The 528,914-nt window shown below is 35.5% G+C and overlaps 58 protein-coding genes and 10 long non-coding RNA genes across 137 annotated transcripts; 34 read left to right on the forward strand and 34 right to left on the reverse strand.

Annotated features, from left to right (window-relative positions):
* Window positions 1-14,204: 14,204 nt before the first annotated feature.
* On the forward strand, window positions 14,205-15,542 carry LOC145963102 (uncharacterized). The gene is made up of 3 exons (XR_014436076.1): window positions 14,205-14,744; window positions 15,170-15,239; window positions 15,473-15,542. It is a non-coding gene; the product is annotated as an uncharacterized LOC145963102 (long non-coding RNA).
* Window positions 15,543-31,116: 15,574 nt separating this feature from the next.
* Window positions 31,117-34,036, reverse strand: Crn (pre-mRNA splicing factor crn). 2 transcript variants are annotated; one of them, XM_083084573.1, is made up of 3 exons: window positions 33,925-34,036; window positions 33,559-33,708; window positions 31,117-33,359 (listed from the first exon to the last, which is right to left on the reverse strand). In XM_083084573.1, the coding sequence occupies exon 3, from the start codon at window positions 33,259-33,261 to the stop codon at window positions 31,246-31,248; it is 2,016 nt and encodes a 671-aa protein (XP_082940699.1). In that variant the 5' UTR covers window positions 33,262-33,359; window positions 33,559-33,708; window positions 33,925-34,036; the 3' UTR covers window positions 31,117-31,245. The 2 variants fall into 2 exon arrangements, with proteins under 2 accessions (XP_082940699.1, XP_082940700.1); XM_083084574.1 differs by lacking the exon at window positions 33,559-33,708 and having other exon boundaries at window positions 33,925-34,030.
* Window positions 34,037-34,426: 390 nt separating this feature from the next.
* Tfiib (transcription factor IIB) lies at window positions 34,427-37,402 on the forward strand. Its single transcript, XM_083084721.1, has 5 exons — window positions 34,427-34,582; window positions 34,986-35,096; window positions 35,178-35,364; window positions 35,445-35,915; window positions 36,001-37,402. Exons 1-5 carry the CDS (start codon window positions 34,566-34,568, stop codon window positions 36,160-36,162), a joined length of 948 nt encoding a protein of 315 aa, XP_082940847.1. The 5' UTR covers window positions 34,427-34,565; the 3' UTR covers window positions 36,163-37,402.
* A 646-nt stretch (window positions 37,403-38,048) lies between these two features.
* On the forward strand, window positions 38,049-39,372 carry Sec8 (exocyst complex component secretory 8). The gene is made up of 5 exons (XM_083084195.1): window positions 38,049-38,257; window positions 38,467-38,550; window positions 38,661-38,822; window positions 38,905-39,074; window positions 39,157-39,372. The coding sequence occupies exons 2-5, from the start codon at window positions 38,494-38,496 to the stop codon at window positions 39,248-39,250; spliced, it is 483 nt and encodes a 160-aa protein (XP_082940321.1). The 5' UTR covers window positions 38,049-38,257; window positions 38,467-38,493; the 3' UTR covers window positions 39,251-39,372.
* Window positions 39,373-40,082: 710 nt separating this feature from the next.
* On the forward strand, window positions 40,083-52,415 carry Not1 (CCR4-NOT transcription complex subunit 1). Of its 2 annotated transcripts, none has more exons than XM_083085016.1 (19): window positions 40,083-40,737; window positions 41,650-41,862; window positions 41,951-42,385; window positions 42,458-42,754; window positions 42,995-43,938; window positions 44,015-44,168; window positions 44,349-45,347; window positions 45,428-45,760; window positions 45,960-46,073; window positions 46,164-46,412; window positions 46,503-46,805; window positions 46,995-47,237; window positions 47,546-47,962; window positions 48,079-48,342; window positions 48,439-48,656; window positions 48,751-48,957; window positions 49,392-49,512; window positions 49,842-51,370; window positions 51,477-52,415. In XM_083085016.1, the coding sequence occupies exons 1-19, from the start codon at window positions 40,636-40,638 to the stop codon at window positions 51,550-51,552; spliced, it is 7,218 nt and encodes a 2,405-aa protein (XP_082941142.1). In that variant the 5' UTR covers window positions 40,083-40,635; the 3' UTR covers window positions 51,553-52,415. The 2 variants fall into 2 exon arrangements, with proteins under 2 accessions (XP_082941142.1, XP_082941141.1); XM_083085015.1 differs by having other exon boundaries at window positions 40,085-40,737; window positions 49,392-49,518.
* On the reverse strand, window positions 41,564-42,746 carry LOC145963276 (uncharacterized). Its single transcript, XR_014436110.1, has 3 exons — window positions 42,237-42,746; window positions 41,910-42,101; window positions 41,564-41,772 (listed from the first exon to the last, which is right to left on the reverse strand). It is a non-coding gene; the product is annotated as an uncharacterized LOC145963276 (long non-coding RNA).
* On the reverse strand, window positions 52,372-56,858 carry LOC145963271 (pyruvate dehydrogenase phosphatase regulatory subunit, mitochondrial). The gene is made up of 14 exons (XM_083085018.1): window positions 56,409-56,858; window positions 56,062-56,274; window positions 55,831-55,994; window positions 55,566-55,729; window positions 55,295-55,478; window positions 54,917-55,122; window positions 54,520-54,835; window positions 54,281-54,438; window positions 54,020-54,168; window positions 53,565-53,772; window positions 53,379-53,468; window positions 53,049-53,228; window positions 52,748-52,948; window positions 52,372-52,666 (listed from the first exon to the last, which is right to left on the reverse strand). Exons 1-14 carry the CDS (start codon window positions 56,654-56,656, stop codon window positions 52,457-52,459), a joined length of 2,691 nt encoding a protein of 896 aa, XP_082941144.1. The 5' UTR covers window positions 56,657-56,858; the 3' UTR covers window positions 52,372-52,456.
* A 246-nt stretch (window positions 56,859-57,104) lies between these two features.
* On the reverse strand, window positions 57,105-60,870 carry Park (E3 ubiquitin-protein ligase parkin). 3 transcript variants are annotated; one of them, XM_083085020.1, is made up of 9 exons: window positions 60,697-60,870; window positions 59,380-59,596; window positions 59,098-59,302; window positions 58,645-59,008; window positions 58,374-58,569; window positions 58,150-58,302; window positions 57,730-57,855; window positions 57,571-57,655; window positions 57,105-57,350 (listed from the first exon to the last, which is right to left on the reverse strand). In XM_083085020.1, the coding sequence occupies exons 2-9, from the start codon at window positions 59,593-59,595 to the stop codon at window positions 57,241-57,243; spliced, it is 1,455 nt and encodes a 484-aa protein (XP_082941146.1). In that variant the 5' UTR covers window position 59,596; window positions 60,697-60,870; the 3' UTR covers window positions 57,105-57,240. The 3 variants fall into 3 exon arrangements, with proteins under 3 accessions (XP_082941146.1, XP_082941145.1, XP_082941147.1); XM_083085019.1 differs by lacking the exon at window positions 60,697-60,870 and having other exon boundaries at window positions 59,380-60,164; XM_083085021.1 differs by lacking the exons at window positions 57,105-57,350; window positions 57,571-57,655; window positions 60,697-60,870 and having other exon boundaries at window positions 57,726-57,855; window positions 58,083-58,302; window positions 59,380-60,197.
* Window positions 60,472-62,884, forward strand: Parvin (beta-parvin). The gene is made up of 6 exons (XM_083085022.1): window positions 60,472-60,574; window positions 60,703-60,860; window positions 61,163-61,426; window positions 61,525-61,919; window positions 62,030-62,273; window positions 62,360-62,884. Exons 2-6 carry the CDS (start codon window positions 60,746-60,748, stop codon window positions 62,434-62,436), a joined length of 1,095 nt encoding a protein of 364 aa, XP_082941148.1. The 5' UTR covers window positions 60,472-60,574; window positions 60,703-60,745; the 3' UTR covers window positions 62,437-62,884.
* A 521-nt stretch (window positions 62,885-63,405) lies between these two features.
* LOC145963275 (uncharacterized) lies at window positions 63,406-69,487 on the reverse strand. The gene is made up of 5 exons (XR_014436109.1): window positions 68,302-69,487; window positions 67,490-68,132; window positions 66,179-66,269; window positions 64,047-64,704; window positions 63,406-63,513 (listed from the first exon to the last, which is right to left on the reverse strand). It is a non-coding gene; the product is annotated as an uncharacterized LOC145963275 (long non-coding RNA).
* Window positions 64,425-73,958, forward strand: LOC145963274 (uncharacterized). Its single transcript, XM_083085023.1, has 14 exons — window positions 64,425-64,723; window positions 65,680-65,975; window positions 66,211-66,380; window positions 67,308-67,410; window positions 67,535-67,824; window positions 67,914-68,161; window positions 68,382-68,733; window positions 68,927-69,112; window positions 69,215-69,478; window positions 71,656-71,829; window positions 71,914-72,132; window positions 72,287-72,535; window positions 73,064-73,309; window positions 73,496-73,958. Exons 1-14 carry the CDS (start codon window positions 64,440-64,442, stop codon window positions 73,643-73,645), a joined length of 3,231 nt encoding a protein of 1,076 aa, XP_082941149.1. The 5' UTR covers window positions 64,425-64,439; the 3' UTR covers window positions 73,646-73,958.
* Window positions 73,959-74,224: 266 nt separating this feature from the next.
* LOC145963277 (uncharacterized) lies at window positions 74,225-79,692 on the forward strand. 4 transcript variants are annotated; one of them, XM_083085024.1, is made up of 6 exons: window positions 74,225-74,694; window positions 74,820-75,438; window positions 75,809-75,990; window positions 76,114-77,471; window positions 78,076-78,456; window positions 78,542-79,692. In XM_083085024.1, the coding sequence occupies exons 3-6, from the start codon at window positions 75,954-75,956 to the stop codon at window positions 79,076-79,078; spliced, it is 2,313 nt and encodes a 770-aa protein (XP_082941150.1). In that variant the 5' UTR covers window positions 74,225-74,694; window positions 74,820-75,438; window positions 75,809-75,953; the 3' UTR covers window positions 79,079-79,692. The 4 variants fall into 4 exon arrangements, with proteins under 4 accessions (XP_082941150.1, XP_082941151.1, XP_082941152.1 ...); XM_083085025.1 differs by having other exon boundaries at window positions 74,225-75,039; XM_083085026.1 differs by having other exon boundaries at window positions 74,225-75,025.
* A 693-nt stretch (window positions 79,693-80,385) lies between these two features.
* On the forward strand, window positions 80,386-82,911 carry LOC145962834 (uncharacterized). Of its 2 annotated transcripts, none has more exons than XM_083084206.1 (4): window positions 80,386-80,496; window positions 80,597-80,801; window positions 80,894-81,412; window positions 81,555-82,911. In XM_083084206.1, exons 3-4 carry the CDS (start codon window positions 81,004-81,006, stop codon window positions 82,019-82,021), a joined length of 876 nt encoding a protein of 291 aa, XP_082940332.1. In that variant the 5' UTR covers window positions 80,386-80,496; window positions 80,597-80,801; window positions 80,894-81,003; the 3' UTR covers window positions 82,022-82,911. The 2 variants fall into 2 exon arrangements, with proteins under 2 accessions (XP_082940332.1, XP_082940333.1); XM_083084207.1 differs by having other exon boundaries at window positions 80,915-81,412.
* A 5,314-nt stretch (window positions 82,912-88,225) lies between these two features.
* On the reverse strand, window positions 88,226-101,694 carry LOC145962474 (uncharacterized). The gene is given in 6 exon segments (XM_083083530.1): window positions 88,226-90,544; window positions 90,639-91,482; window positions 91,739-92,066; window positions 95,345-96,649; window positions 96,763-97,244; window positions 100,512-101,694. Coding segments are annotated over 5 exon segments (3,051 nt in total). The 5' UTR covers window positions 97,230-97,244; window positions 100,512-101,694; the 3' UTR covers window positions 88,226-90,437.
* Window positions 101,695-101,948: 254 nt separating this feature from the next.
* LOC145962836 (uncharacterized) lies at window positions 101,949-103,471 on the reverse strand. Of its 2 annotated transcripts, XM_083084212.1 has the most exons (3): window positions 103,260-103,471; window positions 103,023-103,188; window positions 101,949-102,880 (listed from the first exon to the last, which is right to left on the reverse strand). In XM_083084212.1, the coding sequence occupies exons 2-3, from the start codon at window positions 103,037-103,039 to the stop codon at window positions 102,526-102,528; spliced, it is 372 nt and encodes a 123-aa protein (XP_082940338.1). In that variant the 5' UTR covers window positions 103,040-103,188; window positions 103,260-103,471; the 3' UTR covers window positions 101,949-102,525. The 2 variants fall into 2 exon arrangements, with proteins under 2 accessions (XP_082940338.1, XP_082940336.1); XM_083084210.1 differs by having other exon boundaries at window positions 103,023-103,471.
* Window positions 103,472-104,086: 615 nt separating this feature from the next.
* Window positions 104,087-111,528, forward strand: LOC145962838 (uncharacterized). Of its 4 annotated transcripts, none has more exons than XR_014435998.1 (6): window positions 104,087-104,196; window positions 104,325-104,413; window positions 104,898-105,096; window positions 106,330-106,672; window positions 106,939-107,117; window positions 107,233-107,646. It is a non-coding gene; the product is annotated as an uncharacterized LOC145962838 (long non-coding RNA). The 4 variants fall into 4 exon arrangements; XR_014435999.1 differs by having other exon boundaries at window positions 104,145-104,196; window positions 104,369-104,413; XR_014436000.1 differs by lacking the exon at window positions 107,233-107,646 and adding an exon at window positions 110,695-111,528 and having other exon boundaries at window positions 104,180-104,196; window positions 104,276-104,413.
* On the reverse strand, window positions 105,227-113,266 carry LOC145962837 (uncharacterized). Of its 9 annotated transcripts, none has more exons than XR_014435990.1 (11): window positions 112,639-113,266; window positions 111,361-111,682; window positions 110,952-111,208; window positions 110,224-110,871; window positions 108,559-109,894; window positions 108,079-108,361; window positions 107,800-107,961; window positions 107,313-107,569; window positions 106,814-107,142; window positions 105,698-106,640; window positions 105,227-105,626 (listed from the first exon to the last, which is right to left on the reverse strand). It is a non-coding gene; the product is annotated as an uncharacterized LOC145962837 (long non-coding RNA). The 9 variants fall into 9 exon arrangements; XR_014435989.1 differs by having other exon boundaries at window positions 112,573-113,266; XR_014435992.1 differs by lacking the exon at window positions 112,639-113,266 and having other exon boundaries at window positions 108,559-108,827; window positions 108,897-109,894; window positions 111,361-112,043.
* Window positions 113,267-114,041: 775 nt separating this feature from the next.
* Window positions 114,042-117,399, forward strand: LOC145962833 (actin-5C). The gene is made up of 2 exons (XM_083084205.1): window positions 114,042-114,200; window positions 115,141-117,399. Exon 2 carries the CDS (start codon window positions 115,160-115,162, stop codon window positions 116,288-116,290), a length of 1,131 nt encoding a protein of 376 aa, XP_082940331.1. The 5' UTR covers window positions 114,042-114,200; window positions 115,141-115,159; the 3' UTR covers window positions 116,291-117,399.
* A 393-nt stretch (window positions 117,400-117,792) lies between these two features.
* On the forward strand, window positions 117,793-131,305 carry LOC145962832 (hydroxyacylglutathione hydrolase, mitochondrial). Of its 6 annotated transcripts, XM_083084204.1 has the most exons (9): window positions 117,844-118,324; window positions 118,424-118,545; window positions 118,630-118,714; window positions 118,915-119,289; window positions 119,379-119,556; window positions 129,990-130,105; window positions 130,287-130,629; window positions 130,702-130,805; window positions 130,875-131,305. In XM_083084204.1, the coding sequence occupies exons 1-9, from the start codon at window positions 118,286-118,288 to the stop codon at window positions 131,145-131,147; spliced, it is 1,635 nt and encodes a 544-aa protein (XP_082940330.1). In that variant the 5' UTR covers window positions 117,844-118,285; the 3' UTR covers window positions 131,148-131,305. The 6 variants fall into 6 exon arrangements, with proteins under 6 accessions (XP_082940324.1, XP_082940330.1, XP_082940327.1 ...); XM_083084198.1 differs by lacking the exons at window positions 129,990-130,105; window positions 130,287-130,629; window positions 130,702-130,805; window positions 130,875-131,305 and adding an exon at window positions 119,651-121,240 and having other exon boundaries at window positions 117,793-118,324; XM_083084201.1 differs by lacking the exons at window positions 117,844-118,324; window positions 118,424-118,545; window positions 118,630-118,714; window positions 118,915-119,289; window positions 119,379-119,556 and adding an exon at window positions 126,157-126,314.
* On the reverse strand, window positions 121,233-125,643 carry Tbc1d16 (TBC1 domain family member 16). Its single transcript, XM_083084196.1, has 5 exons — window positions 124,859-125,643; window positions 124,440-124,779; window positions 123,939-124,364; window positions 123,543-123,836; window positions 121,233-123,050 (listed from the first exon to the last, which is right to left on the reverse strand). Exons 1-5 carry the CDS (start codon window positions 125,631-125,633, stop codon window positions 122,669-122,671), a joined length of 2,217 nt encoding a protein of 738 aa, XP_082940322.1. The 5' UTR covers window positions 125,634-125,643; the 3' UTR covers window positions 121,233-122,668.
* LOC145962831 (ATP-dependent DNA helicase Q1) lies at window positions 126,967-129,257 on the reverse strand. The gene is made up of 2 exons (XM_083084197.1): window positions 129,052-129,257; window positions 126,967-128,713 (listed from the first exon to the last, which is right to left on the reverse strand). The coding sequence occupies exons 1-2, from the start codon at window positions 129,107-129,109 to the stop codon at window positions 126,972-126,974; spliced, it is 1,800 nt and encodes a 599-aa protein (XP_082940323.1). The 5' UTR covers window positions 129,110-129,257; the 3' UTR covers window positions 126,967-126,971.
* Window positions 131,306-131,602: 297 nt separating the features above from the next.
* LOC145962835 (high mobility group protein B3) lies at window positions 131,603-132,676 on the reverse strand. 2 transcript variants are annotated; one of them, XM_083084208.1, is made up of 4 exons: window positions 132,489-132,676; window positions 132,307-132,377; window positions 131,881-132,226; window positions 131,603-131,786 (listed from the first exon to the last, which is right to left on the reverse strand). In XM_083084208.1, exons 1-4 carry the CDS (start codon window positions 132,585-132,587, stop codon window positions 131,676-131,678), a joined length of 627 nt encoding a protein of 208 aa, XP_082940334.1. In that variant the 5' UTR covers window positions 132,588-132,676; the 3' UTR covers window positions 131,603-131,675. The 2 variants fall into 2 exon arrangements, with proteins under 2 accessions (XP_082940334.1, XP_082940335.1); XM_083084209.1 differs by having other exon boundaries at window positions 131,881-132,253; window positions 132,345-132,377; window positions 132,489-132,644.
* A 2,156-nt stretch (window positions 132,677-134,832) lies between these two features.
* Window positions 134,833-150,188, forward strand: LOC145963120 (monocarboxylate transporter 9). Of its 2 annotated transcripts, none has more exons than XM_083084790.1 (4): window positions 134,833-135,163; window positions 143,691-146,506; window positions 146,597-146,882; window positions 146,976-150,188. In XM_083084790.1, the coding sequence occupies exons 2-4, from the start codon at window positions 144,218-144,220 to the stop codon at window positions 147,155-147,157; spliced, it is 2,757 nt and encodes a 918-aa protein (XP_082940916.1). In that variant the 5' UTR covers window positions 134,833-135,163; window positions 143,691-144,217; the 3' UTR covers window positions 147,158-150,188. The 2 variants fall into 2 exon arrangements, with proteins under 2 accessions (XP_082940916.1, XP_082940917.1); XM_083084791.1 differs by lacking the exon at window positions 134,833-135,163 and adding an exon at window positions 139,549-140,149.
* Window positions 150,189-150,219: 31 nt separating this feature from the next.
* LOC145963128 (uncharacterized) lies at window positions 150,220-151,283 on the reverse strand. The gene is made up of 2 exons (XR_014436089.1): window positions 150,487-151,283; window positions 150,220-150,412 (listed from the first exon to the last, which is right to left on the reverse strand). It is a non-coding gene; the product is annotated as an uncharacterized LOC145963128 (long non-coding RNA).
* Window positions 151,154-160,960, forward strand: LOC145963121 (monocarboxylate transporter 14). 2 transcript variants are annotated; one of them, XM_083084793.1, is made up of 8 exons: window positions 151,154-151,275; window positions 151,434-151,705; window positions 156,168-157,620; window positions 157,691-157,854; window positions 158,025-158,178; window positions 158,249-158,512; window positions 158,589-158,810; window positions 158,894-160,960. In XM_083084793.1, the coding sequence occupies exons 3-8, from the start codon at window positions 156,367-156,369 to the stop codon at window positions 159,350-159,352; spliced, it is 2,517 nt and encodes an 838-aa protein (XP_082940919.1). In that variant the 5' UTR covers window positions 151,154-151,275; window positions 151,434-151,705; window positions 156,168-156,366; the 3' UTR covers window positions 159,353-160,960. The 2 variants fall into 2 exon arrangements, with proteins under 2 accessions (XP_082940919.1, XP_082940918.1); XM_083084792.1 differs by lacking the exon at window positions 151,154-151,275 and having other exon boundaries at window positions 151,338-151,705.
* Window positions 160,185-163,585, reverse strand: LOC145963123 (uncharacterized). 2 transcript variants are annotated; one of them, XM_083084795.1, is made up of 7 exons: window positions 163,251-163,585; window positions 162,863-162,975; window positions 162,589-162,804; window positions 162,097-162,515; window positions 161,289-161,991; window positions 160,982-161,216; window positions 160,185-160,905 (listed from the first exon to the last, which is right to left on the reverse strand). In XM_083084795.1, exons 1-7 carry the CDS (start codon window positions 163,342-163,344, stop codon window positions 160,700-160,702), a joined length of 1,986 nt encoding a protein of 661 aa, XP_082940921.1. In that variant the 5' UTR covers window positions 163,345-163,585; the 3' UTR covers window positions 160,185-160,699. The 2 variants fall into 2 exon arrangements, with proteins under 2 accessions (XP_082940921.1, XP_082940920.1); XM_083084794.1 differs by having other exon boundaries at window positions 160,982-161,991.
* Window positions 163,586-164,877: 1,292 nt separating this feature from the next.
* Window positions 164,878-184,815, forward strand: Step (cytohesin steppke). 4 transcript variants are annotated; one of them, XM_083084798.1, is made up of 7 exons: window positions 164,878-165,041; window positions 166,323-166,396; window positions 179,909-180,514; window positions 180,619-180,730; window positions 181,051-181,278; window positions 181,446-181,515; window positions 181,640-184,815. In XM_083084798.1, exons 1-7 carry the CDS (start codon window positions 164,963-164,965, stop codon window positions 181,725-181,727), a joined length of 1,257 nt encoding a protein of 418 aa, XP_082940924.1. In that variant the 5' UTR covers window positions 164,878-164,962; the 3' UTR covers window positions 181,728-184,815. The 4 variants fall into 4 exon arrangements, with proteins under 4 accessions (XP_082940924.1, XP_082940926.1, XP_082940925.1 ...); XM_083084800.1 differs by lacking the exon at window positions 164,878-165,041 and adding an exon at window positions 165,309-165,331; XM_083084799.1 differs by lacking the exon at window positions 164,878-165,041 and adding an exon at window positions 165,371-165,503.
* A 187-nt stretch (window positions 184,816-185,002) lies between these two features.
* Window positions 185,003-187,633, reverse strand: LOC145963127 (uncharacterized). 10 transcript variants are annotated; one of them, XR_014436086.1, is made up of 5 exons: window positions 186,738-186,906; window positions 186,180-186,591; window positions 185,897-186,075; window positions 185,583-185,761; window positions 185,003-185,465 (listed from the first exon to the last, which is right to left on the reverse strand). It is a non-coding gene; the product is annotated as an uncharacterized LOC145963127 (long non-coding RNA). The 10 variants fall into 10 exon arrangements; XR_014436085.1 differs by having other exon boundaries at window positions 185,897-186,349; window positions 186,520-186,645; window positions 186,738-186,905; XR_014436082.1 differs by having other exon boundaries at window positions 185,897-186,349; window positions 186,520-186,591; window positions 186,738-186,904.
* Dd (CTD nuclear envelope phosphatase 1-like protein dullard) lies at window positions 186,977-194,181 on the forward strand. 2 transcript variants are annotated; one of them, XM_083084803.1, is made up of 5 exons: window positions 186,977-187,601; window positions 188,419-188,485; window positions 188,577-188,778; window positions 188,942-189,159; window positions 189,498-194,181. In XM_083084803.1, the coding sequence occupies exons 1-5, from the start codon at window positions 187,503-187,505 to the stop codon at window positions 189,641-189,643; spliced, it is 732 nt and encodes a 243-aa protein (XP_082940929.1). In that variant the 5' UTR covers window positions 186,977-187,502; the 3' UTR covers window positions 189,644-194,181. The 2 variants fall into 2 exon arrangements, with proteins under 2 accessions (XP_082940929.1, XP_082940930.1); XM_083084804.1 differs by having other exon boundaries at window positions 186,977-187,592.
* Window positions 192,590-195,170, reverse strand: Pex14 (peroxisomal biogenesis factor 14). Its single transcript, XM_083084801.1, has 4 exons — window positions 194,850-195,170; window positions 194,352-194,675; window positions 193,938-194,173; window positions 192,590-192,990 (listed from the first exon to the last, which is right to left on the reverse strand). Exons 1-4 carry the CDS (start codon window positions 194,898-194,900, stop codon window positions 192,822-192,824), a joined length of 780 nt encoding a protein of 259 aa, XP_082940927.1. The 5' UTR covers window positions 194,901-195,170; the 3' UTR covers window positions 192,590-192,821.
* Window positions 195,171-195,992: 822 nt separating this feature from the next.
* On the forward strand, window positions 195,993-198,630 carry Dcp1 (decapping mRNA 1). Its single transcript, XM_083083796.1, has 5 exons — window positions 195,993-196,133; window positions 196,202-196,414; window positions 196,587-197,052; window positions 197,133-197,600; window positions 197,682-198,630. The coding sequence occupies exons 2-5, from the start codon at window positions 196,206-196,208 to the stop codon at window positions 197,919-197,921; spliced, it is 1,383 nt and encodes a 460-aa protein (XP_082939922.1). The 5' UTR covers window positions 195,993-196,133; window positions 196,202-196,205; the 3' UTR covers window positions 197,922-198,630.
* Window positions 198,510-216,483, reverse strand: LOC145962596 (BMP and activin membrane-bound inhibitor homolog). The gene is made up of 3 exons (XM_083083797.1): window positions 215,928-216,483; window positions 200,107-200,373; window positions 198,510-199,868 (listed from the first exon to the last, which is right to left on the reverse strand). The coding sequence occupies exons 1-3, from the start codon at window positions 216,082-216,084 to the stop codon at window positions 199,615-199,617; spliced, it is 678 nt and encodes a 225-aa protein (XP_082939923.1). The 5' UTR covers window positions 216,085-216,483; the 3' UTR covers window positions 198,510-199,614.
* Window positions 209,451-217,207, forward strand: LOC145962597 (uncharacterized). Its single transcript, XR_014435888.1, has 3 exons — window positions 209,451-210,081; window positions 210,848-212,430; window positions 215,940-217,207. It is a non-coding gene; the product is annotated as an uncharacterized LOC145962597 (long non-coding RNA).
* A 1,346-nt stretch (window positions 217,208-218,553) lies between these two features.
* LOC145962757 (uncharacterized) lies at window positions 218,554-226,237 on the reverse strand. Its single transcript, XM_083084072.1, is given in 5 exon segments — window positions 218,554-219,514; window positions 219,516-219,525; window positions 223,530-223,919; window positions 224,779-224,920; window positions 226,096-226,237. Coding segments are annotated over 5 exon segments (687 nt in total). The 5' UTR covers window positions 226,196-226,237; the 3' UTR covers window positions 218,554-219,469.
* On the reverse strand, window positions 226,095-232,051 carry LOC145962759 (uncharacterized). The gene is made up of 3 exons (XM_083084073.1): window positions 231,320-232,051; window positions 230,781-231,000; window positions 226,095-229,878 (listed from the first exon to the last, which is right to left on the reverse strand). Exons 1-3 carry the CDS (start codon window positions 231,503-231,505, stop codon window positions 229,862-229,864), a joined length of 423 nt encoding a protein of 140 aa, XP_082940199.1. The 5' UTR covers window positions 231,506-232,051; the 3' UTR covers window positions 226,095-229,861.
* A 147-nt stretch (window positions 232,052-232,198) lies between these two features.
* Window positions 232,199-234,213, reverse strand: Spx (Spliceosomal protein on the X). Its single transcript, XM_083084071.1, has 4 exons — window positions 234,121-234,213; window positions 233,784-233,867; window positions 233,343-233,617; window positions 232,199-233,220 (listed from the first exon to the last, which is right to left on the reverse strand). Exons 1-4 carry the CDS (start codon window positions 234,152-234,154, stop codon window positions 232,384-232,386), a joined length of 1,230 nt encoding a protein of 409 aa, XP_082940197.1. The 5' UTR covers window positions 234,155-234,213; the 3' UTR covers window positions 232,199-232,383.
* A 317-nt stretch (window positions 234,214-234,530) lies between these two features.
* On the forward strand, window positions 234,531-239,627 carry Hbs1 (translation elongation factor EF-1alpha (GTPase) HBS1). Of its 2 annotated transcripts, XM_083083566.1 has the most exons (10): window positions 234,531-234,675; window positions 234,747-234,948; window positions 235,248-235,313; window positions 235,398-235,691; window positions 235,768-235,806; window positions 237,506-238,055; window positions 238,136-238,365; window positions 238,470-238,665; window positions 238,734-238,939; window positions 239,029-239,627. In XM_083083566.1, the coding sequence occupies exons 2-10, from the start codon at window positions 234,906-234,908 to the stop codon at window positions 239,481-239,483; spliced, it is 2,079 nt and encodes a 692-aa protein (XP_082939692.1). In that variant the 5' UTR covers window positions 234,531-234,675; window positions 234,747-234,905; the 3' UTR covers window positions 239,484-239,627. The 2 variants fall into 2 exon arrangements, with proteins under 2 accessions (XP_082939692.1, XP_082939691.1); XM_083083565.1 differs by having other exon boundaries at window positions 234,533-234,948.
* LOC145962492 (selenoprotein K) lies at window positions 239,614-241,102 on the reverse strand. The gene is made up of 4 exons (XM_083083568.1): window positions 240,919-241,102; window positions 240,673-240,757; window positions 240,475-240,549; window positions 239,614-240,392 (listed from the first exon to the last, which is right to left on the reverse strand). Exons 1-4 carry the CDS (start codon window positions 240,935-240,937, stop codon window positions 240,299-240,301), a joined length of 273 nt encoding a protein of 90 aa, XP_082939694.1. The 5' UTR covers window positions 240,938-241,102; the 3' UTR covers window positions 239,614-240,298.
* A 143-nt stretch (window positions 241,103-241,245) lies between these two features.
* Window positions 241,246-244,132, forward strand: LOC145962491 (transmembrane protein 209). Its single transcript, XM_083083567.1, has 8 exons — window positions 241,246-241,719; window positions 241,813-241,938; window positions 242,015-242,316; window positions 242,403-242,714; window positions 242,816-242,949; window positions 243,041-243,367; window positions 243,473-243,694; window positions 243,775-244,132. The coding sequence occupies exons 1-8, from the start codon at window positions 241,673-241,675 to the stop codon at window positions 243,901-243,903; spliced, it is 1,599 nt and encodes a 532-aa protein (XP_082939693.1). The 5' UTR covers window positions 241,246-241,672; the 3' UTR covers window positions 243,904-244,132.
* A 663-nt stretch (window positions 244,133-244,795) lies between these two features.
* Window positions 244,796-251,491, reverse strand: LOC145962493 (uncharacterized). Its single transcript, XM_083083569.1, has 3 exons — window positions 251,098-251,491; window positions 249,943-250,279; window positions 244,796-249,807 (listed from the first exon to the last, which is right to left on the reverse strand). The coding sequence occupies exons 1-3, from the start codon at window positions 251,269-251,271 to the stop codon at window positions 246,242-246,244; spliced, it is 4,077 nt and encodes a 1,358-aa protein (XP_082939695.1). The 5' UTR covers window positions 251,272-251,491; the 3' UTR covers window positions 244,796-246,241.
* A 674-nt stretch (window positions 251,492-252,165) lies between these two features.
* On the reverse strand, window positions 252,166-257,079 carry Spt (Spitting Image). Of its 2 annotated transcripts, XM_083083895.1 has the most exons (13): window positions 255,912-257,079; window positions 255,502-255,720; window positions 255,230-255,418; window positions 254,981-255,154; window positions 254,750-254,874; window positions 254,164-254,666; window positions 253,872-254,074; window positions 253,603-253,804; window positions 253,326-253,517; window positions 253,140-253,232; window positions 252,771-253,058; window positions 252,510-252,703; window positions 252,166-252,420 (listed from the first exon to the last, which is right to left on the reverse strand). In XM_083083895.1, the coding sequence occupies exons 1-13, from the start codon at window positions 255,963-255,965 to the stop codon at window positions 252,418-252,420; spliced, it is 2,439 nt and encodes an 812-aa protein (XP_082940021.1). In that variant the 5' UTR covers window positions 255,966-257,079; the 3' UTR covers window positions 252,166-252,417. The 2 variants fall into 2 exon arrangements, with proteins under 2 accessions (XP_082940021.1, XP_082940020.1); XM_083083894.1 differs by having other exon boundaries at window positions 252,168-252,703.
* On the forward strand, window positions 256,118-257,646 carry LOC145962670 (MAD2L1-binding protein). The gene is made up of 2 exons (XM_083083899.1): window positions 256,118-256,699; window positions 256,774-257,646. The coding sequence occupies exons 1-2, from the start codon at window positions 256,281-256,283 to the stop codon at window positions 257,135-257,137; spliced, it is 783 nt and encodes a 260-aa protein (XP_082940025.1). The 5' UTR covers window positions 256,118-256,280; the 3' UTR covers window positions 257,138-257,646.
* A 192-nt stretch (window positions 257,647-257,838) lies between these two features.
* Window positions 257,839-258,973, forward strand: LOC145962669 (putative alpha-ketoglutarate-dependent hypophosphite dioxygenase). The gene is made up of 2 exons (XM_083083898.1): window positions 257,839-258,156; window positions 258,260-258,973. Exons 1-2 carry the CDS (start codon window positions 257,938-257,940, stop codon window positions 258,860-258,862), a joined length of 822 nt encoding a protein of 273 aa, XP_082940024.1. The 5' UTR covers window positions 257,839-257,937; the 3' UTR covers window positions 258,863-258,973.
* Window positions 258,974-259,986: 1,013 nt separating this feature from the next.
* H (transcriptional corepressor hairless) lies at window positions 259,987-264,314 on the forward strand. Its single transcript, XM_083083896.1, has 3 exons — window positions 259,987-261,791; window positions 262,054-262,869; window positions 262,961-264,314. Exons 1-3 carry the CDS (start codon window positions 261,449-261,451, stop codon window positions 262,993-262,995), a joined length of 1,194 nt encoding a protein of 397 aa, XP_082940022.1. The 5' UTR covers window positions 259,987-261,448; the 3' UTR covers window positions 262,996-264,314.
* A 1,273-nt stretch (window positions 264,315-265,587) lies between these two features.
* On the forward strand, window positions 265,588-278,560 carry Mta1-like (metastasis associated 1-like). 4 transcript variants are annotated; one of them, XM_083083740.1, is made up of 12 exons: window positions 265,588-266,759; window positions 268,694-268,761; window positions 268,989-269,082; window positions 272,101-272,283; window positions 274,196-274,441; window positions 274,552-274,820; window positions 274,934-275,122; window positions 275,204-275,626; window positions 275,711-276,308; window positions 276,545-276,691; window positions 277,467-277,728; window positions 277,847-277,951. In XM_083083740.1, the coding sequence occupies exons 1-12, from the start codon at window positions 266,645-266,647 to the stop codon at window positions 277,863-277,865; spliced, it is 2,613 nt and encodes an 870-aa protein (XP_082939866.1). In that variant the 5' UTR covers window positions 265,588-266,644; the 3' UTR covers window positions 277,866-277,951. The 4 variants fall into 4 exon arrangements, with proteins under 4 accessions (XP_082939866.1, XP_082939865.1, XP_082939867.1 ...); XM_083083739.1 differs by lacking the exon at window positions 277,847-277,951 and adding an exon at window positions 278,367-278,560 and having other exon boundaries at window positions 265,589-266,759; XM_083083741.1 differs by lacking the exons at window positions 272,101-272,283; window positions 277,847-277,951 and adding an exon at window positions 278,367-278,560 and having other exon boundaries at window positions 265,590-266,759.
* Window positions 278,561-278,938: 378 nt separating this feature from the next.
* Window positions 278,939-283,696, reverse strand: Apc4 (anaphase-promoting complex subunit 4). Of its 2 annotated transcripts, XM_083083744.1 has the most exons (8): window positions 283,608-283,676; window positions 283,134-283,270; window positions 282,577-282,950; window positions 282,300-282,500; window positions 281,871-282,152; window positions 281,548-281,771; window positions 280,894-281,459; window positions 278,939-280,801 (listed from the first exon to the last, which is right to left on the reverse strand). In XM_083083744.1, the coding sequence occupies exons 2-8, from the start codon at window positions 283,237-283,239 to the stop codon at window positions 280,401-280,403; spliced, it is 2,154 nt and encodes a 717-aa protein (XP_082939870.1). In that variant the 5' UTR covers window positions 283,240-283,270; window positions 283,608-283,676; the 3' UTR covers window positions 278,939-280,400. The 2 variants fall into 2 exon arrangements, with proteins under 2 accessions (XP_082939870.1, XP_082939869.1); XM_083083743.1 differs by having other exon boundaries at window positions 283,134-283,696.
* A 1,355-nt stretch (window positions 283,697-285,051) lies between these two features.
* Window positions 285,052-291,894, reverse strand: LOC145963557 (uncharacterized). Its single transcript, XR_014436203.1, has 3 exons — window positions 291,679-291,894; window positions 289,363-289,457; window positions 285,052-287,920 (listed from the first exon to the last, which is right to left on the reverse strand). It is a non-coding gene; the product is annotated as an uncharacterized LOC145963557 (long non-coding RNA).
* LOC145963556 (dynein regulatory complex subunit 7) lies at window positions 289,764-370,278 on the forward strand. 5 transcript variants are annotated; one of them, XR_014436202.1, is made up of 4 exons: window positions 289,764-290,302; window positions 295,354-295,479; window positions 316,688-316,958; window positions 317,029-317,087. XR_014436202.1 is itself a non-coding variant. In XM_083085630.1 (3 exons), the coding sequence occupies exons 1-3, from the start codon at window positions 289,928-289,930 to the stop codon at window positions 369,401-369,403; spliced, it is 543 nt and encodes a 180-aa protein (XP_082941756.1). In that variant the 5' UTR covers window positions 289,764-289,927; the 3' UTR covers window positions 369,404-370,278. The 5 variants fall into 5 exon arrangements, 4 of the variants coding, with proteins under 4 accessions (XP_082941756.1, XP_082941753.1, XP_082941754.1 ...); XM_083085630.1 differs by lacking the exons at window positions 316,688-316,958; window positions 317,029-317,087 and adding an exon at window positions 369,362-370,278; XM_083085627.1 differs by lacking the exon at window positions 316,688-316,958 and having other exon boundaries at window positions 317,029-317,995.
* On the reverse strand, window positions 295,105-298,698 carry Dan (protein distal antenna). Its single transcript, XM_083085625.1, has one exon. The coding sequence runs from the start codon at window positions 297,824-297,826 to the stop codon at window positions 296,486-296,488; it is 1,341 nt and encodes a 446-aa protein (XP_082941751.1). The 5' UTR covers window positions 297,827-298,698; the 3' UTR covers window positions 295,105-296,485.
* Window positions 310,101-404,462, reverse strand: Bili (FERM domain-containing protein 8 Bili). Of its 6 annotated transcripts, XR_014436198.1 has the most exons (9): window positions 404,212-404,462; window positions 403,989-404,112; window positions 403,455-403,904; window positions 402,878-403,335; window positions 402,642-402,800; window positions 402,401-402,566; window positions 398,172-398,336; window positions 381,066-381,101; window positions 380,419-380,659 (listed from the first exon to the last, which is right to left on the reverse strand). XR_014436198.1 is itself a non-coding variant. In XM_083085624.1 (7 exons), the coding sequence occupies exons 2-7, from the start codon at window positions 404,077-404,079 to the stop codon at window positions 402,293-402,295; spliced, it is 1,365 nt and encodes a 454-aa protein (XP_082941750.1). In that variant the 5' UTR covers window positions 404,080-404,112; window positions 404,212-404,462; the 3' UTR covers window positions 402,192-402,292. The 6 variants fall into 6 exon arrangements, 1 of the variants encoding a protein (XP_082941750.1); XR_014436200.1 differs by lacking the exons at window positions 380,419-380,659; window positions 381,066-381,101 and adding an exon at window positions 310,101-310,504; XR_014436199.1 differs by lacking the exons at window positions 380,419-380,659; window positions 381,066-381,101 and adding an exon at window positions 366,533-366,628.
* Window positions 399,085-403,424, forward strand: LOC145963551 (dynein regulatory complex subunit 7). The gene is made up of 12 exons (XM_083085623.1): window positions 399,085-399,378; window positions 399,612-400,029; window positions 400,220-400,477; window positions 400,565-400,721; window positions 400,907-400,970; window positions 401,048-401,548; window positions 401,612-401,848; window positions 401,923-402,143; window positions 402,220-402,357; window positions 402,451-402,573; window positions 402,663-403,017; window positions 403,115-403,424. The coding sequence occupies exons 1-8, from the start codon at window positions 399,178-399,180 to the stop codon at window positions 402,103-402,105; spliced, it is 2,019 nt and encodes a 672-aa protein (XP_082941749.1). The 5' UTR covers window positions 399,085-399,177; the 3' UTR covers window positions 402,106-402,143; window positions 402,220-402,357; window positions 402,451-402,573; window positions 402,663-403,017; window positions 403,115-403,424.
* Window positions 404,463-404,611: 149 nt separating the features above from the next.
* LOC145963555 (eukaryotic initiation factor 4A-III) lies at window positions 404,612-407,294 on the reverse strand. The gene is made up of 5 exons (XM_083085626.1): window positions 407,085-407,294; window positions 406,388-406,723; window positions 406,076-406,298; window positions 405,748-406,002; window positions 404,612-405,653 (listed from the first exon to the last, which is right to left on the reverse strand). The coding sequence occupies exons 1-5, from the start codon at window positions 407,224-407,226 to the stop codon at window positions 405,401-405,403; spliced, it is 1,209 nt and encodes a 402-aa protein (XP_082941752.1). The 5' UTR covers window positions 407,227-407,294; the 3' UTR covers window positions 404,612-405,400.
* Window positions 407,295-411,282: 3,988 nt separating this feature from the next.
* Window positions 411,283-417,037, forward strand: LOC145962920 (uncharacterized). 2 transcript variants are annotated; one of them, XR_014436031.1, is made up of 4 exons: window positions 411,283-411,764; window positions 414,790-414,904; window positions 415,945-416,031; window positions 416,513-417,037. It is a non-coding gene; the product is annotated as an uncharacterized LOC145962920 (long non-coding RNA). The 2 variants fall into 2 exon arrangements; XR_014436032.1 differs by having other exon boundaries at window positions 415,945-415,985.
* A 7,163-nt stretch (window positions 417,038-424,200) lies between these two features.
* Bub3 (mitotic checkpoint protein Bub3) lies at window positions 424,201-427,128 on the forward strand. The gene is made up of 5 exons (XM_083083655.1): window positions 424,201-424,383; window positions 424,820-425,015; window positions 425,074-425,143; window positions 425,421-425,731; window positions 425,859-427,128. The coding sequence occupies exons 2-5, from the start codon at window positions 424,821-424,823 to the stop codon at window positions 426,261-426,263; spliced, it is 981 nt and encodes a 326-aa protein (XP_082939781.1). The 5' UTR covers window positions 424,201-424,383; window position 424,820; the 3' UTR covers window positions 426,264-427,128.
* On the reverse strand, window positions 426,941-434,064 carry Dpcoac (dephosphocoenzyme A carrier). The gene is made up of 6 exons (XM_083083654.1): window positions 433,944-434,064; window positions 431,120-431,348; window positions 429,876-430,201; window positions 429,482-429,747; window positions 428,994-429,168; window positions 426,941-428,526 (listed from the first exon to the last, which is right to left on the reverse strand). The coding sequence occupies exons 2-6, from the start codon at window positions 431,273-431,275 to the stop codon at window positions 428,385-428,387; spliced, it is 1,065 nt and encodes a 354-aa protein (XP_082939780.1). The 5' UTR covers window positions 431,276-431,348; window positions 433,944-434,064; the 3' UTR covers window positions 426,941-428,384.
* Window positions 434,065-434,538: 474 nt separating this feature from the next.
* Sf3b2 (splicing factor 3B subunit 2) lies at window positions 434,539-437,370 on the forward strand. Its single transcript, XM_083083658.1, has 3 exons — window positions 434,539-434,659; window positions 434,839-436,887; window positions 437,019-437,370. Exons 2-3 carry the CDS (start codon window positions 434,848-434,850, stop codon window positions 437,085-437,087), a joined length of 2,109 nt encoding a protein of 702 aa, XP_082939784.1. The 5' UTR covers window positions 434,539-434,659; window positions 434,839-434,847; the 3' UTR covers window positions 437,088-437,370.
* LOC145962531 (GPI ethanolamine phosphate transferase 1) lies at window positions 437,331-441,520 on the reverse strand. Of its 2 annotated transcripts, none has more exons than XM_083083657.1 (8): window positions 441,152-441,520; window positions 440,664-440,884; window positions 440,367-440,592; window positions 440,064-440,286; window positions 439,476-439,914; window positions 438,989-439,325; window positions 438,438-438,816; window positions 437,331-438,149 (listed from the first exon to the last, which is right to left on the reverse strand). In XM_083083657.1, the coding sequence occupies exons 1-8, from the start codon at window positions 441,442-441,444 to the stop codon at window positions 437,721-437,723; spliced, it is 2,547 nt and encodes an 848-aa protein (XP_082939783.1). In that variant the 5' UTR covers window positions 441,445-441,520; the 3' UTR covers window positions 437,331-437,720. The 2 variants fall into 2 exon arrangements, with proteins under 2 accessions (XP_082939783.1, XP_082939782.1); XM_083083656.1 differs by having other exon boundaries at window positions 440,004-440,286.
* Window positions 441,521-466,413: 24,893 nt separating this feature from the next.
* Window positions 466,414-467,696, reverse strand: LOC145963512 (optic atrophy 3 protein homolog). The gene is made up of 3 exons (XM_083085546.1): window positions 467,406-467,696; window positions 467,084-467,273; window positions 466,414-467,020 (listed from the first exon to the last, which is right to left on the reverse strand). The coding sequence occupies exons 2-3, from the start codon at window positions 467,223-467,225 to the stop codon at window positions 466,506-466,508; spliced, it is 657 nt and encodes a 218-aa protein (XP_082941672.1). The 5' UTR covers window positions 467,226-467,273; window positions 467,406-467,696; the 3' UTR covers window positions 466,414-466,505.
* Window positions 467,697-467,809: 113 nt separating this feature from the next.
* On the forward strand, window positions 467,810-473,712 carry Yata (N-terminal kinase-like protein yata). Of its 5 annotated transcripts, none has more exons than XM_083085541.1 (13): window positions 467,810-467,825; window positions 468,767-468,967; window positions 469,161-469,307; window positions 469,396-469,524; window positions 469,625-469,836; window positions 469,950-470,070; window positions 470,152-470,634; window positions 470,954-471,175; window positions 471,503-471,755; window positions 472,010-472,180; window positions 472,317-472,597; window positions 473,050-473,158; window positions 473,248-473,712. In XM_083085541.1, the coding sequence occupies exons 2-13, from the start codon at window positions 468,854-468,856 to the stop codon at window positions 473,379-473,381; spliced, it is 2,376 nt and encodes a 791-aa protein (XP_082941667.1). In that variant the 5' UTR covers window positions 467,810-467,825; window positions 468,767-468,853; the 3' UTR covers window positions 473,382-473,712. The 5 variants fall into 5 exon arrangements, with proteins under 5 accessions (XP_082941667.1, XP_082941664.1, XP_082941668.1 ...); XM_083085538.1 differs by lacking the exon at window positions 467,810-467,825 and adding an exon at window positions 467,832-467,983; XM_083085542.1 differs by lacking the exon at window positions 467,810-467,825 and adding an exon at window positions 467,832-467,983 and having other exon boundaries at window positions 469,980-470,070.
* Gnpnat (glucosamine 6-phosphate N-acetyltransferase) lies at window positions 473,512-480,792 on the reverse strand. 3 transcript variants are annotated; one of them, XM_083085548.1, is made up of 7 exons: window positions 480,221-480,789; window positions 475,557-475,593; window positions 475,059-475,225; window positions 474,676-474,796; window positions 474,532-474,594; window positions 474,314-474,441; window positions 473,512-474,235 (listed from the first exon to the last, which is right to left on the reverse strand). In XM_083085548.1, the coding sequence occupies exons 3-7, from the start codon at window positions 475,071-475,073 to the stop codon at window positions 473,993-473,995; spliced, it is 570 nt and encodes a 189-aa protein (XP_082941674.1). In that variant the 5' UTR covers window positions 475,074-475,225; window positions 475,557-475,593; window positions 480,221-480,789; the 3' UTR covers window positions 473,512-473,992. The 3 variants fall into 3 exon arrangements, with proteins under 3 accessions (XP_082941674.1, XP_082941675.1, XP_082941673.1); XM_083085549.1 differs by lacking the exon at window positions 475,059-475,225 and having other exon boundaries at window positions 480,221-480,792; XM_083085547.1 differs by lacking the exons at window positions 475,557-475,593; window positions 480,221-480,789 and having other exon boundaries at window positions 475,059-475,302.
* Mcph1 (Microcephalin) lies at window positions 475,372-480,027 on the forward strand. The gene is made up of 5 exons (XM_083085537.1): window positions 475,372-475,783; window positions 475,874-478,059; window positions 478,294-478,938; window positions 479,045-479,282; window positions 479,353-480,027. Exons 2-5 carry the CDS (start codon window positions 475,883-475,885, stop codon window positions 479,626-479,628), a joined length of 3,336 nt encoding a protein of 1,111 aa, XP_082941663.1. The 5' UTR covers window positions 475,372-475,783; window positions 475,874-475,882; the 3' UTR covers window positions 479,629-480,027.
* Window positions 480,523-494,852, forward strand: Tmem63 (transmembrane protein 63). 2 transcript variants are annotated; one of them, XM_083085544.1, is made up of 13 exons: window positions 480,523-480,725; window positions 481,288-481,429; window positions 481,575-481,792; window positions 481,884-482,160; window positions 482,326-482,429; window positions 482,572-482,764; window positions 482,911-483,025; window positions 483,095-483,291; window positions 483,523-483,846; window positions 484,044-484,319; window positions 484,407-484,643; window positions 484,990-485,173; window positions 494,590-494,852. In XM_083085544.1, the coding sequence occupies exons 1-13, from the start codon at window positions 480,697-480,699 to the stop codon at window positions 494,595-494,597; spliced, it is 2,304 nt and encodes a 767-aa protein (XP_082941670.1). In that variant the 5' UTR covers window positions 480,523-480,696; the 3' UTR covers window positions 494,598-494,852. The 2 variants fall into 2 exon arrangements, with proteins under 2 accessions (XP_082941670.1, XP_082941669.1); XM_083085543.1 differs by lacking the exon at window positions 494,590-494,852 and having other exon boundaries at window positions 480,524-480,725; window positions 484,990-485,476.
* On the reverse strand, window positions 485,853-495,736 carry Nsd (Nuclear receptor binding SET domain protein). 3 transcript variants are annotated; one of them, XM_083085535.1, is made up of 13 exons: window positions 495,172-495,736; window positions 494,573-494,852; window positions 493,908-494,311; window positions 493,310-493,826; window positions 492,763-492,929; window positions 491,442-491,760; window positions 491,111-491,336; window positions 490,823-491,015; window positions 490,198-490,627; window positions 489,832-490,126; window positions 489,519-489,736; window positions 488,862-489,085; window positions 485,853-487,343 (listed from the first exon to the last, which is right to left on the reverse strand). In XM_083085535.1, the coding sequence occupies exons 1-13, from the start codon at window positions 495,367-495,369 to the stop codon at window positions 487,134-487,136; spliced, it is 3,681 nt and encodes a 1,226-aa protein (XP_082941661.1). In that variant the 5' UTR covers window positions 495,370-495,736; the 3' UTR covers window positions 485,853-487,133. The 3 variants fall into 3 exon arrangements, with proteins under 3 accessions (XP_082941661.1, XP_082941660.1, XP_082941662.1); XM_083085534.1 differs by having other exon boundaries at window positions 485,854-487,343; window positions 493,097-493,826; XM_083085536.1 differs by lacking the exon at window positions 495,172-495,736 and having other exon boundaries at window positions 485,854-487,343; window positions 493,097-493,826; window positions 493,908-494,307; window positions 494,573-494,711.
* A 1,235-nt stretch (window positions 495,737-496,971) lies between these two features.
* On the reverse strand, window positions 496,972-501,551 carry LOC145963044 (uncharacterized). Its single transcript, XM_083084642.1, has 10 exons — window positions 501,249-501,551; window positions 500,918-501,115; window positions 500,682-500,824; window positions 500,012-500,159; window positions 499,664-499,896; window positions 499,493-499,553; window positions 499,180-499,382; window positions 497,899-499,058; window positions 497,689-497,823; window positions 496,972-497,586 (listed from the first exon to the last, which is right to left on the reverse strand). Exons 2-10 carry the CDS (start codon window positions 501,018-501,020, stop codon window positions 497,568-497,570), a joined length of 2,205 nt encoding a protein of 734 aa, XP_082940768.1. The 5' UTR covers window positions 501,021-501,115; window positions 501,249-501,551; the 3' UTR covers window positions 496,972-497,567.
* A 445-nt stretch (window positions 501,552-501,996) lies between these two features.
* On the forward strand, window positions 501,997-502,944 carry Mrps18a (mitochondrial ribosomal protein S18A). The gene is made up of 4 exons (XM_083085581.1): window positions 501,997-502,156; window positions 502,283-502,416; window positions 502,497-502,620; window positions 502,698-502,944. The coding sequence occupies exons 1-4, from the start codon at window positions 502,054-502,056 to the stop codon at window positions 502,817-502,819; spliced, it is 483 nt and encodes a 160-aa protein (XP_082941707.1). The 5' UTR covers window positions 501,997-502,053; the 3' UTR covers window positions 502,820-502,944.
* Window positions 502,945-503,068: 124 nt separating this feature from the next.
* Coprox (oxygen-dependent coproporphyrinogen-III oxidase) lies at window positions 503,069-506,363 on the forward strand. 2 transcript variants are annotated; one of them, XM_083085579.1, is made up of 3 exons: window positions 503,069-503,462; window positions 503,628-503,788; window positions 503,888-506,363. In XM_083085579.1, exons 2-3 carry the CDS (start codon window positions 503,654-503,656, stop codon window positions 504,845-504,847), a joined length of 1,095 nt encoding a protein of 364 aa, XP_082941705.1. In that variant the 5' UTR covers window positions 503,069-503,462; window positions 503,628-503,653; the 3' UTR covers window positions 504,848-506,363. The 2 variants fall into 2 exon arrangements, with proteins under 2 accessions (XP_082941705.1, XP_082941704.1); XM_083085578.1 differs by having other exon boundaries at window positions 503,628-506,363.
* Remo (Remoulade) lies at window positions 505,140-512,481 on the reverse strand. The gene is made up of 13 exons (XM_083085576.1): window positions 512,331-512,481; window positions 511,816-512,031; window positions 511,598-511,741; window positions 511,454-511,525; window positions 511,287-511,358; window positions 511,060-511,131; window positions 510,900-510,983; window positions 510,497-510,826; window positions 510,287-510,423; window positions 509,378-510,223; window positions 509,042-509,288; window positions 508,677-508,970; window positions 505,140-508,547 (listed from the first exon to the last, which is right to left on the reverse strand). The coding sequence occupies exons 2-13, from the start codon at window positions 512,004-512,006 to the stop codon at window positions 506,219-506,221; spliced, it is 4,818 nt and encodes a 1,605-aa protein (XP_082941702.1). The 5' UTR covers window positions 512,007-512,031; window positions 512,331-512,481; the 3' UTR covers window positions 505,140-506,218.
* A 444-nt stretch (window positions 512,482-512,925) lies between these two features.
* On the forward strand, window positions 512,926-516,152 carry Smu1 (Smu1 spliceosomal factor). Its single transcript, XM_083085577.1, has 9 exons — window positions 512,926-513,030; window positions 513,473-513,668; window positions 513,778-513,844; window positions 513,913-514,056; window positions 514,296-514,410; window positions 514,527-515,169; window positions 515,255-515,356; window positions 515,443-515,779; window positions 515,860-516,152. The coding sequence occupies exons 2-9, from the start codon at window positions 513,643-513,645 to the stop codon at window positions 515,956-515,958; spliced, it is 1,533 nt and encodes a 510-aa protein (XP_082941703.1). The 5' UTR covers window positions 512,926-513,030; window positions 513,473-513,642; the 3' UTR covers window positions 515,959-516,152.
* Window positions 516,153-528,914: the final 12,762 nt, after the last annotated feature.

Consider the following 528,914-nt stretch of genomic DNA (forward strand, 5'->3'; position numbering starts at 1 on the left):
AAGAAACTATTTGCAGATATTGGACATCCATCGCCATTTTAGAATATTAGTTTTTAGATATATACCATTTTATATATATGTATAATAAAATACATGCACAAATTAACGTATCCAAAATATTTTTATAATTTTTATTAATATTATATATTATATGTACGCGAAATTATACATGAATGTTACATAAAATGTGCGAGTACTTAAAAATTTTGAGACGAATCGAATGGGTACCCTTATATCAGCAAGATATTGATTAAAAGAAAAAAATTATTAATTTAAACATTATAAGAATAAGAATTTAGAAAATTAATCTAGAATTAATTATATATTTAAAATTATTTTATTTATTTTATTTTGCACACTATTCGAATTGAAATTTTTTAAATCTTGCTGTTATTGGGTTCGATTCGTCTCGCGCGCGCAAACGGTACCCCAAAATTATTGTGTTCGCACATTTAACACAAACTTCAATGGTGCATGGATTTTATTATTTATAAATATAATCGTTCGTAATCACATTTCTATAAAAAAATCGTTATATCCATTTAATTTTCAATAAAGAAATATATTTCTTAATAATGAAAGAACATGTTTTCTGACGTGCATATCAATTTCGTGAATAGAAGATAATGACGAGGGAATTGTCGTTGATTTATTACTGAAATCATTGCTATTGGGAATAGTCCGGAAGATCCGGGATTCGTTCCCTCCTACAGTAAAGTTCCCGACGTTCAATGGATCACTTAACTTTTCTTCGCAGATTGATCTTGCGAAATCTGATGAGAAACAAGATGTTAATCGTTCTCCATTTTTAAGATCGCTCCTCTTTTATTGGAAATATATTACCGGTATGTCATCCGCGTATCAAATGACGTCGAATTATATTATAAGAATTATGCGCAATCGTATATTTTGAATATTATAGATTTATTTATTCGTGTCTATTGAGGGCGCTTCGATTATCATATTATAAAAATTAATACATGTCGCAATCGGATATTCCGAATATTATCGATTTATTTTATTCGTCGCGTTTTCTCGTAAATTCAAATCGCGATTTATCTTATAAAGATTCGCAAATGACTCGGATAGTGAGAACTATATTGGCAAACATTATAGACATCAAATTGTCTGTCGAAATATCTTCGCATTTATGATAATAATTATATCGCGCGCGATAATAATGTCTATCGAGAAGCGCTTCGGTTATTATATTATAAAAATTAATATAGATATCGCGCAATCGGATATTCCGAATATTACCGATTTATTTATTTGTCGCGTTTTCTCGGGAATTTTAAATCGTGATTTATCTTATAATTTAATCGTTGACTTATACATTGAACCTTTGTTTATCCTTCCACGTCTTTGAATATTGTTTTTAATAGTCCGCGCAAAAGGCGCTAGTAGTGCGAATATTTTTTGCTACTATTTAAAAGACGATCGATAATTTTCTTAATGAATATTTTAATCGCGATTATTTACAAATTGTGTGATAATTTGAGTGATAATAATATATCGCGCACGCGTCTTGATGATTTCGATTATCATATTATAAAAATTTTCCATTTTATCTTATTTAACTAATCATACGCGAGATAGGATATGTATCTTATTTGACGGCGTTCATATAAAATTGCGTGTTAATCGCAAATAAATCGGATAGTGAATTTTATATTCGCAAATATTACAGACCTCGAATGTCTGTCGATATATATCTTCGCACTTATATGTGACAGCATAATTATATTGCGCGCGTATCTATTGAGGACTTCGCGATTATTATATTATAAAAATTATACGTATCGAATATTCCGTGTATTATCAATTTATTTATTCGTCGCGTTTTCTCACGAATTTTAAATCACGATTTATCTAACTTAATCGCTGACTTACATCGAAACTTTGTCTATCTTTCCACGTGTTTGAATATTGTCTTTTATAGTCTGCGCTATTAGTGCAAATATTTTTTTTCTACTATTTAAATAGACGATAATTTTATTAATGATTAATCGCGACTATTTAAATCATTATATAAATCTTATTAAACTCTACTAATACATCGACAATTAGAGATATAGTTAGATAGTTAAATTATTAGAGAGGGACTTTGATAAAATCATTCGTTCCGTTATTCTCTATTAAGCGTGACGAACAACGCGATTTTTTAATTATATGTTAATTATATTCAAAATTGTAAAGTCTTAAGATTCATTTTATTTCATTTAACTAATCATGCGCGAGATGCAACATGTATTTTCAATATGTATTTTTTCAATCGCGACATTTATATAAAATAGCGTATTAATCGCAAATAAATCGCAAATAAATTCGCGAATATTACAGACCTTAAATGTCTGTCGAAATATCTTCGCACTTGTGTGTGATAGTAATTATATCGCGCGTGTCTATAGCGGCACCGATTATATTATAAAAATTATACATATCGCAATCGAATATTCCGAATATTGTCGATTTATTTATTTGTCGCGTCTTCTCGCGAATTGTAAATCGTGATTTATCTTCTAAAAATTCGCAAATAAATCAGACAATAAATTCTATATTAGCAAATATTATAGATCTCGAAATATCTTCGTATTTGTTTGATAATAATTTCGTCGCGCGCTGTCTATCGACGGTTTCAATTTTCATATTATACAAAAATTATGCGTATCGTAATCGAATATTCCTAATATTATCGATTTATTTATTCGTTATTTTTTCTCGCAAATTTTAAATCGTCATTTATCTTGTATTTAAATCACTGATTTATAATCGACGCTTGCTCTATCTTTTCGCGTTTTGAATATTGATAACCTACATAAAATGCGCCAGTAATGCAAATACTTTTCTCTACAATCAAAAAAACGATCAATAATTTTATTAATGACTCTTTTGATCACGATTATTTACGTTTAAACGTTATTTATATAAAACTAATTTCTATTCTTAAATTTTATTATTGTATGTCAATTATTAATAATAAATATCGCGTAATTCATCATTGCTAATCAGTCTTGTTTGGACTATGTAGAAATTTTTAATAAATTTTATATTATTCATATATTTTGGATACTTTCGTGTAATTCTTTGTAATAAATTAAAATTATTTTTAAAAAATTAAATTGAATTTAGTTTTTAAAAAGTTTTAAAAATGAAATTTAAATTATCAAAATTATTTTCAAGAAGATTCAACAAATTGTATAATTATAAATGTTCAAGATATATTTTAAAAATTAAAAATATATCATATATATGTGTAAATTAATATATAGCTATAATATTAAGTCCAAATATTGATGCTATTAATATCAAATTATTTATGTTATTAAACATTTGAATAAATCGAGTACATATATTTGATATTGATAACATCATAAATTGTATTTTGTAAATTGTAACTAGTTATAATTGTATATTAATTATAATCCAATATTGATATTTTTAATTATTGACATAGTTTTGTATAAAATACAATTATAACTATAATGATATTACATAAAATTGTATTTACGATTTTAAATTACGTGAATACATTCTTATGTAAATTACACGAAAAATAATTGAAAGTATACGTATAACGATTATATAATATTAATGTAAAAATTCGATACTAAATTAATGATCGAATATAAGCTTTACAAAATTTGACGAACGCCTTCGTTATAGAATCGCGATTCAATTATTATAAATTTAATGATATGCTTTTCGTTAGATTTATCTATTTATGAATTTCATGTCACGCGGAACTGAATACTCGTATTCGTAAAATAAATTAATAAATTATGATTGCGAAATTCCGTGCTCTTTCCGCGTTCTTTTCGCGTAATTATACAAGATTATCGTTTTAACAAAAGAATTTTATCCCTGTCCCTCTCGTCAGATAATATTCCTAAATATTGCTATTTAAATATAAAGAAATATCGAATAAGAGAGTGAAGATTCGATGTGATAAGTCAACGATTAAATATTAGCTTCACAAAATTTATCGCGATAACCTTCGCTATTAAAGAATCGCGAATTAATTATTATGAATTTAATAATTTGTTTCTTCAGTTATATTTATATTTACGAATTTCGTATCGGAAAATATTCATAAATAAATTAATAAATTACGGTTGCGAAAACACGGTGTTTTTCCCGCGTTCTTTTCGCATTCTTAGACGAGATTGTCGTTGTTCCTTTCATTAAATAAACGTTAATGAAAGTTGCGTGGCTCGTACCGCCGAGGAGTCGAAACGATTTTCATCATGGAGAATTTTTTCTCATCGGTTCTTGTGAGATCCATTCGCGACGTCTAGTTCGGTGCCCTGTTGAAAATTGGGAATTTTTATTGTAAGATCCCACAATGGCTCTTATGTGGCACGTGCATTTAATGCGTTGAACGCATTGCGTCGTCGGTGCCGTCAACGTGTCGCGGACGGCGGCGTCTCGTTACCGCGTTTTCGCGTTTAGCTTTCTCGCGTCATCGCGTTTTCGCGAAACTTTTGGACTTTTTCATATAAAATCCCAATTTCATTTATTGTCACGAGAGTCTACTTCCGATGCCAATTAACTGGGATGTTTCACCGAGTTTGCACACGTTGCTATGCAACGTACACTCGCGCCTTGTGCATCGCGGCACTTGGTGATGCCGGCCGCGCAGAACGTATGTCCAGTACAAAATGTACATGGGCGCGCGGGTTCGAGCTTCGCGCTCGATCGGCTTAGTGATGGTCACGCTCTACTTCGTCAAGTGATTCGGCCCGAATTGTCTAGGACTCGATCGATTGTTCGGAATGGTCGTTAATGGGTCCCTTCTCTTTGCTCGTCTACAGCCACACGCCCAGCGTGTGTTAACCCTGTCGAGGAGTCGAGTGGATTCCCCTAGGCACGATTTTCGCTCGGTAAAAGGGGTTGCCTCCCCATTTTCTAAATTGCTGAATGTTAGCATTTAAAAAATGTGGGTATCCTCTTCTTTTACCGTCTACTAGCCTTGTGTACTGCGCTAGTGATATAGCATCCGTGCGGGTCACCTGAAATCGTGCTTAGCGGGTCCAGGTTCGATACGAGATAGGATAATTATGCGCGAAAAAGAGCTGGTGAACTTCATTTTCCTCTATTTCCGTCAATCGTTTCGTCTTCTTTCCGGTTTGGGCCTAGTCCTTGCTCGTTGTATCGTTGCATTCCCGACCGGTTGGCTCGAAGCTGATTTTAGTAAGTGAAATGGGATTTTCGCTCGTACCGAAACCGAGAATGCTGTCCAAAGTATATACATATTAAGTATATACATCGCGCGATCAAATATAAAAATTATATGTATCGTGAACAAATATTCCGCATATTATCGACTTATTTATTCGTCGCGTTTTCTCGTGATTTCAAATCATGATTTATCTTATAAAGATTCGCAAATGACTCGGACAGTGAGTACTATATTCGTAAACATTACAGACATCAAATTGTCTGTCGAAATATCTTCGCATTTATGTGATAATAATTATATCGCGCGCGATAATAATGTCTATTGAGGGCGCTTTGATTATTATATTATAAAAGATATACATATCGCAATCGGATATTCCGAATACTATCGATTTATTTAGTCGTCGCGTTTTCTCGAGAATTTTAAATCGCGATTTATCTTATAACTTAATATTATCTTAATTTAATCGTTGACTTGTACGTCGAAGCTTTGTCTATCTTTCCACGTGTTTGAATATTGTCTTTTATAGTCTGCGCTAATAGTGCAAATATTTTTCTTTACTATTTAAAAAGACGATAATTTTATTAATGATTAATCGCGATTGTTTAAATCATTATTTAAATCTTATTAAACTCTACTAATACATCGACAGTTAGAGATATAGTTAGATAGTTAAATTATTAGAGAGGGACTTTGATAAAATCATTCGTTCCGTTATTCCCTATTAAACGTGGCGAACAACGCGATTTTTTAATTATATGTTAATTACATTTAAAATATGTAAAGTCTTAAGATTCATTTTATTTCATTTAACTAATTATGCGCGAGATGCAATATTTATTTTCAACATGTATTTTTTCAATCGCGACATTTATATAAAATAGACATTTATATTAATCGCAAATATTACAGACCTTAAATGTCTGTTGAAATGTCTTCGCACTTGTGTGTGATAGTAATTATATCGCGCGTGTTTATTAGGGCTCCGATTATATTATAAAAATTATACATACCGCAATCAAATATTCCGAATATTGTCGATTTATTTATTTGTCGCGTCTTCTCGGAAATTGTAAATCGCGATATATCTTCTAAATATTCGCAAATATATCAGACAATAAATTCTATATCCGCAAATATTATAGATCTCAAATGTCTCGAAATATTTTCGCATTTGTTTGATAATAATTATGTCGCGCGCTGTCTGTTGGCGGTTTCGATTATCAATTACATAAATTATTCATTATTATTTCAAAAATTATGCATATCGTAATCGAATATTTCTAATATTATCGATTTATTTATTCGTTATCGTATTTATCCGTTTTCTCACGAATTTTAAATCGTTATTGATCTTGTATTTTAATGTATTTTGACTTACATCGAAGCTTGATCTATCTTTTCGCGTTTTGAATAAAATTCTATTATGTCGATTAATAATAATAAATATCGCGTAATTCATCATCGCTAATCAGTCTTGTTTGTAGAACTTTTTAATAAATTTTATAGTATACGTATATTTTAAATACTTTCGTGTAATTCTTTGTAATAAATTAAAATTGTTTTTAAAAAATTAAATGTAATTTATTTTTAAAAATATTTTAAAAATGAAATTTAAATTATCAGTTATTTTCAAAAAGATAAAACAAATTGCATAATTGTAAATGTTCAAAATATATTTTAACATGTTATATTTTATTTAAAAAATTAAAAATTAAATATATAATTTACACATATATGTGATATATAATATTAAGTCCAAATGTTAATGCTGTCAATATCAAATTATTTATGTTATTAAACATTTGATAATAAAACGAATCCATTTATTTGATATTGATAACATCATAAATTCTATTTTGTAAGTTGTAATTTGTAAGTAGTAAATTGTGTTTTATAAATTGTAAATAGTTATAATTGTATATTAATTATAATTTAATATTGATATTTTTAATTATTGATATTTTTGATATTGATATTTAATATTGATATTTTTATTTTATTGAGATAATTGTGTATAAAATACAATTATAACTATAATTATATCATATAAAATTGTATTTAAGATTGTCAATTATATCAATGCATTCTTATGTAAATTACAGGAAAAATGGTCGAAAGCATACGTATAATGGTTATATAATAGTAATTTGTTAAATTAACATATTTGTTTCTATAGTACATATTTTTGAAATATTCATAAAAGAGTAACTATTTATATATTCATATCGAAGAATCATTAATAAATTCGGGAAATTTTTATATGAAATGTAAAAATTCGATGCTAAATTAATGATTAAATGTAAGCTTTATAAAATATGACGAACGTCTTCGTTATAGAATCGCGAGTCAATTATTATAAATTTAATGATATACTTTTCGTTAGATTTATCTATTTATGAATTCCATATTGCGCGGAACTGAATACTCGTCTTCGTAAAATAAATGAATAAATTATGATTACGAAAATACCGTGCATTTCCGCGTTCTTTTCGCGTTGTTTTCGCGTTCTTATACAAAATTATTGTTTTAACAAAAGAATTTTCCCTCTCGTTAGATAATATTCCTAAATATTGCTAATTATATATAAAGAAATATCGAATAAGTGAAGATTCGATGTTATAAGTCAACGATTAAATATTAGCTTCACAGAATTTAACGATCACCTTCGATATTATAAAATCGCGAGTTAATTATTATGAATTTAATAATTTGTTTCTTCGGTTATATTTGTGTATTTACGAATTTCGTATCGGAAAATATTTATAAATAAATTAATAAATTACGGTTGCGAAAACACCGTGCTTTTCCCTCGTTCTCTTCGCGTTCTTAGACGAGATTATCGTTTTAATAAAAGAGTAATCGTTGTTCTTTTCGTTAGGTAAACGTTAATGAAAGTTGCGTGACTCGTACCACCGAGGAGTCGAAACGATTTTCATCATGGAGAATTATTTCTTATCGGTTTTTGTAAGATCCATTCGCGACGTCTAGTTCGGTGCCCCGTTGAAAATTGGGAATTTTTATTGTAAGATTGGAACTAATCCCAGGTTTTCCTGGCAATTTCCGACAGCAATGATTTCGGTAGTCATTCAACGACGAACGCCATACGCTTCTTTAAAGTCGAATTAATTTAAATAATATATATTTAGATGTGAGAGAAAATGCATCTATTTTTTTCTTCTCGCTAAAAATGTTCTGTCATTATTAGGATTGGTATTATTATTGTCTAATGCCAGAAAGATTTAATAGTAGATTAAATATGGATATAGCGTTGTGTATAAATTTTTATTTTTCAAGTAATTTCATATTGTAATAGTTTTTATTAACTGTTTGATAAAAATGATTACGAACGAATATATTTTATTATTAATTATTAATTATTTCTAGGTACTGGGGATATTAATATTAGTTTTTAGTTTCTTTTAAGAAACTATTTGCAGGTATTGGACATCCATCGCCATTTTAGAATATTAGTTTTTAGATATATACCATTTTATATATATGTATAATAAAATACATGCACAAATTAACGTATCCAAAATATTTTTATAATTTTTATTAATATTATATATTATATATACGCGAAATTATACATGAATGTTACATAAAATGTGCGAATACTTAAAAATTTTGAGACGAATCGAATGGGTACCCTTATATCAGCAAGATATTGATTAAAAGAAAAAAATTATTAATTTAAACATTATAAGAATAAGAAAATTTTAGAAAATTAATCTAGAATTAATTATATATTTAAAATTATTTGATTTATTTTATTTTGCACACTATTCGAATTGAAATTTTTTAAATCTTGCTGTTATCGGGTTCGATTCGTCTCGCGCGCGCAAACGGTACCCCAAAATTATTGTGTTCGCACATTTAACACAAACTCCAATGGTGCATGGATTTTATTATTTATAAATATAATCGTTCGTAATCACATTTCTATAAAAATTGCTATATCCATTTAATTTTTAATAAAGAAATATATTTCTTAATAATGGAAGAACATGTTTTCTGACGTGAATATCAATTTCGTGAATCGAAGATAATGACGAGGGAATTGTCGTTGATTTATTACTGAAATCATTGCTATTGGGAATAGTCCGGAAGATCCGAGATTCGTTCCCTCCTACAGTGAAGTTCCCGACGTTCAATGGATCACTTAACTTTTTTTCGCAGATTGATCTTGCGAAATCTGATGAGAAACAAGATGCTAATCGTTTTCCATTTTTAAGATCGCTCCTCTTTTTATCGCATATTACCGGTATATCACCCGCGTATTTGATAACTTCGATTATTATATTATAAAAATTATATGCAATTAAATATTTGAAATATTATCGATTTATTTATTCGTCGCGTTTTCTCGTGAATTCAAGTCGCGATTTATCTTATAAAGGATTCGCAAATGAATCGGACAGTGAGTACTATATTCGTAAACATTATAGACATCAAATTGTCTGTCGAAATATTTTCGCATTTATATGATATTAATTATATCGCGCGCGATAATAATGTCTATTGAGGGCGCTTCGATTATTATATTATAAAAGATATACATATCGCAATCGGATATTCCAGATATTATCGATTTAATTATTCGTCGGGAATTTTAAATCGCGATTTATTTTATAATTTAATATTTTATAATTTAATCGTTGACTTACATCGAATCTTTGTCTATCTTTCCACGTCTTTGAATATTGTCTTTAATAGTCCGCGCAAAATGCACCAATAATGCAAATACTTTCTCCTACAATCGAAGAAACGATCAATAATTTTATTAATGACTTTTTTGATCATGATTATTTACGTTTATACGTTATTTATATAAATCTAATTAAATTCTATTAAATTCTATTATTGTATGTCGATTATTAATAATAAATATCGCGTAATTAATCATCACTAATCAGTCTTGTCTGGTCTATATAAAAATTTTTAGTAAATTTTATATTATACGTATACTTTGGACACTTTCGTGTAATTCTGTATAATAAATTTTATTTTGTATTAAATTTCAAATATTTTATATTAAATTTGTATTATATTTTGTAATATACATTGTATATTATATATTCTGTATTAAATTTTGTAATATATTTTGTAATATATTTTGTAATATATATATTTGTAATGTAATTATTTTTATACTACATAATTTAATATTTTGTAATGTGTTTTTTATGTAAATTGCAAATTATTATTATAATTTACGTTGTATACATTATAATTATGTAATATATATTTTATATATGTATTATATTCTCTGTTTGGAAACTCTGTATTAAAAGAAAATAAAAATAAAATAAAAATTTTCCTCCTCAATGTATCTCCCCAACTTAACGAAGACATTTGCTGGGTGAGGAGGTTTCAGTACTCTTATGAACCTGAGAGCTATGCCGGCGGTAACATACGCTGATATTCATATTCTTATATTTAAATTCATTTTAATAATGATCTTAGATCGCGTCTTAAGATTCCGTACAGTTATTAAAATAGTTGTGTAACAATTTCCAACGTATGGGCACACACATACAGGTAAGTACGTATAGGTAAGTAATTTATAAAAATTATTTATCACGTTTATATATTATTTTCAAAATAATGATTTAATTGTTTTATAAATAATCAATTAAATAATCTATAAATATTAAAATTCTTCATTAATATTTCGCGTGTATAATATATAATGCATAGAATATTTCGGCAACGAATTACCAATAATATGTTCAGCTTTGTTGATATAAACAGTAACGCGTTATTGTTTACATATTACGGTCTCGTTGTCATGTGTGTGTGTGTGTGTGTGTGTGTGTGTGTATGTGTGTGTGTGTGTATAGATGTAAAAATGTTTTAAGGCTTCAAAATTACAGTTATATTAAATTTTAAGATTACCTTTGATTAAATAAATCCCAGTATGGGTCCTAGGTGATTGTGCGAATAGTTCCCAGAGACCGGATATTAGTGTTCAAAGATGAGTCGTCTGAGAGGTTTTTTAGTTGCCCAACACTACCCCATCAGATCCGATCGATGCGCTATAAAGTGTATTTCTCCCTGCGCGAAAAAACAAAATTGAATTAATTAATACATTATTCAAAAACAATCGAATAAATTCAAATAATTAGCTCCGTGATGAATTGTTTAATAAATAATCAAATTTAATCAATAAATTAAAATCTAATAATTTAATATTCCGCTCGTGTATATTTTATAGTATATAAAATATTTCGACGAATTATCAATAACATAATGGTCGACTTTTACAACGTAAACAATAGCGTGCTATTGTTTGTATGTTATGGTTTTGTTATCATTTGCTCGGTGACATTCGAGCAGTAAAGTAATGATGCGAAATGCTTTGTATGTTAATTAATTGTTTAATAAATAATCGTTTAATTAATCTATAAATTGAAAAACTTCTACAATTTAATATTTTCATGTATATATTATAGTACGTAAAATATTTCGGCAACGAATTATCAATAACACGGTGTTCGACTTTTGACAATATAAACAATAGCACGCTATTATTAATATGTTACGGCTTTGTTATCATTCGCACGGTGATACTCGAGCAATAAAGTGGTACGAAACGCTTCGCATATTATCGAATTTCTTTCTAAATACGATTACGATTAATATCGAAACAATTTGATATAATTATTAATAATTAAAAATTAATTAACTTATGAAAAACGACATAAAATTGTATCGCAGCGATAAATCCTTATCGAATTGTAATCATTAATTACTGCGAATAACAATTGAAACAAAGGATACATAAAAGGGGATAAAAGAATTAATTTTGTTATAATCTTTCGATTATTAATGCTTATTATAATAATTTCTCTAACGATACTTATTAAAATTAAATATATTTCGATCAATTTTAAATTTTCTTAATCGGCAATCACTCATAGAATATTTCAACGACGAATTATAACAATAACATAGTATAAGTCGGCCTTGACGATATAAACAGTATCGCGATAATGTTTATGATACGATCATTCGCACAGTATCCTTGAACAATAAAGTAGTGACGTTTCATATATTATCAAATTCTTCCTTTCCATAGTCAACCTTGGCGATATAAACAGTACCGCGGTAATGTTTCTGACTTACGATCATTCGCTCAGTGGCTCTCGAGCAGTGAGGTAGTGATGTGAGACGTTCCATATATTATCAAATTCTTTCTCTAACGACAATTGCAAGTGCAACGAGAAACTTTTCGTGAGTGAGTGTAAGTGCAACGAGGAGTTCAATCGAGTGTAACGAGGATTGAAGTGCCACGAGGAAAAAGCGAAGAAAGCAAAAGAAAAAAGGAGATCTTGGAAATGGATGGATCAATAAGATATGATGTAAGTCATTAATATTTTAATTATTTATTACATTAATTATTTATTATATTGTTGCGTCCCCGCGTCCCATCCCCTTGGATGTATTCGTCACCCGTTGAATTCTTTCGGCGGGAAGTACGTCGACGGAACAAGATTGTTTCCGCGCGCGTTGTCAAGATGTTATAAACAACGACTGTCAGAGAGTCTGAGCCCAGCTGTCAAACTGTGCGGACGCGCGTCTATCTCTGATCCGTTTTACGATTATTCTGAATTTTTCTGAAGCGTGTGTCGATCGATTGTGTCACACGCGACGATATATATCGTTTCGCGGACGCAACAATGTATAAATTATTTATCAATAGTATATATTGTTGTATAACAACGACGGTCAGCTGAGTCGAAGGATAGCTGTCAAGCTATTCTTCCGGACGCGTTTTACATTACGGGTCGTTAACGCGAGATTTCCCCTGTTATTATTTGTTGTTTGTGTATTCTGTGTTTCTAATTAAAATTCTTAATTTCCGTTAAGAGTGTCTTGTTATTTTACGCGGTACGCGAGTGCCCGATTGTGTTGAACGCGCTTCGATATCTCGAAGTCGCCGCCGCGGATGTAACAATATATTGAAAATTTATATATTTCTCGTTTGGTTTTATTTCTTTAATTGTGATTCAATAGTGATTTTAAATTGTAATATAGAAAAAATAGAAAAAAATAGAAATTTTTTTATTTATCATATTTTTAAAAGTTTATATCTAAGAAATATAAATTATTTTGTAATATGCAATTTATAACATTAAAATATATCTATTTAAAAGTAAAAATGTAAAAATTAATTGCGCGCAATAATTAGTTTTAAAATCAATTATTTTGAACATTGCTTTATATAATAGATTTTCTCTTATCTTTTATATTTTTATTTATCGTTTATATTTGCGAATTAAAATTTATATAGTATGTTACAAAATAAATTATATATTATATTATATATAAAATTATATATAATATAACCCTCCCATGGGGTACACCTTGTCGCGGTGGGAGGGCTTAGTACTTGGATGGTGCCTTGAGGTTTATCTTAAATTTTTCTATTTATGATAAATCTTAAGGAGCCTGAAGAGGAAGCCAAGTACCCTTTCGCGTCGTCGGTGCCGTCAACGTGCCGCGGACGGCAAGCGCTTCGTTACCGCGTTTTCGCGTTGTAGTATTCTCGCGTCGTCGCGTTTTCGCGAAACTTTTGGACTTTTTCATATAAAATCCCAATTTCATTTATTGTCACGAGTCTCTACTTCAGATGCCAATTAACTGGGATGTTTCACCGAGTTTGCACACGTTGCTATGCAACGTACACTCGCGCCTTGTGCATCGCGGCACTTGGTGATGCCGGCCGCGCAGAACGTATGTCCAGTACAAAATGTACATGGGCGCGCGGGTTCGAGCTTCGCGCTCGATCGGCTTAGTGATGGTCACGCTCTACTTCGTCAAGTGATTCGGCCCGAATTGTCTAGGACTCGATCGATTGTTCGGAATGGTCGTTAATGTGTCCCTTCTCTTTGCTCGTCTACAGCCACACGCCCAGCGTGTGTTAACCCTGTCGAGGAGTCGAGTGGATTCCCCTAGGCACGATTTTCGCTCGGTAAAAGGGGTTGCCTCCCCATTTTCTAAATTGCTGAATGTTAGCATTTAAAAAATGTGGGTATCCTCTTCTTTTACCGTCTACTAGCCTTGTGTACTGCGCTAGTGATATAGCATCCGTGCGGGTCACCTGAAATCGTGCTTAGCGGGTCCAGGTTCGATATGAGATAGGATAATTATGCGCGAAAAAGAGCTGGTGAACTTCATTTTCCTCTATTTCCGTCAATCGTTTCGTCTTCTTTCCGGTTTGGGCCTAGTCCTTGCTCGTTGTATCGTTGCATTCCCGACCGGTTGGCTCGAAGCTGATTCTCAAAAGTGAAATGGGATTTTCGCTCGTACCGAAACCGGGTGCCGTTAAAAGTATATACATATTAAGTATATACACGCGCGATCAAATATACAATTTTTAATCGCATCGAAATAGTGCGGACATCGTTAAGTATCGCGCGTAAAATAGCGGAAATAGCGATATAAAAATATCGCTCGTGAGTGCGGGAGTGTCGTTGAAAGTATCGCGCGTTAACAACATCAGAGAAGGAGGAGGTCTGGGAGAGACATCAGGCACCGGTAAAGCAACTCTATGGTAAATAAATTATATTACTTATATATAATTATTTATTAATTTCTACGCGAGATTTAAATTAAGTAATTAATCGCGTAATTTAACTTTTTATTTACATGACTTAAACAAGAGAAAAAAGCGAGAAATTTTTACATGAAAACTGTAATCTAAAAGTTTTTACTTTTGAATAGCTTTTAATAGTATTATTAAATCATTAAACTTATTAAAAAGAATTATAATTTATTAATAGAATTATAATTATAAACTTCTTAATAGAAATATTAAATTATTAGTTAATAGTAGAATCTTTTTCAAAATTTATAAAATTGTTTATCTGCTTATTGTTATATGCGTTGGATATAAAATTAAATACATATAATAATAATTTTTTGAAATGTTAATTTTTTGACCGTAACTACAATTGGAATCTTCTTTGTATGTTACAGATCAATGAACTATTGTAAGAGGAGGAGGAGGCCTGGGAGAGGCATCTTGCATCGGCGAAGCAACTTGATGGTGAATATTTATTATTTGTATATCGATTGTTATAAATCGCACAATAAAATATTTGTATATCGATTGTTATAAATCGCACAATAATAGTAGAATCTTTTTCAAAATTTATAAAATTGTTTATCTGCTTATTGTTATATGCGTTGGATATAAAATTAAATACATATAATAATAATTTTTTGAAATGTTAATTTTTTGACCGTAACTACAATTGGAATCTTCTTTGTATGTTACAGATCAATGAACTATTGTGAGAGGAGGAGGAGGCCTGGGAGAGGCATCTTGCATCGGCGAAGCAACTTGATGGTGAATATTTATTATTTGTATATCGATTGTTATAAATCGCACAATAAAATATTTGTATATCGATTGTTATAAATCGCACAATAATAGTAGAATCTTTTTCAAAATTTATAAAATTGTTTATCTGCTTATTGTTATATGCGTTGGATATAAAATTAAATACATATAATAATAATTTTTTGAAATGTTAATTTTTTGACCGTAACTACAATTGGAATCTTCTTTGTATGTTACAGATCAATGAACTATTGTGAGAGGAGGAGGAGGCCTGGGAGAGGCATCTTGCATCGGCGAAGCAACTTGATGGTGAATATTTATTATTTGTATATCGATTGTTATAAATCGCACAATAATTCGTTCTTATAATTTAAAGGAATTAAAGAAAAAATTAAAGAGAAAGATTTTTATAAAAATCATATTAAAAATTTCTATTTAAAAAATAATTTCAAACTTTATAAATTCTTTCCATACGTGTTTATATCTGCTTATTATTTTACACACCGGATATGAAATTCCGCACAATAATAATTTTTTGAAATATTGATTGTATTTTGAGCTGTGTTATAAATGAATTTTATATTTGCATGTTACAGACGTAGTTTCAATAACGACAACATAGTTTCGATAAAGACAACTCCGTAACTTCAATAACAACCCTGTAACTTCGATAACGACAACTCCGTTATTGCACATCAATGGCCCGGTGAGTGACAAAAACTTTTATTTAATTTTAATGTAACGGATCCATAGAGATTGCAGATGTAGATTGTAGATAAATCTGTTGCCTTAAAATGGATGAGCTAGGATAGTTTAAATTAAATAATTTTTAATAGATTCGTTCGAAATGTAATGCATCACGAAAATATATTGCAGTATTTTAACTATAAAGAAAGAAGATCGAGAAAAGATTATTTTTGTATAAATTTTACCTAATTTATTGAAAAGAACACTAAAAATTTTATCAATTACATCTGATGCTAATTTATTTTTATAACGCGCATTTATCTTATTCACTTATCTTATTTCTAATATCTTATAGCTCATCCATTATAGAATTTATTGTAGATATTGTTTTTAAGCTTAATATAAAGCCAAATAAATCATTAATGAAATAACTTGTAATATGATAAATGTAATATGATTAATGTTATACACATATTAATTTTATATTTTATTATAAATTGTGTATTACTATAAAAATTTATTATTTATATATATTATTATAATATCAATCAATCTTTATTGGTAATCTGGACAGAGGTTTTTATATTATCAGAATTTTATATATTATACTAGGCTGCTAACAACTAAAGTCAGGATAACCATTTACAATTGGGCAGGATACATATACAGATTAGATTAATATATACATATTATTTCATTTCGCCGGCATTTATTAAAATAAATATAAACTGCAACGAGATAAAAATAAATATAAGCAGTTATAAAATATTAAAATATAGTATTAAAATAAATATACAAGCAATAATTATATAAATTACAATTGCATCTTTCGAGAGTGACAGTGTTATGTTAAATTCTGTGATACCCGGGATAAATTCTGCCCAATTATAAACGGTTGCTCTTGTTTTATATTTTACCATATGAAATATGGCCGTGTTAGCACTCTAATACAATATATAGAAATTTGTAATTTGGCTTTATTTCAGTTTAAAAAATGAAATTGAATTTATTTTTAAAAATGCTTTAAAAATAAAATCTAAATTATTTAAATTATTTTTTTCAGGAATATTAAGAAAATTGTACATAATTATTAGTGTTTAAAAAATATCATGAATACATTCTTATGCAAATTACACGAAAAATTATCCAAAGTATACGTATAATAATTATATAATAATAATTTATTAAATTAACATATTTAATTCTATATATTTATTGAAATAATCATAAAAGAGTAACTGTTTGTATTTCCATATCAAAGAGTCATTAATAAATTCGGAAAATTTTTATATATAAATTTTAGATATATATGTATAATTTTATATATTTTAAATTTCATAAATATTTGATTAGAAACTTTACAAATATTGCTAATTTTCGTGTCGGTATTAAATATAAAAAATGTAAAAATGTAAAAATACGATGTTAAATTAATGATTAAATACAAGCTTCACAAAATTTGACGAACGTCTTCGTTATAGAATCGCGGCTCAATTATAAATTTAATGATACACTTTTCGTTAGATTTATCTATTTATGAATTCCATATCGCGCGGAACTGAATATTCATTAAATAAATTATGATAGCGAAAATACTGTGCTCTTTCCGCGTTCTTTTCGCGTTTTTAGACGAGATTGCCGTTTTAATAAAGGATCTTATTGCCGTCCCTCTCAAATAATATTCTTAAATATTGCTAATTAAAAATAAAAAAATATCGAATAAGAGTATAAAGAGTCGATGTTAAGTTAGCGATTAAGTATTAGCATCACAAAATTTAACGATCGCCTTCAATATTATAGAATCGCGCGTTAATTATTATGAATTTAATAATTTATTTTTTCAGTTATTATATTGGTACACTTACGAATTTCGTGCCGGAAAATATTCATTAATAAATTAATAAATTACGGTTGCGAAAACACCGTGTTTTTCCTTCGTTCTTCTCGCGTTCTTAGACGAAATTGCCATTTTAATAAAGGATCTTATCGCTGTCCCTTTCGTGAATTAATATTCCTGAATATTGCGCTAATTAAATAAAAGAAATATGGAATAAGAGTGTGAAGATTCGATGTTAAGTCAACGATTAAATATTAGCTTCATAAAATTAAACGATCACCTTCGATATTATAGAATCGCGAGTTAATTATTATGAATTTAATAATTTGTTTCTTCGGTTATATTTGTGTATTTACGAATTTCGTATCGGAAAATATTTATAAATAAATTAATAAATTACGGTTGCGAAAACACCGTGTTTTTCCCTCGTTCTTTTCGCGTTCTTAGACGAGATTGTCGTTGTAATATAAGAGTCTTATCGTTGTTTTTTTCGTTAGGTAAACGTTAATGAAAGTTGCGTGACTCGTACCGCCGAGGAGTCGAAACGATTTTCATCATGGAGAATTATTTCTTATCGGTTTTTGTAAGATCCATTCGCGACGTCTAGTTCGGTGCCTCGTTGAAAATTGGGAATTTTTATTGTAAGATTGGAACTAATCCCAGGTTTTCCTGGCAATTTCCGACAGCAATGATTTCGGTAGTCATTCAACGACGAACGCCATACGCTTCTTTAAAGTCGAATTAATTTAAATAATATATATTTAGATGTGAGAGAAAATGCATCTATTTTTTTCTTCTCGTTAAAAATGTTCTGTCATTATTAGGATTGGTATTATTATTGTCTAATGCCAGAAAGATTTAATAGTAGATTAAATATGGATATAGCGTTGTGTATAAATTTTTATTTTTTAAGTAATTTCATATTGTAATAGTTTTTATTAATTGTTTGATAAAAATGATTACGAACGAATATATTTTATTATTAATTATTAATTATTTCTAGGTACTGGGGATATTAATATTAGTTTTTAGTTTCTTTTAAGAAACTATTTGCAGATATTGGACATCCATCGCCATTTTAGAATATTAGTTTTTAGATATATACCATTTTATATATATGTATAATAAAATACATGCACAAATTAACGTATCCAAAATATTTTTATAATTTTTATTAATATTATATATTATATGTACGCGAAATTATACATGAATGTTACATAAAATGTGCGAGTACTTAAAAATTTTGAGACGAATCGAATGGGTACCCTTATATCAGCAAGATATTGATTAAAAGAAAAAAATTATTAATTTAAACATTATAAGAATAAGAATTTAGAAAATTAATCTAGAATTAATTATATATTTAAAATTATTTTATTTATTTTATTTTGCACACTATTCGAATTGAAATTTTTTAAATCTTGCTGTTATTGGGTTCGATTCGTCTCGCGCGCGCAAACGGTACCCCAAAATTATTGTGTTCGCACATTTAACACAAACTTCAATGGTGCATGGATTTTATTATTTATAAATATAATCGTTCGTAATCACATTTCTATAAAAAAATCGTTATATCCATTTAATTTTCAATAAAGAAATATATTTCTTAATAATGAAAGAACATGTTTTCTGACGTGCATATCAATTTCGTGAATAGAAGATAATGACGAGGGAATTGTCGTTGATTTATTACTGAAATCATTGCTATTGGGAATAGTCCGGAAGATCCGGGATTCGTTCCCTCCTACAGTAAAGTTCCCGACGTTCAATGGATCACTTAACTTTTCTTCGCAGATTGATCTTGCGAAATCTGATGAGAAACAAGATGTTAATCGTTCTCCATTTTTAAGATCGCTCCTCTTTTATTGGAAATATATTACCGGTATGTCATCCGCGTATCAAATGACGTCGAATTATATTATAAGAATTATGCGCAATCGTATATTTTGAATATTATAGATTTATTTATTCGTGTCTATTGAGGGCGCTTCGATTATCATATTATAAAAATTAATACATGTCGCAATCGGATATTCCGAATATTATCGATTTATTTTATTCGTCGCGTTTTCTCGTAAATTCAAATCGCGATTTATCTTATAAAGATTCGCAAATGACTCGGATAGTGAGAACTATATTGGCAAACATTATAGACATCAAATTGTCTGTCGAAATATCTTCGCATTTATGATAATAATTATATCGCGCGCGATAATAATGTCTATCGAGAAGCGCTTCGGTTATTATATTATAAAAATTAATATAGATATCGCGCAATCGGATATTCCGAATATTACCGATTTATTTATTTGTCGCGTTTTCTCGGGAATTTTAAATCGTGATTTATCTTATAATTTAATCGTTGACTTATACATTGAACCTTTGTTTATCCTTCCACGTCTTTGAATATTGTTTTTAATAGTCCGCGCAAAAGGCGCTAGTAGTGCGAATATTTTTTGCTACTATTTAAAAGACGATCGATAATTTTCTTAATGAATATTTTAATCGCGATTATTTACAAATTGTGTGATAATTTGAGTGATAATAATATATCGCGCACGCGTCTTGATGATTTCGATTATCATATTATAAAAATTTTCCATTTTATCTTATTTAACTAATCATACGCGAGATAGGATATGTATCTTATTTGACGGCGTTCATATAAAATTGCGTGTTAATCGCAAATAAATCGGATAGTGAATTTTATATTCGCAAATATTACAGACCTCGAATGTCTGTCGATATATATCTTCGCACTTATATGTGACAGCATAATTATATTGCGCGCGTATCTATTGAGGACTTCGCGATTATTATATTATAAAAATTATACGTATCGAATATTCCGTGTATTATCAATTTATTTATTCGTCGCGTTTTCTCACGAATTTTAAATCACGATTTATCTAACTTAATCGCTGACTTACATCGAAACTTTGTCTATCTTTCCACGTGTTTGAATATTGTCTTTTATAGTCTGCGCTATTAGTGCAAATATTTTTTTTCTACTATTTAAATAGACGATAATTTTATTAATGATTAATCGCGACTATTTAAATCATTATATAAATCTTATTAAACTCTACTAATACATCGACAATTAGAGATATAGTTAGATAGTTAAATTATTAGAGAGGGACTTTGATAAAATCATTCGTTCCGTTATTCTCTATTAAGCGTGACGAACAACGCGATTTTTTAATTATATGTTAATTATATTCAAAATTGTAAAGTCTTAAGATTCATTTTATTTCATTTAACTAATCATGCGCGAGATGCAACATGTATTTTCAATATGTATTTTTTCAATCGCGACATTTATATAAAATAGCGTATTAATCGCAAATAAATCGCAAATAAATTCGCGAATATTACAGACCTTAAATGTCTGTCGAAATATCTTCGCACTTGTGTGTGATAGTAATTATATCGCGCGTGTCTATAGCGGCACCGATTATATTATAAAAATTATACATATCGCAATCGAATATTCCGAATATTGTCGATTTATTTATTTGTCGCGTCTTCTCGCGAATTGTAAATCGTGATTTATCTTCTAAAAATTCTCAAATAAATCAGACAATAAATTCTATATTAGCAAATATTATAGATCTCGAAATATCTTCGTATTTGTTTGATAATAATTTCGTCGCGCGCTGTCTATCGACGGTTTCAATTTTCATATTATACAAAAATTATGCGTATCGTAATCGAATATTCCTAATATTATCGATTTATTTATTCGTTATTTTTTCTCGCAAATTTTAAATCGTCATTTATCTTGTATTTAAATCACTGATTTATAATCGACGCTTGCTCTATCTTTTCGCGTTTTGAATATTGATAACCTACATAAAATGCGCCAGTAATGCAAATACTTTTCTCTACAATCAAAAAAACGATCAATAATTTTATTAATGACTCTTTTGATCACGATTATTTACGTTTAAACGTTATTTATATAAAACTAATTTCTATTCTTAAATTTTATTATTGTATGTCAATTATTAATAATAAATATCGCGTAATTCATCATTGCTAATCAGTCTTGTTTGGACTATGTAGAAATTTTTAATAAATTTTATATTATTCATATATTTTGGATACTTTCGTGTAATTCTTTGTAATAAATTAAAATTATTTTTAAAAAATTAAATTGAATTTAGTTTTTAAAAAGTTTTAAAAATGAAATTTAAATTATCAAAATTATTTTCAAGAAGATTCAACAAATTGTATAATTATAAATGTTCAAGATATATTTTAAAAATTAAAAATATATCATATATATGTGTAAATTAATATATAGCTATAATATTAAGTCCAAATATTGATGCTATTAATATCAAATTATTTATGTTATTAAACATTTGAATAAATCGAGTACATATATTTGATATTGATAACATCATAAATTGTATTTTGTAAATTGTAACTAGTTATAATTGTATATTAATTATAATCCAATATTGATATTTTTAATTATTGACATAGTTTTGTATAAAATACAATTATAACTATAATGATATTACATAAAATTGTATTTACGATTTTAAATTACGTGAATACATTCTTATGTAAATTACACGAAAAATAATTGAAAGTATACGTATAACGATTATATAATATTAATGTAAAAATTCGATACTAAATTAATGATCGAATATAAGCTTTACAAAATTTGACGAACGCCTTCGTTATAGAATCGCGATTCAATTATTATAAATTTAATGATATGCTTTTCGTTAGATTTATCTATTTATGAATTTCATGTCACGCGGAACTGAATACTCGTATTCGTAAAATAAATTAATAAATTATGATTGCGAAATTCCGTGCTCTTTCCGCGTTCTTTTCGCGTAATTATACAAGATTATCGTTTTAACAAAAGAATTTTATCCCTGTCCCTCTCGTCAGATAATATTCCTAAATATTGCTATTTAAATATAAAGAAATATCGAATAAGAGAGTGAAGATTCGATGTGATAAGTCAACGATTAAATATTAGCTTCACAAAATTTATCGCGATAACCTTCGCTATTAAAGAATCGCGAATTAATTATTATGAATTTAATAATTTGTTTCTTCAGTTATATTTATATTTACGAATTTCGTATCGGAAAATATTCATAAATAAATTAATAAATTACGGTTGCGAAAACACGGTGTTTTTCCCGCGTTCTTTTCGCATTCTTAGACGAGATTGTCGTTGTTCCTTTCATTAAATAAACGTTAATGAAAGTTGCGTGGCTCGTACCGCCGAGGAGTCGAAACGATTTTCATCATGGAGAATTTTTTCTCATCGGTTCTTGTGAGATCCATTCGCGACGTCTAGTTCGGTGCCCTGTTGAAAATTGGGAATTTTTATTGTAAGATCCCACAATGGCTCTTATGTGGCACGTGCATTTAATGCGTTGAACGCATTGCGTCGTCGGTGCCGTCAACGTGTCGCGGACGGCGGCGTCTCGTTACCGCGTTTTCGCGTTTAGCTTTCTCGCGTCATCGCGTTTTCGCGAAACTTTTGGACTTTTTCATATAAAATCCCAATTTCATTTATTGTCACGAGAGTCTACTTCCGATGCCAATTAACTGGGATGTTTCACCGAGTTTGCACACGTTGCTATGCAACGTACACTCGCGCCTTGTGCATCGCGGCACTTGGTGATGCCGGCCGCGCAGAACGTATGTCCAGTACAAAATGTACATGGGCGCGCGGGTTCGAGCTTCGCGCTCGATCGGCTTAGTGATGGTCACGCTCTACTTCGTCAAGTGATTCGGCCCGAATTGTCTAGGACTCGATCGATTGTTCGGAATGGTCGTTAATGGGTCCCTTCTCTTTGCTCGTCTACAGCCACACGCCCAGCGTGTGTTAACCCTGTCGAGGAGTCGAGTGGATTCCCCTAGGCACGATTTTCGCTCGGTAAAAGGGGTTGCCTCCCCATTTTCTAAATTGCTGAATGTTAGCATTTAAAAAATGTGGGTATCCTCTTCTTTTACCGTCTACTAGCCTTGTGTACTGCGCTAGTGATATAGCATCCGTGCGGGTCACCTGAAATCGTGCTTAGCGGGTCCAGGTTCGATACGAGATAGGATAATTATGCGCGAAAAAGAGCTGGTGAACTTCATTTTCCTCTATTTCCGTCAATCGTTTCGTCTTCTTTCCGGTTTGGGCCTAGTCCTTGCTCGTTGTATCGTTGCATTCCCGACCGGTTGGCTCGAAGCTGATTTTAGTAAGTGAAATGGGATTTTCGCTCGTACCGAAACCGAGAATGCTGTCCAAAGTATATACATATTAAGTATATACATCGCGCGATCAAATATAAAAATTATATGTATCGTGAACAAATATTCCGCATATTATCGACTTATTTATTCGTCGCGTTTTCTCGTGATTTCAAATCATGATTTATCTTATAAAGATTCGCAAATGACTCGGACAGTGAGTACTATATTCGTAAACATTACAGACATCAAATTGTCTGTCGAAATATCTTCGCATTTATGTGATAATAATTATATCGCGCGCGATAATAATGTCTATTGAGGGCGCTTTGATTATTATATTATAAAAGATATACATATCGCAATCGGATATTCCGAATACTATCGATTTATTTAGTCGTCGCGTTTTCTCGAGAATTTTAAATCGCGATTTATCTTATAACTTAATATTATCTTAATTTAATCGTTGACTTGTACGTCGAAGCTTTGTCTATCTTTCCACGTGTTTGAATATTGTCTTTTATAGTCTGCGCTAATAGTGCAAATATTTTTCTTTACTATTTAAAAAGACGATAATTTTATTAATGATTAATCGCGATTGTTTAAATCATTATTTAAATCTTATTAAACTCTACTAATACATCGACAGTTAGAGATATAGTTAGATAGTTAAATTATTAGAGAGGGACTTTGATAAAATCATTCGTTCCGTTATTCCCTATTAAACGTGGCGAACAACGCGATTTTTTAATTATATGTTAATTACATTTAAAATATGTAAAGTCTTAAGATTCATTTTATTTCATTTAACTAATTATGCGCGAGATGCAATATTTATTTTCAACATGTATTTTTTCAATCGCGACATTTATATAAAATAGACATTTATATTAATCGCAAATATTACAGACCTTAAATGTCTGTTGAAATGTCTTCGCACTTGTGTGTGATAGTAATTATATCGCGCGTGTTTATTAGGGCTCCGATTATATTATAAAAATTATACATACCGCAATCAAATATTCCGAATATTGTCGATTTATTTATTTGTCGCGTCTTCTCGGAAATTGTAAATCGCGATATATTTTCTAAAAATTCGCAAATATATTAGACAATAAATTCTATATCCGCAAATATTATAGATCTCAAATATCTCGAAATATCTTCGCATTTGTTTGATAATAATTATGTCGCGCGCTGTCTGTTGACGGTTTCGATTATCATATTACAAAAATTATGCCTATTGTAATCGAATATTCCTTATATTATCGATTTATTTATTCGTTATCGTATTTATCCGTTTTCTCGCGAATTTTAAATCGTTATTGATCTTGTATTTTAATGTATTTTGACATACATCGAAGCTTGATCTATCTTTTCGCGTTTTGAATAAAATTCTATTATGTCGAATAATAATAATAAATATCGCGTAATTCATCATCGCTAATCAGTCTTGTTTGTAGAACTTTTTAATAAATTTTATAGTATACGTATATTTTAAATACTTTCGTGTAATTCTTTGTAATAAATTAAAATTTTTAAAAAATTAAATGGAATTTATTTTTAAAAATGTTTTAAAAATGAAATTTAAATTATCAAAGTTATTTTCAAGAAGATTAAACAAATTGCATAATTGTAAACGTTCAAGATATATTTTAACATGTTATATTTTATTTTAAAAATTAAAAATTAAATATATAATTTACATATATATATGATATGTAATATTAAGTCCAAATGTTAATGTTGTCAATATCAAATTATTTATGTTATTAAACATTTGAATAAAACGAATCCATTTATTTGATATTGATAACATCATAAATTATATTTTGTAAATTGTAATTTGTAAATAATAAATTGTGTTTTGTAAATAGTTATAATTCTATATTAATTATAATTTAATATTGATATTTTTAATTATTGACATAGTTGTGTACAAAATACAATTATAACTATAATTATATTATATGAAATTGTATTTAAGATTGTCAATTATATCAATGCATTCTTATGTAAATTACAGGAAAAATGGTCGAAAGTATACGTATAATGATTATAAAATAGTAATTTGTTAAATTAACATATTTGTTTCTATAGTACATATTTTTGAAATATTCATAAAAGAGTAACTATTTATATATTCATATCAAAGAATCATTAATAAATTCGGAAAATTTTTATATGAAATGTAAAAATTTGATGCTAAATTAATGATTAAATATAAGCTTTATAAAATATAACGAACGTCTTCGTTATAGGATCGCGAATCAATTATTATAAATTTAATGATATACTTTTCGTTAGATTTATCTATTTATGAATTCCATATCGCGCGGAACTGAATACTCGTATTCGTAAAATAAATGAATAAATTATGATTACGAAAATACCGTGCTTTTCCGCGTTCTTTTCGCGTTCTTATACAAAATTATTGTTTTAACAAAAGAATTTTATCTTTCTCGTTAGATAATATTTCTAAATATTGCTAATTAAATGTAAAGAAATATCGAATAAGTGAAGATTCGATGTTATAAGTCAACGATTAAATATTAGCTTCACAGAATTTAACGATCACCTTCGATATTATAAAATCGCGAGTTAATTATTATGAATTTAATAATTTGTTTTTTCAATTATATTTGTATTTACGAATTTCGTATCGGAAAATATTTATAAATAAATTAATAAATTACGGTTGCGAAAATACCGTGTTTTACTCGTTCTTTTCGCGCTCTTAGACGAGATTGTCGTTATAATAAAAGAGTCTTATCGATGTTTTTTCCGTTAGGTAAACGTTAATGAAAGTTGCGTGGCTCGTATCGCCGAGGAGTCGAAACGATTTTCATCATGGAGAATTATTTCTTATCGGTTTTTGTAAGATCTATTAGCGACGTCTAGTTCGGTGCCCCGTTAAAAATTGGGAATTTTTATTGTAAGAATGGAACTAATCCCAGGTTTTCCTGGCAATTTCCGACAGCAATGGTTTCGGTAGTCATTCAACGACGAACGCCATACGCTTCTTTAGAGTCGAATTAATTTAAATAATATATATTTAGATGTGAGAAAAATGTATCTATTTTTTTCTCGTTAAAAATGTTCTGTCATTATTAGGATTGGTATTATTATTGTTTAATGCCAGAAAGATTTAATAGTAGATTAAATATGGATATAGCGTTGTCTATAAATATCTATTTTTTAACTAATTTCATATTGTAATTAGTTTTTATTAACTGTTTGATAAAAATGATTACGAACGAATATATTTTATTAATTATTAATTAATTATTTCTAGGTACTGGGGACATTAATATTAGTTTTTAGTTTCTTTTAAGAAACTATTTGCAGGTATTGGACATCCATCGCCATTTTAGAATATTAGTTTTTAGATATATACCATTTTATATATATATATATATATATATATATATATGTATAATAAAATACATGCATAAATTAACGTATCCAAAATATTTTTATAATTTTTATTAATATTATATATCATATATACGCGAAATTATACATGAATGTTACATAAAATGTGCGAATACTTAAAAATTTTGAGACGAATCGAATGGGTACCCCTATATCAGCAAGATATTGATTAAAGGAAAAAACATTATTAATTTAATTAACATTATAAGGAGAAGAATCTAGAGAATTAATCTAGAATTAATTATATATTTAAAATTATTTGATTTATTTTATTTTACAAACTATTCGAATTGAAATTTTTTAAATCTTGCTGTTATCGGGTTCGATTCGTCTCGCGCGCGCAAACGGTACCCCAAAACTATTTGTATTCGCACATTCACTACAAACTTTAATGATGCATGGATTTTATTATTTATAAATATAATCGTTCGTAATCACATTTCTATAAAAAAATTGCTATATCCATTTAATTTTCAATAAAGAAATATATTTCTTAATAATGAAGGAACATGTTTTCTGACGTGAATATCAATTTCGTGAATCGAAGATAATGACGAGGGAATTGTCGTTGATTTATTACTGAAATCATTGCTATTGGGAATAGTCCGAAAGATCCGAGATTCGTTCCCTCCTACAGTGAAGTTCCCGACGTTCAATGGATCACTTAACTTTTCTTCGCAGATTGATCTTGCGAAATCTGATGTAGAAACAAGATGTTAATCGTTCTCCATTTTTAAGATCGCTCCTCTTTTTATCGGATTACCGGTATGTCACTCACGTATCTGCAATTGAATATTTTGAATATTATCGATTTATTTATCGTCGCGTTTTATCGCGAATTTAAAATCGCGATATATATCTTATAAAAATTCGCAGTAATTCGGTTGCTGAATTGCATATTCACAAACATTACAGATCTCAAATGATTGTTGAAATATTTTCGATTTTCTATATTTATATGTGATAATAATTATATCGCTCACGTGTCTATTGAAAGCTTCGATTATTATATTATAAAAATTATACGTATCGCAATCAAATATTCCGCATATTATCGACTTATTTATTCGTCGCGTTTTCTCGTGAATTTTAAATCGCGATTTATCTTATAATTTAATCGTTGACTTATACATTGAAGCTTTGTTTATCTTTCCACGTCTTTGAATATTATTTTTAATAGTTCGTGCAAAATGCTGGTAGTGCAAATATTTTCTTCTGTAATTTAAAAGACGATCGATAACTATATTAATGAAAATCATTCGTTCCGTTATTTTCTATTAAACGTGGCCACAACGCGATTTTTAATTATATTTTAAAGCTTATAGAGCTCATTTCTTCTTATTCAGCTAATCATGCGTGAAATAGGATATGTATTTTATTCTCAATCGTGAAATTCGTATAAAGTCGCGTATATATTAATCGCAAATACATCGGACAGTGAATTTTATGTTCATAAACAATACGGATCACAAATGTTTGCTAAAATATCTTCGTCTGTCAACATTTGTGTGATAATAATTATATCGCACGCGTGTTTATTGATTCGGTTATTATATTATAAAAATTATGCGTATCTCGCAATTGAATATTCGATTATTGTCGATTTATTTATTCGTCGCGTTTTCTCGCGAATTTTAAATCGCAATTTATTTTGTAATTTAATCTTTGATTTACATCAAAGCTTGTTCTATCTTTACACGTTTTAAATATTTCTTTTCATGGTCTGCACGAAATGCGTCAATAATGCAGATACTTTGTTCTACAATCGAAGAAATAATCAATAATTTTATTAAAGACTCTTTTGATCCTGATTATTTACGTTTATAGGTTATTTATATAAAACTAATTAAATTCTATTATTCTATGTCGATTATTAATAATAAATATCGCGTAATTAATCATCACTAATCAGTCTTGTCTGGTCTATGTAAAAATTTTTAGTAAATTTTATATTATACGTATATTTTGGACACTTTCGTGTAATAAAATTTTATTTTGTATTAAGTTTAAAATTATAGTTTATATTAAATTTGTATTATATTTTGTAATACATATTTCTAATGCATTGTATTTTATATATTCTGCATTAAATTTTGTAATATATATATTTGTAATGTAATTATTTTTATATTACATAATTTAATAATTTGTAATGTGTTTTTTATGTAATTGCAAATTAATTATAATTTACGTTGTATATATTATAATTATGTAATATATATTTTTTATATGTATTATATTCTCTGTTTAAAAACTCTTTAAAAAAAATAAAAAAAAATAAAAAAATTTTTCCTCCTCAATTTTTCCTCCTTAATTTTTCCTCCCCTGTATCTCCGCCTTAACGAAGGCATTTGCCAGGTGAGGAGGTTTCAGTACTCTCATGAACCTGAGAGCTATGCCGGCGGTAACATACACCGATATTCATATAGTCTATTCTTATATTTAAAATCATTTGGACAACGTATGGGCACACATACATACACATATAGGTAAGTAATTTTTAAAAATTAGTAATTTAATTTTTTAATTAGTAATTTATAAAAATTATTTTTATAAAAATTATTATTTATCATATTTATATATAATTTTTATATATTATTTTCAAAATAATGATTGTTATACTCTGGTGCTACCGGCACTTCGTGCACATAGCACGGAACAAAACCAGAAATTGTGCACATTATATATTACCCTCTGAGAACATTCATGGACATTGGCTTTGTAGTTCATGTCCACGTTTTCAATGTCCATAGAGGGAGTATCGCTTTCAGGGATCACCTAAAAACAGGCCATGACATCTCTCAGTCTTCTCTCTGCTGCTAATATAAATAATATAAATAAAAATATAAATAATTTAATTAATAATAATTTATTATATGTATAATAATATTAGTATGTTCTCTTCTTCCACGCTATTATATATATATTAACATTATATATTTCACCGAAATATGTTAATTTGTGGAAATATATCTTCCGAGCCAATATCGTATACATATATTGTTCTCACAAAATTATAAAACGATTCGTTTTTAATTACATTTATTTCTGATGTCGCAATTTTAAATAATTAAACACCATTTTGAAATATGAGGAGTTATTGTTTATATATTAAAATAAATTCGATACTTCAAATTAAAATATATGAGCATAAATTATTAATAAAAATTTAAATTTGATAAAGGTAAATTTTATTAATTAAACAATAGTTATACGACTCTTTATTATTTTAATTTTTTGATCTTACGGTTTGTATTTTATATGCATATACTGTATATATATAAGAGAGGGAAAAGATAAATCAAATTTCCTGTTTCTATTCCTTTCCTCTTTTTACGTGTTTTTTAAATTTAAATTCGGCAAATTATATACTTTTATAATTATAAATATACTATATTATATAAAAATAATGGGGTATTCTTTAATCAAATATAATCACATATACATCATACATACATAACACACACACACATACACACACATACAAATATATATACAAAATTATATATACACATATATATTATCTCAAGATTGTGATTCGGTTTCCATTTTCCAAGCCTTTGCAGCAGCCAGGAATTTCAAGTTCGGCCTCTGCGACTCGTCTTCTGGAAATACAAAGTCCAAAACTTCCTCCCAGCCGTCGTCGCTGCCATCTTCGCCGACAACGCGCCTCTTCTTCTTCACCCTGCGTGGCATCTTCTCCATAATTTTGGCGAGACTCTCCGAGGTGCCCTTCTCGCTCTCGAAGTCCTTCCATGCTTCTAGCAGCAACACTCGACTCTCGGTATCGCCGCTGGATCTCAGGGCGTCATTTCCGCGCTCGAAGATACGTCTCGCCAGGACGACGTTGTCAGGACTATCTTCCATCTGCGGATTCAACAGCTCAAACTTTGCGTACGCTATCCAGACCTTGACGTGCAACGTGCGCTCCAGCAGACGCTCGAACAGCTGACGGGCGTTCTCCGTCTCGCTTTGGGCGATCTCGAAGTCGATGTACGACTTCCACAGCAATTCCGGCATGTCCAGCCTTGGTCGTGCGACAGCGCACTCGTATATCGCTCGAGCGCGATCGATCTCGCCCAACCGCGTCTCTAGCTCGGCAAATCGCATCCAGGTAGTACAGTTCTCCGGGCCAAATTCGAGGAATTTCTCGTAGAGTTTCCGGCAACGATCAAACTCCACCAGCTGTATCTCGAGATCAATGTAGCTTCGGAAAAGCTTGTCCGATGGACATATTCCCAACGCTAATCCCAGAGTCTTTCTCGCCTTGCTCAGATTCTTTTGTCGTATCTCAAAGTACGCGTAAAGCAGCCAGATTTTCGAGAAGCTAAATCGCTTGTGCGGTATAAGGTCGAGGCACACCTTGTACACCTGACGGCACCGTTCGATATCCTTAGCCTCAAGTTCCTCGAAAAGAGCGTACTTGATCCACAAGTAGATGTATCTTCGCCAAAATTGTTTCTCCTTGGTTGGTGGCACGTTAGCTATCGCTCGCTCGTATGTTTCACGGATCACATCAACGTTTCCTTCCGACTCTACCAATCTCAAGTAATCGAACCACGCGTCGTAATTGGAAGGATTCTCTTTAATCTCTTGTTCGTATTGATATTTCCGCTTGCTGACTATCACATCCTCGATGCCTGAGCGATCGCCATATTTCTTCTCGTGGATCGTGTACGCTTTGTAGATCTCCTGAGTGTTGCTCTTCGGTATGTGATCAAGCGCGTATTTGTAAATTACACGGGCGCGATCGTGTTCCCGTTGACCTTCTTCGAATCTGGCGAACGCTAGGAAGAGCTTCTCATCGAGACCCTCGTCTCCGTAAAAGCTTACGGCTCGCTCATATACCGCGCGCGCACCCTTGATGAATCCGTACGATTCTTCGAAGCGCGCGTACTTTATCCAGTGTTTCACATCAGGGTGGACCATCACAAAACGCTCGTAGATCTGTCGAGCGCGATCGATCTCCTTGTAACGCAGTTCGAATTTGATATACGTTTGCCAGGCCTGTTCGTCCGGTTCCCACTCCATCCATCGCTCAAAGACTTGACGCGCACCAGCGATATTCTCTAAAGTCTCCTCCATGTAAGTGTACTTGTACCAGAATTGATTGGCTCGCGGAAGCAAAGTTAGCGCTCTGTCCCATAAGTTTCTAGCGTGATTGACTTGTCGATTGCGCATTTCCATCTCCGTGTACTTGAGCCATAGCGCAATATTCCGATGATCTACTTCCAATGCTCGCTCGTAGATCGATCTCGCTCGCTGAATCTGCTTTTGAGATTCCTCCCATTGCGCATACTTGATCCAATTGGTAATGATCATGCGATTCTTGCGAATGATATCCTCGAACGCCTTCCGCTTGCGATGTTGGTAATCCGCGAGCTCGTGTGGATCCGATATTTTCTGCTTCGGTGGTGGTGGCAGGATCTCCAAATCGCGCTCCTTCGCTTCGCGCAACAACTGCTCTGCGGTGATTTGTATCTCTGCAGGCGCCTTGTTTTTCACCTTTGCCACTTTGGGCATTTTCTGTGACTTTTCCATCTTTTATAAATTATGTTACGTTAGGGCTAGAATCTGTGATGCTGGCTTGAATCCCTCAACCTTTGTGGCACTCAGTGCATTACGCTATATTATTTTTGCTATAACACAGAAATAAATAATGATTAGTAAATTAATTTGTAAATTATTTTTAAAATTTTTGTAAACAATAGATTAATGTATTTTATCATAGTTTATGGCTTAAATAGATAGATTAATATGACTTAAATAAATAGATAGATTAAGAATTTCTCATCTTCTATAGGAGATCATATCATGTTTTCTTATATTCTTACTCACTTTTTTATCTTTATTTTTGAATCTCTTATCTCAAATATTGAAACGTATATGTCTTCTTATTTGCACAAACTTGTGCTTTTTCCGATACTTTCATAAGCTCAGTGTATTAAACTATTTTTCATAAGCTCAGTGTATTACACTATATTTTCGCTGTAACAGAAATAGTTAATAATTTCGGCATTAAATACTATACGTAAATAATTTCAAACTTTTCAAAGTTCTTGTAAACAATGAATTAGCTACGCGTATTTTATAGATTATGGTACGTTAGATTAAGGTTAGGATCCTTCGCTTTGTCTAGGACATATCCTGTTTTTTTTCTTATATTAAAAAACATCCTGTTTTTTTTCTTATATTTCTACTCACTTTTTTATCTTTACTTTTGTGGATCTTGCTCTCTTATCACACAATGAAAATATGTTACTCTTTTATTATTCAAATTTACTCGTGCCTTCCTCGATACTTGCCAAGCGTGAAACCAAAATTAGATAATTTCTAGATAGATCTATCAACATATAATTGAGACACGCGTTGCGATTGGCTGTTACAAGCTGTCTCCTGATTGGTCGATTGATCCGACATTTCTGACGTAGCTGTGATTGCCATTATTGGCTCAAGGAGACGCTGAGGATGCTTTGAAGCGTTTGATTGACCAATCAGGTGAAAGAAATCTTTACTCCTTTTACCATATTTGGTCAATCAAACACTTCAAAGCATTCTCAGCGTTTCCTTGACCGCAGCCATTCTCGCGCATGCGCCATGGATGGAGCCAGTGGGCCTGTTCTTTTTAGCTGCACTGCTGCACTAGTGCAATTAGTTAGAGTGAAAGAAAGTATGTTTGTCTCTTCTAACTTATTGCACTAGTGTAGCAGTGCAGCTAAAAAGAACAGACCCAGTATTTTAACTGGTTCGACGATCTCGCACAATCTCACATGCTTTATATACTACGACTGAAGTAATACTGAACAGATTGGATAGTATTTGCAAATGCAAAGATCTGCGAAAATATGGCAAGTTCGTCACGGTAAGTTATGCAAAATTGTAATATTATTTCGGGACATTTTTATCGATGATACAATTACTGTCAAACGAGTTGCATTTTTAGATATTATCGATATTGAACTAAAGTAAAGGTTAAGATCGTGTATAATTGTACGAGACTTTATTTACCAAGTGTGTTTTTAATTAGTTAAACATAAATTAATCGCTAGATAAGACTTTAGACTGTAAATTTCCTTATAAAACTAAAAGGCCATATTAATATATTAACGTTAATAACTGAAGGTGACATATCGTTGAAGAAGTTATTTATTTGTTTACATTTGCACAATCAGACATTGTTTATCTAATTTCTGATTATGTAATTGTATTTAAACAGAATATTTATGTGAATTAAAAGTCTTCAATTTTCAAATTGTTTTTTACAGAAATGATACAAACAAGATTTGTTGTTATGCACATCCAGATGCCCCACTTATAGAAGATTACAGAGCAGGAGATCAGATTTGTTCAGAATGTGGATTGGTTGTGGGAGATAGGTAAAAGTGCTGCAAATAAGAGCATAAAATTAATTACAGCAAACATCACACTCTTCTTACATTTATTTTCTTGCTTCATAGAGTGATAGATGTAGGTTCAGAATGGAGAACGTTTAGCAATGAAAAATCAGGAATAGATCCATCGCGTGTTGGTGGGCCTGAGAATCCACTGTTGAATGGCGCTGATTTATCCACAGTGATTGGACCTGGAACAGGTGCTGCCTCTTTTGATGGCTTTGGTACTGCCAAATATCAAAATCGGCGTACAGTGAGTATTTATATTTTTTTCTCTTTGATACTTTATATAATGTGTGAATATTAAATTTAGCAAAAATGTATATTTTTTAGTTGAGCAGTTCTGATAGAGCTCTCCTCAATGCATTTCGCGAGATCAACGGTATGGCGGATCGTATCAATTTGCCAAAAACCATTGTGGACAGAGCTAATACATTGTTCAAACAAGTACACGATGGCAAAAACTTGAAGGGCCGTGCGAATGACGCGATCGCTTCCGCGTGTCTGTACATCGCTTGTCGACAGGAGGGAGTGCCGCGTACATTCAAGGAGATTTGTGCCGTCAGCAAGATAAGCAAGAAAGAAATCGGTCGATGTTTCAAGTTGATTCTCAAAGCCCTTGAAACCAGTGTCGATCTCATCACTACGGGCGACTTTATGTCCAGATTTTGCTCAAATCTCGGTCTTCCCAATATGGTGCAAAGAGCTGCTACGCATATTGCCAGAAAAGCTGTGGAGATTGACATTGTACCAGGCAGATCACCTATTTCAGTTGCAGCCGCAGCGATTTATATGGCGTCACAGGTATGCAACCGCGTTTTATAAAAACGCGGAAATAGTACTGTATTTTATAATCTGCATTATCATGCAATATTTTGTCTTACGGTAGGCTTCAGAGGACAAAAGGTCACAAAAGGAAATTGGGGATATTGCTGGTGTCGCAGACGTTACAATCCGACAATCATACAAATTAATGTATCCACATGCGATTAAGCTGTTCCCAGAAGACTTCAGATTCGCCACACCGATCGATCAATTGCCGCAGATGTAAAGTTGGAAAAGTCTCGTTTTTTTCCCTTTATTCGATAATTATATTATATTTTAAAGGAATAATTTTCTATCACAAGTAAGCAAATATAGGTGATTCAGTCATTTTATTCATAAGGCACATTCCTAAACAATCTACATAGTTCAACATTTTTTTTAAGTTATGGATAATGGCAAGCTAATTTTTTTCTTTTTCTATTCTACTATGTTTCTCAGAAATATATATTGGTGCCTGGATAGTATATATTTAATTATTACATTCTATTATATTCTATGTGTTTTGCTATATAAAAAACATTATCTAACCTTATACACGTTTCTTATATATTCTTATATATTACATATGATACTTTCTATTATTTTTTCTTTTACTTGCAAATTTATAATTTATAGAATATTTGTAAAAAGAAAATATAGTATTATTTATCAGGTAACTTTTTTCTTGCAACACTGTAAGTAAAGAAATTCTTATAAAATGGCCTTGCAAGATTTGAAAAATACACATAATGTAGTTAATATTATTATAATTAATTATGTAATTAATGTTATGTGTAAAGTAGTAATAATATAAGAGTAATAATAAGAAACTAATAATAGGAATAAAGCAGGTAGGCCTATGTCAAATCTTTATAACATAGATCGATAATATTTTATGATCCCACTATTTTAATGATGTTAAACAAACAATTTAGTTTAATATTTGGCATCAGCCCTGTATTTTGTTTGACCTAATTATTTTCAGATAGATTTTTTAGACTAAAAATAATAACTTGGAAGGGGTCTTAGACTTTATATACTTAATTACACAATTATATAAAAAAAATTATATTGTATACAACTTTCTATAAATGTATATAATTAATATCATTAATATAATTATGTAATTAACATATAATATGAGTGATATAATGCCTGCATATATTTGCAAGTCTGGAAAATGTATAAGAAAGTGAGAGACAAAAAGTGACAGATAAAAATGAAATTATGCTTAACTTTATTTTCGTTTAGTTTTTCATTTAACATAACATTCGGAATTTCCATACATGCAAGCATTGTTTTGTCATAACTGAAAACTCAAGTATATTGTATAATAAGAGTGTATAAAATTTATTCTGTGATATATTTAAAAAGTGAAAGAAGTAAAATTATATTACAGATAATTTCCTAATTTGTCAAGATATATTTGAGTTTATCAAAGATTTCAAAGCTGTTAAATGAAGCTGTAAAGTATTTTTAAATATATACAAATTAATATAAATATATATATATATATATATATATATATATATATATATATATATATAAAGTGACTATACATGTATCACATTACATATTAATTCCTCCCTTTGTTCTTAAATCAATGTAATAAATTTATATTTACCTATCATCTTATATGTATTTTATCTATTTTGTATTGCTAATAATAAGCAAATTTAATAAAGTATAATTCTGAAAACTCTACTATTATCATAAACTATAATTCTAAAAACTCTACTATTTTTATCCAATATATATTTGTTTTATAATTGTTGAATAATGTTATATAAAGCCGTAAAGTATTTTTAAATATATAAAAATTACATATATAAATTGATTGTGTGCATTACACATATTAATCTCTCCCTTATTCTTAAATCTGTATGATAAATTTATATATCATTTTCCATATATTCTACTTATTTTGTATTAATAAGTGATTTTAAAATAAAATATAATTTTGATGACTCTATTTTCATTTTTCTAATATAAATTTGTTTTAACTGAGAAAGCTTTTTATACAAGTATGTTGCAACTTTTTAAGTACTTATCTTGTATCTTTCATAACAGAAGCTTTCTCTCTGATTTACACTAGTGACGCAAAGTGCACTCTTTACGTACACTTTGTTGAACTTGAAATACGAAAAGAGTAGAGAACACAGCTGACGAGAACGGAATTTTATCGCTACTCTTTATTCACTTCGTCTTTATTCCTTCAAGGCCTAAATATACATTTATTTCACTTTAAAGTGCGAAAAAGTGTGCACTTTTTAAAAATGACATCTTTTCAGACACAATAACTTAACCTAATGTAACGATTAAGCCGCAATTAAATCTAATGTGTACGTTTTATTCTTAGTATATATTAGAAATTTTGCAATTTAAATTGATTATGTGATTTGGCATCCTTTTATTTTTATTTATATAATTTTTTATAATAAAAATTGTCGATAATGTAAATTATGAATTTTTGTAAACATTATACACTCTTGATCCAAGTCTTTGATATATTTGCAAAGGTATTTTAATAATAATTTTTTTTATTTTTTAGAAGACTGCTCATATACACAAATACAAGATGAATACGATACCTCCTGTTAAACCACCGCGTGGAATTAAACCGACAAAAGAAACGGCAAGTAAATTTTGAATTGAATCATTTTCTCTTCCTATATTTATAATTAGAACAAAATGTATATATTAAATATTTATTTGTATTTTTTATATAAATCTCATATTTTATAGAGCGGTCTATTGATCTCTGTGATTCGTGCTTTATCAGCAAGTGAGACAAACGAGCAACGAGAGATTGAGAAGGCTAAATTGGAAAAAGAGTACAAACGCAGTGATCAAAAATTGGAGGAATTAGTTTCATCGCATGATCAAGATCTCATGGAAGTTATGCAAGTAAATACAGATCTGAATGTGTAGTGAAAAATACAAATACTTGTTCTAATTGTATATTATATCACATTACATTTTATTTCAGATATTCAGTGCATTATCTGAAAAGGTTACATCATTGCGAGAAAAAATTCATGCTGTGAAGGAGAATTTAAATGCCTGCAAGCAATTGCTGAGATGTAAACGAGAGGAATTATTGAATTTGTGGCTAGAAGGAATAGAACACAAACAGGTTCTGCATCTTCTGAAGGATGTGTAAGTTATGTATGCATATATTTTAGATTTTTCTTTCTTTGAAAAAGAAAAAATAATTTCTCTTCAACTTGGTCAATTTTAGGTCGTCAAATTCATGCGGACGTATAATATCTTTAACAGAGTCTGAGCCATTACAATTATCTAATATATTACATGATCCCTTAGCAGATCAATAAAATATGTGTGTATGTATGTTATTATATTTAATGATTTAAAAATTATAAATTTGTAATTTTAGTTGTATATAGTATATAACAATATATAAAAAATAAAATTTTTTTAATAGATTTAAGTAAAATAGTACAAGAATTTATATACATGTCATGTAAGGAAAAATAAAAGATACACTTGTTCTTTTTTTTTCATTAAAATAAATTTATAAACGATCAAATTTTCATGTACTATTTTCCTCACTTAAAATGTAGTGAGATTTATGATAGAAAAGAAAGTAAATATTTTTTATTTTATTAAACATCCGTTCTACAAGTCTGTTATACATTTATGTACATTTTTATGTGCAATGAGAAAAATTACAAAGACCTCAAGTAATGAAAAGAGAAAAAAAATAAAGGTAGTGTTTCCTTCTCTCTCACTCGCGCCTGCGCGGTTCAATTCACAGACACTTCACATTCAGTTAATTTCATGTATAGCGGCCTTTAATCTACAATTATGGTAGCTTTCCAAGAAAGAAAATACAGTATAATGTCACGCAATTGGCTATTGAATGGAGAATTTTTCAAATCCCGAAAATTTTTCTATTTAATAGCCAATCATATGACATTATTCTTGCTATAAACATATGTATATATATAATTTTTTCGTTAAACAGAAACAAGATACTGTGCTAGACGCAAAATTGGAGAGAAGCAGACTTATATTTAAAAAATAAAATAAAGAAAATAGCGTCTCAAATTTGTTATCCGTAGAAATACGAATAAATATGCAGTAACGTTGGATGCCATGTTGCTTTTCAGCACTCGATGAATTCCGTTCCGACATCTATATATATGAGCGAGAGAGATCGCGTCATCGCATCGTACCTCGTACCCTGTACATAGTCGCCTCACGCGCGACACAAGTGCGCATCTTCCACGGGAGTTTTGTATACCATTATCTCGCCTTACGTTTTTCCGGTATCATCATTATCATGGACGAATTCGACCGCGAAGGGATGGGACACTGGCGGTTACGATACCCTGCTCAGTGCGAACGATCGTGAATCTTTTCGTACACTTTTACGTTCTTACGTGCGACGACAGTGGCAGCGACGAGAAAGTGGGGGAGAGAGACGGACAGACAGCCAGAGCGGAGAGGAACGGCTTCGGGAAACGTTACGGTGTTACGTGTTTTTCTGTGAGCCTCGTCCGTGTTGTGCTCACGCCATGACGTTGCTGTGAAATCGTATCTCAATAATATCAATCCCGATGTTGGTCATAGGATCGTGCCAATGTAACTTTCATGCTTTTAACGAGGAGGAGAGAATCCGGGGCGGCGGCAATTCGTGGATACCGAAGAAAGCTTCAAACGCGTTTGAAGCTTTCGAGGTCGCATTCATGGAACTATGAACCTGGACTCGTTGTCTTTTACTTTGTCACAAATCAGTTATTTGGTTGCGAATTTGAGTAAGAAAAATTACGAGGACAGCTGTCAAGAGATATCGGTCGTAAGTACTACGCATTTATCTTCGCGTTATCATCGAGTTTCAGGGGAGAAAGATCTATCTCTCTTTCTCCACCTAGATAATCCTTTTCCACGAATCCATTTCCTCTCTCCCCCCCCTTCCCCGACCTCCTCTCTCCCCTTCCCTTCTTTCCCTCGCGCTGTTCCTCTCCGCGAGGCTTCCGTTCCCCGCGCCCCCTTCCGCTCTTTATCGGTACACCTTTTGTGAGATGCGTGTGTTCATTTCGCGGCTTCCCCCGCAATTTTATCGATGCGCGATACGTAGATCGCGAGGAACGCTACGTTAGCTCGCGCGCGCCTTCACGCACCGTCCCGCAGGTATTTTGAGACCGATCCTCTTTCCTGCCTCCCTCCGGTTGCTACCTGTATATTTTTTATTTATCTTCTTCGCTACACGTCATTTTCGAAACACCGACTTCGGTTTTTTCCTCATCGCTTATCGACGCGCTATGTTTACTTCCGTATTCTGTCTTAACCTCGTGTAAACAAGCTCCTTTTGTTCTCTAATCACGATACGTACATCCGGTTCTTTATCGAGCTTCTCTCGAGTCATAGTTTTTAATACGAAACTATAGATTATTTGTAACACACTGGTCACGTTAATTAGTCAATTTTTATTAATTTTGACGAAAATGAAATGTATAAAGCCCATTCTGCAATGAATCATTAATCGTTAATCGTAAGCAAATTCAGCAATCACAATCGATTATTTCGAAAATAATTTTCAATTCAATCAATTTGCTTACGACTAATTAATTTAGACTAATTTACTTAGACTAATGACTCATTGTAGAATAGCCCTAAGACAATGTTGCTGATTGTTATTGTTATTGAAATTGTGAAAGGTCAAAGATCTTTAAACAATTGTGCTCTAATTCTCTAAATCCCTTTGTAGTTGGTGCAGTGGCACGGTCTAGAAGCAGACCGACATTTCTTGCGCTGTCTGATCTCGTGCGTTGACTTTTCCAAGGGCGAACAGTCAGATTCGAGCGCGAAAGATTATTTCCAAGCAAAGTTGCTGAAACAGGAGTGCAACAGCTTACTGAGCAAACCTTGTTTTATATCTAACCTGTGCTTTGCTATAGATAATCCTTTACATCATCAAAAGGTATTTATGTACAATTATATATTACTGTTATTGCACATGAATCTTACAAAATAAGGTATACATAATCCTTTTATATGTTTCCTTTCAGTCGCTGAATCCCTCCCCAAAGTTTTTTGTCAATTTAAAAAAAACACTCGGCTTAACTTTGGTGCAGGAAGTTGCCTTTGCGATTGCTTTACAGCATTCAGAAAATACAGAACTCCGTTTGTTAGCTTTAGAGCATACTCAGAAGCAGTTGCCTGAATTAATAAAGAATTATATAAACTCCGAAACAAGCAATAAACATCACGAGGGTGGTCTGCACGATTCTTTGCCACAAGTCCTTCAGTTGATACTTGGACAGGTTTTTCATACCAGCAATCCTTATAACATACCTGTCGAGGCGAAGGAAAAATTTCTTCAAAACCTTCGGCGCGACTTTCCCCGTGAACTGGTACCAGTGGTGCTAGCACCATTTTTGTACCCAGGAGACGGGGAAACACCACAGTTCAAAATCGAATTCAACATGGCTGTCAATCAGATGGTAAATTGATATCCATTTATCATTAATAATTTACATTAACGTCGCAAGATATTTACACTTTTCTTATTTCAGGATAACAATACTCTGGTAGAGTTGATTATGGAATTAGGATATAGCTTTACCAGTAATGTGGATGAATGTCGATCATCATTGGCAGGTTTAGGCGCGAGAGAAATATCGCCGACATGCGTTGCTCGCGTGTTGGCGCATATGGCACGTAGCTGTAGCAATCTTGAGGATGCTGGAGGCTTGCAATCGTTTTGGGGCAATTCGGCTGCCTCTCAGGATTCGAGTAAGGAAAAACCATCAGACAATAGTATCCCCACGACATGGAACGTCGAAGTGTTTATTCAAACTTTAAAAGAAATGGTAAGTGTATGCTTCATATATGTTGTTATATAGGTTTAGAATGGTTATGAGATCATTTCTTGGAAACTGATTGTAATTTTAACCGAAGCATAAACTTGTTTACTTTCCGGGATTTATTATCTGATAGTTTGCCAAGAAGTGAATACACATTATAGATATATTTTCATCTAAAGCTTTTATTTTCTATATTTATATTTTAAATCATATAATGCAGCTACAAATCTCGTGTTTATATTTCAGCAATCTACGTTATCATGGAATGATGTTATAGTAAAATTGGACCATGCAGAGTTTATTATCAAGGATAGGCAAGGATTAAGTTTATTGATTACGGGTCTCAAATTAGGCCTCCAACATCAGGGATATCCGCCTGATAGATTTCCTGTCGAGTTATTCTATCGACACTGGGATAATGTAGAGGGTCAATTTTCTTTGATTCAACAGATTCTTAAGTGTCCAGATATATTTTGTTTCGCCGATTATCCGTATCATTCGGTAACTGTCGATGTATTGAAAGCAGCTCCTGAGAGCGATAGCAAAGAAGGACAAACATGGCGATCACTGAATATAGTCGAATTGCTTCTACATATGGCCGAGAGAGGCTTGTATAATTCTGTACAGGAAATATTTAAGTGGCCGGTACAACACAGCCCGGACGTGCTTGTTTTGGCGTTATTACAAATAAATCCACCGCTCACGTTACTGAGACAGGAACTGTTTACCACACTATTGCCGATTTTCCTCGGCAATCATCCAAATTCTGCTGTGATACTGCACCACGCATGGCATGCCAATAATGCTAAGATAAAGACGATAATAATGCATGCCATGGCGGATTGGTATACACGCGGTGATCATGATCAAACGAGATTGTCTCGAATTCTGGATGTTGCACAAGATTTAAAAGCTCTTTCTGCCTTACTTAATTCACAATCTTTTCCATTCGTCATTGATCTCGCTTGTTTGGCGTCCCGACGAGAATATTTGAAACTAGAGAAATGGTTGACAGATAAAATTAGAGATCACGGGGAAGTTTTTGTTGCTGCATGCGTTAAGTTCCTGCAACGACGATGTCCTCAAGTCATGGGGCCTGGTATAAAGGAAGACCCTACAATTCCCAAAGCAAGTCAATTACCACAGGAAACGCTCACTACAATATTGGCTTGTTTGCAAGTTTGCGCTGGGTATGTTTCTTTAGAACTTGTATTTATTGTTTTAAATATACATGAAAATTAATCTTTCTATTTTCACATATTATAGGAGTGTTTCTCAAGAACTCTCGGAATTGATAATGACAATGGTGCAGCATTGCAGTTTAATGTTGAGTAAAAGTACTATGAACAGACCACCACCGCCTGGAGTTTTAAGACATCGAGGATTAGAACCATTTAATCCAGCAACTTTGGGAAGTCAGGTATTTTGGGGTGTTTTCTTCTTCTAGCTATTGTTTTGTTCATGTTCTTCAAAATTTTCTCCAATTTTTTTTCATTATTTGTTTTACTTAAAATATGTATTACTATATACATTAATGTATGAACTCATATGTATGACTATATACATTAATGTTATTTTTAATTAATGTTACTTTTTATAGTTATTTTCCTCAAAACAAGTGGATCCTCTGGGGAATCTTAGTTCGAGTCTCGCTACTATGGGTCTTGGCACAGGTCTCGGACCCCCAAGTAGTTCCGCATTTAATTTGCCCGGCGCTCTGGGACCTCTAGTTTCGGCACCCGGCTCTCCCTCGCGACTCATGGGACCTTCTCCGAGTCCATTTCCTATGTTGCCCTTATCCTCGCAACTACATTCGGGTCCGGTTGGTACTCAAGGACCGTCCGTGCTTCCCGGTGGTACGATAGGTGGATTGAGTCGTCTCGGACCGCCAACCGGCATCGAGAAAGCAAGGATTCCGGAAACTTCAACTCTATTCCCAGACATGAGTACAAATGTATCCAAAGAAGTCGAGGATGAGGCAAACAGCTATTTTCAACGAATATACAATCATCCGCCGCACCCAACTTTATCGATCGACGAAGTGCTCGATATGTTAAAAAAATTTCAAGATTCTGGTATTAGACGGGAGAGAGAAGTGTTTAATTGTATGTTGCGGAATCTATTCGAGGAGTACAGATTTTTCCCTCAGTATCCGGAGAAAGAACTACAAATAACAGCGCAATTGTTCGGTGGAATTATCGAGAGAGGCCTCGTCAACAGTTATATGACTCTCGGCTTGGCGTTGAGATTTGTCCTCGACGCGCTCAAGAAACCGGAGGGTAGCAAAATGTACTATTTCGGCATAACGGCTCTAGATCGATTCAAGAGCCGTTTGAAAGATTATCAAACCTACTGTGAACATGTTAGAACGATTCCGCATTTCAACGAATTCCCGCCGCATCTGATAGAGTATATAGAGTACGGACTGCAAGGGCAGGAGCCACCGTCGAGACCTCAAGGTGCAGTTCTTCCGAAAACTTTGGCGGCTATGTTGGCTCCGGTTACTACTCCGTACAAGACCATGACTACGACTACCATCACAACAAGCACTACACAGGCGAAACCGTCCACAACTCCGACTACATCTCTTTCGGCCAGAGTAAATTAAATAAACAAAATTTCTCTATATCTTCTTGATATGAATATTCTATTTAATGATTGCATTTATTTCTTTTGCAGCCCTCTATGCCTTCAGTCGCTAATGCAACTAATATCGATACATTGCTTGTGGCGACGGACAAAGAGGAAAAAATTACGACGCCACCAGAAGCTTTGCAGGACAAGACAGCTTTCATTTTCAATAATCTCAGTCAATTGAATCTGCAACAGAAATGCGACGAAATTCGCGAGATTGTCACGGAGGAATTTTGGCCATGGATGGCGCAATATCTAGTAATGAAACGCGCCAGTATAGAATTGAATTTTCACGTCCTATACTCGAATTTTTTGGATTGTATAAAATTACCTGAAGTCAATAAAATGGTCACCAGAGAGACATTTCGAAATATCAAGGTAAATAGAGTGATATATTCTAGTATGTATTTTTGTTCTAGTATTTTTATAATAACGATAGTTGATAAGAAATAAATGGATCTAAATTGTATTCAAACTAAGAAAATAAAAAATCAACATGTCTTTCTTAGTTTATTAATAGTTGAGGATTTCATAAATTTTTCTTGTATGTTTTTATATAAATTTTATTTTTTCTTAGGTTCTCTTACGAAGTGATAAGGGAATAGCTAATTTCTCGGATCGATCGCTATTAAAGAATCTAGGACACTGGCTCGGAATGTTAACGCTCGGCAGGAATAAGCCTATTTTACAAGTATATGATTATCAATGCAAACATTATATGTATTATATTATCCTCACACATTATGTATTCTATAAATTATATCGAATTTTAATTCAACAGATAGATATAGACCTAAAAAGTTTACTCGTTGAAGCATATCATAAAGGCCAGCAAGAATTACTTTATGTAGTGCCCTTCGTCGCAAAAGTACTTGAAAGTTGTGCGAAAAGTCGTGTCTTTCGACCACCAAATCCCTGGACTATGGCGATTATGAATGTTTTAGCTGAACTACATCAGGAGCCTGATCTGAAATTGAATTTAAAGTTCGAAATAGAAGTACTTTGCAAGAATCTGAGCATTGATGTTGGGGTAAGAGTGCAATGTGTTTGGTTTTACAGCAGTATATAATTCTATTTGATTCGATACATAGAATTAAAATCGAATTTTGGTTTTGTGTAGGAATTGAAACCGGTCATTTATCTGAAAGATCCCGAAAAATTACGTAATTTAGAATACCAGTTGTCGCATCCGAATAAAAAATCGGAACCTACTACCAATCAACAGCAACCTCAGGGGCCTATAGAGGAATTGGTCGGATCTACAGCGACCAGCGGTACCGTTATCAATCCTCAAACCGCACCACCTGCGAATACAACACCCTCGTTGCCAACCGGCGGCGCACCTGAACCACGATTTAGTTATATGGATATATCTGTGACAGGCATCGCTAATATATCGCAGCACATTACTATCAACAATCAAGTATGGAAAAGCTTCTTCTGTTTATATTTTATTATCACAATTCTTTTCTTAGAATTGATTTCTCTTTTTCATTCTTTTCTCTTCTTTCGAAAAAATATTTCTTCTCAAATTACAATTTAAAAATTGCATAAATTACAAATTGTTTCCTTATGAGAATGTATACTATTTTATTGTATATATTAATTTCAGTTGCCCCTATTCCAAACACATCCTCATCTGAAGCAGTTTGTTCGCCCAGCGGTTGAAAGAGCTATTCAAGAATGGATTCATCCAGTCGTCGATAGATCTATTAAAATAGCTCTTACAACTAGTGAGCAGATAGTGAGGAAGGATTTTGCATTGGATCCCGAAGAAGTGCGGATACGAACAGCTGGACGTAACATGGTGCGCAATTTAACCGCTGGCATGGCTATGATCACGTGTCGTGATCAGGTAAGTCTATACAGAATATTAAAGAAACTGTAACTATATATAAGAGAAACATAGTTATCTTGAAATATGAGAGAATGATTGAAGAACAAATAATTTCAAATTTAAGTTTACAGATCGATATAACAAATTTTAATAAGATTAAAATTAATAATATTAAAATTAACCTTAATAATAAGAAATTTGTTTAAAACAGTTTTTCATATATATCTAATATAGTATAACACATAAGACATAATTAATTATAATGTTTAAATCAAATAAACTATGTAACATCTTTTCTTATCTTTCTTTTATCCTTTTGCGTATAGATTTTGGCATCCATCAGCACGAATTTAAAACAAGCCTTACTCACGGCATTGATCGGTACGACTCCACAGCAGAAGGAACTTGCTGAACAAGCGGCGAATGTAGTTGCCGCTGATAACATGGAACTCGCGTGCGCATTTGTACAAAAGACTGCTATTGAAAAAGCACTGCCTGAGATGGACAAACGGCTATTGAGCGAGACGGAACTGCGAAAAATTGCACGGCAAGAAGGTCGACGATACTGCGATCCTCTCGCTAAGTATCAGGCTGAGCGGATGCCAGAACAGATCCGATTGAAAGTTGGTGGCGTGACGCCACAGCAGATGGCCGTTTATGAGGAATTTGCCAGAAATATACCAGGATTTTTACCGCTTTCCGAACGGGATACTCAAGCGCTCTTCATGCCGAAACCTATCAATGTAAGAACTATGCGTTTTACGTACTTTTTATATACCTTGTCAAACTAAAAAAAAACATTCTCTCGTTCTTGAACTTTTTCTCATTTTTTTCTTCCTTTTAATTTCATATTTTAAAGGAAACTCCCGTCACTGCATTCACACCTAATTCAGCCGTGACAGTCGCTACGGCGCAACAAGTAGCGGCTTACGCTGCGGCAGTTAGCAATGACGAAGTGGGTGCTATGCTGGAAAAACTAGCTGCAGAAGCGGAAGTTCTTTTGGGTGCTATGGGACCTGCGGCGCCTCCACCGCAACACGCTGCTCTTCATAGCCTTCTGGAATCGATCATTTTGACTAGAAGGTCAAGAGATGCCGGTGCCGCTATGACATTATTAAAAAAAGTTAGTTATTTAAAACATATGTATAAATTTGTGATATTCAATCGATATTCAATGATATATAAGATGAAATTTATCGATGACTTATGGCTGTTCCAGGCTGTTGAAGGTTTGCTAGATGGGCCTATCATTTCTGGTGTCATTGAATCGGAGAATCTTATACAACGCTATAGAGAACTGCACTTGCGTATCTTAAAGTGTCTTCAGGATCCTCGTGCATATGGTATGCAATGGACTAATAAGCACGTGACGCGTTGTCTAACTGAATGCAGAGAAGAATTTCGATATAATTTTGAAGCCGTGGATTATCTTATAAGGTATAGTCTGGAATTCTAATTACTAATTCATATGATATTTGGAAGATTTTAATTAATTCAGAAAACTTTAATTAATTATGGATTCTATTTACAGGTCTCACTTGATCAGTCTTCCACAATACGACGTTGCTCTAGCGCAAGCTATGGAAGCAGGAAATGCTATGGCAACAGCATTCGCCATGCAATTGGTTCAACTCTATTTGATTGACGAGAGACAAGCAACTCATGTTACGGAGACCGACTTATTCCACACGATTGAAATATTGGCTCGAATGGCACATCACAGAACACCACCAGAAGGGTATTTCTATAAACATTAATTTCGAAAAAACATAACACATGATAGCCATGATAAGATATATCTCCATTGAAATCAGATTTATTTGAGTTTTTTAACATAGATATCTATTTCTTTTTGATATATAATCATATTTTTTCTTCTGCCCTTTTATTCTTTTATATTTGCTTGAATTATTTTGTTTATTATCAAAGATATAGAATATTTTAAATGAACAAAGTTCTTATTCGTATACGTGCATCTTGAATACCTTTATTTTTCGGATATTTATTTTAATATTACTTTTAAAAAATTCGGATTTCTATTCTTGATATTAGATATATTTAAAAAATTTCTTCAATTATTAAATTATAATAATAAATTATTAGAAACAAAATCATAGTATTGTATTTTCATTTTATATTCAAGCATTATACATAAGATTTATATCATTTCAGAATCTTACTCTTTAGATTAACGAGTTTAGTAGATTCATTGCGTGCCAATCACGATTCTGGTGTATTGGTGGACAGAGCTCCAGCAGGACCTACGGCACACATTCATTCTGGAATCCTGCAGGTGAGAGTAAGTAGAATGTCCAGATTATTTAATCTAAATAGATTATTCCAACAGTGGTATTCTATACTTTGCGTTAATAAGATTATCGGAGGTATCTTATTTATTTAAAAACGTATCGCGTAACGATGTAACAAGCAAAGCAAACATTTGCATGAATATTTGCAGCTTCTAATTATTCGAAATATATAGAATCTGTCTTTGTAATTATCTAAAATAATGTCTTTTCATGATTCATAAAACACCGATAATCATTATTAACAAAATTTACAGAATATATCTCTTTTTGTCTTTTGCATGATTAATGTATATCGCTCGCGATTATTTTACAGGCTCGCGATTTCGATGATCCACCTGGATTAATGGAAAAGACAGAGTATCTATTGCGTGAATGGGTGCAGATGCATCACAGTCCACAGCACGCACGCGATCCCACCAAAGCGTTCAGCATATTCGTGCATCAGATGAACATTCATGGAATTCTTAAAACTGACGATCTCATTACAAGATTCTTCAAGCTGAGCACGCAGATGTGTGTTGATCTCTGCTATCGCGCTCTCTCGGAAACCGCGACAGCTCCCTCAATCATGCGTGCTAAGTGCTTCCATTCGTTGGACGCATTTGTACGTCTAGTAGCGCTCTTAGTGAAACACTCGGGCGACGCCACCAACACTCACACCAAGATCAATCTCTTGAACAAAGTGCTCGGTATCGTTGCCGGAGTGTTGCTGCAAGATCACGAAATACGCGGTACGGATTTCCAGCAGTTACCGTATCACAGAATCTTCATCATGCTCTTTCTGGAACTATGCGCGCCAGAACCAGTACTGGAAGCAGTCAATTTTCAAGTATTGACGGCTTTTTGCCACACCCTGCATATTCTGCGTCCGGCAAAGGCATCCGGCTTCTGTTACGCCTGGCTGGAACTAGTTTCGCACCGAGTTTTCATAGGGCGTATGCTTGCTATTACGCCTCAGCAAAAATGCTGGGGTATGTATGCGCAACTTCTCATCGATTTATTCAAATACCTCGCGCCCTATCTTCGTAACGCGGAGCTCGCGAAGCCGGTGACAAGCCTCTACAAGGGGACACTGCGAGTGTTGCTGGTACTATTGCACGACTTTCCTGAATTCCTCTGCGACTATCACTATGGATTTTGCGACGTGATACCGCCAAACTGCATACAAATGAGGAATCTAATATTGAGTGCTTTCCCAAGAAACATGCGGCTGCCCGATCCGTTCACGCCGAATTTGAAGGTCGACATGCTTCAGGAGATAGCGCACGCCCCGCGCGTTCTTACCAATTTCGCATCCACGATACAGCCGTTGACCTTCAAGAAAGAGCTCGATTCTTATCTAAAAGCTCGCGCGCCGGTTACCTTCTTGTCCGAGTTACGCAGTAATTTGCAAGTGTCACAAGAGGCCGGCGTACGTTACAACATTCAATTGATGAATGCCCTGGTGCTCTACGTGGGTACGCAAGCAATAGCGTTCATTCGCAGCAAAGGCCACGCTCCCAATATGTCTACGATCGCGCACTCCGCACACATGGACATCTTTCAAAATTTGGCGGTCGATCTCGACACCGAGGGTCGTTATTTGTTCCTGAATGCCATTGCAAATCAGCTACGGTACCCCAACAGTCACACGCATTACTTCAGCTGTACGCTTCTCTACCTATTTGCCGAAGCGAACACGGAAGCGATACAGGAGCAAATCACCAGGGTTCTCCTCGAAAGACTGATTGTTAACAGACCACATCCATGGGGTCTTCTCATCACCTTTATCGAATTGATTAAGAATCCAACTTACAAATTTTGGTCGCATGAATTTGTACATTGTGCGCCGGAAATTGAAAAGTGAGTTTTAGTTTCTTTTAAAGATTTTGAATACTGAAATAGTAATTGTTACACTCGCGAATAATGATTTCTTTTCTTTAAAATTCAACGTTTATTATTGTTTCAGATTGTTCGAATCTGTAGCTAGATCGTGTATGGTGCAGAAACAGGTGCCTACCACGGAGACGGAGATCCCGGAGTGATAGAACGTTTCACTTTACATGATCGTTATGTGTACAGTAAGATGAGAATCAATGCTGATCGAATATTGCGTGTAAAAAGTTGTTGATGAATGCGGTTAAATGTATACTATTGAATTTAATTTCTCGTGATGGATAGGTATCGTACATGAGTGTGTATTGATTTACATAGTGTGTAAGTGAGACAATTATTGCGTTAATATTTTAATAAAAAGAAACTTTGACTATACAGAAAGAAGAGAAAAAAGAGAAAGAGAAGAAGCCTCTTGCATACTTCACTTAATGTGTCTTTCGAGCAATGTATTTCACATGTGTATTATATATATATATACGACGTGTTGTGTACACGCAACGTAAAAATGTCAGTATATACATGATAAAATATGTCGTGATGAAACAAGAATTCACACGAATAAGAAATAGTGTTCAACAAATGCAAATGCAATTGCAACAGACATTTCTCGCGTGCGCACATATACGATTAATTATGATTGTGTCTTCGAATGAATACGAATACACGTGATGCATATACAGAGTAATAATATGTTGCGCGTGATGCGAAATGGGTATTTATAGGAGGAATATACATTTTAGAAGAAATAATATTGTTTAAGTGTACACATTTCAAAACCTGTGACATAGTATAAGGTATTAGTATGTACATGAATGTGATTTTTTTAAGAACAAAAATAGTTACATATAACAAGGGATGAAAGAGAGCTGGATAACGGACCCAATGTAATTTATTTACGCGATCCTTTATCCCGAAGAGTCTCTATTGTGATGTCTAGATCTCTCGATGTAGTGATTTTTTATGAGCGATTACTCGCATTATTAAACGATTTTATTAAATCCTTTGCTATATACATCGTTTGTACATATATTTGAGACATGTTTATCGTTTGGATCACAAAGAATGCTGATCGCGCGTAGCATGATAAGCGTCTCTCTCTTTATCGGGAAACTTGGTCGGTAGATTCGGACTGTGCAAGTGACACTTTGCGGGATACATGATGCCCGCGACGTCCACCTCGTAATCGCCCGATAACACGTATTCGTTTGTCACTTCTTGCGGCTGACCTTTCGAGTCGAAATTTTGCACAAATCCAAGACATACCTATTAACATTCGAGAAAAATATTCGTAAGATTTTTGATTTTGAAAGAAGAAAGATAAGACGAAGAAAAAATCTGATTTACTTGTTTTTTAAAGGTGAATCCGTAACCCGTGGTTGTTGTTAACCCGGAATATTTTCCGTTTCGATAAATAGGCTCGCCCCCCCAGCTCCAAGTATCGACTTCGGGATCGTGATCGTTTAATAATAATTGCACATATTTCCGCTGGACTCCTTGTTCGCGCTGTCTCAAAAGAGCGTCTCTGCCGATGAAATCTACTTCCTTCTGCAAAATAGAAAGATTTGATCAGAATAAGAGTTTACATATACATGTTCTTTTTAAAGATAATTAAAGATTTAAAGATCTTTATTAGAATAATATTTACATCAAATTTCACTCTCCACGATCTTCCGCATTCCAAAGGAGTAGTAAAGGTATCCAAGTCTTGCCCCCAAAATGCATAAAACTTTTCGACGCGTAAAGCCCTCGTCGCGTAATAACCAGCGTGCTTCAACCCGTACTTCGCTCCGGCCTCTATTAGCCTCGTATAAACGTGCAGGGCAAACTGAAATTATAAGATCTAATATTTCGCGTAAACTTACTTTGTAAATCGGAAAGAAAAAAAACTATTTTTCTTTCAATAGGAAAAATTATAATTTGTAAGAGAACAAAGATTGTATTAGTTAATAGTTTAAAGAAGTGTCTCTTGTATTACTTCGTTTGGAATATAGAGAACATAGCCAAGTTCTCCGGTATGCGTTAGATTCATCGTACGGATGCCATTGGCAAGTCCAACGTCCAATTCCTAATTAAAATAGATAATAAAACAGATATAAGTAATAGATAATAAAACAGATGTAAGTTAAATTATCTTAAAGTTTCTTATTTTTAAGTTTATTACCTTAAACGTGAAGAACGGAAAGTTTTTTGGATTTAAATCCACATCCGTCAATTCGGTTAACAGTTGCCTGGTAGCCGGTCCCATTATGCAAATTGCAGTGTATGCGGATGTAACGTCAGACACGGCAACAGAACCGTCTGCCGGCAAATGCCGTTGGATCCAGTTTTTGCAACGTGTTTGTTGAATAGTTGGGGCGATCATCATATAACTAAAAAAGAATTCAGAGAGTTTTCAAATATATACACACTCATTGTCCTTATGCGCATATAACAACGACGATACAACGAAAGGCGATCATTAATTTTTTAATTATCAATTTTTCTTAAAAATAAAGCTTTATAATTTTATTTTACACATCTTCGATTTATTTTATCATGTAGAATTATCGCATTCTTAATTGTATCATCAATAACAATTAGCTTGTATATAATACAAGCTTATTCATTGCAACTTACTGATTCGGTGCGATTCGTGCTAAACTACAATCATTTTCATAACCGCCCTGATGATTTTGCATACCGGTATGAATAATACTTCCCACAGGCACATCAACGTCGTTCGAGCACAAGTATTGCAATAAATCCACGACTTCCATGTCGTTCGACTATGAAATATAAAGTTATAAGATATTATATAAGACTACATCTCGCAAGATATTATATGAGACTACATCTCGTGTTTATTAATTAAAGCAAGTGTCTTTAAATAATAATTACCCACAAATCGATCTTCGTAAAGGAGGAATAATCACTCAGACTGATCGCTTCTCTACAAGCGGCGTATTCTCGCGCAACCGCGTCGAACCAAGGAGGCTTGCCAAAGGTATTTGTGTAAGCTATTTTGTATCTTTGAAAACCATCAGGAAACTCCAGGTCTATTTAATATACAATAGAAACGAAATATTAATTTTTATAGAATAACAATCATGTATATGAATCTTATGATTAAATATTACCGCAGTCATCGTCCAATTGGAACCAGGACGGTCTCTCATACCCCATGACTTGACCGAAAACGGCACCCGCGTCTCTGAGCTTCGGATAGATCGGAGACATTCTCAGGTTTCTCCCGCTCTTGAACTCGTGATGCGGATATTGCAATGCGTAATGCATTCCGGGCACCTCTCGCACTCGATCGCGTAGAAATTTGCGATTGTTGTGTAGTCCAAGGAAACGCGAGACATCCAATTCGTACATGTCTAACGAGGTCGATCCTTTGATTATCAGTTCTGCCGTAGCACGGCCGACCCCGCCAGCAGCAGATATTCCGATCTTTAAAAGGTAAAAGACCCATTCAAGTGTGAAGAATCTCGGGAAGCCAATGTGAACGATTCAATTAGCTAATTAACTAACCGTTTTCATTCCGGCAGCGATGTAATAATTACGTATTTCCGGAGCCTCTCCTACGATCCATCTGCAGTCCGGGGAAAATGCTTCGGGTCCGTTGCAAAGTTTCTCCAAAACAGCATTTCCCAAACTGGGAATTCGATGTAACATCTGTTCTAGCAAAATGTGAAAGTGGTCCCAATCTTCTGGTAGATATCGCTTGTCTGTGCTTTCTAAAAAAAATAAATAATAAAATTTCTCAATCAGACACACATGATTACATAAAGAATATATTTATTGCTGAAAAGTCTAAATAAAATAAGTTTGTAAGTTAATTTTGTGACATTAATTTAGACAATAATAATTAATTGTTTCAATAGCAGAGAAAGTAAATTTACATCTAACCAGGAATCACGCCATCCTCGAACGCTGGTTTTGCAACTGGCTCGAAACCACCGGCTAATAGCCGCCCGTTATTCTCCCGAAAATAGATATATCCATCCAAGTCACGTATAACTGGTGTCATAGGATCTAAATTAGCAATAGGTTTAGTGTGTAAATAATAATGTTCTACTGGATGAAGTGGTACCTGTATGCAAAATGCAAATGTAATACATTATTTTCTACCAACAAAAAAATTTCTCTTTAATCTCTTTCATATAAATTATACAAATACCTTTACATATGGCTCGCTTAGTTTACCCACATTCCGTGCCCAAAAACCAGCACAATTTACAAAATATTGGCATACAATGACACCGTGTGTTGTCTCCACTGCTTTTACTTGGTTACTCTGATTAATAACTTTTGTGACTGCACAATTCTCAAATACTGTAACACCTAAATACAATGAGAAATATTTAATTTAATTTAAAAGTCAAGTAATATCTTTATAAATATTTTAATTTTTGAATTTTTTATTTTTTTTAAACACAATATACCTCCTTGCTGTGCTTCTCGAATCAGTGTCAAACAAATCTGATATGGATCACCAACACCATCATTCGGAATCCATAATCCTCCAACTAGATCATCAACTTGTAACAATGGACATAGATTCTGAATTTCTTCTGGCGTAACTAAGTGACATTCGATATTGCGTGACCTTAATAAAATCAAAATATAAAATCACAGTTTATCATAGTAATTATCACATCTGCTAAAATACTTACACAGATTGTGCTTTCATGCTCCTGAATGAGATCATACGATCTCTCGTTCGTGCCAAAGAAAGACTGCCACATTGCTTCCAGCCTGTTGAGAGACCTTTATTCTCCAATTCCTTGTATAGAGCAATACTGTCTTGAGCAAGTTTCACTTGTGCTAGACTAGGCTTGAAGGCTCCTACTAATCCTGACGTATGCCACGTTGTTCCACCTCCTAGTCTAAAGACAAATGTGTGTAAAATAAAGAAATATATTCTTACATATGAAAAAAATTATAAAAATATATATTGATTTTTTCCCAAGAAATCTTTTTATTCAAAAGAAATATATTCAGGGAGAAAAATGATTCACACCTGCCACTTTCTACCAAAACAGTCTCTGGTCCCCATCCTAAAAGAGACAGGTAATACGCCACAGCACCACCCATAACTCCACCTCCACATACGACAACTCGCGCTTCTTTAGGAAGTACATGCTCGGGGTTTTCCGATGTTGCATTAGTGAGTTTTGTGATTACTTCTGCCGTTTTATGATTACGAGATAAAACTTTGCTCTTCTGCGATGCGCATCTATTGTATAATAATTTGGATTGTTTCCACATTTTTATTCATTAAGATGATAAAAAATTTGCGTCCCTAATATTTTATCAGTCTTCTCGAACTACAAAAGAATACGATACATGCGTTTGCATAATTTCTGCGTAGTGTACATTCTATTGAAGGTTTGAAGTTTTTAATCACAACAATCATAAAATAAAGGTTATAGCTGCTATCAGATGTAGCATTCGTGTGGCGCTGACATTCACCCCCCTTCCCCCCCCCTATCCTCGATGCATAGATGTATCGATGTCATTTCTGTGGAAAATTTTCGATGACTCGTTTAATATCTTCTCTAGCGTTCTCAATTAATTTCGAGAAAAATTATCTTCGTTTTAGAACGTAACTTTAATCAATTAATTTTATATAAAAATACAATTCTATAAAAATTAATTTTATATAAAAATACAATTTTATAAAAATACAGAAATGAAATAAAAAAATGCAATAGTATACATTATTAATTACTTTTATTGTAAAATATATAGTATATCCTATAAAATATTTTTGTTATATGATATAATGCTCATATGCATAACTTTTAAGTTATATATGTGATCAGACTGACATAAAATTTTCTTCCAATATATTATCCAAACCAATGATTGCCCATACAGTCTCTAGTCCATTCTGTCTGACACACCCAGCACCAATGATAACCACATCCCGCTCTTGTACATACCATATGCATGCAGCCTCCTAGAGATAAATGATTTATATTAGTAAATATATATAAAAAATAGTTGAAATATTGATAATCTTAAACAAACTTGAGAATCTCTACGTATTTTTTTAAAACAATGTTTAAAAAATGTACACATTCCATATTTGTGTAAATTTATAGAATAAGACTTGTATCCAAAAGTTCAATTGTGTATTTTGATGAAAAGTTATTTCTTAAAAATTAATTTGAATGTACCATCTCTTTCAGTAGGAGTTCTGCATTTTGGACAAGGTTTCGTAGATGTTTGTATTGTCTTTTTACTTGCTTCATCCCATGTAGCCTAAAAAAATAGAACATATATTAAACTGATTTCTAAAAAAAAGCTGTATTTATGATGTATAAATTTAAACTAACTTGATTAGCTTTGAGAGGATCCACTGAATAATGATTAGAAGAAAAGACACTTGTAGATGCGTCCGACATTTGCGACTCGCATTCTCCTACATGATAGCCTTGTAAACAGATTCTACAAAAAACATACTGAAAAAAATGATTAAATTAAAAAATTACAATGATCTGATTGTTAACGAATATGATTGATCAATGATAGTCATACAATTAATAATCAAATAAATAAATTGCAGTTTGGAAATAATTAAAAATTATTTTACAAATAAAAATATAAATATAAATAAAATCTGAATTTATATGAGAAATTATAATCAAGAGAAATGTGGTCTTCCAATATAACTTCTAATATAACTTACATAATTGTTAAGGGAGATGAGATATTTTTACACACGAATTTTCTCTCTGCATAAAAAGATTACTCACACCACATCCACCAATGCACTGGATTCTGCGACATTCTCTATCATCTTCTATAGAAGGTGGTATAATACCCATTCCACAGTCTGGTCTTGGACATAAAATACCACCAGCATGTAAAACATGTTCTTCTGTGCTAAATCTCTGATATCTTTCATACTATAACATATAAAATACATCATAATTAAGAAAGTCAAGTTAAAATACAATAATAGTTTATTGTACCAGACCTGTTCCACACCAAGAAGATGAAAATGATGCACTTCACGAATATAAGAATTAGGACATCCAGCAGGACATGATAAAGTATAATATTCCTCATCAAATTCAAATCGTCGCTCGTTTAAACGTACTGTACAATATTCACGAAAGCAATCAAGACAAGTTACATGACCAGCTTCACATGGAAATACTAACACAGTCTCTCTATATAACAGGAAATATAATCGCATTAATAAGTTTTACAACTTGTCTGTTATATGTCATCATATATATCAATACCTAACATCTGTGCATGCTAGACAAGGAATATTCCTTAAATTTGGCTTTACAAGATAAAGTGGTACAGCTTCGTCGTTCTCTCCTAAACTGGGATGTTTTGCACATTTAAAGTAAAAATGTGCATAAGAGACTTGAGATTCTGTCTCATCTTTATGCATGCTCGAGGTTACAGGACAAAAATCACTCTCGCAGTTTACAGTTATTCTTCTTGGTTGCAATACATCTGGCCAGCATTGAGGATCTCTATCAACGGTGACAGCTCCACTACCACATCTTGCACACTTGACTCTTAGTTTACCCGCTGTCACATTTTTACATGGTGCTGAACAATATACATAAAAATGCGCTCGATTTTCCTGCTGCTCTGTCAACAATAATAATATAGAGAAAACTAATTAATCTCTTGTTACTTAAATAAATAAATTTTGTTAAATTAATATATGTCAATATCACCTTTTAGGGATAAATTTTCAAGATTCGATTCATCCAAAGATAAATCCATAAGTGTCTCGTTCATAGGTTTGCTCCCACTACTATCATTCAAGTCAGATGTTTCAGATATAGATTCCTCTAAAAGGTCTGTATTCTTCGTTTTATTAAATATTTTATGTGGCGTCCGTACCGCGTGTAAAATACTTTGTTGACCTAAATCACATTCCTATAATGTAACATAATTAGTAATTAAATACATGGATGTACAAAAATATATATATGTGTATATATAAGTAAGCTCACCTCTATTATAATTGAATTATGCAGTTCTTTACCTGCAAATATGATTTTAATGTCTTCTGGCGCTATACCCATCTGAGGCGCAACAATTTCCTTCAAGTTTTTTATATCCCATTTCGGATCTAATTCGACAGAGAGTGTGCTCCCTGTATTCGTTTTAATATATATGCTTAAAGAGTTCGATATCTTTCGTCTGCTGAACGACAATAATTGCAACATTCTGAAAAATACGTCTTTCACTAAATTAAACCAGAAACTCATAATTCGTACAGCGCTATCAGCTGATCAAGTTCACTATTGTGGGAATGACACTGAAGCCATCCGCGAAGTTTGAATTCGTGATGTCAGAAATACTCGATTATATTTGACTTATTTTTTTTGTAAGAGAGTTTAACGTGCCATCAATCAATTTTATCTTTTACGGTTTTTGATATTATATTCGACTTAATTAATTTTCTAGGTTAGTTTATTTGTATTCTCAAAATTCATATTTCAGGAGTCAGCTGAAAGACACATCGATACATTTTGTATGTGTGTATTTTTTCTAATACAGATGTGTGTACACAGTCGATTTTCTGTATTTTAAACTTATCAAAATCGAGAATTTCTTCTATCTTAATATTTCTTTCTATCTGTTCTTCTAATATGATATTCTTTCATTATTATTATTTTCATTAGCATTATTATTGTTATTTTTTATTCTCACTATTCCCTATTATTATCATTATTCCTTCACTCGCTTTCTCACTCTGATTTCATGTGGTCACGTGGCAAACGTCAAAAATAAGAGAATTTTAGTTTAGAGGAAAGCAAATGTCAGAAATAAGAGAGAATTTTAGTTTAGAGGAAAACAGCTGATTTAAGATAGAAGAACAGCCAGAATATAAGAAATGAAAATGCATTATAATGAAAAAAGAAATTGCAAATAATTTTGCGAGTTTTTGCATAAAATTGTCGTTTCAAATGCAATTCTCTATTCATTTATAATGGTACATAAATAATGTTTACACATATATATACATATATGCCCATATTACTATAGTTTTATTTTAAGAAATGACGTTCTTTATATACTCTACAATTCCATTATAGAAGGTGATTCATGACAAGTATATCATATACTCTTCGCAAGTTCGTGATCGTAAAAGTGCATATTTTTATCTAATTTTAGACTAATAAATATTATTTGCTGAAACTGGTATATATTATATTTTATCTAAATTTTCTAAGCTTCAAAGAAAATATCGTATAAAAATTTTTCTTATCGTAATCACAATTCGCGTAAAGTATAATGTCGATTTATTATGAATTATCCTGTACCTATAGGAAGGAAGAATTACGTCCTACGAGCTACGAGAGGCCCTCAATAATGGCGTCTCCTCGGCCCAAGTCACCACGAACTCCGATCACGAAGAAAGAGGACAAGGAGGAGAGCTTTTGGGATAAAATCGGAACGCTTGGACGAAAGAAACGTATTAAGGAAGGTACTGTCTAACTTTCGTTATACTCGAGTACATACATATAACACGAAATTTATTCGTTACATTTTTTGCTGATCAACAAAACATACATCCTTATATGGAGTGAGATGTGTCATTTCACGAATTGAATTTGTTCATAAATAAATAAATAAAGTTTCCATTTCACACAATGTTTATTTTCTTTAAACTGATACTTCTATTCGAAATTTAATTCCAATATTGTATATTGTAATTGAATTTTGAATTTTATTTAATTTTAAATATTCAAGATTGAAAAAACTGTATAACAAGGATAATATTTTTAGTACAAGATGTCCAAGAAGAGGGAAAATATGCGATTGATTCACCTGGATATGCTGCTAATCCCGATATGCCACCAGAGGAATATGCTCTTGACGAGAACGAAGAACGTTCCATGATAGAACCAAAATCTTTGGAAGATCCCAAACTGCAGGAGTTGATATCTGTTTTAATCGAATGGATCAATGATGAATTGGCTGACCAGCGAATTATTGTAAAGGATATTGTTGAAGATCTTTATGATGGACAAGTACTGCAAAAGCTCCTAGGTATATGAATATATATGATTTGAAACACAGAAAGACCCCAGAAAAGTTTGTTTGTAACAAAATAAAAGCAATTCTTTATTTATTTTTAAAAAATTTAGAAAAATTGACTGGAGAGAAACTGGATGTACCCGAAGTAACTCAATCTGAGGAAGGACAGAAGCAAAAACTCACTGTTGTCTTATCCACTGCTAATCGAGTATTAGGCCGATATCCTCCTTACAAATGGAGCGTTGAATCTGTACATTCGAAAAATATCGTTGCAATTTTGCACTTACTAGTTGGCCTAGCTCGGTTGTTCCGCGCTCCTGTTAGATTGCCAGAAAGAGTTACCGCTCAAGTGGTTGTGGTACGTAAAAAGGATGGCCAGCTTATACATAGAACAGTGAGAGAAGAATTAACGACAACGTATGATGATTTGGGTATGCGTTGCGAGCGCGACGCATTCGATACACTTTTTGATCATGTACCTGATAAATTGGCTGTTGTGAAGAAAGTAAGCTTACTACTTAGCTTCTCATGTTGCAATTTTAGCCATTTATCTTTCCACTTTTGTAATTACATTATATTGATTTTGTTACATTGTTAATCTTCTATTTTTTTTAGTCTTTGGTAACATTTGTAAATAAACACTTGAGCAAGGTACATTTGGAAGTGACTGATCTGGATACTCAATTCCATGATGGTGTGTTCCTGATTCTGCTGCTTGGTCTCTTAGAAGGCTTTTTTGTTCCATTAGGTAGCTTTCATTTGACACCAAAGACTATTGAGCAGAAAGTTCACAATGTTTCATTTGCATTTGATATTATGCGAGACATTGGGCTCCCGAAACCCAAAGCTCGTCCTGAAGGTTTGTAATATCTATGCATAAATAGATTGAGAAAAATTCTTTTAATATCTTTGTGACTTTTAAATCTCAAATTGCTTCTCTTACAGATATCGTAAATTTGGATCTGAAATCTACCCTTCGTGTTTTATACAATCTCTTCACAAAATATAAGGGGATAAATTAATAGGTATGTGTACATTCGATTTGATTTGATACACAAATCATGCTTTTATTAAGATTGATAATATAATTATTTTAACAATGTGCGACGTGACTGCCATTAAAGAGTTATTTATATCGAGTTTAATATAGATTGTTAATCGTGCTTTTTACATTTTATTATATCATTTTCTTATTTTCTCTTTCTTCTAAAATATAAATGAATATATATGAATATTTTATATATTTATTTTAATCAAACAAGCAAAAAGATAGAACTGCCTAAGTAAAACGATTAAGTAAAACAAAACATACATAGTGTAAATTTTAAATAAATAATAACGTGCCTTTTATATATATACATGTATAATATATTTTATAAATAATATTTATTTATCATATAATTTTTAACTCTAGATTGATATTTGTAAAAACTTGTGAATATATTTTTATTAATAAATATTTTAACTATATATTACATATATCTCTCTTGTGTATACAAGTCTACTCTGCTTACAGAATATGTGAAAAAACAACTGCATATGATCATTCTCTAAAATATAATAAATTGTTTATTACATTTTAATTAATTAATTTTTTATCATGTGCAATATCGCAGAGAGAGAATATTGTGGAAGATTAAAATATATAAAAGTTGTGAATGAAATAGAGAGTAACTAGAAGTAAAAATATATTACTAAAATAGGTTCGCCGATAAATTGAGATTAATGTGTGAATATAACATGAATGTTGACTGCTTACGGAATTGTGTCAACATGATCGTACCTGCCGCCGTCATTCCAAGATGATCGATCGGGCACCTACGTGACAGCTGTCTATCTATTGTCTTTCATTTTGTTCGACGAAAATGATCGTGCACGAGACGCAATTCGATATGAATGATTGAATATCGCCTGATATTATAATAAATACATATATATAACACTGCATATCAATAATACACAGCGTAGAGATACTACTAGAGTCTCACGTACTTTTTTCTCTTCTTTTATTTTCCTTTCTCGTTATATCGATCGTAATAACTTGTTAAATCGACTACTCGTATCACGTTTCACTTGCAGTCTTTTTCTATGTTAATAATCTATATAAATTGAAATTAATAATACAATGAAATTAACTTGGTATCATGTATGTAGAACATGAAAAAAATTATTTGCATTTTTATATTATTTTGTATTATTTTATTATATTATTATATTATACATATATTATATGCATATTTTTTTATATTTTATATATCATTTTCTTTTTTTTACGATAATATATATAAATATTTAATTTTCCGCAGGATTTTAATTTGGTGCTAAAAATTATACGATATTAATTTATGTTTTTAATGAATTTTTTAAAATGTATAATTATAGAATAATAAAAGTAAAAAAAGGATATGTTATAGAATAATAAAAGTAAAAAAAAAGGATACGTACATACACCGTTCCTGGCAGAGGCATTTAAAATCTTCGAGCGCAATTAATATGTATTCTTTATTTTTTAACTATTACTTATTAAATTCGATTTTTTACCATCTCTCTGGACATAACTTAACTTGGTTTCGATAGTTGCGAAAGTTTGCAAAGCAGCAGACAAAAGTGCACTTGGTATATAACTACTTACTGAAAAAGTATCCGAGTCACTTCGCTGATGAGAGTCCAAGATGCAATTTCGCGGGATACGCTTCGGAGGCACGCGATGTCGAGCGACACGATTTCGTCTCCTCGGTGTCTTCAGTCTTCTCTTGACTCTCCGCCTCAACGATTGCCCGGCCACAGGAAAAACGACGGTCTCGTAAACGAATTTGCTGGCGCATGATTAAGTCGCCCAAGCTCGCGAGTCGCGTGTCTCAGATGCGCTTTAATCTCTCCCTCGATTTTACCTCTTGATTGACACCCTATTAATTATATTTTTCCTTCCCTAAAGTGTTTTTCCATTTTTGCTATATTATAATCTTTTCATATTTCATTTTTTAAAACCATTGTCTCTCGTCGACTGACGGTTCCTGAAAGCGCAATGACAATTGGCGATCCGTCAGATCGGTTGTCGGACTCGGGAGAATCTTCCGGTGACGTCGAAATCGACGTCGGTATCGATGCACGTAAAACTAGTATATTCACCCTCTATGCAAGAATATTTCGGCTGCTTCTCACATCGCAGACACCGAAGCTCAACGACGAGCTGCGCGAGAGGGAACTCGAAAAGTTGATTTTGCCAAGCAATGAAGAGTGGCGTCACCGAGTTTATCACAGTCTCGTCGAATTACAGAGAGAAAAGGACTCTGAAACCGAGGATAAAAAGTAAGAATTAAAGAATTAAAAATAAAAAAGGTAAGAATTAAAGAATTAAAAATATCGGCGATATTATTTTCTACGATACATGAAATCGTGTTAATATAAATCTAAATGGGGATGTTTAGATAGTACGAGCGATTTTGCTACGATTGATGAATGGATATGTTACTATAAATTTGTGATTAAATTGGGCAATCATGCATAATTTCCACACGATGACTTTTAAATTTAATAAATTTCTACAATTTTTATTCAATTTTATTCAATTTATCACATTTATTAATTATGGATAATCTCTAGTTCTTATTATAACTTTATGATGTAGGTATAATAAAATGTATTTTTTTTTCTGGAGAGCCTAATTATGTAAAATTATCGGTAAAGATGATTATTATAATGAAATTTATCATATTAACCATTTATATTGTTTATTATGTGTTAATTATGTATAATTACAGATAATAATCAATTAATCAAATTTATGTTAACAGATATATAATTATGTTTGTGGAGAAAATATAAGACAAGTATAAGAATGGGATGTGTGGATTTGTGTGTATGTGGATTACAATATAAAAGAATAATTAATAATTAATAAAATAATTAATCGGAAAGCGAATCGCAATTGCTTTGGGGAATAAATGAATATTTTTTTAAATCTACGAACTGGCAAGATTCTCATGTATGTTATACTTCGCTCGATTCCTCGAGGATGTCGATTGAAAGATGCTCGAATCGCAAACTCAATCTATATTTAATAATTAATTTTACATACAACGCGATTTTTTCACTTTATATTCATGTCTGAATCGCGAATGCATTTTTCAAAAATGAGCATCCTTCATATTAAACCCGAAGTGATCGAGGTTACATCCTGTAAAATGTCCAGAAGTATCATAATCCTATTCGCTGCAGGATAGATTTAATTTGCTAGAGGATCATATGTGAATTTCTTGTTCGAGGACGGAGGATTCTAAACGGCATATGAGCCGAAAGAATTCGCAGGATTGGGAGTGCCCCATAGAAAAAGGACATCTTCCCAAGGGAAGGAAAGACGAAAGTCAAGATATTGTTGCTTCCTTGAAGGCCATCTCGGGAACCGGTGGCTCGATGACGGAAGCTTGCGTGGAACCGGGTTGGCGTGTCAACGACATCGTACTGGCTGCCAAGGTTCTCCAAAATGCTCAACCCTCTCCGAGTTATGCCAACGAAGCTGAAATGAGACGCGTCTTCGGTCTAGTATACGACGTTCTGAGATGTGAGATTGTTTTCGAATATAAACGTAGGCGAGAAGAGAAACTCTCTTCTCGAATAAACATCTTTCTCTTCAAGATCGAAGAATGTTTTTCCCATCTAATTCATCATCTGTGGTATTTTTTTATGATGTTTGCGTACGAAGGGAAAGCAAATACGTCTATAAAAAATCAAAATGGCTTCATAATAATTGCATAATATGTTTACCTGATATTTCAAATACGTTGCAAACTTTACAGATAAGAACATTTTAAACCGTGCTCTCGAAGACAGTGGATTTTGGCAGGAAAATTCCGGTCTGAAACAACGAGAGAAGGTGGTCTGGTTATTATTGTACGATATGCAGGGGAGAAAATTTGCACGTCGGCGCGATGGAAACGCACTTGAGACTCGAAACAGGATATTCAAGGTTTATTCGATATACGCTTGTTTCTCGTCATTGAAGGCCCAGTCTACTCTAACAAGATAAAAATTGATGACTTTTGAAGATTATTAGAAATTAATTTGTTTAGTATTTTACATATATTTTTATTAATCTTTAAACAGTAGGACTAGGTAGTATTTTTAAACTTGGATATTTAGTTTTTTTTAATGCCAGCTCTCGCGCGTAGCGTGATTCGAAATTGCATAGTTCGACAGTGACATATTGCTCCTCGTGTAATTGTCTGAAATGAAAAGGTCTCAGTCTAATTTTATTCTGTAGGATATATAGGATACTGAATCTAATTTAAAGAAAATTGTATGGAAAATAACGAGGTAGTGTCATTTTAAAATTAGATTTAATTTTACTGAAATTTCTTGAAAGTCAGAAAAATATTAAGTATTGATTTTATAAATTCTGATTAAGTCCCTACAATATATCTATAAAATGTTCTCTTTTATTAAAAAAATAAATTATTCTGTTCATTAATTGTCAAGATATTTATTAATTTTGAAAGCAGTATTTCGAGAAAAACGTGTGCCATTCTATCCAGTCTTGCAATTCCATTAATTTTACAAAAATTTACCAATAAAATTTATATAATTTTCAGAAAATGTACAAAAGTCGATTTTTTTATTCTTTAAAATAGACTGCGCCCTAAATCCTTTGTGCTCTTGGTCATTTTGATATTTGTGACACAATGCATCTCATAACGTCAGTTAATACAATGAATGAATAATTTACACATTTAAAGGCTTATTTTAAAACACAAACAGATAATAATCTCGTATAAAATACATATAATATTCCTGATAAGTTAAGTTTTCTAACATATGCCAAGAAAAGAGCGCAAAGAATCTTTAATAAAGAAGAGATTGACGTATAGTTGTAATAATTCTATCTATGCTTTTTCAGACTTTCGGATTAAAAGACATCGAAGATGCTCTTTTGATGTCAAAAACCCATCTGGCAGCAAGCATTTCGCGTCTCCGTATCAGCGGTTCGGCTCTGAGTCTTGGTTACTTTCAATTTTCAATTTATATAAATTTATTCCTTTTGTATAAAGCAACGTAGAAGACATTGCGAGCACATTATACCAATTATATTGACGTTTCCTCGTATTATCAATCCTATTCTTTCAGACGAGCTCCTTCCGATGCACTTGCGTACCGCCGAAGGGATAAACTGGTCCGATGAAGGCGCGATTGCTTCCGGATGGATCAACACCATGAGAGTGGCCGATAGGGACGAGTTCGTCAAAGACATGTCGCAGCTAAAACTCGAACTCTGCGACGATATTAAAGCCGCGGAGCTCAACGAGACCGACTACATCTTCGATCCAGTTTGCCCGAAGATGATCAACTTGCACGACAAGGCGCGAGAGAGACTCGCCGTGTCCGACCTGGTTCGCAGCCATCGGTTCGTCTTTCTGGTAAATATAATCGCCGCTGGAAGTTTCCAACTTGGAATTACCGATATCGAATGTAAAAAATAAATTAGAGAGATAAGAGATATATTTAGGAAAGATCCTTGTGTGTCGGAGCGGCCATGCTGGCGCAGGCGATTCGCGTCGCGCGTCTTTGCGGACCCGTGATCCTCACGCATTCGATCGCTCCCCGTCATACGGGTTACTTGGCGGGGCTCCTGGCTGACATCGAAGACGCCGGGAGGCTGTTGGTCTTCGGCGCCGGAGATCGTCGCTGCGAGTACGAGGCTTACCTCGGGAGTCTGGGTGTTACTCTGCAACAGTGTCGAGTTTTCTCCGAAAAGTAACGGAAGAAAAATGTTCCTTTTTTTACGAATTTATATCATGATTACCCCAGGTATAGTTTCATAAACATTTTCTAAACTAATAATTAAAGATATAGGATATTAAAGGTATAGGAAATGTTTATAAAACCGACATTACCTGGGATTATGAACCACCATGTACTATCTTGAAGGGATTAGTAGAAAAGCGCTGAGTTTTTTCATCTTGTTCACCGTTAGATATGTCTCGCCACCAGCGTCCATCGAGTTAGAAAGAGCGACCGTCGTTCTAGCGACTCCTCCGTGCAGCTACACCGGCATCCGGGACATCGTAGACCTCGCTGTCGCACGTGGCGGTGACACTAGCCTGTTGGAATCGTTGACTAGCGATTTGGCCGGTGAGACGAAGCAACCCCGCGCTTTACTCGCTGAACAATTTTCCACCCTCAAGTACGCGTTGACCAGGCCGAACATACAGTTCCTGATATATCAAGTGCATACAATTCTGCCGTCCGAAACTACGGAAATGATTCAACAGGTTGTCGAATACGCCAATCGGATAGCTACAGAGAAGTACATTCGCGAACATCCTGTAAGTGAGAATAATATAATATAATATGTGTCTCTCAGAAATTATTTCTTATAAATATAAGATTATTTTCAATAACAAGTCAACTATCTTAATAACTATCTTCAATCGTTTGTATGATGATCGTTGAAGATGATCTCTTCAAGTATCACATATTTCGTTTCAAGTAGATGATGTTCCTCATCATTTCTTTTAGCCGAAAAGAAAGACTGTGTCGAAAGATGATAGCGGGAAAGGTTCGAAGATAGTCAGACAAGCTAGGCAGGAACAATTGAGGGAACAGTCGGAGGATCAATTGCAGGTGCAACCCGAACAAACGATCTCGATCAAGCAGGCAGAGGAGGAAGAGGATGAAGCGTCGTTAGTTACGACTGACATTGTTGTAAGATCATTTATAAAAAAATATGCGCGCATAACTATCGCTATCATCTCGAGAATGACAATTACACTCGTTAAAGATAATATTAATAAAAATCATCGTTAGATCCCCGACAGTGATTTGTTCGAAGTGGGAAGTATCAATGAAATTTACGGCGAGGATAGCGAGCAGATGTTGGATCCGGGCTGCTTTGTCGCCATAATCAAACGAAAGGAGATGATGCAGTTTGATTCGCTTTTCATGATCAAAGTCGCGGAGTCCAAGGGACTGTTTGGCAATCCCGACAAGGAACGAAAGCAGAAAGCCGAGGTAACGCCGGCAGCGCGTCAAATGTCACGAACGAATCGCCGAGGTCTCAAGCGTGCCAAGGTACATTCTATGTTCAAATGTCATCTCATTCATATATAAAACACGATAATACGAATATTTCATCGGTTTTCTGTAAAATTATTTTTTAGAAGAGGATTTTGCACGTATCTTATCAAAGCGTTGAATTTTCATAGGTCAATTTTCTATTTAAAAAATCTAGATCTTTTTTTTAAAAAGGTCGAGTTTGAAAAGAAGAAATATGCATGTATAAATATCGAATTGTAATTATTCAATTAACCTTTTGTGTCTCCATTTTTTAATTCTTGATTTCAAAAATTTAATTACAATAATATATCTAATTTTTAAATTTCTGATTTTATATTTATTATCAACGATTTCAAAAATCTCTAATATTATATTGCTTTCTATTACAAGTGAGAAGTTTTACTATTAAAAGAATGAAATATAAGAACTATTTTGATGAATTATCTCTACTATGGATTATTTCAAAAGTGTTGTTTTTATATGATTATTGAGATTGCTGAAAAATATCCAGAATATAGATAAACAAATTTTAAGAAATTTTGTTTGACAATTTCATAAAACATTTTTATTTTTCATTTTTGTTTTAAAAAAAATTATACAAATTAATCGAGATCTTTAAAATAAGCCGCGATAATGATACATCATAGTAGAATCGACTGATCAATTTTTTAAGTATCGAGACATAAAAGTCCCACTGGGAGTACTTTATGTAAGGGGTTAAAGTACTGATTTACAACGACCGTAACGAGTCCAATTTATCCCTGACAAGCAGCTCGAGATAGATCGCGTAGCAGCGCCCACACACTCCTCGCTGTCGCGGAGCGCGAGCAAGCATGGTCAACCGTGTCCTCGTCACAGCCGATACATCGTGCGAGGTGAAAAGCTGTTGTCGATGCAAGTGCACGAGACACGAAGACGGGACATGCGTCGATGGTGGCGGGACGCGATGACATTTCTCCTTCATTCGGAAGAATCTCATGAATTTCACGCAACGCACTTGGATCCATTCACGCAGAAGCCACTGTATCCCTTTCACGTGAAGAAAATTGCGTTATCGAAACGACATCAACGTTAAGACAATCTTTCGGTCGATCCTGCTCAGAGTTTTGTTTAATGATTTTAAAAAATTAGGCTCATTATATTATCCAATTAATGCAATTGATTATTTTGTTTTTTATGTATATTCGATTTAGAATGATTTTATCTGATGTAAGCCAACTTGTATATGAATCGAATGGCTATGTTTGTGTAGAATATCGTAGCTTCTTATTCGTTTTATTTTCATAAGGAAAGAGAGATTTATGAGAATAAAGCTCGTTTATTCTAGAATAAAAAAATAAGAAAGACTGTAGTTTTACTCTTTAATCACATGCAATAACCGGGCCACTTACTGTTGGTTCGATAAATAGCAGCACATCTCTGTGCATATCTTTTCCTTCTTCTTCTTCCTTTTTTCATTAAATACGCTAATATCGATAGTATTTCTTTACCTTTAATACGATTAATTTTCATTTACAGACATTCTTTCTCGAATTGAAACCTATTTCTAGAATTATTTCTTATGATAAAATTACTCTCTGTCCAACTTCCAGAGTCCGAATCGAAAGGATCATTTAAATTTAAATCGACACGATTGTCATTTCACGATTAATCGAATTGCGACAAATGCAATTCGTTAAAATTGTATTGAAAATTCGATCGGTTATTTTGAAAGAAGCTATTTTGCAGGCTTGAAATATGATGCATCAAGTTCTTTATAAGATAAATTTTTATTCGTGCTATAGATAGTAAATAATTAATGCAGCTTCCAGTAAAGAAAAGAAATAAACCAACGTATATAAAATAATATCAATATATCATGCGAGAATCATCGATCGATGTACGATGATCACGTTAACGATGTTGATTCGAAGAGACTGACATCGGAATATCTTTTAATAAAATCGAGAAAATTATTCCACTTATACTTCAACAATTTACACTTTAACAATATCGAGAAAAGAATATTCCAAGTATGTATTCAATATGGACGAGGCTAGGATTCTCATCTTATTTTTGCGGCGCCAAGATGCGATGCAACTTGCTGCATCGTTGCAACTCTACCAAAGAAGCCGTCGTAGAATCGGTATGCGATCTACAAAACGAAACTTTTATTTTATTTTTTTCCTTTCTAATTCGAGTTTTCGTTTTAGAAATATGATCTGTATCGACTCGATAAAGGGCCGGCCGAGAAATCGACCTTAAATTTAGACGATGCCACGTACGCTCTCAAAAAAATGAACTACATACGTCGGATGGAGAACAAAGCCGCCGAATTGTACAGACAGCGGCTCATCAATGGTTTCTTACACTTATACGCCGGTCAGGTAGACCTAAGAATAGCCAAGAACTCGCAATTGAGAACCGATAGGTAACCGGAAGGTGAATGTACGTTGCGCATTTTCTATTAGGAAGCTATAGCAGTGGGTCTCAGAATGGCCATGGACGAGAAGGACACTGTCATCACGGCGTACAGGTGTCACGCTATCGCCGTCGTGTTTGACATTTCGGCGCGCATGGTACACGCGGAGCTCATGGGTCGCAAAACGGGCACAGCCAAGGGCAAGGGCGGCTCAATGCACATGTACGCACCGAGATTTTACGGCGGCGACGGTATCGTCGGCGGACAGGTAGACGATCATTCGCGGTTCTCTTCTCTGGTGCCTCTGCTAGGAATTTAGTGTCTAAATTTTTTTTGAAAAATAGAAATTTATCCTTTTGACACTAGAAAAATTTTAATTATTAATTTTTTAAATTCTTAAACTAGCTCTGTTTTGCGATTAGGTACCAATCGGCACTGGATTGGCCCTGGCCCATAAGTACAACGGTACAGGCGGCGTGGCTTTCACGTTGTACGGTGACGGAGCGGCGTCGCAGGGCCAAGTCTTCGAGGCCTGGAACATGGCGAAGCTTTGGAATTTACCAGCGGTTTACATCTGCGAGAATAACCGATACGGCATGGGCACGTCCGTGCATCGGTCCTGCGCGAATACGCAGCTATATACACGCGGAGATCTTATACCGGGAATAAGGGTAAAACGCAGGTTGCTTTAGATGCATATTTTATATAAAGAAGAGACATCATCAATATTAAAAGCCCAGACTACTCTAGCACTATGAAAAATTGATGATTTTTATGAATCTTTTTTTGAAGAAATTTACTTTTCTGGCTCCAGAAAAATATTAATTAATAATTTTTTAAATTCTATTTAGATATTCAAAAAAGTATTCTCTTTCATTTAAAAAATATTGTAGTTATTTAATCCATTATAATTTTCTAGATATCTATCACATCAATTTTGAAAAGTCTTTTGAGAAAATGCCTTTCTAGCATTGCAGATTCACTTGAAGGCACCATCCTATCCAAAGTTTTATAACTTTATCAATTTTGGACATTTTTTAATAAACCGTAAAAAATATATTAGACATCCAGACATCATTCTTTCAAAAAAAATTGAATTTTTAATTCTCTAAAATAGACTTCAATTATTAATTTTATCTAATTTAATGTTCTCTATATTCATTATATCTAATATAGCTAAATATATATTTTATACAAAGGTCGACGGAATGAAGGTCGTGGATGTTCGGGAAGCTATACGTTTCGGCAGAGATTACGCACTCAGAAACGGACCAATCGTGATAGAGATGACTACCTATCGTTATTTTGGACATAGTATGAGCGATCCCGGCTTCTCGTATCGCACTAGAGAGGAGATTAAGACTGTACAAGCCGAGCAAGATCCGATCATGTTGCTGGACAAGGTCGTTGTAGAAAAAGGACTTATGACCGAGAAAGAAGTCAAGGTAACTTTCCTAATTTCGAAATATCTAATAGCTTGAAGTAATTAAAGTAAAATTGAGAAAGAGCATTACATATGTGAGACGAAAAATTATTAACACATAGAATTTTAATATTAATATAATTTCAATCTATTGCGACGCGTAACAAAGTGACAATTATCCTTTAACTATGCGTTACATGCGTGCTAGGATATACGAAGTACAATGTACAAGAAGGTCGATGAGGAAATGGAGCAAGCCAAGGCCGATGAATGGCCGGAATTGTCGGAAATTTCGACCGATATTTACGTCAAACCGTTGGAAAAGGTTCGCGGTAAAGTTCCTTGGGAAACATACTAGAGAATAATCGTGTATATAATTTCCCATCGGTGAAAATTATTTGTTAATCCATGCCTGTGCTCAAAGATGTAAATTATTTCAAGAGCGATTTAAATTATATCATGTTGAATAATATTTTTAGAGATGTACCGCTCCTTACGTATAATAAGGTTTTTTTTTTGAAAGACCAAAATGATATAAAACTATTTCGAAAGCTGCTGTAAAATACAAAAACAATTTCTCTTTGACATCCGAAAATATTTTATTAGTAATATATTAACGTAATATATATCTATTTTCGTATAAAATTAACATGTAAAATTAATATAATATAAAATAAAACTATCTAGACTTTTACAATAATGTTATTTTGTGTTTCTTTAATATCTCATTTGAATCACAATTGTAAAGTCTACATTACGTGAGATATCTCGATCATTCACTTTTAAAAGATATGCACGCATATATTTAACAGGGTCATTTATGCAACTAATTGCGTTGTTTTTCTCTCTATTTTCCTGCGACGCAAAAATTGATTTTCAACAGATACAACAAGATTTTCCACAGCCTTGGGCCATCTTATGAACCCAATAAGATGGAGCAAGAGGGAAAAGGAGGGGGTACAATTTCGTTGTTTACTTGGTCGGCAGAAACGATCAATTCCAACCGATGACCGTTCTAAACGAGAGGGCACGAAGGCGCGACGAAGGCCGGGGAAATGACAAGCAGGAGAAACGATGAATGAGTCAGATCATGAAAGAGGCGTAGGAGAAGCGAGGAGTCAACGCGGAGGGCGAGGACGAAGCTGCGCGAACGTCTCGGCGGGAGTCGCCTTATGTCTCTTGCACGTGTCACGTCGCGCTAATTGAATTCTAACGAGGCGACAGTCTAGTCGCTCGGAGATATCGGATCGGTCGATCATTTACACCGTTTATCTCTGTCCACCTTTCTCTTCGTCTTCCTTTCAATACGTGACAGGCGACGTGATACGCGACACGTTATTAAAAAAATCTCTTCGATCCGCGATCGTCGATTAAGTCTCGGACAATCAGCTCGAAATTCTCTGGCAGGTATCGTGCCCTTCTTCCTTTTTTTCGCAAGTTGCCTCAGAATGTAATTTTGCTTCTAATTTCGATGTATTTAATTAAAAGTTTGACATTTAAAGATTAAACGTTGACGTGTTCTTCTTTCCAAGTTATAAAGACAAACTGGGAGGGGCGGTGCCGGAAAGTCGCGGACAAGTAATTTAAGGCAGACAAATGCTAACAAAGTTAATAAAATTCCGCGGGCGAACCTCGGCGACGCGTCATCCGTCAAGACACTCGAGGAATTCCTCGCCCGAGAAGATAGCAATAACTCGATCGAAATGACTTTGATGACGCTGTGTCTTGATTATGCCGGGTATTTAGCACGGTGTAAAGTAGATCATACATATTCTTCGCGTTTCTAAACACGCAAATGTCTCGCAAATTATATCCTCTCTTCTCGCGATGCGAATCGTACTAGAATATAATTGTATTAAAAAATTAATCAACACACCGTTAAAAATAAAAATACAAATTCGATGGTAAATTTGCAAAAAAAAGAACAGACTAAAAAGTAAGCCAAATTATTTTTTTTATCGAAAATGTGTATATGCGAGATGTTATAATTTGTAAGAATGAACAATATTCAAATGCTTGATAAAGCTTTATCTGCAACGACCATATCTCATAGAACATCCTGTAAGGATGTGACTATCGTCACCCAACACTGAAGATATCAACCATCAATATTAAGCAAATAAATGCACATACAGAGTGTTCAGCGTAACGGTCAGCACGATTTTTGAGATACTTCTGGCGATTTAAAAAAAAAGGCATAAACTAAATTTTCTGTTATATGCAGGATATACAACAAATACAAAAAAAAATTGAAAAAAATTAAGTGCGTTGCATTTGTCTTCAAATCCCCTACAATATTATGAAAAAACAATTGTATAGTGTTATTAAAAAAATTCAAGATAATTGATTTCTTCACGAAAAACATTTTTTTTTTAATTTTTTTATTGCATGTCGCAGTCAGATGAAAATTCACTTTATGACTTTTTTTTAAATTGCCGGAAGTATCTTAAAAATTGTGCGGATCGCTAAATATCCTGCATATATTTATTATGATTATTTATTATTTATTATGATATTCTAGAAAAAGAAACTCGCGGAGAAATGATGGATAAATCGATCGAGTTCGCATTACCGTTCGTATTGTAGATTCTCTCGATGGGAAATTTCAAACTTGTCCAAGTTGTCGCAAATTTTGCTCAAAAGTAACATCGCGATACATCAGCAATATGGAAGTGGACACGAACTTCAGCGACGTATTGCGCGGTACGTATCTCGACAAGAGACTCTAATATAAATGTAGAAACTGTTTATACTTCTCTTCATTTCAAATCTATCATATATTTACTTGAATTCAACTCTTATTCTTATAAAATGTTGTCTCGATAGAAGTGATAACATTTTTGGAATGCCTTCGCGACGCGCAACTTCCTCTTACGCTGGAGAGTCTGCGAGAAAAGCTGTTGGCGCGCTCGAGGGAGACTCTAACTGCCACAACGATGACTCGAGAGAGAGATTCTCCGGAACCTTATTTAGATATGAACTCCGGTCCGAAAAGTCTGATGTTAAGGAAGAGCGAAGGCGACTCGGAGGAATACGTAGGAATGGAAGAATCTCCCAAGAAGCAGAACCATCAAGATTACTACGAGACCTTCGAAAACGAAGGTCAAAGTGTCGATCAGAACGATTGTCCCGAGCAGAACGAAGACGAAACAGATGAGGGTCAAAAGTTAATCAAGATCTACAAGAACCTATCTGCGACGCAGATCAAAAGCAAATGTCACAAGTGCGGTCCGCTTTACAAGAAGGAAGAGAGGAAGCTGTTTCTGTCGGAGAGCCGGGCTTGCTGGATTGCGCTCATCGGGTCGCATTTGCTCATCTACCGAAACGAACGACAAAACCGACCCTACGTGATTTACCCGATTCGCGGATACATGGCCCGACCGGCGCCAAATTTGATACCTCGCGACCGACAGAAGAGCGAGTCCGCCTTCGAGATGTATCGTCCAGGGAACGAGACGTTACGCTTCATCGCGAGGACGCCGAAGGACATGGACCAATGGATAACCAAGATCTGCGAGGTGGGTTGTGCGAAGAGCACGAAGAGCAAAACGGAAGTTCGAGAAAAACGAACCCTCGTCAACGAAGAAACCCCCATATCTCCCGACGAGGCCGCGACCCGGTATCAAGACGTAGGAGAGTCGATTGTCGTCGATAAGCCAACGATCAAGGGCGAATCGGCGAGTAATAAAGATGAAGAGGTCGAGCACAGGAACAAGGTCGAGAACCCGCCTCCGTTACCTGCCCGGATACCGCGGAGATTACCCTCTTTACCTCCTGACGGCGACGCGATACCTTTATACAAAGCGGCCGTCGAGGATGACGATGATGACGATGACATTTATCACAAGATCGAAGATTTGAAGAACGAGACGTGTTATCAGAATATGGTGTTATCGAAGAAAAAACGGGTCGATAAGAAGCACGAAACTGTCGGATACGATGATATTCGCGCGAAAGAAGTAAAAGAAAGTAATAACGAAGGACAAATGCGGGAAGAAAATGGACAGATGCAGGAAAAACAGATCAGTCGCTCTCGCGACACGATACCATCTGAAGAAATGTACGATGATATCGTCGCCCTTTCGCGAATCAATGCTATCAATGCGAACAGCGAACGGCAGAATCACGATTGTTCCATCGGCAATGGTGAAGAACAAAAGGAAGAGCTTTACGATGATATAGAAGTAAGTCACTATGCTCTTCTATTATACAGAGTGTTCCTAAAGTGACTATCTATTTCGGTGAAATTAGAGGTATTTTAAAAAATTGTATATTCATTATTAATGAAAAAGGAAGAATAAAGAAAAAAATAAAAAAAATTGTATAAAATAATTAAAAATTAAAAAGAAATGATAATTAAAAAGTTCAAAAAATTTTAAAAAACGTATAAAACAATTAAATTTTTATAAATATGAATTTGTACAACAATAATAGATGTACGATTCCAGTATAACAATTTTTTTAAATACTTCTAATTTCATTAAAATAAAAGTCACTTATCCTGTAAAATTAATTTTAATATACAATTAATGTCTTGATAATTAAAATTTCGATTGCGTCATTGTTGCAAATGCAAAGCAATTTTGCCTTTTGTCCTTTATTTCATTTACACTTGTCGTTATTACTAATTGTAACATTTATTTACTGTTCATTGTAGACATAAATTCTCTCTTTTCCATCGAGTAATTTATGCTTGCAAAAATAATAATTTTCGATGAAAAATCGCGCGAATATATCAGTTATATTCCAGAAATTAACTCGATAACTTTCTTTACTGTTTCGACGCAGAATTTGGTTCCATACGAGAAATTCGCCAAAGATCGTGCAAAAGATCAGACTGAAATATCGAGCAAGTCTCCGCAGAAGAAATCCTTCCTGAATAGAGTCCTAAGTAGAAGAGAATCAAACAAGGATAAGAGATATAAGGCTAAAGCTTCATCGAGTCCACCGCCGTCCTCGACCAAGGAAGAAATATCCACTTATGACGACGCGTCCGATTTGATCCCGAATCGCGAATCTTTAGCGAACGAAGAGGAAGAATTGCCGGAATACCACTGTCCTCCTCCACCTAAGCCAGTTTACATAAAATCGACAACTCCAAATGATCCCGAACAAGGCGAGGAATTTTACGATGATGTCAGTAGCTGTCGAGAACAATACAAAAATCAGGTATTATTTTTTCTCCTCATGATACGCGTTAATTGGTGGCAGTTTCTTAATCGATCAACACTTAATTAGAATCTTCTTTTCATAGCAAGCGAGCCTACGATCGATGCAGGAATCGGGTGTGAAGACAAAAGAAACTATAAGTAATGCAAATACGAGACTGGAGGCGAATGGCGATGACCCTCCCAAGGAAGAGGTCGAGCATTATCAGTCGCCGAGGAGCGATCTGTGCATTCGCGACATCGCGGAGATTAAGCAGAACGAAGATTTGTACGATGATATAGCGTTGTGGGTGGATTTCACTGCGCGACAAAGAGACATTAGCGGGAAAAGGGAAGCGAACGAGGACGCGACGAAATCGACAATCAATTCCGACAAGAAATCGTGGAATCGGTTTGCTGTGAACAAAAAGTCGCGAGCAAGCGATTCCATCGAGACGAATAGACGAAGTAGCTCGAACGAGTGCGAGGAGATCGAGGATCCCTCCGAAGGAAACGGCGTAACCAAGAGGAATACCTTTCAGAAATTGATCAGTCGAATGGAAAATTCTCTTGCCAAAGTTTCCTCCAGAGGAATTCCGTCTTCCCTCCCAACAGGCAAATCGAGTACAGTAAATAATTTGTAAAAGCTTTATCGGAATTTGTGCATATTTAAGTTTACAGAATCTACAGCTACAACGAATTTTAATAATATTTAATTATTTCTTTGTATCTTTGCATCTCCTACTCGCTTTCTCTATTTCGTTACGCATAATTGAAACAAATTTGATCAAGAAATTGAGGTCATAGCTGGTCTAAAATCGTGCGTGAGTCAGAAATAGACGCAAGAAAATTAGGATATTATTAACGAGAGACATGTACATTTTCTCCTATTTAAGACTGCAACAATTAAGGGAAAGTGACAAAATAAAATAAAAGAGAGAGAATACAATAGAGAGAAAAAGAAACGTATTAAAACTGATATAGATATAGATCTCTTGAGCCGATATATTCTGATTTTTTAACTATTAAATAGTATGTGTATATGTATGTATCTGCTGCATTTTACTAATATATAAACTTTTGATTATAATTAATTTACTCATAAGAAATCGTTTGTACATTTGTTTGTAAACTAAACCAATTTGTATCGAGAGTTTTTAAAGTTCGACAGATTTTTTCCTTTGGCGAATTATTATGTAATTTAATAGTGATAATATATGAAAACATATGAAAAAAATACACTTCGTTTTTTTCAGAATTTTGTTTTTATATGTATGTTTTTTTAAATATCTTTATTATTATTAAAAAATATCAAAATCTATCACAATCGGCTTCCTCTATCTATTCGTAATTCATAAATGTTTTATAAATTAAAAATTAATATATTATTATATTTATGCGAATGGATAGAGGAAGCCGATTGTAAGAGACTTTGGTATTTATTTTATTTTATTTTTTAATATAATTTTAATGGAATTTTCACGTTTATCATGATTATCAAATATAATCAAACATAATAAACATAATAAACGTAAAACCAATATAAACGTTATCAAACACAACATATAAATCAGTTACTTTTCAATTAAAATGCATATTACAAATTTTTGTTACACATTTAAAAATCACTCGAATCATACCGTACTTGGCTGTAACTTGCCACAAAAGTTTAATTAATTCATTAAAATCATCTTCGGAAAAAGATAAATTAAAGAAAACGCAAGGACTTTAAAGAGAGAGAAGAGATTTCCTTTTGTTATATCAGCAAAAAAATGAAGAAAAATAATGTTGCACTTAAAAAATGATAAGAAAAAACCAAATTTATTTTTTTTCGATGAAAAAAAACATTTTTTTCCATCAGAAAAAAAGAAAAAAGCGTTTTTTATTTTTAACATCTCTGCGGTAGCAGCGCAGTCTCGTTCGCGCGCTTCGGTCCCCCCCGCGCAGCTGCTGACACAGTGCAGCGCAGCTGATGCGTAAAGATGGCCGGCACAACCGATACAAACGGATAGGCTCGCAGCGTTCGGTCCACACATACATATCGCGAGATTAGCGTACGAAGGTGAGAGCGTTGAAAGGGATTTGAAGTTGAGATCGTTCTCTCGTTCTGTATCGATCGTAATCGATTTACTGGTATCACTCATTTCGCAAAATAATCGCAGATTTCGCAAGCTCATCAGCATAATCTTTATCCGGCATGAAGCGTAATCGCAGATAAGAAACATCATCCGATCGAGGTTTATACTCGGCTGACGATTGATTGGCGATGCCGATATATCTGCCTTGCCGGAGAAGCGACGCGATGAGCGTGATAAAAACAACGCAGCAGGATGCGATCATTTTTTCTACAATGATGTCCATCGTAAAGTAAGACGCATTTTTTTTCCAACGGTACTCACGTTTATCATAGCGAGATTGTCCCCTTTTAACTTCTCTTTCTTTTTACTCTTACTTTCAAGGCGACCCTGTGGATGTTGTAGATACTACAGACATCATAGATATCGAACGAGCGATTAAAGTTTTGTAACGGATATATCAGGGCCTCTGCAACAGCTGTTTGCACAATATCATGGCTTACGATTCACGTAACGTGAAATATTCACCAAACACTCATGCCCATCAGCATACTACTCGACCCAGCATGACTGGATATGCATACTCTGGTCATCAGCCGCAGCACTTTCAACAGACTGATGAAAATAGGAATGAGAACAACTTGTGCGGTACCAAAGAGCTTTGTCCGCAAATCTCACAGCAGTCATCCGGCACACAGACTGTGCAGAAAGTAGATGCTGCGACCATGACAGATCCTCTACAGATTGATTTTAGGCTTACTTCTGAATACTTAGCACGTTGTTCTACTACGCTAGGTTTACCATACGTAACTAAATATGAAGACAACAGTAATAATTCTACGCATAGTTGTCAAGCAGTAAGACCAAAAATTGAATTTGAGATTGAACCGCAACATATTAATGGTGAGTTATGTCATATTAAGGCAATTTTGTTCATATCTTTTATAATATGATGGAATATTTATCGAAAAATATCTTTATTTGTGTATCTCACACAATAAATTTCGATAATTTCGTGTAATATATATTTTTTTTTTCTTGCAAGGTATGCTGATTTATCATTGCCCCGAGTGCGCATATAGATTTGAAGATCGGGAAGCGCTCCACGAACATCTCGAAGATCATAAACAGAGACCACATATCTGTGATATTTGTGGGGCGAGCTTAAAACGAAAGGAGCACTTGGATCGTCACAAGCAAGGTCACAATAAAGATAGGCCTTATCAATGTAACATGTGTTGTAAAGCATTTAAACGTAACGAACACTTGGCGCGTCATATGATCACTCATTCAGGTAGCAAGAATCAAATTTGTACAGAGTGTGGCAAAGCTTTCTATCGAAAAGACCATTTGAAGAAGCATTTGCAAAGTCATAATAGCGGTCGGAGCAAGCATTTAAATATATCGCAAAACAATCAGAACGATCAACAACCGAGTGATGAAGGACTAAGTAGTTTTGCAATGATGATGAGGCAGGCGGGACCTCCCCCGTTTTCAATTTTACGGACTTAGTTTTATTATAGCTATAACGGCGTGTAACATATATTCTCATCTCCGTCTATAAACCGAGGTCTATTTCGATGATTTAATTCTTAATTAAGATTTAATACGAATTTAATGAGCTTTATCTAACATACTTAACTTTGCGGAATAATCGAAAATAATTGTTAATATAAGAATCCATGTTCCTAAGGGAGTGTATCTTATTACTATGTACTTTGTCAATAAGTAGGCAAGATTACGATAATGTTATCAATTTTATAATATCCTTTATAATACACTGTATGTGTAGGAGGTTGATTATATTAAGAATGTACCTGTTGAAATCTTTTGAATTTGCATAAGTTTGCGTTGAAATTCGGAATAATTGTTACTATCAACAATCTTTTTTACATAGAATTATATATTTGAACAAAAAAAAATTAGTTTTTTGCATAAGATTGTAAATCCGATGAATGTTTTTATAAATCACGCATATGTATGAAATGATCAGCCAGAACATAGATTATTTTATTAGACTGATCGTTTTAAATAGATTTAAGCTTTAATCTTGTTTCGAGATTTACTCTTCATTACTGTTTGTTATTCAGAATGATATTCTCTTTGTTGCGTTGAGAAATATATAAATTTAACTAGGCGTTAGAGGACAATAGAAACTGATTACGACATCGTGAAGCGCGTTAGATCTTATATAATATTGGTGACAGTTGCAGAACGAAAAAAATGATAATACCAATATACTTGGCAATACAATGCAATAACACGATTCCCAAATTTTCTAGCTTCTTTTTCTTTTGCGTTTAAAATAGAGAAACAAAATAGTCTTCATCAAGTTGGAAGACTAATTACAGTAATATTGTAAAGCGCTAATATTGTAGAAATAAAAATCTGCAATTTTTATATTTTTTTTGTGGATTATTAAACATTTCCGAATATCGAATATACGAGATATAAATCCTGAATAAATCTTTGTGCGGCGATTAATAACGTAATAAAACGCATTAGTAGCATTTGCAATTGTAACAAGATTATCAAAAAATGAGAATACGCGATAGCAAGATATAAAAACATCTACATGGATTCACTGATGCATATCTATAGAAATAATTGTTACTTGAAAGGATGGTTTGTACCCCCCCCCCCCCCCCGTTTTTATAGCATCGTTGAGAAAAAATTGACGTGTATCGAAATCTTGTTAATGTATATAACGACTTCTACATTTTTCGTTGCAGCAAATTTGCAGAAAATATATTCGAATGTTGCGTCCTGTCCCGAAAAGGCACAAAATATACATAATGTCGATTCTTCCATTTCCAACATAATAATATACGTGCATTATAGGCGCGTGCATGAGTCGGGCTTTACATATATAAATTTGTTGTACTTGTTATGAAAATTCATGGTATTTTATTGGCATTCTCTTATTATACTGTCAAGTTGCGCTCTTGTACACACACACAAACAATGCGTGGAATATAAGAGTACGGTCTAAAATAAAAGAAAAAGTGAAAAGAATAGAGTATTGTGTGTTATCAACCGCAGTGAGTCTTAATTATAAATTAATAAATGATTATTATATATATAAAAATATCTACCTCGTTTATATGTATGATACAGTCATTGGAAATGCAAAAACGCATAAGTTGATCGACAATCTCTCATTCTCTCGCAAGAATGGAGGAAAAGAAAACAGAGAAGTGACACGCGGGATAGGGATAGAGAGAGAGTAGATTCTTTTTCGGGTAATATACCCCGAACAAATGAAAGATCTTCCGATATATGTATGACTTTTCTTACAATTTATATAGATATTTAGATATATATAAATAATTGTAAGAAAGGATATACGTCTCACCGCATTTTTGTGGATGCATATCTATGTATATAGGTATATGTGTATACATAGAATGTGGTATAACATATAGGATATATTATACATGAAGCATATTTTTTTTATCCGAAGTATCTTAGAAACGCGCGCAAATTGTAAATTTCCACTCTTCTCACGGCCTAAGTTTATCAGCATCTAATACACATCTACGTCTCTCTAAATATTTTTCTCTTTTTTTGTTATTATTATTCACACTCGCTCTTTCACCTTTTGCTCATTCAATTTTCTCGTCTCGCGTTCTCAAAATCGACATCAGACATTTTAAGCGTTCTATATAAAAATAAAACGTTGACATCATCAGAGGGATCGCTTAATTATACACTTGTCTTTTTTTTTAACACACATTTATCTCGTCCTTTTGTCTCTTCTCTTTCTATATGTCCTCTCACTGTGCTCTTTTATCAGTTTTTGATTCACGCACGACGAATAACCCGGTTATTTTTTGTACCTTGGAAGACTGCGGTACAAATTCAGCTGAAAACTGGCGATAATCAAAGAATGTAAGCTTAGAGATTATATAAATATAAACGAAAAAATTGCTTGAATTAGGCAAAATGTGATGCAGCCGTCAGTGCTATGTAAATAATTTATCACCGGAAGCCCTCGAAATCGATCCGTATATTTAACTATAGAAAATTTCAGCGTCCATCTATAAACATACTTGTATATATAGAAAATAAAAATAGTCTTTAGTAATAAATAAATCTAAAAAAGACGAGACAATTTCTAATTGCATTTGAAATTTTTGTTTCAAAAATACAGACCAAATGGAGGCACTGACTCCAACGTCTGGACATTATTGCACTTGTAGAAGACTCGCCTAGTCCAATTATATAAAATTATCATCCATCCCGATTTAATCCTAATCGCGCGATATAAATATACAAATCTCACGTCATCCGGAAAAGATTTGTCCCCGCGCAAAGACTACATTGAACGAGAAAGAATTCGAGGTCAGCCGGTTATTATTTCACTCTCATATATTAGTTACACACGCATCCCGTGTCACGCATTGCATTCTAATCTATCCGAAGGGAAAACAAGAAGATCTGAGCGTTTGTACTATGTCGAGGAATTTGTATGTCTTTCCGTCGTCAATCGCCTGTTAACGTATATTTGTCGAGAATTCTGTTAATCAAACATATGTATGACACGTACATTCCTAGCACGCACGCGACAAGGTGTTGGATCAAAATTAAGGAAAAAGAAAACAATAAAAAGACTAAATCATAGTCTCCCCGTTGGAGATTCTTCGCACGATAGCGACGTACGTTTTGGTTCATGCAAAATCTTGCGTGGATGAAGCTTGTACTCTGTATTCCGCAACAAATGTCGCAGATAAGGGAAAAAAAAACGAAAGAATTTTTATGATAAAAATAAAAGAAAAAATAACATACATTTATCTAACTTTGCATGAACCAATTGACAACTTACATTCGCACTCGAGGTATACTTTTGCGTCTTGCGACAAGACATGGGTCAGATTCGCTTCTTCTTTTTTGCTCTACAGATTTAATACAGATAATGGAAAGTCCCGGGACACTGCGTATATAGAAAAATATGGTTTTCATTGCCATCACTGCTCCTGAGACCTCACATTCGTGTTACATCGAGGTGTCGGGTTCTCTTTAGATTTTTCCACTACCCTTTCGTCGAGTAGCCAATTTTGATGTCCGATTACAAATTTACAGTCGCCTTTACAGTATCTCTACCGTTCAACGGTATATTCGCTGCTCGGAACGAATGAGTAGATAAGAACAGAGGATATAGCCTTGCAAGTATAAGTACATTTGCAAAAAAAGTTTATCATATAGAACCATTCTCATTTCGAGCAACGATTACAAAAGATTATTAAAGATAAAACGGAGCTTATTTATATTCTCTACTTCAAGGAATTATGAAATTATCGTATATATAATTATAAAAACATAAAGAGAGAAAATCTACATATATATGATTCGTCGTCGAATGAAAGTCGTTGCCGACTCACAAAGTTGCTTATAGCTTTCTGGGGTTTCGCATAAAACTATATATATAAAGCGCGTCGTAAGAGAATCGGATCTTGTTTTCTCCGTGTTGCTTCTACTAATCTTATTGTTATCATTATTGTTATTAATATTATTATTATTATTAGCATTACTAATATTATTATTATTATTATTATTATTATTATTATTATTATTATTGTTGCTGTTATTAATATTATTATTATGATTATTGTTATTACTATGAATTATTATTAGTTATATTCTATATTATTATTATTAGTATATTTTCTATAAAATCCATATACTTTTAATTGATCGCTTCTAATTAATCAAGATGAAGGAGAATCAAGTTTAATCGATATCTCCAGTTTGATCGAAACCGAACGAGCGCGCCTGACACACTTCAGGAATAACGATATTCTTTAATTAGTCCCAATCATTTTCTCTGTTATGTCCAAAATAAATTCAATAAATTCAGTAAAATTATATACTTTCTAGAATACAACAAAAACATAAATGAAACAAGAATCATCCTCCTTAAAATATTATTCGAATATTTTATATGACAAAAATAAATCCACAATTTGTATATTTACATACACATATCTTTTGTCCCCTTAATCGAATCACTCTTCTGATTCCAGCTCAAGAAATTAAACGAAATATCCTCCTTATCCTGAGAGAGAAACGTGTACTTTATCAAATCACAATATTATGGCATATCACTGAATATATTCACTGAAATTATTTCGGATAAGATATTAAAATAATAAGAAAAGCGATATAAACAATGAAAAACGGCTGCTCGAACGACGTGAAGGCGGACAAGTGTACATACATGTAGTTTCGAAAACAGAGAGGCACAACGCGCCGCTCTTTAGATCTTAAACTTTACGATGGAAAACTATATAGGTGCGGAAAATCCAGCGCAATACAAAGGCACCGGAAAAGTATTTCTCTCTTCTTTAGAAACGCATCAACTATTATCTTTCCTTTTTCTACAGGAACATTACTACTCTATATAACTCGACGACGAAACGGTCGATTCTTTAACTCGTCAAGAATCAACTGTTCGCCTCGTCGAGGATGGTAATAGGTTCTTTTAGCTAGCCTTCAAAATAGATCTTCTTGAGCCACTCATTTGTTTGAACAGTCAAAGACATATGTCGAACTTTGGAAATATCTGCTGCTCTCTCTCTCTTTCAATATTCACACACTCTTTTCCCTCCTTTCTCTCATAAATCTCGTAAAGCTATTCTTCTTATCTTTTACCATTATTTGCATAGTCCACCTACCACTGTAAAAAACAGATTACTTTCCTCAAGACTTATATCGACGTTTGCGTATATATTCTTTCTCTCCCGTATAAAAGATGCATGAAAAATTTCGCACTTTCTCATAATTAGAACACCTTAAAAGTTTACAAAATTAATCCGATGTATCTCCTTAGTCCAACCTTTAACACCTTAAAAAGAGAAATAAAGTCTAGATTAAAATATCGTTAAGATTTATTAGCATAGATTATCTAGCATATATGCTGAATAATAAGTTCCAACATTAGATCTTTATTTCCTTTCAGTCACTTGCATCTCGAAAATTGTCGTGAATATTTTTGCACTTTAGAAAATTGTATATCTCTTAAGGTTGTACCTGTATAAGAAGAAAGTGCGCGACATTCTTGATACATCTTGTATACAATTCTTTGCCTTTTTTTCTTTTTCTGCTCCTATCTTATGTTATAATATATTTTGTATACAAACTTATACACTAACGTATAATTTAAGACATATTCTCTGTCTTGATAGTTACAAGTATACATGACAATATGAAATATTTTAATATAAATTGATCTCTTACATATGGCTTTTATAGTATACATGTATATATATCCATGTATGTAATAATTTTAGTATATCATTATACTTGAGGTCTGACAAAACCTGAATTTTCTGTGTTACTCGAAACGTTTTATGCTAGAGATATGATGTGAAAAGATAAATAAAAATCTAGAGATAGAAAAAAAATTATTTTATAGTTATCATAATGAATATCTACGAGGAGAAATAAGCGTAACTGGACATTTGCCATAGAAAGAGTATTGCATGCTTTTAATCAGGAATGTAAAGTACAACATAATAATAGCAAAAAAGACGTAACATACATCTAATGAGATAAAATTATAAAAAATACATAAAAAAATTATTTTTGTCATAATGTCCATCAATGTATGTAAGTGATAAAACAGTAATACTTATGTTTCAGCAGATAAAAAATAGATATAAATTTCTATCGAATAAAAAAGAATGGATATTGAGAATGGATATTGAGAATTTGAAATTCCTACAACAAGATCTCATCATATTTCTAACATTTTACGTTGTAGTATGCATATTTATATAATATGTAGACATTATTTATGATAATACTTACAGACATACGAGATAAATAATAATAATTATAATAATAACAATAATGATGATGCTGATAATAAAAAATGATGACACAACGATGAGATAGTACATGGTAATAATAAAAAAAATATATTTATTTCTATATATATATATATATTCACGACGGTATCTATATGACTATAAAACAAATACCTGTCAGTATGGCAAGAGAAAAATTGAGAAGAATGAGTTTAAAAAACGATGGCACGTACATTAAGACTAAAGAGATAAAAATCAAAGTATAAAACGCAGTCTGACCATTACAGCAGATATCCTCTCTCTGTCGAAAACAATCACAGTCTGTGAAGATTTGCGCGCGCCGCGATTATGGATAAATATAAACATTAAAAAAACTAGTTTATATAATCGAAAAAAAATCATAATATATATATATGCCGAACCTATAAAATAAATCTTATATATATATAATCAGTACTCAACGAATGTAACGAATATAAGAGGTCCAACGAAAATGTATAAAAACAATATAAAAAAAGTCATCTAAAAAAATTATAAAATCTAATTAAGCTTCCGCGACAAGTGTTCGGTATAAGTCGTAAAGGAAAGTAACGACGCGTTTGTCCCAAACCAATTGGGCAAAAACTCGCTCATAAAATTGTGCATATGTATACATACAATATAAAAGTAAAAATTTAGAACACTATTATATATATCGTAAAATATAAAATACTGTCAACTAATATATAAAGGAAACAAAAAGTTTTAATAAAAACGAAACGAATAATTTTTGTCAATCGCGAAATATTGCTATGCTAATTTGCCACTTTTTTCATAGAGAGGGCATAGCCAAAAATTTTTATTATAATTTAATATAAATTATACATCGATATACATGCATACTAAAAGATGCTTTAGATAACATTTCGCAATATATATATATGCACACTAAAAAATTCAGTATTTGTTTTTTCAATAAACGAAAGACTGTTTTCTAATCGGTGGGTCCATTTGTCGTCCACATTTATATGTATTAGGAATATAACTGCGTATGTAATTTCCATTCTTTTTACACTATTTGCACTTGTGTAATGTCATTTAACAAGAAATAATAAAAACATATTCACGACCATCGCGGAAATAATATGATTAAAACGCGATAATGCGAGAAAAGAAAAAACAAAGAAAGAAAAAGAGATTTAATTAAGAGATATTAAATTTCTCTCTCTCTCTCTCCCTTTTTTTCATCAATCAGCTTAATATCTACATTAACACTGACTTTTCATAAAAATATCTTCTTTTTCTCGTCGTACACAATGTATGGCAAGAATTTTTGACTTGTAGTCAAACTTGTCTACTCTAGAGTTTTTGTGGAAGATTAATATTTTTCTCCCACATGTGTACTTTTGTTTGTGCTATAAGGAGTGTACAGCTTCTATGTCTCTTTATTCCTTATATTAGTATTAAAAAAAAAAAACATTCTTTGTTCTAAAAAAGATACATTTTAGCAAATTGTTGCTATATTATATATACATTGGGTGTCCAATTATGATCAATAAAGTTTCTTCAAAACTAAATTAATAATTGTACACCGTGTATACTTGAGACATTACTGTATTGATTGATGTATAATTCTGTAGCGAGAACAACATTGAATCAATGAACAAATTATAAATCATGAATAATGACAGAGCAAGTATAAGTGAAAAAAAATTAAAATGGAAAGAAAAATAAAATCTCATCAAAGGAATAATCATACATCTTTGTTGCATCAACAAGATGAGACATGGAAGCTTTGAAGCACATAATAATATGAATATATATGTTTATATAAAACTCACTAAATCCAAATCATGTGTCAGTCAGAACTACTCACGTCGACGACGAGACAGTGACAATCGGTTAGCGTCTTGGTGTTACCTCTTTGTCGAGGTTCTCTCCTCGTCTCAGAAATCTTTAACGTGTCCCAAAAAGCTAAGCTCGTGCGACTGATAATGACCGGATGTAGCGAGTGGCGTGATGCTCGATTGATGCGCCACATTAACCGCCGTTAGATGATGATGATGCAGCGAATGATGTGAAGTATGCGTATGAAGAATATTGTTTGGATGGGGAACTTGAAAGTTCCCTGGTGGCGGGGCTCAGGACAGGAGAGAACCCGGATGCCCACCCGGAAGAACAGACGATGCCGAAACAGTTGTCGTTTGCATATTCGAAACGTTATTTTGCTGTTGATTCTGTTGTGTACCTGAAGCACAGAAAATTGACAATATAATATGACAAAAAAAATCATTATAAATTATATCATGTTCAGACTTTAACACGCATGACAGATTTCTTACTGGCGTTTTGACTTAGTTCAGCTTTCACTCTTCTCGCGATGTGACTTCTGGTATGTTTCCGTAAATGATCCTTCCGATAAAATCCTTTGCCGCATTCGGTACACACGTGTCGTTTCTCTCCAGAATGTATTACAAAATGTAACGTCAATTGTTCCTTTCTCTTAAAAGCCTTCAAGCAAACGGTGCAAACGTAAGGTCGCTCGGGATTGTGGCTTTGTTTATGACGCGTAAGATGATCTTTTCGTTTTAAGCCAGCGCCACATATGTCACAGACAAATCTTCTTTCTAAGGTGTGACCTAAAAGATGCTGCTCCAACAATTCTCGTTCCGGATACGCCATATGGCATTCCGGACAGCAGTACAACGTCGAGCCGTCTAATGCTGTTGTTAAACGAATTTCACCAGGCTTTGGACGCGGTTTCTTTTCCTTTGGCGTCTTCTTCTTTTTCTTCTTTTTATTATTCGGCGACATCATTATGTTGGGTGTCGTTGTAGTCGCCACAGCCACCGAAGTAGTTTGAGCCATCTCGGATTCCTTTTTAATACTTTCGGCAGAATATTTAAGAAAATGATGTAAACTCAGTGGTAAAGTACTAGCCGGCAAATGACTGAGATAATCAGCTACGGTGGATCCAGGAGTAGCAAGCGACTGCCACGTAGCGGGCATAGTGGCTGGTGTCTGAGTATGAGCATGTTGTTGATGATGTTGGTGCATCGTGTAATCCTGTTGCGTACCATTTGTGGCAGTCTCTCCATTGCGCTGTTCCTCAGCTTTTTTCTCCTTATTCTTATCTTTATCTTGAAGTAGATTACAAACATCTTGTTGATTTATAGTTTCCGTGGACTGCTGCAACAGAGGAAAATGTAAACAGTACGTTACAATTTAGAGCGTTGTCTTTTTGTAGTGATAAACTAGTTGGATATTTAATTAACATCTTGCTTATTTTTTTATATTTTTGACAATTTATAATAAATGCAAAAAACATGTGCATACATATGTATACATGTTTATTATATATAATATATATTAAGGGATGTCTTTCACTTTGAGCAGTAAAATATTAAATTTAAAGATATTAATCGATGGAAAGTAATATTACCTGATGATACGAGCGTTTCTCTTGCATTCCAGGCGAATTGGCCGGCCGTTGTTGAACCGATTGGGCTTGAGAGTACGGCACATTTGGATAATGGTGAACATTACTGTTGGGATAGCTGGTTTTATTGTTCATCATCACTTGCGACTGAGCGGATTGTACGCCGTTGTTCTCGGGACGGTACTTTCCCATAACCGGCACTCCGATCGGAGGCTGGTTGGGAAAATGATTGGCGTAACGCGCGCCCGCACCGCTGGAGCTTTCGGTCGCGAACTGATGAATACTCGGTATAGTAGTAGGGAAGTGACCTCCGAACGGCGGGAAATTCATTGCAGATCGTCAGTGGAAATCATATACCTGGACAGGAGATGAAAAATCATTTATGAGAAAAAAAATTTTTTTTCTTAAATATAAGATGTGCAAAAGGTTACTTTAGGAAACATGTACGTTCTGTGAAGAGAATAACGAATTCATCATCGAGCTTGACAGTTCGAGTCTCGAGCGAGCCAAGAGACGGGATCGCCAAACTAGACGTTTCGTCGATCATCGAGCAGCCTCTCTCTTTCTCTAACGTTCTCTGCGCGAAAAGGATACATCGCGATGTATCTTTCAACACCGAGGGAGGCATCTCCGACTCGCTTAGCGGCTCGATCACAAGTCAAGTCGCGCCGAACGGCATCGTCTACGACAGAGGTCCGGTAGAGGTATTTACTCACAACGATGTCCCTCTCCCCATGTTTCCTCGCCGTACCGGATCCTTTCCTCGGAGGGGGATCCCCGTGACAGACACACGAGAGAGAGTACGAGTGGTGCGGGGGCAGATTTTTCTCGCACGCGACAGACAGACGTACACAAGACACCGGATAGAGACAGAGTCGAGGAGAGAGAGAGAGAAGGAGCAAGAGAGGAGGAAAGAGCGAGAGACGGAAGCGCGATGGTAGACACGCCACCGCGCTGCGCGTCGACCACAAGCGTCTGTCACAACGGGATATCACGCAGCGGAATATGTATCCGGACGATACGCCGGCTTGCTTCGTGACGTATTAAATACGTCGCCGCGTAAGACACTCGCCAACGCTCGCTGGAACGGCGGATCGCCAGCGGCCAAGGACGCGCCACGGCTAGACGGCTCACCCCCTTCGCGCGAGAACGCGCCGTGAAAAAAGGAAGGATACGGATGACGAAAAAAAAAACCACCGACGGAGATAGTCGCGGAGGGGTGGCCGATCGTCAGGGGGATGGGGGTCGCGCGACGCGGCGAGACGCAAACGCCACCCTTTCTCTCTCTCTCTCCCTCTCTCTCTTCCCCACCCCATCCCACTCCGTTCCATCGGATACTTAGTCGATACGTGGCGTGGGGCCGCCGCACCACCGCACCAGGCTCTCGCCACGGGAGAGAAAATGGCCGTTGGCGTGCGGCTCGTCGGCCTCTGTCGCGGGACGTAGGGCGCGAGAGACGCCCGGAATCAGATGTAAAATGACGCTTACCGTCCGGGTGACCCGCGCTCGAGCGCTCGCCTGGATCGCCGTTCTTTTTTCCTCTCCGCGCGCAGCCGGCTGTCAAAAGGAAGGAGATCCCCCGTCGCGCGGTGTATCGTTGACACCTGTCCCTCAAGCCGGTGTCCCCATCCCACCCATCCGCCCTCTACTGTACCAGCCTCTTAACTATTTTTTCTCTCTCCCGGGTCTCCCGACGCGGCGCGCCGAACCGCGTCCTCCCCCCTCGCCCCACCCTCTCTCTCCCCCCGGCGAAAATGCCCGAATCGGGCAACGGAATTTTAACCCGAAACTCTTCCCGCCGTCACATTCCTCCCCCTCCTTCTACCCTCGCCGCCCGACTCACGTTTATCTACCCGGTATATGCGCAGTTTTGTCATCTTTCAACGTATCGCGAAACCGCCAACGAGATCTTGATCTCCCTCGTGCGATTTCCAAGAAAAACGTACACGAATTAGAGAGACGAGAATTAGTTTTTCTTTTTGTATTAAATGTTTTATTTTAGCTTGTAGCTCCTCCAATATTTATGTAAGTAACAATGAAAATTGCTTATGTACTATTTTATCCTAACTACGATAATGATATATCTATATTATGTGATAATAAAATAATAATATATTTCTTGTACAATTATACCCATTGCCTTTAATTGCAATCCTTACATTAAGAAGTTTTTTTTGTGGTATACATACACCTTCATCGAAAAGCTTTTTTTCTCGTAAATCATGATCGATCGATTTGGTTTACATCCAAAGATACCTAGCGCTTTTCTTTCTTTTTTTTTACACATCGTGTGATCTAGAAGAGTATCGTAAACACTTCGTATCTTGTCGTAATATTCGTTTTGCGCGATGTGTTTTTTTTTTTCGATATTAATATTCAATATTAAATTCAATATTCCAATATTAAATCAACCGAGTGAAAATACGAATCTTATTGGATCGTGATATAATTATCGCAAAATGTTTTTATAGCAACGTGCGTAAATGCGTATACTATAAAAATTTCCTCTATCGGAAAACATTTTTTTAATGCGATAAGCTAAATCTATCCCTTGCTTCAGAAAAGATTTTTAATCGCGCGAAACTACTTCCAATCTGATTCTTATCCCACGATTTTAACATTCGGACTCTTCAAGCGCAGATTCGCCACAAATGCCTTTGCATCTTCTTTGAAAGTAATATATATATATATATTTATGCAATGATCTAAATTATAGAAAAAAATGTATGCATGCTTCTGTCAATATAATGCTACAAAATATAAATTGAATTCGATTCAGTGAATCAAGTTTCCAGTCGTAATGATAGTCGATTCTGTTATACAAGAGAAATAAATAAGATTCACCTCACTGTAGTACTTATACGACACGATTTTCTCCCTCATTCGGGAATAAAAGATTGCGCTGTATTTACAAACTCTGTTCCATGTAATTAATTCTTTCGTTACGTATTTTTATATCATCCTCGTAAAAGCAAATTATGTATATATATATATATTTCAGCCCAAAACTCGATTGCCTTCTCACCTTCGGCGAATCCAGTTCGCGCTTTCAAAAATATATATTTTTTTTATATTTATATTTATTTATATATTTATATATTTATATAAACTTTTCATATTTATCTCTAACTTGCGTCATGGAACTGGATCAGCGACAAAAACATCTTGTCCGAAGAGCGAGCGGATACTGTCGCTTCTTTCCACGTACGCTATAACGTGTACGTAAAAGAGAAGAAATTCGTAAATATACACGAACTTTGTTCGTAGATTCAGCTCGGTGCGCTTTACAGAATAACTGTTACAGGATATTATTATAAACACGAATGCGAGCTTTTTTTGTGCCGCTATTAAAGGTATAAGCCGATGGCGCGCAAAATTCAAGTTCCAACCGGCTTGGTGTCGATAAACATGGGTGTTCACATTTTTTTTTTTAATAAATGGAGGCATTTCACAAAACGGAGACTGCGAAATAATCAACTAGGCAACGATGAAGATTAAAGAAACTTCCTTTCGATAACATCAACTCGCTTATCAAATTGCAAAATTTAATCAGCGAGTACGCTATGTCGTGCACGACCTCTAGCGTGCTGATGGTTGAAACGAAAGTACCGCCCAAGTTGATTCGGGGCGGTAGGCTGTTGCTAATGCTGCTGCTGCTGCGTCTGTTGCTGCTGCTGCTGCTGTTGTTGCTGCTGCTGCTGTTGATGATGCAGCATAGTCATAGCTCCAGTCTCGGCAGCTGTAGGTAAAACTACCGTAGATTGCTCGCTAACGGAAATCTGATGAATCTGCGCTTGAGATCCTTGCCCTACTTGTATCTGGATTTGCTGCAACTCGGGCACCGAAGATTGTTGTTGCATTTGTTCCACTTGCTGTTGCTGTTGGTCCGCCTGTTGTTGATTTTGCGCCGCGTCGCTCGTATTCAATGGATCTTCCTTGGCACGCTTAGCGAGGTGAGATCTCGCGTGCTTTCTAAGATGATCCTTCCGATAGAACGCTTTACCGCATTCGGTGCAGACTTCGGTCTTTTGTCCAGAATGTATAACAAAATGAAGATTTAAGTGTTCTTTTCGCTTAAAACCCTTCATGCAAACGGAACATATGAAGGGTCTGTCGGGATTATGACCCAATTTGTGCCGTTCCAAATGTTCTTTTCGTTTAAGACCAGCGCCGCAAATGTCGCATATGAACCTCCTCTCTATTTTGTGTCCAATCAAATGCTGTTCCAAACTTTCCTTCTCCGGATACGCCATATTACATTGAGGGCAGCAAAACAGGGTCGTACCATCGAGAGCGGTAACTATGCTCACTTGCCCTGGTTTTGGTTTCTTCGGTTTCGGAGGTTTCTTTTTGTATTTCTTTTTTCGCTTCGGTTTTGCTCCCGGTTCCTGTTCTTCGACAACGTCGGGAATGATCGCCGTTTCTCCTCCAGCGACTGTAATCTGAACCGCTTGCTCTCCTGAGGCTGTACTTCCGGAAGCATCAAGACCATCCGCTCCAAGCGGACTAGATTCGATAGTAGCTTCTCTCTTTATAGTCTCCGCCGAAAACTTGAGAAAGTGTTGCAAACTAAGAGGCAGAGTACTAGTGGGTAGTCTGGAGAGGTAATCAGCGACCGTAGATCCTGGAGTGGCGAGGCTTTGCCAACTAGCGGGCATAGAAGTAATAAACTCTTCTCCACTCTGATTACCTTGATTCTTGACGCTGCCTCGCTTGATAAGGGCCACAGGTGTTGTACCCTCTTTTACATCCTCCTTAGATTCTTCTATGCTTTCCCGCAGAATCAAATCTTGAGGAATCTGGGCAACTACAGTCAGACCTTCGGGCGCTCCCGGAAGCTGTACCGTCTGTTGAATGGTCTGTTGAGATGTAGTGGTCACAGCGGTAGATGTGCTTTGCGTCGTTTGATCGGATCTACAGTCGTAAAATTAAATAAAGAAATTAATTTTCTCTTCGACTTTGTTCCATATATAAAATGTAGTGTAAGATAAAATGCGAAATATAGAAAATATGCATCGTGTACTTACGTTTGCGTAGTCGCCACAGTGTTTTGCGGTTGTACTTGTATTTGTACTCCATCCGCACCTTGCTGACTGTAAGCAACAGTAAGGACGGTGGCCGTCCCTTGTGGAAACTGACTCAGCGATATTGGCGCCAAATGATATTTCGGTTGATCACCGCTATTTCCGCTTTGAGATACGCTGGGATTGACAACTTGTATCTGAACAGTCTGCTGTTGTTGCGTGCCATCTTTTCCCGGTACAGTGATAGGCAGAGTAATAATCTGCTGTTGCTGACTGTTTCCGCCCTGAGCCACGGCAAAGCCATTTGGATCCACTGGCCTTAGATAATGCACACCACCTTCACCACCCGACAAAACTCCAACCACTTGTCCTCCAGTAGTAAGATTCTGCGCAAATTTTGCCGTAGCGAATTGATGAACAGTACCAGTCGGCAGTGAGCCGGTGAATCCAGGGAAAGGTGTGAAATTCATTTTTCAGAATTACACCTGTAAAAACAGAAATCCATTTTTATTACCTCAATAATAACAAAATATTTAATTTTTTTCAAATTAAACTTTTTTACTCTTTAATAAAATGCAAGTGCTGTTATAAAACTGCATTTTTAAGATGACATAAATAAGAGAATGCTAAGTTTAAAATTGAATTAAGTATAAAAATAAAATATGCTCTCTTTCGCGCGATTACGAATAAACATAAATCTTCAAAATTAATTTATTTTATTTAAAATATTCAATATATATACGTCACTAAATATAAAAATAAAATTGTTGCCGCAAATGCAGTTATAAATATAAATGTTATTTTTAGCAAATACCAAGATAAATATATAACACATGTTGATTCATAAACGTTTTCTACATCTTAATATCATTAGATACATTTAGAAAACGTTTATAAAATCAACATGTGTTACTTAGGTACAAAATATATAAAAAAAATTATACTTTTAAACGCAATAATAATTAATTGTATTTAAGAATCAAGCCTCGGTGTCTCATCTTCTTACCCAAGATGTTCAATTGAAAAATTACAAATAGATGAGATGTGGATAAACATTTGCTTCCTGTGTTTTAGATTTATTAAATTGTACTATGTTATAAGAACGCATATTGAGATATGTCCATCTTTTTCACTCTCGTGATAAATTCTTTAAGAAATATACACAATATGAAAGACATCACAAAACCGTCATCTAGAGACAGGGATGAAATCGAATAAAATTGTTCGCGCGCGTGAAACGTAAAATCGCGGTCGAGTCATCGCGCGATCCACAATTAACGATATCGTAATTAAAATCGCGCGACACACGAGATCAAAGTCGACCTCCATCGTTGACGCATACGCGAAGGTGCTCGTGCTCCATCCCGGTAACCTAACCTGATCGAACCCGACTACCTCGCATCCTGCCTCCCACGTGCTTTTCCGCGAAAGCGACAAAATGAAAATCCCACGTTGGTTTAGCGACTCGCCGACGAGGCGAGTAACATGCTCTTGACTCGGAGCCTTGATATCGCTCCGAGGGTGGGGTGAGGGCTCCCCCACTTCACCCCCTCCCCCTACCTAAAAGGGATCCGGGAGCAGGGAGGATAGTCGTCAAAGTGGCCCAGGATCCCACCCCACTCCATCAGGCGGTGATGGTGCCCCTACGGGTGCCGTAAGGGGTAGGAGCGCGATGAGGGTAGGGGGGGAGGTCCATAGGTGGGAACCTACCGCGAAATAGAGCTCGAGACTCCGTTCCCTCTTTCTCTCGCGCGCTACCTCGACGTGGCCGATGTACCGCGAGAAACGGCACGAGAAAGAAGGCGAACCGGGCGAGGGTAGGGGGAAACGTCAAGAAAGAAGGGAGTCGAACCTCGGGCGGCACACCGGCATTCCCCGGGGAAGGGGAACGCGAAAACGCGTCGGGGGCGAAGGCACCCGTCGTCGTCGCGGGCAGGCGGCCGCACGGACACACCGCAGACGAATTGGGACAATGATGACAATGATAACGCAGGATGACGATGTATCCCCGCCCCGACCACGGGAAAGAAACAGAGAGGTTAGAGATACCCGGGTATGCGTGCGTCTATCATGTGCGCGCGCGGGGATGCCTCTTCCGCCGAAGGAGGGCCAAAAGGGTGCTTTCTCGGTTCTGCCGTCCCGAACCAGGGGAAGAGGAAGAGAGAGAGAGAGAAAGAGAGAGAGAGAGAAAGAGAGAGAGTAGGGCCTGGAGACGTAATCTCGACGCGCGCCAGCTACTCTTCGTCCACGACGACGACAACACTACGCGACGTGTTTTTCGTCGTACGCGAAATGGCGTACGCGACTGATCGGTCAGCTCCGCCTGTCGCTCGTGGCCTGCCGCCGCTGGACGCTCTCGCAAGACGCGCATGTCGTAATGGCGCAGCGATTCTCTCCTAAGGTTAACCGAGGCCAGGAGAGCTTTGCTCTCCTTCTCCCGCCCTCTATCTTTCTCTATCGCTCGTACGTCTACGTATGTATGCGCGTGTACGTCTATCCTCGCGAAAGGCACATCTGTGCCATTTTTCATGAAATCCATCGGGCGTCTCGTCGCGACTCAGACAGGCTATGACATCACTGGGCGTACGGGGCGCCGCACGCTCGGCGGATCGGCGACTGTTGTGCAACCGCTTTCGTGCGTTCCACGCCTTCGATAAAAAAAAAAAATTATGTCTTATTGCTTCCTCAGAGAAGCGCGAGGACGTACGAGAGTAACGCTAAAGCGACGATAATCGAGGAGGCAAATTATTTCGATGGGGCTGGAAATTCGATTTAATCTTGACGCTTCCCTCGGCGATTCGTGCAACGGCATCAATCGCACGAAACGCAGACGTACGCTCATCCGCCATGATGGAAAAATCATCCGCGTGAGAAAATGGCACGCGACTCCTTTTTTTCCTCTTCTTTTACATTTCCCTCTCTTCACCTCTCTCTCTCTCTCTCTCTCTCTTTCTCTCCCGCTCTCCCGCATGCACCGCGAAACCCCTTCTAACACGCCGTGAATATATTCCCTGTTTCTATCCCTACTTTTGTCCCCCTCGTCGCGCGTTTCCTACTCGTCTCGTCTCGTCTCGTCTCGTTCGGGCTGTACCCGGGGGGCCAAGGACGGAAGTAGGAAAAAGATCGACGACGGCACGCGGCAAAAGACGCGTCAGCTGACGAAGAGCAGGGCAGAGGCGAAACGAGGCGACGGAGGTACACGGGCAGGGCTGTTGTTTACACCCCCACCTCGATGGGTTAGAGGCAGCGAGATGCCACGGAGGGGCCTCCGAGACCTCGACGAACACCCACCACCACGCAATTTCCAACCCCACCAGCCTCTCAACCACTGTCCGCACCTCCAACCACCCCACCAAAGCCAGCTCGAGCCAAGCCGTGAGCCACGACGAGGGGCCCGCGACGATTTTAGTGTCTTGGGGTGGGTGCTCTCTGTGGCCACCGTTTCGCGGTTTCTCGTGCTCTTCGTGGTCTACGTCGTTGGGAGTGCAGCGCGACATGGCAACCACGGGGCGCGGTACCGTCGGCCCATCCGTCCGACTTTACGTAGTGCGATCGAGCCAGGATAACAGATATATATACATAGAGAGAAAGAGAGAGAGGAGAGAGGAAGAGGTGCACGCATATGGTCGTTGCATGCAAAAATATCGCGCTAGATAATATATACCTAGACGTATATCTATTCTAACGTGAAGGGACGAGAGAAGAAGATGAGACAGGTAGCTATTTCTCGTGGCCCTCCACGTTCTACTTACTCGTAAGTACAGGCGGTGGACGAGCTGGCAAAACGAGAGACGTCGAGTCAGCCACCAGAGCAGCTCTCTCCAGTGCGCGCTCGGCTCCAACGTACCGCCGTTACTGTCGCCGCCTTCGTGTAACTCCGTACGCTTAGTACGGGAATCGTCCGTCTGGCTGGCTCGCCTGCGTCGTCGATCGTGGCCCGATCCTCAGCGCGGCGCCAACGACTTTCTCATTTCTACGGGCACGACGCTGACCGATCGACGTGTCGTGTATCGTCTCGCGAGACTATCGGGCCCGCACACGTCATATACGTACACGTAGAGAAATCCGTATGTGGCGAGAACGGGACACCCGCGCGCGCGCGCGCGCACACGTACGCTCGTCTCTAACGGAAGCTCGAGAGAGTGACTCGACGACGTGAATTCGCGCTCGCACACTGCCGCTCTTTCTCTGTCTGTCTGTCCGTCCGTCCTTCCGTCTATCCCTATCTCTCTCTCTCTCTCTCGCTTCAGCGCGCGAAAGAGACTCGGAGACGCGCACACTTGGCGTTTCCGGGTTTACGACAGCCGATCGAATACGACTCGGTCTCCTCCTCGGTCGGTAGGAACCGTGAATCTCCGCGAGAGAACCGGCCAACGGGAACGAAATGGAGCTAACGGTACATGATTGCCCCTACGACACCACTACAACAACACGCTGGCCACGCGTTTCGACTCGGCTCGTTCGGCTGGTCCGAGAGAGTCACGCTGCCGCGAATTGACACTCGGCCTCTCGCCTCCGAGACGTTCAACATCACCACCGATGCATCCTCGATTCTTCCAACGAGCCTCTCTCTCTCTCTCTCTCTCTTTCGATCGAAACGACGCGCGTCGCACACACACGTACGCGCGCTATTAATATTCTCTATATATCGGCTGAAATATTAACTATGGCGGCGCGCGGTTACGTGCAGAGTGGGCGAGAGAAAGAGGGAAAGCGATATGGGATATTGCGATGGGAACGCGGCGCCTGCGCGGTATCCGCCCGAATTGAAGTGGTCGAAGCGAATGCGCCTTTATTCCCACGTACGTACCGCACTCGCGAAATTTTCGCGCCGAATTGCAAGTATCTCACCTCGCGCACGATATCGAGACACCTGTCACCTCGCTCTGTCTCCTCCCTCCCAATCGCTCCGACTCTGTTGTGCTCGCACGCCCGCGGAACGATTATGGCGACTCGCGCGCACCTAGCGGACGCTCGACCAAGTTAACCGATATCTCGACGGTGCTGCCACCTCCCACTCGCGCGCACTTTATAAAATGAGTGTTTCCGAAAATCCCACATATGGCCTAACATCAATCGTTTAATATGCATATTCGCATTAATATGCAAATAGTAAATAATTAATAAATTGATTCAATCATTGGCTAATCAGCTTAAATATGCTTGAAGAATATCAAATGACACTGGTGTAAACAAAGCTTCTGAATACTTATTTATGTACATTTATGTGTAAATACATACATGTATATTATTATCAATTGAATTTACTGATTTTTATTTGTACCTCCCCGTCGTCCTAATCTTCTTTTACACAATTTTACAAAATTCCACGCACAAAAATTTTGTATATTAAATTACACATGATCAAGAATGCATCTTGATATTATTGAAACATATAATAACACAATTTAAATAATAACATATGATCGAATTTCCGATTCTGTCGTAAATAATCCATAATTTCAATTACATGCAAGTTTCATATACGCTAATAAATATCTAGTATTTTTTTTATGCAGTTGTACACAATTGAATTATATATTTATTAATCCCGATTCTTATACGAAAATTTTGTTAATTTATTTGTCAATACGAATTAATGTATCTTGCTATTACCTACATAATTAATATAATGAGAAAGATGGAAAACTTCATTAAAATATGTCGCGTAGAAAAATATGGCAAAATAACAGGACTGGACGTCAAATGCCAAGAGGATATTTTATAGGTAGGATATATATATAATGCGAGTAACCCATGCATTTATCAATACAGGTCCAATCTTCGCTGCATACGCTCCATGTATAAGGAAAAGAGCAACTTGTTGCTCTCATAATAAAAAGGATTCTCCGTCGCATCTAGATCCGGTCTGTAATCGTTGGTAAAATTACTTTGGCTAGAACCACAGCTGCCCCTGGGCGATGAGTTTTGAGAGCAGCTCGGAGAAGACATAAAATTTCCACTTTCCCAATCGGTTTCCATGCTTTCCACTCTGCTCTCTACCACACCGGTAGGTCTATTCTCTGGTAGACCAGATAAACTATTGATATGAAGATTGTTGATTCGTTTGCTTAATGGCATAAATTCACTAGATTCCTCCTCTATGTTGCGATATCTCTTCCTAGAGGATTCAGAAAAAAATAATGATAAAATCATCCTATAAAGCTATCAATTGAAAGAGACTGTATACTTTATATACGATTCTTGCATATAATTGTAAAATTGATGTCATCTCAAACAAGCCTAAAGACAAAGAGACAAACCTGTTTGCTCGTATCATGACGTCGCTGATCTGATTTCCTCTACAGAGCTTTCAACGAAGATATTTTCCTAGTCGATACATATTATATCAGCAATTGTCATAATCCTTGCAATATTATATTCGATTACGCGTATCTCCCGATCAGGGCCACGAGGTATGAGTCGCAGCTGCTTCGATAAAAATGACTGTCGATCATTGCATTTCAATTGATACGTGATTGATAAATGAGAAAACTAACCTCTTCAAGATTCTTCAACCGTCAAACGTGAGATAACAATCGACATATGCAAATGTGGCTAATTTTTTTTTAGTACGCATATACACGATCATAGATATATATATATCAAATTCATAGATGCAACTTTTCTCGCGAGGGGAAATTGGGATTTACGGTGAAAAATGAAACCAAGCAGCCAATCGATTTACAACTGTTCGTAAGAAAGATTGATTGGTTAGCGTCTAGTATCTAGGATCGTAACTAGCTCTCTTTTGTAAACTTTACCTATAAATTTCACAAATCTATGGCGTAGATAATATTAAAGAGAAATTATAATAATAAAAATATATACACAATAATTTATATATAAATATTATATTATAGTTTATATATATATTATAAACAGTTTAGAACTGCGGTACCTTTGATGTAGTGTCACATGTCACTTGTCACTATTTTGACAGTAGCACCTGGTAGCACAGATGAGTATTAGAAATTTTTAATATAGGTCATATAAACTGTAGATTTTCAATATTAATAGATAATAAGAAATTTCATTCTCAATAAACTGTAAAATTGATTGTTATAACGCGATGATTGTATTCATTTTGATGCTTCCAATATTTACACTCAAGTCGAATGCAACTGATTGGTGCAGCCATATCTTTAGCCAAATGACTGACGCATGCGCACTAGTAACTTGGTTATCGGGAACAATGAAATGTCACTATTATGGCAGCGTTCGTTTTGAATGCTGCAAATGATGAATGCGTTTGATTGACCAATCAAGGTAAGGAAATCTTTGCCCCGATTGGTCGATCAAACGCTTTCAGAATCAAAACGAATGAACTGCAACTTATGCATTTCCGTTTAGTACCGCCATCTACATCTATATTTTAGAGCGGGAATTATATAACCACATTTATTTTCAACATTGCTGATAAAATCATCGTTTGAAGTACGTATATAAAAATATTTTACTATTTTTAAATATTTAGTATTTTTATAAATTATAAATATTTATTTTTCTCCCGAAGTAGAGTCATTTATTTTTCATTTTTTATATTAATATATAAATTTATTAAGCAATATATGTGTATGTGTGTGATCCACGATCGTTGACTTGTTAGCATGAGCTGAATTATTTAGAAAAAAACTAAAGACACATGTAAAAGGTAAGAGGCATCAGATAAAATTATACGGCTGATCGAAGGCCGAGTATATCAGATTCCCGTTATGTCGAATAATTCTTTACGTCACGTAATCCATAAAATATTTTCGTTCGCGTTGCAACGAGTACCGCTCATTTTGTTCATCTCTTTCGTACGCTTATGATTCATTATTAATGTTTGCGAATAATATAATAGGTCCTCCTAATCTTCCACACATTTATTATAAAATATTAGTCACTATTTCATATTTAATCAGGATGAATAATCTCGTAGGAACTTGGAGTAGAAAGTAAATTCGCGAATTTAGAAAAATTAAAATTTACCGATATTAAATGTAAATTGCTCTCTGCGAATTGGCGCATATTTCTCATGTTTATTATTCTCTCGGAATAAATCATTTTAAATCAGCACGATGTGATGATAGATACTATGATAAACACACATTTATCTCATTTAATTCGTCATTTCATATAGCTCATTTTTATAGCGTAACAATTTCGCCCAAAAAAGCAATTCACACGGAAACCCTGACACACATATTCGCATATGGAGAGATATTGAAACGTGCTCTTTATTTGGCTGGATGTAGTGTTGGATAGCGTGCAATTCTTTCGTGCATGCGACGAAGGGAAATTATTAAAGAAGTATCACAGTTACACGCATGTTTCAAGTTAAATTATACGCATGTAAGGATGATATATGTACATACATCTTTCTGTCCGACAACAATTAACAGAGCGATTGCATTAACGGAATTTTAAAAAATATATGTCAAAATGTAAATATATAATAAGCAGATTAAAAGCTATAGAAAAATAAATTTATAAATATATATTTATTAATAGATGTATATTTATATTACATGCAGTAAATAATTTTATATATATTTATTAATGTAATTTTTAATTTAAATTTTATTAAATTTATTAATATTAATTTCATATATATATTTTTTAAATATATTAATAAATATATTTATTTATTATATTTTAAATAAATAAGTAAATAATTTTAATATAATATAATAATGATAAATTTACATTCGAAAAAAAATAACACGCATTTCTCGACTTATAGAACACAAAATTTAGATATATATTTAATATTATTATGCATGTTACACTCGATATGTGAGTACGAACCCTCTCGTTAAGCAAGCTAATCGCTCCAATTGCATTGCGTTTCGCGCAAGTGTCTTGATGAGGCTAATTATTGTCTAGGAGGTATAAATAAGCTTATGTATAATACTGACAAAAGAATAGTAGAAAAATCCCATTTAGACTTTACCTCGAAGGATACCAACATCCGGAGGATATTGCCTTGGCGTGGCATCCTGCCACAGAAAGGGGAAACTCTGTGTTATATCCCGGAATTGAAATCAACCGGAGATGTCGCCTTTCTTGAGACTCTTCATTATCGTTAGACCGCGATAGAGATAGATGAGAGAGAATCCTATATATTTTTAAATATTTTTAGATATAAAGAATACATATATATATATATTAAAATGCAAGTATATAATAAGAAGATTAAAAGTTTTAGAAAAATAAATTTCTAAAAATGATACAGATGAGAAAAGTTTTGCTTTTTCTAATTTTAACAACAAGAAACAGAAAAGAAGAACGATCCGAATTCAAAGACAATGTTGATTATAAAAAAATACATATATTTATAATCGGAAATGAATTTTAAAAAAGCGTGGCTTTATAGCGTAGCAAAATTGGCTATTGATTTGAAAATTATTAATTATCCCTTCTTTTTTAAATATCAACAAATACGAATCAGCATCATTTGACATACAAGTTTTTTATGGTTTTGTCCCTCGTTTAATCTCATCTGTATAAATGTGAAATCCCACAATGACAATTTATCCGTATATCCTTATTAGAGTAAGAGTAAACTAATCTTTCTTATCGCAGGAATTGATTTGTGAGTCCGAAAGGCCTCTTGTTCGCGACTTGTTCCCAGAGCAGCTCGAACGGCAGAGAAGATAGAAATGCTCGCGTTCACGCGACGTGCTACACGTTCAACCTCGTGTGTGAGATGCGTGTGCGTGCGGTGGCCTTGATTTCTGAAGCCGTGAAAACACCTCGCCGTCGCCTCGGGTCAATTAAACCAAGCCACCAAGTCAGTGACTTTGTTAGCGCGGCCAATTTCTCCTCGACGATTTGCAATGCGGGAGAAACGAAATAAATCTCTCGTTTCGCCCATTGTTTAACGTTATGTTAATCTAGAAAGAAAGAGGATTAGAATTAACTATACGTAAGTAAGCATCATGGCTTTACTGTTAGAGAAAAATTGTGATCAACTCTAATATTATAAAAAAATGTCGCTTTATCTGTTAAATTATAAAATAAAAATTTTTGAAAGCAATAAAGTTTTCACATCAAAGTGTCAAGATACTTGGATTTTATTCAAAGATGATGACTGATCTAGTCCCTCTATTGTGGAGAGAAAAGAAAGATGGAAATGAAGTCCCTTCCGAAGTTGGATAGTTTATTGGGTTAGATCATTTATAAATGTTATAGGTCGAAGTTGAAGAGATGCATTGTACATCATTTTCGATGTGTAACGGCAACATCGAGCTGTTCCACGAGTCTCTGCATGGGGTTCGTCCCGGTGCACCTTCACCCTCCCTCGCTTTGGGCGTGGTGCCCGCTGCAGACGTCTCTCATCGATTTCTCCACGACCACCAAACACCATAAAGGTGAGACAAGACGACATTTCGTATCCTACATCTCGTAACCGCAGATTTATAATTACAATATAATTATCTATACACGGAGTAACGACTGTAGAATTTTTTTCCAATGAAAAAAAAGCCAGCAATTACGTTGCCGACATTGAAACACTTATTTATCCTGCCGCCTTACATCATCGTTTTGCATTCCTATTGGGATACCTGTATATATGTAACGGAGGAGACAGGTGTCACGATGGAAGCAGGTTTTCTTCTGGGTCGATCCCCCTGACGGCCTCCTTCGACGCTATCTAAACCGTACCAATCCACTTTTTCGCGTATCTCCGAGAGAGGCAACCACTCGCCGAGAAATCATCGAGCGGATATTATTATCATATATCGGATTTACATTCTAAATAATTTATATGCAACTTATGATTCAGCTTTTGCGATCGCTCTCCGCACGATTTTGTCTAAATCTTAAAAGCGAAAAGAAATTTGAATAAGCTTTCGTACATACAAACTTCAAACAACAAATCGTTAAATAAATGATATAAATAAATCAAATAAATGATATCATAAATAAATCAATAAATGATATCATAAATGATATCCAAATAATGACACGTTTTATCATTATATTTTTTGTTATCACGGCCAACGAATGTTATGTCGAAAATTGAAAAACTCGAGATTCAAATTTCCTCACTTTAATTTCAATGACATGTATGTACGCCGATTGCCGGATTCTCGTTTCCAATTCGCACATTATCACAAGTTCAGCGCACTTGTAATTACGCGAGATTTTAATTGTACATCATTAATTAACAGCATATGAAGAGAAAGCGATGCAAATTTCCAGACAATTCTCCTAGTTTGGGAAATATATTAATATTAAAAGCAGCTTATGCAGTAATAGTATAAATAATAGTATAAATCATAAGAATTACTTAAATTATTTAAAAATTTTGAGATTATAGATATTTACTTAGAAAATTATCTCAAAGACGCAGAGAAAGAGAGAGGAAGGGATTCTGCGAACTTTCGTTACGCTCCTGCTCGCTATCATGATTTTTTTTCTTTCTCGTTTACCGACATCGACTCCAACACCGGCGACGAGACTCCTTTCGCACGAGCTGCATGCACATTTGTAAAATATACTCGACATCTAGCCATTCATTTGACAATTTTTGTTCATCGGTTTTCGTTTAAAATACTATATTGCAGCAACGGGAATCAGCTGATTATTTATCGGGTTATCCGTTATGATTCTGAAACTCGACAAACAATGATAAATAATTGAAAACAAGTCACATAAATTCTCAATAGAAAACAGTCTCCGATTTTCTCACCATTTTTAATCAAAAGCAACGAAAAATGTTTCAGGAATGAATTTTTTTTACATACAACGAAAGATATATTTCCAAAATGATCTTTTAAATTTCTACAACTTATAAAAATCGAGTACCTTTATTCTTTTTCTAAATTAAATGAGAGCTCTGTGTTGAAAATAAGATTAATATCGTACTTATCAGTTAACGTCTATATGCTAAATGTTAATTGCGCTTCAGGGAAGTGAAAAAAATATCTGCCTTTCTAAGCGCCATCGATTCCTAGATATATCTGGCCTACTTTATCATCGTATGCATCGAGGACACTAGACTCTACAGCTTAATCTTTGAAAAATTTGCGCTTGATATTAGCGGCTTAGGCGTTTGCGAGATTCGTATTTGTAAACTGCGAAAAATTAATGATACTGACATGATAATGAAATAACGAGAAAAATAGCCATTTTTGGCTACGTACACACAGCTCATCGAACCGTGACCGCGTTTCGAATCCTTGAACGCAGCCTCTGAAAAGAGAGCCAAGAACGCCGATCGTGCGTACGAGCGCCGATTATTTATGCGTCGCTATCTAAGTTCGTCTTCAGATTATATTATAGATGCAAGGTTGAGTCTCAAGAATCCTCGTCATGAAATCTCCTTCGAGATTCCTTATCGACTTTGCGCGCTATCGATTGAACAATATGCGTTATTCGTTCCACAACGCGATATCAAACTCAAGATAACGATCTAGATCGGTGAAACCGAACCAAATATGGTCATATATCCAAAAGAGTCTTCCGGTAAGGAATGCGCCGTGGCGTTCTCTCTCTCTCTTTCTCTCTTTCGCGCTAGTTGGGATTAAATTATATACTTGTTTTAATGTATTCTTATGCGCATTGCCGATACAGCTCGTTAGGCTCGTTAAGAAAGAAAAGCATTAGTCAACGACCCGCTTTGCGAATCTTAAATAGTCCGTATTAGTGGCATATTTTTATATAAGAGCGGATTCTTGAGAGAAAGACGACTGCTTCGCCGTAACGTTCCACTCGCATGACGCGAAGCGACGTCAAGCCTGGGGCCCCAACAATGACTAATCCACGTGGATGTGTCATGTCACAAAGGCCGAGTGTCTGACTGATCGATCGCATCCAATGCTTTCCCCCTCCTCCCTCACGAGACATAAGCACTAAAATATTTTATCGCTTTCCATTAATTAATTATCGGTTTACGTCAGTTTCATTTCAAATATTTTCCTTGAAATGGGAATTATTGTATATACAGGGTGTTCCTAAACATGCCCGAAAAAATTTCGATGATTCCTTGAATAATTTTCAAAGTACAAAGTGTTAAAGTTTTAAAAATATTGAGTTGAGACATCCTCTCAATATCATTTGGCCCCCTTCGATTCAGAATTGAATTCCTTGGATTTTTTCTCTGATTTTCTTCATCTTAAATCCTTTATATTATCTTGAAAATCTTTAATATAATAAAATTAAGTAATCATTAATATTAATTAATTTTATTATTAATTATTAATATATATTATTAATAATAATTTATTTAATATAAAATTATTTAATTTTATTATATTATTTCTAATTTAATAATGAATTAAGAAAAAATTAAATTAATAGAAGTTGCATTATGCAATTCTTTAAATTTTCTAATAATATATTTGATATTTTCGAACATATTCGTCAATTAATGAGGAGGAGAGTAAATTCATATATCATGATTAAAAGTGATTATTCCAACAATTTCTATAATTTTGTTTTTTTGTCACAATATATTTTTTAAAATCTCACCTTTTGCTCAATAATCCTCCAAAATTTTTCGCACACGTTTAGGAACATCCTGTATTGGAGTAAATTTTGCCACGACGCCGCGTACAATAGAGCGATCAAAACGATGTGATGATTATTTAGTCGCCGAGATACATATCAGATTTTTTCATTTTATAAATGAAATAAGTCAGCATTAAATATAGCAGTATCGAGTATTATCGAGCACAGTCGAGATTCCTCGCTTGGCGAACGATGGCGTCAACCGAGTGTACGACGGTACTGTTACGGTGTCGGGTAGACGGCATCGTCCAAGAATCACATTAAGCTTATGTTGCATTATGCATGTACGCTCAACGACGTACGTTTCTAAAATTTGCTTTAGTAACGAAACTCCTCGTTAAATTGTTTATAACTTTCGTTACTTATATTTATCCCTTTATATGCGCGCGCTCTTTCCTTTATACACATATTTTTTTTTTAACTTTTGCGCAGAAACGGATACGTGCATCGTCGCATTTTGCTTACGCCACATGCAGATGATACCAGTGTTAGCTTCGAGTTCCTCGAAGGAGGGTAAAGAACTACCTGAGTGAAGGCTCGACCTTTTTTCGCACGCACCATCAGTTCCCTGGCTCACACAAGTGAAAATCCTTAACGTAAATCCAGATCCTGAAAAGAGAAACCTGTCATTTGATTTCAAATACTTTATTCCTCGAAATCATTCGGTTCGCGCGAATATCGCAGCTCACGTTTATTCATCAAAAAATGACGTGTCTTGCGTTCGTGAGTCGTTTCAATCGCGATGATAACTCACGAAGAAACGTGCGTTGCATTTCGTCGAGGGGAGAGGAAGGAAGGGAACGTTGATGACTCGAATGTACAGATGATAACGTAACTTTGGGGCCTTACACGAGGACCTTGATGCGGGGCCTTATTTGGTGGACAAGGTCGAGGCGTCTCTCTCTTTCTCTCTCTCTCTCTCTCTCTCTCTTAGGTCATTGGGTCTCTGGAACACACATAACAGGGTTAATTATTCGATTCGAAAGACAGAGATCGAGACGCTTGACGAGACTGTTGTTTTTATGACGCGCCACGTCATTGATTGACCAGCCAAATTCGATCGAATCGCTATGCATGTACCACGTGCGTGATAATTACATCAAGAGGAAACCGCTGCATTTAAATGACTCGAATATATAATCGGGCGTCCGTAATGATCTCGAAACAGGCGTTCATTATGAATGAATCGACAATGATGTTCCGCGATGTATCGGGATGGAATCTTTATGGCGTGGATCCGAATCGCCCGGCATCTCGCAGCAGATCCACATCCGTTCTTTCATCTGCACATCCGTGGCCGGTCACGTGCTCGGCTACGCAAGCACGCGAGGCGAGACAGCTTCGAGAAGGAGCCGAGGGTATCGATTTTGAAGGGGGGGGCCTCTCTCCGCGGCTCTCCGCGCTTGCACCGCTTAGGTATCTGTATTAACACACACACACACATAAACACGCGAGCCCGTAAGGGCCAGGCATGACGTGGCGAAAGAGTGCAACGCACCCTTGCATCCCTGTCCTTGAATCTATTTTTACCGACTCCGGTGCGTTTATGAGAAAAAGAAGATAAAAGACCGCGCGCTCTCTCGTAATGATTTTTAATGACGCTCTCTCTCTCTCTCTCTCTCTCTCTCTCTCTCTCTCTCTCTCTCTCTCTCTCTCTCTCTCTCTCTCTCTCTCTCTCTCTCTCTCTCTCTCTCTCTCTCTCTCTTTCTCTCTATCTCTTGCTCGCTCGCGCATCTATATATTTTTAATTCATCTCAAAGTGAATCTCAAAATGCGCGTTATGAAAACGCTTATCGACTTTTATCTATTTACCGCGAAGCTTGCAGTTTTATCGCAACCGCAAGAGAGCTTTAGTATCAATTTTTGTATCGACAGCGTCAATAATAATAACTGAAACGTCTGGCGTTTGCGTATTAAATTTTTTAATTATAATTTTTTTAAATTACATGTTATTTGAAATTAATTTTTTAATAAATCATCTCTTTTTAATAAACCTTCCATTTCTCTCTCGCACCGGCCTTTTATTATTCCTTTTAGATATTTTCGAGATAAGGAGTCTTTCTATTTACATGAATAATATTTATGTATTCTTTCCGGAACATTCGAAACCTACTCGACAATGCCGTGAAACTTTCAAAGATAGCGAGGCACGGCTATTGTCGACGAAAGATAGAGAGAGAGAAAGAGAAAGATAAGATATATAATTTCATTTTGATAATCTCTATCACATGAATATATATATATAAATCAATTTATCTCGATAAATTAGAACTAAAATACGTCGAATAGAGAAGGAATCTTGGAACCTACGTCATCGTCGATAACATAAGACGTCGCGAAATCACGCAGGCAGGTAGCCCGCGGACGAAAACTTACGCCTAGTGTATACTTCCAGGAGACATTACGCTCTCTCTATCGTACGATTTGAAGCGGCATTTGGAGAATCTAGCCGCTAGCCGGTCGGCGGACCAATCGCCGCGTCGCTTTCGTTTTATGCCCATATATGGCAAGAGCTGTGAATCCGCGCGGTGGGGGAAGCCGGGTGGACGAGTCCATCCGCGCTTAACCGAGGGGTGTGTCTCGCAGATCGGCATCTATGCGAATACGTCGATCCCCGCGAATAATAATATATGACGAGCGAGGTCGCGTCAGCTGACGCTCGAGAAAATTCCCCGTCGCTCGCGACCGCGAGCCTCTTTCCCGCGGTTTCCCTCGATCGGGGGGGAAAAATTGGAAAAACTGAGACTCGTAAAAATATGCCCGGTATGCCGACCATACCCCTCGCGGACGAGTCCACGTGACGTGACGTGTGACAGCGAGGCAGGCGGCGCGCGCGAGAGTTACCGGCTTACGGTTGTCGCACGGCCACGATCTCGCTCGCGTCTCGCCGTTGTTCGCGGTAGTCAGCCAGTTCACTTAGTGCCCGTTCTCCGTCGCCGCTCCGTCGACTCCGACTTCCCCCGAGATCGAGAATCTCGCTTCAACTGCGCGTTTAGAGAGAGAAAGGTAAGTGGGCATCGTCGACGCCGCGCGCGTGGCCGGCCGTCAGCTGTCATCGGCGTCGGCCAATTTTCGGGGCTTTCGCGCTTCCCCGGAATAAAAGAGCGATCGAAATTTTCTCTCCCCGGTGGAGATAGTCGCCATGGCAGGGCGTTGCTCCGAGTTTACGATAACGCGAGCGGGCGGTGTCGTTTTGTCTCTCTCTTTTCTCTTCTCTTCTTCGCCTCTCGAATTTCGAGTAACGAGATCATCGACAGGTTGCCGTCAAGTGGTCGCGGACGTGCGTATCACCAGACAGGTGGTTGCGGTTTATTAATAGACTACGCGTAGCCCGTTACTAACCTACGCGAACACGCGTTCCTTCCCGCTTCTCGTCGACGTAATCGTTAATGCAGGTAAACGCGAGAGATTAATCGCGAGGCTGATTCATCTAATTAAATAATTGAAAGAGGAGAGATAAATGGAATCGTTGGAAATTTCGTGACTCGTCCAAGTCAGAGATGTTCACCTGCGAATAAATATTTGGCGAATCTCAAAGCTCGTGATCGATTCGATCGCAAAGACCCTCGCAAAGAGTTCGATTCGGTCAATTTAACGAGTGCATTCGCACACACCGGGTGTCGTGGGACCCGACCCGACCGGCTCGTCGCCGGGTACCAGACGGGGGGGGGGGGGAGAGGGGGAGCGGAAGACCCCTCCGTGTCAGAGTACTTCCATATATGGTAAAGAAAGCCGGGATTGGTCGAGGGTGTCCCACCCTTATTGGCCGAGCGCCGCGCGTGGGGGGGATCGAGGAACAACGCATCTGTTCATATAATACACCGCGGCCCGATTGTCGGCTACACTCTGTGTTCGGTGCTAGAGATCGGCGGATTGTGCGGCCAGTGTCGCTGCAAACTTGGAACTTGTACATAACTTCTCTTTTTTACCCTCGAAATGTAAGTCGCAAATCGCCCAGTGATTCATCCGTAATCGTCCGTAATCGTCCAGGGATTTCTAGGATCGCGATTTTTAATTTTAGTAGTGAAGAAAAATCGGGGAGTAAAAAAAAGTGACGAGTATCGGATGTATAATAGTATCGTGGTGCGAACGACAAAGTGACGGGTGTGTTGGGTGGCATCTCGAGTGCTTCGATGTGGAAGGACGTGGATGTAACGGTTAGATCCACGGCAGCATCCACGAGAAATTCGCAAAAAAAAAGAGATGTGAATCGAGATACGTCATACGATATACGCGGCGACTCGTTTAAATCGATCCAACCGCCGCTAAATTCGCAAAATTTCGTCGCGAAATCTCCGAGAAATGTCACGCGCGAGAGAGAGAGGGAGAGAGAGAACGTCTGCCGTCGTCATCGGCTTGTGAAAGGGCGGGGCGGGGCAGGGTGCGGTTCCGATAATTAGCGATGATAAGGCTGCTTTCTCGTCGAGTCGCCTTTCAACGCGTCTTTTTATTTCTTCCTTGTATATTCCTGACAAATGCGTGTATTTTTCGCCTCATCCTGAATAAAGTCTCGCGACTTTTCGCGATTGAATGGCTGGACTCTCGCCACGCATACTCGTGTCCTTTCGACGCCATCTTGAGTGTGTTTGGAGACCGGTTGCCGGCTCTAATGGGATCTCCAATTTACTGATAGTCCGCTAATGTATTTCCACGCAAACAAGTTTTTTTTATCTTTCCGATAAATGCTATCTAGAATTATAATTGTCGCAATTAAATTGCTATTTCTATCTATATGTAAAAAATTCCTTGACACGTATGATAGAATTGAGGGATGGGATATGTCTAAAGGCTCATTTTTTATCATTATTTCGTTATTTTGTTAAGAGATGATTAATATACTTTGTTCTTGCAACGCTAATCTTGAATTTTCCTTTGCAGATAAATCAAGAGAGCAAACATGTGCGACGAGGAAGTTGCCGCGCTCGTAGTCGACAATGGATCCGGTATGTGCAAGGCCGGATTCGCCGGGGATGACGCCCCCCGCGCCGTTTTCCCGTCGATTGTCGGCAGGCCGCGCCATCAGGGTGTCATGGTCGGTATGGGACAGAAGGACTCGTACGTCGGTGATGAGGCCCAATCGAAGAGAGGTATCTTGACGTTGAAGTATCCGATCGAGCATGGTATCGTTACCAACTGGGACGACATGGAAAAGATCTGGCATCACACGTTCTACAATGAATTGCGAGTAGCCCCGGAGGAGCATCCGGTCCTTCTTACCGAGGCTCCCTTGAACCCCAAGGCCAATCGCGAGAAGATGACTCAGATCATGTTCGAAACCTTCAACACCCCAGCCATGTATGTCGCGATCCAAGCTGTATTGTCGCTATACGCTTCCGGTCGTACCACTGGTATCGTACTTGATTCTGGTGACGGCGTTTCCCACACTGTACCGATCTACGAGGGATACGCCCTGCCGCACGCTATCCTCCGCTTGGACTTGGCCGGTCGCGACTTGACCGATTATCTCATGAAGATTCTTACAGAGAGAGGATACTCCTTCACGACTACGGCCGAACGAGAAATTGTCCGCGACATCAAGGAGAAGCTCTGCTACGTCGCACTGGACTTTGAACAGGAGATGGCTACAGCGGCCTCCTCCTCCAGCTTGGAGAAGAGCTACGAACTTCCCGACGGTCAAGTCATCACCATCGGTAACGAGCGATTCCGCTGTCCCGAGGCTCTCTTCCAACCCTCGTTCTTGGGTATGGAAGCTTGCGGCATTCACGAGACTACGTACAATTCGATCATGAAGTGCGACGTCGACATCCGTAAGGATCTGTACGCCAACACCGTTCTGTCCGGTGGTACCACCATGTATCCTGGTATAGCCGATAGGATGCAGAAGGAGATCACTGCCTTAGCCCCGTCTACCATGAAGATCAAGATCATTGCCCCGCCTGAGAGGAAATATTCCGTATGGATCGGTGGATCTATTCTCGCATCGCTCTCTACCTTCCAACAGATGTGGATCTCGAAGCAGGAATACGACGAATCCGGACCCTCCATCGTCCACAGGAAGTGCTTCTAAGCGCGCGTTCTCCATCGCATATTACCATTCCCCGATCCCTGAGACTTCGAGAGATAAAGAAAAAAGAGAGAGGAGGAAGAGAGAGAGAGAGAGGGGCTTCTGTCTCGTTTCGCAGGCGGACGTAACATCAACTTCCGCGACGATTGCCCTTTGGTTTCTCCGGGGCGAAGGTAGCTTCTTTCAATTCGGATGTACGTGTTTAAGATTAAACGAGAGAGGAGAGAGAGGAGCTTTCGATATCTCCTCCCCGCAGCGATTATTCTTCGATCTCGGCGGATCCAAAATAAATCGGCGGTTCATCATTCTTGTTCGTTTAGACGCGTTCATTGTTTTTCATCGTTTCTCATGGATTCAATATAACAAATCTTAAACATGTGCCCCGATTCCTAAATACCTTTTTCTACCTTATCTTATAATCGAGTCCTTTGTATTATATATTTGAATAACTTGCGTCTACTACACGATAGCATTTAGCCAAACATTCCTCGCGAGACATCCTTCTCTCAACACGAGTAGAACGCTTCCTTTTCGTTAGACTCGTTCCGTTGTCATGCTTCGATTGCCAGTTTTCTTCGAGAATTCGAGCAGGAAGAAACGTTTCATGCGAAGAGAAACTCCGAGGTTTCTGTTTGCGGGAAAGATGACTCGATTACTCTTCCCGCGGAAGGAGACGATGGACGCGTGGCAATCAACGTCGGTCAATGCATTCCGATCAATGTGCGGTATTTTTAAGAGGCGCTTGCCTTGAAGCTAAACACATAAGTTGTACGTCATTCCGCGCGCAGAGAGATAAGCCTCCGACTTCTTATCGGTTTATTATTATTATTTTTTTTAATTATTATTTGCCTATCGTTGAGGGAAAAAGATGGCCTTTTTTGTCTTCTTTCTTTCTTTTTTTTACACGATGGGGTAAACCGCAGATCTGGAGAAATGTCCGTTCGCTCAAACAAATGGAAAAAAAAAAGAAAGACCACCACCACGGTTTCGACCCCGTAAGCGTAGCCAAAGTATTATAATTTATTCCCATTGTATTGCGCAAGACCATTCACGTACACATCCTAAAGACTACTTTAGACTTATGGGATTATAAAATAAAAGTCTGAAAAATATGATTTGTGAGATCTATCGAATTCCTCGAGATCATCCTCCGCATCCTTTCGACGCACTCGCGTATCCTTATTCATTTCTTTTTAATTAATATATATATTTGCGAATTTCTTTTTACGTGTAATTTAGTTTTTACAACATTCGATATAATTAATAATATACAATTGTTCAAAAAAAGATCTAGAATTATTATACAAACTTACTCGAAAGTTAAAAATTTGTAGAATTTAAGAATTAAAAATTTTTTCATAGAAAAATTGAAGCGAGCTTTTTTAGCGACAAAAAAAATATAAGAAATTAAAAACAGATCAAGTAAATTAAAAGAATATTTTTTATAACTGAAATAAAATTCAAGTAGTAAAATAAGAAAGTTTCATAGAGATCGTTGTCCTAGACCTAGATGGCAGCACGGCAGAAGCTTCATGTCCAGAAAATTGAAAGAACTCATCAAATCGATTAGAAATATCAATTATCGATGACATTTTAGTCAGAAGCAAGAGAGAGATGAAACAGGCTAGAACAATCATTATTAGTCACATGTCGTTCATCGCAACGTCTGCTCTGTATTTTTCCGTGCGAGACCAGTCGACAATTGGTCGTCTGATCTGCCTCGCAGAAAAATCGATGACAAATCCAAGTTGAAATGTTCAAGTCCCGAATTCGAGAAGAGATATGTAGGTAAAAGCTTATCACTATCTTCTCGTTCCAAGTTAATTTCGACACGTTGAACGTGGATATTCGACGAGAATCAATCTTGTTATCGTCGAGCGAAAACGATAGTCGGCGATTGACAGGCGCGTATGTGACAGCGAGACGTGACGCGTATGTGACGTCTCGTAGTGTCTGTCAGATACATCCTCCCCGAGTTTAGCGCTGACTCGACTCGAAATGCCCGAGCAGAATGTCAGCGATCAATATACAACGTGGGTAAGGAAACATCAGGGTTTTATTAGTGCATTGATGACATGAATCATAACCTCAAACCGTAAACAAAACATTGGGAGAAATTCATAACATATGTCATAGGTCGGGCTCACGTACATCTTCAATCTCATCGTTGGAACAGGCGCCCTGACTTTGCCCGGGGTATTTAGTCGAGCAGGATGGGCGTTAGGATTAAGCGTTATTTTAATATTAGCGTTCATCAGGTACGTAGGAAAGATCCTGTTACGAATCTTCAGGAGCTTATTTCAAGCTTATTTCATCTCATTGAGTTTTCTTTGTATGCACAGTTTCATCACAGTTACATTCGTCATAGAATCGATGGCGTCGGCTAATGCCATAGTCACCTGGAGGCATATTCAGCATCGAAAACGTGTAAGCAGCTCTGGATTTATCTTATTTGTCACAAATGGCAGTAGAGTATTCTACAGATATTTAAAGATAGAAAGTGAAAATAATGGTGATAAATGATGTACATTAGTGCACTGTATGATATCAATGTATGTCATAAATATAAAATTAATTTGTAAGAAATATAAAATTATATTTATAAATATTAAATTATATTTTTTCAGGTTTTACAAACAATAGGTGAATCCGGTCCTTCCAATTCTGATTCAGAAGATACTCCACTGGTAGCACCTCCTTCCACTAGTCCGGAGCATTCAGATATGTCTTATAGATATTACGTAATTCGTGATAAGATAGAGATGGGCCAGATGGCATCCATCTTTTTCAACAGATTTGGCATTATTCTGTTCTATTTATGTTTTGCTATATATCTATATGGAGATTTAAGCATTTACGGGGCAGCAGTTGCAAAGTCATTAGCAGATGTTGCCTGTACTTATCTGCCAAAAAACCTTACATGCAATGACACCATACCAGATACTGAACTTTGCTGGGAAGGTTTTATGATAAATCGATTGGATGCATATAGAATATTTCTGGTATGTCACTGATCTGAAAAATTTCAATTAACCAGTTTTGCTAAAATTATATAAAGTACAAGTTATTGTTGTATCATTTTTGTTTGCAGACAATATTTGTACTATCATTGGGACCGTTTGTGTTTTTTAATGTTCAGAAGACCAAGTATCTTCAGCTACTGACTTCGATAATGCGTTGGCTCGCATTCACTATAATGATCGTCTACGCTTTGAAAAGTCTTTTCGTATACGGTCCTCGGGGCGATCCACCTATCGCAAACTTAGCTGGTAAGTTAAGAAATTATGATAATCATTAATCTATAACTTTTCATTGATTAATACATAATTGCAAGTTATATAAAAAGACACGTCACTATTTTAGGAGTTCCCAGCCTCTTCGGCGCTTGCGTTTATTCCTTCATGTGTCATCATTCGTTACCAGCATTGGTTGCACCGATAGCGAATAAGTCTAAGTTAAATCGATTTCTAGCTCTCGATTACATGCTAATCGCCTTCTTTTATTTACTGTTAGCTATGACAGGTATTTTCGCCTTTGAGCACTTGGATGATCTTTATACTTTAGACTTTGGACCACATGGCTCGGGTGATTGTTCCAAAAGTAACAATATTTTTCTTCTTCTTATAGAATATTTTTTAGCGCTTTTCCCGGTATTTACTCTGAGTACCAGTTTTCCCATTATAGCAATTACTCTTCGGAATAATTTGCAGTCGCTCTTTTTAAACGAGGATAAAGCTTACAATTTATGTCTTCGGCAATTCGTCTTCCCACTTTTAGCAGTAATACCGCCGTATCTGATCGCAATGAGTACCACAAATCTATCGATATTAGTTGGTATTACAGGATCGTATGCTGGAGCAGGGATTCAATATTTAATACCTACTTTCCTGGTTTATTATGCCAGACAAAAGACTAATAAGATCATCGGCCTTGGCGTCGTTAACAAATTCGCAAGTCCTTTTTCGGGCAAGTGTTGGTTGATTTTTGTTATAGTATGGGCGATTGCATGTATGATTTTAGTGTCTGTCAATTTCATCGAAATACACTTACAATTTTCCTGGTTTAATCAATAATAAAATTAATGTTACATTTATATTATACAAAATCAAAAGAGAAAATAGAGCTTATGTTGTAAGCTCGATTACAAAAACGATACAGCTAGGTATCAATGAAAGTGTTGATCATATATTACAAATGATACATTTCACAATGTATCAATAGCAAAATGTAGATGTTGCGCAGAGTCATTCAACAGTTTTAATTGATATTATATAGGCACTTGATACAAATGGAATGGATAATAATTAAAGTGAAAGGACAAAAATAGATTAAGAATGCTAATATGTGGTCATTTGATAAAATTTGAGATTTCATAACTTGAAATGCTGTACGTCATTTATGGCAGTATACGTTCACGTGTATATATGGTGAACCGACAATACTTTAGCACGAGTCGGCATGTACAACTCAAATATCGAATAAGTTTAATATAAGGATATAACGTATGTATAAAAAAAACAATTCTCATTCTCTTTATATGTATACTCTTATATGCATACTCTTTACTTTTGTAGAATTGCTCCGAAACAGAAAAATATGTGACGTTATCATAAGGATTTAACAATTTGTTATTGTATCTGTATTTTTTGTGTGGTAATATTATTTCTCCATATTTTATGTATTTATTATGAAATAATGTTAGCGGTAGGTGATAATAGTAGCAATAGCTAAAGTATGATGTTGCGCTTTTTTTTTTGAGATCGTATTTTTGTATAAGATATATATATAAAACTGCCAAAAAATTATTCGCAGCATGTCCGTCACATCTGTGTACCTGTGCCAGTGTAGCGTACAATGAAGAATATAAGTTGCGAATATATATATATATATATATATATATTTTCCAAAAGCAATTGAAATGGATGATAATAATAAATATAGTTGATTAGACAAGCCTCTTGCCGATTTATTCAAACCGGTATATGTACACACATATTTTTGCCTTATATTTATTTTGAATCGAGATCTCTGCATGAGACAGATTTTAACACAGATAGATTTCTCTTCAAGATTCCAACGATAGAAGATAGCACGATAAAAGCGATAAAAGCTATTTTCGATAAAATTTTATGTCCCTGATTATATATGTATGTATGTATATATATATTTATATACATATATACATATATATGAATTAGCGTGGAATGTATTACGATCGCCTTTTTTGCACATAGGCACGGTATTTGTAAGATCTTGAATAACCAGCTGTGTTTTTTACATATATTCGTGATAACGAATCATAATAATAAGCACAGAAAAATAATAAGTTAAAATACTTATTACTTCACACTTATTCTGTGAGAAAAATTAGCTTATTTGAATAATCTTTCCTTGTTTTTAAATGAATTCCCATAAAGTAAGAATAAACATCCGTACAACACCATGTGATTAGCAAACAATTATGTGTAATTATATTAATTTATTAAATAATTAAAGCGAAAATTCGCGTTTTAAGTTTAAAATAAAAGCTCGATGCTATTTTACATATGCGAAAAGTACCGGTGTATGAGAATGTCATACATAAAAAATATGTGTATGTATGAATGTAAGTGAACACTTTGGAGTGAATAGACACTGTTAATTTATACACCCGCACAAAATGCGGGTATATATTTAATATTAATAATAAATAGCCACTTTTTCATACCTATATACGATTTGATTTTTCTCTTTGGTTTTCCGCGGACGAACTCGCTACTAGATTGGTACCTACGGACCAGGATCACACGACGAATATCTCCCTATCCCAGCTAGTGGCACTCGGACGCTTGTACTAGGTTTCCTTTCTCACTCATCAGTCTTTAACACTACGAATACTGTAAATCTATTATATCGCAAATCTCTGTATTCGCGTACAACTTTGATGAAGTTTCTTAAGCTTATCTCAATCGACGGTGCGTGAATTTCATTCGGAGATTGATATTTCGAGATATGTCTCTTGTATGCTTCGGCATTGAATTCGGACTGATATATAATATATTATTTCTCTTTGTCAAAATTCGAAGGGTGCTTAAGCAGTTTTGTACAAGAACAAAATCGCTCGTTACAATTGGTATCGCGCGTGTGACAATTGAGCTTATAATTTGCATGTACAAACCTAGAGAGTGTAATTAACTAGATTTGATACAGTATCTTGTAAATATTAGTGGTTCATAGAAAACTTATGCTACGAATCGAAAAGTCTGGTATGTATAAAGAAAGATCGGTGTATAGAGAGAATAATGACTTATAAAATTTAATAACTCGACGAAATGAGTTAATTTATACGTTAAATAATACTGATGCTTCGCTTTTTATCTCAACTTCCTAAAAATAAGTAATTTACTCGTAATTTAAATAGGGACAATTCGTGTCTTCGTGACCTACGCACTCTATCACCGGATCATGCGTGCTGTCCCACATCCCTGGACCGCATTGCCGGCAGAGACCGGCTAACGTGCAAGGCAAGCGAACAAGTTGACGGAAATGATAAAGTAGGCCACGTGCCTTTCTAAGTATAACGTTCCCGTCCATGTACATGGCAAGTGAACTGAAATGCAATAACATTTCGTCCGTTCGCAGATCCTGGGCAATCACGTCGTCCGCGTAAACGCACATTATAGCGAGGCAGAGAAATAAGTGGAAATGATCCGTTAAATAATTGACCCAGCAGGCCTCCCACATGACCAGGGCTATTTCAGTTGGAAACTCTCTTTTCAAGCATCTATAATGGAGAAGAGATAAAAGGAAGGGAAAAAAATACGATAAATATGTATACATCAAAATTGTGTAAAATTCATATACAGAGTGTATCTGAAATGATGCACTAAACTTTAGGAGCATATTCTAGAGGTCAAAATAAGACTTTTTTTTCCTATGAACATGGATCCGCAAATGAACCTCCCTCCGAGCTAGAGGCCCCTAAAGTTTGGGGAAAAAATTGAAAATTGGCTGTATTTCAGAAAAAAATGGCAGAAGGTTGGAATTTGGTATAGCCCAGTAAATTATGAAGTAAAGTAAACCACTAAACATTTTCCACTCACACATTTTCGAATTTTAGCTCGGAGGGAGGTTCATTTGCGGACCCATGTTCATAGGAAAAAAAAGTCTTATTTTGATCTCTAGAATACGCTCCTAAAGTTTAGTGCATCATTTCAGATACACCCTGTATATAAAAGCGCAGTGTTGTTATGTGGAATATAATAGCTGTACTTACAGAAGTATCCAACGATGACAGAACAAAAGTTCCAAAGCATCCTCGTGATTTTGAAGATGCGTGTAAAAATCCGGCACCATTATTCTCACTAGCTCTCGTAGGTAGCATAGATTTCTATCCATGTCCGTGTCGGTTGGAGTGCACACAGCCACCGATCTTTGCATCAGACCCGCGAAACACCAGAAGGCCTCGATTTCGGAGTTAAGTTCAGCTAATAACGGAGCTAAGAGATCGGACATTCCTTGGGTGTAACCCAAACGACAGTTGTATATCGCGTAGTTGAGTAAAATATTCCTACAAAAGCCCAGACAAAACACAAATTAGGAATGATTAATTAATAGGCAATGGTGATGATATATGAAGAGAAGTCAGTATCAACGCGTTGAAATAACTTACTTCATTACTTCGATGTTAGGATTACCCTCGCCGGCGTAATAAGGATTACCTCTGTCCGTGCGTACGACGTCTTTCTCCACTATGCACACTACGTTTCGCCAGAAACGCTCGGCGTGCTCCGGATTCATACTTAATCGACGTCTCTGTATCTCCTCGTATTCTTGTCGCCTAATGGCGTCGATCTGCTCTCTATCCTCGTACGTGCTTTGATAGGAATAGCAGTGAAGCAGGAAGGGCCAGACAATTTTTCGTAGCGCCGGCTCTAAGCCTCCGAAAAAGATCCCTTTGCGAAGAGCGAGATCGTCCTCTACCTGACCACGTTCGTTCAACAAGTCTTTCCAAGCTAGCGACGTGATCATTGGCACTTGGCCCTCCTCGGGATGCAATTCGTCTCGACTTACCTCAGGTCTGCACACCATAAAATGCCTGCGCAAAATGTTTATTGTGAATATTATGTAGATCGAGCAAATTCGAACAATTTATGTTCCAATCATGTCTGACCTGTATGGCAGAGTCTCCTCCGTGTCCGCGCTCAAGCGTGGATAAAGCAACTGATGCCACTGATGCAAAGTGGCGGCCAACCTATCCAAGCCGCCGTGATGAAAGTGCAGGATCTTGTATTGGCTCTCTCTGCTCGCCACTACCAACTGACCGCAGGTGCAAGCAGGATCGGCGAAGAACAGTCGTAAGGATCGCATCTCGCCAAGATCCACCGAGAATCTTCTGCATCGATGCGCTCTGCGCAATGTCACGGGCGACGCAGTCGCGCTGTCGGGAAAGGCAAGATTGTGTTGAAGAGCCAAAAGTTCCGGAGATCTCATCCACGTCGGCATCTCCTCAGCTGTACAAACAACGTTTCATTAATTAAGGACAATTATTTGACGAATAATTATATAGCTTGAAATATTTTTTTTACCTACCGTCAGCAGATATTGAGATTGACAAGCTGCAGGTCGAAGTTAATGACAAGCTGCGACTCTTGATGCTTATATCATCGCGGAACGAGAAGCGCGGCTCCTCGTCGACGCTCCTGACGTCGTTCTCATTAAAATTCCTCTCTTTCGAATTTTCGTCCTTCTCGTTTTTCCTCGAATCGGCGGAATCTGAAGTTTCGCGATTCTCGGTCCTTTCGCCGCTGTTCTTCTCAGACTCGTCGCCTATATTTCGACGTGAAAAGTCATAGCCGGAACCGGAACAGACGCGTTCGCAGTCGCCACAGCTGACGGGTTCCTTCGCCTCCAAGCACACGTCCAGCTTTCCGTTCCCGTTGTCATTCTCGACGTCGTTCTCATGCTCATTCTCGTTCTCGAGCACGTGTCTTTCGTCCGCGCCTCGTGCCTTCGAAATCTGGGAACGCGGGCCAGTCGGATCATCGTCCCGATGATGATGCACCGCGGCGTTCCTGGCGCTCAGGTTCTCCAGCGCGGTCGGATGCTTGCGCAACGTGCTGTTGGGTATCCAGCTGAGATGCAGGGTCGGCAGGTTCGAGTTCTTGTTCAGCTTGCACGTTACGGTCATGTATCCGGGATGATGCACCACGTCGGTGTTCTGCCTCATCAACGTCGGCGGATGCACACAAACGTTATTCTTGCAGAATAACGCCTCGCCGTCCTGGTAAATGACGCGTCGATTGTCCTGGCCGCAATCGCCGAGGATAAAGCTGCTCGCTTTCCGTAGGATATTTGGTAGAGGCATATTCGTTTCGTGATCACTCACGCTGTTTTCCTTCGATGAAACATGACATATCTTTGACAGAAGGCGACGATGATGCTCAGGTCACTCAAGTTTCTTAAGAGGAGTCTAAGCATTCGTTGGCACTGAAATCCGTTTACCATTCGCGAGACAGTTTCTTCGCTTCTCCAGACTCGACCCGGACTGTCCTCGTCCAGGAAACGCTGGAACCAGGATCCGCATCGGGATCGCGAGCTGAACGCGATCGGTGAAAAATGCGAAACGAAAGGCAAACATAATCGGGCGGGAAGGTATTCGGAGTTGTCGGGGTTGATAAGTCGAGTCCCACGTTGATTTGCCCTTCCACAGACACGAACGCTTGCAACGTTATCGTTATCAATTAGCCTCGTTACATATAAAGCGATAACGCGTATCCGTGCCGCCAAGTTCCGTCAGAGATAACGCGGGCCATGCGTAATCAAGCCCCACTATTGGGGAGACTCCTCCCCGTCCTTCACCGAAGAGGGTGATCAACGATGCCTTGGAGGACTCTTGAATCTTCCAGCATGTCAGTCGGCATCGCCGAAACGCGACGATCCTCGCGATGATCGAAGATCGCGAGAGACAATCCGGTGGGAGACAGTGATCAACGTTGCTTCTGAATCGCCCGACGTAATCGCTGCTCGAAGTGCCTTCTCTTACCGCGTAAGCATGCACGTCGACTTGGAAAAGGTCCAGCTGAAATATCAGCAGTGTCACGCGCATACGCGACGTACTTTGCTCTCGAGATCGCAGGCTGATCCCCCTGACACGGTACACGATGATCGGTTACGCAACGACGCGAACTTGCGACAACGCGACGCGGCATCAAACATATACACAGAGACACTCTTCTTCTTATCCTAGATCAATATTTCCATCTGATCGCGGAAGTCGCTCTACCTACCTACAGTCTCTCCTACTACCCGACCCGCTGACATTTCGCTACTCCGTAGGCCGTTTTTATCGATTATCCACCGCCTCTCGTACGCTTATCACGTTTCGCGTTTCTTTCATTTGCGATCGATCATCTTCAGCTTCTACGTAATTGTGCGTACTTTCGCTTTTATCTAAAGTTGCGGTATGTTTTCACGCGCAACGCGATGACGTATTTGCCCGGTCATTGATTTAAATTTTATCGCGACAAAAATGTGGACGTTAATAATTAATTAAATTATAATTCATAATTAATGAATTTCTAGCGCTAACACTTTCAAGAATATAAATTAGAAAAAGAGAGAAAAATATTTATAATATATTACAAACACACATCACAGTGTAATCAATTGTTTTTATTGTTTAATTAATTTATGCTTCTACTTATCAATGCAACTCGTAATTGAAGAGTATCTTGTGATCGTTGCTGAGAGCTAGTCCCGATTTAGGACCGCGTTTAAGGTACGATATCGTAGAATACGCCGAGAAATGAAAGTCCTCTTGCAAATAACCGTTCGCTAGCAAATGTCCTACGATAGCCTCCGCGGTTTCTCTCGCAAACTTTGGTACAGGCACGGTAGATACTCTCAACGATGAGGAACCTTTGCTGTACCAGGCGTCCACAAGCTTTAGAGCGGTCAATCGTGTTTCGTTTTGCACAGCCTTTGTCATAATTTGATACAGCTGTCTGCAATACTGCCCTATGTCGACCTCTTTTCCAACATTCGGCATCCTACAATGATCGCACATTTCGACGCAATCGCTCGCGTTCCAAGTTTCCTCGAAATGAGTCGCTATTAAACTTCGTCTACAGGATGTTTGATCCAGGCAATACGTCAACACCTTGTACAAGTTTTGTAGTCCGACTCTATCTTGAAATACCATTGTACTCAATTTAAATATATCTGCTAATCTGAAGAGTACCATACACACCGACTTTTTGCCATCTCTGCCTGCTCTACCGCTTTCCTGATAAAAGTTCTCCATCGATTTAGAAACGCAGTGATGTATCACGAATCGCACATCCGGTTTGTCGATGCCTAATCCAAAGGCGATAGTCGCAATCACCGCTTGATATTTGCCTGATATCCATTTGGAGTAAACTTCCGATCTGTACTCCGCCTCCAGCATCGCGTGATAGCATCCGACTTTAATACCTCTGGCCCTTAAATCCGTGGTCAATTGTTCGGCATCCTTAATCGTGGTCGTATAGATTATACCCGATTTGCCGGCGAATCGAGTCTTCAAGAGATTTTCTATCATTGCAAGGCATGTTTCCTTATCCGCCGGTTTACGACGAACCTCGTAATATAAATTAGGTCTATTGAACGAAGCTCGTAAGACCAGGCAACCGCTGATGTCCAACATTTTCTGTACGTCTACGATGATCTTAGCCGGAGCCGTGGCGGTGAGACCTAAAATCGGTATGCCCGGGAACATGGATTTCAGCACACCTAGAAACTTGTAATCCGGTCTGAAGTCGTGACCCCATTGACTACAACAGTGTACCTCGTCTATGGCGAAACGTTCCAGATGCCCCAACTCGTACGCTTTCTGCAGCTTGCTCATAAAACGATTGGACTTTGCCATGTACTCTGGCGTTACGTAGATGAGCTTTAGATCCGACTTTTTATCCGCAAGTGCATTCATGGTCATCTTGACACTTTCTTTGTCTGCCTTTGCGCACAACATGGTAGCCTTTACGTTAAATTTATGCAATCCATGTAATTGATCCTCCATCAAAGACACTAATGGCGAAACTACTATAGTTATACCTTTGCTGATTACAGCTGGCAACTGATAACACAAGCTTTTACCACCACCTGTAGGCATAATTAATATAACATCTTCTTTGGACATAATTGCATTCATAGTTGGCAATTGTAACTCTCGCAACTTGTCAATCTTGAAAACGTCTTTTAAAGCTCTCTTGAGTTTTGCGGACCAATCAAACTCTTCATTGTTCCAATTTTTTTTGGACAAGGAGAAACTTTTCTTCAAAAGAGCGTCGTCGCGTAACTTTTCCTTGCGCTGAGTTAATATTTTCTTACGATCCTGGAGTTTCTGCAGTTCACTCTCTATTTGTTGCAGCTCGTAATCAATAGCAGCTATTTCGTCGTTTTCAGTGACTGAAATTTTAAAGAAAAACAGTAAAAGTAGAGTGTACAATTCTGTGAAAATATAATGTAATCTTAATGATGAAGAATTAAACAAAGTAGCTCATAGGATGCTACAAAATAACAGTATCTAAATTTATTATAATAGATTCTTCTTCCATGAGGTGAGATGAGATTAAAAACAAAATACTTTGCATCTCTACAAAATAGAATAATTCTGCCAATAAATGAATTTTAAGATTAGTTAATGATTTTTCTTCATATACATGTTGAATTATAAGATGCAAAGGTAAAAAATAAAGAAATTTTGACGAATTTTATAATTTTTTTATCATACTCTTTCAACTAACCTTGATACTCGTCGTCATCTCCTATCATAACCACATCCTTCGTGTCATTAACAGACATTTTAATCAATTATTTAGATTTCCTTATTAGTTGTTAAAAGATTAATATATCTCGCTTATCATTAAATCACGTGAATGTCTCGTAATCTATCAGATGCATCGCATCCGATCATGCACGAGATAACCATACGCGCCGGTACTGATCAACAGCTGATCGACATCAGGTGACGCTAGGTACTGAATGATCCGTATGTATGAATGGGTCTGTTCTTTTTAGCTGCACTAGTGCAATAAGTTGGAAAGAGACAAATATACTTTCTTTCACTCTAACTAATTGCACTAGTGTAGCAGTGCAGCTAAAAAGAACAGGCCCAATGTGTGAGCGCATATGTTTATTTGTGAAAGAGTCTTCTATCTATTATCTATTGGCAATACTGGCAGTTCATACCGGATGGGTGATGATCGGTACCCAGTGGATGAATGATCAGTAGTGCTTCAATCGGTCTGATTGTTTTGTTTCTTACCAATTCGACGCCTCTCTTTGATTCATTATCAGGCAAGTAGAGAGAAGCGACGACACTTAACGCGCACAAAATAAATGAGGTGCCAAGCAGTTTGAAACTTTCACCATCATGTTTCGTCAAGCTGCACTTCGTGCATGTCCAACATGGCTCGAAAACAAACTCACGTCTATATATTTTAGGGGTATCTGTTTTATATTCGTCTCCTATATTCGCATTCTGTATAAAGCTCTAAAGCTAGCGTTATTACATCTTATTGCGGTACAATAAAATTATATCTTATTATTAGTAACTAGTTTTTCTAATTCTTATTAATCAGTATTTTTCTATATTTTTGCGATTCACAGATAGTATGTAGTTTATAATCAATTCAGTTGTATATATGTATATATAAGGCTACTTTCTTCAACATTTTTTCAGCAAAGAGCATTTCTTCCAACGGATTTCGTGGATCGCACAGTCTTAGTACCACAGTAGATCATTCCAATATGAAAGTTCAAATATTACCAGCGCTTCAAGATAATTATATGTATTTGGTATCTATCATGCTATTTACAATAACATTTGTATAAGTTTCTAAATCTTAATTCTTTTTATTAGTTATTGGTATTAGTATTAGTTTGCAAAATAACTTCTATACCTATTTAATATACCTTCAAGAATGTTATTATAAACTTGTATAAAATAATTAAAACTTTTAATATATTTTTTTGTAAGATTATTGACGAAGCGACACAAGAAGCTGCTGTTGTGGATCCTGTTGATCCAGAAACTGTAGCTGCAGCTGTTCAACAAAATAATGTCAAACTAACAAAAGTCTTAACTACCCATCATCATTGGGATCATGCTGGTGGAAATGCAAAATTATTAAAAAGCTTTAATGATCTTACCGTATATGGTGGAGATGACAGGATAGAAGCCATTAATCATAAAATTACTCACAATGATACATTCAATATTGGCAATTTATCAGTCAAATGTTTAGCGACACCTTGCCATACGCGTGGACACATCTGTTATTATGTTACAGGAGAAGAACATCCGCCATCTGTATTTACAGGTAAAGTAGGACATTAATAAGGATGAAATATATCCAAAAATCAAATATAATAAAGAGGAATTTAATTTACAGGAGATACACTCTTTGCTGGAGGATGTGGAAGATTTTTTGAAGGTACTGCTGATCAAATGTACACGGCACTTATTGAAATCCTGGGCTCCTTACCTGAAGAAACGGTATGTTATTTTATTCAAATTGTAATTCATCATTTTCAAGACAATCAAATCATTTTTATATTTCTATAGAAAGTTTACTGCGGCCATGAATACACAGCTAACAATCTCAAGTTTGGTTTACACGTGGAACCCGAGAATAAAGCAATTCAACAAAAATTGGATTGGTCGCACGAACAACGTGCCAATAATCTTCCAACTGTGCCTAGCACCATTAAAGATGAAAAATTAACAAATCCATTTATGAGAGTACACGAACCAACTGTTATGAAACACGCACAACAAAATGATCCTATTCAGACAATGTCTTATTTAAGACGCGAAAAGGATAACTTTAAGGCTTAAGAAACTTTGAATAATACTGAAATATCTTTCTATTCATTGAGTATATACATTTAATTAACATATTTAAAATGGGGTAAAGTCGAGGTATAAAGGATGTATAAAATATGAGGTATCTAGATAAATATTTGATATTAAAATAAATATTTGAGTTTCTATTACTGCTTATTTAGCTTCTATTTTCACAATCCAAGTTTTTTTATAATTATATTTTATAAAAAAATTTTTTGTTTTATATAACAGTCCATTATATATATATATATATTGATAGCATTTACAAAGCAGAAATAATAATAGATATACACTTGTTTAGTAATAGATTTACATTAATATTATATTGTATTAATATAAATTATTTATAAACAATTAAGATATAATTAATCATTACCATCTATATAAAATACTTAACAACTTATTTCATACTTGTGATCATAAGTTATTAATATTATGGAAAATAATTATTAATATAATTATTAATATATTTATATTAATAATATTCTTGCACAAGAAATATTGTTGTTTATACATTGATTATGATATATTTAATGACATTTGACATGGGGCATCTTCAGTCTTTTTGTTATATATTTGCATTTCAGCGACATATTTCTCCTTGGATCTTTCATACATGTCATAATAAACCTGAAAGAAGGCGATATATTCCATATTCAATATTTATAATAATTATAAAAACTATGTTCAATACTTATATGTAATATGTAATATTTGATTTTACTTTCTTATCCTCGGTGCTGAGAGATTTCCAAGTGGTTGCAAGTTGTCTAGTAAGCTCTTGTTTACTAGGTTCTGGTTCTCCAGCTAAGCGTTCCATCACACGAGGTCTCTGCTCTTGACAAAACTGGAAGAAAGGATTAGCGGGTCTCTTTGGTGCATTTGGATCAGCCTTTGTACCCTTTCTCTTTGTCCCTTTTCTAGGTTTCTCATCTTTAGCATTATGAGAGGCACCTTTTCCTCCTTTCTCTGATTTTGGAGTTGTTTCAAATACACTATTCTCTTCTAGTACACCCATTGGTGCCTCGCGCCAATGATCTCCATGTTGATTCAATCGATCGATTAAAAATCTATGATTAATATCACGAGTGATGAAACTGCAGAAATTTCAAGTTTTTAAGTATATATTTCTATAATTTATGAGACTAACTTTTTCTCCTTCCTTGTGCGTCGAAGAAGCTTCCTTACCATCTGGATTCTATAGACCAATCTCTCATTTTCCTACAGTTGAAAGAAATATGTAGCTTGAAAAAATAGCTGAGACAATAATCATCGTGTGGGATATATGCCACAAGAGTGATATTGTTTGAGACAGAGAAGGAGAGACTTAACCTGTTGCAAGATATCGCATCTTTCTAACAGCAACTGATACTTTTTCTTATAGACATCAAACTCCTCTGGTTCCACGTCGTACTCAGATTCATCGGACATTGCAAATTGTGGGTTTTTAACGGAATTTGACTAATTAAATATTGCCAAAACACACTCTCCTACACATGCAGAGAGAAGACTGAAAGATGCCATGGGCCATGGCCTGCTTTTAGGCTTAGAACTTTGAAAGCGATACTCCCTCTATGGACATTGAAAACGTGGACATGAACTACAAAGCCAATGTCCATGAATGTTCTCAGAGGGTAATATATAATGCACAATTTCTGGTTTTGTTCCATGCTATGTGCACGAAATGCCGGTAGCACCAGTGCTGTATAACAAGATATTTATGTATGTAAATTGATAGTAAATAAATTATTCAATCGCGATACTGTAATACTCAAAGATGAAATAAATATTTTTCTATATTCATTGTCATATTTATCTTTTTATTTACAAAACACAAAATGCCTGCTGTGGGATAAAAACATTTTTAATCGTATTTCTATAAATCGATTTATAGAAATGACACATGTATCTATAGCTGTTTACGTCAGTTACGTCAGCGCCTTTACATCGTGACGTCACGTGAGATGATCACACATTTTCAGCACACACATGTGCGATATGCCATCTAGATTTACCTCCATTTCTTGAAACCTTGTCGTACAAAAAATATAAAAAATTTTTTTAAGATTAATCAAGTTCCAATTAACTTGATTGTTGATTAACTTGGAGAATAATTAACGGTAAAATTTTAAAATTCCTCTATTATATTATATATGATAATTATATATATTTTTAGGAATTTTTTTTTTGCTTATCGTGCAAGTTAAATGATCAAGCAAATTGGAATTTGATCCCGAGGATTTACATATAAAATATAATAGCAATTTAGAAAGACTATAGCTGATTTTCATTGTCTTCAACATATATCTATTCTTGTCATTTTATTTGCCGCGATACGCATGCGTCATTCAGTATATGCTGAGGGTGCGTTTCACTTTTAATGCGTGCAAACATCATCTGTCTTTATTTATTTTTCGATCGACAACAAGAATGAAATGATATTAAAATAATAGTTTGCATTTCCGCATAGATAATGCAAATTATCTTTAACGTGACAGCTTGTTTATCCATGTGTATATGTATATCGGCAATGAATAATCTATAAAATATAAATCGAAGATTGTTTTACTAGTTCGTGTGCGAGTTTTTTTTATAATTTATTTTTTATTCAATTTTGGCTCGATTTAAACATAACGACATAATTTTTAGATGCCACGAAAAGTCGATAAAGAGTTTCAGCTTGATTTTATATTTACCAAAGAAAAAAAATAAATGTTATACATATTGCGATTATGAGCTAAACATCATTACTTTTTGTCATTTAAATATTCACCTAATTACATATACATAATTTAAAAGTATAATATAAAGGTAAATAAAGTTGAAATTTATTAATGTAATAATTATACGTAACTTCTATATTTCGGTGACAAATTACAAATAGTCATGACATTTGACGACACGCGGATGCTTATTTCGAAATCAAAATCTCACAATTTCGAAAGTTGTGAAAACTCATCGTCTAAGTTAATTTATAGTCGCGATATTAAATGAAGACGTTTCGATGTAGGAAAAATGATTTTTATGGCTTACTTTCACATGTTCGATGTAACATCATTAATATCGTGTGTAAAAACATATATTGAAGAGTATTTTTCTCAGCTGTCATTTTTATTAACGATCTCAAAGCTTACACCTTCTTGAATTTTATCGAGATAACAAGAATGTAAAAAGAATGTATAATTTCAGTCTATTTACATCGTTTCTGCGATATTAATATTTTACAATTATTTCACAAAATTTGATATTTGATTAAGTTTGCCAATAATGCCAAATTAAAGATTGCCAAGCCGCCCATGGAGTTCTCGTCCTTCACACATTTTCATAACATAACATGTTGTTTACTTGACGATCCCACGGCTCGCACTGAATGAACCCTGTCGTATTTTCATCTCGTTGGCAAAATTCCAGTGGATCCGACGTTCAATGTCGACACTTGGCGTTTGAAAAAAAAGAACAACAAAAGCAAAAAACAAAAATTAGAAACTCCACTTTAGCGTACTCGACGCTATCTGTCTCTCTGACAGATCTCATTGAGAGAGAAGCGGGAGAGATCTTAGCGCATCTGCTTATTCTCTCATAAAGAGGACGCGAGTCAGAACGATTTGCGAGGGAGACGAGAATAAAATCGAGCGACGAGAGGGCGGCGAGCGGGAAGATTGCGCGCGCAGTCACAATCGCAGTCAAAATTCACCCTTGGCTCGTGCCGTTGGCTGCGGGAGCAACATCGGAGTACCGAGAGTGAGATATATCAGTTTCCTGGTGCACGTCACCCGCGCTTTTCATTCGCACGCTCGTCGATCTCGTCCGCGGGGATTCACTTATTTCTCGTAGCTCGTCGCTTCCGGATCGCAGGAGAGAATCGCTCTCCTTCTCTCTCTTTCTCCTCATCGTATCCTCGAGTTCCTCGGCGACTGCCAGCAGCGGATATCATCTTTTGCGCGCATACCATGCAGGTCGCCGCAGTTTTTTAGCATTGGCCCAGAGGACGGAGAACGCGAGCATCGGTGAGTACACGTCAAACGTCAACAGCGTTATCAGGGTACGTACAGGATAACGTGGGATGTCGAGAGACGATGTATCGCACGCTACATGGAATTGTATGCGGGCTTTACGGAACCTTCCTGCGCCGCGGATCAATAACAGCCGTTGCGTATGATAACACAACCAGCTGATCGCCTGTGATATTGAATGTATTTACGTGCGTTCGCGCGTCGCGCGCACGAATCGCTACTTTTTGTATCTCTCAGGTATATAAGTGTTAATAAAATACGCACAATGTTTCTTCTATGCGGGATATATAGCGTATACGACTCGATGCCAAAGACACTAGAGCCTATTGTTTATTTGCTCCGAAATTCTATGACAATTGCATGAAAGAACAAATATTAGATTATGTATGTGGGTATTTAATTTGTGAACAATGTGATAGCCCTTGCTTACGTACTTGGTGTAGAAAATATACATGTATATCATAGATTTTTTCTCTTATAAAATACGCGTTCATAGAACCGTGAAAAATCCGCAGTGACGACAAAATCGTGCGATACAACTACATTTCATAATCTATTATCTATTATATCGAGAGTAACAATATCCAGATATAAAATTTAATTTGGAATGTCTTCTAAACAAGATATCAAGTTATTGAGCATACTTTATTTTCGAAATACACGATCGTTTTAATACGTGTTACACAGTGTGTTTGATGTCTTATCTTTGTATCAATTAATTTGATTGATTTACAGGAAGAACTGATATTCTGTCAAACTATAAAATTATATACAGTTGTTGGCATAAAATTGATATTTTTGACAGAATTGTGATTAACAGTATCCACTCATTGTTCTTTTATTGTTAACTGTAGATTTACAATAGATTAGAGATTTGTTAATTTGTCATTCACAAAATCAAACAATGTTACACTTATCGATCAGGATTATCTGATTTATTAATTAACTTAATCACTGTGTGACTCGATTGCAATCTTGCTTCTTGAAATATATGTGGAAGTTATATTTGTGCGTGAACAAGATTGTTTTCATATTGACAGTCTATATTTATCGTGATGACACTAATAAATATGTCAAATATGAACCCTTAGATAAATCAGGTTTATTATAATCGTGTGAAATTTTGATTTGATATACGACATGTATTTATATGCAATTAATGTAGAAGGATATTGAAAGATATTTTCTCGAGTGAGAGATTATTTTTTTCACGAGTGAGTTACAGTGTGAATATTCGTATATCGATTCTATCGATATCTCATTCTCGAAAGAGTATTTATGAAATCGTTATCGACAATGCAAACACTCAGTGCACACGCTTCAGTATCATCCCATAAGTTAAAGCAAGCAAATAATTTTAAGATTATACGTTCACAAGTGTCAGTGCACGCACATGTCTCACTTTTTGGCTTGTGTCTGTATTTTTAAAAGTAAACAAAAGATATTAAAAAACTGTGACATACCCTATTTTGATTTATTTTAGTTTTAATCCCTAGAGGGTTGAAAGGTTTAAAAATTTATTTCACAAATATTTACTAGAGATCATTCACGATAAGAGCAGATCGTATAGTTTTGATAATATTGTTTCAAATATTTTTTCTTTTTTTTTTTTAATAAATGGCCCTTTTTGAGTGTTGAGATCGGAAGAATTAATTATTCACACAAGATCGATCACACATCTAAATATAATAAAATATAAAAACAAGAATAAAATCAATCTAAAATTTAAAAACGTAAAATTAAACGTAATATTATCCAAAAAGGTACTTTATTATTATTGTTATTTAGATTATTTAGTTTGCCAAAAAAAAGAATGAATACAACTTTTGAATTTTAAGAATTTTATATATAAATTAATTTGACATATAAATAATAGCAGTGAATATATAAAATATGAGCTTTTGACGAGATTAAATTAATTGACTCAAGTTTGATAAAATACTCGCTGAGACGTTCGTTTAGGAAACTTGAGCGTCTTTGATACTTTTTTTTTTACATATCCATAGAGCACAGAACATTGCAGCTACATTGTAATGTTACAAATTACAATCGTAAAATATATATTTTTTTGAAGAATATTTTATTTTAGATTTATAAGTAACACATTTTTCGCGCGCTTTACTTATCATTTATTATCTCTGTCGTTCATAGAACTAATTATGATTTATCAATGTGAAATTAAAATGATGTATGATATGTGATAGAGAAAAGTAAATACTTTATTTTTCTTTAGCGATACGTTACAGTTTGAATAACACTGGATTAAAAGAATTCAAAAAGAAGAGATTCGTAGAAGCTGCGTTAATCTAACATGCGTTTTAAGCAGTATTCAGATAAGGATATAATGTATACGTGCGGAAGATGAGTAATATAATCGCATGCATATACATACATGTATGTATATATACATTCAGCAGTTCCTTTATTACAATCTAGGTACTGTGTTTAATTGATCGAGGCATCTTTCGCGTGATAAATGTCTTGTTTACCGCTCATTGTCTCTGTCGATTCGTGAAACTATTTGTTCATTTATCAATGTGATTAAAATGATGTGCAGTGTGTAACAGATAAGTAAAGATGTACTTACTATTCTCTAGTTCGTTTGTCATCTGTCGTGCAAGCGCTTTAATAACACTTGAATAAAATCATTTTAATGACGAGACATTTTGCGGTTTTGATCCATCGATGGAAAATTATGAAACGTATAAATCCTGACGTTGAGTAGAGATTAATTAGATAGCTTGGTCGGGGATTCCTTCGAAGGAAGGTATCCTCCTCTTATTATTTGCCAATCCTGTGGTAATTGTTCTGTTTGTCTTTTTTGCCTCATTAAGTGTTCTATTCAGAAATCTGCGTTTTCCGGGATTATATGAGCGTAAAAATCTTATAATCGTACGATTTACATAAATCCATATTATATTCAATTCACCTCTTAAGTGCATCGGGATTTTTCCATGTAATTAGTATTGTTCTCCGCTCCTTGTTCAATTTTATTACATTTCACGATATACATTTCGATATGAAATCCATGATAAAATCATGATAGAAATGAAAATATTTTTCTATCACCAAGTAAGATTCAGCATAATTGATGAGACATGAACTGTCTTTCTTTAATAGATTAATAATCCGAGATAATTAATTAAATAATTTGACGAAAAAACATAGAATGAGATATATCGAGTTTTATTAAGCTTATCTTTCGCACTATTCATTTTTATGATATAGATACTTCCTTCATATCGAGGATTGAATTTTGTGTTGCACATATTTCTATTATACGATTAGCTAATCTTTCTATTATACAATTTTATTATCGTATAAAAGGTGATATCTACTACATTGTAGAATTATTATAGAAAAAAATGATGATAGATAATTTACTTTGCAACCTAAATGATATCGTCATTCAGAAAGTAATCCGCAATCTGTCGCTCTTATATAAGATGATGACGAAAGTTTTTGCAATTACTTGCGGTTACGATTTTCAATTGTACAGACGAAATATAATTTCAACGTTACTTTACTAAATAATAAAAACTTGGTTACAATGATATAAGTGTATAAAATATAGAATAAACAGCATGAAACAGAGATGAAAAAAAAAACTCCCGTTTCTGTTATCTATACGACTTGGATGATAAGCTTCTATACATAAAGCTATATAGTTATTCGCCACGTAGCAAGACTGAAAAATGCTATAAAGAGTGCAAAAGAAGCATTTTTTATGTACATACTTTTTCATCACTCTATAAATAGTATTATGATGATTACGCAACAATTTCTATAATAGTGCCATTTTATATATCAATACAGCATCATGTGAAGCGCTCTCTTTTCATTTAATTCTAGAAATTGTAGCTTTGATCTTTATCCTTATAGCTTATCAAACATATAATTAATTTTTTATAATGTTTAAAATATACCTGATACATATGTTTGAAATATTTCTGATTCATGAAACTATTTAAATATTTTAAATATATAATTTATATTATAAAAATATAAATGAATTATTATCCCTTTTGCATATATTAATCTGTACATCAGCAGGATGGAAATAATTTACATAAATATATTTATGTTCTCTCTCTCTCTCTCTCTTTCCCAAATATGTATAATTCAGCGACTAAACATGTAGTGCGAGATTTTAAATCTTTTCGGAACAGGATTGTATGAGATGGAAGGAAATCGGCAAATCAACGATCAGAAGATGTTTAATTAAGCGAATGACGTTCTTCTTGATAATCGCTGTCTTGACATCGCGCGGCTCGAGTTCTCGACAACGCGTCGCGGTGGTGGCTTTAAGATCTGAACACATAGTGACGTCATGAAACGCGTTCGAAGCCAATGGTCATATGTATCAACGAGAGCGAGTACCGCAGCTATCAGTATTAGCTCGGTCATCTTCCAACGCCGATCGCGGGCGCGGCAAATCGCTCGTAACTGGATGAAAGGCCCTCTTTGATATTCGTGAGAGAGACACAATGTTTCGTGAAGACGATGGGTCAAATTTACTCGCGACGACCCATATCAGCCACGAGTGTCGCTGATCGCGACGACTTTTAGAGGAAGAATCGAAGAGTCGCGACGTGTCGAACGAAATCGGACATTCGCGTTCCTGTTTTTTTTTCCTCTTTTTTAAGTTTGCGGCCAACGAAGAGAGGGAGGGACATCAAGTCGTCGTTATCGGTGGCAACGCGTGACAACGCGTTACGTTTCCCTCGCGAACGATGAGATTTCGCGGGATTTGGAGACGCCGCTTCGCGAACGCGGGTGTTCGACCTCGTGCAAAGGCCAAGCGGTAGCGCGCGAACGAGCCGCGTGCTCTCTCTCTCTCTCTCTCTCTCTCTCTCTCTCTCTCTCATCTTCGATTTATTAGTGCGACTCGTGCACGTCTGGGAACCGATTCAACCGATTGCTGCCTCGACGTTGTGGAACGAATCTTCGATAACGACCGATTCACCACCGTCTATCATGGTTCGTTGACTCCATCTTGCATTGTATCGAGTGAGAGAAGCGCGAATCGAGGAGACCGAATCGCCGATTCTAAAATTAATTTTCGGTTATTTTATTTATATCTCTAGCGCGTATCGAGAGAGATATTTGTGTCGTGTGTGTTAAGTTCAAGATCGCATGTATGTCGATATTAATATTTTAAATCGAACGAAGGGAGTGTGCGAAAAGGAAATGCATGGAATTCCAATAATGTCAAGGGTTATCGAAGCTTTTAATTATTCGTTAATCATTTGTCGCGTAAAGTTTCCCTAAAATATTTCACGTTAAATATCTTGCGTTATTTTTATCTTCTCAGTTTATAAATTGTGAGATTTCATATGCGTCGCGTATCAACAACCACCATTGTTTCGCGAAACTGCTTATTCGTTATCAATACGAACCCGGAGATTCGTGACTAAAAATGTGATATATATAAACCGTTCAAACGTAGTCAAAGCGAAACGTAAAGTCAGTATAACGTACGATACATCGTCCTCAATAAATAATAAACGATAAAAGTGTCCGAGATAATATAATACGAAGATGCATTTATAAATGTACGAGCGTAGAAGAGATATTAATGCTCTGATTATACGTCATGTCGATTCCCCAACATTCGATATTTACGTACATACAAAGATAGATGCTAATTCAAAATAATTTTATTAACTAAAAAAAATTTTTTTTATTCTTATAGATATTATAATGTTGGTAACATACTATAATACAATACATAGTATACAATACTATAATATTGATAACCTTATCAAAATAATTATTATAATATTGATAACTTTATAGAATAATTATATTGCATAATAATAATTTTAAATATAATTTGTGACGCTTACAACATATAATATATAAAAGCATATATAACTTATGATGATTACATTTTTCTACTAGTATTGTTGCGTACATTACTTATTATATACCTTTTTTTACTTCTCGATTTTGTTGTCAAACAGTTGTTAGAGGGGTTTACGACTATACTTTTTTTTTTATATTTGAAGTCATATATTATAATAATATCAAAAAAGTAATTACTATAAATACAGTAATTTTTAGTGCTAACTATAAAGTTAAAATTATTACTACTACGCACAAAATTATTATTATCAACATTATAGTAGTATAAAAAAATAAAAAATTCAACTATAATTTTTTTTACTATGCAATTATAATTAGCCCCTTTTTCAGTGTACATTTACCGAAAAAAAGAAACTAGTTTCTAATTCGTACTAGTTTTCTAAGACATCATTATTAATGCGAGAACAATTGATGCCTCGCGTGGATAGGCGCTCATTATCATAATTTCAAATTTGTTTTTCTTATTAACTTATCAATAACGATTATCGAAGATATAGTTTTCCAGGAGGGTTTTCAAATGTTATTCTATTGACGTTGACCGATAAACCAAGTGGCGGAACATGATGCGCTTTTAACGCCTTTCAACGTCGTAACGCGATGATAAATCTCTAGAAATTGATTAATTTCCACAGTTGTTTGATGTGTATGCGCCTTTCGAGGAATTATTCGTATAATTTGTTTTCGGTTAAAGCTGTGATAAAAATAGAAAACGAATGAAATACGCAACTGCATATTATAATATATGACGAAACCGGTAGAATCGCAGCATATTAATGCGCCAACATTAATGCGGAAAAAAGGTATAGCATGAACGCCTAGCTGGGTTGAATTTAGACCGTGAACATGCCCGATTTGCCATCGTTTATTGGGCAGAAAGCCAGAATTGCGCAAAATTTTCTCGGCCAAAGGCGCCTTTTCGTCCCTGTAGCCGGACGATAAAAATGGGAGTAAATACTTATCTCTTCGCAAAAATCGTTTCAGATTTTTACATTTCTTCACAAATAATAAACACGTGCAGTTCGATTAATAAATATCACAATTGAGATCGTAATATACGGTATGTCACTTTGCATTCGATAAGTAATCGATTATATCGTGTTATACACGTGGCGCAAAACTGGACGCTAATTTTATCAACTGCTTGCGTTATAAAAATTATTTTCTTTAGGGATATATGTGTGTGTATAAAGAAAAGGGAGAACAGAGTTTATTTTCTATATTTATTCCATCAATAAGCAACTTCCATAGATGAAAATTACAATCATTTTTTATTTGATCTTATTTATTTATTAACGTTATCAAAATGTATCAGAGTTGCGTTTATCGCAAAATGCAGCTTAATCTTTAACAGTTTCATTCACTTTTTTACCGAGTGGATTTCCTCCGAGTTGGAAATCCTCTGGATTTCGCGTATTTACACGCGACACACGTTTGCGTGGTGAAGTTGCACATAAAAAGTTAAATAGCCGTCTTCCTCCGAGTTAAGTAATCCGGCAAGATCTAGGTCAACGTTAAATCTTCGTTTAGTTTTGACAAACCCTGAGAATAGAATAAATCGTAAAAGCTGACGAGTCTATAACTCGGCGAGGTAAACTTTATAACGTATAATCAATTGTAGCTGTAACATCACATGCAAATTTATCAAGATTGATTTAATGGAAATTAATATACTTGCTTAATAAAATATATTTCGTAATTGATAGTTTTATTCATTTCAAATCTAAAAATTAAAAAAAAAGAGAATTAGACTTCCCCGACATAAATTCTCGAAATGATGCGCGATTTTCTGATGAATAATCAAAACTTGGCGACGTCAAACGTTATTTAAAGTATTGCGATAAACCGGATAAACCGTGCTCATCAAATTCTATGATGCGTCGCATCGCGTCGCGTCAAATCGATACCTTTAACACGACTATATTCGTGCTCGAAATTTTACTTCACCTGATAATTTTGGACAACTTTGAGAACGAATTGCCAGACAGACGGTGCAGCAGAGACGGAAGGTACGGGTAGGAAAGGTAGTGGATCGCACGATACACGCGCGATCATCGTGGCCACCGTTAAATCCTTAAATTGATAGCAACTCATACACAATGAGCTTCATTTATAATCGCTGACTCTAACTCGAGAGCTACTTCGGTCGGTTACGAAATGCCAGAAGCGAATCATGCCGAGTCGAGTGTCTTTGCCAAACATCGAACTTGGGATGTCTAATAATGCCCGAGAATGTTGCTTTAGCGAGTAAATATAGCCAAGCCGAGGCATTCTTTTTTCGCGGCTACGTGCGTCACTTTGATCGTATTATTACCGCGCGTTTAAGTCACGATGCGATGTATCTTCGCGAGAGATTCGATTTAAGGGATATCGAAAAAAAGGGATATAAAAAGAGAGCGAGAAAAAGGGATAAAAACAGGACGCAATGAGAGCTAGGGATCATCTTTAGAAAGAAAGATGTGCTCTAAGATTTTTGCGTAACGCATTTCTTTGCTGATAAAAATTTACAGTCATCGCAAACGATATACAAACACTGTTTATTGTTTTTTTATTGATTATTGTTTTTTATTAATTATAATTTTTACTATTAGGAAAATTCAATTGCGCATATTTTTCCTGTGCTAATTTATCACTAATAACTGATCCTTTGTTGTAGAATACAACGCGAGAACAGTACGTTTCGCCGCATGGGTGCCTGGGTTGACGATCGTTTCGTGGTGGAGGAGGTGGTTCCTAGTAATCAAAGTACTACTTGGACTTGGAGAATCCGGAGTCGCGATTGCAATGGTGGTGGACCGTTGCATGGTCGATCGGGTGCCGACTATCAATCGCCAAACAATTTTACGTCGATCTGGTCGTCAGCATCCCTGTTGCCGTTGCGCCGTCAGTTCACCAGGCAGCTCTATGAGTGGCCTTGTTTACCGTTGTTTAAGTCAAGGACGAAACTAGACCTTTATTAAATCGATTATCGAGAACAAGAGCCGCCCGAGGAGCGTTTGTTTGCAAATACAGATATAGTCCAAGTTTTTTTTGTTATCACATTCGATTGTTTGCATGTGTGTGTTTGCGTGCACGTTTGCGTACTGGGATTGGTATCACGGAGAGAAAGATTGGATCACCTGAAAGTTTTACTTTTCGAAGGTGAATTCCGAAAGTACCAATCACATTCTTCGTCTCTTCAATATGGCCGAGTGGACCAAGTTCAACGATCAAAAAAAGTTAAATCGACCCGATGAACAAGTGAATAAGGACGATACAATCGTAAAGCAATCGTACACCGAAATAAATGATAATGAGATTATCAACGAAAATTTATGCCTGGCAAAAGATCGAAACGTTTGTGATCATGAATCGATCGGGGAGACGATCACAGATTCGAGTTTGATTCAGGAGTACGTCAACGACTTTCGGAATAATGCGGAATTGCTGGAAGGCTCATTAAACCAGGAAAAAGAAGAAGAAAGATTCGTAGAAGACAATCATCATGAACGAATGCGGGAATCAGGCTCGAAGATACGTCGGGAAGCTCGTCAGGAATTGAAAGAAATCTTGCAAAATTCGCAAAACTCGCCGAAAAGACCCAATAGTCTTTACAAGGAAGATGTGTTGAGTCCACAGAAGCTGAAGAGCGTTTACAACGAGAGAAGTACAATTTTTGGTTCGCCTACCAGGATTCTATCATCCAAGGGTCACTTGTCGGCTGAGAACAGCACTGAGAAGCTCGCAAATGGAAAATTTCCTAAAGAGGACAAGCAGCAGCATCACGTGCAATTTAACAAAGAATCCAAGAAGCAACAGCCACGTCACACGTCCGAAGAAAGACCGCACTCGACTCCGTCGATCTCTGCATCGAGCAGTTTCGAAGATAATTCGAGCTTAGCGCAGTTTTGCGAAGCAAGACCACCCGACGGAGGCTGGGGATGGGTTGTCGTTGCGGCCTCCTTCATGGTAAACCTGATCGCGGACGGCATTACCTTCTCCTTTGGCGTAATATACGTCGAGTTCCTGAATTATTTTGGCGGCGGAAAATCCAAGACAGCCTGGATCGGTAGTCTCTTCATGGCGATGCCACTATTGTCGGGACCAGTGGCAAGTTTCCTGACTGACAGATACGGTTGTAGAAGGGTAACTGTAGCAGGTAGCATATTGGCGACAGCCGGTTTCGTGGTTAGTTCCTATGCGAACTCTATGGAAGTACTCATTCTCACGTTTGGGATCGTAGCAGGTTTCGGTTTGTCCTTGTGCTTTGTCGCGGCGGTAGTAATCGTGGCGTACTACTTTGACAAAAAGAGATCTTTCGCTACCGGCTTATCGGTATGCGGCAGTGGAATTGGGACTTTCATTTTTGCGCCTGTCACGCAGTATCTCCTAGCGGAGTACGGCTGGAGAGGAACTACGTTGATACTTGCAGGATTATTTTCGAATCTCGCCGTATGTGGATGTCTTATGCGGGATCTTGAATGGACTACTATTAAAGCGAAAGCGAAGACCGAAGAGAGAAGAAAAAATCGGGAGAAAAAGAGATCCAAGATGCAGAATTCCAACGCAGATTCTTTCTCAGCTACCAGTTCCGCAAATACGACCACACAAACGCCTCACGGCGATTCTAAAAGAGGCTTCGCATCGGCCAACGCGATGATTATCGAGAATCTTCGGCTTCAGGACGGCGACGAGGAGAGCGGCGAAAAACTCTTCTCCAGCTTGGTAAGTCTGCCTACCTTCGTTAAAAATAGGGAGAAGGTACCTGTAGAAGTGCTGGAGCTACTTAGCGCGAACAAGGCTGTTTACAATGTCCTCCTGCAAAACTATCCGAGTCTTTTGATATCGTCGAAGAGTTTCAGCGATTCAGGAGCGTTGCACGATCAACTAAGTACACCCTCGGCCCGATTTATACCTACGCCGAGTCCATTAGCCGAGGTAAAAATCGAGACCGGTAAAGACACAGATATGCGCGAGGAAAACGACGAACAAATATTCCGCGGTGAGCAACAGCAACAATCGGTAGAACCGGCGTACTTATGGTGGCTGAAGAAAATCGATTCCGATACTCCGTTGAGGCGTTCCAGTACGCTGGAACAACCGAGGAGACTGCCCACCGCGTATTTGAATGATATCAGAATGCACAGGCATAGTCTGACTTACAGAGGCGCCATGCTGAACATCAATCGGTATCGTTTGAGAGCCTCGAGCTGCCCGGACATTTATAGAAACTCGATGACCACCATTGCCAAGACGAAGCTCGTCTGGTACGCTGGACTCTGGGAATTCTGGGACTTGATCGTCGACATGCTCGACTTTTCGTATTTCGCCGATCCGAGATTTCTGCTGTTCGCTGTCAGCAATTTTCTCTTGCACACGTGGTATGACGTGCCTTATGTCTATCTGACGGATAACGCGATCGAGGTTGGATTCAGCGAGACGGATGCATCTATTCTGATCTCGGTGATTGGAATCGCTAACATGAGTGGTGAGGTAAGTCGAAGGGAACAAAATAGCTAAATAAATCAAAATCCGATCCGATAACTGTTTGTCTAATAGTCAAAGTGGAACTTTTTATTTCAGATTTTTCTAGGCTGGGCCGGTGATAGAGCATGGGTGAACGCGTCTATCGTTTATGCGGTGTGTATGGCGCTCTGTGGCGGCGTTACCGCTCTAATACCCGTAGTTGTCAACGATTACTATACCTTATGTGCAATCTCTGGTGCCTTTGGATTATTCATCGCAGCGAATTACAGTCTCACCAGCATCATCCTTGTCGAGCTGATCACTTTGGACAGATTCACGAATGCTTACGGTCTTCTGTTACTGGTCCAAGGAATAGCCAATCTCATGGGTCCTCCGTTAGCTGGTAATCTTTCGCAGATTTTGTTTTTTTTTATATATATATATATATATATTAGAAACACATCGAGTGAATACTAAAAATGAATGATTTTTTCAGGATGGCTGTACGATATTACAGGCACGTACGATCTTTCCTTCTATCTGGCAGGATTGTTCATTGCATTAAGCGGCGTGTTGTTATTAGTGATGCCTTTGATCAGCTTGTACAGAAAATGCCGGGGAAATGAATCCGAGGAGGGAACTGTCGACAAGGATTTTAACGAGATAGATAACGTGTAAATATGCCGATATGTATCGAAAGAACAAGCCAGAGATGAGCAATCATTGTCTGCGATTGCTATTGCGCGATTGAAATCGCGATATCACAATGGAATTGTAACGCGACTTGCAAAAATTATACTCCTTAATTCCGTAGCAGTGTCTGAATCCGCGATATATTGCACGAGAGTCGCTCGAGCCGGCTGTGGTGTATTACAATAGTTATAAGTTTGTGTCGAAATGTCCTTTGCGTCATTGACGATTAATGCAGACAAGTAATGCGAGCGATTCGAAAAGTATTATATAAATGAATCACACATGTAGCAACTCGTGTATTATCAACGGATTCCGATTCTGCATGGCTATCAGCGGATGATACTTCGCTGCTAAACTTTCGCGAAGGTTACCAGGTCACTTCTAATCTCCTAGACATTGCGTAAAGGAAATTATTTCGAGAGTGAGTATAGTTTTAATATTTTCAATAGCGTAGAGAGTGATATTACGCGATATAGAGTAATACATTGTACAAATTAGGGGAACGCGCTGCTCGTGATAAATATAAAGGGCCTGCGAAGAGAGAAAAGATTCGTTGTAAACTATTATCGCGTTGTCGTCGATAATTTGCCGAAATAGATTTACATTCTTGGCACTGCAACAACTAAGTATAATTTCGAATCTCAGGATATACTAGTAACAATTGATACGTATACAAAGGTTCGAAATCGACACATCTGGTGTGCTCTCTCTCTCTCGTTTGCGTACAGAAAAGTGCGAATTTTAATGCAGCATGCTTGTAATTGCTACTCCTTCATTAAGTGCGTTGCATATTTTCAAGCTAGATTGTACAATTGACAAGTTATCCCCTCCCGCCCTCGGATAACGCGAAAGGGATTGTAAATTAATTACCGCACCAGATATTCTCGATCTTTGTAATCATCATCGTATAACGCATCCCTCGCATAGGTGCCTCACTTGTGCATTTAAATTATTAATTCACTTAAATTAAATGTTTAATTAATTTAAATTATAAGAGATTTGTGTCTAGTTTGATTCTCCAATCAGATAGAAATATTAATGTGTGCTTATAAGTTTTGCCAAGTAACCGCGAAATACCCGGATCATAAGTCGTGAGTCCAACGCAGAAGGAAAATATCTCGCTCAAGTTTATTTCTTTTATTTTTTTTTTAATTCCTCTGATTGAATGTAATCGGACCGCAATTTGATTAAATCAATTTTTTGCGGATATGCGATATTCTTATTTTTTGAAATAAGCGAGGAAACAAGATACAAACGATTAACCGGAAAATAACACCGAAAAATTTGATAACAAATTTTCTCATTTTCGTGCGATGCACGAATTTTGTTTGAAATAATATATGTCTATAAAATAGGCATGCGTATATAGCTTTTCTGTGATCATAAACTTGCCTCTTTATCAATTTTGCGAGCTACAAATAGACTACTACCTCCGTTACCATAGTGTATGCGTACGTACATGCGTGTGTGCGTGCATGTATTCGTTCTTTTTTGGTTTTTATAAAATGTATAATCTATACTTGCACTTATAGATTACACGCGATTTTTTTCTTTTTCTTCTCTTTTTTTACTAAAAAGAGGAAACGAGTAATAGTCGTCATTGTAGCGAGATTTTTGATTGTATGTATAATAACACGAACGAAAAGAATAGTTGTAAATTTAATGCGAACAACATAATGAATTTATTGGAGAAAGAGGAGTTTTTATTGCTCTCTGTGTATATATGGAAAGCGAAATGTACATTACTTGACGATACTGAAATCGTGCCATGCATGAAAATTAACGTCAAATGAAATAGGTTTTTTAAAACTAGTCCAAATCGCACTGCAATATTTTAGGTACTGTCGATTTCACAAAAATTTTATATTCCAAAGATTTCTCTTATACATATACATAGTATATCGTCGTAGGGATACACGTACGTATAACATTATAATATATACGAGGCCTTTACACACTAAAACAAAATATGAAAAAACATTTATTGCTTTCAGATATTAAGAATTAAATCGATTAGATGGCAGGTGACTGACGGTGTGAAACGAGAGTTTCGGATATTTTTTATTAGTGCAGAGAGCGCGTAATAATAAAAATCTGGTACCCGAAAGTATAAGTAATCGCAACACCCGAGATCGGAATTTTGAATTTCGATCGAGCGTATTTTTTCGATTCTAAAAATACGATCGCGATTGGTGTCTTATATAATTGTGTCCCGGTGCCAAGTCAAAATTATATGAATATAATATAATTTTTCTCGGCAGCATATATGCTCGCACATTATACATCACACGCGTACGCAGCCTTACATGGCATCTACGAAACGTATAAAGCAATATTTTAATATAAAAAAAGAAAAAAAATTGTGTATTTCATATATTTACGATATCATGTCGCCGGCTTCGCGAGAGACTGACGACTTTCAACGGTAGTATTAAGCGATAGTTATTAAGATGAAGGAGAATGGGACGCAAATAATTTGTGAAAGAGCGAGAATCTGTAATAGAAGTATCAATCGAATCCCAGAGAGCGATTCCTTCCAATAAAAAAAAAAAGGAAAAAAATGTAGCGAAGCACGAGAGAGTTTCAGCTGACGATGTAATCAGCATTCCACTTATATTAGATGAGATTGCAAAAGTTCTTCTAGAATTTTGGCATTCTACGAATTTTCGAAGGATCTTAAAAATATTATCGATTATCAATTATATTTCCGACAATTTTAATCGCGTTAATTAAATCGTTACGATATCGATCTAGCGTGTCTCTATTATATGGAATTACCTTATATATTGGCGCAAACCATTTACGGATTTACGGATTTCAATGTTCTTGTTGACTCTTAAATATTGAAAGAACGAGTCTACGATTAGTCTTATACATATGTATACATAAATTCTTAGCCAACGCCGACTCCTAGAACGACGCGAATGCGTCGATTCTGTTTCACGTAAATCCTCTCATGTATTGGAAAGTATCCGAAAATGATCCGAATAAATATCGTAGTGATTTCTCGACACTATTTACGGTTTATTTCGTAATGAAAAGTGACATTTCGTGTTTCACATAATTTAATATGCAAACTTTGTTATGTACACACGTACAATAGAAATTACTACGGAACACAGTAGAAATTTACAATAGAAATTGTACTAAACGGATAGAAAAACAAGCGTGTTTTTTTTTTCCTTTAGAGACATAATGTCGGATTTTTCTCCTATTTGGCTTTCGCTCGTTGTTCCGATTCTGTATAAGAGAGAGAGTTCTACTTAATTTGCATTAAAATATTATAAATTTCAAGTGCATTTGAATTTACTCACCGTAGACAACTGCATGCGTATCGAATTACCGACTGATGACGAATTGATATCGGGTGACATCGGATAACGTCGGCCGACGTCGGATGGCGTCACATCGCATCGCATTGTGTTGACGCAAGATAATTTTATCGATCGGTTATTTATTTTCAGATATATTTTTGTGCACGCTCTCTTTCACTCTCTCTCTTTCTCTCTCTCCGCGCGATAAAAAAAAATCTCTTCGTTGTCATTGAACGTCGACAAATTTTGCCAAAAGCGATATAAAGGTACGTGAATTATATACATATACAAATATATAAAAAGAAAAAAGAATTTTCACCAATTTTCACTTCAAGCTCACGAAAGATCGAGATTCCAAATTAAAAATGTGTCACGAATTACAATATTTTCCACTATTTATTTGCACGCACGGTAATTATTGAAATTTATGAAAGTGCGATAGGAATCTTTCGGCATCAAATTACGATTATTTAATTTTTAAAATGTTATCATGTACGAATTTTTTCGTCAAAGAAAAATGTTTGCCTGTTTAGTGTCAAAATGCAGCTGATATCTATTATCCGATATATATACATATGTCATGTGTATTATGTCATGTATAGCTGATTTATATCTCGTATATGCTATACATATATAACTGATATTGGTCCTGCGCGGTTTTATCAAGTTATCATAGTTTTCCTTAGTCAACAACGTGACATTTCGACGTCGCGAAAACCGATCGTCGAGAGGAACGAGCCGAGGCGTTATGACACAACGGGGCGACGATGCAACGCGACGCAATGCAAGGTGAGGCAAGGTGAAGCGTGGTGGGGGGAATGTCGAGAAGGGGGGGAGGCGAGACGGAATCGGGGCGACTAGACGTCGCAAGGGGCGAGGCGCGGTGAGACAGAGCCTGGCAAAAAGAGACGAGGCCGACTCCGACACGTGTGCTCCGTTCAAATCAGGTGCGGCATCGCGGACAACCTTTCCTATGACGTGGATCCTGAGACTCCTGAACCGCGACCGCGCTCTCTCATCAGTGTACTGGGTGTCCTCAAGCGAGACGGCCGCTTGGTAGCTCACGTCACACGCGCGATTGGGAAAACGTGCCGAGGGCACGCGAATGCGCGAAATCGTCGTTGCAATAAGACGACGCAAAACGCTCTTTCCAACGAGGATCGTGCCAGGCTATAGGAAATCTCCGGATTCTCTGACAATTTGCGCGAGCTGCTCGTCGGTAAGCTCGATAAATAAATATAAACACGTTACAACCTTGAAGCACATGTTTCCCGCATGTCAATTTTCTCTCTTATTTTACTCTTTTTTTCCGGAGCACATTGAATGGATCGATTCAGCAATTACCATCGACGATGCGACAAGATGACTAATTGTAAGAAAATTCTACCATGTATTAACACATATTAATGGTAGATGCCGTTGCCATTTCGTTATTATGTTATTTTTTGTTTAATTTTGTAAACTTTTTATTTTCGTGTTTCGGTTCTAGAAACGCCCAGTGCTGAAACGTTGATATTCGACATGCGCTAAAATTCTGCAGACTTGTAGACGCCTGCAGTTTATCTATCGCTCACTAAAATGTGCATTCCGTTACACATTATTATTCATCGTTTTCTGAACGAACATGATGATTTACCAGAAGCCCCGAATGATTCCGAATAAATTAGAATTACGGAATTTTCGAACTTCATTGAATAATCGAACTTGTTTATTCGCATTGACGTAACTTTAGATAACAAAACTCAACGATCGGTAATTGAGCTTGTTTTAGTTTCTTGAATATTTTATCAGGCGATCCATTCAACATTTATAATCGCAATATTTTGTCAATTATCTGAAAGAGTATATGACAGGAAAAATTATCTATTACTGTCATATAAATCTTTGGCAGATTCAACGATTACACAGCTTCAAATTTATATCGTTCTAATATCATCTTGATCTGATTAAACATTTTTTTCGAATGTAACTCCTCGCTTATATATACATATATATTTCTTTATAATTTCAATGAATTACGTACACATGTATTTAGAAAAATCTAATATGTATTTATTACGAGCAATACGATGTAAGTCGATATATTTTTTTTCTAAATGAATGAAGGATATGTGTTGTACATGTTGTACGTTTGTGAACTTTGACGTATATAATTAATTCATCATTTTTTTCTTGTTTATAATTATTTCTTGTAAAACGTTTGCTCGAGCGTTTACATTCTATGCAGTACGTTTCAAAGAAATATAAAGTCCCGAGTTTCTCACACATACAATATCCACGCGTGATCAATTCATATGAATATATTATATTTTTGCTATCCTCTCACTTTCTCTTTCTTCTATCTACACTTGAAAGGTCGCTAATAGTTATATCTCGATTGGAAAGCAATTAACGATGATATGTTATCTTAAATTAATGATAAAATTTTATTATTTCGAGTGATGATATACGTGCCGATCTGTTTGAGTACGACTCGATATTTGAATAACGTTCCATTATATCGATTTAAATTGTTTGATACGGTATTTAAGCGTTTATATCCGAGATAAGTAATGTAATAAAATTCTGTTAATTCTGATGATTTCATCAAATAAAAGGAATTAAATGAATTTTTCCATCAGAAAGAAAAACAAATACATTTCATATCAATTTCTCTTTTTTTTTTTTAGACATACATAAAACAAAATTATCACTTTTGCGATGTTGCGTCACGAAAACAATTTACAGAAATCATTTATTTATTTATTTATTTTTAATTAAATATGTGAACACATAATGACATTTAATTAAGTTACCTTCTAAAAGAGATAGAGCTGCGGCGCGAATAATTTTTAATCGCAGATTGATTTAAAAAATTTCTATATGCATATGAATTTGACGATATACGAAAAGTAAGCTTTATCAGAAATTTAACTTAATATCTCTATATTTTAGTAGAGAGACGGACATTCACGCGGAAATCGACCAGGTCGGTTTCCATGGTGATCGTATCCCTCCGCCCCGACTCTTATATGACTCTTAACTACCTACTTTCCAAGCTTTTCGTTGCTTGTATTTATTTAAACATACGTGAAAGACATACACGTGAAGCGAATAATTGGTAGGTACATGTAATCGGAGAAATATCTTGGATATATAATTTATACACTATTGCGATTGCATTCTCGCGTAAAATATGTGCGGTTTGAGCTAAACATTACCGGTTATACCCGGTAGTTTTTTTTCGACGATCTTTTTTTTAACGCGATAAGCATAATCATAAAATCCATAAGCGATAGTGAGACGTAATCCTTTCTTCAGACACATTTATACCGATTGTAAATCTTTATCATAATTTCAAAAACTTTGAACGAGGAAGCAAAAATATTCGCGCGATCTCTTATCAATATCAAATATTGACAATTGTGCATAAAAAGGTTTAAATTTTTTTACGAGGAAAGCTCCCCGTAAAAGCTTTTAATGACATTTTCGATGGATGATGTCAACGCGCGGGATACAGGAGAACCCAATCCTACCAATCTCACATCAATTAAAATATGTTTTTTAAGCTCGTCATGAAAATGACAGTTTTATATGCGGGTACAACAAGTATATATAAAATGTGATACTTCTTGATTCTAAAACTGCTTCTCCTGTTACCTTGACTTGACATTTATTCGTTGAAAATTTGTTGAAACAGAAATTGTTAAGAAGCTCGTATATTGCACAACATTAATTCTCTCACTTTAAGGCTCAATTAATCCGACGTTTCGAAAGATCAGATTTATAAATACATTATTATGAATTGCCAAAAGATTCAGCTTTACGTCGACGGTCGACAGTTATGCAATGCCAAAGTATTATTATTAGACTATCTTGTTCGTCGAAAGACTTCTAATAATAAGTGCGTCTACTTTTGAAAGTTTTGAAACGTTCTAGTATATTTTACATGAGACGCAATTTTTTTTTCTCTCCAGAATATATAATAGAATATAACGAATCAATGACAATGATAATACAATAAATATACAAAAAGTAATAATTCTAGGCTTACTTTTTTATCTCTTATTATCAGTATTGATAACTGATATCTGAAATAATTAAATGTTAAAAATTTAAGAGAATTTAAATTATGGATACACACACATGTTAAGTAATAGACATATATAATTTCAGAAATATATACTTAAATATTGCTTTTTATATATATCGAATGTTGATGATATAAAAGATAATGAAATAACAAAAAAAAATTAATATGTCCCAATAACTATTTTATACTGAAGAACAATTTAATGCAGTCGGATTATATAATGTATTTTTTACGCTGTTTCAAAGTTGATATTGTGTCGACGATATTTGAATAAACATGCACTCTCACAAATACAAAAAATTTAAATTACGATTCTTCTATTATTCTTAGCACTATTATTCTTTGAATAAGTTAGCGACACTTAAGAAACGTTGATATAATTGCTTACAATTAGGCACATAATGGATGCTGCAAACATATGTCTAATGAAAATAAATATACACAGATATATATAACATGAATAGTAAAGAACAGTAAAAGACTCTACTTTTCTTACATGTTTGTTAATGTAACTAATATATTATGTATTATGTATATGTACATATATAATATATAATTATAATAAATTAATATAAATGTAATTTACATTAGTTAAGTATGATCTTTTTCTCGATAAAAGAGAGATTACGAGGAATGTGACTCACATGGGCACGTAACGCTGTAATCAATAATTATGCATGAACAGACGCGCGCTTTCTCTTGATTAGACTTTTTTTATTCCAGATATTACGCACGAGCTCGTTTCTTTCCTTGTTACAATAATTTATTTTACAGCTTGTTAGTAAACACTTTTTTCGTCGATCGATTAGTTGCCTGCCTTGTACTTTATTTTCTCGATTAACTAACTAACTAATTTTTTAAATAATCCAATGTTTTTCTCATTTATTAATGATCGTTTATTATAATTGCTCACGCGCTCACGAGTGTCGCAAATATTTTTCTACACGCATGCACGTTTACGCAAACACGTTATTTACACGTTATTTACGCGTTATTTACACGTTATTTATCTCGATTGTAAGTAATTACTGATCCCCTATTTATTATAATTACTTGCTGTATATCTCTTAAAATTTTGTTAGATAAGAATATAATAAGTTGTGTACGAGGTCTTTTTTTCACATGCACTTATATACTTTGCATCTATCGATGTGAATATCCAGTGTCGAAATGTGTACGAATTTATCATCCGTTGCGAAAGATACGGAGATAAATAAAAATTCTATATTCTTCTTTGTTCCGTATTTATCGCAAGAATCTCGCGCACATAACATTTAGTATCGAGCAGTTGTTTCAGAACCTTGACATGGAGAGGACGATTGCCAACAAGCATTTGTAACTTAATTAATCGTTCCCTTATCGCGAGCGAGTTATAGTTTGATATATTATTATATATTAAGGAAATGCTATAGTTTAATACATGTGATAAATTGTCACGTGTTCTCCAATGATTAATATGTACGTGATGACACATGCAATTATACATCACCTTTTTCTCATGCATAGATTTTCTCAAGATACTCTTTTCGTATGTGTGTGTGTGTGTGTGTATTATAAATAAACGCAACATGTGTGATGTCATTAAAATAATTGAAAAATCTTTTTATAGGACGAGCGACTCGGGCAACTCGAAGGTGTGTGTATGCTGCATTCGGTGCAGTCGACGTTTTGTGAATCATCAAGGATCGTCCCAAGGATCCTTATGATAACCGGAGGACAAAGTGGTTATCATCCGATCGAGTTCCAAGGGCTGAAGGGTTGGAGGCGACGTTGGATTCACTCGGCCACTACCTACATTTAGAGCAACAATGGCCAGCAGGAACGAGAGTGACCTGCGAGATATTTCAGTAGAATGCAACGACGACTGCAATAGAAACAACAACAATCAAAACAATTACGATTGGTCCTCGAGCGCCGCTGAAAAGGAAGATGTGTACGCAAAGAGGAACCAGGAGAATCAGCCAGGTAGAGCCCCCTTGGTCGGTTGGCGAAACGGAAGTCCCACGAGTTCTATTTGCCATAATGCCGACTTAGTGGATAGCGCGAAAAATAGACGCCAGATTAGTTTAGATTCCACGGAGAAATCAAACGATACGATTGAATCAAGGGGACGAAACGGTACATCGAAATATGCCGAGCCAAATGCAGGTACAACGATGAATCGACGAGTCAAGGACTCTATCGAGTCCAAAATTATTTTAGAGCACAAGGATTCCTTAGAGTCTATCGAAAGAAAACGTAAGAAACCAAAAATACCTGACGGCGGTTGGGGCTGGATGGTAGTTCTTGCCTCTTTGGTTGTCTCCATGGTAGCCGATGGTATCTCCTTTAGCTTTGGTCTGCTTTACATCGAGTTCCTTCACGAATTCGGCGAATCCAAGTCCAAGACCGCTTGGATCGGCTCGCTCTTCATGGCGGTGCCGCTTCTATCCGGGCCGATCATGTCCGCCCTCGTGGATCGTTACGGATGCAGGAAAATGACCATTCTCGGTGGTCTGATATCGGGGGCGGGCTTTATAATGAGTATGTTTGGTAGGACCATCGAGGTAATGTACTTGACCTTTGGCGTGATCGCGGGTCTTGGCCTGGGTTTGTGTTACGTCACCGCGGTTGTGAGCGTCGCCTTTTGGTTCGACAAGAAACGAACCCTAGCTACAGGTCTTGGCGCATGCGGCACCGGAATCGGTACATTCGTTTACGCCCCGATGACGACGTTCTTTATTGCCGAGTATGGCTGGCGAGGCACTACTCTGCTCTTGGCCGGCACGTTCTTCAACATGATCGTCGCAGGATCCGTTATGAGAGATCCGGAATGGTTGACATGGGAACAAAAGCAGGATGCAGAATCGAAAAAATCAAACGTTCGGTTGGATGGTATGATAAAGTCAAGCGGAAGTCCGTCAGACGAGTTCCCAGGTGTCGAGGAGCTTCGACGACTGCTCAGAAGCGATCGGGCGCCCGAATGTTTCTTACAGAATTTAAGTACGAGCATAGCTGACGGCGGCAAAAGGCATACAACGAGCGTGGTTAATCTGCCGACTTTTGTAAAACGTAGCGAAAAGGTAAGCGACGATTTTCGACAATCGGTCAGTTCTTGTAAATGAATGAATCATGAAATGTATGAGATTTCAGGTGCCTTTGGAAGTATTGGAGTTATTACGGTCCAACTCTAAGCTGTATAATGTTATTCTGGAAAATTATCCCAGTCTCCTATTATTTAGAAGTTTATCCGATAAACAGTTACATGAGTCGACGGGGGAGATTAGTAATAAAAGAGGAGTTACTATGTCAATGAGGTTAATCATTTGCTATGTGTAGTTATAATATAAATTTTAGTGATAATTCTTCGTCAAATCCTTTTTTTTTCATTAAATGTTCATACACTTTAATCCCGCTACTTTAATCGAATACATGAAATCGAATACAATACGCCAGGGCATTAATACTTATATTACGTTCTACAAAGGCTGAAACGAGCAACGGAATCGAAAACGATCCCCGAACAAGGGAACAATGATTGCCCGGCATCCGGCACTCCCGCATCAACAAAAATTGTTTCCTCCAGAAAAATGTCCAAAAAGGAAATAGAAGAGACTAATCCCTTGCTGAAAGAAGTCACGGTAACAAAACGTTAATTTTGATTATGAATTCCGTCGATTTCCCGCGGCACATCAAACGAATACTTTCCAGGTGGCTCCGACGGAAAGAAAAAAATCTATGTCGATAAAACGTTTCTTTGACGTTGAGCAGCCCAATGTTGTTAGAACCGACTCGATACCTTGGCTTAAACGACAATTCAGTACCACCCATTACTTCAAGGATATCAGAGTGCATAGAAATTCCGTCATGTACCGCGGCGCTTCCCTAAATTTGCACAAATACAGGTTGAGAGCGAGCAGTTGTCCAAACATCTATAGAAACAGTATGATTACATTGGATAAAGAAACCGAACAGGTATTTTAACGTTCGCGATATATTAGAAGAGGTAGGTTTTCTTGTGTACAGATATAGAATTTCGTATCTTATGCAGAAGTGGTACACCGAACTGATGGACCTGTTAAAGAGTATGTTCGACTTTTCAATGTTTCTCGAATTTCATTTTCTGCTAATGTCACTGGCGACGATATTGCTATTTACGTGGTTCATCGTACCGTACTTTTACCTCGCGGAGCACTTGACTAGAAACAATTACGACGAATCTGATGCTGCTAGGCTCCTCAGCATTATCGGCGTAACCAATACTATCGGAATGGTAATCTTAAATCATTAGAGTAGTGCGCTTTTTATTCCCGAGTAAAATGAGTTTCTCTCATGCTTGGTGTTGCTCGCTTTTAGATCGTTTTAGGCTGGGCTGGCGATCAACCCTGGATGAATGTCAGTAAGACGTACAGCTGGTGTCTGGTAGCATGTGGAGTGTCCACATTATTGATGTCTATCTTCACCCATCATTATCCGTATCTAATGACAACTTCAGCAGCTTTTGGTCTGTTCTTCGCGAGTAATTACAGCTTCACTCCTGTTATATTGGTCGAATTGATTCCTCTGGAAAGATTTACCACCGCTTATGGTCTCACCTTGTTATGTCAAGGAATCGGGAATCTTGTCGGGCCTCCGTTAGCTGGATGGTTATTTGATGTGACAAATGCATGGGATCTTTCTTTCTTTATGGCCGGTGGTTGGATTATCGTCTCCGGATTTTTTGTAGGTATGATACCGTATACGAAGAATCGAAAGATTTTCGGCAGTGGACCGATCGAGAGGGAACGAACGAGTACTAATGACTCTTTAGCTTAAAGTGAGTTAATAAGCGCAGTTATTAAAAGATGAAAGGAAACGAGCGAATATTTATCTACTCGAAAAAAAATGTTGAATTAACGTACGAATCTCACTACGCTTATCAAATATACAGTGCGACAAGACGTTTATCATGTAGCAAATATTTTTGAATTTTTTATTTATGGCGAGAAGGTATTTTTACGTATACAATGTATTTCTTTTTCTTATTTTTTTTTGTACTTAAATTCGTGTCACGCGAATAATTTTATTTATATAATGAAACATTTTATGAAAAACAAATTACAAAATGTGTATTTTATGTTTACAAAGATTTTTGTATTTGAAATACGCTTTACGTATACAAATTGTACGACAGATTTAATTGAATAGATTACATAGATGCGATATAAATAAATATTCACTTGTTTGCAACGTACTTAATCTTGTTACAAGACAACGATATGAAAAAAGTCAAAAGATATATTTTATAAAATGTGTTTTTTGTAAAACTCGCATATAGACGAATTTATTTTCATTAAAAACTTGTAAACGCTTAAATATACATCTACATGCTTTAATAATATAAAGAAGCGTGTTAACAATGTTTCTCAGATAATCAAATTTAATAATGTTTCTATCATAGGTTTATATATATCGTGCATATGATATAACGTATATATATCACACACAAATATTTTCAAGTTTTTGTCAAACTCTTGTTACCTTAAAGCTCCAAAGATTAGATAAGTAATTACAAAAACAATATAGTAATATTCACTTTATATTTAGAAAGAATGTGCGAAGATTTACGAAAAAATGCATAGTTTTGTAAGAAGAATTCTGCCATAAATCATTGAATTACTTAATTTATTTTAATTGTTCAATTTACATCGTATAACATAATGATTGCGTTCAATATAATGATATGACATTAAATATCTGCTACGATAATGCAAGGAGACATAAACATGTTTCATTTTCCATCTAATTCCATCTAATTTTAAATTTCAATATTATTCAGGTACTTGTCCTATGAAAAACTAGAAATAATTTGCAAAATAGAGAGATCTTTCTTTTTGTGTACGAATAGATTATATTTATAAAATTATTATATTTGTAAAGCGGTCTACACTATAGCGGTAACACTGTCAGTATCTTGTTTGTTGAATATATGTATTTTCCGATAAATATGAACAGATCAAATATTTATTATTGATAGTGTTACAAGTTATATATTAGTGATATTATTATCAGGATCTGGATTAACTGGATACTATTTCTCTGAAATGAGTAAACTAAATGTAAGAAAAAACTAATTGAAGAAAAATTAAATTCCTTTCATTGTTAAATTCTTTTCACTGTATCTCAATATCCTGGAGATGTCATTGGATTATGTGCATTAGGGCTTGGGCTTCGACTGGATGCCCTCGAAACGCCTAGAATGTTGGCGAGATTTTGTATACTCTGAGGAAACATTCTCGCTATGATAAAATGCTGCGGGCCGATTAACGCGTCTCCCATTATACCAAGGCGTACTCCGTTTCCAAACCTGTGTAAGGTCATTGACATGTCTAAAAAAATGTATACAACTTGATGCAATGAAAAATACAAAGTGCTATAAATATACACGAGTGATGAAATATATACTGCAATTTCCTTGCGGTGGTCGCCAATAAATCGCTCCGTCTACTCCTTCCACAGGTAGATCACCATCGACATGCGTCAAACACAGAGAGTATCTTTTCGACAGTTGATTCAAGAGTAACTTCAAAACGATGGCAGGTACGCAGGACGAGATCAATCCGCAGGACGTTTCCGCTGCTGTGATCGCGTAAATCGCACTCTGCCTAGATCTAGCTTCTTGAATATTTCGTTGAATCACCTTTAGAAAGCGTGATATGAGAGCATTGGAGAGATTCGAGCGAGTTGTTTTATGCGTGTATCCGAGTCTCACCTGCAGTATCTCAATGAGATCGTCGTGAAACAATGGCGTCTTGGTGGGTAACGCAAGACAGAGAATACCTCGGGCCTCGTGATTCCGCAAGAACACGGCCCGTTGACTCACAAACTTGACGGTCGCGAGTACATTGTCTGGAATATTGACGGCCGAATGCCTGAAATATTCCTTTAGAGTATTTACGGTGGCCGCTAAGAGAATTTCCGTCTCTGTCGCACCAGTTACGTTGGTGATTTCCCGCACCAGATCGACATCGACCTCCTCTGACCAAGCCACCACCTTCCTACCGCATGGAGAGATGGTCTGCAGTTGATTTGACTGCGGATGCTTCAGAAACAGCTCCTCAATAATGATCTTGGGTGCCGTTACGACTATCCAGCTGATAGATACTACTTCTCGAATGGCTTGGAATATTAGAGAGAGGTAGCAGGACAACATATATGTCAAGGTATCCGGATAGCAATGTTTGTGCGATTTTAAAGCCTGCAATTCTTGAACGAGGAGAAGAGGCGTTCTTAAGCACAACGTGATTGTGATGTACCAGGACAAAGCGACGCAAGAGTAGAGGATGTTGATCGGATTGAAAGACTTCACGATGGACTCGAGTACCAAGTGAAGACTAAAGTTTCTCTTACTCGATTCGCGTTGGACGATCGATAGAAGTTCCAGGAATTTCAACCCTTCTGACTTTCGGCATTGTCTACAGAGAGTTATGAAAAAAAATTAGTCTTTAAAGTTAAGACATGCAGTTGTTAGTGTTTTTTCGAAACACATTTCAATAAGAAATCTGCCGCGGAAATCATACCTGGTCAACTCTTTCAGGGTACAGACTAGCACTATTATCGCGATTTTGACCCATCGGGACACTCCTATGCGCTTCTTCAGAATCTCCGGCCGCTCGACGGGATCGTTGTTGTAGAGGAAATCGTTCCAATAGTTACTGAAGCTCTCGATGAGCATCTGTCGAAGGCGCGGTAGAGCTGTGGGCTCGGCATACAAGTTGATAAAGGGCGAATCGCTCTCCTGACACGTCCAGTTATCCGTCGAATACTTCAACGGCAAGAAATCCGCTAAGGTCAGGTGCTCTTGTCGCAGAAGCAAATGATGCGCCCGCACGAGACATATCTGGCGCTCTTCCCCTCGCACGAAACAGTTCACTATGTGCACCTGCCACGGCGACAATCTCTTCGGGAGAAATTTCGATGTCACGTCGCTTATGTAATCCTACGACAGAACAGTCGAAATCGGATTCGAAGCCAGAACCTATCTCTGAGTAAGAAAATCAATAGACGCCGACCTGTATATTGTTATCGGTGATGGGACGACCGCGAAACAAGCACGGCGAATTCACGAGGTGACTGTCGATGGAGTAATCGAGCTCCTTCCAAACGTACACGCCCCATTGTGTGAAGAGAGTCGATTTGAGAGACTTTCTCGTAGACGCCAGATGCGCCAGGTGATTCCTCACGCCCTTCACGATCGAGCGTCCTTGCACGAGAAGCGTGCAGATACCCTGTATCAGTGAATCGCAGCAGCGACTCGAATTTTAATTCTTAATTTGTCATACTCACATGGGTACGTCCTTGATCCAAGATACTCCGAATACTGGTCTCCTCCACGACGACGTAATTCGGGTACTTCCACTTGACGCAGCGTATCCAAGATCTCCTTGTCCACGTCACCACTTAAAACCGAATGCATATACACGCATGCATATTAGTGCGATATATCTCACAAAATAATGATTCATAGACGCAGAAAAGTGATTCACATGATAGACGCGATTATAATTACGAGTGCGTGATTTTTAATTATAAATCGATAAAGGTCGAAAGCGCAACTTTATATAAAACATAGGAAAAATTTTCTTGAACAAACACGATTTGTTATCTAGAGTGTATGTAATTTTCGTGGGTTTTTAAGAGTTCGAAGGTAGTTACTTTCATCGGAGATAGTTACCTAAGTACGCGATAAGGAGGAGCGGTATCAGGAATATCGTCAGCGCGAAACTGAAGCCGAGATTCACCATCCAAGAGACACCGATGCCGATCATGACCTGGTTCTTTTCGTCGTAGCACCGATATTTGTCAATTATTTAACAATACGAAAGACAAGTCTCGGACGCGAGTTGCGTTCTTGCAGCTTTCGAGCTTTTACTGCCAGTGATGCAAGTCGGCGAAATATAAGCCGCGGCGGCAGCCGCATTTGCGTATGCAGACGATTATATGTTCCGAGTTTGACCCTACGACACTGACGAGATATTATTACTTCTCCACCATCGAATATCGACTAGTAGTCTTGTCAGAAGCGAATTGATAACAACCAGTCGCGGTGGAAAGGACGGGAGAGGAAGATAATGAGTGTCTTTTGGTCCGAAACCTCTTATGGATGATGATGACTATTGAATTGAATATAAAGAATTATAATATTCGCTTCGATATAAAATTCAATCGAATATCATGCTAATTATGATTCATTGAACGATGAAATTTTTTTTTTATTTTCTTAATATTCAAAAAAACATGGGTTCAGAATCTCTTTCATTTCTCTAAAGAAATCTAATCTCTTATTTTGTCTAGTTTGTTATCTGTTGCATATACTTTTTATATTTCTAGTTAAGTATTTTTTTAAATTGTATCCGGGATGTCAATCTACTATCAATTATCGCACCGAACAACTCAATTAGCATTCGATTTGCACTTAACGTTATGTTATTTTTCATCCAAATTTAATCAAATTATATCAACACATATCGAGCTATGTCGTAATAATTTATTTCAGGGGTATGATTATATGTAAAATATAGTAATTTATATACGTCTACGTGTAAACAATGTAAACTATGTTTATCATATCACTTATGTCCACAATGAATTTATGTGATCCATGAAATATGGCATATTTTATCGAAGATTTCGTTTATATTGTATATGATTTTAACATATAAAACGAATGATATATACGATTTTAACCTTTACATACAATGTTACGAAAAGTCAACAAAAAATTTAATAAACTAAATTTCATACAGATAAAAAGAGAAAATAAATATTATATATTATTATATTACATAAATTATTACTTTTTTATTTTACAATATAATTAATGTTTATTTTTTAATTCTGACATTTAATTTATAATAGTTTAAATAGTTTACATATTTGCATGAAAAATGTGTATAAATTATGCAAATTGTACGTAAACAATTTATGTAAACATAATATTCTAAATATTAAATACTTTAGAATTATATTTTCAACCATTATCGTTAGTTGAGAAGAAGGCTTTCGGAAAATAATTTAATCTAGATTAAATTTAATCTAAATAATTTAATCGAAAATATCAACATATTGACAACACACATTTAAATTAAGTTTGTGCTAACGGAAGACTTTAGCATTTTATCTTACAATCGAATCGTAAACAATCTTTATATAACATTCGTCTCTCGAAATTCAATATTTCTAAAATATTTAATTTTAAGGGTTGATAATGCAGAGCGTTATGTCGGTCGCTACTAGTTTTGCAGAGTCAGCTGCAGATGTCGCCGCCGACGTCGAGCTGCTCTCGGGAGCCGCCAGACGGCGCCAGTCTCGACAAAAATGGCGCTGCTCGAGTGAAGGTGGGTGACATTGTGCGCGCGTGAGTCCGGAAAGTGTTATTTCTCGGAGATGTGGCAAGATCTGGGCGGTCTAGGAGGCGTAGGAGTGAACCCCGGTGCTCATCAGGTCGACCAATTCGGCACGACGGGTGAGTATTTCTCTCGCCGGACAAAATTTTGAAACGCGACGCGAGATATGGCGTACGCCAAGTGGCGTAACGAGTCTATCTCCCTCTCTGTCTCTCTCTCTGCGCGACGGAGGCGCACGCGCTCTCGCTCTCCTCGTCTGTCATACGCGTACACACATACGCGTAGTAAACAAAACGGAACGCGGACGCTTCCTCTCGCTTCGCCCTCGCTCGAAAATCGTCCGACGCGGCGAAAATCGATGTCGACGCCGTTGCACGTCTCTATTCCTCTCCTATCTGACATCGATTCCGTAAGATATCGTATTAACGTCGAGCTTAGAAGTGCATATTCCCGAGAGAGAGAGAGAGAGAGAGAGAGAGAGAGAGAGAGAGATGATAGAAGTTTTTCACAGATTTTTTACTCCGAAAAAGGCGTATGTGTCAAGTTTAGTCAAGCTTAGTCGTCTCGCTCTTTCGAGTAAGGTTAGGTATATACTATTTCGTAGACGATTCTTATATCCGAGATTTAAAGTTAATGGAGATTGAAGTTAGTAGTATTCGTATACATCTAATTGAGGTTAAGATAAAAGGTGTAAAATGTCTAAGGTAATTGGAGAATCGTGTATTCGAATTAAATGTCGAGAGTTACGTCGTAGCGGAATTATTTATCTAGATAAATTCGGAGCTTCCTTTTTGACTCGAGATCCAATCAGGAATGAAGCATAGTCTTAACATGGAAATCGAAAACCGTTACAGTGAATCGCGCGCGTCTCGAGTTTTAATTATATCCCCGTTACGTTTTGATACATCTAAGCTTATGTTAGCATAATTATCTAAATTATCTAAAGCAACATTCATTCGGAGAGAAAAATGAATGTAAAGTGGTAATTTTACGCGAAAAAAAATTCATGACATTAAAAGTAAGAGTGATAAGTTTGACATTAAAATCGTCGTCTCCAATTTAATAAGAATTAAGTCTGATTAAGTGCAAATTTACCTGTGCATCGCGATACGATGTGTACGAGTTGTTGCAAACTGTAACGTTCGGTTAACGTTCGTCTCTATGGCCTATATTCAGCCTTAATTTGAAGGCCCTATTTTTAGATCTTTCGGTAAATTGCTACTAACGAGGACTCTCAACGGGGCCTCGCAATGGGGACATCCCGATGCGTAATCGTCGGTTTCTTTAATAATTATTCGAGAACGCAGAAATTTGGCAAAACGAATCGAGGAGAAAAAATGCGCGCGTATTTTTGTTGAAATCGATACATCCCTAATTTTGTGATTATTTTGTAATCGCAGAATTGACTCCCGAACAACAGAAGATCCTCATAGACATCAGACGAAAGAAAACAGAGTTACTGCTCGAGATACAAGTGAGTACCATGCTCTATTTCAGCTACAATTTTATTTTACGAAAACAATCAGAGAGAAAGCAACATAGCTTGATCTAAAAAATATAAATGGAAACCTATTAAAGCATTTAATTTTGAATATCTCTAAATAAATAATCATTAATAATCTTAAAGGAATCTATTATTATAAGTAATCTATAATTTTCTATCTCTGATTTTTAAAGTCACATAATTATTCAAAATATGTTTAACTTCTGAGATAGTTTTTATATTAATTAAATATTAATTTACTTTATCTAGACTGATATATTTTATCTATACTTTATCTAGACTGATTTTGAATGTACTCAATTAATTAAAGTGACATAAATATTTATAAGTACTCGTTAATTATGTCTTCGAAGGAGATATAATTTAATGACACTTCACTATTTAATTTATGCCAAGAAAAAAACGTGAAATATTAAAAAATTATCTTTTTAGAGATGAAACGAGATGAAAAAAGATGAAAAGAGATGAAAAAAAGATGCGAAGCGCAGTGCGAGGAAACAATAAAATAGTATTTCTTTGTACAATTTAACGGAAGCGTGCATTCAGCGTTCTTTCCTCTTATTTTTTTTTTAAAGATAGTATTATACCCGACAGCAGTCGTAAATACGATAAAAAAATAATGAGTTTCGAGCGGATTTCTAACAAAATGACTTCTTCGTGAACGGCGAATGATATCACTCCTCAAGAATTTATCCACGTAACAAAATAATACACATACAATTAATAGAATACGAAGCGTCTATCGTTCGCGTTTATCATTCGTAGATGCAGCCACATAAAACGAGTCTGTTTTACCGGTATATTGTGTGTTCCGGGTAGTCATACAATCATTCATATATATGTTATATATATTTCAATAAAATAGTCTACCAGACAATTTATTTCTTTACATTGCTAAACGCGCGCGATTCGTATAAATTCGAGACTCGAAGACAAAAAAAAACAAATCACAAACATTCGAATATTATGTTATTGTCGTTCTTTCCACATATAAAAAACATGTCTGTTTATTTATCTTTGATTTATCAAAAAAATATGTAAAAAAAAGGAGTTGATGATATTGGCAAGAAAATATTAAATTTTGAAACAGAATTTTAGTGTGTGTGTGTGTGTGTGTGTGTGTGTGTGTGTGTGTGTGTGTGTGTACTGGATATATATATATATATATCCAGTATATACACACACACACACACACACACACTAAAATTCTGTTTCAAAATTTAATATTTTCTTGCCAATATCATCAACTCCTTTTTTTTACATATTTTTTTGATAAATCAAAGATAAATAAACAGACATGTTTTTTATATGTGGAAAGAACGACAATAACATAATATTCGAATATTTGTGATTTGTTTTTTTTTGTCTTCGAGTCTCGAATTTATACGAATCGCGCGCGTTTAGCAATGTAAAGAAATAAATTGTCTGGTAGACTATTTTATTGAAATATCGTGTATTGAGAAAGATACAAAAATTATGTTATCCCGTTATAGTTTTATAGGGTGTATACTCCTTGGAAAAACTTGGGAAAACTGGAATTTTCATTTCTGTTTTACTCTGAAAAATCAGGAAATTCTCATGGAAATTTATTGGAAGCTCAGAGGTTTTTTAAAAATTGCTTCTTTGATGATTTTTTTATATTATAAGTAATCTGCAATCCTTTAGTGTTGCTACTGATATTTAACCCCAACACCAGCATATATTATTCAATACATAAATATTTATTTTAAAAATATATTTATTAAAAAATTGAAATTTTTTTCAATACATAAATATTTGTTTTAAAAATATATTAATAAAAAATATGAAATTTTTAGATTTAAAATATATTAAAATGTTTTGTGTTAGAGTATAAAGTTCACACATAATAAATAAACTTATTTTAAAATTGTATTTATATATAAATTTTACAAATACTTTAATTTTATCTGGAATTTTGAACGAAAATATTTGGAAAATCATGGAATCTCAGGGAATTTATTTACAAGATTTGAATATACACCCTGTTTTAATAAATAAAAAAATTTTTTTTATTTATTATCGTGGAAATTATTTTATAAAACTGTAGAAAAAATATATTATTTCTCTTGTTAAACAATTACTTCTGTTCCTGTGGCGTATCACAAGTAGCGTATTTAATACAGTAAATACAACGGCATATGTGGTTCCATAAGAGCGGGTATCTGTGTACATAGTACATATGGCCAGAAAAATTCCAGGATGTTCTTACGATAAGACGGTTTCCGCAATAGCAATGATAGTCTTGCTTACTCATCTATTTGTAAACTGATATCTATTCAACGAAACGTTACGCGTGGTCGGAGATACATCACGAGCTTTCGTAGACTTTAAAAAAGAAATATTACAAAATCATGTCGCCAAGTTTTGGGCAAAAATCCCATTTCCGTACCTTCGATACCGCTCCGTTTGTATTTACGCGCTTGTTGCTCCTTCTAGCTATGAAATTCAGGATATCTAAACAGAATCGCAAGTCACACATGCGCTGTTTACAATTTATCGCGATCGATATAGCATCCTATAATTTACGACGCGCGGATATAAATATCGTAGGAAGGCGAAAGTCCTCGGATAAGTTTCGTCGTCGTTACTGCAGCAATTGTTAACGAGTCAATGATACGAAACTCTTACACACTTCGAGGCAGTTGGAGATTCGGGTCATCCTGGTCGTGTTCGTCGAGTTGTCTTGGTCGAAGCAGACGCCGTAAACAGGTGACACACAATTAATGGCTTCTTGTATGAATGACACTTCTTATCATTGAAAACTTAATTCAGATTCGATCCTCACTTGTGTCAATAACACTTGACGATTATTTTTGCAAGCGAACAACACGTTCTTAATTTATCGTCGTTGATTCTGACGGATTAATTAGTTGGAGAGATTTACGGTGTAAAATTTCTTAGAGAATCTTCCTTTTTTCAATTGAAGTTGCATCAAGCGAAAGCTGCTACAAAGTACGATGCATAAAAAGTTGGGAATTAATGTAAATTAGCGGTGTGAGAAATATGTCAGTAGATCTTGAACGTTGCCTCCTTTTATTTCTCCAGCTTGATCGATCGCAGGAATTATATTCGCCAGTTTTCTTTGACAGATTCTATAAAAAAATTAATAATAATTTATTATAACATATAATGTACTATAATTGCCTTCCTCGTTTTGAAAATTTCCTTATATATATTATGTAGACACACATGCACTTTCACATATATAAGTAGAACTAATCGAACGCACGCAAACAATGTCGATAAGAACATAAATCTTATTTTTCTGGAAAATATTTGCAGGAACTGTTGATTATAATAAAGAATGTTTGTATGACACATTGATACGATACAAGATAAGGTAACTTTAAATTATTAATGGTGTGACGCGTATAAATTGTATATATAAGTAGTTTCCAGGAAAAAGTAAACTCAGCTGACCATGTATTAACTGACACATCTATTTCATAATGACATCAATGAGCCATTCGTTCCATTCTTTATCCACGTCGATCGAACGATCGTCGCGATTATACTCGACGCGTTATACACTTATATTAAATTGTCTCGTATAAAATAATGAGTCTATAAAAATCTCCCTCCTATCTTTAGATTTTCGTATTATTTACTTTATTTCGTATTATTTATGTTGCTAAAAAAAGAATCCTTGCTTATTCCTAGAAAAGAATCGTCGATTTAATTAATGCGTAAAAGAGCTTTTATTTAAATAATTTCTATTGTAATAATTAGCAGCTCGTTGAAATATGACTCACGTTCTCGTCATCCGCTTAATCGAATAATAAGTAATCGGTAAATTCGATAAAAGCCTTGAGACCCGAAATGGAATAGATATTAAGAGCAATCTGTTGGATCGATCACTTAAATGTAGAAGATAAGCAATATTGAAAGGCATGTGGCACAAATCGATTATCGATTACGCATTTCCGATGCGAGATTATGCTCTCGTTGGTCACGATCACGCGATTAACATGTGCATGCAAGCGAAATAGGCATGTGTGTGTGTGTGTAGCAGGTCGATCTTCTTGCGGTCGACCTTGTAACGTGTATAGCAGGTGCATCAAAATCATATTGGATGTTGTTCGGAAAGAGTCGAAGGCCATGTTCGTTATATCTTTATTCGATAGTGTATGCTTCGTTTTTTTCTTGTTTTGTAGATGACCTTTAACCAGTTTTCGAGCCGTTTAAAATAATCTCGTCTTCCCCGTATTTTTGATCTTTCTAAGCGAAAAACTGGTCCAGGCGGGCATTTTACAGAAATCCTCGGAGTATATCGTTCGCAAAGGAAGATGGTATCAGATTCTGAGTCATCATCGTCGAAATTTGACGTGAGATATCGTTATTGCATACGAGTTTTATCAGGGATTTTTCGCATAACTCTACGTCATATATAATATATTTATATATATGTACTTATATATATGTATATACAGCGAACGTTTCTTGGAAACGTACGTTTCACGATGATTGCAAATATTTGCGCGCGAGTGCGAGCGGCGGCCGCTGCGAGGCGCTGGCGTGCGGCGGCCGCCGCCGTGACAACCCGTCGGCCGCCGCCGCCGTCAGTTGCGGGGAATCGCGCGACGGCGGCGGACGTGCTTGCCGTTGCGCTCTCGAGGTTTCGGTAGGTCGGTCGGTTCGTGGTTTATCGCGCTCGAAACGTGTCGCCTTTATCTCCATGTGAAACGCGTTACGCACTTGTTGCCTTTCGCGTGACTCGATTATTCATCCGAATGGTGCGGAGAACCTCACTTTCCCACGATTACGCGCGAAAACTGGGAAAGAAGCGGCTATAATTATATAAAGCGTGTTTTAAAAGAGAGTCGCCGTCGTCGTCGTCGCGCAGGTCGGTCGTTGCACTTCCGACCGCGTGCTCGGCGACCCTTGTATCTTGTCTATTCTTTGTCGGGTCGTAACTCGAGCGATGTCGCGGCTCGCGTGCGACCGAGGTGACGAGCGACGCGGGGTCGTGCGAAGCGCGTGTCGTTCAGCGTCCAGAAAGACGGGACACGCAAAGTGAGGGAGCGAGGGGAGCGAGGGGCCGAGGGATAAAAGTGCGAAACGCGGGGAACATGATCTTCACCGGCAGATCGGTGGACGCTCTCGACGAGGTGCGCGGCACCGGGACAGATGGTGTCCGTCCAGCAGCGGACGGCGGACGCCGGGACGCGAGCACGATCGCTATCGCCGCTGGGTGGTTCTCCAGTTTGCGAAGACCCGGCAAGAAGGGCAAGAAGAGCCTGAATCAGAAGCAGACCAAGAGCGCCTGGGATCTCAGCCTCCTGTCCACCACGGTTAGTCTCGGCGCGCGAGAGATCAATTGCTCTAAATTTGTGAATTAAATGCGGAATCGCGTTTGCTGGCGCGTCGCTGCGGCTCGGAAGTTGTATAGGGACACCTACGAAGGTGTACACACACCACCGCGATCCTCCAAGGCTACCTCGTGCCAATTCGCCAGATTTATTTCTAGATATCGTTGCCTCGTGGAAACGTTTGCGAAGTGATGGATGATTAAGAGAGGCGAGGAAAAAGTTTACCGAAAGAGTTGTAAAGTTCTCGGTAAGAACCTATGATTTTGCAAATGAGAATAACGTCATTGTTGCAAAGTTAATCGCTCGATTAGCCTACCCAAGCGTGTTGCTTCCTATGAGCGAAAAAGCTCTTTTAACAGATATTTTACCTAAATTAAAATTCCATTATATTTTCAAGAGTTTGCACGTCAAGTAAAATCGCTTGAAGCGATGCTTTAACTCGAGCTGCGACATCGTCTTCGTGACTCGTTTCAGGGTCAAGAATCAAATGCAAAATAGATGTTGATCGTTTCTGCCACAGCGTGAGTGTGTGAGATTACATACACGTGTATGTAATCGTGTGCGCGCGCGCGTTCATATACAACAAGTAGCTCGAATCAAAACCGTTTGGTGATTCAATCTTCATCGGTGACAGCGACTGCGGTTAAATATCGAATATCTATTGTTAATGATCCCTCATAAAGGTAATAAAGTAGAATTACTCCGCGTGTCGCGTGACGTCACGAATTGAAGATCGTAGACCGAGAGAGTCAGTGAGACTTATTTATAGATAAAACCGGGACATCCACACTTTCGATGCATTCGCTATCGATATATATAAATATATTCACGCATAATTTACAGAAATTCGAAATCATTCAATATGTTTACTATACAAGGAATAAATAAAAAATATTGCAGAAATTATTATATATATATAATAAATAAATTAAAAAATAAATAAATTTAAATAATGTATCTAATAAAAATAAATTTAAATTATTTTCTTAGATATATTATTTAAATTTATTTTTCGTAGATAACGAGAAAGAAGGAAGTGGAGAAAATTAAGAAGAGCAAATTATTGTGCACATTAAAAAATTCAAATCTCTTTTTATGTTATGTATTTTATAATTTCCATGCATGTATATTTTAATACGAGGGATTTTGTTAGAGTAAGATATATATTCGACTCTCGTGTGTATAAGCGGCATGGAAATGGCAAAGTGCCTCTTGACGATAGCGTGATTTATCTCGAGAGTGCAACGCGAATAATTGCTCCGGCAATTAATTCGTTTATTAATCATATATAAGGAGTAATGGATCGAATCTAATGTAATCCCCCTCCTCCTACTTTCTTTCCCTACATTCGCGCCATTTGCTGGCGATAAAAGAGATTAACCGGGTCAGTGATAGACAGATCGACCCGTTCGAATTCAGTGACACGGATACGGTGACACGACGAGCGCGAATGGATCGATGGGTGCGTATTAGCGCGCGTATTTTATATATACGCGTAACGATATAGATTTAAATAGCTCGCTTTGACATGTCTTTCACCCGGGGTTGTATCCATTTACATGCTAAGGGAGATAAATATAATTCTCGCAAGATGAACGAGGCGACCGGTCGTTCGACCCATATATCCCCGAGAGCGTACTATTACGAGGGGGGGAAAAAAAGTTACTTTGGCGATGTAATCAGCCAAAGTGGGTTATGCAAATCGGAAACAAAACAAAAGTACATCGTAGATGCTTTTTGTGTGTGCGACCCTCGATCGGCTGACTCGTTCAATGATGCGATAACGATCGCTCGCGACACGAATCGGAAACGATGCATGTGTCAATGTGTCATGAGATGTGTCAGCGTATGTACAAAGAGAGGCGGAATTTATCTCGCTTATAACGTTCGACTAGACAGCGAATTAACGAGGAGCCGTTCGTGACGCCTAAGTAACCGGATACTCGCTATTTGCACACCTAATATACCAACATTAACGCGAGCGCGGTTGGCGAGAATCAATGTGCATTGTTGATCTAATGACTAATCGGCAATTTGCGTGTCCGCTTACTACTTCCTATTGATTCATTCAACCGCGTCACGTCGAGATATCGTTATCATTTGCGCGCTGAACAGTGTCTACTCGGGGATTTCCCTTGGAAGCCTGAAAAAAGTCAGGGAATTCTCGAGGAATTTTACTGAAGTTCAACAAATTTTCAAAAAAGAATCTCTCATAATTTTGCTTTTATACTGTGAGACAATCCGCCATGTTATGAATTATATTTATGGTTAAAATTATAAATATATATCTGTTTTTGTGTTTATATATACAATGACTGAACAATATAAATATTATGAATATGCAGTATATATTGTTTATTGTAATTTGAAAAAAATGAAAATGTTATGCAAATGAAAAATATTTATCTTACGAAAGTTATTCAGTTCTTTTCAGTACATACATTTGCAAATCTAGCTCTTGAAACTCAAGTGGTTCTATGTTTTCTCTTCGTAAATAGCTTTAGGAAATGCACACAGTAAAAATTCTTATTTTAGAAAATTGCATCGAAAAATCTTTAAAATATCCCTTTTATCTGAAATTTCGAATAAAAATAAAAGATCGGGAAATTTGCAGGGAATTTGCTTCGAGATTCGAGTAGACATCCTGTGGAAGCTAACCGGTTTCGCGACGCATCTTCTCCCGATCGCGTTTATTTCGAATGACCTAAATGGTCTCCTTGTATGTTGTAGATTCTTGTAAACTAAATAGAGAGAACTTTGCGCCACTTTGGAGGCCGCGAAACCCTAAAAGCTCGAGTCATTGTTCGTTGCACTTAAATAACGGGAAAACTTTCATCGAAGCACTTGTACGCGCTCGCATTTCTTCCATGGATTCGTAACTCCTGGACAACGGCCAAACGCACGGTTCTCTTTGGCTTGGAGAAACCGCGTAGAATTTGGCGCGCTTGGCCGATCTCCAGTTACAATTTCCCCGGTCACGTGACCGCGATCTTGTTGGATACACGTGAAAAAATTCTTTGATCTTACGTTTCACCCTCTTACGATTCATCTTACCTTTTAGCCCCACAATTATTTAAAAACATTATTTAAAAATTTCATAAAATATTACATTATTTTATCGGATTTCTCATAAATTTTTCAAGCAATTTTCGCAAGCAATATGTGCGTGTGAAATTGTGGAAAGTTTATATTTACATTAGACATGTGAAAATAATTGGAGAGATTATGTATATATATATATATAATAGGAGAGTTTTTTTATTGTGGGTAAGAAAAGAAAGTATATAGATAGATGCTTCGCGAAATAAAATATTTAAAACCCGAAGATGTATTCGTATTTTTTGTACAACGTCCATGACACGGTTACATTATCTTTGCATAGTCGGCAGTATAAAATCACCGTATACGTCATACCTTTCGTCGAAATAAATGCATGAATAGCCTATGCGACGTTAATGTAATATCAGTTTTCGATTCTGATAAAATGTTCAACGGTACTTTATTTTATTAACGATTATCAGTTTGATTTTATGCATTCATAACACACAATATGCTATTTATATTTCTAGACGACCGATTATTTCGTTGACTTAACAATCTAAATACATCTGCCAAAGATATCTATTCTTTGGAAACATATGGAGAACGTTGTATTCTGAAGGAGAATTCTTTTTTTGTACCTGAACAGTCAGGATTCTGATAAAATTTTCAACGATACTTTGTTAACGATTGTCAGTTCGATTTCATGCATTTATAACAATATGCTATTTATATTTCTAGACGACCGATTATTTCGATTGACTTAACAATCTAAATATATCTATCAAAGATATCTATTCTTTGGAAAGATATGAAGAAGTTTGTATTCTCCAGGAGAATTTTCTTTTTTTTTATACCTGAAAAGTCAGGAAATTCTCGTAGAATTTTATTAAGAATCAAAGAATTAAAAAAAAAATAATAAAAAAAAACAATTTGCTCGTCGATAATTTTGCTCTTACATTGCGAATCATTTAAATTGTAAATTATGTTTTTAAAATATAATATTATAATATTATAAATATATATTGAAAATATATTGGAATATTTTGAAATTATAATATTATAATATTGAATACGCAGCACATATTTTTATTATAATTTTTATTAATTTTATTAATTTTTGTGATTAAAAAATGAAACTATTATGCAAGTGAAAAATATTTATCTTATAAAAGCTATAGAGTTTTCTTCAGTATATTTTCAAATCTAGTATTTGACAATAATAAAATTTATTTTAGAAAAAATTGCATCCAAATCTGTAAAAAAATTCTCTTTATCTAGAATATTGAATAAAAAACTAATCATAATCAGAGTCTCTATTAGTCCGCGACACATATATGACAAAAAGTGTAAACATGATAACGATATTATGCATAACAATGCATATCCATAAAGCATAATTAACTCTCGTGACAGCCCACAACCTAATGAAGCGCTAAATCACTGCGCAGGCATGCAGTTTGCTCGCGTACGACTTTTATGACGCGGACTAGTTGCAAAACCAGCACGTATGTATACATACGTCTCGGATAAAGCATGTAGCATCTAATCGAACAGCAACTTTCGCTCTTGGTTTAAGCGTTTATGTCGCTTTCATCCTCCGTCGCGATATTGAGATCAAAGAGAGACACTATGAATGGCTACTGAAGATTACTATGATGGTGCTCCAAGTTTTGTGCGCTACTTAATTACGCTTTGTCCGCGACATCGGCTGTGGCTTTGAAAATCGGATCATGATCGAACGTTAAATTCGTTTGGGCATAAAAAGAGAACAATGGGATGTCTACTTTTCGGAAAAATATAGAAAACAGGGATTTCCTTTGTAGCTGGAAAAATCAGAGCTTTCTCATAGAATGTTATTAGAACTCAGAAAATTTTTAAAATTTTTTCTCTGATTATTTTGTTTTTATATTATAAGCAATCGACGATCCGCTGATAAGCCGAGTTGTTAATTAATTCTTCATTATAATTTTTAGTGATGAAATAACGAAAATAGTTTCTTGGAAAAATACAGAAACAGAAATTTCTTTCTTTTGTAATTGGAAAAATCAGAAAATTTTATTGGCTCGGAAAATTAAAAAAAAAATTTTTTCTTCGATCATTTTATTCTTATAAGCAACCAATCCTTTGATAAGTCAAGTTGTTAATTAATTCTTCATTATAATTTTTAGTGCTGAAATAATGAAAGTGATATGCAAGTGAAACATATTTATCTTACGAAAGCTAATTAGTTTTTTTTTTTTTCTATCTAATATCATATTTTCATCTCTTTTATTATATTTAAAAATCCAACACTTAAAATTAAACGCTCTGTGCTTTTTTAAATCGAAGCACATTAAAAAGAGCAAACTTATTTTAGAAAGTTGATCAAAAAATTCTTACAATATTCTTTTCACCTAGAATTTCGAACACAAATACCTGGAAGATGAAAAAATTTTCAGAGAATTTTTTTTACATCATTTGAATGGATTCTCTAGAGAAAATGCGTACGCCAAATACATAGTTTTGTCGTTAATTATCACGTTGCAGTCACGCGAGAGATATTCCAGTCGAGTACTTCGAGATGGAAAATACTCTCAAGGATGCAAAGGAGATACTCTGCACACGCGAGATATTTCGAGTAACGAACGTACTCGTGTTCGTCGCGCGAAGTAATCTTCAACTTCTCCGTATATGAATGCGGATGCCCTTCGCTTCGCTACTCGTTTCGCAGGAAGGAAGCTAGTCGAGTGCTGAACTTTCGATCGATTGTACAGGACGCGTTACGCGAACGACAGAAATAGAACGGAATAAGGCAATCATTCCGCGCGGGTCGGACGGCAAAAGGGAAACGTACAACCGAGTCAAAGGCGAGCACGCACTTTTTTTTTCGACGAAATGGGAGAAATTTGCACGAGCCATTTAACGAGACCTGTCGCTGATGGGTATCGCGACGAGCGAGATCACTGGCACGTTACTTTGCAAAAATTATATATGAAATAATAAATTCAATTAAAGTATAATTATAATAAATTAAAATATAAAAATATTACATGAAATATAAAAATTAATAAAACTCTTGCATCGCGAGTCTTTATTTTCTTCCTGTCGGGAATTCAATGGAAAACCTTCGGCAAGAACTTGCCACGATTCCTCACCTCGTATCTCGATTCAACGATGACAAAGCGGTAATTAGCAATGCTAACTACCTCGCAGTCGTATTTATACGTCCTTATTTCATCGGGTAGATCATTCGACAACGTCGCATATGTATATATAATTGTCTCTTAAATAAACGAAATGAAATTCTCGCAAGCGGCTGGATTACGAGGAATTTTTAAGAATGACGTAGACGCGGAAGCGAAAGAAAGTTTTCTTTCCCAGCATTCAGTGCGAGTTATAATTTGTCAGGTTCACAGGGCATACCGGTTTTTTTTCGCGCCGTCGAACACGGCCTTCTTCCTGTCGTGAGACCGGATGTACGCCGATAAATACAAAAGAAATGCTACTACCAACAGACAATACTCAGGGCCGACCAGCGACCAAGTTATTATCCTTGTTGTTATCGCGGCGACCCATTAACAAGTCTCATCGGTTAACAACGTATGGCTGTTTCCGGTGTATATGTGTATGCATATGAGTCGGCCCTTCCTCTTATCTGAAATATTTTTGTAGGAAAAGACACCGCTCGTTACAAATTCCCCCTTTCTTTTTTTTTTTGAAAGTCCTTGTCAATTCGAAAATAAGCTTGAAAATTTAGGTATCTCTATTTGAAACATAATTTTTCCCCTTTATCTTTGCCTCTAATATTTTCGTTTGGGTTATTGTCATTGTGTCTTTTCTATTGTATATTTATTTTTGAGATAAATATAGAAAACCTGGAATTCTTTTATATCTACAAAAATCGAGAGATTCTCATGGAATTCTATTGAGACTTGAGAAATTTTGAAAAAATTTCTTTTTAATATTTTTGTTTTTATATTGTAAATAATCATCGAGCCAAGTGAACTGTGTGTGTGTTTAAAATATAAATATAAACATTTATCTCTGTTTATATATTCAATATTTTGACAAAATATTGAATACATAGGATATATTCTTTGTTGAATACACAGGATATATTTTTAACAATAAAAAAATGAAAATGTTATACAAGTGAAAAATGTTGATCTTTCAAAAACTATTTAGTTTTGTTCAGTAAATTTACAAATTTAAAACTTGAACAAACTTGAAACTTAAGTGGCTCTTATTTTTCTTTATGCAATTAAAAAACACATAATAAACAAATTTATTTTAGAAAATTTTAGGAAATAATGAATCTAAAATAATTCTCTTTATCTGAAAGTTTAAAAAAATCTGGCGGATCGGGGAACTTTTAGGTAATTTTTTTTAGTAGACATCCTCTTAAGTAGTGACAGTAGGCTCACGCAGTAAGTTCGTGATGATAAATGTTTCGCGATAGCGAAGTGTTAGTTTCTAGGTCGCGCTATTAATGGCGATAGTAATAATGTTGCGAATGGGCGCATCGCGTTGTTATTTGCATGCAGTCATCGATTTTTTGCAATGTGCACGATGTGAATCACAATAAACCTTGGTATTTGCATCGAGAAAGTCTTTTGGAATCGAAAATCTTATTCCACGCGAAAAGTAGAAATACTCGCAAATATGAGGAGATAAACTGCGACATTTGGTATCGCGAAGACGAACGATGACATTGGCGATTCTCGACGTAATCATTATTGTACTGATCCAACATTACGTGACGCGCGTGATCCTTTTAGCGCGTCTGCTACCCACAGTGTCTATTCGAAACCGAAAGAGATACGATCCTGCTTACTGTGGTATTCGCGGAATGTACGTTGAACTGAAACGCATGGTGGGAAATAGGCGGACGGTGTCGACCGGTATTCGAGCGAAACAGGAAGCCGTTGTGTACCGTGTACACGATCTACGAGAATCGCATCGTTCGTCGTTCCGAGTCATTACATTCCCCGTTAATAACTTGTAAACTTTGGTGAATTTTTTATATCGATTATGTGAAAACACGAAGGAAACGTCCGATGCTATTATATATTTATATAGGGAGACCTGGTTGAGATGATTTTTCTAATTTGTTCTAAAAATCTTCTTTCAGCAATTGAAAGATGAATTGGGCGAGGTTGTCGCAGAAATGGAGGCGATGGAGGGCGGTGGACTTACGGCCGACGAGACAAAACCGTCCAACAAGGCCAAGCAGACGTCGATCGGCCGCAAAAAATTCAATATGGATCCCAAGAAGGGCATCGAGTACCTGATAGAGCACAACTTGTTGGCACCGACGCCGGAAGACGTCGCTCAGTTCCTTTACAAGGGCGAAGGTCTCAACAAAACTGCGATCGGCGACTATCTCGGCGAACGGCACGACTTTAATGAACGGGTGCTACGAGCCTTCGTCGAGTTACACGATTTTACCGATCTTATATTGGTGCAGGCCCTACGCCAGTTCCTCTGGTCGTTCCGATTGCCCGGCGAGGCGCAGAAGATCGATCGCATGATGGAGTGTTTCGCTCAAAGGTACTGCCAGCTCAACCCAAATATCTTCACCAATACGGACACCTGCTACGTGTTGAGCTTCGCCATCATTATGTTAAATACTTCGTTACATAATCCGAGCGTTAAGGATAAGCCCAGCGTGGAGCAGTTTATTTCAATGAACCGAGGGATTAATAACGGGGGAGACCTACCGCGAGAGCTGCTTGTGGTAAATATACTTGTAGAAGATTGAGATCCATCTTTTTTGTCTTTTAATCACAAAAATTTTTCTAGCGAACATTTGCTCAGTCAAATATTCGTATCTATTTTTAGAGCTTATACGAGAGTATAAAAACCGAGCCTTTTAAGATACCAGAAGACGATGGCAACGACTTGATGCACACCTTCTTCAACCCCGATAAAGAGGGTTGGCTGTGGAAGCAAGGTAACGCCTATGATTTTTATAAATTTATTGCATCTCACACGAGAGATTCTCGATTTCTTTTCACGTAATACTATTCCAAAAGAAACACACGTTTACATTCTTGTGAGCTAACAAAGTACGCAGTATTTTGTTCATGTATATTATAGTTCAAAATTATATCTCTAAATTCTTTGCTTTTTGTCACATTCATCGTTGAAAGGACGCTTATTCTTATATTGTATCACTTTGTTCTTCTGCTGCCCTGCCGGAGACAGCAGGTAAATAATATATGTGCGTAAATCATGGGTTCTTAATTTTACAAATTCCTCATTTTGTTACAGGTGGACGATACAAGAGTTGGAAGAGGCGATGGTTTATATTGAACGACAATTGTTTATACTATTTCGAATATACAACGGACAAGGAACCACGTGGCATCATTCCGCTAGAAAATATTCAGGTCCGAGAGATTCAGGACCGACACAAACCGCACTGTTTCGAATTATATGCCGCTGGTTCCGAGTTCATAAAGGCATGCAAGACTGACAGTGAAGGAAAGGTTGTCGAAGGTATGATTTCTCAAAGTTTAGTCTCTACATTATAATCCAAAGAGAATTAACATTACATACGAAGGAAGGAAGGAAAAGTTAGTTCAGAAAGCATTTTTCTTTCCTTCCTTCTTTATAAACTTATATTTCAACTGAATACTTATGTATTTATCATCTATTATTTGCAGGAAAACATACTGTATACAGAATGTCCGCAGCTACTGACGAGGAAAAGGATGAATGGATCAAATGCGTGCGGTAAGTTAAAAGAATTGCCATTCTTTACGTGCAAGCGAACTTGTACTATTATTCTTTTACAATAAAATATAGTAAAATTGTGATAAAAAATGTGTTTTAAATTAATTACATTGTTCGTTTTTAGGCAAAGTATATCGCACAACCCCTTCTACGATATGCTGGCGGCGCGAAAGAAGAAGGCACAGAAAACCAATGTACATTCGAAGAGTTAAGCGCTGCCACAAGCCGGGTTTCTCGGCGTATTAGAAGACTGTTTATTTGCGATCCAACGTTACGTTTGATATGTATCGTAGAATACAATCAAATCATATACAATGGCGAAAATTCATTGTGAGAGTACGCCGAAAGCGTTATAAAACACGTTGGTGGAAACTAGACACGGTGATATGACACAAAATATCACTGCAGGGAATTGCTGCGATTACGTAGAATATGATATTAATATGGCATCGTTCGTAGACTGAGCACGGAATATAGAATCGGTGCGATGTCCCTCGAGTGCAAAATAGATAACTAGATGAAAGTTACATCAATGAAGGTAATGTACCATAACGCACCATTATAACACGATGCTTGATCAGCATTATATATCGTTATCGAAAAGGATTTTGCACTACAGAGGCCTAGCCATAAATTTAAATAGACTGCTTCTATAATTTTTTTTATAAAAGAAAATAGAACGATATTGATTCACATATATTGGAAATCAAAGTCTTTAATAAACAATAACCGTACCGCCGGTTAATTGCTACCAAAATGATATATATGCGAGCAAACAAAATGATTATTGAAATTTATTTAACACTTCATACTTTGCTAAAAAAGTAATTAAATGTCAAAAATAATTGGATAAAATAGACATTTTTTAATATTCTTAGCATTATATTTAACAATATATCATGTGAAAACAAAATATGGCAGGCAGAACAGAATATTTCTTATTTTCCGGCAGCTCTAAGATGTCATTCAAGTCCTAACTGATCTTGGGAAGTAATATTTGAGGTATTTTGTTATGTACAAGGTGCAAGAGTAATCGTCCTGTATCGTGTAAATAAAACATAATATGAGATTCGTGATTTCCAATTATATTTAAAAAAGTTGTAAAATCAAGGGGAAGTTGTGAGTCCAAGAGAAAGCTCGCATTCATGTGTATTTATTTGAGCAAATATGTACAAAGGTAAAACTACGTGATATATTCTGTGCGTAAAATAAGATTGTCTCAAGCTATTCATGCTTGTACAGTTCACGAATAGCATGATTAGTCGACTATAAGTGCTATAACGTTTGTTTATAATTTGAAAAGGCATGTGTATGTATGTCGTGCGATATGCATATACACAATTCATCCTTACACACAATCTAAGGAGAGTAGTGATTAATACACGTAATAAATTTAAATAATACCTTTATAAGATCTGATGGGAAACCTGCATCTCGATCATTTTTTATGCGAAAAGGGTATAATAAATTACATATGTGTATGTATATATGCATATGTACATATATACATAATACATATATGCATATATTCATATAAATACATATATACATATGTACAATATATGTATATATAAGTAAATTTATATGTATATGTGGATATATATATATATATATATATAGGAGTATAATATAAAATTTTCTTATACATACATACATACACACATACGTACATACATACATATACATATATAGAAAGAGAGAGAGAGAGAGAGCTTTCTCTTTTTAATACTCTTTTTAATAATAATTTCATATAGAAAGATGGTTACATGTATTAATGTATATATATAATTTATATATATATATATATATATATATATATATATATATATATATATATATATATATAGGAGTATAATATAAAATTTTCTTATACATACATACATACACACATACGTACATACATACATATACATATATAGAAAGAGAGAGGGAGAGAGAGCTTTCTCTTTTTAATACTCTTTTTAATAATAATTTCATATAGAAAGATGGTTACATGTATTAATGAAATTTATAATTCTTTTATAATTTATGTTATTAGCGTTTTACGTATGCTCTTGCATGTAATACAAATTTTGGGGCAGAGAAGCAGGTGCCTTTGAGATCTTTAAGCTAGTCGTAATAGCTGATCTGTCATACATAAACAAAAGACTTGAGAAACACTTTCTGTTGCTGTATTGCAAAAAAAGTTAAACATCGAAAACGCCTTATTATCATATACATTAGATAATAAAACGCTGAAAGATATCCGTAGAACAGATAATAGTATATAGTAATTTTTTTAATATCGTATTATTGTTGAAGAGACGTAAACTCTGTTTATCGTAATACAGCAATCTCTAACTGATAATAAAGTTAAGACGAAAAAATTTTTTATAATAATATTGAGAATGTTTGAAAATCAGTAATTATTATTAATTACTTAGAAATTCGTCTTTTATTGCGCATATAAAATCAAATTTTCAATTAATATTTCACAGCAAGACACACTCATGCCTGCCAACATATTTCTCGAGATATTTCTTTCATAGTCATTTTGCTTCTGGAGAGTCACATGGACAATAACATTATGTTATCAAAGAACCAGCGTATGTAATATCATTTATCAAGGATAAAAATGGAAAAAATACAGGATCTTCTCCTTCCTCCTACTTACAAGTAATGTCCTTTTGTTAAATTGTTATTGTAATATATTTTGTACTGTCTAATTTCTAAAGATTGAAATTGATTAATTATTTATGCTAGTACATAGATTTTTTATGTAACTTCCAGAGACAGTTTAGCAAACTATTTCATCTTTTATTATTAATGTTGATACGTATATATCATAGACTTATCATTAAATATAGTATTTCATGAAAATGACAGTCATTTTCTGCAGATTGACATATCTAATTAAAATCGTAAATATATTACGATAAATCCATGATATATACATAAATATTGTACACATATATATACAAATCTCCATAAGTTATAAGTGTATCTATATGGAATGACATATAATTGATTTATTTCTCCTCTTGTAACTTACAATTTGTAATGTTGCTCTATGTATATATTTTGTTGTAAAGTACAAAAGTAAAATATAGGTAAGGAAACGTTCGACTATGTATTAGCAAAATAATTGATCGAGTTTAAGGAATTGTATAAAGAATTGTACTTTATTAGTAGAAATTTGTACATTTTGTTGTTTATTATTTGATAATTATGATTATAGGTATACATAATTGATCGTGCATTGTATTTAGCAAGCAAATGTATTAATTTAAAAATGTAATTAATAAATCTATTTCTAGCAAATATTTCACATTTTGTGGATGTAGCAAATGTAATGCTCATTCATTGCAAACAAAAATCTCTATAAATTAGTGTGTGTGTATATTTAAATTTCTTCAAATTGAACTCGATTTAAGTGTAATCGATATGTTGCGTAAAACTCAATTATCCTAATTTTTTTTGACAACTTCAACAAGAATAATATTAGAGAGGCGATTCAACTTGAATTTTATTTTTCTTACTTTCCAATCTCTAAATTTAGCAAAATCTATCGTTAATTCATAAGTATAAGAGAAAAATTGGAAAACTATCCAAAGAAGCGTTTACTTGCCATTAAATGCTCCAGAAAATATAATAAATACATTATATACATCGACAACATATATCAAAACAATTTATATTAATGCTTACAATTTCTAAAAATTGTCACTCTTTATATTATACATTAATTGTTAAAATTGTACGTTTAGAAATAGAGATTACTCTATTTTTGTTAATCTTCATTAGAAGCTTTGCTTGCTGCAATTATTTTTTCTTTTTCCTCCATTTTAGTTTGTGCAATGATTTCTTTTGTAGAATTAAAAGTGCTATTAGTTTGAGTATTGCAAACGTAACATCCTGTACTTTTCTTACATTGTTCCAAAGCACATTTTTCACAAAAATAATGCTTACATCTAAAACAAAATGAGTAAATAGATTAGTCCCTTTTAAATATTAAAGTTATTAAGCTAATATTACTGTTATATTAATATAACAATAATATTGAACAATAATAAGTTATTAATACATACTTTGTGACTGGATCCATAAAACTGTTTCTGCAGATAAAGCATTTAAATGGCAAGTTTTCCTCATTGCTGTCAATCTCATACTTTCTATCATCTTTATCTCCACTATTATCACATTCTCCAGTAACAGCCCAATTGCCAATCCCAATTTATAATCTGATCGTGAAGAAACTTAAAACTATCTAAAACAAAATAAAATTTCTATTACATCAATTTTAGAAAACTCTACTAAAATAAATATAATACGTAACAACTATAACTTTAATACTATATAAAATAAAAATTATAATTATATATACTTCCAAAACCACACAAACCCGTTTCTTTGTAATCCTTACATACACCAGATTGAAAATCCCATCTTACTGTTGCTCTAATTGATCCTTCATGTACTATTCCATTGGATGCATTTCCAACTACAGTATCCTTTTTTTGTAATACTGTGTGTAATTATTCAAGCCTTTATAAATTTTATCATCTTCTTTTCCTTTTAACTCTTAATAATTGAAATAAAGGCAACATTATTGATTTTATCTTTCTAGATAAAATCAATTTTAAATTTAATTAATATATTTAATGAATAAATGATTCCACATATACATTTATTTTTTGAGCTTTTTCAAGTAATGCTTGTGCATCTCTATCTTTTTGTTTCAAGAATAGCTGTTGCTCCTTAGTCACTCGGACCAGCTGGTAAAGCTATTTGGAGGCTTGCCTCGGCCTTAAAGGTCCATCCACTACTGTTATTGTTACTAGATATTATTGTTGTACTAGATATTAGAAAAACAAAAATTGATTAGACTTATAAAAACTGATCAGACTTAAACGTTATATATTCTAAATTTATCTAAAATTTAAGAACTATATATTTTAATAATATAATTTAACTAAGAGAGAGAAAATTATATATTAATTTTGTGACATTTTGTATAAAAAATACACTTTGAATCATAGGATTATGATCGTCTTGTTTCCTCTCCTTTTTAATTTAACCATAGTTTCATCCTCGCTGCTGTCTTGTAAAAAATGATACAAACATTTATTTACATGTTTACTTAGACATAACCTAAAATTCTCTCATTTAACCAAACTTAATCCAATGGACATGCGATATCTATAATTAGTCTACGCTGAAATCGATTATTTATTATGACTCACCGTCACCACTATTCGCTCCTCTGCGTCTTTTCGTAGCATTGCTACGAATTTGACGTTTTTTTAAATAAAGGTACCATCGGTACCATTTTCTATATCGCTAGCTCGGCGCTTCGGCTAGCTTCGGATACGATATTCTGTCCTCTTCTATTATCCGAAATTAGCCGAAGCGCCGAGCTCACACGTACGCTTACGCTCACATGTCCGTTACCCCCTCCACGTGTTGCATGTTGCTTGCGTCGCGGATCTGGCAGCTCTGCTTGTGTCGCGGATCTGGCAGCTCTGGTAGGAAGGCTCCGCAAGTCCGCGCTCCGCATAAGAGTCCGGTCTCGTCGGGAAAAACATGAAGGAGCCGCGGTGAGGAGGATACGTTGACACGCGAAACGCGACCCGCCGTTGCCGCTACGCGACACCGCGTACCTAGACGCGCATCGCCGTCCACGTCGCCCTCGCTTCGCTTCCGCCTCGAGTCGCGGGTCGCGGGGGTGCCTTACGTTTTGTTTACGATAAGCGCGGGGCAGAAGCCCTCTCCTGGAAGAGACCCTCTTGGGGCGTGCGGATCTCCTCGACGGCGGGTCGTCGTCGTCGGCGGCGGTTCTTCCCAGGTGCACGCGTCATCGCGCGACCCGCGAAGTAAAGTGGCGAGACGCATCCGCGAGGGGGGGGGAAGGGAAAAAGGAAGACACTTGGTGCGCGCGGAGACCCGGAGAGAGAGACTGGAGAGATAAAGTGTCGCCGGACTTCGGCCCGGTGAGAAGACCAGTAGAGATGCTGAAGCAATTGCAGATGGGAATGAGAGCTTTCCTCTTAATGGCCTCCCGCGTGTGGACCTGCATCTGCTTTCTACTCAAGAAGCAGGTTAGAGCCGTAAGTAGGTGCTTCGCGCCTTCTTCCGGAGCCGGACATGTCATCGCGAATACGCCGCTCTTGTTTACGAGAGCTTCCCGCTGGCTCCTCTTTTATTTTTCCAGCGATATAGATACGTTGACTTTGTTATTGATGCGACGCTCGCTCGGGTGATAATGACAATTACCCGCGTTTCTGGAATAATTAGCTAAACTTTTTTGTAAGAAACTTAGTGAAGCTAGCATTAAGAATCTTATCATTATGTTTCCTTCTTCGTTAACTTTATGCAAGACTATATGTAACGAAGATACTTTTCTATTTGTAAGATTCAGAGTTTTACTCTTCCTTCTTCTTGAAACCGATTTTTTTGTCATAACAAAATTTCTTAATAATGTATCAAATGTATTTTATTAATACATTTAATATTAATTTGTATTTTGGATATACATATTGTATTTCATATCACTCGTGCCTACTTGAAAGATAAATAAGTTAAAGGTCTAAGTAGTTACTTAATATGTTGTCATTTATATCTGTGTAATCTATATTTTTCAATTATAATGTGATGTAAATAATACATCTATTCACTTTTAATTTCTCCCAATCACATACATCTATAATCACATAGCATATCATACTGTATAATATATTTACTAAATTGTTCTCTGAATTGTAAAAATATAAAAGTATCTTGTTATTTTGTAATAAATATCGATATATTTTTTAAATCTCTTCTTTTATAAAAGCAATTTTGGCTACTGGCATTTTTGCATCTACAATATTTATATTTTTTACAAATCTACAATATATAAATTGAGTGTTTATTGTTTTGTTTTAGATCTCGCAGATGCAACCAGTCAAATATGAAATCTTCCCACTTTCACCTTTATCTAGGCACAGACTTAGTAGGTATCACAATGATGTGCAAATTTTTATACTTGTTACATTGCAATCAATATTCTTAATATTTGTGTGTGTAATACGAGAATGTTTCAGGTATAGTTAAAAGAAAAGTATTAGTATTGGATTTAGACGAAACGTTAATTCATTCTCATCACGATGGAGTGGCAAGGCCGACTGTCAGGCCTGGTACCCCTCCTGATTTTGTTCTTAAGGTTACAATAGACAGACATCCTGTTAGATTTTTTGTTCACAAAAGACCACATGTAGATTTCTTCTTGGACATAGTTAGTCAATGGTAAGTATTATTGTATAAAAAAGGAAGATCGCTTAAGTATTCTATTGAAATTCTTTTTATCTTGAAATCTCTACACTTAAACTTTGTACTTCTTGTGCATTATCAGATAAGATTGCATCAATTATTTTCTTTTAATATTTATACATCATTGTTATGTTTATAGGTACGAGCTTGTAGTCTTCACTGCATCCATGGAAATTTATGGGGCAGCAGTCGCAGATAAACTAGATAACAACAGAGGTATCTTAAGGCGCAGATATTATAGGCAACATTGTACACCTGAAATGGGTTCCTATACCAAAGATCTGTCGGCAATCTGCTCAGATCTCTCTTCAGTCTTTATTCTTGATAATAGTCCAGGGGCTTACAGAGCCTATCCACGTAAGTATATATGATTTTAATCGTTTTTTTTTTGTGCTAAAACATAATGTATTAAAGAAAACAAGAAGAGCCAAAAATATTAAACATATTATTTTTATTCTCTCTCCAAATTGAGCATAGAACTTTACATTCTTCTGTCTTTTGAAAAATATGATGTGTGTTAATAATTTATTTATAAATCTATCGAAAAACAATCATATGTAATTGAGACACAAACGTTTATTGAATTGCATCTTTAATCAATCTCGATTTATAGGAAAGCAATGCACGTGAGAGAGATAACTATATTTTGATTTTGAACATCTTGCATATGTATTATTTCTTTTTCTTTGTCATAGATAATGCGATACCTATAAAATCATGGTTCAGCGATGCGGGAGATACTGCTTTATTAAGCTTACTTCCGGTCTTGGACGCTCTTCGTTTCACGCAGGATGTACGATCCGTTCTATCGAGGAATTTACATTTACATCATACATGGTAGCATAGCTGAGATTAAGCGATACACTAGGTATTTTAGAAATGAAGCTGTTAACAGTTTCAGTTAGTGTGTCTAGCTTAGAATTATTATTGTTATTGATAATAGCAACATTAGATCGCTGCCCGTATAATGAGAAACAATGAGAAAACCCTCTTCTTCAATTCTTGTTTTTTTATATACTCGACAAACAGCGACGAGTAAATACTGAAGGGAGGTGATAAATACAGCCAATAATTATGTCGGCACAAAACATTCTAGGATAATTCTTTATGTTGTACAGTCCTTATGTGTGCAAAATCGTGAAACAAATCTTTTTTTTATTTTCTCTGTTATGTAAACCTTTGCCAAAGACCGAAAGATAAGAAAATAGATAGAACTGCTAGCCAGCAGAATTTTTCGTTTTAGGTAAGGATTACTTAAAGTTTTTATTTATATGTGTATCTGGCAGCACACACACACACACATAAAAGAAAGAAGAAAAAAATATCGAAATGAAGTACTTTGATTATTGTATATTATTCATCTAGGATGTATAGAGAGAAAGAGAGAAAGATAAATATATACTAAGTCAAACAGATTCTGCTGTCACTCACTGTATCAGTGAGGCAGTTGTCCTGGTTATCTATAATAAGAAGTATTAATATAAAACCAGGAAAAAAAGAAAATCACATCTGTTCTCATCAAAACTTCCTTGAAATGAAATATTACTATTATGATCTATAATGTTGATTACATTGGTTGTGTTGGTAAACGTTTTAACAAGGGAGTTTATGACATTCACGATTCACCAATTTTGATGTTTTTTTATATGACGTAATAATTGCAACTACTATTCTATAAGCAAAAAGGCTTCTTAAAAATTCTAAGAAAATTTGAATATAAAAACATTCATATGTAATTACATAGTGTTTGAGCCTTTTCATCGACTATCATAAAGTGCTATAAAGCTGACTTAATAACTGTAACAATAAAATAGTAAAATTGTAAGCAAATTATTCTATAATCTTCTCTTGATAGCATTTTAATGCAAATACGATTATTCGTACAAGAAAACATCTTTTATAAGATAATCAAATGTTACATAAATCTTACATAAAAGAGAGTGCAATATATAACATTTTTTTAAATTGTATATATATTTAAATTTGTATTATTTTATAATAAAAATTTAATTATAATAAACTCATTGTATGTAAACTATGTATATGATTACATCATATTCTTATAGTATATTTATTATTGTATATTATTTATAGTATATTATATACTTGCTATGTAAAATATACATATATATACATATATACATGTAATACTATAATATTGCACTATATCATTTCTCTTAATTTTTGATATTCAAAATTATGCAACAAAGAGATAAAAAATCTTACAATTTAAAAACTTATAGTATTGAGTTGTTACAGTTATGTTCGGTAAATATGTTTGTATATTTTATTGAAATTTTGTGGCCAATTTTGATTATAATATTTAAGAAGAAAGAAATGCGCTTTTTCCCATTTATAAATTGCATAATTTAATTGCTTTATGCTCGCAAAAAGAAAAAGGATCGATGAATCGCATGTCACAAACTCTCTTTATACATGAGATAATAGCAAGATAATGAACCTACAATGTAACACACACATACACGCCTGTGTATTTTGTTCGCTCATTTAATCGTATAATAGGAATATCTGACATTATACAATTTGTACATATTACTCGAAATGTATTTAATGCGCGACTGATTTTTGTATGAATGATCGATATATATATAAGTTATAAAATATTACATCTGAAAAATATTTACACATATGTACATATATATATACATGCATACATATGCATTTATATATAAATGTAAAATCGATTTATTCATACACTCTTTCGAAAAAGGAATAATGTGCCCATGCGTATAAGATTTAATAACATTAATCACTTTCCAATAAAAGTTTCTTTATTTAAGTATTTATCGTATTGTATTATAGAATTGCTTTTTCTGTTGTATATAACAATCAATCATTCTTTCCATGATACCATCCATGGGTAATGCATATAATATTCTAAATGGAAATAATGTTATAAAATCTATTTATTATCAATAAAATTATATCTGGACACGTACATATATACGCGCATATCTATAAGTTTGTGACGCAGATATGGACAAATATTATAATGTAAAAATACACGAATTTTTCAGTTTATAATATTAATGACACAAAATTTCTTTCTATCTTTGATACAAAATTTATGAGATTCTTTAATACGATACTTTATATTGTGACTTTCCAATTTAACTAGAGATTAAAAACATTGATATTCATATAAAATATTTAGCAGTTAATTTTACAATCTTATTTCCACGTGAATTGTTATATTTATGATTTGTCTTTACATGAAACAATCTGATTCTTACAAATCTACAAAAAAGTTTCTTACGTATTATGTAAATATTTATGCAATATACGCATTATCATAAATCTTGCAGTTATAAAATCGAAACTATTCTCTCTATATAATCTAATTTAAAAACCTTACAAAAATTATTAAATTTTTAACTCTATATATTTTGTATCTTATATATGTACAGTGATAATATAAAGTATCGAAACAAGAAATTATAAACAGTTGTTTAAATCTTTGACATATTTTATAGAGAACATATTTTATTAAAGTAAGGAAACACATTATTATCCATTCATTCAATATATTTAGTCAACTAATTTATTCATCACCTTAGTCTAATAAAGGTGACAATTAATATATAAAATTATTTTATGTTTTTGTCATGAATCTTCAAAGGTGTTCTTTGTATAATGATTGATATTAAAATATTCAGAAAATCATAAATTTCATTAAAAATATACATTTACAGCCACCAGTAAAATGTTAAAAAAGAAAGGATTCTTCCTAATTCTGAACAGATTAGGATACAGATTTTATTTAAAACTCTATATAATTCTATATATTTGTGTAAAAATAATACAGCTTTGATTTTTAAATATCTTTAATAATAAATTGAAAACGGATATCTTTTAATATTAAACAATTTGAAAAAAACATTTTGAATAATAAAATATTTAATATATTGAAAAACCACCATCCATTTCAACATATGCAGAATACATCATATATTGAAAAATATCTGATTACAATATTTATATGTATAAAATTCCTAAATTTATTCTTTAGGTGGGTCTTCTCGAATCATTTCCAAAGAACTATCTGAATTGTTAGTACTACTTCCACTTCCAGCATCATCCTCTCGTTCAGTTGCTTTTTCTTGACTTACATTTGTTGTATCTAACTGCCATGGTGGAATAGAAGCAGGGGCACTAGGAAACTGTTTCCTAATTTAAACATATTGAAAATTAAAAATAGATAATAGACATATAATTATAAATGATAAATCTGTGAAAATTTGAAATTACAATTAACTTTCTCATGTATTACATACATGAATATGAAAAGATATATGTACGTATATAATCAGAAAACTATTTACAATAAAAGATTCAAGAGCGCGAATGGTCAAAAATAGGAGTAAGATAAGGAAAAGCACAAATTTATATTTTAAAGTTGTATTTTGTAAAATCATATAAAATTCTTGTTTAAAAAATCATTGAAGCATCCAAACACAAGTATCAATTTTTTAAACAATTTTGAATAAAATTGTATATGTACGAGTGTGTGAAGTGCAAGATTGTAACTATGGTTGATCTCTTGTAAAAAGAATGATTTGCTTAATATAAGCAAATATTACATACAAGAATAAAATGGGAAATAATGTTTAAATGAAATAATCTCATTGTATGGCAATAAATTGCTATTACTGACTTTTATGCATTATTATCTATGATGTACAGATTGTCCTATTTTAAATCATAATGTGAATATCCTTAAAATCATTTATGATATCAAAAAGATACCTCAGATAAAAATTAAATAATTTTAAATGATCAAAGTCCAAAATATGTAGACCAATAAGTGTATCTAATAATATCATATTAAAGGACTACTGATATAAAATAAAATGCTAATACAAATTATGTTCAGTAATAACAGTTATACTAATTGACTTGCCCTTTTAATAAAAGTAAATCTTATAAATTTATTTTGTCAATAAATATATGAAAAAAATATTAATCCTCGAATATTTTGCCATAAATAAAAATATTCAAGGATAAAATTAACGATACAAACAAAACTATGATATTATGTTTCCTTATTTAAAATGGGACATTCTATATATTAATGTAAGAAACTATGTATAAATAAAAAAAGAAATTGGATATACCTTGACAAAAGTAAAGCTTTTAGACTAGACAAGTCATGCTTCAGTTCATGCACCAATTGTGGAATAGTAGGATCCAATGCTTGATGCTGAGTCAGCTTTTGCACATCATTTTCCATTTTCAAAATAGAATCTTTTACTTCTTTCATAGAATCTTGAACAGTTTTATCTAATTCAGTTATCCTGTCTTCCACATTACTCTTCTTTTTTCGACCAAATAAAAAGGGTTCTATAAACTTCTGCAAAATTAGAAATCACATTGTTTTATTAATGTAAAACAAATGAAAATTATTAGTCTATTTTTATTTGCATATTAAAATCCAAGAATGATCAGAGAAAGCATAAAATTATTAGCAATTTCTCACAATATCTTATACAAGACCTGTTATATTAATTTCTTTGTATTGTTCAAAATACCTTATAAAGCCAATAGACAAAATACACTGTCGCGCCAATTAATGCAGTTGTATTAAAGATATCTCTGACTTTTTGCAAAAATGTTGATTGGTAAATGCTTGTCTGATGATATGGATAAATAGGTCCTTGCGACATTTGTACAGCAGTGTATGGATTCTGATTCTGCAAAGCATTGCGATCCGCTGTATTGTCAACAGATGCTAGCTTGAAAGCTGTTTTGATCTCTTCATCCGTCAAGCCTTTTCTCCTAAGAAATTCTTGTTTTTGCATCAATGGACTCAATGACACTTTGGGATTTTGCAGAAACTGTACTGCCGTTTTCACCTTTAATACGTAAATTTATATTAAAATGAAGCAATGAGTGGAACTTTACTTTACTATACGCGCATGAATAATCTATTAGAATTAAACAAATTTAATTCTACAAATTATTGATACGCAAAATAATTCTTTTACGTTTATATAACTTGTGATTAAATGATCTCTACGATAACTTACTAGACTTTCCCGTAACCGAAGAGAATTATTATTTGTATCTTGATCGGTCATTTTGACTAGTCTTCAATCGCGTTCAACTTTTTATATATCAATTAAAATGACATTACTTAGCAAAGTCCTACATAACTAAATTGCAAATCACATTTTCCTGTGATAAACAATCCTAACGCTTGCGACTGTGCGTAAAGCCCCTTGCACAATGCTAAGCAACAGGCAATAAGAACAGAAATAGTATCTATTCTCTGCTCCTATTAGCGAATATTTTCTGTTCCGCGTATTTATTGGTGAATAGTTTCTATTCCTTATTTCTGTTGCCTGTTGCCTAGCATTGTGCAAGGGGCTTAAGAATGATTAAATATAATGAAGAAGACGCTATCTAGATTCATTCTCGCTTTTCCAAATTTTGTGCTTTGTGACTGTCAATAATACAGAGCGCGTGCTATTGTAGGATACAGGATTTATACTTATATTTATTTATATTTTTATTATTTATATTTATATTTATATAGGATTTTTATAAAGAGAAAGTGACCCTCAGTCTTGACCCCCTAATAATTTGAGAATAAACCCATACAGCACAAAAACTTGCAGCAACATTGGCTGCGTTCAGCAGGAAAAGCTGCTTTGCAACTGTTGTAAAATTCATGAATCTAATTGGTGTATGCTCTTAGATTCAGTCAAAATTAAGAGCATACACCAATCAGGCTCACGAATTTTACAACAGTTGCAAAGCAGCTTTTTCTGCTGAATGCAGCCATTGCTGCAATGTTGCTGCAAGTTTCTGTACTGTATGGACTATCTTCTATTTCTCTTTCTCTCTCTCTCTCCCTTTCCATTTTTCTCTTTGTTACTAATATTACATATTAATAATTAGAGAAAAGGAGACTTCAATAATTTAAACATTTTTTAAAAATGCGCCTGAGAAGATAAATGAGAAGGTATTCCCAGGTATATTTCTGCAAAAAGAAAGAAGTGACCCTATGATCTTGGGACGAGGAAATGCCATAACATCCAAGGATACAAAAAAGAGGATGTGTTGGACGGAAAGAAATGTAGCTTTATTTCGAGAATAAAATTGGAACGTAACCACCGATTTAAAAAAATCGAAAAAAAAAACAAATGCCACCGCCACGCCATCTTTCGAAGACTTGGCGAACTCTTTAGCATCACAATCGTATCAACCCGAAAATCCAGTATGGCGTTTATTGCAGAAGCAGCTGCTTACGTTATTTGAAAATACGACTCTCCCTGACTGATGCGATTAACCGGAAAGTGGTGAAAACCGTACGCTTACGCTAAGTTACTGATTTACTCGAGCCCCTCGTGTCCCTCCTAATCTCAACAATTATCAGCGTTATGACGGATCGAACTGAGTTGAGGATGAACGTGGCTGCATTAAAACGAGTCGACCCTTACGTCAAGGATATCCTCGAGACCGCGACCCATGTTGCTTTATATACATTCAATGGAGATGAGAACGAATGGGAAAAGACCGACATCGAGGGCGCTCTATTTCTCTACTCAAGAAACGGCGAGCCATACAACAGTATTCTCATAATGAACAGGTAGTATACATCTTTCCATGATGAGCTAATTTTGTATATAACTCAAATGGTTACTCTCGAAAGATTCGCAAATTACTTTAATCCAAGTTCTACCTTTCTTGCACTTATGTTTCCATCAATAGTACTGATAATATATATAATCATGTCAAAAAAAAAATGAAATCTGTTGCAGATTAAATACGAATAATTTAGTAGAACCAGTTGCTCCGGGTTTGGATTTACAACTGCAGGAGCCATTTCTGCTGTATAGAAATTCCAGATGCAATATCTACGGCATTTGGTTTTACGAAAAAGAAGAGTGTGTTCGTATTGCAAACATGTTGAATAAACTCCTAAAGGAATGCGAAGAAAGTCGCAAGATCAATAGCAAGCCACAAAATAAAATTAAAAAAGTCTCGGGACCCAGCGTAAACAATGTGGATATATTCAGCATGCTCAGCAAGGCGCAAGAAGATTTTAACACAAGCAGAGTCAGTGGGAGTGGCGGAGGTGGTGGTGGCGACAGCAGTAACACAATAATCGGATCAAAGTCTCCATTGGTTACACCTACGACTGACAACATTTCTGGTTCATTATCCGTTCCCTTAGGACCTGACGTCACTTCACAAAGTGTAATGGATTTTTTTGCTAAGGCTAAGGTTAGTAATATCATATCTTATACTTTTAGAGCAAAATGTATATTCGATTCTTCATTCATTCATTGTATATTGTCGGCCAGGTGAACACAGGGCAATTCAAGCCAGGCGATCAACCTACTTCGGGAGGAACTGTCGCAGTCGAGTCGAATAAGCCTCTACTTGCGCGTTTAATGTCTTATCCAGCAGCGCACACTTTGGAACATATTGAGAAACATATTGAGAAACAGAGATCTATAACGCCGCAACCTGGTACTCATCAATTGCAATTGACGACAATTCCTACAGTGAATAGATCTAAAAGACGGAACAAACCGATTTCCCAACAAGAATCGGTAATGTCCACATCAGCGCCGATCTCGCAAGATCTGCCACTACCCATAACTCAGAACGTTAACGATTCGAATGGAACCACTGGATTCCTCAGGATACAATCCCCAACCAACACATCGACGTCTTCTACTTTAAGAAATCATCAAGTTTCAAACATTACCAATACCAATAATGCTAATCCGCTTGCATCATTATTTGCTCACGCTTCTGGAAGCACAGTAAGAAAAGTTAAAAAACTTCATCTATCTTAAATTTATTAAATATGTACATATTTTAATTCTTATTTTTCTTTGATTTAGTCATCGGACGACATTATTCCGGCAGCGCCTACGTTGTCAGGAAGAGGATCAGCGCCAGCGTTAATACCTCCTGTAATGTTTGCCGCTCCCAGTCCACCCGAGCCCTTAAGCAGACCATTAGAACCATTGACAAGGAATCAACTTTTACAAGCATTCAACTATCTATTAAAAAGCGATCCGGATTTTATCAACAAACTTCACGAGGCCTACGTCAAATCATTCGGAGAGATACTCTCCTAAAATCATCACATTTATTATTGTAACATTATCCCGGAAAAACCCATGTCGTATGGGTTGTGACTGATAAAACAAGTAAACTAAATCTCGATATTTCTATGTTACATGTGCATGTACATATGTAGACAAGACGCGTAATTTCACGCTCAAAATTCAATTGACCTGAGAAGATGAAAACTACTTCTTTTAAAGAAAGAGAACATTTATTTTCTGGCCAAGGATCAGAAAAAAAATACAGAAATAGAAAGCAAAGTATAATACCTTGAACAGTATTTTTATAAAGCAATGAATCTTTTTCGAAACAGAATAAAAAAATAATGACTCGCAAGAAGAAACATGTAATAAATGAGAAATTTATGAAGCAAATTGAATATGATATATACGAGAAAAGTAATGAACGGTTTTTAAACTGTGATGCCAAAATGTTTCTATTATATGCGCGTCTTTTATGGGATTAAAATCACACGATTCCATATTCTGAGTTGGTTAAACGAGGAATAATACTTATTTTATAGAGTAATGACGTATCCTTCCTATATACCGAATACCGATGTGGTATGTATATGTTATCAATGAAAAGGAACAAATAAATAGAGAGACAAAACATAATGCATTGAGAAGACGCTTCAAAATACACTTTACTTTGATTTTTTTTTGTTCACGTCTCACAAGTAACACAATGTAAAATAAAGTCTAGACAGATCTCTGTGTATTTATTTAGTCATTATTACGTTGTATTATATATCACAATATAGTGTTTATACGGAATACGCTTAAAAATATACATATAATTAAATTCTTAAAGTACGCTCTTTCACAAATTTAATGGCTGTGACTGAAGTCGCAACGGCACAACAAAATTATGTCAATTACAAATTTATTTTCCGTTACGAGATAATTTGTGAAATATATATAGTCTCTCCTTAGTTTACTCGAGGGGTATTGTTTGTAAATAAAAATTATGTATAATAATAATAATATTTTTAGGGAACAAGAATTCACGATGATTGCAACGTTAACAGATCGCGTTTACGTGAGTTACACCGTAATTCAAGCAACATCGTCAAATTCAATATGATAAAAAATACATAAAGTACATATATATATATATCTATATTTACAATTTTATAACGATACAGAGACTGTAGGTATACTGTATTGTCGTAACGTCATGTTTAGAGGGTCTCAAAGTCTCGACCCCTCGTTTCTCACTCTTCGCCGTCGCGACGGACGTTTCGAGGAAATGCAACAAGTAAAATACGTACTAATTGTTACGATATAATTTACAATAGTTGCTTTCTTCGTAAAATTCACAGCCGAATGGAGCCTCCGACGGCCCGCTAGCTTTCTAGGTAGCCTTATGGCTGGACTCTTAGTATATGACTCCGGCATATCTCTCTCTATAAAATCTCGCAGAAACCTGCATACTTGTATATTGAACACACACATATATACTATAAAAAATCGTTGGAGTTGAAGCAAAGTTAAATATTGGAATAAGATTACTATTTATATATTGTAAAGTAATTTTATCCAGAACTTATAAAGATTCTAATGCGTAGCATTTCTTTGCTACGCAAATATATGGCACAATTCCGATTGTCCGTGAGTCATATATTAAAGTCAGCTCTACTAATTAAACTATCATTTCGAACACTTTCATCGAAAAACTTGTCTTTGGATCGCGTGGGATTTCTTAAACCAGAGGCACTTTCGGTAGTCCAAGTAAGGGCGGTCCGTTATCGGATGTTCTACACGGCACGAACTTGTTTGTATTTTGCGGCGGTATGGGATGCAGCCATCTGACAGCAAGGCTGGCGATGATCAGCAGGACGACGAATCCGCAGATGGCCACGACGATCGCGCTCGGAAACCAACGGACCGTCGTCTGACTTCCATCCTGACCCTTCGGATACAAAGGAGCCAAGTATGGTCGCTGATCGCTCATCGCTGCAACGATATCATGAGCGACGAAAATTAAACATCGAGAAGCACAAGATGAAAAAAATACGTATTTAATTCGATTAATAATGTGCGAAAATGCGAAGCAAGATTCTAATCGCACGTGATGATACCTAAATATTGAACGAACCAAGATGTTATATCGCAATGATCGAAACATGATAGATACGGTGACCGGAATGTTGGAGAACGGGAAACGCAAAGAGAGAGGAAAAAACGGTCGAACCTTCTCTTAGAGTCTTGTTGAGTCTGTTTCTCATCGCAGGATTGTCCTCGTGGTTGCAGAGATCCTGATCGCAGCAGAGAAAATCTTCGGGGCACTTGTCTTTTTTGAACGTACTGTTTAGGCAACCGCTGTATCCCGCTCTCAAAAGCGGCAAGTTTACGCTCGTCGGTAACTTCGTGAAACATCTTATACCGCGACACATGTACCCTTGGGGGACGCATTTCGGTTCATTGCAGTAACATCTCACTTCTCCCACTTTAGAAGAGTCTGAAAGAAGAAATGGGACCGATATGGTAATTCTACAATAAAATACTTTCAAATCGATATTGAATGGAATAATTGAAAATATACGAATGTTTGCATGTGTATTATATCAGTCAAAAGCGAAAAGAGCCGCGTGTGAAATTATGAGCATATAACATTTTTCAAACATTTCAATTATTCCAGTTCAAATAATTTTACAAGTATATTATATATTATAAAAAATGATATATATTAGAGATTAAACTCCAATTATTTTCTGATATATTGAAATATACATTTGACGCTTTCTAATTTTGTCAAGCTTAGTAATTCTATTGTATCATATTGTCGCTGTCATTCTATGATTTGTCATCATTTTCTTTTTAACGAACAATGCGAATACGAGTGATTTAGTTGTCAGTCGGCAAGTCGACAGAGACAAAGGACCTGAACCGTCTGATCTCTCTTGAAGCGCACATAAATCGTTCGCAGAGAAACGAGGAGTCTTGTCTTTATCGAGATTTCGAGCGAGGAGTCCGACTGCGCGCGAGAAAAATTTTATATCCGAGCGTGAGTGCACGCAACGAGGGTGGCCGCATCCCCGACTGACGCGACTGTGCGTTAATGAGAACCGTACGAGATGAACAAAGACGAAAAAGGATGAAAAAGCGAGAGAGAGAAAGAGACAGACGAGATACGTTTATTATGATATTGCGAGCATGCTCGGCTTCGTTTGCCCCAACCCCCGAGTCCAACCATCTTGCCGATTCCCCCTCGCGACCTCTCCGCGTCTTTCCCCACCGGTTTCTTGCTAATAAGCCCGCAGCGATGTGTCTTGCTGCCTGCCTCCGTCTCTCTTCTCATTCTCCGGCTCTCCCTTCGCCGGCCCTTCCCCCGTTCGGCCTGTCGGGGTCCACCAGCTCATCGGGGAATAAAAAACGCTAAAACAGCCGAGTCACAAAAGAAAGATTAAAGTGGAGAGGATATATGGGGAGAGGCATGCGGCGCTGCCTCGTCTGCGAGTATCTCGTCCTCCCTTCCTTCTTTCTCGGAGCAACTCTGTGCTAAATAACGCGCGAGACAAAGAATAGGGCCACTTGAGACGATACCATCGCGACGATTACGTATTTCGCGAATTGGAAAATTACACGTAGACTGTGAGGTCGCAAGTATATAGTCTCGGTTTCTTGGAACGTCGTCCTGTTAAATGTGCATACTTCGATGATGAAATTCTTCGTTCGTTTCGACATTCCTTTCATCGAACCGCGAGAATTTTATTCGATACTTAGGTTTGGAATAAAAAAAAAAGTCCATAATTGTTATAGGTAAAAATAATCAGGATGTCTACTTTTCCTAGAAAAACGTGGAAAATCTGGAATTTTCAGGTATTTCTTTTCTACCTCGAAAAATAAAGGAATTCTCAAGGGAATTTCATTAAGATTCACGGAATTTTTTAAAGAATTTTTTCTCTTTTATTGCAAGCAGTCAATAAATTAATTATGCAATTAAAATATATTATAAATATATCTCTGTTTATATATGTATATTCAACGTCTTTACAAAATATTGAATACGTAATACATGTTCTTTATTGTTATTTTAGTGATAAAGGAATGAAAATGTTATACAAGTAAAAAATATTTATCTTACAAAAGTTATTCAATACATTTGCAAATCTAACATTTGAAACTTAAGTGACTGTTAAAATGTTTTATCTTCGTATAAATGTAAAACATTAGAAAACAAATATAATAAAAAAACTTATTTTAAAACCAAAGGATTTTTAAAATCTCTTTATTTGAAATTTTAAATAAAATTATTTGGAAAATCAAAAGATTTTTTTTACAAGATTTCAGTAGACATCCTGGTAATTCTTTTAGCTCAGATATCGCTATAATTGTTGTGTTGAATAGGCATATATTTTCGAAAAGAGAGCGTATCCAGAGAAACTATTAGCATAAAGTTGAGTCGAAATAAGAAACAGTAGCTTCCAAAAGGAGACTCCAAAGAAGAGGCACTCAGAAGACAATCCCGTACATGTGTGCGTGCGCGCGTGTTTAAAATAAAAAAAGAAAAAGAGGGAAGAAAGCAGCGGGAGGTCGAGGGGCCCGACTAAAGAGAGATACGACCGGCGAGCCTGAGGCCGGGGAATATCCGTCCGAAAACAAACAGACTGCATCGCGAAGTCGTTCGTTATGCGTCCACGGTATATTAATTATTCCACGGCCCGGCCTCGGCGAGCTACCCTCCCTCGGCTTTTTTATTACTTATATTTCTCTCTTCTCTCGTTTCTTCGATAGCGGGCCCCATCGACGAGATTGACGTACACGATCATCAACGAATACCGCGAACATTCCTGTTTCGATTATTGAAATTTTCAAATGTGACTTTTAATTTCCGCTGTCGTATCATGAGCAGAATAAATTATATATATTATATAATTATATATATTATAATTATATAACTTTGAGCCCGCAAAAAATTAGCTTTATTCAAAAATATATACAGAGAAATGCATCTTGAGCGTGTAAAATATTTCCTATTCAAAGATAACTCTATTGGCTCTTCTGATTTAAGCATAGAATCGATAAGTAAGATAGTCGACGATATTATCGTACGAAAAGAGAGAAGCATTTCGAAGATAAAGGTGCGATTAGACTTCGAGAGCGAGGCTCGAGTCACCCGCCCGAGGATAGAAAGCTCTGACTGGACTTGATTCGAGCACCGTTTGTATGTACATGCAATTAGAAGAGCGGCGATCTATGAACAAGTACATGTACGCGATATGTAATAGGTATCTGAAGCCAGGGCCGCTGTTAACGTAAAAGATATTTTAGATTAAAAAGATCCACTTAAGAGAAGGCAATTATAATTTTTTAAACATGAAAAAATTGGCATCGGAAAAGAGGAATCAAATATTTAAAGTCTTTGAATTATTGATGAGAACATTGCAAAAAGTAATATAATACATTTAAAGAAATAATATTAATATTATTAATAATATTAATATTGATAATAATAATAATAATAATATTAGATAATATTTTTTATGGAACTTTTTTAAGATAACAAAATTATTTAAATTACTTATTAATTTATCGTATTTCACAATGAATATTAAAATTTCACTATCGACATGAGGATAAAAACAGACTATTGTTTCTCAATATATGATTGATCTTAAACAATTTGATATTATTTTTCAATTTTAAAAGAAATATCGTAGTCAGCTAACGAATGAATGAAAACATTTGAATGTGATAATAAAGCCTTATAAGCTTGTTGAATTTATTATTGGTTGATAGCGGCCCTGTCTTCGAGACATAGACGCCAGTGTTTGCTACGCAGTGATGAAACTAACGAGCTTCCTCAAGTATATCCATATAATCCGCGAAAGCGGATTGCGCAACGCTTTGCATAGGTACATTGCGAACTCTGTATTGAGCCAAATGCATTAGCGAACGCGCTTTTCTAATTAGCGCTACAGTCTGCGTAACAGTAATTAGCGTGAGAGCGAGAACAAATCGCGTCTCTGTTTGGCGCGGGGAAAATAAAAGAATGTTTCGAGTTTATGCGCGAGAGTCGCGGCAGAGTCGATTTCGAAATACTTGTTGGTCAAGTGACCAACGAGCTAGATCGTCAGATATTGCCAATGCGTTTCATTTTCTTGTCGCGTATTCGCGATGCGGCAGGGATATCCCATTAGGAATATTAAGGTAGCGATGAGAATTATAAACGACTCGCGGATTGAAAAAGAAAGATCAGCTGGGACCGAGATTTACGTCCGACGAGACACCTGTTACCTACGAGCGGGTGGGTTATGAACTCGCGGAGTTATGCGAAAAGGGAAAAAGAAAGGACAGCTCATCAGGATCGAAAGACGAAAGGAATGGCCGAAAGAGCGCTGGCGATGAAGACCGGTCCGTTCATCGTCGTCGGCGGTTCGTGAGAAACTTTTGAGAAATTCTGCGTTTGCGATTCAAGTCTCGATGAAAATCACTCGCGCACAATCATACGATCCGTTCGATAATCTTATCGTGATTTTGAAAAAAATTTGATATTAAATTTTCACATAATTTGTTTAAAAGAGAACAGTTTTCTCTTACTGAAACCAGAACTCATTAACGATTGAATTAAATAATCAATCGTGATAATTTGTGAATAATATAATAAAATAGGATTTTTTCATTTTGTAATTTTACGCTGAGAATAATTATTCCCATTTATTGGCTCTTATTTTTATTTATTATATTTCTATTCTTTTTATTATTATTATTTTATTATTTTTATTGTTACTATTATTATAATTATTATTATATATTGTAATTTTTTAATCAATTTTATCTAAAATTGTTACAAGTTATTAATTGGTATTTTCATATGCATATAATTATTTGTTGCAGGTGTTCAGAGAGAAGCAATCCTCACGAAATAAATATTCGTTACTGTCAACTTTACAAAAGAAGACTGGAAAATCCGTCGCATTTGCGAAAATGTGCAGAGTAACGCCGCAGGAATCATCACCCATAAGAGAGTAACTTCCTATGTTTCTAAATCGTCTAAAAAAGAGGGAGACTAACAGGTAAAATATTTTCGCTATGCGGTAAACGAACCTCCCTTCGGGGCAAGGAACGAGAGGGGCGTGAGACAATCCGAACGATCCGGCTTTCGGCCAATTTCCGTTTCACAAAGGTGCAGTACCGAAGGTGGTATTTGCGTTGAGACTTGTAACTATCGAGCCGAACTATCCGAACCATTATAAGAAAGGGGGAGGAGAGAGGAGGGAGGTTTAAGATGGCCCGGGAAGCGGGTGGACGCCGTCCGGACGGTTATAGCGGGGTGGCAATTAGCAAGAACAATGGGGAGCCGTGGTCCTTGTTTCTGGGAAGTAGGCGGAGGGTCTTTCTCCAGGGGCCCCTGCTATTCCGTAGATTGAAGAGAGAGAGAAAAAAGGAGAGAGGGAAAGAGAGAGAGAAAAGAGGAGGTGCACCAGGTACACGTATCTAAGGCCCCGACCGAATATAGGGATCGGCGTAAGTATATACGCGGCTCCGACGTTTCGGCGCTAGAAGACAGGTTCTTGATGTTCCCGAGAACCCTGGCAACCTGGTGATTAGCCCTACTTAACTGCGGATACGCGGACGCGACGCGAGCGGCCATCGGCGAGTAAAAGGCATCCTCATCAATTATATGCAATTGCCAAATTGCTCCAAATTACATGCGTTGGTCCTTGAAGAACACGGGGCCCTTTATGATAATTTTCGGTGTTTTTTTTTGCAAAGCCAACTCACCGTAATCTACCTTTGATTATCGCTCGCCGAACGCGCGCGTGATTAGCTCGGGCTTTGGGTTAATTAAACTTTGAATCATAAGTATATGTTGAGAAGTGTATTCGACGAGCAATCATCTCCATCGACAATGGATTCGTTTCTCGATCATGAGCTCTGTTGATTTAATCATCAGCGACCAAATTATCCTTCAGTCACGTCTGTCCATTTTCCGATCGATCGCATATTTTGCATCATCTTATCTCGATGGTAAGAGGTAACATTTGACTTCTTAGTTCCCTTAGTTTCGTGGTTGTCGTGGAAGCGGCGAAAAGATAAAGCGATACCGTCTCGCGTGTAACGCCCCGGGATAATGTCCCTTTGAGACCTTTGTTCCCGCTCGTTTGCATGCGCAGTTAACGCGAATCAACAACAGCATCAGCTGGCGCTCAGCCGACGATGCCAAGCCGCTGCAAGTGTAATTGCGCGAAGCGAATTGTCGACCGATGCGTGTCGCGCAATGCGATCTCAAATTTGCTCATCACACGAGCAATCGCGAATTTCTATTTTCTCATCCTTCCCCCGCAACTCAAGAATGCAACATATGCAGCGTCGTTTGTCGCTCAACGTAATACTCGTTTTTGACAGTTATATACTGTTTTTTATACTAACGTGTTAGATGATTTATTGCGAGAGCAGAGGCACATGCATTCAATTAAATTTTTAATTAATTTCAATCAATTAAGTCATTGCTTAGAAATATTTTCAATATTATTTAAAATTATATAATCTTGAAAGTTTTGATCTTGAAGGTTTTGAAAGATTTATCATCTCGATCTCTTATATCTGTAGAGATACCGATAAAATATCTGTTGAGATATCGATAAAAATTTTATTCCTACATAATAAATAAATAAATAAGTCTTGTTTAAACAAAATTTAATATGTTACGTTTATTTATAATATTCAATATTTTCTCTAAAGTTTATTAAAATATTCAAGACTTTTCAAGACTAAGATGAAAAATTTTCAAGACTTTCAAAATTGTATAAATTCAAAAATAATATTCGAATTGTTTCAAATTTCTCATGATATATTCGAACTCGTGATAATTCGAAGCATCTTTCCATCTAACAGCATATGTGCAATATTTATATGGAAAGGAAGTGCGAACCAACCGTCCGAAACAATTTCGACCCTTTAGGTCTTTGTTATATGACAGGAAAAAGGTGACACACCCATGATAACCAGTGGCTGGTTTAGACTAGAGCTGTTACTTTCGACAACTTCGAAGTTTGAAGTATCTTTGAATTTCAAAATTAATCTTCAAAGCTTCGAAAAATATATTCTTGCAAATTCTTGTAAGAAATTTTAAAATATAAATAAAAGTGAATTAATTAATATATATATACACAAAAAATTATTTAAAAAATAAATTATTAAAAAATTATTTTTAGATATATTTTTAGATATATTTTTCAATTTAGCAATATAATTACAACAGTTTATTCAGATTTTATTATATAATTTTATAAATGTGTGTTTATCGCAGTCATACCTTCGAAATTTCGATCTTCGAAATAAATCGTCAGCTCTAGTTTAGACTCATCTTGCTATAGGAAAGATACATATAATTTTATGATGTTATATCTTATAAAGTGCGAAGTGGGGAGCCTAGCAAAGTAGAAGGATGTAGAAATTTGTAAATTTGGACAGTTTGGCTCACGCGCGCACGTCAAGATTCGCGACAGCAGGTAGACGAACAGCCGCGTGCCGAGGTGCGCACGCGAACGGCTACTAAAACGGTATCGCGTTCCTGATTCGATCACGCTTCATCGAGTCCCATCAATGAAACCGGAGCTCTCCTTTCCGTTGCAGAGGCTGAGAGAGGTGTATCGTTTTTTATTTGACGCCACACATGCAAATATTTTTGCGTAGAAGTCCATTGTAAGCGTATTCTTGGCATGAATTCTCGTTAATCTCATCATCATTCGTAAGAAACAGAAATGCAAAATTGGTATGAGTAACATCACGCGCGTATTTATAGACGCGTTTCCTTGGAATCGTTGACATTGATCCCGAGAATCTATCGCGTGCGGCTGTTTATTTATAGAAACCTATTGTGCGCCTGCATCGATACAAGAATGTTATTGTAAGAGACGCGTATCTCGTCGCCAAACGCATGAATTCCGGCGGGAAATAGAGATGGCGAGGGAATGCTCGGAGATAAACGCGCAATTTTCTTCTGCCCGGGAATTTTTGCGCGAGATAATTAATCATCGACGTTCCCTCGCAATAATACGATACGGAACATGAGAGCCTGAGCCGAGATTTTCGTTCCTCTATTCCGCGATTACTTTCGCTCGCCTCGAGCAATTCGCGCACGTCATCGGGCCGCAAAAAGCGGTGCCGCGAGAGGGGAAGCTCGGAATCGCGTTAATTGATCCAGAACGGCCGCGCCGTTATTGGCTAGCTATCGCGAGTGTCGGTGGCACGTGATCCCGATGCGAGACGCGATTCAATATATAGAGAAAAAGAGAGAGAGAAAAGAAGAGATTTCTATTCCAGTAATTGGCAGCGAGTGCGTGGAGAAAATGCAAATGAACGCACAAACGAAAACACGTCGAGTTTTTTCATTGCAAAGTAATGACAGGCTTTATCTATTCGCATCTATTATCAAGTTAAACTCACAAAAATCCTCGCGAATTTATATCGTTTAGAACTAACGAAAGAAAAAAGATATGAGGAAAAATTAAATTTTTTGGTTTGGAAATTCAACATATTAAGCTAAGAAATGTGTGTATGTGTATAGTGCTTTAATAAGTATAATTTTTGTTTATAATTCAGGGTGTCTATTCAAATCTTGTAAAAAAATTTCTTGAAAATTTTCTAATCTTCCAGATATTTTCAAAATTCCAGATAATGAGAACACTTTAAAGCTGCAACTTTCTAAAATTTATTTCTTTATTGTTTTCTAATATTTTTTACTCACGAGAGAAAGATACAGAGCCTTTTAAATTTCAAATCTATTTAAAAAATTAAGTAATTTTAAATAAGATAAACATTTTTCATTTGCATAATATTTTCATTTTTTAAACATTAAAAATTATAATAAAGAATGCGTTGCATATTCAATATTTTGCTAAAACATTGAATATATAAACAGAGATAGATATATATTTACAATATATTTTAAACACATTAATTCACAACTTATCATCGGCAGATTGTTTATAATTTATAAGAGCAAAATCAAAGAGAATTTCTTAAAATGTTCTGTATCCTCATTTTTCCAAATACAACAAATTCCTAAACATTCTAGATTTTCCATATTTTTCCAGAGAGTAGACACCCTGTAATTGTTTAAATAATTACTATGTTAAAAATATACTCAATCGCGTTAAAAGGAGGAATAATTTTTCTCTCTAAAAATTTATCATACCTTTCGTTTTTCGTTTGCAAATAATGTGAAATATCTAGAAAACAATCAAATCTTCCAATTTTACTTCCTCGAAATGAAATCGAAAACAGCAACAGAAACAAGGTATTACTGTCAAGACACTGTGTATATTTCCAAAGCTTCGTATATACAACTCTTTACATTTCCAAGTTGAGGATCCGCTTTTCCTCCATCGACACTTTAATCGCCCCTCTTCGTTCTTGTCGATTTAGATTATAATAGCCGGCGCGAGACGCGTCGCGCGTCCTTTCCACCCCGATTAGCTCCCGTCAGTCATCGCGCATCGCAAGTTCGTTGATCGCCGGAGCTGCTGGCAGCTCCGAGGATTGCGACAACGCTCGGTCATTTGGATTCGACGCATCTCGATCCTCCAAGTTGCACATGCATGCATGCCGCATGCACGCGTGCACGAGTGCGTGCGTGCGTACGTGCGTGCTTGTGCGCGACGCGGCGTCGCGTCGCATACGAGAAGAGGCGATGGCGATTAACATAACGCGCGCGTCCGTCTTTATTCCGAATGCCACGAATATAACACGCGCGGTGATTGATAGCCGATTGTAAATAGCGAAAAGCAAACGTCTCCCCGGGTATAGTTATGTAGTTATGCGCGGGGTGACGCGCGCGATTTTGCGTCCTGTCGTACATCTTTGATGAGCGATATCGTGGAATGCGCCTTGGGCGCCAAAGGGTGAAAAGAAGAGTTTCCGTTTGTCCGTATGTGTGCGTGTATTTGCCATGAGAACGAACACTCCGGAAGGCGAAAGGAATATTGGAAATATTACTCGATGAATATTAATAGGAGTGATTTTTTTCCTCGACTTTTCGCGAATTTAACAGGCGATCGCGCGTTATATTTCCAATTGGATAAAACAGAATATGCGTATCCCGAAAACAGCTGCGTTTATAGCAGGCACGTGATTGTTTACGCGATGCGCGCGTAATTTTTACACAAACAAGAAGAGGCAGAAGCGGAAGCGTCAAAAGCGCGAACGAGATATTAAATCGGTAATAAAAGTGCAAATATGTGCGATAAAAGTGTGCGAATCGATGTAATCATTAACTGGATAGCTAGTATATTTTTTTCGAACGAGAGAAATAAATTAAAATAAAATACAAAAGTTTTTCTTAATAATTTCAGGATTTTTTTGCAAGGGAAAGTTTCTTCGGTCACGATGTTTCTCTGATTCATCGGTTGAAAATCTGCGTGTATTTGATTTAAATCCGCTACCTTACTGTGTAAACACACCCGTGTTCCAACGTTTACTCGCTCATTCACAGAGTATCCTTGTTCTCGAAACATACTCTTCGCAAACGCACGGCGAGAGAGAAGCTTTCTCAAGGCGAGCTTTGCAAACGATCATGCGAATATCTCGAGAGATTCTACACGCGATTTTATTACGCTCTTTTAGAAATTTTTCGTTCGAGAATATATCTCGTAAGTTTTGCGATCGAGAGAAAATATCGCGACTGCATTTTATATATATTTTAATTATTGATTGATAGTGAAAGAATTAAATTCGTGACATATATTTTTTATTTTATTATTTTAGTTTTTATTTTATTATTTTAATTTTTTATTTTATTAATCGGTAATCTTTCAATATCGCGATTTTTGGAAAAAGTATGACAGTTAAAGCAACGCGTATGATATGTCTTCTCGACGTCGAGACTTTACAGAATTTACAGATTTTAATTTTATTAAACGACGATTTTCTAATATCGCGATTTTTGGCGGAAAAATATAATAGTTAAAACAACGTTTTTTGTACAGATATCTTCTGGACATGAAGATTTTACGGAGCGATTACAAACATCTGCGAGGTTCCGGTACTTGGAATGATGCCGGCGCAAGTGGCACTAAATCGTAAACAAGTAGTGAGCGAGATCGGGATTACATGAATTAGCATCTCGGAATGCCTGTCATTCGCCTACACGCGCATAGTCGCGGCGGCGCAAACAGATCAGGCGCATAAATTTCGCCGTCCTTAAATAACTACTGAAACAGCCCGAGAACGAGTGGGAATAGGTAGGAAATACTTGGACGAACCTTGGCGGAGAGTCGTTTGCGTGCCGTCGACATGACTTTCCGACATCGATTAACGAGCTCTAAACGGAAAGCTAGCATCAACAGCCATCGAACGAGTCGTTAACTTTGCGCGTCGAAAGTTGCTTTTGTTCTATCTCGACGCAGTTATTTAACGCGATGACTCTTGAACGATCTCTTACGCTTTTATGTCCGCTATAATTCTGCCATCTTAATTAACGGTTGAGCTATTTAATTAATAGCAGATGTACGCGCATCGATCAAAACTAGTTAGTGAGATCAGATAATCTGAGATACTTAGATGAAGCGGTGTAGATACGATTGCTACACGTGACTTGGCAGAAGACACGAGCGTATGTCTTGACACGTGTCTTCCGTATCTCTTGCGCGTCTCACGTGGTTCAAAATTCAGATATTCGACGAATTTTGTCGGCAGGTATCGTGATTCTGACAAATGTCATTTCGGTGCGCATATTTTACGCACGACATGCGTGTGCAGGAGCATTCATGATTATATGCGGCGGTATGGTCATTTCCGTCTGTCATTGTTGCGTGCAGACAGAACGCAGTAGTAACGAGCCATGTCAAGGGTGTCGCGACAAAAACGTCGAACGTGTAGAGCGTCGAGAGTCATATATCCGACATAAAAAATTCTCGTAAAAAAAATTAATCGCAAAACCGACGAGATCGCCTCGAAAGGTAACGCGATATCCCGAAGCGAAATTCGACGAAACAAGACGGCGACTCATCGTCGTTAGGAATCCAAATCGCGATCGTTTCGCGGGACACACCGTGTCTACACGTACACACGTACATCCAGTTACCCGGAATATTTATGCACGGTACGTACATGCACGTAACGCCACACACACACGTATATACGCACGTAAAGAGAGGTACAAACTCGTCACGCACGCATGCATGCGTGTCCGTGTGGCCGACAGGCGCCACCGAGTGGCATGCGTGCGTGTGTGTGCGTGCGTGTGTGTGTGTGCGCACGTAGCGTAACGCCAGCGTGCGCCAGCTGTAGCCGCCGTGCTACTTACGACGTGCGCGTGTGTGACAGCGATAAACCGGGCATGTGCGTGTGCTTGTGCGTGTGCGCAGGCTTCGTTCTCGTCGTTGGCGTCGATGAGCTCGCATTTTTCGTCGTCGGCGCGCCGTTTGCCACTCGAAAGACAACGGTGGCTCCACGACGACAACGACGACAACGACGACAACGACGACGCCGACGACGCCGACGACCACGACCACGACCACGACGACGACGCCGACGACGAGGACAACGAGTAACGAATCGAAGTCTCGAGGTTGAGTGAAAAACTTTCAACTAATCATCTAGAAAATACAATGTCAGATAAATTTATCTCTTGTCTTATATGTATTGGAAAACAATTAGATGTAAATTATATCTCGCCTCTGTAAAAGATCTCTGTTCACCTTGTTCTCATAAACTTTGTTTTAATATCATGGTCTTAGTTTCAAGGAGAAAATATTACAGTAAAAATTAAAATATCAAAAGTTAAAATAAAAATTAAGTAATCAAAAATTAAAATAAAAAGTAACAAATAATAAAAATTAATGTAACCATTTTTATAATCGTAAAATATGTACTAGTATGTAAAAGAAATATATATACTTTTATACTCAATAATATATAGACATATTAAATATTTTAAACACACATAAAGTATTGTAATATATAATTTTGATGCATAAACAAATATATAATCGTTAATAAACAATAAAGCATATAATTTACAATACTTATAATAATAAAAATATTCTAATCATTATATTCCAGCATTTTAATCATTATATTTAGTCATTATATTTCCAGGTTTACAATAAATGTCGTGAAAGGGATGTTTTATTTAAGTTGTACTGTAAAATTTTTCCCTTGCATGATAAAAAAGCAGAGAATAAAAGCCATAATCTGATCAATTTCGACAGAGACACGCGATCCGTAGCAACTTGGTGTAATAAACTAAAAATAGTATCTTCGCACAGCTTTCCATCCAATTTATATATTTTTCGATCCATATTTTTCGTATCGGCGTTACATAGGCGAACGTGAAATTGTCACATCGCAGAAATGTAATAATTTCCATTAATGTCGGATGGACGCAGTTCAGTCTCAATGCGCGACTCATTATAAAATCGGTTCGATTTCACTAGGCAATGATGGACATTTCATTTTGCTCGCATATACTTAAGAGACGAGTCTTCATCGGATGTTGCCATAATACGCGAATGCTTTAACGAGCAATTCGCCGAACGCATTGGGATTAACGACCTCAGAAGCGATATCAGAGTTTGCGGCTTTGCCAGAGATGCAAAATGCATTCGAGAAACTATAATCGACGAAATGGTTCCGCGGAATCGATGATCGTCTCTCTCTCTCTCTCTTTTTCTCTCCAAGACGAATTAAAAAATAAAGACATATTTCGTTCAAAAAAACGAAACGAGATCTCGATGTTTATTCTAGAAAAAATGCATACAAGAGTACAACATGATTGCGTATAAATCTATTTAAAACTTAAATTCTCGCAAGCGCGAGTCATTGATGTTTATCAGTTTTGAATAATTACTGTCACCGATTAAAAAAAAATGGTATTGATTAAACATGCATAATTCGCGCGCAATATATGTATTATCGATCGCATATATGTATGTTTCAATTCTCTTTCCTTCAGGAAAATAAATTTATCATTGCAATAAATCTGCTTTGTGAAGATTATTTATATTTACTTATTTATTCATCTATAATACTATATATATAAACGTAAAAAAAATTTTACATTTTTGCCTTTAATAGACAGAAGACCTTATTACAGTACTAACAAATAACACTAAATAACTTTCAATATCTTTCAAAATTAAACGAAATGAAATTGAAATTGAGGCTGCCAAACTTGGAGAAGATAATTAGACGATGCACGTTTAAAAGACTCTAGTGACACGAAAAGAAATCAATCGATCGAAGCGATCGAAGAATTTATTTGCCGCTAATGTAAGCATATCCGATTATTATTATGCAGTGAGAAAAAAAGAGGCCAGGAGACGCAACAATATACGCGATACGCGTGCAACAAGCGTGTACTTGTATCATGTATATAGTGCACTATGTAACTCCGCTATTCGCGCGTCAAGCTGGCGCCCAGTGTATTTTATCGTCTCTCTCTCTCTTTCTCTCTAAACTCGCTATCGTGCGAACAACGAAATTTCAATATTTATTATCTCGCATACCCCGCATATAATCTTTGTTCTGTCTACGAAGGGAACGAGAGAGAAACAGAGTCATACATAAGTGAAATTGTACACACAGATAACGTTAATTATATGCGTTATCGAGATACTCCGGTCGGCCACTCACACAGAAAAAATGTAACGTTACTTGACCAGTTAAGAGATGCACATACAGCGTTGTAGTTGACAATAGACGTGGCAGATTGTTTGAAGGAAAATCGCGAGGGCAGGCGCCGGCTTATACGGATGTAAATCTATCATCGATCGATCGTGAATCACTCGTACGTCACGTTTCGTTGGCTCGAATAAACTCGATTTTATTGCTCGCGTTGAGCATTCCGCGAACGGGACGAGAGATCGACCCCCTTTCGCGGTTTACACCATCGCGTAATAGCCTTTGTTTGTTTGCAGCGAGAATTGCCGCGAACAAACTCCTTGGCGCCGGGTATTTTTGGAGAAGCACGTGGAATCTTTTTCATCGCCCTCTCTCTCCCTCTCTCTCCCTCTTTCTTGTTCTTTCTTTAAATACAATTAAATAATTTATTATTATTTTTATTATTATTTTATTTTTATTATTTTATTATTATTATTTTTATTTTATTTTATTTTTATTATTTATTATCTTATTATTTTTTATTTTATTTTATTTTTATTATTATTTTATTATCTTATTATTGTTATTATTTTATTATTAATATAATTAAATAATTTATAAAACTTGCTGTCTGTAAAACTTGTGTGTTCTTGTTTCGATGAAAACAATTTTAAAAAGTAAATTGTCTCATACAGTTAAAAATATATCGATTACGTCAAATACAGAAATACAAATCGATATTTTTCTTCTCTTCTTGCGAACTTTTCAATCGTCACAATCTCATTGAAGCTTCTAATTTTCATGTCGCAATTCTCATATATAGATAACTAGGATAATCATACTAATAAGATAGCCTTATCCTTGAAGAGAGATACGAATTACTAAATTCGCGAGAATTAGTAAGACAAGCGTGCCGAGCACGTGCACACGCCGTGCTTCCTGCGATCATACGCACGCGAGTATCTCACCTTTGCTAGTAACATAATGAACATCGAAGCATTATGATATGCATCCATGTTAGAATAACGAGAGGAAATTGAGAGGAAATTTGCGAAATCGATGAAAAATCATGAGAAAAAATTATGAGACAATCGAACGTCTTTTTATCGATACGTTCAAAGTAGCACGGAATGAAAAAGCAATACGAACGTTTGGCACATCGAAGGGGTGACATTATCGCGAGAAGTAAATAACAATGAGACTGAGATTCAACTTTCATGTGTCGAAGCACAATGCGATTGTTGCCGTTCTTGCGCTCGGCGAGAGCTTTCCATTTAACACAAGTGTCATTTTATTTTTGTTATTCAATAATGTTGAGAGAGAGAGAGAGAGAAAAGAATGAGCTTGCGTCGACTTGTGTCCCTTAATTAAGTAACTTGTGTATATAAGATTCTTGTACACCTGTAAGAGAACGTTCGCTTGATTTACTTGTGAAAATATCTTATTCCTTATCTTTATCGTTACCTTTATCGTCAGATCGCGCCTCGTTGTTGGCGAGCAAACCGTAATCTTCCGAACCTACATTCGCTGGATCCGATGGATTTCTGGTGACGGCGGCGGCGACGGTCGCAGCGAGACCTGTCATCAACATCACGAGGGTCAACGCGTCGCGCGGCAACATTCCGCAAGGATGCGACTCTTTCAAATCAGCTGGAATCTCGCGGACGAAGAGTCTCGGGCGACAACTGGCTCGCGTACGTCGAAACGAGAGATCGTCCTCCGAGGATCGGGCACATGTGTTTCTCCCGAATTAGATCTTCGGGATCATCGTCGTCATCTTCGTCGACGTCGCCGTCGAAATCGTCACGATCGATGGGTCGCCCTTGCCCGTCCGGTTATCGCTTCGCGCATAACGAGGAAGAGAGAAAGTTGGGGATAGTTGAAGTCTCGCGAAGAGGGAAAATCGGCGAGAGAGGCAAGCCGGAGCGTCAACACGAAATCACGTACTACCGCGTCGCTGTCCGGCGGCTGACTGACTCACAATTGACTGTACGTCGGCGCCGTCGCCGCCGCCGCCGCCGGTCGTCTCGGAGCCAGCCGTGGCCGGCGCGCACCCGCAAACAGGCAGGCACCCGGCTCGGGGAGCACTTGCCCTTCTCTCTCTCTCTTTCTCTCTCTCTCTCTCTTTCTCTCTCTCTCTCTCTCTCTCTCTCTCTCTCTCTCTCTTCCTCTCGGATATTTTTTAAAACGAAAGAGCTCCTTTCTTCCTCGCTCTTTACGCCGATGGCGCGGGCGCGTTTTACTATGCGCTACGTATCTATCTTTATCTCTCTTTCTAAATAAATAAAGATAGACATATATTTAAATCTCGCTTAAAGTCAAAATAATATTGATGCACTTGGACCTTAGGCCAGGTTGCACCAACATTATTTTAGATTTAAGCGAGATTTAAATGTATATCTATCTTTATCTTTCTCTCTAAATAAATAAAGACAGACGCATATTTAAGTCTCGCTTGAAGTTAAAATAATTGGTGCAATTATTTTGGATCTTAGGCCAGGTTACATCAACATTATTTTAGATTTAAGCAAGACTTAAATATGTGTCTATCTTTCTTTCTAAATAAATAAAGACAAATACATACTTAAATATCTCGCTTAAAGCCAAAATAACATTGATGCAATTGGGTCTTAGAGATGTAAAAAAAACGATTTTTTAAATAGAAAAAAATTTTGGTTTGTTTCATAAATTTTTAAAATGTAATATTTTTAATGTAACATTAAAGTTTTTGTGTTTTTAATTTATTTACGGTAAATTATACTAAACACGACAATAATTTTCAGTTAGATGCGTAACAAAAGTTTTTATTATACATCTAGCAATAAGTGAGAATTATATTCATCATTTTCATCATAAAAATCTTATCAATCTATTATAATTCAAAAAGTAATAAAAAATGAAAAGGATTAATTTTTAGTTTATGAAATCCCTTTACGTTCATGAATTGCGAAGGGATGAAGGAAGCCAAATGTAAGATTTAAATAATAGTAAGAATATTAAAAATACATTTATCAACAAAATTGATAAGAGAAATTAGACTTGCTTTTTAACAAAAATACCATAAAAAAATTATCAGTAAAAAAAACTCAGTTTTTTTCTATTTATATCTCTAGCGTCCCTCAACTTGCGCGGTCGCGAGATAATTATCTCCATTTGTACGACTCTACGATTCCTTAGATATTTTTTTCCTCCCCTCTCTTTCCCTTCCTCCCTCGTTGGGAGATAGTTCGTTTTCAGAGCCTTGTGTCAGTTTTTTCTTTACACAACGCAAGATACGTTTCACACGCGAGACCAAATTTTTCGTCCACTATTGCTTGGCGGCGAAAGTTTATCGCGTTTTGCGTGTCGAGATAATCGAGCGAACGCGGCCGCACCAGAATTCGATTATTTTTCCAAGGAGGACACGCGCGGTTCGCCACACTTACATTAACGACGCCGTGAGCCCCGACTGATCAGCCGTCACCGGGACGCTCGTTGTGTGTGGGCGTGTGTGCGTGTATGGTATATCTCACGGTAGCGTGCGAAACGCTGTGTGTGCGTGCGGTTTGTCGGCGGAAAGTCGGTGAGACTGTCGGGGGCGGAGGGGGACACCCGGTGGTGGCGCCTGATCCCCGACGACGCCAAAGTGGTGCGACGCGACGCGTCTTTGCCTGCTTTTTCCCGTCAGCCGTTGGCGATGTCGGGAGAGACATTCTTTTTCCACCGCACTCTGGGGTACACACGTTGTCGTTATACATATTCCGTCGCCGTTGCGTCTCCCTATCTCGCTCCATTGTTCCCCCGATCTAAACACGAGACCTCAAACGATTGGTATATCATTGTTTAAATAGAGGCAATTATTAGCTATTCCTTCCCTAGTTGCGATAAGCACACTTTCCCTCTCGTTTTTATCTCTATCACTGATAGGTATATCATGCCTCTCTCTTTTTAGGATAAAGAATAAATATCAGTTTTTTTTACAATGTAAAATATCATAGCGTGATGGATCGATTTTTACATCAGACGCACAATAGTCAAACGTAATTTCGTTGTCTTATTTTAGCGTCAGGTAGCAGTCAGGCGGAAGATGGCAGGAAAGATGGAAAACTGATGAAAGATTATATGTATATTACATTGCATACATATAGATACAATCAAAATATATTATTTCTTATTTCTTATTTATAATTTGATATACAATATAATAAGACGCTTTGTACAATATAATTAAATTCCTTAATCTTATAGTATAAGATTTTAAAGTTATGTCTTAAAAATTCAAAAAAATTACCAAATTTTCATAAACCCCTAATTATATCGATATAAGGATCCCCTCTTAGAATCTTGCAACAAGTTTTCAATTTTTACCGCGTCAGTGTTAGGTGATTTTATAACGTCATAATTAAAATCATCGTATTAATTTATACTCTCGAAATATGCAGAGCGTTTTCAATTTTACGTACAGTGTGTAATTTTTGACGTATTTGAGATACCGAGAGCCGCGACGCATCCATAAGCATCTTCTGATAGAGCTTTACATATCCAGCACGCCAACCTCGAAAACTTCAACGCGCGATTATGCTAGACTTACAGAGGATTCACTGTACTCGCGCTTCGTTCCTGATGTTACTCTCTTCATCAATTTATTTACATTAGATGAAATCCCTCTTTCTCTTTCTCACGATGACATGGCGGGCTCGCGTCCCCTACATTATTTCTCTGCCGTTATTCGTTTGATCGTTTGGCAGGATGCGTGTACATATGTGTGTATGTGTTGAGCAACCTGGAGGAGGATGACTAATTACGTTGAAACCGGGGGCCGGGATCGGTGGGGCCCGGTTCACCTGGCATACACTGGGCGTCCCTCGAGGGGTCTCGCTCGACGGCGATGAAGAATGCGAGCTACATCGTCTGTTAGTCATACGATGTAGAACAAAGGAGTCCAGAGCGCGCGGTGAAGTTGGTTTGCTCTTCAGGAAGCTTCGTTAAATACGCGTATGTCGGATCTCGTATCCCCGAGTCGTTCGTCACGGGTATGACGTGGCTCTTTTCCCCGGGACCTTCCCGGTATCCCCAGTTATCCCTAAACAGAGATAAGCGAAACTTGTCTCCGTTACTCGGCATAATTGAAGATGGCACAAAAAAAGCGAACGAATCAATTCGGATGCACATAATTAGAAAAATTATAAAGGATGAAAAATCTAACATAATTTTTCAGGGTGTCTATTCCATGTGGAAAAACATGGACAACCTATAATTCTCAGTTTCTTTCCTACTTGGAAAAAAATCAGAGAATTGTCATGGAATTTTATTAGCGGAATTTTTTTATAAAAGGGAATTTTAAATTAATTTATAAAGAATATTTTCTTATATTCTATAATTGAAGAGAATATTTGATAATTCTATCATTTTATGGTAAACAACCAGCAAGTGAATTATGTGCATAAAATATATTATGAATATGTATCTATCTCTCTATTTATATATATCTATTTATATAATCTATCTCTCTATTTATATATATTCAGTTTAACAAAAATTATAACAAATTATAACAAAAATTTTAATAAAATATTGAATATGCACTGCATATTTTTTATTATAATTTTTTAATGATAAAAAATGAAAATATAATATGATGAGAAGTAAAAAATGTTTATCTTACGAATATCATTCCATCTTTTCGAATACATTTGCAAATCTAGCACTTGGAATTTAAATAGCTCTATGTTTTTTCATACAAATAAAAACGCATTAAAAAACGGATTCAATAAAAAAAATTTATTTTTAAAAAGTTCCAGAAGATCTTTAAAATATTCTCTTTATCTGGAATTTTGAACAAATATGTCATAAAAGATCAGAGAATCTTTTACAAGGTTTGAGTAGACACTCTGTTTTCAGATATTCAGATTCAAGCATAGATCTCTCGAGATATTGTAATTAATTCTATTTACAGTGTGCTAATGGATGACAGTGAATTTTTTAATAATTTCACATTTAGGGCGACATGTTGTAACGTATACACTCGATACGTGTTATTTCGAATATGCTACGGTAGTGAATAGATATACATATATAGATGCATGTGCTGAAAGGAAAGATAATATTATTAACGTGCGATATTCAATCGCAGCCCACGATCCGACAGCCGTGCCGGCGCTACTGTTTGGAACTCGAAAGCTATTCAGCGGACGTAACAAAAAATCGCTTTAATACAGAGACTCGACCGGCCTGTCGGCAGCAGTTATCTCCCGCACGGCCAGCTTCTATTTATATTTTCCGTTCGTTAGTTGATCAGCGGCATGCGATCAAGACGAGAATTATACTTACAAAAGAGAGAAAGATAGATAGAGCAATAGTATGTTTAAAAAGACGCGAATAAGATTATATTGCACATCGCAATGCGCAATATATACTTTAAATTTGCAAATTTTTATAATATTTTGCAAGAAAATATTTTATAATATTTTATAATATATTTGTAAACAAATACGACTACGTATACGTTACCTATATCCTAATTTCATCCCACTGGAGGAAAGACCACAATTAGACTTAGTAGGATGACAATGTTAAAATAGCTTCGACATCATATATTCACAAGTAATTTACAGCGGTCATTGCATAACGATTGTTTTTGAGGAATCTGTAACAAGGAATGTTTATCATCACTTATTTAAAATGTCTACCACTTCTCACATGGCAACCATCTTACGTGATTTTCGTGCACGAGTGTGTTTATTCTGTCTGATAAAAAATAAACACGTGAATGGACTCGTAAATGGATTCGTCACGGTATTATCGCGTCGACTCGTCGCGAGCTTCCTGTATATATAAATCACGATCAAAAATCGATTCGATGCGCATCGTGTCCGGAGATGCCAGTCCACTTAAAACCGGATCTTATCCCGACTTCCCCTCGCCGGACTTACTCGGATGTGCATGCCTGACGAGGATTAGAAACCGTGAACGACGCGATGGAAAACAATCCTTCGACATAAAATGCGCGGAACTGAAATGATCGTTAGCGGTACAATGGTTGAAGGAATCAATTATTCACGCTAAGTGATACTCGTTTGTGAATTATATGCTAGAATCGATGTCTTTATCGGCTAAAAAAAAACAATAGGTAAAGAGAGAGAGAGAGGGGGAAAGGGAAAATTTTCTTTCGATGGGTTTAAATTTGCATCTAAATGTCACGACGGATAGAAAGGGAGAAATCAGCATTCATTATTAAACATTGACGTGTGTTAATATGACGCTATTAGCACAGCCTAGATTTCCAGTCGTTTTGAATGTGAAAATTTCTGCCACTTTATAATGATGGATTTATATAACATTATATATATTTCCATATAAGTCAGTTATTTTTTATTTTAGTACGTTCTATTTTTCATTTTATTAAAGAAAAAAATATAAAATAATTTATATATATAATTTAAAATTATATTTAATATATATATAATATATATATATATATATATATATATATATATATATATATATATATATATATATATATATATTTAAAAAAATATATATATATTTTTTTTAAATTTTATTAGATATGAAATAATTTATGAATGATTTTTGGATTTATGAATTTATACATTTATTTCGCGGCACGTATAAGTTGAAATTGAAATCGCGTGATCAAATAACAGATTACTGCTCTTTCGGGAGGGAAATAGCTTCAGGCACTCGGTTTTTATCGCGGTCGTGAAACGCGGCGCGTTTCGTGGAGGCTGCGCGTTCGCGATGCCATCCATTTCGAGATAAAAAGAATAAGGGACTAACGACGCGCAGGTTCGCTAAGGTATACACGCGAAACGGGTCGAACCGAGACATTCCCGAACTCGAAAACCCACTTAACCATTCGGAGAAGCAAGATTAGAGGGCAGGTCTATGAGTAGCCTGTGAGTAGTCGCGCTATCTACGTACGTCTTTCAGGTCCTGAGGGCCGGCAGAGACCCCTCGCCGGGAGGTAAGACTGATAAGAGGGCGGCTTTTAGTCCATCGCGACAAACTACCCCGAGAATGTGCGGTCGGAGAAAGAGAAAAAAAGAAACGCGACAGATAATAAGGAGCGAGCCTAAAAGGAATGCTGTCAATTAGATTAAAAAAGCACCGACAGACTGCGTGGATACATACGTAGATATAAGCGAGAGAAAGAGAGAGAAAAAGAGATTTAAAACATATATAAACGATTAAATTTTGCCATTTTATATTATATGAGTAGGAATATGAAAGAGAGAGAGAGAAATATTAATATAAATATAGATCTAGAAGCATTATATTATTGCATTATATTGATAAAAAAAGAAGTTTGTTTAATTTTTAATTTCAAATATCATCCTTCGTTTCTAATGTAAGGCTAATATTGTTGGGAAATTGAATTTAACATACTACGAATTTCATATTTATCTTGCTTTAGTTCGGTGAATACATCATTGATCCTGTCTATCAGTTCTTGTGAATCGAATGCTTTAAATCTCTTTCCCTCTCTCTTTCTCATATCTACAATGTCATACAAACTACTCCGAATCTAATTCATAATAACAGAAAGTGCATTGTAGATTTTTGCTATTCGAGAAATCGTGACGTGATTTACTGTTTCACGTGGGAAAAACGAGTCCTGTGCCGCGTGTAGGTGGTTGCTATAAACGTATACTCTCGCCTCGTGTGGCCTCGATGCTCACGATCTGTTACGTAGGGTGGTCCCTCTGCGCTATCAAAGTACTACTTTCAAATAGATTTATCTCTTAGCAGATCGTTAATTATATCCAATGTTAATTAACAACAGTGCGCAACCTTGCGATATACACTGATATCTCTTTGCACAATATATGGCATATATTTCCTATATTAATTATCATTTTAATTTTTTTCAATTCTAACATGTATTAATTTTTCACTCGAATATCTTTATTCAATAATTTACTTACTAGTTAAGAAAATGAAACGAAATGTTACTCTCCTTCAGGAATAGATATTCCAAAATCGATAAATGTAAATGAGTGTATTAATAAACGATTGAATTATACGTTCGTAAGTGGATGGTAGAAATAAAGAAAGAGATATGCGGACCTTGTAACCACGTAGCAGGATGCCAGGACGGATATGAGGGCCGCGATAGCAAGGACGAGGGCGGCGATATGCAGCGCCCTGACGCGATCCCGTAGAAGTCGATCGACCGATTCCACCGAATCGTCGTACTTCCGGTCAGATTGCATCGTCGACGTCGCATCGAGACGCGTCCGCTCCGTCTGCGTCCTTTTCCGCGTGTTCGCGTTCACTCCATCATCGTCATCCTTGTCGTCATCGTCATCGTCGGCGTTGCAATAGTCGCGGTTGTCGCAGCATTTTAATTTCAGCCAGGGCACGACAACCCGAGGACCGGCCGGTGGTTCCACGGCGTTGACCGATCGCGATCTCGTGACCCAGGACTTCGTCTCGCATAACAATGGCGTGGCACCCCTGCGTACATGATATTACGAATTTATCAATTGATAAAGTTCCATGAACTCGCTCTCGTTGAGGAGATAGAGTCAATGACGTTTATCATGCGATGTCTAATGTCATCGAAGCGTCGTGATATGACTATTTCGCAGATTAAATTAAAAACAATTTAAAATTATTTGAAAATTATTCGAAATTAAATTATTTGAAATTATTTGAAAATTATTTGAAATTAAATTATTTGAAATTATTTGAAAATTATTTGAAATTAAATTATTTGAAATTATTTGAAAATTATTTGAAATTAAATTCCGATACTAATGGAAATTATTTCTACATCGAGATGGATATTGTTTCTTTCATTGGCTTGAATATCGAAGGATTGAATTTCAAATTGGGCAACAAGACTTTCTGCAAAAACCAGCAAGCAGCGACAGACGTGTTTAACATAATATCCGGATTTTGTTGAGCGAATCACTGTCGCAACCGTCACGATAGTAATATTAATGAGACATTTAATAAAAATCGCGGAGACTTTTTCTCTAGATTATCTCGTCAAGGTTATTCATCGCATCATTACGTATTCCTGAATTTATATTATGATGTTGTCAAACTTGCACACAAGACGTACATTCTATTTGTGGGAAAAGGTATAATATTTAAAATTACAAAAATTGAGAAACAAAATGAAGAAAGAAACTCAAGTTTTTGAGATCTTCCAACGTCTTAAAAAAAGAAGATGATTAGAGTCATTATCTTTTTCAGGCAAGAGAAACATTTTAAACATTGTAACGCATGTGTGAAAAACATTGTACATCTTATATACTTGTATATAATTTTCATTAAAAATCTCGTCAGTAATTTATGATATACACACTCTGTGCATCCTCTTGTGACCGTACTTTCACCGATTTCTTGTCTCGCTGTCAGAATACGTTCGGTGTAACAGAAGAATCTCGTTTTACAAGTATCCACGCCGGCTTCCTTGCAAGCTTTGCTCGTACACACGCACTTTCTTCCTACGAAACATAATATTGTGTGAGACAAGACGACCGAAGCGAGCCTCAACAGCTCTACAAATGTAAATTGGCACGTTCATAACAATTTATAATCTTGCGTGAAGATAGGAATCACCAATTAAGAAGAATACCGAAAATACAGAAAAATAATTTCTCTCAACAAGCGGGATTTATATTAAAATTTCTTAAAAGATCAAATCTTCTCTCTCCGTTATTCGAAAATTAATTTTCCTTAAAGAAATAATCTTTATAAAATTATATATTTTAAGATCCCAGTCTACTTTAGTAGTATGAAAAATTGATAATTTATATTTTCTTTTTATTTTCTAGCTTTTTTACATATATATATTACATATATTTTTATAAATGTTTTTATAATGTTTTTATAAATGTTTTTATAAATGTTTAAACAGTATGTCAGTATTTTTAAATCTTGGATATTTAGCTTTTTTTGTTCAATGCGAACATTTTTGAAAATGCACTGTTTAGTTTGGTGTGATAATGATTGCTTCTCATGTAATTTTCTGAAATAAAAAGACTCGACCTAGTTTCATTCTGTAGGAAATTTATGGGATACTGAATTGTCTAGTTTTGTTAAAGAAAATTGAAAAATAATAAGATATATTATTTTAAAATTATATATTTCAATTTTGTACTCATTTCTTGAAGATAAGAAAAATATTAATTATTAATTTTTTAGATTCTAATTAAGATTAAAAAGTAATTCTTTTATTTAAAAAAATTGAGTTATTCGAGCCATTAATTTTTATGATATCTATCACATCAACTTTAAAAACAGTGTTTTGAGAAAAACGCATTGCAAGTTTTGCAAGTCCATTTCAAGACGCGCGCCATCCTATTCAAAGTCTTATAACTGTCAATTTTACAAATTTTTCAATAAAATTTGGAAGGCATATTCTCCAGATACCACACTTTCAGAAATTATAAGAAAATCGATTTTTTGATCCTCTAAAATAGACCGGTATCTTGAATACAATAGGCCAACTACGTTGAACCTCCCATATGATTCGACTTTTTACATGTTATCGAATTATTTTAACGAACCAAGTGAGGATGTTTAATTAATGGCGCGTCTCTCGTCGTCATTATCGAGCATTTTTTGCCAATTAAGGAACCCAGCGAGACAAGCGGCCGATGACACGCGGCTCACTTACCTTCCACTTGCGCGAGGCTCGTCGGCAGCGAGCACACGATGCACATCGCGGCGAGGTATCCGGCTAACGATCGACCGATTATCGATCGACGAGCAGGCATCTCTTCTCTCTAAGACTTCCGGAAATCGCGTTTATTGGGCCGAGGAACCTGCGTCTATCGCTCGCCGCCCGCTAAAGCGACCGCGGGCCATAATCTCGCGACGATCCTCTCCTTCTCTCTCTCTCTCTCTCTTTCTCGAGGCGATTGACGGAGGAGCGATCGCGGGCGCGAAGTAACCGTCTTATCGGTTCAAACCACTATTTGGAAATGTTCGATGGAGAAGAGTATCCCTGAAACGCGGCTACTCGCACGCTGGCACCTCTAATTTTAGCGCCTCCCACTAAAAAGAGCCACGTCGCGTCGCACCGGCTCGATGTTGTCGCCCGGTGTTGTCGACAATTTACTACTCTGTATCTATTTTAATTCCGTCATCTCTCGGCGACATTTTATTTCGCGCGGCCGCGTGAATTTTGTCGGGCTCCGGCCCGATTTATTTCCGGTCCTTTTGGCTTTCGCCTTTCCCTCTTTCCTCGCGAGGAAATCGACGCGCTCCCTCCTAAAGTCGGCCAATTTATTGGAAGAACAACATCGCCGCGCGACTCCCCCACATATGCCTTTTTATATTCCGAGGGACTTGGCCGCATTCATCCCGCCGACGACGGTCCGGGTGTAAACGAGCCTTTGACGAGAGGGTGAGACATCGTGCTCTCCTCGAGACGGCGCCGGCGACCTGGAGTCGCAGACCTCGTTAGCGGAAAAATCCAAGGCACACAGCACGAGATCTTCTTTCTTTTCTTTTCCATCGAAAGATATCTTCTCATTATTTATCCCCTATATCGTTATATTTATCCGCATATCTTCATGAATGGTATATGATTAAGTAAATTATAATAGCGATATGCTCAATTTAGTATGTCATTCTGAAACAAAGAATCGGCCGGGGAAAGGATCCCAAGAAGAGGAAAATAAAAATAAAAATAAAATTATAGAAAAAAGTTGCAGAGACAACAAACGACTCGATGAAAGATTCACGAGATGGACGAGAATAATAAAAGAAATTCAGAATTTATTCTTGAAATCGTTTCTCCGCCGTTTCGCGTGACAGTAGGTGAACCGCCGTAACTAGACAGACACAATCAGTCGACAGGAAATGAGTTGAACGGCTAAAATGTTTCGCCAACAGCGATATAAGTGTGTTCCATTCGATCGACATTCAATGACTCAATCGCGGCGCGTAGTCATTAAGTCTTTTGAAGTGCAGCAGACAGGAGAGTTGCATTCCTCGTTTGGTTTATTGAACGCGCAACATTAACCAGAGCCCCTCCTCCTCCCTCCTCGTTGCACATTTTTTTATCGACCTCCGAGTCGAGGGACAGTAAAAGCCGAGTTGGGTTATCGGGAATGACACTTGGTTACAGTTTAATGAGGTCGCGTCAGAGGCTTAACAGTCTGTTCGTCGATCGCTTCTTTTACTGCACAAACGGATCGAGTGTCCGCGATAAAAAAGATTTACGGATGAGTACAAGGATTTCTTTCACGTATGAATGATGTATCGAAGTCTAGCTTGTCAGCTGATTGCTCTTCTGGATCTATTAGTAGGAGCGCAGAATCGCAATGTACGAGGGAAAATATATCAAGATGTTTTAAAATAGAATACAATAATCTATATATTACATATCTACACATTTTATATGCGTATTCGCAGTCTTGATAGCAACTTTAAACAATTTCCTAGAATCTCACAATTTCGTTTTAATACATTTTTACACGAATAGTTTGATTATTTTCTCCATAATTATATTCGTTTTAATACATTTTTATACGGATAGTTTGATTATTTTCCCGCATAATTACAAAAATAAATTGTTTCGCATTTAACATTGATGCTTAGCTTTCTGCGTAGCATAATTAATTTATCGAATTCCTGCCTGACATACAAAGGATACGACGCATATAGATAAATCATGCAAAATATCGCACTGACAGATAATAATAATTGATTTTAATATTCTCTTGATGCAGAATGAAATATTACTCGAATATGCATTACAAGATTTTCACGCAAAGAATCGCAAAAATATATAAATTTAAGGCGGAATAAAATCACGTCACGTCTATTTCGAATCCTTATACATAAATTAATTAAGTGAATAATAATTCGCGTAAATGTCAAAAGTCTCCGCCAAGAAAGAGAGAACGGTAGGAGGTCGGTGTAGACTCGGAGGAGCAATCGAGTCGAGCCGTCCTTTTTAATTAACTCCTGCACTCTCGTTCTCGTCCGGATACAATGATCACGCAGACACGGATCCTCTTAATTGTCGGCGGTGGATTGCGTTCGGTCGCGCGGAACGAGTTCTCGAGCAGGTTGCTGCTGCGCGAGGGGCTAAGTAAAGAGCTCGGCTGTGTCGTTATCGTGATTATCGCTGTCTCGGTGAGATGTTGCTGAGAAAGAATAAGCGCGTTGATCGTTTAAATCGATCGGAGCCGAGCAAAATCACAGCGAGCGGGCCGAGGCCTGTAATTCTCCCGTAATAGCTTCGGAAAAGATCGCTGTTGCTTTCACATATACTCATATACACACACACATATATACGCACACACGCTACGTGCGTCGTTACATCTTTGCATGAATTTGATCGGCAGATTATCGTCAACGACATGAATGAGCCGGAGTTGAAGCACCGCCGCTACTTTCATCGGAGCTAATGGAAAGTGATTACGATTAATCGATGACTCTTGAAAGGACCATCGTCATTTTAAAACAATCTTGTAGTTAAATTTTCCATCGCGAAACATTCAGAGCTTTCGAGAGGTTTAATTCAATTTACGATCTTTAATTGCTCTGGAATTGCATATTAGAAAAGTTTTATTTTTTTTTATTTATATCATTGACATTTATTCAGGTGTCAATGATTTATATATAGAAGGAAACAATTAAAAATAAATATCGATGTTTGTCGAAATACGTTATACAATATGCAAAGTTTTGCGTTTTAATAAAACCTACTCTATTGTGTTATAATACAGAGTGTCTATTCTACTCAGAAATATTGAATATATAAAGATAGATATATATTTATAATATATTTTAAATACATATAATTCATAACTTGGCCAATCGATGGATTAGCGATTGCTTATAATACAAGAGCGAAAAATTATTATAAAGAGAAGTCATTTTTTTTACAAATTTTCTAAAAAATTTCAATAAATTCTATGATAATCCTTCGATTTTCTCAGATATAAAAATATCCCTGAGAATTCCAAATTCTCCGTATTTTTTCAGAAAGTAGACATCCTGTAATAGCATTAATCAAAATATAGTAAGATTTATTTGGACCACAACAATTCTAAATCCGTTATGGAAGTTAATTAACATTAATTTTTATATAAAAAATAATTCATATCTCGAAGATAAAACTCTCTCTCTCTCTCTCTGTCTCTGTTTTCCTTGTGATTATCGGAAGTTTTTCATGTTCATAGCGCATTATAGCCAGCTACCGACTGTTACACGTGAGCGAAAAATAAATAAGTGTACTCGAGTTAAGTGTTGCGTGAGTCTCCGTAATAGAGCGAGACTACGACGTTTCATCGAAGACGAGAAGACGTTGCGAAGATTATATGCGTGCCATAGCATATATTATCATGTTGCGAGATGTAAGCGTTGCGAAGAGAACGTCACGCTTCCCAGTCTTTCGGTCTCGCAACCGGTAAAGTGGCGCTTTGTTACGCAACAACGGGTGCTGGAAATATAAATCGATATTTTACACTTTAATAAAACGCGCGCGATATATATATATGTATATGTATATATATAAATTGTTCGTGTTGCATGTAATCCTTCTCACTTCTCTGTCCGTGAAAAAAATGACCTCAAAAGCAGTGCAAACTTATTATGAAACTATTACAATTATACGAAATACACGAAAATTATATTTGAACAAGTTTTTCTCTCGAAAGAAAGATATCATTTTTGCATTGATAAGTTTTCAACGATATTTAAATTTTATCATGAGCAAAAAGTTTTATACATTTCTCCTGGGTTCTAAAATTAATTTGTATCTAATATATTTGAAAATGAGAAAAATTGTATTTCTCTCTCTTCTCTCTCTTTCTATTTATTTTTAATCATTAAGAAATGAATTTAAACTTATCATTTTTTTCGATACATATCATTACTAGAATTAATATTACGATACATTTATAACATTTTTATTCCCTTGATATGTTCATAGAGATTTAGAAAATTAAATATTTGAAGATGAATTAAAAGAGAGACCTATACGTGACTTTATTATTTAATAAAATAATCATATATTCAAAAAATAATTATTATAAATTATTATAAATCATATACTTAAAAAAAAATATAATTAAAACTTTTATCCAGAAAAGAAGGGCAGAATATATAATTCAATAATGAAAAACTATTTATATAAAGAGATACAGAGAGAATTGAAAGAACAGAATTATCTTTAGTTTGCCACGATTCACATATATAAAACTTATTATCTTATTCAAGTCAATAACTTTACTTTCGAGCTCAATGTCAATCCATGAACGATTTTTCACAGATACGCGTGCAAGTGTACATTGTATAGCCTAGCGGTGAATGTAAAATGAGAAAAACGTTGGTTTCCCTTACTCATATGCATGATGCTCGGCTGCGCATCAATTATCAACATCTTCCTTTGTGGCAAGAATGTCGAAGAAATTACGCTTATAGATATCTGATCCTGATTATTTCTCGGCTGATTGGACTCCCAGTCATTCCGTCTATTATCGTCGACATTCTGTGCATTTTGTCCGATTGGAATTGTACCTTGAATGTTATGTCTGTGATTACTGACTAGATAGCTGCTCACCTAATTTCAAAACGAATCAGAAGTTTCCTTAGCTTAGCACGACATGTTCTAAATAATGATGGACTTAGACATAGAAAACTTATCTCTCTCTCTTTCGTTATTAAAAAATTGTAATAATAAAGATATTTTTTCAAATGACTCGAGAGAGTATTAACGTGCACAGGATGTCTACTTAAATTTTGTACAAAAATTTCCTAATCTTCCAGAATATTTTTGTTTAAAATATCAGATAAATTAATCTAAAAGATCCCTGTGATGTTAGATGCACGTATCGAGTATACTTTACAAGAATTTAATTTATCTTTATCAATATGCTCACCGAAAAAATGAGAAAAACAGCAAGCAAAGCAACGCCGAGCCAAAAGTACCAGGTCTCCCAGAGGTGACGTGGTCGCCGTTGCAATATGAGACAGCACTGCGAATTATGACAATACAAACAATACTCGGATGTGCACTCGATCACGTCACTGTCGTTTTTAAAGTCACATTCGTAATATCGTATCATGTCTATCCCTTTCGGGCATTCGCATCGCACCTTGTTGTCCGCGTGACACGATAAGTATTAAAAATTTAATCGACGAGACCACTGCTCATGTTTTCATAATAAAACATTCGATCACACATCAATGCGCGATGATAGATCAACGGAAGAGCATTACATCCGAGTAAATAGTCTAAAAAAAATCTAGCGTTACTTTCGACAAACACGAGCGGACTCCCTCTCGCGCTAACACCTATTTTTTTGCTCCACTTACCTAAATCAACATTAATCAATGAGATAAATATCGCATGTGAATTTTCCTAACAATTTATCCTTAAAAATAACTTTATCACTCTCTTATATTTAACACGGCAAATCTTTACAAAGATTCGTCGCTTGACGCAACGTTTCCTTAAAGGATGTTCAACGGATAGACTCCGTGTTCAACTAATGCTATCATTTACTGGACTGGACAGGCACAAAATAATCGATAGAACAAATGCGGTAAGTTATTCACGCAACACGACCAATCGATAGAAAAATGACCGAGCAAAACCGTGTTGTTATAATTAGCATTGTTCCACTCTCGCGTGCCTTAATTGATTCAACATTACTTTAAATAATTAATTAAAGCAGTTAATTAACTACACTTAAGATTAATCAATACTTCGTTTAATCAGTTAGTCTATAATTAATCTAAAATCTATACGCAATGTGTATATATGTATGTGTAGTTTATTTATAATATAATAATTTATATTTAGATATAAAAATTTAACTTAAAAAAAGCTGATTTTTGCAAAAATAATATTCATCGACTGTAAAATATTAAATTGTTATGTATTATATTTTTATCAATTATATTATCCACGCAATGTAAAAATGTTAAACTATAAGAGATATTAATATTGGTTGCTGTCGTGAGGAGGAGGCGGAGGCGGAGGTCCTCTCGGCGGGAAAGGGGGTCGAAATTGAGGAGGAGGTGGAGGCGGTGGACCACCTTGTGAAACAGGCGGAGGGGGTGGGTGTCGCCAAGTTGGGGGAGGCCTTGGAGGTGATGGTTGGAACTGTCCGTATTGCGAGGGTCCACCGGTAGCGGATGGCGGAGGAGGCGGCGGAAATTGTCCCTGCGGAGGCCCTCCCATAGCCCAATGCGGAGGCGGCGGTGCCATCATCCTCGAGGCAGCCGATTGCGCCTGTGAAGTCGGTACGGGCATTGGCGGTAAAGGGGGTGGCATACCTGGTGGTAAAGGAGGATGCGCCATAGACATAGGTGGCAAAGGAGGCGGAGGAATGTTCGCTGGTGGAAATCCACCAGACGGTGCGGGCACAGGAGGCGGAGGAGGATGACCCATCGGTGGTCCTGGAGTTGACGGCGGTGGCGGCGGAGGCACGACCATTCCATGGTGCATCACATGATGCGGAGGATGATGGGCAGCCTGATGAGCGTTCGCGTTCGAGTTTGGCATCGGCGGCGGCGCCAATGGCGGTGCGTCCGCGAACAATTGATGCGGTCTGTCCGCCTGGCTCAACGGATTCTGGGCGGCTAGAAGTCTTTCCGCGGCACTACCATGCCTCTCACCCTTCGCGTCGCGTTTGAAGGCGTACGATACAGAAATTGGCCGATTGCACAAATACTGGCCGTTCATCGCCTCGATACTCGCATCCGAAGCGTCGAAAGAAGCGAAGTTGATGAAAGCGAAGCCTTTCGAGTTGCCAGTCTCGGGATCCCTCATTATCTATAATGCATTGATATGTGTATATGTGTTTTAGAATTAAGGAAACTTTATAAATATTGACAGTTAAAGATTCTACAGTTCATAATATGAAATTATTATGGTAAAATTAATAAAGTATGTACCTTTGGTGTTTGCAGGATCACACCAAATGCGCTGAATGTATCGTACAACAATTTTTCGTCCACCTCTGGATCAAGATTTCCTATAAATATATTTGCTCCAACGTCTAAATTCTTTTGATGCGCACTAGCTTTGTTCACTCGAATAGGTTTGCCATAGAGTTTAATCATGTTCATGATTTTAATGGCATAATCTGCATCTTCTTCTCCCATAAATTCAACAAAACCATATCCTTGATGCATTTGAGTCACTCTATCTTTCGGCATGTGTACATTAACTGAAAAGAGAAATTATGTATTTCTAGAGTAATTAAACAGTATTTAAATTTATTTTATATACTTCAAAAATATCTTTTTAAAATATATATAAAAAATATAAAAAATATATCTCTTCAAATCTATTTGTAATAGTTATAATTGTAACATGTAAACTTGCTCTCTTACCAACGGGTCCTGATTGAACAAACAGTTCCCACATGAGGGACTCTGTGACTTTGTCATCCAGTCCTCCGACATATATTGTTGCATCTACAAATTTTTATGTAAATATCTGTATAAATACATGTCATAAATTTAAGAAAAATTAAATTTCGAATAAATGTATTGATTACAAATTTGAAGAAATGTAGATACATTTATTGGAAATTAACCTCAATCAAATTTTTTAACGCGCGCGCAACAGTATGATTATTAATCAATTTTCCTTTCAAACATGTAATATCGAAAATGATAAAACTAATTCAAGATAGTACGTTATTTAAGTCAAAAAATTGAAATATACCTTGATTACGCTCCGCGATCGGACCGGCTGCCATAATTCTCAAACTTTACTTTTCGAAACCATAGAAATTTAAAATACATAGATGGAACATTAATCGCTGATATCAAATATTGTATCTAGCTGTTTATGCATCATGACTGTTGATTCAAGAAGTATTTATATGAATATTATTATTATATTAATATAAACAAATTCTTTTAATACTATTATTTATACGTCTAATATAAAGAGACAATTTTCTATGTCTTTATTATTTAAATATATCATTCAAATAATAATGCAATTATCAGAATCCAAATGTAAGCAGAGATGGCGAAAAATGGCGGACCAATCATCGCAATCGCAAACTTTTAAGGTAGGTTTTCACTTGACGCTAAAAATGAGCGTCGAGTGTCAAATGAAAATCTACTCTTAAATAGGCTTGTTCCTTTTAACTGAACTAAACCGAAATAGAAAATGAGATAGATATATATTTACAAGTTCGAAAGGAAGAAAGGATAGACGAGAAATGTGCAAAAAAAGTTCGGTTAAACAGAACGAACTTTATTTTAGAAGGTGGTCGCGATTCTGCTTCTAAGAATCTTTACATAAATCCTATACCTCAAATCATGTTACGTTCCGTCTAGATATTTCTTCGTCCATGAGTGCATCGTCAATTACAGTCATACTGCGGTCAACTATGTTCGTCTACAATTAATTTCGCTACGCGTGGTTCATACTTGAAGTCACATGGAAGTTTGTAAATAATTTCTCTTTAGATTGCAAAATTTATCGTCATATAAAAAATGTCGCGACATCGAGACGTCCGTTGTATGAATTATTCGGATGGTAAGCAATTTACACAGAGCATATGTGTAAATTATTTTATTTTTTATTGAATTTTTAATTATAATTTATACTATTGAACATCATTTTTTGTTTTTATTATAAGATTTAAAGAATGATAATACTCTTATTATTATGATTTTAATTCTAAATTCTTCCTACATCCATATTACAAATATTATAAATGTATTTTCTGATATTTTATTTATTAAAAATATATAGAAGTTAGTATAATCTTTATATACAATGGATAATATATAATAAATAATCTTTTTGAGATCATAAAAATATATTTTGTACAGAATATGATGGCTACGATGATGTATATGGACATTCAGTAGAGGATGATTATTGTGTATCACCTAGTGGTATGTTATTTATTGGTTCATAGATTTCTCAATTTTTTAATAAAACATAATTACATAATATTAATCTGATACACATATATATAGCGGAGCAGTTTTTATTTGATCGAAGCAAGCAACAGAATATTGCTTCCTTTATCACGGAACCAGATATAGTGGAAGACAATGAAGATATTGATGAATCTTCGTCATCACTCAATGAAGATAAATATAATCTTCCTGAGTTGGAAAAAGCAAAATTAATATCTTGTTTAGAAGCAATTAGAAATATCATAGGTGATACTGTGCCTGAATCTAAGTTGAAGGAAAAGATTATTGCATCAAATTTTGATACAGATGTAGCACTTGATGCTATTTTAAAAGAATCTTCGCCGAAAAATGGTATGTTCATTATATTGATATAATGAATGTATAACAACTGATATAAAAATAAATCTTGAAATATATATATTTACAGATCCAGTGATAAGTAAGGAGCGATTGGAACGATATCCAGGTATGTGTTGCATAAAATTATATAATTTTGAAATAATGCTTAACATTATTTCAAAATAAGAGATATGAATATTTAAAACAATTTAATGACCTCATGCTTTTGCTTTTTTTCATGTTTCTTGTATGGGACTTGATCGGTAAGGTAAGGTGTTTCAGTTGATAAGCCTAACACATTTATGTTTACAATACCTAAGCTTTCTTTTGAAAAAAAAGATAATTTACTCAAAGATTCTACTTCAACTGCATATTGTCATCTAAACAACATAGATAGTTCAAGCGTTGAAAAACGTCCTCTTGGAACGTTTTCATCATTAGCTGGACTTATATCCCATCACACAGAATCCATACATTCAGATACAACAAAAATAACTTCGCAGAATAATATGGATACACAGTGTTTTGGTTCTTTAGCAGCCTTAACTGCGCATCATTTGCAAAAATCTAGTGCTAATGTAGAATTTCGCGAAAAGGAGCAATTGCCGAATTCACAGTTTGTTATTCCAAAATTGTCAATGAAGAAAAATGATAACGCGAACGTAAAGAATATACAATCGTTGAAACTTCATGACAATAGTAAAAGACAGTCAGTACATGCAAATAGCAAACATCCAATTAATTTACTAGAAACAAATTTTTCGGACATGTATATTTCTTTAGAAAATAACGATGTGACAAACGTAGAATCCAAAAAACAATTTAAAGATCCAATAAATGTTGCAAATGAGGCACGCACTCCGTCGCCTGACAATTGGATGATTGATTTGAGTACTGCTTTAAAAGAAGCGGAACTTTTGACCGACTGCACTTCTAGTGCTAATTTAACTGCTTCGAGAAAATTTTATTACGATATGCCTAATTTGGAAATGTGTATCGAAGATAATAAAAATAGCGTAATATCGAATACGCTACCTGTTACTTTAAATTTGTGCGCATTGAGACACATTAAGCTTCCATATAGGAAAAAAAATGTTTCAGTATTTGGGAGAACTTTGTGTAGAAAGTGGAAAACGAAAAAACCAATTCTTAAAATTCCTGTACAACGTTATGACACAGTTAAATCTTTTGATTTTTCTACTCCATATCAAAGATATCCAAATCGATCTTAATAATTAAACACATTTAATAATTAAACACATTTAATGAATTGATACTTTTATTGAAGATGATTATATATATTTTTATCTTCAGTTTCTTATAACAATTTTAGGTTTTATTAATGAAATCAGCAGGATGTTTTCCATTAGATATCTAATTATATACATAATTATAAAATTAATAGAAAATTAATTATATACATCTCTTCCATTATGTATATATATGTATCTATGTATATATAACATCCATATATATACGTGTGTGTGTGTGTGTGTGTGTGTGTGTGTGTGTGTGTGTGTGTGTGTGTGTGTGTGTGTGTGTGTGTGTGTGTGTTGCATATATTATGTATATATTTATACATTTGTACATATAATATATACACATTATTTGATATGTAATTTGTTGCAACATATTGCATATCAAAATCAGCACTATATTTACATTATATTATTGATTATATACTAATTATATACAACATTTAAATTTATATAATTTCTGTATAATATTAAGAATATATATACATATATACATACAGCTACAAATTATATAAAAGTTTATTCTATCTTCTCATGTAATTATCTTAGTACAATTAAATTTCATAACAGGTAACAAATTATCATCTAAATCTGCATTGCAAGTTACAACACCTTCTACTGTGAAGGTAGTTCCCGCTGGAACGAAACCCGTAGTAAAAGGTTTCGATCTAAGCGGTGTAGAAAACGCAGATTTATTGAATCCGTGCTGCGAGAGCCCGTCTTCCAATCGAAATAGTCCTGAGACTAAACGTAAGGAGGATATCATACAAAGGGAGAAGAAAACGGTCTCGTCGAAAACTAACAGTCCGAGATGCCAATCACCCATATCAGGTCACGTAACACCGGAATTTGATCCCAAGGGAAAATCTAATGCAGCTAATGAGGAGAAAATTGATGTTCAAGCAATATATAAGGATAAGAGAGGCGATAGCAAGGAGCAGCTTCATTTGGTAGTTGTGGGACATGTCGACGCTGGAAAAAGCACATTACTCGGACGACTACTATGCGATTTAGGTCAAGTGCCGCAGAGACTCATTCACAAGTACCAGCAAGAGAGCAAGAAAATAGGGAAGCAGTCGTTCGTCTACGCTTGGGTACTCGATGAAACCGGTGAAGAAAGGTGATTACTCGACATTGTATCAGCAGTCTCTCACAAAATTATTTTAGGGAAATATATTGTCATTATGATATCTTTAATAGAGAACGAGGAATAACGATGGATATAGGCCATTCGAAGTTTGAAACAGACACAAAGTCTATCACTCTCTTAGATGCTCCTGGTCACAAGGATTTTATTCCAAATATGATAACTGGCGCTACGCAAGCGGACGTAGCTTTATTGGTGGTTGATGCGACCAGAGGCGAGTTCGAAACTGGATTTGACAGTGGAGGACAAACGCGCGAGCACGCACTTTTACTACGTTCTTTAGGTAATCTCAGCAATTCTAATTTATATTGATTATGAGAAATGGATATATATATTAACAATTTTATTTCTAAATTGTGTTATCTCAAATTTTTATCGAATATTCAGGGGTATCGCAACTGGCAGTAGTTGTAAATAAACTTGATACTGTAAATTGGTCCAAGGACAGATTCAACGAAATAGTTGATAAAATGAGCGTTTTCCTGAAACAAGCTGGCTTTAAAGACACTGTCACTTTTGTACCTTGTAGTGGTTTATCCGGCGAAAATATCGTGACGAAACCAAAAGAACAACTCTCTAACTGGTAACTATTAGCGCATTTCGATATTCCACATATTTTTATCTGTCTCTAACTAAGTAAATTATTTATAGGTACACTGGACCTACTTTAATCAGTGTAATTGATAATTTCAAGTGCCCGGAACGACCTGTAAATAAACCATTCCGTTTCTCGGTCAATGATATATTTAAGGGTACCGGATCCGGATTTTGTGTATCTGGCCACGTTGAAACGGGTATGGTATCTTTAGGTGATAAGGTACTGATACTACCACAAAATGAAATTGCAGTTGTTAAAGGTTCGTTTAAATTTGAAGTTGAATCTACAACTATAGATCATTGTACAAAGAAGTGTAAGAATTATATTTCTATAATTTTTCACATATAGGTCTCCAATCGGATGAAATCTCGACGACAAATGCATTCGCCGGTGATCGCGTTGCGTTGACGTTAGCGGGGATTGATCAGCAAAACGTAGGCGTTGGCGATATTATTTGTAATCCGCAGAATCCGGTACCCGTAACAACATGCTTTCAAGCACACGTAGTTGTATTTGCAATAACGAGACCAATCACGAAAGGGCTTCCAGTGGTGATGCACCAACAATCTTTGGTACAGCCAGCATTCATCACGAAATTAATAGCGCAGCTTCATCGAAGTACCGGCGATGTGATTAAAAAGAAACCACGTTGCTTACCGAAGAATTCTAGCGCGATCATTGAGGTTGCAACACAAAATCCAGTCTGCATGGAATTATACAAAGATATTAAACAACTAGGTAGAGTTATGTTACGATTAGAAGGTACCACTATTGCAGCTGGTTTAATTACAAAAATTTTGTAAATCTGGATCTATACATTTCGAAAAAAGAGTCTCAATAATATGCAACACAATTTTTTCACAGAGATATCTTAGATCTAATATATGCATTGCTCTTGTATTTGTATATTACATAAACATGAATAAAAATTGATAGGTTGTACTTTATTTTATTTACAATAATACAGAAGACTTCACCGACTTAAAGACTTTTTTCTTAGTTAATATATATTGTGTAATATATTTGTGTTTATAATATATGTTAAATGTACAATTAATTTAATATGTTCAATAAAAATATAATCTACATTATTTTCATTAATGATTGCATCAATTGTAGGTTTTTGAGAGAGAGAGAGTTATTTGAGTCTCTTAATAATTAAAAAGAGTATAAGAGTGTTAAATATATATTAGAAAAATAATTTTGAGGCATATTATTACATTTGTCGTTTGATAAGCTTTATCAGATATATTGATTGATAACTATTGCAAAAAACTTTCAAAATTATAAGAATTCTTTTAAGAAAATTAAAGATTTTTTAACCAATGAATACATTCAACAAGTTTGATGAATGATAAAATGCAACGGCACCCTTAAGTTCTTAAAAGTTAATATATTAAATACTCAACTATTTTATAAAATTTACAAGAGAATCAAGAGATAATTGCTGTAAAAATAAGTTTTGATATATTAGATAATTATTTACTATGCCATAAGATACCAGACAAGTTGACACAAATACAATTGCATATTTAACTTTTCAATTATATCAATGTCAAAGCCAGGTATTTTCTTCTCTTATATTTAAATATATTATAGATAAATTTAAAAAAATATTTTATCTGGCACAACTACTGCAACCTCCGAAGAATGGAATGTCGACATTATTTCCTGTATTTGGTCTACCAAGCCTACGTGGAGGTGGTCGCGGCCTATGTAATAAAAAAAAATTACAAAATTTATTTTTACATGTTTATCGTTCGACACATGCTGTTTAAAAAAAAAATACTCTACCCAGATCCTGGTCGGTAATCTCTTGTATGTTGACTTTCTGCTCTATTCATGCCAGGACTGATTAATGTCTGAAAACTATTTCCAGTATATTATAGTATACGTTAAAAGAGTAGAAAAGAACAATTATATAATTAGTAAATCAAAAGATGAATAAAATTTGGTAAATTATTACAATAAATTATTATTAAATACACTTACAACATAATGACCATGTAAATTATTCCTGTGAAGAATCCAAAAACTCTTCTTAATCCCCAAGGAGTAGAATTTACTACATTTCCATCTATAGAAGAGAGACAACAATGTACATAGAATGCAAGGGTTCAACATCTCTCTTTTAAATATAAATTTTTTCTTAAATTGGAGTGTTTCTCGTTTCTAACTTGAGAAAGTTAGAACAATTTTAAATATAACAAATATATCAATCTAGTTAAAGTATATTACCGCCTGTCACATAAACCATATTTGAAGCAGCAGCTAACACACTCGTTGACAAGTAATTTCTCGATATAAATACTAGCAACAATCTTTCTGACTTGTCAATTTTGTGATATACGTGTTTTATATACGATTACTATGCGTAATTTACGTTTCTCGCATTATCTCTGGGCCTGTTCTTTTTAGCTGCACTACTGCACTAGTGCAATTAGTTAGAGTGAAAGAAAGTATATATTTGTCTCTTTCTAACTTATTGCACTAGTGTAGCAGTGCAGCTAAAAAGAACAGACCATCTGACAGCTCTGACAGCTTCATTCCATTTAGCGACACAAGCATCATTCTATCTTTTTTCAACATCAGTGAATAACAAAGATAGAATGATTTTTGCGATTAGTGTCGCTAAATAGAAAGCACTCATACATACGTCAGACGAAACGATACGAGCGTTACACGAAACTCAATTGGATTGGAGGATAGGATAGAGTGAAAAATAAAAGCGTAGGAAAAAATCCCCATACAGTATTTAGTGGAATTTTTATCGAGATTTTAAAAATTCTCTATTCGATAACCAATCGACGTTCGAAATAGGAACTGATAACAGAAAATTATACTGTTGGCAGCAAATTTAAAATACATGCATTTGAATGTAAATGGAAGTCACGTTTCGTGCGTTTGAGACGCGGAAAAATAATTAGTAATTTTCTTGAAATGAACAGTGATAATAATTATTTGGCGTTAACGTAGCGCAGACTTTTTTAAAATGAGTAATTTTCACTCTCCTATGAAGTGTATATCTCCGAATGCAAGGTGAAAAACTTTATTCTTGTTATTCGACGAGGTTAGATCGTGTGTTCACGTGTGATTCTTGTATAAAATACTCTTAAAATATTTCATTTGCAGAGTTTTAACACCCAAGCCACAAGTACAGCAACTACTGGATTTGAGGCAAATGCAAACCAAAGCACGTAACAGTATCACATGGTTCTTCATCAACAGCGTGTTGCTTAGTATTATAATATTTGATATGTAAGATTCTCTTAAGTGCTTTTTTTAAGCGATATGAAACGGGAAGTGATGCTAATAAGTTTAATATTGTCTTCAGAGTATATGGAGGACCTGCTTATAAGCCAGTTTATTGGATCGAATGGTGTCTAGCATCGATATTTGCGCTAAACGCTTTGTATCATATAATACGATATATATGGGCTACCTTGAGTTTGAAGCCAATTGCGCTCAGCCCCAAACAAAGACCACTTTTAGGAATCACGGAAGATGATCCTCTGTTCAAGACTGAAGTGCCTCAGAAGCAAAAAACTCCAGAGCCAAGCCCTTCATTGAATTTGTCTTGTATAAATCTCAGTAGACGTACAACGCCTCTTGGATCTTCAGTTTTGAGTGAAATTAGTATGCAAAATATTATTTGACCTTTTATTATATTTTATATTTCAATACATAAAGCATAGTTTTTCATATTTATCTTTTTTTTCAAGAGGACTGTTCGACATTTCTTAAATACTGTAGCCCTACATCTCCTAAATCAGCCGTAAGCTCTAATGGATTGTATAGATCCTTAAACATTTCTTCAAACAGTAGCATGACAAATGAGGATCTTATTCAAGATGAATGTGAACTAGACAGTTATCTCAAAGAAATTGAACAGCAAAGAAAATATATATTATCTACAAAGGTTGATCAACCTTCCAATCTCTTGAGTTCCTTCTGGTCTCATCCTGCTACTCGAACTCCTGGTGAAGTATCACCATTATTAAGAAGATGCACTTATCAGCTTGCACCTACCATTGGTAAATTGGAAATCCATTTCATATCAAATTTTAGTTTTATATTTGTTTCACATCTTTATGCAAAATTATTTTAGTATAATATTCTTTATACTATTATTTAGATAAAACAAAAGCGACTAGTCCTGGTACTGAAGAAGGGAGCTCTCCAAGAGGTACATTTGGGGCATTGGATGTATGGAGAAAATACAGAGTTGATTTAAATAAAGTTAATGAATGGACTGCCAATCTTCGTATGGTAAGAATTACATTAAGTAATAATACATGTTATAAAAAGAATAAGAATTATGCATAATTGAGTTAAATTTGCTAAGTATATAATATTTTAGTGGATTAGCAAAACGGTTGTGGAACGAGTGGCTTTGGAAATAGACAGTATATGCGCGGCATTGGTACGTCATGGTTTGAGTGATTCGCAACCGGGTCACGTGGGACTTGACAGACTGAGAAAGCTCGCGCAAGCACCATTTCTGGTCTCTGCGATTCCTACTCTGCCCACATTGGTTCCTTTTTTGGAACTCTCTAACAATCAGGAGTATTTAGTAAAACGAATAAAAATACTCGCGAAAGGAGGATCTATGAGCGAATTTAAATGGAATAGTGGCGGGTCTCACAATGGCAAGGAATGGGATTCTAGTTTGCCAACTGATTCGGCGGTGTGTATAGAAAATTATATAAAAATTTTCTCTTTAGCTTAAATATATATTTCCATAAATTTCGATTGATCTTTTTATAACATGTGTTCTGTATATTTCCCGTAGATAATAATGCACTTAATTTCGACTTATATGGATACCCAATTAGAAGCGCCCTTGGACCAACCGGACGCTAGACCGTTTACATCGAGATACATGGCGAGATCTGGTATGGAACTGCCGCGGAACAAGGGTCCGATAATAGTTTGTCAGTCCGCGAATCCGCCGCACTATAGTCTGGCATTGTCCGGCGATTCGCTTCCGAGCGATTATGAAGAAGTACAACGGGTAACTAAAAAATTTAGCATGTGGTTATATATTTTTAATTATATAATTTTATATATTGCTATATAACTTGTTATTTCCAGGGGCGTAATAATTTGTTCCATACGCTTTTACTCTTCTTATATATAGTCAAAACACGAGATCATGGCATGTTAGGACGAGTTAATGCAGGATCATCCGGAATCAATATTCTATGGGTGATAGATGGCTAAGATAAATTTTTCCATTTGCTGTCTAATTAAATTGTAAAAAAGGAAAGTAACGAGTATCATAAAAAGTTATCATAAATTATCAAAAGACATTAGGACACCCATTTGGGCACCCCTTTTATAATATCTTGATAACTGTAATAGTTTACATCTTTTGTATCATCTTGATTTAATAATTACTCAATAAAATTGAAACATTTATATATTACTAAAAAGAAATCGATTATTTGAATGAAATTTGTATTCACATACTTGTAACTATATATAAAAAAATCAGATATGATCCTTAATTATAAAGATCTCTATTTATTTGTAATTTAACAAAATTTTACCAAGATTGATATTTTGGAAATGATTAAATATTATTTTAATTTGACAATAATGTAATGAAAAAAATGTATACAGATATATATAAAATATTTTGTATATTTATACATATTATGTGTATACACACAAAACATAAATAATCTTTTTTACTCCAAAATGAGAAAAGAATATCTGAATTAACTGTAATTTTATAAATGCAGATCTCTTTTACTTGAAAACATTTGCATTACTCTCAATAATTGTACTATTAAGCTCGATTATAATTATTATATTATTTTGTATAGAAACGGTAAGTATCCATTTAATTTTAATCTTCCTCAGACAAGACAGAACACGTATATAAATTTCTAAATATTTTTTTCATTTCTGTACTTGATTGGTCATCGAAACATATTTGATATAAAAGAGTAGATAATATTTAAACGAGATTTTTTATAATTTATTACTCTTTGGATTATAATGCATTGTAAAATTACAAATGATTATTTCAGAGCTCGAACCCATATATATATGTACAATAAAAGTTAATACAATAAGTGTTTAATAACTCCGATATCATAGACTACGATTAAGATTAGAACAAATACTTTATTTATGCAACAAAATCTAAGTAAGAAATCATATCTCACATATATATTGTAACAATGTCCATATAATGTGTTTATATACGCAATATTACGTTGTCTCATACTAATTTTACAGTTGTTATGCAGACACGAATTATTATTACGTGTAAGAGTATGCCATAAGAGCATATTATGCATGAAACTTATTTATTGCCAAATTTACAATTTCTAGAATCTTTATATAATTTTGCGAGGACATCTTCCAAAAGGCATGTTTAAAAATTATATATTTTAATGAAAAAAAAAATTATTAAATTCAGCAATATATGAAATTTATATGACACTGATTACGTGGCATATAAGAAATATTTCACAAAGATAAAAACTTCTTGCAATTTGGTTTTGTATATATAAGAATTGGTATTATAAAATCGCTTAAGATACTTTTCATAAGAACTAATATTACATGTGATACCCTGATGAAATAGCATTAATAAAAATAGCAAGTATAACAAACCCAATTTAAAAAAAAAAGCTTAGATTTTTAAAAAGAATGATAATAATATAATATAAAAATTATTTTATATAGCATTACATATGTATATATATGTTTCATTATTCATACTTAAAAAATTTTGTTTTCTAAATAAAATAATATCAATTTCATTATGAGATTTATAACTATTCTTCATTCTTTTTGCAAATAAAGTATTTTGCATAAGGACTTTTTTTATTTAAAAGAAAAATCTGGAAGAACAAATTAACTGAAAAAATATGGATATTATCATTTAATACATTAAGCTTTAAATATTTAAAAGCTATTATACTCTCTTATCTCTATCATGTGTGTGTCTCTTAAAAGGAAAAATCTATCTATATTACATGTACATTTATGACAAAAATGTCTGCTTTCTCCTATTTTTCCATAATGATTTGTCAAATACGTTTACTTTTTCATTTTTGATAATACGCATTATTATATGTGGAAAGGTACACATCTTTTGGAACTTCTAGATAAATTATTTATATATATATTTATATATATATATATATATATACTTTATTAACGCCTTCACCCGTTGTAAAAATAAACTTCAACGATTCATACATAATTGAGAAAAATGATCTCTCTCTTTCTCTTTTGGAAATTCATAATTATTAGTATTAACAGTACACCTAGCATCACGCATACTTTTTGTTATTCAATGCAAGCAAATTCTCGCGATAATGCACGATATCCATACAATGTCGGTCGCGTATCACGTCATATAGCATCGCTTCCGGTTTTCCCGTGGGCGTCGAAAAAATTGGGCGGGAATGAAAACGGGAGGATCACGGAGAGAGCCATAGAACAGAACTCGTTCAGCTTGTTCATTCTGCAATGTATCTTGCTACGCAAAAAGTATGTCTTTTATATCTTAATCCAAGGATAGGAGATGATGGCTCGATTAAGAAGTGGTGAATATCTTTGTACCCTCGGGTAGTATCACCTCCTCGCCTACGTCAGTGAGGGTGACAGTAAGCGGCAAAATGAGCGGCATCAGTATCTCTTGTGGTATCACTTGCTGCGACGTGGCCACCGTAGTCGGTTCCGCCTGCCTCGCTATAGCAATCGTCTTGATGTTCTGCGCTTTGACAACCTGCGCCTGGCCGAGCGTGGTTTGATGCATCCTGACCTGTGACTGCTGCTGTACATGTATCTGCACTTGAGGTTGCTGTTGCTGTTGTTGCGGCTGCGGCTGCACCTGCTGCTGCATCATCTGCTGAGCACGGTTCTGATTCTGCAAGAGATTCTGCTTACAACGTTTGCTGTGTGCGTAACGGCTGCCATTGTTATTAAACTTGCGATCGCAAGTCGGACACTCGTAAGGTCGTTGACCTGTATGAATAAACATGTGCTCCTTCAATGACTTCAATCGTCGGAAGTTCTTCGGACAACATTTGCAGTGATACTTGGCCTCGCCGGTATGCGACGTCAGGTGATTCGCCAAAGTGTCGGCTCGCGCGAACGCTCGCGAGCAATACTGACAGACGTACGGCCGTTCTTGCGTATGCGTACGCATATGCATCTTCAGATAGGCGTTGGTGGTGAACGGTCTGGAGCAGACCTCGCACACGTAGGGCTTGATGCCGTTGTGCGCGCGCAAATGAGCTATCAGCGTCGTCGACTGCGTGAAACTCTTGCTGCAGATCTCGCAGAGGAATCTCTTCGAGCTATCGGTTTCCTTGTTCTTCTTGAAGGTACGATCGTGTTTGGACAGATGATTGTTGAGCTGCTCCTCCTTGATGAAGCGTTTGGTGCATCGGGTGCACTTGTACGGCTTTATCATATTGTGCTTGGCCACGTGGATCTTGAGATGTTCCCGCCGATAAAATTTCTTCGGGCATATATCGCACAAATATTTCTTACCTTCGTGTACTTGAATGTGCCGCAAGAGACCCTTTCTGGAAGTATACTGTTTATTGCATTCGGTGCACTCGAGGCCCACGATATCGGTTCTCCTCTTTCGACCGATTTTCTCGCCCGGTTTCTTCTCCTCGGGTTTCGGTTCGATGTCCCTCAAATCTTCTTCGGTTAAAATACCCTCAGTGACGTGCTTGGCCCGGTGTTCCCGCAAAATCTCATTATTTTCGAAACTATCGCCACATATATTGCACTTCCTCACCTGATCGGGATTCTTCTCGGAGCACTTATCATAGTGCGCCTTTAACTTATCCTTACGATAGAACTTGACGTTGCAAATGTCGCATTCGAAGTTTGGTTCCTCGTGCAGTAGCTGGTGCCGTAGCAACGATTTCTTCGTGCTGTAGCGTTTCTTGCACGTGGCGCATTCGTGACTATCCATCGGCCAATCGAGACCGCTTTCGAAGTCCGAGTCGTCGTCGTCGTCATCGTTATCGCCTGTTGTATTCGTTTTTTGCGCCTCCTTCTTGTCCGAAGCGGCCTTCTTCAACTTCTCCGCTTTCTCGTCTTTCACATGTTGTTCCATGTGCTTCGTCAACGCTTGCTTCGAACTGTATCTCTTATTACACGTCGCACATTCTAATTCCTTCTTATAATTCTTTGATGTAGCGTCACGCTTACGGCGGTAGTAATGTCCGTCTAATTTGGCGTCGTAATCAACATTGTCGTTATCGTCGTCATAATCCTCCAGACCATCTTCCGTTTTAATCTTGTCAATGATCTTCTGCGCCGCTTTTGCGGCCACGCGCTTTATACGCTTATTTGGATCATATTCTTGCCCATGTATAAACGTCTTGTGATTCGTGGCGACTAGATGATTTCTCAGAGTGAGCTCGTTGCCGAAAGTTTTGTTGCATTGAGTACATTTGTAAGTTTTTATTCGCGCGTGCTGTTCAGCGTGTCTGCGCAGAAGATCCTTCCGCGTAAACTGTTGACGACATATCTTGCAATCATAGCTTCCAGCTCCAGAATGTGCCGTCTCCATGTGTTTTGATAGCAACTTCTTACGCGAGAATGTCGTTGGACACTTTTGACACTTGAATTCCTTCGCTTGTTCGACGGATTCACCGTCATTGTCGTCTTCCTCTTCCTCCTCGTCATTTTTGTTGTCTTCGTCATCGTAGTTATCGCTCTTAGCCATCATCTGCTTCATGTCTTCTTCTAAATCCTGCTCTGTAAGTACGCCTTCAACTACATGCTTCGTTCGATGATTTCTCAATTGCACCAGAGTATCGTACTCGTCATGACATACGTTGCACTTGAAGTTAACATGAGTGAGCGAATGCTTTTGCAAACTTCGTTTCGTATCAAATTTCTCCGGACATTTGTCGCATGCGAATTCTTCAACGCGATTCCGCTTTCTTCTTTTATCTTGATCGTTGTCGCTGACATCGTCGTTTCCGTCAGCTGTACTTCCTCTCCTCGTTCGTTTTCTACATTCTCTGTCCGAATTGTTACCATCAAAGTCTAGACTGTGCTCATCTTCGTGGAATGAAATTTCGAGCGGCATAGGGTCTTCTTTCGCCTCCTCTCGTTCGCGTTCGTGCTGTTTAATGTGCTTAGTAAACGAGATTATGTACAGATACTCTTTACCGCAATAAGGGCACTTGTTGGCTTTTTTTCCAGATGGTGGAGTCTTCGTAGCGGAGATGTTGGTCTGTACTTTTTGCGGCTTTTCCGGCGTTTTCTTTAGGGAGAGTGCTTTCCTTACTTCTTCATGAGAATGCATGTGCTCCTTCAGAACGTTCTTTGACAAGAACTGTTTGTCACATAAATAACACATAAAGAAAATCTTCTCCGTTTTATCCGCTTGTGCTTTTTTCAATCGAGAACTGAGATTCAGATTCTCAAAATAATTCTCTTCATCGGAATCCCGTTCAGCAAATGTCCGACGAGCTAATCTACGTTTACTTCTTCTGGTTTCGTTTTGAGGTGAATCTTGTCCTACCACCGGCTCATTATCAGTGGTAGATATTTCTTCATTAAAAGATTTCTTCTCCTCATTTTGATTTTGCTCAAATTGATTCTCTTGAATTTGTTCTGCTTGAGTCTCTTGAATTTGCTCCGCTTGACTCTCTTGAATTTGCTTTGCTTGATTCTCTTGAATTTGTTCAACATGATTTTCTTGAATCTGTTCAGCTTGATTCTCTCCAATTTGTTCAATTCGATTCTCTTGAATGTGTTCAACTTGATTATTTTGAATTTGTTGAACACATTCTTTATTCTCTTGATCTAATTCAGATAATGTTTCTTGACATTCCGCTATGCTTTGTTCAACTTGTGTATCCACTTGTATTCTTTCCTGCAAAGGAAATTGTTCAGTGGGGAACACACACTGTTGCTGCATAATGTAATCATGTTCCTCCGTTGGAATCGCCTCCATATAACTCGAAGTGATATTTTCATTCATACAAAGTTTTTGATTCCTAGATTCTTTGATAGTACTTGACATATCATTATCTTCTGTATCAAGTAATTCTTGCTGAGACTCTTCTGCAATGCTTTGACTAATTTCTTGTGTAATCTCCTGTGAATTACCTTGTTCCGGATCTAAACAAATTTAATGTATTAGAGAAAAAAACTCGAAAAATTTTAAATTATTCTTATTATTAAAACAATATTCTTTTTATATCTTTGAATCTTTTTGGAATATCATTGATTGATTATTAAATACATTTTACTCACCTTGTTGCATTTCTTCTGCATTTGTCAACTTCTCATGTTCTAAGATCATTAATTGCTCTTTTAAAAAGTTCTTATCAGTGTCTGATTCTTCTGATAGAACTGTGACAGTAGATTCATAATTGGCATCCATATCCTCTATATCCTCATTTCTTTCATCATCATCTAAGTGTATCTCAACCTCGTTAAGAAATAATTCCTCCTTTATTATCCCTCCAACAAACCTATCTCTAAGGACACTGTCAGCTTGCTCCACTTGTAACTTAAATTCATAAGCCGACTCTAGTTTGTCAGCACACATGTAGCATACCTGTGCCGGTAGACCGTCACCTGGTAACATCTAATTGAAATACATGGTTCAGTATACAAATAACTGATGAAAAATAATCATTTGCTAGGACTCTAGAAAAAATGTAACACATATGGGAAGTCTAATTATTTTATTTAACTTAAGCTTACGCTCAATATGCCCTTGCCTAAGCTTTCTTCATAGTTCTTAATCTTTCGGGATAGAATTTTAAAAAATTCTGAAACAAATTAGAGTCAAATCCCATATCTTTTAACATTTCTAAGAAGTATGCGATCAAAGTTGAAAAGAGAATATCTAATTTCAATTTGTTTCTTGAAGCATGAGAGTCTCGACTGTATCCTTCAGAATCGAATCAAAATGTTCTCTCATTCAAGTTAAGAAGTGTTAAACAATAAAAAATTCAACACTAATTTTCTTCAAGATTCTATCACAAAAGATTAAGAAAAGAGATTGGGAGAGAATATACTGATTACTGACACATGAGCTTGTGTTAAGTAAAGTTTTGGACTTTCTACACATGTTGCATTTTTCTCTAAACCCCTCGCAAATGATTACTTTTCAAACAAACTTCAAAATAAGACCTATTACAATCATCACTGGACATTCCTCGTTACACGTGAAAAAAAAATCAAATTACAGTCTCACAATTACAAGTATATACTGGGTGTAGAGTCATATTTTCTCAACAAGATACGACTTGTGCTCGAGAGGAAATAGCGAGAAACTCGAATCTTACCCAATCAGGAATCGGTAGGAGATCGTAGGAAGAAATAAAAGGAAACGATAATATAATAACGAGCAATCGCTAAATTTGCGTCGGTATCTAACCTCCAAGCTATATGTCTAACCTTAACGTTGGTGAAGCTCATCGCTTTCATCGAGAGGGACGCGACCTCGCTCTCGAGGAAGAGGTCGCGCATCATCGGGTTGTCGAGCAGGCACACGCGGCATATCTTCACCGCGGACGCGATCGCGTCCTCACTTTGCGGCGGACCCGACGTATTTATTTCTACGGCGTCCATGTTTTGTTTGGTGGACTGACTTGGAGCAACTTGCGAATTGGATTGCCTGGCTCTCGTTCTCTCCTTCTCTCTCGCTCCCTCCCTTTCTCTCTCTATCCCTCTAGTCCGTTCACCTTCTTCTCTCACCTGCCACTAACTTATTTACCGCATGCAACTATCTGCGAATTTTCTCTGTATATTTCCCGAGGATTTTTTTTATTTGACCTCTTCACACACTCGTCCTTCCATGCGAATTTTATTGAACATATTTATGCAGGGAGGAAATTGAGAAATTGTTGAATGTACATAAAAAAATGTTTCGAATTATCTTATATATTTTTAGTTATTTTTTTGTAATGAAACAAGTATGTGTTTTTAACATTTTCTTATTGAAAAAAATGAGAATTTTGGGAGAGCAACTGAAAATTGTAACTAGAAAGAAAAGATGAAATAATTCGAAAATCTAGCATGAAACTTCCAATATAGTTTCTATCCTATTTTATAAGTTTACAATTGTCACAGAGAGTGATTTGAAAAGATATAATTCTCATTTTATTAAACTTTTAATTTATATATTTAATAATTGTTTTTATTAAATTATATTTATTATAATGTTGGAACTGATTTATATAATAATTATTTAATTAAAATAATCATTAATACCATTATATAGATATTAAAGTTTAACAAAAAAGTTTAACAATAATTTAAGAAGTTTAACAATAAGACTTATTCATCTTGAGTTGTTTTATTGTGCTTTTGACTGATCAGAATGTCTGATGTCAAGATAATGTCTTCTAAATTGAGCAAGAAATTGATAAAATTTAAAGGAAAATATAGAATATAGAATAAAAATTTTTATCTTTTATTCTTCCACATATAAACACAAATTAAATTTTTATAAAATTTAATATTTATACAATTGAAATTTAAATCTCGGTAGATTTAATTATCATATATTAGAATGTAAAATTGATATCATAATGTTTATGTTCTTTATACTATGTTTACTTACACGTTAATAGAAATTATATGTTATAATTGTAATCTTATAAATGCTCTTTATAATTAATAAAAATTACAGTACTAATGTTTAATGTTCCATAAAAAAGTACAATCTTCCCTTTTCTTTATATTTCATGTTTTTCTAATGTTGGTGTTTGAATCTTACTATTGGAAAGTTGAACACTATTAAGCTTTTGACATGTCTCCATGACCAAAGATGCATCACCGCCACCAGATATAGTACAATCACCCACCTTCTCTGTTATTGCAGATTTATTTGCACAATTTTTCGTTTCTCGTTTAGCAGGTCCAGATAACTTTTTTGCGATTGCATTAGGTACAATTTCTTTATTTGCACCTTCAGAAGACACATTCTGTTCTTTTAAGGATTTGCAAGATGGAAATGTTGCATATCCCGATGAAGATAAACTAATTTTCTCTAAGACAGCTGAAAAAATAATTTCTACTGTAATCATAATTTCTATCTGTAAATGACTCCTTCAAATACACAGTACCTGTTAAATCCATACTATCTTCAGATATATCAATGTTAGTATTGACTTTAAAATTATCTCTACTAAAAAGATGTTGTCTAATACTAGAAAGATTCCTAAGGGATATGTCGCTTTTAACAACTGACTCTGTTGCATTTTTATTTTTATGCGGTGTGTTATACATGATGGAATGCTCGTTGCGCAAAGTGCGACCGCTTTTTATGTAGGGTATCAAGCATGACAAATCTGATGGCTTTTGCATTACGCTATTTGCTGATTGAATGGACACTTGCGATTTATATGCTTTTACTAAAACGTAAATAAAACTTGATATTAATTGAAAAAAATATATGCAGAAGATATACGAAATATTTCTAAGTTTTTCCAAACCTGTATAGGGTGTTCTGATGTAAACCATACTATTTTCATCACGCGATAAACCATAAATTGTGGATGGAAAATTAATAGTATTTGAAACTACACCTGTAAAATATAAAGAATTTAATATTTAATGTGACATTTATTAGCAAAGCGTTTGTATTCTATACAAAGCTTAAACAGAATTATTTATCATACCATGGCTGGAATTTGCTTGGGTTCTTACAGATTTTTCATGTATTGTACTGTTCATGATCATGGATAGAGCAGGTTGCAATCTTTGAACAACATTCAATATTAATTCACACCGTTTTATCACCCGCAATTGCTGAGGCTCTGTCGCATTTTCAATCAGGAGAGTCTTGGCAGCTTTATTGGCCTCAAATATAGCTATAGTAATAAATACATATATGACATATCTTAATGTGACAAACTATCAAACAATTCAAAGAATAATATAGCATATCGTAATTACCTGCTTTTAATTCTCTTGTCATCATTATTGTGTGACGATCGATGTTTTCAGTACCGATGTCATTTATAACTGTTGTCACTTGGCTAGATAAAGCCGAAGCACATTGAACGATGCCTTGCACTTGAAGTTGTGTTACTGGTTGTCTATTATCTAAACAATTCGAGATTGCAGTTATACGTTCTTGAAGATTGTCCATAACTATCTAAAAAAAGATATATTCAAGTAAAATCTCTAAAAGTATAATTCTTTATAATGTATTCAATACTTACTTCACAGAAGGCAGCTGAATTTATAATGAAGTTTACAGCAGTTTGAAACTTGTTCATTTCTCGTTGCCACTGTGTAGTCAATAATTTGACGCTAGAACGCATTTCTTTATTATCTGGATGTAAGTAGAAGGAAGTTATGGCAGAAATTAATTCTGTTTCCAAGGATTCAAATCCGGCGAGACAATTGCGAATTTTATTATTACCTAGGAATAGACAAATTTGTATCAGATAATTTTAATAATTTGAAAAGATTTTGTTAATATTTTTTGCTTGGTAAAGAAAAATGACTAACGATTTACGTCCTTGCAACAAGCAATAGCAAATATTCCAATTTGAATAGTTTGATCAAAAAGCTGATCAAAGTCTTCTATAAGATTTTTTAAATCATTCTTGGATCTTGTTTTCGCACTTAACGAATTTCCGCACGTCATAACGAGCTTCTTCAAAGCTGCATAAGGATTACTAAACACCTCCATTGCGAGCGTTAATACTGCTATATTGACTTTACGTTCTAAACGATAAAGAGCATCGGTCAAAGTGTGCATAAACAAATTATTTAATGCTGAATCTGGTGTTTCTGATAGTAATTGCTGCTTTAATTTTTCATATTCCATTACTATAGACTGACATGATCCTGTTATGGCTTTAAAATTGTACAACTGACACACTTGAGTAATTGCCATAGCATGAGAAAAAACATCTTCCAATCTCAACCATAGTTCTGCACATTCAGATAATTGCTCCTGATGTGTTTTGTCTGACATTTCTAATATAATGTCTAATGCTAAATCCATTCTACAAAATGTACCATAATACCAGAACTAGTTAAATGATTATAGAGTATAAAAATTACAGAGTATTAAAAATATTTTTTCTACCTATAGACAAAATGATTCTCCTTTTCGAAAGCTTCCTCTTCTAGTGATGGGTTCGAATCATTCAGTAAGTTTAAGATCATTTCACAACAAGTACATATTCTTCCACAAATATACTTCTTGCAAGCCTACATATACAATGTATATATATAGATTAAACAATTTAAATACAATTTAAATAAAAAAAAACACATATACATTAAAGAAACAAAGATTAAATATATAATTTATTACATAAATTGGTGCATTTAACCGATGCTGCTCCTGAGCCAATTGTACTAGCATCTCAAATGATGTACACAGTTGAGAAGAATAAAGAGCCAACTTTTCTGACAAGAAAGCAGATACTAAACTTCTTCTGTATTTTTGTAATGGTTCCAGTACCTCTAATATTGAAGTACCAAGTTCCTTTAAAAAAGCAAACATTTTGATATTAATATTAAAAGATATAATTCAATTAAGATTTGTTTTATCAATTATTACTTTTATATTTTGAAGATCCTCAATCTCATTTGCTATACTCATTTCTCGAACATAATCCAGACAATCTTGGAGCCTCTGCTTCAATGGCAAACATTCTAAATCTTCTAAAGCTTGTAAAACTAATGTAACATTATTCAGCAATAAATCTGTTGTATGTTTATCAATATCATTGCTTTGAATATTTTTAATCTGAAAAAAATAATAGTTTAACTTTAAATTTTAATAAAAATAAACAATATAATATAAAATATTAAGATCTTTTTGCTACTTACAATCTCATCAATATCCTTCAATACAGAAATGTGTTTTAAATTTGTCACTGTATCAATAAGCTTTACACTTGCTTCTTCATGATCACAATTATCGTTACTTGCTAAATTCTTAAATCTCTGAATTAAAGAATCCAGTTGTTCAACGAGCGTTGATTTTGTAACCACAATTTCTGATGAATTAACAGAAACATTGATTAGCAACGACTGCAGCTTGCTTATCTAAAAGAAATAAAATAATTTTAGCTTTCATTCTTATATAATAATCGATACATTAATATTATAATTTTTATAAATTTTAAATTTGATAATGTAAATCTGGAAAATTCAATGTTTTTTCTACGTAAATAAAATATTGTCTTAATAAATATATTAATTATTAAATATGTGACAAGAAATATTAGCTTAATCACCTGCTGTTGTAGAGATTCCAGTAGCTTTTCCATTTGCTTGGTCTTTAGATCCATTATTATACTTTATATCTAAAATTCTCTCTTTTTTTCTCTCTTACAACTCTTTATGAAACTTCAAAATTCATATATTTCAACGGTGAATGTAAATAAGCCGAATTTAGTAACTAACTAGGCATGGCAACCAACATCAGAGAAAGAGAGAGAAGTAGGTTTTCGATCCAATCCAACCTTTCCTTTATCGTAACCCAACCTATTTCGTTTTAAAAAAGAGAAAAAGCGCCGCGTGCTGTGTTGATAACTTTTTTTTTTACGGGAGGAGCATTTTAACACAAATATCTATAGAAATTCTACTCTGAATTCTCGTCAAAAATGTTTTCCAGACACAAGAAAGGCGAAATGGAGATCGATATAATGTTGGACGAGCCGCTGACTAATGATTCGTGCACAAAAGTGGTGATCGAACTCGTGAAATATATTCTATATCAAAAGCAACAAATACCATTCGCGTATGAAGCGTTAGCGAGATTTCAGACGAGCGTGAAGGCGACTGATAGAAACGCGGTCTCCTTTAAAACCTTGTCGAATATGCTGAAGAATGTCTCGGATGAGTTATCTTCGCAATTCTTTCTCAAGGGTTGCGATGTAAGAGAAATCGCTATACTACTCGGACCTACGATACTATCACCAAAGCTCTGCATTGCGATGGAGCTTCCCTCGTATATTCTCAACAGCAAGCAGCATAAGGAATATCAGCACTCTTCGAGAAAACCACTCTTAAAACTCATGAGGTCAATGGCAATAAGAGAATGCTTGTATAAAAAAAATTGCAGTACGATTAACATTAATTTTTATTTGTACACAGGTCTCTATTGGAGTGTGATGAGTTTCAAGAAGCCATGAATATACCTTTAAGCATGACAAACATGTTCATCATGTTGAAGAAAAATGATGGCAATTCAGCATCGGATTTTTTCTTGCCTAAACCACAATATATCCTGCCGACGCAGCAAAGCACAAGTTGCTTCAGAATCAAACTGTGCCAGAACGATCAAGTGAATATAGAGTGTAATTGCGAATCTCTTGTTGCAGTATATCATGACTCATTCAAGATACAGCTGGAAGATGAAGACAATGTGCAATATACACAATACAATAGTTCTAATCAATCTTTGTATCAATGGTATCAATCAAAACAAATTATAAAGGGATTTAAATTCCATACATGACCATAACTTTATGAATAATAATTATAGCAGAATTTCAAATTTTTTTAGAGCATGTTAGGTAATTTTTCATTTTAGGATATTATATAGCTGTTTGTATCATAAATGATTTGATTGAAAGTCAACAGTATTAAACATATTTCAATGAATTTATATAGTTTAAAATTGTTTATACTATATATGCAATGACATTGCAATGACGTGAATATGACTCGACAATACTTTGAGGTCATGATAGAAGAAATTTCCATTTGCTATCAGAAAGAACCAATACGATATTTTTACTCATATCAACACAAAACAAGATAAGTTGCATATAAAGGTTACGTAATAAAGAAATTGGACTGCAAAAAATGATACAATAATTAAACATTTTATTGATCAATATACATATAGAATAGATAAGATAAGAATTATGTAATTGGTGATTTATTATACGAAAAATGAAGTTTTATATAATCACTTTGATATTTTATATATACATAAATATAATGTAAATATTTTTATCTTGAGATGTAGTTATATTATTATTATTTGTTTACCAAATTATTATGCTAATCTAAGAGGTATTGCTTAATCATGCAAGTACAAAACAAGATTATAAAATGTTAAGTCACATGAAATCAACATATAAATCTGCGCATTTCCTCATATAATTGATAATCCCTACTGAAGAATTATTCCTAGGGAGTGGGGTAATACATATTTTAATATTTGGTGTGAGATGCAATATTCAGTCTTTGCGTTGAAGGAGAGATTGTTACATCTTGTCTAAGGAGTGCTAAAATTTTATATCTGACACTATGGCTAGTTTGAAATTTTTAACACCGGAAGAGAAACAATTCTGGCAAGAAAATGGTTATATAAAGTTGACAAATGTATTTTCCATAAAGGAAATTAACGAGATATCGGATGCCTATAATGAATTGTTCGAGAAAAAACATCGTGAAAATCTAGCGGGCTTGGAATCTAGTTGGGTCGGGGATGACATGAAGAAAGCAGCTGGATACATCGATTATACTGTAAGAGAGAGAGATATATATATTTTCTTATATTCTGTAAAATGAATATGTGTGAAATGTATGTATAAATTATTAAAAAAATATTTTTCTGTATATTTGCTAGGTAAAATCTATTCACAATCTGCAAATGCATAGTGCCGTTTTCACTCGAGTAATTACGCATCCAAATTTATTAGACGCCCTTGAAGATATCATGGATACCGAGGATATCCTGCTACATCATACCAAGGCACATGTGAAACCGCCGGAGAAAGGAGCGCCTTACTTGATGCATCAAGATTATCACTACTTTCCTTTTAAGAAGCACACTATGCTAGCCGTGTTTCTACACTTGGATGATACGACACCGGAGAACGGTGGTTTGGCGGTATATCCAGGCAGTCACAAATTGGGACCGTTAAAGGATTATGGACTGACCGACGAAAAGGGTGAATCATATCATTATGCCAATCCGGAGAAGTATCCCTTGTCGAAAGCTATGCCCGTAATGGCAAAGAAGGGCGAACTCATCGTCTTTTCTTACTTGCTGCTTCACGGTTCGTACTTGAATCTGTCCGATAGAACTCGACGTATGTTCCTTATACAAGTGAGAGCCGCTGATGACGAACCGATCGAGGATGTACATAAATCTCCTTGTCAAGGCCTGGTGCTTCGCGGTAACAATATTTATCGAGAATCATCGATGGCCAATAGATTTACGCATTAATCTGATGTATGAAGTATGAGCTAAACGAATATATCCTCTCTACTTTTAAAAGATGAGTAAACTGGTTGTGTATGTATTAGAATATAAAGAATATAAAATCGTAAAATATCATTGTTTCTTGTATGAACGATACTTTGCGATGATTCTTACTACGATGATGAACACTACTAAGCTATTCTTTCTACTTTTTTGTTTTTGAAAATTATCATAAATTTGGATTTTTAAAGATCCGAGATCATTGAGATTTGTTTATAAAACGCACGAAAAATATTGTACATCTCATGTTATCATCCATCATATAGCCTTGGAATGGTATCTCTCTCAATAATCATATCTGATCAACTATTTTAATATGTCTCTCTAATGCATCAAAGATGTTACATAACATATTTTCTTTAAAATAATTCCAATTAATATAATTGGAAAAATAAAAATATATATAATAATATAAATAATAATATAAAAAAATATATAACAAAAAATTTATATAATTTGTTACATTCTGCAAGCTAAAAGGAATATTGCAAGACAATAATTAAAAAGCAACATAGGAGTAAGATTTTTTATGGAGTTCTAAAACTGTACAAAAGTATCGATCTTGATTTTAATTTATATCTAATGTTACAAATCTCTAAATGACATTTAGTGACAATCATTATTATTTGTATTTACAGAAATTCTAATATAGGAATATTTATGATATATAAAACGTATAAAATAGCGCAATCCTATATTTGTGAACGATATGTTTAGAAAATGGGCGAGCAGATATTTTCATAGAAACAATATCGCACTCGATCAGTTTGGAATACTTTTCCAAGAGAGATTCATTTTACATTTCAAACAAAATACAATAAAAGAAGGTTCTAAAATAAAGATACAAACGTAATATAAATTAGCGACGAAAGCCAGCGTGGTAAAAAAAGCGCAATATATTATAATTTATTATAATTAAAAGAGAATTTTATCGAACATTTCAATCTCAAATTTGGATCATCTTTGATAAAATAAAAAAGTCTAATGTCTAAGTCTAAAGTTATGCATTTTGAAGTTAAAAGAACGCCAGGATCCTGTCCAGGATTTCATTCGTGCGATTGACAGTGTGCGAAGGAGAGACCCAGGCCGCATCGAGATACGAATCTCGCGCGAGTTTTCATCTCGCGTCGAGAAGCGGGAATGCGATTGTACGGAACACGCGGAACGAGAGATTCGCGATTTGACATAAATTGAGATCCGATAAAATCCGGACGCTCCCACGTCCATTTGTCAAAAACTCAAAAGGAGAGCGACACGGTCGTCCCGCGGAATTCGAAGGAGGGAAACGAGAGATATCCACGAGGCTAATCCGACTGGTCGGGGCGATTCGTGGGTCTCCCGCAGAAATGAGAGTCGAGAGTCGTAAATCACGGTCGAGTCGAACCGAGCGCGCGAGCGGAGGGACGCGGGGAACGCGCGGAATGCGAACCGCCACCGCCAGTGTTGTCGACACCGTGAAGGGTCGACACCGTCGACTCAAGGAGGCGATCGCGAGTTTCCTTGCTTTTTTTTCCAGACGGCACGGGGGCGAGACGATCACGCGGAAGCACGGACGCGCGTTCCACGGCGTGCTCGCTGGATACCACCCTGGCCCCCTGACCCCGAGTGCCGGCGAACGGACGCGCGGACCGCTCGCGGTGAACGAGTGAAACACATGGGTCGCGCGACCGAGTGATACCCTCCACCACTACTGACTACGGACTGTTGCTGTTACTACTGTTGCTGCTGGTGCTGTCGCCCGTCCTCGTATCGTCGTGTTCGCCGACGTCAAAGTCCTCGCCAGGAACCTCGCCAGGAACGCGCGACGACGCTCGACGCGGACGATGCGAGCGAAATAGCGAGCAGAGGCGGAAGGCAGTGTGTGCGTGGGTGGGTGGGTGTCTGCCACATTCATGCACCACCGGATTTCTTCGAGCGCGAACTGTCGCGATCCAACTGCCCGCTGTCGCCGATAGCTGCCCGATAGTATCATCGGCTCGCTCTTCATCGATCCGCCATACGTTGATTGTCGCTGCACCTTGTATTTTTTCAGAGTACAAAAAAATATATATATATGTCGCCCCTCTGTCCGGAGCGCTCGTGCGACCCCGATGATGACACCGTGATCGAGCCAGCGACGCTAGGAGAATGATCGCGAGCTTCTTCAAAGCTCTGCCAGAGAGTACATATAAGGCACGGTTTATGGTTGAGTAATAAAAATTGTGTATTTGTCAGCCACCAACATTCGCTGTGAACCCACGCAACTGTGTCTTGTATTTATTTCTGATGTCTTGCCTAAATGACATGAATATCAATTGCTTGTCAATGATACGTGTGCCTCGGACTTTATAAATCATAAATCTCTTTCTCTCGTTGGAAGAGAGAAGAAGGAAACTTGGAACATGAGAATGCTTTTCATCGAATCTGAGTATTGCCATATTTTAAGCACATGGATTTAATCTTCTGAGCAAAAGACAACAGGAGATCTGCAAGTCCTGTTATCATCGAATGCTGAAAAGATAAAGTATGAGAAGCCCAGTGGAGGAAAATGGATACCGGTAAAGTATCAGCATGCGTGAAAAGTCAGCAGAATGTCATGCTCACGCAGCTCACGTGAGGGGCACGACAGAGATGTGCTCGCGTGATCCGTCTACATTGCACCCGACCCTTGCCAAGGCAAATGGTAAAAATTCAAGTCCCCAGCCAGCTCATCACACGGAAGCACGTATCGATAATAACTTGCCGCCGACTCCGGGAGGCCGCTTGAAATTCTTTAAAGATGGAAAATTTATCTTGGAACTGTCTCATCGCAGGGATGGAGAAAAGACTACATGGTTTCCTGTGCCAAAGAAGACTTTTTGGCCACCTGCTAGCACTATTCCAAATCGGCAGGAGAGCTCTACTTCCCTTAGTGGTGAGTCTTGAAGCAAATGATGATAATTATTATACATAATTTTTTTATACATATGTTATTTTCTTTGTATATTTATTATATCTTTTCAAAAACTGAAGAAAAACAGATTTTATTATAATTATTGTTTTTCTCATAATAAAAAAAGTTTGTATTTCAATTTTTACTATTATATAAAAATAAGTGATTAATATAATAAATAGTGATAAAAATTAGTAATTAATTTAAATAGCACATAACTTCTGCATATTATATTCGTTTTCAGTTTCCGATGATAATTCGTCGATCCAGTCGAGTCCTTGGCAGAGAGATCACTGCTGGAAACAGACTCATCCCCGACGCAGGATAACAACGGAATTTAATTTTTACTATCGCCGAAATCCGAAGACTCGCCTATGCGCGCATCCTCGTTTAATAGCAAAGAAACGCAGACGTCCATTAGATCCTACAACTGCAATTCTCGTTCCGGAATCAATGACGGCTTATCCGACGAAAGTATCTCGGAAATTGATGAACGGCACATCATCATCGGGCAAGGTTCTGGGTGTGATCATCGATAAACTGTCGCGTCTGCTGGATCCTAATGTTGTATCGCCTCGCAAACGAATACTCCGAGAGTTGGAAAGAGTCTCGCTAGAGGATCAGGCATCCAAGAGACGAGCTACTCCGCAACCAGTTTGCACGACAAGTGCGCCGCCGACTCCCTCCGCGAAACAGTTGTCATCGTATAGTATAACGAGTATCCTGGGAGAGGACAAACCGAGTCCCGAGCCAGGCTTCTTGAGAACATTGCTGAAGCCAGATAATCGGCAGCCTGTAAAATACTCATCGACCAACACTTATCCGAGGGTACGAATCGATCCTTACATTGGATCTAGCAATACATCCGTTCATCATTCGCTCTATGGATTACCGATGTTGCCTCCTGGACCATATAGAGCGGCGCCTCTATGGATGGCACCCCATTATCCGTCTCCCGTCCACTATCCGCCTCCTATGCAATTGTATGCACCGCCGCATCCTCATCCATCATCCCCACATTATAAAGACTACAGGGAACAAACTCTCACACCTCCTTCAGGTATGTTTTTTTCAATATCACTCGAATGTTATTAAATATTAGAAATCGAATAGGATAAAATATGATCACGAGTTATCTCTGTCATCTGCAGATATGCCTCTGAATCTGTCGAAGCATGCGGGTTGAATCTCAGGATCCCAATAGAGTTGGTGCCTTATCGATGGATGAAACACTATGCAAACACTGCCCGTGCAACGACAATGCGATATATTAGTATTTTTTTATTCATAAAACAATAGTATCTTCTTAGTAAGTAGAAGTATGACAAGAAGTCAGATAGTTGGATTCGGGGAGAGCTGTACTTGTATATACAAATGCATAAATTGTCGATGGCGGCATAGGTATTTTATATTAATATTGCAAGATTTTAAAAAAGAGCAAATTATGAGTGGTATAATAAACAAAAAAAAGACATTATGGGAAAAATGCCACTCTACTATGTGTGTGTATATGTTACACATATTTTTATCATACGCGACTTGTGAATGAAGAAAGAAAAAAAAAGAAAAAAAATTTAAAAGAATCGACGCGCGAATTTTTATTATTTAAAACGATCGTAAATTTATATATTGTCAATATAAAAATGTATTAGCGAACGAATGTGCTAGTGATATTGTATTCGTATATTTTAATAATTCTTTTGTTTTTCGACGTTACTACTCATATTTTATTTTATACATTGCGACAAAGAAGGATGTGCACATATAAACCTGTGCACGCGCACGTCTCCTATGCATCTCATTTATGCATTTTCCCGTTATTCTTATAATGTTACTGTCATTATATTACCATTAGTAAAAATGGTATATTATCTATCTTATGTAAAAGAATCGATAAGAAAGACATAGGATTATGTACAGAACAGATTATTATATTGCCTCTATATCTAGCATATTAATTATTCTTAAAAATAGAAACGCATAATAAAAATTTAGGCTCTAATAGAATATCCACACAACAGTATACAGTTATTTATATGATAATGCGGAGAGAGTACACAAAATTACTTTAGTAAAGACCGTGGGGTTGTGCCTTACAAATAATTATCCAAATTCCATGAAATTAAATTATAAATATTCTTACAGATATATGTAAAAAAGGCACTATTACATGTATATAATAAATATATCTTTATGTTATGTATACACATAAATATATACGTATGTGTATATATATATATACACATATGTATGTATGTATATGTTGCATCGAATTGATGTTTATTTTATTTTTTACTCTATTTATTATTAGTCAGGCGCCCATGAGGCATTTATTTTAAAACAAGGCAAGCTCGCACAGGTTCTACAAATGAGTAATTTTAATTATTCGACTTTTACGCATTCTTTAGCGATTCAAACGAATTGGAAAAGTATGTGATTGCGTATTAGAGCAATTGTATAGAAAAAGAGACTAATTTCGTATAAATATAAATATTTCATATACTATTTATTATTACTCTTACTATGTTATTTCATTTACCATCAGCTCTCTGTATTCTCTTAAGAATCTCTGGAGAATCTCTCTCTGTAGCGGTAATTTTACACATTTATCTGCATACATACGAAATCATTTTCTTGTAATATTAAATAAATCTATCTTTCCAATTATTTATTTATTACAGCAACTATCGCAATAATTACTCGAAAATCATAACAAGTAACTCAATTATCATACATCATTTAGTTTATATATTTTGTACATCTATACTAAGATAAGATTAAAAGTGGGTTTGATACATAATATTAGAATTTGCCGCTTTTAATTTGAAGTGCAGAATAGAGGGCTAACACACAAACGTGGAATATTATTGCTAGACGAATATTTTATTATTTTATCGTTATTCAACAAACGATAATACATATAAATATGTATCTAAAAATACACATTTTAGATACGAATAAAATATAAAAATATAATTTTGAAATATTTTTATATAATCTATACAGTTGTAATTAATTTAGGAAACATCGAATCGAGAATGGTTTCTGATTGGCTACTTGACAGCAGCAAGTGTTATGAAAAATATTACATTCATGTAATTTTTTTTTAACAATCTATTAGCGCGCATGCGTCTTAACGCGGATTGAGAAAAAATGTAGAGAGTAAACATACGACAGTGTGGATAATCGATATCATTTAAATGAGATAAAAATCGTTAAAAACTAAGCTCTATAATAAAAGTCGATAACGGTGGTTATATCGGAATCTTACGAGAGAGGCAGAAGAAACATCTATCTCGCGCTATCTCTGATATGGTTATTTAAAGATTACGTAAAGACTAATATATTTGATATATTAATAAAGGAGATATTTATAAAAGTATATTATTATCAGAAAAGAATAAATATAAGTAAAAAAAAAATATATATATATATATATTAAAGAATAAATATGATAAGATAAAGATATACAATAAAGAATAAATATAAGATTATATAAATTGGATGCTAATGAAGAATATTTAAAACATTACTTAATAGAAACAAAGAACCCTCTTGATATTATTATTTAAACGTTTAGCGAAAAAAGCTGCTTTCAAATCGCATTGACGTTTAACGACGAGGCAACTGTCAAAATTCAAATACGAGCGGGAAAAATGGCGGACCAATGAGAAGCGGTCGTTTCGCGTTCGCGACTCTCATTGGGGTTGCTCCTCTAGACAGTACTCGACCGATGCTCCTGTTTTGCGCGAATCCTCGGCAGATCCGGTAGTAGCGCTCGTGCCGCGCGTTTTACGCCGCGTATACGTATGTACTCTTCTCCTCCGCTCTCTCCTCGTCGAAATCCGAGTGCGTTGGCTTCTCGCGAGTCGCACAGGAGTCGCGCGAGCGGGAAGAGAGGCGATCGCGACCGCTCTCGGGACGCGGTGGAACGTAACGTAACCGACAAACGCGGCAAACCGGACCGTCCGAGCGCGAGTGCGTCAGGAGTGGAGCGAGTGATCGAGTCGAGTTCTCTCGTCGGGAAATCGGCGGCGAGAGACGACGTGTCCGTCCCGTCCGGCCCGCTCTCAGTGGTGCGCTCTTAGCGGCTCGCCGAAACGAAAATGGCGGGCCGTGTCGGAGGCAGCGGTCAGAGCCGCCGACGGTGTTAATCGGTGCCCCGTTAACGGACACGTGTGGTGGCGATCTTCCAATTGCTACCTGTACGTGCTGTACGGTTTGGGATTCCTTTTTTTTTCTCCCCTCACTTCCGGTGCGCGCGCGCGCTGCGCGCCGCTCATTGTTGCCGAGCACCGATCATAAATCAGACTGCGAACGCGGAGAAAACGGTATACCTGAGGAGTACATTGTAACTAACAGTCGCGAGCGTAAACTCGTTCGTAGTAGTGCGTACATATTGCGTTCGAAGGAGAGACACATCGGAGCGAAACCGTGCGAATCTGCTGTGAGAGGGAGGAAGAAGGAAGAAAGAGAAAGAGAGAGAGAGAGAGAAACAGAAATAGAGAAGGACAGAGACACGGGGCAAATAGAAAGAGCGAAAACCCCGAGGGGTACAGCACAGTTGGACAGAGGACGCAGAAGCGGCGAGATACAGGACGGAGTGAAAGTTTAAATCGACAATATGGACAAACACGATGGAGTGATTACACTGTGAGGTGTTGACTGTCCGAGATAGCGAGCGACGTGCGGGACTATATTGCGAGAAGGAGACAGAGAGATAGAGCAGAGAAAGAGAGAGAGAACGAGAGATAGAGATAGAGACAGAGTGCCGCCGATCGGCGGCGGCGGCGGATCGTGAGATTGTAACACGTTGCGGAGGACGAGAAGCCTTGATGCCGATGCCGGCCGAATACCACGAGGGCCACGGTAACCACGAGAACGCCAATTTCGCTCTCGGGTCCACGCAGGACGCCAGCAACATGACGGCCAACATGTACCGGGTGGGAGGTAAAGTAAAACCGCATTGCATTCCGCTTTGCCGAACGACGCTTCCCCGCGAGTAGTCCGAGAGAATGAGAGAGAGAGAGAGAGAGAGAAAACGAGAGAGAGAGAGAGAGGGAGGGACAGAGAGAGAGAGATAGCGGCGGTTTAATTAACTCCGAGAAATTAATGTTTGCAAATGGCATCGCAATGGCGTCCCCTATACCCTCCGCGCGGCGCGTTCTTCCCCCTCTTTTTGGTTCCACCGCGCTCTCTCTCTCTCTCCTTCTCTCTCCCCCCGCGTTCCCCCCTGCGCGCTCCCTCTCTTCTTTCCACTCTTCATCTGGATCTCCCTCGTACCCTCCACTCCCCCTTGTTCCCCCTTTCGTTCCCCCTGCCTCCCTGTCCCCCCCTCTGTTAACGTCCTATACCTACGCGCTCCGGCTTTTCCTCCCCCTTTCCCGCCCGACTCCTCCATTCTTCCTCTTCTCTCTTCCCTATCCTCCCCCTTTTCCTCCCCCTCCGCCTTCTCCCTCCCCCATACACCCGCACACCCGTCCTCTCTCACGTCCAGGTCACGCTAATTTCTTGCGCGACAAATCTCGCGCGGATCAAAATTGGATCCCGGCGATACACACTCTATTAGAATCGTCTCTCTATTCTAGTCGTATCGATGTATTTGAATGAGCTGTCGTATGCGCGCGCGACGGTTTTTCTTTTGGTGATAAAGAACCGGCCGCCCGCTGCTTCTCTTTCGATTTTGTATTACCGGCAAACAACAATGTAAACGCCTAACGGAAATTTTCATTTCCGGCTTTAACACGTGGCGTTCGGAAAATTTCTTTTCTTTCTCGAAGGATTACTTGTTCGGCGAAATATTTCGAGGTACATAAAAACACGCGTGCAATGTCCGAAAGGATCGAATAATCTTCTTAACGATGAGTTTCTTAGCCAATTTGGCCAATATTTTCATTTTGTAGTTTATGCAAAAATCAATGAGGAATCTTTATTACGCCTTTTCAATTTTTTTTATATATGTATATGTATATATATATATATATATATATATATATATATATTTATTTATTTATTTATTTATTTATTTTATTTATTTATATATAATGCAAAAAACTGAAAAATTGCAATAAAGATGAACTTTTAATGATTTTTTTAAAAGAATTAAATTGGTCCAATCGCTAAAAAAAATCTATCATTAAAAAGACTGTTAAATGGTCTCGGACATGTTACACGTGTCTTTAAGATGTATTTCAAAGTGTTTCGTCGAACAATAATCTTTCTAGAAATTTAGAAAAAAAATTCCCGATCGCCACGTGTTAAAGCCGAAAGGTAAAATTTCCATTAGATGTCCATATTGCTGCCGATACAAAGTCGAGAAAAGAGACGAGCGGAGATTTCATCGGCATTTGCTTTTGCCGAAAGAAATGAGAGGATACGCATAGCACCTCATCCAAATGCGAAATCCAAATCGAGTGCGAAAAATTTAAAAGCAATAAAAATGTAATTTATATATACTCTAACTGAATATATTAAATTTTGTTTAAAAACTTATCTGGAATTTTTTAACATGAAATATTTAATTCTATCATCTATTTGGTTCCTCAAGATTTAATTTGCAAAAGGCTCTAATTCGCAAGATCTTTTTAATTGCTAAAAATAACGCGAAAATTACTGATAAGGAAATTCGATATTTTTGCTAAGGAAAAATTGGCAAAATTTCTAAAGAATCTATTATATTGTACAAGGACACTCGAGTTTTGAGACACATCTCGTATATTTTATTTTAAAGGAAAAAGAGAAGATTTATATTCTTTTTTTTAGAGATCTTCGTAAGATAATTAAAATTTCTGAGAGACACATATACACACACACATATGATAATTCTTGATTCTTATATAATTCTTGTTATTTTTACAGATCATTAATCGCTTGCTAATTTTTAGATTATGTGTATTTCGAGACTTCCACCTCATCACCGTACCAGATTAGAAGGATAGAAGAATTAAATAAGGTAAGAATTAAGCCGGAGCATAGCATTTCGTTGAAAAGATACGAGGACGAGAATTATTCCGTGTTCGTCTATACATCTTATGTAAATTCATCTTCTTTATATAAATCTTAATTGCCTCATTTAAATTAATCTTCTTAATATATAAATATGCATATGTATTATTATTAATACGATAGGCCCGAAACATGCATTTTTTAACCTTTTAACATCTGTTTCCTGTTTTTCAGACCGCAAATGGAAATGTGGAAGCAAAAGTCATGTGCTTCTTCAGGCGGAGGGATTTGCCTTCTACCTTAGTTATGCTTGCGGACAAACATCAATGTAAGTAGCATACGTCTACGCGCGCAAACTACATGTTATCGTAAATATTTGTAAATGTATGGGAAGATTATGCGTGTTCGAGTCTCGGTGCTAGAATAGAATTATTTAAATTTTCTCTATCATCTCATACACGTTTTTGCGCAAAGAATATAACGCTTCCCTTTTCGTACAGTTGTAGCTAAAAAATAAAAGAATATAACGCTTCCCTTTTCGTATAATTGTAGCTAAAAAAACAAACTACCTCGAAGATCTATTCTGATGAGCGTTTTATGACTCCGATCTCAAATAGTATACTAACACATTACTAACATAATACATCAAAATAGTTTTTTTATTATTAGTATAACATGAGGAAAAGAAGCGAATGACATGTATGTATTAGACATTTTATTCTTCTTCGTCTAATGCTGTAAAGCTTGCGATAACCCTTTACGAAACTGAACAATTTTTTAACGTACGCGAAAATTCAACGATACGAGCGACTGTGAATTATCATAAAGTATAAGAGTAAAGGACGAGTCAGTTTTAACCTCGCCAACGTGCAGCAAATCGATATCTGTTCATAGGTGAGGAAAATTCATCCGCGAATACACGAATTTCATCTCCCAACATGGAAGATTCTGTTTGCAATTTCCAGACGATATCGATTCTCTCTGCTTTAGCAATCATTATTTGACGAGAGACACCTCTCGCGATACGGTCGTAGTTGACGATGAAAAGTCAAGAGAGAGAGAGAGAGAGAAAGAAAGAGAGAGAGATCGGCCGACACCGCGTGTAACGCGACTCGCAGCGGGAAGAGCCACGCGTGGCGTTATCACCTTTGTAATTGTCATCGCGTAACGGCTGTAATCACGCATCTTAGGTCATTTGCCGAGGGAAGATCCGAGGAGAGATATTCCCTTCTGGATATTATAAAGGAAACATTGAAAATGTTCTTTCTTCTTCCATTGATTGATCGGAATCTCTTGGGGATATAGATACGCTTTTAGAGAATTTCGCGCGAGAGACTCGCAAGAAGGCGCGTGGTCGGTTTCATACCGCGAAACGATTCGTTTACGTCGCCGGGCATCGATACGTTCTCCAAAAGGAAAAAGAGAGAGGTACAAAAAAAAAACGATTACGGAAGACGTATACACACGCACGCACACGCATATTTCTGTTTCTCCGCTATAGCACGCGCTATGTATACACAGTTATACGTTATTCCGGGGCTTTCTCGATTTTTCCTTCGCAATGACAAAGATAATGAGACGCGGGGATTTGGGGTGGGAATGTATAATAAGTAAAGTTGCGGGGGTGGTTGGGCGGGTTGTGAGAGACGGGGGTTGTATCGATCTGCCTGGAGGGGGGGAGGAAAAGGGGGCAGGGGGTGGACGAGGGGGACGCTGGTGCACCCGCTAGGTCCCCCTTTTCCACCTCTTCATCCTCCTCCATCTCCATCTACCTCCCATCGCCCCCTGCCCCCCTCCTCCCTCTTTCCCCCTACACCCACCCGACCCACCCACCACCCTCAACTAAATGGATGGCTGACGCAGGGGTTGCTTGGGTATATGTTACGTGTATTCCTCACACACACACACACACACATACACATCGACGCACGTGTGTGTACGTGTGTGCCCGGGCGAAAATGGTGGGCCCTACTAGCCATCTTCGTTTTAAGCATTCGCTACCACTCTCCCCCTACGTTCGTCCCCCTTGCCGAAGCCCCCGTTCCGCTTCTCCCTTCCCCTCGTCTTTCGCGCGCCGTGTATATGTGCATGTCTCTCTCGCTCTCTCTCTTTCTCTCTCTCTTTGTCTGTGTCTTATTCGTGTGTATATGTAACGGCTCGTCGTCCATGTATGCGTCCGTCCAACGGTATTTGCTCCGAATTGGGTTTCTCCCTTCTCCCCCTTCCCTTTCCTTCCTTCCTCCTTTCCGCCGTATTCTCTCTTTCTCTCTCTCTCTCTGTCTCTCTCGCTCTCGCTCTCTCTCTCTCTCTCTCTCTCGCTCTCTTGCACTCCGGGTATCTCGAATTTTCGCGAAAAAAAGAATATACGCTTTTCCTTTGTCTTTCGCGGAAGTCGATACACCATGCACCACGGGCGCTATTGCACACCCGGGTGTGCCCGCGTGCGATTACAAACGGGAATGAGAGTGGGGGGCGGGGGAGGGCAGGGGGAGGGGAGGTGGGGTCAAAGAAAAAGGGCTGCTTTATACAGAAATTGGTTTCAGTCCATACTCTCGCCGCTCTATACGGATTTTCGCGGATGGATCGCAAAAAAAAAAAAAAGAAAGAAAAATCAGCGGCTAATTAGACGCCGGCCAAAAGTTCGACCGACTGTAATAATAATTTTTACCTCGTTTTACCCTTCGCGATCGACCAGCGCCCGCGGATGTGAAAACCGCGCGTTGGATGATTTCCACTTTATTTTGCCACGTATAAGGACGGGGAACAACACACGAATAGAGAAAGATAGATAGAGAGAGAGAGAGAGAAAGAGAAAGGTCGAACCGAAAATGCACGCGCGCTAATAATTACACGGAGCACTTACTCCGTCGTATTATGTTCCGTCTGAAATGCGAAATGAATAATCGATGCATGGGAGGAGGGTATTTTGATCCACGCTCTCGCGGAGTAACGGTCAACGTGGTGAGGTATTGATCTGATATGTCGCGAATGTGAAAATATACGACGCGGGACTATGAATGAGTAAATAGAAACGCGAATGTGTAAAATTGTCTGAGATAATGAAAATTATGATGAATCTAATTGTAATACGCGATCCTTAATTGTATTTGACGAGGGAATACATTTGACGATTTTTGAAGATTTTGTCCCCTAGTTGATATATAAGTTAATGAGGTAAAAAGCGGAGTAAAGAGATGAAGGATACCTCGTGTTTTTCTTACGGGCTGTAAGGTATAGCGTAACCGTTAGTATACAGTCGTATACATATATCTTGAAGCGTTCTATTGTGTAAAAGATTAGAAAACGAGAAATACGTAGAGTGGGTTTCTTGTAATGAAAATTCCAGTGGCAAGCGCGGAGCAGCAGAGGTCAGAATCCCCTGCGAGCACGCAGAATCAGAAACTCGAGAACCCTGACACTACTAAGGAAATGACTAGTAAAGATGGGATTGGGCCCAAAGTGATGATCAAAGGGGGCGGGAAAGGGGGCTGGCTGAAGGCCCCATTATCGGAGGCCCAAGAGCCCCATGGTGAGTGAGAGTAGACTGATCAAAAGATGACCATTACCGATGAATCTAATCGAGCTTTATATCTGCAAAATAATGAATCGAAAATAGTCATTTCAAAGCATATAAATAGGTTTATTTATGCATGTAATATATTAAGTTTGTACATTTCACATATATATATATATATATATATATATATATATATATATATATAATGTACTAACTTAATTATACTAAAATTAATTTTTCTACATTCTTTATTAAATAATGTAATTATTTATTTCTGTGGGTATAATTTTATATTGTATTTCTATTTCACATTCTATATATTTCACACTCTAAAATTAAAGGCGCTTTTGAGTAAAAATACTTGATTGATTTTTATTTCATATTTTTATTTTATATTTTTAATCTTAATTGATATTAATATTAATTTGTTAAAATAGTTTTTAAGTATAATTATATAATTTTATATTATTTTATATAATATTAAATAATTATATAATATTATATAATATTAAATAATTATTTATATATATATATATATATATATATATATATATATAATTATAAGATTTATTACATATATATAAGAAAATATAATTTTATTAATAAAATTAAGAGTTGCACATGTTTGATTAGAAATAAAGACATAAGTATATACGTTTGTTACTGCAGAGGCATAGATTCGTCGATAAACGATATACGATTTGCATCTTTTGATTATCTCATTAATCTTGTATAGAAGCCAGTGACGATACAAGGCTACTGATCATAGCGGCGGGATTTAAGAAAAAAAATTCTTTGTAATCTTGGTGTGTACCGCGAGTTAAGGCAAGTTTCACTGTAAGGCCAAGAGACAACAAATTGGGCATAAACCGGGCTCCTTTTTCTTTTTAAGTTAATTGACAAGGGGTTCGGCGACTTTCTCACAAAAGTGCCCATACATGTACAAATCATTCATATTCATATATATCATTCATATAAATACCTTATCCATCTGTTTATTATTGCGTTATTAGATTCTCTCATACATTTGTCTCAATATCAGTATCTTGATCTTTTCTATTCGTTAGCTTTAAATATATCCATTTATCAAGTTAATTATCAATCCGACATGGTATATCTTCATTCTCACTGTCATTCACATATCATTTACACAGATTTAAAGAAAAAATCCCGCCGCATTATATACGATGACACTTTAGTAATCTGAGGCTTCTCTAAATGACGTAATTCTCTATCGATAGTTAATCGCTTTTCCGTTGCAGATTATTGTTTTTGCCTTGCATACTACTCTTCATTTGTCTTTATGTTGCCCGCTCTTGCTGATATTTCCTTTTTTTGGTTTAATATTACTCGAGTTTTGAATGATTCTGTGCCGTATCTTCGCGTTTCATTTACTTCATGACTTTGAACGAAATAATCGGATGAATAAAAGATTAATTGAAAAGATAATGTTACTTCTAGGATTCTTTCGGTTAACCGAAAAAATGACGTTGAGGAAATACGAGAAATTAACTTTTACTTGATACTAATTTTATTACAAATAATGTAACGATTAGTAGAAAAGCATAAGCGAGAAAAAAATGATAATTTTATGTATATCATATAGTATATATCTTTCTCATTATTATCGTATATCTATTTTTCTCTAAGTACTTTTTATCAAAGATTGATCTCTTTTATTTAAACGAGAAAATCTATATATTTAGAAAGAAAACGTTTATGAAAATTTCAAAATTATTTGCATAAAAAAATTAAATATATTATTTTTATACATTTGATTATATTCAGCTTTTTCAATTTTATTTTATTATTAATAATTTTTTTTGCAATTTCAACTTTTTAAATCAATTCGTACAACAAATGATTATATTTCATTTTATAGTATCATTGAACACAAATATTACTTCGATTTCTTATGATGTAGGGATGGAGGACAGTGTTCCTGGTGGAGTAACGGAATTAAATACCAAGCAACGTCACCAAATGAAACACAGAGAATTGTTTTTATCGCGACAAGTGGAGACCATGCCCGCTACGCATATTCGGGGCAAATGCTGCGTAACATTATTGAACGAAACCGAATCCTTGTTGAGCTATTTAAACAAGGAGGATTCATTTTTTTACTGTTTAGTATTTGATCCTGCTCAGCGTACTTTGCTTGCTGATAAAGGTAAATCAAAGAATCAAAATAAATATTAAATTAATTTTTTTTCTATTAATGTAATATTATATATCCTACAAATAACTCAGAGATTAATGAAATTATATCTGTTGTTATAGGTGAAATTAGAGTAGGTAGTAGATATCAAGCGATAGATATACCGGCGGTATTGACGGCCGCAGAAAAAGAAGCGGATTCTCGTAAGTTACAAGATCTGGAGACCTTGGTTTGGACTCCGAGACACAATTTGACGGACCGTCAGATTGATCAATTCCTTGTGATTAGTAGATCAGTAGGTACTTTTGCGAGAGCCTTGGACTGTTCGTCCTCCATCAAGCAACCCTCTTTGCATATGTCTGCAGCTGCTGCATCTAGAGACATTACTCTAGTAAGAATTTATACTTTATTTCTCATCAAGATATCCATGCGCTTTCTGAAAGTATAAAAAATTAATTTCTCATGTTTCAAATTTTATTAAGTTTTTTGTGAATTGCATTACAGTTCCATGCGATGGATACCTTACATCTGCACGGCTATGATTTGTCGAATGCCTTAGCATCTCTAGTACCTAGTACCGGTCCGGTACTATGTCGAGACGAGATGGAAGAATGGAGCGCGTCCGAGGCAAATCTGTTCGAAGAAGCGCTTGATAAATACGGAAAGGATTTTGCTGATATACGAACGGACTTTGTAAGTACACAATTAATAAATGAATAAGATCCTAACTGTATTCGAACAAGTTCACTAATATGTATTTCCTATATTTTTCAGTTACCATGGAAAACGCTGAAGAATGTAATCGAGTATTATTACATGTGGAAAACGACGGATCGATATGTTCAACAGAAAAGAGTGAAGGCTGTAGAAGCGGAAAGTAAACTGAAGCAAGTTTACATACCAAATTATAATAAGACTCCTGCATCGACTACTGCACCTTCTACGGCCACAATCGTACCTCTGGGCAATAGCAACAGCAATAGTAACGGAAAGCCAACCAACATTTTGAATGGTAACAGTAACGGTAGCATGGTGGCCGACAATTCTGGGATACTTATGGTCGGAGTCAGTGGAAAACCGTGCGAAGGCTGTCAGGGCTTGCAGAGTCCGCAGTGGTATGCGTGGGGACCATCGCATATGCAGTATCGTCTTTGTCAACCTTGTTGGACGTACTGGAAGAAATATGGAGGACTCAAGGTTATACGATTGCTTCAATAACTTGCATTTGATACACCAGTACAAGTATATTTCATATTCCTGTTTTATTATTTTGAATCACAGGTGCCATCGCGCATCGACGATGTCGATCTTGAGAGAAAACGTACTGGCGCAGGCTCGGATGAAGAGAGCAAGGGTATGAGCGGCGCGCACAGGCCGCATCGATGCAATGTTCCCACTTGTGGCAAGGAGTTTAAATTGAAGGCCCATTTGAGTCGTCACTATGCGAGCACGCACGGAGTGGATTTGCGTGGCGCCGCCGGAAGCGGCGGTGGCGGAAGTGGATCACCACGACCAGTTATGAAAACTCGATCCGCGTTCTACTTGCGCACCTCCTTATTAGCCCGCGCCGCACGACGACTCTGTCCTGCGCAATTGCGAACACGTCATGCCGCGCGAGCGCCACATCAACCAGTAAATACAATGTCGTTGCGACATTTTTGTGTCCAGCTGGCCTCCAAAAGTCCCGCGGAACTCCGTATTCTGGCGCGCGCTGTGCGACCTCGGCCGCGTCCGCGTGTAACAGACATCGCTTCACGCCTGGGCGATCTGAATCCTGAACCACAGCTGCCCGGCGACTGGGACTGGCTGATGCTGACTACCCCGGCACAACGCAAGCAGCCCGACCGGGTTTCGTTTCCACGTCCGCCAAAGGCGCCTGGTACATAATAAACATTTTATATTTATACATGCACATAAAGAGCGTTCTCATTTTAAATGATGTATGCATGTATCTGATAATTAAAAAAAGTTTTAAATAAAAAATTGATTTTGAAGGGGATATAATTTTATGTAGAATTTTATTTTTATAAAATTGTTTTATTTTTATAAAATTACTGTGTATATGTATGTGTGTGTGTGTGTATGTATATATAAGAAATTTTTACTACTGTATAGACGGCAGTCTTTTATACGAGAGAGTGCCGAATAAACCCGAAGTGGATAGGCTCACGTTGACGCCACCCCAACCGCAACCAGTCATGTCGACCCAACAGAATATCTTGAAGCGCACAAGACCCTTTGACGAAATCAATGGTTCAGATGGTAAGTTTTTCAATCTGATGCGCACTGCCTGTTAGGGTAGTCTATTAGGTCGTACAATTTCGAATCGTAGTGAATTGAATTTTGTTTCTTTTTATCGGCTTCTACTCGGATGTGGATTGGGATAAAGGTAAAATTCAAATTTAATAATTGCGTGTGATAATAATTGATATCGCGATGAGATATAATTTTTTTAAGAGAGTATTTGAAACTATAAGATTTCAGTTAGCAAATATAATTGTAAAATATTGTAACAATTTTTTTAAAGAAATGTGGCTCCCAATCACATTCATATAATTGAAAATGAAATTTATCATATAGCGTATATGTAACATTTTATGTTTGTCTTTTATTATGAAAAATAACTTTATAGAGACTTGATAAAGAGATGATCAGATAATGATAAATAACAATAAGGATTAATGGTCTCAGAGAAAGAACAATTTCTCGTCTTATACTTTCTTTTATTTATAATAAAATTATAAGTTATTATATATAAATTATAAGTATTATTAAAGAAAGAAAAATTTTATATGTATCTTAATAAGTGCATTATATATTATGTATTATTAAATTTTTTAAAATAACCATTTTGTCTAGACGTTAGCTAAAAATGCGATTTTCTGCGACGGCTATATAGGATTTTCATAAGCGTATATTAGTATCTACACATTAAATAATTTTAAAAAGTGATATTTTGAAAGAACATTAATATCGCGAAAATACCTCGCAAGTCAAATTAATTCTTTTTAAATCTAACGTCTTTATTTCTTTTTAGGTATCGCTTTAAATGCGGCACTTCCTCCCGGTGGACCTCCCGCAAAGAGGATTCATCATGCACAACAATTGCATCCGAAACACACGCTAGAACATCCTGCGCCCGCTGTTCTTCCTCTCGCACCACCTCTCAACGGCAGAGCTACTCATCCACATACGCTACCCCATGGTGTACCGTTGTCTAGAAGTAATGCACGTAAACAAGTTATATCGTGGATGGATGCGCCTGATGATGTATATTTCCGCGCCACCGAACAGATCAAGTTAGTATAAATTAAAGTAACAAAGTAAAACTATAATGTGTAATATATATATATTTATTTATTTATTTATTTATTTATTTATTTACTAATTTACTTATTTTTGCTTACATTTATTTAGGTTTACTTCTTCGAAATGACTCATAAAACAAAAGTTTTGCATACTGACGTATAGTTTTTCGGACTCGCTTCGAAATGACTCACAAGACAAAAGGTTTCCATGACTGACGTATAGTTTTTCGGATTCATACATACATACATTGTACAAACACACACATCTAATAATAAATTTAAATATGAATTCAGAAAGGACATTATACATTATTTTTGACTTACTTGATTATATTATTGTTTAATTACTGGGAAAATAATTAATATATATATATATATATATATATTATATATATATATATATGTATATATATTTTACACAATTTTTATAATTATTTTCCCAGTAATTAATATATATATATATATATATATATATATATATATATATATATATAAACCTAATATTATTTTGTAATATACAAAAGTTTTATCCGTGAACTTTAACTTTTTTAATGGACTTTAATAATTACAAATATACAATACAGCGCATTTGGTGCATGTATTGATTCTTTCGATTTATCAAATTGCAGGCGAGTTAGAAGAACTTTGGCCTCGGTGGAGTTGCGAAGAGCAGCGCGTAAGCCATGGCGCAGATTGTCGATCCCTCTACATCCGCCTCACCTTCAAAGAACAGTGCGCGGTGAAGATATGGTCGTCATTTTGGACTAAATGTAATATTGAATAATAAAATTGTGTATGTTGGTCCACTACACACAAAACACAACGCTGTTATCGATCTTTAACGAGTGAAATTATGCAAAATAAAGGTTACAATTTTGTGTATTGTAATCGCAGCTCCGATCGAGCAGGAATTGCTAGCTAAAAACGCAAAGATCTCGAAAGCTCTCCCGCGAGAATTTTTTGTTATCGGAGCTGAACAAAAATTACCGTAATCGAGAAAAAGGCCTCGTTTGATCGCACACGCATGCTAACAATCGACAACATCGTTGAACTGAACTTCATTGCTTATGAAGTACTACTGACGAATTAAATCTTTTGTTTTCTTGTTAGTCATATTGAATGTTAGAAGCGGGAAATGAATATTTTTCTTGTAATATATACAAAATACGAAAGCCGAAATAAGTTATAAATTTTTTTCACATATCATTACTTGCATTTCGATGGTATATATATCTAATGTATCGGAAACTCCCTTTTTATCAACTTGCATTAGTAAACGCACATATATTTTATTTGCATGTTTTATATAGTCAATGAAAATATATTATATGACAACTTATCCAGATTTAGAATTACTTATATATATCATTGCAAGCAAATAATGACAAAGAAAGAAACTATTCTATTTTATATATATTTTACAAGAAAAAAATCATATTTCTCATTTTTAATGTTATAATTAAATATGACGTCAATGAGGGAACAGAAGTTTTAATATTCAGCAAACTAAGTCATTCAACGTAAAATGATTTTCTATTCGTATTAATTAATTATTGTTGTTATTATAATAATTATTAAGAATTGAATGTGTATATATACATATACATCGTACCACAGACATAGCCAAGTAACACCCATACACAACCATACACTTTCATACATAACTCTACACATATACCAGATGCCGAAAATCGGCATAATGGTAAAAAAATTGATCCATACCTGCGGATAAGCTCATGAATGGCTGCGTTCAGAAACAACGGTATGACTTTTCAGCGTCATTGAAGACGAGTATACTTCTAAATCTACATCAGCGGATCATGTTTTTTAAAAGTCAATCACCGTTGCATTTTCTATAAGCAGCTAATGTTACGGCCATGCAGGCAACAGAGACAGACGTATGTATGAGCGGAAATGAATGTGTAAGAGAGAAAGACTAAGTAAGAAAGTAAGAGAACGAAAGTGATACGAGTGAATTAGTACGTACGAGACAGCAAGAAAGAATGCTCACTGTGAATATTTTTATTAAATTTTCAAGTTTGATGACTCTCTTCCGTCGCAACAATTAATAAATAAACATAAGCATAAGTAAAAGAATACCCTAATTATTTCCCTATTACTATTATGCTTCAAAAAATGCATGCAAAGTAATATATAAGAACAGTTGCATATTGCACGCGGATCATGTTTTGTGAAAACTACAAAATTTTATATGAAAAATTTAAATTGTCTCTTCACACTGTGGTATTTAGTACAAGTAGTATTACCAGCATAGTAAAACTTAAGATTAGCAAATAACGCGTTATCATTAGTTATTATTTTTGGATAACTAATTATATATGATTTTTTTTTATATTTTAATGTAAAAGCCAAAAATGTAAATTTTTTGTATATACATATATATACACATACACACGCACACATTTTGATCTCAAACTATTGTTTAAGAAGTAAAACCGAAAAACGAAATAATATATTATCTACAGTATTTATTATAATTATATATATAATATATAATTATATTATTATATAGATAATATATTATATATTTCGTTTTTTGTTATATATGTAAAATTAATCTATTAATTTTATATACATAAGTTAATTATAAGAATACTTTTTTAAATCAATAAGAGTATTATTAGGGTTCATTTAAGGTAAGACTAGGATTCGTTTCTTTCTCCAGAGAAATGTGTGCTGGGTGTGGTATCCATCATATTTTCTAAAAGTCGTGCTTCCTCTTCCTCATCATCCTCTTCATCTTCGGGTTCTGCTTCAGTCTCGAGTAAACGGATCTTTCTATTATTTTCGTTTAAAATGGCAGCTACTTTTCGAGGACCGCTGACCGCTAGTCGTCTCGCGGATATTCCTTGAAACGGTTTTGGCCACGTTGCACTAATGATATCGGCCAAAGTCACCGTATTATCTTGATACAGAGTAGATATATTATGCAATGGCACTTGCACGAGAGACGATGCATGAGTTTGTTTGTTTAATATCAGTAAACTAAGATAATCTTGTGAGTAAAATTGTAAATCCACTATCACAGTATCCGTGCTTTCTCCTAGACACATACAGAAAAATTATATTTTTACATCCTGTAATGAAGAAGATAATTTCAATATAGTTGTAAATAGAATGAAGTGCTCTACTAACCTTGCTTATAATTTACATCTATCGTAACCATTTTTGAAGCAAGAGATGCAGGTTCTACAGATGAATATTCGATATTAAAAAGTTTCAAAATTTTGCTATCAGCATCACTCATAGCTAATAAGAGATTTCCGTTGCTCGTTAGAATCTGGGAAGATACGAGAGATGCAAACGATGGTAGAGAGATCGAAACCATTATAAAATGCTCGACTAAACCTCGATAGGCTTCTGCGAAAACATTTTCCACAACAGTAACTAATTTTGCATGAGACTGTAGTAAGGATAAATTAAAATCCTGTTTCACTATATGCGCATAATTGCGCAAGCAGTTATTTGCCTCGAGCATAGCTGCCCATTCGCTTCCTTCCGAGGTCAAAGGAGTTTGCAGATTTTCGTGACGCAGATATTGACCTAATTTTTCTAGATTTATCCTGCCATTCATTCTTGGGGCGGTTTTATCAAAACCATTCAAAAATTCAGCGATAAACGTTAATTCTTGCTGACTTACGCGGCTTACTTCCGAAGGTGCTTTTTCATCTGTTAATTGAAGAATGGCTACATATAACCATCTGTAAATATAACGAGACCGATTACAACAATTAAATATAAACAATAATAAATTAATTAATCATTCGATTTGTAATTTGTATATTATACCGGAAAAATGCTTTGTAATTGCGCATACTCTGATCTATCACTTGCTCAACTTCATATGATTTTGCCAAAAAAGCCTCAGATTCATTGATGGCATTAGTCACAAGCGTTTCATCGCGCAACCCTAGCGCTTCATATGTGCCACCTACTCGTGCCATACCTCTTAATTCGGCTAACTGATAAACTAAGGCCATACCGACGCTAGTTAAATTTTTTGAGACCAATTTCTGAAAAGGAATAATCATTAGTTATCTTAACATTTAAAAATGGAACACGAAACGCAGCAATTAAATTAAAAGAGATAACATTCGATGATTTACAAGTACCTGTATATTACTGTAACACATCTCAATACTATGCCCAAATTTTTTTAATCCTTTCTCCGTAAGATCCCGAAGTAGAAAATGTTCTAAATTTTTTGTAGGTATTCCGATCATTAATAGTTCTAAGAAGTCTGCGGCCATACTACCAGGTGGATTTGATTCCGCGTATCGCGTGAGTTTCTCATCCATTTCCAAAAGTATTGTCTCCCAAGCTTCGCAAGTAGCCATTAAAGTACGTGAAAGATAGTCTTTTAAACATTCTATATGAGCTTGAATTTGTGCAACCTAAAAATATATAATGCTCTAATAATTTTGTTTCTTCTTTACATTATTTTAAGTTAAGATACATGATACTTTGAAAAATAATGCTTTTTGCACTAAAACTTTTGTTACAAATGCAATTATAAAGTATATTATATATGTATAAGAAACCTTGAGAAATGCTGTGCTCTTCTCAAGTAGAGAACAGGATACTCTAGTTGTTTTAATACAACTATTGTCTTTCCACGTAACCCATATTGGGTCACCAGATCCACCTATAATTTGTAAAATTGGTCCATGCCCTATATTTATGATGCCACAATAAAACATTCCAAAAATGTACATTAGCACTGTACCATTTGCCTGGCCAATCTATAAAAGATAAATATGTGACTATTATTCACTATTATCATAAATATGCCATAGTACTGTATCTTATAGTACATACAAAGAGCATATCTAGAATATGAGACAAAAATTCCTTGCGTTCTGGTTCTGAGCTGTAACTTCTGATTAAATTGGCCAGAGGTGGTAGATAATCGCCTGTAGGTTCACTAACTTTATCATTTGTTGGTGGATTTTCATATTCTGACAGCGACAACCATTTAACACAAGCGGTTGATTCATTTGATGGCAATTTGGTTTTATGAATAATATTTTTAGTTTCAACATCAACAAGACAGAGTAGTTTGGACATCTCATAGCACACTGCAAGAAGCTTGCCATCGGGTCTCCATGCCAAATGGACAGTTGTATCAGATTCATCTTGTGGACTCAACAACCAGACCCTTTGCCAGGTGAGCCTATGAAGAACGACTTCACCTGAAATATTTCATGCTGAAGATGATTGTTGAATCTTCTAAGATATAATTTTTCTTTTTATAAACGTTATATGACACAAATTGAAAAGCTTGATTTTCTTATCTTTTTCTGTAGAGAAAGAGAGAAGATAAAATTAACTTTGTCTAATGTTAAGTAGACACATGCCGATTTTCAGAAACTAACCTTTCACATTGCTAATTGCCAGGAGATCCATTTTCGGTGACCACAACATCGTCGTCACTTCTGCGGGAAGCTGACGTTCCTCCAGCTGTCTCATAGTACCAGCCATGACTTCAAAAATTATCTTTCAACCCAACTTTCTAAAGAAAATCTTCGTAATAGAACAATTAGCTAACCAGCATTACAGATGATCACAGACGACATAAAAATAATCGCGATTAATAATGTATAATAAAACTAGCGAAGGAACCGAGCGAGCGAGCGAAGTGATGACCCTCAACAAAACGTTACAAGAAAAAAATAAAACAATAATATACACATCGATTTTGAGATCAGCGCATAAACGTCACGTGTCGAACTCAACAGGTTTTTTATTTTACTTGCATTTCCTAAAATTATTCGCAAACGAGATAAATATATATTCAGATTGAAGAAAGAGAGATTCGAGGGTGGAAAATGCAAGCAAAATGAACAAACCAATTGTCAAATTAGTCTACAGAAAAAATAAAAATATATCACAGATCAAGAGATTGCTAGGTTACGACGCTACACGCTGTAAATGTGTGGAGGGGATATGTTGACATTGGAGGTGCATATGCGATAGACAAGGTCCGTAGATAGAGGGACCGGACCTTGTGCGATATATGTTATAAACACGATATATGTATAAATGATATAAACGAAGAGCAAGTCTTCATTCAAAGATTTGCTCTTTATTGCTAAACTTTCTGCATTAATGTATTAAAGGTCCTTAATTAGAGATCGGGCAACGAGTAAACGATTTCTGATTGGCTCGTGTCGCGTAGGATAAATTTTAATTACTTTCAATTATGTCAAAATTAAATTTTAACACCTCATCAATTATATTGTTGAAATAAAGAATTATATATATTTCAAACTGAGATATATATTTTACACAAAAAACATATATATGTATAATTTAAAAAAAGTGCCTTGAATGAATTAAAAGTTAGGATTGATAAAAAGAATTTTTATGATTACCATGTAATTTTATCAATAAAGTAAAAATCGCCACCACATGGAATATTATAATCTGGTCATTTTGATAATATCAAAATTATGCAACATATAAATATATTTATCAATTTTGTGTAACTTGATAATGAATGGTAAATTCATTGATAATTTATAAATTAAAATCTATATAAATTTCAAAATATTCTCTTCTCTTACTTTTTTATTATTATTGAAAAATATCAATGCTACTCTTAATTTTTTTATTTATTTCTTAATGGATGCCTTTGTATTATTTCATTAATATTATTTTATTAAGAAATATTCTACTATTTAATATAGTTTTCATGGTACAAGAGGATATTTGTCAAACTTTTTATTATAATTAATTAATCTCATCTCCTATGTATATAATGTATATGATCTTCTCCCCTTCGATCATTTCTCCATTCTCGTATCTCCATACTATACTCAGCAACGATAATGATTGGTCGAAAGTGATTGGTCCACGAAAATGATTGGTCCTTCTCTCGTGCAAAGTTACAATATGGAGTGTAACAATATGGTCTATTCTCGTTCTCTCTGTTTTAATTGCTTGATTCGATGAAGAAATTCATGTTCCTGTCAAATCATGTTCATGTCTTATCAAATGCTTATTCCTTATACTTCTATATTATTCTTAACTAAAATAAAAAGATCTATACAGAAGATCCTTTTAATGAATGTAAGAATCTTTTAATAAAAAGATCTATACAGAAGAATCTTTTAATGAATATACAACTCGAATGGAAATATTCAACATTTTTTTCATTATCTATTCATTTCATTTAAAAAAAATTTTTTTTAAAGAAAATAAAACATTATTGGGAAAAAGGGTTTACAGATTCGAAAGATACTTTGAGTGAAGGCGCTACAATAATGAAAAAGTTGTCTTGATTTATTTAGATAGAAACTTACACATTTTTTATTTATTCTTACTTGTTTCTTTTTATATAGATATTTTTTTATATAATACAGTTATTCGCGTTTTACAATTATTGATTCATTGAGATATTTTTCCAAATTATTAATGTGGCATTATCAAAAATTTGAATGTGCGAACAAGAATATTAATACTAAAGCAAATTGTTGACAATTTTATTGTTTGAAAAAAATCATCAGAAAAATAATCAATTAGATTAGACTTATAAGCGAGAAAAATAATCAATTAACGTCGTCCATAAGTTAATAATAACCAATTATCATTAATTGAATTAGGCCCTTCCAAAGAAACTCTCATGCCACGGCATTCAAATTTTTGATAATTCGCATCTTTTAAGTTTCCTAAGTTCTGATTTTAGATTCGAGAATTTCTAAATCTATACGTATAAGAAATCTATACGTATAAGAAATCCGCACATTACCACTTAATTACTACAAGCACGACGTGCGTAGTCGTTATAACCATACCATAAGTTAAAATAGAAAAAAGTGCATAATAAAAATGAGAAGAGAGGAAACGGATTTCGTCCCCGAACGATGAAATTCATCGGTATCAAGAGGATGCAAAGACGAAGAGTAGACGAAGGATTTGGCCATCAACCAAACCAAAAAGAAAAAGAAAAAGTTGTCTTACTTTCGTAAAAAATTAAAGTTCGTCTGCTCTTTTAATCTATTCCTATCTGCTCCCCATCTTTCAATTTAAATCCATTTTGATACCTATCGCGAACATTTCTTGATCCGATTTTCTACCTAGACAGCCACTCATTCGATTTCAGTTACATACTTCAATACTTCTAATGTTCAGAAAAAACTTGAGCAAGTATAAAACTCTATTAATATCGCATCACGTGCATCGTGTAACTCACTAATCAATATCGAATATACAAACTTAGCTTTAAAATATTTCGATTGATTTTGAGATTTAAAAGAGTGAGACTTTGTCGCAAAAAAAAAATTTTTTTTAAATTATGACCAATAGCTAAAGATATTTAAAAAATCTTGTTTTTTATGTTATAATATATATATACATATATATACCAATCTATATGCATGTGTACATACATGTATGTGTCCAAGTGGACTAATTGTGATAATTGATTGCCTCGCGAAACTGAGATATCGATTACTCCAAAATTGTCAATCATTTGTGGATACGTCGTAAAATCGCAGAAAGCCGATGGCTAACGCCGAAACATCGTTCGTGTTTTGGAAGATATTGCTCCTTGTGTAATGATTAATTCCGCACGTTTTGTCGACATGATTGTTTCATCTTGCCTTTCCATAGAAAATATCATAAATATGCGCTAATCGCTTGACAAGTTCGTGGCCACGAAGATGTTCAGGAAGGCATTATTTTTCGTTTTTTATGAATGTGTTAACCGCGCTTCACCCTTCATTTCTTCATAATGCTTTCGCAAACACTAGAATACTTTCCAAAATTGACTTACCTGATTAATTTTATTATAATCATAATTTTTTTCAATTTTCTTCTTTTTAAGATAAAATTTAAAAAATGACAATAAAAAATTGATAATAAAACAAAAAACTAAATGACACAAAATAATACAACTAAAGAAAATAAACTGGTAACAATTGAAATTTGATACTTGAAATATTCTTTTCATAATCAAAAATTATATATAAAATTTGATTTGTCAAATTCTGACTTTTGAAATGTCTGTATTTTTCGCAAGTGATAAGAAAACATGAGACAAAAGAAGAAGAAAAATAATCATTATTATAGCCTTCTTTGTGTTTGCAAAAAGTTTTCACCAATTTGACACTTTTATTTGAAACAAATTTCGTCATGAGCTTTATTTATCTACTTGTTTACAATTCCATTGAGATGAACCAGAGATTAAACAAATTTCGTCATGGACTTTACTTAAGATTCTAGGCCAACCAGGTTTATACATTAAATAATTAATTAGAGAGATAAAGAGACAACTTTTATATAAAGCAATCACATACAAACTTAAGGTCTGTTTTTTATTCTTTTTATTGCGTCAGGGACTTACCATTACTTGAAGAAGATAATTGCACAACGCAAACCGAAACGTGTCGAGTAATTACCCATCATAATCACTGTCGATATGTCAGTGATTACCCATCATAATCACTGATACATAAAAATGTAGCACACAATATGGGCAAATATTGCGGATACATTCCTATCTCTGTTCTTATATTGCTATCTCTTATTCTTTATATAAAGATTGTAGTCTATATAATATTTAACATTCTAGTATCTTATTTCAAATCTGAATAATGAATACAATATCAGTATATTACATTGTAGTCTATATAATATTTAACATCATAGAATTATACTCAATATGGAAAATGCTGTTTATAATTTAGTTTTTTTCCTACCTTTTTTATTAAAATTTTTCGTATTACAAAAAGATATCGTTTTCATTATTAAATTTGATAATTCAAGAGTTCTAATATAAACGCAATTGAATCAAAATAAACTGTATCGAAATTATAAGTGACTATAACTCTTCTTAGCTGCTCTATTTTATAGATAAATGTGCGTTAACATACTCGGATTCTGGTCTACAGGTTTGCATCCATTTATATTTGGCCAGTTAATAGCATTTGAATGATTTTGTTTCTTATTCTATCTATCTTGATGATCATTTCACTTATTTCCAATCTTTTCAGATTTTTCCTAACATGCAAATGATTTGTTCCTTCTCCTCTTTCTCTGTTTTCTTATAATGCGACTTTGTTTTCTTTTTCTCCGAATTATTCTAAACAATTCTATCTTGTTATCTTGTCAATGAAACTGTTGGCATTCAGGAATTCTGCGAATTTTTGTCTGGATAAACCTGGAATTAAAATAAAAAATTAGAATAATTAAAAGAAATAATTTTCTAAATTGGAAAAAATCTATAACTCTACAATGAATACGTTGCAGGATAAAACTGAATAAACGTTTACTCATATGTGAGTCGCTTAATTGAGAATGAAATTAATTAAAAGAAAACAAAAGATCATCAAAAATCGAGATTATAATCATTTATAATTTTTTATAATCACTTTATAATTTTTTTATTCTAAATATGATTCCGATTTCCAAATTGCTTCATCACAAAATTAAGAAATTTAAAAAATTGCAAGAAAAGGCTATTTTAATATAATTTATTATATTGTAGCTACCCAGTATGTGTGACGTGTTGGAAAAGTTTTATCGTAATAAAATGCAAATAAAAAATATGATGCCAATATTTTTAAATCTCATAATTTTCGTAATAATTGATAATTTCATGCATTCTTGCACATATTGCGTTTATATATTATATCTTCATATATTATGTCTTTTTGCAAAAAACAAAACGGATTGGACAACGAACACGACACGAGTATTTATTCAGTTTCGCTCGCCGAAGAAAGCAGGTGAAAATTAAATGAATAAATTTATTGCATTCGAAGCAGAGTTGCTATGTCATGGGAAACTATCACCATTTACCGCAAAATCTTATTAATATAAATGTACGTGTAGCCGAAATTCGTCCAATATTCATATACATTACATCTATATTAGTAATGATCTGCAAATAGTGGGAGATTCCCATTTTTCTCATAATCTTACAGTTTTGTTCACAATTTGACATTTTTAATGTGTTTGTTTCTTGGTTAATTGGTACAATTTCTAATGTTTTATAATATCATATTAAACTAAGGTATGCAATGTGTTGAGAAAGTTTTATTGCAATCAAATGAAAATAAAAAATATGATATCAGGATTGATCAGGATGTTTAAAAAAATTTATCATATCGACTATTATTAATAAGATATTCATAATTAAATGTATGAAGAAAGATATTACGAATTACAAATAATCTAATTGTAAGATTGTTACGAGAGATCGTGTCTTTTGATCTAGTGCAGAAAAGTTATGAATTATACCATTATACTGCTGTTGAAAGTTTACGAAGAAGAATCTTCAAAATAAATTAGTTAATAAAAATATTGTTTTAAATATGAATATTTATTTCTTTTAATTTGATTTTTAATAATATAAAAAAATTTCATATTAAAAATGCTAAATAAAAAAAATTATTTATAATATTATAGACCAAAGATAATATATTAAAAATTCGTTTTTTAATCATATAAAATCAAAGATTTCGCTACTTGAATTAAAATGTAGAAAATTTTATAAACTGAAATATTCGTTAGATTAAATTTCTCATTTCGTTACTGAATGCAGTTTATTATTGATAAATTAATTTTACTAACTGTTAGTAAATTAATTGTACTAACTACCTTCGTCTCTGTCGTTAAAGCTGCTGGTGACTTTATTTCTTAATGATAACTTCGTGTCGGTATTTTCCAAGTTTAGCGAAGAATCTTTTTCAACACTGTAAATTACATCAAAAAAGATCATGTTTTTCTTTATATCGTATTGCCATCAATAATTAAAGTTTATATATTCAAGTTACATATAAAAATTAATCAGCTGTTTATTAACGAGCAAAGTATAGTAAAAAAAAATAAACAAGAATTAATTGAGTTTGCGTAAAGAATTAAACTTGACAAAACTTGAAACTCTAACTTTCTTCGCAATTGTAATGAGTGATATTAGCTGCGGAAAATCCATAATTACCATCCAGTGCTGCCACCACAGTCGTTCCTCGAAGCGCAAGAACAATGTCGCGCCCGGATCCCGTTGCCATAGTAACGGCGGGCTATTTACTCGTCGATCCGAATTCGAATCGCGGTTTCGTAATCGCGTTGTTAAACAATCGCGGCCGGTTAAATACGGAATTTCCGCTCGCGAAATCGCGGGTCGCTCTCGCGCCGCGATTCTGACGTTTCGCGCATCGCGCTGATGGATCGGACGCGCGGAATAAGGTTAGACAATAGCGCGAATACGGCGGGAGAACGTCCGGAAAATGAATGCGAGATCGTACAATTTGCGGATGATAACGGACCAAGTGGCGGTAAAGTGCTAACGCAAATCGGACGTCCCGAGGAGATCCTGCGACAAGTGCAACGCGAGTTGTGCCTCGTCAAATTATGCTGGCCCGATGTCCCGATAACCAAGGATCTTTATGTCCGATCGCTTCCGGATACTTATCGACGCGTCAGCGATAAGGAGAGATTATTGTTGTGGTACGCGGAAAACTTTCGTCGACAGATCCACGCGAAGGACGCGAGTCGCCGACCGCTGTTGTTGGCATGTGAAAACGAATGTGGCGTACAAGTAAGTCTATATACGAAATTCCGTTTTCGAAGAAATTGTATTAACCTTTAACTGATACTGGAGAAAGCGCGAGATATCCCAATAAATCAATATAATAAATTGAAAAAATCTTGTTTTTTTTTTGTTCTGAAAGCTCTTACCTTAGTTCGATAAAACTATTTTTTTGCGAATAATAACAGTGATCTGATAAATCGCGCATAATATTAGTTAAAGAGAATCAAAATATAGGAGAATTAACGTTGATTTTGCAAAAGTTGTGACCGCCATTTTTGTGCTAAATATTAGTTCCTATGTTTTCTTGTAATATATTACATCGTTAAAATATAATTTAAATCACACGATATTAAGAAAAATGAGTTACAATGATAAAAGCTATTGTTCAAAAGAATAAAGCAAAGGCAAATCAAGGCAAATTTAAAGTAGAATGTAAATACGCGAACGATAATAAATCGATTTAATATCGAAACTCCGTCGTTTACATACAAGAACAGCCTTTCGATGTTTACTTTTCATTTTTCAACCGTTCCCAATTCAAATTATATAAATTACAAGAGTAAAATAAGTTTTATATGGCGAAACAGGAATATCTTATTTTAATAATAAATATAGAGTAATAATAATAAATATTAAATATATAAATTAATAATAAATATTAGAGTGTATTTTTTAAATGAACCAATCAATAGTTTAAGCAATCATATGAAATTACATCGAATAAAAAAGAAGTGAAAACGATAACTGATGATATCGATATTTCTTTATACATACAAGAACAACCTTTCGATGTTTATTTTTTACGTTTCGTTCAACGACCGTTTTCGTTTAAAATTATATGTTACAAATAAAATAAATTTTATATATAGAAAAACAGGAATTTTAAGTAATAAATGTTTTAATTTAAAATTATAAGTGTTTTAATTGAATCAACCAGTCGTTCAAGCAATCACATAAAATTATGCCAGACAAGATAAAAATAAGACAACTGATAATATTAGACTGAAATCAATATATGTACAAAATAAAAATCCTACATTATTGTTCAAATTATATTTTTGCCGATTGATGAGTAATTAAAAATTAAATGCAGGCAAAACAGTTTTTAATAAGCAGTAATTATCTGAGAAAATCCATTGTCTGCGTATGTGTGAGATACGTTGAAAAAGCTCAGTCCGTTGACGAAGTATAACAAATAGTGCGATAACTATAGATAAAAACGCAAATATACATATGTAATTTTATTCTTATAATTATAATTATTAGTTTAACATAGACTAAATTGTTCAAAATCTAAGAATTATGACGTTATGTAAAGTTAAAGCACGTGTGTTCCATGTGGTAAAAAAGACAATATAGTTTAAGCAAATAGATAAACTGACCTCATAGAACATTGACCGTGGAGTAATAGACTTGCAGATACCAGAAGTACTTGTATGAAACACGTAAGCGTTAACGATGATATTAAACAGATTTAACACTCCGATTATTAGTCGCGATCATCCTTTCTAACGCGCACTTTCTCGATTAATAATCCGTAACGGTCGGGATCAGCGAGACACCGAGCAAACGAGCACGAAATGATGACCTTCAATAAAACCCTGACACGAACAAAACAAGGCATGAGTTTCACGAATAATATACACATCGATTGTGAGACCAGGCATGCAAACGTCACGTGTCGAATTCGATTTCGAATTAATCTATACGGAAAAAATAAAAATAATATCATAGATCCCAATGTGCTTGGTTTAACTATATTAGGAAGAGATCACGCGTATGTGCCAGAATTTATATGTTTATATAGAAGACATAATTTTTTCTAAAATTATTAAATGAATTTTTAAGATTTACTCGTGTCGTTTAAAAGTATGGTACATATATATATATATATATATATATATATATATATATATATATATATATATATATATATATATATATATATATATTATGTATACTAATTTATAATTATACATCGTTACATATATTTATGTTAGAGTTTATATTTGTATGTATATGTAGTATATGTACCAATATACATATTTCGCGCAAACGCATAAATGATTTGCGATAGGTATACAAATAGATAAAAGGAGAGATTTCGGTTACTTTTGCTCAGAAACGACTGTATTCTAAAGGTGAATCACACAATGTAAAGCAATGTTTTCCACATGATTCCTTACCTGTATAAATCTTCAAACACTGGTGAAAATCTCATCTAACGTTGTGTACTCTAAGAGAAGAAGAGAAAGGAGATCATAAAAATAATAATGTAAGTTAAAAGATTACTACAACACGCATTATAAATTTGGCATTTATTTATAATATATTTAAAATAAACGCGTGATTTTTACGTCTAGTTTCAGATAGACAATGAAACCGACGACAGTATTTCGCCGAACATTACCAACAGCTTTTATCGTTTGCAATAGATTATGCATTTACAAGTTAAATAAGTATCACTTTTGCAACGAAACACTTTCGTAAAGAAACAAGTTTTTTTGTTATCATACATTTGCGTTTTGACTCGAATTTACTTTTATTTTACTTTCTTCTTTTCATCATTCATTTAGCGAGCCAATTTTATTGTGTCTTTAATTATACTTTATCAATGATATTTACCGATAATATTCTTTTGACAGTTCTTAAATCATCAACGATATTAAAAAAAAGAGTTATACAATGAAGAAACCAACACTATTTCTCAACAATTAAATATCATTTACCTTATTGAGTGATTAAATTATTATATTAAATTGGCATTATATATATATTTCATTTAATTAATTTATTAATAAAAAGTCTTGTTATTTGTTGATATGTGAAAATAGTTTGTATCAAGAATTTTTGAAAGTTTAAACGTTTTTTCCTGTAATTTTCTTTGGTGAAATAATCTAAACAATCTAAATAGAAGTAATATAATGGAATATTTTTTTTATAACATTACGTCATTTTTTATATATTGTAAGTTTCCCTAAATAACTTTTGTATTTTTTTCATTATAACTTTTACTATATTTTTTTAGTTTTTAATGAGTATATCGATTTTAAAGCTTAACTTTTCAGATCTCAATTTTTGTCCGTTTTTAAAATATTATTTATTCAAAAATTTAAAACAAAATTATATCAAAGTTGTAATATAGCTTCACAGAAAGCAGTCTTTAATAAATAAATATAGATATATATTTTAAATTGAATCTATAGATATACATTTTAATTTTAAACTATTATTTAAAAAGTAAAGCTGAAAACAAAATAGTTATGATACCAATATAACAGAATTTTAAAATTCCTTCTCAAATTATTTTAAAACTATAATAATATTTAAATTATCTTGCTTATCAATTTCTATCAAATCAATTTTTATTATATATATATATATATTTACATAAAAAGTTGTGTATAATTTTCTACGAATGTTATTAAATTAATGTATTTAATCTTTATTCGCTAAATTTTATAAAGAATCGCATATGGAAAGAATCAATTATAAAAAAAATATATAGAAAATAGAAAAAGGATATAGGATAACAAAATAAAGGAATTTTAAAAAATTATTTTTAAAAATATTCTTTTATATTTTATATTTTATGCATTTTTTATAATTTTACTTTATAATAATTTTTGTTGGTACAAAGATATAATTCTCATTACAAAAATTAAATTGTCAAATAAAATGTTAATGGCGATCGATATTATAATTTTTTGAGAGTGAGACTGTGTCTAAATATGAGGAATGTTTTATAATCTGTCACAATTTAACGTCCACCCTAAACTTATAAGAAAATCATATGAGCGGTAATACATAAAAAATATTAGAAGATATATAAATGGATGAGGGTGCATTTTTTCATAAATATATTATTGAATACTATTGCGGAAGAATTTTTCAAAGACATTTCCTTTAATTCTTGTACATATTTTTTAACCTTTTTTAAAAATATTTTTCTCAGAACACATTTTTTATTATTTAGTTACACACCAAAAATTTTATTTTAACTGTTTGAGTGCTATGAATTACATATATTATTTTTATGCATAGTGGCATCAAAAATTTAAATATTGATTGCCATGTTTATTGCCAATATCATTTTATTTGACATAATTCAGTTTTTATAATGATGATATTTTTGCCTTAACAAAAATAATTAATAAGATAAAGATATAAAAAAGAACATTCGAAAAGTGCCAAATAGCACGATCGCACTTTTTCTGTACATCGAAAAATACTAAACAACGATTGTGCTATTTTCTCATGACAATCACTCGCACCTCTTTCGATCTAGTATTCTACATTAATCAATTTATAAAAATTGATTACACTGTGTGGCACTCCAACGATTAAAATAAAAGTTTTGGTGTGTAGTAATCATTGAAAAACATACACTAAAAATTTTGTTAAAAGGATTAAAGAATATTTACAAACTTATACTTTTTAAACAAAATGAAGATAATATAAACTTTTTAAATATTGAAAAGCAATACCGCAAATTCTGTCGTGTTATACATAAGTTTTCTTTTCATATAATCAATATTAAATAATAAAAATTTATTTTTCATTATAATTTACTTATACCGAAAATATTTTTATAATTTACCTGCATATTTGCGTATAAGTGCAGGGACAGTCTTATATAAAATTGCCTCACAGCACTGGTTGTTTTTGGTATAAGCATTTTCTTATATAAATCTATTTTCTTTAAAAATTATAGAGCGCTTCGTACATATATATATATATATATATATATATATATATATATATATATATATTTACATATCTTTTACTCAATAGATAAAATAGTAACTATAAAATGTCAGTAGATGTTATTGATGTCAACGAGCGAGAAAAACGGAGAAAAAATACAAAAATTATATATTATAATTTTTTTGCATACAGTATAATTTCATGACGTTGAATATTATACACAGAGTATAATATTTAACCTTTATCGCAATATGGAATAATTATAATACTGAATAATTAAAAAACTAATACTACTAATATTACTAATGCATTAAAAATATTCTAATATAAGTCTTTCTTAATTTTCACAGAAATTTACATCTACTGGCATTCGTCGAAGTACGCTGCCATATCCAGAATTGTATACATGGCATGGATGCGCCCAGTTCATCAGTAATCACGTCACATATCAATCACTGGATAAGGAATTTATTATGGTAAGTAAATAAACCAATATAATGTACTCATTTAAAAAATCTTTAATATAAATGAACTTAAATTAATAAATGTAAAACTAACGCAACATTAACTAAAAAAGTAGGAGGTAGGATACATAGGAATCGCCGTATTTTCGCAAATATTTCGCGTGTTTTGTATATTATAAAAAAGTTGCAAATTGTTCATCTTTTCTTTTATAGGCACGATGTCAAAAAGTATCGCAAGTTGTTCAAGTTACCTTGGAAAATGCAACAAAATAAAGCACGGCTCAAAAATCGAGTTCATCGTTTTAATATGCGTAGCTTTTTAAATTAAATTATTATTATTATTATTATCTTATATTACTAATATATTACTAATTATTAATATTTTTTCTAACATAAAAATATACATTAATAATTCGATGGTAACTCGATTTTTGAACCGTATTGTATTTTGTTGTATTTGCCAAGGTAACTTGAAGACACAACTTGCGATACTCTTTGACATCATGCCTATGAAAGAAAAGATGAACAATTTGGAACTTTTTTACAATATACTATTATAAATGGTCAGTTATAGATATATACAAATTTTATATACATTTATATATTTTTAGATATACATATATACACGCACAAATACGCACACTTATATTTATTTTCGCTCACAGATACACACATCACGCACACCATATATATAAATACTATATATATATTATCCTATTATTCCCTATTACTATATATAATATATGTATATATTATAATATATACATATATTATAATATATACATTATAATATATATATATATATATATATATATATTTATCATATAATTATATATTTATAATTTTATATATATGTACATATATACACGGATATACATATTCGGTGAAGTGAAATGATGGACTATGGAGTTATAGGTTGATGTACAGCTATTGAAGATTATGGTACGGAAAATTTATTTAACTGTTAGATTTTTACCCGGCTATTTTATTTTACAAATCTTTTTCTACGTTGCTTTAGCTAGCTCATAGAATTTGATTTGTTGTTCGATTTGATTTCTTTGGGTTTGGCCCACGCAACAATTTGTTCAACAATTGATTCTACTGGTTTTACCTGTTGAAATGTAAAAACGGATCCATGTTTTCGCAACCATGTAACAAATTTCGCCCCATGATCGGCCGCTTCATGAATCCCTGGCGGAAGGTAATCCATAAAATTTGATTTGCGGTGATTAAAGTTTGTCGAGTCATTATTATTTTTGTGGATATTGTTATTATTGTTGTTCACTGAGTTGCCCGGCACAGGTTGTCTATCCAGAATATTGCGCATAGGTTGAAGACGGTTGTTGAAGTACGAGGAAAGTATAGTAGTCTCCGAATTCCTCGAGAGGTTGTTTGGTTGTGCTTGTAGTTGTGGTTGTGACTGTGATTGTGGCTGTTGTTGTTGCTGTTCTTCTTTTTGTTTTAACAATTGTTGAGCTATGTCGTTGATGTGCTTGCCATCTGGCTTGGACATAGCTGGTGTTGCGATCGTATGGATGCCATTGACCATACCGGACGAAGTCGACGGTACACTCAATGATAGACTATTTTCTCTTTCAATCGGAGATAGGCTCTGTCTTTTCGGAGCAGTCCTGGTAAAGCTCCCTAATGAGGACACATTTGATGCGCGATGTCTCGTCCTCTTTCCATTTAGATCCCTCTGAGGAAGCATCGAGTTGCCCATCATGGTAGCCAGCGATATCGCATTGTTGGTCGAATATCCAGATGTAGAAAATCCGCTATCTAGACCTAGACTTGCGGTATGAGATATCGAAGACAGCAAACTTTTGTTGTTCATCAGAGCCTGTTGCTCCAAAAGAACATTTTTTAAAGCGGGCTGCGACATCAGACTGTACAGATACGATGCAAACAAGTGTTGATTCGCTGTCGTATCGAAGTATATCCCGCTATTTGTCGAGGTGGACGGAATATCAGTAGTGTCCACCTTCATCCTCTTGGCAGGTGGTTCCGCTTCTTCGGACGATTCTTTCGATGTCGATGGCGCCGAAGTCAAGTTCGCAGAGGGGGGACGTGACGACGATCCCGGCGTGCTCCTATCGCTCTCCGAGGGTGATGATAGCCTCTCGTAATGAGCCGAGTTCTTCATGGTGTTGACCTGGCTGACAATTTTGTGCTCAGCTTTGCACCACCCTCTTAAAGTGGATTCGGGAACCCCGATGTCTCGCGCCACGGACGCTTTAGATTCCCCCTCGTGCACCCGTTTAATCGCGTCCAGTTTTTCCTGAGGGGTTAAGGCTCGCAATGGGCGCTTTCCGGCGGTCCTCTGCGGTGTTTCGTTGCGTGGCATCGCTGCAGCCATGAATGACACCGACAATGAATCACAAATAATCGCACCGTTGAATCTCCCTCGAAGTTGCTCTTCCTTTCCGACGATTTTGATCAATTTCAAAATCGTAGATCTTCAGGACGACAGATGAATCTCGTCTCTAAAAGATGTGCGACGATAGTTGACGTTTACGCAGAAAGAGAGAACGATCCGTACTCCACGCTGTCGGTGCAGCGTGTGGCGCCGATTCGTATCTCGCGCAGTAGTAAATAATGCCGTGTGTAAACGTGGTTACGCCGCTACAGCCGGTCGGGGGAGTAGTAGTACTCGGTCCTCCTCCGTGGTGGAATAGCACATGCGCTCACAGAGAGTAATAAAGAACTTTTTTATGAATGAAACAACTCGGTCGGTCGGTCGGTCGGGCGGGTGACTACAACCACCTCTTCTCTCTCGCTCCTTCTGTTCCCTCTCCACCGCGTGTTCACACTGCTGCCCTCCGTTATAGCAAGGCTACCGCTACCGTTGTTGCTCTTCCGCTCACCTCTGATCCTCTCTGCCTGACGGCGCTAGCACGAGTAAAACTGTGCGCGTTGGTTTACCTCGACGTTCCTCTCGCTCCTCACAGTTACAGCTACCAGCCAATCCGCACTGCGCGCGGGAAACGATATTATTGCTGTACCACGAGGAATAGTAGAACGGCTGGGGTGATGGTCGAAGCGTAAGCGACGAATGACTTGAATCGAATAAAGAACGTGATAGACACACCAGAAGCTGCACTTTACTAGACGATAGTCACTCGCACAAGACTCAGACTGATGTAGCAACTCCCGAGCTGCACTCATTTATACCCACATGTCTCGCGGCAGGCGGCCGAACGCGACTGATGCGACTCTCGCGCAACGGATTCTCTAGGCGGAAAGTTCCCCACCAATGGCGATGCGCACTACGAGGCCCCCCACTCTTAGCAGCGTTAACTCGCCTCGCTTGTCCTCGCTCGCACTGGCGCCGTCAAGAGAGGCCGTCTCCTCCCTGACCATCGTCTACCTATCGTACCCTACTCCTTGCCCTTCCAAACTCTTCTTGGCACGACGAATTGTCCGTGGTCCGTCACCCCCTCCCCCGTTTCTTACGCCTATTTTCACTCTATCGCATAACCCGACGACAATGACGACTATGCAACTGACGAGTCGGAGTATCCTAGGAGATATTTTTTCTATCGACTTCAATATTTTCCAACTTGGAGTCAAAATTTGGAAATTTCGAAGGATGCGAATTTGTAAGTGAGAAAAAAATCCGCTCATCGCGCGATTCATTATTTCTATTATATTTTCTTTCTTTTCGTTTATTAATATTTATCGATAAATTATTTGTAATAACGTACAAAATTATTTTTGATACTGGATGTGCAATATATTTTCTGCATTAAATATGTGTTAAATAAATTGATAAATATTATTTTAAAAAATAGAAATGATAAGTTGCGCGATGAAAGAAATTCTAATTTATAAATTTTTTTTTTTCAAGATGCTTAAGTTCCGACTCTAAAAATTTCTAAGCCTAAGGCAAGAGAATTTCGAAAAGGCATGTTGATTGAAAGCATTCTCTGAGTTTCGTGCAAGGCTGCCTGTCTGCTGCCCTAAACCCCGATTTTTTTCTCCAATCTTAGAAATTTTCAAATTTAGAGTCAAAACTTAGGAAACTTAGAAAACACTTGGAAGATGTGGGTTTGATTACAAATCGGAAAAATTCCGCTCATATACCGCGCATCTAATTATTTCTATTATATTTTTTTCTATAATAATATTAATAATATTTAGAATAATAATATTAATAATTTTATTTAACACAAAAAATAATTCACATCTATTATCTCATTCGTCGCGGTGGATAAATATATTTAAGTAGATATACAGAGATTATATAATTATTATTCTAAATAATAATTTGTGGATTTATAAGCAAGAAAAAAATTAGTTAGCGCTGTTAATTTTATCAGGTCTTTCCAATAATGACAATTTACGGAGCGATTTTTTCAAGCATTCACATTTATTGTATTTCTAATATATAATGTTGCATCAATTTTGAAAATTTTACAAGGCGAGTCAATCGTATTGTTTGTAAAAAATACGTGTAAAGTACCGTACGTAAAAAGAAAACAGTTAGGCCGTCGTCCAGCGTGGATGGAACGTTTCAGATAAGAAAATTCCCCGTAATATTTACAATATTTACCGAGGGTTGTCGGTCTTTTATGTGAAATATGAAAGTAAGAAACAATGAGAGAGGAGAAGAAGAATAGAGGATGTGTGTGTGTGTGCGTGTTGGATGCAGCAAAACTCTTAAATCCCTCCCGCCACCTCTGCCAGCAATCCCTGAGGGTGAGCCGGATTTACGAGTGCGCGGCCTAAAATCCGTCCGAGCATTCGACGAGCATTACACAGTGTTACAACGAGCGCGATGCGATGCGATGCGATGCGATGCGGTGCGGAAAGGAGCTCGCACTCGCGATAATTCGCGAATAAATTTACCGCGAGAATATCGTCGCGATATTTACTGTCGCGCGTGAATACCAGTACGCGCGATTCCACCGTTGTACCTGTACGCACCGACACCGCAGTTTCGACGGCGATACATGAGCAAGGACCAGCCGCATTTCATCACGTATGCTGGCTCGTTTTTCATCGCGCGCGTTCGCAGCGCGAAGAGAGAGGGACAGAGAGAGAGAGGGACAGAGAGAGAGAGAGGCGTCCTACTCTCGATAATTATCGCTGATCGCACACATTTCGAGTTTTCAGACTTCTACTTTGCTAGAATCATAAATGGAAATGTGGTAATCACGAGAAGACGAGCACGTGTTTTTATTTTAGATTGTCCTTGAAATGTTATTTATTATTATTAAGACAGAGTATGAGGCATTAGAAAGTAAGCATGCTTCATTAAGTAATTAAAAATGTATATATATTTATTTAAAAATATATATAATATATTAGATATCTATATTAGATATAATGTATATCTCTGTATATTAGAAAAAAAAATAGTGAAAATTCTCTCTCATATTTAGTTCTCACAAAATAAGATACGTATGAACGAACGTCGTAAGGACGAGCAGTGTCGCAGTGTACAGGTTTAAATTCGATTGAGAGGTTTACAGTTGAAAAAAAAATGATAAAACGTAAGAAATTACAATTAATCGAGAGAGACAAAGCATAGCGAAAGCGTGAAATTAACTCCGACTAATACTTGGATAAGTAATCGCCTTAAGCGTCGCATCGCATCGTATCGCATCGTATCGGAATTGATCTTCGCCGAGCGGAAGAAATAATTTTTTTGCTTTCCTCGCGAGCGTCTCGAACGCACTCACGCGTTGCTGGTATCGCGGAGAGAACAGCTGACCCCAACGCGAATTATTACGCGCGGTTATGGCGTTGCTAAGAGCGCGGCGACAACAAAAATACGATTTCGCGGATAAGAAGGCGGTTGCCGCGCGTGTTCGATCTACGTTTAACGAATCGAGCCTCGCACGCGCTACCGCGTCGCGAGGAAGCGTCACGCGGAGAGAGTCGACGAACGGAAAGAGGAGGGTGAGGCAGAGGGGGGCGACAGGGGGAGAGGAAGGAGAACGGGGGAGCGACAAGGCGACGACGACGCCGAGAGGAAAATCGATCGATAGCGTCCTGTGTTGTAGAGCGCGTCGCGAAGACGCGCACGCCGTAAAGCCCGCGAGTGAACGCGGGTAAAACGAGAACCGAGGAGCCTCTCTCTCTCTCTCTCTTTCTCTCTCTGTCTCTCCGTTCGATTCCGACATTCGACGCGAGTCGATGTAACGAGCCCGTACGATTAATTTTCACCTGCTTCCTCCGATGAGGGACCTCCGTCTCCTCGTCCGGTCCTCCTGCCCTTCGCGGAAGGACATACACGCGCGAGCGATGCGCGCATATGTGCGAAAGCGCGTGAAATGATATGTATGTGCGTACGTGCGTACGTCAGCATGCGTGTAGCGTGTGCACGCGCGTGATACACATACGCACGACACAGCCACGCGAGCTATTTGCGCGACACATGTGTGCCGCCGCGTCGCGCCGCGGCTCGAGTTAACGGTCGCTCGCTATCGTTCCTTCAAGACGACGGTATGTTGCCGCTAGCCGCATGATAATATCGATAAACGGCTCTCCGATTCTTGCCTCGCCGTCTCGCTGTCGCCGATGCTCGGTTTGTGTTCGAAACTATTTACCGAATCGTCCTAATGACCGCGTTAGTCATCGCGCTTAGCGATATCTACCTTGTCGTTACATTAAGTCAAAATGCAAATAACCGCCTGCTGAGCTTGTTGATATAATTTACATTTTTGTCATATTTGTTTGTTCAAACGAGGAGAAAGCAGGCGCATGCGAGCGTATTCAAATTTGTTTGTTTGTTAAATTCGTCAAATTTTGATCATGAGTTTTGTGATGATCGCGAGAAAATTTTTTATATTCTTACATGAGAACCGGATCGAAATTTTTCTCTTACTTTCAACTTCAATCTTTTCACACTTTTGGAATCTGAAGAATTTCAATAGGTTTAATTTATATAAGAATTAAGCTTTTTTATTTTTTTTAGATAGATGGTAAACGAATATTTTCTCATTCTGTTTAAAGTTTTTGATAAAATAAAAACAATTATAGATAATTATAGATAATTAGAGACAAAATATAGATAATTATAGCTAAATTAAAGTGAATCGATTGCTGAAGGTATTAGTAGATACTAGATAAAAAGTTGAAAGATAAAAAAATTTCGACTTTTTTTGAAAGATAGAGAAAAAAATTTCGACTCTTTGAAAGATATCGCTTCTTTTCTATCTCTTTCTCCAATTTACAATCTCCATCTACCAGTTGACACTGTTGAACATAAAATTCCATGCCAAACATGCATATCGATTAATTTATTGAACATCAGTCAAACGTGCGTATCATAATTGCTTTCAAAGATACACGTATTAGTTATCGCTGTTTATCGTCGACGGAATCTCTAACTTCGACGAATGTCAGTGTCACGTTTAACTCGATAAACTCAGTTTCTTGTGTGAAAGCGGTATAACGAATGAGAAGGAGAAAGAGAAAGAAAGATTAAATAAGAGACATGAGATAGATAAGACAAGAAAAAAGATAAATAGAGATGAGGAACTGGAGAAGGAGAGAGAAAGAAGAGAGTTAAGTTCATTCATAAAAAAGAAAATTATTACGAGCGGCGGAGGAGTGCGACTCCCGCAAAGTGAATGATACCTCCTGCTACTCTTACTTCTCTTCCCCCTTTTCCCTTCCCTTCCCTTCCGTCCCCACCGACCCCTCCGACTTCTGAACGGCGATTATCCCCACTGTCGTGCCCTGCGCCGTCCTTGCAACCGTGAAAAGATCTCTCGTGATAAACCTCGATCCTTCCTCCTTCTACGAATCATATCTCTCTTTCTCTCTCATTGTTGATACGCTGATAGGAATCCCGTGAAACTTGTATCTCTACGTCTCTTGCCTCCCGCAACTTCTTCGAATAACATTGGGATTAATACTTGGTACAAGAGCACTGATTGTTATATACGTAACTTGGAAAGAGTCATAGACGATGTATCTATCGGATAAGACTCGATATATCGGACGGGAGAGTCGGAGAGAAGTGGCTAACCATTCTCGACCCGTTGACCCCTAAAGTTTGCAAAGCGAGAATTCACATTTCGTGAATGGAGTGACTCATGAATGTATATCCCAGTGTCTCTCACCTTGCGCAGGCTTTCCAGCGTACGCTCGTTCGTGTGCCGCACATACATGCATTCGAATGCATGCAACTTGTTCTATTGTGTATGAATTAATATGAGATCCAATTAATTGATTAAATTTCTAATACGTGGAAATCCATGGATTTAATGTACACAGACGTAACTTGTAAGTCTCGAACTTGTACGCTAATGAAGATAATAATCTCGTAAAACAAGAAAAAATAAGTTCGAAAAATAGAATGAACAAATTTTTCTTTTAATTTTTTTAAAAATTGGTTCAAAAAATTAAAACCGACATATAAATTCGAATGACATTTTGTTTCACCGAACTTATTTCACATGCGCAACAGTTTTCAAAATTTGTATAAAAATTACAAAATTTTGTTTCAATGAAGAATAAATTATTTTATGTACATCTTCAGTAACTTCTAGAGATTATGTAAATATTTTAAATATTATATTATATGAAAATATATTCTATTATTTGAGAGAAGCATAATATATAATTGAAATATGCGAAATAATGACAAATTGAATTTTTTGAAAACGAAACTGTAAATAAATTTTTCTCATGTGCACTTTTGATTTAATTTTTTTGTACGAAAAATTATCTCCTTTTCTTATTATACTACGCTTCCTGCTCCATTTTGTGTATGATATCCCCTCGCACACGTATACATATGTATGACGTAACTGAGAAAGCAAAATATTTATTCGTCGAATCCAGAAGGTACGATATTGGTCGACACATTGGAAGACAATTACGTTTTATGTCGAATAAAACTGTTGGTTAATCGTTAGGCCCGGACGATCAAAGGGTTAAAGTCGCGTTGCATTGCGGTACTTGGCGCGCAAAGAGGTTTCATTATTTTTTGCCAGAATCAATCTAGCCGATGCCTCTCGCGCGATCGATCAACCATCGCGGGGGTGGACGTGTTCCTCATGATGGTGTGTCGGTCTATCAGCCGTCCGATGGGTGCCTCGCCCTCGATCTCACCGTTATTCGCGTCCTAATCGAGCTAGTAGTAGGCCCTCCGACGCGATATCTCTCCTGCACCCTTCTCTATATTACCCAGCCATCAACCCGTCCGTCCCTCTTGGCCTCTCGCCGACCGTCCTTAATCGAGCGGGAACCCTTCGATGCGCGATTTCGAAATTTCCAGCCGATAAAAAAGAAAATCGATGTAGCCTGTCCCCCCCCCCCGCTCTCCCCCGTCCCTTCCGCGTTGACACATCGTTGCACGTACCCCGTCATCCGGCTCTCCGAACACGTAAGCGGACACGACTCGCAACGAACGGTAGCTCGCGTAATCGCCGCGCGGGAAGAAATCCCGATGCGCTAGCAGATGGTCTATCGTGTATATCGCAAAAGACGGAGAAGGTAGAGGAGGAAGAAGGAGAGCGATGATGAAGAAAATCGAGAGCGCGTTAAGAGAAAGCGCGGCCGCGCTTATACAGCAGGTACACCGGCGAAGCCCGTGTCGCAAGGGTGGCATATCTGTGTGTGGCTGTAGATATCTAAGAGAGAGAGAGAGAGAGAGAGAGCAGGTATATCGAGTAGAGAAGCAGTAGGGTCTCCGTGGAAATTTACCGGAGCGCGAGTTACGGCAACTTGCTTGTGGCTCGTTGGAGAGAACCTCGCTCGGTTCGCTCGCCTCCTTCGCATCCCCCCATATACACCGCCGCGCGGCTTTCGCATCCGCGGCTAAGAGCAAAGGGGCGCCAAGGGTTCGGGTCCGTCGTCGGGTGGCGGCGGGAGGCATCCTAGGGTAGGTAGGTAAGAGGGATGGGGGAACGAGTGGAGGAGTAGTCACAGCCTGGAGGGTCGTGAAGAGGCGGACGGCAAAGGGGACAGCGGGGCGACGGCGGAAAGGGTCGAGCCGACGAGGGACGAACGGAGCGGGGAGGGCAGGCCGCAACGGTATACGCGTCGAGGATCGGTCGAGGGAACGCCGAAGGGGGTTGCAGGGGGACAAGCACGGCAGGGGCGACGAGCTAGTCGCGGACCACGTCGAAGTAGGTCGTCTCGCTCTCTCTCTCTCGCTGTCGTTTCATCTTCCTCCTCTCTCGCTCTCTTCGCTTCCCCGTGTTTTCTTCGTCCCTGTTTCTATCCCGCTCTCTCTCTCTCCCTCCCTCTTTCTCTCTGTCGCGTTTCCTCGCGCCTCCGTCTCTCTCAGTCCCTGCTATTACGCGTTTTCTCTCTCCCGCGTTCTCTCCAGCGTGCGCGGTGTATTCCGCGGTAAACGGCCAAGCCTGGTCGACGGACCCTCGCATGGCCTGCAGCTGTCTCCTAACCCCTCGCGCCTCCCCGATACCCCTTATCCACCGGCTTTCCTGTCTGCCGTCTCTCTCCCATTTTCGGTGCTGATCTCCCTTTTTCTTCGTCGCTCTCTCTCCCTCTCTCTCTCTTTCTCTACGCCGCGGGTTCTCTTCGCGCCGCGTTCCTACCGCGTGTTCTTCGCCACCCTACACACCCTACGAAGAGGAAAGGAAGAAGGAGCAAGAACGAAGCGAGGCGGAAAGACAGAGAGGGACTATCATCCTATGTACTAGATATCAGGGCCGAGAGCGAAGATATAGGGAGAGAAGCGAGGGAGAGAGCCCGATGGCTTGCGAGAGACCGAGATGAGAGACAATCCACCCTGGTGTAAATATATACTGCGCGGCTCAACTCGGCATTCTGTTAAGGCACAGACATTGCGGTTCTCTTTCGGTCAAGACACTGACAGTACGAGTAAGATTCGGACCTCGCTAAGAAAGTACCTGAAAAAGTAACGAAGGAAAATGTACTGAACCGACCATTTCACAAAATTCAAAGAAAAACAAATTTTGCCTATACTACCAAATATTTTATGACTGTTTTGGGACATTTTCATTTGGCGAAGGACAAGTCCTTTCTTTTGTGAAGAAAGCAGTTTTGGGACAAAGTTGTATCTCGAAAACCTGAAATCTGAACTTGAAATCATCATTTTAAGACATTATTTCCAATTTTTCGCAATGTATTTCTATGCACATTTAATGAAATTCATGATTTTATATAGACTTTAAACTCATAATTAAAGTCAAATATGTAATTTATTATTTTATACTGTGAATAGTTTTTTTGTTTAGAAGAAATTTGTAAAACGTTTAGTATGTATCTGCTTCCTTTAGTCAAGTAAGTAGATAGTAATTAACCCGTTGGATGTATTATATTACGTTTTATAAATTAGGAAGTCATTAAAGAATTTCGGTGAAAGTTGGTATCAAACATTGACGAAAATATCAGAAGTTTCATTGACGAAAAATCGCCTCAAGACACTATAATAGCAACTTTTGTTTGCTGTCATGGATAATGTTTATTTTTACATCTCAGAAATAGAAAATTGAAACATACAAAAGACATTCAATAACACACTAATCCACTTGAACAAATCTGAGGCGCGAGCAACTGATAAAAAGCTATAAATCCACGAAATCTTGTATACGCGTGTATAATATATATATTATCATATATTTTTAACTAATTTTAACAAGTTTTACAAAGAACAATTATATTGGAACTTAAATTAAAATAATAAATAATATTATTGTTCTTTTATAATTTGAAAAAATTTATTTATGATAAATATTATGGTGTTATTCTGATATTTAGATTATTATTTTGATTATTATTTAGATTATTATTTAGATTATTTTTATTATAGATAGATAAATAGATTTGTTCTTCTCCGCGGGATTTTTTTTCAGTTTCCTAGCGGGATGCTTAGGTTGAAAATTCACACGTCTGGGATCATGTAGCAGAATACCGAGCTTTGTACTATAGAGTTTTATACCGAGAAATTTACAGTCAGCTTAGATTAGAAGGATTTTTAAAAAATCAAAATTTCGAAAAATTAAGCTCTAATTATGATATTGATCGTAAAAAAATTCAGATATCTTTTATTATGAATATTAAATTCAAAATTAGGAATATTAGAACGATGTCCGAAAAGGAATGAATTACATATATTCCCTTTTTAATATCGTTCCAAACTTTCTAATCTCGAATTTAATAATAAAAGATATCTGAATTTTTTTACGATCAATATTGATAATCATAATTAGAGCTTCATTTTTCGAAACATTGGTTTTCTAGAAATCCTTCTATCTAAGCTGACTTTTTGTTGTAAATTTCTCGGGTATAAAACTCAGGTATAAAGCTCAGTTCGTATCCTGCTGCGTGGACTTACAATTAGAACAGAAGACGTACTTTTTTCTCATTCAACCTAACATTCCGCTAGAAAAAAAATATTCCAAGTCTCACGAAGGAGGAACAAATCTATCTGTCTATAATAACCAAAATAATAATCTAAATATCAAAATAACACCATAATATTTATCATAAACAAGTTTTTTTAAATTACAAAAGAACAATATTATTTATTAATTATTTTAATTTAAATTCCAATATAATTGTTCTTTGTAAAACTTGTTAAAATTAGTTAAAAATATATGAAATGTGATTTTAAATATCTCCTCAATAAATTTACATAAATAAATGTAGATAAAAGCATTTCATATAAAGTAAAAATGTTACTTTTAGTTTTTGGAAAATGTATCTTCTTCCATATGGACTTTGAAAAATTAAATATTTTACACAAACAAGATTAAAAATTTCAATTTGTTTTATGAAAGAAAAAAGTCAGATAAATAAATTGATTGTCGGATGTATAGTTTTGAAAAAAAAAATGCAATATTTTTTAATTTACACTATGTTATCGCGACTAATTTCTGTGCACTGATAGATATACAAGGAAAAAATAATAATTAATAAAATACATTGCGTGTGCCAAAAACAAAAAATTAGGCTTGAATTTCCAACAGTCGCGTGGCGATCGATTACGCGGATGTCAATTAAATAGCTCTGCTCAATTAGGTAACGGTGTTATTATCAAATTAATCGGTACGTGGCTTTTGTTTGCCGCCCTCAATCGGAGATCTCGCGTTACTTAATGGCTCCCGTTTCATCCCTTATGATAAAGCCATTACGGATGCTCGGAGCGTTGTATTGTGTGAGTGTATGCGCGCAGCGTTTTGCACGTGTGCGTCTATGTAGCCGTATATCAGAAAGCCAGCCGGAGTTATAGAAGCGGGTCGATCCTATCTTTCTGCTCGGGGTGGCAACGCACTGCAACAAGTGCACGACGATAGCTAGCCACATTGAGATTCGGTCTGTTCGGGCTCAATTCCATTCATCGTCGAAACAGTTCCGACCAGATGCTTTAACGATCGGCACTCAGCCCAAAACACAAATTATCAAGTTAGTGCGCTCTCGCTTCTCTCTCCGTGAGGGGCTCGTGCCTCCTCCTCTCCTCACGTGTCACGTGCACGAGAACAATCGCAAAGTAATTTTAATTAGATCGCATGCGAAAGCGCCGGTAATAACGACTATTATCCGACGGTGAGTTTCACTTTCGTTTCACCAGCCGCCGTCGGTTTACCGTTTTTATTGCGACGAGCTCTGTTATAGATAGCGAAAAGTACGTCGAAACTCTCTCACCCTCCATCTCTCTCTCTTTCTCTCTCTTTCTTTCTGTGTGTGCGCATGTATTTATGTCCGCGCGTAGTATACAGACTGTCCTTGACCCATAATACTTTGCGCCCATCTCTTTACGGTTATCGCATTAGTAAATGAAAGCGAAATGCAGATTGGGAGAAATGTAATAAATTGCAATAATATAAGGCGATCATTTTTCTTTTTGAAATACGCAAAATGCTCGGATCAATATTTACGCTTGATTTCCTATGAACCATTTAATTCACAAACTGTTTATCGTTGAAAGTTATCTCGGGACCGAGACCGCATTTCTACAAACGTCGTATCTATGTGGTATTCTATCGCTGAGAGTATAAGTTAGCCAAAGAGGAAGAGAGAGAGAGAGAGAGAAAGAAAAAGAGAAAGACACTCTGTATACGTATACACATATAAAGTAAACGCAACAAGTTTCCTTTTTATGCGGTGACCTACAGGTTATTCAAAAGGAAACTTAAACCGAGAGGGACAGTATTATTACTGCGGGAGGTCACGGGGATGGGAGAGAAACTACTTATTGGTCTTCTCCGTTCTTCTTTCGCGAACGGGGAAAGGGAAATTTCACGACGAGGGAGAGGGATCGATTTTAATGCTCCGGAGAATTAAAGAGCCGAGTTCCTCATCGATCCGATGCCGAAAGCGCGGCCCTTTCGCGTTAATCGGCCGATGCTCCCGTAAAATACTACGTCGATTCGCCGTTACCGATTTTTCTTTTTCTCTCTCTTTCTCCCTCTCTTTTTTCCTTGCCAAGTAGCGATCGTTTCACACGGCGACAAAAATGTTCCCCCCGACAGAGTATGATATTTAACGAAGTAACGTGGCGTCAAAGGGAACCGTACGAGCTTGGAAAAAAGGTATCGCGCGCTATTGGTAGTATCAAAGGCCCTCAAAAAATTACGCTCCATTTTTTTTTAATTTTATTTTATTCTTTATATATATATATAAAATTTATTTATTTATTCTTATCGAAATATATTCCCCCGTATATATAAAATGCGCATATATCCACGTGTGAATTCGAAATGTGTTGAACGTTAGTCGGAGAGATCTTTCTTATAAGCTATCTACGTTAAAACTGCCTAACTTAACTGGCGCATACATTTTTCTCTATGGTCAAGGTTGCCTGTAATAATCCTGTAATGTTCCTGTAACATAAATCTTCCACTACACGGCACGTATTCTTTGCACGGTTTGTCGTTTAACATATAGAACCATCCATGCACGGGTAACGGGTCAGGTAGAGAATATTAGACTTCCGTTCCCGGATCCGGTAAATGAGCTGCGGGTTGAACGCAAAGTTACGAAACAAAGGGCCTCTTCACTTTTCCGAACGCTTTGGATATTATCCTTTTCTTCGCTTTTACCATCAGGTACTGCCATTAATGTGCAAAACATTGACTGGTATTTTCTGAAATATATAAATAAATTTGTTAGATGGAAACAATAACATGTATTATAATGTCTTGGAAAAAGTGAAATGCTCTCTTTTAATAATTGATATTTTATTTTAACATTAATGATTTTTTTCTTCAGCTAAAAATATTACTGTTTAAATAATTGCTAAAGAGAAGTTGTATATTATTAAAATATCATGTTATTAAACTTTTCAAGAATCGATGTTCTTTACGTGAATTGACAACTAGTTGCACATGTGTTGTCCGAGAATGCCGAAAAAAGATTTATATTTCAAATCTCTCTCTAGTCGCCGTAAAAATTTTGAGAAGTTTTAAGAATTTGAGAGATTTTATCGTTATTTTATTAAATATATAATAAAAATAATTAGAAATGGTTTTTCATAAAAAATTAATGAAAAAAATTAATCGTCCCTTATGACTAATTCTTAAATTGATGCATCAGATCGTATACATTTTATTGTTTGAAATATCATTATATCTGAAATGAAACAATTTATAGCATTTATACATAAATAAATGCCGCTAATATTATTCTTTTTTATAAGTATTAATTCAAAACTCACGTTTCAACGTTAAATCTTTGTTTTTTGAACTAATTGAAAATAATTAAGAAGGTTACTGTTTATCGAAATAATTTATTGAAGTGTGTTAGTTCTTATTTAGATAAATGGGGGACAATGTTATTATAATTTTTTTTAATATATCATTTATTTTTCTTACATTTTATTCGATACACTTAAGTATACTCGTATAGGTATCACTGTGAAGCTGATTATTTAGTAAAGATCAAGAATAAAGTTATTGATTTGTATAAAAATTTCTTTTTCTTTTTAATAGATAGAAAAATACAAACAAATTGTATTATAATTATTTTCGCTGTTGCAACTATATAATAAATTGTAATAATATTCTATGAAGAAAATGTTTCGTTGCATTTTTCGTGGTGGTCGACTAGAATCAAGTTGCTACCATATATAAACATTTTTCCGTGCCATTAAATAGATTTTTCGTTTTTTGAAACAATATGTTCCTTATTGTCTCATTTTTTAGTTCTTTTATTGTTTTCTTCATTTTTCTTGTCTTTTAAGGGTCGTCTACAATGGCCGTAGCATAAGGTTGTAAGGCCGTAGTCGTAAGAAGTTGACCAATCCCAGTTGAAGTTCAGGAGAATAATCAACTGTGATTGGTCAATTTCTTACGACTACGGCCTTACAACATTATGCTACGGCCATTGTAGACGACCCTTTATGCATTAACATCACACGGTTTTAAACAAGCGAACAAAAGACGAAAAAAATATGTACGTCCTTCGAATTTTATATATCTTTATATAATATACCGCGCAATGTTATATAGAATATGGAGTTCTTAAGTTACTCGCATACCTATCTATACGTTTATTTATTTAGGACTAAACAATATTCATTCTTGTACCATTTAGTCCCATTTCTTCCCTTTCTCTAGTTTCTTTGCTGATTGTTAGACTTTGTTCATTGTCAGTGATTTGTACTTTCTTTTCAAGTCGCCGAGAGTTTTTACGAATTTCATTTTTCAATTTCTCTATTGTAAAAAGTAAAAATCGTAAATCATGAAATACAAGAATAGAATCGCATTTCTATATGGCAACAATTCGATTCTAAGAAATACAAGTTAACTACTGCTTAGCATTCAAATAGATAATCAATAGATACACACACGTTGTGCTTATTAATCGCGTTACTCGTGCCGCTTGCAACTCGATAGCACAACACAAAGTTGCGAAAAAAAATGACAAAAAGAACATGCACTGCAATGTCCAACAATAATGACGAGCATCGAAGTTTTGCACGTACGGCATTAATCGATCGTCTAACGTCCGACTAATGCGATGATGCCGGCATCGACGTTACTTTCTTTTTTGCTCTTATTATCGAAGATATTATTAGTTATCGAACATGAAATTTGATCTTTTGGTTAACGATGCAGACTTTATAAGAGCATCTTTCCCTTTTTTTCCTCTCAAGAATATTAAAAATCGCATCGGGAAGATAAATTCGTGATTGTATCACGGTAATTTTTATTTTGTTCTTTGAACTCTTCTATCGTTCGATCGTATACTCGATAACATTATACATGAGTTGTATGTTATTTGCCAAATCATTTTTTCCAAATCATAAATCATAAGTATAAACATCCAACGAGAGATTGAATTATAACGATCCGGCGATTAAATTCTAATAAGATTGATTGATATCCTCTTGAAAATCAAGCCTCGTGTGATGAAAAAAATTTGATTTCACGCTGTCCATTTACTTTAACATACAGAATTACGATCCTTCCATGATTGTTACCATCAATTATCAGACACCCCGTATACAGCCTTAATCGATAATTGGTACATCTAGCCAAAGAGATTCGGCGCTACAAAGCAGCGCAGTTAGAGAGCACAATTTCCAGAATTTCAGGCGTATTCGCTGACGCGCGTAAAATGCGCTTTTATCCAGCTCCGGACGTCTGACTCCTCTCGCGTCGCTTTAATAAATAGCTTTCGCGGATGGCATAATGGTAATGGTCATGGTGTGTAATCGCCGCGATTTTCTCGTCTGTGGTTGCGCCGGTAGTCGCTTTAGTAGGTAGGTACGGACGAGACGGAGAGAGGAAGCGACGTCGAGGGAGAAGGGCTCCCCGCAGCAACGGAATTGAATTAAAAGTTGGAAAGCGCCGCGCACCCCCGCGACGCGCTCCCGACAAATCTTTCCGATACTCGTTATAACGACTTGACGTAATATGTTACAAGCACGATGATGCATGCGCCACGAAAATACTAATCGCGTAAATCATCGATTGCTGCAACGCGATAGGGAGAAGGCGAAAATAACGTCGAGAAATGTCGGGAGAAAAAAATCTTTATCCAAGGACTAGTAAAGTTTACTCTAGCAGTACGTGACGATTTTTCGAAATTTTTTAAGAACGTTAAAAGTTGATTCGACAGGTGTTTTTATTGATATTTAAACAGTACGTTAGTATTTTTAAATCTTGGTTATTAAGCTTTTTTTTCATGCTCGTGTGTAACTGTGTAAAAATGGAAAAACTCGATTTTATTCAGTAGGACATTTTTGGAGTAGGACATTTTACTCAATCTAATTTCATTAGAAAAAATTGAAAAATAATAAAATGGTGTCATTTTAAAATTAAATATTTCAATTTTACTGAAATTTTGCCACTTTGAAGATCAGAAAAATATAAATTTTTTAAATTCTAATTGGGTTTAGTATCCCAAAAATGCAGCATGTCACATCATCATTTTTGATTAGATTATAGAGATTTATATAGGCAGCAGAGATTTATATTGAACAAAAAAAGCTAAATATTCAAGATTTAAAAATACCGACGTACTGCTTAAATATATATACGCCATATATATATATATATATATATATATATAAATTTTTAATATTTAAAAAAAAATTACTAAAAAAATCATCAATTTTTCATATCGTTAGAGTAGACTGGCCCTTAATGGGAACTCGTCTCTCTCTCTCTCTCTCTCTTTCTCTTTTAATGCGTACATCGAGATATCTCTCAGCCGATTGGCAAGCGCGCGTCATACTTGGCCGAGCGATAAATTTGCTTCCCGTGACGTCCCGCGCGTTCGTCGTCCGCGGTTCGAATCGCGCCGCGGCCACTTCCTCCGGTTTATCTCGAAGCGCGCTCGGTCGCTCGCTCACCAGTCTGACCTCTTTCGGATTCGCAGCGGGCGGCCTTAAAAGCGAACTCGTAATCTCGGACGACTTACGAGCCGTATGGGCAGCGGGGAGCCGAGGGTCTCGGTTGCCAGCTCACCGGACGCGGAAAGAGAAAACGCGACGAGGAGAGGAGAGATAGTCTCCGTCTTGTCTACTGCTATACCGCTTTCGTCCGTCGCGTCGCATTCCTCGCGATGCTCCGTCGTCGCCGTCGTCGTCGTCTTCGTCGTCTTCGCCGCCTTCGTCGTCGTCGTCGTCCCTCGATTTCCCGCTTCGCGTCGCCGAAGCGATATGACATAGCGCGAGCGCGGCGAATCGATAGTCGACGCGGATATCTCGTATACCGCGTGGCCTATATAAATGCGACCGAGAGAAGAGAAGAAGTTGCGCATCACAGGGGAGGGATCTCGACCCCGAGATCTAACATTTTATGGTACGTACGCACGCACGCACGCACGCACGTACGCACGCACGCACGCAACGTGTCGTTCACGCGGGAAATTTGAGCGCTCTTCCGTCTCGACGCGCGCGCTCGTCATCGTTATGGGAACATATGGGGAGTAGGAGCCGCGAGAGCGAGAGAGAGGACGAGCTCACGCATGTGCGAATATGTACACATAAAGCGCGCGTATCTGCGTAAACGGAGGGACTTTACGCGCTGCGGCACTCTTCTTCGTCTCTTTCTCTTCTCTCTCTCTCTCTCTCTCTTCTCGTTCTCTCTTGCGCTGCTATAAATTATCGGGTTACCCGCGGCACAGGCACTTGTTCGAGAGAAAGAATATCAGGAGGGGCGTTAAGGTGTGTTTTACATACGATCGCTTTTCCATCGCGACGTGAGATTGTGAAATTTTATAAATCGAGGTTTTTTCCTTTTTTTTTTTGGTCGCTCTCTCGATCTGATTATCTAATGCTAATTAATCATCTATATTATGCATCTAATTATGAAAACTCTTAGAGTTTAATAAACTCGAGAAAAAAGGAATCGATTTTATGTTAGTCAAAAAGTGTGGTCGTTAAAAATAATAGAAAATATCTTATGTATCTCTCATCACATTGTGATATAAGTAGACAATATTTTCTTACTTTTTCCGCATAATTACATTCCATCATTCGTCTACTTAAATATCGCTCTTTCCATATTAATTTCTTATAATACCGATTGATGAAACGACAATTCAAACCGCGAACCGAGACGTATTTTTGACGCTACAATTATCACGGACACCGAAGCGACGAGCGGGCCGAATTCCAACATTTGCCGCGATATCTCGTCGATATCTCCGTCGAGGAGACTGAGAGGAGACCGGGAGGAGACCGGCGGAGACCGGAGGAACGTCAGAGCGGGCGACAAAGTCGCTCTTTGTTCGCGCAAGGCAAAGGAAAGAAACGCTCCGGAGAACCGCGGGCGCTCCTAATTGACGGCTCTCTCGCGATTTTTACCTCGCTCACCGAGCTGAGGCCAGAAGCCCGCGAGAGTCTTCTCTCTTTTTCTCCTTTATCTTTTTCTTTCCCGTCTACCGCCCCCGTCTCCCCGCGACCCTCTCCGGACCCGTCCGCCTCTTTCCCTGCCTCCCTCCCTCCCCCTGTCTCTCCCCTTTGCTCGCGCTCCTTCGGCGAAGGAGAGATCTTTCGAAGGCCGCGCGAGGCGCATGTAAAAGAGAGGAAAAAAACCTGGGGACCGGGGAAAGAGGGAAGAGGCGGCGGAGGAGGCCGCGGGGGGATCGCGAGGGGGGCCGCGAGACGCCCAAAGCCGCATTAACGCCGGCGCGGCTCGGCGCGTTCGCGATCGGCCAATAACCACGGTTCAAGCCCACGGTTTTAAGCGCTCTCTCGCTTCTGGAACGACGGGACGGGATGCCATTCGTCTTGAGAAGGAGGCTCCGCGAAATTTCTGCCCGAATCTCACCGGTCTCTCACCGGCCAAGACCGACGATATAATGAATGCGTTCCGCGAATAAAGGCGGATGTTGCGTTTCGCTTACTTCGCCGGGTCTCGATCGGGCGTTCGATCGAGACGCTTGGTGAAAATTTTGAAAATTTATGCGATTCAAATTATTGAAATAATGCGAGTTTTATGCCTTCGTCTCTCTTCAAGTAATATCGATTCGAATTTTAATCTTATTATTTAGATTTAGAGAAATAAAATATATATTTTTGAATCCCAACATATTTTGTAATGTCGATTTAAGTAACGTTAATTGACTAAATTTAAAAAAAAGTATTAAAATAAAATATTAGAAATAAATAATGCTGTCTTTTTTTTTTCGTAGAATAGGAAGCTGTCTGATGGAAAAGATTTTTCCGCAGAAAAATTGTGCAGTTTTTAAAGAAATAAAATATATATTTGAATTCCAACGTTTTATATAATATAGATTTAGATTAACAAAATTTCTAAAAAAAAAAGTGTTGAAGTACTAGAAAATAATAATACTGTTTTCTTTTATGGGATAGGAAACTGTGGAGGAAAAGATTTCTGCTCGGAAAGATTCTTGCAGCTTTTAAACGTTCTCAATTAGTCAGATACGACATACGAGATACCGACAGCGTTATCGTCGTGTGTGTGTATGTACGTGTGTGCGGTCGAACGTGGTCGCGAGAATGATTACGTATATAACTATCGTTCGCCGAGCGAGAGTCCGGGCGAGACCCGAGTTACGTCATCCCGTCCTTCTGCGGCGCGAACCCCGCAGCAGCCGGCAGCGACGCGGCCCTTCCTTTGAAGGTACACCCCGTGATAGCGCAAAAAACCCACCCGTAGATATCCCGTGACGTCCAATCTCCCGATTTTGCAGCGAAGCGGTTTTGTGTACGGTTCGCTGGATCCTCACCTCTGGCCTTTCGAGGATCTACCGTGAAAGCTGACGGTGACGACGACGACGACCACGACGACGACGACGAGGACAACGACGACGACGACGACGACGACGACGACGACGACGACGAAGTGTGGTCGTCTTACTCACGTATCCGCGAACGTAAGAGCTACACCCACGCGTTCATCCTTGCATATATGTGCACACGCATACAAGCCGCTCGCGTAAAAGTGCTAACGTGGGTGCTCGCTCGACCTTCTCGTGTGGCATGCGCTCCTGATATCGCCATCGTTCCTTTCGCGGAGTCGCCTCGCTTTCGGACAGATGGACGATAAGCGAGTCGACGAAGATAAAACATTTTTTTTTTCTTGAAAATTTGGGATATGTGTATACATATATATACGTGTGTGTGTGTGCGTGTGTGTGTGTGTGTATTCTTCAGACGTACCATCCGGAAAGTGTACTCGCTCCGTGCTTGATTTATCTTCGACCTTCTCCCCCTTCCCCTTTTCCCAACCTACATACCGACCTATCTCTCTATTCTGTGTCGCTCTCTCTCTCTATCTCTCTCGTTTGGTTTATATTTCGTCGGTCGGACTCTGAGTATTTCATTACGGTAGAAAGAGTTTATGAATGAAAAGAGATTCTCCAAGAGATGCTTCCGGAACCGACGGCAGTTCTCTCCCCCTCTTCGAGTAATAATCGTAGAATCCGTAGTATGTATACCGGCTTTATGCTGAGTTACGAATGAAGCGAATGAAATGAATGGGAAAATACACGCGCGCGAATATCGCGCATTAATCTTTTTCCTTTTTTAATTATCTCTCCGTTTTGTAACCTTATTTCATCTGTCCTTCGAATCTGTTGAGTACGTTAGCAAAAGAGAAAATGCAAGTATATCATGCAGCAATTCTGGAAATTTCAAACCAGACGAAAATGAAAGTTTGACAAGAAAGAGATTAAATATTCATAGATTTAATCTTCCTTTAATCACAAATTGATTTGCCGATAAATTGTATTATCTTTGCTTATTTTTAGCATCATCATATGTAATTCTCGCAAACAGATTATTCTATCTTTATGCTTTATATAATTAAATGTTTTAAACTTTTTAAAGTCTGTGTATCTCGTTTCGTACATACCTATTTTCGTTCATTTTTTTTTCATTCTGCAATGTATGGTATAAACAATCTGACAGTCATAGTTTGCGAAAATTAGTTGTTTCGATGAAAAATCTTTTGTCAGAAAAATCTTTGGTAAAAGACTAGAAAAAAGAAAAAGTTTGAAAAGCCAAAAAAGGTGATAATTTTATCTTTCAATATAAGAGAATGATAATTTTGAGGTCTTGTTCATAAAACCGCGATACGTTTTGTACACTTGATACATCAGCGAATTTTATATAATTCTCCAACATGTGATTTTCTCTTGTGTGTTTATCTTTTTCATTATCTTCTTTATAGTACAGAAAATTTATAACTAATGATAGTATAAAGCAAATAAAGAGCAAAATCTTTAATATACTAGATACTTTCAGAATATTCTTCAATGCACAAAACTTAACAATTTTTAGCCACAAATTCCACATTCAATTGTTTATTAGGCATCCCTTGATGTTGAGAAAGAACTTTTCCAATAAAAATAGTGTAATTTTTTCACTTATTTAATATAATAAAGCTAATGCGTTTAAGTACATGTTGACGACGTGAAAAATCACGATTGGTTTATCCTCTCAAAGGCGACTGAAAAATCAAATCATATAGAATGTGAGTAAAAGATAAAAGATATCTAGGAAAAATATTTTCAAAAATTTTTTTTAACTAAACCGTATTCTTGGAAAGTTTATCGATACATTCGATATTACGCTGTAAAATCATTCTTTTCCTCCGTTCTTTTAGTGCCCTTTAATCTAGACTTGCCGACGCTTTCTCTCAGGAAAGATAAACTCGCAGACCCCCCACATGTCCACGATAAACAATTGTGTCCACGAAGATCACCTCGACCGGAAGGAAATTGCCGACGATCGTTTTGATAACCTGATTGAGCCCGTTAAAATAATTTGAACGTGTTCATTTAAAATTCATGTCGCTACACTTTGTTAAAGATCGATGGCTTATCGACGCTTATTACGTATGTGACATTTAGAAAAAATTATTTTCTTCTCCCCTTATAAAGTCCTAAGCAAAAAAGAAGAAAGAAATGCAAAGTTCTACAAATTTAACTCTCTGAGAATTGACGTAATATATCACCTTTCGTATAAAACGGAACATGCGAGTTGAGGTATCTCTATAGTTTTTTTTTATCTTTATTTTCTTTTTCATAATTATTTACTAATTTCATAAATATTTGTTTTATTTAATAATTATTATAATTTTATGTAATATATGTATTACTAATAAGATATAATCAATGTGTGCGTATATGTGTGTGCATCACAATTGATATATATTTATCGATATAATAAAAGTGTAGGGAAAATCGAGAAAATTACTACATAATTTCATATAATTCTTGTAATGGGATCTCTCGTAGGGGAAGTTTCGGATATCGATGTGCCCCAGTTTTCGCAGAATATTCATGACGAATTATAAGAATTATAAAATAGATTTTTTTTTCCAAGCGTTGTCACGCTATTACTGGATATGCGGAATATTCCGCGTTTACACGACGTCGTAAGAACGGGGGATGTAAAATCGAGGAGCAAGGCAAGGTAAGGTAAGGCAAGGCAAGGCAAGGCAAGGCAATCTTCCGGCAGGAAGAGCGTCTCCCTGCAGCGCATCTATTACCGGTCAAGCTCGTGGATTTACAGCGGGTCGCGCGCGTTTTACACCCTCGTGTTCCCGCTTCGCGAGAGCGTAATTATTTAATAATAACGTTAAACGCCCGCGCGAATCAATACATGTATATATATATATATATATATATATATATATATATATATATATATATGTAGATGTATGTATTTATATGTATATACATACATATAAATATACACACACGTACACATACATGTATCGGCGACGGGAGAAATAATTTACATCGGGTCGGAGTCCGACGAGGGCCCCGAAAACGACGACGAGGACGAGGACGACGACGACGACGACGATGGGATATATTACGGTCTTGTCTGTGTATTTAAACGTCAGTCACCATCTCCGGTGCGTACTACGGCAATATGGAGCGCGGGAGTCGCTATCGATTATAGATAATCGACCGGTCGCCCTCCGTCTCTCTCGCTCTCTCCACCAATCTGCGATTCGTAGCCTCGAGGGGTAGGGCTGCCGGCGGCGATGGTTAGGATAAAGGACGAGAACTGAGGGGTTCGGCGCGGAAAGGGACGGACGGATGGACGGACGAGTGCGGGCGAGGAAACAGGGGGGGATGGGGGGGGGGGGGAGAACGGATGAAAACGCGCGCGGTGCGAGTCGCGGGAGAGAACGAGCCAAGGAAGGACTTAACGAACGAGCGGATGAGAGGGAAAGAGAGAGCGAGAGAAACAGAGAGAGAAGGAGCGAGCTAGCGTCGACCTGGAGTCGGGAGTTAACGCTCGAGGGGTCGTTAATTTTCCGATCGTGCCCTTTCCGACGATGCCCGCGGCACACTCACGAAGAGAGGAGCCCCGGATGCCTGAAAGGCATGCGCCGGAAATGGCGCGGTCGCCACGCCGCGCGGTCGCCACGCCGCACCGCACCGCACCGCACCGCACCATGCCGGTTTGCCACGCCGCGAGGACCGACAGCGAAGAATTTGCGCGGTCACGATTAGACCGTCGACCCTCTCTCTCTCTTTCTACCTAACCCCGGTCCCTTCGTAGATACGAATTAAGGGTCCGCCGGCGCCGCCGGTGCGGCTCTTTGTGCTCGGTCGAACCGCGCGCGGCGTAATCGCGAGAAAACCGTGCGCGGAAAAAGAAAAAAAAAAGAACAATGGCAGGAGTGGTCGGTCGGTCGGTCGGTCGGTCGTTTGGGTCGTTGGGCATGGTAGGCGTCGGACGCGCAACAGAAAACGCGTAGCCTGCCGAGGGAGCGAGAGAGAGAGAGAGGAGGGGAGGGAGGGAGTGAGAGGAGTTCAAAGGGGACCGGTGTAGGGAAGCGAGGGGGGCGGAGGGAGAGCGGGAGATCGCGTCGCGGCTGCTCGTTGATTACGTAAGTCGCCGACGCCGCGCCGCGTGTCCTTCCTTTCGAAAGCGTTCGCGCGTGCGTCCGGAAAAAAAGTCGCGCTGCTGCGTATATAATCGCGGCGGATTAGAATTTCGAGATGACGACGACGATGACGATGACGAAGAAGGCGGTTCGATATTTGGAAGTAGCAGAGCGGAGTAGTTGCTCCATGAGAAAGACTCCGAGATCGCCATTCTCGGCCATCCTATCTCTCTTTCGCCTCTAAATTAATGGAAAATCACGCAGTTAATATGCGAGAATCGACTACATGTTTATTCAAGTATATCCGGGAGGACGATATATGTGTGCGCGAGGATAAGGGAGAGTCCCCCGCGAGATGTATCGGCGCGGAGTCGAAGATTGATCGCACGGGCGTTATGATTCACTCTCGCATTTTAAATCGCAACAGCTGGCGAATAATTCTCGCGTACGCCTGTACACCGATTACGTCCGTCAAGAGCGCGTAATCTCTCCTCGCGTCTCGCAGTCGCGTCGAATCGTAAATTCAGATAAGTGCACTTCCAGCGAGACCGTTAAATTTCTCTCGGCTTTTCACAATCTTTCACAAAGATCGTGACAAAGATCGCGCGTTACGAATTTGCCTTTCTTCGGCGGAGGCGGAAAAATGGTGGAGGGGGCCGTTAGGACGTGGAATGTGAGCACGACCATTAGATCGCACGAAAAAAAAGAAAGGAAAAAAAAAAAGACGGCAACCTTAAGTTCTGAAAATCGTAAAAGGCAAGGACGTCTTTTGGCGTCGTAGAATCCGCAGCGGCCGTGCGCGCGTTAACGGCGAACGAGAGACGGGGACAGGGACGGGGACGAGGGAAGGGAAAGGTTCCGCCGTTAATTACCCGGCGGCTTACTGCGAGAGGGAAAACCCGCGATAAAAAATTCTTCCTGCGCGACGCGCAGGCAGGCAGGCGAGCAGGCAAGCGAACAGGCAGGCAGGCAGGCAGCAATGGCGTCGTCGCCGTTGCTGCCGGCGTCGATGGCGAGAATGGCAACCGTGGCCGGTCGGCCACCGACAAACAACCTCTTCTACACGCTCGCGACTATGCGGGCGTGGATCGATCGAGGGGCCCCAGCACAGTCCTCTCTCGCGAGGAGCGCGCGTGTGGCGCGACGACGACGGCGAGGGGGACGAGAGGGTAGGGGGGGAGGGGTGAAGAGAGGGACGCGACAGCAGCCGCCTTTAAATTTCACGCGAGAGAGAAGCGCGCGCTCGCGCGCTCACGACGCGACGGTTACGCGCTCCGGGCTCGCCTTTAGGGCCGCCGGAGCCGTGGCGTGTTTGTTGCGCGCCTCTCTCGCCGCACCTTCGCAAATATTTCAAGCGGCTCCGCGGAAAGTTATCAACGCGCGCGCGGCCGCCGACGTGACGTTCCACATCCGCCGAAGCGAGCCGCTTTTATGATTTTATCCCGCGAGGGATCCTGGAACGTCGAGTTACTTGTGTTGCTCGCCGATACTTTCCGTTTTTTATATTCCTTTTCTCTCTTCGCAAACATGCGACGATTAACATATGATTGTACATAAGATGGATGATGTATAGGTTGACGAAGTATCCGGTGAAAAGTATTACAATTGGAAAATTGTAATTTCTTGTTTGGATTTTTAAGGTTTTTAATGGAAAATTGTAAAAGTCAAAATATTTTGATGATAACTTGGCACATTGATTAAGAGCCTCAATCGTTTAATAAGTGACGTACAAAATATTTGCAAAACTATTCAAAATAGCGTTGAAAAAGATCGATGATTAAAAATATATACATAGTTATATACACTTTTCATAGGTCAATATATATCCATCGAGATCATAATCGATAAAAATAAATATATTCGCATAACATTAAAATATATATGATCAATCTCCCAATTTTATTCGAAGAGTAACAAGTAATAAGCGAAATGAAGTCGATAACTTTAAATATTATTTATAAATTACAACTATATAATAAACTATATGTAAACAATATTTACAAAAATGCTATCGATAAAACAACGTTGGAGAAGATTGATAATTGAAAATATATAAATACACAACCATAAGTACTTTTCATTAGTGTCGTCAATATACAACTATCGAGATCATGATCGATGAACTGAAAAAAGTACATGTATTCTCGTAGCGTTAAAATATATATCATGTGCAATTTCGAGAAAAGAATCATCCAATTAATGTCTCAATTTTATTCGAAGAATAACGGGTAGAAGAGAAACATAAGAGGTACAAATAGAAATATAAAAAGTACGAGTAGAAACAAGCATAAGAGAACGAGTGTAAGAGATTGAACGAATTTGATAATAACTTTGAGTATTGCTTAGCAGCTGCAATTTTATAATAAACGATGTAAAAAATATTTAACAAAAATATTATCGATAAAACAACGTTGAGAAGGATTGATAATTGAAAATATATAAATATAATACAGTTATATAACACTCTTATTGATGCCGCCAATATATAGCCATCAAATATTATAATCGATAAACTGAAAAAACACACATATATATGTATATTCGAATAGCATTAAAATATATCACCAGCGTGTTTTTTTTGCCGAGGAGAAAAATTATCCGATTATCCCAATTTTGTTCCAGGAGTAACGAGCGGAACGAATCGTGTACGATCCCCTTTAAAAATGCGGCATAAAACGCGGATACGGGCGAATAATACCGCGCACGGGGATATTTAAAGTTTGACAAAACACCATTAATTCACTTTACCGTCTTCTTCGCGTGGGTGCGGAATTTCTACGTCGAAGCATACCGCACAGGTGTTTCGGTCGCGTCGAGGAGAACTCGATTTATTACAAGTTATTGTCGGTCGTGCCCTTTCACAATTTACCCGAAAATTTCACGCGGATGTGACGAGAGAGAAAGGATCTCGGCTCGATCGGTGGCTGAAACGCGTTTGCGGCTTTGCGAGAACGAGTTTCAGGCTTGTCCGCGATGAAAGCTGCCATTTTCTCGCGTGTAAAAATTCGATCCCGCGATGGATTGTCATCGCCATTTCGTCTCCTCTCTCGCGTCCCTGTTTTTAACTCCAAACTACTTATCGAGTTATTTATTTTCGGCCTCGTTCATTTTTGCATCTTCAATTACTCGAATGATTACGTAAGAGACTCTGGATTACGCAGCGATACATCTATTTAATTTCTGCATAATTGGCCGTTGTCGAAAACTCGATTCGCGCATATCGATCCGACGATGAAGAAATTCCGTTCGGACATCTCGCAAATTGCGACATAATTCGTGACGAAATGACGATACGCGGAATCTCTTGGACAAGTAATCCTTATTGATGGATTTTTTACCCGCGCGCATTTGACGCGTAGTGATCTTGCGATATATTGGCGGAAGTTTTCGCAAAACTTTATCGGAAAGTTATTCCGAGTGCGCCGCTCTCAACTTCTTACAACGTTTAACTACTTTCACTGAGAGGATATATTTAGGGAAAAATTCTCCAAAGTATTCTTTTCTTTCAAGGATCTCACTTTTATATCGTCACGTGTCTTCGATCGCGTAATCGCAATTTATTGAAAAGTCGTAAAAAACGTATCATTGTATCATTGCCAATATTATCGTCGAAAGAGGAAAAAAGCGTTAAAACTTTAATCGATATAAATTCCATGTACCGCGAGAATTCTATTCAACGACGTTGCTGAATTTTTATTTCTGTTATTACGCGATCGCCCACGCACGCGTTTGCATAAATCGGCGATATTACGGCGTGAGATTAATTGGAATAACGCCGAGTGCGCGCTCCCGTTCTCTCCCCGACCCGAAAGGTCGGAAGAGTTTGTAAACGATCGTAAAGCCACAAGGTCGTATTTACGAACGCATATGCGTTCGCTTTCAGCGCCCGTGAATAACCTATATGCAGCCATCGTGGTGTGCGTGAATACGCCCATCTACGTGCGTGCGTATGGCGTACGCGTGTGCGTGTGCGCGCGCGCACATGGATGAGGACCGGAACGCGTGCCTTTTTGAGGACTTTGAGAGCAATAGGCTTTCCTATTCGCCCATTATTTTCTTTAAAAGTGTCCTTCTCTCTCTCTCTCTCTTTCTTTCTCTACAATTTTGAATAAAAAAAATACTATATAATAAAGCGTTTTTCGCGTTTGATCTATTGCGATGATTAAATTGTTTTCGAATAATTGAAAATATAGTGATACGCGAGAGAATATTTAATTAATTACAAAGTGACAAATTTCATCGTTTGCATAAAATGAGATTTTATGATCGCGTTATTCGAGATTGATTCGACGAAACAAATTACGTGTGGTAAATTTATTTCTTTTTTTCTAAGAGTCTTTATATATATATGTATAAAATTTATTTACAATCCTGTACAGTGTAAAATTTTATTTATAATTCCGTCTTTTACAACACATCTTGCAAATGAAAATTATTTCTTTGCTTAGTTTATTGTTTTGAGAAAAGATTTTGATGGTCAAATTTATATACATCGAAATTTTTTAAAACGTTCCGCTCATTAAAATTTCTCCAAACAATACCTGTAATAAAACGATTGCGATTCGAGTACTTTTCTCTTAAACGAATTCTTGTGGGAAGGTCAAGAGAGAAACAATTCTAGTTTATGCGCTCTCTACATAAGTCTCAGCGCAAAGTCTCGGCTGTCGAAGGTTTGGGATGGAAAAAAATCCAAGATATATTCAAGCTTGGTAAGGTACAACTATTGCGTAAACGTTGTATAGTTGACCTAAATTTTTACAACAAGATATTTCACAATAATATATACGTAAACTTTAAATAAAGCTTATTTCCGTTATCTCTTCTCTGAAAAAGACATATAAATATTTTTATTTACGTATCACAAGCTACTTTACACGAATCTCTCTCATACGTAATTTTCTTAATTTCCAACACTCTTTTTACGATAAGAAGCAAATTTTTTCAAGAGAAAAGAAAAAGTCAGAGAGCGCAGGAGAGTACTTGTGTCTAAAATGAAGAGATATACAATCTTTGAAAAAAACAATCGTATCTTCCGCATTGAACTGAAATTAGGATAACGAATTTGCTGTACATAGGAATGTGTCCGCGTCGATAGCGGCCGAAAAACGCGAGGAATGTATTTACACATGAAACGCGTCGGGCAGAGGCGATTTTATCTTGGCGGGCGCCGCGTCGCGCGATACGCGAAGTGACGTGAGGCGATGCGGCGGCACGCACGCACACACACACGCATACGCATACGCATACGCACACGCACGAGGCGATCGGCACACAGAGTATCTCGGGGAGTACCGTTACGCGCGCAGGGAAGAACTTGTCACAATGGACCGACCGGACAAGCCGCCTGAAACCTTAATGTTCTCCTTGCTACAGACCCGGCGGCGTAGAGTAGCTGCGTGATGCCGTCGAGGAGAGCAGCGCGAGAAAATCAGCAGGCAGGTTGTGACAGAAAGAAAGAGAGATACAGAGAAGACGACCGATGCAACGAGGGAAACCGAACTATGGGTGCAACGGAGATGGAATTGAAAGACAGAGAGACGTCCCTGGGTGCGACGGAGATGGAATTGAAAGACAGAAATGACCACGGGTACGACGGAGATGGAATTGAAAGACAGAGACGACCACGGGTACGCGGACTAGTGGATCGTGGTCGCTCGGTCGGTTGGACGTCGAGGCAGGCTTTAATTAGCACGGATTTCGGCGAACGACGGGTACGACAGAGAACTCAGCCGTCTGGGAGTATCTCTCTCTCTCTCTCTCTTTCTCTCTGTCTCTTTTCCTCCCATTCTTGCCACGTCAATCGAAGATTTTCTGCAAGGTTTTCCTCAAAGGATGCACGGGAAGAAAGGAAACGAGACAAGTTTTTCCGTCTGTTCTCCCTTTTCAGTCTCTTGGGACTCACGGACGGGTATTTTGGGGTCCTGTCTCCAGCGTTTCTCGCGTTTCGTACCAAACCATATATATCGTCGAAATTTTGCCGCTAGTGAAGGGACGTGGAAAGGATCAGAGGAGCTGCTAGAGCGGGAAAAGAGCGAGGGAGACGGAGGAGAGACTAGAACGGTGTGGGATTAGGACGACAGGGCCAACGTTGACGGCTAGGACGAACGAGGATGAAAGAGCGTAGCCGAAAAGAGAGGGAGGGAGGGCGAGGAGGACGAGGGACGACTAACGGAAGGTAGTGGAACGGGCGTGAGCGATGAGGGGGCGGCATTCGAGGGGCGACCGAAGGATGGTGGTGCCCGCGGCACGGGACGCGCGGGATGAAGCTGGGTCGCGCAAGCAAGCAAGCAAGCAAGCAAGCAAGCAAGCAAGCAAGCAAGCAAGCGAGCGAGGGACGCGAAGAGACGCGCGCGAGAAGAGCGAGTGCCCGCGCGCGCGCCCGGCTAAATAACGGCTTGCCCTATCCTCTCTCCTCCCACTCGCGTTCTGACTTTCCTTCCCCGGGGACCCTTCCCCCCTTCCCCTCCCCCTCCGCCTCCTCCGCGCCGATCCCCGCGTCCTCGTCGCCGTCGTGGCAGTTACTCCTCTCTGGCCTCATCCTAACCCTCTTTTACCCTCCCCGCCGTTCGTTCGCCGTTCATTCTACCTACCTACCTACCTACCTACCTACCAACCTACCTACCTACCTATCTACCCGTCTAACCTAACCCTAACGCCCGCTTGCCTGCTCCCGTTGGATTCCCTCGATTCTGCCTCGCGACGCGGGAGGCGAGTAACAAAAGCACGCAACATCTGACCATCGTGTTTTTGGGCTTACTCGCCATGCGATACGTAAGCGTCTTCTTTTCCCCGTCCGTTTTTTTTTCTGCTCGTCCATCGTCTCTTTTTTTCTTTCCCTGCGTGCCCTTTCGAGTCTGAGGATCGCGCGCATATCCGCGTCCCGTTTTACCGAGCACGAAGTGGTCGAAGCGGGTCGCCCGTCTTCTCTTCGCTCGCTCGCTCGGTTATTAAACGGGAAAACGAGACCGGCGGCATGAAGGGGGAAGAGAGAGAAAGAAAAAGAGAGAGAGAGAGAGAAGGCCCCGGCGGCCTCGCGATCCGCGGCCAGGCCGCCGTCCGCGGATTCCCTGGCAGCGGTTCGATATACCAGAGGTTATTTAGACTTAGCGAACGTGCTCTCTCAACGTTGCCTGCCTCCGGACCGTTTGGTCTAAAGTCGATATCGAGGAAGAATCGGGGGGGAAGAGAGAGAGAGAGAGAGAGAGCCTTCGTGTCACCGGCCGTCGCGGCCGTTCCACGCTATAACGAGACCGCGTTGCTGTCCACGTTTTACCAACGAGTTTTAAGTTTCACCGCGATTCTCGCGATCGCGATTAATTTTGCAAAGGCACTTTCGAGGAATGCGAAGCGTTAAATATCGATACGTTCTTAAAAAAAGGGGAAAAATATCCGTTATCTCGCCTTAACTCGCTTTCTAATGTCACGCATCGTCCATAAAATGCGTTCAACTGGGCGTTAATATGGGATGAGAATCAGATAAGAGCGAATTTGCGGTCAGAACGGATATACGGATCTTTTCGGCCAAGTTGCGGGACAATATTGCTTGTTCCAGCATCGAGATAATAAAATTATAAGCGCGTATAAGAGTCGTTTCGCACAGGCATTGCTTTCAAGTCTTTGAAAATGTTTGTAATAAAATTAATGGAACCAAATTCTTCACACATTTCGCTAAAAATTACACTATGCTATATTCATCAATAAAAAAAATTTAATAAAATAATCGAAACAGACAAATCTCTTGTAGCTACAAGCATATCTCGCGATCGCGAAATAGAAAACGTATCGACTCTAACTTTTGCACAATCACTTTTTCTTTTCCCGCAAGATTTCTTTTTCATTTATCAGATCCAACAGAGAAAGAGACAGAGAGAAAAGAGGAATAAGTATATATACGGTTGATCGGAGCGCGATATTTTTCGCCGACGTAGCGTGTGCTCGATAAAATCATCGATAAAATAAGTATCGCGCGAGAAAATGAACGCGGCTGAAAATATCCCGCGAATGCGGGTAGTCGCGATAATTTTCATTGGTGTGCCGCCGATACGGCTCTCGCGTGTGTCGGATCGCTAATGCGCGCCAATTATCTCTCTAGGCTCGTTGCGAAATCAAAAATGCGCATCGCGTCGCGTCTCGTCGCGTCTCCTCTGCCTCCGCGTATATCCGGCGCGATACACGTGGCGCGACCCGAAAAAGTATTCGCACCGCTCTCTCTCGCTCTCTCTCTTTTTCTGTCGCGGTCGCGGTCGCGGTCTCGCGTCCCTGGAAATCCGCGAGGCGCTTGAAAAATGTATTTGAGTAAAACAAGCCGCGTACATATATATAAGAAGAGCGAGAGAGAGGAGAGAGAGCTCTTGTAAATATAGCGCCATCGAGCTGAGAGACGGTTTATCCGCGTCAACGAGCAGCCACCCGTGTTTTCAGGCTTACGTGTAACGCTATATAATACGCGTTTATACGTGGGCGGTATATATCCCCTGTGTGCAACACGCCCTTTGCTCCTATCCGACGCGATCGTCGTATCCTTTTGCCTCTCTCTCTCTCTCTCTTTCTTTATCGCTCTCTTCCTTCTTCCTCCGCTCCTGTTGAAGCCGAACATCTCGGTTATTAAACCAGAAAATGAGCCGACAGCGTTTCGCGAAAATGGAAATTCCGATGCGCGGTCGCGGTAAACGAGATCGACGAGAGGAAGGGAGAGAAAGAAAGAGAGAGAGAGAGAGAGAGAGACCGCAATTTTAGGCAATCGGTCGAGAGTAGCTCGACCGCGGACTTTCTCCGCGCGGTTCTCGTCGACGAATTCGTGACCTTGCGAGACCTTCCGCTCGCGGCACCCGGCCGCTACGTGGCTGATGACATTGAGATTCGCTCGAGTCTTGAGGGACCATCGCCGTTCGCGATCACGTGGAGTAAAACACGCTCGCTCGTGGAAACGTCGAAAGCCGAGAGGAGGAGAGAGGGGGAGAGACGAGCCGGTATAACAAACGAGGTTTCTCCCCGTTCGCCCCCCCCCCTCTCCCTCCCCCGCTCGGTGGCGACACGGCACGCTTCAGTTTGCGCATTCCTATACGTCTTCCTTTCGCTCTCGCTCATGCCTTTACCGTTCTCACTTTGTTCGTCCATGTCGCCGTCTCTCTCTCGCCGCCGTCGTGCCTCTTTCTCTCTCTCGATCGTGGCGGAGGAGAAGAGAGTCTACATGCACACACCTCTATACATGTATATATATACATATAACTACACATAACTCGGTCTCGAGTTCTCTCCAAGTGTTTCTGTTTTACCTACCTACCGCCGCCGACTCGTAAACGCAGTTTAAGCGACTTGGAGATGGCAGTCGGCGGCGCCGTTCTCGCATTACGGAAGCGAAGTTTTCAAGTTCCACGACACTGACCCAGTTTGCCCTCTCCGCTGCCGCCGTTTCCCGTCTCTCTCTTTCTCAGGCGCGCCTCTCTCTCCCCCGCGCGCGCTCGCGCGCTCTCTCTCTCTCTCTCTCGTCCCCCTCATCCCCCTCTAATACTTCTACTACGAACAGGCGGGTAGTTACAGTTTCCCGCAAGTACGTATGAATGCGCAGGCATCAAAAGCGCTCTCACTCTCGTCCGCGCCGTCTCCGATGTCTCGCGCGCAGGTCGCTGATCGACGCACGACCATTCTTGAGTGCGTCGAGAGAGAAGAAGCAGCGCGGCGACAGAGAGAGAGAGAGACGGAGAACCGGATGCGTCGAGCCGCACGGCTGTTCGATCGCGCGTTCGATCTTTTTCATCGACGCCCCTCCGGATCTCGATGGCCGCGCAAGAGAGGCGTTTCAATTGCGTTTGCACGACGCGAGCTAAGAAGCGTCGAGCGCCAGTAATTAAAACAATGCGCCGAGCGTAATTGTCGAGCGGTGTAACGGGCTCGAGGAAATTCGAGATAGCCTCTTGAAAATTATGAAATTGATGCTTTTTCATTTTGTCATCGAAGTTTGAATCTAAAAATTATCTTATAATGCCTGGGAATATTTTTATTTTTCGTTGTTATATAGAATGTTTTTTAAAATGATTATTTTAAAATTAGAGGTATTTGAAAAAATTATTATACACACATAATGACTATGAAACAGTATGTCTCTCGTTAAATTCATGTATTTATAAGTTTAATTGCTCTACAGAAGAGGATTTCGATCATGGATAGCACGTTCAATAATTTGACGTAGAAATTAGTCGAGTGTTGGATTCTCATAAAATTCATAAAATATATATTTTAATGTCTTAAGTTTCTTATAATTTTTATTATTTCGCAAAATAGATAATCACTTTAGAAACACCCAGTATAATAACAGTGTATTACGTAATGTAAGGACACGTGTAACGATTCGCGGGCAAAAAAATCGATAATTTACGCGACCTAAAACTGTCGGCGCGATGATGAACGAAAATTCTTTTTAATCCGTAGGTCATATTTTGCTTTGCTCTGCTCCTGGTCACATATGGGTCACAATGGAACAATGTTTTGTCCCATTCTCGCAATTTTAGCTATTTCAAAGTGAAAAAACCTACAAAAATTTATGTATATGCCTCGATACTTAAAGAAAATGATTGTGTGTGATAAACGTTAAAATCAATTTTTTTTATTAATTAAAGCCTTTTATTATTCTATCATTAAAATATCGATAAGATCAAAATGACGCACACGCATTGATAAGATCAAACGATTCTAATTTAATCTTTTAGAGTTAATCTTTTCTTCAAATAAAGAGATTTTCATACGAAAAAACGAAAAGCGAATGCAGCACACTCTTGACCCTGGCGCGACATTTATAAACGACCATATAATCGGATAATAATTTATTATCGCGTATATAACATGATGGGAATTTTTCGAGTTAACGTGAAACAGAACTGAACAGTAACGCGATGCTTCAAGTCCAAAGGAGTTGCAAACTCCTGCAAAAACTTCCTGCTAGACCTGGGTTGGTTTTTTTTTTATGAATAGATGATGGGTAGACAGGTACCATCTACAAGTATACCTATTCTATTCAGGGTTAAGCATACCCCTGCGCAGCTTTTGCCGGCAAAGGCACGATGCAATGACTGTCCAAGTCGCGTCGCATCGCGCATCCGCTTCTCGATCGCAACGAAAGCCATAAAAGCCGTTGCCAAATCGCCGCCGCTCGGCGGCCGTTCGCGCTCCCCTCGCGCTTTCCCCCCTTCCCCCTCGCCCCTTTGCCGTTCCCCTCGCGGCTTTGCCGCGTTGTGCGCTTCGTCACGTTCTCGCCTCTTCTACACGCGTTTCCCCTCGCGTAGAATCTCTTTCTTTCTTTTTTTTTTCCCTCTCTTTCTCTCTCTCTCATTCGCTTCATTGTGCGTTCCACGCCTACTATCCCTTTCGGCACGTCTCATCTTTTCCTATCGTCGCCACCGTCGATGACGTCACGGTCCTGCTCGCCGCCGTCGTCGTCGTTGTCGTCTTCCTTGAGCTTTGACAAAATGTCACCGTGAAACCGAACCTTTGAATCTTCGAACTGAATTGCTTTTGTTTGTAGTCTATTTTTAGACGGGTAGTTTACGGGAAAATATTTTCGGTAGGCAGGTAAATCGTGAAAACGGTTTTCCCGGTCCGCCCGTTTTTCGATCCAGCCTTCAATATTCCTTCAACCTCTTGATACTTTGACAAAACCGGCAACCTCTGATGGATTTGCAAAGGAAGTTTTAAGATAAAAAGAGTTTGGAACAATAACCAAGCTAAATAACGAGCGGCGTGGGAAAACTCAGCATTAACTGCTATTCAAAAAAGAAAGGAAAAAAATAAAAATAAAAAAGACAATACTTCTCGGAATCTTTTCCGCAGATCTTTGTGCATTCCACCACCTCCAGGCAAAAATTTCTTTTTCGCGAGACTAATGTCTAGATTTTCTCCGCATTTTTTACTTTTCTTCAAAACCCCGTCTAGTGAACCATCAACTGTACATCAATATAGAGTACAATACTGTCAATATAGAACTCGTGAGTCCTACCTGGCAAGTCATCTGAATTGATTTTTCAGTTTGGTCACATTTTAAACCAGTACGGCCAGTTTTAAGTCAATTGATCTTTCGGATATTACGGCGTTTTTTTCTTAGAAAGAGAAAAGACCATAAGAAATAAGTTCCAAATGAGATTTCTGGAGCATTAGTTTTATTTTCAAAATATGGCAATATACAAACCGAAGAAAGAAAGTACCCTGCAGAGACATTGAATATTACGGGGTGTCATGAAAAGTGTCATAGATAAAGCACAAAATGCATGACTAAGTAGAAAAAGGCTTAATACAAAGTTATACGAAAGAATCATCGGTCATAGCCAAAGAAACAATACGTTTCCAAAACGTTACGCTTTCCTTTGCATTACTGACACATTTTGTACTTTGTCCTTGTGGTCCACGTAACCTTTTCGCTCGCTTTTTCTGTCTTTCTCATCCCTTTCTTTCTTTCTCTCTCTCTCTCTCTCTCTCTTGCCTCGCTTAAGAACCCAGTTTAGCGAAAAATGGATGCTTTTTAGGAATTTTTGTAAATATTTCTTTTAATAAAAATTAATCTTTTGACGTTGTATGTTTTCATTAATAATTATAAACAGTGCATATCAATATTCTTAAATCTTGGATATCTAGCTTTTTCTTGTTGAAGACACAAACATCTACGTGTTCAAAAATGGATAGTAACTCCAATAGTGCTCGTATTGCTGTTTTTCGTCTAATTGTTTGAAATTTAAAAAAACTCGGTCTAGTTTTATTATATCCGTAGGATATTTTTGGGACATTGACCCTAATATACTGATAATAATATTTACAATAAAAAATAATATTTAATATCTTACTGATTTTCATAAATTGATAAGATTTTAATAAAATTGAAGTATTTATTTTTAAAATATATATGACATTACTTTGCTATTTTTCAATTTTTTCTAATGAAATTAGGTTCAGTTTAACATCTCAAATTTATGTCACCACGTTACGCGCCAAAGCTCGTATTCAACAAAGATACGTAAAATATCCAAGATTGACCAATACTGTTTAAACATCAATAAAAAACCATGTAAAACGTCAAAACGATCACAAGTTCTAATATTTCTCAAAAAAAAAAATTCCTAAAAAATCATCAATTTTTCATTCATTTATCAGAGTAAATCGGGCCCTTAAGAGGACCGTCAAATAAACGACTCTCTCTCTCTCTCCTCCTGTTTCTCATCGTTCCCCTTGTTTTCTTATCGTCGCGGACGCGGCGGATACGCGGGTGAGCGAGCGGAGTCGACGATACATGTGGCAAGCGACCACGACTACGCAAGCGAGTACGAAACGCGCGCGGCCGATTTAACTCGCGCGCCTCGATGGAATCCTCGCTGCTCGCTCGCCCGTAAACAATCGTAACGGTCTCGGGTTTCAAAACGCGCTTTCGAGAACGCCGCGCGTTATCTGCGATGCATACGGCTCCGCATCGGCCAACTATCGCTAATCAAGGGGCGGGGGGGGAGAGGCAGGGGGAACCCTAACCGCTCGATTTCTCGAGGTGGTAGGCGCGAGAAGCGATTGCGACCGATGCCGATACGCGAACGCGCAGTACGAGAGATAGAGGCGCTAATACACTCGACATTATCGCCGACCGCGACGTATACATAATACGATTCCGCGAATTATATGCACAGTGTGAGAGCAAAAAAAAAGAAATTATCGTATCGATACTCGCGCGTGGATATCAAAGTGTCATGACCACGCGATCTCGAAAACGGCGGAGAAACCGAATCGGAAATCCGAATCGATCCGTGTATCGGTTTGAGAGAGAATGCTCTTATTGCGAGAAAAAATTTGGGTGTTTTCCATTTAACGACACAAGCATTCTGTCTTTTTATAACTTTATATAATGTTTTATAACATTAATAAATAATAAAGATAGAATGACGCTGTTGTGTCACTAAGTGGAAAGCATCTTTTGTCCATGTTTGTATAGATAAATTAGTAATCATACATATGACAAAAAATCATGTTTTAATTAAAATAAGTCGGTATGAATATTAAAATAATTGTTGATATTAATTGGTAATATTAAATTTAAAATACTAAATTATTAATAATAATATCAAAATAATTTTTTCTCAAATGTGAATTCTAGAAAACTGACATAGTACACCCATATTAGATCTTGACATCTATCTAAACTCTGATTTAAGATGTAAACATAAAGCATCAAGGATATACAATTATTGTACAATTTATGAAAAATTCCTTGGCAAAATCGATGAATCGTGACATTAGATCGGATTATATTATAAACCCGAGGAGAGAGAGGAGTTACGAAAAAATCGAAATCGATCTTTAATAAATAAACCGACGTCTCGTCGGTGTAGCCTCGGAATGATTCGTATCGACGATTTAATTTCGCGAGCGTAAACATCTCGCCCGACGACACTCGCATCGACGATACGCGATCGATCTACGGAGGATCGAATTCGATAGAGATCCTTCTTTCGCGTCGGCGTTTATCGGCGTATCGCTATTTTATCTCTCGACGTTGATAAGTTATCGCAACGGTCGGGGAGGGCCGCGCGCTCGGTCGCGCGATTGCCCTCGCATAATCGCGAGCGTTCCCTCGAAATTGCGAGCGTAGCACGGAAACGCTCACGGCTCCGTCGAACGATGCCGCCTCGTCGAGTCGGTTCCACGCGGTACGTTGCAGAATACATGGCACGAGAAAGAGAGAGAGAGAGAGAAAGAGAGAGAGAGTCGGGCACCCGGACCGTGCTGCTCGTAAATTCTCGAAAGGAACGGTCCGTAGCAGCGGCTCTCTGTTACCTTACCGCTCTTCCCGCGGTAATATTACTCGGCTTATATTGCTCGGGACTCGGCGGCAGGCACGGGATAGAGCGAGAGAGGGACGGAGAGAGAGAGAGAGAGAGAGAGAGATAGCGGGGAATCGCGGGAATGAGAAGCGGGTGCGACGAGGACGCGGGACGAGCAGCAGGACGCGCATCCGTTGCCTCGCCGCGGCTGGCCGATCGTTCGCCAGGCGTCTGCGAGAGAGCCTGAGCGTGCGAGAGGAAAAGGCAGGCGAACCCCGAGGGATCGTGGCCAGGCCCAGGTACACGTACACGCGCGCGCGCGCGCGCGCCCGCACACGTACACGCGCGTATCCGATGCGGACACGTCCGTGTGCATTAGCCCGGCACGTCCGCTTTTACGTGTGTACGTCGCTGCGAGCTCTCCCGAAGCCACCGCGCGCCGGCGATAACCTATACCCGACTCAAGCGGCGTGTCGTGACGCGGCGGCGTTGCCGCGCGCATCCGCGCCCGACCGAGACGACGACGGGAAAGAGGCACAAACGAGCGGCAACGACGATGACGGCGACGGCGACGGCGACGGCGACGACGACGTCGATAGCGACCTTTGAGGACGATTTTTTTTTTTTTTTTTTTGGAGGGAGGAATAGACCTTTTGCTCTAAAAGTATTTGTTTCGTGAAAATAAACATAGTGTAGATTAAGGATGAGTAATCGATTATTACGCAGAGATCGATATGACAATCTATATGTTTGTACCTTAGGCTTGTTTCTTATTCCTGAGCTTTTTGCACTGGTGTGCGCTAAAAGGTGGACGTGTATTTAGAAAGAGAGGAGAAACGAAAAGTGCAGCCAATTCAGGAATAAAAACAAACCCTCTTTGGATCGTCTGTGGACCTTTTTTGCTAGGCTCAGATTGAATAGAAGGGACATTGCATTCATCGCTCTTGCAAGTCTCTTTGGATGGTTTCTCGCACTTGTTTCTTGCTATTTCGATTGATTTCGCATGTCGATTGATAATTTCTCCAATTAATGGAACTTTAAAGTCATCAGAAATTGATTCCATTTTCAAAAATTTTAATTTTAAGGGAGAAATGAGTGAAAAATATGAAAGAATGCGATATCGATCGGTTAAAGTCAACTTGTAATATAAATTTGCTCGTCTTTAAAAAAAAAAAAATTCAAAACACATATATACTGTTAGCTTCAAAGGGTTATAATAAAGACGATAAAAATGACAAAAATGAAAAAAAGGAGATCGTAATACGGCGATGCTGCTACGGTATCCGGCCGTGTTCAATAAATGCGAATACTCGGATGACGATAATTGACATCGTCGACGACGATAAAAGATACAGTGTAATAGAAATGACGAAAGTAGTAACAATGATACGATAATGGAGAGCGGGATAGAGACGGCTATGTAGCAATTGCAAATATGATGACGATGATGAGTACAACTCGGCGACACCGTGACGATAATGACGACACCGTGAGCGCTCGCACGGTGTGAGAACGGCAGCTGGTCAGCACCGCCGTGCATGCGACACCTCTCGTGATCTTGGTCGCGGGACCCGCATGCCAGGGCGATCGTCGATCGTCTGGCCTGAGGGCCCAGATACGCGGCTTCTCTCTCTCTTCCTCTCTTTCCTTCTCACGTACGCACACAACGATCGCACAAAGGCGGGGGAGAGAATACGTGTGGGCCCGCGGGGTGCGCTCACTCCGGGTCGTCTCTCTCTCGCTCCGGATATGTCGCGCTCGAACGACAGCGAGCGAGCTCGGAGAGCGCGAGCCTTGTGCCGAACCGTTATAATTCATTCGCGCGAGCCTAATATTCGACGGCATACTTTCGCGAATATATCTTTGACCGGACGCTCCCAATGACGTTCAGATTTTTATCCGGCATCGATAGCTATTCACTCGCTAGATCGACTAATCTTTCGAAAGTTACTGATGTATTTTGCGTAGACAGATAAAGATATATGTATATAAAAAATATGCAAAGATATTAATTAATAACAGTATATTACATTATTAATCAACTATCGTATTGTAATTATATATTAATTATTATATATTAATATAACTATTTTTCTTTATTATCAGGATCATACATTTATTTACTATTATTAATAATGCAATTATATATATAATATAAAATAATAATAAAATAATTTGAAAATGTTTTATATATCTTAAAGATATTTTAAAATTATTTTATAATTTTTTTCATGTCGAATAATATTATAAATATCGATGTGGAAAGATAAAATATGAAATAGCGTGTCGAATATTCAGTATCGACAGTTAAGAATCGATACCAACCAAGTATCGCCGGCGCCCTTATTTGGGTCTCGGTTTTACGCGCGGATCGCATGTTTGATCGATGCGCAGCGGGAACGAGGAGAAACGACGTGGCGCTCGTTTGCGCATTAATTTCTTGCGTATCTGGGAATATAGATGTGGCCGCTACCGGTTCTCGCGCGTGTAACACACGCGCATTACATAAATATATATATATATATATATATATAGTTTGCGAGGAATTTTATCCGGAATTTGGGTGGCACGAATATCGGTTGCTTATTGGTAAAGTAATAAAGCGATGCCGCGAATCGGATTATCGGCTGCGTGGTAATTATCGAAAAGGAAAGGGAAGGAAGCGCGCGTGCGCGCGATCGCTAATATTTCGCTAATATTTCACGTTCCTTCGCGAAGGCTATCGCCGCGATAGATCATCGAAATGGAATTCGTCCTGCGATAGCCATGCGCCAATTAATATCGACGATATATATGTATATATATATATATATATATATATATATGACTCACGCGCGCGACATCGATGAACTTTGCTCGACGCACAAGTACCGTGTCTTTAGAGCTAGAATTAAGAAACGATTTTGGCCGCGAGCGACGATATAAAGTAATTATTAATCTCACACGGAGAGAGAGAGACAGGCGTAGATTCGAGATAAAATTGCCCGATCGAAACGCGCGCAACACAAAGTATGTGCGTCGAAATAATTTACGCGGATCATAGCGGGAAACGCGAAATGTTATCGCTTACGACGACGACGAGTTGCGAAACACATGCCGCGAGCAGATGCAACAAAAGGGGTCGTCGACTTGCGCGGCGGCAGCGGAGACGGAAGCTTCGTTGTCGCGATTATTGGACTGATTCGCGCCAATCGATAGTAATCAATTTGCGGGACGAGGTAAAAAGAATATCGTGGCTCTTTCGAAAACGTCGCGCATTATCAGTCCAACCGTTTCTGTGAACGGTTTCTCTATTATCTTAATCCCTTGCTTTTAGAAGTCTAATCGAAAATAGATATGAAGGTAAGTAATGACTTGGAAAAATAAAAAGAAGGAAAATTCTTATTTGAACACATGTTAGATTAGATTCAACTTTGTTAATAGATATTTTCATTTTTTTTATATATAGGAAAGAAGTAACGTGACAAGTGATATACGTATATATGTGAGTTTATTTGAAAAAATCGCATCATAATTAAAATAATGAAATTTAATAAAATTTTTAGTATTAATTAATAACGCTAAATTTGAAGCATTAAATTACTAAAATAATTAGTAATATCAAAATAATTTTTCGCTCAAATGTGAATCCTAGACAACTGACAACCTGAAAACTCTGACCTTATACAGGAAAATACGGATAGGCGGAGATACAGTAAAGACCATACGACCTGATAGACCGGAACGGTTTGGATGAAATCTTTAGTCGCATTCGTTGTCTCTAGATTCTTTCCATAGATTTAGGACGTACGTAAACAAAGCGCCAAGGACAGTGACGACTTAAAAGAAAAAGCTTTTCTTCCTAAAGAAAAATTCCATAAACAGGAAACGTGGGACGAAACTAATTCGCCGAATTTCGGCTTTGTTCGCGAGTCGGACCAAACGACTCGTCGTGCGATACACAAAAGAAATCGGTGTTCAGCCCAGGGAGACGGGCGACTGGCGACGCGACGGGGGGGAACCGAGGGTCAACTAACGGCGGCGCGAAACGAAACGCGAGGGGGACGATGAAGCGCGGCGACGGGGCCCTGCCAGCAGGAAGCTCGCGATGCGTGACTCACACCAAACGACCGCGTATAAGCGAACGAGGCGAACGCGCCGCGGGTTCGTTCGCTCGTTCGTTCGTTGGTTCGTTCGTTCGTTCGCGTTCGCGCGCGAACGAGCAGCTCGCTCTCCCCCTCACCTCCTATCTACCGATTTCCCCCTTTGAATGCCCGCTGCCTGATCCGAGGGAGAAAGAGCCCCCTCGGTCGTCTCCTCTTCCCGTCCCCCGTCTCCCTCCCTCCCTCGGTCCCCGCTCTCGCTCTCGGGTTCCTGTCTAGCTCTCCTAGTACCCACGTCGCGGAGCCTTTGTCCTCTGCCATCACCTCGCGTTATTTCGCACTCTCTCGCGTGCACGCGCGCGCGGCCATGCGCGTGCGTGTGCGTGTGCGTGCATCGAAGCCTCTCTTGGCAAGTTCGGTCGGCGGCGGGTTGCGTGCGTGCTCTCGGATCGCGGATGCATGCGTGTTGGTGCGTGCTTGTGCGGCATATGCGTCCGCGCCGCGTCGCGTCGCGGCCTGGCCCGTCCATCCGCCCGTCCGCTTGCCTGCCTGCCTGCCTGTTTGCTTGCTTGCTTGCCTGCCTGCCTTGCCTTCCCCGTCTGCACGCGTGCACGCACACGTACGTACGTTCGTACGTGTACGTGCGTGCGTTCGGGCAATCGCGGGCGCGAGACGAGGTAGCTGCCGCTCGCATCGCTAACTGCTTGCGAGCGAGAAATTAGCGAAGAAGCGAGAGACCACGAACGAGCCTGGCTGGCTGCTCGTCACGTTCGTTCGACGGCGAAAAAATATGCGGGGGGATGGGGAAAAATATAGGGGCGTCTCTTCTTTTTATTCCATTATATTCGCTCGTCTTCGAAAAACTTGAGCGTGGCACCCCATTATATTTATTCCGATGTACGAGAGGACTAGGAGCCGGATCCTTCGCGTCCCGCGTTATTACGATTGGAATCGATAGATTGTATAATAAAGACGATGGTTTTCCCGTAATTCTTTCCTGATCTTGTTAACCGAGTTTCGTGCAAACTCGCGCGCGAATAACCGCGTCGAATTTAGGACGGCACGATACGATCGCGTAATCTGCAATTTCGAGAGAATTATGCGCGTTCACGATTTTCGTTCGGAACTTTGCGCGCACAGGCAGCTGCACGGTCGATCCTGAACGGTCAACTCGCGCTTTGACGACGATACCTTTGATGATTTATTTCGCCGGAGCGCGAGACCTTTTCCTCTCGTATCGCCGTTTCGCCGGTTCGTTACTCTCGGGACTACAAAGAATTTGAGATTCATCGATGTGGGAAGTAGTGAAATCGGTTTCGCGTTTCACTAATTTCAAAATATTCCTTCAATTATTCTGCGACATCGAGGTCTAATCTATAAGCAAAAGGAAAGCCTAATTAAAAATGCTCCAATTGAAATTGCAAGTAGTTTAGTCGACGACTAGCATAAATAGAATCAGCGTATCAATTGATGTTATTAATTGAAAGGACCGATAATTAACAGCTATCCTTCTATCTCGACGTACTTCCGTCAACGTGTGACTTTTGTTTGCTTTCTACGCACTTTGAACGTATGTTTTTCTTTCCGCGCAAAAGTAGCCCATTAGTCTGTTCTTGTTGAGAAAACAAAGACTTTCGTTAAGACTGGCATTATGTGAAATCAAATTTGGATATATGGCACAATTAAGTGTTAATTTATTGCTAATTTATTTCTCTAATTTCGAGTTTATTGCCGCCATCAATTAGCAAAAAATTCATATTAATCCCCATACGCATTATCCCGAGTATATTCGTCCAAACTGAGTTGTTCCCGTATGCGCGATGACGTGTATATTCGTCCAAATATTTTCTTTGCTAATTCCTGAACGAAATCACTTAAAGAGGCCTGCGACCTCGCAAATTAAAGCTTGAGACTGGCATTTTAAGAGGGATCGAGTTGCGGTATCGAATTTTGCATATATTATTATAAAAATTTGGATTGAAAATTGAAAAAAAAAGAAGAGAAAATTCATGTAATAATTTTCCAATTTTTCATCTTTACAAAAGTGCCCTAAAAGTACTCAAATCGGTCTGGATACTTTTGCTTAGAGGTTTTTAGGGTCGCTGATTACGATTCTGAAGTCAGAATCTCAAAATTCAAAATGGCGGATCCAATATGGGTTCAAGTACACGATTAAAAAAACCGTAAAAAATCGTAATTACGGTCTTTTCTGACTTCAGATTCGTAATCTACGAATCCCCAGAAACCTTAGAAAATGATCGCGTTTACTTTGCAACCCTTTCTAAAAAACTCGTGCATATTGGTAACGTTCAAGTCAGGGAAACTCTTGCGCAGGAGGGTTAAAGATAGCAGTGCTGATTTAACACGACGCACGTTGAGAGATAGCACAAAAAGAAACATATTATTTCCGAAAAATATTTATAATGGATGGTACTAAAAGAAAATATAAGAGGAAAGCGGATTCTCTCTCTTTCTCTCTTAATTAATGCATTTTTTAAAGATATTGCAAATAGATTTCAAAAATATAAAATTTTTATATTTTTTAAATACTATAATCAATCATTTAACAGTAAAATAACACACAATTAATTTGATATCAAATTGTTTCCCGCGAAATATCAGGATTTATTGCTCGCGAAATAAATTCAAAAAATAATCGAAAATGTTTCAACGTGTCGATATTGCTACAAGAATAAACCATGTTAATTAAAATAGCTAATTAATTTTTTGATGTTTGGTATTGTTTAAAAAGTTTCCTAAATTAATTAAATAACTTTTCGATAAAAAAAGATTTCAATTCGCTTTATTAATAATTTTTAGTCTTTTTGCAAGATTATTTAGCGCATTTACGCTTTTTTATTTATATTAATATTATATATCTTTCTCTTTTTTAAAATTATTACTACATATATTGTAATTATGTTTATTTTACGTCCCACTTTTGATCAAGTGTTAATTTCAATTGAATAAATAAATGAATGTTCTTTCTTCTTGTTTTTATAGATGTAATAATTTATTCGCGTCTTCTTAGAAAGAGAGAGCTTATGGATGAATACAAAGGAAAGTGTATACATATAAGCAAAATGTAGCATTAATTCTGCGTGGCCGCAGAAATGTCGACGTTTCTCGATCTCGCATATGGATTCCCCAGAGTTTAAGTTTTGCTTGTATTTTCAACCTTTGTTTTTTCACGTTTATGGATTCTGGAGGATTTTGATAGATTTCATTTATATTGGTATTGTACTGTACCGTTCTACTTTATACCTTAAATAGGCATTAATTGCCCTCAACGATTCTCTAGCTTTTTAACATCTCTTCGTGACGTTCTCTTGACTTGTCTCAAAGTTACATTACGCGATAGTAAGCAGCGTTCGGTGCAAATAACACGCTGATAGAACTAAAATTTGACGAGCAGTAAGCCGCTTAGTCCCGAGTGGCCAAACACAGACCGCGTAGCTAATTCTTGGTCAACGGTGCATTAAGCGTACAATATTTATACGGAATTACGGTTGCTCCTAATTATTCGCTCGCTATTATTCGCTTGCTAATTTCGAAAGAAAACGCGTCAAATTGATCGTCGATCGTATCGAGTGATCATTACTCTCGCGAAAACAAGATGCGCAACGTATGAGAGAGATGTACATTCGAGAATATATTTTAAAACATTGCCGCAGAAATGTCGATATTTTTCGATCCCACACATAGACTCCCCAAGTTTTGCTTCTATTTTCAACCTCTGTTTTTTCACGTTTATGAATTCTGGAGGATTTTGATAGATTTCATTTATATTGATATTGTATTGAATTGTATTGAGATCTTACTTTATATCTCAAATAGACAGTCTGTATTTCAAAATAGGTCTATAAATGCGAGAAACGGACTAAATGAAAGCCAAGTACGATAAGCAGAGCGCAAATTTCTATATCTTTTTGTATAGTTTATTAATTAATCTATATTCGAACTTATATATTAGATGCTTAAAGTATGAAAATAAATGTTAAATGTAGATTAAACATTGAATTCGAAAATAGCAGAAAAATTTCGACTCGATTAGCAGCGTTAATAGTAACGAAAAACCACCTTTCATTATCTTGAAATTCGGCATACAAATTTAACATAGAAAAAGCGACAAAGATACCCAATATTCTAAGTTTAAATAGAGGAAAATTGAAATTTTTGAAATAAAATTTTTATATAAATAAATAAATAAACAAATATATATATTCGAAACATTCGCAGCTAAACTCGTCTAAATTTTAACTGGATTTAGTGTGAATCAAATACTAGTATTTCTAGTGAAATTCCATGCATAGTATCTTTTTTTGTGGATACTTGAAATTGGAGACAGAAAAGAGGTGATTTCGATCAATTTTATATAAAGAATATATAATTATATATTTCAAATTTAATTCTTATGCATATAATATATATGCATAATATCTTATATGCATAATATCTTATATGCATATAATATATATATATGCATATAAGATATTTAAACTAACAATGTTGGATTCCCCTGTCGCTTTATTTTTCGTATTGAATTTTGATATCGAATTTCAAATGAACGAAAGGTGTCTTTTTTTCGTGCTATTAGCGCCGACTAGATTTTACACGCGGGATCGAGAAATGTCGACATTTCTGCGGCGACGTGGCTCAACGCGTGGCACGACCGCGAAAGGCCTCGAAACGCGACGAGACGCGAGAAACTCGCGTCCTTTCGGGGACTCGGTCCCGATATGTTAATGGATAAGGTTAAACCGTGACGCGACGATCTTTTCGCTTGCGAAACGACGGCACGTTAAAACCGCGCGTTTCGTCCACATCAGCGGCGGTGCCTTGGTCGCGCTCGCTGCCTCTCTCGCGTCATGCGTCACGTGTGACGTAATCGTGGTTAGCAGCACAGACGCAGGATTTACGCGGGGTCCTCGGTTCGCGATTTCTATTCATCGCACATTGCGACGGGACGGCCAACGAAACCAAATGTTTTGAGTGAGAGTGGCAATCATCGGACAGATTTTTTTTTATTTTGACAGTCTGACACCTTTAAAAGGCGCGATAATCAATTCTTTCGCCATTTATCCATCTATTGCGATGTGTATCGATATTTTTACATTTGCTAAGATAGCGGTGTATTTATGAGCAACGATATTATTGAAATACTGTTAAAATAGACACGTCGGTCAGTTTGCGCTCGTATTTCATTCAGACTATGTAAATCGCTGCGTACAATGTTTTACCACGTTGGATTTATGCCGTTCTCAGAATAAACAGTTCTGATTCGATCGGCTTCGTGGAGCGCGCGATGATTTCGCGAGCTCATTAAATTCTAAAGCGTAGATCTCCAGGACTGACATCGCGGTTCGATATCTCGTAAAAAGATTTATACCGTTTCCGGCATTGAATTTCCCGGCATTGAATTTCCCGGCATTGTTTAATAATTTTCACGATTTTGTTTAAATTATACCAATGTCTGTCTCTCTTTCTTTGCTTCTATATTATTATCGGCATCTTTGAGTTAAAATTAATGTGCGAATTGGAAAATCGTGAGTAGGAAAATGTGGTCGATTAGTATCTAAGAAGATGTCATTTATGCACCTTACTACGTCACGTTTTCCAAATATTCATGCTGTTTTATACTTCAGTTTAAAAGAAGCACCAAATAAACGATTACGATGTTTACCATAGATAATTCTTTTGTCCGCTTTGGTTTTTTCCATAGTAAGAACCAGATCTTTTTGTAAATGCAACGACTAGTCATAAAAAACTCTTTTTGAAATGTGTCTATTCTGATGGTCTTCTGACAGGACAAAAAAAAATTAGATACGCTTCCCAAAGAGAAATTTGTAAAGTTAAATTAGGTGTTTCGTAACAAATGTTGCACATAAAATGTTAGTTTATTAGCTGCTAATTTTAAAACGCTTAAAAAGAAGAGGTAATTTTAGAAATTAAAAAAAAATTAAACCCTCCATTAGGCTAAAATAAATCTAAAAAATAAAGCATATTATAAGATGTACATAATAATTATATAAAAGTGTGCCTCTGTGGATCCTTTGGAAAAATCGGACAGCAGGATCCCGTCTTTCGACAGACGGAGGCACTCTCGTTTTATTTCTCGTTTTATGTTTTTTCGTCTCTCTCGTTTTATCTCATTCCTGTTATTTTTTTTCTCGTTCTCTTTTTTCTTTCTATCTTTCTCTATTTTTTATCTTCTTTGTTTCTTTCTTTCGTCTTATCTTTCATTCGTTCTTTCGTTCTGTTTGAATGTAGCTTCTTTTTACGAATTGTGCGTTATTTCGTAAATTCATGCAGACTATTAATCAAAGAGAGAAAGAGCGAAGTTTCGATTTTCACTCTCCGGCAGAAACAGAAAAATTGAGTGTTCAATAATTTTTGCAATTTTGTTTAAATTTTACTAGTCTATTATCCTATATTATTCTTGAGTCTGGTTAAAGCTTGTGTGAATTTCGTAAATAGAAAAAAGTAATGAAAGGGGCAAATTTGCAAGTTATCCGCGCACTTCGTTGCAACACCTGTCAGCTCTTTTAATCGCGCTTTCTCACGGGATTTAGGAGTATGGTAAAATACTCTTGCCGATATATACGCTAGTAATGTATTACATGGCACTTTGATCGTGTCGATAACATTGATCATCTTGACAACTGTGAATTAAATATATCGAGGATTTCATCATTAGGGGCGTAAGCTCGAAATCTTTATAGAAACGAGAAGAAAAAAAATTTTAACTTTTTACATTGAAATGAAATTTTCATGCGTTTCGAGTAAGAAGATTAGGAATATCAATATCTCATTTAATAACTTATTTTTACAAAAATATGTTAATATTTTAATATGTCATTTTAATTAATATCTCATTTTTCAAAACAATTGAAAATACGTTTCTCTGCTATGGAATTCTCGACATATAGATTAAAAAAAAAAAGAGTTTATTTATTTAATTATTTTTTTCAAAAAATTTCCATCTGCACAAATACAAATGATATGATTGAAAGTAATACAAAAATAAGAGACAATTATGATTATGGCTTTTGGTTCTTTGGACTAACACAATATTGTATGTAGCTGATTGTGAGATTTATTCTGGTTTTTCTTAAAATCACTCTTTCTTAAAACAGTAAGTCTTCCAGGTACATTAGATTGCTCCTTTTCAATGAGAAAGAATCCATTTCTTCTTTCTGTTCACCTCACGAACCTCGTTCGGTCGAGACGCGTCCTGATTAACGAAATTAAAAGCAACGGATCAAATTGACATCACGGCGCGACACGCGCGGTGCACCTCGAATAGAGATGACTACCTTGTCTATACATGTACGGGATACAAAATATTTGTGTATAAATGTATATAAAATGCGCATTGATAATTGCTGGTCCAAAAGTGTGAAACACAATCTTTTTTGGCAGAAAAATCTACCATGTCTCCAAATTATTAAAATTGATATATATATATATATATATGTGCATGTACATATATAATTAGCAAAAATATTTATACAAATATTATTTGTAACATTAAATTATTGTGTATTAACGATACTTAAAAAATTATCAATTTAATACGAGAGATTTATTTCCGAGATATATTTTTTCATAATTATTAGTATGTATCTCTCTCGAAATGATTTAATTATATTTAGTTTAATTTTATCCGCGAGTTATAAATTAGAATATCTCGAGATACAGGGCACACATGTGATTCTGGTCTTTGCAATGTGCGTTCCGAGGAGATTAATATTTCGCGATATTTTATCGATGCCGCGACATTATTCCGAAGGAGAAAGGGAGAGAGAGGAAAGAGAAAAAAGAGAGATACTACGGTCGATAATTTCGCGAAACGTGAGGCGCGATTTCGACGCATTGCGTGGCGAGGAAGACCGCGAGGATGCCGAAGAAACTTTAATTCGCGTGCACTCAATAACGCGTATCAAAACGCGTATCCTTGTCTCGAGTCTTTCCAACGGCGATCCCGTCGTTTCGTCTGTCCCTCTTTCTCTTCCTCTCTCTTTCTCTCTCTGGTTCTCCTTTTTTTCTCCGCCCTCTGCCGCGTCCGCCTTCCTCTTCTCTCGTTCTCGCTATCGGCAGTTTTTATCACGCACCGAAGGCACGGCGCTCGCCTCCATTATACCCACATCCATTCTACCGTAGCCCCGCTGGAAAAATCTGGCATCGGGTCTCTCTCGTCGGCGGACGAACCTTTCCCTTTCCCCGCGTCACTTGGTCTCGCCCTCGTTGCTCCACCTCTTCCTGTTTCCTCTTCTTCTCCTCCACCTCTCTCTCTCACTCTCACTCTCTCTCTCTCTCTCCCGATTTTGGCTTCTTCTCTCGAGTTTTGCCCTTTCCGATCTCGTTCCGCAAATTCGTGCGCGCTATTGGGCGTCGGCGGAGAGAAAGAGACAGGGAGAGAAAGGAAGAAAGAAGGAAAGAGCGCCGTCCCTTTTTCGATTTTCACTCTCCGACAGAAACAGAAACCGCGTGGTTCAGAATCAGTACGAGGCGACAGTAGAATTTATTGCGGTCGCGCGGAATTGCGGGCGCGCACGAGAGAAACGTTTTTCCGACCTGCGGATAACGTCCCTCGAATGTCGCATTTTGGAAAGTCTTCGCGCAGAGCTTCTTCCAGCCAAAGTCGAACGGTAATATGTATGCGTCCTTATTGGTATTGATATTCCATTGGCGATGTTTTACAACGCCACGAAAATTCTTAAAAAGTACGAGTCCTCGCGTCGCGTGAAAATCTGCCAAACGAATCGACCAAGGATCACGATACCGATTGTCATTCGAAAAAAAAAAAAAAAAACAGAAAACATTTTCAATATCTCGCACACCTAGCATTCTTTTTCTCACAAAAGAAAATTATATTAAATTGTACGCTAATAATTATAATTGATAGAAAAATAATTTTTTTTGCTGATAATTATTGGCATCCATCAATTAGTCAACCTCGCATCTCCCTCGAGATTTTCTCGCGCCCCTAATTCAGGCGACCAATGGGTTAGAGGGACGCGGAAAATGCGCAGGGCTGAACTTTGAGCGGAATATTATGGAGGAAGGAACAATGTCGGGGTGATGCATATATAGACTGATATACGCGTTCATTGTCTCGCGCTGGTCTAATGGCGTTTCTTCCCAGAGTCAACGTATTCCTAATGAGATAAACAATACCGTATTCGCGAATCTGTTACAGTTGCTAAGTATTGTCGTGTTAAAGACGTCCCGGTTCGCGCAACGGTTCGTACACATGACCCAGATCCATCTATCTTGGTCGAGGCGTCATTGGCAGCTACAGCTCTGTCTCTCTCTCTTTCTCTCTTTGTCTTCGTCTAATTGCATCTAATTAAAAGCTGGTAAACTAATTAACGGTCAATATTAAGGTGTTGTTTTGGGTAAAAAAAGATGACGCAATTGTGTCACTTTAGAATCATTCGAAAAGGTCACCGATATTATTATTCGATAAATTTCGCATTTCTGTATTAAAAGTTTATATTACCTATAAATGCATAAAACTATGAAATTGTAATCTCTAACGCGTTTCCCCGGAGGGAAGAAAATTCGATCCCTGTCATTTGAAATTTCGGGAATTACCGGACGCGAAATTTGCCCGTGTCGCGCGTAACGCCGACAATTGGAATGCCGCTAGTTCAGATACGGGTTTCGGCGAATCGATCAATCGATCCCTTCGCGTTCGTGGCACGACGAGGAGAATACGACTCCTCCGGATTGAGACGAACGGAGAAGGGAGCAGGTAGGGCGAGATCGTTGGTAGAGGAAGAGAGAACGAGCGGTGTCGCTGCGTATACGAAACTATACGAGTCTATACGAGGCAGAAACGAGAAGAGAGGTAATACGAGAGAAAGACAGAGATGGAGAGAGAGGGACGGAGAAAGACAGCGGAGAGAGAGGAGGAGGAGGAGGGAGAAGGGACGTCTCAAGCGACATATCCGCTCGATTTACTTTCCCGGCTCCCTTCTGTCTTCCTGTCCTCCCAGCTCTCGCTTTCTCGCTGGCACAAAGGCCAGCGAGAACAAAAAAAGACTCGCTCGTCCGTGCGAGTCTCGCGCGAATATGCACCGCGAGCGCAATTATACAGCGAGCACTCTTAGACCCCCGAGGTGGTATGGCAGCGCTATTCCGTCTCGTTCGTCCCGACGTAGAAAGGAGAGGGAACAAAAATCTAGCCGACACACACGCGGCCTCTTCCTATTTTATCGCGCTTCCCTGTTTTACCCTTCCCCCCCCCCCCGCCTCTACCCTCCGGTCTTTTGTCATTTTCGTCGTGTGCGATAATAGCGCGCATTAATTGGCTCTATGATTATCGTCGATGACTTTGTGCGACCGAGCAACGTATAAATGAAAACGTATATAAGTAATATAAATATATATATATATATATATATATATATATATATATATATATATATATATATATATATATATATGTATAGTGTATGTATAGTATATATATATATATATATATATATATATATATATATATAGTCTTATATATATATGTTATATATATCTTACATATATCTTATATAAAAATATCTTTTTGACATTTTTTGATATTTATCGAACGGAATATCTTCTTTTTTTATATTTACTCGATTTTTTTTAGAAGCGAGATAAAAATATTTGATACCGTCTTTTTTTCTAAAAATGTTTAAACACAGATAAGTGATGAACGAATTCTACGATATACAAGCTTGCTAACAGCAGAGCTGTTACCATATCGCGGACTGTATATATATACATATATATGAGCTGGACTTTGTTCAAAAATCAGTTCCCGCGCATCTTTTAGAACATATCAAACTGCACATTCATTAATTAAAACAATTGCAAATTCTGCAATTAATGCCGCATGAGAATCAAGACGTCAATCTCCTTCTCCGGTTTATAACTTGACAAACCAAAGTCCATCGATTTACTTCTCTTCACGTCTTTAATGTGTCAAAACGAAATTGAAGTAGAAATGAGGGGAAACGGATTTATGAAAATATCGAAATAAATTTATCATATTACGCTATGATGAGTCGCGAATAACAGAAGAAGATGCATTTAAAGTAGACGAGAAATTTTTAAATTCTCTCCCTTCTTATTTCGCAGAGAAAAATTCTAAAATATGTTAAAGAAATGTTGGAAACATATCATATAATGATATTACAAGATCATGATGGAAATTTATTAGAGCAAACATTAGGAAATGTCTTTACGTCAATAAAATGCTGTGTATGCGTGTTTTTGCAGTAGAATCATTAGATATGTTCTTAATATCACAAGTCCAAAAAAAAAAGAAAGAAAGAGAAAGAAATTTTTTGAAACAAATTTTTTAAAATAATTTTATATGCAACGTACAAATTAGTTTTAGAGATCGAATGCAACGAATATACATTTAACTGCAACTTAAAGTTCCTTGCTACAGATAAGGAGATTTTAAGCTCGTACCTTTTACTTCTGGGAATTTGTTTCTAAAAAATTCAAACTATAAAAATATATTACTTGCACAATCATTTGACCATTGTAACGAAGAAAAGGGTAGGTTGGATTAGAAAGATTAGGTAGGTAATATAAAAAAAAGTGTGCAAAAGATCAATGAAATTGTGAGGCTTCTCTCAGCGGGAGTTAAAAAGACTGTTTACTTAAAGAAAAAAGACAAAGTTCGCAGCCTACTTTCATCTATCGTTTTTACGGCAGGAGATAGGAACAATTAGAGAAAAAATTCTATAAGCACATTAAAGCGCAAAATAAAAGAATAAAATAGAATGACCATTGCAAGAGAATTCGAAAGACTGGTCCCGCGAACGGTATGGTGTATGGTATGAAAATGACCTCTCTCTTGCGAGAATACAGCAACTATTTCTCCATCGTTTGTTTAAGAGACATGTAAAAAGATGCAAAAGGTCAGCGGGAGATGAAAAGAAGCGGGAGCGTCAACGAAACAAAAAGAAAGGGAGACGTGAAACCGAGGAAAATAAAAGAACAACACGGTGAATATTTTCGCCGAAGAAAAACGGTTTTTTGGACAATCATCAAGTCGTCTACAATGGCCGTAGCATAAGGTTGTAAGGCCGTAGTCGTAAGAAATTGACCAGTCCCAGTTGAAGTTCAGGAGAATAATCAACTGTGATTGGTCAATTTCTTACGACTACGGCCTAACAACCTTATGCTACGGCCATTGTAGACGACCCTTAATATTGTTCAAGGCGGCTCCTTAGGCATTAACAAAATATTTATTTAAGACTATAACAAAGAAAAAAGCCTACCGAGCAACAGCAATTTATAACGCACAAGACACTTTCCATTGTAAAATTACAATTGGCAAATATGTATATTTATGACTGCGACATCGCACAATCGACATGCTTCTTAGACATTTTACCTCCCAGAAGCTATATATCTAATTTATCACGTGTCAACGTTAGTTACGAAAATGATCAAAGAATATGCCGTACGCAAAGAATATGCCATACAAATATCTCATTGCAAGCAATAAAGCGACGAAATGCAATGAAAAAAATGCTGCAATAATTTAGTTTTATTAATTGATGGAGGAGGCGGTTTGTCCAAGAAGAAAATAACGTTGAATAAGATTAAGCTAGTAGAAAAATTAGGGGATCTAATTAATATATATACAACGAAAAGTATAAATATATAATGCAAAATCAAATTTTTCGTTGCATATATATATTAATATTCTTGTCTTTTTGTTGCACTCTTTCTCTTTCCTGTGATTTTTAGCTGCACGAAAAAAAGCACGCTTATTTCTTTTTAATTAATATTTCAATAATTCGTAATAACCGTAAATATTGTCAAATGATAAAGGGTAATATATATTTCATAAATACACAATATAGGTAATAAATAAAAAATAAAATATAAGTAATAAATAAAAAAAAAAGATTTTTACGAATAATTTTATAAAATTGCATAAAAAATTTCTCGTATACTTTATATACATGCTTCCATTTCTCGAAATTGAAGAGATGCGATGTGTGTATCACTGTTTCCCCCAACGCTTATCTGATTCTTAACTTGTTTATATTGAATACGAGGTGTATGCATAGGCGGAATTCAAGGGATGAGCTTGCGAGACTCCAGAAGTGCGTCAGTGAATATACGCGGTATATAAGAAGAAAATTTATCGTCCCCCTTTTTATGGGTTTAAATTTCCTCAAAATCCCGGAAGGTTAAATCCGCGCGTGTTTATACCAGACAATCGTATTTATCTCGTATTTAACGAACCTTGTACGCTACTCGCGCAAACCTATTATATTTGCAAAGTTACATGTGCATTGAAGGAATAAGTTATCTAAAATCTGTTCGTATCTTTAAGGAATGTTTTAAGGAGACGCTTAAATAAGATGTCAAGATATAATTGACACGGATAGATTTAAACTAAAGTATTTGTAATATATGAATCACTCGAGTTAATGTCTTGAGAGTTACAAAATGAAAAACCTGTGTGCCTAATCTCATTTATCTAATGTTGAGCCAAATATTTTTTTACAATTCCTAAAGATTTCTACAGAATGTGTACTTTCGGTGATTCGTTATGCATATAACCAGCTATATATTTTCCATGATTATGATCCGTCGGTTGTTTCTTTGCTTTCATAGATAAACGAAGATCGACTGTCCAACGAATATATATGTATATATATATACCTCCTCCGAGCAACTTGTGACAAGTACAAGTAACGATGTTAAATTTATATCAAAAATAGCTGAAAACACAAAGATTTCAAAGTATCTTATCTCTATTTAACTTTCAAGAGGCATCATGATTATTCTTTTCTCTCTTTTTCTATTACGCTTTTTCTCTCTCTCTCTCTCTCTCTCTTTCTCTATCACGTACGCACATCTAGCCCTTATATAGCATATGCATGTGTATATGTGTGTGTGTGTGTGCGTGCGTAGATAGGGTGGCAGAGAGCCATGGGTCGCGCGGCGTAGAGCACACGACGCGGCACGATGGCCAGAGAGCGAGCAGCAGCGAGGAAAGGGGCGCGAAGGAGAGCGGGGGAGAGGGAGGGAGGGGGGAACGACAGAGGGGCGAACGTCGACGCGGATAGTCGCGGTAAGAGAGACGGCGAGGGGAAAAGCGCGGGACGGGGACGGAAGGGCAGCGGGTGGCGAGGGAGAAGCGTATAACGCGGCGCGGTGGCGCGCGAGGGAGAGCCGGGCGCGCGAAGGAGAGCGGCGTCGGGGGGGCGAGGGGATGGAGAAGGGGGCGGGGGAGGAAGCGGGGGAGAAGCAGCGCCAGCGGGCGACCGTGGTGCCCGAGGGGGTACGCGGGGGAGAGGGTGGACGGAAAGGGACGCGAGGAACCGACGTTGAGAGGGGGAGGGGGGCAGAGGGAGAAAGCGACGGGGGGAAGAGAGACGGTACCAGGGAGGACGGAGGTAATTTGAGCGTCACACGCCGAGCGAGCGGCAACGAACGAACGCCAGGCAACGTCTATGTGCTACATAAAGAGGGTCCCCCCCTCGTGTCCCCCTTCTGCTTTCGCGCTCGCGCTCGCGCTCGCGCCCTCGTCCCCCTGTTCGCTGCGCCACGCTGCTCCGCGCCACGTCCTCCCCCTTATGTATCCAACCCATCGCGAACCTACGATGCGACCCATGTACAACGCGTCCCAAAAGTCCCGCGTTGCTTGCCTGCTTGCCTGCTTGCCTGCCTGCCTGCCTTGCCTGCCTTGCCTGCCTGCCTTGCCTGGCTTGTTTGCCTGCCACCGGCTTGCCTGCGCCGCGCCTCTGGTTCGCTTAGAGAGAATCGCGCTTTCGTGGGATACATAGGAGGGTATACGAGGAAAGACCACGACGCGCGTGTTGCTGGGCGAAGCACTAGCTAGGAAATGGCTTTAACCCGGGTTATCGAGGGAGAGAACCATCGAGAGAGCGGCGGATGAGATGGGGCGACGGAACGGGAGGGTGCCGGAAGGCAAGGTAGAGGTGAACCGAGGCAGGGCTACGAAATTTTTCAGGAGCCACCGACACAGGACGGTTACCAACGGACGCGGTCGCGCAGTTATGGCAACCCGGAATGCGGTTTTTGGCGGCAAAAGAGACTCTTATAGAGATAGAAAAAGAGAGCGAGAGAGAAAGCGAAGGAAAGGATAGCAGGATCACCAGTAAAAACGACTGTCCGCACGATTTTCGTTTCCTTTTTTTTTTTGTGCCTTTTCCTTCACAAAACCTACCGACCTTTTTCTTAAGATATTTTTCATGGAGACGGTGCGGCTAAGTTTTTAGCGCACCATAGACGTCCCGGAAATTCGTGCGTGCCTATATCCGGATATTCTTGCGTCACCGCGACCAGAGTGTTTTCGCGTTTATTTTCTTTTATTTCATCTAAATATACGCGCAACAAGAGGAAGAGAAGAAAGTAACGCTAATGTCACACGACATACCGTATTAACGTTCGTGACGATAGACGCTGTTGTAGAGAATCATTACAAGTAAAGTTATCGATCCAACGAATTTACTTTGATAATGTACAGTTTCTTTGGTAATGTACAATTCCTTTTAAAACATATTCATTTAATTAAGAAAAGCGAAATTATCTCCAGCAAATATCTTAAATAGCTAGAACGAATTGCCAAAGATCTTGGGTGACAGACCCATAAGGCATCATTATTTGTGTATCCTAATATCTATCTTAACATCCACATCCTAACGTCCTAACATCCACATCCTAACATTTTCCCACAATGATTTCTACAATAGTTCCACAATGGTTTCCATTTCTGATCTCTTTATCCCTCTCTTTATTTGTTTGTTTGTGTATTTTAAATGCTTTTCAACGAAGCAATATAAGCAAAATTATTTTGTGGCCAATTATGTGTCTTTACTATAATTCTACACCATGTCTTTTCAAAGTTTCTTGTGTTATAAAAGATCCAGTTGACTCTATCGTTCTTCGTTTCTAAAATCCTGCTGAGCGTTTTCTTCAATTTTATCGACTAAAAAAAAAAGAGAGCCGCTGTCCATTCATATTTTAATCTCGAGCACATCTTAATTATAGATTGTTTACCGAGTACGCCTTTTACGTAACAGTAACGCGTTACACGTCAAAGTAACATGCCATATATATCGATGCCTTTTTTGCATCGGTTTGAAAAAGTTTACCGTTATAAGTCATTGCGATCTATTTTCGAAAATATAAGAATAAAAGATGTAGGAATCTCTACGTATATAATAGTGCAAAGGTATATCGTACGCGATAAATAGGTGTCGTAATTTCCGAGATACATATTTTTTGACGTAGATTTCAACGGGATCACTCTTGTTGCATTATATGTCACGTAACTTTCATAATCAGTTCGACGAGAACTGTATACGCGAGAATTTACAAAGCGGAGACCATTAATCATATGATCACGTTACCAAATTAAGATAGCCGCGACGCAAAACGGTGGGACAAACATTAACAATTCCAAGAATGTAAATGACGTTGTAGAGAATCGAAGCGGATAGGAATTATCGCTAGAAAGAGCATTGAAGTCACGACGTAGAAGAGTCGAGTTCGTTTCGGTCAAATAAGCGCGCATTTTAGAAAGTTTTTTTTTCATGAAATACTGTAGCAAAAATTAAGTAACATTCGAAATATTTAATTTTATCATTGATGTGATTTTAGAGATGCTAAAGAATTTTTTAAATATTCAACATTTCTGCGACAAAGGTTTGCGTGCTTTTCTATAAAGCAGCAGCATCATATATTTTTCATGTTCTCGCGACAGATAATTCTTCGCTTTCGCTAGATTGTTTTTACTCAATTTCACTCAATTTTTCACTGAAATTTTCCCTAAACGGTGTGACGCGGCCATGGGAACCGAGTTCGAATCTCTATTGGATTGTTGGGCGACCGATCTACCTGACTGAGTCGCCCAGCAACAAGATTTTTCACACATTGAAGGACCGCGCGCAGATGATACCGTTCTACGAAAAGAGGACAAAGAAAAAACGATAAAGAGGGCAAAAAAGAGAGAAAAAGAGAGAAAGAGGGAGAGAGAGAGAAAGGAAAAACACGTCGGACGCGCGTATCGGGTAGCTCGCGAGATCATTAAAGCTGATAACGACCTCTCGATACGGTGACCTCTCGCGCTCGAGCGGTTCGGAATTCACGAGTCGAACTTCCTGAACGTTAGTAAGTCTGTCCCTTACTGAGTTTCCTCGTATTTTCCCAACGACGGTGTATAGGTTTCTCGACGCCAGTTCTGCGTTTCATCGCTTCTCTCGTATCGTCATCGTGTCGGATGGTACTGATACCGGAGATACTCGATGAAATCGTGGAGAAAGAGTGAGAAAGATAAATTAGAGGAAAGAAAGAGAGAGAGAGAAAGAGTCGCTGCCTATTAGGCCGCAATTTATCCCTACAGCCGCGTCATTAATCACACACTAATTAGTGAGCTTCGCGCTACTTACGTTTATGGGCGCACATACGAGAGTTTAGTCGAGCCGCTAGATATTGCGATGGGAGGGGGGAAGAAGAAGTAAAGGAAAGAGAGAAAGAAAGAGAAAGAAGCAAACATGGGCAATTCCCAATCGATATTAAATGTAAATATTTTGAAACTAAAATAATACACATATACACATGTGTAGATTAATTCTTGATCAAGTTAACAGAACAGTAGTCGTGCATGTAATTTTTGAGATTTTTCTTTTCCACAGAAATTCGACAAATATATCCTATGTATAATTTTAATCGATGTCACATTTTTTCATTCATTTCCCTCCTAAAATTTGAACTTTTCTGAAAGTGAGATTAACTTGGCGACTTCAGAATTCAATTGAGCAGGAAACTTATTAATCGATGTGCGAAATCAATCGAACCGGAAGAAGAATAAATATAGGAGAATATCTGGAGAGATTTATTAATGTTTCTCTTCTCTTATTCAATCTGAGCGATGAAAAAAGAAAAAAGATGTATCGTTTGTAGTAAGTCTGTGAGAAAAAAAAGAAGAGTTAAATATGTAGAAGTATAAATATGTAGAATGTCATATTGATATCTATGTAACTGATTACTCGAGAAGGAATATCATATTTTATCTTATCTTTAAACTCATTTAAATCTCATTTCCAAACTATGTTTGTTTTCACATTAAATAAATGCCATTTATGAATTGATTATTTGATAAAAATTGGATATTTCAAAAAATAGTTCTTAACGATTATTAATCGTCAAGTAATGATGTGTTCATAGTTCTCCGAGGAATGTTGAATCTCATATCGCGATTAAATGACTTAGATAGTCCTAAACCGGTATGTACATTAGTCACAATATATTTTATATCTATAAAAAGAAAAAAAAATATCTGTGTGTATGTACGTGTGTTGTATTGTGTCGTATGACGTAATGATTTATTTGAAAACCGCGGATTATTTACAAGATCGTAATAATAATGCCTGCATATTCACATTATAATAACGACGAAAGACGGAGAGACGAGACTTTTCTCTTCATTTCTTCTCTCTCTCTCTCTCTTTCTCTTTCCCTCTCTTCCAGCTCCTCCGACTTCCACGAAGCGTAAAAGCTTATCGATATTGGCGCCGAAAATCCGGATTCGTCGCATCGATCATAATGGGCGCGGAGACGATGATAATGATAATAGGCGCGCGCACCCTATCGTCTCTCGAAAATTCCTAGCCATGTACCTGCGAGATACAGCAGGTAGAGCAGGTCGATATTAGAGGAACGTAAGAACGAGGATATGACACATGGGTACAGCGTGAACGGCTCATATTCGGCGAACGCAGTAGTCACGCCATATGATAGGATATTACTGATAAATATGAAAAGTCTCCCGTCGTCGTTTTCCGAGACGAGTCTATAGATAAACGACTTCGCGCGATAAAGAAATCGGGAGGCGCGCGATAAAGAATCGGCGGGCGGTGGTGCCGACCATCGTGGACGCGGAGATAGGGACGGGGACGGGCAACGGGCATTAACGAAATTGTTCCGGCGGAAACGTCCTTCCTCCCTCCTTCCCTCGGTTTTAGTCCTTCACCATGCTCGCCGTCCTCTCTCTATCTCTCTCGTCCCTCCCTTCGCCTCCCCACCCCTCGGTCCTTCGCGTCCGCGCGTGTACCGCGTTCCTGAGGTACCGCACCGAGGTACCGTATCGCGGAAGGGTTGATGAAATTGGCGCGCTGATTAAATTGTTGCCAGGCGGGAAAGCCGGCGCGCATACATATGTAAGAAATTTCTGGTCCTTCGAGTCTCCTCCCGACCCACCTATCGTTTCTTCGTTCGAGTTTAGGCCTTTTCAAGAGAGATTGTCGGGAATAATAATTTGATCGTCGATATATTCATGAAAGCGAAAGGAGAAACAAGAATACGTTGAAAAGATTTTGTGATTGGAATCGTGGGAATCAAAATAATATGTTTGTGAGGATGTCTGTATAGATAAAATGTATGATTAAAATATTTATTACTATTCTCTTATTTTTATTATTCGCATTAAGTATCAAGGAATTTGTGATAATTATTACCGATCTCGTAGAAAAAATTTTGAAATTAAAGATTTATTCCTTCTTTAATTTCCTTTACTCGCTTCATTAAAGACGATCGAGAAACAATTCACGTCTGATATCATCGATAATAACGGCAGTCAGTTGAGTGCCTAGTTAAGAAAATTCTTGTTCGATATGTCCCGGCTGTATACAATCATATACGAACGACGAATTCGTGTAAAGGGAATCAATCGTGCAGATAATCCGGCCATGAAAGTTCTGAAGAAGTTTTCACGATTTCAACGAGTCGTAGTTGAAAGCTCATGAATGAACGGGCGGCAAGGCGAGTTTCCACTACACTCGAAACAACATATACACCGAGAACCCATTTCTTAGTGGAACGGGGGAGGACTCCCTCCCCTTCTCTCTCTTTCTCTCTTTCTCTCACTCCGCATTCTGAAACTTCCAAGTAGTAAAGTTGCGGCGGTAACGGCGCGAATGCGCGTAGCAAAACGCGGACGGCAGAAAATTAAAACGGTCGTGCCGCTACGCGCGCGTGCGTGCGCCGTGCGTACGTGCGTACGTGCGTACGTGCGTTCGTTTATTCGTTTTTCTTCTCCTCGTACATTTTTCACGCCAACTCGCGCGGGACAAGGCGCAAGGGGAGAAGCAAGGGAAAAAGAGCCGCGGGCAAGAGCCCGCTTCTTCCGAGATAAATTGATATCAACTTGGTGGAGGAGCTTCGCGGTATCTCGCGAATTTCTCACGAAAACGCGAGTACGTGTGTGTCGGACGAACAACGAGTTCGCGTGACGTCGACGACTATAACGACGTCGGCGAAGACCAAGACGACGACGACGGCGATGTAGCAAGGACGAATCGCGAACGTCGGTATTCGAGGCGCGGTACAAAGAGGATAGGAGAAGGTTGATGGAAAGGTCGAGCGGGGCAGACGAGAAGCGGACGAGTACGAGGGGGAAGAGGGACGGGGGGGAGGATGGAGGGAGAGACCGAGGGGGGACCCACCCGGGGGTCGAGGCGGAGGGTCGCGCGATTAATTCGCAGAACGGCGAAGGATATTCCCGCGGCTGGCCCCATATAAGCCTTCCCCCGTCCTCCCTACGTCCCTCGTCGCCATCGTCGTCGCTGCCGCTGCCGCCGCCCCCGCTCCCGCGTCTCTCTCGCCTCGCCTCGCCTCGCCTCGCCTCGTCCCGTCTCGCTTCGCCGCCGCCGCGGCTCGTCTCCCCCTCGTCGCTTCCCCCCTCGCGCGCCACCGTTTCTCTTCTCATCTCCACCGGTGTCCGCGGCATTAGGCGTCGATCTACCGAGATACGGAGATCGAGCCGGCGGAGAGCGGTGGTGCGCCTCTGGCCTCGTCGATGCCAGGCACGTCTGCCTTTTGGGGCGCACCCGAGCACATATGTAGATCCTAGCGAGCACATACCCATCGCGGTATATAACGTGGGACACACATATATATATATATATATACATATACATATATATATATATATATATATATATATATATATATATATATATATATGTATGTATGTATGTATGTATGTGTATATATATATACCGCGGGATCGTATATACGTTTTCACGTCCGCGAACGCGCACATACGCGCGCACGACGTGGCTCGGACGACGTGGCGCGGTATATCTAACGTATATCCCCCTCGTCCCGCCCACTCCGGTCGCCGCCACCCCTCGCTTCGCGAGGTATATAACGTAGGTGTATGTACCGGCAGGCAGCCGTGGCGCGGTATGCTATGTAACGCGGTACCGGGGCGCGGAGGAGCGTTGCCGCGCGGTTATATACGGACGGATCACACGACGGTCGGTCGGTCGCCGCGTACATAGCGTTGGTCCCATGTAAAGGGCGGTAGGACCGCGCGCGCGGGCGATTCCGTCTCTCTCTCTCTCTCTCTCGCTCTCTCGTGCTACCGCCGTCGCCCGATATTCCCGTTCCCTCCCCCCCTACTCCCCCCGCGTGCCGGGTCTCCTCGTCTCCCTCGGCGCGCGGCCTCTATCTATCTCCCTCTCGCTTCCCCCTCGCCCTCCCCTCGCTCGCTCGCTCTCCCTCATCAGCGCGGCTCCCGCGAACCGGGGTCACTTATGTATATAGGGCCGACCCGACTCCACGGTCTCTCTACCTACCTACCTACCTACCTACCTACTCGCCTCGCGAACTCGCCTGCAGACCAGATCCATAGTTAATTACCGGCCTAATCTCTATTCGCGATTGCCCGAAACCGCTCGTAAATCCCTATCGGTGTGTGCGTGCAAAGCGCCATCGCGAACGCGCCGCTTCGCTCCCTCTCCCTCGCGTTTCGCCATCTCCGCTTCCGTCTCTTTCCCTTTTGCTCGTCGTGGACGTGTTTCGCACCGGCACACACGACACGAAAAGTGTATCTGTGTGTATGCATGTACATGTGTATGCATGTATATGTGTATGCATGTGTGTGCGCGTGTGTGTGTGTGCGCGCGCGCGGGTACCGGCGATTGTGGAACACGATGGGGGAACGTATACCGCAGGATCGATCTTGGCGATCGATCGCCGCGATATATACCGTTAAGAGAGAGATAGAGAGAGAGAGACGGAGAGGGAGAGAAACGACGAGATCGCCGAGTTCCTGGCTCGAGACCCGCGTCGCTTCCGGTCACGAGGAGAGAACCGCGGCGTCCAGCGAGGAAGCGCCCCGCGGGCATCTCTATCTTTCCTCTTGGCCGTTTCCTCTCTGCCGAGCGATACCGCGCCAAGCCAGGCCGCGTCGGTTGGTCGAACGCGACGTTCGATTCTTTCTTTCGTGATGCGCTCCGCGATCGCGCGCGAGCGCCGGAACGAGGAGGAAATAACGATCGTGAGAGACCCTCTCCGCTGTGGATTTCCAAGTCTTTCGCGAACCCGAGTCTTCTTTTTCTGTACCGTCGCAAAATTACGACGTGTGAATTACGTATCATTCTTTCCCCTCCCGGTGAATTAATTTGTACTCCATAAACGGTGCCTTCCAGCAAGAAGAGAGACGCTATATGTGTCGCATAATTGGACACAGTGTATGGGTGCTTGATGAGACAATTTAATTTTCGACATAATTACTAGTTCACGCGGATGCAAAGTCTTTTCCTCGATCTTAAATAATCTTAAATAAACATTATTTTTTAAGAATATTGATTAGAGAGAGAGATGGGGAATCTATTAATTATAATTTAAGAAAGAAGAAAACTGTCTTTTTTAAATTTAATTATATCGTTAACTATTTATTGTAATTTATTATAGTTAAATTTTTAAATAAAATAAATTTTAAAACATAATTTTTTAATATATAAAAACTTTTGCAAAACAATTTTTTAATTTAAACAATTTGTTGGTGGATATGTTTTAATAGAAAGAGCATGTTTAATGTCCTGCAAATATATAAAAATTTTAAACGTTACCAATAATCATAATTTTCGACACAATTAACTCGACTTTGTTTCGCAGCTGTGTGAGCTGTATCGTTGTAGGAAAGCATCTTTGTCTCGACTATGTGTCATATTTTGTCGCTTATGTTGTTTCCTGGAAAGCACTCTAAAGAGTTATTGGATATTATCGGAGTAAGAAGGAAATATTGTTTAAAAATTCGATAACTTTAATTAAGACAATCTCTCCCGCGTTATGACCGAAATGGATATCGACCAATCTCGTTTCGGTGAGACATTCTGCGACACATCGATCGAGATTCAAAAGGTGCTGAAAAGACGCAAAATTGGATCGCGTCGGTGAAGAAAGGCGCGGTTTTAACGAGGAAGTGCTCTATCGACGTCTCCTCCAGCTTGTCCACTATCGCTCCACAAGCATGAAGAATCTGGGCGTCAACATATCCGAAGCTGCGATTCGTTGAAATACCGAAACGAGAGTGCCGTTTTGACATTTTTCAGAAACAGACTATTAAAAAATTAGTCTATTCATCACGTGCTATAGAGTATAGCGTGCTATAAAGTATAGCATCGTAATAGCTAGATGTCTTTGGGCCTGTTCTTTTTAGCTGCACTGCTGCACTAGTGCAATTAGAGTAAAAGAAAGTATGTTTGTCTCTTTCTAACTTACTGCACTAATGCAGCGGTGCAGCTAAAAAGAACAGACCCTTTGTTTCGATACAACGGAATTTCTAGCTTTTGAAATTGTCCAATAAGCTGTCAAATATATAATTCCTAAGCCGTTGCAATGTTCGAGACATCATTTATCATTTTGTTTTTTTTTTGGTTATAAATCATTCACCAAAAGAATAAATAAAAATCCCTAAAAATAAAAAAAATAACGAAAAGTCTCTAAAAAGAAAATATTTTTCGATCACAACTGTCCGAGTAAGAAACGTCTCTTTATTGTCGAGCTGTTGTTAGGCTGTCATTAATCTCTTTTTTTCTTTTGAAAAACAGAATCGTTGAATATAAATTTAATTTTTCTATAAAGATAACTTTTTTGTAGACATAATTTTTATAAAAACAATATAATGTATGTAAGATATTTTAAAGTTGAACACATTTAATAAAAAATGTTATATGAACGTTGGTATATTAAAAACTCTGTATTAAAAATTTTTAACAAAGATATTAAATATAATAGCGGATGGCTATTGATATGTAATAGGGTAAGAATAAATTGATGATGTTTCTCGAATTTTTTTATTCCAGCTATCTTTTTTTATTCTAATTTGATTTTTTATCCGTGAGAACCTGTGATAGCGAAAGTGTATCATACTTGCAATTAGTTTGACATTCGCTGAACTAAAGCAAGATATAATAAAAATTAAATTCATATAGCCCGATGAATTTAATCTTTCGATGACATTTTGAATACGGAATATTGAGCGGAATAAAACGCTTTTGGCCCAATGTTTATACAACATTTTTTTTCTCGTTTCTACATCGTATCATAGAACAAACTGACAGAGTTTATCGTTTAATATTGGAATCTCCACTATAACGAGAGGTAAATGTAGATTTATTAAAAACCAATAATATTCCAAGCAGATTTATCGCATGATAAATGAACCTGCGATCTTTACATGTATCAACTTCCCTCCTGTGATGCACTGGACATAACATTTTACATCAGAGAATGATTATAATTAGCATACGCTTCTATATAATTTCCAAAACAAACATCTCAGTAGTATTAAAAATTAATCATTGTACTCATCTCAATACGAATTAAAATACTTGTGTGACTTGGCCTATTGTGACGAAATTAAATCCGATCGTATTCCGCGGAGGGAATATACGATTACGAAATAGAAAATTAAGATTAGCTGCCGCACGAAAATAGATGGATCAGGGATTGGCGAAGGCGATCACGCGCGGTCGCGATGCCATTAAACTTGGTCGCAATTCGCTGTGTGAGAAGCCCACTCTTTCTCTCTCTCTCTCTCTCTCTCTCTCTAGCGTTATCTCCCCGCGGTTATTCGCCGCGAATTCAACGGCTTCTTCTTCCATGGTCACCGTTCGCTGCGGTCTTCGAATCGCTGAGCCATGATGAGGCTCAGGCGTCGTCGCGCTTCGGATTTTAACGCGCCTTCGTATAACACGTATTCCGGCTCTTCCTGTCCGCGGTGCTAACAATGCGCGATGTCCTGGCCAGGTATAGCAACGTAACTACGCAATTTCGCGCGTATACGAAATTCGAGCGGCGGAAGAAGGCGGTGTATGAAGGGGAGGAGAGAACCGATTACGACACATTGCAACACATTTGCCACAAATCTGATATCTCTACGTCGACCGTGACGCGTCTGTACGCTTCTCGATTGCGAGGCAAACCTGCTGTCGAAAACGTCTTGAGCGTTAATGTTATTGTTTTGAAGTTTTAATTAAAGGCTGTATTGGGGCGTCTAATAGAAACAAAATGCAAAATAGAATTATTTACAAAGCTTAAGAGCTTTTCTGTTAAGCAGAACCTCTCTCCGACGGATGCCATATTCGTCGACTTTGGATATACTTATCCTTTCTCTCTCCTCGCCTATTGACTTAATTTTTTTTTCTTCAATTTTGCACTCTTTCATTTTTCTCTCATATTATTTTACGATTTTTTATAAGCAATGCTCTTTTAAAATAAGATGGCATTAGATTTCGATTGTATGTTTGACTGTAAGAATTGATCTTTTGATTTAAACCTCAATTAAAGATTCAATTAGCAAGTTGTATCAGATAATAGAAAAATTATATATAATATATATAAAAGAAAATATATTAAATGGATTGATTTTCTAAATAAATTTTTTAAATTAATCTAGCAAACTTCCTTAAATAGAAAACCAAAAAAATTTTTTAATTTAAAAAATATATAGACGCTGAAAAAAAACAGATCTTAACTGCTTTCAATATTTAACGGTTTTGCCCGTGCATAGCAACTATATACCATTTTTTACTCTAACTTTTCTTTTTCTCTTTGTTTTCACAACAAAAGATCACGTTGAAACAGATTATATAATAGACATTTTTCAGAAAACTGTTTAAACTGTCGAAATAAAATAATATAATGGCACGGCGAGCTATATATTTACTTCAATGAATTTCGGACAAAGCTCATAGCCAGTTGTAGTAATAAATTCTTTTACATGATACGTCCCTTTCGTTTTATAATACCATAAAATAACGTCAAATCGGTATTCGCCGTCGTTCATCTTGCGAGCTAAATTATTTTCTTCAAGACCATAATTAAAATATTACGACATGTTAGTTTACATATTATCATTCAATTAAACTAAAGTATGGGTCCCACTTTCGTTTAGTTTTCCGCACGTTGCAATTTTGAAACGGAAACGAAGAGTTGCTATTGAAAAGTGCGAAAAGCTATGCAATGCGATTGCGAAATTTATTTTTTTGTAAAATAATGACGTATTTATATATATATATATTTGACTAAATATTCATACAATTTTTCTACAGGAAATTGATATATTGACTAAGAAATTATATGCAATAAAAGATTTCAACATCCTATTATTTTAAAGTATCAAAATTTATCGAGAGAAAAAAAGGAAAATTCAGTCAAAATGAGTTGAAATGCACAATTTTTTTTCCAAGTTAGCTTCATTCTAGGAATCGTTATCGGTCCACGTCTATATCTGTAAAAAATAACAGTTTTGAAATAATCAGTTTAGGACAATAATTGTTGGTATAAGATACATGTGTGTGAGATAACAGTGTGCATGCTTTAGCAGACCTTTCAAAGCGACGTTTTAAAATAAGACGGCATTAGATTTCGGTTATCTATATTCGATTATAAGAATTTATTTTTGCCTCAATTAGAGATGCGATTAGTAGGATGTTAAATTAATCTGATTTATATAAAAGAGAAATTTGACTTGTCATTAAATATCACTCTGTATAAAAAAATATGTTAAAAACATTTCTCTATTAAAAAGTATGTGTTATCGTATAAGATTCATTTTCTCTCTATCTATTATATTATTTATGTTTTATTCACTCTTTGTTATCTTGGAGTAGATCGTCGCAGTGACGTGAACATCTTTCGACGTTGTTCGCGACGCGACGTGTGGCATATGAGTGAGAGAACAGGACGCCCATTACAGTAGGCGTGCATAAGACACGATCGTGCCGCGGTACCGTCATGCCTAATAAACTACTAGCCTGCAGTTACTGCTTTACTACGTCACCATCGTGTAATCGTCTCCCGGTTCCCTCTGGATCCGGAATTTTAGGCCCCGGATTGACAATTTCCCCCTCATCCCGCTCCCTCCTCCCGCGCATTTATCATCAATTACAACCCTTTCCAGAGTCAACGTTTTCTTACCGGCGATCTACAAATTTATGCGAGCCTCGAATACATGTTAATCGTCTCTTAAATACCTCATGATTTAAAAATCAAGCGATTAAGAACTCTCATGAATAATTCACGCCCCCTCGGTAACTCGTTTAGATACAGATAGTTCCAAACAATAGAGATACTAAGATGAGCAATTAATATGAGAACGCGAGAGCGATGAACACGGCGATATCGGCATATAATGCACGTGAAATAAGCAGGCTCATTTTACGTTTCGCACCATTTCGAGCAGAGTTGCGCACGTCCAAGATCCTTCTCCGATTAACGCAAAATTAGAGCGTTTCGCTCCTGTCGCGACTTAATCGCGCGGGGGAGGAGGACGGAGGAAAAAGTACGGGGAGGAAAATATTTCGGCGACGGCTCGTCCACAATTAGCCGGCCAACTTGGACGCGCGACAGGTGGTGCAATCTCGTTTAACTGCGTATCTCGCGCACGCACTGCCACGGGTTGTCGGTTAAATTACATTCTACGCGCCCTTCATCGTCGAGCGTAACTTGTCTGCCGAAGTCTAAGTTGGAAGTAGCGGCGTACGTAAGCGCGGCATACAAATTATCAGCTCCCTAGATAAGACGCGTGTCATCAAAGCGATGACTCGCTCTCGTCCTCTCTCTCTCTCTCTATCTCTCGTACGCCGTGCGATAACGTCGTGGCGCGGAAAATCCGGTATCCGGTAGCAAGCATCTGCCGCATCTCGGATCGTCGAGCGAAATAAAGGGACGAGGCCGTAACTGCGCAATATTGGACCCTTCGCGTTTCTGCAGCGAGCGCGTCTTTGCAACGATGTCGCCTCAAGTCGATTTTTCGCCGTTTAATAACAGTTTAATTACGTGTCATCTTTCTTAAGGATATTAAAATATCTCTCGGTGATTAGACTTTAAATGAAAATTCCCGTACATATTTAAATTTATCCCCTGGCAGAGCGCGCGGTCTAAAAACAGACGAGTTATAGGGCGTGGAGCGGAAAGATATTGGCGACCGGTATCGGACGGCATCGGCGTCGGAGAAAGGTTGGCCGCGTGGAATTTCCCTCATTGAGATTTTTGTATCTCGCAGGCGCGTGATCGGCACGTCAATCGATAGCGGATCGCGGTCATGATTAAAGGGGGATCCGCGGTTCTGGGGTGTTGGCGACCAATTAGAAACCGAGCGGAAGACCTGTCGTGACTGACCACGCTACATCGTCGAGACGCTGCCTTCCAAGAGGCGCCCGCTTCTTTATTTTCTCTAGCCTATCCTATTCTATCCTATCCTATCCTCTCCTCTCCTCTCCTCTCCTCTTTGTACAAACGCGCTTGGCTTTCGTAGTCGCTTCGCGAATCAGGAAGCCGCGCATCGTGGCGTAAAAACAGGCGTTACACATCGAGGGTTTTAAGCGTTTCGCACGCTTCTATGGAGAAAACGCCCGAGAGATTACGCGAGGATCGCGCGAGATCGCTAGATTAATGGCTAAGTTTAGCGCGCATCGCGAGACTCTCCCTCTTATCTTTTATCTCGCGGGAAAAATCGCGAATATCTCGTTTTCTTGCCGCAAATCTTCCGGAAGGATTCCGCGATTGTTTGAAAATTGAAATCAAATCGCGGTATTAGATGGAAAGTGGATCAGGTTGCCCACTCAAATCTTGTAAAACGATTCCACTGAAGATTCTCTGATCTTTCAGGTATTTTTCTTCAAAATTCCAAGTAAGGAAAATATTTTAAGGATTTTTTGAATTTTTTAAAATATGCATTTTTTTATGTTTTTCGCTCATATGAAGAAGAGAAACATGCAGCCACTTGAGTTTCAAATGCTAAATTTGCAAATAGCCTTCATAAACATTTTTCATTTCCAAAATATTTTCATTCTTTATCGCTATAATTATATTGATTACTTATAATATAAGAGCGAAATGATCTACTAGTATAAATTAAAAAAAAATTTCCCAATCCCAATAAGATTCCAGGGAGGTTCCTGATTTTCTCAAATGCAAAAGAAACCCCCCGAGAATGACAAGTTTTCCATGTTTTTTCTAGCGAGTAGATACCCTGAAGATGACAACCAACTGGGAATTGTAGATTTGTAAATGAGCAGGAGCAAATTACTGGAATTCCCCGCCTAAACGTACGCGAGTCGATTCACAGAGCTGACTGAATCCTTGGAAGAATGGAGATTCTCCAGAGAGAGAGAGAGAGAGAGAAGGAGAGAAGGAGAGAAAGGAAAAAAAAGCGTAACATAATACGTTTTTTCGCGCGCGAGGCGAGTCGCCGGACGCGCAACTATCGACTATAGGACAGGAAAGGAGAGAGCGCGAGCGAGACGGGGAAAGTTTCATTAGGGCCGATTTCGTTTCAGCCGCCCTAAGCCGTGGGGCGATCGAAAGCTCGTCCGTTCGTCCGCGCCGGGTTTCCAGCTGGGTCTCTCCCCTCGTTCGTTCGTTCGTCCTCTCGTCGTTCGCGCACTCCCGGCGTCGTCCTTCCGCCCGGTCGTCGCACTGTCGCGAACATTTCCAGGCGCGCGGCGATTTACGCGGCCATGGGAAACGCGACGGACGGACGGATGATCGGGGCAACGCCTTTCGCCGATCGGCGCCGGCCGAGAGAGCTGCCTGGGTCGCCCGTTCTCGTGGAAACGCCCGAAGCGGACGACGAGACGTATAGTGTGTCGTCTGACCATCCGACACCGGAGGAGAGGAAAGTATACATCGTCGTCGCGACACCGCGCTAAATAAAGGAGGCACCGTCGCGACACCGTCAAATGAAGAATAGAAACGTCCGCGAGACGATCCGACTTAATTTTCTCATTATATCGGGTAGATCTCGAGCGGGTTTAAAGATCGCGATTGTCCAAAATTTGCGTGAATTTTAATATTTTCCAATTCATTTTTAATGAATTTATTTGTTGCTTCTTGAAAAAATTCTGCGCGATCAAGCATTGATAATTCTCGAAAGTGATTGACTTAGTTTTATTTTATTGAATTTACGAAAAATGCTTCGATCTCATGTTCATGTTTTCATGAAACAAATTTTTCTTAGTTTCTATTATAAATAGGAAAAAGAAATGTCATTAAAAAAAAATGTCAGCTTATATTTTTTAGGGGATAATTTTGTATATACTGTAAAAAAATATTGCAGAATTAACACAGTAAGTGTAGAATTAAAAATTGGACAATGTAAGTGTAAAATTACACAATATAAGATTATATCATATAAAAATATTATGTTTCCGTTATTTATAATATAACTTTTTACATTCATTGTTTATACAATTTTACATACTTTTTTTTACAATATAAAAAAAAAGAATATTGCCACAAAATATTTTATACAACGTACTAGTATAAATAAAAACAATATATTTTGATTTTTGCAGTAATTGTATACAAAAATCCATATAAAAATATTTTGATAAAAGCACTTACAATGCAATATTCTCTTTTTTTTATAAAATTACGAAAATGGAGTGTTCGAATTTCTCTTTCTTCGTTCATATTTATAAAAAAATATTTCTTTTATTGAGTGCGAGAGTGAGTGTTGTAAAATAATCATAAATGGTTATTAATATAACTGACTGACTCGCGTGCATCGATATCATGCATTTAGAAACAAGGATAAATTTATAAATATTATAATTTTTAGTAAGAATGACACTCACTATATATTGCACATATATATGTTAAAAATATAAAAACGTATCTATAATATTTCGATTAGAACGGCTATCAAAATGTCGTTGTTACTGATGGGTAATTTTATGTAGAAATATATTAATTTTAATGTATACTGTCAAACATAATAATTCATCTCATTATTAAAAAATTATTTTATAACATTTATAAAATTATAACATTTAATTCCTCCACAATTGCAACATAAAATTACTTGAAATTATTCAATTGTCGTCAACATTTGCGTTCTTTAACGCCAACCCTTTGCCAATGAAAGAAGCAACGCTTCGCATAAATTTCGTCTCGATAAAAGCAAGACCGACCCGAGGGTTCTCCCCAACGCGAAGGCAGAAACTATCGCGAAAAACCGTCTCACGACACAACGTGTGCGAGCATATTTTACTTGGCGCGATATTATTACCTGAAAAAAAAAAAAAAAAAACCACCATCGCGGTCGCATCGCGAGCCGCGCCGGCAGCGATCGTTCTCGCAACGCGCGCCACTTTCCAGCAATTATCGAAGCAACGGAGCCTCTCGGTGCGGAGATCCCACACCGACTTCAATTTGTAGGCTGGCATTAATTCAATTGCCCCGGCGACAGTTACCAAGGTGGTATACGTGTGGGCGTTTTATCGCCTCGGTTATACCCGTACGTCTCCTCTACGCACCCTCTCTCTCTCTCTCTCTCTCTCTCTCTCTCTCTCTCTCTCTCTCTTTCACTCTAGCGTCTCGCTTCTCTTTCCATCGCGTGCACCTCTACCTCACGGTTATCGTTCTCCTCCACGTTGCCGCCGAGGCGCGATCGTCCGTTCCGCGTTCCACGTACATCGCCGTTTCACGATACCCCTCGCGATGAAAAAATCATCGGCAATTGCGTGTTGCTACATTGTGCAAATTCGCATGACGGCGCCGGCGATCGCCCGTAGCGGCAATTATTATCCGGCTCCTCGCGCGACGCTCTTCTCTCTCTCCATCTCTCTCCTGCCTCTGTTCTTTAACTTTCGCAACACCGTCTCGGAGCTATCGGAGTTGAATAATTTCTAGAGAAGAGAGGTCAATGTCAAGTTGGAAGCATAATGTCGGCCCCCAGCTTCTCCACATTGAGCTCTCTCTTGATGTGTATTGTGTACGGCAATCGCGTGGATTTCGGTAACGCACATGTATGTGCGCGTGTATGCGTATACATGTAAAAATTCTAGAGTAATAATTTTTAACAAAATTTTTCAAACTAACTCTCTCTATGTCAGCTAGTCGTTGTTAAACTATTTTCTCACGTTGCCCTATATCCTTATCGTATTCATATTTTATATTAACTGATGTGTTTATTAAATATGTCAAAAGTAAGTATTTAAAAAAAGACAATTATAAATATAACAATATTTTTTCCGTAATTTCTTATGACAAACTTGATTCAATTATTATCGTTATTCGTATTCATTATTATAGTGACGAGATCTTTTTTAGTTTTTATATTTTGTCGCTGTCATAAGAAATTTTATATAAAAATATTACATCATTTAATTATCTTTTTCTATTATTCCATTTCGATGTTTCCTATCAACAGCGAAATCAAGGTTACGGAGCAACATAGAATGTTTTGAAGGAAATAAAGCAGTTTCGAAGAAAACTTTGTTATGCCAGTTCATACATACACATGTTATACTGAAATTCAAGGGGCCGATATATCTTATATCATCGCTTGCGAAACAGCGTATACAGGCTCGTGCGAATAGTGACGCGAAAATATCGAAAGCACGCAATAATTATATTGTATTAAAAAGTGAAATCGAAGAGAGAGAGAGAGAAGGAGGGAAAAAGAGAGAGAAATTATCCGATTAAATCCAAGCAGCATCTCGCGATGCGTCGCAATCGCTCATCTCTACTTTTCCATCTGGCCGAACAACGCCGGCGTCGCAACGATGTAATTGCCGTGATCGTAGGAATGCAAACAGCCGCCCGATCTCTTGGGAGAGAAGGGAGGGGGAGAGAACGACGGGCGAATCGTAGGAATTCCTTGTAAAAAGCCGCCGTGGAATTCGATCGCCGTGCAATTCGTGCGTTTTTCGCGAGCATTTGCGCCGTCAAATGAGACGACGGCCTCACGAGAGAGTTACTCTCTCTCTTTCTCTCCCCGCGCGACAAAGTTCGCCCTCGTGACAAATTGCGCGAGATTACGTCGGCCGGGTGAACGGTCCATCATCCGGATGAACCGCGATAATTTGACGATGGATAAGTGCATCTCGCCGGGTTGCCGCCCATCCGATGTAGTATGTAACGCGTAGATATCTCGCGCGATAACGTACGAGTGCCGTTGTAAAACAGCATCGCCAAATTTTGCCTGCTTTTCCCGCGTCTCGATCGTTAATCATTGTGTAATGATCATTGTGCATCATCACGCTTTAACCTAATTAACTATGGAAACTGTTGTCATTGGGTGTATTATTATTATTATTATTCTGTGCAATATATGATTATCATGTAATTACTTAACGTGATAATACATAATGCAATATAATACTATCTGAATCGGCACGATTTTGGGAATTTTGATGATTTGACAATTGTTTTAATTATGCGCAGCAAAATATAGTATAAAAAGCATTAGATTGTGGTAACTTTTTGAATCAAACTAAAACTTTCTTAAATGTGTAATAGAAAGTACGAAATTTAATTGTAAATATCATTCGTTTAAATCATTATAAACACGTGTATAATTAACAGATTTATCTAATATTTAATATTGACAATTAATTAATTATATCTATTAATTCTAATAAAAGAAAGTTTTTTATAGATATTTTTATAGATGTTGTCTTAAATTAAACTTTTTATTAATTCAAAGTTAAACGATATAAAAATAATTATTACAAATATTTTCAAAAACTTTGAAATAAACTCAGATTTAATAATATAAAGTCATCAAAGTAATTTAATTTGGCTGTTTCTTTCATGCATTTAATAATTCGATTAAGCTCTCTACAAGACTTGTTTGATTTTGAATAATTTATTACATAAAATTAGATAATAAATATCGATTAATTATCAACATTAAATAAATCTAATAAGTAATTATTTGTATGTGTATAAAACGGATTGGATAAATAATGCATACAAACAAGTTAATTTTGATTTTATTATTTGCTGTCCACTAAATCGTTCTAATTTGTCAATAACTCGCGAATCACCTGTCGTGTGTGTGTGTGTTTATATTTCATCATCTTCAGTGTTCAAGTAGTCTTCGAAAAAAAACTTGATATCTTCTTTCAAGTTATCGGAATCTCTCTCATGAAAACCGTTATCCGTCATAAATGGCTGTACACAAGGTCAAGGATGCGCGATCTATTGTTATTTGCTGTGACGCTGCGAGATATCATCGGAATTTCTTTCAGAAAAAGAGAAAGCGTTACAAATGATTTATCGTTTAGGTTGCATTCAGAAATTTTACCGCGTCTTTTTCTTTCTGCGTCTTTTTCTTTCTGCACCTTAGTTTCGGAAACATTGAAGTATCAAAGTGGAATGCGGTAAAATCGCTCGAAAAATTTTCCACCTTAAAATTTCATGATAAATGTGTGTAACATCTTCCATTTGGCAGGATTTCTTAAATTATGATAATGAAGTGCATAAATTTATCAAAGGAAAAACAAATTATACTAACGAGAATAATCAACCAATATATGATCCTCAGTAATTGATATATGATATGATATAGATAAGCAATAAATTTGCGATTTGCTTGCGCTTTTTAGTAACATGCATATCTTAAGAAATATTCACAAATAACTAGATAGAAATATTTATAAATAACTTTTCAAGTAACATATCTCAAGTCAAAAATACTTATAAATACTTTTATTTTCACAGATAAAAACTTAGAAAATGAGAGTTCTTCCGAAACAGCTATTGATATTAAGCTTTTATTTCTTAAAATAAAGAACATGTAAATATTTCTGATTAAGATATGTGCATGTTACTTAAAAAGCGAACAAAAGTAGCAAGCAAACAAAATTATCGCTTATTTATTACATTAAGAAAATTCTTGTCTGTAGATAAATTTAGTATTTTGACGAAAAAATTGCTAATTTAATACACACGTAAAAATATACACGGAAAAATACACATGTAATATTCACACTCTTATAAGCAATTTAAATAGACATACGAAAAGCGTCTATTTTTCATTTAATTTTTGTCTATTGATAAATTATCTACTGACAGTTTCGATAAGTGTCATATCATGAGTCCTAACAATAAGTTTATATAAATATAGGATATAGATTATCATAGAGATATTATTATCTAATTGCTTATAATGAAAATGTGATAGGTAGAAGATACAAATCAATAGGCAAACAATAAAAAAAGTTCACAGTTTGTAAAGTATCCAGGTAAGAACCAGTAGTAAGAAACCAAGCTTTAAATCAAATAACATTCTCCATTGGAAAACATTTATTTGATTGCATTTGACACATTTCAAGCAGGAGATGCTTTGTGACTACTGGAAAAGAAGCTAAACATATATAAAAAACAAGTCCTTTATAATAAGTATCAGTCCTTCATAATAAGTACTTTATAATGAGTACCGTACAATACATAATGCCCGAAAATGACTAAGGAACAATAGCATATTTTGACACACATGCTTAACAAGTATTAACTGTGAAATTTATGATACTTGCTGGGGTTTCGTATCTCCGAGTTATTGTTCACAAATATAAAAGAGACACGAGTGCAAAGTGACGAAGGAAAAGAAGAGAGACACGTGGAAAGGACCGGTGGCAGAGGGAGGTAGGGAAGAATGAGAATGGGACCGGTAAAATGAAAAGAGAAACATAAAGATTTGTCGTCGCATAGCTGTTCGTGCGGAATATTACGACTCGGTGACGTTTGTATTAGGACAGTTCCGCTTTAAAAAGAATACTTTAAAAGCCGGAGGGTTTATAACGGTGGCGGCTGGACGAGGGGGGGGAGGAAGGGGGAGGGGGGTATACAGCGGAGAACGGAGTATAGTATAGGGAAGGAAGAACTACATATAGAGGTGTAACGAGCAGAACTCAACTCACGAACTCACTCCCAGTTTTTAGTGGCAACTTGTTGCTCTATGCCCATTCATACGGCTCTAACTCCCATTACGTCACGTCACATCAACTTATAATAATGGTAATAGCGGGAGAGAGCGGCCTGCCGCTGCCGCGCGAAACCCGAATTCGAAACACGATTATTCGTATCTCCGCGCAGGGTCGGGACAAAACATTTCTTCCCCACCTCTCCTTCTGTCCCGTTCCCGTTTTGACAAATCGGCGTTAAACGGATTTACATACGTACGTTCTTGGTCTCTGTTTCGCGTATTTATGGATTTCGTGCGCACAAATGCGGCACAAATCGCGCTTATCCGATGTTCCATCGCTTGCTTTAGGGATAACTTTTCTCAAGGTTAAAAAGAAAAATATATTTAATTATAAATATATAAATATAATCCTATATTTCAACAGGATAAAATGTAATATCAAATAATAAGATGGAAGAAATATCGATATATCGAATAGCCGCATTTTTCTTTTTTTCTTTTAGGCCAATATTTTTGGATTAAAAATGACGTTAAAAATCTATGGATTGATTAGTCTGTTAGACTTTTCTTTTGATATATTGCGTTTATGTTTATTTGATTTATGATTAAAAAAGAAGAAGACGTACACACATGTCTATACGACTTGCTATTTTTTGCTTGTGCGTTCTTCATACATTATTTCCTGCATTAGAAATTACACAGCATGCATTACTATTTATTTCTTTATGTCATATATTATTTAATAAATCCCGAAATTGGAAAAAAATACATCTTTGCCATTATAGGAAGATATAATCATATATCAGATTCATATAAATATAACATGTTATATATGTATTTATAATCTATGGAATTAATTTAATCATAAATAATCATTTAAAATAAGCGTGTCACGACCGTACTCTTCATATGCTTCAAATTTGATATAAAACTTATATCTGATGAATAAAATTATCAAACTTACTATGATTAATTAAAATCTCTAACTATACCTTTACACATTCAAGCTGAAATATCACGATATTTCGAGAAAAATAAAATGAACATGTGTCTTTTATTTCTTTTCCAATTGCTTTTTGTCGTTCATAAATGAATTTCAAATTTAGAAGAAAGGTCAAAGTATAATAAATATCTACATTTCGCGAAAAATAATACAAAGGAAGAAAGACCGCCGAAATCCAATTTTTAATTTTGAAAAAAATAGCAGGTTTACAAAAGAAATATAAAAGGAAAAGAATGCAGCTGCATTTTCCCTTTTATGGATTTATAATACGAATGTACTTTTTACAATTGGTTACGGTTTTTATGACTTGTATTTATAGTCGCGCTTTTCTTCATTATCTTCTTCTTCTTCAATTGTTCATTTTGTTTACTTAGCCGCCTATCGCGCATTTCATTTATCACTGCACAATAAAAGAGCCAGAAATCTCTAGAAAAGAAAGGTCAAGTTATTCAGGTAGTAATTATTTAGGTAGGCTATAAAAAGAAATTGTCATGTTTCTACGATGGACAAAATTTCTTTTGTGGCGGCGTATTGGAATGAAATTTATCGATTAATTATTTGTTCTCTTTATTTATTCTTTTTTTATAGCTGACTTGTAAAACATATTCTAGAACGAATGGAAAATATTTTTTTATCTCCTATTTTGAATTATAATGCAACTTTAATGAGATTCTGATAGATTTGTGATACCATACGCGATTTTGCAATAGTTATCATAAATTTGTTGCGATAGTTGCATTTCTATCATTATTATTATGCTCATTAATAGACTGTAAATAAGTGTTTTCGATTATCATGGACAATACAATAATGTTTGAATTCTCATTATAATAAAATTCTTTAAAACTCTTCACTTTCAAAAGAAACTTTTTTAGCACATTTCATAGATAACAGTTTGTATTTTCTGAAATGCAAACTAATTTATATGTGCGTAAATAAAAAATTAAATCATATATAAATATGTCAGTGAAATAATAAAAGTATATTAAAAATAATAAGTAAAATAAAAGTATATTAAATTAATTATTCGTTTTTCTTTGAAATAATTGTTTGCTCGATATTGAAACTTTTCTCGAATTAATCATTGTAAGAATCATATCATTGTATCATATCATTATTAATCATTGTAAGAAAATATGTTTAAACGCACTAGCGTAATTTTGAGCTGTAACTTTTATCTCGTACAAGACAAGGCGAATTTGTTTTTTATTGAGTCAAAACATTTCTCGAAAAATTTTTTACTTCCACGATATCTGTTGAAACGATGTGAACAAATTTTTAAGAACGCTGAAAAATTTCACCGGCATAGGATTGGAATTATAGTTTACAATTTATCATTTAACTGTGTTAAGTCGTTCTGCATGGATATATAACAATGAGTTTATAATAGTTATTTAACGATATTCGCTATATTATATTTTCTCAATATTTTCTCCAGCTTCTCACATATTGCTTTATAAAATTGAAACATTAAAAAAATCAAGACACGCTGCAATAATTTTTTGAATGATAAGAAGAAAAAATAGCTATTATTCTTGGAATAATTAACTTGGGTTCTTTTTCGAAAACGCATTAACTGAAAAGAGTATCTTTAGACACGTGTAGAAACATTTATATCTAAATCTTAACCTACGTAAACATGCATAAATCTTTAATCTCTTGTTCTTTTGAAAATCTTTAGAAAACGGCAACTACTTTATATTTGAAATAAAACTCAAATTTGAATGAAAAACCGTGCCAGATTTTACTCTAAGATTTCGTGGTATTTTCGCCGTTATTATTCTAACATAAGCGTGTTAAAGCGTGCATTGCGGTCATAAATCACGAATAGAGCATGTACTATAGAATAATGTATACTTTATTTAAACTCGAAAAGAATCTAGTCTGCGAAAACAGAAAAGCATCACGTAGTTTGCTGTCATTTTATAAATTTTGAATGGTTTAAAAATGATTTTTTTAAATGGAATTATTCATGATATATGTCTGATTTTTGTGTAGTTTTCCTCACTGTTACTTTCTTTATCATTTAGCCATAATAAATTACCCTATCGTGCCTCACTATCCGATTAACACGAAATGATTTTTGATGATTTTCACATCGCGTTAATCGCATGCATTTCTTGTTGTCGAAATCAATAGTAGCTTTGTATATTATACCTTATAAAATTACAAAAAATATTATTCAAAAAAAGTATAACACTCAAAGTGCTCTGCAGAATAAAAGTAAAAATTAAAAAAAATGACAAAAATATGCAAATGTATAGTATGATTTCCATAAATCGAAAAAAAGTTTGATAACCGTGATGATTATTTAATAGATATATCTGCATATTTATTTTATGCATTCGCATATCTTCCGTTTTTTTCTCTTTTATACATACTTATATTCTATATCCTGCAATTAATGAATAAATATTATTACATCTTACTAATCACTTTGATTTTCACATATATTATAGTGAATTGACATACATTATTATTTTGAAATAAAATCTAAATTTAGATTAGATTATAATATTTCATGATTCACAACGTGATTCAAAGTGCATATGAATTAAGATTCTATCCACTATAACATGTGTGAAATCAAAATAATCGATGAGATATAATCTTTTCGGCAGATTTACCATGTTATATAACCCTCTCTGATTATATATTACAACGATGTAATCAAGTGCTTGATAGGCTAATAGATGACAATGACCGAAATAAGTCTTGATGTATAAAATTTGAGATGAAAAACTTGTACATGCATCCCATAATATGATAATTGTATTATATTTATCAATAAATGATATTATGAAAGATTTCATGTTAATATATGATAATTTTATAATAACGAAAATATCAAACAATCTGTCCAGTTTAGCTTTAAAATGTGCGATCCATATGTTAAATGACACCAGAAGTATTTCTATATTTTACCAGTTTAAGTCTGACAATGTTCCCGAGGAAATATATATGTTTTAAAGGATGCTAGTGTTTTACACTCGGGGACTGTCGTCTTAATAAATTGAGAAAACAGTGAAAATGGGAAAAAGAAAGATAAAAGCAATTCTTAAACTTTCTTCGCGTTCTCACTTTTGAACAAGTATTTTACAAACTAATATATACTTGATAAGGTGTTAAATTTAATTTTTTCTTTCTTATATACTAAAAAGAAAGACATTTAATTGCTAATGATTTCATAGATTTGAATAGTGCTTTTCGACTCGATTTATATTTCTCGAGATTCCTTTTCAAATTCCTTGTTTTTCACGTTATTCTTCTAAATTGTCGACGAGATGAAAAGAATAATGTTGAAAGATTGTTTTTATTGCATTATTACAATTACACTGTGCATGATCATCGTATGTTATTATTGTTTTTATCACTGAATTGTACATTTATCATTATTACAAATTTATGCGTTCGATCGTACGTAATATAAACTCATATGATTGGAATGTCATTGATATAAATGCAACGTAATTGACGTAACTGCGAAAACGGTTTAACTTATCGCTTCGTTACGCTTTTGAAATAGGTCATTCTGGAAGTATCAATGGAAACACTTTTACTTTCTGCGTATCGTTTTGCCCTCGGTGATTGACTCGTCTCTGCAATAACCAAAGAAAGTAAAACTTGGTAATGGCTTTCTTCTTTTGCCCCACAATTCCCCAACTTTACCGCGAGATTTTTCGCACAACTTTTATCCTAGTGAGAGTTCGCGATTCGGTACAGATGTTGAGATATTAATGTTTCTCATAAAATCTCTATTCTCGCTCATTGTGATCTTCAAAAACTTGTAATTTCGCACTTATAAAAAATTGATATAATCTTTGATAAAATGTAAGAGACAAATAAATAATAATATGTAATATCACATATAGCATATAATTATATATATATACACACAATATTAATAAATATTTGCAACTTTAATTGTTATAAGCACGTCATTTAAATTATTAAAAGTTACAAAGTTTAAATTATTTCTTTTACATACATTTTCAGCAGACTCACTTTTATGTTTGTCAGCGCGCGATTCATTTTTCGTATCTTTAAAGGAATAAATATTTTTTACGTACAGACACATAAAATATAATAAGGCGTAATACGATAACACATAACTAATAATCTCTCAAACGCAATGCGTATTCTTGTCTCGCCTTTCAATTACTTGTTTTACGCACGAGCACAGTGAAGTTTTAACGAATTTTTCATTTTATTTTTTTTCGAGATAACTACAAGCGCACTCGTGACCAGCGTGTCGATATATCACGATCGAAAGGGTGAGGGGGAGAGACGCATGGAAATTTTAATTAAGCATCGGGCACGCGGGAATCGATGCACACCCCTGCGCTTGCGGCTCGCGCGAAATGGGTCCCCGCGAGGTGTAACGTAGAACGTTTTCAGGGCCTCGGGCAGGGCAGATAGGAGGTAGTTAGCGGAGGCAGCCTCGTAAGATTTCGGTGTGGTGGTACGTGTACCTCTCATCCTGTCCATCGCGCCGACATTAAGCCCCCTTCATACCGAAAATCAACTTATTTCGGTAATCAATTCTCGCGCGCACGAGGATTATTAATAATGATGAAATATTCTCGAGATAATTAATAATTCTTTGCAACTTGTGATATAAAATTAAAAATAATCTTGTAAACTTGATGGTCGGTGATATCATTTACAAGAAAAGTAAATTTGAGATGTAGAAAAACGACAAATTTATTTTACACAAATTTAATAGAAACACGTCATTTTTTTTAGCTCAATCTGCTACTGCAAGAAATATTTTTTTTTTTTAATGAAATATATATTTTTTATTATATATATAAATTAATAAATACAATAAGTCGCGATTAATTTACTCTTGTAATTTTTCTCGATAAATACAAAAACATTTTGTGAGGCCTGCTTAAAGTTAGGTTGCCCACCCGCGCACAAACACACGCAAACGCGGCATCGTTATATACATGCAGCTCGTGTTGCACGTACTTGTGTGTTTGTCTCTCTCTTCCCTCTCACTCACCCAGCCTACGATTTTCTCTCTCTCTCTCTCTCTCTCTCCCTCCCTTTTTCTCTTTCTACCCTCAAGTACCGTTGCGTCCCCCCTCTCTCCCTCTCTCTTTCTCATCTCCTCTTTCTATCTTTCATCTCTGTCTTCTTCGTCGCGAACACGTTTGTCCCTCCTCGTCGTTCGTTTCGGACCTGAAGACCGAAGGTAGATCGATCGGGCGATTTTCCTCGGGGTTTTCCTCGGCGACGACCACCCCGCGACGAGTCGAGAAATTGCTCTCAGGGCTCCCGATTCGAGCGTGGAAAAAAATTCAGGTCGATCGAACGCACTCTCGCGAGAAGGACGATGGGAAAGAGAAGTGGGAGCGAGGGTGGCTGGCTAGGTTCGGATGGCGAGAGAGGGCCGCGGGAGGAAAGGGGACGGGGAGAAAGAGAGAGCGAGGGAAAGAGAACGGGATGGAGCGAAAAGGGTGTCCCCAAACGAAGCGTGGACATCGCGGATCTCCTGACGGATTTACGTCGGGGGAACGAACGAGGTCACGGACTAGAGAAAGGGAAAAGCCCGCGCTAGAGAGAGAGAGAGAGAAAGAGAGACAGAAAGAGAGGAGAGGAGAGGAAAGGGGGGAAAGGAGGAGGAAGAGGAGGAGGAGGAGCGGGGGAGGAGGAGGAGGAGGAGGAGGAGGACAGAGGCGCGGCGCAAAACTTTAACGCGCAAATTATATCAACCTTGAAGCCGTGAAACGTGCCGCGCCGAAAAGCTTTTTTTTTTCCTTCTCTCTTTTTTTTTTCGCCTCGCGCTCCGCCGCGGTTCGTCGAACGCGACATCGCGCGAAAGGCAGCCACATCGAGGACGATCCTTCGCATGCTGCCGCGCCGACGCGATAACGGATCTTATCGGGGGCTCTGCGAAACGAGTCCGTTCCAGTTCCGCGCTCCGTCCAATTACGCGATCCGACCGGCGTGTTATCGGCGCGGCATTTTCGCTCGCCTCCTCATTACGCCGGGGGCGTACGGGGCAGGGGGCAGGGGAAAGGGGGCAACAATAAACGCGGGCGCTCGCGGCTACGTACGGTCCTGCCTTTCGACAAACTCGGCACTGTCGCCGACCGATAATTCGAGCCACCGCAAACTCTGGCGTCTGCTCGCGACGCGCTCGCGATGCGACGCGACGCGCAAAGTTGGCGGACGACCGGCGCGCGGAATGAGATCGCCGCCTGTATCCGGAGATAAATACGGCGAGAGAAAGAGAGAGAGAGATAGATAGAGAGAGAGAGAGAGGGGAAAAAAAAGAGAGCAGCGTGGTTCGCTCCAGGTGATATCGCTTCGCTCGCCTCATTTCGCGCGATTTTATTTCCCAGATGGTTAAATTTAACGATACTCTTTTTGTTCATTTGCACGGTCGCACGCGGGTATATTTATCATTCGTTCGAATAGTGGTCTATCGATTTAAATATACGGGGTGTTCCCAAACACGTGCGAGAAAGTTTGGGTTATGATTCCTTGGATAATTTCTTGAAGAAAAGTTCATGTACACCGATATTCTTAGGAGGCACAGTTTTCGAGACAGGGTGTTAAAGTTTGAAAAAGCTAGATTTCAACTTTGTCTCCTCCCCTTCTTTCGATCCCCAAAATTGAATCTCTTGGATTTTTCTGGATGACTTTAAATTCTTAGCTTATATCACCCCGACTGAAAATATTGAAAATGTAATGAATCGCATAGGTATGTTGTCATGCGAAATAATACACCATAATACATCTGCTGGTTTTGAACGTATTCGCCAATCGAGGATAAAGAGGATAGATTCATATATCACGAGGAAATGAATTGCTTTTAGCAATTTCTACAATATTGTTTAATTTTCTTTTTATCAAAATACATTTTCTGAAATTTCATTTTTTTAACTTTCGACATCCTATAACTCAAAAACTATCGTTTATCGACATCGGTATGAACGTAAACTCTTCTTCAAGAAATTACCCGAGGAATCACTCCCCAATATTCTTCCCACGTGTTTAGGAGCACCCTGTACTTGTATCTGCCGATAATTTAAATTAAAAGTTTCTATATTTATAAAGCAATACAATTAAAAATAATTTATACATATTATAAAACATATAAGTAATGTGATATCATCGAATTATTGATTGCATGAATTTTTCGTGAGTCTCATCGCGCTAGCGCGCGATTCCCGATGCAACTTTTACGTGACGTCTCGAAATAGGAGCTGAATATACGTGGTCGTCGAAGTAAACGAAGGAGAAACGTGCGCCAATGCCAAATGAAATTCAATTGGATCGACCATGCGAGATAGAGAATCTTGCGTTCTATCTTACGGCGCTCTTACGTCGATTATAGCGTCTTTAGCGCTCGCTGATACAGCTATTGACCGGTTTAACGTGTCGCCTGGCCTGTTTAACTTGCACTTAGCTCGATCTTTAGCGGCGTATTAAAGTTAACGCCCGAAATATATTGCGCGGATGCATTTTGTATCGGAAGAATTCCGAGTCTCTATAACAATTTTCAACGTATGGTGACAACGTTCGAGAGTTTCTGTACGAATTTCATCTAATGCTTGCAATAATGAGAGAGAGAGAGAGCAAAGAGAAGACATCGAGAAAATGTCTGTAATGTCGATATTCTTAATGAGGCGCTTGTCTTTAAACGCAATGTTATAATGAAGATATTCGCGTAAACGTTTCGTGAGATGAAGTCATATCCTTGGTCGGTATTTTAATTTCGACTCCTCTCGCGTTTCACTAGGATTACCGGCTCGAGCCCATTATCGTTTCTTATTAACCGTTTAATAAATTACTGCGAAAACATCGGAGAATATAAGGGATCGATCGGCCGATCGCGGAACAGGTGGATGGACGTTCATTAATTCTAACGACCCGACGAACGGATAATGACGCGTACACGCGCATCGTGACTATTTCTCGATTCGCGCTCGAACCGGTGGCAAAATGACACCGTTAACCTATCGCGCTCGACGATAACAAATATCGAGAGGGCAATAATCGTGCACGCACCAACGAACTGCCGGTTTTTAACGACTCCGATTCGTGTCGTGCAAGTTTTTCGCTCCATCTAATCCCCGCCATATATGTATAAATGTTTAAGTAGGGTCAAGATATTAACGAGACGATACTAATGCATTTATTTGATATAAATATCTAAAATAAAATTTTATATGAATATAAATAAATTTCGATTTATTTACCTTGCCTCAAAAATTATCAATATTATACTACTTTATTTTATATATTATTTGTTTTATTATTAAAGTCAATCGGTACGTTATTCAATAATTTCTCTCCCGATGCGGTAGGTTCAATTTAAAATATATTTTATTTTTGACAGAATCGTGGTTTCTCATTCCTTCCTGTACGACATGATATTTTTTAAACTCGCCTCTGGATGCAAATATATACGTCGGTTTCGCAAAAATAACGCTCTTTCGTGTCGCCGCGCAACAATATCCGCCCAACCTACTCGACGACACCCTCTGCCCGCGCACACGTGTTATTTATGATTAGAACGGGATTACCCCGAGGGACAGCGATGTAATGACCGATTCTGGCCGTCTCGACCTACGATGGGATGACCTATGTGGGACACGCGCGCGAATTTTTGCGAGAACGAAATTGCCGACGTAAACCTCCGCGCGCGTTTATAGGGACATGCGCGCCTCACACACATGTGCGTAATACGTGTGGCGATTACGTGGCATACACAGGGCGGAACGGCGTTTGTGCCGTGACGTCACGGCTCCTACCACGACTACACCTTTAACGAGAGAAAGGAAGAGAGAAAGGAAGAGAGAGAAAGAGAGAGAACCGCTCCGATGACGTTATATTCTCCGTAAAACCCCGGGCTCAACTACCCACGTGGCAACCTCGTGAACCCTTTCAGGAGGAATCTTCAAGTTCTATCAAAGTCCGCTGTATGCGAATTGACGGTGTAATCGATGGTACGTTGAATCGAACGAAATTGACTCGACTTTTTCGCGCGATTAGTTAGTATTAGTTGTTAATCCGGCATTTCGATTATCGTTTTATCTGGGAAATTTTAATGTCTTCCTAATTTTTAAGCTCTCTTATGAGCGATAAGAATGAGATATGTATGAGAAAAGAAGTAGATATGACACGTGATATCACACGCGAATGATAATATCAATTCTCTCTTTCACGTGTGATATCGATCGACAGGTATACGTATGCGTTAAGGATATATCGCGGCCTTATTTCACCGAAATGTATACAGAGAGGAAGTTGATAATGTCTCTTTACATCTCTTGAGCAGTTAAGCGAGTATTTATGGATGTTAATTTCATATCGCGTTCTTTTTGTGATTCTCGAGATTAGCAATTACAATCGCGCTACCGCTTTAAACCCTCCGAGTTCTCGCGGATTATTATGTATTTGTGCAAACTTGCGAAATTTAGTTACGAGATGTTAACCGGATAATTTCCGTCTAAGAGTATACCTTAACCGACCTTTATTACATTTGACCACTAATTGTTTCAATGAGAATAAGAAATAAACATACGAACGAGAGAGAGAGAGAGACAGAGAGAAGGCGAAACAAAGATTGCGATGATAAAGTCTACGTTTGTGATCTCGATCTCGTTAAAGGTAGGCTTTAATCGAGTGCCATTCGGGAACAATATACTTCAATTATCATTCTTGTTCCACGAACATCTCTTTTAATACGTGTTGTTTACTCATCGTTAATATGATTGGCGAAATTTGATGAAAATATCGCGGGAGTGACGAAAATTGCGGAATGCCAAAATGATACGCGCGACAAAAGGAGAATTGATGCTAAACCGAAGCAACTAAAGATTAATTTGCAAATCACCTTAACGGAAACAATTTGCAGCGAGTTAAGTCCTCGTTTAAGACGTTATTAATTCGCGGCGGCAGCTTGCACTACCGTAACGAGAGACACGTCCGAGAGGAATCGTCACAGATATTTATCTCGCTTATGCTAATGAGAACGGTAGTACATAGTGATACCAATTTTAATCGTATCTCCGCGAAGGGATCGAAAATTGACGTGGAAATTACGTCGATATCATCGAAATTATCGCGCGGTCGTGCGCCTCTCATTCCGGACTCGTGAGCATCGAGATCGGATCGGCCGCCCGGTATATATATCCGCGATCTCGCCGAATCGGCGCTCCCGACAAAGAAACACCACCCTCGGCCTTCTTCTTCCTCGAGTCCATCGCGTGCACCGTCGCCATCATCTTCGACGTATACATAATTTCGCTCGGTCGCTCCCTAATCAACTCCTTGCGTTCTTCTCTCCTTCTCTCTCTCTTTCTCTCTCTCGTTCGCTCGTCTCTCTCGTCCGATGTTCTCGCGTATCAGGTGCGTCACGAAGCTCTCCCGGTGCCCGGAGGCATCGATTTCGATGCCCAACATCGCAACATGGCTCGACGTCGTAAGAAACTCGTCTACCTCCCCCTCTGTCCCTCCGTATCACGCCGCTGGCGTAATTTTGGACCGGGTTGCCGCTCGCTTCTCGCGCAAGAGAGGACGACGAGGCCGCTTTCTCGATACCTCGATCGAGGTGGAAGAAGCTTCGGAATGGAGTAGACGTTGGTGTTCGAGGGATGGAAGGTGGACGAAGACGCGAGGGGTCGCGAACGACGAGGGAGAAGCCGCCACGGCCGTGTGACGGAGGACGCGAAGGGTGTGAGGCGAAGAGTGGTAGAATAGGGTGGCCGGAGAGGGTGGCGGCGAAGGTGGTTGCGAAGGGTGACCCGAGGGTGGCCGGACGAAGAGAACCGGAGGAGGAAGAAGAGAAGGAGAAAGAGGAGGAGGTGGAGGGACACCTTGCTGGAAACGCGTCGGTTCGCCGGCACGCTAAGTATAGGCGTCCTCGCGACGCCGGCCGTCAATATACTACCCCTAACTAACCCCCTGGGGGGTCCGTGGGTGGTGTTGCTGACGGAGAAAGGCAGGCAGATCGTGCAGAGCGAGCGGATCGAGCGAGAGGGTGGAAGAAGCGGGAGAACGCACGATGGCGCGCGAGGGACGTTCGAGCGAGAAAGGGCGGAGGGTCGACGAGGATCGCGAGACACGGTCGAAGCTGAGAGAAAGGAAGATGGAGTGTTAGAAGGGAGAGGAAGGTGGATGCTTGTGCACGAGGGGTCGTCGCCGTTGCCGTTGCCATCGCCGTCGCCGACGTCGTCGTCGTCGTCATCGTCATTCTCCTCGTCGCCGACCTGCTGCTTGTTGTGTGCGCGAGGAGGTAGATGGGCACTACCATCCGACCGAGCATCCTATCCCATCCTATCCTCCCGTCGCTATCCTATTCTGACGTGGCTTAGTTTAGCTTAGGGCCTCGCCAGCCTGGAAGCTTCCTCGTTGGAGGAAAGAGGATAGATACACGCGAATCACCGACGCGAGAGGGACAAACGACGCGGAGGGACAGAGACGGCGAGAGCGAGATCGCGAAGGAAGGCCAGAGACCGCGGATAGTCGGAGGATGGGCGACGGGGTGGCGGGTTGGAGGACTCGCAACGACGATGCCGACGACGACGACGACGACGACGAGGGAGATAGAGCGCGTCGAGAGAGCGTAGAGTCGGCGGCGGTAGGACATTGCGGATATATTCGCCTCTATCCAGCAGCGACGAGAGAGCCAGTCTCCTCCACACCTCCGACCGACCGACCGACCGACCGGCAGCGTAGCGCAGCATCCTCTCCGGGGTTTCTCTCTCCTGACCATCCTGCGACGTAATCAGCGAGAGAACCCGCGTCGCCCTCCCGCCCATCCGCCCTCTTCCACGTCATCCCGTCACCCTCTCCGCACATCCCCGCGCCACTCGTTCGCGCGCGTTCGCGCTCTCGCCCACTTCCACCCTCTTCCTCCTCCTCCTCCTCCTTCTCCACTTTGGATCTCGCCACGATCCACCCTCTCTTCGCGCTCCCCACACACCCCCTTGGCATCCCTTACACACGGCGGTTGCCTGCCTGCCGTGGCATGCATCTATCCGGACGTCTATCTACCTATCTATCTCGATGCACTGGGTGTCTGTCCGAAAACCAGCTTCCATTTCTCCGCTTGAGTAAACGGAGCGAGCGCATTTCCACCCCTGCCTCCCCCCCCGGTCCTCTTTCCCGCCCTTTCCGTCGCGATCGCAACGATACGAATGCCTCGATTCTATCGCGCTTTAACTCGAATCTTTAACTTGTAACGCTAAAGATGCCAATCTGTCGAATTGCTCGGTTTTCATACGGATAGTTTCGTTTGAGAAATGAGTGAAATCAACAGCGATTCGAAACCTTAATACGCTTTACATTATCATATCACGGTTTATCACAGACACAGTTGATTATCATTCCGTATTAATATGCCTCATTAATGTACACGTCTTGTTTAAACATACCACCGAGTACATTTGCGAAATTACATGTAGTGTCAACAGAGAGCGAATTAAAGGAGATAACTAATATATTTGCAGAAACTATTCATCGTAATATCAGATTGCGGATCTTAGGAAAAAAGAGAGTGAAAGAGAGAGTGATTTCCCAAATTAAATTATATAATAACGTAATAAATATGATTTATATATATATATATATATATATATATATATATATATATATATATATAATTTACATATAATGTAAATCATATAGATTTTTGAAATCGATCGAAATTTAACATTCAATTAAATTCTTTTAGCATTAAAATTCTCGTTAAAGAGCAACTAAAATCAATTATGCAACGAGAAATAAGAAACATTAAGGAAATATTATCGCTAAACGAATGCGATTAATGATTGATCGAATTTGAAAAGAAGCAACTTTTAATCTTAACCAACTTTTAAAGAAGCAACTTTCATAGAAGCAACTTTTAATCAAACGCTAAAAATTAAATTATATAATAACGTAATAAATATGATTTATATATATATAATTTACATATAATGTAAATCATATAGATTTTTGAAATCGATCGAAATTTAACATTCAATTAAATTCTTTTAGCATTAAAATTCTCGTTAAAGAGCAACTAAAATCAATTATGCAACGAGAAATAAGAAACATTAAGGAAATATTATCGCTAAACGAATGCGACTAATGATTGATCGAATTTGAAAAGAAGCAACTTTTAATCTTAAGCAACTTTTAAAGAAGCAACTTTCATAGAAGCAACTTTTAATCAAACGCTAAAAATTAAATTATATAATAACGTAATAAATATGATTTATATATATATAATTTACATATAATGTAAAACATATAGATTTTTGAAATCGATCGAAATTTAACATTCAATTAAATTCTTTTAGCATTAAAATTCTCGTTAAAGAGCAACTAAAATCAATTATGCAACGAGAAATAAGAAACATTAAGGAAATATTATCGCTAAACGAATGCGATTAATGATTGATCGAATTTGAAACTTTCATAGAAGAAACTTTTAATCAAACCCTAAAAAGTTGATATTTTTGTAAATTATATATATACATTTTTGTTATAACACGCTGACAATTATTGAACAAAATAAGAAATTATTTCTAAAGCGCAGAGAAAAACTAAAAAATGTCCGATACTTTACGTCTCTATCGATCATTAAGAATTTCAAGTTGTTACAAGATAGGTAAGATTATTGGATAAGGCACGAACAGGTCTTTTGTGACGGTAATTATGGAGCGCCTATTAATATTGTACCACTCTGTTGTATTTCGTACCATTTACTAAATAAGCAGGAAAAATCCACGAAGCACAACATAAGAATTTTTCCTGGTTCTGACTAACATTTCCTTTCTATTCATCATTTCTTAATCTCCTATTCACTTTTTGCCTCTTTTTGCCCTTTTCACGCATCGCATTTATTTAAAAATCGATTAGCTAAAATAGTGTTTGGTGAAAGTTCTTCTGAAGTGCATATACATGTCAGCGTTTCAATAAAATAATACATTGAGGATATATTAAGGATACATTTGTTTTTCTATCTATTAATTCCACCTATTAATTCCTGCAACAAAGAAACAATAGCAGTCTACGCAGTCTCTTCGACATTTGGTAGAGATGTATATTTACGAAATTTGCGAAAATCTCGATAGAACAGTTCGCTCATGATTCCCACATTAAATTTTAATGTGAAATCAAATCATGAAGAAATAAAAAACTGATAACGTGCTGATAACGATCAATCAAACGAGAGGTAATAATTATAAATGAATTCGCAAGTAATTGGAAAGAGAGGGAAGGAAGAAAACCTTCGCATATACGCGAAAATTACGCGCGATTGCTTTATCACGATGAACGAAAAAAAAGAGAGAAAGAGAGAGAGCGAGAGAACTCGACAGCCTCGCGGATCGACGAAAGCGCAATCGAAATTTCATTTTAATCCCGAAATCCCGCGGCACATAATGGCCACTTTACCATTCCTCCTTCTCTCTCCCTCTCTCTCTCTTTCTCTCTCTGTCGCCTCCTCTTTTTTCGCGATACGCCGCGCCGCGAGCAATTACGAATACGAGCGATGCGAGAGCGAACAAGGAGAGCGAGACGACGACGACGGTGTGGGAATACAGTACGGCGTACACGTGTATCTGTTATTGTGATATGGATGTTAATAGGTTAGGGGGTCTCCGGAGAATGTGGGGTGAATCACGATTTCGATAAGGGTTTATGTTCCCCCCCTCTTCCCTTCTCTCTCTCGCTTCGACGCTGCCGCTCTCGCCCTCCGGCCCGCGCGTCCTCCCTCGCTCGTCCTCTCTCCCCCTGTCCTTTCCGCGTTCTCTTTCTCTCCGTATTACGCCGTTTCTCCCTCTTCTTCCGGCAGGCTCGCTCATTGAAAACCGGCTCTAGAGCTTCCAAAGCGCGCGCCGGCCGGCTTTGCATTCGCGTTCGCTCGCTCGCGTGTCGCGCGCGATAGTGGTGGACACGTATGTATGCGCGCGCCCATATGTATTTTATAGCGCAGACGTCAGAACACGTGTACCGCTCGTTAGAGAGTTTAGCGAGAGAGAAAGAGAGGGAGAGATAGAGAGAAAGAGAGAGAGAGAGTCGGCGATCGCACGCCGCGTATACATACGTTACAGCGCTATACGGTAACGATCGGCGGCCGCTGCTTCCCATCCCTCGGCGCAGATATTCGGCGGGGTCTCTCTTCGATCCCGTGACACGGCAACTTTTTTTCTCGAGGCGGCGGATATTAAATCGTTAATAAGTCAATTTATGCTCGCACAGAGAGCGCGAGGGTGAACTGCCGAAAAGGTTGCTCGAGCGCGCCGGAAGTGGATATCCGGCAATTCCGAGACACTGCGAGCACTTTGGGAATTGTTGTACACTCGCATATATATTTCATCAATTTTATACATATATGTGTGGAAGATACTTCATAAAATTAAATGATCAAACTTTATCGGTTATGTTTTATGAAGAGAAATGAGAAAAAAATGTTTTATAGGAACTTGAGTCAGAAACATTTCATTATCACGTTATATTAAAAGAGAAAAAGAAGTTTAATTTTTCACTTTAAGATGCATGCATTTTAAGATCTCCCGTATCTAATGCAAGATTGATCAAAGATCAATCATCGTTCAAAGATTGAATTTAACACCCTACGAATTTCATATTCGGCTTTAGTTTGCTGAATATACATTGATCCTGTCTTATCAGTTCCTGCCACGAATCAATTCTTGTAGGATACATCGTTTACATATGTCCCCAAAGATAAAACCTTATCAACGTAAAATCTACTGATATCGAGGGGTTTAAACGATTGATAAACAACTTAAATAAGGACCAACACACTCTTCTACTCGTCACGCATTAACAGCGAATCCGCTATTCACGGATAATATTTGATATTTCCGTTATTACATTTTAATAAAGCGTTTTCAGATTCAAATTAGATAGAAATCTCGAATAACGATGGAGAGAGATAGAGAGAGAAAGGGGGAGAGAGAGAGAGAAATGTCGCTTATATAATATTTTCTTCTTATTTCTACTCACACAACATACTGACCAAATTTGATCGTTTAACTTCGAAAAACTCTGTACAGAGATATTAAAAAAATTATATATTTTGAAAGTAGAGAATATTGATCAAAACCAGAAAAAAAAGTCTAATTAATATGGATCTTACAATTAATATCTTCAAAGATACAAACTATCTTTCTATTTTAGCTCTTTCTTCTTTTCTTATTAGTTGTGTCATCTTTACAAAATAAAAGAATATTTACTAGTTTTGCTGTAGTAACATTGGGTTATGAGTATCAGTATTAAGAGAGAGAGCGATAAATTATAAATAGAAAGCTAAATAGATAACCGTATCTTCGAAGATATTAATTGTAGGACCCATGTTAATTAGGCTTTTTTCCTTGTTTCGATCGAGACTATCCGTTTTCAAAATATGCGATCCTTTTTTCTTCAACACTCTGTATCTTATTTGTATGAATTTAATTTCACGATACAAATTGAGAGAAATGGAGAGAAAGAGACGGGAAAATTTCGATCCTTCGATCTTCCCGCGTTCTTCTCGACAACTCGGCAACTTTCTTGCGCCCTCGTCGCCGAAAGTTCGCGCGCGCAGACGTAATGTTTATAAAGTTTCGCCAGCTCTCCCTCCCTCCCTCCCTTCTCCCTCGCTCATCCCGCGCGCAATCAACGAGCTATAATCCGTTCAGTTGCACGACAAAGTTTCAAACTCGTCGGGTGGCCGCCCACACGCGGCTGTCCGCGGCGGCATCGTCTGCGGCGCGTTGCGGGGACGAGGGGACGAGGGGGAGGGGGAGGGGGAGAGCGGAAACGCATACCGAGAGCAATTATGACGTGCACGGTAACGTTTAACGGCGGCGACGCGCCGGTCGCCCGTTGAATACCGTCGAATATAACATTTCTGCCGACACGACACCTCCCTCCTCCCCCTCGCCTCCCCCTCAGCCCACGTTCGCGCGGCGGCGGCGCGTCATCGCGCGTGAATACTGACGTCACCGCGCGTCGTCGTCGTCGTCGTCCGCGATGTGCGAAAGAGCGATCCGCTTTGTCGCGAGCGCGAGGCGCAAAAATAGACGCGTTTTAACGCCTCGCGTCGTTGTCGTCGGTAGCAACGACGATGAGCGTCAGGAGAGCGGAGGACGTTTACGAGATTCAAATTAGGTAGAAATCTCGATTAACGACGCAGAATCGCCGTTCGTTGATCGTTCGCCGACGTGATTATCGTGGAAATACTGGAAACCAGTTTTACGCTATCCGAATGAGAGAGAGAGAGAGAGAGTTTCTCGTATCATGATCGCGTCGAGTGTATTTGACTTTGAAGTAGCTAAAAATTTTTTAATACTCGTCTCTTTTTTATAAATATATATTTATAAAATTTATACATGTAATATATATATCTTTGTGAAAAAAATAAATATTTAAATTATGTATTGTATATCCTGGAAAAATATAAGAGAGAGGAAGATAGTGACATTTTTCGTATCGTGATTGCGTCACGTATATTTGACTGAAGTAGCTGAAATTTTTTAATAATCCTTTTTTTTATAAATATATATTTATTGAGAAATTTTTATATCATATATCTTCATGAAACATATATATTACATATCCCGGAAATACATGGATGTGGTAGCATTCAAAGGTAGATAAATAGTCTAATGATCCTCAAAGAGAGTGTATGCTTCAATATTCCACTTTAACGAGCGTTCGTTTAGCTCATTTTTAAAAGTACGAATCTTAAAAAAAAAAGAAAAAAAAAACCGTAGAGGATAATGCCGGGAAAACGAACGCAAAACCAAATAATCTCGAGCGCTTCGACAAGCTCGCTCGCGCATCTTCGACGAAGCGGCGGACCTCATTTTTCGATATTCGCCTTTAACGAACATTTCCCTTCGTATAGTACGTCCTCTCGAGTTGGTACGGCGCGCACGTAATGATGCCGCGCGATAAAACCGCGCGTCTCGGCGACGACGACGACGACGACGATGACGGGATCTCCGACTATCGTCGTCGTCGTCGTCGTCTTTCGATCGCGAGAGTTCGACTTTATTCCGCAGTTTTCCACACACCGCGTACACACACACACACACACACACACACACACATACAGGAAGGGAGCGAAGGGATGGCGGCATGTTCGATGCTCTCACCGTTGGCTCTCGTGTGCACGGTTCGTAGGGCATGTAACCGCGTAGGTGTAAGCACACGTACACATGCACCGCACGTACATGATATATACGTGTGCACGTGTGCAAGGCGTTTTCCACCTCGCGCACTTACACGCGCCTCTCTCTCTCTACGGGGAAACGAGAGTAGTAGTGGTGTGGTAGTAGTAGTATGTACATAGGTTACAGGCAGAGGCTAGGTACTATCTAGTATCTAGTAATACGGGGTACTAGGTACGTGCGCGCCGCGGACGCCAAATAGTGGTTCGCATATTCAGAGATAGCGACGTCGCTCAGCGCGATCGCCCCTGATTTAGGCCCTCGTTCCGTCTCCCTCTCGCGCATATCGGCCGTCATTCTCTCCTCCCCCCTCTCCCCCTCTTTCTCTCGCGCTCTCTCACGAACTCTCCTCCCCTCGTCATCCGACCCGCGTTTCTCCCTCGGTTCTCGTCGTTCCATCTTCTCTCGCGCGCTCGCACACAGGCGCAATACAAGCGCGCGCGCGCGCGCGCGAAAACACACACATACAACGCATCCCGCGCGACACACAGACGCTAGGGTCCACGGATAACGTCCTCGATACGCCGCGCGGCAACGGCGGCACGACATCGAGGCGCTCCGAAAAGCGCTATCTCGCAGCACCTCGCTCGGAGCCTCGACTAATCAGCGCTTCGATCCGTGCTTTCGAGCGTCCTACTTTGATCATCGCCCGCTTCGCTCGTTCCCTCTGTGAACGCGACGCTCGTGTAACGACGTTGTACCGTGTATAAATCGGAGATCCGCGCGAGGAAATTCTCTCTCTCTCTCTCTCTTTCTCGCCCTCTCTCTCTCTCTCTCGCGAACGAATCGCGAGCGTGCGCGCGACCCTCGGCGACGAGATACGTCGATGAAGAGCCGCGATATATTTAGACGACGGCGGATCGCGCGTCCATCTTTCGCTTCGACGAGCGCGCGTCGGGGCTTCTCGTTCGAATCCATCCGCTTTAAAGAACGTACGATTTCGTCGCGCTTAACAATCTCGCGCCTTCGTTACCGCGCGCCATTTTCCGTCTCGCGCGCGCGATTTCGCGTCCCTCTCCTCCTCCCCTACCCCCTCACCTCACCCCTCCGCCCCATCCCCCGTCCTCTCCAGAGATCCGGCTCGAACGTTAAAAATCTCGCCGAGCGAAATGGGTCAACGCGGGTCGACGAGAACTCGCATTCCTGAGAAAGCGACGTAATTAATTTACAAATCCGCGAAACACACACATACACGTGACACGCACATGCATACCACGCGCGCCGGGGGACACGGCATTATGGATAACCCGTGAAACGGATGGATTTACGAGCGCGATGCGAAATTTCGAATTGATTTCCCGGCCTAGACCGAGTGAACCGCGTGGCGTGAGCGAGGAGCGGGAGAAAAAAAAAAGGAAGGAGGGCGAAAAAATCTCTCAAAATATAATTTCCGCCCGGGCGGCCGTTAAATCCACCTCGGCTCTATTTATCACCGCGAGGAGCCGCGCTCTCGCGTTTATTTCGCGCAACGCGTACATACGTATCCGTCCTAAAGCGAGAACGTCCGCATCCGACTCCGTGCGAGCGTCCGCGGAATTGTAAATTACCGCTCTTACGTTTACTGACGCGGAGCGCGAGCCGAGTTAAGTTCGTGGTTGAGAAACACTGGGCCAGCTGCCGCGGCGCGGTGGTATCTCCGCGTTGTCTGCTACCTCACACCCTCGTCTTGCGTCCCACGTGGATGCCGGTCGAAGGGGTCGCGCGGAATGAGGGTGACGCGCGGGGCCGTGGCGGCGCGGCGCGGCGCGGCCGGGGCGACGGGGAGACGAGAGGGGGAGCCGGGAGGAAGAGGGGACCGGGGGGGAAAGGACGGAATGACGGCGCGGCGCGGCGCGGCCAGGCGTGGCGAGGCGCGGCGCGGGGAGAGACGGCCGAGGGCAACGTCGGCGATGAGGGAAGCGCGAAGGGGGACGAAGGGGGAGGAGGAGGTAGGTAGGTTGCTTCGGTATGGGTCGAGTCGGGTGGTCAGAGGGGGCGGAAGTGGGCGAAAGGGTCGAGGGATACCGCCGTTACCGTCGCCGCCACCCACTGACCATCTCTATACCCTACCTACCTACCTACCCTACCCTACCTATCTACCCTCGTCGCCCGTTGTCGTCCAGGCTTCTCCGTTACGTGCCTACAAAAAAAAATGTCCTCCTGTGCAACGTCGCAAGACGCTGCGAGATCCGCGGGAAGCGAAAGACGACGTGAAAAGCGTCCGCGTTCGACGTCTCCATTTGGCAGAGATTCTCCCGTGATATTTTGTTCCTCGGCAATTTGTCGGAGAGATAAAAAGTTGAAGAGTTAAAAAGAGAGAGAGAGAGAGAGAGAGAGGGAGGAGGAATATTATGGGAGGTTGGAAGAGAGGGTGGAGAGCGGGCGGAAAATGAGAGGAAAGTGTTTAAACGCGATCACTGGGACACGCGTTGTTACGCGTTCGTGATATATATTTTTCCTCCTCGTCTGTTTCTCTCGTTTTTCCCCCACTTTCCCCTCTATCACTCGCAAAGTACGAAGAGAGAGCGAGAGTTGCGGCGTTTGTGTGTGTGGGTATATGTGTTGTACGGTGCAATAAATTCTACTCGTAAATTATAATACAGTGGCGTAGGTCATGGACCGAGAACGATACGCACGCCACGTGCTTCCCCACGCGCGTTTGCTTGTATACATTCTGTCTCGCTCCGTTTCACAGCCCCTACCGCTCACGTCGACGATTACTGAATGTGTTCACGTATTTACTCTTTGGTATTATTATTATTATTACTTCTCTCCGTTGCGGAGTGATATGAGACACATGGATGCACCGGAGAGATTACCCGCCGTCGATCAAACGATCTCTTTATGTACGACGCAACAGTTTGCGCAATGTCGCAAAATATACATGCACGCATACGTACGCATGTTGTATTATAATATGTAATCAAGTTTTGATACATACCTTAGAATCATTCCGACGTAAATATGTAAACATATTTCTGTGCAACATCCGATATACCTTTATCTTCCGAGCTTATTTAAATTTCTTCGAATTCCCTCTATTCTTGCTTTGGTTGATAATCGTCGAGGGCGTAAGCGCACGGGGAGACTTGTCCAACTGTACTTTCTATAAAATAAATGGTGATGGGCACACGGTATATTAAACTGTACAAATTTCTGAAAGACCGTCTATCAATATCTATCAATCTTTTTCCGTATATTTATTGTTATATTTTGTCATATCTTTGTAATTATATCTTTTGTTAATTTTTGTCTATATATATCTTTTTATTTACAAGAAAAGTCCACTAATCGTCAAAAATATTTTATTGTATATTTCTCCCTCTCTTACAATAAGTAGTAAATTGATTTTTGATATTTGTCAATATTTTTTTAAGTAATTAGAAATTTAATTATGTGATATACATATGTATAGAATTTATCAAAAATAAATCACAAATTAATTTTTCTAAAAAATCTATATATAATATAAAGCATTACGATGCTCGAGAATAAAGGCAAAAACATTTCTGCCTTTGTATGCTTTCGAATATTTTACTCTAATATAGAACAGTATAGATTTTTTACATTATAAGTGCATGTATAATAAACATTAGCTTATATTCCCATAGTAATATTAAATTTTTTTGCATTAAATTTGTTTTATTCTTAATTAATTTGTTATTTTTATTGATTTTTTATTCTTTGTTATTTTTATTGATATATATACCTTGAGAAATTTTATATCTAAAAATATATATCTTCTAGATATGTATGTATATGTATATCATTAAGGATTGCAATTCTTCTTTCAGCCGAAACGTTTATGCTCACCAACGTGGGTGTTGCACTTCCAAAAAGGCAATAGTTTTGAATGCGCGACGCTTTTGGTAAGCTTACTATTGGGACAGAGTTACAATGCATTTGTAGTAAGCGGATATGCATCGCGCGAACAAGCTCTCTGCGACATGACCAGAAGGACCTGCCCGTATTTGCCGGAGCGGAAACACACACCACCACCGGCCGACATGCCTAAAATTGTTAAGTATCAATTAAAGGCACCGCCGGATTTTAGAAGCCAATTTCTCTTAGAGCTGGAAGATCGCGAGAGAAAGAAGAAAGATGCCGAATTACAACGACAGGAAGAAGAACGACAGAGAATGATTGCTGTATGCATGGACTATTTTATCTAATCAATTTGTTTCATGAGATAATATAAATTATTAATTAATAATTATTGAATGGATTACCTGATAGGTATGCTGTTTTATTTGATACGTAATGCATAATTAAAATTTAAGGGGGAAAATATATCTATTTTTATTATATTATATAAGTATTGACATTTTACATTTCTTACTTGGATTTTATTGAATACGTTCATTCGATTGTATCATTTTAGGAGTTTGAGCGTCCACGGCCAGATAAATATTTCGGTCACAGGATACACGCGTGGGTGGTGATTTTGCCGGAAGATAAAGGCCCGAGAAATCGAGAAATCACCGAACCGATTTTCATCGAACCCTCCTCCGGAATGTCTTACAATCTCGCTGACGAGGAGACCAATTTGTTATATCTGGGAGTCGAAAGTATTTGGAACGATCAGAATTATTGGGTGAATATGCAACCGCGCGGAAAGGGCTGCGCGAAAATTAATTGGGACTTGAGTAAAGTTGAGCTCTGGGAGCACTTGCTGCCTGGCGAACCGCGTGTTGCGCGAAAAGACACGGACGAGATCGAGGAAGACGTTGGCGTTGAGCAAGATAAGCATTTGGACATGCCGGCTTCGTACGTCAATGAAATTCAAATTCATAGCTTAGGTATACAAATGTTTATTTTTTTTAATCGATTCGAAATATGTAGTATAATTATTCGTCAAGTTTACTCAAACTTCGAAAAATGAATATAATGCCAATTGTTTTAAATTTTGTAAATTAATAATTTGAATAATTTTGTTTGTCAAATATATTTCCACGTTTGTCAATATATTTATATACATCGCTCTCTCAGATTTTGAAAGACGATATCCGCAAGGAAGTAAAACGATATTTTACAAGAAGGCAAAGGTGGAATTATACGCGCCGTACTTTCAAATGGACGGTTTAATACAACGAGTAACCGTTTACGAAGATTATGAATATATCACTCCTATTCAATGTTACGAAAAATATTTGAACAGAAGCGACTGCCTTACGGAATCTAGTAAAGATTTCAATACGGATACTGTTACGGATTTCTTCGAGAAAGGCCGATCGGATCATTGCAAAGGTGAAACAATTTCGAATAAAATATTTATTATCATAAGCAAAGTTCGTATTGGTTTTTTTTTGTATTAACGCTAAGAAATATTAACAGCGGATCGTTATCTCGCATCTGATACTGGCTCGATAGACAACGAAAGAGCGATAGATTTTTATGATGACGCGCATTTCGAGGGATTATCGCGCATAGAGATGGGCCCACTTTATTTGACTCAATATTACAGAAATCGTGAGGATTTCCTTTACTATAGGTGCAAAATTGTCTTTAAATAAATATAAAGACATATTATAAAAAAATGTATATATATCCGTAAAAAAATCAAATCTCTTAATCTTTACTTATTTTTTTCCTATATTGTATACTTTTACACGTAAAAATATGATATAAATATATGTAACATTTATGTAATATTACATTTTTATATTATTTCAACAGGCACGTTCAATTTTCGACAGACAAAGATAATCCGGCGGATGGTATACATTTCCGACGTATTTCAGTAATATTGATTTGAAAAATCTTAAATTTATATTTAATTACGCGATGGGCAAAAAATTAATTCTTTTCATCTTGCAGAAAATCATTGAGAAATATCACCGAAACAAAGAAATTCCGGCTTGCGAGGATATAGCTATTCGCGAATTCGCGATGCTCGAGAATGAAATTCGCGTTAAATTTCATTACGATAAAGATCGGAGTTCCAGAGCTACTCGTACATTCATAAAACCATCGATGGCGGATAGAGGGGAACGTTTGGTGTTTGATCCCGCAATGACCTACGGATACAATGTAAATTTTCTTTATAACAAAAATAATGATCAAAGGAAATTGCGATCTAATTTATGTATCTCGCAGCCAGATCCGACTGCACCGCCGGAAAAAAATCTCGATCTCTTTTATAATCTCGATAAGTATTTGAAAGATGAAGATCATTCTATAATCTGCGTCAAGGATGCCGAAACCGAAATCATGGAATTCCTAAAGAGAAGAAGCGATGAAAATTCAAATCTGCAACTTTCGATTTCATTATTCGACAGAAATCAAATAGTCGAGACGATATCGACTGAGCCGAGAATAGTACTTATCAATTGTTTAATTCCTTTATTAATTTAAAAAATTTATAACGTGCCGTTTCTTTAGGATGCGATAAAAGGTCCAAGTCAACGAGATGATATCGCGCAAGAGATCGATCCGTTGGGGCCATATTTGGCGCGAATAGGCAACCCGGCGTACATCAGCAAGGCAGAAGCGTATCTGCTACGCGATGACTGTTTAAGTGACTTTAAGCAGTTATCTATCGACAAAGCGAATTATATTTTACGTATCATCGAGAAGCGTGCTGCGGAACTTGAAAAAATGCAAACCTTGTTAACACAGGTATGAAACTCTACTAAATTGATATCACGTCATTAATATCATAATTATCTTGACTAATATTTATACATTTACAGTCAGTTGATTTACCGAAAGCGGAGGAGGATCAGATGCTAGCCAAGATAAATGAGCTAAGCTTCAATTTACACGTACTAGAAACATATCTGAATTGGCATAGCGATCAAGTACCGCAGAGATACAAGATATTGATGGATCGTTTGCGGCAAAATCCGTATCTCCAAGCACTTCAGAAAAATTAAGAAAAAGATATTGAGAAATTATATGAATGAGTATATCAGTAAGTATACATATAAAGAATACTTCATCCGAATAATTAATCGAGATATTAATTGGATAAAAATTTCATTTTTCAGATATTGCAAAAATCATACTCATTTCATATTATCAAGGAGAGTACACATTGGCATCATGAAATGTACAATATATTTATTGAAAAGACCACGAGCCCATTTGACCAATGCACCGACCTGAAGTAATATTGAAAAATAAATGTAAAATAATTTGTATAGAGGTTTCATTTTTGCAGTTCATTACCTTCATCATCAAAAGTGGCCAGCGTGAATTTACTAAGTTTATTTGTGAAGTTTCCAGTGGGGGAAACTAACGGATGATCCAACTGATCGTTGCTACTGTCACTATTGACAAATTGACGACGATAATCCTCAGCGAAGCCAGAAATGAGAGTATCCATCATTGGCGCCTATAAAGTATCAAACTTTATATTTTCATTTCGTAAGAATAATTATTAGATATTCTCGAATAGTGTGACTTGTACCTGTTTCGAAAATACTTGCAGAATCTTGTAGACTCGTGCTCCGTTCTCTCGCACCGGAAATTGCAGAAACAAGCAAGGCAAGCAATCTGGATTATTCTCATCCGAGGGTTTCGCCATTTCCCAGCTCAGTTCCGAGTATTTTAGTCCTAATAGCAAGCTCTGTATAAATACATTTCAACATGTTATTATATATCATACATATTTCATAAATATTCAGCTTGATATATTGCACTTACGCACTGCATATCGTCGACTATATATACCCCCGATGTATTAATCGCAACAAGGACCTGCATATCGCGATTGGTGATCCACGATGCGAGACCTCTGACAGGTCGCTCGATTTGTCCTTGGAAGAAGGCCGCACCGTAACACGGTAAGTTCCAACAAAACTCGAGGTATTTCCTGATTAACTTTTTGGGATTTGCGTTAGCGCTACCGTTGTGATTCGGTATTCGCTTGTACTGCTCCAGAAGATGTGCCTCGGGTGCTCCCTTGCCGCCCACCAGTCCCAATCCGAGTCCCAATCCCAACAGAAGGCTGGGAAAAGCGTGATGATGCGGTAGAAATCGACCGCGGTGTCTGCGGAAAAATGCCAAGGTATGGGTCTGCGCGTTATAGGGCCCAAGTTCAATCCGAGCTTGTAACGCTCCTAAAGTGGCATAACGCGCAGGACCGTCACATGCGTATCGTCCTAGAAATTAAATTTATGTCTTATTATAAATAGAGAAACTATATAATTTTAATGAAAACTGTATAATTAAAATTTTTTAAAATAAACATTCTACGTATCTTTTATTTAATGTGATTTACCTTGTAAAACATTGTGTCTGGCTTCTGCATAGAGTAATTCAAGCACTTTAGTATCTTTTATTTGTTCCTCTTCTGTTCTGGACAGAAATATATTTCGACGAAAGAATAGTAAAGGTTCCTCATCATCAGAATCTTCTACATGAGAACTATATTTATTTACGAGATAACTCCACTTTGCAGCCAATTCTACAGGCTTATGTGTTGGACGTAATTGAACTTCCATCTGCGAAGAACACATCCACAGTGCAAAAACTGGTGTAGTGGTTACTAGAGAAAATCTCAATAGACCTAATTCTGCTTCCGATTGAACTATCGTAAATATTTGTTGTGCTGTTGCATTTTGTTCAATTTCCATCGTCAGAAATACTCCTGTCATTAGATAAACAGCTATGCGTATCGTAGGTCTCCCTGTATTTGAATATTGTGGCTGATTTGTCATTGTTTTATTCACTGCAAATAAAAAGAAAGAAATGTTAGTATTAGAAAATATAACAACTCTCTCACTCAAATTTGGAAAAATTTATGAATACATACAAGTTGACGAATGTCCTTCCGGCTTGTAGTCATTTGTATAGCGACGTAGTGGTTGTCCTCTTTGAATTGTACAATCATTTTGCTGCTCCATTTCTTTTAGAATTTTTCTTTCTCTTTTTAATTACTAATTAATTATACAATTTATTAAAATACATAGCAATCAAAAACGAATTAAAATTATATACATAAATATTGTACTGTTATGATCAGTTCATGTACTCACATTGATAATATTACTTTTGACTTAGAATTTTACAATTTATGTTTATGATTTAGAGAGTTACATATTATTCATAATACAGCCCCAGTATTATTATCATAAAATAATTGTTTCTGTTGCCAACACATTATTATATTCTAAATACATCTCTTTCACATTATTAACCGCGATAATTTATTTATTAATATCATTATGCCACACACATTATGGAAATTTTTAGTTTGTTTATTATTTCAGTTTCAAGGCGTGTTACTAAACTCTGCCGCACTGCCATCTGAACAGTGAAGCTGCAGCAATTTTATTGATTATTTGTATGTAGCTATAAAGCATATATATATCTCAATATCGTTCGTTTTTACCACAATTAATATTTATGTAGAAAACAGAATTATTAATCATAGTCTTATTAAAGCCAAAAAATACTTTATTAATAAGATCTATTATTATTTTTCACAATTCTTGTGTGTGTCTACATTCAGTTTTATCACTATAGTGAAGTGATAGAATTTTTTGTTTATTATTAATGGTTGAAAGTAATTTTACCCACTTGTCTCTTTGTGACGTCTATTATGTCATAAATTGTGGGTAAATTCTCTTATTTACAAGTTTTATATGAGTTAACTGAGCGGAATCAAATTCAGGACTAATAAACTTTTTTATCACAATTGAATATGATAGTCTCATTTCATACATATAAAACTCAAATCTAAATCTTTCTTTTATCACGCAGTTACTCTATTCATTAGCAACTTAACTACCACAGTTAACATTTATATTATTCTCATATAAGAAGAGTATAAGTAATATAAACTAAAAATAATTTATATAAGGACCATATGACATTCGTCAAAAAGTTCTTAACTCTTGTACTTTTTCTATTACCATGTAAAATTTTTAAATAGAAATTTTTTAAAATAAGTTTTTTGAATAAATCTAATAAAAAGATCAGGGTGCCTATTACGGTTCTTGAAGCGAGGTGAAAATTACAAAAGTGAACAGATTTACTAGATTTTGACAAATGAAATTGTAGATACTCTAGTAAATTTCCTCACTTTTGTTATTTTCACTTCGTTTCAAAGACCGTAATAGGCCCCCTGATGCGAAAAGTGAGTAGCTAAATGACATTTATAAAATTAAAGAAATTGTTTTATTGAAGAAGTTAAACATATCGTTATATATAATCTTAGATCTTTTATATCAGGTCCGCAACGTTCATCGGCATTTCGTCTATTTGGGTAGAGTAATACTGCTCGATATCTCGAAGAATCCTTATATCGTCAGTTTTTACAAAGTTTATCGAAACACCTTTACGACCGAAACGTCCCGATCGACCTATTCTATGAATGTATAATTCGCGATTGTTAGGTAAATCGTAATTAATTACGAGTGACACTTGCTGAACATCGATACCTCTCGCCCAGACATCCGTTGTGATTAAGACACGACTGTACAAAAAAGAAAAATATTAATATAATATATAATTCCCTATACAAATATTCTTATCTTAAGATGATACACTTTTAAAGATTACAATCTTACCTCTGACCAGATCGGAATTCTTTCATTATGTTGTCTCGTTCCTTTTGGGGCATGTCTCCATGCATAGAGCATACAGTAAAGTTAGCTTCTCGCATTTTTTCTGTCAACCAATCTACTTTACGCTTGGTGTTACAGAAGATAACTGCTTGTGTTATCGTTAATGTATCATACAAGTCACAAAGTGTGTCAAATTTCCATTCTTCTCGTTCTACAGCGACAAAGAATTGTTTAATTCCTTCCAATGTCAATTCATCACTAGAAATGCAAAAAGTTAAAATAAAATATATTCATACTTAGTAATGTGAAATAAAGATGAAAAATTATTTACCGTTTGACAAGAATGCGAATAGGATCTGTCATAAATTTACTGGTCATTTCTAGAATTTCATGTGGCAAAGTGGCTGAAACTAAAACCACTTGTGTTGCCGGTGGTAGATATCGGTATACATCGTAAATCTGCTCTTTGAAACCTTTATTCAACATTTCATCAGATTCATCAAGCACTAACATTTTAATAGCCCTAGTTCTAAGTACCCGTCTTTTGATCATATCTGTTAAAAATTCATAAAATTATTACACAAATATTATTACAATTCTGCCCTGTCATGTATAACTGATAAAAATAAAATATGGTACCTACCAAACACTCTACCAGGAGTACCAGATACAACATGTTGACCATAATCCAGCTTTCTAATATCTTCCCCAAGATTTGTGCCACCAATACAAGCATGACATTGCACATTCATAAAGTCTCCTAATGCAAGGATGACTTTCTGAATCTGAGTTGCAAGTTCTCGAGTCGGCGATAATACCAGAACTTGAGTTTCCCTTACTTGTGTGTCCAATGATTGCAATATTGCAATCGAAAAGGTAGCAGTCTTTCCTGTACCAGATTGTGCTTGTGCTATTACATCTCTGCCCTTCATAATAGGTTTAATGGATCGTTGTTGAATAGCGGACGGTTTCTCAAAACCTATAAAAATAGAAATGATACAATTATTTTATTTCTTATATATATAAAACTTTGTCATAAATCATGCTTTACTGTATGAAATTTGTTAATATTACAATAATAAAATTAGAAAGAAGGACAACATACAAGAGGGAAATCAAATAAGTTCCGCAATATATTGGAACTGCTATCGATTAATGGAAAAGTGCTATAATTATCACTATCATAAAACAAAATGGGTATAATCGCTAATCATACACGAGTAAACGTATAACTTATTTTTGTAATCTTATTAAAACTAATCTCAAAAGAAAATAATCCGCGAAAAGAGTTAGAGGTTAGAGATTGATGTAAGGTAGAGATTGAGCAAGGAATATCATACCGTATGCGTAGATCCCGCGTAACAACTCGTCGCGGAGACCCATGTTGTCGAAGGTAGGAATAACTTCGACATCCTCGCTGGTTTCAAATTCAACGTTTGATAAATCTTCTGTTTGCGCCACACGACGTGATTTGTCCGCCATTTTACGAAAGTGTTTTCTTCTCCAGCGAATTCACTGATGATGACGCAGTTTCACCGGGTTGCAATGGATCTGTTCTTTTTAGCTGCACTGCTGCACTAGTGCAATAAGTTGGAAAGAGACAAACATACTTTCCAGAGAGAAGACTGAGAGATGTCATGGCCTGTTTTTAGGTGATCCCTGAAAGCGATACTCCCTCTATGGACATTGAAAACGTGGACATGAACTACAAAGCCAATGTCCATGAATGTTCTCAGAGGGTAATATATAATGTGCACAATTTCTGGTTTTGTTCCGTGCTATGTGCACGAAATGCCGGTAGCACCAGAGTATAACAATCATTATTTTGAAAATAATATATAAATATGATAAATAATAATTTTTATAAAAATAATTTTTATAAATTACTTACCTATATGTGTATGTATGTGTGTCCATACGTTGTCCAAATGATTTTAAATATAAGAATAGACTATATGAATATCGGTGTATGTTACCGCCGGCATAGCTCTCAGGTTCATGAGAGTACTGAAACCTCTTCATCTGGCAAATGCCTTTGTTAAGGCGGAGATACAGGGGAGGAAAAATTGAGGAGGAACAATTTGTTTATTTATTTTTATTTTATTTAACAGAGTTTTTAAACACAGAATATAATACATATAAAAAATATATATTACATAATTATAATATATACAACGTAAATTATAATTAATTTGCAATTACATAAAAAACACATTACAAAATATTAAATTATGTAATATAAAAATAATTACATTACAAATATATATATTACAAAATTTAATGTAGAATATATAAAATACAATGCATTAGAAATATGTATTACAAAATATAATACAAATTTAATATAAACTATAATTTTAAACTTAATACAAAATAAAATTTATTACACGAAAGTGTCCAAAGTATACGTATAATATAAAATTTACTAAAAATTTTTACATAGACCAGACAAGACTGATTAGTGATGATTAATTACGCAATATTTATTATTAATAATCGACATAGAATAATAGAATTTAATTAGTTTTATATAAATAACGTATAAACGTAAATAATCATGATCAAAAGAGTCATTAATAAAATTATTGATCATTTCTTCGATTGTAAAACAAAGTATTTGCATTATTGACGCATTTCGTGCAGACCATGAAAAGAAATATTTAAAACGTGTAAAAATAGAACAAGCTTTCATGTAAATCGGAGATTAAATTACAAAATAAATTGCGATTTAAAATTCGCGAGAAATCGCGACGAATAAATAAATCGACAATAATCGAATATTCACAATTGCGAAATACGCATAATTTTTATAATATAATAATCGAATCAATAGACACGCATGCGATATAATTATTATCACACAAATGTTGACAGACGAAGATATTTTAACAAACATTTGTGATCCGTATTGTTTATGAACATAAAATTCACTGTCCGATTTATTTGCGATTAATATATACGCGACTTTATACGAATTACACGATTGAGAATAAAATACATATCCTATTTCTCGCATTAGCTGAATAAGAAGAAATGAGCTCTATAAGTTTTAAAATATAATTAAAAATCGCGTTGTGGCCACGTTTAATAGAAAATAACGGAACGAATGATTTTCATTAATATAGTTATCGATCGTCCTTTAAATTATAGAAGAAAATATTTACACTACCAGCATTTTGCACGAACTATTAAAAACAATATTCAAAGACGTGGAAAGATAAACAAAGCTTCAATGTATAAGTCAACGATTAAATTATAAAATAAATCGCGATTTAAAATTCTCGAGAAAACGCGACGAATAAATATAATGATCGAAGCTCTCAATAGACACGAGCGCGATACAATTATTATCACGTAAGTATAAAAAATCAAAAATATTGCAACAATCATTTGAGGTCTGTAATGTTTGTGAATATACAATTCACCGACCGATTTACTTGCGAATTTTTATAAGATATATCGCGATTTAAAATTCGCGATAAAACGCGACGAATAAATAAATCGATAATATTCAAAATATTCAATTGCAGATACGCGAGTGACATACCGGTAATATCCGATAAAAAGAGGAGCGATCTTAAAAATGGAGACCGATTAACATCTTGTTTCTACATCAGATTTCGCAAGATCAATCTGCGAAGAAAAGTTAAGTGATCCATTAAACGTCGGGAATTTCACTGTAGGAGGGAACAAATCCTGGATCTTCCGGACTATTTCCGATAGCAATGATTTCAGTATTAAATCAAAGACAATTATCCCTCGTCATTATTTTCAATTCACGAAATTGATATTACGTCAGAAAACATGTTCTTCCATTACTAAGAAATATATTTTTTTATTGAAAATTAAATGGATATAACCTTTGTTATTGAAATGTGATTACAAACGATTATATTTATAAATAATAAAATACATGCATTATTGGAGTTTGTGTTAAATGTGCGAACACATAATTTGGGGTACCGTCGCGCGCGAGACGAATCGAACCCGATAACAGCAAGATTTAAAAAATTTTAATTCGAATAGTGTTCAAAAGAAAATAAATGAAATAATTTTCAATATATAATTAATTCTAGATTAATTATCTAGATTCTTATTCTTGTAACGTTTAAATTAATAATTTTTTTTCTTTTAATCTTACTGATATAGGGGTACCCATTCGATTCGTCTCTAAATTTTTAAGTATTCGCACATTTTATGTAACATTCGTGTATAATTTCGCGTATATATAATATATTATATTAACAAAAATTATAAAAATATTTTGGATTCGTTAATTTGTGCATGTATTTTAAATAATTTTTTCAAATTAATTAACAATTAATAAAATATATTCGTTCGTAATTATTTTTATCATAAAAATTAATAAAAATTAATTAAATTATGAAATTATTTAAAAAATTAAAATTTATACACAACGCTATATCCATATTTAATCTACTATTAAATCATTCTGGCATTATATAGACAATAATGATACCAATCATAATAATGAAGAACATTTTTTAACGAAGAAAAGAAAAGATACATTTCATACATTTTCTTTCATCTAAATATATATTATTTAAATTAATTCGACGTTAAAGAAGCGTATCGTCGTTGAATTACTATAGAAATCATTGCTTTCGGAAATTGCCAGGAAAATCTGGGATTAGTTCCAATCTTACAATAAAAATTCCCAATTTTTAACAGGCCACCGAACTAAACGTCGCGAATGGATCTCACAAGAACCGGTGAGAAATAATTCTCCATGATGAAAATCGTTTCGACTCCTCGGCGGTACGAGCCATGCAACTTTTATTAACGTTTATTTAACGGAAGAAACAACGATAAATCTTTTATTAAAACGACAATCTCGTCTAAGAATGCGAAAAGAACGCGGGAAAGACACGGTGATTTCGCAACCGTAATTTATTAATTTATTTATGAATATTTTCCGATACGAAATCCGTAAGTACAAATATAACTGAAAAAACAAATTATTAAATTCATAATAATTAACTCGCGATTCTATAATATCGAAGGTGATCGTTAAATTTTGTGAAGCTAATATTTAATCGTTGACTTATCACATCGAATCTTCACACTCATATTCGATAATTCTGTATATTTAATTAGCAATATTTAGGAATATTATCTGACGAGAGGGACAGCGATAAAAATCTTTTGTTAAAACGATAATTTTGTATAAGAACTTGTATTAAAAATTTTATATTTGACCACGCGATGTATATATTTAATATGTATACCTATACATTAGACGGCACTCTCGGTTTCGGTACGAACGAAAATCTCATTTCACTTACAAGAATCAACTTCGAGCCAACCGGTTGGGATTGCAACGATACAACGAGCAAGGACTAAGCCCAAACCGGAAAGAAGACGAAATGATTGACGGAAATAGAGGAAAATGAAGTTCACCAACTCTTTTTCGCGCATAATTATCCTATCTCGTATCGAACCTGGACCCGCTAAGCACGATTTCAGGTGCTCCGCCCGGACATATTATGCCTCCCGCGGTTGCTATATGCTACACCAGGCTAGTAGACGGCAAAAGAAGAGGATACCCACATTTTTTAAATGCTTACATTCAGCAATTTAGAAAATGGGGAGGCAACCCCTTTTACCGAGCGAAAATCGTGCCTAGAGGAATCCACTCGACTCCTCGACAGGGTTAACACACGCAGTGCGTGTGGCTGTAGACGAGCAAAGAGAAGGGACCCATTGACGACCATTCCGAGCAATCAATCGAGTTCTAACTAATTCGGGCCGAATCACTTGACGAAGCACGAAGCAAGAGTGTACGTTGTATAGCAACGTGTGCAAACTCGAAACATCCCAGTTAGTTGGCATCGGAAGTAGAGACTCGTGACAATAAGGAAATTGGGATTTTTATACGAAAAGTCCAACGCGGAAGCGCGAAAACGCTACGACGCGAGAATACTACAACGGGGAAACGCGGTAATGCCGCCGTCCGCGACATGTTGACGGCACCGACGATGGAAAGTCGATGACGCAATGTAATTCTTTTATTAAAACGACAATCTCGTCTAAGAAGAACGCGAAAAAGAATGTGGGAAAAACACGGTGTTCTTCGCAATCGTAATTTATTAATTTATTTATGAATATTTTACGAAATTCGTAAATACAACTGAAAAGCAAATTATTAAATTCGAAAATATAACTGAAAAGCAAATTATTAAATTCATAATAATTAACTCGCGATCCTATAATAGCGAAGGTGACGCGAAGAGAACGCGGAAAGAACACGGTATTTTCGCAATCATAATTTAATAATTTATTTTAAGAATATTCAGTTCCGCGCGATATGGAATTCATAAATAGATAAATCTAACGGAAAGCATATCATTAAATTTATAATAATTGACTCGCGATTCTACATTTTATATAAAAATTTTCCGAATTTATTAATGACTCTTTGATATGAAAATATAAACAGTTATTCTTTTACGAATATTTCAAAAATATATACTATAGAAACAAATATGTTAATTTTACGAATTAATACTATATGTATACTTATGTATAATCATATATATACATATAATATATACGTATAATCATTATACGTATACTTTCGATAATTTTTCGTGTAATTTACATAAGAATGTATTCACGTAATATACAATCGTAAATACAATTTCATATAATATAATTATAGTTATAATTGTATTTTATACACAACTATGTCAATAATTAAAAATATCAATATTAGATTATAATTAATATACAATTATAACTATTTACAATTTACAAAACACAATTTTTTAATTACAAAGTACGATTTACAAAATATAATTTCTGATGTTATCAATATCAAATAAATGTACTCGATTTATTCAAATATTTAATAACATAAATAATTTGATATTGATAGCATTAACATTTGGACTTAATATTATAGCTATATATTAATTTACACATTTATATCATATATTTTTAATTTTTAAAATCAAATATAACATGCTAAAATATATCTTGAACATTTATAATTATGGAATTTGTTTAATCTTCTTGAAAATAATTTTAATAATTTAATTTCATTTTTAAAACATTTTTAAAAAGAAATTCAATTTAATTTTTTAAGAATACTTTTAAATTATTACAAAGTATTACAAAAGTATCCAAAATATACGTATAACATAAAACGTATTAAAAATTTCTACATAGTCCAAACAAGGCTGATTAGCGATGATGAATTACGCGATATTTATTATTAATAATCGACATACAATAATAGAATTTAAGAATAGAAATTAGTTTTATATAAATAACGCTTAAACATAAATAATCGTGATCAAAAAAGTCATTAATAAAATTATTGATAGTTTTTCCGATTGTAGAAGGAAGTATTTGCATTATTGGCGCATTTTATGTAGATTATTAATATTCAAAACGCGAAAAGATAGATCAAGCTTCGATGTAAATCAATGATTAAAGTACAAGATAAATAACAATTTAAAATTCGCGAGAGAGCGATAACGAATAAATAAATCGATTATTAGGAATAGTTGATTACGATATGCATAATTTTTGTAATATGATAATCGAAACCGCTAATAGACAGCGCGCGACATAATTATTATCAAACAAATGCGAAGATATTTCGAAACATTTGAGATTTATAATATTTGCGAATATAGAATTTATTACAAATTTTTAGAAGATAAATCGTGATTTACAATTCGCGAGAAGACGCGACAAATAAATAAATCGACAATATTCGGAATATTTGATTGCGATATGTATAATTTTTATAATATAATCGGAGCCCCTAATAGACACGCGTGATATAATTAATAGAGAATAACAGGTTTAATAGAGAATAACGGAACGAATAATTTTATCAAAGTCTCTCTCTAATACTTTAACTATCTAACTATATCTCTAACTATCGATGTATTAGTAGAGTTTAATAAGATTTATATAATGATTTAAATAATCGCGATTTTAATCATTAATAAAATTATCGATCATCTTCTTAAATAGTAAAAAAAATATTTGCACTATTAGCGCAGACTATAAAAAACAATATTCAAAGACGTGGAAAGGTAGACAAAGTTTCGACGTATAAGTCAACGATAAAATTATAAGATAATATTAGGTTATAAGATAAATCGCGATTTACAATTCGCGAGAAGACGCGATAAATAAATAAATCGACAATATTCGGAATATTTTTGATTGCGATATGTACAATTTTAATAATATAATCGGAGCACCTAATAGACACGCGCGATATAATTACTATCACGCACAAGTGCAAAGATATTTCGACAGATATTTAAGGTCTGTAATATTTGCGAATTTATTTGCGATTAATACGCTATTTTATAGAAATATCGCGATTGAAAGATACATATTGAAAATACATACATCTCGCGCATGATTAGTTAAATGAAATAAAATGAATCTTAAGACTTTACAATTTTGAATATAATTAACATATAATTAAAGAATCGCGTTGTTCGCCACGTTTAATAGAGAATAACGGAACAAATAATTTTATCAAAATCCCTCTCTAATAATTTAATTATCTAACTATATCTCTAATTATCGATGAATTAGTAGAGTTTAATAAGATTTATATAATGATTTAAAAAATCGCGATTAATCATTAATAAAATTATCGGTCATCTTCTTAAATAGTAAAAAAAATATTTGCACTACTAGCGAAGACTATAAAAGACAATATTCAAAGACGTGGAAAGATAGACAAAGTTTCGATGTATAAGTCAACGATTAAATTATAAGATAAATCGCGATTTTAAATTCCCGAGAAAACGCGACGAATAAATATAATGATCGAAGCTCTCAATAGACACGAGCGCGATATAATTATTATCACGTAAGTATAAAAAATCAAAAATATTGCAACAATCATTTGAGGTCTGTAATGTTTGTGAATATACAATTCACCGACCGATTTACTTGCGAATTTTTATAAGATATATCGCGATTTAAAATTCGCGATAAAACGCGACGAATAAATAAATCGATAATATTCCAAATATTCAATTGCAGATACGCGAGTGACATACCGGTAATATCCGATAAAAAGAGGAGCGATCTTAAAAATGGAGACCGATTAACATCTTGTTTCTACATCAGATTTCGCAAGATCAATCTGCGAAGAAAAGTTAAGTGATCCATTAAACGTCGGGAATTTCACTGTAGGAGGGAACGAATCCTGGATCTTCCGGACTATTTCCGATAGCAATGATTTCAGTATTAAATCAAAGACAATTATCCCTCGTCATTATTTTCAATTCACGAAATTGATATTCACGTCAGAAAACATGTTCTTCCATTACTAAGAAATATATTTCTTTATTGAAAATTAAATGGATATAACCTTTGTTATTGAAATGTGATTACAAACGATTATATTTATAAATAATAAAATACATGCATTATTGGAGTTTGTGTTAAATGTGCGAACACATAATTTGGGGTACCGTCGCGCGCGAGACGAATCGAACCCGATAACAGCAAGATTTAAAAAATTTCAATTCGAATAGTATTCAAAAGAAAATAAATGAAATAATTTTCAATATATAATTAATTCTAGATTAATTATCTAGATTCTTATTCTTGTAACGTTTAAATTAATAATTTTTTTTCTTTTAATCTTACTGATATAGGGGTACCCATTCGATTCGTCTCTAAATTTTTAAGTATTCGCACATTTTATGTAACATTCATGTATAATTTCGCGTATATATAATATATTATATTAACAAAAATTATAAAAATATTTTGGATTCGTTAATTTGTGCATGTATTTTAAATAATTTTTTCAAATTAATTAACAATTAATCAAATATATTCGTTCGTGTAATCATTTTTATCATAAAAATTAATAAAAATTAATTAAATTATGAAATTATTTAAAAAATTAAAATTTATCTACAACGCTATATCCATATTTAATCTACTATTAAATCTTTCTGGCATTACATAGACAATAATGATACCAATCATAATAATGAAGAACATTTTTTAACGAAGAAAAGAAAAGATACATTTCTCTCATCTAAATATATATTATTTAAATTAATTCGACGTTAAAGAAGCGTATCGTCGTTGAATTACTACCGAAATCATTGCTTTCGGAAATTGCCAGGAAAATCTGGGATTAGTTCCAATCTTACAATAAAAATTCCCAATTTTTAACAGGCCACCGAACTAAACGTCGCGAATGGATCTCACAAGAACCGGTGAGAAATAATTCTCCATGATGAAAATCGTTTCGACTCCTCGGCGGTACGAGCCACGCAACTTTTATTAACGTTTATTTAACGGAAGAAACAACGATAAATCTTTTATTAAAACGACAATCTCGTCTAAGAATGCGAAAAGAACGCGGGAAAAACACGGTGATTTCGCAACCGTAATTTATTAATTTATTTATGAATATTTTCCGATACGAAATCCGTAAGTACAAATATAACTGAAAAAACAAATTATTAAATTCATAATAATTAACTCGCGATTCTATAATATCGAAGGTGATCGTTAAATTTTGTGAAGCTAATATTTAATCGTTGACTTATCACATCGAATCTTCACACTCTTATTCGATAATTCTGTATATTTAATTAGCAATATTTAGGAATATTATCTGACGAGAGGGACAGCGATAAAAATCTTTTGTTAAAACGATAATTTTGTATAAGAACTTGTATTAGAAGTTTTATATTTGATCGCGCGATGTATATATTTAATATGTATACCTATACATTAGACGGCACTCTCGGTTTCGGTACGAAAATCCCATTTCACTTACAAGAATCAACTTCGAGCCAACCGGTCGGGATTGCAACGATACAACGAGCAAGGACTAAGCCCAAACCGGAAAGAAGACGAAATGATTGACGGAAATAGAGGAAAATGAAGTTCACCAACTCTTTTTCGCGCATAATTATCCTATCTCGTATCGAACCTGGACCCACTAAGCACGATTTCAGGTGCTCCGCCCGGACATATTATGCCTCCCGCGGTTGCTATATGCTACACCAGGCTAGTAGACGGCAAAAGAAGAGGATACCCACATTTTTTAAATGCTTACATTCAGCAATTTAGAAAATGGGGAGGCAACCCCTTTTACCGAGCGAAAATCGTGCCTAGGGGAATCCACTCGACTCCTCGACAGGGTTAACACACGCAGTGCGTGTGGCTGTAGACGAGCAAAGAGAAGGGACCCATTGACGACCATTCCGAGCAATCGATCGAGTTCTAACTAATTCGGGCCGAATCACTTGACGAAGCACGAAGCAAGAGTGTACGTTGCATAGCAACGTATGCAAACTCGAAACATCCCAGTTAGTTGGCATCGGAAATAGAGACTCGTGACAATAAGGAAATTGGGATATTTATACGAAAAGTCCAACGCGGAAGCGCGAAAACGCGACGATGCGAGAATACTACAACGCGGAAACGCGGTAATGCCGCCGTCTGCGACATGTTGACGGCACCGACGATGGAAAGTCGATGACGCAATGTAACTCTTTTATTGAAACAACAATCTCGTTTAAGAACGCCAAAAAGAACGCGGTAGAACGTGGTGTTTTCGCAACCGGAATTTATTAATTTATTTATGAATATTTTCCGATACGAAATTCGTAAATATAACTGAAAAAAGAAATTACTAAATTCATAATAATTAACTCGCGATCCTATAATGTCGAAGGTAATCGTTAAATTTTGTGAAGCTAATATTTAATCGTTGACTTATCACATCGAATCTTCACACTCTTATTCGATAATTTTTTATATTTAATTAGCAATATTTAGGTATATTATCTGACGAGAGGGACAGCGATAAAATTCTTTTGTTAAAACGGTAATCTTTTATAAGGACGCGAAAAGATCCCAGAAAGAACGCGAAAAGAACCCGGAAAGAACGCGAAAAGAACGCGGAAAGAACGCGAAAAGAACGCGGAAAGAACGCGGAAAGAACACGGAAAGAACACGGAAAGAACACGGCATTTTCGCAATCATAATTTAATAATTTATTTTAAGTATATTCAGCTCTGCGCGATATGGAATTCATAAATAGATAAATCGGATCTAACGGATCTAACGGAAAGCATATCATTAAATTTATAATAATTGACTCGCGATTCTATAACAAAGGCGTCCGTCAAATTTTATAACGCTTATATTTAATCATTAATTTAGAACCGAATTTTTACATTTTATATAAAAATTTTCCGAATTTATTAATGACTCTTTGATATAAAAATATAAATAGTTACTCTTTTATGAATATTTAAAAAATATATACTATAGAAATAAATATGTTAATTTAATGAATTACTATTTTATATAATCATTATACGTATACTTTCGATAATTTTTCGTGGAATTTACATAAGAATGTATTTACGTAATTTACAATCTTCTTAAACATTTATAATTTTCTTTTAGTATTCCTGAAAATAATTTTAATAATTTAAATTAATAATTTAAATATTTTCATTTTTAAAGCATTTTTAAGAATAAATTCAATTTAATTTTTTAAACTGAAATAAAGCCAAATTACAAATTTCTCTATATTATATTAGACTGCTAACACGGCTATCTCATATGATAAAATGTAAAACAAGAGCAACCATTTATAACTGGATAGAATTTATAGCGGGTATCACATAATTTAACATAACATAACTATCGCTTTCGAAAGATGCAATTGTAATTTATATGAGTATCGCTTGTATATTTATTTTAATAATTGCTGGTTATTGCTTATATTTTTTTAAATACTATATTTTAATATTTTGTAACTACTTATGTTCATTTTAATCACTATCTCATAGAAGTTTATATTTATTTTAATAAATGCCGGCAAAAATTGAAGTACGACATAATATGTATATTAATCTAATCTGTATATGTATATCCTGCCCAAATGTAAATGGTTATCCTGGCTTCAGTTGTTAGCAGCCTGGTATAATATATGAAATTCTTATAATATAAAAGTCTCTGTGCAGATCACCAATAAAAATCGATTGATATTATAATAATATATATAATTAATAAATTTTTTATAGTAATGCATAATTTAAAATAAAATATAAAATTAATATGTGTATAACATTTATCATATTACATTTATCACATTACAAGTTATTTCATTAATTAATCATTTGGCTTTACATTAAGTTTAAAAACAATATCTACAACAAATGTAATGGATGAGCTAATAAGAAATTAGAGTAAGATAAGTGAATAAGATAAATGCGCGTTATAAGCGAATAAATTAGCATCAGATGTAATTGATACAATTTTTAGTGTTCTTTATTTTTAATAAATTAGGTAATATCTATACAAAAATAATCTTTTCTCTATCTTTTTTCTTTATAATTGAAATACTGCAATATATTTTCGCAATGGATGCAATATATTTCGAACGAATTTATTAAAAGTTATTTAATTTAATCTATTCTAGCTCATCCATTTTAAGGCAACGGATTTATCTACAATCTGTATGAATCCGTTACTTTAAAATTAAATAAAAGTTTTTATCACTTACCGGAGCATTGATGTGCCACAGCGGAGTTGTCATTATTGAAGCTACGTTGTCTGTAACATACAAATATAAAATTCATTTATAACAAAGCTCAAAATACAATCAATATTTCAAAAAATTATTATTGTGCGGAATTTCATATCCGGTGTGTAAAATAATAAGCAGATTTAAACACGTGAAAAGATTTTATAAATTTTAAAATTACTTATTAAATAGAAATTTTTATATATGATTTTTATAAAAATCTTTCTCTCTAATTTTCTCTTTAATTCCTTTAAATTATAAGAACGAATTATTGTACGATTGCGTACGATTTATAACAATTGATATAGAAATAATAAATATTCACCATCAGGTTGCTTCGCCGATGCAAGATGCCTCTCCCAGGCCTCCTCCTCCTCTCACGTTGTTGACGCGCGATACTTTCAACGGCACGAGCGATATTTTTATATCGCTATTTCCGCTATTTTACGCGCGATACTTAACGGTGTCCGCATTATTTCGGTACGATAAAACATTTTCTATTTGATCGCGCGATGTATATACTTAATATGTATACCTATACATTAGACGGCACTCCCGGTTTCGGTACGAGCGAAAATCCCATTTCACTTACGAGAATCAACTTCGAGCCAACCGATCGGGATTGCAACGATACAACGAGCAAGGACTAAGCCCAAACCGGAAAGAAGACGAAACGATTGACGGAAATAGAGGAAAATGAAGTTCACCAACTCTTTTTCGCGCATAATTATCCTATCTCGTATCGAACCTGGACCCGCTAAGCACGATTTCAGGTGCTCCGCCGGGACATATTATGCCTCCCGCGGTTGCTATATGCTACACCAGGCTAGTAGACGGCAAAAGAAGAGGATACCCACATTTTTTAAATGCTAACATTCAGCAATTTAGAAAATGGGGAGGCAACCCCTTTTACCGAGCGAAAATCGTGCCTAGGGGAATCCACTCGACTCCTCGACAGGGTTAACACACGCAGTGCGTGTGGCTGTAGACGAGCAAAGAGAAGGGACCCATTGACGACCATTCCGAGCAATAGATCGAGTTCTAACTAATTCGGGCCGAATCACTTGACGAAGCACGAAGCAAGAGTGTACGTTGCATAGCAACGTGTGCAAACTCGAAACATCCCAGTTAGTTGGCATCGGAAGTAGAGACTCGTGACAATAAATGAAATTGGGATTTTATATGAAAAGTCCAAAAGTTCCGCGAAAACGCGACGACGCGAGAATACTACAACGCGAAAACGCGGTAACGAAGCGCTTGCCGTCCGCGGCACTTGACGGCACCGACGATGCGAAAGGGTACTTAGCTTCCCATTCAGGCACCTTAAGATTTATCAAAAATAGAAAAATTTAAGATAAACCTCAAGGCACCATCCAAGTACTAAGCCCTCCCACCACGACAAGGTGTACCCCATGGGAGGGTTATATTATATAATTTTATATATAATATAATACATAATTTGAAATTTATTTTGTAATATAGTACATAAATTTAAATTCGTAAATATAAACGATAAATAAAAATATAAAAGATAAAAGAAAATCTATTATATAAAGCAATGTTCAACATAATTGATTTTAAAACTAATTATTGCGCGCAATTAATTTTTACTTTTAAATAGATATATTTTAATGTTATATATCGCTTAATTACAAAATAATTTATATTTCTTATATATAAACTTTTAAAAATATGATAAATAAAAAAATTTCTATTTTTTTATACATGAAATATTTAAATAAATATATTAATATGAAATGTTTTATAAAATATAAGAAGTATCTGAAAATATTAATTAATAAAAAATTTTATAAATGTTTTAATTATTTTAAAATAAAATGGAATATTTTTTATAAGTATATGTATTATATATGTTACAATTTAAAATCACTATTGAATCACTATCAAAGAAATAAAACGAAACGAGAAATATGTATTTTTTGAATATATATACTATTGATAAATAATTTATATATGGTTGCGTCCGCGGAACGATATATATCGAACGCGGGTGACACCGGGTGACAATCGGCATGCGCTGACGCTTGTGCACTCGTAAATAATAACGCGATTTAAGGTACACAAGAATTTTAATAAATCGCGAGTAACATACAAGAATTCAGAATAATCGTAAAACGGATCACAAATAGACGCGCGTCCGCAACTTGACAGCTGGGCTTAGACTCTCTGACAGTCATTGTTTATAACAATATCTTGACAACGCGCGCGAAAACGATCTTCTCCGAAAGAATTCAACGGGTGACGAATACATTCAGCGGGACGGGACGCGGTGACGCAACAATATAATAAATAATGAATGTGATAAATAATTAATATTAATGACTTACATCATATCTTATTGATCCATCCACTTCCAAAACCTCCTTTTTTCTTTTGCTTCTTTCGCTCTTTCCTCGTAGCACTTTAATCCTCGTTGCACTCATTTGAATTCCTCGTTGCACTTACACTCATTCACGAAAAGTTCCTCGTTGCACTTGCAATTGTGTTTAGAGAAAGAATTTGATAATATATGAAACGTCTCACATCACTACTTCACTGCTCAAGAGCCACTGAGCGAATGATTGTAAGTCAAGAACATTACCGCGGTACTGTTTATATCGTCAGGGTCGACTATGTATAGAAAGAATTTGATAATATATGAAACGTCCCTACTTTATTGCTCAAGAGCCACTGAGCGAATGACCGTAAGTCAAGAACATTACCGTGGTACTGTTTATATCGTCAGGGTCGACTATGTAAAGAAAGAATTTGATAATATGTGAAACGTCTCTCACGTCACTACTCAAGATCACTGTGCGAATGATAATAAAGCCGTGTAACATATTAACAATAGCGCGATACTGTTTATCGGGGTCGAACACGGTGTTGTTGATGATTCTCTCGTTGCCGAAATATTTTCTGTAATATAAAATATTCGCGCGAGGAATATTAAATTATAGAATTATTTTAATTTATTGATTTAAATTGATTATTTTTTAACAATTTATCACGGAGCCTTTCGTTATGCTATTTATTTGCATCTATAATTTGATTGTTTTACTTTGTATTCTTTCATAATCCAAATTATTTTTAGATTTTCAAGTAGAACGATAAAGTAACACGGATGAAATATATTTGTGACTCTAGGTATTGAAATAATTATTGTCCGTAAAAATCGCAACGATCGAAGCAATTATTTAACATTTTGGATTTCTATCATTTAATCGATTTTCGATTAAATTGTATATTGTTTAATAACAAGGATTGAGAAAATTTAAAGCATTGGTCGAAATATAGTTAATTCTAATATTAAAGCTTTAACATAGCGCGCTACTGTTTATTTTTTGTATTGCCAAAGTCGAACACCGTGTTATCGATAATTCGTTGCCGAAATATTTTATATATTATAAAATATACGCTAACGTGGAATATTAAATTATAGAAGTATTTTCATTAATTAATTAAAATTGATTATTTATTAAATAACTTATCACGGAACCTTTCGTTATGCTAATTATTTGAATTTATTCGATTATTTTATTTTCAAAGTCAAATTCTATAATATTTAGTTTTGCATTTTAGAAGACTGACTTAGAGCGAGCTAAATAAATAAATAAATAAAAAATAAATAAATGATGTTGAGAAGAAAAAGAACACACATAAATAAATAAATAAATAATAGCGTGGAAAGAGAGAACATACTAATATTTTTATATAATAAATTATTATTAATTAAATTATTTATATTTTTATTTATATTATTTATATTATCAGAGAGACATATATGTTACCCTCTGAGAACATTCGTGGACATTGGCTTTGTAGTTCATGTTCACATTTTTAATGTCCACAGAGGGAGTATCGCTTCCAGGGATCACCTAAAAGCGGGCCATGACATCTCTCAGTCTTCTCTCTGACTTTCTTTCACTCTAACTAATTGCACTAGTGCAGCAGTGCAGCTAAAAAGAACAGGCCCAATACTAGAGTTTCACAAAAATTCCTCCTTCCCTTTGCTTTAATAAATTTCCGTCTTTACCTCTCAAACATGCAGTGGTAAATGATAACAAATTAAAATGAATGTAACTCATTTGATGAAATTTCCATGTATGTACTTGGCGTCAGCAATTTTTTTCTTTTTATATAAAACAAATTCTCTTATTGGATATCGGATGTTGTATGTCGAAAATTGGATGCAGTGTAAATCCTGCATAAGCCCGCATCAAACTATGCATTGAAGATTGAAATTTGATCACAAAAATTTGTTTTTTTTTCTTTTTATTAATCAAATTTAATTTTTAATCAATCAATTTTTATTAATCAACTTAATTTTTATTAATCAATTTAATTTTTAACTTCAATACTTTACATAAATTTTATCGAACGTTATTAATTATTATAGGAATTTCAGAAATTCTCTATCAGATAACCAATCAGAACGTACAAGTTCATGTAATTTCATGTAAATTCACCCTAGTTGGTCACGTGACTGTGGCTGCAGAGAAACACTGAAGTGCTTTGAAGCGTTGATTGACTAATCAGGTTAAAGAAATCTTTACTCCTTTTATCTTGATTGGTCAATCAAGCGTCTCAACGGAAGAGAAACGCTATGGGTGCATCCAGAAGCACAACTGCTCAGGCTGCGTTCGGAAACATCACCCGAGTGCCCCCGGGTATCATTTTATCCTTGTTGTTCACCGAATGTTAAACAAGGATAAAATGATACCCGGGGGCAATCGGGTGATGTTTCCGAACGCAGCCTCACTGAGCGGCTAAGTAGCAATTGAATGTGATTGGTTTCTATCTTTGAATTCACCAATCATATTCGAGTGCTACTTAGCCGCTCAGTGAGCGGTTGTGCTTCTGGATGCATCCTATGTTTGAACGATGAGTTGAAGGTGAAGAGCGGTAGGAATTCCTACCGTGATTTTGTTGTGTAAATTTTTTTCTCTATTTTTTAAAGTTATATATTAAAAAATACATACATTTAAGTAGAGTGAATACTTGTATTATCTACAAATTGAGAGCTTTATTTTTGTCTATCACTCCTCGTTTTATATCGAGTAAGTGTATAAAAATTTCGATCGAGAATTCCATTTGTTGAAATTGTTGGTTATATTTACGAAATATCTGTTAGCAATAGATAAAGCATTCACGAGCATTTCTTCACTGAATTTCCTTCTTTCCGCTATAAAACGTGATACACGAAGAGTTCATTATTTATTCTGTTAAATGTAATCAAAATTATGTAAAATATAATCTTGATGTTCAGAAAATTTTTATGTAAAGAATAATGAGATTAAATCTGAGAGAAATTAATCTAAATAAATCAAAATTCTCTCTTGAAAATATTCATATTATCATTGACTACTGCTTATAAAATTCTTTTTTATTTTTTATTTGTGTTAATCTAAGAAAGAAGAGAACTAGATGTAAAAAACATTAAAATTTAATTCAGTATTTAACTCGTCAAATACTCATGAAATGTGCTTCTGATAGAATGGAATCCAGGACTGAGTTTAAAATAAAGTCACCGCCGACTGATGCAATTTCTGCGGTAGAATTTGGACCAAACTCTACACAGTTCCTATTAGTATCATCATGGGACAGTACAGTACGATTATACGATATTCACGCAAATACAATGAGGTTGAAATATAATCATGATTTACCAGTATTGGATGTTGCATTTCAGGTAAATAAATATTATTTTTCTCAAAGATAGATTTTCTTTATCACAAGATTGCTTGCAGGATGCTGTCCATGCTTATAGCGGTGGATTAGGAAATACTTTAAAGATGTATGACATAAATAGTAATACAGGTATTATTACATTCTTTTGATTTTGTTATTTATATAATATTAGAATCCCCTAATGGTAACTTTGTATCATAGTTTTATACATCTGTCAACAGAGTCCAATGTATCTTTTTGCAAGTGGATGTAATCCCATCACAAGTCTTTTAATTAGTTTTATATATTTATAATGACTCATTCAGATTTGAGTTTAAAACTGCCCATTACTAGGCAACAGTTTTAATAGAGTTCTAAACATTATTCTTTAGAAATACATACATATAACAAAAATACTTGTTTTTAGAATCAATAATGGGTACACATGATAAGCCAATCAGAAAAATAGAATATTGCGCGGCCGTAAACGCGATATTAACTGGCGGTTGGGATGCTGCAGTAAAACTATGGGATCCACGAACACCCACTTGTGTCGGTAGTTATTTGCAACCAGAAGTAGTTCTTGCTTTGTCTGTATGCGGTGACAAATTTGTCGTGGGAACAGCGAAACGGAAAGTTTGTATTTGGGATTTGCGAAACATGGCAGGCATGTTTCAGAGACGAGAAAGCAGTTTAAAATATCAAACGCGCTGCATCAAAGGTTTTCCCAATGAGCAGGTACACATTTACCTTTTATGCATATTCTGTACATTTTATTTAATTCTTATATTTTCATATATATATATATATATATATATATCAGGCTTACCCTTTTTTCATATTTTTTTATATTTAATATATTTAGGGATATGTATTGAGTAGCATAGAAGGTCGAGTTGCTGTTGAGTATCTTGATACAATGCCAGAAGCTCAAAAAAAGAAATACGCATTTAAATGCCACAGAATAAAAGAAAATAACGTCGAGCACATTTATCCAGTGAATGCCATTAGTTTTCATTCTGCATATAATACATTCGCCACTGGTGGTTCGGATGGTTATGTGAACATCTGGGATGGTTTTAACAAGAAACGCCTGTGCCAATTCCATCGTTATAACGCTGGTGTAGCTGCACTTAGTTTCAGTCATGATGGTTCTGTGCTCGCGATAGGAGTCTCGTATTTAAACGAAGCTGAAATTCCCCCGGGCGGCAGTGATGAACGAGAAATTTATATAAGATATGTCAATGATCAGGAAACTAAGCCAAAATAAAGACAGGTATTGCACAAGATAGGTGGAACACGATTATAAAAAGACTATTAGACAGTGAATCTCCATGTATATTCTATGTATTTAAAACAACAAGAAGAAATTGAAATGGAGAAACACATTGTGTAACAAATTGTAAATAAATATTTGATTATTAATTTATATGCATTTTGCGCATGCAAAAATAATATGTTAAAATTTAAACCATTAGATTTGACAAAAAAAGATGTTTTATAAAAATATTTTTTACTTTCAATAAACAAATGATTTAGTGCCTATAAATTTTTATGGTATTATGATTTATAGTGTCTTATGACATTAATAGTTCTTTTTCAATATTCAATATGCAATCAATATTTTGATACTTTACATCTTTCTTTATCTTCTTCATTATATAAGTTTTGAAATATTTATCTTAAATATTATCTGTCTTTAAAAATAATTTATATGTATTCATAAATATATATAATTACATACATATTATATTTTAACCATACATGTGTATATAACTAATAAAAAATATACATACATGTTTATAAATATATCAAATATCTGATATAACTTATAATCTCTACTGTATGATAAGAAAGAATAAAATCTTTTGTACTTTTAATAAGATTATAAAAATATATATATATATATATATAGATGCAATTAGGTTAAAATGAATAATGTGTGTGTATATTGTATAAAATTTATATATTTACTAAATGGCTTTGATTAACTAATACAATAATTGCAAATAAACTACAGCATTTTAAGAAATAAATGACTGATTTTTTTATAATGTACGTTTATAATTGACATTAATTCTGAAAACTTTCATTCAAAAATTGACCCCTATAAAAACAAAATACACATCATCAAAGAGATAGCAATTTGTTAATAAATACATTTCAGCTAAAAAGATAGAAAAAATAACTTTCCACATCGGCCGTAAAAATCTTTCTCCCACCGACAACAAAATGCAATTATTTCCCTCCTCTACTTTTTATTACAGCAATTTTATAAATTTTTAACATAAAATAATGTACAGCACTCTCTTCTTAAAAATATGTACAAGATATTTAAAAGTACTCAATTATGTAAGATATTTGGATGCAAATGAAGCAAGTAGTCTCAGTCCATTCTTCAACCGAATTATAACGAGTTATTGTTATAATTGTCTAATAATTAAATTGTGACATAATAACATCATATTATAATTACAATTATAATGCTAAACTTTTTTTTACAATGTTTCAAGTTCTGAGTTTTATTGTCATGATAACAATTGCTGTTATTATTTATTAAAGAAATATTGATTACTCATTACTATGTTGAAATGAATCAAAAGTAATTACACTGCACGTGTATAATAATTAAACCACATAATGAGTGTTTCAATTTAAAATTGTACAATATATTTTGATATCTTACACGATCTTAAAAATGTCTTAAAATTTCTTGATTGAGTACTGAAATAGAGAAACTTAGAAAATAAAAAAAGTGCTATATTCGATACACGATAATTTTTAGAATGCAAAATATACTAACTTGTATTCATTTCTTTTAAATTTCATAAGACGATTAAGGCAAGTTAGAATCATATTTTCATATAGCCAAATCAACATATAGTGTACATGTTATGATTTTGTGTACTACATACACATGCACATGTATATGTATTACATTTCTTTTCAATGATCTCTATATAACATTCGAAGTAACAATATATGTACATAATATTTAACAATTTGTACTAGTGATCTTTTCCCTGCTGCTTTCGGCAGAACGCCTTCGCAAGATAACAAAGTAATTAGTCTCCTGTCCTATCATTATGACGCATCTATTACATATATTCTTATCAACTATCGATATTTTTTGCACAAATTTTCTTTTCTTTTTCATCAAATTAATTTCAGGAGATTTATGCTTATTTATCATTAAAATAATCTATGTTAAGTGATAAAATTATACAATTATTAATAATTATAATTATTAATTCATAATTATATGCAATTAATTATCATAATTATATATATATATATATATATATATATATATATATATAATTATAATTACTAATTAATAATTATTATTCTCTATTATAACGGCAGATTTCCAATATTTGTTTTATTAGTTTTATATCTTGCTATCTTCACAAATGACTTTTCTCAGCATGTCTCGTATTGTATCATGCGTAGCGAAGCTAATTCCAACTGCAATGGGACCTTTAACCCAATTCATGCTTAAGCCTTTGTAAAAAGCCATTATTCCTTCCTCCCTATAAAATGCAAAATTTTTCCAAACAAATGCATAAATCAACAATATAATTGTACATATGATAAGTATATTTATTACAGAAGATAAATTATATTGTATTTTATATCAATACATATGAAAGTGAAGTTTCTATACAACTATCTCATTTTTTCTTTCAAATTTTTAAAAGAGATATAAAATGTTTTGTTTTGGACGGCTCATTCTGTATATGTTTCTATTTTATATCTTATATGTGTTCCTATATACTTAATAATTTAACTATTTGTGAAATCAGATATAGGCCGGTATTCATAGTCCGTTCTTATATTTAAGATCGTCTTAAGAACCCATTCAACCAATCAAATAGCTGCAATGCGATCATTGATTGGTTGAATGGGTTCTTAAGACGATCTTAAATATAAGAACGGACTATGAATACCGGCCTATAGTTACTATTTTATTATATTATCTCTCTGATGCTATACTTACGTGTAAATCTTCACGATAGTCGATGTGATTGTATGATAATGCTGGCCCTTGATCGCCGATGTCTGCATTCTCCGCCGCACAATGTCCAGTGGGTAGCTGCTTGTCTGACCGACCATTCCAGCGATGCCGCCGCAAATGAGCGAGGTTGAGAATCCCGGAATAGTCACCGTGTACACTGTTCATCGACACGTAGCCATCATCGAACATGAAGCACGCAGCACTTCGAAATACGCCGCCGGTCGGGCTTGTCTCGCGTTGCTATTAAAGTAAGTACCGTCCCAATATCAGGGGAAACAGGGTGCCCCCCGACGTGCCCCATCGGTACCCTGCTTTACGATCATATACAACAGCCACTCTCATTCGTATAACCCACGACTTTCTTTTTTCGCATGTATGTATGCATGTATGTGTATATGTGATGAGTACAAGCACCGCCACCGCCAGCGGGCGTCAAAACAACTTATCTGTGTGAACAAATCAGGACTCACCGGTAAATAAGTTTCTCAACATGTCGTATGTGAAGAAACTGCACCCGGCGTACGGGATAACACCGAGGAGCGTAGCGGTGAAGCCACGATAATATGCGAGAATTCCCTCCTCTTTGTAGATTCGCCAAAATGCCTGTCGTAGAGTTCTATACTCGGCCTTTAGAGTCACCGCCATCCTCGCCCGCATCAGATCCAATGGATAAGTCATTGTTTGCGACGTGACGCCAGCAAGAGCGCCCGCCAGAAAACTCGCCCATGGCTTTTGCCTGTAAACGATTCACAATACACAAGGATAAAGTCTTCGCCAAGTATCTTTACTTGATTTATATGGTTTGTTTGATGAATATATATTCTATATAATTATATATTCTATATAAGATTTTTTACTCGATACCTCTCTGCGCCATGCACTCTCAGAATTCTCTTCCACTGTTCGTGCGCCGTAAATTGCACTGCAGAATATGGCACGATCCTAATCATGGTAGCACTATTTCCACGCCATAAGCTCAGAAGGCCTTCAGTACGCAGCACTTTCCTCAAGAAATCAACCGCTGCTCTGGCCGAGTAGGGTTGCTTCGAGATTTGAAAATTGATCTTCGTGCGGTCTAACGGTGCTATCGTAGTCTTCGCCAGAGCACCAGCTACTGCGCCAGCTACTAAGCTCGTCCAGACTCTTTGAGTATTCGAAATCTCTTTCCCACTGCATTGTTTTTGCTTATTCTATAACATAAAATTGTTCATGTTAATATGTAAAGATTATATTAAATATATGAATATATAAAATTCTGGGATGTTATTTTAGTGTGCAAGTAATTTTAAAATTTTTTTATGATAAGCGGGTGATCGTGAATACTTGCGTTATTGATGGACCTGATACAATATTATACAAAGTGTTCAAAAAAAGGTCAGGATCCTTTAATGTTTCGAAAATGCGTATTTTCCGAAATATTAAAAGGTTCCTATTTTTTTCGAACACCTTGTATAATTTGCATAATATGTAACGATATGTGATTAGATATAATTATTTATTTATATTACAAGGGATATATTATATTTATTCAAACCTCGTAAAAAAATTCTTTGAAAATTTCCTGATCTTCCAGATATTTTTATTCAAAATTCTAAATAAAAGAAATATTTTAAAGATTTTTTACTGCAATTTTTTAAAATAATTTTTTCATTATATACATATTTTTTAATGCTTTTCATTCATACGAAGGAAAAACAAAAAGCCTTTTAAATTTCAAGTGCTTGCAAGATTTGCAAATGTACTGAAAACAATTAATATCTTTGTAAGATATAATATATCATAATATATCTTTATTTTTTATTACTAAAAATTACAATAAAATTATATACTCTAATTTCAATATTTTATTAAGATATTAAATATATAAGCAAAGATATAATATATTTCAAATACATAATTCACAACTTGACTTATTGCTGACTACTTATAAAAAAATAAAATCATATTTAAGAGAGAATTTTTTAAAAAATTCCCTAAATTTTCATAAAATTCTATGAGAATTTCTTAATTTCTTTAGATACAAATATCTCTAAGAATTCCAAATTTTTCATGTTCAGAGAGCAGATATCTTGTATTATAACAAATACAATTTTAATATGTTTTCTTACCGTGATATCCACATCTTGCCTCTCCATTGGAACCGATGTGGCAGGCGATGTAGACGAGGGGTGTTTTCCAGCGATCGGCAGCACGGCCACTTGAATACAGCGCTCGAGAACCGCTTGACCACGAGGATCGGCAGGACGGGTTGCATGCCCGCTCATCTCTGGCGCACTTTGCTGCTCCGTTACCGATGGCCTCTCATGTAGATTGTCGTCTCACTTTTCCTATTGTTGACTAGGACAAAAATGAGCACTGTGAACGTTTATCGTTCGTTTTATGAAACCCCAAATAGAAAAGATAACGAGACATTTGTTTGAGATTTTCTAATTCCTGAATTTTTATAATATCTTAGAATCTCAGCAATTCCAAATTAAAGAAATTAGATATTATAACTTTTTTTTATTCTTAATTCTCATCGATTTTCTTCTCTTACATTTCTCTATCAAGCATCAATCTAAAATGATATATGATAACTGATAATTTTCGTTCATAAGCTTACAATATCATCTATATCATGGTATCTATGATACAATATCTATACTACAATAATTTATTGTTATGTGAAATAAGTAAAGTATATAGTGTTTGATAAGGAGTAGAATTTACAGTAAAAACAGAATGACTAAGCTATTATATAAAAGATAAAAGATAAAAATATGATGAATCGAAATAAGAAACAAATGAAGAGTGTTTGGTGTTATCATTTATTGATACTAGATAGATAATGTTGACGCCAATGAGTTCAAAGTACATGTCTTAATTGTAATAGATTTGTGATCTAAACGCAAAAGCTAAAACTTTAATACAACGATAACGTAATTACTTTAAATCCATATACGATGCATTCTTATCTGAAAATATTTCCGAAGTAATAATGATAAAATTTTGCCTGATTTTAAGGTTTTTTTCATAAACGTGTCATTTTTCTCGTGTTATTATTATGTTGATTGCTGAGCTTAAAACGATAAAAATTATGTGCAAGTGATTTTTCTTACATGTTGTACAGTCAAGTACAATATATAATATAATTAAAAATCTAAAGATATCACGATTATTTTTAATTTTTTTTTCTAGAACTTTTAATATGCCAAATTTATACTAGAAATCTAATATTATTTTGCTTGTATTTTTCTGAAAATAGATGTCAATATATATAAACGATTGTAATAATTTTTCCTCATTTTTGAGAAATTCTTTCGTCTTTCGAATAAACTTTCTATAACTTCTTCAATCGCCCCAAGCTCTATTCCAATCTCAAGTACACGTCTTTATTGCATGTCATGATACTTGTTACGTATTTAAAAGATACAATAAATAATATATAGTATCATACAATAAAGGATGACTGTTTATCTGACAAATGTCACGCGAAAGACTATCATGTACTAATCTTTAAACAAAGGTTGTCAGTTATATGTACTTGTTCTTTGATAAAAAATTACATTTGATAGAGAGAGAGTATAAATGATTGAAAAAATGATTTCCGTAAACATTCGTGACATTTTTCCGAGTTGTTCAAAGTTCAAAAAGACTAGAACTATACGACTGCAAATCTATACGATGTAACATTTGCCTCATAAGTGGCTCAACTCATTGGAGTATTTTTAGAAATTTATGGTATTAGCATCATCCTCTCACTCTCTTGTAATTCGAAAAGAATCTATCTCGGATTCAAATATCTTCAACATTGAACGCATATCTATGAAAATATGATTCAATTTTGAAAGTTCTCGATCTCAATCCACTACTAAAACGTAACACTGCCGAAAATAATCGTCGATTTTACGTAACGTTATATCGATCTATATAAGAATTTGCGAACGATAGGAGAAAAACATGCGCGACGAGAGATAAGCAGATTATATAATTACGTTAACACGTGAAAAACAAGTCATTATATGTAAATGCGTACAAGATCATCACGTGCAATGCTGTCATACATTGACTGATGAATTTTTTATTTATGCGTTCAATTTTATATTTTCTACGCGTTCGATTTTTGAATATTTTTGTACTTACACTGCAAATCCAAAATTTATATTTGATCAGTGATACAAGAAGAGAGTTTACAATTAGTTTCATTATTTTATATACTCTTATTTTTTTATATACTTTTATTATTTTATATATCCTCTTTATTAACATGACTTAATAATTATTGATAAATTTACATCGATTTATCATCAACTTTGAAACATAACGAGTACAGTCTGTTTCATTTAAAAAGTGATTGGGCCAGCCAAAATGCTAAAAATAACTTCATCGAAAGAATTAAAGGTCAATGTCGCGCCCCTTCCCCCCCTTCCCCTCCTACGATAACTCAGTTTACTTTAATTCTATTCTTCTTTTTACAATCTACGTTACGTATTTTTCGATAAATAAATTTTTAAATAAAAATTAATTTATATCGACCTAAAAAGCAAGAAATCACTTAATAGAAGAAAAGAAGAAACACGAGTGATCGAATGACGTGTTATTGCAATATCCAAGGAACATTTTCTATTTCAGACGTCCTTTGGACTTTGTGCGTCGACGTGTAAAGTGACGATGTACATACAATAATACCCCGCGGGAATGCGTACTTTACGCAATTGAATGCTGCATCGCAGACGTGTATTCGTTCTCACGTCGACACGTCATGATCGATTCATCTGCGCGGACAGAAAATATGGAAAATATCTCTTGTGTTTCTTCCATTCCAAGAGCTGTCGCCTCGCGACACGATAATTAACGAACTCGGTAAAGCGGAGAAAAAAATCAGCCATTATTTCCATTCTTCCGCGTCAATCGGTGTTATTTTGCGAGAGTTATAATAAAAAGCAAACCAACCTCGTCTGTGATCCTGAATGATAACGCTGCCTCGAAACAAATCACCTTGCATGCCCGACCATGTCCGTGACAGGGTGCAAACTGCGGGCTCGAAACTCGAAACTCCCACGATTCAGTGTTGGCACGTGAATTCTTCGCGCATGCGCGCGTGCGGTAGTGGAGCCTGTCAAAGGCGGCTCCGGAAACTTGGCGCCTCCAATGTGACTTTTCGAATTCTTTTTTTTTAATCATTTGTAATTCGTTTATAGCACGGTCTTACATAATAGACAATTGTAAAATTATTTAAATCTTTGTGATCAGCTTTTCGTTGTAAAATTCTGCAGAGTGTCAATCGACGCGGAATAGTTTCTGAAATCACGAATATAATAATTAAAATGTTAAGATCGTCGTTTTTTAAATAAAAGCCAAAAATCATATTTAGTAATTTCTGAAGAAATTTCCCCAGAAATTACCAAATATAGTTTTTGACTTAGGGTGGGTTTTCATGTGATCAAAAAATGACGAATTGGTATCTTTATTTTTAGTCACGTGATGTTTTTTGACGCTAGAAAATGAGTGTCGAGCAGTCAAGTGAAAACCCATCCTTACGGACATAGTTTACGTCCACTTCTCAGATGGCGCATCAGATCACAATATGCCCGTAGCAAGGTGACTCTCAAGTTTGTCTCTGGCATAGAAGAAAAAAAAAAAAACAATTTTTGGTATTGCTTAAAAAGGTATATATGAACATATAATGCTTCATTCTCTCAACTTATATGTGCTTGTATGGCTTTAAGTTTACACTCAAATTTGCGTAATTTTATCAGTAATGAAATAAATGATGTGTTCAAATTTCAAAGACCATCTGTAACAAATTAATATTATTAAAGTTACATTTTAAATCTTTTTATTACAGTCATCCAGTATGGATACCAAAACCCTTCCAAGTCTTTTGAGCTTGAAAGTGGCCCCTCCATCAGAGTTACAAAATCAGAATGTTGACGATGGAATTGGAGAAGGAGACAGTAGTTCTGTCAAGCTTCCAGCTGCTTTGGAGCAAGCCTTGGCATTTAAAACAGAAAGGGCTAAAGAAATAGGCAGTGATCCTGACAGCGTTATTTCTGTAAGTAAATCACCAAGAGATGATAGCGAGGATGCTACTCAGATAGAAGATGCCATAACGGAACTGGAACAAAAATCAGAGAAAATAGAATCCAAATCAAGCAAGACAAAGAAGAAGAAAAAGTCAAAGAGGAAGAGACACAATGCAGAAAAGAAAGATGCTGAACAAAAGGACAATATAGAGGATCCTAAGAGTAAAGAAGATTTGCCGGAAATAGAATATATACAAGAAATACCGAGCATAAATGATTTAGAACCAATGTACCGTCAATTTGCTAGAGTCTTTGAAGCATTTAAACTTGTCGAACCGGAACCGAGTCCGAACGACGCGGCTGACAAGGGTGAACCTATCGGGCAGTATCCGCCAGTGACAAATATACAAACCGCTGGCACTGGTGTACCGAGTAAGGTGCCGTTGTTGGATGATTTCGACGATGATGCGAATCAGCAACAACAACAACAGGGTACTGGCGAGAATGGTGCTCCACGGCTGTCTAAGAGAAAACTCAAGAGGCTCACACGGCTAAGCGTAGCGGAATTAAAGCAACTGGTAGGTCGTCCGGATGTTGTGGAAATGCACGATGTCACCGCGCGAGATCCGAAGCTGCTTGTACAATTGAAAGCGCATCGAAACACGGTCCCGGTACCGAGACATTGGTGCTTCAAACGGAAGTATCTTCAGGGCAAACGTGGTATAGAGAAACCACCGTTTGATCTACCAGACTTCATAAAACGCACCGGTATTACGGAGATGAGAGCGAGTCTGCAAGAGCGCGACGACACGCGTACGCTGAAGGCGAAGATGCGGGAACGAGCGAGGCCCAAGTTGGGTAAAATTGATATAGATTATCAGAAGTTGCATGACGCCTTCTTTAAATGGCAAACAAAGCCGCGCATGACGATTCACGGCGATCTCTACTACGAGGGCAAGGAATTTGAGACGCGCTTAAAGGAGAAAAAGCCGGGCGAATTGTCGGATGAATTGCGTACAGCACTGGGCATGCCAGTTGGACCGAATTGTCAGAAAGTACCTCCACCGTGGCTCATAGCTATGCAACGTTACGGCCCGCCGCCGAGTTACCCGAACCTCAAGATACCCGGTTTAAATGCGCCCATTCCAGAGGGTTGCGCTTTCGGTTATCATGCAGGTGGATGGGGAAAACCGCCGGTGGATGAAACGGGTAGACCGCTCTACGGAGACGTGTTTGGCGTGTCCCGTACATCCGGCGCAGATGCGATGGACGAGGAGATAGATCGGGGAATGTGGGGTGAGCCGGAATCGGAGTCATCGGGCGATGAGGACGAGGACGAGGACGCCGAGGAGGGCGGTGAAGGCGGCGAGGGCGAAGGAAAGGACGGAGACGATGATGGCAGCGGATTGGTCACGCCCGGTGCCGAGGGCTTGATCACGCCGAGTGGCATCACGTCGATCCCAGCGGGTCTGGAGACTCCGGAGACCATTGAACTGCGGAAGAAGAAGATAGAGAGCGAGATGGAGGGCGGCGATACGCCCGCGTTGTACACGGTATTGCAGGAACGTCGTACGGAGGGTCTGGGCGCCAGTATGATGGGCAGCACGCACGTGTATGATATGACGGGTGCGGCGGGTGGTCAGGCACCGCCATCCGTAATCGCTGCACGTCGCGGCGGAATCAGCGGTAGCGCGAGCGATGCTCGTGCGGAGAAGGACGGGGCGGTAGAGCTGACGCTGGATCCTAGCGAGTTGGACCTCGATTCCGAAGCGATGGCATCCAGATACGAGGAGACGATGAGATCGAGGCAAGCGCATCTCAGGAGGGAAGATCTATCTGATATGCTGCAAGATCATGTACAACGGCAAAAGGTATACGTATTATTAGTTGTACATGTATCGCAAGTAAATATATTATACATGTATATAATTATATAAATAGAATTGTTCTTTAAATAAAATTGTTTTTTTTATGTCAATTACTTTTGTTTTTTATGTTTCAGAGTAAACGCAAACGTCAGCAAATCCAGGACACGAAAACATCTAAGAAATATAAAGAATTTAAATTTTAAGCGTATTATTTTTGCACATGACTAGATGTATTATATAAGAATGAAGTTGTTTGGTAGCGTAAGATTGGATTTATTGTAATGCACTACTTCAATAAGAGATCATAAAACATTACTTAATAATGATTCCAATTTTGTATTTACAAGCTATATGATCGATCGCGCGATAATAAATTGAATCAGTATGTATATTTACAATATATGCATTGACGACAGTGATGGATTAATAATATACTAAAAACTGAATATTTTTCAATAAATATATAATCGTCTTTTTTATGTAATACAGGAATGACTACATAAATATTATATAAAAATGCAGTCTTTCATCAGATACATGCACATAGGTATACCTATTCAATGTTTTAATTATGTGTATATTTCGTTATAATGACAATATAGCATATATGGATATAATTAAGTCACATACAGTTCATTAATATAATGTACTGTTGTATCGACATTTTTTTGTATTAAATTTTATTGCAATATATAATATATTCTCAAATTAATCGTCTACAAACAAGTGGGTGTTCAAAATGCACGATTAAAACAACCTACTCAAACTTTGGTTCAACAAAATAATAATTTAATTATAATTCTTATTATAATTTTATATACACATATATAAAAAAATTATACAATATACTTCTTTTGAGGTAGTAAGTTGACTCGGAATCGTTTTAAATCCAATTCCATAAGTAGATATGAAAGACATCGCAATAATACAAAAAGACAAGGAAGAGAAAGAGCGATAATGAACTTACTGATAGCGCTACCGATGTCGAGCCAACTGCCGTATGGTGTGACATAGTACATTAAAGGTAACGATAAGCAATCACCTAAAAAAAGAACGGCTAAAGAAATAGGTTTCCGGCATTCTGATTCTAGTGAATAGCTCGCGCATCCGACTAATATTAAAGGAATACTAAGTTTGAAAAGTATCAAAGATGTCATTAGAAACGGAGAGAAAACTGTGACAAAGTGACGCGTCCAAGATGGATCGAACGAACTAATGCTCGCCATGTTACCTGTGCCGAAGAAACACAATAATATGTACAACATCTGTAATAAGATGTTAAGGATATGTATAATATGACAATAGCTGTCCCTCACACAAATCAAAACAAAAATATTGGAAAATTAAAGATAAAAGATAAATTTTAATATTTTCCTAGAAAGAAACTATAATATAAGATTACTTATTATCATGATATTAATTTAATAATCTATTAATCTATTTTATATCTATTTTATAATTAATTATAATTTTTATAATAAAAATGTCAGTTATAAATATCACCAACTCTTCAGAGAAATTTTTATAATAATCAAAAAGTCTTAAAAGGATACGAAAAACGCTGCCTGGATCAAGTCTTTTGTAATAGTTTGTTGTGTATTTCCTGATCTGTTTGAAATGACTTGCAACCAATAAAGTAAATTGATTGTAAGTATAATGAAGAAGAGTGGCTCGTAAGATGCAGACAATAATATAAGAGGGCAGAAAAATCCAAACATTACGCCCAGCATTCTTCTCTTGTTTTCTGTTGGATAGGACCAAATACATAATGGTGTAGTTAGTAGAATAATCCACGATATGTAATATCGACCATCGAGAAATTCTGTGTAAACGAGGCTCGTAACGATTAGACGTAAAATTTCCATTGTTTTCCGATTCTGCGATGTCTCATTGATAATTATTATCGACATTGCTACAAAAATGCCAATTATCCTGAAAGAAAGACTTAAGTCGATAAAAAAATTCATTATTAAAAATCAATTTATATTACTAGTAAAAGAAAAACAAATCGAGCAAACTTTTTAGCAATCTCTAATATTTTCTTTTCTATTAAAATATTCTTAAATGACTTTTAATGATGCAATTGTTTTTAATATAGACATACACAATATAAACACGTGGATATGGCTCCACGACTGGCAATAAAGGAAATGCACATAGTGCTATCGACGTCCAAATCATAGGTGGTGATACATTTTTCGACTTTGCTATTCGTATCAATATAAGAGATAGTATTCCTATGCTGAGCGCGAATCTATATGTCAGTCCAACAAATAGTATTACTAATAATAATAATGTGCCTCCAATATCTATGAAAAGTTTCTTCTTGCTTCTCTTTATAAATACAGGCATCGATGTAATTATTTTAACAATAGCAAACCATACAGATATTATAGCAAAGGTTGCATAGCATAGTAATCTCCAGTTGTTGTAATTGGATACTGTACACACAATAAATTAAATATATTACATAAAATATTTTTTATAAATAAAATCATTTGATCTAAAAAAAATTTGACAACAAAAAGCAATATATCTTTTGCATTAATTTAATTACATTTTAGAATACAGTTTAAAAATAAACTTCTTACCTGCATATCTGATTAATATTATTATCAACAGACTTGCGAATCCAATGTTTACAAATTGTAATATAGAGATTCGGAAACATCGACGTTTTGTTCCAGTTATTTTCAAGAGTAATATAACTATCCAGCCAAGCCACATTATTGATAGATATATCAAAAATCGTATTCGCTGATATTGTCTGAAATATGACAAAGCTTCCTTGCCAAAACTAATTGCTTCTTCACTTTCCCGAATTCCATCTATTATACTTCCTTGACCAATATGTTCTTCGATTTTACGAATTCTACTATTTAATTGCGTTTCTCGCCAATCGATACTTGTCTCGCCATTTATCGCACGATTTCCAGTTACTTGATATGCAAGTTGTTTTACATTGTTGAGTAAAGAATATCCAACATATTCCTGATAATTCATATTGAAGTATTGCCATGGCAGTGCACCCTGAGAGAATATTTCATGTAGATATTTTAAAAACATTAAAACAATAGTTATATAATATATATGTGTATATATATAAAATGCAAATTTACTTCGTTATTTACAGGAATAGGAATTCCTATCAAAGATGCTATCAAAGGAGCTATACTCGCTTGTTCAATATCTTGACGAAAGCCAGATTTTACTCCTGCTCCCCAAACAATTAATGGTGTTTCAGTTTCGTATGGCAATCCACTTCCATGGGATCCCCAATCAGTCATTCCATGATCTGCTGTGAATACATAAGCAGTGGTACCTTTCCCAAAAAAGTTTTCTGTCATATTCACAGTCTCTTCAATTCTCAGATCGACATAGTTCATATTTTCGACATATTCCCTACTCGAAATTTCTCTTTTATTAATAAATTTGCACTTTGCATTTTAAAACATTATAAATTTGCAACAAATTTTTAATACCTGGAATATGGCTTTTTAGCATGTCCTAGAGTGTCACATCCGAGTAAATGAAAAAATAAAATGATACCATTCTGATTTTTCAACATTTTAGCTACTGAGGACTGCAACCATTCAAAATAAGCATTAAACACCCATGAATCCAAGCGCATTGTTTGATTATTCAAGTTTGAGTCAAAATCCTGCCATGCAGAAGGATAACTTTTTCCATGAACGTTTCGTTTGCTACCTGCCTTTTCAAAATTTTAATATAAGCATAAGAAATAGGAAAAATTGATAATACTATTATTTCTAGAATACCTTTTGTGAATATTGGAATTATATCTGGACTGCCCCAAGCCCAAGTAGCATAGCTTTGATTGAAGACAGAATCAAAATCTACTGGATTTTCCTGCCATCCCTTAAAAATAGCACTGGGATCCTCATACAATCCTGCTGCAATTGCGACATGCCCTGGTCTTGATTCTGTGGGTACTCTTGTATGAGATATTCCCCAAACACCCTTATTCTTTATTACATCTCTGTAAAATAGATTTGATTAAGTAAAATGTACAAAAAAAAAAAAAATATTAAGAAATATAATATAAAATATAAATTATATCATTATTAATATATCAAAATTTATATAAACCATAATAATATATAAATTTTTAATTAATACTAAAATAAATAAAATTAAGTTGATCTTTAATAAGAATATTAATATATTTTAAAATTAATTAAACAAAATTAAGGTAACAAAAACAGAATTGTTCCATTTTTGAAGAATGAAAAGTATTGAAGAATACCTGAGATAAGGTGGTGACTTATCTATGAACGTCTGAAACCTCAGACCATCCGCTACAAAAAGTAATACCCTTTTAGCTGGTGAGCCACTCGGTGCTGGTACAACTGGCAATTCTTTAATGATAGGCGAATGAAAATTAACGTCAAGCACACCCCATAATAAAATCAAGTGTACAATCAATCCCCATAGACTGAACAAATAATTATTGCCTGTCTCGAGCCATTGCTTATTTTTTTTTCTTTCTGGATTAGACAATTGACAATTCGCGATATCGAGTAACTTTTTCACAAACATTTTTAATAGTTTTCGAAATTTCTAAAAATATTGAGACAACATACATACGCACAGTCACGTCAGAGAAGAGCTCGTATTCAAGCGCCTCTATATATAAAGCGTAGACATTGAACTACATAGCCACTTCCATAAAATTTCTTAATGGATAACACGCTATATCCAGAAATTGTGGTTCTGTTCCGTGCTATAGTGTCGGTAATACAAATGTTATAATACAAATACAAGATATATACATATAAAATACATTTCTAATATAAAAAGTTTTGTGATTTTTTCTCTTTCTTTCTCTCTTCTTTCCGACTTATGATACAGATTTTATATTTTCATAAAACACACGTATATGTTTCTCATATAATTAGTTGTACATACATACAATTGTATAGATCATTTTCAGAAGACATCATATGAAGACCACACATACATACATACGCAATACATAATTCTTTTAAAAAATATAAACTATAATAGATATAAATAATAAATATAAATATATATAAATACATATAAATACAACATTGAGTATATAAAAGTTTTAGTTTTTATTTTATGAATTAAAGTCGCTTATAGATAACAAAAAGTTCTCGATATCATTGAAAACGAGAGCAAGAATGTAAGATCAAGAGTAAAGATCAAGATGACGTATCATCAAGAATTCCGAATTTTCTTATACGAAACTTCCTTTATCTATATCATTTCACGAGTATCTATCATCTTAGAAGAAAATAAAATGCATTTTATTTGTTTGAAAGTAATTTTAATGGAATAATGAGAATTTTGCGATTAAAATGATAGCAAACATGAAAATCGGATAAATTTAGTTAAATATATAATCAAAATTTTTATTATCAGACAGATTAATTAAAAATTATCCGATTTATATTGTGTTTAATGCCATTTTAATCGCAAAAATAAAAACTAAAAGTTTCACTTTTTATTTTTTAAGCTGTTACATTCTCGTGAATTGCAAATGGATAAAACGAAGAAGCTGATTGTAAGAGACTTCAGAACTCTTTGATAGATCATCTCGCTCATTACTTGCTTGAGATTTTGCTCTTGATTTTCGGATCCGCTTATCTTTCCGAGCTGTTTAGCGTGACTGTTAACCACTTTCTTTATTCTCTCGATTATTTCGTTTGCTTTCAATTTAGTCAGAAATATTAATATAATATATATTATTAATTTAGTATATAATTTTTGTATCTCTCTTAGTCTGACTCTTCCCCTTCGATCTGTCCGGCATGGGTGGCCCTATCAGTAACTACAGCTGCTATTCATAGTACGTTCTTATATTTAAGATCTTAAGTAAAGCTTAAAAATATTATATATGACCATTTTATTGGCTGAACGTAATCTTAAAACATGATCCAGATGATATTTAAAATGATTTTAAATATAAAAACGGATTATATGAATACCAGGTTACGTTACAGCCGGCATAGCTCTCAGGTTCATTAAAGTACTCAAACCTCCTCACCCGGCAAATGCCTTCGTTAAGGTGGAGATACATTGAGAAGGAACAAATTTACTTTATTTTATTTTTATTTTCTTTTAATATAGATTTTTAAAATTTGCCAAATAGAAAATATAAAGATACAAAGAATGTACAAAGAATTTATAAAATATATATTATATACTTACAAAATATTATGGTATATAACATATTACATAGCTTGTAATCATATAAAAATATATTACAAAATATATATTATAATTATAATACAAAATATATACAAAATATTTACAAAATTTTATATAATATATAATAATACAATTCAAATTGAAAATATATAGTACATATACATAATCATACATAATACATAATACATAAAATAATACATAAAATTGTTACATATTTATATCGAATGTACATAAAAAATATTTAATTATATTACACGAAAATATCCGCAATGCGTACAACGTAAAATTGATTAGAAATTTTTAGATTAGCGTAGCTGATAATCTATCGCGACTAAAAGAATTATTAATAAATTTATTGATTATGTTTCTCTCAATTAAGAAAGAGTAATTTTAATGCGGAATTTTAAGATATATTTTGTATGATTTTCTAAAAGAAATGTTCGATGACGCGAAAAGATAAGTAAAGCCTTCGATGTTAACCCAACAATTAAATCAGAGAAAAAATCGCGGTTTAAATTTCGCGAATGTATATGATGAATAAATAAATTGATAATAATATTTAATTACAATACACATAATTTTTATAATAATCGGAATACAACATGCGCACACGCAATATAATTATTGTCATTTTATGTGACAATAAAAATATTGCAACATTAGAGGCGCATTTCATATAATTTGTAAGTATAATATATGTAAGGAATATCACACACAAATGCGGATGCGGAATCTAATACTCGATTTTTTTCAAATATACAATTTCATGTAAATTTCGCGATCAAAAGTAAAATATATATCTTGTTTCGCGGACAATTGCAAGCAGGCTAAATTTTAATGTTCCTTAAAATAATCGCATTATCGCCACGTTCAATGAAGGATAACTGGCTCAACGATTAGACCAAATCAAAATCCCTCTGCCGAGTGATACGCTGGTTAATATCTAACAGAGAAAAGAACGATCTTAAAAGTGGAAAGCGACCTCAACTTGTCTCATTTCTTCTATTTTGGATTCCGCGGAATCGATCCACAAAGAAAAGTTAAGTGATTCATTGAACGTCAGAAGTTCCGCTACAGGAAGGAACGAATTCCCGATCTTCCTGATTGCTCCCGATAACAATGATTTCGGCAGCGAATTAACGACTGTTACCCTTATTATCATTTTCAATATATGAGATTAAAATTCGCGAGAAAAAAACATGTTCTTCCATTTTAAGAAATATCTTTTTTTACTGAAAAATGACTGGATATAATGATTTTTATATACATGTTACAATCGAGTATATTTAGAAAAAATGAAATACATGCGCTTTTATCGTTGCTCGGTTAAATGTGTGAATAATAATAATTTTAGGGTACCAAATGTGCTCGAGACAAATCAAATCCGATAACAGCGAGATTTAAAAAAATTTCAGTTTGAATATTTAGCAACATCAAATGAAAGATTATCAAGGAATTAATTTTTCTATTGCATTTAACAGTTAACACTTAACACGTAACAATAATTAGCAGACATCTTACTGATATCAGAGTACCCATTCGATTTGTCTCGAATTTTAATTACTCACACATTTTATATTATATCATGCATCATCTTAATATATTATTAAGAATAATACAAAAAAATTTTTTTCAAATATATCACAATTTACGCACATGTATTTTATTATATACATATACATATACACTCTTATTTAAAATAAATCAATTGTAATATACTGAGATAGTGGAGCGTCCAGTGCCTGCAAGTGGTTTCTTAAAAGAGACCAAAAATAAAATTAATTTAAAATTAATTAATAAAATATACTTGTTTGTAACCATAATTTTTCAAATAATAAAAATTTTGCACAAAAAGGTCTGCAAAAACTTATTAAATTAAATTTATATTTGACAAATTGAATTTTATTTATTATATCCATTTTTGAACTATTATTAAATATTTTCATTATTAAAATAACATTGATATTAATGGAAGAGTATTAATGGAAGAACATTTTTGACAAAAAAAAAAGAAAATATATCTTCTCTCAAAATATATTTACTGAATTTTGTGATTCGATTTCAAATAATGTATGGTGATCGTCGTTAAATCACTGCCAAAAACATTGTTTCCAGGAGCCGCCAAGAAAACCTGAGTTTAATTCCAACTCTGTAATGGAAACTCCCAATTTTTAATGAAGCACCGAACTAAGCGTTGCGGATAGATTCCCCAAAACCGACAAGAAATAACTCTCCACAATGAAAATCGTTTCGACTATCCGCCAGTACAAACCGCGCATTTGCTAGCGTCCACCTGACATGAGGGATAGCGATAAGACTTCTTCGCCGAGACAGCGATCACGTCCAAAAACATGAAAAGAATGCAATTGTTTGCAATACAATTTATTATAAAATTGTTTAATAAATATTTAACACGATACGAAATCCTCGAAATACATTTAATTAACAACGATAATCAAAGAAAATTATTTTGTTTTACAGATTTTAATTTCCGCGTGATCAATAATATTTAATCTTTTAAAATATTTTATTTTCGAATATAGTTGTGTTTCTGTAATATTAAAAGCGCGACAAATTTTACTAGTAAAAAGCTAATATCTAATTATTGGATTAACATCGTGTTTCTCTTGCTTTACTTTTATTTAATAATCTTTATATTATGTAAGAGAATTTTTTTTACGGTATTTGCGCGATTAGGAAAGTTTCTCAAATTTATTAATAATCTTTTAGTATAAAAAGTAAGCTATCCAAATACTTTAATAATTTTACAATAAAAATATTCAAATAATATATATATTAAATGTGTTAATTTAACAAATTTTGTTATTGTACGTATTCTCCTAATTTCGTGTAATGTACAATAGATTTATTTTACATTATTACAATTAGATTACAATTTATATACAATTGCACAGAAGATTATGAAAAATAAAAAATAATATAATTACAATTTATATTATAATTATAATAGATACAATTTAATAATTCATGCTATTAGTATCAATATTCTTAACGTAAGAAAATTGCAAAATTTTTATTATTTGAAATGATTAATCAATGATAATGAATGTATATAGATTTGAATAAATTAAAAAAAAAATTATTTATTTGAATTACTTTTTTTTCTCAATGTTTTATCGCGAATCAATATTATCATATTATATACTAATAACATTCACATTTAAATTTAAAATTGTATAATTTAAATTAATACAATTTTTGTTAAAAAATACAATTTTTAAGTGATAAAATAAAATATTAATACAATTTATAAAAAATAAAATATTAAATATAATACATGTTATATGTCTAATAAAATGCAACTTAAATGTATATTATGTAGTTAAGTTACATTTTTTACATTTTCCATACATAAATTTTTTATTTTTATTTATAATTTTTTTATAATTAATTTCAATTCTTTATATATAATTTATTTAATTTGATATAAAATAAATTATATATATATATATATATATATATATATATATATATATATATATAAATACCCCTAAAAATAAAATATTTTTGTTTTTTTTCCTGAAAATAATTTTAATTTTTATATGCCCTAATAGCCCTAACAGACCTAATAGTCCTAACAGCCCTAACAGACTTAACAGTCCTAATATCCCTAACAGACTTTTTTTTTGATGGAGCAACAATCCTAACAACCCTAACAGACTTAACAGTCCTAACAGCCCTAACAAACCTAACAGCCCTAACAGACCTAACAACCTTAGCCCGCCCTACTCGCTGACTTACACCAGCAGAAATTCGCGATAAGGTGAAATTTGGGCAACCTTAAGGAATCCTCCTTTAGGAATCCGCGATAATGAGGAATTTAAGGAGTCCTAACAGGAAATTCGCGATAAAATTTAGGGAGCCTTAGCTGCGCAACACATCTTTTGGCCAATATTGCCAATATTGATATGTATTTTTCAAGCCAGTTATCTCTACTTCTGGCCATATTCATTTTGACGACTAATAATTTGTTTAGGATCGTACGATATTACGATTGTATTTTAACGTACGTCATTCAGTCGTCAGAAATCGCAAAATATAAATTATCATGCATATATAAAACATAATTAGCATGCATTTTAACTCTCGGTCGGCGGGTTGCTTATAAATATCTTTATCTTTTAGATTAAATATTTAGAAATTAAAAATCTATTTTTAAAAAGGCCGTTTTATAAAGGTCGATATATATAATGGAAATAAATATTTCATGTACCTCTATATCTATTGTTATTTTAAAAATATTTTTTCTTTTACTTTAATTTTTACACGCGTATTATCCCGCCAACCGAGAGTTAGAAGCAACGGATTTTTTCATGCATTTACAAATCCTTTGCTTCAAAATAAAAGGTTGTTACTTACCGGCACTGATGCGCAACAGCGGAGTTGATATTGAAGCTACGTTGTCTGTAACATACAAATATAAAATGCAAATTATATAAATGTTCAAAATAATTAATATTTTAAGAAATTATTATTGGACTCATTGAATTTTATATCCGATGCACGCAATTATAAATAGATATATAAATATGAAATAATTTTATAAGTAATTAATTTTTTTAAGTAGAAACTTTCATATAGAAAAATTTATTATAAAAATTTTCCCAATTTTTTCATGTTTAAATCATTCATATAAATCAAATTAATTTATTTATTTATATAAAATTAATATAAATAATAATACTCACCATCAGGTTGTTCCGCTGGTGCAGGATGCCTTTCCTAGGCCTGCTCCTCCTCTCAGATCATCTGAGTTGTTGCATCTATAACATACAAATAGAAAATCCAAATTATAATAACGTTCAAAAAATTAATATTTCAAAAAATTATTATTTGTATATATTGAATTTTATATTCGATCCATATAATAATAAGCAGATTAATAAAATAATTATATAAATTTTAGAAAAAGACCACATTATTAATAATTCTTTAATAATTTTATAAAAGCTTATACCTTTACAAGATTAAAGCTTTTATTTAAAAACCTTTTCTTCAATTCTCTCTTATTTAAATCATATAAATAAAAAATCAAATTACGCGATTAATTGTTTAATTGAAATTATAATACATATATTTACTATTTAATATATAATTACAAATAAATAAATTACTTACCAGAAGGTTGCACTGCCGGAGCCCGATGCCTCTCCTAGGCCTCCTCCTCCTCTCAGTCTTGGACGCGCGATACCTTACTGCACTCCCGCACTCACGAGCGATATTTTTATCGCTATTTTCGCACTTTTACGCGCGATACTGGACGGTTCCCGCACTATTTCGATACGATAAAAAATTTTCTATTTGGTCGCGCGATGTATATACTTAATGTGCATATACTTTGAACGGCACTCCCGGTTTCGGTACGAGCGAAAATCCGATTTCATTTACGAAGAATCAGCTTCGAGCCAACAGGTCAGGAATGCAACGATACAACGAGCAAAGACTAAGCCCAAACCAGAAAGAAGACGAAACGATTGACGGAAATAGAGGAAAATGAAGTTCACCAACTCTTTTTCGCGCATAATTATCCTATCTCGTACCGAACCTGGACCCGCTAAGCACGATTTCAGGTGCTTCGCCCGGAACACGAAGTTTCCCGCAATGCAGGATATGGCTACACCAGGCTGGTAGACGGCAAAAGAAGAGGATACCCACATTTTTTAAATGCTAACATTCAGCAATTTAGAAAATGGGGAGGCAACCCCTTTTACCGAGCGAAAATCGTGCCTAGGGGAATCCACTCGACTCCTCGACAGGGTTAACACACGCAATGCGTGTGGCTGTAGACGAGCAAAGAGAAGGAACCCATTGACGACCATTCCGAGCAATCGATCGAGTTCTAACTAATTCGGGCCGAATCACTTGACGAAGTACGAAGCACGAGTGTACGTTGCATAGCAACGTGTGCAAACTCGAAATCCTAGTTAGTTGGCATCGAAAGTAGAGACTCGTGACAATAATGAAATTGGGATTTTTATACGAAAAGTCCAACGCGGAAGCGCGAAAACGCGATGACGCGAGAATACTATAACGCGAAAACGCGGTAACGAAGCGCTTGCCGTTCGCGGCACGTTGACGGCACCGACGACGCGAAAGGGTACTTAGCTTCCTATTCAGGCACCTTAAGATTTATCATAAATAGAAAAATTTGAGATAAACCTCAAGGCACCATCCAAGTACTAAGCCCTCCCACCGCGACAAGGTGTACCCCATGGGAGGGTTATATTATATATAATTTTATATATAATATAATACATAATTTGAAATTTATTTTGTAATATAGTACATAAATTTAAATTCGCAAATATAAACGATAAATAAAAATATAAAAGATAAAAGAAAATCTATTATATACAGCAATGTTCAAAATAATTGACTTTAAGACTAATTATTGCGCGCAATTAATTTTTACTTTTAAATATATATATTTCAATGTTATAAATCGCGTAATTACAAAATAATTTATATTTCTTAGATATAAACTTTTAAAAATATGATAAATAAAAAAATTTCTATTTTTTTATACATAAAATATTTAAATAAATATATTAACATGAAATGTTTTATCAAATATAAGAAGTATCTGAAGATATTAATTAATAAAAAATTTTATAAATGTTTTAATTATTTTAAAATAAAATGGAATATTTTTTATAAGTATATGTATTATATATGTTACAATTTAAAATCACTATTGAATCACTATCAAAGAAATAAAACGCAATGAGAAATATGTATATTTTAAATATATATACTATTGATAAATAATTTATATATTGTTGCGTCCGCGGAACGATATATATCGAACCAAGCGACCAATGGATCGGTACACGTTAACGCTCGCGCACTCGTAAATAATAACGCGATTTAAGGTACACAAGAACTTTAATAAACCAATAACTTTAATAAACGAGTAACATATTAGAATTCAGAATAATCGTAAAACGGATCACAGATAGACGCGCGTCCGCACAGCTTGACAGCTGGGCTCAGACTCTCTGACAGTCGTTGTTTAACATCTTGACAACGCGCGCGGAAATGATCTTTTTCCGTTGACGTACTTCCGCCGAAAGAATTCAACGGGTGGCGAATACATCCAGGGGGGAGGGACGGGGGGACGCAACAATATAATAAATAATGAATGTGATAAATAATTTATGTTAATTTCATCACTACTTCACTGCTCAAGATCCATCGAGCGAATGATCGTAAGTCAAGAACATTACCGCGGTACTGTTTATATCGCCAGGGTCGTCTATATAAAGAAAGAATTTGATAATATATGAAACGTCACTACTTTATTGCTCAAGGTTACTGTGCGTATGATCGTAAGTCAAAAACATTACCGCGGTTTATATCGCCAAAGTCAACTTATACTACGTTATTATTATAATTAATCGTTGAAATATTCTATGAGTGATTGCCGATTAAGAAAATTTAAAGCATTGGTCGAAATTTATTTAATTCTTAATAGATATCGTTGGAGAAATTATTATAAGAAGTATCAATAATCGAAAGAACATAACAAAATTCTTTTATCCCTTTTTATGTATCCCCTGTTTCAATTTTTATTCGCAGTAATTAATGATTGCGATTCGATTTATCGTTGCGATATACAGTTTCATGTCGTTTATCATAAGTAAATTAATATTTAATTATTAATAATTATATCAAATTATGTTTCGATACTATCGTAATCGTGTTTAGAAAAAAAATTCGACAATAAAATTCGACAGTGAAGCGTTTCGCACCACTACTTTATTGCTCGAGTGTCACCGTGCGAATGGTAAAGCTGTAACATATTAATAATAGCGCGCTACTGTTTATATTGCCAAAGTCGAACACCGTGTTATTGATAATTCAATTCCGAAATATTTTACGTACTACGATTTACATATATATATGCGTGGAATAAATTAAATTATACGAGTATTTTAAAGTATAAATTATTTATAAACAATTAATATATCTCACAAAACTAACTATATGACTTTATCATTCGATTATTTTGTCTCGCGTTCTCAATTTGAATTGTATTTAGATTATAATAGTTAGAAAGTTGAGTGAGTGAGAGAGAGAGAGAGAGAGAAGAGAGAGAGAGAGATAAAACATCGAATACACTTAATTTTTAAGTATCGTTAAAGAAATAATTATTCTTATAAAGGTCACATAAAATGATAATTTATAATTTTAATTCTTTGCCGCACACTTTTATTTTTTAACCGATACGTCAAAAATTAAATACAAATATAATCAATTAATACTCTTATAGATCTATTTTGTATAAAACCCAAAATAATTTATTTTGTAAAACTAATTATTACGCGCAATCAATTGTTTGATCTTTTATCTCTAATATTAATACTTTAAATGTAAAAATTGCAAAAAAATATTTTTTTTTATAAATTTTTGAAAAATATAATTATAAAGAGAGTATGTTAATTTTCATATATGAAATATTTAAATAATTATATTATTTTAAAAATATTTTATAAAATATTAAAATATTTATACATAAAAGTATTAATTAATAACAAAAATATTATAAATGCTTTATTATAGATACTTTAAATGTGTTAAAATAAAACCTGGAATATTTTATACATGCATTATATTACCTGATTTTTAGAGCGAATTATATATATCATTGAGAAAATGAAAAAATAATAAGCAATATAGCTATTTTAAAAATAATACATATAAATAATAAATAATTTTTATAAATTACTCACCGCATACCTCTCTGACTGCTTCAGGCTCTTTCACTGCTCTCTGAGTGTCCGATATTTTTCTAGATGTCCTTCTTTTTTCTTCTTCATCCTTTGCTGTTTCCTCATAGCACTCATATTCACTCGCGAACAAACAATTAATTATATTTAGTCATATACTATAGAAACGATCGCGAGACATTTTGCACGGCACTCCCGATCGCGGAATAATTACGAGAGACGCACTTTAATATATCGTATAAGGGATAGAGAAGTACGATTCGCTCGACATTTTTATGAGATCAAATTAAATACTAATTCAAATGTTGGTTTCATTATTGAAATATATATGCAGTACATATATATTAATACGAATTATAGAATCGAAAGTTTAATATAATTGAAAGTCATGATACAATAATTGTTTAATTAATAATTAATTTAAGGATATACGACGTATTTCGCACTACTATCTTTACTGCTAGAGTGTTGCCGTGTGAATGATACCAAGACCGTATGACTAGCGCGCTATTGTTTACATCGTCAAGGCCGAACACCGTATTATTATCCGTTCGTCATATCAAAGTATATTGTATTATATTATATTATATTTTATATTATAATATCATATAAATATGTTAAAGTACGTAAAATATTCCGATGACGAACAGACAATAATACCGACCTTGGCATAAACAATACATATTTATATTATATTATATTATATTATATCATATTATGTTATATTATATTTTACATATTTTAATACAGCAAATAATTTTTCGATATTGATCGCGATCGCGTCTAGAAAAGGATTTAACGGAGCGTCTTGTACCACTACTTTATTCTTTGAGTGTCGTCGCGCGAATTATAATAGAGCCGAACAAATTAGTCCGAAAGACCGTGTTATTATTATTTTTTTACCGAAACATTTTTCAAAACTATGGCATATAAACATATAAGAATATACGACGTATTTCGCACTACGATCTTTATTGCTCGAGTGTCGCTTTGTGAATGATACCAAGTCGTATGACTAGCGCGCTATTGTTTACATCGTCAAGGCCGAACACTGTGTTATTGTTCGTTCGTCATATCGAAATATATTGTATTATATTATATTATATTTTATAATATAATATAATATAATATAATATAAATATGTTAAAGTACGTAAAATATTTCGATGACGAACAGACAATAATACCGACCTTGGCATAAACAATACATATTTATATTATATTATATTATATTATATCATATTATGTTATATTATATTTTACATATTTTAATACAGCAAATAATTTTTCGATATTGATCGCGATCGCGTCTAGAAAAGGATTTAACGGAGCGTCTTGTACCACTACTTTATTCTTTGAGTGTCGTCGCGCGAATTATAATAGAGCCGAACAAATTAGTCCGAAAGACCGTGTTATTATTATTTTTTTACCGAAACATTTTTCAAGACTATGGCATATAAACATTAGCGCGTTATTGTTTACGCTGCCAAGGTCGGTGTTATTGTTTGTTCGTCATCGAAATATGTTACGTATTTTAATATATACATATATACATGAAATATATTAAAGTATATAGAAATATTTTAGATTATATAGATTTTTTAATTATATGATTATTTATTAAAAGATTGATGTATCATGGAGCGTTTCATTATGTTAATTGTTTAGATCCACGATTCAATTGTTTTATTGCGCGTTCTCACAATTCGAATTATATTTCAATGATTGAAAAATAAAGCGATAAAACACAACTTGACAGCTGAGCTCAGACTCTCTGGCAGTCGTTGTTTATAACAATATCTTGACAACGCACGCGGAAACGATCTTCTTCGAAAGAATTTAACGGGTGACGAATACATTCAGCGGGACGGGACGCGGGGACGCAACAATAATAAATAATAAATAATGAATGTGATAAATAATTTATATTAATGACTTACATCATATCTTATTGATCCATCCACTTCCAAAACCTCCTTTTTTCTTTTGCTTCCTTCGCTCTTTCCTCGTAGCACTTTAATCCTCGTTGCACTCATTTGAATTCCTCGTTGCACTTACACTCATTCACGAAAAGTTCCTCGTTGCACTTGCAATTGTGTTTAGAGAAAGAATTTGATAATATATGAAACGTCTCACATCACTACTTCACTGCTCAAGAGCCACTGAGCGAATGATAGTAAGTCAAGAACATTACCGCGGTACTGTTTATATCGTCAGGGTCGACTATGTATAGAAAGAATTTGATAATATATGAAACGTCCCTACTTTATTGCTCAAGAGCCACTGAGCGAATGACCGTAAGTCAAGAACATTACCGCGGTACTGTTTATATCGTCAGGGTCGACTATGTAAAGAAAGAATTTGATAATATGTGAAATGTCTCTCACGTCACTACTCAAGATCACTGTGCGAATGATAATAAAGCCGTGTAACATATTAACAATAGCGCGATACTGTTTATCAGGGTCGAACACGGTGTTATTGATGATTCTCTCGTTGCCGAAATATTTTCTGTAATATAAAATATTCGCGCGCGGAATATTAAATTATAGAATTATTTTAATTTATTGATTAAGATTAATTGATTATTTATTAAACTATTCATCATGAAGTCTTTCGTTATGCTAATTATTTACATTTATAATTCGATTGTTTTATTTCGTGTTACCATTGTAATTAAACCTATACTATCCGAAGATAATTAATATTACACTGCGTTCCAAGATATCGCAAAATATCGCAAAATATCGCATTGTAATTGAACCTATACTATCCCTAGATAATATTACACTACACCTATAAATATCGTAAAATATCGCAGAAAGTTCTTGAAGCGCATATTTCACGTAATTTATTCATTTAATCAAGTAAGAATCATAGAAACAGAAATCTAAAATAATAAATTATAGTTTATCTGAAATTGATTTTTACAAGAAGAAATTATTACTTTAATGATATTTATAAAATCAAATATAATTCGACCACGACGCTTTATCTCGTTCTATTTTTCAATTATTTAAAATCTAATTATTTAATTTAGATTCAAAACGCACAGCAAAACAATCGAATCATAAATCAAAATAATTAACGTAATGAAAAGCTTCGTGATACATCAATCCTTTAACAAATATTATTTAATTAATCCATATAATCTAAAACACTTCTAGACACTTTAACATTTCGTGTATATGTTAAAGTACGTAAAATATATCGGCAATGAATGGACAATAACACGTTCGGCCTTGGCGGTGTATGACGCGCTGTGTTTACATGCACGGTCTTGATATCATTTACACGGCAACATTCGAGGAGTAAGGTGCGAAATACTTCGTATATTATTAAATTTTCTCTCTAACGATAAAACACAATTATGACTAGTATTGAAACATAATTCGCTATGATAATTATAATTAGTACTTGCTAAACTTTTAATTGTAATTACTACGCGATCGGGAGTGCCGTGCAAAGTGTCTCGCGATTATTGCGTATACTAATTTTAATTAACTAATCTTAATTAATCTTGTTTTCGGGAGTGAATGTGAGTGCAACGAAAAAATAGCAAAGGAGAGGAAAAGCAAGTCTAAAAAAGCACTGGGCCACGTACTGAGCAACAATATCCGGTAAATAATTTATAAATTATTTATCATTTATATTTATCATTTATATTCAGATTATATTATATGTCATTTATATTCAGATCATATTATATATTGCTTGTTTTCTCGATAACGATTCTCTCTCTCTCTCTCTCTCTCTCATTGTAAAATATCTAAATTATTTAAGTTTTTAAGTTATATTAGTACATATGTATAAAATATTCTGGATTTTTTATCTTATTTTAATATATTTAAAATATCTATAATAATACTATAATATCTATAATAATATAATAAAATATCTATAATAATCTATAATAAATACTCTTATATTAATTAATACTTTTATATGGATAGTAATATTTCATAAACTGCTTCACAATAATATATTTAAATATTTTATGCATAAAGGATTTCATAATGAATGAATTGTTTAATAAATAATCAATTTTAATCAATAAATTAAAATACTTCTATAATTCAATATTCTACGCGTGTGTATTTTATAGTACATAAAATATTTCGACAACGAATTATCAATAAAATCATGACTTTGGCAACATAAACAGTAGCGCGTTATTTATATATTACAGTTTTGCTATCATTTGCTCGGTGATATTCAAGCAATAAGTAATGATACGAAACGTTTCTTATATTAATTAATTGTTTAAATAATAAATAATTATTTAATTAATCTATAAATATAAAAACTTCTACAATTTAATATTTTGCGTTACAATCAAACAACTAAACTTCAAATTTTTCTAAAATGTGAACATAAATTAATTATTAATTAAATGACTGCTATCTCACAACTTTATTTATTATTTTAATCCTTTCATTCTTATGATTCGTATATTATACAGCGTATAATACGCGTATCAGTGGCATACAGTAATACGCATTGTTGTAGCGAATGATTTTGATCTCGTGTAAAGATTATGTTGCTCTCTTATGATATAATAAGTGAAGTGAATAATAAAACGAAGTAACACGAAGTAAAACAATCGAATTATATATGCAAATAATTAGCATAACGAAAGGATCCGTGATAAATTGTTTAATAAATAATCAATTTTAATCAATAAATTAAAACACTTCATTAATTTAATATTCTGCGTTAATGTATATTTTATAATTTATAAAATATTTCAGCGAATTATCGATAACACAGCGTTCGACTTTGGCAATATAAAATATAAACAGTAGCGTCCTATACGTTACCGTTTTGTCATCATTCGCACGGTGACTCTCGAGGAATAAAGTAGTGGTGAGAAACGCTTCGTATATTGTAATTTTTTTACTAAACACGATTACGATTAGTATCGAAACATAATTTGCTATAAATATTAATAAAAATTAATTAATTAAAAATTAATTAACGACATGAAACTGTATGCAACGATAAACCTTTATCAAATCGCAATCATTCATTACCGCGATTAAAAATTGAAACAGGTTATACATAAAAGGGGATAAGAGATTATGTTATGATATTTCGATCATCGATGCTTATAATATTTCTTTATAATATTAGAATATAATATTAGAATTAAATATATTTCGACCAATGTTTTAAATTTTCTCAACCTTTGTTAATTAAACACACAATTTAATCGAAAATCGATTAAATTATAGGAATCCAAACTATTTAAATAATCACTTCGATAATTGCGATTTTTACGGACAATAATTATTATTTTAATATTTAGAATCACAAATATATTTCATCCGTGTTACTTTATCGTTCTACTTGACAATCTAAATATAATTTGGGATGTGAGAGAACGCGAAGTAAAACAATCGAATTATAGACGCAAATAATTAGCATAACGAAAGGCTCCGTGATAAATTGTTTAATAAATAATCAATTTTAATCAATAAATTAAAACACTTCATTAATTTAATATTCTGCGTTAATGTATATTTTATAATTTATAAAATATTTCAGCGAATTATCGATAACACAGCGTTCGACTTTGGCAATATAAAATATAAACAGTAGCGTCCTATACGTTACCGCTTTGTCATCATTCGCACGGTGACTCTCGAGGAATAAAGTAGTGGTGAGAAACGCTTCGTATATTGTAATTTTTTTACTAAACACGATTACGATTAGTATCGAAACATAATTTGCTATAAATATTAATAAAAATTAATTAATTAAAAATTAATTAACGACATGAAACTGTATCGCAACGATAAACCTTTATCAAATCGCAATCATTCATTACCGCGATTAAAAATTGAAACAGGTTATACATAAAAGGGGATAAGAGATTATGTTATGATATTTCGATCATCGATGCTTATAATATTTCTTTATAATATTAGAATATAATATTAGAATTAAATATATTTCGACCAATGATTTAAATTTTCTCAACTTTTGTTAATTAAACACACAATTTAATCGAAAATCGATTAAATTATAGGAATCCAAAATATTTAAATAATCACTTCGATAATTGCGATTTTTACGGACAATAATTATTATTTTAATATTTAGAATCACAAATATATTTCATCCGTGTTACTTTATCGTTCTACTTGACAATCTAAATATAATTTGGGATGTGAGAGAACGCGAAGTAAAACAATCGAATTATAGATGCAAATAATTAGCATAACGAAAGGCTCCGTGATAAATTGTTTAATAAATAATCAATTTTAATCAATAAATTAAAACACTTCATTAATTTAATATTCTGCGTTAATGTATATTTTATAATTTATAAAATATTTCAGCGAATTATCGATAACACAGCGTTCGACTTTGGCAATATAAAATATAAACAGTAGCGTCCTATACGTTACCGCTTTGTCATCATTCGCACGGTGACTCTCGAGTAATAAAGTAGTGGTGAGAAACGCTTCATATATTGTAATTTTTTTACTAAACACGATTACGATTAGTATCGAAACATAATTTGCTATAAATATTAACAAAAATTAATTAATTAAAAATTAATTAACGACATGAAACTGTATCTCAACGATAAATCTTTATCGAATCGTAATCATTCATTACCGCGATTAAAAATTGAAACAGAGGATACATAAAAGGGGATAAGCGAATTAATTATTTTATGATCTTTCGATTATTGATGCTTATTATAACAATATTTCCTTAACAATATTAGAATTAAATTTTCGACCAATGCTTTAAATTTTCTCAATCGGCAATTCTTTTTAATTAAACAATAATTATATATCACGACATATTATTACTTTAATCTTTTATTATTACGATACATTAATACGTTAGATATATGAAATACATTAATATGTTAAAATATTTCAGCAATGAATTGACAATAATATAGTAGTCTTGTTATTATTCGCACAGTGACACTTGAGCAGTAAAGTAGTGATGCGAAATGTTTCATATATTATCAAATTCTTTCTCTAAACACGATTGCAAATGCAACGAGAATTCAAATGCCACGAGTAAAAGCAAAGAATACAAAGAGAAAAGGAGGTTTTGGTAATGGATGGATCAATAAGATATAGTAAATCATTTATATAAATTATTTATCATTTATATTATATATTTGAAATATACATATTTCTCGTTTTGTTTTATTTCTTTGATAGTGATCAATAGTGATCTCAATAGTGATTTTAAATTATAACATATATATATATATATATATATATATAATACATATACATATAAAAATTATTCCATTTTATATTATAATAATTAAAACATTTATATTATTTAATATTTTATTATTTTTTATTATTTAATATTTTTAGATACTTCTTATATTTTATAAAATATTTTATATTAATATATTTATTTCAATATTTCTTATATAAATAAATAGAAATTTTTTTATTTAGCTTGTTTTAGAAAGTTTATATCTAAGAAATATAAATTATTTTCTAATTATAAAATTTATAATGTTAAATATATCTATTTAAAAGTAAAAATGTAAAAATTAATTGCGCGCAATAGTTAGTTTTAAAAGCAATTATTTTGAACATTGCTTTATAGATTTTCTCTTATCTTTTATATTTCTATTTATCGTTTACATTTGCAAATTTAAATTTATGTACTATATTTTAAAATAAATTTCAAATTATATATTATATTATATATAAAATTATATATAATATAACCCTCCCATGGGGTACACCTTGTCGCGGTGGGAGGGCTTAGTACTTGGATGGTGCCTTGAGATTTATCTTAAATTTTTCTATTTATGATAAATCTTAAGGTGCCTGAAAAGGAAGCTAAGTACCCTTTCGCGTCGTCGGTGCCGTCAACGTGCCGCGGACGGCAAGCGCTTCGTCACCGCGTTTTCGCGTTTAACATATTCGCGTTATCGCGTTTTCGCGTTTTCAAAATCCCAATTTCGTTTTTTGTCAACGAGTCTCTACTTCCGATGCCAACTAACTGGGATGTTTCGAGTTTGCACACGTTGCTATGCAACGTACACTCGCTCTTCGTGCTTCGTGCTTCGTCAAGTGATTCGGCCCGAATTAGTTAGAACTCGATCGATTGCTCGGAATGGTCGTCAATGGGTCCCTTCTCTTTGCTCGTCTACAGCCACACGCACTGCGTGTGTTAACCCTGTCGAGGAGTCGAGTGGATTCCCCTAGGCACGATTTTCGCTCGGTAAAAGGGGTTGCCTCCCCATTTTCTAAATTGCTGAATGTTAGCATTTAAAAAATGTGGGTATCCTCTTCTTTTGCCGTCTACCAGCCTGGTGTAGCCATGTCCTGCAATTGCGGGAAACTTCGTGTTCCGGGCGAAGCACCTGAAATCGTGCTTAGCGGGTCCAGGTTCGATACGAGATAGGATAATTATGCGCGAAAAAGAGTTGATGAATTCATTTTCCTCTATTTCCGTCAATCGTTTCGTCTTCTTTCCGGTTCGGGCCTAGTCTTTGCTCGTTGTATCGTTGCATTCCCGACCTGTTGGCTCGAAGTTGATTCTTGTGAAATGAAATGGGATTTTCGCTCGTACCGAAACCGGGAGTGTCGCTGAAAGTATATATATATTAAATATATACATCGCGCGATCAAATTTTTAATTGTACCGAAATAGTGCGGGAGTGCCGTTCAGTATCGCGCGTAAAATAACGAAAATAGCGATATAAAAATATCGCTCGTGAGTGCGAGAGTGCCGTTAAAAGTATCGCGCGTCAACAACGTGAGAGGAGGAGGAGGCCTGGGAGAGGCATTTTGCATCGGCGGAGCAACCTGTTGGTGAGTATCTATTATTTGTATATCAATTGTTATAAATCGTTATAAACGAACAATAATTCGATCTTATTATTTAAATGAATTAAAAAAAAATTAGAGAGAAAGATTTTTATAAAAGTCATATAAAACTTTCTATTTAAAAAACAGTTTCAAAAATTTATAAAATTTTTCCACACGTGTTTATCTCTGCTTATTATTTTACACATCGGATATAAAATTCCGCGCAATAAAAATTTTTTGAAATATTGATTGCATTTTGTGAGCATTAATATAAATGAATTTTATATTTGTATGTTACAGACAACGTAGCTTCGAAAACAACAACTCCGCTGTTGCGCATCAGTGCCGGTGAGTGAGAAAAACTTTTATTTAACTTTAAGGTAACGGATTCGTAGAGTTTGTAGATGTAGATGTAGATTGTAGATTGTAGATTGTAGATTGTAGATAAATCCGTTTCCTTAAAATGGATGAGCTAGGATAGATTAAATTAAATAACTTTTAATAAATTCTTTCGAAATTCTTTACATCTATTGCGAAAGTATATCGAAATATTATTAATTAAAAAAAGAGAATCAAGAAAAAAAAATTTTTTGTAAAGATTTTGTCTGATTTATTGAATAAAGAACACGCATTAATAATTTTATCAATTTCATCAATTTTTGATGCTATTTTATTCTTATAACGCGCACTTATTTTATTCTAATTTCTTATAGCTCATCCATCGTAGAATTTGTTTGTAGATATTGTTTTTAAACTTTACTTTAACTTAATATAAAGCCAAATAATTAATTAATTAAATAATTTATAATATTATAAAACTTATACACACATTAATTTTATATTTTATTAGAAAATATAATATATAGAAATTTGTAATATATAGTAATTTGGTTTTATTTGAGTTAAAATAAAGGTATATTCAAATATTTAACAAATGATCGTAAAATCGAGCGATCGTTACGATGAGCGTGAAATATTTACGCTTATTTGCCGGTAATTTCGGCAAAAGAAGGAGTGTTTATCTCCTTTTTCGATCTCTGATTAGAGATCGAGTGAGAAAGTGGCCAGGATCAACGAAAAGTAAGTTCAACTGGCCTGAAGAAAAGTTTTACGTACAGTAGTACGTAATGTCGGACATTTATTCACGCGGTTAGGGAATGTAATTAGGGCACGTAATTAAAATATAGGATTAGATTAAAATATATGATTAGAGATAGGCTCTCCTCGAATAATTTCACTTAATCGAGAAGTAGGATTGTTAGAGCTATTAGGTGATCATTAAGATTTTTTAAATTTTCCTTTCAAGAAGTAGAGGATTGTTAGGGCTATTGTGTGATTAATTTAGGTGATTAATATACTATGTATTTTTTAAAGAGTCAGGAAATGTAGGGTTAAATAATATTAGGGAAAACAGACTAAGTATTTCAATAATTATATTAAGAATTTTTAGCGGGTCAATATCTTTTTGAGTGTTTTTTTATAGGTATTTTATTTATTTGAGGATGAAAATTAAATTGTTAACACACAATAATTTTTAGTACGAATTTTTTTGCAAATTTTATGTATATGAAAAATTTAAAATACAAATTTATATTAATTTATATTAAGATTTTTTTTTAGATCGATATGAATAATAAATTATATTTATGAATTTATAAGCTATTTTTAAATATAGGAATAGAAAGATTTAAAATAGATAAAGAATGAGTAGAATTTATAGAAAAGGCTTTATTATTAAAATTTATAAGAGGTTTTAATTTAAATAATATTTTTAAATAATAATTTTTAGAAAATTTATATATTTATATATTTATTTATATATTTAAGGTTTTAATTTAAATAATAATTTTTATAAAATTTATATATTTATGTACTTATATATATATTTATGTATATATTTAAGGTTTTAATTTAAATAATAATTTTTATAAAATTTATATACTTATGTACTTATATATATATTTATGTAGATATTTAAGGTTTTAATTTAAATAATAATTTTTATAAAATTTCTATATTTATATCTATTATAAGAGTAATTCCATTAATTGTATTTCATTAATTATATTTATATAAATTTATCTAAATAGCTTATATTATTAAAGTTTAATATTGAAGATATTAAGAACATTATTTTGTTTAGATATTTGTGAATATATATTATATATATATGAATAGAAATTGTATATATATTTGTATAATTGTATAATTGTATTTTGTATAATTGTATATATATGAATTTAATTATATGTATTATATATTATTTTTATAATGAAAGTATAATGTTTTATTATTAAACTATATAAATTAAAGAAGTAAAATGAAATAAATCATTAAAATTTTTTTAATATTCCTTTCAAGAAATAGGATTGTTAGGGCTATTTTAGGTGATCATTAAATTTTTTTTAATATTCCTTTAATGCACAGGGAAAATATATTAAAATCCCAATAATCTTAGGGATTAATCATCGCTAATCATTCTTGTCTGGACTATGTAAAAATTTTTAGTAAATTTTATATTATAGATATTATATGTATATTTGTATATTTTGGACATTATATCATTATTATAAGAGTAATTTCATTGTATTTCATTAATTATATTTATATAAATTTATCTAAATAGCTTATATTATTAAAGTTTAATATTGAAGATATTAAGAACATTATTTTTTTTAGATATTTGTGAATATATATTGTATATATATGAATAGAAATTGTATATATATTTGTATAATTGTATAATTGTATTTTGTATAATTGTATATATATAAATTTAATTATATGTATTATATATTATTTTTATAATAAAAATATAATGTTTTATTATTAAACTGTATAAATTAAAGAAATAAAATAAAATAAATCATTAAAATTTTTTTAATATTCCTTTTAAGAAGTAGGATAGTAGTTTGTCAGGGCTATTCCATATAATACTTACACAATTCCGGAGGCTCAAGCGTTGGAAGACTAAGGAAAGGCGCGTGGGGTTTTTAGTTGGTAGGCCCCGCCGTTAGAATGGCGGCGGGGAGAGCCCAACACTACTCCGGTGGGACCGCTAAATAGGTCCCGCCGGGGTGTGCATAAGGAGCATTTTCCCCACGTAAAAAAAAAAAAAAAAAAAAAAGGATTATTAGGGCTATTAGGTGATCATTAAAATTTTTTAATATTCCTTTAATGCACAGGGAAAATATATTAAAATTCCAATAATCTTAGGGATTAATCATCGCTAATCTTGTCTGGATTATGTAAAAATTTTTAGTAAATTTTATATTATAAAATATACATATATTTTGGACATTTTCGTGTAATAAATTATTCCATGTTATAAATTATTTTGTATTACATTTCAAATTATATTATATTTTACATTAACTTTTATATTAAATTCTGTATTGAAAGAAAAAGTTTTTCCTCGATGGTATCTTCACCTTAACGAAGGCATTTGCCGGGTGAGGAGGTTTGAGTACTGTAATGAACCTGAGAGCTATGCCGGCGGTAACATACGCCGATATTCATAGACTTTTCTTATATTTAAGATAATTTTAAGTATGATCTTAAATATAAAAGTGAATTGTGAATACCGACCGTAGTTACTGATAGGGTCACCCATGCCGGACAGGTCGAAGGGGAAGAGTCAGATTAAGAGAGATACCAAAATTATATAAATATTTGTTATATTAATTATATTAATATTTTTAAATAAAATGAAAGAAAAAGGGACAATAATAGAGAAAAAGGCAATTACAGTGATTTGAATATCTATACCTGAGAACAAATGTCCATAGAAAGTATTCCGATGGACTCTATAGGAAGGAATAAGCATGATGACAAATGATGATAATCCTTATGATTTTAACACAAAGGAATACAATAAATCATAATAATCCAAGAATTCGAAGAAGAGAATATATTGGATAGAAATGCATAATGATTGGAAATAATTAGAAATTAAAAGACAGTGTGCATACAATCTATTTATTAATAATAATACTATTTTGTAACTATATTAAATTTTATAATTTAGTACATTGTATTATATAAAGTATTAAGCATAAAAATATTATGCTGGTATGAAAATTATAATAAAAATATATAAATAATGTTGACTATATTAGAATGGAATATATGAATTCTTTATATTTTATATAAAGGAAGAGACATTTAAAATATTTTGCAACATCTATATTTTTCGAATCTTAATTATAAAAGCTTCAGAAGAATCAGTGATTAATTTAACAAATTCTATACATGTATTAATAATTAAATTTTTAAATAATTAAAAAAATGATTGATAAATATCAAAGATCATTTTACTGCTAATTGAGAAGATTTATAGAAATACAGTTAAAAAGGTTTTTATTCCACAGCAGGCATTTTGTTTTTTTGTAAATAAAAATATATAAATATGACAATGAATATATAGAAAAATATTTATTTTATCTTTGAACATTACATTGGAAGATCACAGTAGCTTTCGGGATTGAAGTCAAATTTTAACTTCTTACTTTGTGATACGACATAAATAGATATGAATCAATGAATTAAATATATATTATATTTTAATTTTTCAATGTTAACATATCTTTCGAAAAGAGATAATATATTTGTATATATACATATAATATATATGTAATTCCAGCGCATGTATTTCATGTAATGTTTTAAATTGAATATATATATATTTCTAAAAATAACGCAGATATTTCAGAATAAAGTTGTAGCCTCATACTATATATACATATGTATATATATTGTATGTGTGTGTGTTTGTTTGTGTGTGTGTATATATATATATATAGAGAGAGAAAGGACCACCAAATTTATTTAAAAAATTAAAATTAAAAATTTATTTATATTTATATACATATGCGTCTTGCTATACAGCACTGATGTTACAGGCATTTCGTGCACATAGCACGGAACAGAACCAGAAATTGTGCACATATATGTTACCCTCTGAGAACATTCGTAGACTGGCTTCGTAGTTCATATCCACGTTTTTAATGTTTACAGAGGGCGTATTGCTTTCAGGAATCATCTGGTATTAATCTAACAGAAACATATCGAGATCGAGATATCGGACAAAAGTTACATGAAAACCGCTATTCTAAAATTTCCCTTCAATTTCTGCTGCATTCTAATAGACATACGTATAAAATGAAAATCACATTGTCATAACTTTATTCATTCATTGTTTCTTTTTCCTTTTTTTTTTATAAAAGAGCGTTCTAATTTGAAAAAGTTATTTAGCATTTCGTATGGTTACATAATCACGTGACATATGTATAGTGGGAGAGCAACATAAGAGGGAAATTCCAATTTACGGAGAACACAGCTAGTATAGAATAGCGAGGTTTTATTGTAAATCTATTTGCTTATATACATATTCTAAATTATCTGATGTCGACAATTCAGTTTGGAAACATGCAAATTCACAAGCATGATTATAAGCTCTCTCGAAAGATACACATATAGAATACATACATAAAAAAATATAATTACGCAAGAAGTAGCGTAAATTTTTTAGGAATGACGATTTTAAGAATTTTGTCTTTTAAAAATGCAAAAATTTGACGTAAATTTTTCTGTAAATTTTATTATCACTTATCTACATTTATCTTAAAATTATAGGCAGATATATATATCTATGCATTTTTATATATTAGCTAAAACTCTGCACTGGGGACTTGTGCAATTAAATTGCAATTTAAAAATAAATTACAATATACAATCTAGCAGAAAACCATTATGTACATTTTGTTATAAATGCTTCTTTTTTAATACCAGCATCTATCAATATTTATATTTCAGATTATCTTTCCATGATGCATAAGTCAGAGAGAGGTATAAAACGTTGTTTAACTAATTTTATTCGCTTTCAATTCTTTATAATAGATTACTGCACGCTCTATCAATGATCTGCTTTCACTTTCTGTATTGATTTCTGTTGTACTTTTATTATCTTTATTAGGATTCTTCTTTGTATTATCCTCTAAACTATTATTACTGTTACTTATTTGTTGTAATACAGGTTCAGGTAACTTATGCTTTGTATGCCTGGCCAATTCATTGATTGCAGTTTGCAGATAATGAATTCGAGCTTCCTGTTGTAATGTAGTATTGTACAATGCCTGAATATCATCTGTAAACTTTTGTACCTGCATCTGGCGGACCTCTTCTTTTTTTGCTTCTTTCATAACTTGTCTATTATACTCCAATATTACACATCCACCAGCTACGCCGAAAATAATCATTTCACTCATCAAACTGGCGCCCAAGTCAATAGCCATAGATTCATTCAGTTTTGCCACTTTTGTAGGCTTACCAAGATTCATGATATACATCTTTGCTTTTACTTCCGCCCAATGATAAACTATAAACAATTGACAATTATACTTTATAATAGAGTTTATAAATGGAATAAACAAATACTTACATTGAGCAGGTGGCATAATGATGTAAGTCCTGAAAATTTCATGACTTTTTGCTTGATTGACAAGAAACTTGGCTAAAGGTTTGCTTATTTGTTTGATAAAGAGTACACCTAATTTAAGGGCTGGAAATACGCCGACCGGCATTTTCGCCGATTAATAGAGCAGCAGTTTCTCATATGCTTCCTCGATATTCTAAAAGATTTTTGATAAAAACAAAAAAAATTAGAAAGAGCATCTTGAATGTTAAATTCGGAATGTTGGATTCGATTCATCAAGTAGTATTTAATGTCGCGTTATTTTGTAATCGTCGAATCATCACCTTACCTAGGAAATTCTTTCGGAATATGATATCACGATTATAATTAATGTCATAACAGATCCCTATTTCGATTCTCTTTGAGCGCTGTAAAACATTGTTTCTTAGAAAGATAAATCACGTGCAAATCTCATGAGAGACACATTTTCGCAAATAATAAATCCCTTCACACAAGTGCAGTGGATTGTGATCGATGATAATGGACAGCAATCTTCATAGGCTGCTCACAGCTGATCACCGATTGACCCCGAAATACTGTGAAGTAGTCGCGAAATAGGAAACATCACGTTGCCAAATGATCAAAAAATAATTTCCCTATAAGAAATTGTCTCCATACACATCACACATACTCATTCACACATACTCGCCATACACACATACGCACACCACACGCACATTGTACGACTCTCATAAGATTCATATTTCATGTTAGTGTTGATTAGTCCAAGTTTATACTGACAAATCACTGATTAATTGTATATAAAAATGACGTATCACTGTATTCATACGCGTGTCATTGTGGAAACCCGAGGAGCCTACAGCTTCGGATTTTTCGCGCGCCTGTGACATTTTTATACCTTCACAGGTGAGAGGAAATGGATGCGATATCTGGCCTCTGGGTCGTGTGTTTCTCGTAATCAAAATTAGTATTTATTTAACGTAGTGAATAATCGAGTCAGAAATGTGCGTTGACAAACTTCTTTTTACTTACGGAAGGAAAAAGCACGCGAATTTTTTGGAAATTGAAGATAATCGCTTTCCTGTTAGTATAGTAATAATTGGGTGAAAATAGTATAAAATAATATATATAAATAATATAGATATATTTTCATATATTTTACAAATAGATACAAACGTGATACATTTTTATATGCAAATAAACATATGCTTAATAGTAAAGAATAATTATTAGATTTCTTGTTATGAAAAGGAAAATATTTCCGGATAAATCGTATTGCGAAATGTATTTACGTCTTTTCTCTATCCTTTTTTTACTTCATTCGAAGATAATTTATGTCAGTGTCTGCACAGAGTAATTCAACGTAACGAATGTAATCATTAATTATTCAACGTCATAATGAATATTCCTAATTATTTATAACTTGCAGTCATTTGCATTCAATTATTCTTGATTTTTTAGTGTATAAGAGAGAAGTAATAAATTTTTATATGAGATATTTAAAAGTATAAACTTCGTTCGATTCGCAATGACTTAACCTCTATTTTTAATGTGCATTAATTTGATGTTGAATTAGATCGAAGCCATTTGTTAAATAATAAAGAGTAAAAAAAACGTTATAAAAAAATCATTAATTTTCCAACTGCATTTATCAACTGTAGTAATTGTACTTTGATCATCTGATTACAGATCTGAGCTTCTGTTTGATGATAATGTCAATAATACATTACATTGGATGTACACTTTATATATAGGTAAAAATTTAAGCTTTACACAATGTGGTCCTTCTTTTCAAGAGACCCTGCCAAGGATTTCCCGTATGATATCGGGGAACCTATTCCAGGCTTGGAAAACAAGAGTATCTGGACACTGCATAGAGCTAAGAGAAAGGTAATTCAATTAGATATAATAGAAATGATACTTTTTTTTGTAGAACCATTATATAATTTAGAATAGTAAATTTATTCATTTCTGGCAAAATTTTTATTTTATAATTTTGTGTGTGTGTGTGTGTGTGTGTGTGTGTGTGTGTGTGTGTGTGTATATACATACACAAAATATTATTTTTATATTTTTTATACAGGGTACCACAACAGGTGAAGATGTTTCAGTTTTTGTCTTTGATATTAAAAATGGAGGAGAGCAACAATTGGATATTGTTCGCTCATCTGTAAAGAGGCTTAAAACACTTAGGCATCCAAGTATACTTGCGTATCTTGATAGTCTTGAGGTATAAGTTGTATCAATTTACAGTAATTTAGTATCATAATTTTCTGTAAACAAAGATGTAATCTGTACTTGTTTGTGTATTACTTTAGACTGATAAAATGGTTTACTTAGCCACAGAACGTGTGGAGCCATTATATAATCGTTTGACACAGAAATGCAACTCTGAAAATGACTCCAAGAAAGAATTATACTTTTCCTGGGGTATATTTCAAATTACAGTATGTATAAATGAATATCGCATATTATATCAGAAATTTCTAAACAATATACATTGAACAGGAAAAATCTGTAATACATATTACTTCGATTTGATGGCAGAGGGCACTTAACTTCTTAAATAATGATGGGAATTTACGGCATAATAATGTCAATCTGTGGACAGTGTTTGTTAACGAAGAAAGCGGTGAATGGAAACTCGGCGGTGTTGAGTACATGACGGCTGTGGATTCATTATACAATTTCTTACCTTCAACTTTCCAAGTGTACCAGCCGCCAGAGGCTAAAGAAAATACAAAACCAATAACTAAATGGTAAATAATTATATTAATTTTATCAAAATTTCAAGGAACATATCTATAAACATATAGTACAATTTAATACAATATGGGCGTTTATACAAATATATACATTTAGATTTTTTAAGCATAAAACTGATAAATAAAAAAAACAATAGCTCAGTCGACATGTGGGGACTCGGCTGTTTAATCTGGGAAACATACAATGGCACTTTTAATACCAGCTCGCAACTTAAAATTACAGGTCAAGTAAGTTATTCATTCATTTTATGTTATATTTTATTATTGAAACATAATATCTATTATAAGCCAATTTTCTTCTTTTTTAAGATTCCGAAGCAAATAACAGCAGTATATCGAGAATTAACGGGAGCTAATCCGGAAGGAAGACCAAATCCTGCAGATGTGATAGCGCGTTGCCGCAGTAACGGAGGATTCTTCAAAAACGATCTCGTTGACGCTCTATTGTTCCTGGAAGAGATTCAGATGAAGGAGAGGGGAGAGAAGATTCGATTTTTCTCGCAATTGGCCACGCAGTTGGATTCGTTTCCCGATGGCGTCGGCAGATACAAGATTTTACCGCAATTACTAGCGGCCTTTGAATTCGGAGATGCCGGAAGTGCAGTTTTGCCGCCGTTGTTACAATTAGGCTCTCAATTACCTGATGCTGAATATCAGCGTCGAGTAGTGCCGTGCGTCGTCAAGTTGTTTGCGTCAAATGACAGAGCAACGAGATTACGGTTATTGCAACAATTGGATCGATTCATTGATCATTTGCAATCAGCAACTGTTAACGAAGCTATCTTTCCTCATGTAAGAAAGATACATTGGACGTTAATAAACTATAAATTTTATATAGATCCTGTATTGCTTTTGGATTTTATAAAAATTTGTGATAATGATAAATTTAAGAAAGTTAAATGTTTCAAAGAAAACAATTGTTCACTTTTCTATCGATTTTATCGAAACAATCAATATATGTAATATGAAAAATTTTCATCAATATATATGTAGCTCTAATAATTTAAAAAAAAATAGTAATCAAATATAATAATCATTTTCATTATTACATATGTATACAACAATTATATTATTCTATCATATATTTAATTTTTATATATATTTTTTGCAGGTTGCAAACGGCTTTCTCGATACGAATCCGGCGATCAAGGAAGAAACGATAAGATCAGTCGTACATTTAGCGCCAAAGTTAGATTATAATAATCTTAATGTCGAGACTTTAAAACATTTCGTAAAACTTCAGTCAAAGGATGAACACGGCAGTATTCGCACGAATACAACAGTTTGCCTTGGAAAAATTGCTCAACATCTTCATCCTCAAATAAGACAGAAGGTAACATTGATTTTAACCTTTTGCTTACTTGATTGAGAAAATATTCTTTTACTTTTTTAACAAATGTCTATCTCTTTTACATCTTATTCAAATTATTTTATTTTTGGATTTTTGTATCAATCAGAATAGATTTCTCATATATATATATATATATATATATATATTTATATATATATTTTTTTTTTCATGTGATAACCCCTTCAATATTCATAAACATATAATATTATAATTTTATTTATAATTAATAAAATAATATAATTTAATAAATATATACAGACACTTGAAATGATATATTGTTATTAAGCTAATTTATAAACGTAATTTTAGGTATTGCTTAGCGTATTTATCCGCGGAACTCGCGATTCCTTTCCGCCAGCCAGAATTGCAAGTATACTGGCTTTGGCTGCAACGCAGCAATACTTTCTGCTGCAGGAAGTTGCAAATCGCATTCTACCAGCTTTGTGTCCACTCACTACAGACGTGGACAAAGGTGTACGAGACAATGCGTTTCGAACCATCCGAGGTTTTTTATCGAAGCTCGAAACAGTCTCTGAAGATCCTGGGCTTCGCGAATCGATGGGTAAGCATATATGTGTATGTTTAGTTTTTAAGCATATATTAGCCTATTTTTATAAAATTATATATTAATAGAAAAATATTTGATTCTTCGATATATTTTGAAAACTTTTATATATTATATATTTAATATTTATGTTTTATGAAAGCTTTAGTAAATACTAATTGCGCTGTAATGTTTGATAATCATTAATTGCGAATCCTTTAAAAGGAAGTAAAAATACCGAGACTAATATTGTTATTGAAATATGTTTGCAGAAGCGGATGTGAATACTGCTACACCCAGCCTCAGCAACGCCGCAGCGACGTGGGCTGGATGGGCCGTTACTGCGGTTACGGCAAAATTCTATCGCAGTCAATCTGATACGCCAAAATCTTCGAATGCCCATAATACATCTAGGATCTTGTTAAATAAACCTGCTTCCTTAGGTTCGCATTGATCCTCTTTATCGTTTATTATTGTCACTCGCATGTGCTTCATATAATCTCTATTCTGAAATTTTATTAAGAAATAGGAATATAATTTCCTTTATGTACATACATCTTTCTTATTTAATTACTTTAGAACAAGCTAGTAGCTCTCAAAGCAGTGCCAGCACAACTGCCACAACGAGCAGCGCGACAAGCATGACCTCCCTCGATCCCGATCACGAGCACGATACGCAAAATACTCAAAATACGAATTCTGATTGCGATTGGGATTGCTGGGATGCTGATAATTGGGGAGATATGGAGCAGCAGCCCGCCGCTACGTCATCAGTATCATTGAATCCAGCTAATAGTAAATCACCGTCCGGCCATTCCCCTAAGACTAATGAACAGTGGACCAGCCTTGAAGAAGAACCGGTTTGTGTCTTGGTATTTTATGACATTTCTCTGCATGCTGAATTAAGATTCTATAAAAATATCTTCATCTGATTCAATTCAATTTGATATATTAATGTAAACGATAATGTAAATTATATAATTAAATAGTAATATTTTTATATATATACTATTATATAAATATTATATATATTATTAAATAGTATATTTTTTATTATATATACTATTAATTAGTATATTTTTTTTATAAAGATAATTTTTCAATATTTAAATTATATATCTAATATTATAAATAAAATGCATCAAAATAACGTTTAAATCAAATTTTTATTAAAGAAAAGTTTTTCAAATTAATGTAAGGGAGAGAGGATAAAAATTTTGAGACTTTCTACATATGAATATATTAGGCGCAAAATAAAGTAATCTTCTAGATATCTTGATTATCAATAATGCCATAAATCTGTATATTACAGGAAGAGGAAACAATCCAAGGTGTTCAAGAAAAAAATGATTCTTCCGAAGTAGGATGGGATGATTCAGAGTTTCAACCTCTTGAAGATGTTCAGCCCTTAGAGCAACCAAGTATATTTAATTTTATTCTTAAAGTAACACTTATAACACATATCAATCTTTTCATTCATTTATTAAAAAAATATTTTTTGAATGCATAGACGTTCCTAGTGGGAATAATAAATTTGAAGAAGCAAGGAGAAAACGAGAAGAGCGTAAATTAGCCAGGCAAAGACAGATGGAAGCAAAACGAGCAGTGAAATTACGAGCCAATCCAACTGCGAAAAAAATTTAAGTAATTACACCATATATATATTAATTATTCTATTGTACATTAAGTAAATTAAATATTACAAATAATACAATGAAAGTATTTTCTGTATTTATAACTTATCTGATGTAAGAAAGAAGTTTATCCAAAAAAATGTTTTCTACATTATTTATTAACATTATATGCATGAAAAAATATACAATGTTAAGTAAAAATTAATTATTTTATTTAACAATTATTTTCACTTTTTACAATCTATACAATCTTTCACAATATATTTTATACATATATAGGACACATCTTTTTTGTAGACATTCTGTAATATTAATTTAAATATAAAACATACAATATAAAATTTGATGCATTTTCGATTGCATAAACATTAGTAGTATATTATAAAAAGTTTTTCCTTGTAAAAAAATGATTCTTTTCTTAATTTTTTAATAACTAATGAGATTTTTTTCTTGGAAGAAATCAATTGTAGTATTTTAATCTTGTCAAATCTCACTTCCAAAACTGATATCTTCAAGAATATAATGCTTTTTTTTTTGTATTTTCTATTCATAAGCGTCAAATATTTGACAAGTATTTTGACTGGTAAATTGGTATTATTGTCAGATAAGATAACTCAATTACTATAAACGCGATTGTTCAGTAGCGTTTTCATAGTGAAAACGCATATTAAGATAATTTGAATTGTTAGTTTCTTGTTTAAAACCTATGTTCTCATAGAATGGCACTAGATGATCTTTGCAATCCAAAGATAACTTATAACAGTGAAAATAGCGTGCTAATTGCATTATTATTGTCACCACTAGTTTCCCCAATGATTTACCTCTATAATTATTGTTAACCACTACATCTTCCAAACGTCCTCGCTGTAAAGAGATATATCCATATATTATATACTATCCTTGCTTCAGAAGGAATTGGAGAATATAAATATAATTACATACCAAGCTACAATTATGAATAAACTTCTGCTCTACAACTAATGTTGCACATGCAATTACTTTTCCAGAATTTGTGTCCTCAATAACTACAACATAGTAACCGCCAGCACTCTTCATGCTGTAGAATCTATCTAAATAATGTGAGAATAAGAAAATAGAATGCGCACTATACATTATTTTTATTATTTGTTAAAACTCTTAGTCTCTGATTATAAACTTACTTAAGAATTGTTCCTTGGTAACATTTCCAACATCTGTCAATTGAGATAAGAGAACTAAAAAACCTATCAAATTTAAATATAATTTAAATAAATATATATTAATATGTAAGAAAATATAGCCAGAACTAATTTTATTAAATTTACCTTTGTCATAATCTGTGCTTCTTAATGGTCTTATGAGCAATCCAACGACAGGCGATATCGATAATCTATCTAATATAGCAGGGTTGAAAAGATTAATTTCATCTTCTTCGGTGGTTTTTCCCTGAAACAATAAAAATAATACAGTTTCCTTAATAATATCGTACAATCTTATACAATTAAAGCGAATAAGTAGTACGGTCTTTCGTCTTATTACCAGCTTTTTATTCTCGTGTACGCAAACGATTTAAGATCCTTTTTATTATATAAATATACATGATTTTTAATTATCGAAAAGCGATAACACTGAAGATTCTAAATTACATGTAAGATTTCATCCTGGCAAAATTAAATTGCGAAAAAACATTAACGTATGGACGCTGTACCTGCGTTTCGTTCATGCTTGTTGCACGCTCTTTCAAGGTCCACGTTTACTTGACAATCCGTATCGCTGCGTACGGGCTTTAATCGCATCTGCTCGCGTTAACTCGCATTTGACCTGACACAACCTGTTCGCACGTGTATGTATTTGTTGGCAAGCGAGTCAGGCTTTCTGCGCATGCGCGGCAACACTGATATGTATTCGTATATTCATAGGCCCATATTCTGAATCCTCTTTTATCGATAAAAGTGCTCCTAAAAGCGGCCTGTAGCCAATCAGAAGGCTTATATGCCACTTTTAGAGGCACTTTTATCGATAAAAGAGGATTCAGAATATGGGCCATAGGCTGCGTTCGTTTTGACGGTTTTAGCGCTGAAAGCATCGCTCTATCTTCGTTTGATATTCGATGTGCAATAAAGACAGAATGATGCTCACAGCGCGCAAGCGTGCAAAGCGAACGCAGCCATAGCGTGCGCAGCGAAGTGCGTAAGTGCGTACTAACCTTTGTCATGGTCATTTGGCTTTTGTTGACGTAGAAACTGAAGTGAAAGCAAAGAGGAGTAGTGTGATAAGATTAATATTTTCGATAATAATGTATGAAAGGTGTAACGGTGTACAATAGTGTTTGTTACTCAGAAGATAAAATTCGACAAGCATATCGTGTAAAAATGTTTTACACGACGATCGAATAGTATAATTTAAGCACTCTCTGTCGTTTTTAGTATACAAGTATGTAATAATTTTATATATGATAAATTGTGTCATATGTGAGTACAAATATAACAAATATAATAAATATAATCTTATTATAATACACAGATCTCAATCATGAGCCCCAATAAAAGAAAGATATTCGCGTCAGATACGTCTGATGAAGATGACAGTTTCAAACGTCGACGTAGTTCTCTGAGAGTTAATCTTAGTTATTGCGAAAATTTAACGGATTCTGGCAACGGATCTCTATGGAGGACAGAAATCGAGGCCGATGAAAAAAGGATAGATACAACGCGAGTTAGTAACAGATTATCGAGAAGTAAAAGAAATGAAACATATAGAAAGAAATATCAACTTGATTCTGATAATGAAGAAGATTCGCGAGTTAAAAGTGATACAAGTAAATTTGCTGGAAATAAGGATACTAATGTATCTCTTCCTGTCAAAAAAGGAATACAATTAAAACAACTTACTGTGAAGTTGGAGGACATAAACATTAAGGAAAAGACTCTTGAAGCAAATTGTAAGCGTTTGAAAGATGCAATTTTAAATAAAACTAAAGAGATATTCAATAGAGAGAGTGAACTTTCCAAGAGAACTGCAATGATATTGAAGAATGAAGAAAATCATTTTGCAGATATGCATAATGCAATTGAGAATAAATCTGCCATTATACTAGATACAATGACCAATCATCAATTAAGAAATAAAGCAAACATGGAACATAAAAAATGTACTAATATTGTAAGTAATCAACAGAGAGACAATCAATATTCCAATATTGTCACTACACCGACAAGCAGCAACAAATTAAATAGTTCTAAGAGAGTTATAGATAAATCTAGATTGACTCAAAGACAGTTATTTGCAGAGGAAGACAAAAAAATAGAGGGACAAACAAAGTGTAGAATCATAGAGGACATTGTTTTGAAGGAAAAATTTCCATTATTCTCCCTCAGACAGGCAGATCAAAATGGCAGTCCTATATTAAGTGGCAGTAACAGAAGACATAGCTTGTTAAGAACAAAATCTAAATATTCACAAAATCAATCTGAAAACCATAATACCACATTCTCAACTATACACTCTCAGAATATAGGAGCACCCATTGTTTCCTCTACTTTCAATGAAAATATTATGACAGATGAAAACAAAAATAACAGCCCTTATAATGAAACAAACAGTGACATAGATACATCTTGTGCCATACATACAACGAATAAAGTAATATCTATGGAAATGACAGAAGTTTATGGTGGTATTCGAATAAGTGAAAAGCATTTGTCTCTGCAAAATACAAATTCAAATGCAATTGATAGTATTGATAATAACAAAAAAAAGAAATCCAAAGAAAAAAGTTTAGAACAAAGTAGATGTGTTGTTCAGATGCAAAAAATAGAAAATAATATTCTTGTAGACAAACCTACAATACAAAATAACACTGCACATTTTGATTTGTCTTGCACAGATATAGCAAATGATCAAAATATTATACCTATGCAAACATCCAGTAATGATAAAATGACTGTAGTTATAAAACCACAACCGCAGTTACATGAACGCATTAATAAAAATCGCAACGAACAACATACGCTATCTTTGTCTGACAGTGATAATACAATTCGATCATCTTTAAATGTCAATACTTCATTGGATGCAGTAACTGAAGCTAACAAGGAAGAAAATGTTCAAAAAACAAATGATTATAAGGTCAACAATAAAGAGAGAACAACTAATAATAAAGAGTCAACAGCTTTAGATGATCAATATGAAAGTTCAAATATCACTGAAATCTCAATGAGAATGAATACATCGATAAATTCGATGCACGAAACATGGAAAAGAAGGAATCATCTTCAATCATTGAGCTTAGATAAAAATGATGAAGACACAACAAAAAACCACTCAAATATGAACAATCGACATTCACTAGCAGTAGAAAATAAAGAGGCAAACGATATTGACTTCTTAGAAAACATCAGCTTAATTCAAAGATTAAGAAACATCTCCACACAAAATCAGATTCCCTATAACAATAAATTGAAAATTTCTGAAATGAAAGAGAAAGTAAGAACGGATAATAGATCTAATGATGTTAAATGTCAAAACAATGAATATACAAATAGAGATAGTTATGTCGAGGGAACTCCATATCCAATAAGTCGTTCAGTTTTGTTCAGAACACAATTAAGACATAAAACACAAAATTTAGATAACAGCGTAACGTCTAGCAACAATTTAAATTCAATGGACAATAAAGAAAACATTGATAAAATTAAATCAGATGCTTTGTAAGTATACAAATACACAATAATATTTTTATGTGAATTTTAAATTATATACTTTTAAATTTTAAATTATATATACTTTTTTTTAATCACATAGTATTTATATTATTTTAGTATTTATAATATTTTATTTGATTCATATTATGTGTATAAATTCATATTATGTATGTTATGATTTGTATAGTATTAATTAAAAAGACACTTCTTTCTAATACAGTCTTTTTTTTATATTATTAGGTATTCAGAGACAATTGAAATTGATACAGTTATTTTGAAAGATACATCTAGTGATAATTCTTCTGTTATTCAAGATCAATTGAGAATCATAGAAGATACAGTTGATGAAACAAGACTTGAAACAAATGAAAAAAATACGGTTACAATTAATAACATGGAATGTATTTCAGTAAAGAAAAATAAAAGAAGATTATTCCCACTTAAAGAAAATTCTCAATTGTGTTCAATTACTCCAATAAAAGAAGATAAATGCATAATTGAGGAATCAACATCTACGAAAAAAAACAGAAAACTAAGAAAAAAACGTCCAAAAAGAAAATCAATAGATTTCAAGAATGACACAAGCTCTATTAAGCGTAATATCGTACGCGAACAAACATGGTCAGACAATGATATACCTAAAAATAAGAAGAAAAAAGATAAAAAAATACAAAAACCAAGGAAAGTTGTTAGCAAGAAAATTGTTATCAAGAAATTTGCTGATGAAAATATGTTGAATATATTAAAGAGAAATAGACAAGAAGATGAATCATTAGAAAATAGAGATTCTTTAGATGATTTTGCAAAGCATCGCACAATACCTACTCAGTGGAATAAATATAAGTCTCAAAAGATCGTTATTGCAACGACTGGTCTATCAAAAGGGTAATAATAAGAAATTCTTTTAAAATCGTTTTTTTTTCTTTTACATTAAAATAATGTTTAGTATTATTTTACAAATTTGTAATTGTAATATGTTTTATGTATATAGGGACAAAAGTTTAGTAAAGAGTATTGTCAAGTCTCTTGGCATGGCGGAAATAGAATTGAATGTATCGAAACGAACAACTCATGTTGTGAGTATGGGTGTGCGTACAGTGAATCTACTTCGAGGGATAATAAGAGGTTGTTGGTTAGTTACTTTAGAATGGGTTTTGAAATCCTTGGAGAATAATGGTTGGTTAGATCCAGAAGAGTTTGAAATGAAACATTTCTCTAAAGCTGTGCAAGTAAGATAATGTGTAAAATGTGCGATGTAATGTGCATTTGCGCATCATGTAATATGTATGCATTTTTCAGGAAAATCGGAAAGACAGACAATTATTCGGACCTTCGTATATCCCAGAATTATTTACAACATGTGGGTTAATATATGTTGGGCATAAAACCACAGTGCCATGTAATATACTTAAAGAACTTATAAAGACAGCAGGCGGACATATCACTGAAAATTTTAAACTTGCGAAAATTATTATTGATATAAATGGTCTGAAGGAGACCTGGATTATAGATTCTATTACGACAGGTGAACTACAATTAACTAAACTTTATGAAAGAGGACAAGCAAAAGAATAGAGCTTTTCTTGATATTTATGTAAATTTATATAAAATTTATACAATTATTTATATCATGAGGGGTACACAAAAGATATTTGTATATTAAATAATTATTTTTTTACAAATTATAAATTACAAATTATAAATAAAATATTAAATAATTAGTTTTGTACAATTTATAGATCGTACAAAGAGTATTAATTAATAATATTATAAATATTAAGTGTACAAATGTAAGAAATTTTCTTTCTTGTTTATTTATAAAATTGCTTATTTAGAATCTCTGCTTTATCTTATGTTTATATCTTGTTCTAACATATCTTTCATTTCATAATATTACAATTGTAATTTAATAAAAAAGGATATTGTATACATTTCATTTCTATCAAACTAGTAAAAAGAATATTTTTTTCTCTACTTTTTCTGTTTTATTGTATCTCCTATTTCACATAAAGCGCAAAAAAAAAACGCTTGATATTCTTGTTCATTTATTTATATAAATAAATCTTATTTATTTAATTTTATTTAATCTTATTTATTATTTACTTATTTAATTTAATTTATCATTTATTTTTTTATTTTCGAAATTATATAATAAAGTAACAAATACCTTTTGAGTTAATTAAATTATCTTATCTGTGCTCCTTCAGCGTAACCGCATGTGAGCGTGTCCGTACGTACGTCGTCAAAATGACATTTCGTATAGCATGTAGCATACATCCCTTTACTAAATTTAAAGAATGCTTCCAACTTTCAAGAAAGTTATTCAACATACACATATATATCTAGACTTTTGACTTTCACAATATTTGATCGTATTGTTTTCCTTCGTCTTTACAATAAAATGCTCGCACGCACGTGCGCGCGCATACACATACACACACACACACAAGTCCAAGCGTTTTGATTCTCTCCTGAGATAGGGATTAGGTTAGGTTAGATTACTTTCGCAGAGTACATACTTGTGTTTGACTGACATCACCCAGTATGACCCAGCATACGATATGTCAAACTAACACGCGTTCGCTAACATGCCCCATCGTATTTGTTTAACAACATACTAAGTCTCGCGCGTCTGAATTAACCATGGATTACGACTCGGTTGATTTACGAAAGTAAGTAACAGAATTAATAACATCATAATTGCGCGCATTTTCCTCTGTACATTAATTGCACGATGTTTCGCAAAGTTAATTACTCTTATCGCGTTATCTTTCGCGTTGTGTCGCGATCAATGCGATCTCGTTTTCGATAATTTCTCGCGTTGTTCGAGATGTATAATGTTCGAAAAATAAAGCTGTCAACATAACAATAAAAGTAACGCGACAATAGATTCTGTTATATTTTCTTTCGAAATGTCAGTCTAACATTTCCAAATTAGTGTATCATTTGTTTATCGAAGCGTACAATCTATGCACACATATGTGTAAGTACTACATATGTGTATTCGTACTTTGAGTCGTACTTTGATTTCGAGATTCGAGCAATTTTTTTAGCATGTATAAATAAAATTATAAAGAAATTGTGTCATGTTCCCGATTGTGAATTTTTTGGAGTGTCAATGTATTAATGTAATATATACAATATATACTAATAAATATATCCCGATCATATTACATTATATCATATTTGTTAAAAAAGAAATATAATATGCATATTGTTTGATTTATATTATAGTACATCATCTGTGCGTGATACTCCATCCGATACTCCATCCGTAGAGACATGCATTCCGTTCCCCCGAAACAATAGAACAATAATTACAGATGTGTATGCAGGAATACCAGAGAATTTGTTGTTAAATGTAATAGGATTTTTGGTAAGACTTTGCTTGATTACTTGAAATTTATATATATATATATATATATTGCCCTAGAAATGACAGTTAATGACTTGTATGAGTAAGAGATTATTAATATAATATATATTAAGCTAATATCTAACATAACACTATATTATCCAAGGTTTTACTTACTTTATTTGGCCTATTACGTAAGAAGGCTTGGAATTATGGACGCCTTGCATTACTACATAAGTCTGATAACAGATGGATGGAGTTGTTCTATGGTGTTAATGAAAATAGAGATACTGATCCCTTATGTATAGAAGCTTCCGTCAATTCTCAACTCTCTCAATTAGATAGGGGATTTCTCTCGTGGATCGCTACTGCTTTTAAGATAACGTTAGTGTATTTTCAACATATATAAATTATGTTTTTATTTATATTTCTGAATATATCTGACATAATTTGTAATATTCTCTTACATTTGCAGCGACAATGAATTATTACAACGTGCAGGTCCTGATGGATTATTGTATATTTTGTTTGAGCGTTGTTTAATCATATTAACCATCATGATGGTTATTGTATCGCTGTGTATAGCTTTACCTATAAACTTTCATGGGACCATGCAAGGGAACAGTACAACATTTAGTCATACAACAATATCAAATCTAGAGCCCACCTCTAATATGATTTGGGTCCACACGATATTGCTCTTATCTTATCTACCAGTTGGTGGATTTGTTATGAAACGTTGTTTAAAACAGGTATTATTATCTTAATTTCGTCTATTGCGTAATATAAAAATGTTTTGTTCTTTGTAATAAAAAAATATAATCAAGAAATATAATATTATACATTTGTGTTTTATCATATATGTAATTATGTATATATATAAAATTACATATGATAATTTTTATATGCAAAAACAGGTGCGAGATACTAGACCTACTGAAGAATTGGTAGCAAGAACATTATTAATTACAGATATACCAAAACATCAATGCACTGTTGAAAATCTTACAGAATATTTCAAGTATGTATATATATATATATATATATATATATATATATTTATATATATATTTATATGCATAGAAAATAGAGTCTTCTCATATTTTTAAATTTTTCTTTGACTTTTGACGCAGATATTTTTTAAATTGAAATAATTCTTTCAGAGAAACATTTCCCACTTTAACAGTGGAGGATATTACATTAGCTCATGATATACAACGTCTTTCAAAATTGGATGCAGAAAGAGATTGCGCAGAACAGGCGCGCTTATATTGCGAGAGTTATGCTAAGAAGAAAGAACCTTTGAAAATGTATCCTTATCCATGTGGTCAAGTTCTTGGAATTTGTTGTAAAAAGGTAAATAATAATAATATCGATAAAATGATAAATGTATAAAATCGATTTTATTGTGTTGTGAATAATTGTGAATAGACACATAACATGTATTGCGCAAATTATTATTTTTAACTCTATTGAAAGTTTGAATTATATTAAATTTGCAGCAAGTGGATGCTCAAGAATTTTATACCAATGAGGAAATACGATTAACAGCGTTAGTTGAAGAAGAGAAGAAAGTTACACTTAGTAAATCTCTTGGAGTAGCGTTTATAACTTTAGGTAAATATATATATATTTTTATTTTATAATTAGAATATAAGAAAATTTAACGATAAATATAATTAACAGGAACACCCGGCGCAACTAAAATTATGCGCAAACAACTGAAGTCCTCGCCGAATATAAAATGGATCGTGGATTATGCCCCGATACCATCAGACATATTTTGGGAAAATCTGAGTGTTACCAAACCGTGCTGGTATCTAAATGCTATATTAATAAATTTCGCTTTGGGGTTAATATTGTTTTTCCTTACTACACCAGCTGTAAGTCAATTTTTTTCAGCAAGAGTATATGCATTTTAAAATAAAAATTATATAAATTAAAAAGAAAGACAGATATATACATAACAAAGAAACTGGAATAATATATATAATATATCTTCATATAATAAACATAATATTTTAATCTTTGATTACGTCTCTCCTAGTGTTATTTCAACATTGATAAAATTTCTTAGAAAGGAAATAGTAATATATGTTGGTTTTTTATTTTAGGTCATAGTAACAATTGTCAATAAATTACCGATTACTGGAGAGATTAAGAATTTAAGCCCAGTGGTTTCATCCTTTCTACCCACTGTACTCTTAGTCAGTGTAGCTGCTTTAATGCCTGTGCTAGTCACGAAATGTGAATCGCTTGTAAGGCATTGGACTAGAAGCAGCTTAAATCGTACCATTATGAGAAAAACATTGTTACTTTTGCTGTTGATGGTGCTTATATTACCTAGTCTAGGATTAACCAGCGCAAAAGCATTTCTAGATTGGAGTTTAAAGAATCAGAGTACTACGGTATGGGAATGCGTATTTTTGCCAGATCAGGTGAGAACATTATAACAAGGTGATAAAAATATGTATGTATGTATCTGTGTTCATATTTTTATGTTTACATTCTTAAATGAAAAATATTATAAATATTACTAATAAGTTCCTAAATATATTACTAATATTATTAATAGAATTTTTAATTGTTTTAATATTTATATTTCAAATCTATATCAGGAATATTAAATTTGTAGGGTGCACTTTTTGTAAATTATGTTATAACTGCCGCTTTGCTCGGAAGTGGATTAGAATTGGTCAGATTCCCAGAACTTGCGCTGTATACCTTCAGACTCTGTATGGCTCGTAGTCGAGCAGAAAGGATACATGTTAGAAAAGCAGTTCTGTGGGAGTTTCCACTGGGAGCTCATTATGCGTGGTTACTCTTAGTCTTTACTATGACAACTGTCTATAGCTTGGCATGTCCGTTAATTACTCCCTTTGGTCTACTCTATCTTGTAATTAAACACTTGGTATGTTTGACTTGGTACCTTCGCAATTTCGTTATTCTGACGTTTTGGGTATATCTTTTTGCAATAAAAATATCTCTTAATGAATAGGTGGACAGGCATAATTTATGCTTTGCTTATGGACCAAGCATCGGTGGTGGCCAATTGGCTGGAGCAGCAGTTGGTGCTGCAGGAGCTGCGCCAGTTTTAGCGCAAGCTGCCCTTTTAGCTTTAGGCCTGGTGCGAAGAGGCCTGTCTCCATTAGCCGCCGTGCAACTAAGCGGTTTCTGTGCAACTATTTTGGGCCTGGTAACCGGTGCCGTTTCGTTGCCGTTTTCGAAATCTAAGGTACTATAGATAGATATTAAGATATACCTGAAATATTAAATTATTGTAATACATGTAGCTTGAATGGCGTGTTTTATGGGAGGACTGTTGAATATTTCGTCAAATGGATTATTGAGCAATGTATACGATATAATTTGAAAAAAAAACTAATTTTCTAGATTTAAATTCTTAAGTTCAAATTTTATATAATATACTTTAAAATCTCTACATATATGGAAATGATAAAAAAATATAAATTAGGTAGAAAAAATAAAAAAAAATTGAAAATTTTAGCGGGCTTCCCTTTTTTAAGAACATATTAATTATTTAAAATATATAATTTAATTGTTGATCAATTTTCTATTAGACACAAGTACCGAAAAGGGACCTTTCAACTGGTCAAAATTTCGTCGCACCAGTATTGCGAAAGAATATGACATCTTTGGAAGAAACTATATCGACTGCTTCGAATTCAGAAGCGAATTTACCAAGTCCAAGAAGTACCACTTCCTCTTTACAAGAAAGTCCAAAGCTTTACCAAAACTATGCTGGTGAGCAAAGAGTTTAATATCTGTATTTGTATTACACCTGATATATATACACACAGAATGCTCCATAATTTAAAAAACTATATATATTCTAATTATTAATACATTAATGAACTAATCGTGCAAACTAGAGCAAAAATAATAGCACAAATAATGTACATTTTCTTAATATAATGTTTCAAAGATAATGTTTCTTATACAGAGTTATCACATTAACACAAATTAGCATAACTTATTATAATTATATTTAATTTAGAAAAATCAACTTAGAAAAATTTCAAAATATTACTTTAGGATTACTCTTTATCTACTCTTTCATTTATAAATATATATATATATATATATATATATATATATATATATATATATTATATGCAATGCTTATATATAATAACAGTTTGTCATAGAAAAGTATGAAAATGATTAGATATTTAATATTCTATACTTGTATAAAAAAATAAAGCCTTATTAACAGTATTCTATACTTTAATATTGTATACTTGTATAAAATAAAGCCTCATTGATACTTCACGTAATCATTATTTAAAGAATATTAACGAGAAAAACAAATAAAGCTATATTATCATTTCAATTTAGTAGCATAAAAACATAAAATGTCTATTAAATCAATTTATTACATTTTAATATTTTATAATCCTGTATCTCTCTCTTATTAGTGTTAACATGTAATATTGTAATAATTGCTGTGGAATAACTTTAAATGGATAAGTTTACAACTAAATAGACATTTTATATGTGAAAATAGATTTTAGTAATAAAGTGCAATAATTTTCTGATTTTTCACTTTACAAATAATTATGTTGATATTTCCATAAGAAAACTCTAAATAATCCTTATAATATGCACATATTATTATATCTTAATTCATATCAAATTACGATAATAATAATAATTTTTAATGATATCTTATTATATAACTATTGCAACACAAAAATATGGTTAAGCAGGATGCTTTATTTCTATTGTGAGACTAATATAGAGAATCCTATAATGTGTACATAATGCTTATTCTATTTATATGGAAGCATGTGATACATATAATTACATATTCAAATCTTAGAAATTTATAATTCAATACACTGGTTTGGCTCGGTTAATCTATATTCTTTCGATTTTCTTAATATGTCTCATCAAGTTTCTTTCATCAAGTTTGAAAATTTTTCATAATAAATAATTAGTAACATATATATCTGTACAATTTCTTAAAAATTAAAGTCTCACGAGAGACTCTACTTTTCTTCTTATCTACATGTTTAAGAAACTTAATAATGCAAAAAACTTATTTTACATATATAATATTATTACAATAAATTAAATGCGTTTTACTATGCAGAGAATTAAAAATCAAGCATTAATATAAATATCAATAATGTTTCTATCGTTCGTAAATTATTTATTACAAAATAGTTATTCTCTTCTTCTCACATAAATATCTCATTATTAATTTATCTCACAAAAATGAAACATGTTACAAAAGGTGAGGCAGTGGAGATATTTATTGCAGATTTGAAGACTCAATAGAAAGTAATAAACATGATAGAATTGAAAAAATTTGCTTATTTTTTTCTTTCTCTTTCTCCTTCATTAAGGCACTAAGTCATCGTATAAAATTGTACAACATAATTATATATAGTATATTTGGAATATAAAAAAAATTCAAATTATCAAATATTCTTCTAATTGTTTTCGAGATTACATGTATTATAATATTATGTTACTAAGATTCTCTACACAATTTTTAATATACTTTATAGTTATATATAGTTATGTGTGTACATATAATCATGTAATATTAGACATAATGTTATAATGTATTATATGTACATATAAGAAATTCATAAATAATGTATATATATTATATTGGAGAGCGAGAGAGTATTAATTTTTATTATATGAGTTTTTATTATATGAATAATGGGATATATGAATGAGTAGTAGATTCTTATTCACACAAGCTACCACCAATTATAGCTTCCAATTGACTAGATGTAAGATTACTTAACTCCTTCGCTTGATTTTTTTCTCGTTGCGATTTATAAAATGTCTTCTTCATTATCCTTGAATTTTTATCATACGACATAAAATTAGTCTCGAGATTGCTCTCTTCTTCTTCCTTCTGAGATTCTTCACTTTCTTCACTGCTTAGGTGAACCTGCGAGGCACATTATTGTTTAAAACGATCTTTACAAAGAATGGATAATATTTTGAAAATAGATATTTGAATATAATACATATTTAAAAATTTAAAGAAGATATAAATTAATAATATATGATAGAGAGAGAAAAAATAAATTTGTATCAGACACATAAAAGTGTTTTAGTTAAATAATTATTTCCTTTTTTATTTTTCTAAAAAGATGTGTGTGAATTACTAATATAATTTCAAATTATCAACTTATAGAAACAATTACTCGTCATTAAATTTAAGTTGTATTTATTATAATCTTGGAAAGAAAAAAAAAGAAAAAAATATCAATTTTTAAAATATTTTTTTGCTAAATACATTATAATAAAATTATTTAAAATAATGTTCTATACATATAAATAAAGTAAAAAAAAATTATGATTATCACTTGATTAATATTTGTGATTAAATATAGTGTCTGAGTGATCAGTACATTAAGATTTGCATAATTTTAAGATACTTTTTTTTTAAATTAAATATTATTACTCACCATGTCATTTTTTTCAAACAAGGAAAATATAATAAATAAACTTATTTTTTACTTACAATGTATAAATATAAAAATTAGAATTTTTAAAATATATAAATTTTAGATATATATATATATATACATTTATATTACTTACGATTATTACTATCTGTAACAAATCTACATCTACAGTATACAATACAAAATATACATTCTTATTTAGCAAGTATAAAATATTAAATAAAATTTTTGTTAATCAATTTGTCACACTGTATTGCCAATTTGAAGGAGTAGGGATAATGGGTACAATGAAAAATAATTAAAAATAAAAGAATTCAGATATCTCTTCTGTTTCTTTTTGTTTTTTTAAAACATATGCGCTACCTTCCAATTTTACAGCATAACTTTCATTATTTTACAACATTATAACAATAATTGTTATTTTCCTTATGAGTAGCCGCGAGTAAAAATTTTGATATATTGCATAACAATTAAAGTGATTGTACAAGTGAGTGTACAAGAGAATATTGTATCCCTCATTATTTATGTATTCTTTACATACCAATTATGGACTTGTGTTTAAATTATAATTTGAATTTTCATATTTTTGTGCAAATATTAAAATTTAGCATAAAATAATGCAAATTTTCACAACGAAGTAAACAAGATTGTGGTTCCTTTGGCACATTACAAACGCATTCACTTGTTTATTCTTATCTAGCCTCTATCAAGACACTTCACACTTTCAGGAATTGTATCACTGATCTTGGATAAATTCTTTGACATAAATTTTTCTCTCTCATGCTCTACCACCACCAAAGTAATATGCAACAACTCAATTGTGCGCAAATAATACAGAGATGTATAAATTAAGGATATAAAATACTAATTGCATCGCAAACGCATGAAGTATCTCTATGCGAAGCTGTTGATACGCAAATAACATTTGCGAAATTATTTATCTATTACAGTGATTTTTACTAATGACACAAATAGAGAGCAAGGTTTCATCTCACCTCTACAATAGAAACCCTTGGTGATGGTTCACGCGTTGTAATTTTTTCCATCACGATCGGACTATCGGAACTCGTCGATAAGTACTCTTTATCTGTCTCATTATCATTATCTGAATATTCTTTTTCGTCCTCGATAGGTTTCTGCACATCTGCGTTTTCGTGTAACTTACACACGACGCCACCTTTCTCGCTGTCCCGTTCGAATAAATTACCATCGAGATGAGCTAAAAGTACAAGCAATAGTGATATATATTAATTTTTGCAATGCATACAATTATATTATGTATACAACAAAGTGTCCTTTTTAATCAATATCTTTTTTTACTAATTTGAGAAATTGTTTTCCTTCAGCGAAAATATCCGCCGAAAAAGATTATCATTTATTGCATTTTTTCAATTTTTAACATATATTTTAGAACTAAGTTTGAAATTAAAATTTTGTTAAAATCAATTGAAAATTTATTGAAAAATTATATTCCATTGTGTGTTCTTTTCTAGATTAATTGTTTAAAAAGTATTAAATCAGATGTCTCGATTTTTTCATTGAGAAAAAATTTTAATGGATTTTTAAAAATCTACAATGAAAAAGATATCTGCTGATTTTAGGATTTAGGACATTCTGTGTATGTTGCAAATGTGTTATTATTTTGGAATTACCTTGACAAAAGGCAGTGCTGCAAAACGAACAATGCGCCGATGTTCGACGTCCGCATTCTAAACAATGATGCCAAGGGCAACTGAATTTCAATTCCGCATCATCAATTACGACGCACATTGTGTGATATTTTTTATTACAAGTTTTTTGCGAACAGACTATAGAATTGTTTAGACCCGATATTTCTTGTCCGCATCGCCAACATATAAATTTCCTTGATCTAAAATAAAATCGATGAAATTCGTAACACATTGGGTGATAAGAATCACGATAACACAATAAAAATAAAGTATACAATAACATATATAATAATACCTTTTGTATCGTTTCGATTTCTCGATTTTCTTTGTTTGTGTAGCCGATTTGGATTGCACCGTTGTAGTCGATTGTACCGTTGGCAACTGTTGTTTTTGCGCCTTCAAACCGATAAAGCCGCTGCAATTCGATGCACCGCAAAGGCATGCTTTTCGCGTTTCCCCATCGGATGCTAAATTGTAATTGAATGTCAACTCTTCACCAGACTCTATGTCGCACAGAGCAAACAAACCGATACGTGTGTCTCCATTCACCGTCCACTTTTGAGTTTCGCAGTTTGGCGCGCACGAATGATCTGTAAATAATAGCATAATTATTTTCGGATTATATAGATTATGACTTTCGCAACGTAACGTATAAACTCACTCATAAATCGACTGAGATTTCCCTTCGGTTCCGCATCGATCGTTCGATTATTGTCGATCGTTAGAAAGTAGAAATTTTCATTCTTGAGTTCTTTCTTCCGATGCAATCTACGTTTATATTCGGCTTCATCTATAACTTCTCCCACGTATTCAATGACAAATTGTCCTGCTTTAATATCCTCCAAAGTTTTCAAACCCCATCCGCGGCCCACGGTGTGAAATGGTTCCATTGCTGGATATTGTCGCCGTACAAACGATTGGTTCATGCATTTATTTCCAGCTGGACAAGTTCCAGGACTGCATTCTACCAACAGTATACGATTCAAACAATCTGTACCCGGTGCGCAAGGATTATCCCAATTAGGGTCGCACTCACACGCTACAATGCCTTCGACTTCGACTGGCTTGACGTTACCAACTGGTTTATTGACCTGTCATACACCTATTTTCATTAAGACTTCCACCACTTCATTGCAATCTTATCAGATTATACAATAATAATAAATTATATACATATATCATTTTTCATTTCTATTATCAAAATCTTCAAATTTTAAATAGATAATAAATTATTAGGTGAAAAAGTAAAAAAAAATTGTATATATAAAATCTGGTATAAAGCGTACTTTTAATTTTACATATGAAGGCGGTTTCAATCCTTTTGGTTCTTTAGTCATGGATCGCTCTGTTTTTAGTTGTTGATGTATTTTATTGGCTTCTTCTAAAGCTATTCGATATGTATCTTCCATTGCAGACGTTTTTTTACCCATAGGTGTTTTTATATTTGCGTCACCATCTTGATACAAAAAAGCTCGGCCTCTGAAAGAGACCATCGAATTAGAAAAATATTTATTAAATTAACATTCACATGTCTAAGAATATATATTCAAGTAAAGAAAGATATTTCTATTTACCTATGCACCCAATAATAATCATTAGACCCCAAAAACATTACGCAAAATTTACCGGGACTATGAGGCATTCCCTCACATACATTTTCAGGAATTTCCTGCGGGTAACATATACGAGCTGGCCACCACCGGTAATGACCGAACTTCACCCACACAACTTCTCCATATAAGGGCAGTCTCCCTGTCTCACAATCTTCACAAATAAACCCACCGTCAGGCGCATTTATACCTAAATTTATTCCAATAAAAAACAATAATTTATTATTAAACATATATTATGTATTTTATATTAACGAAATATGTTTACGAAAGATTTCAATTTATGAAAAGTTACCAAGACATTCTAGATGAAAGGAAGTCGGACATGTATCGCAACAAATGAGACTTCCGCCGCGCGTACATAGAAAGCACCACGCTGCATTCAGTGGAGGATGCCGTGCTTTATAATGCTTCGGGCAAACAATTTGACTGCCTGTGAGAATCACTGAACCAGCAGGTAAACACAACGTGGAAGCGTGATAAGATGAAGGACAACGGACGCATCTTGCTATTTTTTCGTTCGGGGCACGCGAATGATTGTCCTGAGGATTATCGGAACTGCATGTGTGACACACATGATATGGACATGTCAAACGTCCACCTTGCCAATGAGACTAAATAAAATACAAACGTTTATCAGTAATAAAAAAAATTTATTAGAAGAATTATATATATATATATATTCATATAATATATACAGGTTGTCCTAGACCACCCGTACACCCCTTTTCTTTCAAAAACTAAGTATTTTAGAGAAAAATGTTTCAGACAAAAGTTGTTTGGTTTCGAGGGGGCTATAAGATGGTACCATTGGTTTGACCTTGAAGAGTCATTTGAAGGTCACGTGAAGGTCACTTCAATTTTTTTAAATGGAATACCCTATATATTTTTGCACATTCTTGTAGCTCATCTCGAGAGCTTTCCAAAACACTATAATTAAGTTAGTTTTCATTAAGTACTTTCCGAGTTATGAGGCTTGAAATAATTTCTTAATTTTACGTAAATCATAAAATATCTTGTAAAATATTCATTTTTCGATTATCTTACCTTAATACTTTTATGTACAAAATAATGAGAGGAATCAATTGGTGTAAAAGAAACACAGTTATTTTTAAGAAAAAATATGTAATTGTTAATTACAAATTACATATTTTTTCTTCGAAACAACTATGTGTTTTCTTTACACCAATTGATTCCTCTCATTATTTTGTACATAAAAGTATTAAGGTAAGATAATCGAAAAATGAATATTTTACAAGATATTTTATGATTTACGTAAAATTAAGAAATTATTTCAAGCCTCATAACTCGGAAAGTACTTAATGAAAACTAACTTAATTATAGTGTTTTGGAAAGCTCTCGAGATGAGCTACAAGAATGTGCAAAAATATATAGGGTATTCCATTTAAAAAAATTGAAGTGACCTTCACGTGACCTTCAAATGACTCTTCAAGGTCAAACCAATGGTATCATCTTATGGCCCCCTCGAAACCAAACAACTTTTGTCTGAAACATTTTTCTCTAAAATGCTTAGTTTTTGAAAGAAAAGGGGTGTACGGGTGGTCTAGGACACCCTGTATACAAGGATTATATATACTATAGAAAAATAGTTTTACCTGAGGCCATGTCTTCAAACATTTGGAATGATAATGCTTTCCGCAAGCTGCCACAATGCACCTTATTCTGTCTCCTTCTCTCTCATTGCATATAAAACAAGCGGGTGCTACTCCAGACAAGCAATCAATACATTTGAACATTTCATCCTCTTGCTCCTCGTTTTTACCTGAATTCAATTAATATTAATATGTATCACATGATAATATGTTAATATTGATAATATTGATAAAAAAAAATTATTTGTCTTTTCTTATTTTATTTGTAAAAGCTATATGTAAAAAAAGTTTTGTTGTTCAATATAATTAAATATATTACATTAATTATTATTATTACCATTATTATCATGGTCACTATTAATACTTTTCTTAATTATATTTAAATCATCAAGTATTCTATCATCCGATGTATTCTCGTCAACAGAGTGCTCTGGACTAGATTCACCAGGTTTCACACAGGACAAATGAAAATAAGAATAACAAGGTCCTTTACATCTCGTTAATTTGCCTGTCTTCTCGCAAATCTGACAAACTTTCTCTTGTTTCATACCTTTAAAGAGATTGTATGGTCTACCACGTTTATATATAGTTTCTGAAATAGAACTTTCTTCTTTGTCAAGTTTACTTCTCTTTTTACTTTCCCTCGTACTTGTGTCAATCTCAATCGGTGTCTCGAAATCTTCATGATCTGGTGTACTTTCTTTCGAACGCGAACTATCACGTGTCATATACGATCGATATTTTTTTCGAAAAGCCGTATCCATACCATCCCAAGTTTTCCGCAAATATTTTTTAATATCGTTCTCCGACGCATTTGGATATTCATCCTCCAACAAATCTCTATTTCGTTCGTAATAGATTTCAAATACACCATCTTCATCTTCTTCATTTTTATCGACTCTTGTGGTTGTATTGTCACAAGAACTTTTATGGCTTGAAGGAGATGAGGGTAAAGAGTCCGAATTCAGTTTCAAATCCATTTTACCGTTTACGGTCCGCGAATATTTTGATTTCGACACTTCCGATTTACGCAATTTTGATATTTCCGGCTTTTCTGAATTATGTACCTGTAAAAATAAAAATGCAGTTATATTCAGTAAAAACAAAATTAAATTTATACTATGTGTGAAAACAATTTTTAATATTACATTATCCTGTTTGACACGTTTGGCATCGGGCTCGTCCTGATCGGTCGAATTTTTTCTTTTATTGTTTTTATTTTTTTCATCGATAGTAGATGACTTCGCGTCTCTAGACCTTGAAATTTTAATCTTTGGTGCAAAAGCTTCGGCTCTTTCTTCAATTGTCATTGGTTGCACTTGCATAGCTTCATCAACGGCGTTTTCCCATTTTGATTTTATTCCCTGTTTCACGACAAAAGCAGCAGCATATCTATCCTTTTTCTTTGTTTCTATTGTTAATGAGTCTGCCAATTTTAAGAAATCAGCAAGATTTGTAAATTGCATCATACAATTGGCCGAAACCCAGCTATGACGTCCTTTATCTCCAAAGTATTGAACGTGTATCATCATGATATTTGACCTGCCTCTAGCTATGCAGGAGAGAAATAGTGAAAAAGTTTTCTAATAATTTACATGCCTACCAAGATTTTTTAAAAATATCTATAATAAATAATATTTTAAATTATAAAATTTATATAAATTTTAAATTATGAATATTTATTATAAATATTTATAAAAACTTATAATTTATTTTTTACAATTATCCATTATGTATTTCTGAAGTAATATTTTTTTCTCAAATGTGTTATTTAATGACTAATGAAATAAATGCAAAAATTTTAAAAATGTACCTTTCAATTTGCAATAGATCATTGAAACTGGATCAAGTGTTACAAGGCAAGGCCAAAATGGGAAATTGCCAACTCTGGCCCATGCTAACTGCCCTACTACCCACTGACATTCAATAGTGGGACTTGACACTTTTGAAGATGGGTTCTCCTCTGTACTATTCGATATGGTAGAAGAATCATTAGTTTCATCTATAGCGTTAGCTATATTAATTTCATCGATACTTTCACTACTATTGTTCATTAAGTTCTCTTGTTTACGTGTCTTTGGACTCTTCAAATTCTATAAAATCATACAAGAACAATAAATATTATTGTACAAATTATTAAATAAAACTTCAAATGATTAAAAAAGAAGCAATATTTTTAAGGATTAAACATTATTTAATATCTATTAAAAAAATCACTTTCTAAATTCAAAAGACAACATTGATAAGTATATAAATATTAAATTATATACATATTTAAAATCATGTCTTATCCTTTTATATATGTGGATTTTTTTGATACAAGAATACATATAATCATCAAGGAAATAAATAAGGACATTTATACAAATACTTCATTGAATTTTTTAAAAGCACGAAATATACTGCGCATACCTGTAGAGAGTTGGAAACATCATTCATGGAAGACTTGGGTTTTATCATTCTACCATAACGACTTCTGCTAGGCAGATTGCTATTGTAATTATTGTGCGAGTCTTCTTGACCGTTACATACATCTTCGCTAAATGCTTCGATATTCTCGCCAGCTGGTGAGGACGCCTTGTTGGCCTCTATTTGGCTAGTGGTATTCATAACTATATTATCAGTATAGCATTTTCATACTCTTACAATCTGAATGTTACGAATCATGGAAGTACATCGACTATTCTAACGATGATTGTTCACGAGGGTCATGGAACGCCAGCAGTAGAGGCTGACGCGTTGAAAACAATTCTCACTACCGCTAGCATCAGCGACCGCCTTAGAGTGTCGAGGGTTACTCTCTCTTTTACGAACAACCGAGCCTACCTCATCCGGAGAACGGTTATCAGCTTCTACACCGCAGGAACCACCGTGCGATCCTAATTTCCGTTCTCTCGCCCGTCCCAATTGTTATGATAATAACGAATTACGGGCGAACCTCGCGGAGCTCCCTGGAGCAGGACGCGTTTCCCGCGATTTTGGGCGATCCTCATAGTCGCGCTGTCGTTCCTGACAAAGTCACTAGATCGACAAAGTCGCATGCCCTTTTTATCGGCCAGGTTATTTAATTTTCTTGCCCTTTCTCTTCCAAGAAGCGCATATCAGATTATGCATTGAAGATTGAAGATTAAAAATTAGAATTTTATCAATCTATATATAAAAACGCAAAAATAGCTAAAAATTCTTTTTTTCTGGTCAAATTTTAATTTTTAATACATAGTTTGTGATACGGGCTTAAGGGAATTATCTCAGGAATTATCTGTATCGTTTTGTATTAAATAACAAATAATTGTAATTAAATTAAAGATATTTATTTATTTAAAAAAAATTATCATAGATATTATCGGATAAACGGGACATCATATGTGCTGTTAAGAAATTTTTATCTACCTTAGGGCCATTCTACAATACGTTGTAAATGTCCCGTTGCTAGTGCCAAACCATTGCGATCCAATCAGCGTCAAGCTAGTTCGACGCTGATTGGATCGCAATGGTTTGGCAACTGGCAACGGAACATTTGCAACGTATTGTGGAATGGCCCATACAGTCGTAAAAATATGGAGAGCGATTCAAATGCGCTTCGTTCATATTATGCTCCATAATTAATTATGATTCAAAATTTATCGAAAAGATCAGTGCAATTCTTGATATATCCAATTTGACAGCAAGTTTGAAATTCAAAAATGCTTGAAAAAAAAAAGATTAAAAAGTTATTAAGGATTTATATAAAAAATAAAGATATTAAATATAAATATTATTTTATTCAATTTTTTATATATTTTCATTTATGATTCATGGAAAATATGAAAAATGTTACTTATTATGATAAATGTAGGAAAAAGCAGTTAATTGGCCATGTGCATGTACATACATACATGAATCATCATTTATTATGTAATCGATAAATATTAAATAAAACAAAATAAAATATAGAATAAAAATTTTTTAGTTAATTCTCCTTTTTCAATCATTTTTTAATTTCTAATTCATTATTAACTCGTTATTTTAAGAACTGCAATGATATCTTTTCAATAGATTTTGAAAAATGGCATTTGATCAGTCAGAACAAAATAAATCAAGATTTCTTTGTCGTAATTATCAATTAAACACTACTCTATTCGGTTTATATTTCTAATTATTAAAATTATATGGACAAAGAAAGATATTTTCCACAAATTTTCGTAGCGTTTATGTATATTCAAATAATTCTGATTTGTAATATCATTTTATTATTTAAATTTCTTTTATGATTAGACATAGCTACTGTCAAAAATGTTAGAAAAAAACTACCATCTGCATCATATGTTTATATAGATAAAATTTACATTTAGTACAAGTGATAATAGATGGTTGCATTTCTGTCCAAAGTTTAAATATTACTCATGAATTCGGTAAAACTTTGCAAATATAACACTTGTATTAAAATAATATAAAAAAATACAATATTGTACTAATATTAATATGTATAAAAAGAAGGTATAAGTGTATGATTTGTGTACATCTATGGAACATAATAATAGAAGACCAGTTGTTATATGCAACGTATCAATAGAAGTAACATATTATGAATACTAACAAAGAGAATAGTTATTTAATCTTGATATTCGAATAATTTGTATGTATTATGCATGACTATTTTCTTATATTACTTCAAAACTCACATTTAAATACAAGAAAAAAAAAATGATGTTCAACAATATTATCTATAATACGAATAATAATTTATCTTGTTTTATATTGATCATATAGATAGTACGAATAATAACATATCTTGTTTTGCATTAATCAGCCACACATCAGTCTTCTCACTAGTTTCGTCTTAGTTTTCTGAAAAACAGAAATATAATATTATAATCTTTATCATATTTTAATTTTTAATCAAGATAATTTTATCAGACATATTTTTAATTTAGTGAAATTTTTGCTTACTTTTGCAAGTTAGGCTCTCTCAAATTTACTGGCGCCTTTCTTCGTCTAGGACGACCGGAAGTATAGCTATTATTCATATTGTTTTCCGAGTCCTGAGTTTCGTCTTGTTCTAGATTTTCATCCGAAGTATCTCTCCTGCAAATCCAGAATATTAAAGTTTAAATATAATTCATACAATTCCCAAAAAGAATCTTATTCAATTATACGTACACGTGATCATGAGTATTTCGGGATTCTATATCGTCGACGGGTGGCGTCCTTGATTTAACATGATATTCATTAAGCTTTTCCAAAACAACTTTAGCCGCGCTTGGATCTCGATTGTTCCGCGATTTATTTCTCTTCTTCGTTTTGTCCTTAATTACTGAAGCAACATAATTCGTCTCGTTTTCGAAATTCAACATTTTCACTATTTTATTATTTTTATTTAAATACTTTTTCTGTTGTGGCGTCGATTCTTTTTCATCTTTAATTGAACTTAATGGCAGTTTTATCATGGCAGTCTGATCGCGTTCCGAATCATTCGGAATATTATTTGACATAGCCGAGATATTGGCAATGTTTGGGCTCGCAACAGTAACTTCAGTGTTGCTCTCATTACCGATAGAATTCATCATGGATTCTTCTAAATTAGGCAATCTCAGCTCATTGATATCGAATTGCATGTTTTGTATTGGTTGACGCGACAACATTAGTGTAAAATCTTCTGTGACTTCAGGATGCTCTCGCCTTAGTGTCACAAAACGTGCAAAATTTGTTGTATCTTCGGCATTATTGTCTTCTATGTTATTTAAATTTTCCTTACGATTGAATATATTTCTTGTTGGAAGCTCACAGACATTACTATCATCTTCATCATGAGATTTATGGCCAATATGATCGGCAGGTGTTGCGTTTCTATCTAAAGTTAGAATATCATTCACAGATTCATTTAAGCTTTGAAGTGGTGATAACTCTTCTGTGTTGCTTTCATTCGAGTCATCATCGTACACTATTAATTGAGATGTGTTATTATTAACATCAGAAACATTTAGATGATTAAGCTCTTCCGGTTCGTTATCTCGTGATGGTATAGTATTATTAAACAACCAGCTCGGACCTTCCAACGGATCCTCTTCTTCCCAATTTCTAGTATTATTTTGTGATAATCTTGAATTTTCTATTACATTTGAAATTTTGTTAAGTTTTTTATCGGAAACCTTGTTTACTTTTACAGTGGGATCCTTTTTTGATATTTGTGTGTGCATTTTATTTTCATCATTTGGATTAATAGATATATGAGTTTCTGGTATTATGCTATTTCTTTCTAATGGATCATTAGACTCGTTATTCTCTTGATTTTCAATATCATCAACTCTGTTATCAATTATCTATATGAAAATAATAATGCTATATTAACAGTTTAAGTATATAATATACTTAGATAAAAGACAAGAAGAAAGTATCTTATTAGAGATAACATTTTTTTTACATTTATAAATAAATATTTACTCTTCTAATGTTGACAGTCTGAGAATCACGTAGTAAATTGGATATATCTTTAAGTTGTATTGTAGGACTAGCTATATTAATATGTCTCGTGCTAGTTGTTGGAGTTTCATCAGACCATCTATTTCGTGATCGCGAATAAGATCCTGATATTCGGTTGGAATAATTTCTCCTTCTTCTTCGTTGTTCATCAGTTATAAGTACATCTAAATGTTAATTAAATTATATTAAATTATATTGAATGAAAAATTTATTGTGATTAAGTAAACATAGATTAAAAACTAATTTGTGATTAGTTGATTAGATTTTGTCATACCATTAACTCTGGGTGAAGAGATTAGTCTTTCTGGCATTCTGCATGTAGTTCGATTATTTTCCTGAAATAATTGGATGTTGCTTATATAAAATTTATATAATGTGTATGTGTGTGTTTGTATGAAAATAATGATATTAATATGTAAAATAAGGATAATAAATATATACATACATATCTAAGTGGTGTAGATGGTAAAGAAACAGTAAGTGATGGTCTATTCTCACTTATCTCTTCATTTCTATCAGGAGTAATTACTTCTTGTATATCACTCAATCTTGATATACTTTCCATATTAACTCGACTCAAATTAATTGTAGGTTTAGTAATAGTGTGTCCACCCACCATTGGTTTTACTACACCTTTAGCTGGTGATTTTGTCGATAGTCTATTGGATGATTTTTTTCCTGAAATATTTTATAAAAGTATATAATACAATACTATAAATATCTAACAAATTGTATATACATTAAGTTGCAAAATCTTTGAAATTTGGTAACAATGTGATGAGGTATTCCTTACTTCCATCTGAAGCAGACGATAGTCTCACAGTGGTATTGGAAGCAGCGACTTCTTGACACATAGAAATAGTACTTGTTATATAACCAGTCATGTTGATCAACATTTTTAACATTTCTTTTGAATTATTCAATACATTGTCAATCACAGTCTACAAAATAGATAATAAATATTAATAAATAAATATATTTTAATAAGTAAAAAAATTTTAGAAGAAATTACATTAAGAAATCAGAACAAAAATAAAGCTAAGATAAAATTAAAACACAGTTGTTTAAACTTTATAAAAATAAAGAAATTGAAAAAATTTAGACAAAAAATATCTACATATAATACTGAATTTATGTATACATTCATATAGCTTCTTCTTATAATATTTAAAGATGTCATTTTTCCCAGCTATTTTTTTCTTTCTTAGATTCTTTGGTCCATATTCTGAATCCTCTTTTATCGATAAAAGTGTCTCTAAAAGTGGCTTATAGCCAATTAAAAGGCTTACAAGCCCCTTTTAGAGGCACTTTTATCATTAAAAGAGGATTCAAAATATGAACCTTTATCTTTTTACAGTTTGATTAGAATTTGCTTCAGCTTTACTTCTACTTTAATAGTAAGTTTGTATTCCATATAATCATTTCTATTTTTTAATTCTCAAAATGATATAAATGATGCTTACATTTCGTGTGTTACATATTACATTCAACTGTTGAATCTCTGCAATTAGCTGGACATTCTGTGTAAATAAGGATTGATTGTTCTGTTTTTCCTTTGAAAGAGCCTTAGCTAAGAAGTTATTATTATTCTTTAATTTTTCATATACTGGAAAAAAAAATTTTTTAATTAGTAACATAATGATAATAATAAAGAAAAAGATATAAGATAATAACTGATAAAGTACTCCAATTCTCTTACATGGTCTATAAGATCGTTCCTTGTAATGCTTTCCTAAGCATTGTGCCCTTTTAGTAAGCACACTGACTCTTTTAGCTTTACGAATTTTTGGTATGTTCGGCATATTGTAGTTAATATCTAATTCTTTTATGCAATAGACATGTGTATACGTGAAGATAACAATATAATATACAAGGAAATTTGGATTCACAGATTTATCTGGAAAATGTTACGTCACATATTCTGAATATTTTATTTCTGTACATGAAGATTATTATAAAATAATTTTTTTTTTATATACTATAGTACTTTAACATGCAATATTAATATTAATGACAGTACAAATACATACCTCTAGTATTACTATCTCATTTTTTTTACATATGTAAAAATTGTTAGAGATTTTATTCACTATCATTTGCGTCCAGCCAAATGTATTTATAATATTTTTATTTGTAGTGAATGTCGTTTAAATTTATGAATAATTTGAATAATATATCATCACACATTAACTTGCCACGAATGTTCGTTATGTTCCGCCATTCCGAGAGAAGCAGAAAGAGAACGTACTGAACATGGGAACCTGAAGTTGGTTTTCTCGAAAATGAAAAACCGTACTTGGCGGCACTTGATGCGTTTAGGGACATTTTTATTCCATAGTTGGCGACCATGGCTAAAAGAAAAGACCATAGACATATAAAAAACATAGATTGTTCATAAATCGCGTGTCAGATTACGTATTGAAGAGCAATTGGAATTGGAGATTAATATTTTGATCACTTCAATTTTTAATTTTCAACTACAAAATTTATATTAATGTAATTCCTGCAAATTCAAGCAGGATTGACAGATAGAGAGTTATCTCGTCGGTGATTGTACATACATCGCGAGAATGGCTGCGTTCAGAGCTGCTTTACATTTTGACTGAATCTAAGAGCATACACCAATCAGAGATTCACGAATTTTACAACAGTTGCAAAGCAGCTTTTCCTGCTGAACGCAGCCAATGGGTGCATCCAGAGGCACAACCGCTCACTAAGCGGCTAAGTAGCAATTGAATGTGATTGGTTTCTATCTTCGAATTCACCAATCACATTCGATTGCTACTTAGCCGCTCAGTGAGCGGTTGTGCTTCTGGATGCACCCATCAATCAAAAATGGCTTTTCTCTGTCGATATATAAAAGAAATCGGAAAAAGTTTAATAACATTCGAACCTAACAGAAATATATCATTGTCTGCGACCACATTTTTAAGAGAAAGTGAGTTTGTTATACTAAATACCACTTGCTAAATAAGAAATGCAATTTTAAAAGATCCTAACCTATATATCTATTAAAGGTCTGCTAAAAGTTTATTTATATTTAACGTTTTTTTTTTTAATATAGTAACTGAAAAGAAGGAAGATAATGTTTTAACCATTGAAGCTCATTACGTACCTCATAAGAAGGAACACCTACAATTGAAATTGAACTCGAAAGCATGTCCCCTTTGTGCCACAAAACTTGATGTTAAACACACAGTAAGTTTTTTCTTTTCTGATGAATTTATGTTTTATTTTCTCAGTTTTAAAATTTAAAGTTCTGTTCTTATTTTTTGCAGGATGTTCTCATACTAAGTCAATTCCTACGATCAGATGGCTGTATGTTACCACGTAGAGTAACACATCTATGTGATGTGCAACAGAAAAGAGTTGCTGCTCTTGTAGCTATGGCTCAGAAAGCAGGTTTGTAAATGTTGCTTTAAATATATTGTACATTATTTTATATAGGAAATAACAATTATCTTGCTTTGTTCTTTTAGGCTTGATGCCAAATTTGGCTCCAAAGTGGAGTAAAAAGAATCCTAAACGTAGACGAGACTGGAAAAAATTTAACACATATTTCGATGAGGAAACCATTAAAAATAGATATAGGAACTATTAAATATATGGCATAAAATTATATAAATAATTATATAAATTATACAAACAATAACATATTTACTAATTTACAGTTATACGAATGAAGCAATATATTTGAATTCAGAAAAATAAAAATATTGCCATGAAGCAGATGCTGCTACTCATTTAAAATTTAATCTTAAATTAAAAGTTATGTAATGTTTTCAAGTTATTCAATTAAATGGATTGATTTTCGAAATCTAATTCTCAAAATTTTATATATATATATTTTTTTTTTCTTTCAATTTTATTTTCTTTGAAATAAGCTTTACGAATTGTGCGCCACGAAAAATTGCAAGATTTCTCAGTTATGTTTACACTGCTTTACCGAGTGAGTTTTTAACCTCATCAATTTTAACCTAACAACTGACTAGGCATCTTAAAACTTCAGTATTGGGCCTGTTCTTTTTAGCTGCATTGCTGCACTAGTGCAATTAGTTAGAGTGCAAGAAAGTATGTTTGTCTCTTTCCAACTTATTGCATTAGTGTAGCAGTGCAGCTAAAAAGAACAAACTCATAATCTTCTGAATTATGTGTAAATTTTTAACATAATAGAATCAAAATAATTCTATTCTTAATAATATTAAATAAATGTTAATATACAAGCAGTATAAATTTTTTAAAAGGTATGCATTGTTTTCTATTTTTACCTTTTATGATTTTCTAATCATGAATATTAATCATTAATCTAATCTAATGATCTGATATGTAATCGGAAAAATGTCTTTAATATAATTGTAAAAATATTTTACGTGAAATCCCGCAAATAAATAAAGTTTCAATTGTTACAGATTGATATACATAATTAAAAAGAATCATGGTTACAAATATTATTTTAAGGAATTGGAGGAATCTACATTCCATTAGTATTAACTGTTATACTAAATGGAGTAAATTAAAGCATTTCAAGCATATTGAGACAGGAATCTTAACAGGATTTGCTGTTTACAGTGTAACTAACATCACTACAGTCCTGGCAGTGCAAAATGATCTGCGCAATTATGTTAAAACCTTTATGGCAGAGCCTATCACAGCTGTTGAAAAATTACAGAATAGTCAGAACAAGATGAGGACGAAAATGGAATTACTGGTAATGAAAACACAGGCAGATTTTTGTAAAGCTCTTGAATTGCTGGAGAACAATGGATCCTCCTTCAAAGTGGATCGCTGGTTTAGAAAAGAAGGTGGTGGTGGTATCACTTGCGTGTTGCAAGATGGGCAAGTATTTGAGAAAGCGGGCGTTAATGTTTCTGTGGTGACTGGAATATTGCCACCGAGTGCTATCCAACAGATGAGAGCACGTGGCAAAAAGATGGAAGACTCAGTGCCATTTTATGCTGCAGGTGTGAGTGCTGTAATTCATCCACGTAATCCTATGATTCCTACAATTCATTTCAACTACCGTTACTTCGAGGTAGAGAATCCGGATGGTACTACTCAATGGTGGTTCGGAGGCGGTACGGATCTTACTCCGTACTATCTGGATGAGAAGGATGTTAAACATTTTCATGATACGTTGAAGGTCGCGTGCGACAAGCACGATCCTACCTACTATGCCAAGTTTAAGAAGTGGTGCGACGATTACTTCTACATTGTACATCGTGAGGAACGGCGTGGTGTGGGCGGCATATTTTTCGACGACCTTGATAGTCCAAGTCAGGACGAGGCATTTCAGTTCGTAACTTCGTGCGCCGAGGCAGTTATTCCATCATATATTCCCTTGGTGAAGAAACACAAAGACGACGGCTACGGATATCACGAGAGGCAATGGCAATTATTACGACGAGGTAGATACGTCGAGTTCAACTTAATTTATGATCGAGGCACCAAGTTTGGCCTATATACACCTGGCGCGCGATACGAAAGCATACTGATGTCCCTGCCCTTGAATGCCAAATGGGAATACATGCACAAGCCCAAAGCCGGCTCGAAGGAATCGCAACTTTTGGAAGTATTGAAAAATCCGAAAGATTGGGTGGATGGGATTAAATCAGACGGCGTGCAAACATAGGCTGAATATACGTTCAAAATAATTTCTAATTGGGAATAATTATGGGAAAGTGTAAAAGGTAATATTATAAATATAGATTATTATTTTAATACATGAACGAGATCCAAAAACAAGAGACGTCTGTAATTTTGAGAGTTGAGAATTTATAGATATACGAATTTTCATTAGATACTTATGTTCGAATTTTGAATATTAATTATATTCAATATCACAGTTATATGGATCTGATGGTTCCTTGAAATGTCAGGTGTAGAAATATGTTGTAAATAATTGCATATAGAATAGACACAGATTTTGTACAATATATATATATAATTAGAGTAACTCTGGTCTTGTACAATCATACATATATTCAAATTTTATAATATTTGTTAAGAAAGTATATATAAAAGTCAAAATATATAATAATATGACAAACAAATATATAAAATCTTTCGAGCTACTCTTTAACTTACATATGAACTACTTCATCCTAGAAACTTAATCAAATACTATTTACAATATAGTACCAGGCATCATAGCCAAAAAAGGTTTTTAGATATTGTTAGGATATACATATATATTTGTGGAAGTCGAGAGTAGTAGTCACATCTTTCTCTTTCATAAATTTAATTTTCTTAATATTCAGTCTTTGATTAACAGAAATTGTTTTCCTATGTATCTTTCTCAGTTTATTTAGGCAGTTGTACAAAGCAAGTATTATCTTCTTAAGATAAAACATAGCATTGTATTAACTTTAGAGATCATAAAAATAGTTATACATAAAATATTAGAGAAAAATAATTGTAATATTGTATAAAAATTACTCAAGTATGACAATTATTGGAAGATGAATTTATTGATAAAATGAAAAGAAAATGTTTCACAGCTGAAATAATTTTCTATTCATATTTTCATGTGATAAATTCAAAATATTTATATTATATATATGGCAATTAATATTGTAAAAATTGAGCATTTAGACACATTTAGTGTGTTTTATATTTTTTTTCGATTCAAATCTGTTAAATTTCTTTAATGGACTGAAGTCGCTTTAAACATAGCTTTGGTTAGTTAATATGTAATGTTTACATCGAGTTAAAATGAATCATCAAGCTTGACTAAACACATTCCATATTCCATGTATATATATATGAATATTTATATGTAATTTTTATTATATACAAATTCTTTAAATAGTCATATTTTAAATGCGTAATATAAATAATAAAAATAAAAAAGTTTTAATACATACATGAGATATATATTGAACACGATTTTAGTAAAAATAAATTTCATATATACAAAATACAAATTACATAAATGCCAGAGTTCTCACACAAACTATGAAGTTATATGAAAAATTAAACATGTAATAACTAAATGAAATTATTAAACGCTCGTTTCTTTCTTAACAGGTAAATGACTTACTTGTTCATGTAAATAAATCTCATTAGTTTCGAACTGCTGTATATCACACGATTTTGTAGACTCCGAACACGTGCTCATTTCACCAATTAAACTGAAATTATTGATATCGTGAGAACTAGATTTACTAATTGACGGAATATCAGCAAGAGAACTGAAATTTTTCTCCAGCAAAAGATCCTTCGATTCTGGCACGTTAAATACATTATTATCTATTACGTCTAACGATTGCGATTCCTCGTGGAGATTGTTTTCCTCTAAACTCTTGTCAGAGATACAATGAATATTCGCCAAAGAACAGGCATAGGGGGTTTCCGCATGTGGCGTTAACGTACACGGATTATCACTAGTCAAACTGTTTACCTCAAAGAGTGAACGTTCCGAGCGATCAAACGATCGTCGAAACTCAGAAATATCCTGTCCGCACAGATTCGAACTGGTTGTATTTTGTACATCTGTAAGCGACGGTTTCGAGTACTCGCAGTGCTGCTTTAACGACATGATGTCATTTAATGAGTTACAGTAGCTGTTTGTCAATGGTTTCTCGTGCTCCAACGGTAGGCAATACATACTATTGGAAAGATACAACCGTTTCGCTGTGTCTCCTCGGAAGAACTGACGTTCCTCTGCGACTTGAATCTCATTCATATCGCTAGAACATCTGTTCGAGAAACACTCTTCCGCGCTCTCGCAGATCTCCGGCAAATTGTGATCACTCCGTTCACTGGTCATTTGTGTGACAGTGTCCATTTCGGAGCTGTACTCCAAGCTACATTGCTGAGAGACGTTTCGTAGATGCCACTCCTCGTCCGTTTTGGAAACATCCGCATCCGAATCAGCATGTGCCGTTCTCTTCGATTGTGACGTGTCTATCATAATGGAATTATCCTGCCGCGCATTACCATTGTTGATCTTTTTGACGCTACGCAATAGATTCTCTTGACCGATAACGAAACGTATCGGGATATTTCTTTCCTCAGAAATGCTACCACCGCTATCTGACAGTATATTCACATTTTTGATGTCGTTTATGGGATTCAATTCGACGTGTATGTTGGTGTTGTTCACTTTAGCGCTGCTGCTTAGAATGCTGCGTTCCAGACTATTATTGATCTTGGCCGCAGGCCGAGGTACAGAGATGCAACTGCCGCCATCGCTGGTCGCCCCACCGTCACCCTGCTTCCTCGGACCGAGATTATTCTTCTTCGCGGTGTGTCTACGTTGTTTCTTGAAAAACTTCCTGGCGACGCCGCTCTGATGAGGATTGTAAAACATTTCGACGCAGGCTGACGACGGCTCGGTGTACGTAGTAACGGAATTGTTAGAGCGATACTGTTGACGATGCAATACTATTAGATTTGCTGCTTTCGCGCTGACAGGAACAGTGGGTATGCTGTCTCGATTGGCGGTCACAAAATCTGCAAGCTTCGAACAGTTGTAGATCTGTTGAGAGTGATTGGTGTTTCTCGACGAAGTAACAGAATTCGTGTCGGATATTGCTTGAGTAGCTTGTGTGTTTGACAACGGCGGGACGAAGTTTTGCACCAAAGGTTGTGTCGGAATCGCGGCGTTAGCATCGCACACGCTTCTCGTGCGACAGCAACGATTTTTTCGTTTTTCCAGCCAGCAGCGCATCTTCAACCATTGGTTGCGAACATCATTCCGAGCAATTCCGTAAAAGAACAGCACGAACATACCGAGCGAACTCGCGGTGGTGGCGTATATTACGGCGAATATGGTCTCCTCAAATGGTATGGAATTAAATGGCTCGACTGTTACTGCGGCCGCGCCAGCCCAAGATATCAGATATAACACCAGCATTATGACTTGACCTTTCCACTGCGTAAATTGTGAGTGTTCCGGATCCTCGATGTCAGAAGAAACCGTCTGTGCGCTGCGCACGCTGTTCCTATCGCCGGAGGGATTCGGGTTCGGCTCTAGCAACTCCAAATCCATGTTCTCCGTTGCCTGAGTACCTTCGGATAATTGCGCGTTTACATCGACATTCTGAATCGCACGTCTGATAAGCAAGAGAAAGATCAGCAGGTACGCGATTAATATTCCGGATGGTATGAAAAGCGCAGCAAGCGCCGGTCCGGACGTGAGGAAACAACGAGAATAGCCAGCATATTCGCGTAAATTAATCGCACCGGATATTCCGCAGATTATTAAGGCCACGCCCCATCCAACTAGGTAAAGTCCTAACAACGGCTTAGATATAGGCTGATCTGGATCCACATCATCATCGGGTATCACATCGAGGCCTGATTTCGCCAGTTTCTTGTACATATTGCTGAAACAGAATATGATATCGCGATTCATGTTTTATTTTATTTATCTTTAAGATTCATTTTTTTCTCACTCTTTTTTTCATTTTCTTATTTTTGTAAAATATTAATTTCTTTATTTAGTGGATAATTACCTGGCAGATACCGCCATCCATAACAAACAACACAGAGACAAATAGTGTAAAATAAGACCGACACTCTGACAAATCTCGATGTGTTCTGTTTGTTGAATGCCGATGCTATAGATAAATGATAGTAATGCCATAGCGAACCAGGTATTGATAACAGAATGTTTCGCTTTCTTAGGCATTGTGATAGATGTATAAGAAATAATATATGTCACAGACATAATCATCAAGCAAATTATCGTCACGAAACTTCCTATGTATATCGCCGGATGTGAATATCTGAATTTCGCTCCATGTATACTGCAAAAATGATATATAGTAACGACAGAAAAAAAACCAGATGAAGAAATATCTGTAAAAAAGCTTCCTACCTATTTCCGTCTATATCAAGATGTGAAACTTCCTGCAAAAGTCCATAATAACCCAATCTGTCACAATGAAAGACTATCAAATTATTCACTAAGTTTATTAAACGACATCCGTCGCTGGTCCAGCCTCCCGTATTGTTCAACGTTTCGTCCCATACTACTGGTCTCGGTCTTCTTCCGTTGTAATGATACAACGGTGCTTTCAACATGATGTAAACCGGTTCGGAGAGATTTCGTATCGATGCGCCAACTGTGAGAAATTGTTATGTAAAGAAACTTACATACATGCAAGTCATAAATATGTAAATCATTTCGCACATAGTATGATTTTTGACTTACTTAATTTACTGCCAACAATACATGTTGATATGTCCATGCTATCATTTGAAATCGTCTTGGGAAATAATCTGCTATCACTGTACATAGATATCATTAGCTGTTGAGCTATCGTATTATCCTGCGAGCGTTGCAGCAAAGAGGCAGGCAATTGAATGGAAGCTTCTATCGTCTTGTCTTTTGCATTAATCGGCGTTGTTCTGTTAATCGTTGTACAGTGCAAAAATCTCGCGTCTGAATCGGTACTCACGGCAATACTTGTGTACCATGTGCATGTTAATCCGCCAAAACTTTCGCGTTTAATACGAAATTCTTCGAGCGCCATGTGTTTTGTATGAGATTGTATCGACGGTGTAAATTCCGCTATACGTTCGATCGCTTTGATTAGTCTCGTACAAGCTTTGAAATTTATTTCCGCTCTCTTTAGCATTTCTTTTGACAATTTCATCATTGAAGCGATGATATCGATCAACATGAGGCCGAGTTCCTTTTCGTCTATCAGGAAGCTTAAATAATTCTCTATAGTTCGTACTATGAAATGTATTTCAACCGGATCTGTTAATTTTACCGAACCGTTTCCCGTGTAATTCTTGAATCTCTTTGCAGTTTCCAGCAGAGTACTTCTCGCCAAGGATAGATTTACTCTCGAAAATTGCTCCAAAATTTTCGTTGTATGAGATACGTACGGACATGATTCCGTGTTTAAGTTTTCCCACTGACCACTCACATTACAGTAATAAGAGGCTGTTAAAGATGCTTGCAACAAACGACTGCCTTCGCATGGCAATTCCGCTTTCCATCCAACTATCGTTTTCGGCCATGTATAAATGCCCTTATTGTTTCTTGTTACTGGAAAAAAGAGATGAGATTATGATATTTTTTATTTTCTTATGTTACAAAACAATTCATTACCTGCTAGAGGACAATAACGTGTATGCTCGGATATCACAATTACACTGACTGCCTTGGATTTGTTGCCGTTTACAGAAACCAGTAAGCAATTCCATTGTCCATTGTGTTCCTCTTTAACCGGAACTATACTAAGAGCACTAAGAAAATGCAAAAGATGTAGATATTCAATATGTATGATACTTTAAGATAATCTGAAAAATTCTGTATTACCTGTCCACAATGCCGCTGTCCGAAAGATACCTGTTGTCAATCTTAATGTTAGATAAACTTTTTCGCGGATCTTTATAAGCACTCAGGTCCACAATCTCGGCGGAAGCATTAGGATACCATAACCAATTTAATCTAGCACTTTGATCTACTGTAATGCTGGGCGCTCTGCATTTTAAGGTAATCGAGTCTCCAGCAAAAACCACTTGATTTTGAACTGGCCGAATTTCAATTGCCGGTGATATCCATTGACATTGGAGCTCTTCTAAAAATCTTAATTTTTTTACAGGTTGTCCTTTGGCAAGTACAGGCGATGCGCACTTCGGCGGCGGACTGAAATATTAAATTGAATGTAAAGATTATTAATATAAGTACATCACAATGATTTGAATGCAATATATATTACTTCAATTTAATTGTAGAATTGGAGATCCAATTACTAAACCAATATAGGTCGCAATTACAGTTCCAGGGATTATTAGACAGATCTCTGAAATACAAATTACATTTTAAATTTGATGCAAATTATTATAACGAATGTAATATATACAAATTGGTTTACTAACAGTTGTTTTAAGGTCTTAAGTCCATGAAATGTTCCCTCTTTCAAGGTAGTTAAACTATTTCCATTTAATTTCCTAAAATGTAATAACATAAATTTATGTGATATAGCAAAATATTTTTCTATACCATAATATAGAATAGTTTTTATAATATAATAAAAACGCGCACTTTGAAAAGCCACTATCAAAACTAATATATACTAGCATAAATAAATCACGCTTTAACTTACAAACGATCTAAAGCCAGCAAATCATGAAATAAGGATGGCACCAGAGCAGTTATTTTATTCCCAGACAAATCACTAGAGCAATAAAGCAAAAAGTGCATAAGATAAAAAGAAATATCTTGATAAAAAGAACATTTATATGCCAATATTTTTATATGTGGTAGACTTACAGCTTTTTGAGATTTAATAATTTTTTGAATGCGTAAGTATCTATCGTTGATATCTGATTCTGACTCAAATCTCTGAAAACATACATTTTATGAGATTAAAGAAAATTAAAGCAAACTAGCAACAATAAGTATATGAGTTCTTACAATCTCTCTAAATTTTCTAGACCATTAAAACAACCCTCGCCTATAGAATTAATTTTGTTTTTTGATAAATCAAGTCGTCTAAGGTTTGTTAAATTTACAAACACATTTGCTTGAATGACATAAATGGCATTTTTGCTTAAGTCTCTGTAATTGAAGAGAAAGAAATTCAGTTATTGTTACAAGCTAAAGATACATATGTAAAATAGAACAGCTTATACAATTGTATAAGTTCCACGCTGACTGCATTGATATCCACATCATTGATTTCTTGTAAACGATCACCGCATTTAAGACGTAACCATTCAGCTTGAGCACCAACTGGTTTGCAGGAACAATGTTGTGGACACAGTTCAACTGTTGCACTGATCCATGTTTGAAGCAATATTATTAACAGAAGAGTGGCTTTCATGATTAGAGACAGATGGACCTTTGATCTAGAAAATATAAAAATTTCTGTATTCTGAAACTCTAAAAATAAATAAAAGTTACACATTCAATTGCCATTCAAAATATTCCAATATTATCTTCAAATTTTATTTATCGCGATCAATAATTGTATCACCAAGATGCTAGAATATTTTTTTATGAAAACAGCAATTAAGTGAGATTATATGGAAAAAATTAAATGGAATATCATACACAGATTTTTGTGAAAATATTGTGGATCGTTAAAGTGATTTTTTCGCAAAATTAACGACGATGTAAGAAATAAACGTATTCTAAAGGTACTCACGGTCCAATCAAGGATCTTGACTCTCACATTATCAAAGAGCAGATTTTAAATAGCCGCATTTTATTTATGCAGTTTATATATTATTGATGCTACGCTAACCAAGAAAGATTGGAGTAAAGAGGAGAATCTGACACATATATACGTCGATCACAACGCTATCTATCCAGGATGACCAATACTTGATCAATATTACCGATTATCGTGTCGATGTGTCGACAGTGGGGCGCGTTCAAAAGCTTGATTCGCTTGACTCTAATAATCGACATAATTCCACCAAATATATTAAGCGACAATTGTAACCTTGCGATGTAACGTTTAGCATTTTTACAGGATTTTATCACAGTAAGTATTCGTCGAAAAAAAGATTATTCTTTCGACATGTGTGGCGTCATTTTCGGTTACGTGATTGAAATTCAAATTTATGCTCATGTGCGTATGTTCAAAATATTCCGATGAATATCATTAGTATTATAAGTCATTAGTATCATTAGTATATAAGATAATCATTAGTCATTATATATCATTAGTATATAAGATAAAATATCTAAAAGGTTTATTAAATTTTAGAATTCAAAATGTAACACTTATGTGACGGAAAAGAGAAGGATATATTTTACATGGATGTAAATTGTCAGAAGAATCATGTGTGCCCGCCGAATTTAGGATAACATGGAAATAAAACAGATTTTAGAATAATTCTGTAAGTATATAAAAAACAATTTTATTATTAGAGTAATATTTTCTATGATTTAAAATGTTAAAAAGAATGACGGAATAAATGCAAGAAAGGAATATAGAGGATTTTAAATTTAAAATATTTTTAATTTTGTTTAAAAATTCTATATATCAAATATTGAATCTTTAAAAAATCTTTGACTTTATATAATTAATTATATAATTAACCGAAATGTATATTTAATTTATCATATAAAACGTATATTTATGTATATTTGTGTATGAAATGTATATTTGAAAATGCAATATAAATGTTATACACAAGTTCCATTCTAAATAATTACATGAGCTAGCGACGATATAAAACTAAACTTGCGATATAAAATCGCCGTTTGCTCATCATTGGTGAGACAAAACCAAGCGCAATTGATTGTCTGTTCTTATCTGACTTTGCCCATGTTACTTAGTTTAGATATGAACCATAGCACGGACACGAACCATGTATTGTTACCGAGCGAAACGGACATAGTTCACGTCCATTTTCTCAGGCGGCGCATTAGGTTTTCAGGTTTCTCTCTGATACACATATACATATATACATACAGTATTTGTTTTATAAACTGCAAAATATTTCAAGATGTCAATCGAGATTGAATCTGCCGAGTGAGTAAAATTATATTTTTCTCTTCGTTTGTCTTTATTTAGTCTGATTATTGTAAAGTAATATGATGTCTGATGAACTGTGCGATATAATAACCTCATTACATTTCAGTGTGATCCGTTTGATACAACAATATCTTAAGGAAGCAAATCTTGTGAAGACACTGCAAACTTTACAGGTATTTAGACACTTTAGCTTGTAGCCAGATATTTAAATTACTTGCTTTCTAACAAATTTTATATGCAGGAGGAAACAGGTGTATCGTTGAATACTGTTGACAGCGTAGATGGATTCGTTGCTGATATAAATAATGGCCATTGGGACACAGTTTTGAAAGCTATACAGTCTTTAAAGCTACCTGATAAGAAACTTATAGACTTGTATGAACAGGTAAATGTCTTTAAATTAAAAACATGCATTGAAAGTTGATGTGAATTTTTATAAAAGTAAAGTGTACATTTTACCTAAAAGTATAATTTTTAACATTCTTTAAAATATTTAATTATAATGTATAGATTTTTCTCTAAATTTCATAAAAATGTTTGTTCTATAAATTGTATAAAGAATATAACATTTTATTTTTATGGAATAATTTTTATGAAATAATTCATAGACTTATTCTTTCTTAGGTTGTTCTAGAATTAATTGAACTACGAGAACTAGGTGCAGCACGTTCTTTATTAAGGCAGACTGATCCCATGATTATGATGAAACAACAAGAACCTGAGAGATATATTCACTTAGGTATATAATATCATAGGTACAATATATTGTTATAGAAAAAAGCTGTTCTTTTGTAATTATTATAAAATGTTACTTTATCATGTTATACATATGTCATGTTATACATTCTTTTACAGAAAATCTACTTGCACGTTCATATTTTGATCCACGTGAAGCGTATCCCGATGGAAGTACAAAGGAAAAGCGAAGAGCTTATATAGCCACTGCTCTCGCTGGTGAAGTATCAGTAGTACCCTCAAGCAGATTGCTTGCTCTATTGGGACAAGCATTGAAGTGGCAACAACATCAAGGTCTGTTGCCTCCAGGTACTACAATAGACTTATTTCGCGGAAAAGCGGCAGTTCGAGATCAGGAGGATGAAAAATATCCGACACAGTTGTCAAAACAAATCAAATTCGGTCAAAAGTCACATGTGGAGTGTGCGCGTTTTTCGCCTGACGGTCAGTTTTTGGTGACTGGTTCGGTAGATGGTTTTATTGAAGTGTGGAACTTTACAACTGGTAAAATTAGAAAGGATTTGAAATATCAAGCGCAAGACAATTTTATGATGATGGAGCAAGCAGTGTTGTCGATGGCATTTAGTCGTGACAGCGAGATGCTGGCGGGCGGTGGTCAAGACGGTAAAATTAAAGTCTGGAAAGTGCAAAACGGACAGTGCGCGAGAAGATTCGAAAAGGCACATTCAAAAGGTGTAACCTGCTTGCAATTCAGCAGAGATAACAGTCAAATTTTATCGGCTTCGTTTGACACTACCGTAAGGTAAAATAAAGAAAGAATTAGCAAATATAAACTTCAATGACAACTATATTATTTACATTTACATTTTCATTCTTTTTTTTTATAGAATACATGGTCTTAAATCTGGAAAAACTCTCAAAGAATTTCGTGGTCATACTTCATTTGTTAATGAAGTCGTCTTTTCTCCTGATGGTCATAATATAATCAGGTATTATTATCGTAAACATTTATTATAAAAGGAAAATATTTACATCAATTTCTGTGCAAGTTTAAGTATCATTCTTTTTCATATAGTGCATCATCAGATGGAACTGTGAAAATTTGGAGTTTGAAGACTACTGAATGCATAGGAACTTATAAATCATTGGGAGCTGCTGATCTCACAGTAAACAGCATACATCCCCTTCCTCGAAATCCAGAACACTTTGTTGTATGCAATCGTTCTAATACAGTAGTAATTATGAATATGCAAGGGCAAATAGTAAGATCGTTTTCAAGTGGTAAACGAGAGGGAGGTGATTTTGTATGTACGGTAGTGAGCCCGCGTGGTGAATTTATCTATTGTGTTGGTGAGGATCTCGTACTATATTGTTTCTCCACGTCATCAGGAAAACTCGAAAGAACTCTCAATGTAAGTATTTTTTCAATGTAAATATTTTGATCAGAATATATATTTACTTTGTGATTAATGGTATTTGGTTTTGTTTTTAGATACATGAAAAGGATGTGATTGGTCTGGCACATCATCCTCATCAAAATCTGTTATGTTCTTATAGCGAAGATGGACTGTTGAAATTATGGAAGCCATAAAAGAATCAAGAAACTCACCTCTTTTTTATTTAAACATAGAAAACAAGCAGACTACATGTTTTTATATATCGTAATACAACAATCTTGAAAATGGTTATGCTGCAAAATGAGAATTTGTGCGATCTACTAATTCATCTGTTCTTTCATCATAACGTTGTCATGCCAGGTAATCGAAAATATATATATATTGTATATACTTAATTTTAACATCTGAACAGAAAAGCAAAGACAACACTGATTATTAAGATTTCCGCTTTTCGGTTTTGTTATAATGAGAAGAGAAAAGACTCGGAATGTTTCACGGAAATATCGTCGATATCGCTGATGCATTGAACGTAACACATTCTCCGCGAGCAATAATAGACATCACGTTCGCCTGTATCTGATCATGCGAACCTAATCGTTACAACGTCGCCGACGTTAGTCGAGGCAGGTAGATAGGATATGGGGTAGGTGGTTGATCGACTCGTTCGGGACTAACAAGTGCGTCTCCCTTTTCGTACCTATCCCGCTATATATCCCTCGTCACGTAGCGCGGGCCCTTGACTGGCGCGCGCTTGAACGTAATTGGGTCCGAGCAAATAAGCAATCACTATATTTCGGCTCGGCAAATATTATAATAACAGACCGGGGTGGGGTTAACCGGGTTATCGGTCGTACGATCGGTGGTCGGCTCAGGCGTCTTAGACAGCGCCAAAACCAGCACCGATCTGCTGCTCCTTTTTGCGCGCGTCTGCTTATAGCCGTTTACCGTGAAAACGCCCTTCGTTAATATCTTTATAAAACCCTATGCGCGGAGAGAAAATTCGTATCCGGCCGAGGGATGACGATCAATCAAATCGATATACAAAATTAATCAAACAACAGTTTTATGCGAAGCGGAATTTTCTTTACTCGATATCATATATATCCTGTTTTTGGTATTTTTGTTTCATCTTATTACGCGCGTTGCAGTTAAATAATTCTAAATCTCATTTATATCTAATTTTTAAAATTTTAAATTTTTTGTGTAGGAAAAGCTGATGTGATATTATAATTAACCAAAGTGAGAATCTAATAAGTCTCTAAGCTTAATTTATAAAATTTCTTCATTTTCAATATTAAAATTTTTAAAAATCTTTTCTAATATTTTTAATAAGGAGAAATATTGATTTCACATATTTTATAGTGAAAAAATTCTTCCATAACGCGTTTTTTTCATTGAGATATGAAGCATTACGTTTCGTTCTTCAGTAGTTTGAGTCATTTATAATGATATAAGCATGCGAGATCGATGGGATTTTTTTCACAAAGCGGAATTAAAAGACCGCGTGAAAATTCACTGTCGGTCTTTTGTCATATAATCCACATTTTTGGAAACAAATGGACCGGAAAGCCATTCCATTTCCTTTTGATCCTCGCTAATGCGACTTTAATGTCATTGGAAAAGATTTTCACTTTTTCCAGTTTCCTGTCGTATCCCCATGTAGTTAGACCAAGTAGTTGATCCAATAATCGGTTAGATTGTTGGTCTCACCGCCGACTTTTCTTCTTTGTAGTTATATCTGGTACCGCCAATGATTGTCTTTATACATATAAGAAAGATCATTGATCATTTTTTAATATTATCTACAATTTGCTTACGAAATATAATCTATAATTATATAATTATATGCAATATATGTATATATATATGTTCCAATATATAATATGGTTATATATAGCAATAATTGTCAAATTATTCGATTTTGATATAATTCTTTGACCATAAATTGAGCTTAATAAAATATACATATAAAATATTTTGTCGCTTTTCACAATTTTTTTTATATTTTATATGTCGGATAATTATATATACACGTATTACAAGATTAATTCGATCAAAAAAAATTTTGATCGAAATTCAAAAGAGACTTGGAATTGATGGATAATCAATGATTTCGTGCGCGCGTGATGACTTATCGCGAGAGAGTGTGTGTTTCGATGTGAGATGTGATTAGACGCATTACACGCGTCTGCAGGACTGTTTTGTGTTCGAGTAAAACGGTGTCCGGTGTAATCATAAGACGATCGACGGTATTTACCGGTTGTAAAGGATTTTCGAGCGAGTGGCCGGGGTCGAATTAACTGTATACTCGGCCGTCACACGCAAAACCAGATGCCACTCTTATAAGCGTCACCGGTACCGTAATCGCGCGCGATGCAGTCTCGTAATCGTTACTGCCGTGAGTCTCCTGGCGCATCCGTTAATTATGAATTAATAATAATACGATAATCTCTCCACTGCTCGAATATGTGGGAGGAGAGGCAGGGAAATTGTATACCTGGGGAATTAAACGGAACGATTATGTAACAAAATGCGCGAGAGGCGATGGAGGCAGGTGCCCTGTATAGTAAAGTTTTCTTTAAGGAAGATGGCGAATCCCCATCACGAGGAAGGAACTACGACCGGTTGGTTTTCGGGAAGGAAACTCGCTCCACTAATTTCGCTTCCTCCGATGTGATATCGTACAAGAGTGTCGTCAAACTTTATCGGATTCGAGAGCAGCCTTTTAGCTTCGCACATAACGAAATTTACCTATAATCGTTCTTTATTATTATGTATTCATTTTTATCAGCAATATACAGGTGCTAGATAAAATTTCGTAACTTATAACTTTATGGAATTATACAGATAAATCTTCCAGAGGAATCATTTAGAGTACACTTCATCGATGATATGAAGCGGATTAGGAGAGGCCGTGGATCTCTCTCTCAACTCGACTTTTCTCTCTAGCTCTCGTTTCCGTATTTCCGGAAGACTCCCCAATTTCGCGATCATAATTTGTTAATAATTGGACATTGGTTGTGGGCCTATGGTAAGAGGGCCTCCTCTCGCTGGCCAACTGGCCCCAGGTGTGTGTACGGGGAGCGTGGCGGACGCGTGCTTCTCCCCTCTTTTAACCTTCGTTTGCAGCCAAACGCGCTCGATTCGATTCGCTCCCTTCTTCTACTTCTCCTCGTTTTCTTCGGCCTCTTTCACCCCGCGCTTTTTCTCTTCCGTTTACTCTCTCGTCTTTCTGAAGCACCCAATGCTCCCGTCGCGCAATTTTTGACACACGCGTAAATATTAATTCACGAAGACGTAAGAAATAGTGACTAAACGCGAAACGGAATAATCTCAAAATATAATAATACTACATTATAACTTTTTATATGAGCAAACTGACGCAAATGATATAAAAAAATGAGAAAATAAAGGAGTTAAATGATTGAAAATCTAAGGATCCTTCCGAACTCAATAGAAATCGAAACAATAAATCTTTTTTATTTAATCAGTCATTATTAATTGAATATTATCTTAATAAAATTTCGATTTGGAATTATAGAAATAAATTGAATTTAGCTCTGATTTACAAAAGTCGATTGAGAATATCTTAAAAAAGAGAAAGTGCGAGTAGATATTATGTAAAAGTCGGCCAATAAGAAAATGACGCTATTCGCTATAAAATGGATTAGTGACTGGTCTTTGTTAATTATTATACGACGTGTGGGCGAGACTGGCAGACGAGGCGGTTAAATATCATCGTGTGTAGTTGTGCAGTTTCGGGGGTATCGTGGCGAGGAGGGATTTGCATTCGCGGAAAGGTGGCAATTACTCGCGCGGAACGGAATATAATGCAATTATCGAATTAACCCTCGCACCCCCACATAATTGCTCGCGACTTCACGATTTAAGTGGATAATCATTGGGAACCGGCTGACCGGGCGAGCGCCGAAATTCGCCAGGAGAGCATCGGAGAATGTGGGGCGGCAGATCTCGAGGCTCGTTGGTGCATCGTGTAATTTACGTACGTTGCACGTACATGCGCATGCATCGTTTGCCCTAATGGCGAGTTTAACGAGTGATCCCCCGCTCTCCTCGGAAGACATTTCTCCATCGATGAGAAGCGGAAAATTTCTCTAGCTTATCTGTCTTGTTCTTCTTCCGTATCGATCTCTGCCAGTTGGAAAAATCGAATGTGTCACGAAAATAAGAAAAAGAATAGGAAACTTATTGTGTATGACGTGCGTATAATTCTCTTTCCAAAATTTTCTTCTCCGTTTCGTTATGAAATATTGGTGCCAATTTGCTGTGCTTGCTTATATCGATCGCGGAAGAAATCGATCGGCGAGTGGTAGCGTCGCAAACTCGAGAAGGAATTCTGTTCTCCGATCGAAGCCGGACCACTCGATCTCACACAGGAGGGTGCCGCATTGTGTTACGTTATAGCCTTCATTTTCACCTTCGTCTCTCTTGCGCCTCGATCTTGCGCGAGCCTCATTGTTTCGCGGTCTGCTGAAAAACCAGTCTATTGTAGCCGATTTCGTCCATTTCAATGCACGAATTTCAAAATAGGGCGCGCCATTGTTTCACTTTTCTTTTGAGTCTATTCTTCTCGGTGCCGGCTAATTTGCTGGCGTTTGCCGACCCGACGACGATTTACGAAACATTGGGGGATCACATCAGTCAGTTTAAAGGAACCTTAAAAATCTCGAACGGTGAAAATCACCATCACATTTTGTCCAAATCACCATTAAAATATTTTTTACGGTGTAGAATATAAAATATTCAAAATAAAAACATAATCTACAAATAATGTGATAGAAGTGGAACATTTTGTACATAAATATAGATAATAAAAATAGAAGATTTTTTTAGATAATTAAATTTATTTTTTTTTTGTGTAATCTAGGCGTGTCGCAGCATCGTGTGAAACATGATGTTTTTTTTTTTTGAATGAAAGCATTCGTAACTGTCTTATACTCTGACTAGGAACTCCAATTCAATCAGGCACCACCCCCTCGTTTCGAAGGGCGCTTCTTCGGCACTTCTTAATCACTAGGCTACTGACGCTTCGAGAACGCTTCGTATTCATTTTACGAAGCCGTGCTTGGGAAAATTCTGCGTCGCAACAGTACCACATCGATCCTCATCTTCCCCTTCCGGCTTGCCTATTCTCGATACATTGAAAATGCTCGAAGAAAAAAATTATCCAAGCTTTAATATATTTTTCTTTTTTAAAGAAAAATATTTCCTGTTTCTTTGTTTCTCAAATAATGCTTAAAAATTATTTAAAATTAATTAATAATTTTTCTAACAAGTATTGATTTATCTTCTTCTCTAGAATCTCAGATGGATTTTCTTCTCATTTATTTCTCTTTGGCAGTCGTGCATAAACAAGGCCAGTGGTTTTCTCAAGCCGCATTACAAATCACCGAAATAGCCTCCGGGGCCACCACAATTCCCGGAGTCCTTTCTCAACGGCGGTCCCTCGAAAGTTTCGAAAATCAATTTTTTTCTTCGGGGCGTCAATTAAGCGGAATTTTTCCGTCTTCGACGTAGGTCCAGACGAGAAAGCGCAACGACTTCGGTTTTTAAAAGCCTTAATCGTCTCCCTGTTTCCATCAACGATTGCAATTTTCAGACTTTCAGCTACTGCAACCTCGTCCCCTCGAGGGTCATTCGTCTAGGTGTTAATCTCTCTAGAAAGGACGTGACTCGGCAATAGTTTTCTCAGACGAGTGGCAATAGTAACAACAGCAGAACAAATATTTAGGTATCGCCGGTTATACTAGTCGACATTTCTTGCATTTTATTCCTAATCGAATTAATGTTATTGAGATTATTAAGAGATGTGAATAATATCATAAAAAATTAAGAAAAATATTCTCTGTTTGTTTTTAACGTTATATAAACTATTATTCTAATAGTAAGTATGAAATGCTGGGATTGATAAAAAAGTATATACTTGCAGGAATTAGTATACAAGTTTAAATCACAACTTCGATCGTTGGATCGATGATTAATATGCGAAGTAAAGTAGGAATATCGGTAACTCGGCGGAAGAAGTTTCTCGCGGAGATCTTTATTTCATCTTTTGATTATACACTTGATCCTGAGTATATAATCGGCTTACACATGTTCGCAGTTAGCTCAATCGAACACAGGCGAAAGAAGGGTCGATTCAAAGTTTTCTTTCTCTCTCTTTCCTTCGAAGGACATATGAAGCGAAAAACGCGACTGTGCGAATTAGACGCGCTTTGACAAACCTAATCTCGTGAAATATACATGCGAATAACGAGTTGAGGAAGAAAAAGAGAGAGAGAAACACGTCGGATTAAAATACACTGCAGCCGAATTGCTACAAGGGTGACGCTTGCTAAATGGTGCTAATAGTAATCCTATTCATTGTGATGCGATACTTTAGTACGCCGTATCTCTACTTGACCGGATTACGAGCGAAAAAAACGACCGACTTCTTTTACGTATAGCTGAACGGGCAAAAGAGACGACCCTTCTTCGCGGAAGATATCTGTGGACAAGGTGTTGAAATAAGAGAGCCTATCTATATTTATCTTATATAATATCCGTGATGCTGCGCAATATAGGGAAGACAACTCACATGGGATTTTGTAGCAAACATTTCTAGCAAATCTGTTCATTTTCACACGATCATAATTCAAAATGATTTATTCAGTAGAGAGATGCATGAATATTATAAATAAAATTTAAAAAATAATATAGAAGATATGGGAAATAATATAAAATCTGACCCAATTATTCTTCTTTTCATTCAGTCTATAATTAAAGACAGTTCAGATACTTAAACTGATCCAGAAATTCACAAATAATTCTAACATTACGTGAAAAAAATTATAAAAAAATTAGATATTTTTAGAAACAAAATTTAAGGAGATTCTAAAATAATCCGAGCTAAATATCTACATATTCAGTTCAATGTTTCAGATAGTATTTAAAGTACTGCTTGGTAATATAAATGCCGACGACTTTATCGAATGAAGGAGAGACGAAAGGGAGAGTTTTATGTCCGTCAATCTCGCCTCGCTATAAATACCGAGAGCCGCGGGGGTGCAGACCGGTCTATTACACCCGCGTTCTAGTTATTAATTATACTCGTGCCACCGCGGTCGCTTCTTGCGATTAAACGCGCATCCCGTCGTCTCACACTGAGAGCGATTCATCTCGGAAGTGTGGCCGTTCACGGCGGGACATTAGTGCGCGTCCAAGTCCTGCTCGATCTCTATCCAGCTGTTATCTAACGTATCACATTAGTCTGGACATTATAATCTCCTACACAAATAGGTCCATGCTAAAGATAGACTCTTATAAATAATAGGAAAACGTTGAGGATGTTTTTGATTAATTTATTAATATTATTTATTAATTTCATTGATTTACCTAAGATGCAAAAAATATTGTTGGCTGATCTACCTGCTGTATTTTGCCTAATTTTTCCAGAAAATAATAGATTTATCTGATTTGTAATTTAAGATTTTATTTTATAACTTTCTTGATAGAAGTCATAGTCCAACAATTACGTGAGATCGTAATCGCACGTTGCAATTGATAGATTGAATAATGTTTGACACGCAAGGCGCAGTTCACGTGCGTCATGATGAGAAGTAAGTACGCGAGTTAGCGGGCGCAAGGCCGTTGTTTTCTCTCGTATAATTACGATTATAGGAGCGCGCACGTGTGCGTTGGTGGTGCTTTATTTCGCGTTGGAGATCGTGGGAACCGGCGTGAAGAGAGAGAAGGAGGAAGGAAGGATGGATGAATGGTGGAAGGATCGAGGGAAGAAGGAGGGATGGAAGGGAAGAAGATGAGCGAGAGTGAACGGAGGCTGTATCCGAATCTCCCTCTTTCTCTCTCTACACTTCTCCGGTCCATAGTGCCAGAAATGCGAACGCTATAACGATCCGTTGTGCTGCTCTGGAGTGCGTCAATGGTACTTCCAGTATTATGGGCTCGATCAAAGCGTTATATTGTTTGAGATCTTATTGCACCGGCCGTGTAAACTCTCTGCGACGAAAAGGGTTTTCAGCAGAGCGACACGTACCAAAACACTTACTAGTCGCCGCTTATCGATAGCTCGCACTCTTTTGATCTTCGGAGCGTAATCTTGTTTCGTATAACTATGTGTATGTGTGTATAATTACATGCAAAGTAATTATAGACATACAGAATTTTTGTGAAAGCGCTCTCTCTCTCTCTCTCCCTCTCTGTCTTATTTTTAGAGAGTTTTTAGAGATTTTTATAGAGTTGAGATTTAATATAAAATTATTATTTACAATTAATGGATTATTATTTACAATTTTTATCTTTGAATTTTTTCATATTATAAGCTACAATAATTTTCAGATGTAATTAATAATTTTTTTTGCACTTTGAATTATATTAGATCGTGTTCATGTGCGAGAATCTTACAAATTTTAACATATATTACATGTATGACAAAACATACATGAAATAAAATTTCTATTTTCTTATTTCAACTTTAATAAATATTATCTTTATTAACATACTCTTGTGAAATATTATTTTAATTAAGAAAATATTCGCGCATACATTCTAGGAATAACATTTCTTGAATGACACAGCCGCGAATTATCTAGCTACAAGTTTACAGTTAAGAGTAGATAATTTGCACATCGTCCGGATAATTTATCGTTAAATACAATAGAGATGTTTTTTTAAGGAGAAAGAGGAGAACACGACCGGCGGGCCACGCGTACAAGGCGGGACCCCGTCGACGCGCGATAATTGGTGGCTCGGGAGAGAAGTATTCCTACGTCGGTGGATCGTCGTCCTTCTTCGTTGCAGTCAGTCGTAGTAATTTAGCAGGTAGCCAAAAGGCTCGGTCTCGCGCGGTCAGGGGGATCACCAGCCTCCCTATCTCACGAGTCTATTCCCCGCGCGCGCGCGCGCGCGCCATTCGTCTTCTCGACCCCCCTCGCTCGTTCACTCCGGGCCCTTCCTCCCGGTCACCCGATGCAACCCGCGCGTATTTAAAAGCGTTTAAGGGCGCTCTCCGGTGCTCGAGTGCTCTCTCCTGCCCCGGATCCACAATGGTTCTTGCGTATTATTTGTTGGTGAAATAACATGCTGTCAGTTATGGGGGATATGCTAAATATATAGGCACGCTAGATTCCCGAAGGAGAATCGATCGAACTCCGTCGTGACGCTCGAGTGTTGTGCTTCGAGCCACAGTACGTTCGGAAAGAAATCAATGGGGGGGAAGGGGGAGGAGGCGGAGGAGGGCGATCTTTATACATGTAGGGGCCCTCTTTCACGAGACAATTCGTAACAATCGAGGAGGCAACACTACCGCGATGCTTCGGGGATGGATCGCGCGGATCAGATCGATTCGACCGCGGACACCCTTCGTCTCGCTCGCAGTCCTTCCCCCTTTCGGTCAGATCGACGCGCCGGGGAGGCGTGGATGCATGGCGTTTATTTTTTTTTGGGCTCCATCGTCGATACCCGACAATCGTTTCTTCTCCTGCCGCGTGCGAGAAAGGCATCGCAAAGATTCCGGATAGAATGCCGTGCCGTTTGCTATCGATGACGATACTTTTATCCGCGGCTCTGTCTCTTTGTACGAAGCTCGGACGAAATAATATTGATCTTTTCATATTTATATGCGAGAAATTATATAGTGAGAATTGATGCGTTGTGAAAAAAGAATACAAATTGAGAAAATTATAAAGAGAGAGAGGAGAGAAAAGAGATTAAAAATTTTTTTAGAATCGTATACATAGACACATATATTAAAAATTAAATATATTTATTCTGTAAAATATTTAGAATTTATTTTGCTGGAAACAAGTGTTTGTAATTGTTTGTTCTTTTCCAACAATCCATTTTTTGCACATTTGTAAATAGATTAAATTTATTTGATAGAATTCAAAAGAATTATTTAATTATTCTTGCAGAGAGCTTAGAATTTCATTATAATAATTATTATAATTTGTAAGCAAACATTTCTTACTTCATTCAAGAAGATTAATATCGTCCGCAAAATAATTTATATTCCTTGAGAACTCGAAACAATTACTGGGAAGACGAACCTTGACAAGAAAATGTTTAATCTTAATCGGGATTCTTATTTTATATTCGCTCACACGTCCTCTACGCTCACTCATAATCTAATAAAGCAACTAATAACTAATAATAACTTAATACACTCCGGTCCGAGGCAAGGCCGTAATTATGTGCTCTTTAATTATGTGGATCCTGCGCTCGATCGAATCGACGTTATTTGATTATCGAGCTTGGGCGCGTACATAAAATAACGAAGGGGAGGAGCTGTTTGTTTTTCGGACACTGATGGGCCCAGAGCGGCGAATTTAGGACCAGATCGGCGTCCGATCGGATGTACCGAGTTTGTACGGACACGGCTGTGTGAGAAAAAGAATAATGTCAATATTTTTTGTAGCGGAATTTATACGCAGACCATTGATTTTTAAATGGGCCATGATCATAAAGAAACGAAACCTTTATATTCGTGAATATATAATGATATTTTAATCAATTATATTTATAAGATGTTCTAATTTATCCATCAAACGCATAAATAAAAAAAACATCCTTGATTATTTAGTGGGTGATTTAAAAAAATCAAAAATATAATTCACTCATATATCCATATTAAATTAAAATAATATGACGCGAGCAGCGTGTTTTTTTCTCTCTCCTAAGTACTTAAGATAATAAGATGAATAGGTTAACGGTCGGTTGAGAAAATGAAGTGGACCGCGATGCGTGCGTCTGCGAGCAGCTGTGTTACCACAATGCACGTGCCACCGCGTTTTGCACGCGTGTGCATCCGCTCGCTGCCATTACGCGAAATGGCACGTGACCCGCTTTTAATCGCGAATACATGCTATCGCGATAATTAGCTGCGAGAGAAACTACTATTTTCTACTACTAGGTGAAGTATAATCCTCATGTAATCGTCACGTATACCGTTACTTACGCAGATGTTAATATACTTGCAAGTCATATTTCAATTATCATAATCGTGTTCTCCACGCTTCTATGATAAATGATTCTCTTTATACTTTACTCGCTAAATAAATGGAAAAATTTTATTGTATTCTAGAGAAACTGCTTCCTCTTTCTCTCTGTCTCTCTCTCTCTCTCTATCTTTCTGAAATATACAGAAAGATATGTTGCTAAATATAATTAATTGAAAATAGTAAAAGAGAAATAAAATCTACAAATATACCATAAAGTAAAGAAAAATAAGTTTCCTATGAAAAGATAATTCAGAGAATAAAGTAGCAGAATTTGAACAGAGATAAAACAAATCTCACAATAATATACTTTTTATTAAAGATCGATTTTCGATCATTCTGAATCTTATAACGAAAATAGGGAATACGGTAATCGGGCAATTAACGTCAAGCCGGTGCGATGTCTGATTATGTTTTTTGCTAAAAGGCGGGAGCATGACTGACAGGCGAGGGTGGATGGGATGTTTACCAGCACGACACATTTCTCGCTCCTCTCGCAACTTTTCGGGCAATTTGCTATTTTGCGATGAGGTGAGAAACGAGATCTCGTTAGGATCCAACCTGGTTAACGTTATGACAACCTCCTCCCGGTCGGCAATTATCGGATTACAATGTAAAGATGCTAAAGGTGGTAAAACGCTGACAGGGTCACAGGCGCTTATCGTGGGGTCTCCTTTTGAGTGCCCCGTAACGAGTTGCAAGGTGTGGGCGGACGTGTCGGTGCGTGAGACGATGCGTCGTTTCACCTTATATCTTGACGGGATAATTTTCTCCCTCGCAGCTTATCCCTCCTTCTTTCGTTCCGCGTATAATTCGCGCGCCTCTCGTATCATGAGGAAGCGGCTATAAGATGGTCGGGTGGTCGGCCAAAAGGATTCGGCTTATTTATCACGTAAGTTTTCAGCAACACACGTTGAAACGCTTTTTTTAGAAATAATTTCTCATAAACGAGCATCGCGAGACGCATTTTATAAAAGAGTATGAATTTATTTCAAATTTAAGCTGTCGCTAATTTGAAAAGACATATAAAGTCAGAAACAAAAATTTAATTTTCAACATAAAAATATTTAGCGAAAGATACTTATATATTTTTAGCTAACATTCTTTATATAAATGTATCAAATTAATTTACAAAGATTTTAATAGATACGGAAATGCATATCTTCGTTCAATTTGAATAAAAAAAGAGTGCACCTTCTCACATGAGAAGACCGGAAATGCTTCGCGAGCATCTCGTAAAAGTTTCGCTTATTATCCGCGCGAGTTACTTCACCTCGCGTGTCATTTACGTGTAAGCCGCGCTTTAACCTCCCCTTTATTCCTGCCAAAAATGTTCTGGCTATCGGTCGAGGTAAAGTGTTATTTGATTTGTGGCCGGCGAGAGAGAAAGAGCCGCGTTCGTCTGTAATAAGCGAACCGCCTCTTCCTCAATATATCTATCTTGATGGCTCAATGCGCTTGCAACCGCGTATGAAAGTCTCGACTTTACAACGCGTTTACAAAACGGATGTAACTACATCGTATGTGAGTCATGCAGACTGTAGAGAACAATTTTTTACAGAGATTTAAACGAGCTTTCGTTGAATTAATCATTCGTTTATCTCTGGATGAAATCTTTGAAAAGTGAATTGTATTAAAATAGGAATATAAATAAATTTACGATAAAATAAACATTTTAGGAAAATAAAAGAAGTATATAAGATTGATGTTACAGCAAAAATATTAAAGAACTTTCTGTCACTAAAGCATCTTTTACTTGCGAGAAGTGTACTTTCGTCGTCGATTCATTGTGAGGGCGGGTTTCTTTTTTCAGTTCTTTATTAAAGAGAAGGAAATGTTCTTAATACGATTGAATAGAGAGGGAATACTCGTGCGCATGGTGTAAAAGTATGGATACGGAAAGAAGCTGTACGAAGCAGTAACACGATAAAAGTTTTTAGGCACCTGTCGTTCGTCTGCTCAGATCGCCAGAAAGTGTCGGCACAGATGCTGCCACTCGTTCTTTCTACCGAGACAATGAGATCTGACACTCTCTCATCTCGAAGATATATTTCTACTATTAGTGTTAACGGACTTTCTTACCGTTATCTAGCCTGGCCATAAATACATAATTAATCGTATCTATTTTATCGAAC

Source organism: Camponotus vicinus, unplaced genomic scaffold, assembly GCF_025532165.1.
Source record: "Camponotus vicinus isolate PSW18456_S1 unplaced genomic scaffold, iyCamVici1.0 SCAF_12, whole genome shotgun sequence".
Classification (NCBI taxonomy): domain Eukaryota; kingdom Metazoa; phylum Arthropoda; class Insecta; order Hymenoptera; family Formicidae; genus Camponotus; species Camponotus vicinus.

What these genes read in the sequence shown, in the direction of transcription:
- Dcp1 (XM_083083796.1), top strand. Translation starts at nt 196,206, where the DNA reads ATGACGGATCGAACTGAGTTGAGGATGAACGTGGCTGCATTAAAACGA. An exon ending in AGTATTCTCATAATGAACAG is followed by an intron (nt 196,415 to 196,586) that starts GTAGTATACATC and finishes AATCTGTTGCAG; the next exon opens with ATTAAATACGAATAATTTAG. An exon ending in ATTTTTTTGCTAAGGCTAAG is followed by an intron (nt 197,053 to 197,132) that starts GTTAGTAATATC and finishes ATTGTCGGCCAG; the next exon opens with GTGAACACAGGGCAATTCAA.
- LOC145962596 (XM_083083797.1), bottom strand. Translation starts at nt 216,084, where the DNA reads ATGTTGCCGCGCGACGCGTTGACCCTCGTGATGTTGATGACAGGTCTC. An exon ending in GGCGCGATCTGACGATAAAG is followed by an intron (nt 200,374 to 215,927) that starts GTAACGATAAAG and finishes TTCTTCTTTCAG; the next exon opens with ACTCTTCTAAAGTGGGAGAA. An exon ending in CAACAAGACTCTAAGAGAAG is followed by an intron (nt 199,869 to 200,106) that starts GTTCGACCGTTT and finishes ATATCGTTGCAG; the next exon opens with CGATGAGCGATCAGCGACCA.
- LOC145963271 (XM_083085018.1), bottom strand. Translation starts at nt 56,656, where the DNA reads ATGTGGAAACAATCCAAATTATTATACAATAGATGCGCATCGCAGAAG. An exon ending in TCGAGAAGCACAGCAAGGAG is followed by an intron (nt 55,730 to 55,830) that starts GTATATTGTGTT and finishes CATTGTATTTAG; the next exon opens with GTGTTACAGTATTTGAGAAT. An exon ending in TTCTCTATATTCCAAACGAA is followed by an intron (nt 53,229 to 53,378) that starts GTAATACAAGAG and finishes TTATAATTTCAG; the next exon opens with TTTGCCCTGCACGTTTATAC.
- Sf3b2 (XM_083083658.1), top strand. Translation starts at nt 434,848, where the DNA reads ATGGATACCAAAACCCTTCCAAGTCTTTTGAGCTTGAAAGTGGCCCCT. An exon ending in ATCATGTACAACGGCAAAAG is followed by an intron (nt 436,888 to 437,018) that starts GTATACGTATTA and finishes TTTATGTTTCAG; the next exon opens with AGTAAACGCAAACGTCAGCA.
- LOC145963120 (XM_083084790.1), top strand. Translation starts at nt 144,218, where the DNA reads ATGGCCGAGTGGACCAAGTTCAACGATCAAAAAAAGTTAAATCGACCC. An exon ending in TCGCTAACATGAGTGGTGAG is followed by an intron (nt 146,507 to 146,596) that starts GTAAGTCGAAGG and finishes TTTTTATTTCAG; the next exon opens with ATTTTTCTAGGCTGGGCCGG. An exon ending in CATGGGTCCTCCGTTAGCTG is followed by an intron (nt 146,883 to 146,975) that starts GTAATCTTTCGC and finishes TGATTTTTTCAG; the next exon opens with GATGGCTGTACGATATTACA.
- LOC145962492 (XM_083083568.1), bottom strand. An exon ending in ATTTACATGGTCATTATGTT is followed by an intron (nt 240,550 to 240,672) that starts GTAAGTGTATTT and finishes TACTGGAAATAG; the next exon opens with TTTTCAGACATTAATCAGTC. An exon ending in GATTACCGACCAGGATCTGG is followed by an intron (nt 240,393 to 240,474) that starts GTAGAGTATTTT and finishes TTTATTACATAG; the next exon opens with GCCGCGACCACCTCCACGTA.
- LOC145963556 (XM_083085627.1), top strand. Translation starts at nt 289,928, where the DNA reads ATGGATCGGACGCGCGGAATAAGGTTAGACAATAGCGCGAATACGGCG. An exon ending in AAAACGAATGTGGCGTACAA is followed by an intron (nt 290,303 to 295,353) that starts GTAAGTCTATAT and finishes TAATTTTCACAG; the next exon opens with AAATTTACATCTACTGGCAT. An exon ending in TGGATAAGGAATTTATTATG is followed by an intron (nt 295,480 to 317,028) that starts GTAAGTAAATAA and finishes CCGATTTTGCAG; the next exon opens with CGAAGCGGTTTTGTGTACGG.
- LOC145962670 (XM_083083899.1), top strand. Translation starts at nt 256,281, where the DNA reads ATGTTTTCCAGACACAAGAAAGGCGAAATGGAGATCGATATAATGTTG. An exon ending in CCACTCTTAAAACTCATGAG is followed by an intron (nt 256,700 to 256,773) that starts GTCAATGGCAAT and finishes ATTTGTACACAG; the next exon opens with GTCTCTATTGGAGTGTGATG.
- Mcph1 (XM_083085537.1), top strand. Translation starts at nt 475,883, where the DNA reads ATGAGCCCCAATAAAAGAAAGATATTCGCGTCAGATACGTCTGATGAA. An exon ending in AAAATTAAATCAGATGCTTT is followed by an intron (nt 478,060 to 478,293) that starts GTAAGTATACAA and finishes TTATATTATTAG; the next exon opens with GTATTCAGAGACAATTGAAA. An exon ending in ATTTCTCTAAAGCTGTGCAA is followed by an intron (nt 479,283 to 479,352) that starts GTAAGATAATGT and finishes TGCATTTTTCAG; the next exon opens with GAAAATCGGAAAGACAGACA.
- Bub3 (XM_083083655.1), top strand. Translation starts at nt 424,821, where the DNA reads ATGGAATCCAGGACTGAGTTTAAAATAAAGTCACCGCCGACTGATGCA. An exon ending in TATTGGATGTTGCATTTCAG is followed by an intron (nt 425,016 to 425,073) that starts GTAAATAAATAT and finishes GATTGCTTGCAG; the next exon opens with GATGCTGTCCATGCTTATAG. An exon ending in TGACATAAATAGTAATACAG is followed by an intron (nt 425,144 to 425,420) that starts GTATTATTACAT and finishes ACTTGTTTTTAG; the next exon opens with AATCAATAATGGGTACACAT.
- Bili (XM_083085624.1), bottom strand. Translation starts at nt 404,079, where the DNA reads ATGGAGCAGCAAAATGATTGTACAATTCAAAGAGGACAACCACTACGT. An exon ending in CAGACACAATGTTTTACAAG is followed by an intron (nt 403,336 to 403,454) that starts GTAAATCACATT and finishes TTTAATTTCTAG; the next exon opens with GACGATACGCATGTGACGGT. An exon ending in GGCCACTTTTGATGATGAAG is followed by an intron (nt 402,334 to 402,400) that starts GTAATGAACTGC and finishes ATATTACTTCAG; the next exon opens with GTCGGTGCATTGGTCAAATG.
- Tbc1d16 (XM_083084196.1), bottom strand. Translation starts at nt 125,633, where the DNA reads ATGCCTCTACCAAATATCCTACGGAAAGCGAGCAGCTTTATCCTCGGC. An exon ending in CCTAACATCGAAGTAATGAA is followed by an intron (nt 123,837 to 123,938) that starts GTAAGTTATTTC and finishes GGGCTTTTGTAG; the next exon opens with GAATATTTTACTCAACTACG. An exon ending in TGTCATCGTTGGATACTTCT is followed by an intron (nt 123,051 to 123,542) that starts GTAAGTACAGCT and finishes TCTCCATTATAG; the next exon opens with ATGCTTGAAAAGAGAGTTTC.
- Apc4 (XM_083083743.1), bottom strand. Translation starts at nt 283,239, where the DNA reads ATGGCTGGTACTATGAGACAGCTGGAGGAACGTCAGCTTCCCGCAGAA. An exon ending in ATATTCTAGATATGCTCTTT is followed by an intron (nt 282,501 to 282,576) that starts GTATGTACTATA and finishes TATCTTTTATAG; the next exon opens with ATTGGCCAGGCAAATGGTAC. An exon ending in AGATGTAAATTATAAGCAAG is followed by an intron (nt 280,802 to 280,893) that starts GTTAGTAGAGCA and finishes GTATGTGTCTAG; the next exon opens with GAGAAAGCACGGATACTGTG.
- Tmem63 (XM_083085543.1), top strand. Translation starts at nt 480,697, where the DNA reads ATGGATTACGACTCGGTTGATTTACGAAA. An exon ending in GCTACTGCTTTTAAGATAAC is followed by an intron (nt 481,793 to 481,883) that starts GTTAGTGTATTT and finishes TTACATTTGCAG; the next exon opens with CGACAATGAATTATTACAAC. An exon ending in AGTAGCGTTTATAACTTTAG is followed by an intron (nt 483,026 to 483,094) that starts GTAAATATATAT and finishes TATAATTAACAG; the next exon opens with GAACACCCGGCGCAACTAAA.
- Pex14 (XM_083084801.1), bottom strand. Translation starts at nt 194,900, where the DNA reads ATGACCGATCAAGATACAAATAATAATTCTCTTCGGTTACGGGAAAGT. An exon ending in TTGTCTATTGGCTTTATAAG is followed by an intron (nt 194,174 to 194,351) that starts GTATTTTGAACA and finishes CTAATTTTGCAG; the next exon opens with AAGTTTATAGAACCCTTTTT. An exon ending in AAAGCTTTACTTTTGTCAAG is followed by an intron (nt 192,991 to 193,937) that starts GTATATCCAATT and finishes TGTTTAAATTAG; the next exon opens with GAAACAGTTTCCTAGTGCCC.
- Nsd (XM_083085534.1), bottom strand. Translation starts at nt 495,369, where the DNA reads ATGAATACCACTAGCCAAATAGAGGCCAACAAGGCGTCCTCACCAGCT. An exon ending in GATTATTATTGGGTGCATAG is followed by an intron (nt 491,016 to 491,110) that starts GTAAATAGAAAT and finishes GGTCTCTTTCAG; the next exon opens with AGGCCGAGCTTTTTTGTATC. An exon ending in AAATCTCAGTCGATTTATGA is followed by an intron (nt 490,127 to 490,197) that starts GTGAGTTTATAC and finishes TATTATTTACAG; the next exon opens with ATCATTCGTGCGCGCCAAAC.
- LOC145963123 (XM_083084794.1), bottom strand. Translation starts at nt 163,344, where the DNA reads ATGATCGGCATCGGTGTCTCTTGGATGGTGAATCTCGGCTTCAGTTTC. An exon ending in TCACCGATAACAATATACAG is followed by an intron (nt 162,516 to 162,588) that starts GTCGGCGTCTAT and finishes GTTCTGTCGTAG; the next exon opens with GATTACATAAGCGACGTGAC. An exon ending in ACCACCGCAAGGAAATTGCA is followed by an intron (nt 160,906 to 160,981) that starts GTATATATTTCA and finishes ACATTTTTTTAG; the next exon opens with ACATGTCAATGACCTTACAC.
- Smu1 (XM_083085577.1), top strand. Translation starts at nt 513,643, where the DNA reads ATGTCAATCGAGATTGAATCTGCCGA. An exon ending in AGACACTGCAAACTTTACAG is followed by an intron (nt 513,845 to 513,912) that starts GTATTTAGACAC and finishes TTTTATATGCAG; the next exon opens with GAGGAAACAGGTGTATCGTT. An exon ending in AACTCGAAAGAACTCTCAAT is followed by an intron (nt 515,780 to 515,859) that starts GTAAGTATTTTT and finishes TTTTGTTTTTAG; the next exon opens with ATACATGAAAAGGATGTGAT.
- Spt (XM_083083894.1), bottom strand. Translation starts at nt 255,965, where the DNA reads ATGGATCTAAAGACCAAGCAAATGGAAAAGCTACTGGAATCTCTACAA. An exon ending in TGAAGGATATTGATGAGATT is followed by an intron (nt 255,419 to 255,501) that starts GTAAGTAGCAAA and finishes TATTTTTTTCAG; the next exon opens with ATTAAAAATATTCAAAGCAA. An exon ending in AGGATCTTCAAAATATAAAA is followed by an intron (nt 255,155 to 255,229) that starts GTAATAATTGAT and finishes GCTTTTTTAAAG; the next exon opens with GAACTTGGTACTTCAATATT.
- Coprox (XM_083085578.1), top strand. Translation starts at nt 503,654, where the DNA reads ATGGTTACAAATATTATTTTAAGGAATTGGAGGAATCTACATTCCATT.
- Mta1-like (XM_083083739.1), top strand. Translation starts at nt 266,645, where the DNA reads ATGCCGATGCCGGCCGAATACCACGAGGGCCACGGTAACCACGAGAAC. An exon ending in CAACATGTACCGGGTGGGAG is followed by an intron (nt 266,760 to 268,693) that starts GTAAAGTAAAAC and finishes GCTAATTTTTAG; the next exon opens with ATTATGTGTATTTCGAGACT. An exon ending in CATCTAGAGACATTACTCTA is followed by an intron (nt 274,821 to 274,933) that starts GTAAGAATTTAT and finishes ATTGCATTACAG; the next exon opens with TTCCATGCGATGGATACCTT.
- LOC145962831 (XM_083084197.1), bottom strand. Translation starts at nt 129,109, where the DNA reads ATGTCTGTTAATGACACGAAGGATGTGGTTATGATAGGAGATGACGAC. An exon ending in AGATGACGACGAGTATCAAG is followed by an intron (nt 128,714 to 129,051) that starts GTTAGTTGAAAG and finishes TTAAAATTTCAG; the next exon opens with TCACTGAAAACGACGAAATA.
- Spx (XM_083084071.1), bottom strand. Translation starts at nt 234,154, where the DNA reads ATGGCAGCCGGTCCGATCGCGGAGCGTAATCAAG. An exon ending in GATCGCGGAGCGTAATCAAG is followed by an intron (nt 233,868 to 234,120) that starts GTATATTTCAAT and finishes AAAAATTTGTAG; the next exon opens with ATGCAACAATATATGTCGGA. An exon ending in TGATCCTGCAAACACCAAAG is followed by an intron (nt 233,221 to 233,342) that starts GTACATACTTTA and finishes AATGCATTATAG; the next exon opens with ATAATGAGGGATCCCGAGAC.
- LOC145962531 (XM_083083656.1), bottom strand. Translation starts at nt 441,444, where the DNA reads ATGTTTGTGAAAAAGTTACTCGATATCGCGAATTGTCAATTGTCTAAT. An exon ending in TATCCACGTGTTTATATTGT is followed by an intron (nt 438,817 to 438,988) that starts GTATGTCTATAT and finishes TCTTTCTTTCAG; the next exon opens with GATAATTGGCATTTTTGTAG. An exon ending in TGATCCAGGCAGCGTTTTTC is followed by an intron (nt 438,150 to 438,437) that starts GTATCCTTTTAA and finishes ATCTTATTACAG; the next exon opens with ATGTTGTACATATTATTGTG.
- LOC145963121 (XM_083084793.1), top strand. Translation starts at nt 156,367, where the DNA reads ATGGCCAGCAGGAACGAGAGTGACCTGCGAGATATTTCAGTAGAATGC. An exon ending in TTGTAAAACGTAGCGAAAAG is followed by an intron (nt 157,621 to 157,690) that starts GTAAGCGACGAT and finishes ATGAGATTTCAG; the next exon opens with GTGCCTTTGGAAGTATTGGA. An exon ending in TAACCAATACTATCGGAATG is followed by an intron (nt 158,811 to 158,893) that starts GTAATCTTAAAT and finishes GCTCGCTTTTAG; the next exon opens with ATCGTTTTAGGCTGGGCTGG.
- LOC145963274 (XM_083085023.1), top strand. Translation starts at nt 64,440, where the DNA reads ATGACAATTGGCGATCCGTCAGATCGGTTGTCGGACTCGGGAGAATCT. An exon ending in CGGTTCGGCTCTGAGTCTTG is followed by an intron (nt 67,411 to 67,534) that starts GTTACTTTCAAT and finishes CTATTCTTTCAG; the next exon opens with ACGAGCTCCTTCCGATGCAC. An exon ending in TAGTTACGACTGACATTGTT is followed by an intron (nt 69,113 to 69,214) that starts GTAAGATCATTT and finishes AATCATCGTTAG; the next exon opens with ATCCCCGACAGTGATTTGTT.
- Parvin (XM_083085022.1), top strand. Translation starts at nt 60,746, where the DNA reads ATGGCGTCTCCTCGGCCCAAGTCACCACGAACTCCGATCACGAAGAAA. An exon ending in AAAGAAACGTATTAAGGAAG is followed by an intron (nt 60,861 to 61,162) that starts GTACTGTCTAAC and finishes TAATATTTTTAG; the next exon opens with TACAAGATGTCCAAGAAGAG. An exon ending in ACCCAAAGCTCGTCCTGAAG is followed by an intron (nt 62,274 to 62,359) that starts GTTTGTAATATC and finishes CTTCTCTTACAG; the next exon opens with ATATCGTAAATTTGGATCTG.
- Sec8 (XM_083084195.1), top strand. Translation starts at nt 38,494, where the DNA reads ATGAATACGATACCTCCTGTTAAACCACCGCGTGGAATTAAACCGACA. An exon ending in TTAAACCGACAAAAGAAACG is followed by an intron (nt 38,551 to 38,660) that starts GCAAGTAAATTT and finishes CATATTTTATAG; the next exon opens with AGCGGTCTATTGATCTCTGT. An exon ending in CTGCATCTTCTGAAGGATGT is followed by an intron (nt 39,075 to 39,156) that starts GTAAGTTATGTA and finishes GGTCAATTTTAG; the next exon opens with GTCGTCAAATTCATGCGGAC.
- Park (XM_083085019.1), bottom strand. Translation starts at nt 59,637, where the DNA reads ATGAGTTTCTGGTTTAATTTAGTGAAAGACGTATTTTTCAGAATGTTG. An exon ending in ATCTTCTTGGTGTGGAACAG is followed by an intron (nt 58,303 to 58,373) that starts GTCTGGTACAAT and finishes TATATGTTATAG; the next exon opens with TATGAAAGATATCAGAGATT. An exon ending in AACTCCTACTGAAAGAGATG is followed by an intron (nt 57,351 to 57,570) that starts GTACATTCAAAT and finishes ATTTATCTCTAG; the next exon opens with GAGGCTGCATGCATATGGTA.
- LOC145962759 (XM_083084073.1), bottom strand. Translation starts at nt 231,505, where the DNA reads ATGATACGATATTACGAATGTGACTTTAAAAACGACAGTGACGTGATC. An exon ending in CTGTTTTTCTCATTTTTTCG is followed by an intron (nt 231,001 to 231,319) that starts GTGAGCATATTG and finishes TTTTGAAATTAG; the next exon opens with GTGAGCAGCTATCTAGTCAG.
- LOC145962491 (XM_083083567.1), top strand. Translation starts at nt 241,673, where the DNA reads ATGAGTAATTTTCACTCTCCTATGAAGTGTATATCTCCGAATGCAAG. An exon ending in TGTATATCTCCGAATGCAAG is followed by an intron (nt 241,720 to 241,812) that starts GTGAAAAACTTT and finishes TTTCATTTGCAG; the next exon opens with AGTTTTAACACCCAAGCCAC. An exon ending in GTTTGCCAACTGATTCGGCG is followed by an intron (nt 243,368 to 243,472) that starts GTGTGTATAGAA and finishes TATTTCCCGTAG; the next exon opens with ATAATAATGCACTTAATTTC.
- Yata (XM_083085541.1), top strand. Translation starts at nt 468,854, where the DNA reads ATGTGGTCCTTCTTTTCAAGAGACCCTGCCAAGGATTTCCCGTATGAT. An exon ending in ACGAAGCTATCTTTCCTCAT is followed by an intron (nt 470,635 to 470,953) that starts GTAAGAAAGATA and finishes TATTTTTTGCAG; the next exon opens with GTTGCAAACGGCTTTCTCGA. An exon ending in TCAGCCCTTAGAGCAACCAA is followed by an intron (nt 473,159 to 473,247) that starts GTATATTTAATT and finishes TTGAATGCATAG; the next exon opens with ACGTTCCTAGTGGGAATAAT.
- LOC145962669 (XM_083083898.1), top strand. Translation starts at nt 257,938, where the DNA reads ATGGCTAGTTTGAAATTTTTAACACCGGAAGAGAAACAATTCTGGCAA. An exon ending in CTGGATACATCGATTATACT is followed by an intron (nt 258,157 to 258,259) that starts GTAAGAGAGAGA and finishes TATATTTGCTAG; the next exon opens with GTAAAATCTATTCACAATCT.
- Tfiib (XM_083084721.1), top strand. An exon ending in AATATCAAAATCGGCGTACA is followed by an intron (nt 35,365 to 35,444) that starts GTGAGTATTTAT and finishes TATATTTTTTAG; the next exon opens with TTGAGCAGTTCTGATAGAGC. An exon ending in CGATTTATATGGCGTCACAG is followed by an intron (nt 35,916 to 36,000) that starts GTATGCAACCGC and finishes GTCTTACGGTAG; the next exon opens with GCTTCAGAGGACAAAAGGTC.
- Dpcoac (XM_083083654.1), bottom strand. Translation starts at nt 431,275, where the DNA reads ATGAGCGGGCATGCAACCCGTCCTGCCGATCCTCGTGGTCAAGCGGTT. An exon ending in GGCAAGATGTGGATATCACG is followed by an intron (nt 430,202 to 431,119) that starts GTAAGAAAACAT and finishes TTTATGTTATAG; the next exon opens with AATAAGCAAAAACAATGCAG. An exon ending in AGAGTGCATGGCGCAGAGAG is followed by an intron (nt 429,748 to 429,875) that starts GTATCGAGTAAA and finishes AATCGTTTACAG; the next exon opens with GCAAAAGCCATGGGCGAGTT.
- LOC145963277 (XM_083085025.1), top strand. Translation starts at nt 75,954, where the DNA reads ATGGAAGTGGACACGAACTTCAGCGACGTATTGCGCG. An exon ending in CTTCAGCGACGTATTGCGCG is followed by an intron (nt 75,991 to 76,113) that starts GTACGTATCTCG and finishes TTGTCTCGATAG; the next exon opens with AAGTGATAACATTTTTGGAA. An exon ending in AGCTTTACGATGATATAGAA is followed by an intron (nt 77,472 to 78,075) that starts GTAAGTCACTAT and finishes GTTTCGACGCAG; the next exon opens with AATTTGGTTCCATACGAGAA.
- LOC145963512 (XM_083085546.1), bottom strand. Translation starts at nt 467,225, where the DNA reads ATGCCGGTCGGCGTATTTCCAGCCCTTAAATTAGGTGTACTCTTTATC. An exon ending in CATTATGCCACCTGCTCAAT is followed by an intron (nt 467,021 to 467,083) that starts GTAAGTATTTGT and finishes AATTGTTTATAG; the next exon opens with TTTATCATTGGGCGGAAGTA.
- LOC145962834 (XM_083084206.1), top strand. Translation starts at nt 81,004, where the DNA reads ATGGCTTACGATTCACGTAACGTGAAATATTCACCAAACACTCATGCC. An exon ending in TGAACCGCAACATATTAATG is followed by an intron (nt 81,413 to 81,554) that starts GTGAGTTATGTC and finishes TTTTCTTGCAAG; the next exon opens with GTATGCTGATTTATCATTGC.
- H (XM_083083896.1), top strand. Translation starts at nt 261,449, where the DNA reads ATGCGTGAAAAGTCAGCAGAATGTCATGCTCACGCAGCTCACGTGAGG. An exon ending in GAGCTCTACTTCCCTTAGTG is followed by an intron (nt 261,792 to 262,053) that starts GTGAGTCTTGAA and finishes ATTCGTTTTCAG; the next exon opens with TTTCCGATGATAATTCGTCG. An exon ending in AACTCTCACACCTCCTTCAG is followed by an intron (nt 262,870 to 262,960) that starts GTATGTTTTTTT and finishes TGTCATCTGCAG; the next exon opens with ATATGCCTCTGAATCTGTCG.
- LOC145963555 (XM_083085626.1), bottom strand. Translation starts at nt 407,226, where the DNA reads ATGGCGGACAAATCACGTCGTGTGGCGCAAACAGAAGATTTATCAAAC. An exon ending in ACGCGGGATCTACGCATACG is followed by an intron (nt 406,724 to 407,084) that starts GTATGATATTCC and finishes CTATTTTTATAG; the next exon opens with GTTTTGAGAAACCGTCCGCT. An exon ending in ATTCGCATTCTTGTCAAACG is followed by an intron (nt 406,003 to 406,075) that starts GTAAATAATTTT and finishes TTGCATTTCTAG; the next exon opens with TGATGAATTGACATTGGAAG.
- Hbs1 (XM_083083566.1), top strand. Translation starts at nt 234,906, where the DNA reads ATGTCGCGACATCGAGACGTCCGTTGTATGAATTATTCGGATG. An exon ending in TTGTATGAATTATTCGGATG is followed by an intron (nt 234,949 to 235,247) that starts GTAAGCAATTTA and finishes TATTTTGTACAG; the next exon opens with AATATGATGGCTACGATGAT. An exon ending in GATGAAACCGGTGAAGAAAG is followed by an intron (nt 238,056 to 238,135) that starts GTGATTACTCGA and finishes TATCTTTAATAG; the next exon opens with AGAACGAGGAATAACGATGG.
- Gnpnat (XM_083085549.1), bottom strand. An exon ending in TACCAAGGAACAATTCTTAA is followed by an intron (nt 474,442 to 474,531) that starts GTAAGTTTATAA and finishes CACATTATTTAG; the next exon opens with ATAGATTCTACAGCATGAAG. An exon ending in TTATTCATAATTGTAGCTTG is followed by an intron (nt 474,236 to 474,313) that starts GTATGTAATTAT and finishes ATCTCTTTACAG; the next exon opens with CGAGGACGTTTGGAAGATGT.
- LOC145962835 (XM_083084208.1), bottom strand. Translation starts at nt 132,587, where the DNA reads ATGTCCGATGAATCTGAGTACGACGTGGAACCAGAGGAGTTTGATGTC. An exon ending in GATGCGATATCTTGCAACAG is followed by an intron (nt 132,378 to 132,488) that starts GTTAAGTCTCTC and finishes TTTCAACTGTAG; the next exon opens with GAAAATGAGAGATTGGTCTA. An exon ending in TCAGCACCGAGGATAAGAAA is followed by an intron (nt 131,787 to 131,880) that starts GTAAAATCAAAT and finishes GCCTTCTTTCAG; the next exon opens with GTTTATTATGACATGTATGA.
- Not1 (XM_083085015.1), top strand. Translation starts at nt 40,636, where the DNA reads ATGAACCTGGACTCGTTGTCTTTTACTTTGTCACAAATCAGTTATTTG. An exon ending in TTCAAACTTTAAAAGAAATG is followed by an intron (nt 42,755 to 42,994) that starts GTAAGTGTATGC and finishes TTTATATTTCAG; the next exon opens with CAATCTACGTTATCATGGAA. An exon ending in CAGCAACTTTGGGAAGTCAG is followed by an intron (nt 44,169 to 44,348) that starts GTATTTTGGGGT and finishes TACTTTTTATAG; the next exon opens with TTATTTTCCTCAAAACAAGT.
- LOC145963551 (XM_083085623.1), top strand. Translation starts at nt 399,178, where the DNA reads ATGACCAGAAGGACCTGCCCGTATTTGCCGGAGCGGAAACACACACCA. An exon ending in AACGACAGAGAATGATTGCT is followed by an intron (nt 399,379 to 399,611) that starts GTATGCATGGAC and finishes GTATCATTTTAG; the next exon opens with GAGTTTGAGCGTCCACGGCC. An exon ending in TACATTTCCGACGTATTTCA is followed by an intron (nt 400,971 to 401,047) that starts GTAATATTGATT and finishes TTCATCTTGCAG; the next exon opens with AAAATCATTGAGAAATATCA.
- Dan (XM_083085625.1), bottom strand. Translation starts at nt 297,826, where the DNA reads ATGGCTGCAGCGATGCCACGCAACGAAACACCGCAGAGGACCGCCGGA.
- LOC145962832 (XM_083084204.1), top strand. Translation starts at nt 118,286, where the DNA reads ATGCCCGAGCAGAATGTCAGCGATCAATATACAACGTGG. An exon ending in ATGCATATAGAATATTTCTG is followed by an intron (nt 119,290 to 119,378) that starts GTATGTCACTGA and finishes TTTTGTTTGCAG; the next exon opens with ACAATATTTGTACTATCATT. An exon ending in AAGATAATTATATGTATTTG is followed by an intron (nt 130,106 to 130,286) that starts GTATCTATCATG and finishes TTTTTTTGTAAG; the next exon opens with ATTATTGACGAAGCGACACA.
- Crn (XM_083084573.1), bottom strand. Translation starts at nt 33,261, where the DNA reads ATGGAAAAGTCACAGAAAATGCCCAAAGTGGCAAAGGTGAAAAACAAG.
- LOC145962833 (XM_083084205.1), top strand. Translation starts at nt 115,160, where the DNA reads ATGTGCGACGAGGAAGTTGCCGCGCTCGTAGTCGACAATGGATCCGGT.
- Dd (XM_083084803.1), top strand. Translation starts at nt 187,503, where the DNA reads ATGCTGAAGCAATTGCAGATGGGAATGAGAGCTTTCCTCTTAATGGCC. An exon ending in TTGGACATAGTTAGTCAATG is followed by an intron (nt 188,779 to 188,941) that starts GTAAGTATTATT and finishes TTATGTTTATAG; the next exon opens with GTACGAGCTTGTAGTCTTCA. An exon ending in GGCTTACAGAGCCTATCCAC is followed by an intron (nt 189,160 to 189,497) that starts GTAAGTATATAT and finishes TCTTTGTCATAG; the next exon opens with ATAATGCGATACCTATAAAA.
- LOC145963044 (XM_083084642.1), bottom strand. Translation starts at nt 501,020, where the DNA reads ATGCCGAACATACCAAAAATTCGTAAAGCTAAAAGAGTCAGTGTGCTT. An exon ending in GGAACGATCTTATAGACCAT is followed by an intron (nt 500,825 to 500,917) that starts GTAAGAGAATTG and finishes TTTTTTTTCCAG; the next exon opens with TATATGAAAAATTAAAGAAT. An exon ending in CGAAATACTCATGATCACGT is followed by an intron (nt 497,824 to 497,898) that starts GTACGTATAATT and finishes CTGGATTTGCAG; the next exon opens with GAGAGATACTTCGGATGAAA.
- Mrps18a (XM_083085581.1), top strand. Translation starts at nt 502,054, where the DNA reads ATGGCTTTTCTCTGTCGATATATAAAAGAAATCGGAAAAAGTTTAATA. An exon ending in GACCACATTTTTAAGAGAAA is followed by an intron (nt 502,157 to 502,282) that starts GTGAGTTTGTTA and finishes TTTTTAATATAG; the next exon opens with TAACTGAAAAGAAGGAAGAT. An exon ending in AGCTATGGCTCAGAAAGCAG is followed by an intron (nt 502,621 to 502,697) that starts GTTTGTAAATGT and finishes TTGTTCTTTTAG; the next exon opens with GCTTGATGCCAAATTTGGCT.
- Step (XM_083084796.1), top strand. Translation starts at nt 171,517, where the DNA reads ATGATCTTCACCGGCAGATCGGTGGACGCTCTCGACGAGGTGCGCGGC. An exon ending in TACCGCGAGAGCTGCTTGTG is followed by an intron (nt 180,515 to 180,618) that starts GTAAATATACTT and finishes ATCTATTTTTAG; the next exon opens with AGCTTATACGAGAGTATAAA. An exon ending in GAATGGATCAAATGCGTGCG is followed by an intron (nt 181,516 to 181,639) that starts GTAAGTTAAAAG and finishes GTTCGTTTTTAG; the next exon opens with GCAAAGTATATCGCACAACC.
- Remo (XM_083085576.1), bottom strand. Translation starts at nt 512,006, where the DNA reads ATGAAAGCCACTCTTCTGTTAATAATATTGCTTCAAACATGGATCAGT. An exon ending in GACAGCGGCATTGTGGACAG is followed by an intron (nt 510,424 to 510,496) that starts GTAATACAGAAT and finishes GCATTTTCTTAG; the next exon opens with TGCTCTTAGTATAGTTCCGG. An exon ending in TGGATGGCGGTATCTGCCAG is followed by an intron (nt 508,548 to 508,676) that starts GTAATTATCCAC and finishes ATTCTGTTTCAG; the next exon opens with CAATATGTACAAGAAACTGG.
- LOC145962493 (XM_083083569.1), bottom strand. Translation starts at nt 251,271, where the DNA reads ATGGACGCCGTAGAAATAAATACGTCGGGTCCGCCGCAAAGTGAGGAC. An exon ending in TGAGCTTCACCAACGTTAAG is followed by an intron (nt 250,280 to 251,097) that starts GTTAGACATATA and finishes TATTTCAATTAG; the next exon opens with ATGTTACCAGGTGACGGTCT. An exon ending in TGCAGAAGAAATGCAACAAG is followed by an intron (nt 249,808 to 249,942) that starts GTGAGTAAAATG and finishes AAATTTGTTTAG; the next exon opens with ATCCGGAACAAGGTAATTCA.